The following is a 576,716-nucleotide window of genomic DNA, read 5'->3' as shown; positions in this document are numbered from 1 at the left end:
TTTTAAACCAGCCCAATTTTTATAACTTGGTATGAACTGAATAGCCCTGAATTTAATACAACTCTTAATTCATATCACCTCTTAGACTATTGAATTTAAAAACTGCCTGTTAAAAAAAGTTGTTTCTTCTTCTTTTAAAATTGCTTTGTCAATACTAAAGTGTGCCCCCAAATTTTTGAATTTTGGAATTTAATAGTAAGACTCTGTTTTTATCTTTTTAAAAAATATATATAAACTTATTTATTTTATTTATTTATTTTTGGCTGCGTTGGGTCTTTGTTGCTGCACACGGGCTTTCTCTAGTTGCAGTGAGCAGGGGCTACTCTTCACTGCAGCGTGCAGGCTTCTCTTTGCGGCAGCTTCTCTTGTTGCAGAGCACAGGCTCTGGGCTCACGTGTTCAGTAGTTGTGGCACATGGGCTTAGAAGCTCTGTGGCATGTGGGATCTCCCTGGACCAGGGGCTCGAACCTGTGTCCCCTGCATTGGCAGGCAGATTCTTAACCACTGCACCACCAGGGAAGTCCCCTGTTTTTATCTTAAGCTGTGCCTCTTGCTTGATTATATTTTCTCTCAGACTGTTTTTCTGCACCCAAGATCTGGGTTGTCAATCTATCTTCACTAAGCAATTCTTTTATTCTCTTGATTATCTCACAGCAGCATTTATAGTCTTTTCTAGCTCTTTATTTGAGATTCATCATTCAAAATTCAAACAGGAGTTTGTTCACTGGTAGGATAATGTTTTCTATTTTATTTCTGATTTTTGAGTATGAGGATTTGTTCTTACCTTTCATCTCTATATATTTATGATTGTATTTCTTTCTACTTTTGTCTGTTTGTTTTTTTTGACTGAGGCAACATATTAGGTCAAAGCCTTCAAGAAATAATCCAGATGGACACCTAAATCCTTTCCCTATGTTGGAAATCATAGCTTGGAACTCATTAACCATATGCATCATTCCCAAATTTCAACTCTTATATTTCACCCATCTGTCCACATCCTCATTCCATCTTCTTGCAGTTTATCCACATCAGCACATTGTTCAACTATCTAATGAGACTAAATGCAATGAATGAAAGTCAAGCTTTCTCATGTACCTCCTTTTCTAGATTATTTTGAAATGTTAAATGAATTCAAACACAAATTCCATTTCTCTATCCAAAGAAACAACAGTAAATTTAGTTGGATAAATACTTGCTAAACACCAACTATAAGGCAAAGCATTAAAATAGGGATAAAAGTTAAATATAATATGTTCTCTACTTTCCCTTCCAGTCTAGAAGGAGGCAGCCATGGAAACCATTAACCTTGAAATAGTACCAAATAGATTCAAGTGTTGGACTGAATATTTGTGTCTCCCAAAATTCGTATGTTGAAGTCCTAATCCCCTATGTGATTGTATTTGGGGTCTTTGGGAGGCAATTAGGTCATCAGGGTGGAGCCCTCATGAATGGGATTAGTGACCTTATAAGAATGGACACAAGAGAGTTGATCTCTCTCTAGGCCAAGTGAGGGTGTAGTGAGAAGGTGGCTGTATGTAAGCCAGGAAGCAAGCTCTCATCAGACAGTGGATCTTCCAGTGCTTTGATCATGGACTTCCCAGTCTTCAGAATTGTGAGAAATAAATGTTTGTTGCTTAAACCACTCAGTCTACAGTATTTTTGTCATATCAGCCTGAACCAAGACACTGAAGTCTGAAAGGAAGAGAAATGGCATCCAACCGGTTTGACTGAGTAAGCCTCCACAGAATATGAGACATTTGAGCTGAGGCTGGAAGAAGGGCTATCTTTTGATTAATACCATCACCTGAGGACAAAGTCCATATGCAAAATTGAGAAGAACCAAAAGAGTCTGGGAGAAATGGAGAACCCTGTCCATACCATTCCTAGAAATTACTGTCCCTATGGACTCCCTTTTGAGTGAGATTACAAGATTATGAATTTTTTTAGCATTTAAGCCAGTTTGAGCTGGGTTTTCTATTACTTGCACTCTAATTGATATAACCTCTCTAAAGCTCTTGACCTATATTTGTTATTGTCAGCTGGGCATCTCTAAATGGATGTCCCAATAACAACTTGTGTTAGCATGGGTTGTCTGAGAAGCAGTGTCAAAATGGGATTAGACGTGGAAGAGATTAATTGGGGGTGATACTGGCAAGGGAAAAATGGGGAGGATGTCCATGAAGCTGTGAAAGCTGGCAGACTAGTCTGCCCCTTTGTGAGGGGAGAAGGAAGGAAAGAAGGAAGGGGGGTTGAGTGGAAGAGCCTTACTCTGCTATGCAGTTCTGAGACAGGCTGGGACCTGGGACCCTTTGTTGGGACCTGGGACCCTTTGCTGCAATGCTTGCACCTGGACACACCTCTCCTCCAGCAACAAAATACAAAGAAACTATATGGGACTAAAAATAAGTGTGTGCATGCTGCAGTTGGGGCAAATTCTGGACCCAAAAGATACAAAGAGACCAAAAAACCCAACTGCCACTTTTGAAGAGCCTGGAGCAAAAACAGGGTGTCAGGAGCAAAAGCAGAGTACTGCGCATGCCCCCTGCACACAACATCACCTAAGGGATGGGCAAACCACCTAAGCCACGCCTCTGGCCCGACCCCTGGACACACCCCTACCCTCACCCTATATAAGGAACCAGCTCGCACCCACCCCCCACAGGGTAAGCAAGCAAGCAAGGGAACCCGTTGTTTGTTCTTGGTCCCCCCTGCCACAGCAGGGGCCCCAATAAAGCCTGGCCTCTAGTCAATTTCTATTGCTTGGGAAAGGCCAAGAACTCTGGTCGGTAACAGTTCTAAGAAATTTCAGCAAGGCTGATGGAGAGTCCTCAGCCAATATTGCTGATTAAAGAAAGAAATTCTAAATCTGCCTGGAGGACCTGTTCAGTATTCCTGCCATACCCAGTCACTGGCTGGGAGCTGCCCATTGGAGGCTTGGCCTGGCCTGATTGCTATAATTAGTGTCAGTACACAGCAGCAACTGGGACCCTTAACCAAACACGCTACCCCTAGTCAGCCACTTCTGCAAGGTGCATTTTCCTCACATCTACACACTTCAAACTCAATACATCCAAACTGAAATTCATCTCACCCAGCTGCCAAACCTCCCTTTCCACCTGTGTTCCCTACCTTCCTAGTCATCCAAAGCAGAAGTTATATAGTCATCCTTGATTTCTTCCTCTTCTTCACCCTCATCACCCAAAATACCTCCTATTGTAATGGCTTGACCTCCAAACCATCTTTGACCCACCCCTGATATTGCTTGTGTAATCCAGGCTTTCATCCCTTGCCTGTGCCATTGAAGTAGCCTAGGCAGAACTCATTTCTGACTCCTTATCCAGCATTCTTTTCACTACATCAAACCACTTTCAACAAGCTTGGAAAGACCATCTAACTCATTTCTTTTTAGCCTTTGATCCACTCTAACATACCTGAGAGATTTTGATATGCCATTCTCCACCCCAAATGAGAATTACTGATAATTTTTAAAAGCCATTGTAGAGCGTTAATGGAATCATCCTCTGTTTAGGACACACCACTATTATTGGTGTGTGTAAGGTCATCTCTAGTTTTATTTATTTAGACCTTTTATTCCCATTCCTTACTTCCATTCCCCTCTCTGCCAATAGGTAATCATTCTAATGTGTTGATATGTTATAATCACAGGTGGGTGGGAAGTTTTTTTAGTTGAAGATTTAATCAGTTATTATTAATAAAGCATTAAAAACAATTTTTCTCTAGGTGCCACATGAAGGATAATATATATTGCAAACTTATAAAATCAATTATTAAAGCAAAACCATTTTTTTTGGCTGAACCACACGGCATTGGGGGTCTACCCCGACCAGGGATCGAACCCATGCCCCCTGCCTTGGGAGCGCAGAGTCTTAACCACTGGACCACCAGGAAGTCCAGCAAAATATATTTTTAAAGTATTTCAAAATGAGAACAAATTCTAAGAGGAGAAGAGTGTATTTTAGTTGCCACAAACCTCATGTTCCTTTGCAGAATCCTCTGGCTCTGAAGATGAGTATCAATAACTGGGAAGGGGCAGAATGGCCTCCAGGGATTTAACCATCTCTTATCATCTCATCATCTCCTTATCACAGACTACAGGTGGAATCTTGGGAACGTTATTTTTTTATCATTATATCTTCATATACTTCAGTGGATTCAGGTTCAAATCCACAGATTTGATTCTCATCCAGCCACCTGACTGCAGCCACCTACTTGGCCTTCCCCTTAGCCCTCCCTTGGGAATCTCCCAGATACTGGCAGCTTTTGGTTTGGAACACTTCCCCCAGAGATTTTGGATACAAAATTGTTACTTATCTACCCAGAATGGGCAAGGAGGTGTCTTTTGGCACCACCTGCCTCTTTAGTATCTTCTAGGTTATCACGATCAACCTCAGGACCTCCAAGTGGAAAGAGCTTAAAATAAAAGCTCCCAAGCATACTGGCTTTTCTATTTCCCTGTGCTGGGTCTTGCACATGCTTTTTTTAAAAAAAGACATTAAAAAAATTAATATATTTCGGGCTTCCCTGGTGGCGCAGTGGTTGAGAGTCTGCCTGCCGATGCAGGGGACATGGGTTCGTGTCCCGGTCCGGGAAGATCCCACATGCCACGGAGCGGCTGGGCCCGTGAGAGCCATGGCCGCTGAGCCTGTGCGTCCGGAGCCTGTGCTCTGCAACGGGAGAGGCCACAACAGTGAGAGGCCCGTGTATCGCAAAAAAAAAAAAAAAAAATTAATATATTTCATTTCTTAACTTGTTTTAGGTTTGCAGAAAAAGTGAACAAAAAATACAGAGTTCCCGTATGTTCTATATATTCTCTCTGCCCCCACTACCACCGTCAGTTTCAGTTTCTTCTATTATTAACATCTCACATTGGTGTGGTACAACTGTTACAACTGATGAACCTATAGTGATACGTTATTATTAATTAAAGTCCATATTTTACATGACACTGTGTTGTATATTGAGTTTTAACAAATGCATTATGACATATATCCACCATTACACTATCATTCAGAATAGTTTTACTGCCCTAAAAATTCTCTGTGCTCTCTACCTATTCATTCCTCCTTGACCCCAAACCTCTAGCAACCACTGATCTTTTTACTGCCTCCATACATTTGTCTTTTTTCAGAATGTCATATACTTGGAGTTATACAGTATGCAGTTTTTCAGACTGGCTTCTTTCACTTGGTAATATGTTTCCTCTATGTCTCTTCACGATTTGATAGCTTATTTCTTTTTATTACTGAATAATATTCTATAGCATGTATATACTATAGTTTGTTTATCCATTTACCTATTGAAGGACATCTTGGATGCTTCCGAGTTTTAATAATTTTGAATAAAGCTGCTCTAAATATCTGTGTGCAGGTTTTTATGTGGGTGTACGTTTTTAACTCACTTGGGTAAATATCTAGCAGTACAACTGCTGGAGTGTATGGTAAGACTATGCTTGACTTTGTGAGAAACCACCAAGCTGTCTTCCAAAGGGGCTGTGCCATTTTGTATCCCCTAGCCTATCTCACTAAGAGTTAGGTTATAATTACTCTTGGCTGTGGCTGTTGTTTCAGGGGCTAAAATTTCCTCCAGTATCCTTGTTTTTGTCTCCTCTGTTGTCTTTGAGTTTCCCTAAGGACTCCTTAAATAGGGTCTGAGGCTTTCAGTTCTTTTAGTTGTAATCCCCTGTTACACGGGAGCCCTGTTGAGGTGTCAAGGAAGGGAAGTGTTCTACAGTCCTGTGATTAGGCCTCAGTCCTTTAGTGAACTTGAGCTGGGTACTTTTCTTCTTCTAAGTCAAAGGCTAGTGTAGGCTGGAGTTGGGTATTTCCCTTTCCCTGATTGGTTAGGCTTTGGTAAAGTGCCAGGCGGTTAGGTTCTGGTAAAATAGTTTCCCTTTAGGGCAGCCCTTGTTAAGAAGAACAGAGAGCTCTGAGAGTAACCATATTTCAAAATGGTTACTCTTCCCCTCCCCCTGCCAGATGCACTAGGGGATTTTTTTCTCCAGTCTATACTTTGAGAAGCTGGTGGGGGGCTTCTGGAGGTAAAACTCATGAAGGTGTAGCCTCCTAAGACTGGGACCCCTCAGAGTTTTTAACTCTCAAGCTAGTCTACATCGAAACCTCAGCAATTGGTCACATAAAATTTAAAGTGCTTCTACTGATACTAGCTTCAGCTTCAGGCTTCTGCCCCTGTTAAGCTGTGATTCCCTTTATCCACCCATCTGTCTCTGTGGTTTGGGGGCAGGAGTCTACCCTGTGGCCTCAATTATCTGATGAATCTAAGAGTTGTTGATGTTCAGTTTGTTCAGCTTTTTCCTTATTGTGACGATGGGAGTGACAATCTCCAAGCTCTTTATCTGTATGTAGGGCTGGAAACCAGAAGTCCTTTCATATGTGTTTTTATGAAGCATGTGTTGTTTAGTTTATATTTTTATTTTCTCAAGTCATCCTGTGCTAGACTTCATCCTATTTCTTCCTTTTTCATTCAGCATCATATTTATAACAACTTTCCATGTTGCTGGGTGAACATCTAGTTCATCACTTCTTAACCAGTTTAGTATGGTATTCCACAGTGTGTATCTACCACACTTTTTTCATCTCTACTCTCCCAGTAAGGGACACCTAATTTGCCCTCAGTCTCCTAGTACACAAACAACTCAAGAATTAACATCTGCAAATATGTTTCCTTGCGGACCTGTGGAGGAATTTCCTGGAATATGTACCTGTTACCGAGGCCAAGCTCGCCCTGCTCGCCACACAACAGGCCAATGAATTGGAGACAAGGTGTTGAGGCAAGGAATACAACTTTATTCGGAAAGCTGGCAGACTGAGAAGATGGTGGACTAGTGTCGCCGAAAAACCATCTTATCGGGGTTTGGATGTCAGTTTCTTTTATAGCACAGAGAAGGGGAGGAGATGAGGAAGTAAAGTGAAAAGACCGTAAGTTTTGCAAATATCTCTTAGAATGGCCAGCCTGAGGGAGGGGATGTGTTAATTTCTTCTTTCTTGCAGCCATCCACAGGTGGACTGGGTCCGGATGTTTCCCTGAACTTTGGTTTAACATTCAGGCAGAGGAGCAGGGTTCCCCAGGGCAGGCCAGTATGTATAGACAGTATCCTTTTAGTGAACAAAAGCAATGGGAAGCAAAGGTTAAAGTAAAAGAAACAGATCCAACATGTAGTCAGATTTGGCTCTTCCCTGTTACATACCTAGGAAGGACCTGGTGGCTCATAGGGAATAGGTGCACTTAATTTGACCGTAAAGCACCAAACTGCTCTCTAAAAAAGGTGCTAAGCAGGGCATGAAGCTTCCTCTATCCTCACTCTCTGATAGCATTTGACCTCAACTAACTGGCTAATTGTTGCCTTTTCTATGCATGTAAAGTGCTCTCTCCTTGTTATTTTCATGCCCACTTTTCTAATTAACTAATGTTTGAGCTCTTGTCACAAGCTTGTTAACATTTTGATTTTTTTTCCTGTGGATTAGTTATTCATGACCTTTGCCCATTTTTCTGTTGTAGTTTCTGCTCTTTCCTTGTTGGTTTGTAGGAATACCTTATATTAGGTCCTTTCAAGTATTTTCTCCAAATTTATCACATCTGTTTCCTTTTTCCATATTTTCATTCATTGATGAAACAATCTTGATAGAATCAAGGTCATCAGTGTTTCTCCTTATGATTTTTGCTTCCCCAACCTAGGTCATTAAAGACATTTTTTTAACATTATTTCTATTAACTTTATAGTTTTACCTTTCCCATTCAGGTTATGTACTAAATCAATCTGCAGCCTACCTTATAAACAGAGTTAGATAAAGATGAGGCAAAGTTTCCTGACAAAATGACATATAAGCTGCAATGTGAAGGAAAAATAGAGGTAGGCCAGTTAAAAATGGGAAGAGCAGTGCTTCATTTGCAAAGGCAAGGAGGTTAGAGACAATTTATGTCAAGATGAATCCGAAAAGAAAGGCAATGGAGAAATAATGGAAGATAATGTAATCAAGTGCAACACATGGTCAGCTACATAAAGACCCAGATAAGCCAGATCTAAAACTTCATTCCACCAGAATTCAGAAGGTCCAAAGCCTTCCATCCAATTTCTAATAGGTTTATATTACTGACTGTGAATTTCTGCTTCATTCAGTTAAAGGATTATCACTGTCATGAATGAGGACTAGTCCTATCCCTACACAATGTTGACCAGGACATAGAACCAGCCCTTTCTTTTCTTTTACACACAAACACTCACCCACCCACATATGTACACACACTATCACCAACACACCCAGGTAATTTGTGTAAGTAGCAGATTTTACAGAGTGTATGAGAGGGTTATAACATTGCAACATAAAAATTAAAGTGAATACTAGAATTCTGGGTCTCCAAAGTCCTTAGCCTCTTCACCATCAGGACTTTCACCAACTGCATATTTCTATTTATTCTGACTGACAATTATTTTGTTACCTTAGTTTTTGGCATCTCATGTCATGAGAACTTTCCTCAGCTCATCCCCAGTAACACATTAAAGTATGTTTCTTAACAAAGACCATTTTCTCCCTAATAAGAAAAATTCTAGTTCCCGTTGTTAGGATAATAAATGTTCTACTCTGCTACATAGGTTTAGAGGTTTGGGTATTGTCTAAGGGCAACTGGAGCCCACTGGAGGGTTTTAAATAGAGGTTCTTCTTTTTTTAATGTGTTTGAGTGATAGATCAGATGTGTTTGAGTGACAGATCACTCTGAGTATAGTGTGGAGAATGGATTGGAGGGGAGTGAGATTTGAAGCAGAAAGATTATTTAGGAGACAGTGGTAGTTGTCTAGGTAAGAAATGATGGGAATCTGAATAAGGATAGTGGCAATAAAGTGTTGGTACAGATGGAGATGGAGATGGATACAAGATGGATATAGTCAGTAGCTAGAAACAACTTGGCAATTTGATTGGATATAAAAGTTCCCTCAGTTTCTGACTTGGAAACCTCTGGGAACTGTGGTGCCTTTTCTTAAAATAGAAAATATAGGAGGAGGAGCAGGCATGGGGGAAATCCTGAGCCCCATTGTGGTCATGTGGAGTTGAACTGCCTGAGGGACCCCTGCAGAGAGATCAAGCACACAAATGGGTATATTGGTGTGGAGCTCAGGAGAAATATCAGGGCAGGAGATATGTATTTAGAGGTTACCATAGATGGGGATAGATGAGATTGCTCAAGGAAACAGTATAGAGGAAGAAGAGAAGAAGGCCCAAGGCAGAGTTCAAAGAATTCCAATATTTGAGAGACAAGTAAAGGAGGAGGGACTTTGAAAGAAGAGAATAAATAACCAGAGAAAAAGAAAATCTGAAAGGTATAGTGTCACACAAGCTGTGTGGAGACAATATTTCACAACAAAGGGAGGGCCTGAAGCTCACCTTTACAGATGAAGAAACTGAGATTAAGAAAGCTTAAGTAAGCCACTGAAAGATATACACACACAAGTAGGGATTCTGACTCAGAACTCTGTGCTTGTGGGCCTCAGTTTCCTCATCCATAATATGTTGAGGAAGTAGAATCAAAAGAGAGAGAGATTGGGCTAAATTCTATGAATTCTATAAATTCCAGCTCTATAGTTGTATAAATGAGGACGAAAGCCTGGAATGGAGTATATGGGTAATCATTGGTGAGCCCTTTAGTTATTTGTTCCTCTACTCCTAATAGCAGGACAGAGCAGACATGCAATAAATGTTTGCTGAATTGAACGTGGACATACAATGATTATTGCCAAAGCAAATTCATAGAATCCCATTAAATATCCATTAATACACAAGGCATTAGAGGTGTAGCTGAAACCTATTATTAAGTCATCATTAGCTGACTGACATCCACCCTGCCAAACTATTTTTATTTTTTCTCCAGTGGTTCTTACTTGGCCTGACCCCACAGAAAAAGAAGCCCAGTATCATCTGTATCTATCAGCATTATTATAATGAAAACATGACAAGTGGTTCATAAATTGGATTATTCAATATCTGCAGTTACAAGGTGGTTCTGTGTGTCTGCATTTTGAACAATGAAATGATCAGAGATTAGACCTTGCTCCCTCCAGAGTCCCAAAAGAGAGGTGCTTGGGTTTAGTTGTATTGAGAAAGATAACCCTACCCTACAAGTGCATACTTTCAAGAGAACTTCTTTCTTGCTGGAATACCTGGGGCAAGAGTCAGACAAATATGCTTGGCCACTTGTTGGTAAAGAGCCCACAGTGAGGGGAGGAGGATCTTTCTCATCATATCCCGCTTCAATGACTTTCATGTCTCCTTAACTCTGTGTTTGGATCAGAGCTCACAAACCAAGAGACAGACCTGGTCTTATTGGTCCATTCAGTAGTTGAATATTATCTCAGCCTTCCATGTAGAGGTTTTATTTTTTAAATCAAATGCCCCAATGTAAATCTATGCCTTCAAGACAGTATGTGATTCCACAGAAAAACTAAACATGGAATTAATATGACCCAGAAATTCCCCTTCTGGGTATACAGCCAAAAGAATTGAAAGTAGGATCTTGAACAGATAATTGAACACCAATGTTCAAAGCAACATTATTCACAATAGCCAAAAGGTAGAAACAATCCAAGTCTCCACCAATGGATAAACAGATAAATAAAATGTGGTATATAGTTACAGTGTAATACTGTGCAGCCCCAAAAAGGGATCAAATCCTGATACATGCTACAATATGGATGAACCTTAGAAACATTATCAGTTTAAGATAAAGAAAAAAAATCTTGAGATGGATAATGGTGACGGTTGCACAAAAATGTGAGTGCACTTAATGCCACTGAATTGTACACTTAAAATGGTTCAAGTGGTAAATTTTATGTTATGTATATTTTATCACAATTTATTTTAATTGGAAAGAGGCAGAGCTTGGAGATAAGAGGTAGTTGCAGTTCCAGTTCTGACATTTACAGGCTGTGTGACCTGGAGAAAGTCATTTAGCCTAAGACTCAGCTTTCTCATCTCTAAAATGGACAATAATCTCTACCTTGCATGGTTGTCCTGAGGTTTAGAGATAATATATGTAAAGCACCTGGCAACATATCTGATATTGCATGAGTGCTCATTAAATGGTATGTTTATGAATCTGAAAAAAAATACACATCCCAATTCAGAGGATGATATATGCAAAAAACAAATTGACTTTCCAAAATTTTAAGTTATATACATAAGTTATTTAGATTACTCTGAGATTTGCTAAAGAAAAACTGTTTAATATCAAAATAACTTATTCCAAACTTTAGCTTCACCATCATCTCTGATTTCTAATTTGGCCATAAGTCTTAGCAGTAAAACGCTGCCTCCCTGTGGGTCTGAATTTCTGAGCTCCGAGAGCCAAAGGATTATTCTGTTTTTCATCTCCCTTTGGGTTTCAGCTTACTAATATTTTCATTAAACATTTAATTACTTTGCCATTAAGCGATTCTCTGTTCCATGCTCAATTCAAAGCTAAACAAGTGGAAAGATTTAATATAACTCTTACAGTAAAATATCTAGGGCTGGAATTAATCCCTAAATTATCTGAAAATAGACATAACTGTAGGGAGACACACTAAGGAGAAAGCAATTCCTTGTGTGCTGTTTTGTTAGGGAACAAAGAAGGTTGGAGGCGCAAAACAGCTCTGTTCGGAGGAGGCCCCCAGTGAATTAAGGTTAAAAGGATTTGCCCTTGCAGGACCCCAGGTCTCTAATTGGGAACTTCAATTCCTGTAATCCAGAAGGATTGGGACCAGATGCTTCTAGATTATTGCCAAAGCCCACAGGTGACTCGTAAGGAAAAAACAATTAGTATCCAAAAAAAAAAAAAAAAAAAAATCACCTTCAGATAGATAGTAAAGAGGCATTTAATGAAACCTGATACAAGCCCAGACCAGGCAAGGTGCTTAGTGAATATTCAGTCATTAGCAAAAAAGAGGAAAGTCTATGTATTTCTCTCTTCAGTTTTAATCTCACTGAGGTTTTTCTTTCAAAGTACATTAATTTGCTACTTTAAAGGGAATACAAGAGTGATTAGACCTATATTTAGGAAAGATGGTTTTCTTTGTAACTCCACAATCTTTAAGAGTAATAAAAATAAAAAACATCATATAAAGAACTCAGATTTCATACACTTTTGTTCCTCTAACACGCAAAACCTGTGCAAAGCATCTAAAATCTTCCAAGCATATGATACGACTTACATGTGGTTTCCGAAAAATAAAACAAACTAGTAAATACAACAAAAAATAAACAGGCTCACAGATATAGAGAATAAACTAGTGGTTACCAGTAGGGAGAGGGAAGGGGGTAGGGGCAAGATATGGGTAGGGGATTATGAGGTACAAACTATTGTGTAGAAAAGAAATAAGCTACAAGGATATATCGTACAATACAGGCAATATAGCCAATATTTTATAATAACTATAAATGGAGTATAACCTTTAAAAATTGTGAATCACTATGTTGTACAACTGAAACTTACATAATATTGGAAATCAACTATACCTCAATTATAAATAAATTAATTAATTAAATCTTATAAGCCCATTAAACTGCAAGAGCAATCCAAGCAAGGGAGATCGGTATGGAAGTAAAGTTCTGGAAATAAGGCTCCAAACTTACACTGGTTCTCAGCCTGGGCTGCACATTGTAATCATCTGAGGAATTTTTTTAAGTACCAAGGCCTGGAACCCACCTATGAAGATTGTGGTGTAATCGGTCTGGGGACAGCCTGGGAATTGGTATTTTCAAAAACTCCCCAGGTGATTCTAAAGTGCAACCAAAGACAAGAACTACTTTTCAAAAACAAATGGACTTGAGGACACAGGGAGGGGGAAGGGTAAGCTGGGTTGAAGTCAGAGAGTGGCATGGACATATATACACTACCAAATGTAAAATAGATAGCTAGTGGGAAGAGCCACATAGCACAGGGAGATCAGCTCAGTGCTTTGTGACCACCGAGAGGGGTGGGATAGGGAGGGTGGGAGGGAGACGCAAGAGGGAGGAAATATGGGGATATATGTATATGTATAGATGATTCACTTTGTTATAAGGCAGAAACTAACACACCACTGTAAAGCAATTATACTCCAATAAAGATGTTAAAAAAAAAAACAGAAGGATGGAAAACAATCTACTGCTTTCAGAACCAGCTACATACAGAATTTTCATGGGCCAGTGCAAAATAAAAATGTGAGGCCATTTATTCAAAAATTATTAAGAACACAAGAAGAAGCATGGGGTTCTTCTAAGCTTAGGGCCCTGTGTGACTGCACAGGACACAAATCTGTGAAACAAGGCTTGCTTCCATTCTTTTATTTTACTTTAGAACAAGTCTCTTTGGAATGGCTAGGAAATATGTCATCTTTCTCAATGTGGTATTCATTTTGTCCCTAAGATCCCACAAATAACTGAACTCTGCACAATATTATTGTCTATTTAAACAACTCGATTTGCCTTGAAAGCTCCTTCACTTTGTCAAGACTAATAAAAGGCTGAACCACAGAATCGATACGTAGAGACACCTGGGACTTACACTTCATATCCCATCCAAAACAGGAAAAACATCTTACCTATGAAATATGAACTGTGAATGCAGGCTTCTTGGTCTAGAAAGCAAAGCAAAACCAAACCAAACAAACAAAAAAAAAACCCCTCTGAGTCTGGAATTGTTAGACTCTTTTAAAAGACTAATTCTCATTGTTCCCCCACACACCTGGCAATTATCACACAACTTTTATTAGCCAACATCTACAGTAAAGACTCAAACTTCCAAGCCTCAGTTTACTTATCGTTCTTATATATTATTGTCCTTTTCTATTTATCAATTAGTGATTCTTAAGTCTTATTTTAATTTCTGGGCAAACGTAGTAATCAAAACAGTGAAGAAACTCCCTAATTGCAAATGTAGTCAAACACTCCAGTCTTTTAAAGGATCACTTCCATTTCTCTCTTTCGAGGCCTCACTATCCTTTATACAATGTTAGGAGAGCCATCTGGTGGCCAAAGTAAAATTCTAACATCAGCAAATTTAAAGAAATGGAGCACAATAGAAAAATTTCCGAAATGAACAATTCCAAAAGAGGCATAGCTTCCATACCTCTCCTCACCCAACTTATCCTCTTATTGCTATTGGAACTACTAGGGGAAGACGTGGGATTATATTAGAGAGAAGCAGCTGTGAAAAACAGGGCCTGATCTGGGGGGGCAGAGGATTCCAGTCAGATTCCTAATTAGTTCTCAAGATGCTCACTCGCCTCACCCTAACCTCCTCCATGCACGCGCGCGCGCGCACACACACACACACACACACACACACACACACACACACACACACACCCCTCAGCCTCTACCCAATAGTCCTAACCTTCTCTGTCCTTCCCATTTTCTTTTTTTCAGTTTTCCACTGCTTGAGATCCATTTGGGTTAGTAAGCAACTTCTTTTTAAAACGCAAATATCTCTGGATTCCACTGAGTTTACATAATAAATAGATCAATGGTTCTCAAACTGTGGTCCTCAAACTAGCAGCATTAAGATTACTTGGGGACTTGTTAGAAATGAAAATTCAGGGGCCTACCCCAGACCTACTAAATCAGAAACTGGGGGTGAGGGTCCAGTAGTCTGTGTTTTCACAAGCCAACCAGAGGGTTCTGATGTATGCCAAAGTTCAAGAAACACTCGTTTACACTGTAGGCTCTTCTTTCTTATTTTTTCTCATGATTTTTATATATTTTAATTTTTTAATAAAAATTGTATATATGTAAGGTATATAGCATGATATTTTGAAATACATATATAGAGTGAAACACTTACTATGGTCAAATTAATTAACATATCCATCTCCTCATATAGTTACCATTTTTGTGTGCATATGGTGAGAGTACCTGAGATTTACTCTGAGCAAATTTCCAGTTCCAATACAGTATTATTGAATATTAACTACATTCATCATGCTGTACATTAGATCTCTAGATTTATTCATCCTATATAGATGCAATTTTGTACCCTTTAACTAACATCTCCCCATTTCCCCCATCTCCCAGCCCCAGATTCATTCGTGTTGTCACAAATGGCAGAATCTCCTTTCTTAAGGCTGAATAATATTCTACACTTTTGGCTCTTCCGGTGAAATGAATTTCATTTCTGAGTTGCCCAAACTAAATGTGACTCAAGGAGCTTGCCATAAATCCAGATAGATTCAGAGAACCCATCCTTGGATGTTCTGATTCAGTGGGTCTAGGGTGGGATCCAGAAATGTTTTTAACAAGCAACCCAGGTGATTCTGATGCAGGTGGTGCAAAGACCATATTTCCCAAATCACTGACATAATGGGTGGGATGGGTAATTCTAGAACATGGAGTACATTAGGAGGATGTTAGACTTGAGTGGGGAGCCACAAGGTGGGAAGCATTTAGGATAGTATGGGAGTCCTGGATCCTCAGGAGAAGGGTATAGAAAGGGAAGTTGGCACTAGAGAAATATAAATTTTTCTTGTTTAAAATATTTTGCCGAGGGTTGGCTCTGCCTCAGAAAAGCAGAAAAACTCTACTTCCCTCTCATCTCTATATTCATGACTCCTTGCTTCCAAGCCCCAGAAATCAGGCTGGAGTCATTATAAATGTCGTTACGGTTTAATCAAGCTTTTGTTGCCTACCCAGAGAAACTAATCCTCATATATGACCCTTTTAATAGGAATGTGTCCTGATTTACAAAGATGTAAAAGAAATGTTTGGAATACAACCCATTTATAAGTTGGGTCTTGCCTAATTCAGTTAATTTTTCATAATTGTGTGCTGAACTTATAGGTATGTCAAATAGTGATTAGGAAAGAGTTTTACAGAGAGTAGGCACCAAATTAATATTTAATTTGATTTGAACTTTAGAATGTATAATTACTGTTTATCTTGCCCTAAATCTTACTAAGTAGTAGTTTTTTTACTGCTGCCATATCACACAATATACAATAAAAAGCAGCCACATACATTAACCTATAGCTAAAACATGCATTGTATACCTCTATTAATGTTACATACATCCCAATGCACAATGTTTTATATAATCATCTTATATAATATGCATATATTACATGTACTTTATATAATATAGTGTAATGCATATATATGTTAAATCAGTTTGGGTACAAACACTACCATGAGATGTTATGTGGCAGTACACTGTTTTTACCACCTTAGCACTAAAGGGATTAGAAGGATATAAACATTGGGTCCCATTATTCATACCATTTACTCAAAACAATATTTTGAAAAGAATATCTGACATAATTTTCATAACCTTTTAAACATATCTTACAGATTTTCCCCAGAATATTCCAAAATTTGAATTCTAAAGGAACCCATGGCCAAATGCTACATTCTGAACAGCAAATGTGGCTTGTGGTTTCCAAGTGGACCAGGTCAAGGTCACTTCCTCATCTGCCCTGCAAAGACCAATTCAAAGCAACCTCATCTCCAACAAGAGGACAAACCATTTTACTCTAAAACAGCAACCCAAAATTATTAGCCAAAAGTACTTCCTGTTTGTGCCCCTTGAGGAATTCTGATTTTCTAAATCTCTTTCCATAAGCCTGCTTCCACCACAGCTCCCAGAGGAGGCAGACAAGGAGGGAGCCTTCCATTAACCGAACTGGGCTTTCCCTGTGTGGGAGGAAGCTGGGTGTGACTCAGTAGGAAGAAAACCTGTATTCCTGATCCACCTGGCCAAGCCAGCCCATCCTCCCCTGGGAATGCTCTGGCAACCCCTTTCCTCTTGGACTGCATCCAGCTAACACCCCTCCCCCATTAGAAACGAATGCTGCTTTAAGCTGATCTCACTGCTTAGCATTCCCAGCTTAGGTTCTGTTCTGAGTGTTAAGGGTCCCCAAGTGGATATTTTAACATGGAATCTGCTTTTTTTCCCTTGGTCTTTTGAAACACCCATAAACACCTAATAACTTTTCTTACCAGAAATACTGTAGCCATTGTAAAAACTCAAATGCAATTCAGCGCCTTGGGACCTCCCTCTCCAGCCTCCATTCCACCCTTTCAAAAAAGTCCTTCAACAGCTAAGACCATTCCAAAAGTTCATCAAGCCAACCAAAATCACAAAACAAAACAAAAAACCCCAGGGCATTTAGGTAGTAAATACCATATTTCTCAAGAACACTCCCAAGAAAGCCTCGATAACTTTTAGTGAAAGCAAAAGCATTCCCTTGTAAGATGAGAGATGAATAGCACTTCAGAGATGAAGTAGGTCTTTTCATTCTGAAAGTAAATGTACCTCGGAATTAAAAGCTCTAGAAGGCCGAGGAGGATAGAGTCTAAGAATTCAGCCTTTCAGCACAAGCCAAAAGATACTAGGAGACTCCCACGCACCTCTGAGGGTGATGGCTAGTTCTTGCTGCAGAGCTGTAGCACCACCTCGTGTGCAAAAGCTTTTTGTTTTGTTCTGTTTCCTCAAGAACCAACTGGAAGCATATATGCCTCTGTGCTGTGAATCATGGAGTCTTCACTACTTTTCAGAAGAGACTGAGGTAGAGAAAGACCAGAAAGACCATCCGTGACTTCCCCTGGCAAGAAGGAGGAAATAGCAGGAATGCACTGTAAACAGCGTCTCCAGCACAGCCCTTAGCATGTTGTATTGGACTATTTTTTTTACTATCCACCTGACACCCTCTTGACTGTGAGCTCCTGAGGGAAGAGGCTGTCATCCATCTCTGCATTCCCAGGGTATCCCAGCCTTTGGCACAGAGGCATCCCAGCCTTTGGCACATGGCAGAGACTCAAAAAAATGTCTGACAAATGAAAGAACTCAGTGGAATTTTTAGATCAGAAAACAAATCAGCCGTAACATCAATACTAAATGTTTTCTACCAATTAGCTCTGCAGGGTGGATCGCAAATTTTTACCATTAGAATTTGATCAAATATAAGAAATTAAACCAACTTTGAAACACAAAGGTACATTGATGTGACTGGAAATTTCAATGGTGGAAAATTAAGTAATTCCTAATTGGATTATCTGAAGGATAAATTATGATATAAATGAGAAGGTCTTAAATAGATCATCCAAGCCCTAACACTCAAAGACACCAGAATCATCCTACAAATGCTCACAAACCTAAATTACACCTCCTATAGTATATCATTACACAATTAGAAGTATTTTGGAGAATCTTATAGTGATAAGACAATCTAGGGGTACTCATAACTACCCAACTTCTTTCTAGGAGTCCTATGTAATGCTCTAACATTCAGAAAGTAAATAAATCTGATTTATTAGAGTCACTCAGTGGAACCAAATGTAAAATAGATAGCTAGTGGGAAGCAGCTGCATAGCACAGGGAGATCAGCTCAGTGCTTTGCGACCACCAAGAGAGGTGGGATAGGGGTGGGGGGAGGGAGACGCAAGAGGGAGGGGATATGGGGATATATGTATAGCTAATTCACTTTGTTATAAAGCAGAAACTAACACAACATTGTAAAGCAATTATACTCCAATAAAGATGTTTAAAAAAAAAAGGAGTCACTCAGTGGAGAGTTTTGCCTGATACAACAAAGAAATTACAGCCAATTCACATACACCCTTCATCTGCGAAGAACCATAACAATGAATTCAGCAAGCCAAAAAAACTTTAACAAAATTACACAGGCCTCAGCTTCCAAGAACAGTCTCTCCATCCAAAACTCTTACAAATTCCAAGGCAAAGAGAACAGTGTAACTAATTCTAACTAAAATAAAAACCAGCTGCCTAAAGCACTATAGTAACTATATATAAAAATTTAAGCACAATGCTCTGTGATTTACGGAAGGATAGAGAAAGGTACAGAACATAATTGTAGTGAGAAGAGGTGAGTTTGAGAATAACTCCAGCCTGCTTCTGACTTTCAAAGTTCTGCTTTAACAACAGTTCAAAGGAACTACTCTCTGATGTACTGATTTCTGACCCAAAACCTTCAACAGTGACAATCATTCCTAATGGATTCAATGATAAAAATCACATAGATGGCATCGTTACAAAGCCCTGATTACTGAAACAACCACATCAATGTCTTGGAAACAAGATTTATGCATTTTATCACAGATAACAATCAGAATAGCCATCTGTTTAACATACTCTTCATCCATAAAGTATATGAGATACATAGTGGCCTTCTGTGCTTCTATAATTAACTATTATTTTCCTTATTAAAGGTGCCAATTAAATCTTAGAGAATAGACGCCTTTTAGGACTTTAGGAGAAGGAAAATAAAAGGGCAACAGCGAGGCTTAAAAAGCAGCTGTGCCTATATGAAAAGATGCTCAACATCACTAATTATTAGAGAAATGCAAATCAAAACTACAGTGAGGTGCCACCTCACACCAGTCAGAATGGCCATCATTAAAAAGTCTACAAATAACAAATGCTGGAGAGAGTGTAGAAAAAAGGGGATCCCTCCTACACTGTTGATGGGAATGTATTGGTGCAGCCACAATAAATTGGTACAGCCACTATGGAAAACAGTATGGAAGTTCCTCAAAAAACTACAAATAGAGTTGCCATATGATCCAGCAATCCCACTCCTGGGCATATACCCAGACAAAAATATAATTCGAAAAGGTACATGTACCCCTATGTTCATAGCAGCACTATTTACAATAGCCAAGACAGGGAACCTAAATGTCCATCAACAGATGACTGGATAAATAAGATGTGGTATATATACACTGGAATATTACTCAGCCATAAAAAAGAATGAAATAATACCATTTGCAGCAATATGAATGGACCTAATTATCGTACTAAGCGAAGTAAGTCAGAAAGAGAAAGACAAATGCCATATGATATCACTTATATGTGGTATCTAAAATATGACACAAATGAACATATCTACAAAACAGAAACAGACTCACAGACATAGAGAACAGACTTGTGGTTGCCAAGGGGGAGGGAGGTAGGGGAGGGAAGGAATGGGAACTTGGGATTAGCAGATGCAAATGATTATATATAGGATGGATAAACAACAAATTCCTACTGTATAGCACAGGGAACTATATTCAGTATCCTGTGATAAACCATAATGGAAAGAATATGAAAAAGAATACATATGTATAATTGAATCACTTTGCTGTACAGCAGAAATTAACACAACATTGTAAATCAACTATACTTCAATAAAAAATTTTTAAAAAGCAGCTGTGCCTGAAAACTTAATTCTTTTTGTAATTGGATGTTTTTATATAATTCATAGTAAGATGACCATTCACAATGAGATAGCACACTGAGGGAAGACTGTACTAAGTTACTTGGTGATGCCAGTAATGTCAACCTAAAATAAATACTTGGAGCTCCAACAAGTATTCCCCACCAGCTGTGGGGAAACTTTGTGTCTGTTTTATTTGAATTTTTGCAAATCGAAGGCATACTAGAAATGCTGAGGTGCTATGTGGACCTTTTTTTATAGCAGCCCTAGGAAGTAAATTGAAATAACTAACTCCCTCCCTTAACACAAGGAATCCAGAAAACCTAATCAGGATCGCATTAGGCAGAACTGAGACTGGCATGTGGAGAGTCTTTGTTCCAGTCAAGTTGAAGATCTCTTGTATATCTAGCTCTCTGCTAGGCACCATGATATGAAAACAAAATATAAGATTCAATCCCTGTCCGCAAGAATTAGAGTCTCATTAGGAAGAAAAGATATACCTATGAAACACTTCTGAGCCAGAGATCATGATAATACACTTTTAAAGTACTTCCAATGCTGCGCGTCTCTGGAGATTCACCTGCACTTTGTCACCACCATCAAGATAGGACTGGACTGTTTATCTGGATGAAACAGCACACTGGGAACTTGAGGGATTTACATGGTTCCTGATCAAACTATAGGAAGAGCAAAGTAATTCTACCAGCACTCAATCAGTATCAGGGAATAGGAGATTCTCTGGCTCCATGGTTCCTAAATGTTAGTGTACATAAAGAATCATAGGGGCTTATATTCATTAATGAAAATCTAATTAACATCTATTAAGAGATTGCTGTGGGACAGACCCTGTGTTTAACACATCACACATATTACCTCATTTAATCCTCAAAACAGACAAGAGACTGAAACAGCATTAACTTGCCCAAAGTCACACTAGAACTAGAAGCTGAGTCATCAGACCCCAGAACCCGTGCTCACAGAGCAGAGAGCAGGGGCTCCTTACCCTGGCTGTACCTTTGTATCACCTGAAGAGCTTTTTAAAAAAACTTGGGCAGTATCCTCCACCAAACCCAAAGAATCAGAATCTCTGGTAATAAAGTCAGAGCACTAGTTATTTTTTTTTAAAGTCTTGCCCAGGTACTGCCAATATGCAGTCAGGGTTGAAAGCATAGCTATTTCATGCCCCTGAGAGTCTGGGATGAGGCCTGGCATCTTTAGCTTCAACAATCAGCCCAGGGGAGTCTAACAGAGCTGGACCACAGTCACAACTTAAGAAAAACTAGTCTGGGGCAATGGTTCTCCAACTTCAGCATACATCCAAATCACCTGGAGGGCTTATGGCAACAGCTTACTGGGCCCCCCATTCATTTTTTTTTTTATTGAAGTCTAGTTGATTCACAATGTTGTGGCCATCTCTGCTGTGCAGCAGTGACTCAGTTATACACATATATATATTCTTTTTTTAAATATTCTTTTCTATTATGGTTTATCCCAGGAGATTGGATATAGTTCCATGTGCTATATATAGAACCTTGTTGTTTATCCATTCTAAATGTAATAGTTTGCATCTACCAACCCCAAACTCCCAGTTCATCCCTTTCTCTCCCTCTCTCCCCCTTGGCACCCACAATTCTGATCTCTATATCTGTGAGTCTGTTTCTATTTTGTATACAGGTTCATTTGTGCTGAATGAACCTTCAGAGTTTCTGATTCAGAAAGTGTGGGATGGGGCCTAAGAATGTACATTTCTAACACATGGCCAGATGGTACGGTTCCAGGGAGACCACACTTTGAGAATCACTTTGCTCTTTTGAAAAATCACAGAGGATATCAACTATATTTCAATTTTTTAAAAAAATCACAGAGAAAAAAACAGGTAGACAAACAGCCATTTTGGTATCTCCATATGTGTCTAATTTTTGTAGGAATTTGTTCTTTCTATCTTTTGATAAATACTCGTACGTTTCCACAGTGTGTCAAACACTGTACTAGACTCTGGGATTTGAATATGTATCCTGCTCTCAGGAACTTATAACCTAGAATCACAATTACCTACTGTGACTAAAGAACATAGAATCCATAAGAAGCAAAAGAAGGAAGCGCTCAATTCTGCATAAAAACAGGGAGAGGTTAGAATGACAGAAAAGCTTACTTCATGGCCACAGTGATGCTTCAATGTTGAATATTGACAGTGAAATACTACACGCTGCCTAGATTGACAGGGTGGTGAAGGGCATTCCAGGTTACCTTGGAAATTCAAGCCATTATAAGGCTGGTGCATGGTGTCTAAGGTAGGCATGGTGAGAACTAAGTCTGAGCAGACAACTGACCATGGAGGATGGTGAAAGGAGCTTAGGTTTTATCATGCAGACAATGGGGAGTCCTCACATGTTTGTTTTTTGCGGTACGCGGGCCTCTCACTGTTGTGGCCTCTCCCGTTGCGGAGCACAGGCTCCGGACGTGCAGGCTCAGCGGCCATGGCTCGCGGGCACAGCCGCTCCACGGCATGTGGGATCTTCCCAGACCGGGACACGAACCTGTGTCCCCTGCATCGGCAGGCGGATTCTCAACCACTGCGCCACCAGGGAAGCCCCTTACATGGTTTTAAGATGGAGAGTAACACAATAAGATTTTCACTTTAAAATACTCAAGTTGCAGCACAAAAAAAAGTGAGAAATGTGGGCAAGATCTGAGTCAAAGAGACAGTCTAGGCAAGAGGAGATCAGGGTATGTACTAAAGCAATAGCAGTGGATATGAAGAAAAAAAGGTGGACATCTTAGATTTTGTGGAAGCAAAATCAGCAACAAATAGGATGTAAGGCCTAGAATGACTCCCAAGTTTCTGGCTTGGGTTACTGGTAGACTATGCAGCTGTCACAAAGATAGAAAAAAACAAGATGAAGGGTGAGTTTAGGGAGAAATAACAACAGTTGACATTTATAAGGTAATACATATCAAGCATTTTGCCAAGTGTCTAACATGCTTTATCTCATTTAATCTACAAAAACTTGGAGCAATAAACACAATTATTCTCATTTTATAGCTGAGGAAACTATGATTGAAAGAGGAAAAGTAATTTGCCCAGGTTATATGGAGAATAAGTGGTAGAGCTGAGAATCAAGTGGTAGAGCTGGTCCATTTAGCTACACCAGGTGTCAGCAAACTTTCTAAAAAGGGCCAGGTAGTAAATACTGAAGGCTTTGTGGACCATTTGATCTCTGTTGCAACTACTCATCTCTGCCATCGTAGGGGAAAGCGACAGCCACACACAAGCAATAACTTAAACAGTGGGTGAGGCTGTGTTACAATAAAACTTTTCGTATAGACACTGAAATTTGAATTTCATATAATTTTCATGTGTTATGAAATATTATTCTTTTGACTTTTCCCAACTATTTAAAATTTAAAGATCACTTTTAGTTCTCAGGTCATACAAAAAACAGGCAGTAGCCCAGATTTGGCCCATGGACCTCAGTTTGCCAACTCCTGAGCTATAGAGGACTACTTCTGAGAGAGATTACTTTCCACTTTGGAATGCTATGTTCAGGATGCCTATAGAATGTCTAGGACATGTCCTATTGACAGTGGCATAAACGGATCTAGAGTTCTGAAGACAGAACTGGGCTAGAGACCTGAATTTGGGAATCATTCACATACAGGTGGCTAAATATAAAATTTTAAGGATTAGATGAGATTCCCCAGAGGGCAGCAAGTAGAGTGAGAAGAGAACTGAACTATGGATGATACCAAAACTAAGAGCACAGGAGAAATGGAAAAGCCAGAAAAAGAGACTAAGAAGAACAAGAGAAATAAGAGAAGGACTAGAAGAGAGTACTGTCATGGAAGCCAAAGAGTCAAAAGGGGAGTGGGGGTGATCAGCAAGAGTAAAGGCACCCTCCTTTACTGTTTGTGGGAATACAAATTGGTACAGCCATTATGGAGAACAATATGGAGGTTCCTTAAAAAACAAAAAATAGAGCTATCATATGACCCGGCAATTCCACTCATAGGCATATATCTGGAGAAAACCAGAATTTGAAAGGACGCCTGCACCCCGATGTTCACTGTAGCACTATTTACAATAGCCAGGACATGGAAGCAACCTAAATGTCCATCGACAGATGAACGGATAAAGAAGATGTGGTACATATATACAAAGGAATATTACTCAGCCATAAAAAGGAATGAAATTGAGTTATTTGTAGTGAGGTGGATGGACCTAGAATCTGTCATACAGAGTGAAGTAAGTCAGAAAGAGAAAAACAAATATCATATAATATCGCTTATATGTGGAATCTAGAAAAATGGTACAGATGAACTTATTTGCAAAGCAGAAATAGAGTCACAGATGTAGAGAACAAACTTACAGTTACCAAGGGAGGAAGAGGGGTGGGATGAATTGGAAGAATGGGATTGACATATATACACTACTACGTATAAAATAGATGACTAATGAGAACCTACTGTATAGCACAGGGAACTCTACTCAGTGCCCTGTGGTGACCTAAATGGGAAGGAAATCTAAAAAAGAGGGGATATATGTATACATATTACTGATTCACTTTGCTGTACAGCAGAAACTAAGACAGCATTGTAAAGCAACTATACTCCAATGAAAGTTAATTAAAAAAAAGAGTAAATGCAGCTGAGAGGTCAAGCGAGGCCTGAGAACCATGAAGATCCTGAGGCATGAAGCAATTAGGAAGTCAACGGTTGCATTTGCCAAAGCAGCTTCAGGGAAGTGGCACTGAGACTAATGTCTCCTTGCACTGGATTTGAAAGCAATGTGAAATAGGAAAGGGAAAAAACAGGTATAATTTATTTTGAGAAGGTTGGCAATAGTGAAAGAGATCAATAGGTAACTAGAGAGACAATTAGCTATCTGGATCCCAGATACAGGCATCCTGAAGGTAGCTCCTTCCTGTCTATTCCCACAAGCTATCTGCCTCTCCTGAGTCATGGGGCTACTAGGACCTTCAGGCAACTGGGTATAGGTGGGGTCATAGCCATGCAGGCTCCCAGTGGAGTAATCTGGTGTGGGGCTTTCTTCCCTGTGAACCGTACTCGGGGTGAGGAACAGAGGCAGTGGATACTGGGAAGATCTTGTCATTCATCAAACCATGGCTCCTGGTATAATCTATCTTGACCCCACATGTGAGTATGCTGGTCTTTCTGATCCCCAAAAGCCAGGAGAGAGCCAGTGGTAAGGCTAATCTCCCCTGACCTCCAAGGTAGGAAGGCAGAGAGCAGAGGGCCTCCTCCAAGTATCTCAGGAGGGGCTGGTGGCTGGGTCAAAAATCCATTTGCCTTGCACGTCCTGAAGGATACCTACCATTTAAGAATATACCAGTAGGGCTTCCCTGGTGGCGCAGTGGTTGAGAGCCCGCCTGCTGATGCAGGGGACACGGGTTCATGCCCCGGTCCAGGAAGATCCCACATGCCACGGAGCGGCTGGGCCCATGAGCCACGGCCGCTGAGCCTGCGTAACCGGAGCCTGTGCTCCGCAACAGTAGAGGCCACAACAGTGAGAGGCCCGCGTACCGCAAAAAAAAAAAAAAAAAAAAAAAAAAAAAAAAAAAAAAAGAATATACCAGCAACCAGGCTTGAGTCCCAAATGATCCCAAAAGAAAAATAATACCTTACCTAAGGCAGTCTAGCAGCCAGGAAGAGGTGGAACAGGTAGGATGATTAGAATGCAAGCCCAATGACATGGAACTGCTCCAGAGAAAGCAAATGAACACCTGAATAAATAATAAGGGCGCTTAAGATGTCATAATGCAGCACCTCCTCCTCTGAGACCAGATGAAGGGAAGTGAGAGAGAAGGCAGATATCGATGAGTTATATACATGAGGTGAGAAGTTGAAGGAGCATGCACCCAAATGGCCTCAATTATTCATGTGCGTGTTGATGCATTTGCAGAGAGGAGAGGGTGATGGAATAGGACACACAAAGAGCTGCTGGATGAAATCATGCAATTACGGGGATCAAACCTCTACAAATGTATCTCCAACCTCCACTGAGTATGGAGATAAGTATGATTTTTCATCAGCAGTACTTAGCGGCAAGGATATAGATACAGAGAAGACAGATAGATGTACGGATTGGCATTTTCAGTGAGAAAAAACTAGGGATCTGCAGGGAGAAAGGATTGAGGGTGCTGGGCCCACATCTTCTAGGTTTTTCAAATCTTGGGTCACAATTTATCAGTGGATCATAAAATCAATTTAGAGGGTGATGTCCAGCACTTTAAAAAATTGCAGTTAAATGGAATGGAACAAAAAGTAACAGAGTGGGGCTTCCCTGGTGGCCCGGTGGTTGAGAGCCCGCCTGCCGATGCGGGGGACATGGGTTTGTGCCCCGGTCCGGGAGGATCCCGCATGCCGCGGAGCGGCTGGGCCCGCGAGCTATGGCCACTGAGCCTGCGCGTCCGGAGCCTGTGCCCCGCAACGGGAGAGGCCACAACGGTGAGAGGCCCGCATACCGCAAAAAAAAAAAAAAAAAAAAAAAGTAACAGAGTAAATTTCACTTTTAGTAACTTTTGTTTCAGTTAAGTATATCCATATATGTATTGTACACTGAGCTGTGATATAAAAGGTAGTTTTCATAATGGAATATAGTCAGAAAGTTTGAAAACTGCTGGTCTAGGCTATACAGAAAAAGGAAGTTATATTAGTCACCAGAGTTTCTGGAAAATATTTCGGTTTCCTTTCTATCTGGTACATGATAGAGTTGTACTTCCTTGTACTCTTTGAAGTTAGGCATGGCCATGTAGCTTGTTTTGAACAATGAAAAGTAAGCAGAAGAGACATGAATCTGGCTTCAAGAGTTGGTACACTATTCGCCACCTTTTTTTCCCTGTCACTGCTTTAGGCAGTGTTCCAGATGTTGCTCCTCCATCAGCCCAAGTTTCAGAATAAGGAGACATGGATCAGAGCATCCAGCCAACTCACAATCGATGTGCAATATAGGTAACAAATAAACCTTTGTTGTTATAAACCATTAAGATTTGAGGCTTGTTTATTACTGCAGCCTAACTTAGCCTATCTTATCTGATATAGAAGTCAAGTCTAGAAGGAGATGGTAATCCAAGAGAAAACGGAGGGATCAAGGAACATCTTGCACATAAGTACTCAGTACATCCTAATAGTCTATCAGAAAATATATTGGCAGGTAATTGGGACCTAATTATATAATGTAACTACAGTGAAGAAAAGCATAAAGAAGGAACGTAAAATTGTTGATAGAAGCCCTGAAGGGAGATTCAAGCTACTCCTTGGAAGATGAATTGAATGGACAGAAGAAACTGGGCCCATTTAGTAAGTGGGAAACAGAAAGAGCTAAGGGTAGTAAGAATGGCATCTGGGGCAGAAGGGTGTGGTGGGTCCAGAAATGAGACATCATTTCACCAGAGCAGAGAGTTCATGTTAGAATAGGAGAAAATACAACTGGAAAAGGAGGGTAGGATCCAATTTTGGATAGGTTTTCAAAATTATACTTGAAATATATGAAATTAAATAAACATAAGGTATGTAAAGCCCTTAGCACAATGTCTACTCATAATTAAGGACGTGGCTTATATTTGTTGCTGTTATTATTGATGTCAACATGACATAAAGAACTGTGGGAGATTTTTAGAAGTGATGTACCATGAAAGCTTTGAACTAATCTGGCAGTTGTGCACAGGATAGACTGAAGAAGGGACAAGTAAATATTACAAAAATAATGAGGAGGCAGTGGTACAGGAGTAAGGCAATGATTGAAAAGGAAGGAAAAAAATAAGTTCCACCTAACTACTATTTTTTTTCTGTCAGCCCCTTCTCCACACAGCCACAAAGTGAACACTCATAAAAGCAAAACTTCCCAGGTTAAGAACCTGTAAAAATAGGGTTCAATAATCCTATTAAGGCATTCAGGGATTATTCCAGCAGTCTCTGGGGTGACTCAGATTTTTTTGTGCTTCTGTGAAAAATGAGATTAGGCAGCAGAGGAACCATTTATCCAACCCTTAGCCTGCTCCGCTTAGACCCTGAAACCCCCAGTGCTACCCACACTTGGGGAGTATTCCGATTCCTCAGAAAGCCTGTTTTTTTACAAACTCCACCTAATGCCATGGGTCTACCCACACACCAGGTGATAATGAAGCCTGCAGCTTCTGAACAGAAGATAGACCTAGTCCTTTCCGTGGTGACTTTCCCTCCCTCACTTAGTTAGGGTTGTCTCCACTTCTGTGTAGAACACAACCATTCCAAAGTATCCGAGAACTTCAGCTGGTGGCACCAAGGCTGATTGGCCTTCTTTCAAAAGTTTCTTAATTACTCGACCTCCACCAGATAACTATATTGTTACTGTGTTGCAGGTTAGAACAAGTAGCTTATATAAAGAGTAACTTTGGTTCTTTTTTTTTTTAATTTTATTTATTTTTGGCTGCATTCGGTCTTTGTTGCTGCGTGTGGGCTTTCTCTAGTTGTGGCAAATGGGGTCTACTCTTCATTGCGGTGCACCGGCTTCTCATTGCGGTGGCTTCTCTTGTTGCAGAGCATGGGCTCTAGGCGCGCAGGCTTTAGTAGTTGTGGCGTGTGGCCTCAGTAGTTGCAGCACTCAGGCTTCAGTGGCTGTGGTGTGCAGGCTCAGTAGTTATGGCTCACAGGCTCTAGAGCACAGGCTCAGTAGCTGTGGTGCACGGGCTTAGTTGCTTCGCGGCATGTGAGATCTTCCCAGGCCAGGGATCGAACCTGTATCCCCTGCACTGGCAGGCAGATTCCTAACCACTGCACCACCAGGGAAGTCCCATGTGTTTTATTTTTTAACATCTTTATTGGAATATAGTTGCTTTACAATGTTGTGTTAGTTACTGCTGTATAACAAAGTGAATCTGCTATACATATACATATATCCCCATATCTCCTCCCTCTTGTGTCTCCCTCCCACCCTCCCTTTGGTTCTTTTTTTTTTTTTTTTTTTTTTTTTTTATTTATTTACTTTTGGCTGTGTTGGGTCTTCGTTTCTGTGCGAGGGCTTTCTCTAGTTGTGGCAAGCGGGGGCCACTCTTCATCGCGGTGCGGAGGCCTCTCACTATCGCGGCCTCTCTTGTTGCAGAGCACAGGCTCCAGACGCGCAGGCTCAGTAGTTGTGGCTCACGGGCCCAGCTGCTCCGTGGCATGTGGGATCTTCCCAGACCAGGGCTTGAACCCGTGTCCCCTGCATTGGCAGGCGGATTCCCAACCACTGCGCCACCAGGGAAGCCCCTCCCTTTGGTTCTTGATGGCACTGTTCAGCAGGGTAATCTTGGGCAGCTTCTAAAGTGTTCTGTGTCTCAGTTTGCTGCTCTGTGCACCAGCAAAACAATTATATTCACTTCACAGGGAGGATGCAAGTCTTAATTAATGTTTGCAAAACACTCTGACATCCTTTAATGAAAAGTGTCAAATCTAAGTGACGTATAATTAGAGGCAGGTTTGTCTCCATGATCCTTGAGAGAAGAAAGCCACATGGAAGCAATAATTTGCATGTCTATCATTGTTTCTTGTTCATTGACCGAGTTCTTGACAAATACATGTTACCACCCTAACTTTCTCATTAAGAAAGCACATCTTTAACAGCTAAAAATAACACACACAAAATTACCACATCATCTCCTACTTCTCCAGCCAAGGGCACATTCCCCTCTTCCACAAGACCAGCAAATTTGGGATCCACTCCAACTTACTTCAATGCAGCAGGGAGGTGGGGAATATCAGGATAGAAAGTGGTAAATGACTTGCCCAAGGTCAATACAAATTTGGCCCCAGAAACTTTTACTCCAATTCTATAGCTCTAATTCTTCTCCCTCAAAATAGTCTGAATTGATGAATCAAGTCACCAAACAGAATTTAAAAGGCAGAAGGGATACCGTTTTTTCTGGTTGCACCATTAGACTTTTCTGAAATCGAAGTTATTTTGTATGCCAACCAGGGTAAGGACTCCTGGAATGTCCTAATTAAGTGAATACGGGCCAATGAGTTCTCTTCCAAAATATTTTAGTTTTGCAAGTAATGTCCCTTCCATATCTGGGAAAGAGCATTTCTAAATACATAGCAGATTTCTCCTATTTTCCTTGGAAGCCTTCCCCAAGCTGTTTCATAATAGGTGGCTGGCTACTAAAGCCATTCTCCTCCCTCAAAGCAAACTCTCATAAGTTCAGCTTCTTGACCCCAAAGACCACAGCACATGGACAGGTCTAGTACTAAGGAGTCATCTTGAAAACTTCTACATTGTTACATTTAAAGGCCCAATTTATGGGCTCTTTCATCAAAAAAAGCTTTTGAGAAATAGCTATTTTCTCTAATCTCATTTGCTTACTGAAAAAATTGTGAAAGAACTGTGACTCTGCTCTGAAAACACCATGATTTATACAGTGGCTGCTTAGATGCTGATGATTCATTTTCCTCCAAGGTAACAGTCCATCCCTATACTAGCACATTCACAAGATTCCTGCAAGAAAATTCCTGAGTAGAGAATTAAATTGTAAGAATATTTACCTCATTTCAGTACCTTTTAAAATATTTCAGTGCATGAAAATTAAATAAAAGGCACTACACTGATTTTTATATGGTAATGTGGGCAACATCCTATGATTTAATGTAGTTTTTAATATAAAAATATATTAGAATTGACCAACCCTATTTTTTCAAATAGGAAATTATAATAACGTACATTTTTTGGTATTGAGGAAGAAGACACTAGATGGAAATTTCTAGAGAAGAAAAATTAGGATATTCCTCCCTTGATAATCCATATAATGTGTTTTTACTTTAGCGAAACGGAAATAGCATTAATTACATTTACAGATTCCATTACTCTATACAATTTTTTGAAAATTCTCATTAAATGGTATAATGGCCCTGAAAATATACAATTGGCTCTTTATTATTTAATCCAGAGGTTGGCAGCACCAACTACAAAGCAGAGCCAACTACATCATGTCACAAGAAGGGCACCATTAACTTCACACTCATGGTGAGAGTCATATGTGGAAAACAAATTTGATAACAAAAACCAGGCTTGGAATGCATGTGGTACCTGGTGTTGCTTTTACAGAAAGGTTTTTATTATAATGATTAATGATACTTTTTAAGGAGTGAAAACAGAGGAAAAAAGGAACCAAAAAACACCTTTGTTGTTGGCAAGAATACAAGAATGCTATCGGGTGTGTGGGTGGGGGAACCAAGACCATGCATGATAGATTACATAAGTGTGCACCTTTCCTTCTGGGACTTCACACACCTCTCTCCTGCCCCACTGAGTATGTGGATACTACACATTTATACCTGGGTTCAAACTCCAGCTCCATACCTACTAGCTTTGTGACCCTGATAAGTTACTTTTCCCCTCTCTGTCTGCTTCCTCATTTGTAACATAGGGCTATTAACACTTAGATCATAGTTTTGATGTGATGATTAAATAAAGTGATTTACGTAAAGCATTTAGAGTACTGCCCAGGACACAGTAAGGGCTTTTAATAGCTATTCTGTATTATTACCAACAACATTTCTATTTTAAAACTTCCAACAAGGGGGAGGAACCAAGATGGCGAAGTAGAAGGATGTGCTCTCACTCCTTCTTGTGAGAACACCAGAATCATAACTAGCTGCTGGACAATCATCGACAGGAAGACACTGGAACTCACCAAAAAAGATACCCCACATCCAAAGACAAAGGAAAAGCCACAATGAGATGGCAGGAATAGGAGGGGTGCAATCACAGTAAAATCAAATCCCATAAGGGTTCAGTGGGTGACTCACAGACTGGAGAACACTGAAACCACAGAAGTCCACCCATTGGAATGAAGGTTCTGAGCCCCATGTCAGGCTTCCCAATCTGGGGGTCTGGCAATGTGAGGAGGAATTCCTAGAGAATCAGACTTTGAAGCCTAGTGGGATTTGATTGCAGGACTTCGACAGGACTGGGGGAACCAGAGACTCCACTCTTGGAGGGCACACACAAAGTAGTGTGTGCACTGGGACCCAGGGGAAGGAGCAGTGACCCCAGGGGAGATTGATCCAGACCTACCTGCTAGTGTTGGAGGGTCTCCTGCAGAGGCGGGGAGTGGCTGTGGGTCACCATGGGGACAAGGACACTGGCAGCAGAAGTTCTGAGAAGTACTCCTCGATGTGAGCCCTCCCAGAGTCTGTCATTAGCCCCACCAAAGTGCCCAGGTAAGCTCCAGTGTTGGGTCCCCTCAAGCCAAACAACCAACAGCGAGGGAACCCAGCCCCACCCATCAGCAGTCAAGCGGATTACAGTTTTACTGAGCTCTGCCCACCAGAGCAACAGTCAGCTCTACCCACCACCAGTCCCTCCCACCAGGAAACTTACACAAGCCTCTTAGATAGCCTCATCCACCAGAGGGCAGACAGCAAAAGCAAGAAGAACTACAATCCTGCAGCCTGTGGAAAAAAAAACCACATTCACAGAAAGATAGACAAGATGAAAAGGCAGAGGGCTATGTACCAGATGAAGGAACAAGATAAAACCCATAAAAACAACTAAATGAAGTGGAGACAGGCAACCTTCCAGAAAAAGAAGTCAGAATAATGATAGTGAAGATGATCCAGGACCTCAGAAGAAGAATGGAGGTAAAGACCGAGAAGATGCAAGAAATGTTTAACAAAGACCTAGAAGAATTAAAGAACAAAGAAACAGAGATAAACGATACAATAACTGAAATGAAAACTACACTAGAAGGAATCAAAGCAGAATAACTGAGGCAGAAGAATGGAGAAGTGACCTGGAAGACAGAATGGTGGAATTCACTGCTGCAGAACAGAATAAAGAAAAAAGAATGAAAAGAAATGAAGACAGCCTAAGAGACCTCCGGGACAACATTAAATGCAACAACATTCACATTATAGGGGTCCCAGAAGGAGAAGAGAGAGAGAAAGGACCCGAGAAAATATTTGAAGAGATTATAATCGAAAACTTCCCTAACATGGGAAAGGAAATAGTCACCCAAGTCCAGGAAGTGCAGCGAGTCCCATACAGGATAAACCCAAGGAGAAACATGCCGAGACACACAGTAATCAAATTGGCAAAAATTAAAGACAAAGAAAAATTATTGAAAGCAGCAAGGGAAAAATGACAAATAACATACAAGGGAACTCCCATAAGGTTAACAGCTGATTTCTCAGCAGAAACTCTACAAGCCAGAAGGGAGTGGCATGATATACTTAAAGTGATGAAAGGGAATAACCTACAACCAAGATTACTCTACCCCGCAAGGATCTCATTCAGATTCGATGAAGAAATCAAAAGCTTTACAGACAAGCAAAAGCTAAGAGAATTCAGCACTACCAAAGCAGCTCTACAACAAATGCTAAAGGAATTTCTCTAAGTGGGAAACACAAGAGAAGAAAAGGACCCACAAAAACAAACCCAAAACAATTAAGAAAATGGTCATAGGAACATACATGTCGATAATTACCTTAAACGTGAATGGATTAAATGCTCCAACCAAAAGACACAGGTTCGCTGAATGGATACAAAAACAAGACCCATATATATGCTGTCTACAAGAGACCCACTTCAGACCTAAGGACACATACAGACTGAGAGTGAGGGGATGGAAAAAGATATTCCATGCAAATGGAAATCAAAAGAAAGCTGGAATAGCAATACTCATATCAGATAAAATAGACTTTAAAATAAAGAATGTTACAAGAGACAAGGAAGGACACTACATAATGTTCAAGGGATCAACCCAAGAAGAAGATATAACAATTATAAATATATATGCACCCGACATAGGAGCACCTCAATACATAAGGCAACTGCTAAGAGCTTTAAACAGAAAATCGACAGTAACACAATAATAGTGGGGGACTTTAACACCTCACTTACACCAAGGGACAGATCATCCAAAATGAAAATAAATAAGGAAACAGAAGCTATAAATGACACAATAGACCAGATAGATTTAATTGATATTTACAGGAAATTCCATCCAAAAACAGCAGATTACACTTTCTTCTCAAGTGTGCACAGAACATTCTCCAGGATAGATCACATCTTGAATCACAAATCAAGCCTCAGTAAATTTAAGAAAATTGAAAGCATATCAAGCATCTTTTCTGACCACAACGTTATGAGATTAGAAATGAATTACAGGGAAAAAAATGTAAAAAACACAAACACATGGAGGCTAAACAATACATTACTAAATAACCAACAGATCACTGAAGAAATCAAAAAGGAAATCAAAAAATACCTAGAGACAAATGACAATGAAAACATGACGATCCAAAACCTATGGGATGCAGCAAAAGCAGTTCTAAGAGGGAAGTTTATAACTATACAAGCCTACCTCAAGAAACAAGAAAAATCTCAAATAAACAATCTAACCTTACACCTAAAGGAACTAGAGAAAGAAGAACAACAAAACCCAAAGTTAGCAGAAGGAAAGAAATCATAAAGATCAGAGCAGAAATAAATGAAATAGAAACAAAGAAAACAATAGCAAAGATCAATAAAACTAAAAGATGGTTCTTTAAGAAGATAAACAAAATTGATAAACCATTAGTCAGACCCATCAGGAAAAAGATGGAGAGGACTCAAATCAATAAAACTAGAAATGAAAACGGAGAAGTTACAATAGACACCACAGAAATACAAAGCATCCTAAGAGACTACTAAAAGCAACTCTATGCCAATAAAATGGACAACCTGGAAGAAATGGACAAATTCTTAGAAAGGTATAACCTTCCAACACTGAACCAGGAAGAAACAGAAAATATGAACAGACCAATCACAAGTAATGAAATTGAAACTGTGATGAAAATTTTCCAACAAACAAAATCCAGGACCAGATGGCTTCACAGGTGAATTCTATCAAACATTTAGAGAAGAGCTAACACCCATCCTTCTCAAACTCTTCCAAAAAATTACAGAGGAAGGAACACTCCCAAACTCATTCTATGAGGCCACCATCACCTTGATACCAAAACCAGACAAAGATACTACAAAAAAAGAAAATTACAGACCAATATCACTGATGAATACAGATGCAAAAGTCATCAACAAAATACTAACGAACAGAATCCAACAACACATTAAAAGGATCATACACCATGGTCAAGTGGGATTTATCCCAGGGATGCAAGTCTTCTTCGATATATGTAAATCAATCAACGTGATACACCATATTAACAAATTGAAGAATAAAAACCATATGAGCATCTCAATAGATGCAGAAAAAGTTTTTGACAAAATTCAACACCGATTTATGATAAAAACTCTCCAGAGAGTGGGCATAGAGGGAACCTACCTCAACATAATAAAGACCATATACAACAAACCCACAGCAAACATCATTCTCAATGGTGAAAAACTGAAACTATTTCCTCTAAGATCAGGAACAAGACAAGGATGTCCACTCTCACCACTATTATTCAACATAGTTTTGGAAGTCCTAGCCATGGCAATCAGAGAAGAAAAAGAAACAAAATGAATACAAATTGGAAAAGAAGAAGTAAAACTGTCACTGTTTGCAGATAACATGATACTATACATAGAGAATCCTAAAGATGCCACCAGAAAACTACTAGAGCTAATAAATGAATTTGGTAAAGTTGCAGGATACAAAATTAATGCACAGAAGTCTCTTGCATTCCTATACACTAATGATGAAAAGTCTGAAAGAGAAATTAAGGAAACACTCCCATTTACCATTGCAACAAAAAGAATAAAATACCTAGGAATAAACCTACCTAGGGAGACAAAAGACCTGTATGCAGAAAACTATACAATACTGATGAAAGAAATTAAAGATGATACCAACAGATGGAGAGATATACCATGTTCTTGGATTGGAAGAATCAATATTGTGAAAATGACTATATTACCCAAAGCAATCTACAGATTCAATGCAATCCCTATCAAATTACCCATGTCATTTTTTATGGAACTAGAACAAAAAATCTTAAAATTTGTATGGAGACACAAAAGACCCCGAATAGCCAAAGCAGTCTTGTGGGAAAAAAATGGAGTGGGAGGAATGAGACTCCCTGACTTCAGACTATACTACAAAGCTACAGTAATCAAGACAATACAGTACTGGCACAAAAACAGAAATATAGATCAATGCAACAAGATAGAAAGCCCAGAGATAAACCCACGCACCTATGGTCAAGTAATCTATGACAAAGGAGGCAAGGATATACAATGGAGAAAAGACAGTCTCTTCAATAAGTGGTGCTGGGAAAACTGGACAGCTACATGTAAAAGAATGAAATTAGAACACACACTAACACCATACACAAAAGTAAACTCAAAATGGATTAGAGACCTAAATGTAAGACTGGATACTATAAAACTCTTAGAGGAAAACATAGGAAGAACACTCTTTGACATAAATCACAGCAAGATCTTTTTTGATCCATCTCCTAGAGTAATGGAAATAAAAACATAAATAAACAAATGGGACCTAATGAAACTTAAAAGCTTTTACACAGCATAGGAAACCATAATCAAGACGAAAAGACAACCCTCAGAATAGGAGAAAATATTTGCAAATGAATCAACGGACAAAGGATTAATCTCCAAAATATATAAATAGCTCATGCACCTCAATATTAAAGAAACAAACAACCCAATCCAAAAATGGGCAGAAGACCTAAATAGACATTTCTCCAAAAAAGACATACAGATGGCCAAGAAGCACAGGAAAAGCTGCTCAAAATCACTAATTATTAGAGAAATGCAAATCAAAACTACAATGAGATAGCACCTCACACCAGTTAGAATGGGCATCATCAGAAAATCTACAAACAACAAATGCTGGAGAGGGTGTAGAGAAAAGGGAACCCTCTTGCACTGTAGGTGGGAATGTAAATTGATACAGCCACTATGGAGAACAGTATGGAGGTTCCTTAAAAAACTAAAAATAGAATTACCATATGATCCAGCAATCCCACTACTGGGCATATACCCAGAGAAAACCATAATTCAAAAAGACACATGCGCCCCAATGTTCATTGCAGCACTATTTACAATAGGCAGGTCATGGAAGCAACCTAAATGTCTATTGGCAGACGAATGGATAAAGAAGATGTGGTACATATACACAATGGAATATTACTCAGCCATAAAAAGGAATGAAACTGGGTCATTTGTTGAGACATGGATGGATCTAGAGACTGTCATACAGTGAAGTAAGTCAGAAAGAGAAAAACAAGTATGGTATATTAACGCATGTATGTGGAACCTAGAAAAATGGTACAGATGAACCAGTTTGCAGGGCAGAAAAGTTGAGACACAGATGTAAAGAACAAACGTATGGACACCAAGGGGAAAAGCTTCAGGGGTGTGGGGATGGTGGTGATGAATTGGGCAATTGGGATTGACATGTATACACTGATGTGTATAAAATTGATGACTAATAAGAACCTGCTGTATAAAAAAATAAATAAAATAAAATTTAAAAATTAAAAAAAAAATTCCAACAAAATTGTCTGTTTTAACAGAGTGAATATAGTTACTCGCATGCCAAACTATAATTATTGCTACCATATCTATGCAAATACATCACCAAACCTTTCCCACCACTTCAACTACACCCTCAATTCTCTGGGGAGCACTTCCAGGATGCAGACATGTCAGACACAGATATGAACACAGAACAGAATGCAGAAAAGGAGCAATTATGTCTTTCTGGAGGAAATCAAGGAACATTGTATACAGGAAATGATGCATGAGCTAATTCTTAAAGGATGAACTGAGGTTTGACGGGGAGACGGGTATGGAGGAAAGAGACTACTGCAGGACATGGAACCAACAGCCCGGTGTAAAAGGAGCAAGGGAGAGGGAAGGGAAGTGAGGAGAAATGAGCCCAGAGAGTTGGCCCATGCTGTTGGAGAGTTGTATGAGAGATACAAGTGTGATGGGGCATGATGGTTAACATTATGTGTCAACTTGACCAGGCCATGGGTTGCCCAGACATTTGGTCAAACATTATTTTGAGTGTGTCTGTAAGGGTATTCCTGGATGAGACTGGTATTTGAACTGGTATTCTGGATAAAGCGGATTGCTCTCCTTAATGTGGGTGGGTCTCACCCAATCAGTTGAAGGTCCAAATAACAAAACAAAAAGGCTGACCCTCTCTCCAGTAAAGTGGAATTCCTCCTGCCTGGCTGCCTGAGAGATGGAACATCAGATTTTTTCTGCCTTCAGACTTGAACTGAAACATTGGCTTTTCTTGGGCCTCAAGCCACCAGCTTTCAGATTGGAACAACACCTCCAGCTCCCCTGGGTCTCGGCCCCACGGACTCAGACGGGAACTACACCATCAGCCATCTTGGCTCTCCAGCTTGCCGACTGTAGATCTTGAGACTTCTCAGCCTCCATGATTGCATGAGCCAATTTCTTATAATAAATAAAATAAATGCATAAATAAATCCCATTGATTCTGTTTCTCTGGACAACCCTGACTAATACATGAGGAAAATTATCCAAGTGTCCCTGTTCACATCTCTCTCCCTTAGCTGCTTTCTGAGGACAAGTCTGTGACTGCACATGGATTCCTTGATGTGTTGCCAGGGCTAATAGGTAAAGCTGCAAAATTAAGGGAAAAAGGGGGTAGCAGATTGATTTACCACAGCAGTGGCTCAAAGGCAGAGGAACAGGATGAAAGAGAGGTGGACAGAATTTTGAGGAAGAGTTGCAAAGAGAGATGGGGGAATGTAGCTTAGTTAGTGACTTTAGAGAGAAAGCTGAACAAAAAGAATTTGAGGAAGTTTTGCTGTGAGCTATAAATGGCAATTCCGCCTGTGCTCAGGAGGCTCCAGTGAATACCAGCACCGCTTCTTGAAGTCAGATTTGTGTTTCTTTGAGATAAATCAACATGCGGAGGGAGCCCTGAAGGAGGGAGCAAACAGGTCCAATTTTACTTGATTTGTTCAAAATAAGCCCTTCAGAAAAGACAAAACTACAAGTAGGAAAGGAAACAAACTATTCACCAGAACTGTTTTCAGGAAGAGCACTGTATTGATCAGGATGACCTAACAGAAACCCAATAAAAAGTGACATAATTCAAATGAGATTCTTCTCTCTCCCATGACAATAGGTCCAGAGGTTGATATCCAGGGCAAGTAAAGCAGCTCAGTGAAGTCTCAAGGTAGTCCTGCTATTTTCCTGCTCTGCCATCACCCCCAAGATTACCAGATGGCTGCAGCCCTGTGAATCACTGCATCTGCTGAGGTAGGAAAAGGGCAAAGGGCAAAAGGGTCCTGTCAGCTGAGTCTGTCCCTTTATATCAGGAAAGCATAGTTCTCCCTAAAGCACCATAAAGGCAACATACCTCTCACCGGCTCTAGGAAAAGCCTGGGAAAATTAACACTTTATCTGGGTTCTGTTGGTAAGAAAAATGGATGAATAGATATTGGGTAGGCAAGTGGCAGAACCTGTCACATACAAAATATTTATTTGGAAGAAATCTCTTGATTAGTCAATTCAGATAGAAGCTAAGACCTTGAGGGGACCTGAAGAAGGGTAGAGCTGCCCTGCATGAGAGAAGGAGAGGAGATACTTAAGTGCTCCCAAAGCAGACAAGAAGAGACTGAGAGGAAGAGAGGGGAAGACCCATCAAGATGATATTACACAGGGCATTGCCCATTATGACTCCCCACTTTGAATCTCTCCAAACCTTCATTAAAAGGGTACTAACCTTCTCAGTCTTCCAAAATATCACAAAACATTTGATGTCACTGGCTTTCATACGGATACCAGGAATGTATGAAATTCTGCACCCAATATGTTGTAAGCTGGAATATTAAAAGCCTTCTTGGTCTAGGGAACATGAAGATGGGGAAAATCAGAAAGAAGTAAGCCATCAGAAATTCTAGGAACAGTCCATGGCAGAGCCTTACTCAACCACATACACCAAGCACCAAAAATACCAAACAAATAAACAAACAAAACCTTGCATTAACATTATACCATCTCGGGACTTCCCTGGTGGCTCAGTGGTTAAGAATCTGTCTGCCAATGCAGGGGACATGGGTTCGATCCCTGGTCCAGGAAGATCCCACATGCCGCGGAGCAACTAAGCCTGTGCGCCACAACTACTGAGCCCGCGTTCTAGAACCAGCAAGCCACAACTACTGAGTCCACGAGCCACAACTACGGAAGCCTGCGTGTCTAGAGCCTGTGCTCTGCAACAAGAGAAGCCACCGCACCGCAGTGAGAAGCCCACACACCGCAACGAAGAGTAGTCCCTGCTTGCCACAACTAGAAAAAGCCTGTGCACAGCAATGAAGACCCAACACAGCCAATAATTAATTAATTAATTTTTTAAAATTACACCATAGGGCTTCCCTGGTGGCGGAGTGGTTGAGAGTCCACCTGCCAATGCAGCGGACATGGGTTCGTGCCCCGGTCCGGGAAGATCCCACATGCCGCAGAGCGGCTGGGCCCGCGAGCCGTGGCCGCGGAGCCTGTGTGTCCGGAGCTTGTGCTCCACAACGGGAGAGGCCACAACAGTGAGAGGCCTGTGTACTTCAAAAAATAAAATAAAATAAAATAAAATACGGCATTGATTCTCATCATCAAAAAAAAAAAAAAATTACACCATTTCTCACCACAACTCGATTCCAAAATTGCAACCTGCTGCAACGAATTATTTATTTTCTTCAATTCCAAATCAAAATCAGGAGGCATACTGATGACCACTAGCTATATCCTATGAATGAAGTAATGTGTGGAATTTATTATAATCTCTTACTTGTCTAGCAATGGTCTTCTTTGCTGGACACATAGGGTTACTCCATCAATACTCACTCCAACACAAACTTTCCTGTTGTGTTCTATTGCTATGTGACAAACTACCACGAAGTTAGTGCCTTAAAACGTGATACATTTATTACCTCACAGTTGCCATGGATCAGAAATCCAGGCTTAGCTTGACTGAATTCTCTGCTCAAATTCTCACGAGGCTGCAATCAAGGCATTGGCTAGGCTGCATTCTCATCAAGAGGCTCGACTGGGCAAGAATCCACTTTCAAGATCTTTGGGTTGTTGGCTGACCTCATTTCCTTGTGATTATGTATGACTCAGAGCCCTGGCTTTTTGCTGGCAGTTAACTGGAGGCCTCCCTCAGGTCCTGGAGGCTACCAATAGTTCTTTGACACATGTGCTTTCTCAATATGGCTGTTTATTCATCCAACAAGGAGAATCTCTGGCTCCAGTCTGTTAAGATGGAGTCATATAATGTAACATAATCATAGGAGCGACATCCCATCATATACATCTACATCTATGTCTATATCTATATCTTTATCTATCTCCCAACATATATATGTTAAAAGCAAATGACATCCCATGATATATATAGAAGCAAGTCACAAGTCCTGCCAACACTCAAAGGGGTTACACAAAGGCACGAACACTAGGAGGCAGAAATCACTGGGGGTCACCTTGGCATCTAGGTGCCACACAATCTATATCATATCATACAAATTGCCAACCAAATGAAAACTTTTCTACAGCAAGAGTTCAGATAAAAGGCCTCAGGCATTTCTCCCTCATATATGTACCACACACATCACGTATATCATGGAGCTGAAGAGAACAGTGTATAAAGTTAGACTCCTGGTAACTCCAATATTGATCGCTACATAACTACCTCATAACTTAGTAGCTTAAAACAATAAACGTTTTCTCCTTCTCAGGAGACTATGGATCAGTACTTGGATGGGCAACAACAGAGACAGCTTATCTCTTCTCTGTCTGATGTCTGCTGGGGCTAGAATGTCCAAAGTGGAATCTTCATCACACATCTGGAGCCTCAGCTAATGATGAGAAATGATATCTCATTTCTGATTTTTAAAGGAACTACTTCTAATGTTTCCCTATTTAGGATGATGTTTGCACTAGGTATTTAATAAATATTTTTATCAGGATAAAGAGGCTCCCTTCCTTTCCTGTTTACTAAGTATTTGTGTTTAATGGTAAATGTTTTTCCTGCAACTTTGAGATGATCATACAGATTTTTCTCTTTTAATGCATAAGCATGGTGAATGTTCCCACTTTTATTAAACCATCTTTGCATATATGGGATAAATCCAACTTGATTATGGTGCATTATCTTTTTTATACAGTTTTTTCAATTTGCTAATATTTTACTTAGTATTATTGCATGTGTATTCATTAGAGAAATGGGCCTGAAATTTTTCTTTCCCATAATGTGTTCGGTTTTATTTTGAAGGTTATATGGCCTTGAAAAACAAATTGGGTAGTATTTTCTCTTTTTCTGTCATCCCAGATAATCTGCATATTTTTTCTGTTCTTCAAAAATTTCAGAACTTTCTTATAAAACTATCAATGTTTTCTCTGTTGGAAGATTTTAACTATTTTTTCAATTACTGTAATAGTATAACACTGTTCAAGGCTTTTATTTCTTCTAGAAAATTTTTCCCCTAGAGTTTTGTCCTTCTTACCTAAATTTGCAAAATTGTTGACAGTGTTCTCTTATTTTTTAATCTCTTAGTTATGTTCCCCTTTTCTTTCACAAAATTGTGTCTTCTTCCTTCTGTTTTAGATAAATTTTGTCAGTACCTTGTTTATATTGTTAGTTGTTTTCAAAAATCAATTTTGTGGACTTCCCTGGTGGTCCAGTGGTAAAGAATCCGCCTTATAATGCAGGGGACGTGGGTTCGATCCCTGGTCAGGGAACTAAGATCCCACATGCCATGGGGTAACTAAGTCCACATGCCACAACTACTGAGCTCACACACCTCATCTAGAGAGCCTGTGTACCGCAAACTACAGAGCACACGTGCTCTGGAACCTGCACGCCACAACTACAGAGCCCACACTCCCTGGAGCCTACACACCACAACTAGAGAAAAGAAAACCCGCACGCCACAACAAAAGATCCCTCATGTCTCAATGAAGATCCCATGTGCTGCAACTAAGATCCAACACAGCCAAAAATAAATAAATAATAAATACATCTCTAAAAAAAGAAATCAATTTTGGCTTTATTGATCTATATTGAATCTTTGTTGTCTATTTTATTTTTATTGTATTTTCCTTCTATTTGTGTTGGATATATTCTGTTGTTCTTTTACCAATATCTTAAAATAGACATTTGTTTCATTAATTTTCAGACTTTGCTAAGTTTCCTAGAAGGAAATTTTTTCTTGCGTACCATGGGTTCTTGTATGTGGTAAGAATTATTCACTTCTAAGTAGTTTTTAAATTCTACTTTAAAAAACCTGCAATTACTAAGCAAAGTGTTTTATAGATTTTGAAATATGTAGGGACTGAAATTTTTTGTTTTTGTAATTAACTTCTAACTTAAGTGCATTCTGTCAAGAGATTAAGGTGCATGTAATAGTCTTTGAAATTTATTGAGGTGTTCTTAGTGGCCTAGTGCATGAACAATTTTTTAAAATATTACAAATGCGATTGATAAAAATATGAATTCTCTAGTTGTTGGATTAAAAACTCTGTATTAGTGCAGCAGATTAAGTGTATTAATTGTGCTGTCCAGTTTTTCTATATCTTTGCTTTTTGTCTGTTTGATCTAGCAACAGTTAAGAGCAATTGTTTGAAATCTCCCACAATAATGACTGGATTTGTGTATCCATTTCTTTCTGTAGACTTGCTTCACATATTTTGAGGCTACTTCATTCAGTGCATACATGCATAAAAATCATTATATGTTCATTATACTATCATCATCCCCATCCCTAAAAATAGTTTTTTCTTAAAATCCATTTTATCTGATAGTAATATAGCCACAAAAATTTTCTCATGGCTTTTGCCCAAAGTGTCTTTTTCCATCCTTTTGTTTTCTGTGTCTTTATGTTTTATACATGTCTCTTATAAAATTATGTCTGGATTTTTTTTAACATAGCAAATAGTTCAAATGGCAGTATTCCTTTATTCTTCCCCTTTTCTTTTTTTAACTTTATTAAGGTATAATTGAAGAAGAAAATTGTATTATATTTTAATTTATGCCATGATTATATATATATATATATATATATATATATATATATATATATAGTGAAAAGATTGAGTTAACACATCCATTACCTCACATATTTACCTTTTTTCTTTTTTATGGGGAAAACACTTAAGTTCTACTCTCTTAGCAAATTTCAATTGTGCAATAGAGTATTATCAACTATAACCATCATGTTATACATGAAAGCCTCAGATCTTATTCATCTAATAACTGAAAGTTTGTACCCTTTTACCAGGTTCTCCCTATTTCCCCCAAACCCTGGCCCCTGGAAACTACCATTCTACTATCTGTTTCTATGACTGTGACTTTTGTTTTAGGATCCACATATAAGTGATACCACATAGTATATACCTTTCTCTATCTGGCTTATTTCACTTAGCATAATACCCTCAAGGTCCATTTAAGTCATCACAAATGGCATGATTCACTTCTTTTTAAGGCTGAATGATACTCCATTGTATATATAGGTCACATTTTCTTTATCTATACATCCACTGACAGCCACTTAGGTTGTTTCCATACCTTGGTTTTGTGAATAATACTGTAATGAACATGCAAGTGCATATATCTCTTCAAGACTGCAATTGCATTTTCTTTGGATATATACTCAAAAGTGGGATTGTGGGATCATGTGCTAACTCTCTTTTTAACTTCTTGAAGAACCTCAATACTGTTTTCCACAGTGGCTATACCAGTTTAAATTCCCACCAGTGGTGTACAAAGTATCCTTTTTCTCCACATCCTTGTCAGCATTTGTTATTTCTTGTCTTTCTGACAACAGACATCTTAACAGGTATAAGGTGATATCTCATTGTGGTTTTGATTTGCATTTCCCTGATGAGTAGTGATAATTGAGCACATTTTCATGTACCTGATGGCCATTTGTATCACTTCTTTGGAAAAATGTCTATTCAGTTCCTGTGCCCATTTTTAAATCAGATTGTTTGTTTTATGCTATTGAGTTGTATGAGTTCTTTATATATTTTGGATATTAACCCTTTAACAGATATATGATTTATAAATACTTTCTCCCATTCAGAGGTTGCTTTTCATTATGTTGATGCTTCCTTTGCTCTGCAGAAGCTTTTTAGTTTGATGTAGTCCCAGTGGTTTATTTTTTATTTTTGCCTTTTCTTTTGGTGTCAAATCCAAAATATCATCACCAAGACTGATGTCAAGGAGCTTACTGCCTATGTTTTCTTCTAGGAATTTTAAGATTTCAGGTCTTATGTTTAAGTATTTAATTCATTTTGAGTTTATTTGCATGTGTGGTGTAAGATAGGGGTCCAAGTTTCATTCTTGTGTCTGTCTAGTTTTTCCAACACCATTTATTGAAGAGACTGTCCTGGTACTTCCCTGGCAGTCCAGTGGTTAAGACTTCACCTTCCAGTGCAGGGGGTGTGGGTGCAATCTCTGGTCGAGGAGCTAGGATCCCACATGCCTTTCAGCCAAAACACCAAAACATGAGATAGAAGCAATATTGTAACAAATTCAATAAAGACTTTTTTAAAAAAAGACTGTCCTTTCCTTTTTGTATAGTCTTGAGTCCTTTGGTGTAAATTAATTAACCCTATATGCATGGGTTTATTTCTGGGCTCTCTATTCTGTTCCATTGATCTAGGTTTCTGTTTTTGTGCCAGTACCATACTATTTTGATTACTACAGCTTTGTAATACAGTTTGAAATCTATAATATAGGTAGTGTGATGCTTCCAGCTTTCTCTTTCTCAAGATTAATTTGGCTATTCAGGGTCTCCTGTGGTTCCACACGAATTTTAGGATTGTTTGTTTTTCTATTTCTGTGAAAAATGCCATTTGAATTTTGATAGGGATTGCATTGAATCTGTAGGTCACTTTGGATAGTATGGGCATTTCAACAATATTAATTCTTCCAATGATGAACACAGGATATCTATCCATTTGTGTCTTCTTCAATCTCTTTCACAAATGTCTTACAGTTTTCAGTGTACAGATCTTTCATCCCCTTGGTTAAATATATTCCTAAGTTTTTAGTGTTCTTGATAGTCTCTTTTTCAGATAGTTCATTCTTATAGAAGTGCAACTGTTTTTTATATATTGATTTTGTATCCTGTAACTTTACTGAATTTGATTATTAGTTCTAACAGCTTTTTGGTGGAATCTTTACGGTTTTCTATATATACTATCATGTTAACTGCAGAGACAACTTGACATCTCTCTTTCTAATTTGGCCTTTTATTTCTTTTTCTTGTCTGATTACTATGTCTAGGACTACCAGTACTCTGCTGAATAAAAGTGGCAAGAGTGAACATTATTCTCTAGTGCCTGATTATAAAGGAAATGCTTTCAGCTTTTCACCACTGAGTATGATGTTAGCTGTGGGTTTCGTATATGGCCCTTATTATGTTGAAGGTACATTCCTTCTATATCCACTTTGTTGAGAGTTTTTCTCATGAAAGAATTTTGAGTTTTGTTAGATGGATTTTCTGCATCTATTGAGATGATCATATGATTTTTATCCTTCATATTATTAATGTGGTGTATCACATTTACTGATTTGTGTATGCTGAATTACCTTTGCATCCCAAGAATAAATCCCACTTGATCATAGTATATGATCCTTTTAATGTGTTGTTGAATTCAGTTTGCTAATATTTTATTGAGGATTTTGCATCTATGTTCATCAGGGATATTAGCCTGTAATTTTTTTTCTTGTAGTGTCCTTGTCTGGATTTGATATCAGGGTAATGCTGACCTTGTAAAATGAGTTTGGAAGTGCTCCCTCCTCTTAAATTCTTTGGAAAAGTTTGAGGACTGGTATTAATTCTTTAACTGTTTGGTAAAATTCACTGGTAAAGCCATCTGGTTCTTGATTTTTATTTGTTGGGAGGTTTCTGATTACTGCTTAAGTCTCCTTACTAATAATTGGTCTGTTCAGACTTTCTATTTCTTCATGATTCAGTCTTGGTAGGCTGTATGCTTCTATGAATTTATTTATATCTTCTAGGTTATCTAATTTGCTGGAATATAATCATTCATAGTAATTCCTTATGATTGTATTTCGGTGCTATCAGTTGTAACATCTCCTCTTTCATATCTGTTTTTTTTTAAGATTTTCCAAAGTTTTTATTTATTTAATTTTATTTATTTTTGGCTGCATTGGGTCTTCAATGCTGCGCACAGGTTTCTCATTGTGGTGGCTTCTCTTATTGCAAAGTATGGACTCTAGGCATGCGGGCTTCAGTAGTTGTGGTACGCAGGCTCAGTAGTTGTGGCTTGTGGGCTCTAGAGTGCAGACTCGGTAGCTATGGTATATGGGCTTAGTTGCTCCGCAGCATGTGGGATCTTCCCAGACCAGGGCTCAAACACATGTCCCCTGCATTAGCAGGCAGATCCTTAACCACCAGGGAAGCCCTCATATCTGGTTTTATTGAGCCTTCTCTCTTCTTTTCTAGGTTAGTCTAGCTAAAGCTTTGTTAATTTTGTTTATCTTCCAAAAAACAGCTTTTAGTTTCATTGATCTTTTCTACTGTTTTTTAGTCTTTATTTCCTTCAGTTTCACTGATCTTTGGTCTTTCCTTCCTTCTCCTAAACTTGGGCTTAGTTTGTTCTTTACCTAGTTCCTTGAGTCGTAACCTTAGGTAGTTTATATGAGATCTTTCTTTTTTCTTAATGTAGACACTTATCACTATAAACTTCCCATTTGGAACTACTTTTTCTGCATCCCATAAATTTTGGTATGTTGTGTTTCCATTTTCCTTTGTCTCAAGATATTTTTTTATTTCCCTTTTGGTTTCTTCTTTGACCTATTGGTTGTTCAGAAGCACATTTAATCTCCACATATTTGTAATTTTTCCTGTTTTCCTCTTGTAATTGGTTTCTAGTTTCATACCATAGTGTTCAGAAAAAACTCTTGATAAGGTTTCACTCTTCTTAAATTTATTAGGACTTGTGTTGTGGTCTAACATATGATCTATCCTGGAGAATGTTCCATGTGTGCTTGAGAAGAATGTACATTCTGCAGCTGTTGGATGGGAGGTTCTGTATGTGTCTGCTAGGTCCATCTGATCTAACGTATAGTTTAAGTCCAATTCCTTATTGATTTTTCTGGATGATCTATCCAATGTAGAAATTGGGGTGTGGAGGTCCCCTTCCATTATTGTATTGCTGCCTATTTCTCCCTTCCGATCTGTTAATGTTTGCTTTATATACTTACGTGCTCCAATACTGAGTACAAAAATATTGACAACTGTTATATCCTCTTGGTGAATTGACACTTTTATAAATAAATAATGACCTTTTCTTTTGTTCCAGTTTTTGGCTTACAGTCTATTTTGTCTGATATAATTATAGCTACCCCAGCTTTCTTTTGGTCTCACTTTTCATGGAATATCTTTTTATACCTTCATTTTCAAACTATGTGTGTTCTTAAAGCTGAAGTGAGTCTCTTGTAGGTAACATATAGTCAGGTCTTATTTTGTTTTTGTTTTTGTTTTATCCATTCAGCCATTCTGTGTCTTTTTTTTTTCTCTTTTGGCTGCATTGGGTCTTTGTTGCTATGCATGGGCTTTCTCTAGTTGCGGCAAGTGGGGGCAACTCTTCGTTGTGGTGCGCGGGCTTCTCATTGCGGTGGCTTCTTCTGTTGCGGAGCATGGGCTATAGGCAGGCAGGCTTCACTAGTTGTGGCATGTGGGCTCAGTAGCTGTGGCTCACAGGCTCTAGAGCACAGACTCAGTAGTTGTGGCGCACAGGTTTAGTTGTTCTGCGGCATGTGGGATCTTCCTGGCCCAGGGATCAAACCTGTGTCCCCTGCATTAGCAGGCAGATTCTTAACCACTGCGCCATAAGGGAAGCCCCATTCTGTGTCTTTTGATTGGAGAATTCAGTCTATTTACACTGAGAGTAATGATTGATAAGTATGGACTTACTATTGCCATTTTGTTATTTGTTTTCTGGCTGTTTTATAGCTTCTTTGTTCCTTTCTGCCTCTCTCACTTTCTTCCTTTTGTAATTTGATAATTTTCTGTAATGGTACTCTTGGATTCCTTTCACTTTATCTCTTGTGTATCTACTGTAGGTAATTGCTTTGTGGTTACCATGCGGCTTATATAAAACATCTTATAGTTACCACAGTCTATATTAATCTGATAATGATTAGCTAACTCTGAGCATATACAAAACTCTACATTTTTACACTCCTCTCTCCAATACTTAATGTTTTTGATGTCACAGTTTACGTCTTTTTATATTGTGTATCCATTTAAAAATTTTAATTAGTTATTTTAAATACTTTTGTCTTTTAACAGTTATTCTAGAGTTCTAAGTAATTTACTCACCACCCTTAAAATATTAGCATGTTCTGAATTTGCATTTACCTTTGCCAATGAGTTTTATACTTTTATATGTTTTCCTGTTACTAATTAGTGTCCTTTCATTTCACCTTGAAGAACTCCCTTTAACATTCCTTGAAAGTCTGGTCTAATGCTTATGAATTCCTTCAGCTTTTGTTTGTCTGGGAAACTCTTTATCTCTCCTTCAATTCTGAAGGATATCTTAGTCACACAGAATATTCTTGGTTGGCAGTTGTTTTTCTTTCAGTACTTTGAATATACCATCCCACTCCCTTCTGACCTTCAGAGAACTTTCAGCAAGGTTTCTGCTGAAAGATCCACTGATAGTCTTATGGGGGTTCCTTTGTATGCAACAAGTTGCTTTACTCTCACTGTATTTAAGATTTTCTCTTTGTCTTTAACTTTTAACAATTTAATTGTAATGGGTCTCAGTGTAGGTCTCTTTGGGTTCCTCTTATTTGGAACTCTCTGGGCTTCCTGAATCTGTATGTCTGTTTCCTTCCCCAAGTTAGGAAAGTTTTCAGCTATTACTTCTTTAAATAAGTTCTCTGCCCCTTTCTCTTTTTCTCTTCTGAAACCCGTATAATGCATATATTGATCCACTTGGTGTTGTCCTATAATCCCTATCTTTACTCTTTACTTTCTTTCTTTCTTTCTTTCTTTTCTTTCTTTCTCTTTTTTCTTCTCTGATTGAGTGAATTTTACTACCCTGCCTTTGAGTACACTTATTCTTTCTTCTGCTTGATCTGGTCTGCTGTTGAATCTCTCTATTGAATTTTAAAATTTGGCTATTGTATTCTTCGGCTACATGATTTCTGTTTGGTACTATATATATTTTCTAGCTCTTCATTGAAATTCTCATTTTATTCATGCATTGCTCTCCTGACCTTGGTAAGTATCATTATGACTGTCATTTTTAAAACCTCTATTGGGTAAATCACTTATCTTCATTTCATTAAGACTGATTTTTGGAGATTTATCCTGTTCTTTTGTTTGGAATATATTCTCTTGTTTCTTCGTTTTCTTTGACTCTCTATGTTGGTTTCTGCACATTAGATAAAACAGCCAGTTCCTCTAGTCTTGACAGACTGGTCTTGTATAGGAAACAAACATCATCAATCAGCCCAGGCCAAGCTCTTGATTGCCTCTCAAACTGTTGTGATTGTTTAATCTGCTATCTTTGTTCTTAGTGGCTCCCAGTAGTTGAGAGTGTGCCAAGACCCACCAGTGCCCCAAAGGGGAGGATCACAGTCAGTATCTAGATGCAGGCCAATTAGAAGACAGACCCTCAGGCAGCAACTGTTAAAGTACACAAACCCTTTTTGGGGAGAAATTGGGAGACGGGCACTTTTGCCTGCTTCCTCCACACTAAACCCAGTTATATAGCCACAGGCTGGGGTGGGGGATGGGCAGGGTAGAGGTGCTCCTATTCCCATTTCAAAACTGCTTCTTTGCTACAGTCCTGTGGGACTTGTGAATATAAGCCTCAATGGCTATCAGAGCTAGGCAATTTGGATGCCCATCCCTCAGCTGGCAGCCATAAAAGTTAGGGTTACTAGATGTGTGGTCCAAACCATTTGCTCCTCAGGGAGAAGCTAGGAATTGGGGGTTCCCTCCTTATTGTATGGCATTGTTCTGGGGTGAGGTTTATAATGAGAGTATGTCTCAGCCTGTCCTACCCATTTCAATGTGGATATTTTCTCAGTCACTGATGTGTAGTAGTTACTCAACTAGTTTCCAGATTTCTCTCAGAGGGTTGCTCCATGTGTAGCTCTATATTCAGTATATCAGTGGGAGGAGGGGAATTCAGTAGTCGCCCATGTCACCATCTTAGTCCAAAATCTAACCTACCACCTATCTGGACTTCGTCATCACAGGTCATATCAATGCTTGAGTTTTACAGGTATCAGACTGGTATCCAGACAGACTTTAAGGCTACACGTCAAGTTGCATGCTCACAGTGGGAGCCTGCAGGGACTGCACTCTGCATGCAGTAGGGGGCAGGGCATTATACTATTTCTTATGTATTCTTCAGGGTTTCTATTGCTTCTTAAATCAGTATTGGCAAGTTATAAGTTTCTAGGAAATAGTCTATTTTATCTACACTTGCAAATTTATTGGCATAAAGTCATTCATAGCTTTCTCTTATCATCTTTTTAATTTCTGCTGAATGTGCACTATATATCTTTTGCATCATTAACATTGCTTATTTATACTTTTCTCTTTTTCCTCATCCTCAGTCTTGCCAAGGTTTTGTCTATTTTATTAGTCTCTCCAAAGAACCAACTTCTGGCTTTGTTGATCCTCTGTATTTTATCTTTATTTTTTCTATTTATTAATGTCTGTTCTTATCTTTCTTTCTATTTTCTTTGGGTTTACTCTGCTGATCTCTTGCTATCTTAAGTTGGCTGCTTAGTTCATTAATGTTCAGCCTCCACCCCTTTATAATGTAAACATTCAAAAAGAGACATTTCATCTGCTTTTTTACACTTCATGAATTTTGATTTAGCATTTTCTTTATAGTAGTTCTAGGCATTTACAAATTTACATTTTGACTATACTCTGATTCATGAATTACTTAGTAAATACTTTTAAATTTCCAAATATATGAGGGTCATATGGCTTTAATTTTAACTTTTCATTGAAGAATAATATGCATACACAAAGGTCATATTATAAATGCACAGCTCAATGAATTTTTACAAACTAAATACAGCCATGTCACCAACACCAAAATCCAGAAACAGAACTTTGCCAGTAACCCAGAAGCCACTATGTTTCCTTCCACTCACTACCCCCTCTAAGACGAAACACTATCCTGACTTCTAACAGCACAGATCTATCTGCTTTTGTATTTAATATAAATGAAATCATACAATTTGTAAGCTGTTTTGTCAGACTTCTTTCATTCAACCTTATATCTGTGAGATCATCCATATTGTTGTATGTAACTATAGTTTGTTAATTGTCCTTGCTATAGAGTACTTCATTGTATGAATGTGCCACAATTTCTTTTTATTATGAGTTTCAGTTTTATTGGGGACTCACTGAGGACTATAGCCCAGGAGACAGCCTCTTAGATAGCTCTGAGGAAGCTGCTCCAAAGAGGTAAGGGGGGAAGTCAGCACATATGTGATTTTGGAGAAGGGATACATGCAATCAAACACACTTCTTGGTAGAAGGTTACTGTTAGTCATGAGGCACAGATATCTTAATAAATGATTTTAGTGCTTTTGTAAATATGGGAAGATGCAAGAAATTGGGTTCATAAAATTTTCTCCTGAAAGTACCTAACTATCTGAAAGCCTGTTCTGCCAGTTTTCCCAGAGCACAGAGTGCCTCATTCCTGATCTCTGCTGTGAGTTCCTTTCAGGGTGTGTTGAAGGTCAGCAACTGACTGCAGTCGCTGATGACTCAATCTTTGTAGAGTTGGATGGTGAGTAACATTTTAGCTGGAATCTCCTGGGTGATATATAGAGAATTTCTCTTCTCTCTCTCTTTCCTCTCTCTCTCTGTCTCTCTCCATACAGACATATATAATATCTAAAAACAAATCCATACATATGTATATAATACCATAATACATACACATATGGCACTTGTATGGTTTTGGTTCTTACACTTACATATTAGACCACTGGGAACTTTTACTAGTGTGTGCTATGAGATAGGATTCTAAGTTTACTCATCAAAATTGCTAGCCAGTTGTCCAAACACCATTTATTAAAAAATACATCTTTTCCTGACTGATTTGAAATACTAGCTTTTTCATATATTACATTTCCATACATACTTGGATATATTTTGGGACTTTCTATTTTGTGACCATCAATTAATCTGTTTATTCATGTGTCAATTATAAAGATTTATAATATGTTTTAATACTGGGTAGGACCAACTATATTCTCACCATCGCTTTTATTCCCCTAGGGTTTTCCTGGATACTTCATATTAAGTTTGTGATCAAACTGTTTACCTTCAGAAAAACAAAAACTGTTAATATTTTTATCCATTCTACTGCTGATAGGCATTTGGGTAGTTTCCAGTTTCGGGCTATTATGAATAGTTCTGCTGTGATCATCCTAGTACATATTTTTTGTTGAACATATGTATGCATTTCTGTTAGAGGAAAGGAGTTGATGGGTCATAGCTTAGGTGTACATTCAACTTTAATTGATATGGCCAGTTTTCCAAAATGATTGGACCAACTTATACTCCCATGAACAGAGTTGGTTATTTTTTGCAGTTGTTTTCTAACTTAAGCGCATTATGGTCAGAGAATGTGATTGGTATTTCACCAGTTCTTTGAAAATTTTGAGACTTACTAGATATTCAATTTCCCACAACCTTCTATGTGTGCTTGAGAAAAATGTGCATTCTGTAATCATTGAATATATGGTCCCATATTTGATTATTAGACCTAATGTTATCAACTATAAAAGCTCATGTACTTAATCAGTTTTCTCAGTTTTATTTATCAATTACTCAAATGCTTGGGTCAAATTACTGCACTATGTATGTATACCAACCCCTATCTATCTATCTATCTATAAATGAATTCATACTGCTACCTCTGATTCCAATCCAACATCATAGGGTTAATGTTCACCTTCACCTTCCCCCTTTCCTTATTTATACCTTCTTCCTCCAACAGTGAGAAAAATCTTGCTCTCATTATCTACATTATATTTATTTGTTCTATTCTAGTACACATAAAATGTAGTTTCAGAATTGCTTACCCATACCCCATGAAAAACAAATTTACTAACTAAATTACAGTATTGTCTACAGTTCTTTACAGTATCCAAAGTACTGCATTCCAAAGTTTCATACATTAGCTCTTTTCTTCACCATCCCTTTCAATATGGTAATATTCAATTACTACCTGTAACTTACCTTATTATCTGTAAATGTATTTTATTTTGGATTCCTGTTGACATCCTGATTGGTTTTGTTTATTTATTTTTGAGAGTATGTAAAACATTACTACAGTTCTAATAGAGCTATTAAAAATGTATACTCAGAGAAGTATCACTGCCTCCACATGCCTACTATTCTATTCCCATCCCTCCCCCTACTTTTGGCACCCCTTTCCTACCAATCTCTTGAAATTTTGCTTTACCCTTTCTATATTACTTTTGCACAAAGGAACCAATTCACATTTATTTTCTATTATATCTCTTTTCTCTTACATAAATGTCTACCACATTATTTTGTGCTTTCTAGATGTTTTATTTTTAAAAGCTTCATTTTTCATTGCTTTTACTGTCTCACTTTGGATTAACTAGGGTTTTTTTCCCCCCTTTTGCTGTGATGAGGAAAGCATACCATTATTTCTATACCTTTAGAAGTTATTCTTAAAATTTTAACTCACATACTTTGTTAATGTCTGAAGATAATCAGTGTGTCAACTTTTCTCTAAACAATTTCAGGACCTTTATAATCATAAAAATTAATGTTTGTTGGGTACCTGCTATTTGTTAGGCACTGTTCATAGCACTTTACTTATGACAAGTCAATTAAGGCCCAAGAGGTTGAGTAATTTGCCCCAGGTTACACAGGTAATAAATCCTGAGACTGGGATTTAAACCCAGACAGTCTGGTTCTATACTCCAGGCTTTTGAACACTATGCTCTATTTAACCAGGAACATTTGAATTAGGATCACCCTCCTCCCATCTTACACATTATTCCTATCCACAATTTTATTCAATTTCATTTATTAGCTCACAATTCCTTGTTGCATCTCATACATTCCTTTGGAGAATATTTTCCTTGATTCTGAAGCACATTCTTTTAGAAGTACCTTTAGTATATGATGAAGGTAAAAATTACTGGCTTATATTTGTCAGAAACTATTTACTTAATGATAGCTGAGGTTGACAGTTATTTTATCTCAGCAGTCTGAATATATGACTCCACTGTCTTCTGGTTTCCATGTCAGTGAGGAGAAGTCTGCTCTAAGTGTGTGTCATGCCATCTGTAAGTAAATTTTCTTTTCTTTCTGCTTGCCCTTTATAAACTTCTTTTTATCTTTAGTGTTCTATGATTTCAGCAAGACACATCCAATTGTGAATTACTTTTTGAAAGTCCTGCTTGGGATTCACTGTGTATTCTTAGTCTGAAGATTTATGTCTTTTAACAATTCTGGAAAATCATTAGAATCTCTTTGAATAATGTGTCTCTCCCATTCTTTCTATTCTTCCCTTCTAGATTCCAATTAGATGGATGTTAGACCTTCTCATTCTATCCTTACTGATTGATATTTTTACCCCCAAATTAGATATTATGATTTATTTATTTAGTCGATGTTTGTTTCATTGTCTCAATGAAACGGTATTTCATTTATCTCCTCGTATCTTTAAAAGTCAATTTTATTTCTTTTCCTCTGACTTACATGTGTGTGAACATGGCCTATTGGTTTGACGATATTTTCTGTTAATTTTTAAGGGCTTTCTAGGGAATTCCCTGGTGGTCCAGTGGTAAAGAATCTGCCTTCCAATGCAGGGGATATGGGTTCAACCCCTGGTCAAGGAATTAAGATCCCACATGCTGAGGGGCAACTAAGCCAATGCGCCACAACAACTGAGCCCGCGCACCTCAACTAGAGAGCCTGTGTGCCACAAACTACAGAGCCCACACACTCTGGAGCCCACGTGCTACAGTTAGAGAGAGAAAATCCACACACTTCAACTAGAGAGAAGCCCGCATGCCGTGATGAAAGATGCCGTATGCCGCAACTAAGACCCGATGCAGCCATAAATAAATAAATAGATAAATAAATAAAAATAAATATTTTAAAAAGTAAGTAAAAAAATTTTAAGGGCTTTCTATATACTAGGAAAATTAGCTATTGTTATTCTTTTTTTTTTTTTTTTGCGGTATGCGGGCCTCTCACTGTTGTGGCCTCTCCCATTGCGTAGCACAGGCTCTGGACGTGCAGGCTCAGTGGCCATGGCTCACGGGCCCAGCCGCTCCGTGGCATGTGGGATCTTCCCGGACCGGGGCACGAACCCGTGTCCCCTGCATCGGCAGGCGGACTCTCAACCACTGCGCCACCAGGGAAGCCCTAATCTTTTGAAAATCTATTTTTCCTCAACTGATGAATTTTTCTTTTGACTTTGTTTATGACAGACAGAGCAGCTATTTTTAACTAACATATAGTCAGATCTAACAATTTTTTACATTGTGGGGTTTTTATTTGGGATATTGCTTTAAAAGACCATTCTCCATTTCAACTCATTAAAAAAAATTCTTCCAAGTTTTTGTCTCTTTTGTACTTTTAAATAGTAGATCCATTTAGAATTTTTTTTGGTATAAAAAGTGAATTCATATCCAGATTTTTTTCCCCAAATAACTAACCAATTACCTTAAAGCTATTCATCCATTCATTCAACAAGTAAACTATCTTTCATCCTATTTATTTTAAAGCTCCCTTTTTCATATACTACCTATGTATTTGGATTGATTTCTGAGTCCTTGGTTAAATTCATTCACTAGTGCCAATGGTATTAATTAGCATAGTTTTATAATATGTTTTAAGTATCTGTCAGGGCTAGTTTCCCCACTATCACTTATTACCTTGTTTTTTCATAACTTAACTAGATTCACACAATACATTTTAACTAGTAACTCTAGAAACAGCCTATCTAGTTTTTAAAAACCATGAATATTGACACTATATTGCAGTTAACTGTTCAAATGTCTTTCTCTCATTATGAGATTACAAACTCTATCATGTCAGAGACTCTATTTGTTCACCATTGCCAGAATCTAACATAAAGTACATAGTAAGTACTCAGTAAATATTTGTTGAATGAATTAATGAATGAGTGAGGCCAAAATCATAGTCTCCTGTTTTGCAACTCTCTGATAATCTCACTAACCCAAGGGGAAAAAAACCTACTCACAGTTAAGTTTCTTTGCTTATTCCTGTTTCCTCACTCCCTCACCATGGTGCTTCTGGGGATATTCCTCAATAACTTTTCTGCACACAAATTTCCATTTCAGAGTCTGTTTCCCAGCCAACCTAACCTAAGACATGGAGGAATATATGGCTTGCATACTCTTCAGGCAATACCCCATAAATATTATTTTATCCAACAGATATTTGTAAGTATTAGGCAGCACAGAGTTTTGGGTTATATTCCTTAACAAGTCCTTGAATTTCTCTTTTGCTAGTCTACCCGGATGCTTAAGAAAACTGAGGACCCTAGTGAGTTATCAATCCTGGGAAAAAGGCACTCCAACTACCACCTTTGCACATTTTCTGAATGTGTATTCTATAAAATGCATTTTTCTGGATACCACCCATATGCATTATTTCATTTAATAATAGTGATAGTTATTTTTTCCATTTTATAGATGGAAAATGAAGATTCTAAGATCTCACTGATTATCACATGGTTAGTCAGTAATCAAAACTGCCTTCATATCCAGATCTGTGTGATTCCAAAGGTCATGCTCTTTGGCTTCTCCATAATGCGGTAGCCCACAAATCTCACTGTAGTTGTCAGGCCCTTTTTGTTTTGATATTGTCTTTTTTTAGTGTGTTGTAGAGGGACCATAGCAAGCTTTTATCCTTTCACTGTCTATGTAGTAATAAACTATCTGAATCTAAAAGTTGTTCATTGTATCTTTATGACCAAATCAGTCAGGCTTTAGCCTTATGTTGTCTTGTGTGTACTTCACAGATATCCATATGGAAAAAAGCAAAATTTGACCTCTGTCTCACATTGTACATAAAGTCAAGTTGAGATGGATTATAAACGTAAATGTGAAAGATAAACCAACAGAGCTTCTAATTTCTTAAGACTTCTTCCTTGACACGTATTATTTAGTAGCATGCTGTTTAATCTCCAAATATTTTGGAAATTTTCAGCTATCTTTCCGTTTTTTAGTTCTGGTTTCATTGCATTGTAGTCTGAGGACTATACTAACATACTTTCTATGATTTCTATTATTTTTAAATTTGTTCAGGTGTTTTTTCTGGTCCAGAATGTGGTCTATTTTGATGAATGTTCCATGTGAACTTGAGAATGTGTATTCTGCTGTTGTTGGATGAAGTACTCTATAAATGTCAATATTAGATCAAGATGATTGGCAGCCCTGTTCAGTTCAGTGATATTCTTACTGATTTTTCTGCCTTCTTGATCTATCAATTATTGAAAGAAGAGTGTTGAAGTCTCCAACTATAGCAGAGGGGAACCATTCTATAAGCCTATGATTAAGTGTCAGTCTTTTAGTGAGCCTGTGTTTCTGGGCTGTGACCTTATTTTTTCCCCTTAGGTGAGACAGAAAGACTGGAGGAGATTGGAATTGGGCAATTTTCCTTCCTCCACTTCAGATTAAGCTCTGGTAATCTTTTCTGTCGTTAAGTAGGCCTTTGTTAAGGGGACTGCTGTAGGTGTATTTCAAAATGGTTGCTTTTCTCCTATCCCTGGCAGAAACGTGAAGATTTTTCTTGGCTTTTTATTCTAAATAGCTGGTGGAATTCCTGGATATAAAACTCATAAAAGTATGGGGGATTCCTAAGACTGTATCAAATTAAAAAGCTTCTGCACAGCTTTTGAAAATCAAAAATATGAAAAGGCAACATGCAGAATAGAAAACAATTAAAAAGTTAAAATTTAAAAAGAATTCTAAAATTTGTATGGAATCACCAAAGACTCCAAATAGCCAAAGCAATCTTGAGAAAGAACAAAGCTGGAAGTATCACAATTCCTGGTTTCAAAGTACACTACAAAGATACAGTAATCAAAATAGTATGGTACTGTCATTAAAACAGACACATAGACCAACTGAACAGAATCAAGAGCCCAGAAATAAACTCATGCATATTGTAGGGGAACAAAATGTGCCACCCCAAAATGTATGTCTTTAGCATGTAGATTACTTCAAGTTGAAAACAATCAAGGCCCAAAAGACTCAGGAAGAACCTCTGACCTTCCCCTTAAATGCCTAAAAGAATTTAGATAAGAGGACATGTTCTAGGAAGGGAGATATCACCATAGATGACTATAGTATGAGCTAGGTGTGGTAGATAAGAAGAAACCTAGCAAAGTTTGTTAAAATTTCTCTCTGTGTCCCAATGTCTTTACCTGGCCCAGCAAACATTTGTTTACCAAATATTTGCTTTTCCATCTCCATGTGAATTGCCTTCCTCCCCTTTGAAGTCCTGAACCAATATCCCCAACATCCTCTTTTGACTTTAGCTAAAGATGGTATTTAAGGTGAGGATTTTGGCCATTTTGGCAAGTTACTCAGTCTTCTTGGGTCTCTCCCATGTATACATGTTACCAAAATTTTGTTTGATTTTCTCCTGTTAATCTATCTCATGTCAACTTAGTTCTTAGAACAGTTGGAAAAACCTAGAAGGGTAGAGGAAAATTTCTTCCTCCTCAACAGTATACAGTCAAGTAATACTTTAAAAATGGAGCCAAGAACACTCAATGGGTATAGGATAACCTCTTCAATAAATATTTTTGGGAAAACTGGATATCTACATACAAAAGAATGAAATTGGACTAAATTTGGACAACCATGCTGGATTATAGGTAAGAATATGTTTAGCTTTGGAAGAAACTACCAACTGTCTTCCAAAGTGGCTGTACCATTCTGCATTCCCACCAGCAAAGACTGAGAGTTCTTGTTGGTTCATATCCTCATCAGCATTTGGTGTCGTCAGTGTTTTGGATTTTGGCCATGCTATTAGGTGAGTAGTTGTATCTCACTGTTGTTTTATTTTGCAATTCTCTAACAACATATGATATGGAGCATTTTTTCACATGATTATTTGCCATCTGTATCTCTTCTGTGGTGAGGTATCAATTCAGATCTTTCGTCCATTTTTTAATTGAGTGCTTTGTTTTCTTATCGTTCAGTTTTAAGAGCTTTTTATATATTTGGGGTATTTTTCTGTCTTTAAAAAACTTTTATTTACTTATTTATTTTTGGCTGCGTTGGGCCTTCATTGCTGCGTGTGAGCTTTCTCTAGTTGCGGCAAGTGGGGGCTACTCTTTGTTGTGCTGCACAGGCTTCTCATTGCGGTGTCTTCTCTTGTTGCAGAGCACAGGTTCTAGGTGTGTGGGCTTCAGTAGCTGTGGTGTGTGGGCTCGGTAGTCGTGGCTCATGGGCTCTAGAGTGCAGTCTCAGTAGTTGTGGTGTACAGGCTAACTTGCTCTGCAGCATGTGGGATCTTCCCAGACCAGGGCTCGAACCCATGTCCCCTGCATTGGCAGATGGATTCTTAAACACTGAACCACCAGGGAAGCCCCAAAGAGCTCTTTATATATTTTTGATAGTAGTCCTTTATCACACGTCTTTTGCAAATACTTTCTCCTAGTCTACAGCTTCTCTTCTCTTTCTCTTGATAGTGTCTTTTGCAGAACACATATACTAGTTTTTTTTTAAACTAAAATCATGTAACGCGTATTCCTCATACTATTATAAAGATCTTGTAATTTTTTAATTGTGGTAAAATATAGATAACATAAAATTTACCATTTTAACCTTTTTTTTTTTTTTTTTTTTTTTTTTGCGGTACGCGGGCATCTCACTGCTGCGGCCTCTCCTGTTGCGGAGCGCAGGCTCAGTGACCATGGCTCACGGGCCCAGCCGCTTCGCAGCATGTGGGATCCTCCCGGACTGGGGCACGAACCTGCGTCCCCTGCATCGGCAGGCGGACTTCCAACCACTGTGCCACCAGGGAAGCCCCATTTTAACCATTTTTAGGCATACAATTCAGTGACAGTAAGTACATTCACATTGTTGTGCAACTATTATTTCTATCTGTCTCCGGAACTTTTTCATCTTCCCAAACTCTACACCCTCTACACAATAACTCCCCATTAAGTCCCAGCAACCACCATTTTATTTTCTGTCTCTATGAATTTGACTACTTTAGGTACCTCATATAAGTGGAATATATAATATTTGTCATTTTATGAAAGACCTTGCAATTTAACATTACAGTATTATTCACTGATGACATAATATTATATACACATCATTTATTGACTCATTTCCTATTTGTGAACACGTTCACTGTGGTTCTAATTTTTGGCTTTAGTGCATTATATGCTTTATGTAACATTATACCCTTCCAATAGATTCCTAAGTGGAATTGAAGAACTGAAAATGAAGAGTATGGGTATTTTTAAGGAACTTCATACAGTTTTCCAGCTTACTTAGCAAAAGAATTATCAATTCATGCATCCAAAAATAATGTAAGATAGTACCTATCTCACCATATTCTCACCAAGTATTATGATCTTCTCGTCTATGCTAATTTGATCAAAAAATAAAGAAAAAGAAAAATCATCTGTTATTATATAACTATGACACTTGCGAGACAGACCAATTCTTCACTTTTATTAAGTGAATTCCCTTTTGTGGAATATTTGTTCATATCTTTTCTCCATTTATTTAATGTATTCTTAATAATTTTCTTATAAATCTATATAAAGCTCTTTAGCAAAATTAACAATCTTTTGTCTATCATATTTTCTGTAAATACTTTCCCAGCATGTTTGCTGTTAAATTTTTGTTTCTTTTTTAACAGAGCAGTTTCCAGGAATTTTTAAAAATAGGATACACTTAGAAGGAAGAAGAGGGGTCATGGTGAACTTTAGAATTCTCTTTCAGGCGTGTGACTTTACAGGACATTAATTATTCATCCCTAAAAGAGTCAAATTCTCCAAGACTAAGTTTTCTACAACTAAGCCAATACTTTTACATAATATTTAAAAGAAAATTGGCAATTAACCTTGGACAAGAGAGCAATGATGTAAGGTGACCTTTGCAATAAACACTGTTTAAAAGTCAGGTGGCTCCAGTCAGCTCCAGCTGGAACTACTCTGTAAAGTAAAATGTGTATTACTCTCTGCTGTTTTCAATGCCAAATACAACTAAGGCCATTACTAATTTGTACCAAGATTTCAGAGCAACTAACAGACCATAACCAAGATATACAATTCTTATGTTGTGAACAAAGGCCAAACAGGTTGAGTTGTCACTGATTTCCATATATGGAGCCTTATTTTTCTTTATCTATATTTTAAGAATAAGCATCTTTCCTGGGTAGGCCAGGTAACAGAATTAAGAGGAGACAAAAGAAGAGCTCAAACATAGAAAATAAAGAAATTATTACAACTTTGAGCAAGCCACAGATAGCCCTAGGACATTTGTTTATGCACCTGGGCATTTATGAAAACTAGAGGAAAAGAAAAGGTGCATTTGTTGTGACAATAACACTCCACTTTGTTCTGCAAGGGGAGGGAGTCCTACCGTGATTGATCTGCCCACACCTGACATGCAAGGGCATTTTGTAAAAGAAATCAGTGAGGATGAAAATCCAAGCCATTCAACGTCTGCATGACTCAAAAGGCAAAACGAGTCTCAGCTTCCTCTTCTACCCAAATTGGAGTGAAGATTACAACTCTGTGGGTTTACAGAGGACAAGATGAATGGTCCTGTCACAACCATAGTCCCCACAGCTTCTGAGATCTAAGAGTATGAAACAAGTCTTAGCCAGATTTACTGCTGTTCCATAAGCCCAGGGTTTATAAAGTTACAAAACAGAAAAGATTTCACCTCCGTGCCAAACAAGCAATAGGAAAAGATGGACTGATTTTGGTTTTTTGTAACAATACTAAAATATTTGCTTTTATGTCATCGTTTATAAAGCAGTTTTCACATAATCATATTATCTTATCAATTCATTTGAACGCTGCCAACCTCCTGGGTGCAGGGCACCTCTGTATCTGCCATGTATCTAAAGGTACCTTGAATATAGTAGGTACTCAGTAAATGCTTTTTGAATAAATGCATAGGTAGGCAAATCTCCTTCTTCAAAACTGACCACAAGAATAGGTCAGCCATCACGTCTGAAATGTAAAGAAGTAGCAGTGGTTTATATCTTGATAATTTACACACACAACGCACACACAAAGTAGCATGGTGCATTAGGTGAAAAGTGTTAATTATATTTTATTAAGTAAGTCACATCAGTTACCATACCTTTTCTGCACTCAAACCCAACCAATTCTACTTTTTAATGCTGTAGCAAAATCTTCTGAAATAATTATTTTTAAAACCAGGTAGGCATAGGGCATAGTACCTAGCCCATCAGTTATCCCTGGGTTGGCTACATGCTAATGGGGAAATGGACAGTATTTGGAAGTACAGGAGTATGACGTGGTGCTCCATCAAGATTTGCCATAATGACACAAGGGGAGTCCAGGAGACAGTGTTGGAGGACCTCCTTCAGTCCTCCCATGTCCCAAACCCATAATTCTAGGAGCATAAAATTGAAAATAGGAGTTTACAACAACTTCAGTGGGCAAAATGTGGCTAAGAAAGAATACACACTTGAGAAAATCAAGGAATCCTATGCCAAAATGTGGGCTAAATAGTATGAAGACACAAAAGTGCCTCAATGAAAAATAATAACCTAAGATAATACCTGGTATCCACTTCAGGATAAACAAATGAGGGGCTTCCCTGGTGGCGCAGTGGTTGAGAGTCCGCCTGCCGATGCAGGGGACACGGGTTCGTGCCCCGGTCCGGGAAGATCCCACATACTGCGGAACGGCTAGGTTCATGAGCCATGGCCGCTGAGCCTGCGCGTCCGGAGCCTGTGCTCCGCAACGGGAGAAGCCCCAACAGCGAGAGGCCCGTGTACTGCAAAAAAAAAAAAAAAAAAAGATAAACAAATGAGAAGGTGTCAGATATTTGGCATTGAAAAACTGAGCCCATCAACAAAAATTTTGTGTTATAATTTATTTTATGCAATACTTCTTCCATGGTCCTTTCATTTCTCCCATTGTACTGTAATATTTATAGGTTTATCTCTCCCACTGGAGTTTTAGCTCCAGCATGTAAAGGGGAATACTGAAGATGATTTAAGTATTTTTGAAGGAATAAATAAACTCATTTTACATCTTATTTGCTACTCTTTCTCCCATGCTTGAACAACACCTCACCTAGGCCCCGCCCCCAAGGCCTTTTCTGGCTGCATGGGTCCTGAGTCTAGGCTCCACCCCACACCTAGGTCCCACCCCACCCTAAATGACTGCCCTAAGTTCCACCCCCCCTATACTCCACCCCCATAGCCAAGGCTTTTTTTTCTTTTCTTTTTTCCTCTTTTAGATTGGAGCTCTGTATTACCTTGCTGTTGATTCATTTATATATATTTTTTCTAATAAATCTTTATTTTTCTAATTTTATTTTATTCTTAATACTTTGTTATTGTTCTGCTCCTTTTGGTTTGTTCCCCCCACCCCTTTTTTTCTTTTTTCTTTTGGTTTTCTTTTACCTTGTTGCAGTTGTTTCAATTATATTTTTATTTTCCTAATATATTTTTTACCTTTCTAATTTTATTTTGTTATTTATTCTTTGCTATTGTACTGTTCCTTTTTTTCTTTTTTTTCTTTTTTTTTTTTTTTTTTGCTGTGCCACACAGCCTGTGGGATCTTGGTTCCCAGGCCAGAGGTTGGGCCCAAGCTCCTGTGGTGGGAGCTCCAAGTCCAAACCACTGGACTAACAGAGAACCTCAGACCCCAGGGAATATTAATTGGAGTGAGGCCTCCTGGAGGTCCTCATCTCAGCACCAACACCCAGCTCTACCCAACTGCCTGCAAACTCCAGTGCAGGATGCCTCAGGCCAAACAACCACCAGTAAGACAGGAATATAGCTCCACCCATCAAAAAAAAAAAATGAAATGGCAAAAAAATATGTTACACATGAAGGAGCAAGGTAAAAAACTATAAGACCAAATAAATGAAGATGAAATAGGCAATCTACCTGAAAAAGAATTCAGAGTAATGATAGTACAGATGATCCAAAATCTCAGAAACAGAATGAAGAAAATACAAGAAACATTTAACAAGGATCTAGAAGAACTAAAGAGCAAACAAATAGTGATGAGCAACACAATAACTGGGATTAAAAATACTCTAGAAGGAATCAATAGTAGAATAACTGAGGCAGAAGAATGGATAAGTGAGCTGGAAGATAAAATGGTGGAAATAACTGCCAGGGAGCAGAAGAAAAAAGAATGAAAAGAATTGAGGACAGTCTCAGAGAACTCTGGGACAACATTAAACACACCAACATTTGAATTATAGGGGTCCCAGAAGAAGAAGAGAAAAAGAAAGGGTCTGAGAAAATATTTGAAGAGATTATAGTCAAAAACTTCCCTAACATAGGAAAGGAAATAGTCAATCAAGTCCAGGAAGCACAGAGAGTCCCATACAGGATAAACTCAAAGAGAAACATGCTGAGACACATATTAATCAAACTGTCAAAAATTAAATACAAAGAAAAAATATTAAAAGCAGCAAGGGAAAAGTAACAAATAACATACAAGGGAACCCCCATAAGGTTAACAGTTGATCTTTCAGCAGAAACAAGGGAGTGGCAGGACATATTTAAAGTGATGAAACAGAAAAACCTACAACCAAGATTACTCTACCCAGCAAGGATCTCATTGAGATTTGACAGAGAAATCACAAGCTTTACAGATGAGAAAAAGCTAAGAGAATTCAGCACCACAAAACCAGCTCCACAACCAACACTAAAGGAACTTCTCTACGTGGGAAACACAAGAGAAGAAAAGAACCTACAAAAACAAACCCAAAACAATTAAGAAAATGGTAATAGGAACATACATATCGATAACTGTATCCATATACACTTTGTATGGAAACACAAAAGACCCTGAATAGCCAAAGCAATCTTAGGAAAGAAAAACAGAGCTGGAGGAATCAGGCTCCCCAACTTCAGACTACACTACAAAGCTACAATAATCAAGACAGTATGGTACTGGCACAAAAACAGAAATATAGATCAATGGAACAGGATAGAAAGCCCAGAGATAAACCCATGCACATATGGTCACCTTATCTTTGACAAAGGAGGCAAGAATATACAATGGAGAAAAGACAGCCTCTTCAATAAGTGGTCCTGGGAAAATGGACAGCTATATGTAAAAGAATGAAATTAGAACACACCCTAACACCATACACAAAAAAACTCAAAATGGATTAAAGGACTCTATAAAGTCTTAGAGGAAAACATAGGCATAACACTCTATGACATAAACCACAGCAAGATCCCTTTTGACCCACCTCCTAGAGAAATGGAAATAAAAACAAAAATAAACAAATGGGACCTAATGAAACTTAAAAGCTTTTTGCACAGCAAAGGAAACCATAAACAAGATGAAAAGACAACCCTCAGAATGGGAGAAAATATTTGCAAATGAAGCAACTGACCAAGGCTTAATCTCCAAAATATACAAGCAGCTCATGCACCTCAATATCAATAAAACAAACAACCCAATCCAAAAATGGGCAGAAGACCTAAATAGACATTTCTTCAAAGACACACAGATGGCCAACAAATACATGACAGGATGCTCAACATCACTAATCATTAGAGAAATGCAAATCAAACCCACAATGAGGTATCACCTCACACCAGTCAGAATGGCCATCAGCAAAAAATCTACAAACAATAAATGCTGGAGAGGGTGCGGAGAAAAGGGAACCCTCCTGCACTTTTGGTGGGAATGTAAATTGATACAGCCACTATAGAGAACAGTATGGAGGTTCCTTAAAAAACTAAAAATAGAACTACCATATGACCCAGCAATCCCACTACTGGGCATATACCCTGAGAAAACCATAATTCAAAAAAGACAGACGTACCACAATGTTCACTGCAGCACTATTTACAGTAGCCAGGACATGGAAGCAACCTAAATGTCCATCGACAGATGAATGAATAAAGAAGATGTGGCACATATATACAATGCAATATTACTTATCTATAAAAAGGAACGAAATTGAGTTATTTGTAGTGAGGTGGATGGACCTCTGTCATACAGAGTGAAGTCAGAAAGAGAAAAACAAATACCATATGCTAACACATGTATATGGAATCTAAAAAAAAAAACAAAACAATACTGATGAACCTAGTTGCACGGCAGGAATAAAGACACAGACGTAGAGAACAGACTTGAGGGCATGGGGGGTAGGGGGAAACTGGGATGAAGTGAGAGAGTAGCATGGACATATTACACTACCAAATGTAAAATGGATGGCTAGTGGGAAGCTGCTGCATAGCACAGGGAGATCAGCTCGGTGCTTTGTGGCAATCTAGAGGGATGGGATAGGGAGGGCAGGAGGGAGGCTCAAGAGTGAGGGGATATGGGGATATCTGTATACATATAGTTAATTCACTTTGTTGTACAGCAGAAACTAACACACCATTGTAAAGCATTTATACTCCAATAAATATGTGAAAAAGAAAAACGAAAAGAGAAAAAAAAAAGAAAAAAGAAAAGAAACAATGAGGAAAACCTAGAAGTGAATAAATAGGTGCAGCAAGGAAAGAATGATGAATTCTCAAGTGTTATCAAAGGACCAGTTAGTGCATCAACAACTTCTCTTCTTTTCTCAGTTAAAAATCTAGTTTTACTCAAAGGGTTTTCTGGGAGGTTAAGCAAAGCTAACCTCATATTGGACACCTGACCACAGGATATGTCTGAGTTTCCCAAAGGCTCTGAAGCAGTTATAGCACTTTAAGAAACCAAATTATTTACAGAAGCAAGAGTTTACAGACTTTCTTAAAAATAGAATTAAATATATCATCTCCTCTACCACCACCACTCCCTCCCCACCAGCCTACCTCATTCTGTTCTATGCCTAAAATATTCTTGATATCTGACTCTTCAGAAAATTTTAACAGTTCTCTAGTGCCTTTCTCTAATAGGGTCGACAGGGGTGTTACTGCTTAGAAATTACTAGGCTGCAATTCCAGAGCAACCTCCTTCAATAGAAAGTTGACCTAACTAGTAACTGGCAGATATGCATCATGAAAAAGAGAAACTGTAATAGTAGGAGAAAATTAAGGCATATTTGGTTCAAAGTCTTAGCTACTGCCAGAATTCCTCCACAATTGCAATAAAAAATTAAAAGCAGGGAAAAGTTAACTGCTTTCCTGTAAAAATGAAGCTGCTCATTTGTGAAACAAATAAAACAAAATTTTACTTTGGTTTATGTGAGTCGTTGCTTCTCATAGGTATTATAGCTGTGAAATGTTTGCATATGCTATAGCAGTAATACATTTAAATAGAAAAGTCCAAAAGTAAACTAACTATGTTTTTCTATCAAATTAATAGACTTACCCTGTTCTCTCATCTAAGCTCCAGACTTAATATTGAACTGTACTCTTGACATCACTTCTTGTATGTCTCAAAGGCACCTTAAACTCAAACACAATGTGCCCCAAACCAAAGTCATTATTTCTTTCACTCCTCAAAACTTGGTCCTCTTCCAGGGATCCCTGAGTGAATTAATCCACCATCCATCCAGTTCTAGAAGTCAGAAACCTGTCATGTTTGACACCACCTTCTCAGTCTACCATATTCAGTATATCACAAAGTCCTGTCCATTTTATCTCTTCAATGTAGCTCAAATCATCTACTCCCCTCCATCTCCACCACCACTACCACCCTTAACCCAGTATCTCTCTCATGGACCACAGCACTGGCCCACAAACAGCTAAGTACATCCACTCTGATCCCTTCCAATCTGTTCTCCACACTTCAGCCAGAGTCATCATTTCAGAACACAAAACCAATCATGTCACATTCATATTCTGTTTAAAATCCTTAGATGTCTCCCGTTTGCTCTTGGGATCAGGACAAAACTCCTTAGGATAGCCTACAATGCCCTGCATGATCTGGTCCCTACCCACCTCACCAGCCTCAATTCACACCACACTCACTCTTGCTAGGGAGAGAGCAAAGGTAGTAGACATACCTCCAGGGCATAATCTCTGCAAGTGATGACTTTCCAACAATTTTCTTTTAGATAATTTGTTGACAAGGCAGTCATTACGCCTGATAAAATAATGTTGGGGAAAAAAGACCAAAAGACAAACAGAAAAAGTATGTGCTTGCTCCAGACTTGACACAGCCTGCCTGAAGTACAACCCTCCCCCACTCCACACATACACACAGATGTTAGAAAACAACCATACCTCTGCTCTTGCTGTTTTTGCTCCAGCCACGTTCCCTCCCTCCTCCGGACTATGGAGAGCAGCTAGGATACAAACCACGTTTATCTGACTTCTAAGGCAGTACACTTTCCACCATTTCATCTTGGCCCACAAGAGCTGTTTTTCCATGTAAATTAGAACATTATAATGATGAATTTTAAACATCCTGAAGACTCAGTATTTTTAGGAAAAGCTGAAAATATGCTCTATTCTCTATTCCTTTTTTAATGAAAAATTTTAAACACACACAAAAACAGAGACTAGACAGTGAGCCCCCACACCCAAATCACTCACATTCAAGAATTATTTTGCGATTATACCATCTATTCCTTTTTTTTGGTTTTCTTTACTGAAGCATTTTAAATGAAATTTAAGAAAACATATCATTTTACTCCCACATGTTTCAATATGCATTCCTAGAAAGTATGGACACTTTCTTATGTAACCTTTACGCCATCATCATATTTAACAAAATTAATAATTCTTTGGTATCATCTAACATCTAGTCTATGATCAAATTTCCATGATTGTTTCAAAAATATCTTTGTATAGTTGTTGTGTTTGAATCACTATCCAAACAAGGTCCACAAATTACATTTAGTTGTTATATCTCTTAATCCTTTCCTTCCCCCACCTCATGCCATCTACTTGTTGAAGAAACCAGGTCAACTGTCCTGTAGAATGTACAAAATTCTGGATTCATCTGTTTGATTCCTTGAGGTAGCATTTTAACTTGCCCATCTCTTCCTCTATTTCCTGTAAACTGGATGTTAGTTCTAAAACCTTGATTAGACTCAGGTTCAACTTTTTGGCCAGAATATTTTATAGATAGTGCTATGTACTTTAAATTGCTTTTTATTGGGAGGTTCACAGTGCTCATTATCCCACTTTTAATAATGCTTATTATCATTTTATTTATATTTATGAAAATTCATAAATTCAACAAATATTGACCAAATATGCACTATAAGCCAGGTACACCTCCAGGTTCTGGGCATAAAGAAGGAAACATGACAGCAAGGTCTCTGCTTTCATGAAGCTTTCACATATTATCATTTCAATGATTGATCTACAGATTCTTTATAAGATTAGTGTTCACTGTTTAATGAATTTTACATGTAAATATATGTGCATATAAATACATGTATTTATATATTTGCATGTACGTATGTAAGCACACACATCCATACACACATTCTTCATCTATTCCTCATACTTATTAGATGTTGACTGACTTTTGCCATATCTACCTATGCCATAACTCAAATTCCCTTCAGTGAGGACTGCCCCTCCCCCATATTGTACTAAATGGTCTTGTCCCCTTGACCATAGCTGACCGAACTGGGAATAGATACCTGACGCAAGACAGCCAATCATGACCTCTCTCTTGAGACACTGCAAGAGGGAATAGTGGCCTGGGCTCTGACAACTTTCTTTCCTTTTTTTTTTTTTTTTAACATCTTTATTGGAGTATAATTGCTTTACAATGATGTGTTAGTTTCTGCTGTATAACAAAGTGAATCAGCTATACATATACACATATCCCCATATCTCCTCCCTCTTGCATCTCTCTTCCACCCTCCCTATCCCACCCCTCTAGATGGTCACAAAGCGCCGAGCTGATCTCCCTGTGCTATGCTGCTGCTTCCCACTAGCTATCTATTTTACATTTGGTAGTGTATGTCCATGCCACTCTCTGACAGCTTTCTAACTTCTGTTTATTTCCTTTCCTGAAGCTTTATTTAATGATCACCTTCTCCTTGGATTTCATAATCTATCCCTGTTCCTTTCCTTTCCTTTTTGGCTAAGTTATTTCCTATTATTTTCTGTTACTGGCAATCAAAAGAACTGTAAGACATTAACGGTAACACATTGTGTGAGAGAGATCAGACAGCCTTGTCAAATAATTTCTTTCTTTTCAGGTGACCAAACTTTCTTAATGCTTTTCAACATGAGCCTTTTGGCCAGCCCTGTGTGTAAATGAAGTAAGCTGTAGCCCACTGAGTTGACTGGTGGTTACTACACTCAAACCCTACCAAAAATATGGTACCCTGGCTTGTGTTTCCCTTCCTGCTTAACTACGAATCCCATCCTTGCAGTCATTCTTTTGATGGACTAATAAAGATGGAAGCATTATCTTCAGATGCTAGCTATACAGTACCATGCAAGGGAAGGGTGATCCTAGAAGGATGACCCTAGACTTTTCCTCTTTCCTTTCATTTGACATACGAAAATAATTTATCAACTTAACAAAGTACCATCAAATTTAAATAAAAGGTACATGAAATGGTGCTCAACATCACTAATCATCAGGGAAGTATAAATCAAAACCACAATGAGATATCGCTTCACTATTGGTAGAATGGCTACTATCAAAAGATAACATGTGTTGGAGAGGATGTGGAGAAAAGGGAACCCTTGTATACTGTTAATGGAAATGTAAATTGATGCACCCACTATGGAAAACTGTATGAATTTTCCTCAATAGATTGAGGAAATAGAACAACCATATGATCCAGTATTCCACTTCTGGGTATATATCCAAAGGAAATGAAGTCAGTATCTCAAAGAGATATCTGTACCCCCATGTTCATTACAGCATCATTCACAACAGCCAAGATATGGAAAACAACCTAAGGATCCACCAACAGATGAACGGATAAAGAAGACTGTATACATACACACACACACAAACACACACACACGTACATATACACAATGGAATATTGTCATAAAAAATAAGGAAATCCTACCATTTGTGTCAATGTGGGTGAACCTGGAGGACATTATGTTAAGTAAAATAAGAAAGACAAATACTGTACGAATTCACTTACATGTGGAATTTAAAGAAGTCAATCTCATAGAACCAGAGAGTAGAAAGGTTGTTACCAAGTGCTGGGGGAGTGGGGGAAATGGGGAGATGTTGGTCAAAGGGTACAAATTTCCAGCTATAAGATGAATAAGTTCTAGGAATCTAATGTATGGTATGGTGACTATAGTTAATAATACTGTATTGTATACTTGAAATTTGCTAAGAGAGTAAATCTTAAGTGTTCTCACCACACACACACACAAATGGTAACCATGTGAGGTGGTGAATGTGTCACTCAACTTGGTTGGGGTAATAATTTCACGATACACACTATACATCACAGTGTACACCTTAAATATATACAATTTTTATTTGTTAATTATATCTCAATGAAGCTGGAAGAAAGAAAGAAAGAAAGGAGGGAAGGAGGGAAGGAAGGAAGGGAGGAAGGGAGGAAGGAAGGAAGGAGGAAAGAAAGGAGAAAGAAAGGAAGGAAGGGAAGGAAAGAAGGAAGGAGGATGGAAGGAAGGAAGGAAGGAGAAAGAAGGAAAGAAGAAGGTAAGAAAGGGAAGGAAAGAAGGGAGGGAGAAAGGAAGGAAGGAGGGAAAGGAAGGAAGGGAGGAAGAAAGGAAGGGAGGGAGTGGGAGGAAGGAAGGAAGAGAGAGTGACAACCTCAAGTGTGGACAAGAATATGGAGACACTGGATCATTCATACATTGCTGGTGGAAATGTAAAATGGTACAGTCACACTGGAAAACAGCTTGGCAGTGTATTTTTAAAACTAAACATACAACTACCATATAACGCATGAACATTTATCTCAGAGAAATAAACACTTATGCTCAAACAAAAATCTTACACAAGTTTATAGCAGCTTTATTCATAATAGCCAAAAACCAGAAACAATGTAGATGCCCTTCAAAGGTGAACAGTTAAACAAACTCTGATACATACATACCATGGAATATGACTCAGCAATTTAAAAAGAACAAACTAGGATACACACAACAACCTGGATGACTCTCCACAGAATTACGCCAAGTGAAAAAATGACAATCTGAAAAGTGTACACACTGCATGTTTCCACTTATATAACATTCTTGAAATGAAAAAATTATAGAAATAGAGAACAGATGAGTAGTTGCCAGGAGTTGCCAGAGAGGGGAGTGCTGAAGGGAAGGGGATGTGATTATAAAAGGACAACATAAGAAATCCTTTTGGTGATGGAAATGTTCTGTACCTTGATAACATCACTGTCAATATCCTGGTACCATACTCTTGCAAGATGCTACAACTGAAGGAAACTGAGTCGAGGGTATATGGGCTCTCTCAGTATTATTTCTTATAATTGTATGTGAATCTACAATTACCTCAAAATAAAAAGTTTACTAAAAATTGAAAAAAAAAGTTTTTTCAATAAAAAGTGAGAGTGAGACCATGCCTATAATTATTCCTTGATAACTTAAAGGGCAGGAAAACGAAGGCGTGTTTTGTGATGAAATGGTTGTCTATATCCAGTATAAACTCACACTTCTAATTCACTGTCAGGCCAAACAAAAACTCATTTTCACAGAGTTGAAGTAAGAGTATTCAAGGCCTTGAACAGGAAAACTATCCACTTTCTTTCTGTCTGGTCAGTTACTCTTCCTCTTTCTCAAGAGGTCAAGTCTGTTGTCAGCAATCACTAGAGCCCTAACTTCTCTCACATAAATATTCAAGGATTTATGCACCCAACATAGGAGCACCTCAATACATAAGGCAAATGCTACCAGCCATAAAAGGGGAAATCAACAGTAACACAATCATAGTAGGGGACTTTAACACCCCACTTTCACCAAAGGACAGATCATCCAAAATGAAAATAATGAAACACAAGCTTTCCTTATTTAAATGACACATTAAACAAGATAGACTTAATTGATATTTATAGGACATTCCATCCAAAAACAACAGAATACACTTTCTTCTCAAGTGCTTATGGAACATTCTCCAGGATAGATAATATCTTGGGTCACAAATCATGCCTTGGTAAATTTAAGAAAACTGAAATCATATCAATTGAAATCATATCAATTTCCGACCACAACACTATAAGACTAGATATCAATTGCAGGAAAAAGTCTGTAAAATATACAAACACATGGAGGCTAAACAATACACTACTTAATAACCAAGACATCACTGAAGAAAACCAAGAGGAAGTCAAAAAATACCTAGAAACAAATGACAATGAAAACATGATGACCCAAAACCTATGGGATGCAGCAAAAGCAGTGCTAAGAGGGAAGTTTATAGCAATACAATCCTACCTCAAGAAAAAAGAAACACCTCAAATAAACAACCTAACCTTACACCTAAAACAATTAGAGAAAGAAGAACAACAAAACCCCAAAGCTAGCAGAAGGAAAGAAATCATAAAGATCAGATCAGAAATAAATGAAAAAGAAATGAAGGAAACAATAGCAAAGATCAATAAAACTAAAAGCTGGTTCTTTGAGAAGATAAACAAAATTGATAGACCATTAGACAGACTCATCAAGAAAAAAAGGGAAAAAACTCAAATTAATAGAATTAGAAATGAAAAAGGAGAAGTAACAACTGACAGTCCAGAAATACAAAAGATCATGAGAGATTACTACAAGCAACTCTATGCCAATAAAATGGACAACCTGGAAGAAATGGACAAATTCTTAGAAAAGCACAACCTTCTGAGACTGAACCAGGAAGAAACAGAAAATATAAACAGACCAATCACAAGCACTGAAATTGAGACTGTGATGAAAAATCTTCCAACAAACAAAAGCCCAGGACCAGATGGCTTCACAGGCGAATTCTATCAAACATTTAGAGAAGAGCTAACGTGTATCCTTCTCAAACTCTTCCAAAATATAGCAGAGGGAGGAACACTCCCAAACTCATTCTACAAGGCCACCATCACCATGATACCAAAAGCAGACAAAGATGTCACAAAGAAAGAAAACTACAGGCCAATATCACTGATGAACATAGATGCAAAAATCCTCAACAAAATACTAGCAAACTGAATCCAACAGCACATTAAAAGGATCATAAACCATGATCAAGTGAGGTTTATCCCAGGAATGCAAGGATTCTTCAATATATGCAAATCAATCAATGTGATACACCATATTAACAAACTGAAGGATAAAAACCATATGATCATCTCAAAAGATGCAGAAAAAGCTTTCAACAAATTCAACACCCATTTGTGATAAAAACCCTCCAGAAAGGAGGCATAGAGGAACTTACCTCAACATAATAAAGGCCATATATGACAAACCTGCAGCCAACATCATTCTCAATGGTGAAAAATTGAAACCATTTCCACTAAGATCAGCAACAACACAAGGTTGTCCACTCTCACCACTCTTATTCAACATAGTTTTGGAAGTTTTAGCCACAGCAATCAGAGAAGAAAAAGGAATAAAAGGAATCCAAGTCAGAAAAGAAGTAAAGCTGTCACTGTTTGCAGATGACATGATACTATACATTGAGAATCTTAAAGATGCTACCAGAAAACTACTAGAGCTAATCAATGAATTTGGTAAAGTAGCAGGATACAAAATTAATGCACAGAAATCTCTTGCATTCCTATACACTAATGATGAAAAATCTGAAAGAGAAATTAAGGAAACACTCTCATTTACCATTGCAACAAAAAGAATAAAATACCTAGGAATAAACCTACCTAAGGAGACAAAAGACCTGTATGCAGAAAACTATAAGACACTGATGAAAGAAATTAAAGGTGATACAAACAGATGGACAGATATACCATGTTCTTGGATTGGAAGAATCAACATTGTGAAAATGACTATACTACCCAAAGCAATCTACAGATTCAATGCAATCCTTATCAAACTACCAATGGCATTTTTCACAGAACTAGAACAAAAAATTTCACAATTTGTATGGTAACACAAAAGACCCTGAATAGCCAAAGCAATCTTGAGAAAGAAAAATGGAGCTGGAGGAATCAGGCTCCTGGACTTCAGACTATACTACAAAGCTACAGTAATCAAGACAGTATGGTACTGGCGGAAAAACAGACATATAGATCAATGGAACAGGATAGAAAGCCCAGAGATAAACCCACGCACCTATGGTCACCTAATCTATGACAAAGGAGGCCAGAATATACAATGGAGAACAGATAGCCTCTTTAATAAGTGGTGCTGGGAAAACTGGACAGCTATGTGTAAAAGAATGAAATTAGAACACTCCCTAAGACCATACACAAAAATAAACTCAAAATGGATTAGACACCTAAATGTAAGACCAGAAACTATAAAACTCTTAGAGGAAAACATAGGCAGAACACTCTATGACATAAATCACAGCAAGATCCCTTTTGACCCACCTCCTAGAGAAATGGAAATAAAAACAAAAATAAACAAATGGGACCTAATGAAACTTAAAAGCTTTTGCACAGCAAAGGAAACCATAAACAAGACAAAAAGACAACCCTCAGAATGAGAGAAAATATTTGCAAATGAAGCAACTGACAAAGGATTAATCTCCAAAACTTACAATCAGCTCATGTAGCTCAATATCAAAAAAAACAACCCAATCCAAAAATGGGCAGAAGACCTAAACAGCCATTTCTCCAAAGAAGATATACAGATTGCCAACAAACACATGAAAGAATGCTCAACATCACTAACCATTAGAGAAATGCAAATCAAAACTACAATGAGGTATCACCTCACACAGGTCAGAACAGCCATCATCAAAAAATCTACAAACAATAAATGCTGGAGAGGGTGTGGAGAAAAGGGAACCCACTTGCACTGTTGGTGGGAGTGTAAATTGATACAGCCACTATGGAGAACAGTATAGAAGTTCTTTAAAAAACTACAAATAGAATTACCATATGACCCAGCAATCCCACTACTGGGCATATAGCCTGAGAAAACCATCGTTCAAAAACAGCCATGTAGCACAATGTTCATTGCAGCTCTATTTACGATAGCCAGGACGTGGAAACAACCTTAATGTCCATTGACAGATGAATGGATAAAGAAGATGTGGCACATATATACAATGGAATATTACTCAGCTGTAAAAAGAAACGAAATTGAGTTATTTGTAGTGAGGTGGATGGACCCAGAGGCTGTCATACAGAATGAAGTAAGTCAGAAAGAGTAAAACAAATACCATATGCTAACACATAAATATGGAATCTAAAAAAAAAAAAAAGGTTCTGAAGAACCTAGGGGCAGGACAGGAATAAAGACGTAGATGTAGAGAATGGACTTGAGGACATGGGGAGGCAGAAGGGTAAGCTGGGATAAAGTGAGAGAGTGGCATGGACTTATATATACTACCAAATGTAAAATAGATAGCTAGTGGGAAGCAGCCACATAGCACAGGGAGATCAGCTCGGTGCTTTGTGACCACCTAGAGGGGTGGGATAGGGAAGGTGGGAGGGAGATGCAAGAGGGAGGAGATATGGGGATATGTGTATACGTATAGCTGATTCACTTTGCTATAAAGCAGAAACTAACACACCATTGTGAAGCAATTATACACCAATAAAGATGTTTAAAAAAATAAAAATTAAAATAAATAAATAAAAAACAGGAGTTGACCATTTCTGCAAGGCCCAGGGTTCAGAAGAATCTGGTAATTTAACATTCCCAAGTGTATTGATCCAGATGTCCCTATGCCCAGTCTCAAGTTCTACTTCTTCCCAATCAGGGCCTGACCTTCGGGTAGCACACTTGCAGGACTGAAAATTCAATCTTCTCTAGAGCTATGTTACCCTTATAATTAAGTCCAGGGCCTGATCATCAGCTTCCTCTGCCCTGTAGCTGCAAGAGATAAGACTTCCTTTACATGCTGTCAAGGAATCCCTCTGATGATGAATCACCCTCAGATTTTCATTGTCTTTTTTCCCAACTCATCAATAGTCCCCAGCAACAGTCATCCAAGTTACCAGTCTTTATGCTTCCCACATTTCCCAAACCCACTGAATGCTTGTAATACTGTCCTCACCAGTGTTTTCTCTTCCATGGTATCCCATCCCAGTTCACCATGAGAGAAAGTTTCAAAAATTGTACCTCTACACCATACCAATGTTATCAGTATTCCATTTACCACCAGTGATGGTATTTGTATCACAAGCTGTGAGGCAGGTAATCCAGCTCTGAAATCCCATTTTAGATTCTGCTTGTTAGAGGCATCCTGGCATCAACTGTCTAGGTCAGGTTTCCTAGGAAATAGACTCTGACGTGGAGATTTGATTTCAGGAATTTTACTGGGGAGTAGCGTCAGGAACACACCAGAAAGGGAGTGAGGGAACGAGATTGGGCAGAGGAAGAAATTGATTTGTGACGTAGTCACAACTGAGGTCCCAGCCAGTCCTATAGGGAGCTCTGGAATTAAAATGGTCCTTCAGAGTTGTCCCAAATTGAAGCAAGAGGGCCAAGACCTTTTACCTTAAGCCAGTCTTAGACACCTGCTGTGGACCATCAACTGCCCACACTCCTGGCAGCTACATGAATGAGTGCTCTTGTCATGAAGAAGGGATCTGGGCAATGCATCACAGCATCCACCATACCAGATTTCTACAAAAATCAGTGGTATAGGGGAAAAATGGAGGGGGGGTGCTATTATTATAGAATAAGAGCTTTAAAAGGCAGAATGACCAACAGAAATTTGCAGGCTTTGCTTTGACCTCTAGCCACACAAACCAACTATATAAAAAGGCATCTTTGAGATAACTGGAGAAAGTTGCATGTGGAATAAGTATTAGATAAAATTATATAATTATTATTGATTTTGTTACATGTGATAATGGCATGATGGTTATGTAAAAAAAAAGTCATTGCCTACTTGAGATGCAGACTGAAACAAAGGTAAAATGACATGATATCTGCAATTTGCAAGATGACATTTCAGGAAAATAGTGGAGGATATGGGAGATGTAACAAGATTGATAAAATGTTGTTAACTGTTGAAGCTGAGTGATGGGTGATAAACATTCATTCTGTTATTCTCTCTACATTTGCTTAAAGTATCCATTAAAAAAAATATCTAGGGACATGTAATAGGTAATTACATGTGCCACCAACAACTGCTCACAAGCACCAAAATATCTATTGTTGCCCCTTGAGTCCCAATTTCCTTTCCAAGATGTATTCCAAGATAGAAAACTAGGTCCAAATTTAAAATGCTAGATATGTGATGCAGGAAGATTATAACTCTTTAAAACACAAGTGGGATCTCCAAAGATTATGAAAAACAGAACTCCTCTGTATATTGTTCATCAAATGATACCCAGAGCCTAGCACACTACTTGGGCCAGAGTAGGTGATGAACAAATGTTCTTGGAAATTAAAATGCAAGGAATATTCCCCAGCTTCTCCTTCCTGTCACCACCCATCACTCCCTTAGTCTGTTTCTATCTTTTGGGCTCTCTGTACTCTGTTAGGAATCTGTGCCCAATGAATAGAGTCATGAGTTCCCACTGTCTTGTTTTTGGCCTTGTGTGAGCATCTGTGCTTGATATGCAACAATTATTCTTAATGCCATTATCAATAATGACCTCCCCCTCTTTAAAAAAAAAACTCCCCTTCCAAGTGGGTGTTCCACATAAGTAAGATGTTAGAGAAGAGCATAATAGGTAAAACATGTTTCAGAGAAAGTAAGACAGCAGGAAGTTGGGGTGGGGAAAGCTGAGCCCACTGCAAAGTGAAATCAGGGCAGACTCAAAAACCCCTGAGGACCTGTGGGAAGAGTGTCAGACTTCTGGCCAGGAACTGAGATGGACGTCTGCAAAATATGTATACCCAAGCAACAAACCACTTTAACCCCCCAGTATCCTTTCTCTAGGCCCTATTAAGAGCTGTCTTGACACAGCTTCCACCCTCCTTTCCCCAGTTGTCCAAAATCAGCAGTCAGTGTTGACATCACTGTGCAAAGGGCTAGAGCCCCAGGTAAAACAAAAGATGCCTGCAAAAAGGCAAATGAGAAAGGAACTCAAGGAAAGTTCATGATGGAAAAATAAGCACCATCAAAACAAACATCCACAGAGGGGAGAGAGGAGGAAACCAAAGAGAAAAGATCAGCCAGAAAAAATAAGAACAAAAACAATGAGAAAAGCCAAGGGGCGGGGGCGGGGTGGTGGTGGTGGAGGAGATGGACTGAAATAAAATACAGACATAATCCTTCAAAGAAAAGTAGAGGAAAAGATAGGGACAGAATTAGCATTTGGGGCAAAGAGCTAAAAGCTTTTACATACTTTGTTTCACTTAATCTTCACAGCACTCTGAAAAGTGAATACTGCTCATCTCCATTTTGCAGAAGTGGAAATAGAGGCTTAGAAGCTAAACAAGTTATTTGTCTAAGGCTGTACAGATGGAAAATGTTGGAGCAGAATTTGAACGCAGTCCTGCTAATTTCAAAACTTACACTCTCTTGTAGGCTATCCTGGGTTTGAAAATATGGCAAACATGACTTCTAAATTTGGTTCACTGCATTCATTAATACTAATAACAATATGCTCAGTTATGTCTTAATTTTGGATCATTTCTTGAAATGGATCCTGAATGCTTTTATTCCAACAAAAATGTTATCCTTCTCACCTCACGCAGACTCCTACTCTTGACTTAGGAATCTCTCCCACATGGATAAACCATCTAACTACATCCAAGCAGCTAAGGTAAAAGGAGACAACACTACCCCACCTGCTCAGGTGACTCTAAAGCTATCAAAAAAAATATTCCCCTGGGACCAATCTGAGAAGGCCTAAAATTACAGTGGGAAAGAATCAGGGGCAACTGCCTCCAATATGAAAACATCCTTGAAACTGATGATGAAAGAGTGGGAGCAATGGATGTGTGGATCTGGTGTCTGTTGGGGGCCTGAATGGTATATACCTTATATCCCCATTAGAACACAAACTTCTAGAAAGCAGGGACTACATACTGTACCTTTATTTTGTCCATAACAGCACAGTGCCTTACAATTCACAGGCACTCAAAGATTAGTCAAATAACTGAATGAATACTGGGTGTAATGACCTTGTGAACTGGGGCAGTATCAAGACACCTTTCTCTTTTTGTAAAGTAAAGTTACCCTTGGGACTTACCTGGAGACGTAGTGGTTAAGAATCCACCTGCCAATGCAGGGGACACGGGTTCAAGCCCTGGTCCGGGGAGATTCCCCATGCCTCGGAGCAACTAAGCCCATGTGCCACAACTACTGGGCCTGTATGCTGCAACTACTGAAGCCCGCACGCCTAGAGCCCGTGCTCCACAACAAGAGAAGCCACCGCAATGAGGAGCCCCCACTCGAGGCAACTAGAGAAAGCCTGAGAGCAGCAACAAAGACCATATGCAGCCAAAAATAAATTAATTTTTTTTTAAAAAGTAAAGTTACTCTTAAATATCATCTTTAATTCTAGAAGAAAGGAATTCAGGACAATAGCATGACTAAGTTTTGGAACTAACTAGCTCCTCTTTCAGCATAAAGGAAAGTAATGAAGGTCTGGGGTGCTCAGGAGATATCAGAAAGAAGTGCTAACCTGACAGCAGTCACAGGATTTTGGTTTCCCTTTATCCCATAGGTTGCTTCCCTACTAATTTTTCAGTATGTTCTCATCCCTCGGAGTTCTTATATTCTGTATTCAGTAGTATAAGGCACATAAATAGGATACAGCAACTGTGCAAAGTCTGGTCTTCCAGTGGGAGTTCTTGAGCCTGTGTAAGTTTGGATCTTTCCACAAAGAACCCCTTCTCCAACATGACTTTACAGGCCGCTCAGATTCACTGGCTGAGCTCTGAATACAGTGTTGGTTTTCCTGGTTCATAAAGCCAGGCAGAGCTCCTGCTGCCAGACAGGTGTATTTGTTTTTGAATGATAAGGACATTCACTTGCTCTCAGTTTAGGCTAATAATAAACACTTTAGACATCCTTCAAAGTCTGAAGAGGAAGGAATAAAAAACCCTCAGGCAACAACATCTGTTAATGGACTTAGAGAACGTATGGCCTTGTACAAGAGCAGGGTGCTCGCTGGCTAACTTTTCGGGCAAGTAAACCCTCTGAATATTGCTTTTGAAAGCCCTCTCCCATCGATAGAGCCCTGAGGTTCATTTTACCTGATTAAAAGGAAGAGAGTCAGGAGAAGTAGAAAGACAAAAAATGATATATTGGCCCCAAAGAGATACCAGAGGGAGTCAGTGCCCGTGAGGAAACCTCTTTCAACCCTATAGCAGTGCAGCCTAATAAACACATCGCCTGTGGGAGGGGAGGTTTGATGAGACAAACAGTAGCAAAAGCAGACACAGCAGGGTAAGCAGGGAAATATAACTGTATAGCAAAGGAATATTCAGGAAGGAAGAAAACAGAACAATTTTGCTTGCCCTTTAAGCAGCCTAAAACCCTAATCTTTCAAAGTGGTTTAGAAAGGGATATACGTCCAAATTCACAGTGCTGGGTCTCTCTGCCTTGATTATCAAGGAGTAGTGGGTAACTTCCAGGATCAAGTTGTCCAGAAACATGAGGAGGGACAGAAAAAACTGCTGGCATCCTGGGCACTGACGCTGTAATCCAGCCCTACCTCAGGCTGACTGAGCCACTAATCTCACTTTTCACCCTTGATTCTCAATCTACCCCACTGTTGTTGTTTTTTCACCACCACCAATCACCTGAAAGGAGCTGGCTTTGGCTGGAATCTGGGCACCACAAATTGGCTCCCTCACAGCTCTTGATGGGCTCACGGTTCTTCTTGTGGACGAGAAAGGAACAGCTCTGCCCCTGGAAAGGGTCACACGGCACAGAGCACCCAACATCTCCGGGGCTGTCTGGGACTGGCCATCAACCCTAGCCAATAGGACTGGGCTTCTTTGCTGACAATACTTCAGGAACTTTGATACCAACTGCAGAGAAAAAAATGGCAGTTCCTTCCTCAAGGTAGGCGTGAAAGAGTGGCTGGGACCAACTGATCTTGCTTCGTTTTACTCTTTTCATGCAACTTCATCCTGAGGACGAAGTCTCTACAAATCAAACTAATGCTTCTCTTTCTCCAATTTTTCCACATTGTTTAATCCCCCAAATAAACCTTCTCTGGAATCTTTAACTTACACCTTTCTTTCTTTCCCTTCAATACATTTGCACTTGAATATTAAGACTTGTTTTGTTCTCTTTTGAAAATGCAAAGTTACTCCTAAATTTCCATTTTTAGTTTTAGGTTGCACATACATGAATATCTGTGTTAACAATTTTTCTCTAACTTAAAATTTTTTTATAACTTTAAAAAAAAATAGAAAAGGGTAGCAGAAGAACTTGAAAATGTTTCACATCCTGACTCTCTTCTCTTCCTTAAAGTAAGGATACAGTTAGAAAGAGGCCACAACAGTGAGAGGACCGCGTACCGCAAAAAAAAAAAAAAGAATGAAGCTATGCAGACACTCTGTGTTCTGTTCATATTTGCTTCACGGATTCCTCGTCTCACTTTCTTTTCAACATTTCTTATTCATTACAACATTATTTACAACAGCTAAGATATGGAAACAACCTAAGTGTCCATCGACAGATGAATGGATAAAGAAGATGTGGTGTATCTATACAATGGAATCCTACTCAGTCATAAAGAAGAATGAAATCTTGCCATTTGCAGAAATATGGATAGACCTCAAGGGTATTACACTAAGTGAAATAAGTCAGACAGAGAAAGACAAATACCATATATTTCACTTATATATGGAATCTAAAAAACAAAACAAATGAACAAACAAAACAAAACTCACAGATACAAAGAACAGATTGGTGGTCGGCAGAGGGGTGAGGGTTTGGGTGGGGGGGCAAAATGCGTGAAGGGAATCAAGAGGTACAAGCTTCCAGTTATAAAATAAATGTCATCGGTGGGAATTCCCTGGCAGTCCAGTGGTTAGGACTCCACGCTTTCACTGCCATGGGCCCCAGGTTCAATCCCTGGTTGGGGAACTAAGATCCTACAAGTTGCACAGTGCAGCCATAATAAATAAATCATTTTTAAAGATAAATAAAATAAATGTCATGGGAATGTAATATAATGTACAGCATGGTGATACAGTCAATAATACTGTATTGCAAATTTCAAATGTGCTAAGAAAGTAAATCTTAAAAGTTCTCATCACAAGAAAAAATATTTGGTAACTCTGAGGTTGACAGATGGTAACTAGACTTATCATGGTGATCATTTCCCAATGTATACAAATGTCAAATAATTATGTTGTACACCTGAAACTAATATAATGTTGTATGTCAATTGTACTTAAATAAATAAAATTTTCTTCTCCTCGGTTTTTCTACTACAGATATGTGCTGCAATTACACATCCAGACAGAAATGTCTCCCTAAGAAATGTATGCTCAAAAAAAAAAGAAATGTATGCTCAAGTATTTAGGGGTAAAGAGTCTGCAGCCTACTTAAATAGCTTAGAGTTAGATAGATAGATAGATAGATAGATATGTGTGTATATGTATACACATGTATATACATACATGTATACACATATACATATGCATATATATTCATATACATATGTGTGTACAATTTTATATATATGAAAGAAAGACAAGGTAAGATAGGTGAATAACTTACTGAAACTTAATGGAAGGTATGTGGGTATTAGTTATTCCTTCTCTTTTTCTGTATGCTGAGATTTTTCTTGATTAAAAACTTAAAAGGATGAATAGAAGGAAAGAAGAGAAGTGGAAAGAAAGAGAGGAAGGAAGGAAGGAAGGAAGGGAGGGGCGGAGGGACGGAGGGACGGAGGGAGGGAGGGAAGGGATTCTTCCTGAAGACCCTGAAAGATGTGGGGCTTAGCTGGTTTTCTCATTCTGAGAACGCTAATGGTCAGCAATAGCTCATAACACTATGGTTTAATCACTAATGTCCAATTATTGTAATTTACAATCACTCTGTGATCATCTAACTCCCACTCCCCTGGGCTTCTCCATGAACTTTCACAGAGAACGTGTTCTTTGAGAGTCCTCTACAGTGTTGCTGTAAGGCTCTCTACTGGCCATTATTCTGTGGGTCTGATTTGTAGGTGAGACCTGCCCTAGCTTGAGTACTTCACATCTGCTCTTTTGTGTGGTTCCAGCATATCCTCTCATTGTTGACCACTTGTTTTGAGCTAGTTGAGGTGGCTATTGCTAACCGGATGACCCAGTCAACATATGTGAAAATCTGCTGGGTGAGTCTTCTGGATAAGCTCTTGTTTCCCTCATAAAATGGGGCTTTTCACCATTTTGTCATTAAACTTTTGCCCTTTGCCCTTTAGCTCCTTCTTCCTTCTTCCTGTCTGGAAAGCAGACATGAGTTCTGGAACCATGACAGCCATCTGGAGATCCTAAGGTGACCATAATGAGGATGACAGTGGAGCGGGAAGAAGGAAAAATTCTAGGTAGGAACCTAGACTGGCTCACCTAGCATTGGTGAGCCACCTTGCCAGGCTTAGAATTTCTGTTGAGAAAAACAATTAACACCCTATAAAATTGAAACCTTGGAGAATGGTTTTCTATAATTTGCAGCTGACAACATATCTAATTGACTTGATTGATTTTGCCACCTTGTAGATTTGGTCCTGGCACAACTAGAGAGACTCCCAGCCTCATACCACCCAATGATGATGCCCCGATCAGAACTTGGGCTGCCCACAAATTGCCAAGGGAGTGAGTCTTTCATGTGTCACGTTTCCCACACTCCACTGAGGGACTGGTTTTAGGCTCTGCACTTGAGTGTTTCTTTTGTTTTCTTCAAATTTTTATTCTGAAAGTGCAACATGATTTTTTTTCAGACTATTTAGCTAGGTCCAATTCTTTCAGACTAGGCAACCTTGATACCTTTACTCCTAGAGAATTACCTAAATATTGCATTAACTAAATATTGAGCCAAAGAAATTACCTAAATATTGAGCCAAACTAAATATTGTGCTGGTAAGCACAGTCATGAAATTTTTCAAGAAATAAATCTTTCTGTGGTCTATAGAAATGTCTGGAGACTCTGAGAAGAATCCTGATCTTCCTATTGGGTAGACAGACAGGGAGAAAAGACATGCTTTGGTTTTGTAAACGTCCAAAGTTTAAGTAAATAAGGTTCGGCTAGTAATCAAAGACAAAAATCCCTCACCTTAGCATTGCTAACAAACCAAGACAGAACAATCTTCCCTTACCCTTAGTCCTCAGGCCTTGGCTTTGGACTAGGCCCAAAAATGCTTTCTGTTTTGAAACCTCAAACCATACAAAACTCAGTAGGTCTGGGGTTCGAACACGTGAATAGAAAAAGCCAAGCTTCCGCCTGGCCTTGGCTAACCTTAAATCGATCGTTCTTCCAATGATGGTCTGCGCAACAGTGAAGCTTGTGGCTTCATCTTGGTTTCACCACAAAACTTTGTGATGAAACCCACTGCGATTTGGACTTCCATTCCTGTCTTGTCTCAAACTCTTTTTGCAAAACCTGATGGCTTCTATAGCATATGACTATGTAACTCTGTAATATCTCTTATGTTCCACATAGGCTCAGGACCAAATTTTTGCATAGCAACATTTTATGAGACTCCAATGATGAAAAATCAGAGAATAGAACTAAAAATCCATTCAGTGTAAAATCAAGGCCATTCTATGAATATAGCCCAAATCTATATGACACTACTGTTAAACCAACTATAACAGCAACTTAAATAATTTGAAAGTCTCAGTTTAAAAAAACTGCTGGGAGGGCTTCCCTGGTGGCGCAGTGGTTGAGAGTCCACCTGCTGATGCAGGGGATACGGGTTCGTGCCCCGGTCCGGGAAGATCCCACATGCTGCAGAGCGGCTGGGCCCGTGAGCCATGGCCACTGAGCCTGCGCGTCCGGAGCCTGTGCTCCGCAACGGGAGAGGCCACAACAGTGAGAGGCCCGCGTACAACAACAACAAAAAAAAACTGCTGGGAGTTGCATACTATGGGGTAGAGGAGCTGGAGGAAGAAAACCCAAGAACTGACAAATGTTGCCCCAGACTAGACGTGCAAGAAACGTAGAACCAGCATAGCACCCTGAGAGATCCAAGGGACAGATAATAAGTGGGGATTTTCCCCCAGTGAAGAGTAGCTCCATGTTTTCCAGCCCACAAATCTAGGTCAAATCAGGACACACATGTAGAGAGAAGCCAACAATCTGGACGTGCAGCCATTAGCTAGGACAGAATACCTCAGTCTCATGATCTGACTGTGCCACTGCAGGTGTGAGAACTAACATCTCCATTCTGCATTCTTTCTTGGCATTGATGTAGGTACAGACAAGAGTGCCAAATGTCATGTGATCTCATACAATATAGGTTCTTTTTTATTGAAGTATAATTGGCATATAACATTATATTAGCTTTGGTTGTACAACATAATGATTCTATATTTGTATACATTCCATAATGATCATCACAGTAAGTAACATCCATAGTATAGATTCTTGTCAACTAGAAATCTTTGGAGAAATCTAATCAACCATCCATCATTTCCCCATAAAATAATGAACTGCAACATCCCTGTGTTATCAGGGTCCTGAAATGAACATAACCAGAAATAAAACAGAAAGCTCTATCTGCCTTGAGCCCTTTCCAAATCTGAATCCTATTTTGTAGATTTAGAAATTTAGCCACAAAAACCCATTAACCAACTTTGAAACAAAGAAAGAGAATTTTTGCTTTAGCCCGACAGACTCCTTTGCGAATTATGCATGATGTTTTCCAGTGATAGGAAAAAAGAACCAGGGCAGGAGTAATACATGCCACCAGTTTCTGTAAAATCCTGAAAGCAGAAAACTGGTCTCATGATGTCAAGAATATACTACAGACAATCCTGGGTCAGTAATAACCTGGAGACCAACTCCTAGAACTTTAAAATTTCTGCAAAAAGTGATTTTTTAAAATGACCCAAGGAAAAGGTTACAATGATTGTCCCTTTCCTAGGGCCCCCATCCCGCCACCTCTCCCAAGTAGCTAGTACACAAACAATGCTGTGCAATTTTCATGCCCTTCCAAACGACCAAACTGGCAGAAACGTCATGAAGCTCTTAATAGAATGAATATATGTATTTATTTCCCCTAAAGAGTCATTTCTACCTTCTTGCCCTCAATGGAAATTACAGGTTGTCCCAAAGCTCCTGTGAGATCCAACCTACAGAACTGCCCCATAAGTCACAGGTGAAGTTATTTCACAGAGCCCATTAGCGTAAAGCAATGCAAAAGGATGCTTCTCTACTAAACCCCAAACAGGGGCTATGGCTCCAAAACCAAAATTCTAGGATGAGATTACATATTTGGCATTGAAGACAACACATGATCACAGCCAACAGGTTCCTAATTTCCTACTCTGCTGCAAGATATAGGTACAGGCTCCTTAAGGTAAAAGCCACCCACCAACTGCCTATGTCACCAACATATAAAACTCATGAGCTCATAATATAAACAGAGAACTATTTACTATATTCTTGGCACTGGCAAGCTTACAAACAATAGCTCAGTGGAATATTTTTGAATTGAGTTCGTTTCCTGAATGTTTTTCTTATAAATCTGCACACTTAGCCAAAGATCACATTACTCATTAGACATTACAGCTGTCCTTGTCACCTAAAATCAAAGGGGTGTTACTTGGGCACTTTCCCATAAAGAACTGCAAATAACTCCCCTATTCGTGGGCTGAACTACAGGAAAATGTTTGTGCACAACATCCAGCAGGTGGCACTCACATCCAAGGCTACCGGAAGCTTCCCTGTTGGCCAGCGAAATCTTTGTTCACACAAAAAAAACTTGTTCTTACAGCTCAGTAAATAGTAGACAGATGCCTTCTTAGTAAAAGACGGTAAATCTCACTCCTAGTGTCTTCTTAAATGAAGTTTTGACATTGGACATAGCAGCCAGTCGATTTATGTAAATTTTTAATAAAGTAATCCAAGAACAGAGAAATTCCATACTGAAAATACAGCTTCGTAGATGTTATGGGCTGAGTGTTTGTGTCCCCCAATATTTATATGTTGAAATCTAATCCCCCAATGTGACAATATTTGGTGGTGAGGGCTTTGGGGGGGAATTAGATCATGAGAGTAGAGCTCTTATGAATTGGGTTAGGGGCCGTATAAGAAGAGGCCAGAAAGCTAACTCTGCTCTTTGTGCCATGCAAGGACATAGCAAGAAGACAGCCCTCTTTAAACCAGGAAGGAGCACTCACCAAGAACCCAAGCATGTTGGCACCCTGTTCTCCAACTTCCAACTTCTAGAACTGTGAGAAATAATTGCTTGTTGTTTAAACCACCCAGTCTATAATAATTTGGCCTAAGACATCTTTAATGACCCTTTCCTGATTTGCCAATATTTGGAATAGGATTGAGGAGCCACATATCACTTTGAATATTAAAAATCGAGCCAGGGCTTCCCTGGTGGCGCAGTGGTTGAGAGTTCGCCTGCCGATGCATGGGACACGGGTTCGTGCCCCAGTCCGGGAAGATCCCACATGCCGTGGAGCGTCTGGGCCTGTGAGCCATGGCCGCTGGGCCTGCGCATCCGGAGCCTGTGCTCCACAACGGGAGAGGCCACAACAGTGAGAGGCCCACGTACCACAAAAAAAAAAAAAAAAAAAAAAAAATCAAGCCAAAGCCATTTTGAATAAGAGTGAGTTGAGCCGAGAAAAATAAAAAAAGACATTCCTGGGCTTCCCTGGTGGCGCAGTGGTTAAGAATCCGCCTGCCAATGCAGGGAACACGGGTTTGAGCTCTGGTCCAGGAAGATACCACATGCCACAGAGCAACTAAGCCTGTGCACCACAACTACTGAGCCTGCGCTGTAAAGCCCACGAGCCACAATTGCTGAGCCCACGTGTCACAACTACTGAAGCCCGCGCACCTAGAGCCCATGCTTGGCAACAAGAGAAGCCACCACGATGAAAAGCATGTGCACTGCAACAAAGAGTAGCCCCCTGCTCGACGCAACTAGAGAAAGCCCACACGCAGCAATGAAGACCCAACACAGCTAAAAATAATTTTTTTTAAAAAAAGACATTCCTTGCTAAAGATTCTCTTAATATGACAATAGTGGCTTCAGTTGCCAAATCATGTACATAAAGGCCCAGAAATTGTTTTGCAAAAGGGATGGAATCATCATGATCACAGACTATGCTTAGAATTTATCTACCCTTGAGTCACATGTACTAATTATTATTAATCCATATCATCTCTTCCTGAACAAGCAAAATCAATTACTCTATTACCTTAGCAAAGTGAGTAGAAGTACAATAAGGTTTCATTGGCTGTATAAGATCAGGTATACTAACACTAGCTAACACTGCCACTTACTGAGCATTTATTATATGTCATGCGCTGAAAAACCTGCAACACACAGCAATTTAATCTTTACAACAACTCCATGAGGCAGGTAGCACAATTATCTCCACTTTGTAGGAAAGGAAAATGAAGCTTAGAGGCAAGTTGCATAACCTATTTTAGCCTCACCTCCTCATTTGTAAAGTGAGAATAAAAGTATAAACGATTTCTTAGGGTTGTGAAAATTAGAGTCGGCACAAAGCATTTAGCCTAGTAAGTCCTAAGTATGTAATTACTTTTACTACTACTGCTACGACTACTATTACAACTTACTATTATTATTAAGTTATTTGCTCAGGGTCACACAGACAGAAAATGGCAGAGTCAAAAATTTGAATTCAGGTCTGCCTGACTCCAAAACTTGGGTGCTTGGCCTCTAGGAGACAATGCCTCCAAACAACTAACCCAGGGTAGTTCTGAGAATAAAAGGGCACTTCCAGAAAAATAGAAGTTACTCTTATTCATGGAGAGAACATATGAGAACGGTCATCAGAAAACAGCCATCTCTTTAAGTTTCTCCTTCCAGACACAATCACACACATGGTCAGAGCAAATGCCTCTTCTCCCCCCACCCATCTTGTGTGTCAAGAAGACCTTTTATCTTTTTGACCAAAACATGATTATCTTTTTATTTTGGCCGCACAGCATGTGGGATCTTAGTTTCCTGACCAGGGATCAAACCTGTGCCCCCTGCATTGGAAACACAGTCTTAACCACTGGACCACCAGGGAAGTCCCCAAAATATGATATCTATCTTAATGGTCATAAAATTACATCCTTTTCAAGGGAGGTGGGTAAGGAACTAGAATTTAATGAAGAATCATGCCTGGCGCAAGTAAGAACCACCCAGCACTGAGCCAAGGTGACCATACTATAGAACGTAGAGCTAAGTCCTGATCCTGGCTTACCCAGTATCAGCAACATGACTTAGAGTGAGCTACAGTCCAGGCACATTAATCACAGTGAATGGTGGTGCTGAACGATGGCATTAGGGGACAAGTTCTCTGACTAGTAACTTTCATAAGTTTGGCATGATTTTGAATATTTCTTGATAAGTTCTAGCCCATCCAGCAATTAGTTTCATTCACTTGACATTTTTCTAACTGCCTTGGAATTCATGTGTGAAATTGTTTTGCAGCAGTATATTAATATAGTGCACTGAAACCCCATTCCTAATTTGTCAAGATAAAATGAATTGATTTAAATGATATTATTTTGGGTTTTGGATTCCCAAGACTTCTGTGTATGTCTGTGTTTTAAGCTATCATTTCTTGAACACCTTGACCCCAGTCATTTATAAACAATCTAGACACACAGTTTTCTGAGTATTCAAGGTGTACTTGGTACAAATTAGAATAGGAATCGCTGTTCAAGTCTGATCACAATAAACCCTACTCCCCCCAACCACTGACTGGTTTATAAATTGGTTTATGACCCAATTCTGGCCAATGAGACAAAGAAAAATCTTTTGGAGACTTCCCTGGAGGTCCAGGGATTAAGGCTCTCTGCTCCCACTGCAGGGGGCACGGGTTCAATCCCTGGTTGGGGAAGTAAGATTTTGTATGCCGTGTGGCGCAGCCAAAAAGAAACAAAAGAAAAGAAAAAACTTTGGGGGAAGGGGGCTTCTAAAAAAAGCTCCCTTCCTCCTGAGAGCTCCAGGAAGAGAAAGTTTCTCTTGTCCCTCTGGACGCAGCTTTTTTTTTTTTTTTTTTTTTTAAACATCTTTATTGGGGTATAATTGCTTTACAATGGTGTGTTAGTTTCTCCTTTTGGACGCAGCTTTGACGAGATGAGATGTCTGGCACTGCTGCAACCACCTTGCAACCAACTTAGGGATGATCATCACACAGAAGTAGGGATGACATCAGCACACAGAAGATGATCTGGCCGGAAGGCACGGTGTGAGCAGGCTCCTGGAGACTGTGCCTGGAGCCTGCCCTCCTATTTTAGCCAGTTTGGGTTGTGGTCTTCTGATATTTGCAGCCATACACGCCTTAACTCCGTGCTGCCATACTTAGGCCTTAGAGACAAGGCCTCTCTGAGAAGGTAACACTCAAGCAACAGGAAGGATTAGGCAGAAGAGGGGCAATCTTAATGGTCAGAGGAAATAGTATCTGTAAAGTCTTTGAAGAGGGAATGACTTGGCTTGTTTGAGGCACTAAAAGCTCATAGGACTGAAGTATGGTTCATAGGCTCATAGGACTGAAGCCTGGCAGAAGAAGTTTCCATCAATCCTTACTGGGTCTCCTCACCAATTATCTCTACAGATTTGGGATATTTTTGACGAGTGTTTTGACAAGGACACTGTTTCCCCAAAGCTGAGCCAACCAAACTGTTAGATGGTACATTGGAGGTGAAGGAGCACTTGGCTATAAATAGTTTCCTGTGGGACAGCCTGGTTTCCCCTATCTGTCCACCCGGCAGTTCGTGTGCAGCTGGCCGGTGTTTAGCGATGCTGTGGTACCCAAGGGTTGGAACTGAGCTGAGCTTCAGGCTGCTGAGGAAGAGGCGGCTGACCCAAGTCTCGCTTTCCTCGGCATCTGTACAGGCTACACCTTCAAAAGCCACATCTGTGGGCATGTTTTTAGGGTTCCAATAACAAGGGCAGGTTGATTTTCTGTTTGTTTTGTGACTGCTAACATTTATACAGTGCTCATCACTCTACCTGTTCTAACTAATTCAGTATGGTGACTGAAGGGGAGCGTGAAATGAGATAAGATTAGCAAAAAAAAAAAAGATCACACAGGGCCTTCTAGGCTACAGTAAGAAGTTTAGACTTAATTCTAAGTATAATGGGAAGTTGTTGAAGGACTCAAAGCCGAGAAGTGACATGATCCAAAGCTCATTCTGGCTGCTGCTCTTTGGAGAACACACTGGAGAGAGGGAGTAAGCAGTGGGGAGAACGTGTGGGCTATTGCAGGAATCCAGGTAAGAGACGACAATGGCCTGGGCTATATAGTGGAAATATTAATTGCAACAATTATTCTCAAATTTTAGTTTGTGGGAGAATCACTTGTGGTATTTATTTAAGATGCAAGTAAGCACACCAGTGGATTTCGATGCGGGTGGTCTACAGACCACACCTGTGAGACACCAATATAGAAACGTTCATTAAGACCTTTGACTTTCTTTTCTTTTTTTTTTTTTTTGCGTTACGTGGGCCTCTCACTGCTGTGGCCTCTCCCGTTGCGGAGCACAGGCTCCGGACGCACAGGCTCAGCAGCCATGGCTCACGGGCCCAGCCGCTCCGCGGTATGTGGGATCTTCCCGGACTCGGGCACGAACCCGTGTCCCCTGCATCGGTAGGCGGACTCTCAACCACTGCACCACCAGGAAAGCCCCGAGACCTTTGACTTTCTAAGCAAGACCATTTTCCAAAAATAACCATCTCCCATTCTTTAATTTCTCCCAATACAGGGACTTCCAAATTTTCCAGGTAAAAAGTCCTTAGGTCCCAAATGCCTTAGAGTCACATGGTTTTTCCTACAGTCTCACCTCAATTTCCCTGAGCATAGCCTATATATTCCCTCTTGTGCTATACTCAATAAAAGAAGAAATGTTCCTATAACTCACTGTCCCTAATGTTCCTGAACATCGTTCTTTCGTCCATTCCAAAAGCACCTACTAAGCACCCTCTAGGTGCCTGGCACTAAGCTGGGCTCTGGTCATACCAAGATAAATAAAACACACCCTCTCATATGATAGATATCCATCTTCTTCCTCTATTTATCTTCCCTCATATACTATTCATGCTCTAAAACTTAGACAGCATTATGAAGGAGAAAAGAAAGAACACAACAGGAAATTAGATTCAGTAGAAAACAGGAGCAGAACAAGAATAAGACTTCGGGAAAATATAGCCTGATGAGACTCTCCTCAGGTCCTGCATGTAGATGGGGTCTTATTATAAATTTCTTACCTGAACCTTAAACAAAGAACAGTCAGCCTCTAAAATCAGGACAACATCTGACTATCTGAGAGCACTCCAGAGACAAGTATTGAATACTCAGCAGAGAAAACTGTCTAGATTGTTCATAACCCACTGGGGTCAAGGTTTTCTTGTTGAGGGGAGGAAGAAACAAAAAGGAATTATAATGCCATCTTCTAAAGTTGACCAAAACAAGGTCCCCAAATCATTGCCTGCTGATCCCATCTGAGGGGTGGACGATTTGAGAATTCATGAGATATTATTGGGATTTCAGCCCCAGCCCTAGGCCCTCTGATGTTGAATTAATGTGCTGAACTCAAGCTAAATAAGACTAGAAGGGGTTTATTGACAGCATAACTACTAGTTCTAGAAACAATGCCAGAAATTCTTTTTTAAAAGATAAATATTAAGATGTTTGGAGTGGACATCAAAGGTGACAATAAACCTTTAAATACTTCTGCCAAGAGCCTTGAAAACAACAATTATTCAGTAAGTAACAGCCTGTTCTCATGAGTAATCTAGAACCTCAAATATTTTTCCTAGCCACGCTGAACTCTTAACAAGATGGCAAACAATAGATTAGACAATTGCAATAAAGGAAATTATTTATTGTGTACAAGTTACACTCTCAATAAATTGACTTTGCCAGCATGTTGGACACAGTAAGGTTTTCAGGCTGCTGGCATACTCCTTGGCAGATCTCTGATGAAAATGTGGTTCTGATTTAAAATATAGAAAGAAATTTTTAAATATAAAAATATAGAAATGGAACCCTGGCAGCCTAAAAGCATTATTGTACCTTAAAAGACCTATAGTTTACTAAGGGATAGGGGAAGAGGGTCATGAAACTGCCTGCCTAATTTAAATTTACAAACTATTTAGAAGATTGGAGCATTCAGTCCAATAGGTATTACGGCTTCTGAGTTGCCAAATGGTCAGTTTCACTGGGCTTGAGGTAGCTGCGTTTTTATACAATCGTGATGCTAGGTTCCTGTAGGCACAACCTTAGGCACTTGGAAGAATCTGGTTTCAAAGGTGTAACAAAAGCTCATACACATGCTTATACTTGTTAACCAAAACAACTTCAATTGTTCCAAAAAGAGAGCACTGTTTATATTAGCTTTGTTTTTCCTGGTTGAATACACCGTTAAACACCAATAAGTTCACCAAATCTAGTCAGATAAAAATCTTTCTCTCATTACCTTATGAATATTTACTATGGTTAACACCTTCCTGGGGTGCTCTGGCAGCATCCTTGTTTGGGGTTTTTTAATGAAAACCATGCCTAGCTAAGGTCTGGAGTCATATTCTAAAGGCAAAGATCCTTTTTTAAATTTTTACAGTAAAAATATTTATCCTCCCCAAACATGAGTGATAATATATATGATATGCAACTCAATGAAACCAATCTGTACTTTCATTATAACATATGTGATGTTACCATGATGCTTTTCTGTGTGATTATGCTTCCCATTTCTCAGGGACAAACTGTCTCGAGGGCAGTCGTTTAGCTACCTGAACAGTTTGCAGTTTCCACTAGCACAGTCATACCGGAAGAGATAGGGCAGGGAGATAAGGCTATCCCACACAAGGCTGCATCTAGAGTCTGTAGCCAAATCCCCACTGTTAATGCTACCTTTGACCCAAGAGCCATTTTGTGGATTGCTCATGAATAACATTTTTAACCATAATTCTCTGCTCATTGTTAGAAAGGAGAGTTTTCTTTATATTTAACTGGTCAACTCTTTCAAATAAATGTGACCTCAATTCTATGAATTAGCTAGTGGCCATGGGCAGATTCTTTCTGAGACAGCCACTTTAAATCATACTACCAGGAGGGGAGAGGCCTTTCTCGATGGGGGTTTTCTAACTATTGCCAAATTCTCAAGGTAGAAAAACGTTCCTATGAGAGCTAAAGGTACATTCTACCACCCCTTTCCCATGCATCCATCATCAACAAAGACAATAATGAGTTTAAAATTTCATAAGATACTTATTGTTTTAAACCTTACTTTTTTTTTTTTGGAGTATCGTTGCTTTACAGTGTTGTGTCAGTTTCTGCTGTACAGCCAAGTGAATCAGTTATACATATATACATATCCCCTCCTTTTTGGACTTCCTTCCCATTTAGGTCACCACAGAGCATTGAGTAGAGTTCCCTGTGCTATACAGCAGGTTCTCATTAGTTATCTATTTTATACATAGTAGTGTATATATGTCAATCCCAATCTCCCAATTCATCCCCCCCCACCTTCCCCCCTTGGTGTCCATATGTTTGTTCTCTAAGTCTGTGTCTCTATTTCTGCTTTGCAAGTAGGTTCACTTGTACCATTTTCCTAGATTCCACATATATGCGTTAATATACAATATTTGTTTTTCTCTTTCTGGCTTACTTCACTCTGTACGACAGTCTCTAGGTCCATCCACATCTCTGCAAATGGCACAATTTCGTTCCCTCTTATGGCTGAGTAACATTCCATCGTATGTATGTACCACATCTTCTTTATCCATTCCTCTGTGGATGGACATTTAGGTTGCTTCCATGTCCTGGCTATTGTAAATAGTGCTGCAATGAACACTGGGGTGCATGTGTCCTTTGGAATTATGTAAGCCTTACTTTTATTATCATCGCTTGTTCATACATGGCCACAATTTCACTTTTTCATTCTAGGCAAAATGTGTAATTTAACTGTAACACTTGAGAGCATATCTAAATATTTGGATTCATTTCTGGTGAAAGCAAAGGGGCTAGAATTTTAGCAGAGATCACTGTGTTGACATGTCTGCTTCCTACACGCAAAGCAATTGGCTCGACAAGGCAGCACAAGCACAGAAAAGTTCACTCAATCATCTAATCCCTTCTAGTATTACATTTTTCCTCTTTCAAATCTTTGGCTAATTTGAAGCACAACGTTATGAGGAAAAGAGAGAAATATTTTCCCTTATCCCTCTTAATCCATCTTCATTACCAACTCTAATATCTCCTCCCACTAGTCTTAATTAATTACCCACTTTTGATGAATGAATCAATCATTCAATAAAGATAGTGTTTACTTCCATTTGTAAAGGCAATTGCATCAAATCTACCTGGAATGGTTATGAGAATGTGCGAAAGAGGAAGACATAAAGAAAAGAAGGATACAGGTTTTAAGAAAACAACTAGGTAAGTCAAATTGTTGAGAAAACAAATGTTCCCATACGTTACGAAAAAACAGAGACATTAGAAATTTACTGCTGGTCTTGTTTATTGTCTCTAAATAGCTGATCCAACATAAGACCTTTTTTGACATGAGCTGAGCCATGAATGCACTCTGTCTGAGGTGGTACTTCATTCATCCTAATAATCCACTGATTTCTATAAAACCCAATAAATGATATTTTTCTTACTAAAAAAATGTACCAATCTGGTAGCCCAAATAGATACTGTATACATATAGTCATTAGTGTCATAGTCTCAATAATTTATCAAAAATTTAGAAATTTTCATATTTTTCCCATAATAAGTATTTATAGATATTATACTTTTTGTTCAGCCTTAAGAGGTTAAATCAATTAAAGTATGTCTAAACAGAAAATCTTCCTTGGTCATCAGCTTAACAACTACTCACAAAAAAATACCACACTAAAGTCTAGAACAGGAAGTGAAGAATACATAAATACCACTTCTAGTTATGGCTGGAACATAAACAAGCATAGGGGAGGTCCTAAACCTGAATTTCAGCCAGGATACCAGGATTGTTGATATCACTTCCAAGAGAACTAAAGAATATTAAGGTGAATTATGTGATCAGGACTTAAGGTTTTATTTCTCAGCTAAGAAATATGGTATGTTAGAACTCTCTTTTCTTAATGGATGAAAGATATAATTTCAGTTTTTAACTAATTAGTGTCCTCAGTCAAACAGAGCCGATGCCGGAATTACAAATAATCGTTTGTATGAAATTAGTCTTCACAATATAGACTGACCTGTGAACCAAGAAGGCGCTGTAGATCAGGTTCTGGACCTTCTGCCTCTTACCCACTCTACCCAGGAGGGGATGAAATCACCAAAAGAATTTCCCATAGGAAACCACAAACCCCAATACCTCTGGTACCACCTGCATGTCCTTCTGCGCAAGGGTTGGCCCTCCCCAGCTCTGTTTAATTCTTGGAGCCAATGGGCATACAACTATACCAAACCACTGCATTTCACAATGTAACTTGAGACAAACTGAATCTGAAAGGCTATTTTATGGGTATTTTGCCTCCACTCCTGCAGGTAATACAATCCACAGTGCACCCACTGGCTAGCAGTATTTGACGCTCCTAACCCTCATTACCATTCTTCCTTTCGTACACTTCTCAAGGGAGGTGTGGCTGAGAGCACCAGCAAAGAAAATAGGTCTTTCTTAATCATTTGTGCTGTTCATAAGAAGTGTACTTAATGAAGGATTAGAATCGATCTTGAGTCTTGTTTGTGAGTTTTGTTCATATCTTCACAAAATTTGGTACTTCTATTTTACTTTATTTTATCCATCTATTTCAGGTAGTTATTCAAATTCAAGTCTTCATTATCCCAAAGTCATATGTGATCTACATTTGAAAAGGGGGAGGGATGGTGTGTGACAAATGATAGCATTTGTCATGTGCATGTTTTTACAGTACATTTGCCACCATATAATGCTAAAAACTTGAACTTCAAAAAATAAACCTTGTACTTCATTTCATTCCCTGTTTAGCTCAGCTAACTAATGTTGAAATCTTTAAATTTTGTAAGAAATTGGCTTATTTTTCCATTGTTTTGCCTTAATCAAAAGGGAAAAAGGACTTCCCTGATGGCGCAGTGGTTAAGAATCCGCCTACCAATGCAGGAGACATGGGTTCGAGCCCTGGCCCAGGAAGATTCCACATGCCGCGGAGCAGCTAAGCCCGTGTGCCACAACTACTGAGCCTGCGCTCTAGAGCCCGCGAGCCACAACTACTGAGCCCACGTGCCACAGCTACTGAAGCCCATGCGCCTAGAGCTCGCGCTCCACAACAAGAGAAGCCACTGCAATGAGAAGCCCGCACACCACAACGAAGTGTAGCCCCCGCTCGCCGCAACTAGAGAAAGCCTGCACGCAGCAATGAAGACCCAACGCAGCCAAAAATAAATAAATAAAATTCTTTTTAAAAGGGAAAAAATACTTTCAATTGTTGAAGACCAATTAGCTCTCTGAAGTCGACCTATAATTAAAATCATAAAATGTCATGCATCATGAAATATACTGAAAACATCTAGTATGTTATCTTCTAAGCACTCCATGAGGGCTAATTCATTTTACCTATAACTAATTTCCAGTGGAAAGAAAGTTACTATACTTCTCAGCATATTGACAAATAAGTCTTTCAGTTTCGCGGAGATTAAGTGATTGAACAGGAACTGCTGCCTCACCACTTACATATAAATCCTTTAGAGAAATTCTAACACTGAGGGGCCTGGATTTCAACATTTATTTTATTTCACTGTGATACATCTACAGAGTAGAAATAAGACTCCACTCTTTATCCAGCCTCCAAGGTCAGTCATATACTTTCTTATTTGAAATGAACTAAAGCTGATTTAAAGCGGACATGCCTTTTAGAATGCCCTGAGGCCTTTCATTTCTTGAATGATATGTTAAAGCTTGGAATCTACCCAAACCTCCTTGAAGCACCCTCTGCAAAGTTTAATCTAATTTGAACTCACTTATTCCTCAGTATAAAATGCTCTTTCTTATTTCTTTTTATTGTTTGAGTGAGCACATGGACATATTTTTGTGTTTCTAAACATGTGGATGCTGGAACAACTTAGAAAGAAAAACACTACATATTTATTTTGGTCATGTTAAAAGCAGTGACAGAAAGCATAATTCTGAGAACTCCTGGTCCTGACACTCTGCAAATCATTTCACAACATGCAAATGATTTAGCAGCAATATAGTCATAGTTCCTAACAAATACTTCTCTGATTATAGGATACATTCTTAAAAGTGATGGGCTTCAACTCCCACTTTTTCTCTCCATTTCTGTATGTGTACTGCTTACATTCAGATCTCTACTTTGCAAATAAAAGTAATATTATATCGTGTATTTTCCAAAAATAAATACTTGTGTGGGACTACACAATCCTGCAGGCGTAAGACAGAGTATATGTATATAACAGAGCTTTTTGAAATTTTTCTCAACATGCATCTGTGCCCTCTATCTCTACCTCAAGGAATTAGTAAGTGTAATACAACGTTTTTTGACAGAAAAGGTGGTGAAGTCATCCTGAGCATGTATGGTGGTGATTAACTACAAATTGATCAACTTCCCCAAACTAAAAACTTAAATATGTACAGTTTTTAGTTGAATAGGATACTTTTGAAGAAAATGAAGATGCTGGAGGAAAATACAGAGTTAAAGAACTGAATACAAAATGCTTCTTTCAGTAATGACAACAAAATCATTGTGAAGGGATTGCAGTGCATGAGGATCCATCCTTAAAGGCACTACCACATGCATGCTCCACCTACTCTCTAGGTTTTATATTTACCTTTGCTGGGGCTGTTCCTCCCATCAGTAGTTCTGGGTCTCTGGTTCTACCACTGAGTCAGTCTAGGGGGAAAAAGTCTCAACATAATCCCAGAAGTTCTCTCTCATATTCTCTCTCTCTCTCTCTCTCTCTCTCTCTCATACTCTCTCTCTCATATTCTTCCTCTGTCTCTCCCTCTCCGCCCCCTCCATTGACCCATGCAAATTTCAGCTATGCACTTAGCTTTCAATAGTACCTGAATGAGAAAGTCCTTGAAATCGCAGAAAGATGTGCAGCATGTCAAAATGAACTATTCGTCCCCTGTGATCATTAGATGTCACAAGAGAAGAAACGTACCCAAGAGGGTCCTGCAAAATTCCAACTCTGGGAATTGTGTTCTATATAAAGACTCTCTGTCATTTCAGCAGCCCATTCATTTACTCAAATAATATTTATCAGGTGCTATTATATCCAGCACTGTGTTAACATCAGCAAGGCATTAAATCTTCAAAGTACTTTCTTATTCTACACTTATGTTGACATGTTTAGGTGGGGCCTTAAATTCTCTACTCAGCTGAATGCTTTAGTTCCCTTCTAAGTAATTTGTCATTTTCAGGCATATTTAAGTGGGTTTTATTTTTCATCAATGGAACTCTACCATATATAATGGCATCTACACAAGTGTTTGAATCATGAACAATAGAGATGACAAATTCCAAGCACTGTAAATTTAAATATCATTCCAGAATTAAATTCTTAAGTTAAACTTCTAGATTCTAGACTCAGAGCTTCAAGAAATAAGATTCAGCTTTGGCTACTCCCAAAGGCTAATCAGACCTTAGGTATCTATTAAAATAACTTGTGATTCTTTCAGTGTTTCAGACAAAAGGAGGAAATGGTCATAATCTGCCCTCAATGGAAACTCTAGCATCATGGGAATTTTCCTAGGCAGCTTTCTGAAAGTCTAAGGAGTCTTCAAGCATGTTATAATTGTAGCTACTATTCATTGTCTTTTCCACCAAGCACTTTACGCTGAATACTTCAGCTCATTTAAGCTTCATGGTACCCCTGAAGTGTATCATGGTTCCTATTTTCCCTGATGAGCCTCGGCGAAGTTAGGTAACTTGCCCAAAGTCACACAAGTTGCAAGTGTGTGCAAGTGATGGATCTGTGACAATGCATTATTCTGCTTCCCAGTCAGTAACGTGCTTCTACGTTTAAGAAGAAAAAAGACAATCACTTCCCTAGTCCCCTAGGGAAGTGGGGACTGATAATGCTGTCTGAGAAAGATTTCTGAATTCAAGAAGACGGAAAAAAGGAAATTCTGTTAGAGAACAAAGCAGTCACAACTGTCAGGGTTAAGGAGAAAAACTCGCCTCGAGGCGCCTCGGCTTTACTTCCTCCTACCAACCCAGAGGCTGCGAAGGGACCGGGCGCGGTGATTGACAGGAGAGTACGACCCAAGGACGGTCGGCCGCGTGGGGGTCGGAACGTCAACTTCTCAGCTCCCCTTGCTCCCACCACCCCCGCCCGCCTCCACGCCACCTCCCGGCCGCTGGCTGGGAGCTTCCACTACCGGTGCGGGCGAGGCCGGAGGCAGATGGATGCTGCTGACTGATGGGGGCGGCCGAGCGCGAGGGCGCGGAGTGAGTGAGGCCCGCGCGGCGGCCCGCCCGGCCTCAGGGTTCCAGCAGCTCCCCCTGCGCCCTCCGGAATCGGGGCAGAAGGTTAACCTCCGCCCAGAGCCTCCACCAGGCCGGCGTGGGCTCAAAGGTGGGGTCCGGGCCCCCGCTGCGGCCCGCGGGGGCGATCTAGGCCCCGGTGCAGAGGCCGTGCTACCCGCAGGGGTCTGAGGGCTGGAGGCCGCAGGTTTTCCTTCTCAATCCGGGTTGACCCTAAAGACAGATGAAACGGTGGGGGCGGCAGCGGCCCACGCGGTCTGGAGGCGCAGGGCGCTTGGGACGCGGCGTGGAAGCCGGCCCCGAGGGGCGCCCGGGCCTCTCTCGCCCAGCTCTTTCCCGGTTCTGCACTCCTCCTTCCCTGGCTCAGAAGGCCCGCCGGCCGTGGCCCCGATCCGCTCCCTTCTCCTCCCCCCGCCCCGCGTCGGGCTCCGCTTTCCCTCCATCAACTCCAGGCCGAATTCAATCCGAGAAGGCTCCTTTGAGCTTTTGTGTTTGCTGGGGGAGATGTGGGCGCTGGAGGGATCGCGTTACAACTTTCATTTCCTGAAATGTTTGAGGGAACATCCAGGGTTTTTATCCCCCCATCAGGCCGGGCGATGGGTTCGGGTTTCAGGCCTTGTCATTCAGCTGTCACCAAACAAACGAAGCTCTCAGAGCCCTGGAGAAGGAGAGCTACCTGCTATTCATGACCCCTGGAGCAGGTGATCGCTCATGGGAAAAACAGATAGAATTAATCATAGGGCTGTTCTCTGTTTCCTCTCCTTTTTGGCAGACCTGCCCACAGTGTGAAACCTGTCAGAAAACAAATTAACTCTTTCTTGTTCCCCAGGGGAACTAAAAATACATTTTCAGAAAGCCCACCACACACATTCACACCAAATGACCCAAACGACATTTAGAGAGAACATCTTTATATCTGCTCCACTTTGCAGTTTCTTAGTTTGTGGGGTTCCCATCTTAGTGGGATTTGGAACCTCGGGAACTAGGGGAGAATGGGGCAACTTCAGATCACCTGGTTCTGTCTACTGAAAGGAGTCCCAAGTGTGATCTCCAAACTCAGGTAGATTTGGACATCTCCTTTCTGCCTGGGTGTCAATGCAGTTGGGCTTGATCCTAATAAAAGGAAAATATCTACCCTAACATAAATCTGTAAGAAATTTCTGTAAATGGGTGTTTCCCCTCCCCCAGAATCTTCCCTAAGTCAACTTTGTTGAGCATCCATATTGGGCTCTGTATTGGAAAATCCGAATGATTTCAAATTTTCCCTCATTCATTTCCTTAGTTGCCTCAGTTGAACAAAAGCACAAAGGTTAGCAGCATATTGGTATTCTTTGTTGTGAGGATACTGTTTACCTGCTACTCATTAAATATTATAAATACAAGTTTTAAATTACACCCTTATTTTTTACTTTGTTCTACTTTTCTTTTCCCTACATCTCTGTCCCTCCCTAGAACATTTCTTTTTTAATAGAGGGAAAGAGAAAGTGCATACAGATTTGCTTCCAAGATATATTAATGTTGGAAAATTTAACCAGGACAGGTTAGGAGTCTTAAATCAGAATGATTTTTAAAGAACAGAAATATGGTAAGGGGACTGCATTGTCATTTTGCCTTTTAGTTTTTCCATAAAAGGGTGTTTTTTTTGTTTTGTTTTTTTGTTTTTTTCTTGGTGAGAAATCAGGAGATATACTGTGTGTAAAAATAATCCTCCTGGCCTTCTTTATGAAGATTTTGTCTGTTTATTTTGAAAACAGCCATTGGTTCCAGATTCCCAGAACTGATTTTCTTAGATTAGCTGTTTGTACTCAGAGGTAGAGCCCTGAGCAATATTATTCTTCAATTAAAATAAAGAATTTGACTTTAGGAAGAAGCATGTTATGTTTATATAGCATCAGCAACGCACAGAAAATATTCACCACACATATCTGAAGACAGACAAGGCTTCAATTGTTTAAACGTTCTTCTCACTTCATAGATACAAAGGCACGCTGACCTATCTAGCTTAATTTTTTTTAAGCTTGTTACTTACTTTCATATTCATGACATCCTAAATGCAGAACTAATGCTTCTTCCTTGTAACTACCTCCTTGACTTTTAGGTAAAATTTCCTTTTGCAAGGTACTGCAGACTATGCCACCTCACCCTCAAAATGTGCATTTTCTGTACAAGCTCTGTAAGTTGCTGCTCCCCTCCGCCAACCACACCAGTCCCCACCACCACCACACACACAAAAAGCTGCAAAAGTTAAGGGGAACATTACTGCATACTGATGCTTATAGTTTAAATATAATATCTGTTTGAGAGCCAACTAAAGATGTCACAGCTATGTGGATTTTATTTGGTTTGTTTTTGGGGTTTTTTTTTCACAGTCCCATTGCCTTTCCCTGGCATTTAGATCATTTGGATAACTAGCAGCTCAGTTTAGAACTGAAGTGCTGCAAAGCAGCTAAAGCCATGCCTTAAGGGGAGGGAGGGGGCAGGGAATGTAGTTGAGTTTGTAAAAATACTTAATATAAAGTAAAAAACATCTAGAAAGTTGGTTTTACAGGCTTGCTGATTGGAAGCTGCAGATTTTGTATTAGGGATGCAAACCGACCAGCTCTATGAAATGTTAAAAAACATTTTAAAGTTGTTGTTGTTTCTTTTTAAGAATCTTAAGATAAAAAAATACGTAGTCTAGGACCGTGTTTTCCTTCAAGATACCACGTGCATATCAGCTCAGGTCCTGAACCACCACCCCAGCAATAAATTATGTATCTATTATAAATAAGCCATGGCATTTTAAAAGTTGTAATCAATTTTAAATCCTATTCTAAAATAAATTATATAGCAAATTAAATTTGCTTTGTGTTAATCCATTAATGCTTCTATTTGGATCTGCCTATGTCAGTCCCATAAAAGATTTATCTTCTAAGTTAGGGAGGATGGAAAGGACAGGGGACCAGATGGAGGGAGTTGGTATACAATTTCCATGCCTCCTTATTATAGTAAGTAAAGGGCCAGAATCTATCTTTCTACTTATCTGTCTTTTTAATGATAACCACTAATGGCACAGAAGAAGAGAGAACAGCCAATATCACCTAATTGTATTTTAATTACAATTGGGTAGCCACTTCAGGTACACTTAAGTGTGTGTTACAACTTAAGTTAACTCTTTTCTCTTTCAAAGATAAGACAGGATTGGGGTTTTAGTTTTAGTTAGTTTTTCTTTCTGCATTTTCCTGTTTGAGGGGGTGGGGGGAGAAGAATGTGATTTTAAGAACACTTCAACGTTAAGGCAAAAGAAAACAATTAGTGGGCACTTTTGCAAAAGAAGGAAGGGGGGAGACTCCCAGGTAGCAAAGCAACACAGGAGAGCAAACCTTAAGGTGTCTGTGCTCTTCCTGCTGAGAAGTGGGGTCTCAGCTGTCCATTAACAAGTTAAAAGGATAGAAGCTGAAACTCAGATGGGAGACAGGCATACACGCGCCTCAAGCAATCTCTTTCTCTTTGTTTTTAAATGCTACTGCAGTGTTGTTCCTCGCTGTCTGAAAGGACCACAGCGCCTAAAACAGTGATTGCCATCCTCAGTGGGAGAACAGGTTTCCAATTTCATCAGCTGGAACTAAGTTGTGTGTGTATACTCAGATTAAAACACTAAAGAAAATGCAGCCTTTCCAGGGCAGCACTTTTTCTGGGCAGAGGACAAGCCAACAACTCGCCCATGATTTTGACTTCTCGGTCCTGGCTGGCTTACCCATATCTTTAGAGAATCTGCCAGGTGGAGCTATTGGATTCAATCAAACTAGGGAAGAAACGAAGGCGGGGGTCACTTGAGGGGGCTCACAAGTCCCCACCTAAGGTCACGGAGCATACCTGCGGGCTAAGGAACTGAGCCCTCGGGTACCCTTGGTGCGAACTGCCCCTGGGGGCTAAGTGGGCACAGACACTAGCTCCGCTGGCTTCGGGTGTTTGGAGGAGGTAGTCTGGGAGTGTTTTTAGTCTCCTACTCCTGGGAAAAGCTCAGAAAAAAAAGAAGAAATAACGTAGAGAGAGCGCGTGGGCCACCAGCCACTCTCCTCAACTTAACCCTGACCCACCTGTTCTGTCAACACCACCTGCCCCACCAAAGAAGGGCAAAGTGTGCGCCGCGACAGCCCAGCCCGAAGCGCGCTGCGGGCCTCGGCCGGGGCCTCCCTGCTGGGGACCCGGGAGGTGCGTGGGGAGGAGGCCGCTGCTCGCCCCAGGGCCACGGGCTAGGGGGAAACGCCGGACCAGGCCCAGCGATGGAAGCCGAGCTGCCGCCCGGTCCTGCCCGAGACTCTAGAAACCCGGGCCGCTCTCCTCGGCCACCGTTGAAGTTCTAACGACAAGCCAGGGAAGGGGTGCCCTCTGTGGCTGGCACCCCTCCGCCGAGCGCGCGGGTGATGGGCCCAGGTCCGAGGGCCAAGACCCAGGCCGCAGGAAGCAAAGGAAACGGGCCATACCTGAAGTAGGAAGGGCGGCCGGGCCTAGGCCGCCTCCCGACCAGGCTCTTGGGCCTGAGCCGGCTGCCCTCGCGTCTGAGAACCAGGGAACGCTCCCACCTGCCGCCTGGCCCGGGAGCCGCGAGTGGCCAAGACCGCTTCATCCCTCTGCCACTGGGCCTGATCCAACCCAGCGGTAGCGCTTCCCGCGTGGCTCACGTGCCTCGCCCGGAACTTAGCTCCTTAATTCAAAGAGCGAGATGCGACTTGAGCTTGGGAGGTGGCTCCGGGGTGCCCAAGGCCACGGCAGCTGCGTTGTCCCCCGAAGCTCAGGCCTTTGCCTCCTCCATGGTCTGGACCTTAGAGGCCAGCCTCAGGGGCTCCGCAGGCCGGGCCACCAGGCCCCGAGCCTGGAGCTGCGCAGTGATGCGGCTCCCGGGACGCGCGCGATTCTCCATGAAACGGTGAAGCGGCTCCACCCGGGTCCGGGGGCGGAGAGCAGCGGCGCCCCGATTTCCCGCGCCTTGGGAGGGCAGAGTGGCAGGAGCAGCTCCTCCAGTTTTCTGCAGCCGGAGACGCGCGGAACGGAAGCCTCTGGCTCCCTAACCTGGAGTTCTGCTTGCAGACTTGACCAAAGACCTCCAGGCGGGGGAGGCGGTAGGAGTGAAGCCCCCTCCAGCCGCAGCCGCCGCTGCAGGCGCGGAGGCTGCGGCGGAGCAGAGGAACAGCCGTTGCGTGCGGGGTCGGTGCCAGGTGCCCGACTCGCCCTCAGGGTGCGGGGGAGAGCGGCGTGACAAGGGTCACTGCTCAGCAAACTCAGAGTTCGCCCACAAGCACCAATGCCACTGCCTCTTCCTGGAAGCTTCCGCTTCATCTCGGGGTCAAGCCCAACCTGTCCTGCCTGGAGAATAGTTCAAGACCGGCGGTGCCCGGCCTCAGCGGCCTCTTTCTCCCTGCCCGCAGCTCGTGGTGCTTTGGGGACTCTTGAGTCCCTACCTGCTAAGCCAAATTCAGGAACCGTCGGCCAAGCCCCTTGGCCTCCCGAGCATTTAAGGAAGCTTCGTTCTCAGCCAAGAGGTCAAGGCAAGCAGGCAGTGGGGACCTGAACAATCCTGTGTTCAGATCTAAAACGTAAAAAATTTAAAAATCGCCCTAATATGTTATTGTTTTCATTTTACTTGATGAAATTCTGTAAGGTTTCATCCTAAAAACTATTTATAAGCCGTCGTTCATTACTTTGGGCTCTCCTTATGAAATCTGTAAAGGACAAATCGAAAAGTGGCTTTTGATTCAGTTAAACTGTGAAGCCGAGAAGGTAAATTAGAGGTCCCTTAACAGCAGGTCCTTGAAGATTTCCTCGAGGAAAAAAAATATATGGTTAGTTCCCCCTAATGATTGCTCTAAAATGATTGCCAAGAAAACTCAAAGCAATATTCAGCTTTCTCGCTTCCTCCGGCTTGTCCCTGGTTTAGCCAGACTGAGAGGAGGATGGCGAGGGAGGCACATTGTGCAATTTCTTATTAAACACATCTGGAATTTGCGCACTCTGGATCGAATGCCAGGGATTTTACAAAGAGTTTATGACTGTGACAGAAAATTGTCCTTTTAACGAGTTTACAAGCAGTAATCACAGGGGCTTTTACAGGACCGGCCCACTCTGCTCCTTGCCAGATTTGCAGACATTTCCAAGATTCACCAACCAAGGGAGCAGGAACGGGGCCGGGGTGCCCAGGGAGACAGAACTTCCACGAGTCTGAAATTATACTAAACAGAGCTGGAAGAGTGGGGGGTTAGTCATCTGGGTAGGAAGAGAGGGCATGTAAGAAATTAAAGTAATTGGCCCTTCCTATTTTTCAGGGAGATTTCCGCGGTGTCCTTTGAAGCCTGTCAGGGTCATTGAAAGCTATCTTTGTGCAGGGTGTTTGTTTTGGGGAGTGAATGTGAAGAATGCGAGGAGATCCCCTGTGAGAGCCCCTCCTGCAGAGGGTGGCATTTCTCCGTGGCCCAAGACGTGGAGAATAAACACCCTAGTGACTTAAATAAACACCAACTTAATGATCCAAAACACTAACAAGGGAGATTGGGACCCTGAGCTCCCAATCCAAAGGATGGTCTCTGAGCGGCTGTGTGAACATCTGTCCATCACTGAGGGGAAAAATGACTTTATAAGTAAAAGTGACTACAGTTAAGTACAGTGACCCTTTCTCCCTGGAACTCAGTCACAGCCATTTAGCATTTAAAAAAAAACAAAAACGCATAATAAGAAGGCCTTAATCTCCCCATCTCCCACCCCCACTTCTAGATCAGGACAGGAAAGATAGGAAAGAGTAAGAAAGAAATGAATATATTAATGGTGACACAGATGGAGAAAAATCAAAATTATGAAACTGTCATGTCAGAAAATAGACTTCCTCTGGGGAGTAATATTTTACAAAGCACAAGCAAGCCAATCCTGTTATCCTGAGTAGAATTTTAATAAATAATGCCATTTGTTTCACTAATTTTAAAAGCTAAATACAAAGATACATCATTTTTGCCCCAGGCAAAAATAATTTGGAGCCTACATGATTACTGAGATTTTTCTGGACACTATCAGGCAGCACCGCAAAGAACTCCTGTCCTGTTGGTCTGCTTTCTATTTGTACAGAGTAATTCACAATGTTGCTATCCTTGTACAAGTTCCCTTTTTTTTTCCCCCCAAGCAGATAAATTATTTTACTTTCACAGTCTTGTCATAAATTTGTTAATAATACAAAAGAGCTAACATACGAATGATGTGGAGAAGAGCTAGTGGTAAACAAAACTGCATCTCTAAATAATAAAAAAATAAATAAATACCCCAAAGCTAAATTCACTCTTTTTCTGTCATATAATTAACTCAGTCACCACTCTTGGTTCAGGGGATGGCCTTCAAAGTACCCTGCAATTCATAACCACCATTAAGTAAGAAAGCAAGAAAACTATTCGTTTAAAAAAGGGGGGGGGCCCAATGACAGCAATACACAACTCACCTTTCAGAAACAGAATCAGTACTCCTGGTGTTCTACTAAGTTTTAATTTAGACTGGTTTAGGTACAATAGAAAAGAAACCTGAAAACACATGCTGTTTTAGTAACAAATACCAGGTTGCTAGATTTGTTACCTATTTTTGCAAGCTAGAAACTAGGAACAGGAGAAACCCTTAACAGGAGTAGGCTACAGATAAGAAAGCTTCAAGGGCATGAGAAGTAATGGCATTCAGGAAAGTGTTTTTTCACACTGGTACATTTTTAAAGTTTGCCATAAAAAAACCCAAGAAAACAAACAACAACCAAAAACCCCCACTAAATTTGACAGAAGTATTTGTATTACTAATGGTCACTTCTATTTCTAACTGCCTCACATAGAGAGCATTAAGACATTTAGGCACTTGTTTTTTCCCCTAATACTGTTCTTTCATTTTAATCTACATAAAATTGTTTAACACTAAATATGAAAATGTAAACTTAATTTTCCCCATCAAAAAAAAGTTATAAGATCATATTTTTCCTATTCACCTTAAGAATGCAACCAGTTCCTCCCAGGCTGGAGGATCTTTTCACTATTTTGATCTCCTCTCTCTCTGTCTCTCTCTCTCATTTTCATTTCCTTTTCCTCTTCTCAAAACATTTTTCCATAAATAAATTAAAATGAAATAATTAAAATCCAGTTGATTTTGTAATTCCCATTCATTGAAAAAAAGAAAAAGAAAAAAGAAAGGCTACTGAAGCAGGAACACGGGTTGCCCAGAACCAAGACTGGGTGACTGGATATTTTTGTTTGTTTGGGTTGTTTTTTATTTTCCTTTTCCCTGATCTCCACACTGGGAGGGGAAATAATGCAAAAGTGGAAAGAGTTGGAGAGAAGAGGGCACTGAGCTTGAGATTGCTGTTGGGTTTGAATTTTTAAAAAGATATTTGTGAAAGTCCACCATTCCTTTATGCGCAAAGAACCCCAGAAACAAGCTGCAAAAATGTTCCTGATTTCTATTTACAAGTGTCCCTAGTCGCTGCTTCGAGGCCCCAATCCCTCCCCCTTAGGACCCCAAGTCCACCAGACTGGAGGTGAGGGGGCCCAGCAGAGAGTCCTGGAGCTGATGCTGGTGGGCTTGCAGGCCGTGGGTGGGCTGAGAGGCGGTTAAACCTGGGAGAGAATAGTTTGAGCTCCTGGCGTGGCTCATATTGCCCTGCAGCAGAAGGACCGAGTTCTGGTCTGGACTTTGGGGAGGTGAGAATTCTTCTTCTGAGCTGGACATGAGCGGCTTGCCCCCTTCCAGAGGAGAGAGTTGATTCTGCTTGTTGGAGGAGGAGTTATTGTTTTCAGTGTTCTCCCTAAGAAATAGAGGACAACACCATATGGTTAAAAAAAAAAAAAAAAAAGTAAGTTAAAAAAAAGTGTGAGATGGAGGGAGGGGAGCTGGAAGGAGGAAAGGGCCATTGTGCAATCAGTCATTGACCCAAATGGAGAAGCTCTGCCCTCTCACCCATCCCCAACGGTCCTAGGGGAAATGAAGAGGCAGAAGAGACTTGAGAAATGGGGAGCTACGGACAGAGCTCCTGGGGAGCCAGGTCCCTTCCTCTCCCAGATTATAGAAAGCCAGATCAGCAGGGCTTATTTGAAACATAAAAATTATTTTTAAATTTTTGTTCAACCAGTTATTTTTAAATACCTATCAACAAGTACCACATTTAGAAGTAATGAAATTTGAAAATCTTCCAACAAATGATTGTTGGTGATGAAGAAAATGATCGGGGGACGAACAGCACCCAATGAACAGATGTTTGGTGGTGAATCAAGTCAATTGTCCTGTTCCCATCTGAGGAAACGATTAACCGCCGAGTTTCCCTGCCCCTGCCCGGAGGTTGTGGTCTCAGAGACACAGGACAGGTCATGGGAAGTGGTGTCCAGAGCGGCCCAGTGACCTGAGTAAACACAGGGAGCGCAGCCAGTCTCTCCGATTTCATCAGGGAGTGGGCCCTCGGGCCTGGCTTAAAGGACGGCCTTTTTGAAACTAACATCTACCTGGAACTGTACTGTCCCTGTCTCCGTGTTACTCGCTCAGCCCGCAGTCCCTCACAGCCCTCTCTCAGACTCCCTGCGGGCATCCACACCCGCGCACCCATTCCCCACAGGGCAACTTCGCGACCCCGCACAGCCGGAGCCTGTGCGAAGAACCGGGGTCTCAGTCTGGGCGCTCGGTGCTGGTGAACTGCAGGGTCTTGTAGCCCTTGGCGCTTCTGCCTTCAGAGGGCTCGGCCGTCCTCCCCACCGCGGGGCCCGCCTGTCTCCCCAACTCTCTCCCCATCTTTCGCAGTCTCTCCCAGAGAGCCCATTTCAGCTATCCAGACTCTGCTTTCCCACCCAGAGGGGAACAAGGCGGCGACATCTTCGGCCCCCAGGCTCCGAAGCGAACAAAAGAAACCCAGCCGACTCGGGAGCTTAGGTTTCCCCCAAACTGCCCGGCTCCCCGAAGCGCTCTCCCCACCGCCGCAGCCGCCGCCGCCGCCTCCCACACGCTCTTCCGAATCTCGGTCGGAAACTCAACAGCAAACGAGTGGAGCCGGGCCAGGTGGCCGGGTGTGTTGGCGTGAGGAGGGCGGGGGCACAGACAGGTTAAAAAAATATTGCCTTCTGAGCTCTGGGGCGAGAGAAGTCTGCGACTGGAAACCCCTTCCTCACCCGGGGAGGGGGGCGGGGGGGCGGCGCGGACAGCGAGACTGACCAGCCTCGGCTCCCAGCCAGGCTCGAGGGAGCCGACGAGGAGCAATCTTTTCTGGGCTTGGGGCGCCAGGGAGTAAATGCAGCGCCAACTCTCCCAAAGCTCTTTTCTGTGGATTTCTTTTGAAAGACTCCTCCCTTTGTACAGCTAGTGCGGAATTAAGCGACCTCTCACCCAGAAGACTACCAGGACAGAGCGATTGAAGGACGGGGCGGAGTGATGGCTGAGAATAAGTTTCTGGCCAGCTCCACCCTCACCGGGAACAAGAGGAGAGAGGTTCGAGACCCTCAGGCCCCACCGAACTCCTCTCCTCGCGATACCAATCAACACTGCCCTTCTAAGCTGATCTAGAAACTCACTCTCCACCCGCCACTCCTCGCCCCAGCCAGCCAAGGAGGCATGAAAAACAAACCTAGCGCCAACATTTCCCAACACACATCCAAGGAAACCCACGCGCGGACGCTCAAATCAGATGAGCCCCCCCCCCGCCCCACCCCTAGCAAGCGATCTCAGAGTTCACGAACTTTCGCCGCAGTGCCGCGGAAGCCTGGGCGCCGCCCGGCGGAGGGCTCCGGCCGGCTGGGTGGACACGGTGGCTGGTGCCTGCGGGGGCGGGAAGGGGCGGCGGGGACAGGAAGGCTTCCCGGGGTCGCCCGATCAGCGGGAATCACTCCGCGTACCTTTCCTTGGCCTCGGCGGCCCGGTCTCTTTGCCTCCGGTTCTTAAACCAGTTGCTGACTTGGGTGGTGGTGAGGCCGGTGGCCTCGGCCAGCTCCCGCTTCTCACGCGGCGAGGGGTAGGGGTTATGCGCGTACCACTCCCGCAGCACGCCCCGCGACTTCTCCTTGAAGCAGTAGCTGGTCTCTTCGCCGTCCCAGATGGTGCGCGGCAACGGGAATTTTCGGCGCACCCGATATTTGCCCACCGCGCCCAAGGGCCGGCCGCGCAACTTCTCGGCCTCCACGTAGTGCGCCTTCAGCCACAGTTGCTGCAGCTTGGGGTGGTTGTGAGGCGAGAACTGGTGGCTCTCCAGGATCTTGTAGAGCTCGCGGAAGTTGCCGCGGTGGAAGGCGACCACGGCCTTGGCCTTGAGCACGCTTTCGTTCTTGTGCAGGTGGTCGCAGGCGGGCAGCGACCACAGGAACCTGCCCAGACGCTCCAGGTTCCCGCCTTGCTGCAAAACCTCGCATACGCACGCCACTTGCTCCTGCGTGAAGCCGAACGATGGCAGCATCGACATGGCTGGGGCCTGCCGGGGCGCACTGCCCTGGCGCACGCGGCAGGGAGCAAAGCCGAAAAAGCAGGAGGAGGCAGCCGCAGAGAGGGGGGCGCGGCTGCTCCTAACCCCCTCCCTAGGCTTTGCGAAGGCTAAAAAGCGAGTCGAGACTTGGGGACGGGCGGCCGAGTTAGTGGAGGAGAAGTAGGACTCGCGCTGGACAAGGAGCGTCCGGCTCACTCCGCAGCTTTTCGGGCCTCGCTGGCTCCGGCCTCCCGCCGGGTGGATGCTGCTTGTTGCCGGGGAACTTGGTTTCTGTTCTCCCCGCAGCTGCCTTAAAGCGCGCAGCGTCCCCGGCGCGCTGATTGGCTGCGGGCGGCGCCTATCCGGGGCTGGCCAGCCCGCGCGCCGCCAGGCCGGGCCGCGAGGCCGCGCCGCCCCGCGCGGGGAGGGCGAGGCTGTGCAGCGAGGGATAGGGAGTGGTGGGAGGAGGGGGACCGCGAGCGGTGGGAAGCGAGGGGGGGTTGGGGGGAGGGAGCGGTGCTTCTCGGGGACGGGGGTGGTGGGAGTGGGTGAGCGCGTCAGGACCTTGAAAAGTGAGCCCCCTCTGCAGTGTCACCTAAGGGCAGCCGCGCACATCTCTGCACAAATCAATGACTCCAGACCTGATTCGCCTCCTCTCCCTCCATACCCTGTCTCTGTCCCTTGCAGACTTGCCCTTTCCCGGTGAGCTCATATTTAATTACCTTAATGTTGGAATGAATAAGTAATGGATTGATGAATAGCTTATGGAACGCGATAAATAATACAAGAGCAGACCAGTGCTCCGGGCTGCAACCGCTGGAAGAATGGCTTCTCTCCCGGCTGGCTTCAGCTCCAGGAGCCAAGCCTAATTTCCTCCTCTCTTCCCTCCTGCCCCCACCTCCCTCCAAAAGGCACAGATACTCCCGGCTGTATAGCGCTTCCCTCATTCTCAAAAGGCCGCGACTATTTAGGACCACGCAAAGAGTTGTGTAGAGCATAGTTGCTGAGCAGATAGAGATGCCGAAGGTTCATTTATGATTTGGTATCTTAATGTTCTATGGTTTAAGTGGGCAGGCTTCTGGACTCGGTTTCCCCATTAGCGCGGTTGCATTTTCCAAGGCCACCTCTGCTACCGAGGAATGCCGAGAAGATTTACTTGCTATTAGCAAAAATGCTTTGGGAACCTCGCGCGAAAGGCGCTGGATGGGGTGTAAATTAAATAAAACTGTGTCCGGCTCCAATAGCCCTCTGGTTGTAACATAATCCTTGCCCTGTTCTGAGAGGGACACTGCCCTCAAAGCGAGAACGACAGCGGCTCCAAGAAGATTAAATAAAGAGGTGTGTGTGTGTGTGTGTGTGTGTGTGTGTGTGTGTGTGTGTAGATTGCAATGCTGGCCTATTTTACTGCCAGGGAATGAGAGATGTCTTGCAGTTTCAGTCCTATCATCTCTTATTTTGTGTATGTGTGGAGAATGCTTATTAAAACTACACAAACAAATGAAGCTGTAATTATCTTAAGCCTCATTTGCACACCTTGTTCCAAAGCAATTATTAAAAAGATTTTGAAAACAATTAGCGTCTCTAAACAAAGATAATCTATTGTCAGAGCTGAGACTGGCAGGAGATAAGAACAATGCGTGGAGATAAGGGGAGCCAAACGGTGGAAGGAGAGTGACTTTATGACTATACTTATCTCTGATTAGATAACTACAAAACAGAATTTTAAGTACACTTCAAAAATGCTTTTGATTTAAATGTCTCCTTTTGGTGAATGCAAGGAGCAAACTCTAGGTTCTCATCTTCTTTAAATATGTTTTGATTCCATCAGCAAGAGCCCAGCATCGCAGAACCATTTACATATTGAGACATAAGTGGGAGTGGAAGAAGGAGAAGCACGGTGTCTCTTTCCCCTTGTATTATTTATATGGTTTTAAAATAATGCACCCAGTCCAATGCACCCTGCAATGTACATCTTAAACTCATGAAGGGTTTCCACTCCCTAGCTGTCTCTCAGGAGGCTCCGAGTAGACATGAAGCTGCTTCTCCGCTGAACTCCCAAACAATGCTTTTTGCATCTTTGAAACCCTGCAGTATCCCATGCAATTAGACCTTGGAAATAGATGCTGATATTTCAATATGTTTGGGATTATTTTTAAGTGCATTTAATGGGTGCATATTATTTCAAAAGAGCCCCTACCACACTGTGTGCCCAATGACTTACTTTCTAAACTGGAAACCTGGCAAAGCTAAGCCCAAGCCCATGTGTCTGGTAATTTTCCCTGGCGGTCTTATTTTAGTGCTCATGATGTTTCAGATGAAGTCCTGAGGAGCTGCAGTGTCCTGCCAGAAGGAACGTCTCTGCTTGGAACAGTCCTTATTGACATGGCAGCTGTGTGAGGACTGGAACAGAGGCTTAAACTCGGCTCTAAAAAATCAGTTAATGCCCTAAAGTCTGGAGCGAGTGCACAGAATTACAATGTGTGTGTGTGTTAGAGGAATGTGGGGGGGGGGGCGGGAGTCTGTAAGTACAACCAAGTCTCTTAAAAGACAAACGGTAAATTGAGTATGGGGTGTACTTTATAATTAACAATTTTGTATAAGGAAATGAGGCACAGCTTGGACAAATAAGGGCAGGTATTGATTTACAGGGAGCAGAGAGATGACAATTAGACACCAATATGACCACCTTTTTTCCGGCTTCCTCCAGACCTCCCTGCCCACTTCTTTTCATCTCTCTTCAAAAGGAATCAAGACGCACTAGACGTTGGCGACAACTGGGAAGACGACCGTGTGGATGCCGCGATTGCGGGCACCGGGGTTGATGTGATGTGGTGCTCGTCCTTGGAGGCCGTGCCCGGGCCCGCCAGCCTTTCTCCTAGCGTTCAATCCAGTAGATCGCGTGACTAGAAAGGAAAAGTGCCTTTCGCTTTGTACCAACGAGCCTACCTGCTATTTCAATCCCTCGGTTAGGGGAACCAATCGTTATAAATGTTAATTATTGGCTCAGATATATAAGGTTTCCCAAAATGGAACCTTTCACTGAAAACCACTAAAAGAGGTAAAATGACATGAATTTACAAACCACATAAACCAAATGATCCATTTTAAATCGCACACAGAAAGGTTTGAGTTGTTCTAGTAACTTAAAACCTTTTGCTGTCAACGCAAATCACAAGAAAACAGAGATGCGGCGGAGATTTAAAGGCAACGAGCAACTCTAGCTGCTGCCCTCGCCGCTTCGCGGCTCCCGAGGGTAACGCGGCTGGAAAGGAGCTCCCAACACCAGGCTTCTGCTCTCCTGTGCCTCCCTCCGTACAGGTAACGGCCGGGTGCGCACAACTGGTCTATGGAAAGGTCAATGCAGAGGCACCAGTTGGTGCTGGGGTTTCTCGGTCGGGTTGACATAAGGCCTTGGTTCAAAAAGCTCTGGCTGGGACCCACTTGTTTCCCTTCTGGCTTGGAGCGAGATGCTTTGAGGCTCCCGGCCGGCTTTCTTGGAATTCCTTTGCCATTAAGAACGACAGCGGGGATTCTACTCTACCTAAAGATATTTGGAAGGGAAGGGCTTCGGGAGGTGTCTCTTCAATAAATTAGCGTCGTCGCTCTGGGGCAGTGAGAAGACTCCCCAAATCCTGGCTGAAGTGACAACGTCCATCTTTTTCCTCTACTTGGTCGGAAACTCCAGGTGCCCTCGACCCTCGGGATCCCGGGCTCCGATGGCGGCGCGGCACCCGAGCAGCCGCCCACCTGCCTCCTGGGGGATGCTGCTCCCCACGAGCTCTGAATAGGCCGAGGGCTCAGGCAGGGCGATGTGCGGACCCAAAGGAGAGAAACCCAAAACCAGTCCATTAGTAAATGAGTTTTGTGTTGTCAAGGTTCTTTCCCATCCACTTGCTGTTCTGAAAAATAGATCACGTTTCGTTATCTTTAGTGGGAATCTGCAACGTGACACCGGATCCGCGCGGCCCCCGCCTCTCTCTCCCTCCCTTCCTTCCAGCCTCGCTTGGCCGGGCCAAGGGGAGCCGGCCGGCCTCCTTGGCTTATTTCTGAACAATGAAGATTTGTCTGTTCCCTTAATATATTTATGTATGGAGGTAGGGAGGGAGTTTTCTCCTGGAAGCGGGAAACATGCGAGCAGAGCCTCCCGCTTCCTTGGTGCGAAAACGCAGCGGCAGCCCAAGACGCCGGGAGGCTGCCGCCCCCTGCCCACACCTGGACAAACAGAGCGGGCTGCGAGCCCAGCTTGCTGCGAAAAACCGTGCCGCCCCGCGCGGCTCCTGAAAATACAGTCTCCACATTGTTCCGGGGTCGGGGAAGGAAGAGAGAGGAGAGAGAAAGGCTGAGACACACCGCCGCGAGGGAACTCAGATTGGATGGGGACAGTGCTGGAGTGTGTGTGTTTGGAGAGGTTATCCTCTCCCTCTGTGTGTGTCCCCAGGTCTGGTCTCTCTCCGTGTCTCTTTCTACCTCATCCTCTCTTTTCAGTCTGAAAGAGGAAGCTCATTCATTCTGTGTGTGTGAACCTCTGATTCCTTCATTCTCTCTTTTATTCTCTCTTATCTCCATCTCACCCTCTGTCCCTTTCGTTCCCTCGCTGCCTCATTCTCATTCTTCTCCGCGTTTCTCTCTCTCTCTCTCTCTCTCTCTCTCACGCCACACCCTCTCCTCTCTATCTGGATCCCTCTATTCTCTTTTTCTTTTTTCCTTCTCTCTCTTGTTCCTCTTCCTTCCTCACGACTATTGGCGCCTGCGCCTGCTTCCCCAGGACCAGGAGCTGTGAGGTCTCACAGAGCGTGCTGTGCTGATATCGGGCACCCAGGCAGTGAAGGGCGAGTAGACTCTGAAGTCCGAGCATGGGCGTCTGGCTCAGCTGGTGGGGACCCACCACACTGAGTGGTGGTGTGGTTAAAAAGGTGGGGGCACCCATGGAGGACTGAGGAAGGTGGGTTGGCCACCTGGGGGGAAGAGGGCAGATCTAAGCTGTGCTCTGCGAAGGCTCAGGCCCAGAGACTTGCCAACCGCCAGATTTGAGTCAGAAGACACCACTCAACATTAGATAGATGCCAAGCACCTTTCTGGAAAGTGAAGGAGAGTGTTGTAAGAATCTGTTCTTAAGAACCTAAGACACTCTTGCCTCTTTTGCTTTATTAATATTACCTCAGGGCAAGAGTTCTTATCTTCCACTGAATTTCCAATCAACTTTTTTGTCAGCTAATGTACATCCTGTATACTGCATCTGTCTAAGCTAAGAAGAATTTCCTTTTGGGAGGTGAAAGCCTGCAGCTCCTCCTGTTCAGAGGAAAGTGCTAGTGATGGTAATGCAGGGTGACACTAAATAAACAGTTAGGGTGGACTGCAAAGATGGAGTTAATTATCCAGTGAGCTGCGTTTCAGCCCAGACCATCAGGGGCTGATTTGTTTTGGCTCATAGTCCGAGAAAGGAGACAAACCACTCTCTTCTCTACATCTCTTAGGGATCCTGATCGTTCCTGTCTCAAACAAAACAAAAAGCAAAAATCACTACCCAGTTATCACTGTTTCAATTAAAATTTGGTTTATTATTCCTCTGCAGACTCTGCGAGTTTGCCCCATAGCCCTTGAGAGAAGACCCAAAATGACTCAAAAATGCCCTCCCTAAGTCTTTTTGTAGGGACCCATTGGTAAGGAAAGTGAACATCCAGCATTCCTCCCCATCTCTTCACTTAGATTCTTAAAATAAGTTTATAAAAACACGTATTTATAAAAACTAGATGTTGGCCTGATTTTCACATTGATTTCCTCCCCCCCCCAAAATAATCAGGCTTCGTGAAATTTTAGATTCAATTAGATTTATTGTTTGCGTGATTCACTGACTATCTGGTTTCCTCAGGTAAGCCGGAACTTATATATAAATCCTAGTAACTTAAAACTTCTCCCTCCTCACTTTGCTCTTCCCTCCTTCCCTTCACCCACCTCCCCTCTCCGCCACATTCTGATATTAATAATCCCCGGCTGCCCCTCTTTCCGGGTCATTACGGTACTGCTGGTCTCTAATCAATCCTAATGCGATGGCAATTGGAGTCCCTGATGACTGCGGCTCGGGTTTCTTGTAATGGCTCTACCACATTTTCCTGGACCTCCTTCTTTAACCTGAGATGCCAGGGGGACGAGTCCCTTCTCGGCTGCTGATTACTTCAAGATGTGGGGGCTGGTTTGAGCAGAAGGGGAAAGAGACACGCGCACAGCGTGGCTACCACTACAGGCTGGGCGGCTGCGGCGAGCAAGGCGTCTGCCCGCCGGGAGCTGGCACCCCAACGCCTTTCGCTGCTCCCTCTTTTCTTTTCTCCCCATTTTCCAGGCCCAAACTCACCCTGGTGGACCGAGATGAAGATTCTTAGAGGTTTTCTGTGTTTGTTTGTTTGTTCCCTTGATGCGGAGACGCCTCGTGGTCTCTGGGCCTCTCCAGTTCTCCAGGGTTCCCACCCTACAGCGTCCGCCCGGGCTCCCGGGCCAGGCCTGCCCCTCGCTCAGGAGTGAACGCCTCTCCCCAGTCATCAGGGCCGGCTCCTCTTTCCTCATGGCTGTTTTCTCCCAGTGCCATTCTCCCTCTCCAATTTTAGTGTAGTTGTCCCGAAACTGGATTCTTCCTCATCTCTCCCTCTGACCCTTGACCTCTCTTCCCTTCCTTATCCCAGCAATGCCTGAAGCTCCCAACCTGTTCCTGACCCAAAGCCGAGGCCAGAAGCTTGGCCCTGTCTTGTCGGGATATGACCCCTTCTCTCCAGATCTCTGAAGGAGATCATCGCTCTGAATCCTTAACCTCTAGGGATAAAGGCCCAACACTTCTTTCTTGTTGGTGCCATTGGGAAAGAGAACCAGGAGTGGGTTCTTGCGCCGTACCTCCCTCTCCCTGGCCGAAATCTTCTCGCTCGCCTCCCTACCCTCGTACAGGCCCGGCAGAAAACCGATCACCACCTTCGCGGCATTTATATTCTTCCATTTCTCAGCCTAAAGCCATTTAGCGTAACCTGAGCCCAGGATAATTGCCACGTTTCTGCCGCGATACTTTTAAAAACAAGATAATGCTTCTGAATTGCGGAAGAAAGTGCTGTGGACAAATTGGGCGCTGAGCTGCCGAGACGGTTCGCTTTGTTAGGGGCAGCCGGTGGTTTGTGACTCAATTAGTGCATTTCTGGGAGCCGCCTGCGCTCTGCAGCCGGGTGAGCTTGAGGCGAACTCCGCCTGCGGCTCCCGAGCGCCGGGAACGGTTAGGAGGGGAAGGGGAGCCCTTCAGGCCTCTATGTCGGTGCAAATCCACGCCATGGAAAATGTTTTTGCATTCCCATACGAGAACATTGTTTGGGTTCTAAAGAATCCAGGTTTTCGCGGACATAAGCTTGACTGCCTCTGCTCCCGAATGGGCCACGCGGCATTTGTCTGAAGCAGCAGTCCTCTGAGCTGTGGAGAATTAAATAAGGGGTGGAGGGTGCCCACTCTCGCATGCCCCTCCGCGCGTCTCGCCCACCCGTCTGGGCTTGGATTTTGCAACCATTTCCAACATCGTTGCTGTACTTGGCGCAGCACTGCTGAAAGCCCGCAGGGTGAGGCTTCCAGGCAGCCGGCGGGCCGCGAGGGGAGCTTTTAGGGCTTGGAGCAAGGCTGTAGGAGTTTTCCTTACCTCTACTCAAGTTCACCCGCCACCCCCACCCGTCACCCTGCTTGCAGGCCCGCGTCAACATCTCGCCGGAGCATTCTGGGGTCCCCGGTAAGCTGCTCTGCCAGGTGTGCGCCGGCGCGGGGGAGAGGTCGCCGCGCAGCGTACTCGAGGCCCCGCCCGCCGGCCCGCTGTACCCAGCCTGCGAGAGCCGGGCGAACCCACGCCCCGCCACCCGCGCCAGGAACCCCTCCCCGGGGCCGCGCTCGAGTTCTCGGGTGCCGCGTCTGCGCCGGGGACGGCTCCGCCCAGTTCTACAGCCAGAGGTTGGGCGCTCGGGCCGAGCCGGCCCAGTGGCCCAGACTTGAGAAGGCTTCGGAGCCAGCCATTCTCTCGGGTTGTTCCCCTGGGTGGTTCTGGGGGCCGAGAGGCGTAGGGGCGTAAGGAAGGAGGGGACAGGGCTGAGGAGGGCGGGGGCGAGAAGGAGGCGAGGGGAGGTCAGCGAAGCTGGGAGGGGGTGCAGGCCGGCGGCGGGCACGGTGGGAGGAGAGAGAGGGCGCTGTCTTCCTGGCAAAGGATGCCTGGCCGGTAGGAACCGAAACAAAACAAAAAAAGAAAGAAAAGAACGGAAAAGAAAATCTGCCCAGCCGAGCCCCGGGGGTGAGGGACGCGCGGCGGGGAGGGGCAAGGGTGGCATAGCGGATTCTCAGCCCACAGCCTGGCAACAGCTCCTCCAGCTGCGGCCTTAGTAGCGCCGCGTTGCCCCAAGCGGAACTCGCAGGAAGGGAGTCTTCTTTGGCCCTAAAGAGCCCCCCACAGTTGCCTTCCTTCAGAGCCATCCCTCCCTCGCTTTCTCCTTTGGAAAACTGGAGGCGTCGTGGTAAGGTCTGCGACGCTTCACTGGCGATTGCGCTGCCCCGATGTGCCCAAGGCGAGCAAGGGATAGAGGAGAATCTGGATCTCCTTTGCCCGAGCGGAGCCCACTTTTCGTTTTCCAGAGTCCTGCGGAAGGAAACCGCAACGGCAACCAATCCTTCCCATCGAAGCGCCGCAGCAAGTGGCCTCACCTGGTTTGGCTGCGCCTTGCCCAGGAACAAGGAAGAGGTAGAATAACCTCTTATTTACTGTTATCGACTGGCCCGGTTGCACACTCGGAGACCAAAGGGTCCCGAGGACAATTGCTATCAACCGTTCCCCACCCAAACCCACAAATCTAAAAACTGAATTTATATTAATTCAGGAGAAACTCCTCTATCATTTGCAAAGGATAATGTGTTCTTGTCTCTCCATGCTCATTATAAACAAGTCAAAGCAAAACAAAAGGATCTCATGTTTTGAAAGGTCCCTCTGTATTAATGAACGTAATTAAAGGCCCTCCAGGTTTGCTCATAGATACTAGAACCGATCATCCGTCGGAGAGTCCCAAGTTCCAGTCCCCATGTGAATTTCCTGGGGAGTCGTGACTCTTCCATAGGCCTTCCAGTAGAATCCAGGTGTCCCTGTAGTTCTGCCTTTAGCAAGAGAGCTATTTCCTAGGAGTAACTGGGTGGGCTGCAATCCGCCTGCCTCTCTTCACATTGAGAGACGCTTCTCTTGTGGGAACGTCTGTTTCTATTCATCCGATTTTCTAATTTCTTTGATCAGCCTAAATATTTTCTTGGCAAGCGGAAATTGACCATGCCATGAATATAACAACCTGCTTGGAAAGAAGCTATTTTGTTTCGAAGCAGCAAGGGGGAAAAAGGCGGGGGTGGGGGGAGCAGAGAGCTGGCTGGTAGGAATGCCTGTAACAGATTCCTGTTAAGTACGTCTTTTTCAGTCTCTGAGGCAGCTTTGTGAAAGCTGCCTTTCCCCCTAATATAGTTTCTTCCCTTTCTCTCCTCCCCTCGGATAAACACACACCTGGTCTCCTAAAAGTCTTTGATACTCTTTATAAAAAAAAAGTAGAACTTCAATTGACGCCTCTGGAGAATTTCCCTTTAAAACATAGATGAAAGGCAAGGTTAATACAATGTTCTCTTAATCCCTTTGCCTTGTGAGTCAAAATAAATATTTTCTTCTGCATGTGATTGTACATCCTGCCATTTGGCTGTGGCTATAAGGAAATCGACCGGTAATAAAAGTGTTTTGAGGCTGTGTATTAAATGCAGTTCTCCTGAAATCAAGGGGTGAGGGGAGGGAGGAGCCTTACTTCACAGGCAAGAGTTGGTGGGTTTCTGAAAAAGCTGCAAGAAAAGGACCTTTCACCTCTCATTAGTGATGCCATCAGTGCTCGGGCAGAGTGGGGCTGAGGTCATGTTACATATGGCACACAGTCTGCTCAGCACTTGAAACGTCAGCTTTGAAATTTTAGAGAGGGGAAAGGTCATCTTTAATAAGCTAAAGTCTGGGCCTCCCATTGCCCTCTTTGCAAACTGGGTGGGTGTCCATATGCTTCAAGCCTGCATAAGTTTTTTTTTTTTTAATTTGCAGTTTTAAGCTGAGTTTTTTTCACATCTTCATTTAAGCTGTAATGTTTTCAGCTGTTAATACACCAAAAGGCCTTTCATTTTTACAGCAACTTTGTCATCTTTCCTTTTCTTTTCATGCAATCATAAAACCGTCTGTTCTGAGTGATAGCTTTTTAGAACTCAACTTCCCAGGAGAAATGAAGTGTATCTGTCCATCTGCATACATGGATCCAGACATGTGGGCTCTAGGGTTACCCTTCTGAGTGGGTAATTTAGACTTCACTTTTGTATACTACATAATTTACTGAACCTTCAAAACATTAAAACTTCCATATTATGTAAAAGCTCTAGTTTCTGAAAACTTGCTGGTACTACGAAAATTTTTCATGCCATTTACTGAAATTTCACATTTTATTTTTACCATGTGGGGGAAACTCTCAAATCAGAATATGCTGATTCTTCTATAAGGTTTAAAGTTAAGGCTGACAGATGCTATAATGGTAGATATAGCACTGAAAAAAAAGTGCTAATATCTCACTTCCTTGTTCAAAAAATATTAGGAACATTTGTGAATGTTTAAACCTCAAATTTGTTCAAGAAGTGATGTCAGTCAAACCCAAGCCACTGAACTATCCCCAGATCTCTTTGTCACTGTCAATATGGATATAAATATTTTTCTTTCACGTCACTCTGCAAGGAACTTCTCAATAGTAATTTGTCATTTATTCAGTTCCAGAAACTTTTTTACCTTCTGGACCTACTATCCAAGAAGAGCAGCCTCAGCACACCATTTCATGTATTCCTCACTTTTTTAAAAAAAATTTTATTTATTTATTTTTGGCTGCATTGGGTCTTCATTGCTGTGCGCAGGCTTTCTCTAGTTGTGGTGTGCGTGCTTCTCATTGCAGTGTCTTCTCTTTGCAGAGCACGGGCTCTAGGTGCATAGGCTTCAGTAGTTGTGGCACACGGGCTCAGTAGTTGTGGCTCGCAGGCTGTAGAGTGCAGGCTCAGTAGTTGTGGCGCACGGGCCCAGTTGCTCCACGGCATATGGGATCTTCCCAGACCAGGGATCAAACCCAGGTCCCCTGCATTGGCAGGCGGATTCTTAACCACTCTGCCACCAGGGAAGTCCCTCACTTTTCTTTATGTCTGCCAACCCATTTTATCTGTTTATATATCCCAGATTTTGGTGGTGTTTTTTTTTTTTCAGCTTTTTTCTGCTACATAAAAGTGACATATTTTGTACTTATAAGATAAACTTTATTAAATAAGACAACAAAGTGTGATCAGCTTCAACCAGTAGACTCAATGATTTTTTTTTTTTTTTTTTTTTTTTTGTGCTATGCGGGCCTCTCACTGTTGTGGCCTCTCCCGTTGCGGAGCACAGGCTCCGGACGCGCAGGCCCAGCGGCCATGGCTCACGGGCCCAGCCGCTACGCGGCATGTGGGATCTTTCCCGACCAGGGCACGAACCCGTGTCTCTTGCATCGGCAGGCGGACTCGCAACCACTGTGCCACCAGTGAAGCCCCTCAATGATCTTTTAAAATTCCTTCTCCTACTTTGCAAATTGAAAACGCTGAAACAATCTTCAAATACCCTCTTGAGCCAACTAGGCGTTCCTGGTTACTAAGGAGTTTAATGATTGTGATATGCAGATATGTGTTGCTTTTGCTTTGTCTCTAGTTAGATTTTTCAAAAATCCTTAATTTTGGATGAGCAAAAATTTAAAAGAGCAGTTTGCATGATAACAACTGAAACTATAGATGGGTAGAATAATTTCACAACCAAGAGTGACATCAAGTAAATAATTTATTTCTAATCACTTTCCTACACTAGCGTTTACTGCTAATAAGCTAGTAGACCTTGTGATACTTTAGCTAACCCAAAGCATTTGAGGCTTTGAGGACCCAAATTGTTTAAGTTCAATCGATCTAGTCATTAGTAAGTCAAGATAAAGATGCACACTGTAGTCTCAGGGAGTGCACATGTGTTTGGGAGAGAGGTATTGTTGCTTTTTTTGTTTTTGACTAAATTTTAAAGCTCCCAAAAATACTCCAGGAAAATTTAAGGGCAGATTGTGTTACTCCAGTAAGCCTAAAAAACAAAAAGTGAAATATTTCAAGAGGCAGATTCATCACTGACAGGTCAATAACTCATTAAAGGCCCATAAAAGGAATACTAATAATTTACACTTTTTATAGGATCCTTCACTCAGAAACCTTTAACATTTTACAAGCCTGATCTCATTCATCTTCTCAGAACTTTCTCAACTTCTCAGTATTATTCTTATTGCAAAGAGAGATTATTCCTATTACAAAAATATGGCAGAGAGGTTGTACAATTTGCACACGGAATTATAATTCAGAGGCAGTTTGGGGATAAGAACTATGACTCCCAATAAAATAAATAAGCAATAAGGATATATTATACAGCACAGAGAAATATAGTCATTATTTTGTAATAACTTTGAATGGAGTATAATTTATAAAAATATTGAATCACTATATTTTACACCTGAAACTAATATAATATTGTAAATCAACTACACTTCAATTTAAAAAAGAACTTTGAATCCCAGATCCTTTCCAATTTATCTAAAAAGCAATTTTCCATAAAGAGATCAGATTCAAATGATTCTGATTTAGTGAGTCCTTGTAAAATTTTATCCTCCTTAAGTTAGATTCTATAATTCAGGTTCAAGATTTGTGAGAAATTTCATAAATGTCTTTAAATCACTAAGAAAAAGAAAATGTAACATGAAGTGGCACAGTCCACACAGGTCTGGTAGTTCTTCCATCCTGTCTAGAAATAAGCCATAGTCTTGGTGCAAATGTCATGTGGGAGGAGACATACAGATTACAGAACTCTGAGGTAATTACTACAGCTTAACTGTTCCACAGAGAAGCTATTAAGTGTTCATAAACAGGGTTACAATAGAATACATATTCTATGACAAGATTTGGCCTGTATTTTCAATGCTTACAATTCTTTCTTTGGCTTAGTTAGGAGAAGAAATACTAGAAATTCCAGAAAATTAAGGATTTGGCTTGTCTTAAGGGCAGTGTTATCACGAAGTTTGGTGGGCATGCAAATGACGTGAGGCACTTGTAAAAATACCGTGGCCCAACCCCCCAGAATTTTTGATTCCCTAGGTTTAAAGTGGGATCCTGGAATCTGCATTTTAACACGCACCTCAAGTAATTTTAATGCAACTGGTTAGTGGGCTCTCCTTTGAGAGTAAACAATCACTCTGTGTAGGAACGTAAAAAAGGGATGTCCTATCAGTAGGAATAAAATTTAAACTCCAAATTTTGACCTAACCAGAAATTTATTTTGTATGATTTTTAAAAATATATTTATTTATTTGGCTGCACCGGGTTTTAGTTGCAGCATGTGGAATCTTTAGTTGCGGCATGCAGGACCTTTTAGTTGTGGCATGCAGGCTCTTAGTTGTGGCATGTGGGATCTAGTTCCCTGACCAGGGATCGAACTCAGGCCCCCTGCATTGGGAGCACGGAGTCTCAACCACTGGACTACCAGGGAAGTCTCTACTTTGTATGATTTGGAAAGAGAATTTTTAGATTAGGTTTTTTACTTGGGGGGTGGGATCTTTGGGTTTCTGAAGGATTTTGTAGGAATTAAAATGTTTCTAACTAATAACCAGATAAGAAATAGGAAATAGTTTGTCCTCTTCCAGTGTTTGCTTCTGCTGAATGCATTAGCAGGGAAGTGACATCAGACAAGGAGAATGAGACAAGAAAGAAAAATCTCTGAAGACAATCCAAGCACCAGCCACAAAAATTAAATAAATCTCATTGGCCAAAGAACAGTATTGCCTCCTGAGTACCACCTTAGAAACCAAAAGGTTTTTTAAACATTTCTCAATGTGCATGACACCTTTAGAATAGTGTAACCCAATTGAGCCCCTCTCCCCAAAGATTTGCAAGAAATGGAGATGTTCTGGAGCATTGCCACAATATAATAAAAGGAATGGAAAATAAAATCTAAGAGGAAGTTAAAAGTGTTGTCTACACTGCAAATAATGGTCATTTGTTGCTTAAAAAGGTATACAAAGGGTTTTTACAATAAAGAACACAATCACATAAATCACAGCTTCTTGCTTATGAGAGGGAGATTAAATACCCAAGATGGTTAATAATCACAGCTTATTATTTTCTCCCTTTGGAAACATAGTCACCAGACTCTTTGCTGTTGGGAAAGGCCAAGAAGTCACTGGATAAACCTGCCACACTAAGTAGAATCCCTCCAAAAACATTCTTGATGGACGACCCTCACCTCTGCTTAAACACTTGAGTATTGGAGAACTCACTACATCACATCTGTTTTGCATGTTTCAAGACTCAACAAAACAAGAAAGATATGCATGGTGGTAACAAAGTCACATGGAATCCATGATCCATATGAGAGAAACATGGAGAGGATCTTCCAATTACTTGTTGGTAAAGTAGAAAGTTAGAGTAAACTGTACTAGCTAAACTGCTTTCTCAAGTTTCCATTTTAGGCATTTCTACTGTTTGCCCACTGCCTAGTAGGCTGCTGGAGTTCACTATAGGAAAAGTAAATATTGTCATTTCAAATAAAGAACTGTTTATTATATAACAGAACAGAGGCTGCCTTCTATTTTTGAGACTCTGCTAAGTTAATTGGGGACAGTAGCCAAAGCAGCTGCCCAGGAGATGGTGTTTTCCAACAGCTACAGTCCTTAAAGCTAAGCTGGGTTCATGTTTGTCTACAAAGTGGCAAGCACATTGTTCTTTTCATTGAATGTTCTTTGGCTTCTATTGGGGTTGAGTAAATGGGGGCACCATTTGTACTATTTTACCAGCCCATTTGACTCCTGCAGTGAGGGCAAACCATAAGGCAAGACAGATCAAAGTCAGACCTGATGGCCTGCTACCATTAATGGGATTCAGCCCAGACTCTTCTCAATGAAAGGGCAACTGTTGACTTAATCCCTATTTCCATTAAATCAGGGGTTCCAAAAATTTGGTAGGTTTGGGACTGGACTCAGTATTTTTAATAACTTCTCCACATCCATTTTGATGGAGATTTGTCTGCTGCCCACATTTTGAAACACTGGTTTAAATATATGATAGAGAAAAGAAATCTGGACTGAGTAGCGATTTAAGAAAAACAAAGTTTTGGTTAATAAAAGAATGTTTTTCAGGAATAATACTTTGCACTTCTACAATGCTTTCTACTTTTCAAAGGGCTTCTTTTGTTTGCCCCTTACTTGTAAGATGGATAAGAAGCAGCAATATTAACTCCATTTTATAAATAAACTGAGATAAAGAATGTAGAAGTGACTGGATATGTGGTAGAATGGAGGCTAGGAGCCCGGGCTTTCCCATCTTTGTTTATCCAGTTCATAGTCTCATTTCTATTAGGTCAAAACATATAGTTGTACCTCAAGCTTTTTCATAGCTATAAGATATTTCGTGGATTTTTTTTCATGGATTTAAAAAAACTTATTTAACTATTCCCTTATTGATGGACATATCTTTTTTCCAACTTTTTTCTTTTATAAGTAATGATTCTGTGAATCTTTACACATATCTTTGAGTACTTGTGTGAATATTTCATTAGGGTATACTGCAAAAGTGAAATTGCTGAGTCAAAGGGTATATATATTAAAATTTTCATGTATATTGCCAAATTGTCCTTCAAATGTGTACCATTTTACCCTCCCCTTGACAGTATACAATAGGCTAACTTTCCCCAAGTGTCTATCTATATTCTTCAGTCTTTGCCAATCTGATTGCAAAAGTGTGGCTAATTAAAATTTTTTCATTTTATTTTTTTTAACTGTTATTTTAAATAAATTTATTTATTTATTAATTATTTATTTATTTATTTTTGGCTGCGTTGGGTCTTCGTTGCTGCATGTGAGCTTTCCGTAGTTGCAGCGAGCGGGGGTTACTCTTCATTGTGGTGCTCAGGCTTCTCTTGGCGGTGGCTTCTCTTGCTGCAGAGCATGGGCTCTAGGCACATACATGGGCTTCAGTAGTTGCGGCTCGCAGGCTCTAGAGCGCAGGCTCAGTAGTTGTGGTGCATGGGCTTAGTTGCTCTGCAGCATGTGGGATCTTCCTGGACCAGGGCTCGAACCTGTGTCCCCTGCATTGGCAGACAGATTCTTAACCACTGTGCCACCAGGGAAGCCCTTCATTTTATAATTATTAAAATTTAGCATCTTTTAAATTATGTCTGGAAAAGATATAATGAAATAGGAAAGTGTACAAATTACAGCCCAATAACTTTTTACATTTGTATACATCTGATTAACTATCATCCAGATCAAGATATAAAACATTTCCATCACCTCAGAAAGTTGCCTCTTGCCACTTCACCCGCCCACCCCAGGGGTAACCACTCTTCTGACTTCTATCAAAATCAACTCATTTAAAAAAAAAAAAAATCAACTCATTTGACCTGTTCTTGAATTTAATATAAATGAAATCAAACAATTTTATGATATCTTCCTTTGCTCAACGTATCTGTGGGATTCATCTATGTTGTTGTGTGGGCTAGTAGTCCATTTTTCAAATTATTGTTTTGTATTCCATTATATGAATACACAATAGATTAGTAATCCATCCTCCTGCTGATGGACCTTTAAGTTGTTTCTAGTTTTTGACTATAATGAAGAAAGCTGCTATGAACATTACTACACGTGTCCTTTATTGGGCATATATTCTCATTTCTCTTGGTCGTATACCTGAAGTACAATTGCTGAGTCAGGGACTAGAAGTAAATTTAGCTTTAAAAGATACTGCTTAATTGTGTTCTAAAGTTAAACTCCCACCAGCAATTGTAGGAGAGTCCCAACTGCTCCATATCTTTCCCAATACTTGGTTTTTTTAGTCTTTCAAATTTTAGACTTTCTGGTGGATGTATAATAGTATCTTGTGGTTTTAATTTGCATCCCTCTCATGAATAATTACATTGACCATCTTCTCATATACTTATTGGCTATTGGATAATCTCTTTTGTGTGATACTTGTTCAAGCCTTTTGCCCATTCTTTAAATTGTTTGTGCTTTTTTGTCTTATTTGTATGAGTTCTTTATACCTTCTGGATATAACCCTTTTGTCAGATAGATAGATAGACATATAGATAATGAAAATATTATCCTAGTATGTGACCTGCCTCTTCATTCTCATACTAAAGTTCTCATACTGAACAAAAGTTCTTAATTTCAATTAAGTCCAATTATGTTTTTATTCTTTTATGGTTACTGTCTTTTGTAACCTATTTAAGAAATCTTTGTCTATCCAAGGTGATGAAGATGTTCTATGTTTTCTTCTAGAAATTTGATATTTTAATTAGACATTTATACTTATGAGCTATCTTTAATTAATTTTTATATGTGGTATAAGGTAGGAGCCAAGTTTGAGGTTTTCTTCCCATATGGATATACAACAGTTCTAGCCTCATATGTTGAAAAAGCCATGCTTTCTTTCACAGAATTGAATTTGTACCTCAGAGGGAAAATATTCAATATTGCACCATCAGATATGTAAGCTGTGATGTTTTGGTTTGGGGCTTATTTGTAGATAGTTTTTCTTATATTAATAAAATTCCATTCTATTTTAATATGCTGAGCATCTTTTTCCTGAGTGGGTCTTCTTTTTTTTAATCAAATCCATTTTCTGTATTTATTGAGATAATTATATGTTTTTTCTTTTTTTCTATCAATGTGAAGAATTATATTGATTATTTTAGAATGTTAAATGAAACTTGCATTCCTGGGATGAACCATACTTGGTCATTATGAAATTTTTTTTTTTACATCTCTATTAAATTTACTAATGTTTTATTTAGAATTTTTTACTCCACATGCAGAAAGGATTTTGGTTTTGGCATCAGATTTATGTTAGCCTCATAAAACAAGTAGTTAAGTGTTCCTCTTTTCTCTAATCCCTGAAAGGGTTTGAGAGAGATTATTATTTCTCCTTGAATATTTGGAAAAATTTACCTTGAAAGTCACGTAGGCCTGGATGATATTTATGGAATTTTATCCATGAATTCCATTTCTTTAACATATGTCAGAGTATTAGTATTTTTATATTTTTATATCAGTTTTGGTAAATTGTATTTTTTCCAAGAATTTTCTATGTTGTCAAGTTTATTGGCAAAAAGTTGTCATCTTGTTCTCTTAATATCAGTAGAATGTGTAGTGACATCATATTTTGAAACTCCTGATATTGGTCATTTGTGTCTTCTCTCTCTTCTATTGATTATTTTTTCCAGGAGATTATAGATATTATTACTCTATTTAAAGAATAGATTTTCATCTGTGATGATTTCTTTATTGTATATATACTTTTTATTTCACTGATTGAAGTACATTCTTTATTATTTCCTTCCTTCTGCTCTGTTTTTAAGTTGCTTTTCATTTTCTGTATTCATAAAATGAAAGCTTAGAGTATTGATTTTGAACTATTCCTCTTTTCTAATGTATTCATTAGAAGCCATTGATTTCGTTCTAGGCACTGCTTTAGGTGCACCCCACAAATTTTAATATGTTTTATTTTCTTTTTTTTTCAGTTCAAATATTTTCGAATTTCCTTTGTGATTTCCTCTTTGGCCCACAGGTCATTTAGAAGTATGTTTCTTTTTTTTTTTTTTTTTTTAGAAGTATGTTTCTTAATTTTAATACATTCTGGGATTTCCTACTTATCTTTCTTTTTTTTTTTTTTTGCTGTACGTGGGCCTCTCATGTTGTGGCCTCTCCCGTTGCGGAGCACAGGCTCCGGACTCGCAGGCTCAGCGGCTCTGCGGCATGTGAGATCTTCCCGGACCAGGGCACGAACCCGTGTCCCCTGCATCGGCAGGCGGCCTCTCAACCACTGTGCCACCAGGGAAGCCCCCAGCTTTCTTTTGATTGGTGTTTCCATGCTATATCTTTTTTCCATTATTATACTTTCAAGTTATCTGTGTCTTTATGTTTAAAGTGTGCTTAATGAACATAATATAATTTATTCTTTTCTAAAAACTGTCTGACATCTACTTATTTTTAGTGAGTTTGTTGATATAATTGGGATTAAATTTATCATCTTTCTATTTGTTTTCTATTGGTTTCATCTTGTCTTTATTCCTCCTTCCTGTCTCCTTTTATAGTAATTAATATTGTATTGTATTTTATCTCCATTTAATTTTTGTTGCTCTCTTAGTATTTTTTTTTAATTACAAAATGATATATTTAAAATGTTAAGTCCTCCTATTCAGGAACATAGTATATTTCTTCAGGTCATGTTAAGCCTGTAGTGGGTTGAATAGTGTCCTCCCAAAATTCACATCTATTCAGAACCCCAAAATGTACCTTATTTGGAAATAGGATTTTTGCAGATGTAATTAAGGTAAGTATTGAGATGAGATCGTATTGAATTAGGGTGGTCCTAAATCAAATGAGAGTCCTTACAAGAGATAGAAAGGACACACAAATAGAGGATTTTGTGAAGATCTAGAAGACTATGTGAAGATAGAGCTAGAGATCGAAATGATGCATCTTCAGGCCACGGGGTGATAAGAAGTGCCAGCAATGACCAGAAGCTAGGAGAGAGGGATGGGACAGTATCTCCCTCAGAGGCTCTATAAAGGAACCAAACTGGCCAGTTAGTGGCGGTGTACTACAGCAGCCACAGGAAACTAATGCAAAGACCTTCAAGTAAATTTTAGAGTTTATTAGCATAAATCTTGCAAAATTCTTGTTAAATTTATTCTGAGGTATTACATAGTTTTTATTGTTATTATAGATTCTATATGTTTATACATTTAAAATTTTAAAGTTTATAATATTATTTATTAAAATATTGATTTTATATTTAAAATATTTATGTATATTTTATATTTAAAATTTTTAAATCTTCTATCTGACTACTGCTAGGAATCTAGGAAAGCTGTTATCTTTTAACTGGTCTCTTTATAGAACTCTCATAGTTGTTTGTAACTATTTTTTATTATTCCCATGGATTTTCTAGGCTGACCTCAAATCATCTGCAAATAATGATAAATGTCTCTTCCTTTCAAATTTGTCTTATGTTGAACCATATGAAATTGCTATTTCACCATTTTGTCCTACAAATTGACAGTTTTTTATGGTTCAAGCTAGTATGTCTCTTCTGTCCTGTATTTATTAGCTTAGCTTGAAACTCCATAATAATTTTGGCTAAATCAGCAATAGAAGCATCCTTGTCTTCTTCCTAATATTAATCAGAGTGCCTTTAATAATTCATTTTTTAAGAAAAATATGATGTTTAGTACTGTGTTTTATTTCATTAAGCAAGTATTCTATTTCTGGTTTCTATAATTCTTAGATATGTCTGTTAAAATTTATTAAATACCTTTTTGCTCTCCATAAACATGTACTTGTAGATTTTCTCCTTTATTAATAGAGAACATTATATATACATATATATATATATGGCTTTTAAAAATGTTCTCAATAATAGCTTTTAAAATGTGCTACCAGATTTATTTATAACCTTTTATTATTATACAAGTAATGCACATTCACTATAGTAAAATTAGAAAATATAGAAAAAGCAAAAATAAAATTTTATATTCCTGCTACCCAGAGATTATCACTATTAACATAAGTAGATTTCTTTGTGGTGACTATCTCAAATCCTTGTGTAAAACCTCCTAGGTCATATAATAGTTTTTAAATACATTGCTAGTTTCATTTCATTGATATTTTATTTACAACATATTTATTCTCATTGATGAAATTGCTCTACTGTCGTGGTTCTTTTTGTAGGTCATATACATGTTTGAAAATCTGATGGAAGCCTTGTACTCTCTCTTCAGAATAATATATATGTATATATATATATATATATAATATGTATATCATATATTCCCAATCATCCATACTATTTCAAGAATTTGGGGATCCTCTTAAAGTTCCATCATCAATATCCCAGTGTCTAGAGACTCCAGGTTAAGAACCATGGTCTGATTTTCTTTTTCAATGCCTCCCTTGCCAGGTTCTGGTATCAAGATGACGCTAAATTTGGAAGCTCTCATTTCTCAATATCTCTCTCTCTCTTTTTTTAGTTTGCCTTTCCTTTCCTTGCAAATTTGGAAGAACTTGTGTCTGAAGTTGTTTGGGCCTTTGACAACAGTTTTTAAATTGTTACTACTCTATTCAGGCTATTTCTTTTAAAATCAATTTTAGCAATTTATGTTTTCCTAGCAAATGTTTATTTTACATAGAATATTAATTTTTATTTATTATATTTATACGTTATTAAATCTATATCAGGACAATTTCCTTTTGGAATCTGGGCCTTTAAATCAATGTGCTTTATAATAAGATTTTTTAAAAGTAATCTCACTGTCTTCTAAATTAGTAGAAGCCTGTTGAACTTAAAAGACTGTTGACTGAATAAACTTGATTATAAGGCAGCAGTTTTATTTAGGTCAAAATTAATGCTGAAATAAAGCAGTGTTGTTGCTATCTATCTATGTATCTATCTACCTATCATCTATCATGGTAGCATGGCCCTAAATGCCCGGATGACCTATAGAGCATTAAACCTTGCTTTTGTTTTACTTGTACTCTTAAGTATGTGTAAAGGCTCACACATTCAGAAGGAAAGGAATGCACTTTTCTTTCACCATTGAAATGAAAAATCTTGTCTTTGATTAAAGTTACAAATATCTCTCTTGATATTTCTAATGTCTTAAAAAAACAGCTATTGCTTTTATCATTTCTATTGTTATTCCCTTACTAGTTTTCACTTTCATCTTTATTAATTCTTTCTACTTTCTTTGGGCTTATTTGTTTTTCTTTTTCTGGTTTCTTGAGTTGAAATCTTGACCACCTATTTTTAGTCTTTCTTGTAAAATAATAATATAATTATTGCCATGGATTTTCCTCTGAAATTTTATCCTATAGGTTTCCTATGTAGAATTCTACTTTTTGTTAATATTTAAATAACAGACATGATCATGCAAATAAAAATTCAACCTCCAATTTAGAAGTGTATAAATTGACAGGAAGAAGTCTCTGCTTTTTACTCTCCAGCTCACAACTGTGAGTCCATGCCTTGGAGTTAACCACTTTGGACCATTTCTGGTTTTGGTCCTCCTTATGGACATATCTAGAACTCTAAATAGTATTCTATGTCTCTATTATTTGGTTTATCAACTGTCGGGTATACTCTTGACTGCCTTCCATGAAAGATATGGAGTTTAGCCCACTTAACACTTCTCAGTTCCCTACCCTTTCATGCAATTTTTTTTTTTTTTTGCTTTACGCGGGCCTCTCACTGTTGTGGCCTCTCCCGTTACGGAGCACAGGCTCTGTATGTGCAGGCTCAGCGGCCATGGCTCACGGGCCTAGCCGCTCCGCGGCATGTGGGATCTTCCTGGACCGGGGCACGAACCCACGTCCCCTGCATCGGCAGGCGGACTCTCAACCACTGCGCCACCAGGGAAGCCCCATGCAATTTTGATTATTTTATAAGTTACTATTTAGCTTACAAAAATATACTTAAACCTCTTTTTTCTTGATCCATCAACGATCTGATTCTCTCCTAGGTAAGATGAGGAAATTAGTGTCCCTACACTTCTCTTAACTTCCTTCTGTCTCTGCCTCCCAGTTTCTTTTCATTTTGCTAAAATTATAGAACACATTGTTGCTTTCATTATTTTGAGCAAAGCTTTATCTGTTAGATCAACTAAGATTTAGAAAAAAGTTTTATTTTACCTTTGCTTATTCTTCCTCTAATGTTCTTTTCTTTATGTAAATCTGAGTTTCCGACCTATATTATTTTCCTTCTCCCTGAAGAACTTCTTTAACATTTCTGACGAGGCAGGTCTATTGGCAACAAATTCTCTCAGTTTTTGTTTGTCTGAGAAAGTCTTTAGTTATCCTTCACTTTTGAATGATAATTTCTCAGGATGCAGAATTCTAGGTTAATGTTTCTTTCTCCTCAACACTTTAAATATTTCACTCTACTCTCTTCTTTTTTTAAAAAATTAATTTATTTTTGGCTGAGTTGGGTCTTAGTTGCTGCGCATGGGCTTTCTCTAGTTGCAGTGAGCGGGAGCTACTCTTCCTTGCGGTGCACGGACTTCTCATTGTGGTGGCTTCTTTTGTTGCAGAGCACGAGCTCTAGTCACGTGGGCTTCAGTAGTTGTGGCACGCAGGCTCAGCAGTTGTGCTCGCGGGCTCTAGAGCGCAGGCTCAGTAGTTGTGGCACACGGACTTAGTTACTCCATGGCATGTGGGATCTTCCTGGACCAGGGATCGAACCTGTGTACCCTGCATTGGCAGGCGGATTCTTAACCACTGCGCCACCAGGGAAGTCCCTCCACTCTCTGCTTACTTGCACAATTTTTGAGAAGTCAGATGTTAGTTCTTATCTTTGTTCCCCTATAGGTGAGATATTTTCCCCCCTCTGGCCTCATTCAAAATTTTTTAATCTTTGATTTTTTACAGTTTGAATATCATATGCCTGTGTGTAATTTTGGGGACATTTACCCTGCTTATTGTTCTTTGAGCTTCCTGGATGTGTGTCTAATATTTGGTGTCTAATATTAATTTGAGGAAATTGTCTTTCTGACATTCCCAAAAGGAATACCTATGTTATGCCTTCTTTAGTTGTCCCATGGAACTTGAATATTCTGTTCCATTTTTCCAGTCTTTTTTCTCTTTGCTTTTCAGTTTTGGAAGTTTTTATTGACATATCCTCATGCTTCTTCCTCAGCCATGTCCAGCCTACGAACGAGCCCACCAAAGCCTATCACATTCTTCATTTGTTTTTGATCTCTAGATTTCTTTTCGATTCCTGTTTAGAATTTCCATCTTTCTTCTTGCCCATCTATTCTTTTTTTTTTTTTTTTTTTTTTTGCTGTACGCGGGCCTCTCACTGTTGGGGCCTCTCCCGTTGTGGAGCACAGGCTCCGGATGCGCAGGCTCCGTGGCCATGGCTCTCGGGCCCAGCCGCTCCACGGCATGTGGGATCCTCCCGAACCAGGGCACGAACCCGTGTCCCCTGCGTTAGCAGGCGGATTCTTGACCACTGCGCCACCAGGGAAGTTCAGAATGCTTACTTTTAAATAGACTATGTTATTGTCACATTGCACAAATCTATCCCCATTATTTCTTTTTATGGCCTTTGTGGGTTTCTTCTGCTGCTTCTTAGATCCTGTGTCATCCTTTGTCATGGGATTCCTCTTTGGTGTTGCTAAAGTGTATTTTGGTACTTTTCAACTTTTTTCAGTAGAGATACATAAGAACCGTTCTAAGTCTTTGCATGTATGAAATGTCTTCATTTCACTTTCACACTTGGTTGATAGTGTGCCTGCGTATAGAATTTTATGCTCAAAATATTTTTTCCTGGGCTTCCCTGGTGGCGGAGTGGTTGAGAGTCCGCCTGCCGATGCAGGGGACACGAGTTTGTGCCCCGGTCCGGGAAGATCCCACATGCCACGGAGCAGCTGGGCCCGTGAGCCATGGCTGCTCAGCCTGCACGTCCAGAGCCTGTGCTCCACAACGGGAGAGGCCACAACAGTGAGAGGCCCACGTACCGCAAAAAATAAAGAAAAAATATATATATATATTTTCCTAGTTGTTTGAAATCATTACTTCATTGCTTTCTTGCTTGCTTTTCTATTTTTTTTTTCCTGGATAATATCTTTATTACATTGTCTGATTTTTCACTTGGAATAAGCTATCTTGATGTTCCAATACTGCTTTAACCACCTCTTGGTGTCTCAGCTAAGAATACCTGTCTTGGTTTCACCTGGAAATCCACTACAGATATTTACAGCTGCTAGGTTGCACTGGGTATGACTGACACTCTTGGTTGCTCAGTGAGGCTGTTCCTTCAACATTTTACTTGGACTTCTACCTCTGGTATGTGCTGGTCTATCATCCATCTCAGGTGTAAGTGGTCCCTGGCCTGCTCTACTCCACCAGTGGCCACTTCTCTGGCTGGAATGTCAAGCATCTCCCACAGCTGGTCTGCTCTGCTTTACCCCATTGCTTTCTTGCATCCCATGTGTCAATGGAATCCCTGAAATTGTTACTTGTTTGTAGTAACCTGTTTCCCCTAACCCGCCCCCCGCCCCAAAGCTTTTGGTGTGTTCTCTTTATACCTGTTCTGAAATTTCAGAATGAATCTTTTTTTCTTTTACAAACTCATCCTGTTCTATACTTAATAAGCCTTTTCAATCTGAATTTTTATATCTTATATCAACTCTGGGGTATGTTCTTCTATTATTTTAAATTTTTTTCTCTGTCTGTATTCCTGGAACTCCTGTTGGACAGGTATTGATTGGTTCTTTTAGTTGCTCTACTCCTCTTGACATTTTTCCCTTCATGTTTTCTGTCTCTGGTCTTTTTCCTCTATATTCCAGGAGATTTTCTTAAGTTTTTTCTTGCATTCCTTAGAGTTATTTTTTTATTTTGGTGATTGTATTTTTAATTTCCATGAACTCTTCATTGTTTTCCACCTGCTCTTTTTTCATAGTAGTCTCTTTTGGTTTAAATGAATACATTATCTTCTCTTTTTGGACATTAATGAGAATTCCTTGTAGCTTCTTATGTTTTATGAATTATTTATATTTCCACTGTCTAGGTCAGTTATTTTGATATTTATTTTGGTTGTTCTCCAAATAAACTTGAGGTACTGAATTTCCTACCAACCCATGGTCTTTTACTCATTTACTTGTGAATCAAGGACAAGTCCAATTGATATAGGTAGCTTTGGTGAGGTTTCCTTTGTTCAGCTCCAAACTTAGAGCTAGATTTTGTGTTTGTCAATAGGAATGTGGATGATAGGATTTACTTTAGGGTGCTGGGGGAAGGTAGTCAGTCTGGGCTTCTCTCTAAATGCCAATGCAAATTTGGTCGTCTCTGGTATGCCAACCTCTACTCTGAATTACTATTGCATGAATACACCACATACACTGACTAAATTTCTTCAGAGATGATGTTTCCAAATTGGCCTGGGAGCAAAATCCATTGCTGCATAGAAGGATGGGGCAGGGCACCAAAGACCAAGGACAGCAGGAGTCTGGGCTCTGGTTGCATCAGTCCTGATGTATGTGCCCATCTTTGGAGTTGGGGATGAGAACATCCGTATTCGTAACACCATGGATTGAGTAGGGAAGTTGTATTCCTCAGAGGAGATTCAAATGCTTTTATCTGAAGATTAAGACAAGAGCAATAGCTGTCCACTATAATAGGCAAGTGTGATTAACCCCACTTTATGAGTGCATTTGGTGAAATACTGTGAATGAATCATAAAGGTTAGGAATGAGGAGCAGCGTGATATAGTAAATCAACGTAATATAAACAACACCATTGCTGATCCTTGTGCTGATCTTTGTGGGAAAAGCTAGAGGGAATGCTTAAGTAGTTCCATCAACTTAACCTTGGCCCAGTTCACATCAGTTGGGAGTGGAGAGGAAGAGGCTCTGCAAATCATTAACATCATATCAAAGATGCTATAGGCTCCAGTAGAGACCAGCTTCCTGTTTCTGATTCACTAAATATCTTTCCCTTAAAATGAGCATAGAGTAATCATGGGAGAAAAATGCGGCTGTGGAAAAGACTTGTGGAATATTACAAAATGTTTGGGACCGTGTTCACTCCATGCGTACTTCTCCTTTCATTTGTAGAGTTTCTATGCATTTCAAAGACTTTTTTCGGTGCTGACAGGGAAGAAAGTTCTGCCAAATTGGAACCTTTTTTTTTTTTTTTTTGCTGTACACGGGCCTCTCACTGTTGTGGCCTCTCCCGTTGTGGAGCACAGGCTCCGGACGCACAGGCTCATCGGCCATGGCTCACGGGCCCAGCCGCTCCGCGGCATGTGGGATCTTCCCGGACCGGGGCACGAACCCACGTCCCCTGCATCGGCAGGCTGACTCTCAACCACTGCGCCACCAGGGAAGCCCCAAATTGGAACCTTTTAAACAGATCAAGATTTTCAGCTTATCCCAAACAGAGTTAGATTTGATGCAGATAAATCTCAACTACATCACAATGTTGATGGGATCATTCATTTCCTTTCTTTTTAGCAGCGTAACTGCCATTCTCAAACACAGATCAAGCATTTAGCCCTAACAAATGTAGTAATCAAAATAGAGGTTGATCAGCTTACCCAGTTTCCCATCTGTGCTTTGGCTGACATGTTTAATTTTCGTTTCCTCCTTTCCATTGACATGGAAGGAGGTCTGATAGCCCTTTACAGGGGATGTTGTTACTTCTTCATTCTCCAATAAGAGCTGGAATTCCATTTGAAAAGAGAAATTACATTGGGTTTAATCAATACGCTCAAAGAACTAAGAGAAAAAAATTACCTGTTATTTGACTTTAATACGTACTTGATGCCCATGATTTGTGTTCTTATGTTAGTTATAGGGTCACTAGCAATTAGATTAGCTATTGTTAACATCTAAAATTGATTTAAATGCAAAAAGAATCAATACTTGAGCTAAATGTTTAAATATCCTGACACTAACAAGAGACTCAGTCTTTCCAATTGAATTATTTTTTGCTTTCTGCATTTTACAACATCGAGCATGTCTAAGAGAGGTGAAAAATACTTACTGTTGTAAAGGACAATGTAAATAACTTGCTATGGTCTTAGGAATGAAGGCAATGGCACTGGTGGGAGCATTAAGTGGTAAGGGTAGTTTGTGAAACTAAAGTATCTTAGCATTAAATTTGGCAAAAGATTATGCTAATTACAAATGGCCAATGGGGTTTTTTATAGTAATAGTTTTTTTTTAATTGGAGTATAGTTGATTTACAATATTGTGCTGGTTTCAGGTGTACAGCAAAGTGATTCAGTTATATATATTTTTTCAGATTATTTTCCATTATAGGTTACTACAAAATATTGAACATAGTTCCGTATGCTATATGGTAAATCCTTGTTGCTTATCTATTTTATGTATAGTAGTTTGTCCCTGTTAATTCCATACTCCTAATTCATCCCTCCCTCACTTCCTATCCCCTTGGTAGCCATAAGTTTGTCTTCTATGCCTGTGAGTCTGTTTCTGTTTTGTAAATTAACTTGTATTATTTTTTAGATTCCACATATAAGTGATATCATGTGATATTTGTCTTTCTCTCTCTGACTTACTTCACTTAGTATGATATTCTCTAGATCCATCCGTGTTGCCACAAGTGGCAATATTTCGTTCTTTTATGGCTGAGTAATATTCCACTGTATATATATACACCACATCTTCTTAAACCAATTGTCTGTTGATTGGCACTTGGGTTGCTTCTGTGTCTTGGTTATTGTAAACAGTGCTGCTATGAACATTGGGGTGCATGTGTCTTTTTCAATTAGTTTTCTCTGCAGTGGGATTGGTGGATCATATGGTGGTTCTATTTTTAGTTTTTAAGAAACCTGCATACTGTTTTCCACAGTGGCTGCACCAATTTACATTCCCACTAATAGTATAGGAGGGTTCCCTTTTCTTTATACCCTCTCCAGAATTTATTTGTAGACTTTTTGATGATAGTAAAATGGCTGATGTTTTCAAGCACTTGCTGGATGCTTGACACTGTTATTTTTCTCATTTAATTTTCACAAAAATCTTATGACACAGGTACCAAGTGACTCAAGGAGGATCTGGCTCCACTAAGTCACAGGTTAGGTTGAATCCCAGATCTGAGGACCACGGATCCAGAACCCATTACCTGTATGCTATGTTTTAGCAATTGCGATTCTAGATATTCTAAACAAATGGAGTGTTGATGGAGTTTTAAAGTGTGAAAAGTTGAAAAGATGTAAATTCAGAAAAATAGTGGAGTTTACAAATTACTTGCTCTTATATCAGTTTAAATCACAGAAACTCTCTTGGTAAATTTGATACTCCTATAACCCTAAATTTGGTTTGTTGAATTGGGTTCTAAAATTGTAATAGTCAAATTTACAACATTTTTAACATGTTCAAATCTTTTTTAGACTCTCCGAATTTAGAGTTGAGAGCTATCAGAGTGTATACAATCATAGGTCATAGAAGCATTTAGGGATCTGAGTCTGGGAGACTAAACCTAGCTCAGTGTGTGTGGTTGTGTGTGCATATGTGTGTGTGTGTGTGTGTGCACCCATATGTACACCTGACTGCATGTTGGTGGTGAGGTTCTGGTTAGACAGAACTTCAGCCAAATAAATCACATTTAAACAGTTGCTGTTTAAAAACAACAAGACCCCTTGGTGCAGATTCTCCTTGTTCTTTTTTGTTTTTAAGTATCACTTGAGAAGCTGAACATAGTTATGCAAATGTATGTCAAGTAGGCCCCACAGGCCCTAGAGAAAATGTATAACAGGATCTTTTGTGGCTTGACAAAGGCTGCTCAGACCAAGGAGCCCTTGGTTTTCAGAGTTGGATGCTAGAGAGGGAAGGTGGGGGTGAAATGAGGAAATTTGCAGAAAGCCCATTGTTTCAACAATTTAAAAACTACATTAGTGGGCTTCCCTGGTGGTGCAGCGGTTAAGAATCCGCCTGCAAATGCAGGGGACACGGGTTCCAGCCCTGGTCCGCGAAGATCCCACATGCTGCGGAGCAACTGGGCCAGTGTGCCACAACTAGTGAACCTGCATTCTAGAGCCCGCAAGCCACAACTACTGAAGCCCACGTGCCTAGAGCCCGTGCTCCACAACAAGAGAAGCCACCGCAGTGAGAAGCCCACACACTGCAACGAAGAATAACCTCTGCTCACAGCAACTAGAGAAAGCCTGCGTGCGGCAACAAAGACCCAACGCAGCCAAAAATAAAGAAAGAAAGAATATATTAAAAAAAAAAAAAAAACTAGATTAGTTATTTGTACCACAAGCTACTAGAGTTAAAAGCATCAACATTTTAACACACACTTCAATATTCTCAAATCTGATATTCAACTTCAGATATTCAGGTTTTGACTACATTGACAATTATATTTTGAGTAAAAATTTCACTCTAGATGAATATATCCTTTACCTCAAAATATCTTAATTGTCTTAACATATATTTCTTTTGAACTCAATTTGCTTTGCTGAAGATTATTTCAACTTTGGAATCACTAATTGCCACTATTTTGTCAAAAATGTTTGTCTATTTAGGATCTCAGAAAGTTCTGCCCATCTTTTTCTATCTTTGTTGCCATGGGAAGATCCTTCTGCAGAAGCATGTTTGCCGAAGTGTTTGGGTTATAAGAATCACCCAAATCACTGTAAGGTAGGCAGTACAGGAATCACTCTTCCCATTTTCTGGTTGAGGAAAATGAGATAAATGAAATGAGTTGAAGAAGGCCTCATAGTTGGCCAGCAGCTGGGACTTGAATGGGCTATTCTTGACTTTTAATTCTTTTTTTTTTTTTTTTTTTTTTGGCGGTACGCGGGCCTCTCACTGCTGTGGCCTCTCCCGTTGCGGAGCACAGGCTCCAGACGCGCAGGCTCAGCGGCCATGGCTCACGAGCCCAGCCGCTCCGCGGCACGTGGGATCTTCCCGCACCGGGGCCCGAACCCGTGTTCCCTGCATCGGCAGGCGGACTCTCAACCACTGCGCCACCAGGGAAGCCCTATTCTTGACTTTTAAAGCAAAAGACCCTCTTTACTCACTGTTGTGTGCTGATGATCTTTATGAACAGTTTTCTAGACTGAAAAGTGCTCTTCAAGGAGGAAGCAGATCTAGGTTCAAATCCTGAAGCTTTTGCTTCTCATCTCTGGTTGGACAAAGTACCTAAACTCTTTGAACCCTAGTGTCTTAATGTGTAGAATGGGAGAAAATGATATAAATTTTGCAGGGTTGTTAGGATTTAATGAGCTACAAGTTTTAAGTGCCTGGTATTGTAGTATTAGTATAAGAAACACCATGCAGTCTCTTTTGATGTTCTCCAACCTTTACAAATTAGAGTATACTTTACCATTAACTTTTTGAGAATACACCAAGAGTTGTATCATAAAGACCTAAAAATCTCAGGAGAAATAAACTAAATGGTCAGCAGCTTTTAGGTCAGCATGGAGTGATGCAGAGAGCTCTGATCATCAGACTGGCTCTGATTACCATCTACCACTAATAAAAGCAAGAGTTTTAATTTCATCCATTCATTGAGCAAATCTTTATTGAACACCTATTCTATGCCAGTCATTGCTCTAAGTCCTGGGGAAATAGCAGTGAAGGCAAAAATACCTGCCCTTAGAGAGTTTACATTCTAGTGACACTTATTGTATACCAGGCATTTGTTCCAGTGTTCAACTGCTGTGTGATTTAATGCCCAAATTAATTACGTAAAAATAGCATTTGGGTAAAACTTGGCTGGCAATTCTTTTGCTCAGTGTGGTATTGACTGAGGTCACTTGTTTTTTGTTCAGCTGACAGCTGGTTTGGTCTAGAGGGTGCCAAACAGGCTCATTAAGATGCCTGGCACCTTGTGAGGATGGCAGGAAAGCTGAGCTCAGTGGAACAAACCCCTCTCTCTCTTCATGTAGTTTCATATGTTTTTTCTAGCAGGACAGCCATACTTCTTATAAGGCAGATGGCTTCCCACAGAGAGAGTGTTCCTGGAGACCAAGGCAGAAGTTGAAAGTCTTCTTCTGACTCAGACTTGGAAGCCAAGCAGTATTACTTCAGTTGCATTTTATTAACGACAACTGAGGGCCTATGGCCAGTGTGGGTTCAAGGGGAGGGGAATTATATCCCATCCTCTCATAGGAGGAATGTCCAAAAAACCGTGGCCGTCTTCAAGCTGCACTTTATGTGTGTTATCTCATTTAGTCCTTACAACAACAACTCTGAAATAGGTACCCTTAAATTATACTCATTTTACAAACAAGGAAACTAACACAGAGAAGTTAAGTAATGTGCCCAAGATTATGCAGTCAGTCAGTTGCAGAGCCAAGATTAAAAAATGGGAATCTAGATCCAGAGTCCAATATTTTAACCACTGCACTTTACTCCCTCATATGATTTGCACTACCTTGGACAATATATTTAAAATGACTGGGTTTCAGTTCCTCATGCACAAAATGAGAGACTAAGAATAGATGAAATTTTCATCTCACACCTGTTATGATGGCCACTACCAAAAACCAAAAAATAGCAAGTATTGGCAAGGATGTGGAGAAACTGGAACTCTTGTGCACTGTTGGTAGGAATGTGAAATGGTGCAGCCACTCTGAGAAACAGTATAGCAGTTCCTGAAAAAATTAAAAATAGAATTACCATATGACCAGCATTCCACTTTTGGGTATATACCCAAAAGAATTAAAAGCAGAGTCTCAGAGAAATATTTGTACACCCATTTTCATAGCAGCATTATTTATAATAACCAAAAAATGGAAGATAAAACCCAAGTGTTCATTGACATATGAATGGATAAATAAAATGTGGTATATACATAAATGGAATATTATTTAGCCTTAAAAAATGAAGTTCTGACACATGTTACAACATGGATGAAACTTGAGGATATTTTTCTAAGTGAAATAAGCTAGTCACAAAAGGACAAATGTTCTATGATTCCATTTATATGAAGTACCTAGAGTAGTCAAATTCATAAGTCAGAAAATAAAAGGGTGGTTGCCAGGAGCTAAAAGGAGGGAGGAATGGGAAGTTTTTGTTTAATCGGTATAGGGTTTCAGTTTTGCAAGATGAAAATAATTCTGGAGATTGGTTGCACAACAATGTGAATGTACTTTACTGTAAAAATGTTTACAACAGTAAATTTCACATTCTGTGTATTTTACCGCAATTAAAAATAAAAAAGAATGGATGAATTTCATCAACTTTCTACAATTCTGTGTAACTTCTATCCTATATCTAGTATAATAGTAGTTGCTTCTGCTAGACTTAGAAATAAATTTGTAACAAGTATATTCCAATTAAGGGTTAGTGCCTAGTCTCGTAACTTTACAAAAAGAAATGAATTAAGTCATAAGAAAGCAGAGCACATTATATATTTTTCTTCCAAAACATTGAAATAATGAGTCATTAAGAAAGGTGTCTAGTGATGTGTACAGAAAGTGACTAAAATACACAATATAATTAGCAAACCAAACAGTGGAAGGCAAAGTCAGACAGGACTCCTTGCCCACCAGAACAGGCCAAAGCAAACAAGTGTATTTTGTATTGTGCTGTGAAGGTCAATAAACTCAGACTTGGCCAGTTCAGGAGTGGGAGAGAGATGCAGAAACCAGGACCTTTGGAACTGAACGTCAACCCAAAATTCAAATTATAGGATAGAACTCAGATGTTAGCTGTGTTTCTGTTGCCTGGAAGGTGACTTGGGGGGAAAAAGCAACCAACCAGGTTCAGGGTTTCAGAAAACTATTTCACCAGGCCATTTAAGGGGGAGCAAGTTTGATTTCAAGGTTTAATCAGAAGGTGAATATAACTGTTTTTTCAAGTGACCAGAAGGTAAATAAGGAAGTATTCCAGAGGCACCACTAAACCCCAGGGCAAGAGAGAGAAGAGGAAATGGTGTTCTTTTCTCACTTAAAATTTTTCTTCCTGACTATCCAAGTAAACATGCTCATTGAAAATACAGTACGATGGACAGTTGTTATTTTGATGGCCTAGCATCTCTCTTCTTTTCTTGGTACATTGCACACTCCTTATCACACTAACCATCTGGCCATAGTGGGTGCTGCTGTCTTTTTAAAAAAAAAATTCTGCTACAGCATGGGGAATGCAGGCTGCACCGACGTGCCCCAAACTCAAGGAGAACAGATCCTGTTACCTCCTGGTTGATACTGTCTTCTTCCATAAACCTGCCTTCCTATGCACTACCCTCCCCTCCCTCCCTATCACCACCCTGGCCACTCTGATTGGATATGTGATCTAAAATGGGCCAATGAAAATTTTTTGTTGGGATTATTTTAGCTGGATCTGCCACACCCCCCAAAGAATGAGGGGACATTCTTTGCCTCTGTAGTGGAAAAACTAGAAAATGTGAATCCAGGAGCTTCTGGCAACAGAGTCGTATGGCTGTGGAGAAGGCAGATCTACCATTGAAGACATTGATCCCAATGTGCAGAGAGGAGGGGGAAGGAGATTGGAAAGAGTCCCTGGTTCCAGTCAGTCCTAGTAACTGGTTCAGTAAGCCAACAAATATCCCTTTAATTAAGGTAGTTTGATTTCAGTTTCTGTCACTAACAGTCAGAAGAGCTCTGACTTGTATCAAACAAAAAACTATAAAGAAACAGAATAATATGCATCTGCAGTGCTGCTCCCCAGGGGCAACAACTGATAACATTCTGTCATAGGTACTTGTGATCTTTTTACTATGCTTTATTTTAATTTTATTTTTTAGTATTTTATTTATTTATTTATGGCTGCGTTGGTTCTGCGTTGGTTCTTCGTTGCTGCGCACCAGCTTTCTCTAGCTGCGGCAAGCAGGGGCTACTCTTCCTTGCAGTGCGCGGGCTTCCCATTGCGGTGGTTTCTCTTGTTGCGGAGCACGGGCTCTAGGCGCACGGGCTTCAGTAGTTGTGGCACGCAGGCTCAGTAGTTATGGCTCCCAGGGCTCGGTAGTTGTGGCGCATGGGCTTAGTTGCTCCGTGGCATGTGGGATCTTCCTGGACCAGGGCTCGAACCCGTGACCCCTGCATTGGCAGGCGGATTCTTAACAACAGCGCTACCAGGGGAGTCCCGAGCTTTATGTTTGTTTGTTTTTCATTATATCATTTTCCAGTATTATTGAAAATGTTAATTATAAATTATAGTTTTCACTACTGTTCCCGTAATATTGGATGTTTAGGTTATTTCCAAGTTTTTGATGCATGGTGGGCATAAATTTTTGTTTGTATTTCAAATTATTTCATTGGGATAGAAAGAGAATTACAGAGTCAAAGAATATGAATAGTGACTTTTTAAGTGTTTTACTTCTTTGTTTTTGGTTGCACTTTGTGGCTAGTGGGATCTCAGTTCCCCAACCAGTGACTGAACCCAGGCCACAGCAGTGAAAGCCAAGAATCCTAACCACTAGACCACCAGGGAACTCCCCAAAGATTTTTACTTCTGTTGAAAAAGTGACATATGATAAAAAGTTAAATATAAACCTTAACAAGTTAGCCTTCCATCTCTGACCTTCAATCATGTTTTTTCTTCCTCAGATTCTTTCTGTCTCTCTCTGTCTCTCTCTCGTGCAATATATGCATATATATATATATATATATATATATATATATATATATATATATAAATGTGAACACTTGGGTTTTATCCTCCAGTTTTTCTTTGAATTTTATTTTATTTTTTTATACAGCAGGTTCTTATTAGTTTCCTCCATTTTTTGGTTATTATAAATAATGCTGCTATGAAAATGGGTGTACCTTCCACATCCACTTTTTAAAAAGCCTATCAAATCATGGTGGTAGAAATACTCTTGTGTACTTTGACTTTAACAATTTTAACAATGTATTTTTAAATAGCTGCTTGACATTTAATTGCCCCCTCCCAATGAAGGACATTTAGGCTTTTTCCAGTCTTTTGCCACTACAAATAAGTCTGTATTAAGGACCCTTATATAAACAAACATCACAACTGTGCAAATATATCAGTAAGACAGACCTCTAGAGGAGAACGTACTACGTCAGAGTATGTGCATTTTAATTGTGCTAGGCATTCCCAAAATGTCTCCACAGTGGTTACTACAAATAGGTTCCCACCAGTAATATATGATGATACTTTCACCAAGATAACATATTAACAAATTTTTATATCTTTGCCCATGTGATCAACAAAAATTTGTTTCTTTTTGTTCTTGTAATTTGATGAATTGCCCTCTGGAAAGGTTGTACTAATTTATACTTCCATCTGTAATATGTCAAACTATCTGCCTTGTTGCATCTTCACCAGCATTAAGCACCATCATTACTTTAAACCTTCACTAATTTCAAAGGAGATAATAGTATCCCATTCCATTTTTCAAGCTGGCATCTTATTTTATTCATTCATGCAACATATATTTTCCAGGCACCTCTAGTGTGGCACATTGTTCTGACAACAGTGGTAAGATATTCTCCTTGCCCTCAAGGTGCTTACATCTCTTTGATTACTTGTGAGTCTGAACATTAAAAAATGAGCAGTTTCAAGTTGTATTTTAAACTAGGAATTGTGCATTGCCTCAGATGTTTTAAGGAGATAGGAGATAATGGTAACTTAAAGATGATGTTTATGTTATTTAAATGAGTCAGCATTTCCTGACTCATTTATATGACAACTTCCATTCTGTTACCTAGAAGGGAGAGTCCAGAGGTTTCAAGAAAGTAAGCTAAAAACAGTGACAGATACCATTAATTGACCCCCAGTGTCTATTGTCCTCTTCTTCCTTTTAGGAATAGAATTATCTGACCTTTTAGTAGGACATATAGCCACTTAGCTAGAGGTATATTTCCCTGGGAGCTAGGCGTTGGACATGTGACTAGGATTGAGCCAATGATAAGTAAGAAGTGACATAAGCAATATCTTGATTGTTTCTTAAGGTGGAATCTCCTCCTCTAGATTTCTTTCTTCCTTCAGGCTGGGAAATGACAGGGATTGGAAACCAATGTTGAGGGTCACAGAGACAAACTGCCCGCCTGGGATTTTAGATGACCCGGTGAGGCAGAACTACCTTGTCAACCTAGACTACTCATCTCTGGACTCTTACATGAAAGAAATAAACTTCTATCTTATTGAAGTCATTGTAATATGTGGCCTCTGGAACAGCAGATTGGCTCATTTATTAATTGATATATGTACATAATGTGACATGGTATAATAGGTACTACAGAGACCTAAAATATCTCTTCTAGTTGGCCTCTGTAAAGTCTGAAATTTCCTCATTAGAGAGTCCACCTTCTGAGTTAAGGTCTCACAAAATAGATTCTGTAGAATCCTAGCTTCTCACTTAATAAGAAATATTGAGATATTGCTAGAGAAAAAGGGCTAGTGAAAATTAAAATTGGGACATGCAGAGTCTTAGCATGTTTCTTTACTGCAAGCTTTCTCAGATAATTTCATATGCTGGTGTGCTTCATGAACATTCAAGAATGTCATAAAATACATATTCAAAAAATACATTTCCAAAGAAAAAGCATTTCTAAAAAGTGATCACTTAAGCGGCCAAAATTGAATCCATTTTTGTGGATTTTGTTAGCATTTTAAAGGACTAATGTTCTTTGGAACATATCTTGGGGAAAGCTAGTTAAGACTTTAGACTCCAAGAACCTTTTTAAGGATTCTCAATGAGAGGCTAAGAAATTTACACATCTCCTGGTCGTGAACATTTTCTCTAATAGATTTTGGAAGCTCTTGATTTTGGCAGTAACCCTAAAAAGAGGAGTGAGCTTATATATAGATTCAGTGATTTGTTGGGGGAGGGGTCTGGAGGAAGGATGATAATAGACTTAGTACTCTGGGACTACTCTAGGCAGCTTAGGTCACTGAAGTAGGACCAATAAATCTGATGATCTCATCTCTCTGTACATCAGTCAGTTATTACTGCAATGATGTGCATAACAAATAACCATAATATCTTAGTGACTTACATGACAAATATTTTTCTCACCCCCAGATCTTAGGGTCAGCTAGAGTGACTGTGATTTGGGCTGTGAATTGAGTTCAGATCTGATCCACATGTCCTCCATTCTGCAATCAACAGGTACCCAGGGAATGTTGTTCTCATGGCAAAAGTATAAGACGGTGGAAGACTCCCTGGTGGCACAGTGGTTAAGAATCCACCTGCCAATGCAGGGGACATGGATTTGATCCTTGGTCCGGGAAGATCCCACATGCCATGGAGCAAATAGACCAGTGAGCCACAACTACTGAGCCTGCCCTCTAGGGCCCGTGTGCCGCAACTACTGAGCCCACGTGCTGCAACTGTTGAAGCCCACCCTCCTAGAGCCCATGCTCCGCAACAAGAGATGCCACTGCGATGAGAAGCCTGCGCCCCTCAACGAAGAGTATCCCCGGCTCGCCGCAACTAGAGAAAGCCTGCACGCAGCAATGAAGACCCAACACAGCCAAAAAGAAAAAAAGAAAAAGAAAAGAAAAAAGTATAAGAGGGTGGAATCTCTAAGGCAGCAAGTCAATCCATACAGGTACACTTAAAGCTTTGGTTGGATATTATATCTGCTCACATTCCATTGGCCAAAGCAGATTACACAGCCAAGCTTAATATCAGTGAAGCAGAGAAATATAATCACCTCAAGAACGAGGTGCAGAGTCAAGTGGAAAAGGTTGTGGTTATATATGTATTGAAATCTTTGGTTATCTGCTTAACTGAGTGATTTCACTTATAAAGATTAATCTTAATGAAATAATTATGGTTATGCCTAAACATATACCTACACAGATATTCTTGAAGGCATTTCTCAATAATAAAAAATACTAGGAACAAAGAAAAAACACTGGAAACAATTGAAATTTAATAGTAGAGAATCAGTTGAATAAATTGTAATCTGTCCAAACAGTGGAATCGTATGTAGTAACTTAAAAGTTAACAGTAATAAGTAACAATTATTATGTGTTTTGCTAAGTGTATTGCATGCATGCTTTTGTATAATCCTTGCAGAAAGTCTGTAAGGTAGGTACTATAATTATTCCCAGTTTACAGATGAGGACCTAGATGCACAGGAGGATAAAGTAATCTGCCCAGGGCCAATCAATTAGTAAGTGGCAGTATGTGATGGTTAATTTTAGATGTTAACTTGACTGGGCCAAGGGATGCTCAGATATTTGGTTGAACATTAAGAACAAAAAGGCTGACCTTACCCTGAATAAGAGAAAATTCTTCTTCCCTGATTGCCTTTGAACTGGAATTTTATTTATTTATTTATTTATTTTTAATTACTTGCTTCTGGTCTCAAACCGAAACACTGGCTCTTCCTGGGTCCCAAACCTGCTGGACTTCAGACTATAACTATACCATCAACTCTTCTGGTTCTCAGGCCTTTGGACTTGGAGTGGAACTAAGTCATTGAGTTCCCTGGCTCTCTAGCTTGCTGAGACACCCTGACAATCTTGGGACTTGTGAGCCTTCATAATTGAGTGAGCCAACTCCTTATAATAAACCACATATATATATGTACATATATATATATATACTTACTGTAGAAATATTGTGAGTTCAGTTCCAGACCGCTGCAATAAAGCGAATATTGCAATAACATGAGTCACACAAAGTTTTTGGTTTTCCAGTGCGTATAAAAGTTATGTTTACACTATACTGTAGTCTATTAAGTGTGCAATAGCATTATGTCTAAAAAAATGTACATGGTTTAATTAAAAAATACTTTATTGCTAAAAAATGCTAACCATCATTTGGCGATGCAGGGTTGCCACAAACCTTCAGTTTGTAAAAAAAATGCAGTGTCAGTGAAGCTCAGTAAAGCAAAGAGCAATAAAACAAGGTATGCCTGTCTATAGGTAGTGGTTAAAAGGGTAAGCTTTGCTCAATGAGAAAAGAACAGTCTCTTCAACAAATGGTGCTGGAAAACCTGGATATCCACATGCAAAAAATGAAGTTGGACCTTTATCTTATGCAACATACAAAAATTAATTCAATGGATTAAAGACCTAAATGTAAGGCCCCAAACTTATAGAACTAGAAGAAAATATAAGAGAAAGTCTCATGACACTGGATGTGGCAATGATTTCTTGGATATGATGCTAAAAGCACAGTCCACAAGAGCAAAAGTAGACAAATGGGACTACATCAAACTTAAAAACTTTTGTTCATCAAAGGACATAATCAATGGAATGAAAAGACAGCCTTGGAATGGAAGGAAATATTTGCAAATCATATATCTTAAAAGAGGTTAATATCCAGAATATATAAAGAATTCTTACAACTCAACAAGAAAAGATCAAATAACCAAATTTTAAAAGGGGCAAAGAACTTAAACAGACCTTTCTCCAAAGATGATATAACAAATGGCTACCATTTGTATATTAGTGAAATTTAAAAAATAATAATGCATTTCATGATTAATCGTTGTCTATAGAGTTTAAAATCCTTATTATAAATGCTATATCATCCACTGAGAACATCCTTTCTCTCTGCCCTGCCAGAGTGCTCCTACTCATCTTTTTTTTTTTTTGCGGTACGCGGGCCTCTCACCGCCGCGGCCCCTCCCCCAGAGGAGCACAGGCTCGGGAAGCGCAGGCCCAGCGGCCACAGTCCACGGGCCCAGCCGCTCCGCGGGACGCGGGATCCTCCCGGACCGGGGCACGAACCCGCGTCCCCTGCATCGGCAGACAGACTCCCAACCACTGCGCCACCAGGGAAGCCCCCTACTCATTCTTTGAAATACAATATCACCTTGCCAGTGGGGCCTTGTACAACTCCTAGGGACATGTTGTACATACCTCTTTTGTAGTACTTTAGCATGAATAGTTTGTAGGTCCATATCAATCCACTTAACTTAGTTCTTAGATGCTACAGACTGGCCTGTTCATCTTTGAATCCCAAGTGATGAACCGAGCACTTGGCACATGGATGCTGGGGTTTGGCTTAAATTAAGTAAACCGATTCAACAAAGCCAAGATTTGAGAGCTTTTCAGATCTGGTGTTTCTAGAGTTTGGAAGTGGTTCTTTATCAGAAGTTTGCTCCTCTGGTACAGGAGCTTGGGCCCAGATCACAGACCTGGTTTTACGTTTATGTACAAGTGCATTGGCATTTTTAAGACTTGGGCTTCATCAGATTGGCACTGGGGAGCTCAAAACTCCACTGAATGTTGCCATATTTTAAAATTTACATCAGAGAAAATGAATGGGGAACACATGAAATCTATGACCCAGACCCCTGAGAAATATGCATATGAGGTATATGATCATCAGGCATAGAAAGTGATATGATCCGATTCAGGATATTTTATCAAAGATTACACTTAACTGTTTTCTTTATAAGAATTATCTTGGTTTACAGACACATCTAACAGTTTTCATGGAGAAATCTGACTGAGAAAGACTGAAAAGTGGTCTGTCAGTGTGAACTAATGAAAAATTTGGAATTACAGAAAAAAAAATTAAAAGGTAGTTTTATTTATAGGCCATGTAATAACAGAAAAAAATTTTCTTGTAGGCTCCATGGAGATCTGCTGTGTTAAAAGAGAGGATTACTTTTTGTTTAACCTTTCAATGGCTACTGTATTTGAGAATGCATTTAAGGGGTTTAAAGTGTTTAATAAATAGTTTTCCACCTTAGATGCTTTACATATGGACCCAATCTGGTTCATGTATTTAATTTACATTGTTAACATGCACCATTTAAAATAACTACTGGCTGATGATCTTCAGTCTCTCTGCACCATCTACATTGCACTGACCAGTTAAAACTTCAATTTGCATTGAGATTTAGGTCAGTAATAGAGAAGCTACTGCGTGAATCCTCACTATTTAAAGTGTGGTCCCCAGGCCAGTAGTATCAGCATCACCTGGGAGCTTGTTAGACAGAATCTCAAGCCTCACCCCAGACCTACCGAATCAGAATCCACACTTAATCAGGATCTTCAAGCTATTTATATATGCACATTAAAATTAGGAAACACTAGCTTGCAGTACTCATCTCCAAAGTGGGGTATATTTCCTCCAAATGGTGTCCAAGAAGATTCCTTGGGAAATGTAAACAATAATAAGAACTTATTCCCCTTTATATACTTGTACAATTTTGATTTTGTGAATTTTAATAATATGTATAATATTGCATAGCAGTACATGAACACAACTTTAAAATAATAAAAGTAAAATAAAATAACTAAAGGCAAATTTTAGCCTCATTTATTCCTCCTTGAAAAAACACAAATTCTGTTTTAATATAGCGTGACTCATGCTGTGAGCTCAGTATTATAACACTACCAGTTTGCTACCTGATTCAAAAATCTGTACTCATCCTTGGGAAGACAGATATGTGTTAAGATATCAGAGTATGACAGAGTATAATGAGACTAGAAGTAAGGGGCTCTTATTAGGTGAGATTGTATGTATTCTTAGAACTAGTGTGTGTTCATTGGAGATATTTTGGAAAATCTACCTGGGATGATTGGGATAGGATACTTGGTCACTTTAAAAATATATATATATATTTTTTTGAAGTATAGTTGATTTACAATGTTGTGCCAGTCTCTTGATCACTTTTTTTTTTTTTTTTTTTTTGCGGTACGCGGGTCTCTCACTGTTGTGGCCTCTCCCATTGCAGAGCACAGGCTCCGGACACGCAGGCTCAGCGGCCATGGCTCACGGACCCAGCCGCTCTGCGGCATGTGGGATCTTTCCGGACCGGGGCACGAACTCGTGTCCCCTGCATCGGCAGGTGGACTCTCAACCACTGCACCACCAGGGAAAACCCTCTTGATCACTTTTAAGATCCCTTATGTGCCACCAGGGAAGCCCCTCTTGATCCCTTTTAAGATCCCTGATGAGTATTCATGCAGTGACAGAATTTAATCCATCCTCATTCCCATTAAGTGCTAATACAATAAATTTGCCAAGGAATGAATATTGTTTATACTAGGATATTCAATGTCATCCACATGTTAAAGAACACAGTAAGAATATACTTATTAAATAAATAAAAATGAATACAAACTTGTATTACATTCCCTAATTTTAACCAAACATATATTTTGTGTTTCTCTTCGGCACATCTAAGTAGCTCACACCTTAAAAAGCAAAGAAAACAAAACAAAAAACCCCAAACAACCCTTGTTTTTCTACGGCTAATTTTTATGGTTTCATTATAGCTAATGACTTTTCAACACAGGAGTCCTCTTGAAGGTAATTATCCAGGCTCTGGATAAGATGTGTGTGGGGAAACTACACTTAACTGTTTTCAGAGGATCCAACAGCTCAGATTCCACTGTCTGGTCCTTGATACCCAGTAGGGAAGTGGAGCACATTAAGAAAGGAAAGGGTGACATTTGCTTTTCCTCCACTCATCCATCCTTCTCTCCCTAGTCCCCAAACCCACACACATGCACACATACACACACACAAGCACACACTTGTCTGTTGTGCTTAGAAATAGGGAACACCTTGCTCAGTTTTACTGATCTGCAACTTATCATCCATGACGATAGCTTTGCTCTTTTGCATCTTTAAAAGGCTTCCTTAAAATACAAATTCCCAAGGGGTGGAGGGTTGGGCTCTTCATACCTTAAACTATTAACTACCCACACCAGGATTATCACTTAAGGAGCTTGGGAAGGTAGGACAATACCTGAGGGAAGGGCAGACCCATTAGGGAGCAAAGTAGATACAGGTGAAGAAGGTGGAAAAGTACAAAAGCAGCCCTGCCTCACCTAGCTCTACACCTCTAAATAGTCCTAGGGTGTCACAGGTTGTTGACTCAATATCAGTTATTTTATCTTACATTTATAGCCCTTGGCAGGTCACAGTGTACTTTCACTCTGCAATTGATTGATTGTCTTAACCTGTGGGGTGGCCTGGGAGGGAGTGCATTTTATTAACCCTTTTTCTCTTCTTATAACTACATGGATCTCAAATATAATGATATCCAACACACCCATTTCAATGGAAGAAAAGAGAGGTGAGTTGATATTTCCCAAATCTAAAGGCTAACAAGAATCCAGATTTCCTGATGCCTAAACTCTACATTCCATTAACTATTCCTTATAGACTCTTTAGACATCTGCTCAGTTTAAATACAATAATAGGAATATATCCATAGAGAGAATATTTTTAGAGAGCATATCTGTATATAAGTATAAATACCGCTATTTTGAAACATTGATCTAAAAAATCTTAGTGAGTACATTTTTGCTAATGCCCCCAATTGTCTGTCAAACTTTGTATCATCTGGAACCCAGCCTCTGTTTGGAAGTAAGTGGAAAAAACCTTGGAGCAGTAAGGAAAATAATCACCATGAAGACCATCTACCAATGCTAGGAGATTCACAGAACCACTCTCAGACCCTACCCCAAAATGCAGTGATTTATTTTTGTTCTCTAAATAGGGATAATAGTTTAACCAGTTGAGCCATAAAGTTCCCTAATCCAAGCAAGTGAAATGATGTAAAGGGATGGATGACTGTTCGGGTCACTATTCATTCAACAAATAATTTTTAAGTGCTTACTGTGCTCTGCTACACTAAAGGAGAAACAAAGATGAAAGTGTTGAGGCAAACACATAATTACAGTGATGTGATAAGTGCCACATGAAAGGAAGATATAAATTCCTGTCTGATCACAGAATCAGCCATGTACTATTCTGTTTATGAGGGTGAGACAGAGCTTCCTGGAGCAGACTCACTTCCTAGTGTGTCTGGGAGATCTGGTAGGTAAGAAAGAACCTGGTGCCTGTAAGGAAGATTCATGTGGCTAGAGACGTGACCAGACAGAGAGGTAAGGCCTGGGTCTTGGAGGCTTTGTATGTTAAGGAGTTTAAATGGTATTTCATAAGCAATGGAGAGCCATTGAAGATTTCAAACTAGAATGTGAGGCTGGGATAAGTCTTGAATTCTGAAAGTCCTATCTGAATATAGTTGTAATGTAGCCTGGAATGAGGACCAGACACTGGATACCAAGCAGGCAGAGGCTGCAATAATTCAGTCGAGAAACGGTAATTATGTAAACTATAGCAGTAACCCTAGAAATGGAGGGGTGAGAAATAATTCAAGAGACAGTAAATGAGCAGACATGGATAGATGTAGTGATCTGGTGGAGGAGGTGGGAAGAAAGGGACAGAAGACACCAGAGTGAATCCCAGATTTTATATTTGGCCAATGGATGAATGAGGAACACACAGTGAACAGGTTTACAGTGAAGATAATAGTTTAAATTTTCATATATAGAGTCATAGGTGACTAGGATATTCTGAAGATATTCATTAGGGAAGTGCATCACAGACCAGTAAAGCCCTACCTGTGATCTGGTCCCTGCCTGTCTCTCTGACTGGATCTCCTTTCACATGACCCCTAGAGTGTATAACACTGTGATCCAGCCGATGTGCTCCTCCCTCAGGGCCTTTGTACTTGCTGTTCCCTATGGCTGGAATGCTCTTTTCTAGGTCTTGCAGGCTGGCTCCCTTGAACCGTTCAAATCTCTTTTGAAATGTCACTTCTTCAGAGACCTTCCTTGACCAATCTAATCCCCACCTCTACCCATTCCCCATTCTCAATTCCATCACCCTGTTATTGTCTTTATAGCATTGACCATTATCTGAAAGTATTTTGTTTATTTACTATCTACTGTATTGGAAATGGTGAGGTACAAAGGTAAATTTCCACATTTATTATTTTTAAGGCAAACTGGCAAGTTGGGATGGAATCATATAGCTAAAGGTCTTGAATCCCATTGAGGGGTTTTAATTTGCTAGTTTCCAAGGAGCTACAAAAATGTTTGAAGTAACACAACATTTTAATCAACTATACTAGGATAAAATAAAATTTAAAAATTTTGTCGCTAAAAAATGTTTGAAGTAGATCAGTAACCTTGTCAAATGTTTTAAAAATGTTTCATTAAGGGCTTCCCTGGTGGTGCAGTGGTTAAGAATCCGCCTGCCAATGCAGGGGACATGGGTTTGAGCTCTGGTCCGGGAAGATCCCACATGCCGCAGAGCAACTAAGCCCGTGTGCCACAACTACTGAGCCTGCGCTCTAGCGCCTGTGAGCCACAACTACTGAGGCTGCATGCCACAACTACTGAAACCTGCATGCCTAGAGCCCGTGCGGCTTTAGAGAAGACAAGCCACCGCAGTGAGAAGCCCGCGCACCGCAGTGAAGAGTAGCCTCCACTTGCTGCAACCAGAGAGAGCCCGTGTGCAGCAACGAAGACCCAATGCAGCCAAAAAATTTGAAAGAATATATATATGTATAACTGAATCACTTTACTGTACACCTGAAACTAACACAACATTGTTAATCAACTATACTCCAATATAAAATAAAAATTTTAAAAATGTTTGATTATAAAATATAATCACTCCATAATTTCTGACCCTATACAGTACCCACTTACTGAGACACTATTCACTTTAACTGGTTTAACTACATAGAAAATTTGTAAATAAATGAACTGAATGACAAGATTATAAAAAACACTACACATAATACCTGAAATTAATTTGATGACTTTAGTTTTGTAATAGAGTTGTACAGGTGGTCCCAGTCTATTTTTTTAATCTAGTTTCCTCTTCATTTCAGTGTGGGAGGCATGCAAAATCAGATGTCATGTAATTTTAACATGAGGACCAAACTGTACTAAGGCTGACTCTTCTACACACTCAGTAATGCTGTTCTGTCCATAGTTTTAAGCCAAACCACTGGTGGACCCAGCTGTGGTATCACCAGACTTTGGATAATGGGAGTGCTTTAAAGATGGGGTGATACTGAGCTCTTTCAGTAAGGTTGGGAATGGAAAGGTCCTTGGACCTTTCAATTTAATTCCATTGAAAATGGTATCAGATTCAGATTTGGGGACACCTAAATGAATGACACATTTCTTTCCTTTAAGGAGGATGAAATCTAATCATTTAGCTCTGAGTATGCAGTACAATTAAGTGAGTTGGGTAATTTTGTAAAAAGACCAACAGACTATTTTCCCAAAATGACTCCTCTTATATTTGCAAGCCTATGAAATGTTTGTGGATTTTTGTTTTTCTTCTCTTTACTCTTCTCTGCTTTCCCAGGGATAAATAACTTTTTCAACATAAGGTATGTATAAATATAAAGTTTATTTAGCATAGTGTTTAGAAAAATAAGTTCACATCATTTCAGAAAACAAATAAAACACTTAATTGTCCAGGCATAAACCCCTATTACAGTACAACATACATACTTTAGATCTCTTTGGTTGGGTAATTAAGCACAGAAATGTTCTGGGACATGCTCTGTGTGCCATCACCTAACAGTGCAGTATAGACTCTGTTACCCCACCCCATGATATACATTCTGTATAGATTTTCTCTTTGTGTAAGGCACAGTAAAACCATATTGAGTATATAACTGGTTGCCTCTAAACATACAGTACATGCAACAAAAGAATAAAAAATTTTTGAGAACCCTGAAAGCCAAGAGTCACATGCTATACAATTCTGAGTAATAAAATGTGTGGTGGTAATAAGAAATTAACATAAAATGTATCAGTTAGATACAAAATAACTGTTAGACTCTATTATCTAAGCTCTAAGAAGACTTTGAAACATCTTCTATAAAATGTAATTCTTTTCCCCACAGTTTTCCTGAATTATTTATATTTTTATGATGAGATGATCTGTCAAAAACATTTTAAAGAATGAAGAACTTCTGGTTATGTACTAATGCACACTTGTCTAACATGTAGTAGGGCAGGCTGCAATATCTACCCAATTATCCAGCTTTTAACATGCAAGACGCAAGGGCATATACAGGGAGATTTAAGGTCAGTGTGCAATTCAACTATGAATTTTATCTATGGCTATAACATCTACCTGCCTTTCGTAACACAAGAAAGGCACTGAAACGTGTATAATTCAGTCTTTTCTTTACTATGAATATACATGAGCTATAAAGCAGTACAACACAGGTGCTCTTGCTTGACTGAGGAACAAATGCACCTTCTCTTTAAACAACAGGCTGTCCTTTACTGGATGTAACTAAGAGCTATATATCAATTCTGACTGATAGAGTGCATAGATAGGCTCACACAGCCAGCAGCAGGGGTTGGGGTTTGCAGGGAGTTATTTATCCCTATTCTGATTCCTCTTTGGGGATCATTAGAGGGTCATTTGCAGCATCTTCAAGCATTGGTTTAAGTAAGAGGGAAATTCTGACAAGGGTTCTGAGTCTGGCCCTTGGTACGGCAAAAAAACATTTGCGATTCTGTGCAAGGAGATCATGGGGTTTATCTTATTTCATTCCCATATATATGGGCTACATAACAACTGGCCCTTATTTTACTGAAAGAATAGAAAAGAACAAGTTCTTTATAATGTGCATTGATTCTTACCTGGTGTATTGTATAGCTACCTGGAGTAACTGTAGGGGTATAATTACATCATGTTGGAGTATGAATAGGTTTCCTAGGTAAGTCTTAAGTTTTGTGCTATCTTTTCTCTTTCTTAAGGAAGAAAAGAGGAAGAACTGTGAATAAAAGAGAGTCTTATATTTTTGGAAGACACAAAACTTTTCCTGTTATATATATGTATATATAACATATATAACTTTTTAAACCTTCCCATCTTTCTTATTGGATGGGTATTTTAAAATAATTAACAAACTCTTGATATTTGCAGCAATCAAGTGGAAAACATCATTTTCATGTAAACTGCACTATAGACCCATGTAATTAATCTGAGTAACATGATCAGCACACACCCAAAGAAACAAACAAGCTGTGTAAGTAGTGGTGGAGTGGAAGAGAACTCTAAAAGACCTGATGTTGTAAAACAAAACAAAACAAAAAAACACATAATTTCAGCAGTTTAGGAACATTCGCTAATTCCATAAAAAAATGGGACCTAAGTTCTTTATCAAAATGATGAGGGAGAAAAAAAATGATGGGGGAGGAATTCTTCAAAGGGCTCTTCACCTATGCCTGCAAGTTCCATTTGCAATAACAACAAAAGTTAAATCCTCTATGGCCCTTATTCAACATGCTAGGTTGATGGGCATGTAGACATTTACAGTGGACCCTTTGTTCCAATCTTAAAGAAAGCAATATGTGGTGACATCTTCATGTTCAACAACTTTCTGTCATCTCTGAAGAGATCATTTTCTCACTTTTCTTGCTTTTCAGAGGCCAGAGACTTTACTCACTACATAAATGTATTTGTATTATTACATCTTCTGTTCAGAGTCCTGATAAAAACTGTAACCACAGCTCACAACATTATCAAACAAGCTTCTTACAGAAACCCCGAAAGATTTACTTTTAAAGAAGAGGTGGTAATATAGTGCAAACAACAGTCATATGTCATAATGTAACAACTGAGTTAAAACATTTAGAACTAAGTTTCAACAGGACATAATTCAGCTCAATAGAAGTTACATATTCTTTCTTTCCTTTAAAATGGTTGTTTTCATAGCCTCCAGAATTGGTTTTACATGGTGGTCTATAACTGTTACTTCTTTGTAATGAAAAGTATCAACAATAATTAACTGTTCAACGGCTTGCATCATAAACATTAACTCTAATAATATAAGTGAAACTTAAGTTCTTCAGATTTAGAGCAATTCTGTGAAATTAACCCTGTTGGATAGTAGAAAGGAGTCATCAGTGCTTCTGTTGAAACTTCTGTACCTTAGTAAGAATAATAAAAAGGCCACAAGGTAAAAAGGCACATAGAATTCTGTAGAAAATATATTTAAATGAATCAGAGAGTTGCTAAATAAAGAACAAGGATGTGAAAAAAAGTACCAAAATTCCAATACTGGGAGTTAGATTTCTTGTTTCAGTGTTATTAATATTGACCTTAATAGACTCCTGATAAAAATCATTACATTTAAAATCCTACAAAAAGTAAAACTTTGTTGGAAATAACTGTTCACTTCCTGTTCAAACAATAAAAATAAATTAAACAGTACGAAAACATTTTTCTTTTCAGTTCATAGTGTCTGAAGTATAAGAGAAACATATACAGCATAAATAAAATTCACTGTAATTACCCAAATTCTTGCTTATAGGACTAATATATTTACACTCATACTGAAGTTTGTTTCAGAGTTTTTAGTGGAGTTGCAAACTTTCTCAGCCACAGTGAACTATTACCAATCACATTTGGAAACGTATAGAGACAAGCCAAGACTTTCACAAAAATGCTGAAAAACAGAAATGCATATATTCAAAAATATACCCTTAGAATAGTGTAGAGTACCTTTTATGCTTCTTAACCTTACCAATGCCCGTGGAGTAAAAGTAAACAAAAAGAACTGTATTGTTTCTAACGCTCTGTAGTGATATTTAATTTCTACCTTAAGTGTATACATTTTTAATTTAGAAAACTATTTATCAAGTTCCATTTGATCTTAGAATTATGTTAAGTCAACCAAATGATACACTTTGACTTCTTGATATATTTCATCTTGTTCCTCTGTCTCCATCTATCTAAAAGAGAACACATGTGAACAAAAAGGCTGCAGTAATGCAGTTCTACTCCTGCATATTTAACTGTGATCTTCATGCAGATCAATCCAAAGTCTCTTGAATGCATTTACTTGCAAAACTAATGTTTCCCTTCAAATGGGAAAATCCTTTATGTCCTCAGGTCTTCATGAAAAGATTTGCCTGCTGATGCCAGGAAAAAAAAAAAAAAGAAATTAAGTTTACAAGTCTTGCATCTCTTCATCCAATTGGACAGTCTGGAGCTTGGCAAGCTCTTTTTTGTCTGTTTCCAGGTCTTCACAGACAGTCTCAACCATGCCCTCTAGGACATACTTGGATTTGGAGTCCAGCATCATTAAGTTGCTTGTTGCTTTGCTCTCAGAATTTGTTAAGAAATTCTCTTTTATGTTAGCTACTGATTGCATAACCAGATGATGTTCTCTGACAAAATCCTGGTGTACTGTAGGGGAGGGGTGACTCACCTGGGCTTCAGCTGTGGGAACTATTTCCCCAAGGGCAGCCTGGGTCATGGGTACTGATAATAGATCTTGACCAGTAATAAGGGAGCAGTTCTGAAGAGTTGCATAGTTAGTGTTGCTGACAGATGTCACAGTAGATTTGCTTGCCACAGGTGCAGACATTGGCTGGCTATCAGCAATGTCAGGGTTTAGCTCAGTGGGGTTTAGTATGGTAGGGGGAGTCAGGGAAAAATTGTGAGTTGGGGATACATTAACTAAGGAGGAGGACAGTGGGTGGAGGCCACTTCCCGAGATACTTTCAGAAGACAGGTTTGCATTTACTTGTGCATTCTGATTGACAGGCATCAACTGAGAAAACACCAGGCTCCTCTCCACACCCTCCTGTTTAACAGATCCTATAGTCTGGCCTGAATTAGGAACAGTGTATACCACTGCACTGGGAGCAAGAGAGCTCAAGAAAACCTTTCCTTGCTGGACTGTGGCGGACTCACTTGTAAATGTACTCCCATCTGAAGTGCTTGAATTTACTGAAATATTACCTAAAAAAAAAAAAAAAAAGTACAGATTATCATTGATGGGGCTGATAAGGAAAGAAAAAAGTTATTTTTTACACACATGATTTTTCTCAGGTTCCATAGAATCACCTTGGGCACTTAAAACTACAGATTTCAAGACTCCACTCCTGAGAATCTATCTATCTGACTCAGTAAATCCCAGAACAGGTATATTTTTAACTCCTTGAGTAATTCTGGTGATGAAGCGGGAGCAAGAACTACTGGCTTAGAAATCAAATGTGAAAAAAAAAAATGTTGTTTCCAAGTTCTAATTTCAGTCAAGTTTCTGGTTCAGTATTACTGAGACTTGATATCTCTCAATTAGTTGATAGTTATTGCTCGCTCTGCCAGTTAGAACTAGAAAACAAAAATGTGAAAGAGAATGCCTTTGTTCAAGGCAAGCTCAGTAACTGACATAAAATATAAACGGAAATGCAGAAAATACCACATAAATGAGTTACCCTGGGGCTTACAGTTAACCATACAAACCTGTACAGACAAGTTGCAAAGTTTCACCAAACTAACCATACAGTCAAGTCAACAAAACATTCAATAGTTTTTTTTTTTCCTTTTGTTGTGCTAGTTCTGAATTTTCAGTGTTGTAGTGACAGGAAGAATTAATGATAATAATGAAATGTGCTTTTTAAAACACAGATTAACATAAAGAGCTAGAGCTAATGCTTCTGTAAAAGGTTTGTATCTTTTGAGACTCATTATAATGTTCTTCAGAGACCAGAAGTAGAAAAAGAAATATAAGTAGAAAGCTGAGTTGTTCAAATCAGCTAACTCAGACAATGCAGACAAATTAGACCCCCTCCCCCCCAACTCACACCATCAAATAAAACCCTTTTCTTTCTGAGTCTTTTCCTAGGCACAGTGAAATAATGGCAATTATCTTGCCATTAAAGGAAAGGTGGACATGGGGGAGTTTTGTGACAGAATAATTCAAGCAGGATGTTTACCCTGATCTTGAATTAGATGTTCAGTAAACTCTTCATTATTTTGAGAAAACAGCCTAATGTTAAAGGTAATTCACCTAAAACATTTCCCTCCTTGAATTAATAGAATAACTGTGATTATGCTGCCACCTATATCGATAAATGTATGTCACAGGGCTGTTTATATGTCTTCCAAACATTTTTTTTTTTTTTTTGCGGTACACAGGTCTCTCAGTGCTGTGGCCTCTCCCATTTTGGAGCACAGGTTCCGGACGCGCAGGCTCAGCGGCCATGGCTCACGGGCCCAGCCGCTCCGCGGCACGTGGGATCTTCCCGGACCGGGGAACGAACCCGTGTCCCCTGCATCGGCAGGTGGACTCTCAACCACTGCGCTACCAGGGAAGCCCCCAAACATTTTTAAGCACCTTAAATGCAAAGGAATGGCTTTAAACAAACAAAAAATGAAAACACTTTATTTGAACTTAAGAAAAACATTTCTACATATGTTTGAGCTCTTCTCTAACGCAAATCTTTGTTCCAGGTCAAACAAACTAAAAAGGCTTTAAAATTCTTGTTGACTACTAAACTGTAGCAAAAGACATCTGAAATAGATGGTTACTTGTTGTGTGTATGCGTTTGTGAAATTGTTTGCCAGTGTATTTGTGAACAAAATGATTCATTATTTTTTGATAGGGCTATATATAACATAATAGGTGCGACATTTTCCCAAACTGCTACGGAATATAAATAAAATAGTATTTCTAAATGTGTAGATATTATAAAATACACAGATGAAGGGGGAAAAGCAGATGTGATCTAAAACTTGATATTTAAGTATAGCTGCAATTGAATTATAAATTGAACAATCATTTCAAAATCAGTTAAAAAAAACCCAATTGAGAAATGATATAGGTACAAAATATAATTTTATAATGATGCTTAAAAAAAAACCTTATTTACTCAGATTATAAAGTGAGCAAAAGATATAGAGGCTCTGCTTTTCTATATAAATTTCGACTATAGAAAGATAATCTACCTTGTCTAGCCATTTTTAAGAAAGGCTTGGTATCTGTTTTGAGAAAGGCTGAATCCCCAAATGCTTTACTGAAAACTGCAATACACAGTTACTCTAAGGGAACGTTGTTTCCTGGGCCATCTGGTTAAACTTATGTCTTCAACTCACCCAGACAAGTCTAAGGATTGACAGCTCTGTCATTTGATCTTAGCTACTTTAACTGAAAATGCTGTTCTTACTCATATTAAATGTCCCATTTTAAGCATTAGCTATTAGTTTGTAATAATTTTCTATGGTAGCACTTTTTTAGTTTATGTGTGAGAAGTACTCCTGCTTTTCTCCTCCCCCAATGTACATACCATGCTTTTTGCTCAAATTTGTTGTCTTTAAAATGCTACCTACTATTTGGAAATTTCCTAAAGAGAGAAAAAGGGTTAGATCCACATTAAAGTATTGTAAACTAAGCCCTTTGGCTCTCCCTGTGGTTTTCCTGTTTTTTGCCCTGTATTGGATATTGACTAAGCTTAACCCTTTCCATAGCCTGGAACAATGAAGAAATAAATAGCATGCTGCAGGACTGTTGCGTGTTACTATACTACCATTTTACCTAAAGAGAAACAAATGAACAGAATGAAATTTACTGCACAACAATTCTTCCATTAATGCCTCAAACAAACTGAAGTAGACCATAGTTGTGGAAACAAGAGTTGGGTATAAATTGAGGTGTTTTTTTTGGATAAAACCATTTTACAGGAAGCTGATCTTTAAGGCAAACAGTCACTTATTTTGTTTGGGTAAAAATTTGGACTTTCAGATTTGCTTCCAGGAAGGCAAATATGCACTAACATCTCCCACTCCTGAATTCTAGCAGCTCTGCAACCTCCACTGCCATTCTAACCATTCCTGTTTCTATAGAGAAACAATGACACAGAGCCATCCAGATTTGCTTAAAGTCATTGAAGAACTGGCGTATCAGCCTCAGGTTTCCCAAATTTCAGATCAGTGCTTCCTTTAGCAGATGCCTGAGTAAAGCCACCAACATATAAAATAAGGCTTACAGTTACCTCCATAAATAAACCCACACATTTAGGGGGCAAGTATACATGCATAGCAACAGACAATCACATACTCCTCTGTTCTCCCTTTAGGTCTGTTAGTCTTACTTATAGGAGGAACATGAATCAAACGCAAATGATCCAGTCTCTTTAGCTCGCTCTTCTGAAACTCCTTTTGGTCAAATAAATAATGCTTAGGTGAAGTCTACACATTCTTACCAACTGCTTGACTTATTCTGTGTTCTAGCAATATTATTAATTTTTAATCTTAAAATGTCAAGCGGTGGGTTAATTTGTAAGCACCGATTGACTTAGCATATTTCTATAATTGTAGAACTGGCAGGACTCACTGCGAACTGTATTTTTCCATTCAGTTGTTGGGAAAATAAAAACCCACCCCCATGATGCCAGGGAACCAAGCAAGCTGGATATTACATGGATGTTGTGAAGAAAGAGGAACAAATCAAGGCTATTCTGCAGCTGTGGCAGCCAGTAAGGTACCTGAACAGTAACAGCAATCTATAGCTCTCACCAAATGCGTCATTTACAGCAGCTGGCTAAAACATTCACTGGTGCATTACGGTACCAAACCAGACTTTTACCTTGTGAAGCTGCCACTGAAACAGGAGGCAGCTGCAGTGGAGAGAATCCAATGCTCCCATTAAGGAACTGACTGCTTGTTCCGGAATTGGGGATCTGGACGATGCCATACTGGTTAATTTGCACTGGTGTGGTAAAAGTCACTACAGAACCTCCGTCCTGGGAAGCCACTGTTTGAATACCTTCTCTTTTCACCTCAGTGCTGGGTATCAGCCCTGGGAATGACACAGGAGCACTGGGGCTATAGGAGGTGGTGGCTGCTGAGTTAGTTGAAGAACTCTGGAGAACTTTGAATTCCTTCACATCCTGGGAGGTAGACCCCAGTATGTCAGTCATGGATATACCATTGCTCACAATGTTTGATGCCATTTTTGGTGGGTTCAGTGACACTGTCTGTGTATTTCCCACACTTAATCCATTAAGGATAACTCCATTGGGTCCCTGAATGAAAGAATTACCATTAAGGAAGACAGGTGAAGTACTGGCAGGTACCAAACTTCCATTCAACAAAACTCCAGAAGAGCTTAATGATATTTTAGCATTTCCAATTTGTTGCATATATACTGGCTCCATGTGACTGGAAAGGCTGAGGTTGGTGACACCATCGGATGAACTGGAGAGTGGATGAGGAGACAAATCTTCATGACCCTTGCTGGATTCATCTTCAGTGCTAGGATTGCCATCCGACTCACTGTACAGAGGAGGAAATCAAGACATTCAGAAAGTCATGGGAATTGGCAATCTACATAGTGCCAACTGTTTGGAAAACCAGCCTCTAATCCCATTAGAGGTAGTGTTTAAGAAAGCACAGCAGTTAAGTCTTCTAGTCTTGTTCTAGCTCTGAGGCCTTTCAGCAGATTCTGACCAGGGCATCTGAGAAGAGGAACTCTCATGTCTCAATAACCTTTACTAATAATAAGTTCAGAGAAAGTCCAGAGGTCTAAAAGATATAAATTCAGCTAATAGGATTTACAGGAGAATTGTCTACACGTTTTTATAGCACTGAAGTTATTTATTACTGTTAAATATGCTGCTACCTATACCACAGGAAAAAAAACTCATTAAAGGGGTGGTCAGTCATTTCTGTTTAGGAACTCTTTCCCTTCCCCTCAAACCAATTCAGGTTAGTGTGATTTTGGAGGTAAATGAAACTGTCAAAGGAGCAGGAGGTGGGAAGTACTCAGTTTTGTCTGCCAGTTAGTTAACAAGAGATCATTTTCTCACCTGCTCCCAAACTTCTACTCCACCAGACTGACAACTGTCTCATTCAACAAAGTGGCTGTCTTGTTGTAGGAAAGGCACTTTCAACCCAAGAACTGTTATGTGCAGTCGCCTTTGAATCCAAAGAAAGCCATAGGGGCCTATTTAACAAACACCATCCAGTGCCCTGGTGAGGTGGGAGGGAAAGGGTGTGGGTCACTCAGTGGCCTTGTACCTTTCAGACCCCTTCCCCAGCACCCTCAGTCCTTCTGTTCTGTTCCAGACAAGACTGTGTTCCTCAGTTCTCCGATTTGGGGGTAAATACCAAATCTGGGGAGGGGTAGTGGTGGGTGTTTCCCATTTGGTCTGAGGCTGGGCCGGGGGAGAAAGGATGGTAGGACAGAGGCAGTTTGGAGCGCGGCGGGACTTGGCCCGGCAGAAGATCCGACATCTCTGCAGTGCCCCGAGGTCGGTTCGCTTTCATGCCGAGGGGAGGGGATTACTCCGGACTGCGGGGCCAGGAGCGCAGAAGGCGCTTTGATTTACGAGCTGAGGCTGAGCCGCCGTCGCCGTCTGCGAGGGTGACTCACCAGGGATGCGGGTGGGAGGTAGATCCGGAAAGGGGCCTCAACCAGGCAACTGGGCTGGGAGCGGGTGTGTGTGTTGGTGGGGCGAAGCAGGCTGAGTGTGGCTGGGGAGACGCGGGGAACGCGCCCGGCCAGGGAGTGGAGGCTCCAGGGCAGCTGGCCTGCGCGCCGCGCCCGCTCCCCACCCCCCTACCCCCTGCCCATCGGATTCCGTCGCCGACAGGATCCGCTGCCTCAAGCAGGCACGGGGACAGGTGGCGTGGAGTTACCAAGGCGCCTCCTCTGGGTCGCCCCCACAAGTCTGCGGAGGGGTGCACACAGGTCGCAGTGCGCGTTTTGTTTTGGTTACCGCGAGGCCGGGTTCGGGCACGGAGCCTCCCTCCTGCCTTGGGCGAGAAACGGGCAGGAGCGGCCCGCGGCGGGCTATGGAACGCGCCGGGTGATCACCTTCTCCCCGCCGGGCCGGGCTCCCCGGCTCCCAGATTCCTCCCCTGAGCAGAACCTTCGAGCTGCTTTTGGATTCTTTCTCTCCTTTCCCCGCGGGGCTGGCGACACCATCCCTTTCGGCGACCTTCTCTTTACTTTGTCCAACAATACACACAGACCAGGTGTCTGACTCAGGAGGACGCACAAAAGAGGAGGAAAACCCGGTATTTTCTACCGGTTGGGAAAAAATACCTGGCAGTCAAAAAGTTCAAACCCGCCAGGGTGGGCGCTCAAAGAGGTGCGGAGTGGATAGCGCCCCCAGTCCTTCCCTGCTGTCCGCCTGGTGCCAGCCTGCCCCCAGTCCCAATCACCACACCGGGAGGGAGCCCCGCAGGGTTCGGGGGCCGGGGAAGCCGCCCTCTAGCCCCACCACCCCGGCGGCGCTGAAATTCGATCCGAAGGAGTTCAGAATCAGGTTTCAAAACACCGCAGAGCCGAGCCGCACCAACACCCCACAGTTGCCGCGGCCGCGAAGGGAACCACAGCGGGCAGGGTGAATGATTAACTCTGTCATATAAAACCTCGACGTCCCCAGACCCCCTTCTGCGCTTCCAGACCCCACCAACTTTCTTCTCCCTCCGGAGCGGCCACGGCCACCTCCAGCGCCTGCCTGGGGCAGCAGAACCCTGGGGGTCCGGGAGCGCGTGCGCGCGCCGGGCCGGCGTGACCCCATGGAGGTGCAGACCCCGGCGGGCGCTGGCAACCTCCGTGGGCATCGGGCGGCAGCGAGAACTGCCTTTCCGGCGTCTACACACGATCCTTCGCCCGACCAGAACCGGGGAGCGAGTGGCAACTTCAAAGCCAGAGGGATGGGGGTGGGAAACCGGGCAGCAGTGACCAGCCGAGGTGGGGGCGGGGACTGAGACCTAGGCGGGCGACCAGAAACTTCTGGGGGGAGGTGGGGGGAGGGTAAGGAGCAAGGTTCCCCCGCCCCTCGCCGCCGCCGCCCCCCCTCCCCCAGCCGGGGAGAGAGGTGGGGGGCGGGGAGAGGTGGGCAGCCGGACCAGGCTAGTGGGGAAGGTAAGCGCCATGTTTGCAAGCACTTGGAGGAAAAGAAAGCTGGGAAGGGGGTTGGGGAGAGGAAGGGGGAGGAGGAGGAAAGTTGGCGCTCACCTTTTGGACTGGGTCTCAGAGGGGTTCCGATCGCGCTGCCGGCGGTTCTTGAACCAGTTGCTGACCTGGGTGAGGGAGAGGCCGGTGATCTTGGCCAGGTGCCGCTTCTCGGCGGGCGAAGGGTAGCGATTCTGCTTGTAGAGCTCCTTGAGCGCGTTGCGCGACTTCTCCTTGAAACAATACACCGTCTCCTCGCCGTCCCAGATGGTGCGGGGCAGGGGAAATTTCCTGCGCAGCCGGTACTTGTCCACGGCGCCCAGCGGCCGGCCGCGGGCTCGCTCGGCCTCGGTGTAGCGCGCCTTGTACCAGAGCTGCTGCAGCAGCGGGTGGTTGGCCGACTCGAAGCTGTGGCTCTCGAGGATGCTGTAGAGCTCAGGGTAGATGCCCTGGTGGAAGGCCACCAGCGCCCGCGCCTTCAGTAGGCTTTCGTTGCCACGTAGCAGGTCGCTCTGGGGCAGGGACCACAGGAACCGGGCCAGGCGGTCCAGGTTGCCCCCCTGCTGCAGCGCCTCGCACACGCAGGCGACATGGTCGGGCGAGAAGGCCAGTGGGGTCTGCGCGGCGGCGGCGGCGGCGGCGGCGGCGGCGGCAGCGGCCGCGGCGTGGTGGTGCCTGCCCAGAAGTTCCGAGTGGAGTTGTACCTGATCCGCCGCCGCTCCGGCCGCCGCCGCTGCAGCCACTGCCCCTTCCTCTCCGCTCACCCTGGCGGCGGTGGCCGCGGCGTCCCCCGGCTCCAGGGGGAAAGGGGCTGGAGCCGGGGGGCTCAGCCCCGCCGCCGCGCCCCCCGCCACTTCTCGGGGCGCCTCCTGCCCTTCCGAGGCGCTTTCCATCCCATTCTCCTGCTTGATGTCCGCCGCACTTGCAATCTGCCCGGTGGGGGAGGAAGAGGACATTTTTTTGTTGTTTATTTTCCTCCCTCCCTCACTCCCTCGCACTCTTTTCCTCTTTCTTTTCCCCTCTCTTACTCCTCCTTCTTCGTGTCCCTCCCCCCTCCCCCCCTCCGGAAAGCCCACTCCCTCCCTCCCGGTTTCGGCTGGATCTGGCCGATCAGGTTTCCCCCCGGCCACGCAGTCACCATTAAGATAGCTGCTAGAGCAAAGTAGTGTAAAAGGATAGCTGCTTTCTGCCGTTCCCCCAACGTGACTCCTCCGGTTGCTGCATACTATATGGCACTGGCTGCCCGGCCGGCCCAGCCGCGCCACCTCATTGGCTATTTCACATTCAGAGGGAGGAGGAGACACCGTTTCTATCCCTGTCGATCACCCGCCTCCCACTCCACCCCTTGCCGTTCCCTCTCCCCCTGACCCCCAGGCACCTATACCTGAAGGGAAACACCGACATTCTTTTCAGGCCCTGCTCCTGGGCGGGAACATGCCTAATGTGGCCTGAAAACTGGACAACAGACTCTTTCAAAGAGAGTCCCTACGATTCCAGTGGGAACATTAATTATGTGGCCTTAAGGTCCGGATGCGAAACTCTTAACAAAGAGACCACCCTCAGCATCTAGATGACAAAATTTCAGAGGACAATTCAGAAGCTTCCCTGGTGTCTCTCTACTGCCTTTCACCCCCCTTTCAGATGTCTTCATTAAGGATTTTTATTCAAAAGGGTCAAGAATAAAATGGCACTAGGGAATGCTCTAAGGGGGAAGCACTCACAGTAAATTAAAATTCCAAAGGCGGGGGGAATGCTTGAAAACGGTATAAATAGCCCACTGAGAACACAAAAACAAGAAGCCTTCAAAAAAAATGTGTTCAACCTTAAGTCACTTGGCGGGCTGGCAACCCAACTGAGTAGAACGTGTTACAACTGAACGTATAGAATGTTTTACCATATGTTTATCCTGGGTCGGTAGGGTAGAAGAGATCTAACTTTTAGATTATAATAACAGCATGGAGATTTAAGCCTCTATATGAACATTTTTAATATAAGTGTATGAACAGTGTTTTGGAGATGATATTCCTGGTAGAAACCACCTCTGTGTGCAGGTGTCTTGGAGGAGATCATTGTGGGATCAGCAGCCATTTCCACAGCATAAACAGATGGGAGACTGCCCTTTGGTTTGAGGTGAATTGCCCGTGGGGGTGGAGTCTGCTGCTTTCTGCAGCTGTGTCTCTTTCCTTCATGGTTTGCATGAGGTCTTCACTCAAAAAAAGATGAACCCATCTCTGCTCCTCTGATGACTGTGGGTCAGTTGGGTCTACCTGCCGGTACTCTTTCTCAAAAATCCAACATTTTAATGACATCATCCTAACCTTTACTTCTGGGTGGCTTTGTGTTGTTTCTGCTCCCCAATTACCCATAAATGCTTACTTCAGCATATTATAAAGCAGCTGTTTAGGTCACCTGCTATCGTGATCAGCTTGATGAGGTTTTCCTTTTTTGAGGACAGGCTGCATTTTTATTGCTGGTCAACGACCAAGGTGTCATGTGAGTTTGGACTTAACTTGCTTTTGTACTACACTAATGAAGCCAGCCAGCACTGACATCTCTGGTAGATTCAAAATTTATAATTATGGAAAAGACCACACGTTTCTGCCCCATTGGAAATATCCAGTTAGGTATTGGACTTCTGGACGATATCTGAGATTCATAACTTCCTTGACTTTTAAAAAATATGCTTTTTATTTTAGAATAATTTTGACTTACAGTACAGTCTTAAAAAGAGTACAGAGTTCCCACCTGCTCTTTACCTAATTTCCCATAATGTTAACACCTTATATTATAATGATACTTTGTCCAAACAAATTAACATTGGCGCAATACTATTAACTAAACTCCAGACCTCTTTTTGGACTCACCAGTTTTTTCGCTAATATCTGTCTTCTGTTTCTCTATCCAATCCAGGATACCACGTTCCATTTAGTTCCTTGAATTTTTAAAGTTTGTTTATCAGAGCAAAGTAGACAGGAGGTAGTGTGGCTTAGTGGAAAGGATGTGGATTTGGGGATCAGCTAGCTAGATGTAGGTTTAATCCTAGCTCTGCCATTTATTAGCTACTTGACTATAAAAAGTGGACAGGATTGTTGTGAGGATTAAATGAGATAAGATGTGCCAAAAAGCACCTGGCACATAATTAATCTTTGTTAAATGTTTCTTATCTTCTTTCTGATAGTGCAAAGTAGGAAACTTTTCAATTATATATACCTAATGAAAATCCATTTGGCTATATTATAGGGCTTTCCAAGTTCAGGTCATAGGAGTCTTCTTCAGGTTTATTATCAATCAAATATAGTGCATTGACTTGGAAAACCATGTATTGGGTTTCTGCATATCTTCTGTATATTTGACTCCAGAGTACCAAGTTCAACAGATTATATAGAAGCAGCAGTGGCCTTTTATGATATCTGTAGCCTGTGGCTACACTGGTATTCTGTAGCTCCAGGAGGAGATTCCTATAGGACCAGAAGTGAAATCCAACACCAGGCTCCGGATTCCTTTAGCTGGCTGAACCTCAGAGCTCATTCTGGCAGCATTTCAAAGTAGATTGGAAGCCCTTGACTCAAACATGGTCAGCTACATTAGAATAGAACACCAGACTTGAGGGTGTGTGGAGTTGATCTCAGAGTACTTGTTTTGCCAAATGACTTGTAAAATTGATGAATACTTGCTTCTATTTCCTATGTCTGCCATGCTGTGAACATTGAGTCTGCTGTGCTGATATGTAGTCTAAAGCTATGTTTTGACTTGGGAAAACAGAGTTGAGGTTGGGATTGTGTAAGAGTGAAAACTAAGCTGCTTGTTTCTGTATCTTTTCCTTCCTGCCTGAAGGTAATGATGAGCAATATAGAAATATAGAAATCTTTTGCCATTTTAGTGTAGTGAAGAAAATCTTGTTCAGCACAAAATGTTGCACTTGGCTTGAATATATTTAATGGTGTGACCATCAAGAATGGAGATTTCCTTTTTAAAGGCTGACTTTGGCTGTCTGGAAGATAGTGGGAGGCTATATATCTGTATCTTGGTCAGTTATTTCTACAACAGAAAGCTTATGTAGTGGTAATATTAAGGAAGTTAGGTTCTAAAGTAGTTTCCCAGGTAGAGGAGGTGTTCCACTGTTATTTAGTGACCAATGGTTGATGATATGTAATCAGCATTTCTGAAGGATCATTCATTTGCCAAATATTTATTGAGTCCTGATTAAGTACATGGTATTGCATTACATACTGAAGGAAAGAAAGATGAATATATTGGGGTCTCTGACCCTGAGGAGCTTAAAATCTGGTGGGGGAAGTAAGACATGTTTGTAAGTAAATACAATACAGGGTATACGAGTGGTGAGGATAAAGAGACTAATTTTGAGAGGTGGAAGGCAATGGGGGGTGGATTTTTAGCTGGGTCTTTAAGGACAAGAATTTTGAGAGTTCAAGGATAGAGTTCATTAGAGGCAGAGGGAACAAAGCGTGGAGCCATGAAGGTGTGTGGTTTATTTCTGAATATACTGAGTAATTCAATGTGTCTGGAGTGTGGGTTTTATGTAGGTGTGTGATGGGAGATTAGCTTAAAAGGCATGTTGGGGACAAATTATGAGGGACTTCAAATGAAATGCTCATTTTGTTGTGGTGTGGTGGACACAGTGGTCTGTGTATAGTGGCTGTGTTGTACATAATATCATGGCCATATAGTCGACTGGTCCAGGGATGGGCACTGACCCCAAACCAAAACAGTCAGAGTCCTTTTCTAGGATTTTTCAAACTTGCATGAAGAAAAGAATTAAGACTGGTAGAGGGAGTCTTGGAGGTAATGCTTGGGGGTTCTCAGTGACCAAGCTATCTGCCTGTCGAGGACGCTGATGAACAGTAGGTGAGAGGGAGGGTGACCTAGTGAGTCACATGGGTGATAGTGGAGGGAAAAGATCCTGGCAGAGACTAAGTGCCAGGTTCTAGTCTTCTCCCAGGTGTAGCAGCATTTTTGCCTCTTTGAGGTGATATTAATTTCCCCAGGAGCCAGAAACCCCACTTGAACTGGCCTAGGCAAAAAGATGAATTTTTTGGATCATGACACCAAACAATGGGAAGAGCAGAATGCAGCTGGTCAGACTTAAAGGCCCATTCACTGTCCCTTTTCACTTGCCTCTGCCTGTCTCATCAAAGAAGTTTTAGTCTTTCAGAGGGGCTTTCCCCAGGAGGTTGGAAGCATGGCTTCCATTAGTTCCCAGCTCACATCTTCTAGCTTCAAGAGGCTCTGCTACATTTTCCTTGCTGCCAATTTGATAAATTCTAGGGAAGATCTCTGATTGGTCCAGTAAGGGTTGAATGTCAACCCACACAGTCCTGTGGGGGAGGAGGAGCTGTTTTCCATAAGAAGGGAGGAGGGATGCTATCCATAGTCAAGGGACAAAACAATAAAAGCCTTTAACATATGGGGAAGGCCCAACCTGGGTCCATGGCCTTGGGGCTGGAAAGGAAGGGCTGCGTTTGAGAAACATTGTCCCAGGGAGGTAGAATCTACTCTTAAGAATGCTAGAGGATGAGCGGATCTGGGAAGAGAAATAATGGGCTCCACTGGTCCACCGTTGGGATGCAGCTATCTTTAGAAATGTGGGAAACTTTGATAGCTGGGTGGTTTTTACAAGGGCTGAGTTTCCATTTGAGTCAGAAGTCTGGTGCTGTCAGTGCTTTCCTCCTCAAAGCTTTCTGACCATTCTGTATTAGTGAACTCCACCAGTGGTAATGGTAACTTTTCAGAGTTTCTGTTGTATGCGAGGCATTGTAGTAGGGCCTTTGTATATGCACGTCATGTAATTTAATCATTACAACACCCTGTGAAATGTATTATATGGAGGAAGGAAACTGAGGTAAAGGAGGATAAGAAGTTTGGCTCAAAAACAGGTCTGCTTGTTTTAAAAGAAGGACAGGCTCTTCCTAGTACATTGCATGCCTCTTGTCGATACTACTGCTAATAAAACCTACACTCCTCTTAATAATGGCTAACAGTTACTGAGTTCTTACTCTGCGCTAGTTGTATCCTCAGTCCTCTGTGCTAGTTGTGTGGTGTTATCCTCATCTTATATTTGGGAAAACTGAGGCCCTTTGATCATGCAGCTAGTAAGTGAGGAAGCCAGCACTTGAATCCAGCTCTCTTAGTGCCGGGGCCAAATCTATAAGCACTACTTTCTGCTGCCTCTAGCTCCATGAGTAATGCTTATCTGATAGAGTTCCAAGTCAGCTGTTGCTACCATGCTTCTCTGACAGTAATTTCCAACCTGGGAAAAGGATACAGTTGGTAGCAATGTTTCCTCCCATAATCTTCAGTGCTTTCTTTGCCTTAATCTCAAGGTTTGGGAGAAAGGAACAGCAATTCACTGCACAAACTGGTTGAGGTATCCTGTTCAAAGATACAATTAAAAGTGTGCTGGTGGTGACAAACAATAATGCCAACTTAATGGATGGGTTCTCAATGTAGTTTTGGCTAAACATTTTATTTGCTCACTGATCATGTTCACTCTTTCACCAGAAGTTTCCTGTTCTGTTAAAATATAAAGATACAAAAAATTGCCTTTATTCTTAGGGAGCTTCACTTTGAGCTTATAATTGGTCTGGATGTGGTTTCTTTCAATAAATAGCAGGATAATGTCTCCAGGTCAGCACAGCGTTTGATATTAACTATTTTAGTAAATTTACATTTGTTTAGCTTCTGTTAGTGAACAATATTATGATCCAGCAAATGACATGATTTATTTGTTTATGATTTATTTATTTATGAATCCCTGATGTCTGTATACTAATATAAAGCCCTGTACTGCTGTGGCCTGCCTTGGTCTGTTGGTTCTCATATGTGGTATCCAGCTGTTTGTCAGGTTCTCCCTCCGTAATCCATGGAAATCCCAACTGTATTGCCACGTTACCTGTTGGGTTCACTGTTTAAAAAAAAGTAGAGTTGGAATGTTCCTCTTTATGTTTTCATTGAAAAGAGAAAAACTGCTGTGAAAAATTAAAATTACTATGAGTGTATACAGCTGGTATTCATTTTATGGGTTAATTTGAAAAGCTTTATATGCCCACTTCTAATGGAGTTTGGGTCAGATTACAATATAGTGCTCAGCATAAAAAAATTTTCACATTACGCTACTCTTTGATGTTCATTCATTCATTCTTCATTTACTCTACTTATTCAACAAGTATAAACAAATCCTCCTTCAGGGGATGGATAAGATGTGTCCCTTATAGTGGGAGGAATTTATTATCTAATAGAGCTGTTTACAGACTTCACTTTGCAGCCTGGATAAATTTAGTGAATGTGACTTACAATTTCCAAAGAGATTCAGGCTCTCAGAGTGTAGAATTGCTGAAATAAAGCATAGATTTCTGTGTAATCACCCCAGTATTTGGGGAAACCAATATTGTCTTGATTGGGAGGGTGGTAAGAGATATTAGAGCCAGCCGAAACTGTTAAGCATGCCTGACCATCTTGAGAAGAGGTTCCCTACAGTTGCCAGATATTATTTATAGAACTATTTTGACATTTAGTGAGAATCTGTAATATTTAGGGTCGGTGCAGAGACTTTCATTCTAAATAACTGTTCCAAACTTCATATCTGCGAATGCATATTATTTTCTGTGATTGCACGACTGTGCAAGTGTAAAGGAGAAGTATAAAACACAGGCTATCAAGTTGTTCAAAAGAAAATACTGGTGTGAATTATTGAATATGTACACCTGGCATAAATCTTTGATACAATGGGAATGTCTCCAGACAAAACAAGATGGAATCTCTGTTCCTAATTGTGACACAGTGCCTTGAAAAATACAGCTAGGTGCATAGAGATGAAGCTTTATGTACAATTTGCCTTTTTAACAGCCCTCCCCGAAATCTAAGCTTTTGCGCTGGCCTGCGGAAGCTGACACCGAGCCCTAGCTGCAGGACCGGAAAACTTGCTGCCGGAACCTTTGTGCTGAAATGCCTCGCCCCCCGGCCGGTGCTCATTTGCAAAGGACCGTCCCCGCCAAGTGCCTGTTGGTAGGAATCCGCTTGGCCTCGGGTCTGAGGGGGCTTGGAGGTGGCTGTGACTGCGACTGAAGCAGGCATCCAGGAGAGTCCACAGGAAAGAAGGCGCCATGGACGATCAGGGCTGTCCCCGGTGTAAGACCACCAAATACCGGAACCCTTCGTTGAAGCTGATGGTGAATGTGTGCGGACACACTCTGTGAGTCGGGGGAGAGTGGGATTTATGGGGGGAAGACGCACAGGGTGGGAGCTCTCGAAAGAGCCGGGAGATGCTTGACCTCGGCTCAGGGGAGAAAAGGGCGTCGTTAGTTTCGACCCTGGGCAGGAAAATGGGAAAAGGGAACGTTGTTTCTGTAAACAGACTAGCCGCTAGCCCTGAGCCACTCAGGCCTGGTTTGGACTGCAGGTTCCCTGATGTGGTAACCAGCAGTTTGTTAGATTTCACCCTTCTTAGGTGATGAAAACCTCGACTGTATTTACAGGCTGTGCTGTCAACAGGGTTCCAGACATCTCGCTGGTTAAAAGCGTGGGGATCGGAGTGTTTAAGTTCACGCAAAATGTTTTTATTAAAAAGAGCGAAAGTGCTATGAAAATAAAATTACTGTGTTTATATACTGCTGCTATTTATTGCGTTAGTTAATTTGAAACCCCAACGATATGCCCACTGTCCTGAGGGAGTTTGGTTAGATTCTCATCTCTAAAAGAGAAAATTTAGATTTTAGGCAGTTAATTTTGGAGATAACAGTAATGGCTGGCGTTTATTGAGTGCACATTACATGCCAGGCACTGTTCTAAGCTCTTTACCATGAGTTATCTTATTTCATTCTCACAGCAGTCCCACGAAGTAGGTGCTAGTATCATTTCTATTTTACAGGGAAGGAAACAGAGACTGCTCCACGTCTCTTATTTAGTGGGCCCTGCTAGAATTGGAACACAGGCTGTCTGACTCTAGAACGCCAATTTTGGGGGGATAGGGGAAGAAAGGAGGTTGAATATTTTGAAGAATAAGTGCAGGAACTGGTCAGAGTGTTTCTTGCCACGTTTTTATGGTCAAATGTGGTTCAGTAGAGGTGGTTTATATAAAGCACTTTGGGATGTAAGGTGAACATATATTCCTGTAGTTTCTTTGAGATAAAAAATGATGGATAATCTACAATGTGGTGGACAAGACCTTTGGGTAAGCATAAATTGCACGGTTAATTGTAGTTATAATGATTATAATGGGATTTAGTAACTTACTGGATTGGTCCCTTTTTCTAATTAATCTTTATTTTCCTTTGCTTCATCCAGCAAAGGAAATACAGTAGAGCTGTGATTGAATGGGTTAAGATTTAGAAATAAGGTGAAAATAATCAAGTAGATTGAAAAAGGGAAACGAGACAAACACTGTGTAAAGACTATTAGGTTTTTAGAGAGATTTTGCTCAGCTTCTCTTCATTTTCCTGTATCCGATTTGTTACAGTTGGTGCTCAAGGAAAGGGAATTTGCTTTTTTGGAAGGATGCTAACTAAATGTAATTTACTGGAAGAAATTTCTACCTAGTAGTAATTAGCCAGTCAGGGAAGATTATGTGATTTTAGTAAAATAAATTGCGTTTTTATTAGACAATTAAAAAATATTTATTTTTAATTAGAAATTGCTTTTGTCATATCCATAGTCTTTTCTGTTTTTTCATAAGAGTTAAGAATTGTCTAAGTCATTCTCGTATTGCATTGATTTTGGTTTATTTGCTAACCTGTTAGATAAAGACCACATTTTACAGCCCTTTTTTGACTTGCAATATGAACAAACTGAATAAAAGATTATATGTTATTGGCTAAGAGAACAAACTTCTGATTTTGAATTCTTTGTACTCTTACAGGCTCTGTGGCTTTGGGCAAATTCCTAACTCCTTTTGCCTCATTTTTCTTACCTGTACAATAGAGATAATAGCACCATATATATTACAGTGTTTGAGGATTAAACAATATATGTAAACATCATATTTGGAGGTGCTTAACAGAGTTTCTTTCACATAGTATTTGTTCAGTATACATTGGCTATCATATTATTTGTGCATGGTATGGATGTTAAGCAGAAATAAAATTTAAACAGGATCTGTTTGGCCTCTGCTATGAAAGACTTGCACAACAATGGTTATCTTTAAATAAATTTAAGAGACTATAAAATGTGAAAATATAATTTTAATTATAATGTGATGATTTTCTTAATATGAACTCGTTATGTTCTCTCATGGAAGTGGGATTATATATATCCTTACTTTTTTCATAATGTATATCTTGGGTATCTTTTCTAAATTGGTATGTACGTCTTCCTCTTTAACAGTTGGTTGATAGTCCACTGTTCAGTTATACTATAACTGATTTAACCAAAAGTTTTTTGATGAATCTTTAGATTTCCAGTTTTTCACTGGAACTTCTCTTTCTCTCTCTCTCTCTGAGCACTTATGCAAGTATATTGTAAGATAAACAGGCAAACGGGGGTAAATGTAAATGCCTAGTAGTAGAATTGTATGTGACTTGTAAATTTTGATGAACATTGCTCAGTTGTTATCAAAAAAGATTGTATTGATTGTGCTCCCAACAACTATTTATGGTAATTTTTGTTGCCAAACATCTTTGCTGATATTGGGCATTATTATTGTTTAAATCTTGCTCTTCTGATAGGTAATAAAACATTATGGATTTTGATGTGAAATACTATTGATTTGATAGTATGTTGAATTTGTACAGAATGTATTTCATGGCATTGAACTTGGGCATTTTTATAATACAGTTGTTAGTCTGAAAGGAGCAGGTATTGTTGTTCAGCATTGCTATTTGCATTAGTTACCTATTGCTGTGTAATGAATTACTTAGTACCTTAAAACAATAAATATTTATTATCTTACATAGTTTCTGAGGGTCAGGAGTATGAGTGGTTCAGCTGAGTGATTCTGGCTCAGTGTCTTTCATGAGGTTCGCTCAAGCTGTTGTCTGGGACTGGAGCATCTGTTTCCAAGGTCACTCATGTGGCTCTTGGTAGCTTCAGTTCCTCCCTGTGGACCCTCCATAGGACTGCTCATGATGTGGCTTTTCCCAGAATTAGTGATGAGAGAGAACCAGAAGCTGCAGAGCCTCTCATCATCTAATCAGAAAAGTCACGTTATCATTGCTTCTGCTGTATTTTATTTGTTAGCACTGAACAATCCTGTTACAAGGTGGGAGGGTGTTTATACACAAGAGTGTGAATACCGTGAGACAAGGATTACAGGGCCACATGATTTTACTCACTTTATTTTGTGTGTCCTCAAGTAGCAAAGGCATTTTAGGAAGCAAGTGATAAAGTGAGTAGGAATAGTGCTTCACAAAAGATAAGAGGTGTAGGATTATGGAAAGATTATTTAGGAATACTATTTATGAGAGAAGATACAGGAGCAGAAAGGAGAAAAGAGGTGAAACATTATGAAAATACTTTTCTCCCTTAACTGCTAGCTATTGAGGATGTGTGTTCTCTTATGTATCAAATCTATCCAGCAAACACCCAAATGAATTGATTGCATGAACATCCAAAGAAGATTGGATTCTATTTTTGCTTTTTTTTTTCCAATTCAATGATGAACTTTGTCTTAATTACAGAAAAGGATAATTTTTTTCCCTTGTTTATCAGGGCCACCTATTTTAAGAAATGGGCCTTTCATAGTATTCTTTCATAGAATTCTGAAGGCATATTGAATTAGATGGAGCCAATTAAATCTAATTTTCATTTAACTGAAGTCTTTTTTTTTTTTTAAAGAAGCTGGGAAAACTATTTTTTCTTTGGAATACAGAAACTTTATTTTTCTTTTTCTATTACCCAACATAGTTGGATAATATTTTTCAGATTGACACAAATTTAAAACTAAAGTCTTTAATAATTTAAGTTTTAACCCAACCATCCTTGGCAACACTTGTCTCTGGAAACTTTACCTATATTTGATTTTATTAAATCTCCTTTTTTCATTTTAAACACACATAAGACACAAAGTAGAATAAACAAAACACATCTTGATATATGTAAAAATCAATATTTTGCCATACTTAAGGTTTGTCTTTCTTTCTTTTTTATCTTTTCTCTGTCCCTCTGTCTCTCTCTCGTTTACTGATGTTTCTGAGTAGTTTGTTACCAGTTACCAGTCTGAATTTTTCTGATTGCATCTCTGTGGTATTAATATGTTCCTTTGTATTTTCTATAAATTACTAGTGATTTTAGAAGTTTATCAGATTAAAGTTCAATTTATTTATTGTTGGAAAGAATAATTCATAAGTGGTATTAATTTGTTTAATATGCTGGGCTTATACAATACCTTTTTGTGAACTAGGAAACAATGGACAGAAAAATTAGAAAAAGGCACTCATTCTGGGTAGAAGAATTAGAAAAAGGGGACTTTACAGATATATTGTTGTTAATTTCTAATTTAATATTGTTGAAGTAAGAGAATGCACTTTGCTAAATTTCGGTCTTTTAAAATTTTCTGAAAACTTATTTATGGTCCAGCATATGGTCTGTCTTGGTGAGCAATCAGTGTAAATTTGAAAAAAAATGTGTATTCTGTAGCTGTTGGGTATAGTATATGTCAATTAGGTCAACTTGGTTGATAGTGTTACTCAGATCTTCTGCATCCATACTAATTTATCTTACCTACTCATTTTATCAATTACTCCAACTGGATTGTGGATTTGTCAGTTTCTCCTTTTAGTTCTGTCATGCTTTATGTATTTTGAAACTCTCTTATTAGGTACATAGATATTCAGAATTGCTATGACTTCTTGATGAATTTATCCTTTTGTCATTATGAAATGCTCCTTTTGGTCTTTTGTAATATGTCCTGAAGTTTTTGTCTGATATTACATCATTCTCTTAATGCTTCCTGTTTGATAGTATACCTTTCTCTGTCCTTTTGCTTTCAACCAATGTGTGTCTTATATCTTGTAGACAGTACATAGTTGGTTTTGCTCTTTTATATGGTCCAACATTGCTGCCTTTTAATTGGTGTGTTAGTCCCTTTATATTTAATGTAATTTTTGCTATCATTGGGTTTAAGTCTATTTGTTTTCCATTTGTCCTTTTTTTGCCTTATTTTGGATTAATTGGGTGACTTAAAGTATTGGCCTATTAGCTCTTTATTGTTATTATATTTTTTTTTTTTTTTTTTTTTTTTTTTGCGGTAAGCGGGCCTCTCACTGTTGTGGCCTCTCCCATTGCGGAGCACAGGCTGCGGACGCGCAGACTCAGCGGCCGTGGCTCACGGGCCCAGCCGCTCTGCAGCATGTGGGATCTTCCCGGACCGGGGCACGAACCCATGTCCCCTACATCGGCAGGCAGACTCTCAACCACTGCGCCACCAGGGAAGCCCTATTGTTATTATATTTTTAAAATTTTCTTTTAGTGATTTCTCTAAGTATAACAATATGCATCTTTTTTTTTTTTTGCGGTACGCGGACCTCTCACTGTTGTGGCCTCTCCCGTTGTGGAGCACAGGCTCCGGATGCTCAGGATCAGCGGCCATGGCTCACGGGCCCAGCCGCTCCGCGGCATGTGGGATCCTCCTGGACCAGGGCATAAACCCGTGTCCCTTGTGTCGGCAGGCGGACTCTTAACCACTGTGCCACCAGGGAAGCCCAACAATGTGCATCTTTATCAAAGTCTATTAAGAGTCACTTCTTATTTTTGAGAAGTCTCTAATGAGACACTTCTCATTTTTCACTTCCTCACAAATTCCTTACATTTCAGTACCTCACAAGTGTGAATAATATAATACCACTTACTTACCCCTCTCATCCTGTATGCTGATGATGTCTTATCTTTAACTTCTATATATGATTTAATATTGTTATTTTTGCTTTAAACAGCCAGTTGTCTTTAAGGAGATGTAGAGAATAAAAAATAAGTCTTTTTAATAAGCAACTTTATTGAGATAGAATTCACATACCATAAAATTCACTCATTTTGAGCGTAGAATCAGTGGCTTTTGGTATATTCTCAGAGACATGCATCTGTCACCACAATTAATTCTAGAATGTTTTTGTTACTCCACAAAGAAACCCCTTACTACTTAGTCCTGTCCTCCAGTCCTACTGTCTCCCAGCCCTAGGTAACTACTAATTGAATTTCCGTCCATATAGATTGCCTATTCTGGACATTTCATATAAATGGAATCATATAATATATGGTCCTCTGTGATTGGCTTTTACTTAGTACAAGTTTCATCCATGTTGTAGCATTTTTCAGAGCTTCTTTCTTTTTGTTATTGGATACTATCCCATTGTTTGGATATACTACTTTTTATTTGTCTGTTCATTAGTTGATGGACATTTGGGTTGTTTCCACTTTTTGGCTATAATGAATAATACTGCCATGAACATTCATGTACAAGTTTTGTGTGACAAATGATTTTGTTTCAGGTGTGTACTTAAGAGTATAACTGTTGGATCATATGATGACTCTATTTATCCATTTGAGGAATTGTAAGACTTTTCCAAAGTGACTGCAGAATTTTACATTTCCACCTGCAGTGGATAAGGGTTCCAGTTTCTCTACATCTTTTGCCAACGCTTGTTATTATTTATCTTTTTGATTATAGCCATCCTAGTGTGCTGTAGTCTTTTTAAAAAATTATTATTATTTTTCAGTTTTTGGCTGTGTTGGGTCTTTGTTGCGATACACAGGCTTCTCATTGCGGTGGCTTCTCTTGCTGCAGAGCACAGGCTCTAGGCTCATGGGCTGCAGTAGTTGTGGCTCGTGGGCTTAGTAGTTGCGTCTCACAGGCTCTAGAGTGCAGGCCCAGTAGTTGTGGTGCACGGGCTTAGTTGCTCCGTGGCATGTGGGATCTTCCTGGACCAGGGATTGAACCCATGTCCCCTGCATTGGTAGGTGGGTTCTTAACCATTGTGCCACCAGGGAAGCCCCATGTAGTCTTTTGTATTCACCTACTTATTTACCATCTTTAGTATCTTTCTTCCTTCTTTTGGATCTGATTTTATAGTTGCATTGATTTTTTTTCTGCCTGAAGAGCATTCTTTAGTATTTCTTGTAGTACAGGTCTGTTGGTTAAGAATTCTCCCAGATTTTGTTTATGTGAGTGTTTTTATTTCACTGTACTGTTTGAAGGATATTTCTGCTGAATATGGAATTATGGATTGTCATTTCACCACTTGAAATATATCATTCCATTGTTTTCTGTTTTTTTTCGGCCACACTGCACAGCTTGTGGGATCTCAGTTCTGACCAGGGACTGAACCTGGGCCATGGCAGTGAAAGCGCAGAATCCTAACCACTAGGCCACCAAGGAACTCCCCATTCCATTGTTTCCTGATCTCCATTATTTGTGATGAGAAGTTAGCTGTTACTTATATCCTTGGACCCCTTTATCATAAAAATCTTTTGGGGCTGCTTTCAAGATTTCATCTTTGGTTTCTAGCAGTTTGACTATAAGTCTAGGTGTGCTTTTCTTTGTATTCATCCTAGTTGAGGTTTGCTGAGCTTGGAACCGTTAAGTCAGTGTTTTTCATCCTATTTGGAAAATTTCAGTGATTCTTTCTGCACTATTTTCACTCTCTTCTTATTTTGGAACTCCAAGTACATGTGTGTTAGACTCTTTGGTATTGTTCTATAAGTTGCTGGGGTATTTTTCATTTTTCTTTGATCTTTTTTTCCTGTCTGTTCTTCAGATTAGATATTTTTTACTGGTCTGTATTCAAATTCACTGACTCCCATCTGCCATGTCCAATCTTCTGTTAAGCCCATGTGGTAGATTTTTCATTTGTTATTGTACTTTTGTTCTAGGGTTTTCATCTTGTTCTTTTCTATAGTTTTCATTTCTCTTACTAGATTTCCTATCTGCACACTAATTAAGACCATATTTTCCTTTACTTCTTTGAATGTAATTCTTTGGACATATTTTGTGTTAAATCTTTAAAAACATTTAAAATAGCTGATTTTAAAGTTTCAGTCTGTTAGATCCAACATCTTGGCTGTCTCAGAGTTGGTTTCACTTATTTTTTAAATTTTTATTTATTTATTCGGCTGTGCTGGGTCTTAGTTGCGGCATGCAGGATCTTCGTTGAGGCACGTGGGATCTTTAGTTGTGGCATACAGGATCTTTAGTTGCGGCATGCAGGTTCTTAGTTGCAGCATGTGGCATCTAGTTTCCCGACCAGGGATTAAACCTAGGCCCCCTGCATTGGGAGTGAAGAGTCTCAACCACTAGACCACCAGGGAAGTCCCAGGGTTGGTTCCTATTGACTACTCTTTTTTTTTTTTTTCCCCATGGGTCACATTTTTCTTTCTTTTATTTTTTTACATTTAGTACTTTTTTCAGTTGTATACTGATCGTGTAGATGGTACTAGAAATTGCAAATTTTATCTTTCTGTGTAGAGTGGTGTTTTTAAAAATTCTTGTAGATACTTCAGTTACTGGCTGATTACCTTGAACTTTGTAGGCTTGATTTTAATCTTTGCTAGGATGAATCTGGAGAGCCCATTGTGTTTCCTTACTTTACTGCAACTCAACCTCCAGACGTTCAGTTCCTTGCAAAACTTGTTGGGGCTTGATTTAGGCTTTGTTAGGGTGAGTATAGAATAAGTCTTATTATATGATGTGGTCCTCACTCTTAGTTGAGGCCTTTTTCATATCTCAGTTGGTTGTTTGAGGTGTTAATAAGGTGTTAATGTGGTTTCTCTACTTTGGCTGGGTGGGAACTCCAAAGTTTACCCAGCACTCCTTAACTATACTGTCTTCCTCTCCCAGACATTATCTTTTAATCCTTGATTGGTTTTGCCCTGTATATGTGCAGTCTGTTCTGTGGCCAAGGACTTAAAGCGGGGCATGGTTCCTACAGACTTCTGGACCCTCTGCCTTGCAGATTTCAACCATATCAACAGCACTGAAGTCTGATCTCTGCCTGTACAGCTTAGCAGAACCACTGTGCCCTTCTTAAATTCTTACTTGCCGGGCCGTGGTCATGGAAATTTTTCCCAGGTAGAAAGAAGAGGCAATTGTAGGGGTCACCTTGTTAGTTTACCATTTCTAAGGGATTATAGTCTCTGTGTTGCCCATTATCTAATACCTGTAAATGATTGTCTCATGCATTTTGTTTGTTTTATGGTAGCTCATGGTGAGAATGCTAGTCTGACATCAGTTACTCCATCATGTTTGTTAGGAAAAGCTGGCCTTACTATTGTTGAGGCATTTACTTCCTGTAGCCTCAGTTCTGTGTGTACATGTTTATTTTCTTTACCTCAAACTTGGTAATTGCTATGCCCCTTTAACATTTCTTTCCTTTTGTAGTTTCTGATTTTTTTTTTTTTTTTTTTTTTACTACCTCAGCTTCTTCCCTAAAACTCTCCTAAATATTCTTTTCTTTACTCTCTCCCTCTCCCTCTCCCCCTCCCTCTCCTTCTTTGTCTTCTTTAATGGGGTGTTTTGAAGTTGATTAGAATATAATGCTGTGGAACAGCTCTGGAGAATTAATATCTCATATTTGTGGATTGTAGTTACAATGAATATCTCAAGACCATTCTCCTGAAGGAGATGGTTTTTGCTTTCACTATATGTGTAAGAGTTCATGTCCCATGTATTTTTTTTTTCTTTTTTTTTGCGGTAGGCGGGCCTCTCACTGTTGTGGCCTCTCCCGTTGCGGAGCACAGGCTCCGGATGCGCAGGCTCAGCGGCCATGGCTCACGGGCCCAGCCGCTCTGCGGCATGTGGGATCTTCCCGGACCGGGGCACGAACCCGTGTCCCCTGCATCGGCAGGTGGACTCCCAACCACGGCGCCACCAGGGAAGCCCTCCCATGTATTTTAATAATACAAATCCATTGAGTAATAGACAGAACACTGACTCACAAGTTAGAAAATCTATGTTCTAGTTCTGCCAAGTTTTAGGCCAGCTGTTAAACTTTGATTTGTTAATTTGCTTAGAACAGATAATATTTAGCCCCTTCAGTCTCTTAAAATTTGGGTAATTTAGTTAACAGTTAATTAGAAAATCATTGTAGTCATTAGCTTTAGTCTTTTTTTTTTTTGACCTTATACCATTAGTAAAACTGCTTCTTAAAATATTAAAAATTTTAGTTATTTTTATTAGTGGTGATTTTCCTTTTCCATTATGGGAGAGAGTGCTGATCATTTTATTTACAGAATATGAATATATCACTATGGATTGGTTATTTTATGGCTATAATATGTATTTTTTGGTTTGACTAAAAATGACCATTAGTGCATTTGAGTCTTGAAGATGCAGTGTTTGCATTTCAGTTCCTTCTCTTATTGAGTGTAACTTACTGTCTTAGTTCTTTAAAACCGTGGTTACTAAATATTTAGTAATTAATATTATCTGTAATGTTTCTCTTTGTATGTGAAAATATAGCCCTAACCCCATATGGCTCTTCTTCTCTAAATCTTTTTTTTTTTATACTGGGAATCTTTTTTAAGATTCGTTTTATCTGCTGACTAGTTTACTACATATATGTATACAGGTATATATATACACACACATGCGTATACATATACATTTTCTGTCTTGGAGGAAACCTTTTGTTAGGTTTTGCCTGCAGGTGAATTTTCGTTTCATGGATGGACACCCTTTTTCACTTTTTTTTGGCTGCATCGGCTCTTTGTTGTGGCACGCAGGATCTTCGTTGCGGCAAGCGGGATCTTTTTGTTGCGGTGCGTGGGCTTCTCTCTAGTTGTGGCATGCGGGTTTTCTCTCTGTAGTTTTGGTGCGTGGGCTCCAGAGCACGTGGGCTCTGTAGTTGTGGTGCACAGGGCTCCAGGGCGTGTGGGCTCTGTAGTCGTGATGTGCGGGCTTAGTTGCCCTGCGGCATGTGGGATCTTAGCTCCCTGACCAGGGATCGAACCCGTGTCCCCTGCATTGGAAGGCAGATTCTTTACCAATGGACCAAAAGGAGGTCCCTCATGGATGGACGCCCTTTGAGAGCTCTTTCCCTTGTATCTATATCCACCTCTCCTTTGAAGTTATATTGTCAAATTTGTATTATAAGATTCAAACAGGTAATAAATATAAAGCTGTTTATTCGATGTTCAAACTTAATTGTTAAAACACAAATTATTTTATTTTGCAAGAACTTGAAACATTGGCACATTAGTTTCTGTAGGGGTAAAAGTATAAACAGAGACAGAATTAGTATATTTCCTCATTGCCTTTTTTTCTGCTGTGGGCATAAAATATTATGTCTAACGTATGTGTAATGATAGTTTGCCTGAGTTTGAATCCTAGGTTTTCCACTTATTCTTAGCTGTGTGATTTAGGGAAAACTATTTTCTTTAAGCCTTTGTTTTCTCATCTGTATAGTAGGTTTACCAGTAGCATATACCTCACAGCATTGCTGTGAGGATTAGATGAGGCACAGTTCAAGTAAGTTAAAAAATTTAGGTAAATTTAAGAGTATTTACTTTGTAGTCAACTGTAAAGAGTTGCTTTCAGTATTCTAAATGCAGAAAAATAACAATTTTTAGGTTAAGTTTCAGGAATATTTTTGGCAATTTACTTCTTGTTTACTTAGCAATTAGTCCCTGAGATAGTAAATAGAATGAGAATAATTGAATGAAAAATTAACCTAGATATCTTAACGGTTTTCTTCACGTTTCAAATGTATTAAGCTTATTTTCAAAGGTTAAAAAGTAAGACTCAACTGTAGTTTATTAGTTGTTGGTTTACTAATAAATATAAGTTTGCATTCTTTCTCATATACTCAATACATTTTCCAGGCCACTGATTCCTAAACTTGCCTCATCCTAAGAATCACCTTGGGTGCCTATTTAAAATACAAATTTCTGGGCCTTACCAGGTGGAGGGAACTTGTATTTTATACTGGCTATCTAAGAGAGTCTTACGCTCAAGCAGTTTTGGAGAACACTGTGCTGAGTATACAACAGTGAGTGTGGGAGACATGGTTACTGCCCCCAGTAATTTTATAGTATTTTAGGTCTTCTTTTGAGTCATTAAATGGAAATTAGTTTTTCTTGGTTCTTTATAAGGAGGAAAAGGGAAGTTTAGAGTTATAAAAATATTCTTTGTAATTAAGATGTGAAAGTAGATTTTATGCTATTTGTTAAACTATTTTTTAAAAAAATTTTTATTGGAGTATGGTTGCTTTACAGTGTTGTATTAGTTTCTACTGTACAGCAAAGTGAATTAGCTATATATATACATATATCCCCTCTTTTTTGGATTTCCTTCCCATTTAGGTCTCCATAGAGCATTGAGTAGAGTTCCCTGTGCTATACAGTAGGTTCTCATTAGTTATCTATTTTGTACATAGTATCAATAGTGTATATATGTCAATCCCAATCTCCCAATTCATCCCATCTGCTCCCCTTCCCCCTTGTTATCCATATGTTTGTTCTCTACGTCTGTGTCTCTATTTCTGCCTTGTAAATAAGATTATCTATACCAGTTTTTTCAGATTCCACATATATGCATTAATGTACAATATTTGTTTTTCTGACTTACTTCACTCTATATGACATTCTCTGGGTCCATCCACATCTCTACAAATGACCCAATTTCATTCCTTTTTATGGCTGAGTAATATTCCATTGTATATATGTACCATATCTTCTTTATCCATTCCTCTTTTGATGGACATTTAGGTTGTTTCCATGTCCTGGCTATTGTAAATAGTGCTGCAGTGAACATTGGGGTGCATGTGTCTTTGAATTATGGTTTTCTCTGGGTATATCTGCCCAGTAGTGGGATTGCTGGGTCACGTGGTAGTTTTCACGGAACTAGAACAAAAAATTTTACAATTTGTGTGGAAACACAAAAGACCCCAAATAGACATAGAAATCTTGAGAAAGAAAAATGGAGCCAGAGGGACCAGGCTCCCTGACTTCAGACTATACTACAAAGCTACGGTAATCAAGACACTATGGTACTGGCACAAAAACAGAAATATAGATCAATGGAACAGGATAGAAAGCTCAGAGTTAAACCCACGCACCTATGGTCACCTAATCTATGACAAAGGAGGCCACAATATACAATGGAGCAAAGACAGCCTCTTCAATAAGTGGTGCTAGGAAAACTGGACAGCTATATGTAAACGAATGAAATTAGAACACTGCCTAACACCATACACAAAAATAAACTCAAAAAAGATTAAAGACCTAAATGTAAGACTGGACACTATAAAATTCTTAGAGGAAAACATAGGAAGAACACTCTTTGACATAAATCACAGCGCAATCTTTTTTGACCCACCTCCTAGAATAATGGAAATAAAACAAAAATAAACAAATGGGACTTAATGAAACTTAAAAGCTTTTGCACAGCAAAGGAAACCATAAACAAGACTAAAAGACAACCCTCAGAATGGGAGAAAATATTTGCAAATGAAACAACTGACAAAGGATTAATCTCCAAAATATACAAACTGCTCATGCAGCTCAGTATAAAAAAAACAACCCAATCCAAAAATGGGCAGAAGACCTAAATAGACATTTCTCCAAAGAGGACATACAGATGGCCAACAAACATATGAAAAGATGCTCAACATCACTAATAATTAGAGAAATGCAAATCAAAACTACAATGAGATATCACCTCACACCAGTCAGAATGGCCATCATCACAAAATCTACAAACAGTAAATGCTGCAGAGAGTGTGGAGAAAAGGGAACCCTCTTTCATTGTTGATAGGAATGTAAATTGATACAGCCACTATGGATAACAGTATGCAGTTTACTTAAAAAACTAATAATAGAACTACCATGTTAAACTATTGAAAAAAAAATGCTACTGAAGTAACAGAAACCTGAAATCCTGAACCCTTATTGTAACCATTCTGCTGATGTAGGAAAAGGGCCTTTGGGGAAGCAAACAATTTTGGTGGGAATATCCTAAACTTGGGAAATTTTGCAATATTAGCATCAAGGGATCAAAATGTTAAGGTGGCTCCAAATTCATAAATGTTTTTGTGGAACAGTCACTGAAGAGGAAATATCTAAATATTAGCTCCTTTAGGAAAGTGAAAGTCATGTCTGTTTTAGCTTTCAGGCTGGGGATGGAAGCCCTTACAAAAGTACATGCTACAAAGTGCTATTTGTTTCATCAAAAGGATTGATAGGAAGTTGGCAGACTCGATTAATGTAAATTTGGAAGGAGCTTTGCAGTCATCTTTTTAGTTCTATTCTCCACCTGTCCTCCCTTTTTTAACAGATGGGGAAGCTAAAGCCTAAGAAAGGTTATATGGTTGCATTGCTCACCTGGCCAGCTCCATTTTCTTTTTTCTGTGTAAATTCCAGTTATGAATTGTTCAGTTAAATTTTGATCACATTTGCCAAGTACAGTTCTTATTAATGTAATGCAACCAGATTGTAACTCAAACCCATTTTATGTGAAAAATGAAAATACTACAGTATTATCAAAAATCAATTTGATATGTTTGGAACAATTTTCTCTTTGTATTTTAGTTTCCAGGATGCTAGCTTGAGATTAAAAAATACTTTAAACATTCAATAATGATTTTTCTGCCAGTTTTTAATTTTAATTTATCTTTTTCTTTGATAATATATAAACGTCATTGTATTTGGTTTTTGAGATATAATATGCAAATTAGGAAACCTAAATGTATTATTTATGCCAGGAAATGATTTGGAGGATAACTTTTTTTTTATCAGCAGCAAATTTTATTTCCTTTTTTTTCTGTTATCATTTAGTTTTTTTGGAGAATAGAGCATCTCACAATATTTCTGAAAAATCAAAAATTTAGACTTTGTTTTGTGTTATATGCAAGTGTCTAGAAAGACTGTATCAACCACCTCATAAGGATAATTTATTTTATAGTATTTTTACTTTACATATTTCACTTTTGACATTGTATAAATATATATATTATACACATGTATAAATAAATATATTTATTCCCTACAAAAAGGCAAGAAAATGTAAAATTTAATGGACTTCATTAGAAATGTTTTGGAGTATTAGGTTTCTTCTCATTTACTAAGTTAGAATATGTAAAAGCCAGATTTCTGAGATGAAGAAAAATGATTGTAAACCTCACTCGGTTTTTCTTTAGAACACAAATATGATAGTGGCTGTGTCATTGAAAATTACTGAGGGCTCCATCAATATGGTGCAGTGCCTCTGCATCACTGATTTATATATATTTAATGAGCCTGCTATTCTAATTTCAGGTAACTGAAGCAAACTGCTTCTAGCAGTAACTGATTTACTTACAAACAATTCATTCCTTTAAAATATAAAAGTCTTGAAATCTACCAATGTTAAGTATAATTTCTTCATAAATAATTCTACAATGTTTATTTTCTGGCTATAACTAACCTATCTTCTGTTTCAGATAATGTTACCAAAACACGTTCTTTTATTTGATCTTATTTCTTGCTACTGATCTGTGGAGTTGGAGTAGAAAATATGGGGGGAAAACCTTTAAAAAGTAATAGGACAGGGACTTCCCTGGTGGTGCAGTGGTTAAGAATCCGCCTGTCAGTGTGGGGGACATGGGTTCCATCCCTGGTCTGGGAAGATCCCGCATGCCGCAGCAACTAAGCCCCTGTGCCACAGCTACTGAGCCTGCGCTCTAGAGCCTGTGAGCCACAACTACTGAAGCCCCTGTGCTTAGAGCCCATGCTCCCCAACAAGAGAAGCCACTTCAATGAGAAGCCCATGCACCGCAAAGAAGAGTAGCCCCTGCTCACCACAGTTGGAGAAAGCCCGCGCGCAGCAGCGAAGACCCAGCACAGCCAAAAATTAAAACAAACAAACAAAAAAGTAGTAGGACAGGAATAAAGACACAGACGGAGAGAACAGACTTGAGGACACGGGGTGGGGGAGGGGAAGCTGGGACGAAGTGAAAGAGTACCGTTGACATATATACACTACCAAATGTAAAATAGATAGCTAGTGAGAAGCAGCTGCATAGCACAGGGAGATCAGCTCGGTGCTTTGTGACCATCTAGGGGGGTGGGATGGGGAGGGTGGGAGGAAGGTGCAAGAGGGAGGAGATATGGGGATATATGTATACATATAGCTGATTCACTTTGTTATACAGCAGAAACTAACACACCATTGTAAAGCAATTATACTCCAATAAAGATGTAAAAAAAAAAGTAATAAGATTGTAGAAGCATGACATGGCAGATGTTATTTTTGAGATCTGTTAGAGCGTATATGAGAACCATTTTAGGGTGTATTTCTATATTCTTTGGCATTAGGATTATAACTTTTTTTTTTTTTTTTAGGATTATAACTTTTAATATTTACATTTTTAGTTTTATTTTAACATACTTTTATTTTAAGGTATCTATTTTGTTAGTTTTATTGAAAAGATAATATTAAAAACAGTTTTGACAAAAATTTGTACATAATAATTATATAGAGCGTTTATTTAAATTTTTACCTTCTGGTTGTGTGTGTCCACATACACAAATGAGCAGTTCTATAGAAATCACTTTATAATGTGCAGTTTTTATGGAACAGTAATTTGCTGAGCTACATTTTATTTTCTAAAAATGCTAATATTGCTGAATGAATATGCAATTGACAACATTTAATAAAATACAGTGTTAGTAGGTAGAAATTTCTTATTCATATTTGCTCTATGCTCAGTGAATTGATAGCAAAGAGAGTGAGTTTCTTTAGAGAGCTGAGATTGATAAGCAGACTTCTAAAGATAAAAATTCTTACTCTTATGTAGTTTAAATATATTTCTAAGGTATAAAATGTGATATGTTGTAATCGGTGTTTCTTTCTGCATTATTCAGACCCATGGATGTCTTATTTCTCATAATTGTATCTGGCAGATTTCGTTAATATTTATTTCCTTTTGGAGGTTAATTGCAAAAAGCAACCTATGTAATGTGCTACAACTAAATGCAAAAACATACAATTTATAGAAGGAATGGTGTCAATAACAATAAATTTCCATGGCTAGTTTAAGTTCAGTGCTTGTAATTCCCACTTGGGAAATATATTTCTGTCTCCTCTTTATGAATTTTGGGTTTATATTATTTAGAATTAGAATAGAAACTAACATTTATATATTATAACATTTATATATTTATATATCGTATGTAGAAGATAGAATGTAAGAAATTAGAGATGAAAACATATGGCCAGAGTGGATTGATTAATAAAATACCTCACAGAGGACAATTATATACATATGTGAATATGAAGGGTTTATTTCCTACCAAAAGTTAGAACCAGAGATTAAACCTGTGCTTTTCGATTATATTCTCTTTATTAACACTGTGTTCCCAATTGCTGTATTCTTTTATGGGTTTTTGGTTTCTAGATTATGCTTACAGAGAGACTTTTGGAGCAGAGGTTAAAAGTATCAACTTTGGAATCAAAGAAACTTGAGTTAAATCCTCATGCTACCACTTAATAGTTGTGTGACCTTCAGCAAAGCCTTTTTTGACTCCCACATTCCTAACTCTCTAAAATGGTGATAAAAATAATACTACCTACTTCACAAGTTTGTTGTGAAGATTCAATACAGTTTGTACAAAGTGCTTGGCATGTTATGCTTAGCATATAGCAGCTAATATTTATTGGGCACTTACTATTACTACTATTAGGAGTGGTGGTGTCAATATTATGTAGTGTTTGTGGAAAACTATAAAATATTTGCAATAACAGAGAATTTTAATTGTGATAAGGGTACTTGTTAACTATTAGGTGTAATCACAGCTAGCACCTTCTATGCATATGCATTTCTTACTTTAAAAATTAAACACAAATGGATTTGCTGTATGAATTTCTCTGCAACTTCATTCATTCATCAGTATATCTTGGATAGTTTCTTATGTTTGAGCATATAGATGTATGTCATTCCTTTTTTTTCTTTTTTTCAGTACGCGGGCCTCTCACTGTTGTGGCCTCTGCCGTTGCGGAGCACAGGCTCCGGATGCGCAGGCTCAGCGGCCATGGTTCACGGGCCCAGCCGCTCCGCGGCATGCAGGATCCTCCCGGCCTGGGGCACGAACCCCTGTCCCCTGCATCGGCAGGCGGACTCCCAACCACTGTGCCACCCGGGAAGCCCCTCCTTTTTTTTTTTTAACATCTTTATTGGAGTATAATTGCTTTACAATGGTGTGTTAGTTTCTGCTTTATAACAAAGTGAATCAGCTATACATATACATAATGTCATTCCTTTTTATGGTTGCAGAATATTCCTTGTTTTGAAGTACATTAATTTATTTAACATGCCATATATTAATGGAAGTTTTGGTTGTTTCCAGATGTTTAAAATTATAATTTTCAGTACATATCCTTATCTTTGTGAGTGTATCTGTAGGATAAACTTCTAACAGCAGAGTGTGCATTTAAAATTTTGGTGGATATTACCAATTTTTTTTCTTTTGGTTTTGCTTTTTTCAACTTTATCAAGACAGAATTGACATTCACTAAACTGCACATGAATTGTATAATTTAATCAGTTTGGGCATGTTTATGCTCCATGAAGCCATCACTACAATTAGGATAAGAAATATTTCTATCACTCCCCAAATTTTCTTATACCATTTGTAATCCATTTTTTTCTCTACTCCCATCCTAAGGCAACAAATGATTCGCTTTTTCTTATCATAGAGTAGTTTGCTTTTGCTATAATTTTACTCAGAATCATATAGTCTGTATTCTTTTTTTTTTTTCACTTCTTTCACTCAATTATTTTGAGATTCATCCATGATGTTGTGTATATCAATGACTCATTCCTTTTCCTTATGTAAATTATATAATTATATATATAAATTAGTATAGATATACTAATTTGTTTTTCCATTCACCAGTTAATGGACACTTGGCTTGTTTCCAGTTGTTAGTATTACAAAAGAGCTTCTATAAACTTTCATGTAAAGTCTGTGTAAACATGTTTTTGTTTCTCTTGGATAAATACCTAGGAGTGGCATGGCTAGGTTGTATGGTAGGTATATATTTAACTTAAGTTTTATAGGTTTAGATTTTACATTTAGATCTGTGATCCACTTTGAGTTACTTTTTGTGTATGGTATGAGGTAAGAGTGGTTTTTTCCCCCCTAGAAGGCTATGTAGTTGATCTGGCACCATTTGTTGAAATGCTTTTATTTTTTCATTGGGTTGCCTTAGCATTTTTGTTAAAAATCAATTGACTAAATAAATATGTGTCTATTTCTGAACCCTCTATTTTCTTCCATTGATTTATATGTATCTTTGCCGTTACATCCAAACTGTTTTAATTACTATAGATTTGTGGTCCTCCACCTTTTTTTTTTTAATTGCTTTTGTTATTCTAGGTCCTTTGCATTTCTATATAACTCTCAGAATCATTGTCAACTTTTGTAAAAATGCCTGCTGGAATATTGATTGGGATTGCTTTAAATTTGGGGAGAATTGCCATCTTGACCATATTGAGTATTCCAATCAATAAACATGATATATCTTTTTATTATTTAAATATTTAATTATGCTCAGCAGTGTTTTGTAGTTTTCAGTGTAGAAGTCTTGGACAACTTTTGTTATATTTATTTCTAGCTAATTTATGTTTTTTGGTTCTACTATATATATGTTTTAAAATTGTTTTCACTTTCCATTTGTTTGCTACTAGTATGTAAGAAAACAATTGATTTTTGTATATTAACTTCATATCCTTCAATCTTGCTAAATTCAGTTATTCTAGTAGTAGGTTTGTAGATTCCCTGGGATTTTCTATGTAAACAATGATATCTTTGGGGCTTCCCTGGTGGCGCAGTGGTTGAGAGTCCACCTGCCGATGTAGGGGACATGGGTTCGTGCCCTGGTCCGGGAGGATCCCACATGCTGCGGAGTGGCTGGGCCCGTGAGCCATGGCCACTGAGCCTGCGCGTCCGGAGCCTGTGCTCCGCAACGGGAGAGGCCACAACAGTGAGAGGCCGGCGTACCGCAAAAAACAAAAAACCTAAAAACCCCACAATTATATCTTTATTTAAAAAATTTTTTTTTAATTAATTTATTTTTGGTCACACAGCTTGTGGGATCTTAGTTCCTTGACCAGGGATTGAACCTGCACCCTGGGCAGTGAAAGAGCAGGGCCCTAACCACTGGACCACCAGGGAATTCCCAATCATATCATTTTTAAATAGGGCTGTTTTAATTCTTTCATTCCAATCTTTATTTATTTATTCACTTATTTAACCTTAATGCAATGCTGGAACCTCTACAGTAATGCTGAATAGAAGTGGGGAAAATGGGGATTCTTGCCTTGTTTTTGGTCTTGGGAGGATAAAATTCAGTCTTTCATCATTAAATATGATGCCTTTTGCCAGTTTGAGGAAGTTCCTTAGTATTCCTAGTTTGCTGAGAGATTTTTCCTTTCCTTTTTACATCATAAATTGGTTTTGAATACTGTCAACGCTTTTCCTTAATCTGTTGATATAACCATATGGTTTTTCTCCTTTATTCTGGTAATATGGTGAATTACATTGATTGAGCTTTGAATGTTAAATCAACATGTGTTACTGGCCTTAATCCTAACATGTCATGATTTATTATTATTTTCGTATAGTGTTGGATTTAGTTTGCCAACACTTTGTTAAGGATCTTTGCTTAGATATCCTGTAATTTTTTTTTAAATGACTGTGTTAGGTTTAGTATTAGAATTACTCTAGCCTCACAAAACCACTTGTGCTGTGTATTAGCTACCTATTTCTTTGTAATAAATTATTTCAAAATTTAGTAACTAAAAAGCACAAACATTATCTCATGGTTTCTGTGAGAAGGGAATTCATTAGTGGCTTAACTGGGAGGTTCTGACTCAAGGTCTCTCACAGGGCTGCAATCAAGGTATAGGCTGGTGTTGTAGTCATCTCCAAACTCTACAGGGGAAGGATCAGCTTGCAAACTTACTTACATGAGCTATCTGAAGGCTTGACTGGGGCTGGAGTATCTACTTCTACGCTCACTCCTGTGACTTTTGTGAGGAGTCCTCAGTTCTTTACTGTTTGTTGGCCTCAGTTATTTGCTACATGGACCTTTCCTAAGAGTTTCTTTCTTTCTCTTTTTTTAACATGTATTTATTTATTTGGCTGTGCCTGGCCTTAGCTGTGGTACACGGGATCTTCATTGCCTGCAGGATCTTTGTTATGGCATGAGAGATCTTTTTTTAGTTGCAGCATATGGGATCTTTAGTTGCGGCATGCGGGATCCAGTTCCCTGACCGTGGATCAAACCCAGGCCCCCTGCATTGGGAGCATGGAGTCTTTGCCCCTGGACCACCAGGGAAGTCCCTTCTAAGAGTGCTTTAGTGTTATCACAACACATAACTTTTTTTCCCTAGAGTGAATAATTCAAGAGAGAGAGGCAGATGCCACAATGTCTTATGAACTAGCTTTGGATGTCTGGCACTTCCATTTCTGCCACATTCTATTTGTTAGAGTCTTAGGTGCAGGCTACATTCAGCGGGAGGAGTAATTAAGCTTCACCTTTTGATGAGAGAAATGTCGAAGAATTTGTGGACATATATAAAACCACATCACCCATATATCTGTATGTTTATCACTGTTATAGCCCAGATCCAAGAGTGTTCCCAGTGATCCTTGCCTCCTGGTATTCATGCCCTTGTGTAATTTCTTCCCATATTGTATCAGAGTTGCTTGTGTGACCAACAGAGTATGGCAGAAGTGATGGTTTGTTACTTCCTAGGCTATCTCATAAAAAGATTGTGGCTTTCTCATGGACCACTTGCTCTGGGGAAAGACAGTTTCTGTGTTGTAAGCAGCCATATGGAAAGACCCATGTAGTGAGAAACTGAGGCTTCCTGACAACTGCCATGTGAGTGAGCCATCTTGAAAGTGGATTCTCCCTAGTCATGTCTTCAGATGACTGGCTAACATCTTGGTAAATAAGCTACTACTGAATTCCTGGCACTCAGAAACTATATGAAATAATAAATGTTTATTGTTTTAAGCTGCCAAGTTTGAGGGTATTTTGTTATGCAGTAACAGATAACTAATACAATTACTTCACCTTTTTAGCACTTAATATTTATTGGTATAGATGTTTCTCCTGTTGATGAAAATTTAAAAATATGAAATTTTGATGACTCTTTTTAAATTTTTTTTTTTTAATAAAACACACTAGTTAGTACCCTGCAATAGTGTATAAAAGTGCCTGTTTCCCCATACACTTTTGCAACACTGAGGCATTCGTAAAGGCTGTATTGGTTTTAATCCATTGTGATCACAGTTATACCTATTGTGTTTCATGTTTGTATTTAGTAGCAAGTCTCCAATATGATTTTAAGAATACTGATATAAGGCATTTTTTAAATTGATGTTTATGTTTTGAGCAAATACACAGGTTGAAGTCATGGTTTAAAATCATTTAACTTTCTGAGTAATAAAAGTCTGAACGAACATTTACAAATACAATTGTATGAAATAGCTATTGTTTGTAAGCACTTTATCCACCTCTTATTTCTGTAAAAGACTCATATTACAATTAGTGTGAGATCTATTCTTTAGACAGCTGGAAAGCAGGATGAAGAAAAATCATTCTCTTGTCCTATAGAAAGTATATTGGCCCTCTAGTACCAGACTTGGGCTTTTTTCAAAGATAATGGATTCCATACAGGTTAGTCAGTCTTTTGTGTTCCTACCAGGTGCATTGTTGATTTTCATGATGGCAGTCTAGGTACTCTCATTCTACAGCAGCTTTAGCAAATTCTCCAAAGAGCACAAAGAAAACCAGAGATTTTTGCATTTTGAGTGCAAGAAAATGAATTTCCTCAACTCTTTTGCCCTTTGTACTTTTTCTTGCTAGATGCTTTTGAACTGTGACTCCTTTGAAAAATATATGTAAGATATGTAGTTTCCCTTTCTCTTTCCTTCCTTTCTTTTTTTTTTTTTTTTGGCGTGGATTGTGTGTCATGATTATTTAATTTAGAACATGAAAGCAAAGTATATTGACTTACAGTTCTTTTTCTTGCCTATAAACTGGGTTATGGTAGGGCAGTAAGGATTCCCATTTACAGAGGTTATCCATGTCCCAGATTCTAGGAATAATGAAGTTCACATAGTCATCTGGAGTTAACAGTCATTTGATATTCACTTGGCCCTTAAAGTACAATACTAAAATACATTTTGGGTCTTAACTAAGGTAACATTCAAGTAATCTTAATGTAAGAACTCTTTGAACAGATTTCTGAGTGAAAACTATAATCTACCTGAGAGCCCTTAATAATTGAAGGAAAAGTAAGTACTTGCTCCTTTAAAGTTTGGGATTTTTTTCCAGATTTGCAAGTTATTTATTTTTCAATTGTTAGCACTAAGGTAGGAGCTTAAACTATCATAGCTCTGAAGAGTTTATTTTATGTCAGTGTTTAGTAAACAGTTGCAATGAAATTTTGTTTATTTAGTTTATATTTCCTTTTTGGAGTACATTTCTTTTTCAGGTTATATTTTCCTTTTAAAGTCTTGTTGCTTCTTTCTTTCAACAAATATTGAGTACTACTGTGTGCCATGCATATTCATAGTTACAGAATGATAATATCTTTTGCCCTGGTTATTAGATTTCTTTGGTTATCTAATGTAACTCTAATTAAAGGTTTTATGGATTGATTTTCCTTTCTTGTTTTGTACATAGTAGTTTAGTTTAAATGTGTTATTTAACCTTTTTTTTGTGGGTTCACAATTTTTAATATGTATAAATTAATATCCTGGCTAGTTGTGAGATCAAACTATCTAGATCTGTGAGTTCATAAATTCTAATTCTGGTACTTTATATGTTACAGCATTTTGTTGTTCTTTTTTTTTTCAAATCAGATACTCATTTTCTTTTTTTTTCCTATTTCTAATTCTATTTTTCTTCATTTTCCCCTCCTCTTCCTGTTACATAAATCATCTGCTCTCTTATCACATAGCAAATTACTATTTCAGTTTGAGTTAGTGACTTGAAGTTTGTAGCATTATCAACTGGGAGACCATAATCTCTTTGTTAGAAATCTCATGCTTAATTCTTAGGAGGAAAAACCTTAAAGAGTTCTTTGATGTAATTACTATGCTTTCTGGGCAAGTCTCTTCTTCATGAGAAAACTTTTAGTTCTTTATTTCAATTCCTTATAATGGATCGTAGTTGATTTTAAATAGATTATCAAGAGAGCAAATGTTGGAAAGAATTTTAAGACATTTCTGTGGTAAAATAGTTTTTTGTTATGGTATTCTTTAAGTGGTTTTTCTATGCATTTTATGTATGCGTCACCAAGAAATAAATTGAGACTACCACACTTGGCTAGAAATTTTTATTGAGCTGTGGTATTGTACATAAGAAAAATTTTAAAAAGAGTACAAAACATATTTCTTCTAGCCCAGTTTTTTTTTTTTTTAAATTTTTTGGCTGTGCCACGCAGCATGTGGGATCTTAGTTCCCTGACCAGGGATCGAACCCATGCCCCTTGCATTGGAAACTCAGTCTTAACCGCTGGACTGCCAGGGAAGTCCTTCTTCTAGCCCAGTTTGCAGTTCAGTTTATTACTTGCTGTACAGAGATAGCTTATTCTCACATATAGACTTATTAAAGCCAAAAAAACCTCATCTAGTACAGTTTCTTGATTTTAATGGATGAGAGAGGATAGATTTTTCTTTTAAAGCTGTTGAGTGATGAAACTTTGCAAATTCAAGTTGGCCTCTTCCTCAGTTTAAGTTAGTGAACAAGGAAGCCAATAGACTGAAGTAGCTCTAATGCTTCGGTGGCCTACTAAGCAAACCAAAACCTAAGCCTGTAAATGCCTCAAGGTGAAGAAATTGAAACCTAAGGACAACCCATCACAAATACCAGCTAGGCTTTAAACTATAGCCAGTCAATAATTTCCTTGCTTTGCTTCCTTACTTTCTGTATATAAGTCTCTCCTGAGCTCCTGTTGGTGGAGTGCTCTTAGCCAATACCAGTTTGGTGCTGCCCTGTTCGAATCGATTTTCGCTCAATTAAACACTTAAAATTAAAAAAAAAGTAAGTTAATGAAGTTAAAGAAAGATCTAATGAGTTGATTTAATCAGTTCTCATTGGTGCTAATGAAAATTTCTTACTGGGTTTCAAATGGGAACAAGTATTTTTATTATTCATCTTTAAAATTGATTTATGATGAAATGGCCATTGCTGCATTGCTGGTTAGTACTTCAGTTTTTAGTGACTGCAATAGCTACAGCCTGTATCATTTTATTTTTTAATGTTTTAAAACATCTTTATTGGAGTATAATTGCTTTACAATGGTGTGTTAGTTTCTGCTTTATAACAAAGTGAATCAGCTATACATATACATATATCCCCATATCCCCTCCCTCTTGCGTCTCCCTCCCACCCTCCCTATCCCACCCCTGTAGGTGGTCACAAAGCATCGAGCTGATCTCCCTGTGCTATGAGGCTGCTTTCCACTAGCTATCTGTTTTACATTTGGTAGTATATATAAGTCCATGCCACTCTCTCACTTCGTCCCAGCTTTCCCTTCCCCCTCCCCGTGTCCTCAAGTCCATTCTCTACGTCTGCGTCTTTATTCCTGTCCTGCCCATAGGTTCTTCACAACCATTTTTTTTTTTAGATTCCATATATATGTGTTAGCATACGGTATTTATTTTCCTCTTTCTGACTTACTTCGTTTCTTTTTATGGCTGAGTAATATTCCATTGTATATATGTGCCACCTCTTCTTTATCCATTCATCTGTTGGCCTGTATCATTTTAAATGACTAATTAAAGAGGAATGACTTATTATTTTCTAGCATGTGCATATATGTTAATTTCTTAGAATCATAAACTCTTTGTGTTGGAAGAGATCTTGGAGAGCATGTAGCCCATGTTCTTATTTTATAGATGAATAAACTAGGGTACAAAGTGGTTGAGTGATTTGTCTAATCTTCCTTGACTATTAAGCATTTTGTATGCTTGCCTCCACTGTGATTTAGTAAGGTTACAGACCTTAATGTCTGATTTCAGCTTTCACTTGGTTAAATTCAGTTTATGAATGTGTTGTATCATCTACTCTCCTACTTAGTTTAAGTTATCAAGCAATGAAAACTCAGATTTTATGGTGAGTAGTAATTGAGAAGAATCATTTTTCTAAGCCTGTCATTATCTGTAATTTAGAATTACAATGACCAGGAAGCAGTGTTAGTATAAGAATAGTTTAATACATCCATATTAATCTGCCTGGCAGAATATAACATTTTAACATACCTTTTAGATCCCCAGTGATGGAAAAAAAATGATTAAATTGCTTATTGTCAAAACAAAGAACTGCTTTGGATATGGTTGTTTAATAAGCTGTTTTGCTTCATGTAAAATAGTTTTGCTTAAGCTCTGGAGATACAGTCACATGGATTTACCTTTCGGTGACAATTGTTTACCATCTGGGTTTACATTTAATGCAGGTGCTGGTGACAGTTTGAGATTCTTGACTCATTGCCCAGAATGGGAAATGATTGGTTTTGCTAGCTATACACAGTACTATCTTTTATTTTGTTATATACATTTTCAAATTTTTTGCCAGAAATGTGTTTATTTTATTTTAATATTTATTTATTTGGCTGCGCGGGATCTTCGTTGCGGAATGTGGGATTTTTTTAGTTGCGGCGTGCAGGATTGGGAGCGAGGAGTCTTAACCACTGGACCACCAGGGAAGTCCCCACAGTACTATCTTTTAATGTTCACTTGTTAATGCCATTAAACCTGACAATTATTCTCTCTTTATAGTGTTATGAAAGAGTTGTTAATGGTATGATATATCTGTTAAAATACTGTATGTATGTAAACTACTGTATATATGTAAAATGAAAAGTTTATGTGTACATGGTATTTATTGCAGTAATGTAAAGTTCAAAAATAGAAAATAAACATCAGGTTTATACATTTATACACATAAATTGTACAATACTGTTGAAGCTGTCTTTCTTGAGGATCTGCTCATGTTCAGTACATTCTTCCTTTTTCCTTGTTTACGTCTGTATATTTATGTCTGCAGTAACAGTGACTGAGAGACTTCCCGGGTGGCGTAGTGGTTAAGAATTCACCTGCCAATGCAGGGGACATGGGTTCAAGCGCTGGTCCAGGAAGATCCCACATGCCGCGGAGCAACTAAGCCCGTGTGCCACAACTACTGAGCTTGCGTTCTAGAGCCCGTGAGCCACAATTACTAAGCCCGCATGCCACAACTACTGAAGCCTGCACACCTAGAGCCCATGCTCCACAAGAGAAGCCACCGCAATGAGAAACCCGTGCACTGCAACGAAGAGCAGCCCCGGCTCACCACAACTAGAGAGAAAGCCGGGGTGCAGCAACGAAGACTCAACACAGCCAAAAACTAACAAGTTAAAAAGAAACAAACAAAAAACCCCCCAAAAACAGTGACTTAGATTGCTAAGGCATCCTCTCTTGTGTGTTTATCAGATAGTGAACTTAATTGTCTTTTGACTTTGTACTGTTTACTACCTGTCAGTCTAATAAATAGATAAAGCTTATCACAAACAGTTACAAGTTAATGGGCTATTTGATTTTAGAACCCATACTCTTAGCTTCTTGTTTTATATTGAATTAAGGAGTGTGAAGACATTCACTAAGACATTAGAGTTGAACTGAAGAAAATAAGGAAGATTTGAGATAGATTTAAGAGATAAATTGAAAGTATTTGGTGATTCTGTTGGCTATGAGGGTAAGAAGGCATTGTCTAAGATAATTCTCACTTTTGGGATTTTGATGATTAGGTGAAGAATGGAATTTTGAAGAGTCAGTGAATTTCTTTCTGGAAAAGATAGGGAACATGTCAGTAAATCAGCAGGCAAATAAATTACCCAGTGGTAATAGCTGAAATGGTGGGTCTTGGGGTCTGGGCCAATTATGAAAGGTAGTGTAACTAGGGGTAAACTGTAATTAGAAGAGCAAGGAAGTATCAAAGGGGTAGGAGGTCTGGATGAGATTCAGCGGGGCAGTGTAGGTAATGAGATTGAGAGCTAGTAGTTCAGAAGGTTGTGGCCAGAGTTTGGAATATAATTAAACAGGCTACTATTATGTTCAGTGCTGGAGAAGTAAGAGAGCTAAACAATAGACAAAAAATGTTTAAAAGACTAAAAAAATAGAGCATTCTTAAAATTAAGATGATCATTGGAAAACTGAAGCATAACCAGAGTAGTTCATTTCTGATGGCTTCTATTTACAGTTAAATCAAGTACTAAATAGAAAAATCTTATCTTCTATTCAACCTATGATATACTGTGTTGTGGTAAAAAATTTGAACTTTATTTGTACTATGTGATTTTAGCAGAGGTTCAATCTAACTTTAAAGTGTAGAATTCTTTTCTGCCTCTATACAATTTAAAACCTGTAGTCTTAGAAAAAATATTTTAAATCTTGACATACAAAAGTAGAAGTATAACCTGAAAATGATTATTCTTTAAGGAACCTCTTTTTTCCCCAATATTTGTTTTTGGTGATATCTTAAGATGATGATGTAGTTAATATAAAAGGATTGCATCTGTTAAATAGTACAAAATACCCCCTCCCCCATTTTTTGCGTACCTATCTTGTTTTTCACAATCTTTTCGAGAAACTTTCAGATATAGGACAAATAATAAATCACTGGATAGTTAGTACCATTCATTATATGAGTACTATTTAGATTTCATTTTGGGGAGGTTTATTAATACAGTTTAATAATTTAATTATTAAAAACAAAATGTATTGGGTATATACTTGTTAGAACTCCAAATATGTTACAGTTGAAATTTGAAACAATAGAAACTGAGAGAATAAATGTTCTTTAAGAAATAGGAAATGTTTTCAGATAGTATGGAGAAAGTGTGGGGACTTAGGAGTTCAGTAATAAAAATGAATGTTTGTAGATAAATCAAGTTTGAGAGTTTCTGTTTTAATAAGTTGTTAAGGTTTAGGTTCAGAGATCTGTTTCTCTTATAGTAAACATTTTTAATATAGGAACAGATCACGGAAATGGTTTCCATATGCTTCATGAGGTGTTAACAATGCACTTTTGGATTGGAAATGCAATATAAACCTAAACTACATTTTGGAAGGTGAGTGGAGGAACATTTCAATGGTAATGTGTACAAGAAACCCTTGTACTTTGTGGATTTGTGACTTATGGTCTTGTGAGTTTCTGGTACATGCAAATACTCCTCACAAGCCTGGCATCTAGCACACCTTGCTCTGTCTGGCCAGCTTACTGCAGCCTTAGTCGGTCCAGTATTTCTTTTTACTACATTTCTTCCCTCTGGGTTCTTTCCTGGATACCTTTACTTTTGGGAGAAATGAGCCCAGTTTTGAGACCTATTCTAAGGGACTTAAGATATATAAAACAGAGGATGGTTGTGGGAAGCCCCCAAAAAGAAAAAAAAAAAATCCAAGTGGTAATTATCTGTCAGACACTTCTGGGTTTTCTAATGATCTTGGAGACAAGAACAATTTAGTTTTTGAATTATGGTTCACTTTCTTTCTGCTTGAGGTTGAGTGTATATAGTATTATTATATTATCCATTTACGAACAGCTCCAGAATATATGTGCTTAAAAATAGTAGAATGGTTGTCCTTAATGATATCTGTAATTTTGAAGAGTTGCATGTTTAATAACTTTCTTCTTGGTTGACTTTTAAAAGTCTTGGTTGACCTTTAACATTTTTTTTTTGGTCTTTGTAAGTGATAAGACACACCGAAACACAAGGAGAAATTCTAATGGATTTTTGAGAGTTATATCTCTGAAAAGGATTTCTCTAACCTTTCTTCGAGGATAATGACAAAATCTTTCAGATGGAGGTAGGGCAAGAGGAGGATTAGAATAACCTAGGAAGGTTTTAAAAAGTACTGTTACTCCTACAGAAATGCTTATGGTGTCCTAGGCATAGTACTGAATGCTCTTTATTCATTATCTCAATTAATCTTTATAATAACTCTAATTGGTTAGGTGCTATTAACATCCCCTTTTTGTGGATGTGAGAATTGAGGCTTACAAACTTTAAGTAACTTACCTAAGGTAAAAAAGCTAGTAAATGGCTTAGCCTGGATTGAACTAGGTCTAATTGATGACAAACCTCTGCTTGTAAATCACCATGCTATAATTCACTTCTTACAAACCCTTTTTGTGTTTCTCCTCTATTATCAGAGAGGGGGTGATGACAAGGCCATGTGCATTTTCAAAGAGTTATCCTAGTTTCTGAGGAAATAGTGTTGAGTTTACATTTTTAAATCCTTTTTTTCATACAAAAAGTATGTATAGAACACTAATAGCTTAATAAATAATAATAATAAACCAAACACGTTTGTATCAAATACTACCTAGATGAAGAAGCAGGATATTACCAATAAATTTGAAGCCTCTATCCTTTTTCTATCATATTTCCTCTGTCTCTCATAGACATGACTGCTACTCTGAATTTTTGTGTTATTCTTTTTTTCCTTTTCTTTATAGATTTACCACATATTGCTGCTCTAATTTAGTTTTGAATTTTATGTAAATGTATGTATTATGTATATGTTCTTTTTCTAAATATTTTTTGTGTTAAAAAATAACATTAAATTTACCATGTTAACCTTTTAAAGTGTATAGCTCAGTAGTGTTAAGTATATTTACAATGTTGTATAAGAGAGCTCTAGAACTTTTTCAACTTACCGCACTGAAACGCTATACCCATTAACATTCATCCCCACTCCGCCTGCCCCCCAGTCCTTGACAATCACTTTTCTATTTTCTGTTTCTCTGAATTTTGAGAAACAGAACTTAGTTACTTCATGAAAATGGGTTCATACAGTATTTGTCCATTCGTGACTGGCTTATTTCACTTAGCATAATGTATTCAAGGTTCACCCATTTTGTTGCACAATTTTCTTCCTTTTTAAAGTCTGAATTCCACTGTATGTGTATAACACTTTTTGTTTATCCATTCAACCCCTGATGGACATTTAGGTTGTCTCCATATTTTGCCTATTGTGAATAATGCTGGAACAAACATGGGAATACAGATATCTCTTTGAGATTCTGATTTCAGTTCTTTTGGATATATACCCAGAAGTGGGATTTCTGGATCATATGGTAATTTTTAATTTTTTGGTGGGAAACTGCCATGCTGTTTTTCATCTTTGCTGTACCATTTTATATCCCCACCAGCAGTGTATGGGGGTTCCAATTTATATATGTGTTCTTTTTCAACTTTGTTCATTTAGCATTGTGTTTTTTAATAAATTTATTTATTTATTTATTTTTTGGCTGTGTTGGGTCTTCGTTGCTGCACGTGGGCTTTCTCTAGTTGCGGCGAGCTGGGGCTGCTCTTCATTGTGGTGCGCGGGCTTCTCGTTGCGGTGGCTTCTCTTGTTGCAGAGCATGGGCTCTAGGCGTGTGGGCTTCAGTAGTTGTGGCATGTAGGCTCAGTAGTTGTGGTTTGCGGGCTCTAGAGCGCAGGCTCAGTAGTTGTGGCGCATGGGCTTAGTTGCTCCGTGGCACGTGGGATCTTCCCAGACCAGGGTTCAAAGCTGTGTCCCCTGCACTGGCAGGTGGATTCGTAACCACTGTGCCACCAGGGAAGTCCCTAACATTGTGTTTTTGAGTTACAGTTTTGAGATTCATCCATGTTGATGCATATAGTTGTAATTTTTTCCCACTGCTGTATAGTGTCCCACTGCATGATTTTATAGTATTTTATTTATCCATTCTCCCGTTAATGGACATATGTGTTGTTTCCAAATTTGTTTCCAAATTTTGTTTTGCTGTAGGAAATATTTCCGTAACATTCTTGTACATGTCTCCTGATTCACATGGTTTAGGTTTTCTCCAGGATATATACCTAGAATAGAATTATTAGGTAGTAAGGCATGTGCATGTTTAATTTTACTAAGAAATGCCAAATTGTTCTCCAAAGAGGATGTCTAATCTACACTCCTATAGGCAGTGTGAAAATCTAGTTTTGTATATCTTTGCCAACATTTGATATTGTCAAATTTTAAAATTTCTAAAAATTTTTAGATGTGGAATGGTATTTTACTTTGATTATACAATGTATTTCCCCAATCGTTCATCTTTTCATGCTTCTTGGTAGTTTCTGGTTCCTCCTCTGTTAATACGTGTTTAAGGTGAGAATCTGACCATTTTTTGCTCCATTTTTACTGCTGTCACCTTAGTTTGAGTACCTTCATCTCTTGTTTGGATTATGATGCTAGGCCATGACCTAGTTTACTTGCTTTTGTTCATGCCCCTCTTGTCTATTTCCACACCGCAGCCAGGGTGATACTTTCAAATAAATAATTTATGTTACTTCTCTGCTCTAAGCCCTGCAGTACCTTCCCATTTCACACACAGTAAAATCCAGGGTCGTTATACATAGTGTCTCTTCTGTCTTATATGATCTTTTTCCAGCCTCTTTGATAGGCTCCATGAGGGCGGCGATCTTTGTTTTGCTCACTGAGGCATCCCCAGTGTATCCAACAGTACCTGTCACATAGTAGGCACATATTTATTGGATGAATTTGGATTTGGCAACAAAATAAATGCCATCTTTACGGTATGTAGATTTTCCTTAAGAGTAGTTTTGTTTTCTGAATAAACAGGAATTTTCTGTAAAACAAAAGAAAAATGGAGAGCAATTTTATACTTTCTTTCATTTATGCTGAATGGTTTTATTTTCCCTTGTTGAACACTTTAGATGAATTAACGCATTTTTAAGGGGTCTAATATTACTTTTGATTATATGTTTTATAACTTATCTAATTATCTAATTATTTAATGATAATTAGATAATTTAAGATCAAAACTAGATATGTAGATCAGAAAATCAGATTGCATTATTGGTTTCATCACAGAGATAATCTCATTTCATGTTAATAACAAATGAGACAGTCTAAAAGTAAAAAGTCAGCTTGAGAGTTCTTGGTTGTATTCTAGTGCAGAATGTGGAGTGCTAGGCTGCTAGGTTGAAATGAAGAGTAATTCCAAGGCTCTGAGCTGGCTGAATAAGCAGATGAAGAGAAGAAGGCAAAGTTTAAGAGGTATTGTTTTTAATGAGATTAAATTGTGGTAGACAGTAGAGGAACTTTGAGAGTTGGAGCTGTTACGTTTTTTTTTTTTTTTTTTTTTTTTTTGTTACGTTTGATGTAGTGAGTGGAACTTTATTGTACCAAGGTGTTACATTCATTCAACTGGTATTTGTCCTGAAACACAGGGCTTGGGATACGGTAATGAGCATAACAAATGTGATCCCTGTTCTTGTTGAATAATCTAGTAGGAGAGACAGATATTAAACACAATTAACAAATGTAAAATTATTGATTTTGATAAGTGAGCTACAAAGAGCAGGATGTGTGTCCGTTGGAGTTCAGTCAGGAAAAAAAAAAACCCACCCTAGTTATTTTAAGCCATTAGGAAATTAATGTGGGCAATTTACAGACTTACAAACCTGTTAAAAGGACTGGAGCAGTAAGGGAAGGGCAAATGTTGCATTTCAGGAAGTCAGGAAAGAGCAAGAATTGTAGCAAAACTGCTGCTAATCTGTTGTCTGTATCATTGAAGTGGGTGATTCTTAGGAGAACACCTGAAATCTAGTTCCGAGGGTCACAGTTAAAGCCATTGTACTAGATGTGATCATCTATGGAGGGAGAAGAGTGCTCAGGATATAACTCTGGGTACTTCAACTTTTAGACGTCTTACAGATGTGGTAAGAAGGCATCTCTAAAGAAGAGGCATTATCTGATGGATAAGATCTTTTAAAAGATGGAGAGATCAATTTCTAATAAGAATTTTGGTTATATTATGGCACAAATGAAGGACTTAGCCTTGGATAAGAGGGACAGTTTTTCAGTAAGAGTCTTTGTGAACAAATGACATTTGGTGTGAGTCTTGAATGCTGAGAAGAGTCAGCCATAGGAAAATTGGGGAGAAGAGAGTTTCCGGCCCTGAAACTTGAATGATTTTGCATGTTGGAAGGACTGAAAGAAGACAGGAGTAAATTGGTAGGGCATGAAGCTGGAGAATTAGGTTGGGGTCAGACCATGTAGGGTCTTCAAGGCTCTGGTAACACATTTTTATTTTACGCTCTTTAACATGAGACACTATTGGGTCATGAACAAGGGGGTGAAATGAGCTAATTTCTAATTTAAAGAGATTATCCTATAGAGAATAAATTTGGGGGAAGGTGGTGGGTGTGCGTTGGGGGCAATAGTGGAAGCAAGGAGAGCAGTTGGCAAGCTGTAGCAGTTCTTCAGACAGTAAGTGACAGTGGCTTGTAGCAGTGGAGATGGCAAAAAGTGGGTGTCATTTAGCATGTATTTTTGGTGTGGAGTCAGTCGGTCTTGATATCAGTTAAATCAGAGGTCCCCAACCCCTGGGCCATGGACTAGTACCAGTCCGAGGCCTGTTAGGAACCGGGCCGCACAGCAGGAGGTGAGCGGCTGGGGAGCCAGCGAAGCTTCATCTGCTGCTCCCCGTCGCTCGCATTACTGCCTGAACTAACCCGCCTGCCCCCCACCCCCCGTCCGTGGAAAAATTGTCTTCCACTAAACTGGTCCCTGGTGCCAAAAAGGTTGGGGACTGCTGAGTTAAATGTTATTGCTTCATGCTTGTTCTGCCCAGACACCTTCAGTGGTTTGTTTTGATTTGTTATAAGATCCTGAGTCACTATTCAGCCCAGTTATTTATAGAAGTATATTCTAGTGGAAAGATTAGGATGAGAAACAATGTAGACTTAATAAGTGTAACATCCATACAAATGGTTAGATGGTTGTGCCTAGTCTGCTGAACTTAATGGTCTGGGTTCCGGACAAGACCAGAGAAGTCTGAGAATTCATTCTATTGGCAACAGCGCAAGGAATACTGGGCAGGCCTCAAGATCTTTGCTGGGCCTAACCTGGTGATATTGGGTTTGTTTTGATTCTTTTTTTTTTTTTTTTTTTTTTGCGGTATGTGGGCCTCTCACTGTTGTGGCCTCTCCTGTTGCGGAGCACAGGCTCCAGACGCGCAGGCTCAGCGGCCATGGCTCACGGGCGCAGCCGCTCCGCGGCATGTGGGATCTTCCCGGACCGGGGCACGAACCCATGTCCCCTGCATCGGCAGGCGGACTCTCAACCACTGCGCCACCAGGGAAGCCCCTGTTTTGATTCTTTATATGAGATCCTGAGTCACTGTTCAGCCCAGTTAATGCTTCATGCTCGTTCTGCCCAGACACCTCCAGTGATTCAGTTTTGGCTGCAAACCTGTGAGGGATTATTGACCATGGTGTGAATTGACAGTTGAAATCTGGGGACCCAAAGTGATACTACATTCCTCTTATTAGAATGAGGGTGTATGAGAATCAGATTTATTATTATCACCTAATAATAACGTTTGGGCTCAGATTTAGCTCACAGTGGGTCTGTATTCTCACCTGGTAGTCATTTCCTTGGTTCCCAAATATATAATTGGAATGGACATACATGGTGTTTGGCAGAACTCTCAGATTGGTCAGATTGGTTCCGTGACCAGTGGGGTAAAGGCTATCATAGTGGGGAAGATCAAGCACCAACCTCTAAAACTGTACCTTCCCCCATCCTGGGAGGGACAGCAGTTCATCTAGTCTGGGGTTAACATACATTCTGAGTACAGGTGTGCTTTTCCTGCTCATAGGGCTGTGGCCAGCACTACTGTCTGAAGACTTAACACAGTGTTTGTTTTACCAATATGGTATCTTGAGCAACATTTTCTCTTACCAAGAGGTCCACTCTGTAGGAAAAGATATGTGACTGTGAGCCTAAGTTCATGAATTCACTGGTCCTGACACTAACTGCTCCACTCTTAACCCTCTGGATTGGTAGAGCAGTTTTAATGAGGTCATAAATGCAACTGAGGTGCTGGATTGGAGGTGATACTCTAAAAGGGTGGACACCAATCCTCCAGGATGCTTTCTGTACCCTGAATATTCATATGGATATGACCATTATTTTGGGCATCCCTAACAGATAAAATACATCAATCCTAGAACCAGGAGATGGAAGTGGGAGTGGGTTCACTTAATGTTACACCCAGTCATTACTTGGGGAATTTGTGCTTTCCATCCATGTAACTTTAGGCTCTGTGGACTTAGAGATCCTTGTTTCTGGAGCTGAAAGTGCCCCACGGGGGACAGGGTAAGAACTCCATTAAACTTTAGGCCATGCCTGCTGTCTGGTAACTTTGGGGTCCTTGTGCCAAAAGAAGAAAGGAAAAAAGGAGTCATCATCTTGGCAAGTGTAATTGACTCTGATCACCATCCCAGTGAGGTCAGGGAAGAATATGGCACTTAAGGGATCCACTAGGACATCTCTTGGTGCTCCCAAGCCTACTGTAGTAAATATGTAAGTACAGTAGCCACAACCTAAAAAGAGAATGGTAAGTAGGCAAGCTGCCTAGACCAGCAGAAGTGCTAGTAGAGGGTGAGGGGAAACTAGAGCAGGATGATGAGGATCAGTTATGGCCAGGAAATCAATGGCAGTATTGGGGCTGTAGTTTGTCCCTTTCTCTTGAAGGTTTCCCATGGAAACTAAATAAGTAGAATCCCTAAAAAGCTGTTCCCATCTAGGGTGAACTTAACTCTAAGAAGCAAGTGAATTTGCATGGTGCAATTTGCTTGTTCAATTAATCCACTCAGTAACCAGTGGTTACAATACTGTAACCAGTATTGTGTCCCCCAGCCTCCCATAAAAGCTTTTAATTTTGATGAAATTAAATGTATCAATCTTCTTTACATGGTTTAAAGTGTTTTAGTCACCTTTAAGAAATCCCTGCCCTGATGTCATAATTTCTCCTATAATCTCTTCAGTTTAAAGTTTTTTTTCTTTTATGTTTGGATCATTTATTCATATGGAATTTCTTTTTGTTGATAGTGTGAGAAACAAGGATCTAGTTTTTTTTCCCCTTCATCTAGAAAGCCAGTGGTGTCCTAACCATTTATTGAGTAGTCATTCCTTTCCACATTAATTTGCTACTTCTTTCCTTTGTAAGATTCCCATGGATGGATGTATTGTTATTTTTGTTATCCTCTATGCTGCTTTTTTTGGGAGGGGGAGGGTGTGCTGTGTGGCTTGTGGGATCTTATTTCCCTGACCAGGGATTGCACCCGGTCCCTCGGCAGTGAAGGCTTGGAGTCCTAACCACTGGACCGCGAGGGAATTCCCCTCTATGCTTCTTTAACTGAAGTATATTTGGTCCTTGAAGTGTGCTTGGTATGTTGGTGGTACATAAATATATAGGTATATTTTTGGAATGTCAGTTTTACCTAGAGAATATGAAAAAAATTTTGAGTAATTGAATAACTGGGAATTATTTGAAGACATCTTTCAATGACAATAAATAGGATTGTATTGTGGAGTCAAATTGAGTTTTTATGAATTTTTAAGATAAAACATCATAATTTGAAAAAATGTTGACCTTATGGGGAGACCATTTGAGACTATTTCCCCAGTCTTACAGGTGGTACATTTTTCTCTGCCGTTTAAGAGTACTTTGATGGGAAAGGGTGAGAAAGACTGCTTTACATCCTTACATTAATTTTTTTTCCCCAAAGTGTTCTGTTTATTGTTCCATGTATAAATTGTGAGTATTTACACCATTGTTCTTGCTGTGATTTCTGCCTGGACTGTCATCCTTCTTTTGTACTTCAAAGTCATCAAATTCTTCAAGGCCCAACTCTGTTCAGCCTGTTTTCTGAGTCCTTCTCCAGCTGATCCTTGATACTGCCTCCTTTGAACTCTGGTCCTTATTAGTTCGTCTTTGCATTAAGTACTAGTTGTAATAGTTGATATTTATTGAGAGCATACTATATGCCTGGTATATTTCTAAACATTTTAACTGAAATTAGCTGATACAAATCTCATCAACTCTGTGAGGCAGATCTCTACTTCCCTACACCTCAACCCCTGGAAGATACTATTTTTCTTTTTCACAAGGAAGTTGAGGCACAGTGATGGTTAATAATTTGTCTAGGATTGCAGGCCTAACAAATGACTGAAGAGAAGGAGGCAAAATGGCTCCAGAATTTGTGCCCTTAATGGTGCTCTATTCCCTCTCAGCTGCTCAGGAGTGAATCTGCTACTGTTTTGACACTTAGCAGACACAACCTTGTCCCTTTGTTTTATGGACCCTTCGTCTTGCCATAGGGTAACATAAACCTTATAATTCACTGCCAAATGGATCTAAACCTTCTCATACTAAGTAGTTATATGATGGTTTGGATACTCTAGCATCACGGATAATGCTGTGAGATTTCCTGGATCTGAAGCTGTTGGGTTTGGCCAGATCTGGAACATTCAATTGGAAGAAAGATGCCCAGAAATGCCCAGAAATTAGGTGACATAGATTTCTAGCCTGCACTTAAACTATGACCTTTGACAGGTCATTTTGTTTTACTGCCTGTGGAAAGGGGAAAATAATATCTAACTCAGCCTTTATTTTTTAATCATGGTCTTTGTATAGATTTTTAAGCTTTTTAGAAGAACAGTTGTATGCATTCAAAGTAGTATCATACTCATAATTTGTTAAAATAGCATTATGTTGGTACAAATTCAAAAGAATATATTATCAGCATAGTAAGATTGAGAAACAAAGTTCTTAGCAAAATGTCTTTTTTCTTCTAAAGGACCCTCTCTTCCTCTGCATACCTGTATATATTTTTGTGCATACGTGTGTGTGCTTGTGTGTATATATGTTTAAATATATGTGCTTCTAAAAGTATTGTACCAATTTTTTCAAATGCTGAAAATGGTATATTTTTTCTGGGCAAAATTACCATATTATAGAAACTTTTCAAGAGATCCTGGGGGTCTGTGTTTTCTTATACTTTGTATTGCTAATCCCATCTGTCATAGAGTCTTCTATATCACATCCCTAAATATAATATCATAGGGTATAATATTCTTTTTTTTTCCTTTGGTCATGCCACGTGGCTTGTAGGATCTTAGCTCCCCAACCACGAATTGAACCTGGCCGCTTGGCAGTGAAAGCACTGAGTCCTAACCACTGGACCACTGGGGAATTCCTGTGGTTATAATATTCTTGATTGAATTAAAGCATTAAGGGTAAGTCTGTACCATATATAAAGTTTGTAAGTATAGGTGATATGGAAAATTTAAACTGATAAGCATCAGTTATATTGAGAGAAAATATATTCTTATTTGGAAAAAAAATTAACAACTTGTATAACACCCCAAGGTATCTAGAATTATCCAAGTGGGAAGAAACCTTAGATATAAATTAGAATTTGACTTCCTCATAGTTCCTCATATTGTAAGAGACAAAGCTGGGATGGTAACCTAGGTCTTATGATTACCAATGTGGGGTTTAATTATATCATCATATCTTTAGTAAATCACTTCAGTAAGTAATTTTTATGTGGTCAGTGGTAGCTTTATCTTTTTAAAGACGTGTATTCTGTAGACACAGAGAATGGATGTATGGATACGAGGGAGGGGGGAAGGGGGATGGGATGAATTGGGAGATTGGGATTGATATATATACACTACTATGTATAAAATAGATGACTAATGAGAACCTACTGTATAGCACAGGGAACTCTACTCAGTGCTCTGTGGTGACCTAAATGGGAAGGAAATCCAAAAAAGAGGGGATATATGTATACATATAGCTGATTCACTTTGCTGTACAGCAGAAGCTAACACAGCATTGTAAAGCAACTATACTCCAATAAAAATTAATTAAAAAAAAGTGTATTCTAGAGTTAAAGAGTTGTCTTTGGTAAGAAAACTACCTTTGACCTGGTAAATGCAGGATTTATCATGTAAGGAAATGCATTCTAGAATAAAAACTTCCATGACATGATCTTAGGACATGTAGGTAGTTTTTCACAGTGGTTTCACATATGTCCTCTCATTTGAGTAACATTTCTGGAAGAGAGTTAATTTAGGGATTATTATTGCTTTTATGGGTAAGGCAGTTGAACACTTAGGTTTTTTTTTTTTTTTTTAACCGGTACACGGGCCTCCCACTGTTGTAGCCTCTCTCCCGTTGCAGAGCACAGGCTCCGGACGCGCAGGCTCAGCAGCCATGGCTCACGGGCCCAGCCGCTCCGCGGCATGTGGGATCCTCCCGGACCGGGGCACGAACCTGTGTCTCCTGCCTCGGCAGGCGGACTCTCAACCACTGTGCCACCAGGGAAGCCCAACACTTAGTTTTTAAAACAATCTGGGGAACAAGTCTCAAGCTTGTCTATTATTTTATTAATTGATTTTCCTTGGTGTTTATTGGATATTTAAAATGATGAATTGAAAATGTTAATAAACATTGAGCAAACATTGATATACTTCGCTTTTAAAAACAAAAAAATGACAACATTTTAATTTTTTATAGACAATTTTTTTAGAGCAAGTTTAGATTTACAACATTGAGAGGAAGGTACAGCGGTTTCTCATTTACCCATTATCAACATCGTTCACCAGAATTGTCCTTTTTTTTGTTTTTTTTTCTTAATACCAAGGATGAACTTGTATTGACACATCATTATTACCCAAAATCTGTAGTTTACTTTAGGATTCACTCTTGATGTTGTATATTCTATGGGTTTGGACAAAAGTATAATGACATATCCATCATTATTATATCATATCATATCATACAGAGTATTTTCACTGCTCTAAAGACATATCATACAGAGTATTTTCACTGCTCTAAAATTCCTCTGTGCTCTGCCTATTCCTCCCTCCATCCACCACAACCCCTGATCTTTTTATCGTCTCGTAATCCCTTCTCAGCCTTTTGGCTAAGATCAGGTATATTGTCTCCGTAATTTTGCCTTTTCTAAGATGTCATATAGTTGGAATCTTATACTATGTAGACTTTTCAGATTGTTTTCTTTCACTTAGTAATATACATTTAAGCTTCTTTCATGTCTTTTCATGGCTTCATAGTTCATTTGTTTTTAGTGCTGAATAATATTCTGTTGTCTGGATATACCACAGTTTATGTATCCATTTACCTATTGAAGGACATCTTGGTTGTGTCCAAGTTTTGGCAATTATGAACGAAGATTCTATAAACATTTGTGCAGGTATTTGTGTGGATGTAGTTTTCAACTTCTTTGGTTACATACCAAGGAGCATAATTGCTGGATTGTATGGTAAGAGCATGCTGTGTTTCATTAAGAACCATCAAACTGTCTTCCAAAGTGACTGTACCATTTTGCATTCCCCCCAGCAATGTATGAGAGTTCCTGTTGCTCCACATCTTTGTAAGCATTTGGTGTTGTCAGTATATTGCATTTTGGCCATTTTAATAGGAGTGTAGTGTATACCCCATTGTTTTTTTTGTTTTTTTTTTTGCGGTACGCGGGCCTCTCACTGTTGTGGCCTCTCCCGTTGCGGAGCACAGACTCCAGACGCGCAGGTTCAGCGGCCATGGCTCACGGGCCCAGCCGCTCCGCGGCATGTGGGATCTTCCCGGACCGGGGCACGAACCCGCGTCCCCTGCATCGGCAGGCGGACTCTCAATCACTGCGCCACCAGGGAAGCCCTACCCCATTGTTTTAACTTGCATTTCCCTGATGCCGTGTTATGTGGAACATCTTTTCATGTGCTTATTTGCTATCTGTATACAGGCATACCTTGGAGATATTGTGGGTTCAGTGCCAGACCACTGCAATAAAGTGAATATTGCAATAAAATGAGTCAATAATTTTTTGGTTTCCCAGTGTGCATATAAAAGTTACGTTTACACTGCACTGTAGTCTATTAAGTGTGCAATAGCATTATGTCTAAAAAAAAGTACATACTTTAATTAAAAAATACTCTCTTACTAGAAAATGTTAACTATCATCTGACAATGCAGTTGCCACAAACCTTCAGTTAGTAAAAACCACAATATCTGCAAAGTGAAATAAAGCAGAGCTCAATAAAATGAGGTGTACCTGTGTCTTCTTTGGTGAGTTGTCTATTAAGGTCTTTGGCCCATTTTTTAAGAGGTTTTCTCCCCCGTATATTTTAGATAACAGTCCTTTATCAGGTGTTTTTTTTCTCTTGACATCATCTTTAGCAGAGCCGAAATTTTTAATTTAAAAAAAATCCAGCTTATCAGTGATATCTTTCATGGATCATGCCTTTGGTGTTGTATCTATAAAGTCATCGCCAATACCCAACGTCATACAGTTTTTTTTTTGTTTTAATTTATTTATTTTATTTGTTTTTGGCTGCCTTGGGTCTTCGTCGCTGTGCGTGGGTTTTCTCTAGTTGCGGGGGCTACTCTTCAGGCAGTGTGCAGGCCTCTCATTGCGGTGGCTTCTCTTGTTGCAGAGCACGGGGCTCTAGGGACACGGGCTTCAATAGTTGTGGCCCACGGGCTTAGTTGCTCCACGGCATGTGGGATCTTCCCGGACCAAGGCTCGAACCTGTGTCCCCTGCATTGGCAGGCAGATTCTTAACCACTGCGCCACCAGGGAAGCCCCGAGTCATACAGTTTTTATCCTACCTTATACTCAAGGAGTTTTATAGTTTTGCATTTTACATTTAGGCCTGTGAGTTAAGTTTGGAATTAATTTTTTAAGGGTGTAAGGTTCATGTGTAGATTCATTTTTTTCCATGTGGATGTCCAGTTTGTTGAAGAGCCTGTTTTTGCTTCATGTGTTGCCTTTGCTTTTTTGTCAAAGATCAGCTGAGTATATTTATGTGGGTCTATTTCTAGGCTATTTTGTTCCATTGGTTCTTTTACCAATACCACACTGTTTTGATTATTGTAGTTTTGTAGTAAATCTTGAAGCCAGGTAGCATCAGTTTTCCAACTTTGTTCTTCTCCTTCAACATTATGGTACCTATTCTGGTCTTTTGCCTTTTTATATAAACTTTAGAATCAGTTCGTTGATGTCCATACAGTAACTTCCTGGCAATTTGATTGGAATTGCATTGAATCTATAGATCAAGATGGTAAAAACTGACAACTCAAAATATTGAATCTTCCTTTCCATGAACTCTTTCTGTCCATGAATATGGAATATCTCTCCATTTATTTAATTCTTTTTTGATTTTGTTCATAGGAGTTTTGTAGTTTTTCTCATATTGTACATATTTTGTACAATATCTTGTACATATTTTGTTAGATTTATACTTAAACGTTCAAACTTTTGGGAGCTAACATAAATGGTATTGTGTTTTTAATTTCAAATTGCACTTGTTCATTATTGGTACATAGGAAAGCAGTAGACTTTTTGTATATTGTATCCTGCAACTTTGCTATAATCACTTATTAGTTCTAGAAGTTTTTTGGTTGATTCTTTTGGATGTTTAACATAGACAGTCTTGTCATCTGTAAACAAAGAGAGCTCTGTGTCTTCCTTTCCAATCTGTATATCTTTTATTTCCTTTTCTTGTCTTACTGCATTAGCAAAGACTTCCAGTATCATGTTGAAAAGGAGTAGTGACAGTAGGAGACAGTGAGAGTAGGAGACAGTCTTGCTTTGTACCTGATTTTAGTTGGAAAACTTCCAGTTTCTCACCATTAAGTATGATGTTAGCTGTAGGTTTTTTTGTATCTAGTCTTTGTCAAGATTTTTAATTGACTTCTTAGCTCTGGAAAAAGAAGAAACAAGCTGATTAAAAATCTTGACAGAGGAATATAAGCAGTTAAATATCCTTGATAGAAGAAAATAAAATCTAAAAATAAGTTGTTCAGAGAGAAAAGAGGGCAGGCACCATTCTGGTTTTTAAAAACAAAAGAAAACCATAAAAATATCTTTGGGAATAACTGAGGATTTGGGCTTTTTCAGCAAATTTTCCTATGTCCTGCAGAATATAAGATTTTGTTTGAAAAAGTTCCTAGCACTCTTGGAGGCAAAAGATTGCCCACATACTGCTCTTTTGGTTGCTCTGCTGCCAGATGAAGTGAACTAGCAATAAGGAACGTTTTCTTCTGTTCTTTTTTTGTATGACTAGTTTTCATGTATATAATCTGTAAATACATATATTGTAAGTATGTAGAAAAAGATGTGGCCACGTAAACATGGAACTTAACAGTTGTATGTTACATGTGGGAAGTGAGATGTAGAACAGAATGAAGTAGAACTTTGAGTTTTTTCTCTATATACTTCTATATTTGAGCTTTAAAAAAAGAATTATTTGTTCTTTTAGCAATTAAGATCAGAAAGGGAAAAGTATGGGAAAATAAATTATTTAAAAAAGACCTTAATACTGTTGAAATCCGTATGATTTAAGGTAGATTTTTAAAAAGTGGAGATGTAGAACTGACGGTGGTAACAAATTATATGTCTGAGATTACAATATGACTTTTAGAAATATTAAAGTGTTCTATATTACCTTGTTAACTGAATTACTGACTCCAAGACCTTGAAATATAGAATATTCTGTGTAATGGCTCGATGGTTTTGAGTATTTCAGATGGCTCCTTGCCTATAAATATCTTTAGTCAGTGTAGTTCTAAAGTGTGCTCATTTTCAACTTCTCTAGTTGGATTTAATTTCCTCCAACCACAAAGATTAGGCAAAATGTACCACTCCCAATCTTCCCAATCCCAAGTGAATTTTCTGGGGTTTTGTTGATCTTGAATAATGACAACTATTATTTTTTGCCTCTCTTTTTTGCCTCTTAGGGATTTTTTGCCTCTATTTTTTGATGGATTTTTTTCCCCCTCTACTTTAAGATAGAAATATGCAAAGGTCAATGTTAGTATTTTACTGATAACTAACCTTAAATATTCTTATTTATCTGTATCGTTCTTCTCATTTAGCTTATTCCATAAGTCAACTACATATTTGGAAGAAATCAACTTTTCCCTTATTTATTAGAATTTGTCCTTTTTTTGTGTGTGTGTTGTGATGTGTTTAGAATAATTATAGGCCAAATTCCTGCCCTCCATTCTAGTGGAGGTTACAGAAAATCAACACATAAAGAAATAAATAATTTCAAATAGTGCTAAGAAAGGAGTGATTAGTGTTGGTATGGCCCTAACATATGGAGTTGGGCAATATTACAACTGGAGGACTACATACCAAAATGTTTAAATGTTTGAAAGTATGGATCAAGCTACATCTTTAGTGCAGCCTTAGTTCCAACGCTGCATCCTGAGTTCCCAGGAACCTGAATCTTTAAGACCCACAGGCTAAAGCAGCTACTTTCTTCTGGTCAGCCTTTCCACTTGCTAGTCTGATTACTAGCATGGGTCTGCTAGGGCAGGGCGGGGCAGGGATGATTGGGTGGTGCCTGGACCCATCTAAAACAGTATATGAACTGATCCTGTCAATTCGCAGGAATCTCGTTAACCTTGCCAGCTTCTTTCTTTTCCAACTCAAGACTTCCAGGAAGTCCTAAGTTCTTCCCCAAATTGTACTACCCAAGAAGGGAGGAAAGAAGGGATGGAGGTATTTGGGAAACTTGGCTTGCCTGGGCAATCACTTTGGTGAATTTAGGACAGCCAGTTTTAACTGATTAAAGATTTTATAAGTAGCCACTCTTTCTAGGATTTCTCAGGGCAGAAGCTGTGGTGATTTTCTCCTTTCTCCACATATACTAGGTCACTCTCAGTTCTTTATCCTCTGGCCTGGGGGCCTCCTTCAGCTAGCACCTCTCCCTTTTGAGTAACTGCCACTTACTCAATTGCTAACGGAACTTTAAAAAACTTCCTTACAAAGGCTGAAAGGGGAAAAAAAGTTTTTGTTTTAGTGATTATGATATGCAGTGTTCTCTAAAGTGCAGGCCCCTGCCAGGTCTAAGGGTGATACTGGATTGAGAGTGGAGTTGACCCTAGACTGCTCTTTTATGTGCCTCTTTGACTTCCCCCTGTCCTGCTATCTGAGTCCTCCCAGATCCCAAATCAATTTTTAAAAACTTGTATATTTGTTTAATTTGTAAAACTAAACTGGTAACCCTTGGGACACCTATGTCTGAAGTAGGCTCCAAATGAAAATGAACTTTTTTCCCAAAGGTTTTTTTTTTTTTTCCCAAAGGTTTTTAATAAGAGTTTAAGCAGCAATGATTAATTTTCCTGCCCCCCCGCAGCCCCCCCAAACAAAGAAACACCAAAACAAAGGCAAACTGTATACAGAGTTGTTGCCGATTTGAATACTAGCTTAAAAGTTATATTTTCCTCCTTACAGGTGTGAAAGTTGCGTGGACTTACTCTTTGTGAGAGGAGCTGGAAACTGTCCTGAGTGTGGCACTCCACTTAGAAAGAGCAACTTCAGGGTACAACTCTTTGAAGATCCTACTGTTGACAAGGAAGTTGAGATTCGGAAAAAAGTGCTAAAGATGTAAGTGTTAATGTTTGAATGATTCAGTTCACAAAGAGGATTTTAACAATTATTTCTGTAATTGATATAATTATTTACTTGTAGAAATGTGGACAGTTTGACAAGTGAATAAGTATAAATTCATTTATGTAATTGTTCAATGTTAAAAAAAATTATTAAGGTCTTAGAGAACTCAGTAATATTCATTATCTAATCTTTTTTTTTATTTGTCTGCGTCAGGTGTTAGTTGAGGCATGTGGGATCTTTTCTTGCGTCCCGCAGGCTCTTCGTTGTGGCGTGCGGGCTTCTCTCTAGTTGTGGCGTCTGGGTTTTCTCTTCTCTAATTGTGGCATGCAGGCTCCTGAGTGCGTGGGCTCTGTAGTTTGTGGAACGCGGGCTCTCTCTAGATGAGCGTGCGAGCTCAGTAGTTGTGGCGTGCGGGCTTAGTTGTCCCACTGCATGTGGGATCTTAGTTCCCCTACCAGGGATTGAACTACCGTCCCCTGCATTGGAAGGTGGATTCTTTACCACTGGACCACCAGGGAAGTCCCTAATTATCTAATCTTTGTTAGAGAAGTGTAAATCTTTTTTATTAAAAAATTAACGCAGCTTGCAGGATCTCAGTTCCCTACCAGGGATGGAACCTGGACCATGGCAGTGAAAGCCCAGAATCCTAACTACTAGGCCATCGGGGAACTCCCAGAGAAGACTAAATCCTCCAAATTGATGGCTTCACAATTTATTTGCTTTATTTATTCTTTAATTTAATTAGTAAATATATACTGAGTACCTATTCTGTTCGAACAGTGTTATACATATTAGGCCCTCGAAAGGCTTACAGTACAGTAGCTTGGATAGCATAGACATAGACAGTAAAACAGGCAAACAAAACAAATATGTGATTATACATTGAGAAAAATGCTATGAAGTTAGGGACTGAATGTTGTTGTGAGTCAGTGATGTAAGGTAAGGCCTGAGGAGGTAACATTTAAGTTGAGATTGAAAGCTATTAGAGAAAAATCAGCATTAGCTACAATTTATTTTGATAGATCTCTGTGTGTATGTGAGTACATAAATATTTCTAATATTCTTTGTCACTTATGATTTAATTTTTTACTTTTTGTTAATAGTTTTGGATTTCATTTTATCTGTACTTTTGTTATAAGCCACTTTATTGTTTTTTATTTATTTTTTCTTTCTTTTTAAACATCTTTATTGGAGTATAATTGCTTTACAATGGTATGTTAGTTTTATTGTTTTTTAGGTTTAAAGAATTAATATCTATCTAGGTGGTCTACATTTCAACATTGGTCACCAATGTTTTAGTGGCATCTTTCTAGGTACTTTACTAGATAAAGTGTTACTTTATCAATACCCCAAGCTACTCTTTTAGTTTTTGGATTGCTTATGGGAGATAGTCTCTCTTAGATACTTTTCTTTTTCATTAAGCCCTCTTGTTTCCTAATTCTTCACAGGCACACTTATAATATTTATAGATTTTCTTGATCTAGCATCCTTTAGACTGTAACTGTCATGAAAAACAGGCAGGTGTCTTTTTATTTATTTATTTATTATTTTTTAGAGAAACATTTTATTTGTTTATTTTATTTTTTAAAATTTATTTATTTTTGGCTGTGTTGGGTCTTTGTTGCTGCACTCGGGCTTTCTCTAGTTGCGGCGAGTGGGGATTACTCTTCTTTGTGGTGCACGGGCTTCTCATTGCAGTGGCTTCCCTTGTTGCGGAGCATGGGCTCGTGGGCTCAGTAGTTGTGGTGCACAGGCTCAGTTGCTCCGCGGCATGTGGGATCTTCCTGGAGCAGGGATTGAACCCGTGTCCCCTGAATTGGCAGGTGGATTCTTAACCACTGTGCCACCAGGGAAATCCCAGGAAGGTGTCTTTTTAATTAATTTTAGCTTTCTGGAAATTAGTGACTCTATTTATTAGAAGTAAACAATATCATAATTCCAATGATAGACCTTGTTTAAGCTCATTTCCCATTTCTTCAGTGTCCTAATTTCTTTATTTTTCCCTTAAGTCTTAGGATTTTACGTGTTGTACCATTCTTTCCTGATTCTACTCCTTCTCTGTAGTCATAAGAATTTAAGAACAACATTCTTGCTGTAGTTACAAACCTGGTGTCAAGAAAACTGTTTTACGCTGTAAGCAGTCCTTTTTTATGTATCATGTATGAATTAGTAAGAACAAACAAACCAGTTAGTTACTATTGAAAGCAAATGATATGGAATATGTTCATTTTTTTCTTCTCTTAAAGATACAATAAAAGGGAAGAAGACTTTCCTAGTCTAAGAGAATATAATGATTTCCTGGAAGAAGTGGAAGAAATTGGTATGTTTTTAATGCTTATACTTTTGGTGTGCCAGCCTGTGTGCTTTTATCTTTTAGATGCCTAGGAGAACATCTCATATAAAAGTCTCTGACAGGTTTTGTTGTGGTAGCTGATGTTTACCTAATTATTTTGCATTGCACTTAAAGGACATACTTAAGTAATAAACATTTTGTCTTAGGAAAAATATGACTAATAGAGGTACTACTACTTTATAGCTGGGAAGCAAGGCTGTATGTGTATATATCATCTATACATTGATGATGTATTAGAGTAAACAAGAAAAAAATATTCAGTTTTTTAAGAAATAGGGTTTCCATGGTGACTAAAGCCATATGTTGTTTATCATCATTTATGCTTCTGTGCATGCAGTAATTTGAAAATACTTTGAAGCAGTTGACTGTTGAAGTGGCATTCTATTATTCAATGTTATTCTAGAATCTGAAGTTAGAGTAATCTTAGTGCTTATTCTTTCTATTGTGATTAGTCAAAAAGAAGTGTTCATCAAAAGAAAGTATTGTTTCTGTTTTTTTAATGAGATGTCACAGATGTTAAAAAGTCTGAATTTGTTACACATCAATTAAAATAATTAATGCTGTTTTTTAAAGACTTGCCATAATATTACTCATCATAGGTTTGGAAATAATACAAAAATTAGAGACTGAAAATTAGAACAAGATTAAGAGAATTAAACAGTTATCTTTTTATTCTTCTCTCAAACCTGATAACCAAGCTATACTCACATTATTTCGTATTTAAAATATGATTATAATAAAATTTATCATTCTTTAAAATATTTATATATGGTAAATATTTAGAAAATTCAAATTCCTGAGGAATGGAGTATTCTAGTTCCTTTAATTTCTTTATTAACTAAGAAAAACCCAGAAAACCTTTTGTTTCACCTGCTATTGAAACTTTTCTAAAATATCTAAGTTCATTTATTATATCATAGCAAGTAGCATGTACAGACATAAGTTAGGCTTTTTCTGGGATCTTTTAGTGCCTTGGAGCCATTGCTTTTTAATTCTAATTGTATTCATTGTACTTTGTATGTAGTCTTAGCAACCATGAATGGCTATGAACTTTAGCTGAAAAGATGGTAGAATTCGGAGTGCTAAGACAAAGTAGAAAAGTTAGGATGTAGACTGAGACGATAAACTGAAAACAAATCTGCAAGAATGGGCAAGTGTGCAGGTATGTAGAAATCTGACTATACTTAGATATTTGGTTTAGGACAGGCAGTTGGACACCAAGCAGGAAGACACTTAGCTTACATTTATTCTGAAGGCCGTGTTGTTATTCAAAAGTCTGGTCAGGCAATAAAGGGAAAGGAGATTATAGATGTCACAGAGCAAGTTGAATACATGGTCTCAAGTCCAAGCAGGCAGGTAGGATAATTAAAAGAAACTGATGGACCAAGAAGGTGGGGAAGATGGGATCTTGATTCTGGAACAAGGTTTTAGTTGAGCCATGATTTTAAGAAATACATGTTTTTTGCTATGAAGTTTGAAGATATGAACAACCTGAGGGCCCATAGGTAAAATCGTGTCCAGAAGTGGGAGCTAGGATTGACAGGTAAGAGCAAGTCCAGATATTAGGGCTTACAATATGCCATTTTTTCTTTACCAGATAAGAAAGCTGGCTCAGAGCATTTAATCTGAAAGTGATTCTGCTATTATGTATTGATATATTCATGAAGGACTATCTTTAGTTGCATTATGTTGATGCTCTCTTAACAAAACTCCGCTTAATTGACTCATTGGAGTAACTGATATTTCCCAGTCCTTCTGTAACATGTACTGACTGATGATCGAAGCATAATGAATGCATGATGAATCTTGTGCATTAGAAGATTTCTGTACCTCTGTATTTCTCTCACCAGTTCAGTTATATATCGAGTTGGTTGTACTGGTAACCAAACCTTCTTATGTCAGTTGTACTTGTTATTGTAATTAATTTAATTAAGTAGTTTATAAGATTGGGAAAAATTACAAACCTCTAGAAGGATTCTAGTTCTCAGGTCCTTGGTCCATTTTAAAAAGATGGAAACTGAGCAGTATAAATGACAGGTATGGTTTATACAAGAAGGAAGCACAATTCCCATTAAAAACTGTATCTTGACTGTGTGTTATTACATTAGAGAATGACTATACACTTACTGCATATGCTTTAAGTTAAAATAAAGTGTTTAAGAAGAGTGTATGTATGTTTCCCTTCTTTAACAGACTTTTCTGAGTAATCAGCTACTGATCCTGATCATGTTGGACAAAGAGCAGTTCTGCTGCATTTGAAAATATTGATGAAGTTTGGGACCTCGCTTCATGGACTTATAGTTTATTTTCTGAACTTTAGCTCAATTCAGCAAATAGTAATTGTTCTATGTGAACTATTTACTTGCTGAGGATATATGATCTTTGTGTTCAGTAAGTTCATACTCTAAAGGGGGAGATAATTATGTAATTATAATTTAATGTGAAAGCAGTGTAGGCATTTATAAAGTGTTTCAGGAATATAGATAGCAAAACGGTTAATTCAGCATTAGGAAATAGAGGTAAAGTTTGAACACATTTGAGTTCGATCTTAAAAGATGAATAGTGGTTTACCAGGTAGAAAGAGGATGGAAGGACATTTGTAGCAAAAGACAAAGTCACAGAGATATAAAGGTGTTGAGCATGTTGGGTAATGTAGCAAGTAATCTGTTATAGGTAGGTAGACATGGGGAATGACTAGCAATGAGGTTTGAAAAACAGATTGGACCTGGGTTAATGAGGGCTTTGTAAGCTAGACTGTAAGGGTAAGATTTTATTCTATGGCCAGCCACATACTGTGGTAGTGATGTGGAATATTGACAGGAGATACTCGAGGCTGGGAAACCATTTTTTAGGGGCTGTAGCAGCAATTTGGGTGAGAAATAATGAGTGCTTAGAGTAAGTAGTAACTGAGGGAGTTAGTCACTAAAATATTTGAGTGACTAATTTCGTGTAGGAAGTGAGGTTAGAAAGAGCAGGCAAGGATGAATTGCAGTATTCTGACCTTGAGCAGTTGCTGGTGTTAATCTAGAAAATAAAAGTGGGAGAACTGGCATTATTTTCCATTGTTTTGTTGGGTAGAGAGTACGGAAATGAGGGTAAGACCAGTTTTAGCCCTCTTAAATTTTGTTAGGGTGTGACTGCACCACTTAGTTATGTGTCATTGTTCTGATTGTTATGGTATAAATAAAACTTTCTTTTTTTTTAAACTTCCTTTTAAAATCTTGTTTCAGTACCTGTGTACTTTGTGTCTTATTCATGCTTTTAAAGGTGATTAGTTGGATGTTTGTGGTATCTGTATTGGCTATCTCTGTGTTAATCAAAAGTATAATTTTGACAACTCTTGAGATAGGCATTTTAATCCCTGTTTTGCATATGGAGAGGGGGCACAGAGAGTTTAAGTATTGTGCTGAAGATCACATTGCTAGTAAATAATGGAGCCAGATTTTGAACATGGGTTTTTCTCTCTCAGAGCCCATGAAAGTGCTTAGTAGTCTCAGAGTAGTTAGTAGTCTGAGTCTAGAACATGGGATGCAGATTGGTAGAATAGTGGGAGATGAGAGAAAAACGTAGGTTGGAGCTATATTTTGAAGGATCTTAAAGAAGTTTGGAAGGTGAGAGGGTGATTCTGAAGATGGTTAGAGTGAAAGGAATAGAGTTGGTAGGGTGGCTAAGGACTCAGTGTTTGAGGATTTATAAATTGGTGATTGGTCATTTTGTTATATAAATTTCATTATGAATCCTTTGAATATAAAAATTTTAAGTATTAGAATTTCGAATAATGGCATAAAAATTACAGTAGAGGGGGCACACATGAAGGTGAACTTTCTTATAGCATTAATAATAGGCTCTTTTCTGTGGTTATGACAATCTAAACATAAAAATTCTTGTTCCTTTTGGCCTCCGGGATTATCTGAAAGGTTTGTCCTTAGTTTCATAATAAACATTCTTTTGGTTCAGGGTATGCTTATTTTAAAAGGGTGAGAAAGTCCTAAGGGCTTTAATTATAAATTCTGGATGTCAAAAAGACTTCAAAATTGTACTCAAATAACATTAAATCTTTCAGAAAATACAATAGGTTTTTTGTTGGCTTTTAATACTTGACTAAAGGCAGGTCAACCTCTGAGCTAAACTAGTAACCAGATAGATAAAGGGCCAAATGATTGTTACAGAAAATTGTTCCTTTTTCTTCAAGGCTATTATACCAACCTGATTCATTGTGGCATGAATGAGACTTGCTTCTTCTGAAAATGTTCCGAAATTGTAATCCACTTTTATGTTTTTTTTCTTTTTTTTAAAGGAAGAGATTTGTATTACTTATGATTACAATTTGTATCTATTATATTGCTGTTACCTTTGCTTTTTCAATTAAAAATGAAATAAACAAATTAGTTACTTTAGTTTCATTAGAATTCATCATAAAGTTTTTAATAAGCATAAAAGAAAGAAATTGTCTATAAACAGACAGTTTTCACTTAGATTTTAACTTTACTGTTTCTAGGTTCTATTTAATGGGAAGTTTAAATTAGTACATTGTCTAGCTTGCTGATAAATTGTAATTTTTTTTCTTAAACTGCTGTAAACATTCTAGTAGAGTTCAACATAGGATATCAACTTGATTACCTTTACTTGTCAGTAGATTCATACCATAAGAAACAAAGATTTTTTCCTGTAGTTTTACACCTGCTTACTTTGCCATTCTGTATAATTCAGTTCTGTAATTATAAAGCTCATTTAAATTAAATCTATATTTATAAAGATAATTATAAATATTAGCATTGATTTAATTTTGCTTTTTTTTTTGCGCGGTATGCGGGCCTCTCACTGTTGTGGCCTCTCCCGTTGAGGAGCACAGGCTCCGGATGCACAGGCTCAGCGTCCATGGCTCACGGGCCCAGCCGCTCCGTGGCATGTGGGATCTTCCCGGACTGGGGCACGAACCCGTGTCCCCTGCATCGGCAGGCGGACTCTCAACCACTGCGCCACTAGGGAAGCCCTGATTTATTTTTTGTTTTAGTTTCTTATTGAGTTATAATTAACATGGAATATTGTCTTAGTTTCAGGTATACAACACAGTGATTCTATAATTTTATGCATTATGAAATGATCACTGCAAGAAGACCGGTTCTCATCCATCACTATAGAAAGTAGTTACAGTATTAATGACTATATTCCCTATGTACATTACATCCCTATGACTTACGACTTACTTTAAGCAGGTAGTTTGTACCTCTTAATCAGCTTTACCTATTTTGTCCATTCCCTCGCCCCCAGCATTGGTTTATTTATTTTTTTCCCTTTTGTAATAATTCAACAAGCATTTCTTGAGCTCTTACCAGATGAGAAGTTTCTGTTGTTTTTTAAATAGACTTTATTTTTTAGAGCAGTTTTAGATTCACAGCAAAATTAAAGGGAACGTACAGAGAGTTCCTGTATACCCCTTGTGCCACACATACACAGACCTCCCTCACTATCAACATACCCCACTAGAGTGGTAAATTTGTTACAGTCAATGAACCTACATTGACATATCGTTATCTCCTAAGTCCATAGTTTACATTAGGGTTTACTCTTGGTGTTGTACATTTTATGGGTTTGGATAAATGTATAATGGCATGTATCCACCATTATAGTATTGTATAGAATAGTTTTGCTACCCAGAAATTCCTCTGTGTTCTGCCTGTTTCTCCCTCCTTCCCCCGAATCCCTGGCAACCACTGATCTTTTTACTGTCTCCGTATTTTTGCCTTTTCCAGAGTGTCATATAGTTGGAATCGTACAGTATGTAGCCAAATTGTTTTCTTTCTCATAGTAATATGCATTTAAGTTTCCTCCATGTCTTTTCATGGTTTTGTAGCTTATTATTATTACTGTTATTATTTGGTGCTGAATAATATCCCATTGTCTGGATATATTATAGTTTATTTATCTTTTCCAACTACTGAAGGACATCTTGATTGCTTCCATGTTTTGGCAATTATGAATAAAGCTGCTGTAAACATTTGTATGCAGCCTTTTGTGTGGACATGGTTTTTAACTCCTTTCGATAAATACCAAGGAGGGCAGTTGCTGGATTGTATGATAAGAGTATCTTTCGTTTTGTAAGAAACTGTCAGACTGTTTTCCAAAGTGCTGGGCCATTTTGCATTCCCACTGCAGTGTATGAGAGTTCCTGTTGCTCACATCCTTGCCAGTATTTGGTGTCATCATGTGTTGGTTTTTGCCCATTCTAATGGGTGTATAGTGAAAGTTTTTTACTTAAATGCTGGGAGTGATAAAGCAGAATCAGTCCTAGAATCTGCCCTCAAGGACCACTCTATTAGGTCAAATAGATAGGTACATTGAAAATAATTATACAGGGTAGAAAGTGGATAAATACAACCAGAATGATATTACATAATCTGTTGTGAGCATTCAGGGGTGGAGAGATGTAGGGGATTTCTAACTGCAAAGTGAGTTATAGCATTCAGGGATGGAGGATGGAGAGGATTTGCACCTGCAAAGTGAGTTATGAGGAAGAGCTGCTGATTAAGCTGGATATAGAAGGGTAGCCAGATACAGATATTCACAGTTGTTCTGGGTTGAGGCTGGTACTAAGATGGGCCCTGTGGGAGCAGTTTGCTCACAGGTATGGAAATAAGAAAGTGTGGCCTGTACAGATGCAGAGAAGTAGCTGAACTGGGCTAGCAGTGGTCTTCAGGCATAGAGAGAAGCAATAAAACTAGCATTGTAGACAAAAGTTCACGCTTTGGAACACAACACTGTGAATCAACTATACTCCAATAGAAATTAAAAAAAAATTTCAGGCTTTGGAATCAGCCTAGGTTAAAATCCTGTTTCCAACATTTACTATACCTTGGACATAGTTATTTAATATCTTTAAACCTTATCTGTAAAGTGTAAATGACAGTAGTACCTCACATATCTCATAAGATTATCAGGAGGATTAAGTGATATAATTAGGTCAAATGCTAGATGTAGTGCCTATCACACGTGTTTTATAGATCCTTGAGATGTTTCATAGATACACATGCGCGTACCCACATACACGCGCTATAGAGGTGTTTTTTTTTTTTTTTTTAAATTGTGGTATAGTTGTTTTACATCAAGCAGAGTTTTGAGAAGGAGATCACTTCAAGAAGACAAATGAAGGAAAACTACTTTGGTTGGATTGCTTCAATCTCTCTTTCCCTTGGTTCTTGAAGAGGCTCTGAGGAATCTGTAAAACTCTCAAAGCAGAGAGGGAAAAGTAATGTAAGAGTTAAGACTGGATTTTTTTCAAGGCATTGTGAATGGAGAAGTGATGATACAGAGATTATAGAAAATATGATGAAGTGCAAAGTAAAGAATGCTGTGTATGTGTATACACATCATGTAAAGTAGAGAGAGATTTTTATATGAGCTGTGAATAATTTTTCCACATTTATAAGAGAAGGAAGTTATTTCTAGTTAGGGGAACCGGGGAGAACTTCATGGAAAAGATAGTATTTGGGTAGACATTTGAAGATTGGGTATATTTTCAAAAATAAGAAAAGGGGATCAGGCATTCTGGGCAATGGTATGATCAAAGGAACTGGACCAGGAAATGTGGGGAACATTTGGGAAATGCACACCTGTCTAGTTTCAAGATAGGTCTTTATTGAGGGGAGATAAAAGTAGTTATAGCCAAATTAGGAAGGGCTCTGAATTCTAAAAGTGTTTGATTTTTTTTTTTTCCTAGTAAAAGGGGGAAGGCAGACGGGATGAGAGAGGACTATAGGATGGTAGAGGTGGAAGGTGATTTGAGGTGTGCTTCAGAAATATTAGTCTTGCAGCATTGTATACTATGGATGGGGTTAGGGAATAGGGAAAGATGCAAAGATTCTGGAGACAGGAAGTTAAATCAGAGATTAAATTATCCAGGGAGAAATAAGATCCTGGCTTGGAGTACTGGCAGGTACATTGAAAATAAGGGCAGTTTTAAAGAGATTTTGGTGGTAGAATCTGTAGTATTTTGCAGCTGGTGCTTACGGAGTACAAAGGACAGTGGGTCACATGAATGAGATGTTAAATCCTGGTGTCTTAGCATGATAGTCATATCATTAACAGGTAAAGAATTTACAAGGAGGAGTAAATTTGGAGATGTTTATGTGCTGGGTTTTCTAAATTGTACTTTGAGATGGTATCAGCTTTTCCTGGCATTTCTTTGCTTGAAACTGTGGCAAGTTATGAGATTACCCAAGGAACATAGAGGGAGGAAAGAGGGCAAAAGTCAGAATCATGCAGTGTACCTAGAGAGCAAGATGAGGCAGAGATGGAAACAAGAATGGGTAGCTGTAGTAGTAGGAAGGAGATCAGGAGAACATATTAACAAATTAGTCACGAGAAGGACGTGCTGAGGAAAAAAAAGTGATCAGAATTGTTAAGTGGGCATAGATGTTGAGGGTGGTAGAGGTTGTGAAAGATTTTTGGATTTGGTGGCTCAGTGGATGGCTGTTAAATGCAAGGAGTAAATTGTGAGTGGTTGGCAAGGATCGTGGAATCAGAATGGGTCACAGTTGTCTTTCTGAGGGCTGTTGCTAGTTCGGAAATTCTTTCTCTGACTATTTTGTGTTGGGGCCAAAGTGTGATTTATAGGGAATGCCCTATGTTGCATCCTAGACAGATTCCCTGGTTTACCACCATTATTATTTTCTTTTCTACTTTGTGATTAAAAAAGCTGGAGCAATAGCTAGAGGGCTGTTGTTTCTCATTTTCTCTCACTTCTCCCAGAGTTTTAAAATTGCATGTAATAGTATTGAGAATTGCTTCTTTTTTTCTACATACTTAAATAAGCCTGGATTTTCAACAATGATTATGATAAATTGATGTTCTGAAATAAGTTGGTCCTTTGAAGAGATAAAAATTAAATTATGGATCAGATTGGTCTTTTGAGTATGTTTAATGGCCTTACTCAACAAAACAGATAACCCTCTATTGGGCTTCCAATATTACTTTTCAACTCTTAGAGACCTAATGCAGAAATCTAGGAACTATTTGAGATGGTTATTAGTTAAATGAAGGAGTGAGATGGGGAAGGAATCTGTAGAAACATGGAGTAAAGCAGAGTTATTTAGGGTAGATCAAACCTGTTTATAGGTCAAGCTGGAGGAAGCAGTGGTAAGTAATTGGAGAAGGGATAGAAGGGCTAATAATGGATGCACAAACATTATGAGGAATCCAAGGGAAGTCTGGATTGAATTATAGAACAGGAGAGACAACGATGATGATCCTTCTTTAGACGGGCTGATACAAACACTGAAAGGGGTAGGGCAGTGGGGCAGTACTTCAAAATATGAATTTATATATACTAAAATAGTTTTTTTGGTTCAGAGTATTATAATAACCTTTTTATTTACATATGTAAACTTAGAAGGGAGTAAGGCATTTATAATTAAAATTATTTTGAGTTGGAATTATAAAAAGATCGTTCTAAGTCACTGAAAGTTTATCACCTATCTGAACATATCTCAGTGGCTTCTCTTACTAAATTATTTCAGTCTTAAGTTTTGGTGCCAGATTTTCCTTTACCTTCCTTGTTAATTTTTGACTCATGTATTTCATAGTTTCCCAGATCTAGACTATATGGTAAATGATTCAAGCTTGTGTCTAGCCATGTTGAGGATCAGAATAAAACCTGTTCTAGTTTGATAATATTTTTTTATTCCTTTGGATAATTTTTCTGTTTCTGGCACATAGATTCTTTTCAGTATTGATTCTGACTAGTATAGTAGGTCCCAGACTTAACTCTTTTTATTTAAAAACTTAAGCAATCTTTTTTATACTTTTACAGTTAAAATGGGCACTATAAAAATCAAATCCAGTGTGATTATGGCAAGCACATATCTTAGGTTTTTTGAGGTGATTCAGATCTTTAGATAGTCTGTGTGATAGTCTGACAGTCTCTCCTTATATTTGGTTCAGAAAACATAGTTGCTGAACTAGAGCTAGTTTCTTAAGCTATAAAGACTGTCAACCTGATGAATTAAGAAATCACTGTGATGAATATTGGTTTTTATTATCTTCTCAAGATTTATGTAAAAACTGTATTTCATGTCAGTGTTTCTTTTCTGATGCAGTTTTCAACTTGACCAACAATGTGGATTTGGACAACACCAAAAAGAAAATGGAGATATACCAAAAGGAAAACAAAGATGTCATTCAGAAAAATAAGTTAAAGCTGGTTGGTTGCTAAGTATTTTCTTCTTTTGTATTAGAGATGAATGCTTCCACATGATCCTTTAAAAAGCTATCTTTCTCTAAAACTAGTTATATTTACAAAGACTTTAGCTGAAATTAATGCCAGAAATACTAATATATGTATATAGGCATATAGGTACGAGGCACACATTACTATAGCAAAGACAGTTTTGATGGCATTGTTAAAATATATCCTGTAAAGGAAAAATAATTATAGACATGCAAAGATTTAATTAACTTACACAATTTAGCTATCATTTCTTCAGTACAACTTGGCTTTCTAGTTTTGGGGGAAAGCAGAGGTAATTGTTTTTGAGGTACTGTATCAGGAATTTGTAATCATTGGTAAAAATGATATAGATATATTTGGATTACATAGCTTGCATTTTCATCTTGTACTTAGAAGGACTTCCTTTTTATAGTCTTTAAGTGTTTCATTTAGGCACTTCTTTCCTGCAATAAAACTCTCAAGGAATTGACATTCTATTCCGTTCATATCCAGCCTGGCTTCCTTAGAAAGGTGTCTCATTTCTGAAAGCATCAGTGTGCCATAAAAATTACTCTCTTTGCCCAGTAGCCTCCTCTGGGTACATCAGAAGATACATGCAAAATAGGTATGCCCAGGTAACTTGTTGCATTAGCTCTGTTTAAATTAATAAGGTTCTTTTCAAGTGAGTGCTTTTTTCATTTATCATTTTAAAGTAGCAAATAATATTGAGTGTTGAAAGAATAATCTAATTTTAGGCTGGTTATATTATTTTAAAGTAGGAATATCTAATTATTTGAAAACTTTATAATGATAGGTTATTGAATACAGGTGACCCTTGAACAACACAAGTTTGAACTGCGCGGGTCCACTTAACACCTGGATTATTTTTAATAGTAAATGCTACAGTACCACACAATGAGAAGTTGGTTGAATCCTTGGATGCAGAACTGCAGATACAGAGGGAACTACTGATAAGGAGGGCAGACTATAAATTATACACAGATTTTCAATTGTGCAAAGGGTCAGCGCCCCTAACCCCCTGTGTTGTACAAGCATCAACTTGTATTTTATGTAATGCATGTTACAGTGACTGCATTTATTCTTCATATTAACGTTTAGCACTTGGATCTATTATAACAAAGGATTTTGGTCAGTAATTCATTATCATTTAGTAATTGGTCATTCTTTGCTGAGCATTTTATCTATTAGTGATACTTACTATCACTGTTTTTGGCATAAATACAGACATAGGACCATTTTTTAAGATGGTGCAAATTAACATATATCAGTAACTATGGTATCATTGGGTAGAGACAGTTCTCAAGTGGCCCAAGGAGTGTGGACTATATGACTGATGTCTTTTTGCAAACCTGAGGTAGCAACTTGCCTTTAATGTCTTTGTGAAAGTTGAAGTCTTACTGTTCCAAAACGATCAGAATTGTGTCAAAAAGGAAAAAAAAAAGCAATCTCTTGCATGATTAGGCACATGAAACGACCCATTTCTGACATAGAGAAACTATTACTGAGTTGTCTGCTAACGAGATCTTATTTGTCTCATGGAGCTGGCACCTAGCATCAATTGTGAGCATGGAGAAACTGAATAAAGGTGAACTAATCTTGAAATAGACTCTTAGTGAAGATTAGCTTAATTTTTATCTTCCGTTTTCTGGATTCTCATGAGCAGCAGAGATTGCTGCATAGAATGTCTATCAATTTAGCAAAAAAAACTTTAGTTCAATAAGCATTTGTTGAACGTCTGCTAAACACATAGTATACAAAGATGAATAAGAACCCTGGTTCTGTAGGGACCAGGTAATTTCAGTACAATGACATAGGCACATGGAGAGTTCTGTGTGCTTGCTATTACGGGAATACAGACGAGGGATACCTAATCTGTTCTAGGAAGATTGGGAAAGGCATTCCAGGTGAGATAATGCCTGAATGGAGCTTTGAAGAACAAGTAGAAGTTACCAAGTTGTAGAAGACAGGAAGGGGGTGGGTTGGGAAGCTGCACAAAGACATTCCAGGCAGAAAGAAATCATGAGCAAAGGCAAGACGGCATGGATAATCACAGAGAGCGCTGAGAATTGTAAGTAGTTCTATATTGCCAAGTTCCATAGAGAGTTGAAACTGAAGTAGAAAGAGCCCAGGTAACATAAGGTCTTATGTATTGTGAAAAGTAATTTGGGCTTATATTGACCAGTTGTTTGTATGTTTTAGCAGGTGAACCTTTTCTTCAAATGAAACCTTACTCTGAATACGTTTGTTGAATCAACAGCGGGAGGACGAATAAGCTTGAATTCCCATCTGCTCAGTCTCTTCTGTAGTGTACCTTAGACATCTTATTAGGGAATTCCCAGGATTCCTTAGAGTAATGTTATAGAAACCTAGCTGTTAATGATTGTCATTGAAGGGTATTAAGCAAAGTGATAATAAAGTATTGTCCTTATTAGAATAGATTTATTGCTTTTGTGGAGGTTGAATTTGAGAGGATCAAACCTGGAGTTTAGGAGGCCAATGGGAGGTTATTGCAGTCTTGTAGGCGAGTTCAGAGGTGACTTAAACAAGGAATGGAGAGGTAGGGATGAATTCGAGAAATGTTTTGAGTTTGAAATAGCAAGTCCTAATGATGGATTAGAAGTGGGAGGTAAAGGTTGATTGGGTAAGGTGGTGCCATTAATGGGGAGAAAACAGAGACCTTCTAGTCTTTCAGCCTGCTTCCCTTCTCCCAGTCCAATACCTTCTTTGTGCCCCCAATGTTTGATTTTTAATGACAGCTATTTTCCCAGTTATTCAATCAGCTAGCTAGCCAACCAATATTTATTGAGGCTTTCTATTTTCAAAATACTTAAATACAGTGAGAGAATTGAGGCTACCAGTTTCTCATTGACAAAGCCAATAGACTCTTTGTTGGTCTGAATGTCATTTGGTCTGTAGGCAGGGCAGTATTTGATGCAGGCTTCTCCCTTGATGGTGAAACTCTTCCTTGACTTCTGTGGGGCCACTCCATTCTCTTCATCCTGCTGCTCTCACCTTCCTCTTTCATCCTTCTGAGAGGCTTCTCTTTCCTTTCTGTTTCTTAAACACTTGGATTCCTCTCGGTGCTTCTCTTTTAGAGTTAATCCTTTACACTGATTACTCTCAAGTGTTTCTGCAGCCCATTGTTTTCCTCCTGAGCTCCAAGAATTATATGTGATACGTCCATATATCTGTAATTGGTTAATCGACATTTTTTCTGGATGCATTAAAGGCATTTGTGATTCAGCATTCCAGAACGGAATTTTTTTTTCCTTCCAGTTTTATTGAGCTGTACATAATTGACATATGGCACTATGTAAGTTTAAGGTATACAGCATAATGATTTTACTTATATATCTCATGAAATGATTATCACAATAAGTTTAGTAAACATCCATCATCATATAGATACAAAATAAAAGAAAAAAATTTTTTCCTTATGGTGAGAACTCTTAGGATTTACTCTCTTAAGAACTTTCATATATGCAGCAGTGTCTATTATATTTATCATGTTGTACATTGCATCCCTAGCTAATCTTATAACTGGAAGTTGGTACCTTTTGACTACCTTTGTCCAGTTCCTCCTCCGCCTAGCCCCTGCTTCTGGTAATCACAAATCTGATCTCTTTTTCAGTGATTTGTTCGTTCGATTTTGTAGTATAATTGACCTACAACATTGTTTTAGTTCCTGGTGCACAACATAGTGATTGGATATTTCTATACATTTCAAAATGATCACCATGATAAGTCAAGTTACCATTTTGATTGTATGGTTACCATCATGATACAAAGATACTGCATTCCTGTTGACTGTATTCTCCCACACTGTATATTTCGTACCTGTGACTTATTTATTTTGTAACTGGAATTTTGTACCTCTTGATCTTCCTCACCTATTTCTCTCATTTCTCATTCCCCCTCCCCTCTGGCAACCACCTGTTTGTTCTCTGTATCTGTGACTCTGTTTTGCTGTTTTTTTTCACTGGTTTTGTTTTTTAGATTCCAAAGTAAGTGAAATCATACAGTATTTGTCTTTCTCTGTCTGACTAATTTAACTTAACATAATACCATCTAGGTTAATCCAAATGGCAAGATTTCATTCTTTTTTTATGGCCGAGTAATATTTGATTGTATATATGTATATATATCTCTCTCTATATATCTATATCTCACATCTTTTTTTATCCATGCTTCTATTATTGATGGGTGCTTAAGATGCTTCCATTATCTTGGCTATTGTAAATAATGCTTAAATGAACATTGGGATGCATATATCTTTTCAAATTAGTGTTTTTATTTTCTTTGGATAAGTACCCAGATTTGCTGGATTGTATGGTAGTTCTGTTTCTAATTTTTTGAGGAAGCTTATTGTTTTCCATAGTGTCTGCACCAATTTACATTCCCACCAAGAGTGCGCTAGGGTCCCCTTTTCTCCACATCCTTGACAGCATTTGTTATTTGTTTTCTTTTTGATTGTAGCCATTCTGACAGGTGTGAGGTGATATCTCATTGTGGTTTTGATTTGCATTTCCCTGATGATTAGTGATGTTGAGCATCTTTTCCTGTGCCTTTTGGCCATCTGTATGTCTTCTCTGGAAAAAAGTCTATTCAGGTTCTTTGCCCATTTTTTAATCAGGTTGTTTGTTTTTAAAAGATTATTTATTATTGTTTTCTTGGGCTGCGTTGTGTCTTTGTTGCTGCGCGGGCTTTCTCTAGTTGCGGCGAGGGGGGGCTACTTCATTACGGTGCGCGAGCTTCTCATAGCAGTGGCTTCTCTTGTTGCGGAGCACGAGATCTAGGCATGTGGGCTTCAGTAGTTGCAGCACGTGGGCTCAGTAGTGGTGGCTCGCAGGCTCTAGAGCACAGCTCAGTAGTTATGGCGTACGGGCTTAGTTGCTCTATGGCATGTGGGATCTTCCTGGACCAGGGATTGAACTTGTGTCCCCTGCATTGGCAGGTGGATTGTTAACCACTGCACCACTGGGGAAGTCCCAGGTTGGTTGTTTTTTGATGTTGAGCTCTGTGAATTCTTTGTATATTTTGGATATTAACCCCTTATCAGATTTATAGTTTGCTAAGACTGACATTAAAGACCATACTACCAGTGTTTTCTTCTAAGAGTTTTATGGTGTCAGGACTTACATTTAAGTCTTCAGTCCCTTTGGAGTTTATTTTTGTATATGGTATGAGAAAGTTGTCCAGTTTAATTCTTTTGCATGTAGCTGTCCAGTTTTTACAAAACCATTTATCGAAGAGGCTGTCTTTTCCTCATTATATATTCTTGCCTCCTTTGTCATAGATTAATTTCCCATATAAGTGTGGGTTTATTTCTGGGCTCTCTATTCTGTTCCATTGATCTTTGTTTTTGTACCAGTACCATAATTTTTTGAAGATTGTGGCTTGGTATTATAGTTTGAAATCAGGGAGTGTGATACCTCCAGCTTTGTTCTTCTTTCTCATGATTGTTTTGGCTACTTGGGGTCTTTTGTGTTGCCATACACAAAAAGAATTATTTGTTCTAGTTCTGTGAAAAATGCCATTGGTATTTTGATAGGGATTGCATTGAATCTGTAGATTGCCTTGGGGTAGTATGGCCATTTTAACAATATTAATTCTTCCAACCCATGAGCACAGTATATCTTTCCATTTGTTTGTCTTGTCTTCAGTTTCTTTTGTCAGTGTATTATAGTGTTCTCTGTACAGGTCTTTTACCTCCTTAGTTAGATGAATTCCTAGGTATTTTATTCATTTTGATACAGATGTAAATGAGATTAATTTATCTTTCTGATAGTTTGTTGTTAGTGTATAGAAATGCAACAGATTTCTATATACTAATTTTGTATCCTGAAAGTTTACTGAATTCATTGATGAGTTCTAATAGGTATTTTGTTGGCATCTTTAGGATTTTCTATATACAGTATCATGCCATCCGTAAACAGTGACAGTTTTTCTTCTTCCTTTCCAATCTGAATTCCTTTTATTTCTTTTTTTGTCTGATTGCTGTGGCTAGGACTTGTGGTACTATGTTATAAATAAAAGTGGCAAGAGTGGGCATCCTTGTCTTGTTCCTGATCTCAGAGGAAATGCTTTCAGCTTTTCACTGTTGAGTATGATATTAGTCATGGGCTTGTCATATTTGGCCTTCATTATATTGAATTATGTTCTCTGTGCCCACTTGTTTAGAGTTTTTATCATAAATCAATGTTGAATTTTATCAGAAGACCTTTTTGCATCTATTGAGATGACCATATGCTTTTTATTTTTCAATTTGTAAATGTGGTGTATCACATTGATTGATTTGTGGATGTTTAACCATCCTTGCACCCCTGGGATAAATTCCACATGATTATGTTATATAATCCTTTTAATGTATTGTTGAATTTGGTTTGCTAATATTTTGTTGAGGATTTTTGCATCTACGTTCATCATAATTGAACGTATTTTTCTTTTCCTTTTTTTTTTATGCGGTACGCAGGCCTCTCACTGTTGTGGCCTCTCCCTTTGCGGAGCATAGGCTCCGGACGCGCAGGCTCAGTGGCCATGGCTCACGGGCCCAGCTGCTCCGCGGCATGTGGGATCTTCCCGGACCGGGGCACGAACCTGTGTCCCCTGCATCGGCAGGCGGACTCTCAACCACTGCGCCACCAGGGAAGCCCCCATAATTGAACCTTTTAATCTTCACTCTCCCACCTATTTCTCCTATTACATTCTTTATCTAAGTGTTCTAGCCATATCTGGTCAGTCTTCATATATTGTTGATAGTCTTTCCTTATGACCTTTCAAACCTGGTTCCTCCTCTAATTATATTATTGTTACTTTACTTAGGGTCCTCATTATTTCTTACTTGAGTTATTGAAATATTCTTTTAACTAGTCTTCCTGTCTTCAGTCTTGAACCCCATTGATATGTATTCTTCACTGCTTCTAGTCATCTTTCCAAACTCTAATGTCTTCCCAGTTGCCTTAGTATGGCATAAATGCATGCCTTAGTATGGTATGGTCGACTTTCCATGATCTGCCGTCTGCTTGCCTCTCCAGCTTTATCTAGAGCTTTCCCCAACTCCCATACTTCATGACTTGGCCATACTAAGCATTCCAGCTTTATTCATGTCTTTGCACCTTTGTTTTCTCTGCCTAAATGGCTCTTCCACTCTCCAGTGGGGGTAAATACCTACTGTTTGAAGTCTGCTCAACCTCCATATATTAGTTACCTAGGACTGTTAAAACAAATTACCAAAAACTGGGTGATTTATAACAACAGGAATTTGTTCTCTTCAAGAACAGGCTTCTGTAGGCTAGAAGTCTGAAATCAAGGTGTCATCAGGGTCATGGTCTCTCTGAAAGCTCTAGGGAAGCATCTTTCTTTGCCTTTTCTAACACCTTTGGCACCACTCTGATTTCTGTCTCTGTCTTCACATGGCCTTCTCCCCATGTGTCTGTGGCAAAATTTCCAGTATGACCTATCTTAACTTGATTACATCTGCAAAGACCCTATTTCCAAATAAGGTCACATTTATAGGTACCAGGGGTTAAAACTTCAATATATATTTTGGGGGCACACATTCAACCCATAACACTGTATATGAAATCTTTTCTAACTCTACCTGTCCTCCATCATTGCAAGGAGAATTTACCACTCTATCAATTCTGTCCCAACTGTACTCTGTGTATACCTCTCTGTCACTTGTCGTACTTATTACTTACATGTCACTGTTTTATCATGAGACTCATCCTTTTCTGCTTATGGACCTATAGTCCAGTAATTCACTTTTCTAGCCCTCATATCTCACCCCCTAACTTTTTACATTTATTCCTAGTAATCCTTCTAAATCAAGTTTGAATTCTCTTCTCCACTGGGTGCCTGAGTTAGAATAGTAACCTCAGTAATAGAGGTTTGTAAAATTACAGGGAGAGATGCTAATAGGACTTAGCAACTGATTTAATTTAAGAGGAATGGGGTTGTGGGAGAGGGGGTAAACAGAGATGACTTTGAGGTTTCAACTTGAGTTGCCTGAGATGTAGGTGTGCGCTTAGCAGAAATCAGGAATACAGGAGGGTGATCAGCTTTGGGAAACCAAATGCTAAACTTAATTTTGCATATACTGAGTTTGAATTATAAGTGAAACACTTTTTAATTTGGAATCTTGTTTCTTTGGGGAGTTTAATTTGTGAAGTGAAAAAAATCTAATAGAGTGTTTTAATTATTATTTTACATAAAAATGTACTTTTCTCTGAGGTCTCTGTTAATTCATATATTATGTTAGTGATCCCCAAATGTATTATACTCTCTCCCTCTATTCTGTATTTATCTTGAGGTGCCATAAATTCTCAATGTTTTGTTGAATTAAAAAAAAAAAGGTATTACATTTTCAATAGCAACAGTCAAGGATTTAAACTAAAGCCATTCAGATTTTACTATATTTCTCATTCAGAAGACTTAAAGAGCAAAGGCTAGGTATAATATTGCTTTTAAGTACAAGTTAGAGTTGGAATAAATTTCAGAACCTTGAAGTACTTAATATTTCTGAGGAACTTCATAAAAGGGAAATGAGTAGGCCTGTAGCTCATTCTCTCTACATATTAGCTCTGGATTTTGAATTTTTCAGTCTACAAAGAGGACCCTTGAAATTTATATGCTTGTGTTAGAAAATGACTTCAGCTTTTCATAACTTACCTTAAATGAATGCTATTTGGAACTCAAGCATCAGAAAGACTTATTTTAACTTGGGAAAAAGAAGCTAACTCCTATGATAACTTTTCATTATCTTATAATTCTGAAAATTGTTTCTATTAAATAAACCAGTCTTTTATATGGAGTGTTTCAATCAATAGTTCTATATGGAGATTATCTATTTGTTTTTGGGTTTTTTGTTTTATTGTGTTTTTCTTGTTAAATCTCCTAAAATAAAGACATTATTAAGCAGTTTCTACAATTCTGCAGCTGGGCTCAGTGTACTTTGTTTAGGTGTTCATTTAGTGCTAGATGTCATTCTCTTTAATAGTAACATGTCCACATGAAATAAAATGAATTCTAGTTCTTTTAAAGTGGAATTGCTGCACTGTTAAACAATTAGTGACTAGTGCATTTTATGCTTCCAAGAAAGGAGGTACAGAGTATGGTATAGGGTTGATTTGGTTACTAAATCTTTCCATGCCATATATCAATGTTTCTGTTTTAGACTCGGGAACAGGAGGAATTGGAAGAAGCTTTAGAGGTAGAACGACAGGAAAATGAACAAAGAAGACTATTTATACAAAAAGAAGAACAACTGCAGCAGATTCTAAAAAGGAAGAATAAACAGGCTTTTTTAGATGAACTGGTACGTATTAATGTTAATTGTGATAAAAAATCATTTGTCTTCAGGGTTTATCTTTCCTATTTATTATTCTGGGTAAAGGTATTTAAATAGTATTTCTATAGTTTGTGCTGGTTTATTCACCTTCTGTTCCTTTATTTAAAAAAAACGTTTGTCAATATCCATTTTATTTTCAGGTAAGAGAGTAATATTATAACTAACATAAGCCAGTTTACTATTAATAGGTTGTTGATGTGTTTCTGAGCTTACTGACTAAAACATATTGTTTTCAGAGCATTTTTCTCCTGATTAATACTGGTTTTCTAATAACTAGCTCATTTTCAAGTGTTTTGGCTTCATGCTGAAGTTTTACTGACTCTGGTTACTCTGTGAGAACTATGTTTCATATTTTTGCATGAAAAAAATACATTTGAAAGAAATGGCAATGTCTTGCAAGTTATTGGTGTTTTCTAGTTATTAGCTCCCTAGGTAGACAACATTGTTAGATAATAGCAGTAATTATAACCAAGGTTTATGAAGTGTTTCATAGATTGGAGAATATTATTTGATGTTTATAAACCATTGTGATATTGATGAAATCACAATTAGAAAATTGTCCTTTCCAGTAAAGTCTTTTTACATTCTTCCTTTCCCCTTTCTGGACCCATAATTAATTTCCATGTGGTGTTAACACACTTAACTCCTCAGTCTACTAGTTGCTATGCTGTTTGTTATTCTATGATCAGGTAAAAGTGTATGTGTATAGTTTTCTACTGTACTTTTGCCCTAAAAACATTTAAGCCATATAACCAGGAATAAAAAGAGAAAGCAAGATAATTTAAATTAGAAGTAGGTGAGAAAGTAAAGGAAAAATAAGGGTAAAGGCCTTAGCGAGGCTCAGACAGAAAATGCTTATCATAAACCCTATCTACTTTGTATGAATGGAATGTAAATTTGGTTCTAAAAATGAGGACAGGGAGTTCCCTGGTGGTCTAGTGGTTAGGATTTGGCGCTTTCAGTGCCGTGGCCTGGGTTCAGTCCCTGGTTGGGAAATGAGATACTGCAGGCTGCACCGTGTGCTGTTGTGCCAAGAAAGGAAAAAAAAAATGAGGACAGCAGTGTATAAAATAGAATATGTTTTTTTTCCTTAGTAACTTCCATTGATTTTTCTTTTTAATATTTATTTTTGTATTTGGTTGCATCGGGTCTTAGTTGCGGCAGGTGGGCTCCTTACTTGTGTCCCCAGGGCTCCTTAGTTGTGGCATGAGAACTCTTATTTGTGGCATGCACGTGGGATCTAGTTCCATGACCAGAGATTGAACCTGGGCCCCCTGCATTGGGATCATGGAGTCTTATCCCCTGTGCCACCAGGGAAATCCCTAACTTCCATTAATTTTTTTTGAAACTATTAAGTGGCAGTTGTGGCTTTAACAGTTGAAATGATGCATGTCATGTTTTACATTTTTTTCATAGACATGTAGCTTGTGAGAAATTAAAAACTTTAAAGAATGAATTAGTAAAGATTCATGTTACAATTATTTTTTTGAAAGGTTGTTTCTCTCATCATTTTATGCAGAGTTTTCTTTGGTAATGCTTTCTGCTATACAATTAATTGAGTTAATTCCAAATACAGAACTTAGATATAAGACGAAAATACACTTTAACTTTTTAAAAATGTTCCATTTAGTATAAAGCGTTTTTAGTTTTGATTTTGAGATAAACTGGTTTTGCATAGCAATTATTTTTGCATATTCTTTTTGTCTTTAGTCTTTTAGCATGAAGTTTTGCTGCCTCATTGAGCTGTTCTTGGCAGTTGAGCTGCAACTGCCAATGTTGTACGTTGTGTATAATCTGGAGTTAATATTGGCTTTTGTTAAGAACTGCTCCCCCTTCCTGTTTTCTTCACCTGCAAGTCATTACTGTGCATACTTTCTTTACTGTTTAGATCATGTAACATGGTGGTTAAATAATCCTTAACAATTTACTGTATTCATTAGAACAATTAATTACAACAGATTGGTTTAAATACCAATTCAATTTGAATTTCTCATTTTCATATTTAAATTTATATTTAAAGATTGTTACTTTAATTTTTTAATATTTATTAAAATTTTTTTGTTAAAATGCTAACATATATTTCATCCTTACTGACTAACTGAAAGAATTCATTAAATTTCTTTTTATCCTCCTGAATCCTTATTAAGTAAAAGAATATATTGTATTTTTTTCTATGTATGTTCATGTGTTAGATTTTATTAAGAAAGATTGAATTGGCATCTATAAATATATCTAGAAGCTTAAATCTTAGAATGATTCTCTGGATCTAATTTAGGCAACTAGTATAAGCACAACTTATTAGAATTTTTTTTCTGCTGTTTCTGGTCCTTGTGCTACAAGTTACTTTTTAACCTTTTATAAAAGCATTGGCATTACACTATACTGTATGATGTGACAGGATTTTAATATTATGGTCTTAATGTTTATGGCTTAGCATTTACTATAATGTTGCCTAAAATGTCCATTTATTTAATCCTAACTGTAAATTCAGGGTTTTTTTTTTTTTTAAAGTTTGGAAAAAGATTTTTAAACAGGTCTTGACTTATTAAATCTTTTTATATTCTTGTTTGAAAATTCTCTTCAGCTATGTCTTAAATTTTGTTAAGGGCTAATATTGTCATAAGCAGTAGCTGATTTTTATTAGAATATTGTTTGCCAGATGGCTTGCTTTAAGTCAGTTAAAATAATCATTTAAAAATGGTCATTATAAAGCTTTTAATGAGTATTACAGGTAGTCTTAATTAAAATTTCTTTAAATATTAAGCAGTGGACCTTCAGGCAATCAATGTAGCTTAGGGAACCTTTCAGGGTAAAAATGGAAAGCTAAGAAGAATGAAATAACTTGAAAGGCTGAATCTACATTTTTTGTGTTTCTGAAAGCATGTATGTTTCCCATAGTTTATTTTACTCTGTAGATTTTTTTTGTTGTTGTTAGAACTCTTGCTTATTTCTAGTTTAACTTTTTTTTTTTTAATTTATTTTTGGCTGCGTTGGGTCTTTGTTGCTGTGCACGGGCTTTCTCTCTAGTTACAGAGAGCAAGGGCCACTCCTTGCTGTGGTGCGCGGGCTTCTCACTGTGGTGGCCTCTCTTGTTGCGGACCACAACTTCAGTAGTTGTGGCACACGGGCCCAGCAGCTGCGTCGGGCGGGCTCCAGAGCACAGGCTTAGCGGTTGTGGTACATGGGCCCAGCTGCTCCGTGGCATGGGGGATCCTCCCAGACCAGGGCCTGTACCTGCGTCCGCTGCACTGGCAGGTGGACTCTTAACCACTGCATCACTGGGGAAGTCCCTCTAGTTTAACATTTACAAAGATTTTCAGTCTCCAAAGTTTCGATTGCTAAAGTGGAGTACAGCAGATTTAAAGTAAATTGTATTGCCTTAGTATCAAAATTAGTTTTAGCTTTCTAGAATGTTTATTTTTATTAAATTTCAACTGTTTTATCAAGACATTTTAATATTCTGGTTCTTTTATGTGAAGGTGAAACCAGGATTAAAACAGGCAAAGTATTGATTAGCAACTTTTTTGAAATGCACACATTGTCTTACTTTTACATGAGAACTTTTACTTTTTAGGGTAAGTACCAGGTATGGAATTTGAATTCACTTAGAGTATTAATTAGGAAGCAATGATTTAGCATTTTAGCCAAGGAAATAGTTTTTACATAAGAAAAGGTAGTTAGAGATTTTAAAAGATATTTTGGGCCACCGTCCATTTAAAATATTCTTTAATTTTACATTTTATTATAAAATTCCAATGGAAATAGGAATAGCTGCAGGAATTCACAGCAATGCTATTATTAATGCATTACTAATGCTTTGTTTTAGAATATGAAAGGTTGTCATAGTGTATTTTATTCATCCTCCTTCATTATTGCTAAAGCCATGTCTTAAGAATTTTGATCCTTAATAAAGTTCTATTTTATAAATAAAATTTGTGTTTTTCCATTTACTTTAAAAAGTTTTAATCTTCGTAACATTTGCTCTTGCATAGCGCTTCTGTTACAAAGTTTTGAGATACAGATTTATTCTAGGACGATGCTATGGAAATAAGTGGCTTGTTACTTGAATATCTTCTGTACTATAACTTTTAAACGAGTCCTTTAAATATATTAATTAGCCATATTTGTGCCCCAAAATATTAAGTTGTTGGTTTTGGAAAGAAAATTAGATTCTGCTATGTCTTTACTTTTATACTATGAAATGTGTAACAATATAGTTTTTTCAGGATTAAATTCTGGGTAGTTACTATGTTAAATCTCTGTGGGCCACTTGAAGACTGTTTTCGTAGGTCACCTTGGTATAGGAGACTGAAATGTGTTTGTACCTTCATTTTTGTTTACAGATATAGAAAGTAGTATGTGTCTTTGCATATGTTTGTATATGATCTCCTTCCTTCCTGGTTTCATTTTGCATGTGTTTCTGTGTTCTTATTTAACTGACAGCTCAGAAAGGAAAATGTCTGGATACATTTAGTTTAGATCTTAGCTCTGCATCACTTTAAACATGTGAGAAGACTTCATGTTAAACAGAATAAATGACAGTCTACATATAAGAGTTAGTAATTTGTGTTATTAATATGTGTGTGTACAGATTTGTGTAAATAGTGGCCCTGATTTAGTATCAATATAAGATATTAAAAGTGTTTACTGTTATTTTGTTAATTAAAAAAATTTATAAAGAAGTCAATAAAGGAGAAAATATTGATAAATGTCTTTTGATTGTATTTAACAATCATTCCATTGTGCAAAACAGAGCAAGGATCATTTCCAAACGGCCTCAGGTGAAATCTAATGGGAAACAATTTCAGACTGGTCTGAATTCACTGGTAAAAAAGAAACGTGTCTTAGATAAACATCTGATCTAAGTTATAGTACTTTGTACTATTTTTGTGATTAGCTTCTAATTTTTTTATTTTAATAAATATGGTTGGTTTTGCTAGATGAAATAAGATCCTATTATATTGTCTTTAATGTGGATTTTATAAAAATCCTTTTTTGTAGGTTATTTTGATTTATGAGTCTAAAGCAGCCTTTTCTTATTATGGATTGTTAAAGTTTTTTGTAAAGTGTTCTCCATAAAGTGAATACCTAGGTTGACATCAAATGTTTATGGAAAGGCATAATTTAAAATAAAAGACTCATTGCTTTTATTTTTAACTTTCACATTGCACTTTAACTTTTCTTGCAGGAGAGTTCTGATCTCCCCGTTGCTCTACTTTTGGCTCAGCATAAAGATAGATCTACCCAACTGGAAATGCAACTTGAGAAACCTAAACCTACAAAACCAGTGACATTTTCCACAGGCATCAAAATGGTAAGCTGTGTTTTAATCACTTGTTTGGAAGATATATTTCAAGGATTATAGTTTATAATTTTATATTGATTTTTATAGATAAACTGGGAGGTTCAGATATTTAAGAACAGTGTCTGATCTAGGCTACATGTCTAGAAATATAAATATGTGCATTGTAAGAGGAAAGTGAAAAATAATAAATAAATAATTTACAAAGTATGTAACACAGTTTTGTTCTATATGATATTGAGTTTGTATATGTTTTATTATTCTACATAAGTTTTTAAGCTTGTGGTGTAGAAAAACATTTCTTAAAAGAAAATGCAAACTTCCGCGTTCTGGTATGGCATGTAAGAAGCTTGGAAGTTGCCACTCCATCCTGACAACAAGTAAAAACCTGAACACACTGAAAAATCAATGACTTTTTTAGTAGAGAGAGGTCACAAAGCAAACCACTGCCCTTAAAATTGGAGAGACCAGCTGAGACTACAGTGAATCACAGTTCACCAGAGCAGCAACCTTGTTGGAAGCCAGTGCTGGTGTAGGGAAGCCTGAATTGGTTGACAAATTGCTGGAGGTTCAGTGTGGGCAACTCTGAGAGTTAAAAACTCCAGGGGAAACCGGTCATCAGAGGCCCCACACTTTTGTGAGTCTTACCTGTTGTGTCTTTACCAGATTCTCTCAGTGAATATCAGAAAAATCCCCTCATGCTTTTGAGAGAGGAAGGGGAAAAGGAATGACTTTGAAATATGCCAGAGCATTCTGTTCCTCCTAACAAGGCTTGCCCTTAGGATAAACTATTTCACCAGAGCCTAACCTGCTGGAGTTTTATCAGAGGCTACCTGATGTGGGTGAAGGGAAATACACAACTTCAGCTCACTCTAGTCATCCTGTTCCACCTGAGGGGAGGGAGATGGATTGAGAAGTGTGTGTGTGAAGTTCACAGTCCAGAAGCACAGGCTTTCTAAAAGACTGAGATCTTATCATAAGGCTATAAATTGTTCAGCCATCCCCCTGCAGCTTACCACCATATTACGAAAGACCTGTTTATAGAAGTTCATTTTAAAAAGTGTATCATGCCTGGCTGTCAAAAAGAAATTTTAAGATATACTAAAAGGCAGAAAACACAATTGGAAGAGGCAGAGCAAGCACGAGAATCAGGATTAGATATGGCAGGGGTGTTGGAATTATCATACTTGGAATTTAAAACAGCTGTGATTAATATGCTAAGAGTGCTAATGGATAAAGCAGACCACATGCAAGAACAGATGGACGATGTAAGTAGAGAGATAGAAGTTCCAAGAAAGAACCAAAAAGAAATGCTAGAGAAAAAAAACCCACTGTAACAGAATTGAAGAGTGCTTTTGATGGCCTTATTAGTAGGTTGGACATGCATGAGGAAAGAGTCTTGAGCAAGAGGATGTATCAGTAGAATTCTTGGAAACTGAAAACCAAAGAGAAAAAGCCCGGAATAAAAAAAACAGAACAGGGCTTCCCTGGTGGTGCAGTGGTTGAGAGTCCGCCTGCTGATGCAGGGGACATGGGTTCGTGCCCCGGTCTGGGAAAATCCCACATGCCGCAGAGCGGCTGGGCCCATGAGCCATGGCTGCTGAGCCTGTGCGTCCGGAGCCTGTGCTCCGCAACGGGAGAGGCCACAACAGTGAGAGGCCCACGTACTGCAAAAAACAAAACAAAACAAAAAAACAATAAAAAACCAGAACAGAAGAACAGAATATCCAAGGACTGTGGGGTGACTACAAAAGGTGTAACATAAGCATAATGGCAATACCAGAGAAGAAAGAAAGGAACAGAAGAAGTATTTGAAACAGTAATGACTGAGAATTTCCCAAAATCAACATCAGACATCAAACCAAAGGTCCAGGGAGTTCAGAGAACACCAAGTAGGATAAATGCCAAAAAGATCCTTATACCTAGGCATGTTATTTTCAAATAACAGAAAATTGAAGATAAAAATATCCTGAGGAAGCCAGAGGGGGAAAAATCCCTCACAGAGGAGTAAAGATAAGAATTATTATCTGGCTTCTCCCTAGAAACCATGCAAGCAAGAAGAGAGCGGAGTGGACTATTTAAGGTGTTGAGAGAAAAAAGCCACCAACCTAGAATAATGTACTGTGCAAAATTATCCTTTAAAAGTAAAGGAGAAAAAAAAATTATCAGACAAAAACTGAGGGCATTTTTTGCCAGTAGACCATTTTTGCAAGAAATGTTAAAAGAAGTGCTTTAGAGATAAAGAAAATGATACAGGTCAGAAACTCAGATATCTAAGGAAAAGCATTGGAGAAGAAATGAATGAAGATAAAATAAAAACTTTTATTTTTCTTGTTCTTAATTGATCTAACAGATAACAGTTTAAAATAATAGTGACACTGTATTTGACTGTTTGCTTATGTGTATGTATATATGTATACTTCACACACATATCCTTATATAAGTGAAATGAATGATAGTGATGATACAAAAGATGGGAAGAAGCAATTAGAATTATTTTGTTATTATAAGGTACTCACACTACCCATGTTTCTACTACTCGGCTATTATTTTTGAGGTTTAAAATTGCCTACTTTGTCATATGTGTGCTATTAGATTATAAACATCTTGAGGGCAGAAGTTGTGTATTTTAACTTTGTATTGTATGATTGTGGGTATGTGCGTATCTGAATAACAGGAAATATTCATGATTTACTTATTTATTTATTTATTTAACATCTTTATTGGGGTATAATTGCTTTACAATGGTGTGTTAGTTTCTGCTTTATAACAAAGTGAATCAGTTATACATATACATATGTTCCCATATCTCTTCCCGCTTGCATCTCCCTCCCTCCCACCCTCACTATCCCACCCCTCCAGGCGGTCAGCACCGAGCTGATATCCCTGTGCTATGCGGCTGCTTCCCACTAGCTATCTACCTTACATTTGGTAGGCATATATGTCCATGCCTCTCTCTCGCTTTGTCACAGCTCACCCTTCCCCCTCCACATATCCTCAAGTCCGTTCTCCAGTAGGTCTGTGTCTTTATTCCTGTCTTACCCCTAGGTTCTTCATGACATTTTTTTCCCTTAAATTCCATATATATGTGTTAGCATATGGTATTTGTCTTTCTCTTTCTGACTTACTTCAGTCTGTATGACAGACTCTAGGTCTATCCACCTCATTACAAATAGCTCAATTTCGTTTCTTTTTATGGCTGAGTAATATTCCATTGTACATATGTACCACATCTTCTTTATCCATTCAACCGATGATGGGCACTTAGGTTGTTTCCATCTCCGGGCTATTGTAAATAGAGCTGCAATGAACATTTTGTTACATGACTCTTTTAGAATTATGGTTTTCTCAGGGTATATGCCCAGTAGTGGGATTGCTGGGTCATATGGTAGTTCTATTTGTAGTTTTTTAAGGAACCTCCATACTGTTCTCCATAGTGGCTGTACCAATTCACATTCCCACCAGCAGTGCAGGAGTGTTCCCTTCATGATTTATTTTAAACTTACAAATGTAGGAAGTATGAACACATCTTTAAATAATTCAAAAGAGAACACTATCCATTAAGCAATTACCAGTGCTTTTGAACTAAAAGGCATTATGGTGTAGAGGAAAGAAAATAGGCTTGGAAAGACCCAGATACAATGGAAGTAAACCCCAGCTTTACCACTCACTAGATGTGTATCCGTGGGTAAAATGTTACTTTACTCTTTTTGAATTTGTGTTTTCATTGGTAAAGTTGTGATGATTTAGCTTTACATGATTATTCGGAGGATTAAAATATGTATATAAAATGCTAAACCAAGTGCAAATGTAATTTTACAAGTAACGCTTTCTGTTGTTATTATAGTTAAATATCTAAGTGGGTTACATTATAATCTCATTATGTTGTATAGTTAGGTAATACATATTTCAGAATGTCATGTAAGTGGAATCATACAGTGTGTAGCCTTTTAGGTCTAGCTTTGTTAAGTTAGCAACATGCATTTGAGATCATCCATGTTGCTGCATGTATCAATAGTTGTTCCTTTTGTTAAGTAATAATACCATTGTGTGGATATACCAGTTTCTTTATCCGTTCATCAGTTGAAGGACATGTGAGTTATTTCCTTTTTTTATGATTATGAATAAGACTGCTATAAACATTTGCTTACAATTGTGTGTGTACATACGTTTTCATTTCTCTTGGGTAAGTACTACTAAGAATGAGATTGGTGATTTATATACGGTAGGGGTATGTTTAGCTTTGTAAAAAATTTTCAAACTGTTTTTCAAAGTGCCTGTACCAGTTTGCATTCCTACCGACATTGGTGACCAGTTGGTCTGCATCCTCAGTATTAAGAATTTTAGTATTTTAGGCATTCTAAACAGATGTGTAGTGGTTATCTCATTATGGTTTTCATTTGCATTTCCCTGATGACTAATGATGTTGAGCATCTTTTTGTGTGCTTATTTGTCATCATTTCATTTGACTTTAGTATTTAACTTAATATATTAGGTATCTTTCCAGATAGTGTTGTGACTTGTTATTTATTTTCTTTCTTCTTCCCTTCCTCTCTTTATTATAACCTTTCGTTTGGCAAAATGTATTGCATATACACAAAGGTGCACAGAACCAAACCATATAGCTTAGTGAATTATCACAAAGTGAGCATCTGTGTAACCATCACACAGATAAAAGAAAAAAGTATTCACAGTACTTTAGAAGTCCTCCTCATGACTTCTCACATCTGGCTAGCACCCCATTCCTTTTCCCAGAAACAGTCACTCTTCTGTATTTTGTGGCATTCCCTTTCTTGCTCTTTTAAATAGCTTTAACATCTAAGCATGTATGCCTTAACCTGATTAATGTTTTGCTTGTCCAACTTATATTTGTAAGATTCATCTGTGTTTTTATATATAGCTGTAGGTTTTTTTCATTTTCATTGCTGTATAATGTTCCATTAGAGGAATATACTACTATTTATCCATTCTACTGTTGATAGATGTTTGGATTTTTTTGAGTTTTGGTATTATACATTATACTAACTTTTTAATATATGTTTCCTGGTCACATGCACAGACATTGTTTCGTGAGCGTTTACCTAAGAGTAGAGTTACTAGGTCATAGTGATTATGTATGTTCATTTTAGGAGATACTGCCAAAACATTTTCCAAATTGATTTTCACCAATTGTACTTCTACCAACACTTGTGCTTTTCTGTCTTTTCCACTTTAACCATTCTGACGGGTATTTAGTACTGTTTTGTGATTTTAATCTGCACTTTATTTCACTGATCACTAATGAGATTGAGCATTGGCTGTCCTATTTTGTGAAATACCTGTTCAAGACTCTTGCTCATATGTAGAAGTTCTTTATATGTTGTGGATCTAAGCCTTTTATTAGTCATATGTATAGTAAATAACTTTTGTCACTTTATGTCTTGTTTTTTTTACTCTTAAAGGTGTCTTTTGAACTCTTTATTGTTTAACTTCCTATTATCCGCCTGGAATTTTTTGTTTTCTTTTTTTGTGTGTGGTGGGAGGGAGGTGATCCAATTACTTTAATGCATGTTGAGATTCATATAACCTAAGTGTGTGATGGAATACTTATTGTTTGTTATTTTAGCAAAATTCAGGTTTTGGTTCAAGGGCAAGGTGAAAATTTAGACACAGTTTTTATGTGGAATTACTGAATTTATTCCATATTCCTGAATGTGGAGACCAACACATAATGTAGATGAAAATCTAAATGTTTATGAAGTTGAGTCTCTATACTGTTTGGAAAAATCATCCCTAAAATACAGGATGAAAAGTAACATTTATTGAACACCTGTATCCCAGGGTTTGATTACATTGAACAGATGTTGGCAAGGATGCCAACACTGCTTAAGACTTTGTGACCTGGACCTGTGATAGTTTCTTTTAATAAAAGGTGTCATTTTCTGTTGTTATATCTCCATGAAATAGATGGTATTCCTATTTTTTCAGATCTGAAAACTGAGTCTCAGAGAGGATAGATTACATGTAAAAGATGGCACTGAAACTCTCTTTCTACTATACCTTATTTAGTTAATGAGAATACTCAAAAACAAAACATAAATTCTGTGTTAGGTGTCTTTCTAATCTGAGGGTAGCTAGGATTTCAACTATTGCTTCTAATAGTGGACTGATTGTATAGAGGGTAATCTAAGGGACAGGAGCCACCGCAATGACCTTTTCTTTTCTTGATCTGCTGTACTTAAAGAAAAGTCAGACACAACAAATGAAGTTAGATATGCTGAACTTGGAGAGCGTCCAAGGGAGACATATAAATTTAATTAAGCTTTTTGGGAATAGATCCTTTGCCGTGTGACTGAGAAGACAGGATTTATTTATTTAGTAAACCTAGAGAAATATGAAGGGTTAAAAATTGGCGTAAAATAATTAGTATGAAATGAGGATTTAATTATTATGTATTGAGATATGTAGAGTTGAGACAGTGAATATATTTTGGTTAGGAATGTTCACAGATTGGCTGAATTTTTTGAATTATATTCCCTAGGAATTAAACTCTCATTGAGTGGGGAAGTGCTAGGGGTACAGTACATATTAGAAGAATTATTTATATATAATTTGTGACTTGAATATCCAGGAGAGTTCCACTTAATCACTGTTTTATGTATGAATAGGTGAAACTTTATTTTGTATATATTTTGTCCTCTCTGGGGTAATAGCTTTTTGCACTCCTAAAGTAGGGATTGCAGCTTGTTTTCTCAGTCATTTGTTAGTTATTTTAATCTAATTGGTTCAGATTCCAACAATATAATATTAGGACCTCTGTTTCTTTTTATTTTATAAATAATTCTAATTAAATTTTCCCCTAAAGAATAGATGTGGTTACCATTATTACATCATTCCTAGTTGAACCAGTGAACAGACCTCAAAGTAGCAGTTTTTCATCCCCATTTGTTACTAGCTTGTATCATTAAATATCCATACATCATATCTACAGACTTAAGTACTAAGTCTTAGTCTTTTGGAAGCACAGAAAGACACCTTGATCATGTTGTAAAATTAGAAACCAGAATCTAAGGCTGGGAATCTGGTGCTTCTTCAGTTGTGATGGTGTTCTATACTTCGCTACGCTTTGGCATGCAAACTGGAAACAAACTGAGTCACAAAGATAAGCTAAGAATTGTTAAGTATAGCTTTTGGTCCTTTGTTGTTGATTGCTGGAGAGCAGTAAAGGGGAGCCTGTCATTTGTTGCCAAAGGCAAAAGCTGTTTGAGTATTTTACCCTTCATGTTTAAAAAACTTTTTTTTATATTATCCATGGGTAAGCCAGAAGGGAGCTCATCTGTGACATAAATTGGCTTTTCTGATTACAACAAATAGGATTTAGCTATTTTCATCAAACATTGCTTATTATCCTGAACTCATTTGAAGATTAAACTCTTTGTTAACATTTGTTTATAGAAAATTGATATCCAATCTGTGTGAAATAAGAAAGTAAAAACTGTACTGAGCAATTAAATCTATTCTTAATATATAATGTTGCGCTTTGGTAGCAAATCAAATTGTAGAAACCAAAGAAGTAATGGGGGGGAGGATCTTCAAGATGGTGGAGGAGTGGGGCCTCCCTGCTGGCGCAGTGGTTGGGGAAACACCTGCCGATGCAGGGGATGCGGGTTCGTGCCCCGGTCCGGGAGGATCCCACGTGCCACGGAGTGGCTGGGCCCGTGGGCCATGGCCATTGAGCCTGCGCATCCGGAGCCTGTGCTCCGCAGCGGGAGAGGCCACAGCAGTGAGAGGCCCGCGTACCGCAAAAAAAAAAAACCATGGCGGAGGAGTGAGATGTGGAGATCACCTTCCTCCCCACAAATTCATCAAAAACACATCTACATGTGGAGCAACTCCTACAGAACACCTACTGAATGCTGGCAGAAGACCTCAGACTTCCCAAAAGGCAAGAAACTACCTATGTACCTGGGTAGGGCAAAAGAAAAGAGAAAAAACAGAGACAAAAGAATAGGGATAGGACCTGCACCTCTGGGAGGGAGCTGTGAAGGAGGAAAAGTTTCCACACATTAGGAAACCCCTTCACTGGCGGAGACGGGGTGGTGGTGAGCAAGCTTCGGAGCCATGGAGGAGAGCACAACAGCAGAGGTGCAGAGGGCAAAGCAGAGAGATTCCTGCACAGAAGATTGGTGCCAACCAGCGCTCACCAGCCTGAGGGGCTTGTCTGCTCATCCGCCAGGGTGGGTGGGGTCTGGGAACTGAGGCTCGGGCTTCGGAGGTCAGATCCCAGGGAGAGGACTGGGGTTGGCTACGTGAACACAGCCTGAAGGGGGCTAGTGCTCCACAGCTAGCTGGGAGGGAGTCTGGGGAAAAAGTGGGAAGGACTCTGGAAAAAGTCTGGAACTGCCTAAGAGACAAGCGACCATTGTTTCAGGGTGTGCAAGGAGAGGGGGTCCAGAGCACTGCCTAAACAAGCTCCAGAGATGAGCTTGAGCTGCCACTATCAGTGTGGACACCAAGATCGGCGTGAAACGCTAAGGCTCCTGCTACAGCCACAAAGAAGCCTGTGTACAAGCACAGGTCACTATCCACACCTCCCCTCCCAGGAGCCTGTGAAGCCCACCACTGCTAGGGTCCCGTGATCCAGGGACAACTTCCCTGGGAGGACACATGGCATGCCTCAGGCTGGTGCAACGTCATGTTGGCCTCTGCTGTTGCAGGCTCGCCTGGCATTCCATACCCCTTCCTCCCCCCGGCCTAAGTGAGCCAGAGCCCTCTAAACAGCTGATACTTTAACCCCATCCTGTCTGGGCGGGAACAGACGCCCTCAGGTGACCTACACACAGAGATGGGGCCAAATCCAAAGCTGAACCCCAGGAGCTGTGCGAACAAAGAAGAGAAAGGGAAATCTCTCCCAGCAGCCTCAGGAGCAGTGGATTAAATCTCCACAATCAACTTGATGTAACCTGTATCTGAAGAATACCTGAATAGACAACAAATCATCCCAAAATTGAGGCAGTGGACTTTCAGAGCAACTGTAGACTTGGGGTTTGCTTTCTGCATCTAATTTGTTTCTGGTTTTATGTTTATCTTAGTTTAGTATTTAGAGCTTATTATCATTGGTAGATTTGTTTATTGATTTGGTGACTCTGCCTTTTTTATAATATGTGTGTGTGTGTGTGTATATATATATATATATATATATATATATATATATATACACACACACATACATATTTTTTTCTTTTTTCTCTTTTTTGTGAGCGTGTATGTATATGCTTCTTTGTGTGATTTTGTCTGTATAGCTTTGCTTTTACCATTTATCCTAGGGTTCTGTCTGTGATTTAATTTTTTTTTTAAAGTATAGTTTTTAGTGCTTGTTATCATTGGTGGGTTTGTTTCTTGGTTTGGTTGCTCTCTTCTTTCTTTATTTTTTCTTATTTTTAATAATTAAAAAAATTTTAAAAATAACTTTATTATAATTTTCTTTCTTTCATTTTTTTTGTTTTTCTCTGCCCTTTTCTTCTGAGCCATATTGCTGACAGTCTTAGTGCTCTGGCCAGGTGTCGGACCTGAGCCTCTAAAGTGGGAGAGGTGAGTTCAGGATATTGGTCCACCAGACACCTCCTGGCTCCACCTAATATCAAACAGTGAAAGCTCTCCCAGAGATCTCCATCTCAACGCTAAGACCCAGCTCCACTCAGCGACCAGCAAGCTATAGTGCTGGACACCCTATGCCAGACAACTAGCAAGATAGGAACACAACCCCACCCATTAGCAGAGAGGGTGCCTAAAGTCATAATAAGTTCACAGACACCCCAAAACACACCACTGGACGTGGTCCTGCCCACCAGAAAGACAAGATCCAACCTCATCCACCAGAACACAGGCACCACTCCTCTCCACCAGGAAGCCTAAACAACCCACTGAATGAACCTTACCCATAGGGAGCAGACACCAAAAACAACAGGAACTACGAACTTGCAGCCTGCGAAACGGAGACCCCAAACACAGTAAGTTAAGCAAAATGAGAAGACAGAGAAATATACAGCAGATGAAGGAGCAAGGTAAAAACCCACCACACCAAACAAATGAAGAGGAAATAGGCAGTCTACCTGAAAAAGAATTCAGAGTAATGATAGTAAAGATGATCCAGAAATCTTGGAAATAGAATGAAGAAAGTACAAGAAACGTTTAGCAAGGACCTAAAGAACTAAAGAGCAAACAAACAATGATGAAGAACACAATAAATGACATTAAAAATTCTCTAAAAGGAATCAATAGCAGAATAATGGAGGCAGATGAACGGATAAGTGACCTGGAAGATAAAATAGTTCGAAAACTACTGCAGAGCAGAATATAGAAAAAAGAATGAAAAGAATTGAGGACAATCTCAGAGACCTCTGGGACAACATTAAATGCACCAACATTCAAATTATAGGGCTCCCAGAAGAAGAGAGAAGAAAAGGGACTGAGAAAATATTTGAAGAGATTATAGTTGAAAACTTCCCTAACATGGGTAAGGAAGTAGTCAGTCAAGTCCAGGAAGCACAGAGAGTCCCATACAGGATAAATCCAAGGAAAAACACGCCAAGACACATATTAATCAAACTATCAAAAATTAAATACAAAGAAAAAATATTAGATGCAGCAAGGGAAAAGCAACAATTAACATATGAGGGAATCCCCATAAGGTTAACAGCTGATCTTTCAGCAGAAACTCTGCAAGCCAGAAGGGAGTGGCAGGACATATTTAAAGTGATGAAAGGGAAAAACCTACAACCAAGATTACTCTACCCAGCAAGGATGTCATTCAGATTCAACAGAGAAATTAAAACCTTTACCGACAAGCAAAAGCTAAGGAAATTCAGCACCACCAAACCAGCTTTACAACAATGCTAAAGGAACTTCTCTAGGCAGGAAACACAACAGAAGGAAAAGACCTACAATAACAACCCCAAAACAATTAAGAAAATGGTAAAAGGAACATACATATCAATCACTACCTTAAATGTAAATGGATTAAATATTCTAACCAAAAGACATAGACTGGCCGAATGGATATAAAAGCAAGACCCGTATAAGGCTGTCTACAGGAGACCCACTTCAGACTGAGGGACACATACAGACTGAAAATGAGTGAATGGAAAAAGATATTCCATGCCAGTGGTTTCCAAGAGAAAGCTGGAGTAGCAATTCTCATATCAGACAAAATAGACTTTAAAATAAAGACTATTAGAAGAGACAAAGAAGGACACTACATAATGATCAAGGGATCAATCCAAGAAGAAGATATAACAATTGTAAATATTTATGCACCCAACATAGGAACACCTCAATAGATAAGGTAAATGCTAACTGCCATAAAAGGGGAAATCGACAGTAACACATTCATAGTAGGGGACTTTAACACCCCACTTTCACCAATGGACGGATCATCCAAAATGAAAATAAATAAGGAAACATAAGCTTTAAACGATACATTAGACAAGATGCACTTAATTTATATTTATAGGACATTCCATCCAGAAACACCGGATTACATTTTCTTCTCAAGTGCTTATGGAACATTCTCCAGGATAGATGATATCTTGGGTCACAAATGAAGCCTTGGTAAATTTAAGAAAATTGTAATCATATCAAGTATCTTTTCTGACCACAACGCTATGAGACTAGATATCAGTGACAGGAAAAAATCTGTAAAAAATACAAACACGTGGAGACTAAACAGTACACTACTGTGATCACTGAAGAAATCAAAGAGGAAATCAAAAAATACCTATAAACAAATGGCAATGAAAACACGATGACCCAAAACCTATGGGATGCTGCAAAAGCAGTTCTAAGAGGGAAGGTTATAGCTATAAAATCCTACCTCAAGAAACAAGAAACATCTCAAATAAACAACCTAACGTTACACCTAAAGCAGTTAGAGAAAGAAGAACAAAAATCCCCCAAAGTTAGCAGAAGGAAAGAAATCATAAAGATCAGATCAGAAATAAATGAAAAAGAAATGAAGGAAACAATAGCAAAGACCAATCAATAAAATAAAAGGTGTTTCTTTGAGAAGATAAACAAAATTAATAAACCATTAGTCAGACTCATCAACAAAAAAAAGGAGAAGACTCAAATCAATAGAATTGGAAATGAAAAAGGAGAAGTAACAACTGACAGTCAAGAAATACAAAGGATCGTGAGAGATTACTACAAGCAACTATATGCCAATAAAGTGGACAACATGGAAGAAATGTACATATTCTTAGAAAAGCACAACCTTCTGAGACTGAACCAGGAAGAAATAGAAAATATAACCACACCAATCATAAGCACTGAAATTGAAACTGTGATTAGAGATCTTACAACAAACAAAAGCCCAAGACCAGATGGCTTCAGGCGAATTCTGTTGAACATTTAGAGAAGAGCTAACACCTATCCTTCTCAGACTTTTCCAAAATATAGCAGAGGGAGGATCTAAACTCATTCTACAAGGCCACCATCACCCTGATACTAAAACCAGACAAAGATGTCACAAGAAAAGAAAACTGCAGGCCAGTATCACTGATGAACATGGATGCAAAAATCCTCAACAAAATACTAGCAAACAGAATCCAAAAGCACATTAAAAGGATCATACACCATGATCAAGTGGGGTTTATCCCAGGAATGCAAGGATTCTTCAGTATATGCAAATCAATCAATGTGATACACCATATTAACAAATTGAAGGATAAAAACCATATGATCCTCTCAATAGATGCAGAAAAAGCTTTCAACAAAATTCAACACCCATTTGTGATAAAAACTCTCCAGAAAGTAGTCATAGAGGGAACTTACCTCAACATTATAAAGGCCATATATGACAAACCCACAGCCAACATTGTTCTCAATGGTGAAAAACTGAAACCATTTCCTCTAACATCAGGAACAAGACAAGGTTGCCCACTCTCACCACTGTTATTCAACATAGTTTTGGAAGTCGTAGCCACGGCAATCAGAGAAGGAAAAGAAATAAAAGGAATCTAAGTTGGAAAAGAAGAAGTAAAGCTGTCACTGTTTGCAGGTGACATGATACTATACATAGAGAATTCTAAAGATTCTACCAGAAAACTACTAGAGCTAATCAATGAATTTGGTAAAGTAACAGGATACAAAATTAATGCACAGAAATCTCTTAAATAAATAAATAGTTTATTTACAATGCTGTGTTAGTTTCAGGTGTACAGCAAAGTGATTCAGTTATACATATATATACATGCATTCTTTTTCAGATTCTTTTCACATATAGGTTATTATAGAGCATTGAGTAGAGTTCCCTGTGCTATACAGTAGGCCCTTGTTGATTATCTATTTTATATATAGTAGTGTGTATATGTTAATCCCAACCTTCTAATTTATCACTAAACACTAATTTATCACTAAACACTAATGATGAAAAATCTGAAAGAGACATTAAGGAAGCAGTCCCATTTACTATTGCACCAAAAAGAATAAAAGACCAAGAATAAACATACCTAAGGAGACTAAAGACCTGTATGCAGAAAACTATAAGACACTGATGAAAGAAATTAAAGGTGATACAGACAGATGGCGAGATATACCATGTCTTGGATCGGAAGAATCAATATTGTGGAAATGATTATACTATCCAAAGAAATCTACAGATTCAATGCAATCCCTATCAAACTACCAATGGCATTCTTCACAGAACTAGGTCAAAAAATTTCACAATTTGTATGGAAACACAAAAGATCCCGAATAGCCAAAAGAATCCTGAGAAAGGAAAATGGAGCTGGTGGAATCAGGCTGCCAGACTTCAGACTCTACTACAAAGCTACAGTAATCAAGACAGTATGGTACTGGCACAAAAACAGAAATATAGATCAATGGAACAGGATAGAAAGCCCAGAGATAATTCCATGCACATATGGTCACCTTATCTTTGATAAAGCAGGCAAGAATATACAGTGGAGAAAAGACAGCCTCTTCAATAAGTCGTGCTGGGAAAACTGGGCAGCTACATGTAAAAGAATGAAATTAGAACACTCCCTAACACCATACACAAAAAATAAATTCAAAATAGATTAAGGACCTAAATGTAAGGCCAGGCACCTTAAAACTCTTAGAGGAAAACCTAGGTAGTACACTCTATGACATAAATCACAGGCCGATCCTTTTTGACCCACCTCCTAGAGAAATGGAAATTAAAAGAAGAAACAAATGGGACCTAATTAAGCTTAAAAGCTTTTGCACAGCAAAGGAAACCATAAACAAGACGAAAATACAATCCTCAGAATGGAAGAAAATATCTGCAAACTAAGCAATTGACAAAGGATTTATCTCCAAAATATACAAGCAGCTCATGCAGCTCAATATCAAATAAAGAACCCAATCCAAAAATGGGCAAAACACCTAAATAGACATTTCTCCAGAGAAGATATACAGATTGCCAACAAACACATGAAGGGATGCTCAATGTCACTAATCATTAGAGAAATGCAAATTAAAACCACAATGAGGTATCACCTCAGACCGGTCAGAATGGCCATCATCAAAAATTCTACAAACAATAAATGCTGGAGAGGGTGTGGATAAAAGGGAACCCTTTTGCACTGTTGGTGGGAATGTAAATTGATACAGCCAGAGACATTATGGAGGTTCCTTAAAAAACTAAAAATAGAACTACCATATGACCCAGCAATCCTACTACTGGGCATATACCCTGAGAAAACCATAGTTCAAAAACAGTCATATACCACAGTGTTCATTGCAGCTCTATTTACAGTAGCCAGGACATGGAAGTAACCTAAGTGCCCATCGACAGATGAATGGGTAAAGAGATGTGGCGCATATATACAATAGAATATTACTCAGCTATAAAAAGAAACGAAATTCAGTCATTTGTAGTGAGGTGGATGGGTCTAGAGACTGTCATACAGAGTGGAGTAAGTCAGAAAGAGAAAAACAGATAACGTTTGCTAACACATATGTATGGAATCTAAAAAAAAAAAGTGGCTCTGAAGAACCTAGGGGCAGGACAGGAGTAAAGACTCAATCGGAGATAATGGAGTTGAGGACACGGGGAGTGGGAAGGGTAAGCTGGGACGAAGTGAGAGAGTGGCATGGACATATGTATACTACCAAATGTAAAATAGATAGCTAGTGGGAAGCAGCTGCATAGCACAGGGAGATCAGCTTGGTTCTTTGTGACCACCCAGAGGGGTGGGATACGGAGGGTGGGAGGGAGATGCAAGAGGGAGGAGACATGTGGGTTTATGTATACATATAGCTGATTTACTTTTTTATACAGCAGAAACTACACAACATTGTAAAGCAATTATACTGCAATAACAATGTTAAAAAAAAGTCATGTGAAAATGCAAGTAGTAGTAGAGGTTTTTTTTTTTAAGTATTTTTTAAAAGTTAACTTTTTTTGCTGCGAGTGTCTTCATTGCTGTGCCTGGACTGTGTATAGTTGCGGTGAGCGGGGGCTCCTCTTTGTTGCGATGCGCAGACTTCTCATTGCGGTGGCCTCTGTTATTGTGGAGCTTGGGCTTTAGGTACATGGGCTTCAGTAGTTGTGGCACTCGGGCTCAGTAGTTGTGGCTTGCGGGTTATAGAGTGCAGGCTCAGTAGATGTGGCGCAAGGTCTTGGGTGCTCCACTGCTTGTAGGATCTTTCCGGACCAGGGCTCGAACCTGTGTCCCCTACATTGGCTGGCAGATTCTTAACCACTGTGCCACCAGGGAAGTCCCAAGTAGTGGTAGCGTTAATATTTTTGTCTATAAATGTGTTTTGAAATATAAGCCAAATTACCATTAAAAACTGTCTTATCAGTTCTTATTATGCATTTATGAAACTCATAGGTAAATGATTATGTCTTATAATTAACTAGGTACCCGGTGATTACTTTCTTTTAGCATTTAAATTCTCCAGGTATTTTGTGTTATTTCAATAAAATTGTGATCTATTCTAATTTTTACCATGGATATCTCTGAAGAGTTATACATAAATAAATAGAAGTTTGTTTAATACAGTCATATTTTAAAGGAAATGGAGGATCTTATAACTCAAGATACTCCTATGGTGAGTACTTTAATGTGACCTGAATAAATATTTTTATAAAATGAATAGCCACTCATGTTGAAAATTATAAATTTGAATTTTATTATTTTAGAATTATTGAAAAAGGGTTGTTCTTATATTATTATAAGGGGCTTGAATTGTAGCTCCTCTACTACATACATATTCGGTGTATGGCCTTGGGCAAATCTTATAACCTCTTTAAGCCTTGGTATACTCTGTTCTTAAGAACTGAGTTTTAATGTCCGTTTCTGATAATTTCATCATCCGTCATTTCTCTGTCTGCTTCTATTGACAATATTTTTTCCCTCCTGGTGTGGGTCATATATTCCTGCCTTGTTTTTGAATACCTGGTAATTTATGATATTTCATTAAATATTTTCAGACTTTGGGGTTGCAGTTAAGTTACCTATAATCTGTTAGATCCTTGCATGGATTTCTTTTAAGCATTTTTAGGTCTAGCAGAGCTGTCTTTAATGTTAGGCTAATTTAGCTCTACTTTCAAGGTGTTACCATTTTGAGGACTCTATCTGTCATGTCCGTTGTATTGAGAGGCCTCTTTACCTTGTTTATTGAGAATATAAACTATTCTGGTCCTGTGTGAGTTTTGGGAATTTTTTGACCCATTGCTTTCCAGGTTATTTCCTTGGGTTTGAGTAATTCACTCTCATGTCCAGATGTACACAGGCAAAAGTTAAGGACGTCACTCTGCAGATCTCTAGAGCAGAGGTGGGCAAATTTACAGCTCACAGACCAAGTCCCACCTACCACCTGCTACTGTAACTAAAGTTTTATTGGAACATAGCCATACTCATTCATTTATGTATTGTCTTTGTCTGCTTTCGTGTTTTAATGGCAGAGTTAAGTAGCCTGTGTATAGCCTGCAAAGCCTAAAAAATTTTTCTGCCCTTTACAGAAAATGTTTGTGACCCCTGCTCTAGAGTTTTCTCTCTGTGCAGCATTTTCTTTTCTGGTAATCTAACCTGTAAATTATAGCCACCTTGACAGCCCTGAAGTCTGATCTCAGTCTCCCTGACTCCCCGGCTTTGTTTGAGTTCCCCTTGCACATATCATGGCCTGGAAATGACCTCCATGTAGTACACCAGGGAAATATAGGTATCGCTTCATTTCCTTTTCTTCCCTTGGGGATCACAGTCCTGTACTGACTGATACTCAGTTTCTAATTTCTGAAAACCATAGATTCTTATGTTTTTTTCATTTTTTTAGTTGCTTAAGGTGGGAATGGTCCATCCAGAGTCCTTGTTATAGTAAAATGGTCATATGCAGAAGTAGCAGTGTAATATTTTGAGATTCAATTACTCAGCCATAAAAAGAAACGAAATTGAGCTATTTGTAATGAGGTGGATAGACCTAGAGTCTGTCATACAGAGTGAAGTAAGTCAGAAGGAGAAAGACAAATACCGTATGCTAACACATATATATGGAATTTAAGAAAAAAAAATGTCACGAAGAACCTAGGGGTAAGACAGGAATAAAGACACAGACCTACTGGAGATCGGACTTGAGGAAATAGGGAGGGGGAAGGGTGAGCTGTGACAGGGCGAGAGAGAGGCATGGACATATATACACTACCAAACGTAAGGTAGATCGCTAGTGGGAAGCAGCCGCATGGCACAGGGATATCAGCTCGGTGCTTTGTGACCACCTGGAGGGGTGGGATAGGGAGGGTGGGAGGGAGGGAGACGCAAGAGGAAAGAGATATGGGAACATATGTATGTGTATAACTGATTCACTTTGTTATAAAGCAGAAACTAACACACCATTGTAAAGCAATTATACTGCAATAAAGATGTTAAAAAAATATTTTGAGATTCATTCCTATTGTTTTGCGTATCAGGAATTAGCTTTTATTGCTATATAGTATTCTATTTGTTTGAATATACCAGTTTAGTGATTCTGTTGTTGACAACTACCTGAGCTGTTTGTAGTTTTTGACTATAAATTAAGCCTCTATGAACTTTCTTGTATAAATTATTTTGTGAACACGTTTTTTTTTCAATTTAATTTAATTTCATATTGGAGTATAGTTTATTTACAATGCTGTGTTAGTTTCAGGTGTACAGCAAAGTGATTCAGTTATACATATATATACATGCATTCTTTTTCAGATTCTTTTCACATATAGGTTATTATAGAGCACTGAGTAGAGTTCCCTGTGCTGCTTCCCACTAGCTATCTACCTTACGTTTGGTAGTGTATATATGTCCATGCCTCTCTCTCGCTTTGTCACAGCTCACCCTTCCCCCTCCCCATATCCTCAAGTCCATTCTCTAGTAGGTCTGTGTCTTTATTCCTGTCTTACCCCTAGGTTCTTCATGACATTTTTTTTTCTTAAATTCCATATATATGTGTTAGCATACGGTATTTGTCTTTCTCTTTCTGACTTACTTCACTCTGTATGACACACTCTAGGTCCATACACCTCACTACAAATAACTCAATTTCGTTTCTTTTTATGGCTGAGTAATATTCCATTGTATATATGTGCCACATCTCCTTTATCCATTCCTCTAGTCGATGGACATTTAGGTTGCTTCCATGTCTTGGTTATTGTAAATAGTACTGCAGTGAACACTGGTGTGCAGGTATCTTTTAGAATTATAGTTTTCTCTGGATATATGCCCAGAAGTGGGATTGCTGGATCATGTGGTAGTTCTAGTTTTAGTTTTTTAAGGAAGCTCCATATTGTTCTCTGTGATGGTTGTACCAATTTACATTCCCACCACCAGTGTAGGAGGGTTTCTTTTTCTCCACACCCTCTCCAGCATTTATTTTATTTTATTTATTTTTTAAAAATTTATTTATCTATTTATTTTTATTTTTGGCTGCGTTGGGTCTTCATTGCTGTGTGCAGGCTTTTTCTAGTTGTGGTGAGCAGGGGCTACTCTTTGATGCGGTGCATGGAATTCTCATTGCGGTGGCTTCTCTTGTTGCGGAGTATGGGCTCTAGCTGCATGGGCTTCAGTAGTTGTGGCACGTGGGCTCAGTAGTTGTGGCTCGTGGGCGTAGTTGCTTTCGGCATGTGGGATCTTCCCGGACCAGGGATCAAACCTTTGTCCCTTGCATTGGCAGGCAGATTCTTAACCACTGCACCACCAGGGAAGTCCCGCCAGCATTTGTTGTTTTTTGATGATGGCCATTCTGAGTGGTGTGAGATGATACCTCATTGTAGTTTTGATTTGCATTTCTCTAATAATTAGTGATGTTGAGCATCTTTTCATGTGCTCTTTGGCCATCTGTATTTCTTTTTTGGAGAAATGTCTATTTAGGTCTTCTGCCCATTTTTGGATTGGGTTGTTCATTCTTTTGACATACAGCTGCATGAGCTGTTTGTGTATTTTGGAGATTAATTCCTTGTTGGTTACTTCATTAGCAATGTTTTCTCCCATTCTGTGGGTTGCCTTTTCGTTTTGTTTCTGGTTTCCTTTGCTGTGCAAAAGCTTTCAAGTTTAGTTCAGTTCCATTTGTTTATTTTTGTTTTTATTTTCATTAGGAGGTGGGTACTGTGATTTATGTCAAAGAGTGTTCTGCCTATGTTTTACGCTAGGAGTTTTATAGTATCTGGTCTTACATTTAAGTCTTTAATCCGTTTTGAGTTTATTTTTGTGTATGGTGTTAGAGAATGTTCTGACTTCATTCTTTTACACGTAAGCTGTTTAGTTTTCCTAGCACCATTTATTGAAGAGACTGTCTTTTCTCCATTGTATATTCTTGCCTCCTTTGTTGTAGAGTAATTGACCATAGGTTCATGGGTTTATTTCTGGGCTTCTGTCCTCTTCCATTGATCTATGTGAACACGTTTTAAATTCTTAGTTCAATATATGAGTGAAATTGCTTGTTTATAGTGTAGGTATTTATTAATTTAGAAGAAAATACCAATCATTTTTTCTATAGTGGTTGTACACTTCTGTACTCGCATCAGTAATATGAGACTTTTGATTGCTTTACATTTTGTCATCATTTAATACTGTCAGCATTTTAAAGTTTAGGTATTTTGGTGGGTGTTTAATGGTATTTCATTGTGATTTTAGTTTGTATTTCCTTGAGAACTAATATGTTGCATACAAGTCTTTTGTCAGATAATCTGTTTTACAAATAATTTCTCCCAGTCTTTAGCTCACTTTTTCATTTCCTTTTATTTTTATCTTTTTGGCCATGCGGGTTGTGGGATCCTAGTTCCCTGACCAGGGATTGAACACTTGGCAGTGAAAGCATTGAGTCCAAACCACTGGACCCCCAGGGAATTCCCTACTCTTTCATTTTCTTAATGGTGTGTTTCGATGAGCCAACATGTTAAAGTTTGATGAAATCTCATTTATGGATTTAATTTTTTCTTTTAAGGTTATTCCCCTTCTGTTTCCTGTATGCATAAATAATCTTTAAATTCCCTAAGGTCACAAAAATATTCTCCTATTTAAAAGCTATTTATAGTTTTTGCTTTTACAGATAGATTCCTGATCCACCTTGGATTAATTTTTATGTATGATGTAAATTACATGTAGAGGTCCATTTTTTTGCACATGGACATCCAGTTGTTCTAATTCTGTTTGTTGAAAAGACTTTCTTTGTTAGGTAGTGTATGTCTTCCAGTTTTGTCCATTTTCAAGATTGCCTCCTGCATATTCTTCAAAATTTTAGAATTTGTTAATTTTTACAAAAAGGTTTCATGAGATAATATGGGTTCTGTTGGATCTATAGATGAATTTCTGGAGAATTGAGGTCTTTCTTAACAATGTTGAGTCTTCTAATCCATGAACATGGTATACTTCTTTTATTCAGGGCCTCTTTAACTTACCTCAGCAATGTTTTGTGCTTTTTAGTAGTTGGTCTTGAATGTATTCTCAAATTTGTCCCTAAGCATTTTATGTGGCCTCTCCCGTTGCGGAGCACAGGCTCCGGATGCGCAGGCTCAGCAGCCATGGCTCACGGGCCCAGCCGCTCCACGGCATGTGGGATCTTCCCAGACCGGGGCATGAACCCGTGTCCCCTGCATCCGCAGGCAGACCCTCAACCACTGCGCCACCAGGGAAGCCTTTGGCTACTTTTTAAAGGAAATAGTTATTTAAATTTCATTTTACTGTTGCTTACTCCTACTATATACTTTTTTTTTTTTTTTTTTTTGCGGTACGTGGGCCTCTCACTGTTGTGGCCTCTCCCATTGCGGATCACAGGCTCCAGACGCGCAGGCTCAGTAGTCATGGCTCACGGGCCCAGCCACTTCGCGGCATATGGGATCTTCATGGACCAGGGCACGAACCTGTTTCCCCTGCATCAGCAGGTGGACTCTCAACCACTGTGCCACCAGGGAAGCCCCTACTATATACTTTTTATAGTGGTCTTGTATCTTGTGCACTGGCTTATTTTACTTTGTAGTTTTCACAGTTGCTTTTACATTGTTTTTTTTTTAGATAATCATGTCATCTGCATGTAGAGACAGTTTTACTTCTTCCTTTGTTTTTTTTCTTTTTCTTGCCATATTTCCCTACCTAAAGGGAAATTCATTTAGCCTTTCAACGTTGTATATCATATTAGCTATAGAATTTTCATGGATGTCTTCAGTTAGACTGAGGAAAGTTCCTCTTATCTGAGTGTACTGAAATTTTAAAAACTTCATGAGTGGCTGTTGAATTTTGTTAGATGCTTTTTTACTGCATCTGTTGAATAATGGTTTTTCTTCATTACTTTGTTAATGTGGTATGTTAAATTTTCAAATGTTAAATTAACTTTACATTACTGTGATAAACGCTACATGATTCTACCTGGTCATGATATATGCTAATTTGCTAATTTTTTTTTTTTTTTTTTTTTTTTTTTGCGGTACGCTGGCCTCTCACTGCTGTGGCCTCTCCCACTGTGGAGCACAGGCTCCGGACGCGCAGGCCCAGCGGCCACGGCACACAGGCCCAGCCGCTCTGCGGCACGCGGGATCCTCCCAGACTGGGGCATGAACCCACGTCCCCTGCATCAGCAGGCAGACCCCCAACCACTGTGCCACCAGGGAAGCCCAATTTGCTAATATTTTTATTAAGAATTTTTTATGTCTGTATTTATGAGGAATATTGGTTCACCGTTTTCTTTGCCTTTAGATGTCTTTGTCTGTGGTATCAGGGTAATACTGTTAACATTTTTACTGGTAATGCCTGGAATGGTTTTGTCAGAGTATTTGGTCACATTTGGAAGTGGGATCTACCCTGTATTTGAAAGAGTTTGTAAGAAATTGGTGTTATTTCTTCCCAAAATGTTTATAGAGTTTCACTAGTGAAACCATCTGGTACTCTAATTTTGTTTGCATGTAGGTTTTTTTTTTTTTTTTTTTTGCATGTAGGTTTTTGGTCAGCTAAATTTCAAAAATAGATATAAGCTATTAGATGTTCATTTTTTTTAAGTTGTATTTTTCAAGAAATATGAGCATTTCATCCAGGTTATCATATTTGTTGACATAAAGTTGTTTATGATATTCCCTCAAAACTCTTTTAATGCCTGTAAGTGTTAGAGTAATATTTCTTTAAAAATTCCCAGTATTCTCTTTTATCTTGATCACTCTAGCTAGAGGTTGTTGATTTATTCAATGAGTCAGTTTTTTTCTTAAACAGGATTATTGAAGTATAATTTCATATAATAAAATTCACCTGTATTAAGTGTATAATTTAATGATTTTTAATGGTATTACAGGTATGTGCAACCATAATACAGTTTTAGAATACAGTAAGTTCCCTACATATGAATGAGTTCCGAGAGCATGTTCGTAAGTCTAATTTGTTTGTAAGTCCAACAGAGCTAGCCTTGGTACCCAACCAATACAATCAGCTACATATTACCGTACTGTAATAGGTTTATAATACTTTTCACACAAATAATACATAAAAAACAAATACACACAAAAAAGAAAGAAAACATTTTTAATCTTATAGTACATTACCTTGAAAAGTACAGTCATAGAGTACAACATCTGGCATACAGGGGCTGGCATCAAGTAAACAGGCAAGAAGTTACTGACTGGAGGAAGGAGAGGAAGTGGGAGATGGTAGAGCTGAAGGAGGTGGAGGGCAGAGTACAGTTTCACTCATGCCTGACGTTGGTGGAATGCATGTTCGCATCTTTGAAAGTTTGCAACTTGAAGGTTCATATGTAGGGGACTTACTGTATTTCATCACCCCAGAAATATTCCTGTGACAGTTTTCAGTTAGTTCCTACTCCCACTCTCAGACCCTAGCAACCACTTCTCTGCTTTCTGTCCCTGTAAAGTTGCCTCTTTTTTTTTTTGTGCATTTCCTATATGTGGAATTTTTCAGTATGTAGTCTTTTGAGTCTAGCTTCCATTTTTTTTAAAAAAAATAATTAATTAATTTTTATTTTTGGCTGCCTTGGGTCTTTGTTGCTGCGCGCAGGCTCTTCTCTAGTTGCGGCGAGCGGGGGCTTCTCTTTGTTACGGTTCGCGGGCTTCTCATTGGGTGGCTTCTCTTGTTGCAGAGCACGGGCTCTAGGCGTGTGGGCTTCAGTAATTGTGGCACTCGGCCTCAGTAGTTGTGGCTCGCGGGCTCTAGAGCGCAGGCTCGGTAGTTGTGGCACACGGACTTAGTTGCTCCATGGCATGTGGGATCTTCCCGGACCAGGGCACGAACCCATGTCCCCTGCACTGGCAGACGAATTCTCAACCACTGCGCCACCAGGGAAGTCCTGAGTCTAGCTTCCTTAATATAATGTTTTTAATGCTTCATCAGTGCCATAGCATGACTTTGTCTGGCTTTAGTGTCAGGGGAATATTGACCTCATAGAATGAGTTGGAAAATATTTCCTTCTTTTTTGTTTTCTGGAAGAGTTTGTGAAGAATTGGTATTATTTCTTCTTTAAAAGTTTGATAGATTTCACCAGTGAAACATAGATTTCACCAGTGAAACCATCTGGCTTTGGCTTTTCTTAAATAGGAATATTTCCAAGTACCTTTAAATTTCTTTACTTGATGTAGGTCTATTTAGACCTTTTCATTTTCTTTTTTTTTGCCATTTTCTTTTGTGTTTCCTTCCTCTCTCTCTTCCTCTCACTTCCTCTCTCACTACCTCCCTTCCTTTAGTAATTTGAATTTTCCTTGGAATTGATCAATTTCATCTAAGTTGAATTTCTGTAGGGTTAGGTAAGATGTCCCTTCTTTCATTTCCTATTTTGGTAGTTTGTATCTTTTCTTTTTTACTCTTGGCCAGTCAAGCTAACAGTGTGGCAGTTTTGTTGATCTTTTCAAAATCATCCTTGGCTTTATGGATTTCTTTTTCTGTTGTTTTCTAATTTCTGTTTTATTGATTTTTATTCTAATATTTATTATATCCTTTCTTCTTATTTTAGGTTTACTTTGTTCTTTTTTCCCCAGTTTCTTAAGATAGAGACTTAAATTATTTGTTTGAGATCTTTCTTTCTAGAATGGGTATTTAAAGCTATAAATTTTTCTCTGCACTGCTTTATCTGCACTAATAATTTTTGTTTTTATTTTTATACGGTTGAAAATATTTTCTCATTTCCCTTGTTATTTCTTCTTTGACCATAGGTTATTTAGAAATCTGTTGTTTAATTTTCAAATATTTGTGGATTTCCCAAATTTTCTTCTCTTGTTTATTTCCAATTTAAGTCTTTTGTGGTCAGAGAAATATGTTATATGAGGTCAACCCTATTAAACTTATTGATTCTTATTTTATGACCCAATATATTCTCTATTGGGGAAAATATTTGAAACTAATGTGTATTTTACTGTTGTTGGGTACAGTGTTAGATGTTACATCATTTTGATTGATTAATAATGTTGTTTAAATATTCTGTATCGTCACTGTCTAGTCACTGTCTAGTGATTTTTTGTCTAGTTTGTCAGTTATTGAGAGTGGAGTATTGAAATCTGTAACTATTTTCAAATTGTCTAGTTCTGTCTTCAGTTATGTAACCATTTTTGTCTTTAAGACTGTTTTGTGGCTCTCTCATGGTTATTGTTTTCATAGTTTATCTTGTTGCACACTTTTGTTTTCAGTCTATGTCTTTGATTCTAACATGTGTCTTTTATAGACAGTGTATAGTTGGATTTTGTTTTTCCAGTCTGACAGTCTTTGCCCTTTGACTGGTGTGTTTACCCATTTACAGTTAATGTAATTACAGATATGATTTGGCCATTTTGATATTTGTATTCTATATGTCACATGGTCCCTTTCTTTCCTCTCTTTTTTCTTGCTTTGTTTTATGTTAGACATTAAAAATTTTTTTACTATGCCTATTTTTTGAGTTACTTTTTAAGGTTACACTATGCATCTTAGCTTATTACAAACTAGTTCATGTTAATACTAATTCAATACCAGTAATCTTTGATCCAGATTAACTCCATTTCTTTTTCCTCTTATGCGCTATTAATGTCATATATATTCTATTATATGTTAAAAGCCAAATCATACAGTTTTACCATTCTTTGCAGTTATTTTAAAAACCAGTTAAGAGAAGAGAAGAGGAAGAAACATTTTCATTGCATCTTTTGTATTTACCCATGAAATTACCTTTTTAGTGTTCTTTATTTCTTTGTGAGAATTTGAGTTACTGCCTGCTGTTATTTCCTTTTAACCTGAAAGACTAGTACTATTATTATATTTTGTGATTCATGTCTGCTTGCAACAGATTACTCAGTCTTTGTTTATCTTGGAATGTCTTTATTTTGCCTTTGGTTTGTTGCATAGTTTAGTTGGACAAATAATTCTTAGTTGATAGTATTTTTCTTTCAGCATTTTTAATATGTCATCCCACCACATTCTGACTTCTGTGGTTTCTGATGAGAAGTCAGTTGTTAACCTTATTGGGATTCCCTGATATGTGAATAGTCATTTTTCTTTTACTACTTTCAAGATTTCTCTTTGTCTTTGTCTTTCTGTAGTTTTAGAGCCCAATAGGGCTTTAGCTTCCCTGATTTTGTCACCTTTTTTGGGATTTAGTATAAAGAGGTACGTTTTAAAGGAAAATTACACAGATTTTCACAGTGTTTTAAAAATACTTATAACCTAAACTTATTTCTTTATTTGTTTGCCTTTTTCCTCACATTTTCATAGCCATGTAATTCAATAATACCTGTTTGAGGAGGGGCTACTTAAGCATCTTTGCTAGTGAGAAATGGTAATAGTGTTTTAGTTTTTTGTTTTATTTCATGTTGTGCTTTCATATTTTTCTCCTGCCTCATCAGATTTTATGTACATGCACACATATATACCTATTTTCTATATATTTGTTAGATAAAAACACATGTATAAAAATAAGGCTTATAGTAATAAAAGGTATTAACTTTTCTTAAGAAACATATGATCTTAATATATTTTCCCTTTGGTGGATATTGAGTGATAATCTTGAAGACTAGGTGAAAGATACCATAGTATATTTAGTATTTGCATTGAGGTGTGTATTAGCTTATTTAGGAGTTTATGTCCATAAATATTGAGCTCTGGACTGTGTCATTGTCAAGTGACAAGATGGTTTTCTTGTTAAGCACATGGAAATACTTTGCAAGTTTGAGAATTACTGACTTCCTACATTGCTGTTTTTGAGAAACAGCAAATCACTCATGTAATGTAAACACCATTTTGGATTATTTTGCTGGAAATTTATTTAGGGCTTACTTTTTCATAAGATAAATAGCAGTGCCTTTTTTCAAGTTATATTTTGGGAATACATTTGGAGGATCATACATTTAAATTGAAGAGTGCTAATTGAAATAATTGACAAACATTCATTCAAAACTTCCTGACTATTGCAGTCTTGTTGATTATATTCTGCTATAAAAATAAATGTTATTTAGTGTAAATGGGCTTTTTAGAATACATCTAAAATCAGTATATTGAGTTGTTTGAAATGCCTGTGGTGCTAGATTTCTGTATCTGTAATCATATTAATAAGATCTTTTAGTTGAAGAGTATTTTATACCATTGAATGTACTTACATGTAAATATTCTGTATCAATATTATTAATCCTACCTACCCGCCCTTTTTTACTGATATGTCCTGTAAGCCCAGAAGGACAATGGAAATCAGAGTGAGAGTATAAGCCTTCAGATCCTTAAGATCATTTCTTTTTCCATTATACCAGAGTGTCTCTTGAGTTAAACATGTGAAGTAGGAGAGAGACAGGTAAAGATGGAAATGAAAGAAGGAAAAAGTATTTGATACAGGAAATAATGTTAGACCTTGAACCAACCATACTATCATTGGTAGGAACTCCTACATTGCCCTTGTGTATACAAAGAGGATTATTGATAATGATATGGCTCTGTAAAATAGTCTTTTTATTTCTGTAGTAATGATTTTAGTTTTAGAAATTAGATCCATAAATGTAATCAACCATTTCTGGTACAAGACCTCTTATCCTTGAAATGGTAAATAATTTTGCATAGTTTTTCATAGCTGTCACTAGTTCTAGCAAAGTTCCACTGCGTTTTATCAAAGATTATCAAGCTATTTTCCTTGTGTTCTATATAGTAGCAACTTGTGCTTTTCCAATAGTAGCATTTGGGTTGAGAATGAGAAGTAATGAAAGGTAATGGTAGCCTCCTGACATTCTGTTTAATGGCACAAGCAAGAGACTTTTATAGGCAGGATAGCACTGTGGTTAGGGATAGAAAAGGGCTTTAATATCAGACTGAGTAGGTTCAAATTCTGGCTCTGTGAGTTAATGCTTATGGGACATGGGTAAATAACCTTATTCATTTGGAATAATATAAGCCTTATTGATTGGAATATATTTTGTAATGTGGTATTTGTGAGAAAATGAAATTAAAGTAGACTCAAAGCAGATCCTTTGAATGATTTTTCTTAGATACCGTAAATTACAAAGCAAACTTATTTCCAGATTTAACTTATTAGTTCCTTTATAGGTAACATAGATAATTTTTTCAAAAAGTAAAGAAGCTGAAAACAAAGAAGTAAAAGGAAGAGAGTGATTTAAGTGACTAACCCTAAATGTAAGTGTTAGAACTGGATGTAGAATTTCCTAAAATTTTAAGGAGTCTAAACACAAAGGAAGAAGAATTTGTTCTAAGTTATAAATAGGGTAATAGGAAATAATGATATAGTTCGTTAAAAAGTATTAATGACTTAAGTCATTAAAGAATGACTTAAAGTATAATTTCATTTTGCAGATAATAAAAGCTGTAAAAGTAACTCCATTCTTTATTGGTTTCACATTTATGGGAATTTGTATTGAGCAGATGTTGTGTGGTAAATATATGGAAAAACAAACATTAGTCTGGCTATCACTTGGAATTATTAGAAACAGAAACCAAGAATGTAGAGTAAGTTAAAGCCTTAGATGAACTCATAGTTAAGAAATTAGCTGGTGCTTTATTGATTAAAATACTGTAATTAAGGAAGCTTCCTAAATATTTATGAATTTGTATGTGTATTACCATGGTGATTGATGTCAGTGCATTGTTCTCAAGCAAGAGCATATCTCTCTTCAGCAAGAATCATGTCTCCAGGACTTCCCTGGTGGTCCAGTGGTTAAGACGCTGTGCTTCCACTGCAGGGGGCGTGGGTTTGATCCCTGGGGGGAACTAAGATCTCGAATGCCGCACGGTGCGACCAAAAAAAAAAAAGTAATAATAATGTTTCCTAGAAAGTCTTATGGGATAAAGAAAATGAAGAGAAGAAAAGTTGTAGTTAAACTTCTGTAAGACAGATATTGTGATTTGTGCACATAGAGATATAAAATTTTGTTGTGTCATACAGGTTTCATCTCTTCTTCATTCAGTTAGGTGTATACTTTTATACATTTATTTGGGTACTGAGACATATCTCTATAGACTGTTTTGGTGCTTTGGTTTTGGTTTTTTGAAGAAGAGATTCAAAATCCAGTGGCCAGTAAGACTTGAGATGATGTTTAATATCTTGCATACTTCTGAGATTCTTTGAATTTCATTATTTATGGTCATTCAGATTTTACCCAGGGCTTCTGTACCCTTACCAGTTCTCATTGTGGAATTCCTGATGTTACTCTAATTGTCATTTTGATAAATGTTAATGCTTTTTGAGAATCTGTTTTTTATATAGGTAAATATGAAGATGAAAAATTTGCCTGAGATATCAGTGAATATTTCTTAGCCCATATCTTTAAAAGGCAACTACTGCTTTGTATTTTGTTCCAGAAAAAAATGTTTTACAAATGTTCTTTTTAAAAACAATAATAATGTAATAAAAACCAGATGTCCAGTATGTAAAATCATGCAATGCAATTTCTTTCCTTCTAACACCTTAGTGATAGCAGGAAGTTTTGATTGTGGTGAGGTGCAGGTTGGTAACTTAAGATCAGGGAGCACATTAAGAGTCAGTAGGTTTGAGTGGAATGTTTCCAATTAGGAACTTAGTGTTACAGCGTTGTGGGGACATAAAATGCCTGGGAAAGACACTAGGTCTGCTGGATAGGAATGCAAAAGGCAAAATGGGAGAAGCTAAAATTTCAGAAATTTGAAGTTTTTGCCTAAGGCCAGGGTTGCACCCAGGAAACAGAAAGTAAACTTTTCTTTGTTTTCTCTCCTGTATTGCTTCCAGGGTTCTACACTCAATTTAAGATAATTAATGTTTTATATATTGTTAGCCTAGGATTGTGCCCTGTTTCAAAACTTTGTTTCTGCAGGAAGATGTTTTGAGCTCTTACAGGCAGACTTTGGAAAGGTTACCAGTTCCTATGTTGATAATTGCCTGTGGTGATTTTATCTGGTGGTAGTGACTAAGAGATGGTCTGTGGAGGTGGTGCAGAATATTCCTCTTCTTTCTGCTCCTGATGAAGGTGATAATGTAGTAGCGTTTTGTAGACAGTACACTCTTCTGTGTCCTTTAAATATATTTTATTTGATTCATTAATATAATTTTACAGGTGAAACTAAGGCTTGTTAAAAAAAGATACTCAAGGTAGAGCTGGGATTTGACTTTTTGGACTCCAAAGACTGTGTTTTAAACACTGTGTTATTCTGTGAGGACACATAACATGGGGAATTTAAAAGAGTCAGAAGTTATAGGCAGATAGAGTATTTGCTTGCATTCTTGATGGAAAGAAGAGAGACATAGATGGGAAAGCTGTTATAGTGTGAAGAACCAAAATAAATGGAGGCTGGTATTGTTCTTACAGCTGCTTTAAGTTATTTGGAGGTTAACCTGGGTTAAACTGCTTGACATTGCAACTATGGGTTCTTTGGATGTTATTTTTAATTATAGTTATGACTTCATCAGGAGTGGTTTTGGAAATTATGGAAATCTTGAAGGGCATGCATTTCAAAATGAATTAGAGGGCTTAGGTATTTAAAAAATACCACCAGTGTTGACATAGTGTTAGAACATAGTGTAAGATCAAGTCTTGAGACATTTTTAACATATTTGATTCATGTTTTATAGTTATTCTCATCAATTTTTGTTTCCTCAAGTAGTATAAATATTATGAATAAAACTGGTTAGTGATTTTCTAGCATGCTAATTATATCTATTTAAAGATTTAATGCTTGCAAAATCACTTAAAATTTAATACAGGTTTTTTCCTGAAAGACTACATAAAGAAAAAATGTGTTCTTTTTAGTGATGAATTTAAAAAATGTCCAAACTCATGAACTTCTACTTGTATTCCCTAGACAAAGGGAGAGAGTATTAGAGAGACAAATTGTTTAAAACATCTTTTCTTAGGTATGGAGCAATATAAATGTGTTGCTTAAAATGTTTAATTTTAATGAAAGAAATTTCTTATTTAACTCTTCAGTTATTTTGTCATTACAGAATGTATTTAGTATCATCTGTGAACATGTCTGTTTTGTTCACTATGAACCCCTGATTGCTAAAAATGTAACATTAGATTTTTTTCACCATTAAAAAAATCAATTCATTCATCAATCTTTAAAACAATTATGATTTTATCTTTTAAATTAAAAAAATTTATATTGGTAAGACACACATACATAAGATTTATCATGTTAACTGTTTTTAAGTGTACATTTCAGTAGTATTAAATATATTCATATTGTTTGCTACCACCACTACAATCAATCTCCATAATTTTTTCATCTTGTAAAACTGAAATTCTGTGTCCATTAAACAATACACCCTGCCCCCCCGTCCCCATAAGTCTACAGGCATTTTTTCCCAATTGTTTGTACACTTAATAGTAATAAAATAAATTAGAAGAATTCAGAGCAAGGAAATATTCACCTGAATCAACATATTTTAGTTTCCTTTATGTTGAGCAGTTAGCTGATAAGCTAGTTTGAACCTGACTTTCAAGATAGAATACTTTTGAGGTTATAGTAGTTTCTTTGTTTTCAACAGGCAAGTCTTGATGATAGATCAATTAGCAAATCCTGAAGAATTAATGTAAATGGTGTGGTAATTCCTGTTATAAGAGATACTTCTTAGAACTCATGAAATTCTTCTTTCCCCCAGGGTATCAATCTGTTCTTGAAGTGAGAAAGTATACTAGTTGCAGTCATGTTTATTAGCTCAGTTCAAAATTCTTTAGAAACAGAAACTGTTTTTAAAATGCTATGGGAAAGCTAATTAAAATTGAACTTTGAAATTAAAAAGAAAACACAAAACAGTGTAAAAGTAAAGGTTAATATTTTCTCTGAAATGTTTTTAAAAGACCCATAGGAGTGCTGTAGGAAGATTTTTTTAAACCTGTTTTCTTAAAGTATAGCTCCTTGAAGGCAGGTGTTTATTACTTTGCAGCATTGACCTTGCTAAAAACAGCAAGTTAGGTAATTATCCTTAGGTCTGAGTATTCAAAGTATTATTAGTTTTGAATAAATATTAAGAGGCTAACTTTAACAACTTTTAGTATGTATGTTTTGTGTGCTAGCTTTTTCCTAATGTAAAATGAATCTCAATATGCCGTATGATTGGTGACAAATAAGAAACTCCTTATGCAATTAAGGGAAGATCTATTTATTTAAGAGCTCTCAAAGGTTGTAAAAGATTATACTTGGCTGTATGTGAAGGATAAATGTTGTGCAATAATGCCCCTTAGTTCCCCTTTTATAATAAATCTCAGCTGTGTGTTCAGCGCAAGGGCTCAGTGCCAAAAAGAACAGGTTCAACTTGTCTGTGAGGATTTGCACCACAGTAAAGTGCACAACTGCTTTTGTAGAGGTCATTGTGGAGGTCACAGGCATGTACAGTTGAATGAAAGCAACTTTAAAAACATGTAGAACAGATAGTGTTACTTAAGACTCAAGGATCAATGTTAACTTGAAACATTAAAAGGATGGAAAATCACAAGAAGAACCCTCACATACGTTTTTCACTTTATCTATATATGTTTATATGTTTTCAAATGGATTTAAAACAATTTCTTTGGCACCTTGTCCCAGCATATTTTAAAAGAACTGCAGAATCACTTTTATAATAATTGCCCAGACTTGGAAACATGAACTATTTTAATGTTTGCTAAATTCTGAGCAGTGCTTTGAACAGAGTTCATAAGATAAAGGTAGGATATTATGGTGGTAGAACAGAGTATTCAGGTGTGTGTGTGTGTGTGTATATGTATGTGTGTGTGTGTGTGTGTGTGTTGGGAGTTGGAAAAGGGGAGTGTGGGTAAGTTCTAATGAAAAGGCAGATTGGGTCTAAAGGAGAATGCCTCCATGAGTCATATTCTCCTGAACTTAGGATCGAAAGGTTCAAAATTAACAACAAAGAAAGACTCTTCTCCCCAAGTATCTCACAAATGCTTTCATATTCTTTGTGGTAAGTAGAAATAACTCAGAAATAGCAAGTGGAGAGACTATAAGACCCATGAGTCCAACCTGTAGAAGTCTTGGGTTTAGAATAAAGAACACCAGAAAATAATGTAACTAAGTAATTAAGTAGATGCAGAACTTACTTAGAGTTGTGTTTTACCTAGAGTTGTGTTTGGTCATAGAGCGACTATTTCTTTTGCTTTTTTTTTTTAAATGGTGATCAAAATGGCAGGCAGCCATTGGTTTCAGTGTAGAGATTAATTAGTAATCTTTAGAATATGCTTCAACAAATGCAGCTGACTGTCAGTAGCACCTGTCTCAGCAACTGGTAGAATGTTAGTGCTTTTATTCAGCCAGTAATTTCCAGAAGGGCTTTAAAGCTGTGTTCATTAAAGTCTCCCATACTAATTGCTTTCTTTGTCTTCTAGGGCACTGTTTTACTAAATGTACCTCTCATTTATTTATTTATGTGTATGTTTATGTATTTATTTATGAAGGTTATAAAATAAAGTTAGTTTTTTTAATTTTTAAAAAAGAAAACAAATTATGTGATAGTCTGTGTACTCCTGTATTTGTGGAACCATTTTTATCCTCGGTGAACACATAATGTTCTCAGATGAAAAATTTACCAAGATAATGATTTTTTCTGCATTGATTTTGTAATTCATATCATAAACATAAAACATGTCTGTCAATTATGAAAAATGATCTGTTAAAGTGTAGTAAAATGTGATTTAAAGATTTGGTTATTAAGTCAACTTTCTAAGAAGGTAGCTTACCTCTACATTGCTAGGAATTCTTTCTAGCTGAAATGGTCTTTCTGGTTCGTATTTCAAAATATATTCAATTTTCACAGATTCATAGACAAGCCACAATTTTGTACATTTTTTTGAGGAAGATAATATTTTTGCTTGTTATGAAAAGAAGACTGAACTTCTAAGAGAGTTTCTAAGAAGAATGAAGCACATATCTCAGTACAGGTGAAATTTGCATCAATCTAAATGTACTATGGTAAAGTTGAATGTGAATATTTTCAAAAAAGAAATTGAGTTGTATGTTTTAATGGACTAGGGTAACTGTCATTTAAAAAGCACTTATATACTAACATTTTTAAAACAAATAAGCATTTCCTAATTTACGTTTAATAAATATAAATATATGTTGCTGAATGCTTCAAAGTAGAATCAGTTCTGGTGGTGCCTCCTTTCTATCATCCCTTCACTAGTGCCTAACATCCACTAAATGTTCAGATAAATCAATTTTAATACCATAGTCCTGTAATAAGATAGTGCTTGGTGAATTCTGGCAGTATAGGGCTTAAAACCTGGGTAGGCTACTTGGCCTTGGAGAACATTAGTTTCTTTTCCTGTAACATAAACAAAATAATACTTACCTCAACTGTATGGATAGGGACTAACATAGTACATGGCATAAAGTAGATGTTCAGTAAATATTTCTGTGTCCTTTGTGTGGAATCCCACTGTTAAGTAATAACATTCTATATCAGCATGACTTTAGTAAAAGACAATTTATGTGAAATTGTAAGGGAATCAAAGAATCCTAAATATTCTATCCTATTCTACATTTAGAGTCTAGATCTAATTACATGGTGGTTTTGTGAAGGTGGTAGTGGTGATATGTGTTTGGGGAAGGCAGATTGGGATGGTTAAGGTATTCCTAGTATTTGTTGTTTCCTTTTAGGACAGAAGGATAAAGTCAGTATAGTTTGGCTTAGCTGTTTATTTTCTACAGTGGGAATAGCACAATAACTACTCACTCTGTAGTTAAGTGACCTCAAATAGAATCATATTTGTTATGTAGTGTTTTGGGAGGATGGTTTGGATTAGAGGATTGGAGTGAGTGGGATACTGTGGATCATTATAAAACATTTGCTCATTCATGAAACAAACATTCCTAATATGTACCAAGCACTGTACTAGGCACAGAGGGTTTATATCTAAATAAAATATGATTTCTTGAATTATTCAGTCTCTATTATGGTGTAAAGAAGCTTTCTGCTACCTTTTCACTGAAAAATATTTCTGCTTCAAAATACTACTAATCTTATATGATATTTTTTGTTTTGCTTATATCATAATAGTAATATTTGTAGAAAACTATATAAAGCAATTTTCATATTTTATCATATTCAAAAATTTAGACTTATGTTTAAGCTGTTGTTATTGATGGTTAACTAAAAGTTTACTTAAAGTGCCAAGGTGAGAATTCTTTTTTGGAAACTTTTTGCAATTACTAAAAGTAAATGAGCTAAAATGCTATATGCCTAAAAAGTTTGTAAAATTGCTGGTAAATGCTCTTTTTCTTAAAATTAGTGCAGACTCTTTTAACGAGGTAGATTTTGTCTCACCAGATAGTCTCCTTGATGTTTTTCTTTTCTGATCTTTTTATAGAAACAGTTATGATTTGCTGGATGCTCTGTCCTCTTGGCCACAAATGGTAGTTCAGTAGCAAGACAAGCATCAGAGAAAGAATGTAAAAATAATACTTTTCAACACTGCCTCATTTATCAGTGCTCAAGGAAAAATAAAACCTAGGACAACAAAACCATACAAGATAAACAGAATCTTTTCCTTGGATCCTACTTTTTCTTTAAGCTAATGCCATATCTCCCTATTTTTATTTTATCTTAGAATTTGATGAAAATAATAATCAAGTTTATTCAGTGTTTCTACTTCTCAGCTCCCATTCTTTCTTCTATCGTTTATATTCTGGCTCCTATTTTCACTACTGCACTGAAGCTGTTCTTGGTATTAAAATTCTTTTCACTAGAAATACTCTTCCTTTCCCTCCATTTCAGCCCCATTCAACCTTCATAGCCCATCTCAAATGTCATTTTTGTCCATGAATTCAATTGAATGAACATTCAAATACCTGTCATGTTCAGCAGAGTCATATCATATGTACATTTAACTTATTTGAATTCAACTAAAGTTGAAAACACCAAACGAGGGAGACAAATAGCAAAGAATTCCTCTCTTCCCCCAGTAAAAAAATGTTTTTGAAACAACAAAGTTGCTAAAAGCAAGACAAGTACTTTATCTGGTTTTCCACAGAACAAACAGTAATCTCTTCTAATGCTGGAGGAAAAACTAGCTGAGTTGGATTTATACAAAGAGATTATAATATGTGCAGAACAATGTACGGTATACTTTATGGGCTATTTAAAGGATTTTTGAGGGGTTATTTTGACCAGTTTTTGCCTTACTCTGACTTTAGAACCGAGTGTAACTCCTGTGCAAGGTGTGACTTCATTGTTGTAGCTGTGTTGAACTTAAATCAGTCACATCACTTAGGATCCTTCTAGATAACATTTGGATGTCTCTTGGATGTGTTAGGTATAGAATTATTTAAGGCAGTGATGACTAGCTTAGTTCCTTTTCTGTCTTTATTTTTGTATCATGGAGGAAAGAAGTTTGTGTACATAATTATAGTCAAAACACATTACATCAGAGGGAGAAAATGTTATTCCTTTTATATTTCATGTTCACCTATAGTTTGGAACCCTGGGCTTTCTGAAAACTAATTACACGTGTCCACAAATATATTGTTGCATTTAGTTTCTACATAAGCCATAGTAGTTCTACATCAATACAAAGGAATTCATAGAAATGCTTTTTAAAAAAAAACGTGCAGGGAATTCCCTGGTAGTCCAATGGTTAGGACTCGGCGCTTTCACTGCCGGGGCCCGGGCTCAATCCCTGGTTGGAGAACTAAGATCCTGCAAGCCACACAGCATGGCCAAAAAAATTAATTAATTAATTAACTTTAAAAATGGGCAGGATTTGGTTGTTATTATATTCAACATACTTTAATGATATCAATCTTTTTCTAAAGATATTATTTCCTAATTTTTCCCCTACATTTAACATTTCTGTATATGTTACATTTTATTTTTGAAATTCTTTCTCAAGGAATAGTTTAGATTGGTGTGACAATATGAGTTCTAAAATAGAGTCGATGCATTATTAAAGAACATTTTTCTGTGTGGTAATTTGAACACTAAAGGTGTGTGTGGTGGGGAGGAGATTACAAATGAATTTAGTTAACAAAGGCTTAAAGTAATTCCCCTGTAGTGAGCAGATTTTGATGATGTTTTCAGGGCCAATTTGATATAGAAACAGTTTCAGAGACTTGGCTTGGCCAAGTGAGGATATAACTTTTTTAGGACTATTTGATTTCTAATGAACAAGAAGTTTAAGCCTGGCTAGATAAAGAAATTCTTCTTTGATGTTTCAAAGCATCTTACATATTCAAATGGAACTGATGGTCAGTAAAGAGCCAGAAAAATATGGTGCTGTTCCTAGTGTATTCAAGATGAATCCTCTTTCATATTCTGGAAAAGTATGTTTTTTTTTTTTTTTTTTTTTTTTGAGAAGGAAAAATTAGGGGAAAAATAGGTAATCTAACTATTAGGCATAGTATTTCAAAAAACAGGAGTGCTCATAAAGGCTGATTTGTGGGAATAAGTCAATGTTAGAATGCTTAAAAAAACCAACCCATAATCATTTTTTTTTTAAAGTTATATACTGCTCATTCCAAAACATGCATTCAGAAAGGGAATGGAGTCTGATGATTCTAGTAGAGACTTGGGTATCTGGGAATTAGTGATTGTTTTTTCCACTGGCCATTTCTTTAGTATATATAGAATCAAGCTATTTTACATTAAATTTGGGTAAAATTATTTTTATTTTCATCATATATTATCAGGTAGTGGTTTATTTCTACTATGGTCATGAAATTGTAGCAGATTGGACCTGTACGAACATCTAGTCCAACCCTCCAGTTTGCCCCTACCCCCTCACTGTTGTTGATGAATATGAATCTTAGAGAAATAAAATCACCTCAGTTCATTTTAGTTTAGAGGCAGTATTAGCATAAGTATATAGTTACTTCTTACCATGCAGGGTCTTGTCCCTCATTTGTCTTACGCTGTTTACTGTAAATTTTGAAAGAGATTAGAGAAAGCCATTTCTATGGGGGAAAATGAATTGTACTTACCATGAAATTATGTGCTACCAGGAAGTTGTTACCGTGCAGCTGTTGCAGTGATGACAGGCTCATGTCACCCTAGAATGACCAGAGCAGCATAGTATAAAAATTGCTCTGCTTGCTCCTAAAATAAATTGAAAACAACCGAATTACCAAAAGAAATTACCCAGAATCAGTAGCTTGACGGCAGTGCCATGTGTATTTTTTAAGTATTCTCTATTCCATAAAAAACTGTGTGAGTACGCACACAAATACAATTTAAAAAATATGTCCACATCCACATACAGATGCATACATGTGCACAAATAGAAAGCACATGTACATATGTGCACACACATATTTAAATTATTAGGACATTTACCGACATAGAAACAGTATTTCAAAAATCATTAATTGATTTTCTGAAAGGTCTCCTGTAGATGTTTTCCCTGGAAATAATCAGAATTGTACTGGTTTAGTGCTCTGAGACCAGTGAAATATTCTGGTTTCTAATTCCCTTTAGCAATGTGATACTTTCTATAGGATTTGATAATTTTAACATGTGAGAGGATCCAGTTTTTTAAGAACAGTCACCACTATCATTGTTTTGTTGTTTGTTTGTTTTATTTTGCATTTAGATGATTCAACAAAATAAAAGTAAAAGGAACAATCTCATTGAAAAGTGATCTACTAGAATATAAGCTTGTTGGTGGCAGGGGCTTGTATCTGTTTTGTTCACTGCTGTACTTTTTAGTTTTTGGCTATAGTTAGTGTTCAATATTTGTCTTTTGAATGGTTGTTGATTACAGCAGAATAACCACAATGTTTTGTTGTCTGAAATTTTGTTGAAGTTCTTAAGTGACTAGAAAGCACATTTCCAGGCTAGGGAAAAAAAACATCTACAGACTTTCTCTAATGAATAAGAAACAGTATTAAAGTGTGGAGAATCTGGAGATGTATTCCTTACTTACTCTCATAGTACATGTGATTACAAAATTCCAATTGTTTACATGTAGTAAGAGCATTGTGAAATTTATAGAATTTGGAAACCTGACTCTCCATCTTACTGTTTTTCTAATGTTTTTACTACTACACCAGATGACTGTTCACATGCCCCTTTGTATTGTTCATTCATTCTACAAAATACCGAGCAGCTCTTTGGTGTCAGGTACTGTGCTGTGAGGCATGGCAGTGAACAACAGGGCCTTGCAGTCTAATGGGGGAGACAGATGTTAACAGAGTTTACCAAACTTACAGAGTTTATTAGCAAATATAAAAATTAAGAGAGTTCTGAATCTTAAAATTTTGTTAAAGGATTTTCAGAATCATTTAACCCATCACTCTGAATTGCTAGTACTTTATGAATCACAGCCTGTTCTGTGGTACTTATCAAAATCATATACTGATTGATTTGGAAGGGTATTTTCATTATTGCTTATTTCAACAACCTGTATATTAATGATTACTAATTAACTTTTCTGTTGCTGTTAAAGTAAGAGTTGTTTTCAGAGTTAACTTTATCTCTTGTCAAATGGCTTCCAGAAACCTAGATCATATAATTTTTAATTTGGAATTAAATCCTGCATTTTAGAGTTAGCACAAAAGATAGTTTGTGCTTTTCCTTTACTTGAGGGACACGAATAACGATAATACTTGTGGTGTACTATAGATTATCTAACAGATATATCTCAGTAAATTGTAAACTTTTTATAGTAGACTTGAAGCTTGCTGAGTAAGACAAGTTAAAGATATATTTCAAATTATTGCTTAAAATTACAGCCATGGGCTTCCCTGGTGGTGCAGTGGTTAAGACTCTGCCTGCCAATGCAGGGGACACGGGTTCAAGCCCTGATCCAGGAAGATCCCACATGCCACGGAGCAACTAAGCCCGTGCGCCACAACTACTGAGCCTGTGCTCTAGAGCCGACAAGCCACAACTACTGAACCCATGTGCCACAGCTACTGAAGCCTGTGCGCCTAGAGCCCGTGCTCCACAACAAGAGAAGCCACCACAATGAGAAGCCTGTGCACCTCAACAAAGAGTAGCCCTGCTCGCTGCAACTAGAGAAAGCCCACGCACAGCAACGAAGACCCAACACAGCCAAAAATAAATAAGTTAAAAAAAAATTACAGCCATGTATAATTACCTTTGTTAGCATTTTTCTTCAAATGTTTTTATGTTTTTCTATATGGAAATGAGCTGAATTTTGGAAACTCTTTCCACAAATGCTTATATTTTTGACAAGCAAATTATTGAAATATAACTTAGGGCTCTAAGGTATACCTTAGAAGAGAAACAGGGGCTCCATTTTGTTACATTCTAGGGGAGTAAAACATTAATTATACTATTGAATGTAGAGTTTGCCTGCAATTTTCCCCCTGAGTGTAGATATTATCTAAGGTTGCATGATTTGCTGTGGCTCTTCTTGCTACATTTTTACCCTCAATGCCTCATTTATTTATTATTTATATGGCAACTACAACAGAAATTAAAAGGGCGTCAGTTTTGTGTTACGGTTTTGAAAGTCAGCAAAATGTAGTTGAATTACTTAATGTGGGTGTTATTCAGGACTCATTACTAGGATCTCACTCTTTATACATTTGTCTCCCCCAAATTTTATTTTTTCTTGTGACTTTGCCCATCATTTTGTTGATGATAATAGCAAAGTTTCTCTTGGGTTTATTTTTAGCTGCTTTTACTGAATATTTCTACTTGGATATTTCATATATAGTCAGCAATGTTGATTGATTTGAACCACCATCTTAAACTCTTTATTTTGTAAACAGCTTTATTGAGGTATAGTTTACTTACTATAAAAAATTACTCATTTTAAATGTATGATTTGGTGATTTTTGTACTTCTGTGTAGTCACTTTGCATTCACACTTCTAGCCCCTAGTGATTATTAATGTACTTTCTGTGTGTAGTTTTACCTTTTCTGGACATTACTTATAAATGGAATCAAACAATATGTAGTCTTTTGCCTAAATTCATTTTTTTAGCATAAAATTTTTGAAGTTAATATGTTGTAGCATGTATCAATATTTTATTCCTTTTTGTTGCTAAATAGTATTCAGCATATAAATATTAACTGAATGAATTCATATTCATATTGTATGAATGTACTTCATTTTGCTTATCCATTCACCAGTTGATGGACATTTAGATTGTTTCCACTATTTGGCTACCATGAGTAATGCTGCTGTTCTTATAAAAGTTTTCGGTCGTGTGTTTTCATTTCTTTTGGGTAGATACCTTTGAGTGGAATTACTAAGTCATATAGTAAATTTATTTGTAAATTTAAGAAAAACTGCCAAACTAATTTCAAAGTGGTCGCATCCTTGTACACTCTCACCAGCAGCGTTTAAGGGTTGTAATTTCTCTCTACATCCTCAGTGACACTTTGGTTATGGCCGTTGTAGTGGGTGTGAAGTAGTACTTCATTGTACTTTTAATTTGCATTTTTCTAAAGGTTAATGGTGTTGAGCATCATTTCATGTGCTTATTAGTCCTATGTGTATCTTCTTTGGTGAAATGTCTATTAAAATCTTTGCCCATTTTTAAATTGGGGTTTTTGTTTTTTTTAAAGAATTATTCAGCTATAAGAGTCCTTCGTATATATTCTGGATACAGATTCTCTATAAAGCATGTAATTTGCAAGTATTTTCTCCCAGTCTGTGTTCTATCTTTTTTTTAAAAAATCTTCTCTCCTCAATATTTCTCTTTCCCAATTACCCTGTTTCTGTTAGTCTTCAGCTCTGTCTGGTTTTCACATTTTAGTATTCAACTCAGCTATTCCAGATTGCTACCAAGTCTTGCAGTTTTAATTATAATCTTTTTTTTTTCCTCTTCCTCTCAGTCACTACTCAAATCTTCAAACCTAATTACTAAAATAGCTACAAACCTGACCTACTTGATTCTAGGCTCTTCTTTCTTTAGCACTATTGTATTTTCTTGGCTATAAATGCTTAGGTATTTTCTTTTCAGACTAATAAAAATTCCATGATATATTTTTAAACTGTTTATAATGAAAAATTTCAAAAAGAGCAAAGTAGAAAAATCATACAATGAATATTCATATGCCTAATGTCTAGATTCAGTAATCTTTAATTTGCTTCATATATATGTATCTTTTTCTGAACCATTTTGAAGTAAATTTCAGTTACTGTGAAATTTTACCTTTAAATTCTTTAACCTGCATCTCCCTCTGACCTGCCCTGATGTAGGACATTCTTATATGTAACCATAATGCCATAATCACACAAAACAAAATTAATAAAAATTCTCTAATGTAATCTTATACCCAGTCCACATTCAGATTTCATCAGTTGTTCCTCAAATGTCTCATGACTGTTTTCTCCTTTCCTAAATTGTTACTGAGCTAATGACTCTTGATATATTTATTAAGCCTCTTAATTCTTTTAAAATCTAGAACAGCTCATATCTCATGCTACATTTCTTGCTTTTCTTTCTCATGCTGCTGACTTATTGAAGAGACCAAGCCAGTTGTCATATAGTATGGTTTTTAATTTTTCCCCTATGGTGTTGTTCAGTATGGTCCCTAGTATATTTTTATTATCGTTTTTATGGTTATAAAAATTATACCCATTTTGGCCAATTAGAAAATACTGCATAAAGATAAAAATATAAATCATAATCTCATCACCTAGAGATTACTACAGTTAACATTTTGCTGCTTTTATTATAGCTTTTTTCTTATGCAGATTTAAAAAATAGTTTAGATCATCCTTATTATGTACTTACTAGTTTATTAATTTCTCTTTGAACATAATTTTGAATGGCATACATGCTGTTACAATCAAACTCATGTTTACTTAATTTTCCCAATATTGCCGAACATTTGTGTTCCTTTTGGTTTTTCACAGTTATAAACTGTGATGGTCAGTCTTTTGAATAAAAATTTGATTAGTATATTTCTGTTTTTTCTTATAAATTCTTACAAGTAGAATTATTGGGTTAAGCTATATGAGTACTTTAAATGTTTACTAAATTGTTTTTCATAAAGAAAGCAATTCCATTATTTGCTCTCCTATCAGCAGTGTATGAGAACATCTTTCTCCACACTCTCTTGTCATATTGGGCATCATTCTTTCATTTTATCCTTTATTTGGTAATTTGATGGAGGTTTGTTTCTACATTGTTTTGAAGGGTCTGATTTTTTACCATATGAGTTCAAATTAGTCTTGGAATATTTTCTGGCTGTAATGTAAGCTGTGCCATATTGATTCAGTCTCTTTCGGCCCCCACTTCCCCATATATCCGTTCTCTGCCCCTGTTATTTCATATAATCTCAAGACACACATACTGCTCTAGTGATATTGTTGTCTTTATTGCCTTGCTTTTGTAGACTTTGTCTGCCCTCTGAGGTCTTGCACAAGTTGCACTGTTTCAGTTTTCCACCTTTCATTGATTTTTCCTCTCTTTTGATTTTTTTATAGCCCTCTTCAATCTATACTATATCATTTGGTGCCAAGTCAAATTTAGTTCAGGTGTTGAATATCACTATTGCATCATACAGTATGACTTCTTTAATCTGAATCCTTCTTTTCCTGATAATTTAGAATAATATCACACTTACTGTTTTGTGTAGAAATATCACTTTCATTTTCATTTTGCATCCAGAAACTTTTAAACACCGTTTTGCCTCCAGTCACTTAAAAAACCCCTAACATTTTCCTCATAGGACTTCTTGTTGAGATAGCTGGTCTCTTGGTGATTTTTTTAAAAAAATCTTAATTATGTCAGTGATTTGTAAGTTCTTCCTCAGCTTTAGATTTGAAAAACTTGGCATCTATCTCACACCACTTTTGGGGGGAAGAGATTGGATATTAGAAGACTAGGTTGTGTATCATTTATGAACTTTATTTTCTCATTCTCATGATAAATAGAATTACCACCGAGTAATGTTTATTTCTCTGTAAATGCTATAATAAAAAAAAATTGTCTTTTTGAACCTATGGCATTTTGACCATATCTAAATTATTAGAATTTGTATAGAAATCTAGGACTTACTTATTAATATCAGACTTTTAAATTGAGCAACTGTGATTATATTGTCTAAAAATAGGATATTGATAGGCAGTGTGGTATGGTAGAGCCCACACTGGACAGGAATTAGGAGATAAGACTCTAACTATGTGACCTTAGGAGAAATTTATACTTTAGGGGTCTTAGTTTCTTTATCCATAAAATAAGGAAGTTAGGGGAAAAGAACACAGGCTTTAGAATCTGACACCCTTGGCTTTTAATCCTCAATCCGCCATTACCTACAGTGTGACCTTGCTAAGTCACATATCTAAGCCCCTGTTCCTCATTTGTAAAGTAGGGATGATAGTATTTATCTCATAAAAATATTGTGAATAATAAAGAAATAATGTATTAAAAGCCTTTAGACCAGTGCCTGGCACTGAGTAAATAATGTTAGCTATTATTATTGTATGATCTTTTATGTACCCACAAACTTGCAGACAATACTTTGGATTTTATGACATCATAACTTTTTTTTTTTTTTTTTGCTGTATATGGGCCTCTCACTGTTGTAGCCTCTCCTGTTGCGGAGCTCAGGCTCCGGACGCGCAGGCTCAACGGCCATGGCTCATGGGCCTGGCTGCTCAGAGGCATGTGGGATCTTCCTGGACCCAGGCACGAACCCGTGTCCCCTGCATCGGCAGGCAGACTCTCAACCACTGCGCCACCAGGGGAGCCCGACATCTTAACTTTTAACTTGGGCATCATTGTTGCTATTTAGGGAATGATTACTTTTAATGTGTTCATTCCCACGTTAATGACTTAAGAGAGCCTGTCTTTTTTTTGAATGTTATCTTCCTTGGAAAATATTCCAGCTCTTGGAATTATCCATTTTGTGTCATCTTTCCTGGGTCTTGCTTTCCAATTTGTAATGTGAAAATGGAGTAATCAAAGTAATCTGCATTACTGTGTTACGGGATAACTATAATATAATAGGTGTCCTTTTAAAATTCTTACAGTTTCCTTTATCTTCTTTTTTTTTTTAACCTAAAAATGTGACAGTAATACTGGACTTTTTGTATAATGTGACAGGAGAATATAGTACTTAGTAACTTATGAAGAAGACACTTTGAAACAGGGATGTCAAAATGCCACTCAGAATGTCCTGCTTAGGCAGGCCCTTTCTTAACCTGTGTAATACTCTGTATTCAGATTCATTGTTCAGAAATTGGATTACTGAGAGGTAGTACAAGATTTAGCTTGACAGTTGCAAGTTTATTTAGAAAGGCTCTGAAACATATGGAGGTTAAGGGTTAAAATAATGTTAATGGAGTTTTCCATATATCTCACTTTTATTTCATTTTTGATGTGTATTATTTCAGCCAGGTAAATGAGCAAATCAGAATATCTAAAACCATTTTAATTTTTTTAATTTTAATTTTTTTTAAAGACACATTTTTAATTTTCACCAAAAATTTTTATTATTTCCAAAAATTTTTATTTATTTTATTTTTGGCTGCGTTGGGTCTTCATTGCTACACACAGGCTTTCGCTAGTTGCAGCAAGTGGGGGCTACTCTTTGTTGAGGTGCATGGGCTTCTCATTGTGGAGGCTTCTCTTGTTGTGGAGCACAGGCTCTAGGCGGGTGGACTTCATCTAGTTGTGGCTTGTGGGCTCAGCAGTTGTGGCTCGCAGGCTCTAGAGCACAGGTTCAGTAGTTGTGGTGCACGGGCTTAGTTGTTCTGTGGCATGTGGGATCTTCCCAGACCAGGGCTCGAACCCGTGTCCCCTGCACTGGCAGGCAGATTCCTAACCACTGTGCCACCAGGGAAGTCCTGAAACCCATTTTAAAAAGTTGTGGTAAAATATATATTACATAAATGTTACCATTTTAACTATTTTGAAGTATGTTCACAGTGTACATCCATCACCACCATCCATCTCCAGGATTTTTTTTATCTTCTTCAATTAAAACTCTGTACTCATTTAAATAGTAATGCCTCATTCCCTGCCTCCCCACACCCTCTGGCAGTCATCATTCTGCTTTCTGTCTTTATGAATTTGACTACTCTAAGAACCTCATATAATTGGAATCATACAATATTTATCCTTTTGTGACTGGCTTATTTCATTCACTTAGCATCATGTCTCCAAGATTCATCCATGTTTTAGCATGTATCAGATTTCTTTCCTTTTTTAAGACTGAATAATAGTCCATTGTGTGAATACCCTATTCACTATCCATCAATGGACACAAGGTTACTTTTACCTTTTGGCTATTGTGAGTAATGCTGCTATGAGTAGGGGTGTACAAATATCTGTTCAAGTTCCTCCTTTCACTACTTTTGGGTGTATACCCAGAAGTGGAGTTGTTGGCTTATATGGTAATTTTATATTTAATCTTTTAATCTTTTGAGGAATTGCTGTCTGTTTTCCATAGTAGCTGCACCATTTTACATTCCAATCAGCAATGGACATGAGTTCCAATTTCTCCACATCCTTGCCAACACTTGTTATTTTATGTGTTTTTTTTGTTTTGGATAATAGCCATCCTAAATAGCTGTGGGTGCTAAGTGCTACAGTTGGGCCCTCTGTATTTGTGGGTTCCACATCCATGGCTTCAAGCAGCCATGAAATTCAGTCTGGGTTTGGTTGAATTCATGGATGCAGAACCCAGGCATGAGGAATCTGGGAATAGGGAGGTCTGACTGTGCTAGTATGCCATTTTATATAAAGGACTTCTGCATCCATGATTTTGGTATCCCTGGGGCAACTTGGAACCAGACCCCTCAGGGATACTGAGGGGCAATTTTATATCCTCATGGTTTTGATTTGCCTTTCCCTAATGACTAGTGATGTTAAACATCTTTTTTGGTGCTTGTTGGCCATTTGTACATCTCTGGAGAAATGTCTGTTCAAGTCCTTTGCCTGAGTTTGCTGAAGGAGTTTTGAGGTCACAGTGTCAGAGAAGCTATTAATATGATGGTAAACTAGCTAGGATAATGCTACATGGTATTAAACTTGTTGAAGAGAAGAACCATGAGTCATATGCAAACATACATAGAACAAATGTTTTATGTATCCAACTTAGTAATTTAAGTAATGGAAACTAAGGGAGGTAACAAGAGGAATAAATTATAAACCAGAAAACATTGGAATTAATAACTGTAAGAACTAGTTTTTATTAAAAAGTTAGGACATACAGAAGCTGGTGAGAACTATACCAAGAAAATAACAGAATTAGAGTTAGAATCAGAAAACATGGACTATATAAAAAAATATGGATTTTTAAAAATTAGAATTATGTGCTCAGATTACAATAAATATATAAATCTCAGTGTAATGGTGCTATGTGGCTGAGTGGTATTTTATTTTGTATATTTTCCATCAAGTATGATCTTTTTATTTTATTTATCCAGTAGTTCTTTTCAGAAAAATACATGGATATTCCATTCAACTTAATTTTTAGCATAATATTACTCATTTTGTGTGTGTGTGTGTGTGTGTGTAAGTAGACATCAGATACACATATTTGTTAAGTAAGTTTAATTCCATTGTAAAGACTTAAGAGAATAGATATTTATGTGGCAAAACTTTGCAGAGAATAATTTCATTAGTGTCCTTCCTTAACTAAAGCTTTCAACAAAACACAGGTTACCAAAACTGTCAAAGTTGTATAATAAAAATAGAAAAATGTGAGAATAGACTATGCTTATATGTTTCCTGAATTCTACCATTGACATTTAACAGCTATACTCTTTAAGGCTAAATTTTAATTTAATTATGGATTTAGTTTTCTTCCTTTAAATCATGTGTCACTGACTATGTGTTAATTATATAATACAGGTTTCAGTAATGTAATGAATAATGGGTAATATTTTTAATGTGAGGAATTTAGCTCATCTTTAAAATGACTGCAAATAAGTATTAATATGAAAGTAATATTAAAAAGTATTATTTTCCTAACAGGGTCAACATATTACATTACCACCCATTCAAAAGCTTGAAGAAGCTCTATATGAATATCAACCACTGCAAATAGAGACTTGTGGGCCACAAGTTCCTGAGCTTGAGATGCTAGGAAGACTTGGGTAAGTGTTCAGAAGAACTTCTCATTGAGGAACTGATGTTTAGGACTTGGTTGTTGCCATTTTTAACTGATACTTTAGCATTCTTAGATTTTGAGTTTACAGAACTTTACTCTTTTGTAAGAAATGAATGGTGCTTAATACTAAGTTAATCTGTTATTTTTCCTACGGTCCTATTAGGTCTTTTGAGACTGAGACTGGATTGTATTAGTTCCCTTTTAAGGATGTCATTGGCAGCCAGCCATACTGAAGTAGCTGTTCATTTTCGGCTCACTGTGTATTTTGTTTTAGAAATAGGGGCTTAATTTAGTCAGCAGTAAGCCAGTGAAAATAGAGTTGAACTCCTTGCCATGAAAAATGTCTGTTCTGTATAGTGAAATTATATTTATGAGAAATGAGCTACAAAATATATTTTGTCAAAGGGTATGATATAGAGCTGGCCCAGTGGCTCAAAACCTGTAATATATGAATCCATTTTGGAAATGAACTTGGGATTATGGCTTTTGTGAGTGATGGAGATGATCACATTCTGTCTTAGGGGAACAAATGGGTATTTGTGTACTTATGGAAAGTATAGATATAAACTTTGTTGGATGGAGTAAATGATATCTTGATCTGGTGTCTTAATCTAAACTACTGAATGAAAACATAATCTAGATACAGTTGTTTCTTAACAAAATAAAATAGCACAAAGAGTATAATGTGGATCAGGAAACTTACACAAGCCTATTAGATAGCCTCATCCACCAGAGGGCAGACAGCAGAAGCAAGAAGAACTACAATCCTGCAGCCTGTGGAACAAAAACCACATTCACAGAAAGATAGACAAGATGAAAAGGCAGAGGGCTATGTACCAGATGAAGGAACAAGATAAAACCCCAGAAAAACAACTAAATGAAGTGGAGATAGGCAAGCTTCCAGAAAAAGAAGTCAGAATAACGATAGTGAAGATGATCAAGGACCTCAGAAAAAGAATGGAGGCAAAGATAGAGAAGATGCAAGAAATGTTTAACAAAGACCTAGAATAATTAAAGAACAAACAAACAGAGATGAACAATACAATAACTGAAACGAAAACTACACTAGAAGGAATCAAAGCAGAATAACTGAGGCAGAAGAATGGATAAGTGACCTGGAAGACAGAATGGTAGAATTCACTGCTGCAGAACAGAATAGAGAAAAAAGAATGAAAAGAAATGAAGACAGCCTAAGAGACCTCTGGGACAACATTAAACACACCAACACTCACATTATAGGGGTCCCAAAAGGAGAAGAGGGAGAGAAAGGACCTGAGAAAATATTTGAAGAGATTATAGCTGAAAACTTCCCTAACATGGGAAAGGAAATAGCCACCCAAGTCCAGGAAGCGCAGCGAGTCCCATACAGGATAAATCCAAGGAGAAACACGCCGAGACACATAGTAATCAAATTGGCAAAAATTAAACACAAAGAAAAATTATTGAAAGCAGCAAGGGAAAAATGACAAATAACATACAAGGGAACTCCCATAAGGTTAACAGCTGATTTCTCAGCAGAAACTCCACAAGCCAGAAGGGAGTGGCATGATATACTTAAAGTGATGAAAGGGAAGAACCTACAACCAAGATCACTCAACCCGGCAAGGATCTCATTCAGATTCGATGGAGAAATCAAAAGCTTTACAGACAAGCAAAAGCTAAGAGAATTCAGCACCACCAAACCAACTCTACAACAAATTCTAAAGGAACTTCCCTAAGTGGGAAACACAAGAGAAAAAAAGGACCTACAAAAACAAACCCAAAACAATGAAGAAAATGGTCATAGGAGCATACATATCGATAATTACCTTAAACGTGAATGGATTAAATGCTCCAACCAAAAGACACAGCCTTGCTGAATGGATAGAAAAACAAGACCCATATATATATATGCTGTCTACAAGAGACCAACTTCAGACCTAGGGACACATACAGACTGAAAGTGAAAGGATGGAAAAAGATACTCCATGCAAAAGGAAATCAAAAGAAAGCTGGAGTAGCAATACTCATATCAGATATAATAGACTTTAAAATAAAGAATGTTACAAGAGACAAGGAAGGACACTACATAATGATCAAGGGATCACTCCAGGAAGAAGATATAACAATTATAAATATATATGCACCCAACATAGGAGCACCTCAATACATAAGGCAACTGCTAACAGCTATAAAAGAGGAAATCGACAGTAACACAATAATAGTGGGAGACTTTAACACCTCACTTACACCAATGGACAGATCATCCAAAATAAAAATAAATAAGGAAACAGATGCTTTAAATGACACAATAGACCATATAGATTTAATTGATATTTATAGGACATTCTATCGAAAACCAGCAGATTACAGTTTCTTCTCAAATGCACACAGAACATTCTCCAGGAGAGATCACATCTTGGGTCACAAATCAAGCCTCAGTAAATTTGAGGAAATTGAAATCATATCAAGCATCTTTTCTGACCACAACGCTATGAGATTAGAAATGAATTACAGGGAAAAAAATGTAAGAAACACAAACACATGGAGGCTGAACAATACATTACTAAATAAGCAACTGATCACTGAAGAAATCAAAGAGGAAATCAAAAAATACCTAGAGACAAATGACAATGAAAACATGACGATCCAAAACCTATGGGATGCAGCAAAAGCAGTTCTAAGAGGGAAGCTTATAGCTATACAAGCCTACCTCAAGAAATAAGAAAAATCTCAAACAATCTAACCTTACACCTAAAGGAACTAGAGAAAGAAGAACAACAAAACCCAAAGTTAGCAGAAGGAAAGAAATCATAAAGATCAGAGCACAAGTAAATGAAATAGAAACAAACAATAGCAATGATCAATAAAACTAAAAGCTTGTTCTTTGAGAAGATAAACAAAATTGATAAACTATTAGCCAGACTCATCAAGAAAAAGGGGGAGAGGACTCAATTCAATAAAATTAGAAATGAAAAAGGAGAAGTTACAACAGACACCACAGAAATACAAAGCATCCTAAGAGACTACTACAAGGAACTCTATACCAACAAAATGGACAACCTGGAAGAAATGGACAAATTCTTAGAAAGGAGTAACCATCCAAGACTGAGCTAGGAGGAAATAGAAAATATGAACAGACCAGTCACAAGTAATGAAATTGAAAGTGATAAAAAATCTTCCAACAAACAAAAGTCCAGGACCAGATGGCTTCAAAGGTGAATTCTATCAAACATTTAGAGAAGAGCTAACACCTGTCCTTCTCAAACTCTTCCAAAAATTGCAGAGGAAGGAATACTCCCAAACTCATTCTAAGAGGCCACCGTCACCGTGATACCAAAACCAGACAAAGATACTACAAAAAAAGAAAATTACAAACCAGTATCACTGATGAATATAGATGCAACAATCCTCAACGAAATACTAGCAAACAGAATCCAACAACACATTAAAAGGATCATACATCATGATCAAGTGGGAATTTTCCCAGGGATGCAAAGATTCTTCAATATACGCAAATCAGTCAATGTGATATGCCATATTAACAAATTGAAGAGTAAAAACCATATGATCATCTCAATAGATGCAGGAAAAGCTTTTGACAAAATTCAACACCCATTTATGATAAAAACTCTTCAGAAATTGGGCATATAGGGAACCTACCTCAACATAATAAAGACCATATACAACAAACCCACAGCCAGCATCATTCTCAATGGTGAAAAACTGAAAGCATTTCCTCTAAGATCAGGAACGAGACAAGGATGTCCACTCTCACCACTGTTATTCAACATAGTTTTGGAAGTCCTAGCCACATCAATCAGAGGAAAAAGAAATAAAAGGAATACAAATTGGAAAAGAAGTAAAACTGTCACTGTTTGCAGATGACATGACACTATACATAGGGAATCCTAAAGATGCCACCAGAAAACTACTAGAGCTAATCAATGAATTTGGTAAAGTTGCAGGATACAAAATTAATGCACAGAACTCTCTTGCATTCCTCTACACTAATAATGAAAGTCTGAAAGAGAAATTAAGGAAACACTCCCATTTACCATTGCAACAAATAGAATAGAATACCTAGGAATAAACCTACCTAGGGAGACAAAAGACCTGTATGCAGAAAACTATAAGACACTGCTGAAAGAAATTAAAGATGATACCAACAGATGGAGAGATATACCATGTTCTTGGATTGGAAGAATCAATATTGTGAAAATGACTATACTACCCAAAGCAATCTACAGATTCAATGCAATTCCTATCAAATTACCCATGGCATCTTTTATGGAAATAGAACAAAAACATCTTAACATTCATATGGAGACACAAAAGACCCCGAATAGCTAAAGCAGTCTTGAGGGAAAAAAATGGAGCTGGAGGAATCAGACTCCCTGACTTCAGACTATACTACAAAGCTACAGTAATCAAGACAATATGGTACTGGCACAAAAACAGAAATATAGATCAATGGAACAAGATAGAAAGCCCAGAGATAAACCTGTGCACCGATGGTCGACTAATCTATGACAAGGGAGGCAAGGATATACAATGGAGAAAAGACAGTCTCTTCAATAAGTGGCGCTGGGAAAACTGGACAGCTACATGTAGAAGATTGAAATTAGAACACTCCCTAATACCATACACAAAAATAAACTCAAAATGGATTAGAGACCTAAATGTAAGACCGGACACTATAAAACTCTTAGAGGAAAACATAGGAAGAACACTCTTTGACAAAAATCACAGCAAGATCTTTTTTGATCCATCTCTTAGAGTAATGGAAATAAAAACAGAAATAAACAAATGGGACCTAATGAAATTTAAAAGCTTTTGCACAGCAAAGGAAACCATAAACGAGACAAAAAGACAACCCTCAGAATGGGAGAAAATATTTGCAAACGAATCAACAAAGGATTAATCTCCAAAATATATAAACAGCTCATGCAGCTCAATATTAAAAAAACAAACAACCCAATCCAAAAATGGGCAGAAGACGTAAATAGACATTTCTCCAAAGAAGACATACAGATCGCCAAGAAGCACATGAATAGCTGCTCAACATCACTAATTGTTAGAGAAATGCAAATCAAAACAAAATGAGGTATCACCTCACACCAGTTAGAATGGGCATCATCAGAAAATCTACAAACAACAAATGCTGGAGAGGGTGTGGAGAAAGGGAACCCTCTTGCACTGTTGGTGTGAATGTAAATTGTTCTCCACTATGGAGAGCAGTATGGAGGTTCCTTAAAAAACTAAAAATAGAATTACCTTATGATCCAGCAGTCCCACTGCTGCGCATGTATCTAGAGAAAACCATAATTCAAGAAGACACATGCACCCCAATGTTCATTGCAGCACTATTTACATTAGCTAGGTTATGGAGGCAACATCGACAGACGAATGGATAAAGAAGTTGTGGTACATATATACTATGGACTATTACTCAGCCATAAAAAGGACCGAAATTGAGTCATTGTTGAGCCGTTGATGGATCTAGAGACTGTCATACGGAGTGAAGTAAGTCAGAAAGAGAAAAACAAATATCGTATATTAACACATGTATGTGGAACCTAGAAAAATGGTACAGATGAACCGGTTTGCAGGGCAGAAGTTGAGACAGAGACGTAGAAAACAAATGTATGCACAGCAAGGGGGAAAGCCGTGGTGGGGTGGGATGATGGTGTGCTGAATTGGGCGATTGGGGTTGACATGTGTATGAAATTGATGACTAAGAAGAACCTGCTGTATAAAAAAATGAATAAAATTAAATTAAAAATTTTTTTAAAAAAGACTAAAAAAAATACAATGTGAAAAGAAAGTAATGGATATAGTGAAACCAAGTAATAAAAAAGTAATTAAAAAAAAGGCCTCAACAGCCAAAATAAGGTAGGTGAAACAGATAATAAATGCTACAGGCATCTTCAAAACCCAAACTGCAATCTTGAACATAAAGTGTAGTATTTTACATATGAGTGTGGAGGCTCCAGGTTCAAATTACTGTGAAAATTATAGATAATTCACTTATCTGCTCTTTGGTAGATCTTAAGATTTTCTTTAGTTTTGTATTCTCTTAAAAGTCCTGCAGCCTCTAAACATGAAGCCGTGGGGAAGTGAAAAAAAACCTAAAATCCCTTTTGAGTTTTAGATAACAAATTTATCAAATAATTGGCCTGGATGTTAAAATTGAAGCTTGAAAAGACAGACAATATTGGGTTTTATGTAAAAAGTTATAAGTGATATAGACATTGATTTCTTATTTCTTACTGGGTTAGCAGGGGCCAGAATTCTGTATCTTTCAAATACATTTTCTTACAATCTTTACTTTTAATATTAGTGAGGACAGAGTGTTGAAAGTACTCCTCTGTTACAGTTGGTTTTTCTAATAATTTTGTCATTAAAATTACATTTGAGGGCTTCCCTGGTGGCACAGTGGTTAAGAATCCACCTGCCAATGCAGGGAACACGGGTTCGAGCCCTGATCCGGGAAGATCCCACGGAGCAACTAAGTCTGTGCACCACAACTACTGAGTTTGTGCTCTAGAGCCTGCGAGCCACAACTACTGAAGCCCGTGTGCCCAGAGCCCATGCTGCTCCACAGCAAGAGAAGCCACCACAGTGAAAGCCCGTGCACTGCAATGAAGAGTAGCCCCCGCTTGCCACAACTAGAGAAAGCCCACGCACAGCAACGAAGATCCAGCACAGCCAAAAATAAAGAAATAAAATAAATAAATTTGTTTAAAAAATTACATTTGAAAGGTTATGGAAATGGCCATGAATAATAAGAACACAAAAATAAACTGTACAACTGTTAGTACAAAGGATAGGAAGAGGGAAAAACTTGGCTGTTGTACTGTTCCTACATATGCATGAAGAGGTATAATAGTATTTGGAGATATTTAGTATAAATCCTAGAGCAACAACTAAAAATGTAAAACAAAGAGGGACAGACAGTAAGCAAGTAACAGAGTAAATAATGAGATCCTTAAAAATACTCCATTAGTGAAAAGGAGGGCAGGAAAAGGGAGGCAAAAAATGAAGAAATGGTATAATTAGGAAAGAAATTGCATGGTGGTAGATTTAATGTTAACTATATCAGTAATTACATTGTTCTAAACAAGCACTATCCAATAAAGCTTTCTGAAATGGGAATTCTGTGTCTGTGCTGTTCAGTATAGTAGCCACCAGTTGCATGCTTCTCCTGAGCATTTGAATATGCCTAGTATAACTGAAGAATTGTATATTAAATTTTATTCAGTTTAATTTAAATAACCACATATGGTTAGTGGCTACCATGTTTGATAGAACAGGTCTAAATACTCCAAATAGTAGGCAGAAATTGCCAGATTGGATTAAAAAAGCAAGATTTTACTGTATATTTTCTCTAATAACGTGACATTATATATGAAGATATAGTTTCTCTGAGCTTTAAAAGTTTCTCTGAAATCTTGGGACTATAATTTGTTTTTATTTTGTAAATAACTCAGCCAGTATCTCTTCACAGATTTCTTCTGCCCCATTTTCTCTATGTTTTCATTCTGAGACTCTGATTTCACATAGGTAAGACCTTCTGATGTTGTTTTACAGTTCTTTGATGCTCTATTTTGTGTTTTTCAATCTTTTCTTGAGTTTTGTGTTTCATAAGTTTGGATAATTCTTCTTGTCCTTTCCTTACAGTTCACTTATTCTTCTTCTATGTCCCTTTTGCTGATAAGCTCATCAAAGGAACTCTTTCTGGTATTGCAGTTGTCATTTCTAGCATTTCCATTTCACTCCTTTTTGTAATTTCCATCTTTTTGTTGAAATTCCCTGTCAGTTTTCACATATTATCCACTTTTTCCACTAGATCCTTCAGATTAGTAACCATGTTATTTTCAGGTGCCTCTTTGATTGTTCTAATATCTCTGGGTCTGATTCTGTTGACTATTTTATACCTTAATAGTAGATTTGTTTTTCCTGCTTTCTTGTGTTTATTGTAATTTTCTTTGAATATTGTACAACAGAACAGTAGAGACTGAGATAAATAATATTTATGGCCAGCAATATTTATGTCCCTTTTTCTGTTAGGCCATTAGTATAAGGAGTTGAGTATCAAGTCTGTAGTTTGATCTCAGTTTGGTTGTTGTTGCTCTATCACAGGCTTCAGATTCTTCCAGCCAGGACCTGTTGCCACTTTGTACCTAGTATGAGGCCTGGAGTGCTGGAGGGTTTTTCTTAGTCTTCTTGCTCCACCCTCAGCTTTCAGCAGACTCTGCAAGCTTGAGCCAGAAAGGGGTTCTCTCTCTCAGTGTCCCTCCTCAGCGATAGATTCCTCTTGCTTTTTGCTTGGAATGAGTCTTGTGGTAGGAGCAAGGGGGTTTCTTAGTTCTACTGTTCTGATTTTTGTTTCAGGAGGTCTGTGTGCCAGAGCCTCAGAGTGGTGCTTTCTCAGTGTACCTTTCTCTTCCCCAGAGGCAAACAACTTCTGTCTCCTATTTCAGGATGCAGTTGAGTTTGCTATCCTCTCCCAACCCCACAGGTGAGCTCTGCCTTGTGATGGTGGGGATGGGAAGTCTTGGGTATAAGACAGTTTCCTGCCCTTCTTTCAACCTCTGCTTCTCATCATTATGTTAGTTTAGGTAAGAGTGGGTTTCCTGCCTTTCCTCAGTGATTGAAGGCTTTATTCTGTGTCAGTACAGGGTTGGGGAGGGTGGCAGTAGGTTTTTTACTCCTCCTCTAGTGGCACCCAACCTTTGCCCTACCCCAGCAGCTGAGTCTTGGCTGTTTTTTTAATAGTTCATTTCCTCGTGCATGTTCAATTTTTGCTGATTTTTACTTGGTCTACTCAATGGAATATCCTCCTCATCTTCCTCTTTTAATCTTCTGTGGTGGTGCTGCTGCTGTATATTTGTATGTTAATGTTTAGCTAACCCTGTTAGAAGTCTCTGTAAAATAGAGTAGCTTGATTGACTGTTTTCTTTTTTTCTTGTTCTGAGTAAAATTTTAAAATTGAATAAGCTTTGGCAACACTTTTGATTGTTTGGAGCCCTTTTTGTTTTACTTCTGTCTTTACTATTGTGGTTTGAATTTTAAAATGTAGGGTAGGGCTTCCCTGGTGGCACAGTGGTTAAGAATCGGCCTGCCAGTACAGGAGACATGGGTTTGAGCCCTGGTCCGGAAGGTCCCACATGCCACGGAATAACTTAAGTCCGTGTGCCACAGCTACTGAGCCTGTGCTCTAGAGCCCGCAAGCCACAACTACTGAGCCTGTGTGCCACAGCTACTGAGCCCGCGAGCCACAACTACTGAAGCCCATGCACCTAGAGCCCGTGCTCCGCAACGAGAAGCCACTGCAATGAGAAGCCTGCGCACTGCAATGAAGAGTAGCCCCTGCTCGCCACAACTAGAGAAGGCCCACACACAGCAATAAAGACCCAATGCAGCCAAAAGTAAATAAATAAGTAAATAAGTAAGTAAATTTATAAAAAAACAATGTAGGGTAAGCACAATTTACATAAGGTATAACTATAGTGTTTGTACTTTTCCCAAGTTTTTCATATCTAAAATCTTATTTGATCCTAAATAAAGGATGCTGGATCATGGTTTTATTTTGTTTTGTTTTAGTGGTTGGGGGGCTTTCATTAATTATTGACTATTTAAAATATAGTTAGTTCCAGAATTCTAGAAGTATACTTTTGTCTCTCTCAACAAAGACTGTACAATATATTCTGTATCCACAACATTTAAGAAGACAAATTGTTCTGATTATGAGTTTGTATGTATTTCAAGCAATGGACCTTGATTATAAGTTTCTTTTAGCTTCTGTGGCTAAGTAGGGGAAGAATTTATAGGTCATCCATAGTGATGTCAGAATTGCTAATGAAACATTGACTTTTTTTTTTTTTTTTTTGAAACATCTTTATTGGGGTATAATTGCTTTACAATGGTGTGTTAGTTTCTGCTTTATAACAAAGTGAATCAGCTATACATATACATATGTTCCCATATGTCTTCCCTCTTGCGTCTCCCTCCTTCCCACTCTCCCCATTCCACCCTTCCAGGCTGTCATAAAGCACCGAGCTAATATCCCTGTGCCTTGCGGCTGCTTCCCCCCAGCTATCTACCTTACTACGTTTGTTAGTGTGTATATGTCCATGACTCTCTCTCGCCCTGCATTGACATCTTCTTGATGTAGAAGTATCTACCAAAATAGAATGTGTCTCACACCTTCCTTCTCATCAGCCTTGTATCTTAAGAAAGGGGTTGAATTCTTTTTTTAAAATAATATTTTATTTATTTTGTTGCCTGGGTCATAGTTGCGGTAGGTGGGCTCCCCAGCTGTGGCATGTGAACTCCTAGTTGCGGTGTGCATGTGGGATCCAGTTCCCTGACCAGGGATTGAACCTGGGCCCCCTGCATTGGGAGTGCAGAGTCTTAACCACTGTGCCATAAGGGAAGTTCCGTAAGGGATTGAATTCTACACAGACAGTTTCTTTTTGGGAGCCAGGATGAATTAGCTCAGGTTGGTCTCTTTGGTGACATGTTATGACTTCATACTTAAACATTTGCCAAAATAAATCCTAAGTAGATTTCTTACTTTACTAGTTCATTTTCTTTTCTGGAATTATTATTTGAAGCTATATTGCTTTCTTCCCTTTTAGAAATTATTTTAGATTTAAAAATGTATTTTTACATAATCTAATTTTCAGAAACATTTAGAAAGAAACTGAAGAAGTTACTCTGTGAAGTGACTTTTCAAAGAATAATTTGGTATCTACAAAGGTGCTACTCTTAAGGTACAGGAATATAAACTTTAGTTGACTTAAGGTATAGTAGTTACACATCTGTTCTAAGGGTTGTCCAAATTTTTGTTAGAAGATTACATCTAATAAGCCCCAGTTAATCTTTTTAATGGGCTCTCCCTCTTCCCATAAAACTCTAGCTTCTACTCCTCTCTCTTTTCTTTTCCTGTTACAACAAATTTTCCATTTTGTGTTATTTTATCCTACAGAGGAAACAAGTTCAGTTTCTCTAGAGGCAAATAGAGAATACATTACCTTATTTCCATTTTCTTATATTTGCTTTGAAATCTGTATGAAATGAAGAAGTTAAGAATACTACACTTTGTAGCTTCACTTTAGTTGGTACAAAACTATGAATGCAGGCACTTTCAAAATAATTTTAATTATATATTTTGGGGAGTATGTGGCATAAGGTCTTAGGAGGCATTGTGTCTCCAAAGAACTACTTTTTTGTCCTCATGTATAACTTAGATAAAGGACAAAATCAGAAGTACATTGCCATGAGATTTTAGGTGATTTTTACTGGAATCTTTTCTAAAGTTAGTTAAACTTTAGAAGTAGATGAAGAATAAATGAGAATTTCTCATTCAGGAGGGTATTATGAATATATAATTATAGTTCAAATTGCACTGGCAGTACTTTTCTGGTTTGCTCAAGGAAATACGTAAACATGTTTTATTAACTCTGTGCCAGTGGGAGCAAGCATTGGGAAAACTTAACTGCTAATTGAAATTCCCCAGACTGCAGCTTTAGTGGTTAGTTTAGTAAAGTCTCATTGATTGGCACTGTGAGAGTGTCTTTTTAATAACCAACTGGCTTTCTAGTTAATATTTTACTACTTCCCACCCAAAGAAAAGTATTTCCCTTAACTAATATAATTTACAAGGATTATCAATTTTATTCATCAATTTCAAATTATTTAGTCAAATATCACTACTGTTTTAAAAATATGTGATTTATTTAATATGAACTTTTCATTCATGACCCTATTCCAGAAATAAGGAACAACTGTTATAAGCTATAATCTTTAAGATGTATATTTTTCACTTTTACTTATTTGTGAATTTAAATGAAACCATTTGCTACCAAATTTCTGTAGAATAAAATTTTAATCTTCATTTCTGTAGACCATTTTTGTATGTTTCTTTGTGGTGGAGTGTCGTAGCCAAGTGCACACATTCATTTCTGTCTCTCCTGTTAACATAACTGATGTAAGTCCTGTGCTATCAACTATGAGAGCTTTAAAAAATAGACTTAAACTGTGATAGTTTACTATCTAGAGTCCTTCCTAACCAGTTGATAAGATTATTTAGCTATTATTATGAAATCACTTGTGAAAAAAATTGTGGTTGTAATAATAGTAGAACCTGATGATAGTAAGAAGGTTTCTTATTTGATCTTCATCAGCACCTATCAATTTTGTTTTCTTGTGTGGCTGTAGACTACACTGATAAAAATCAAATTGCTGAACAGAAGTAACTGACCTGTTACGAATCCATTACTGTTATTGGCAAAACAATTAAAATGTTCATTCTTGAGGGAATAGGATAAGATATAGTTCCCCTAAAATAGAAGATCCACCTTCACAGTAACCCTGGAGATTCTTTCCCTCCCTCCCTTCCTTCCTTCCATTAGTTTTAGGTGTACAGCAAAGTGATTCAGTTATATATTTTTCAGATTATTTTCCGTTATAGGTTATTATAAGATATCAAATATAATTCCCTGTGCTGTAGAGTAAATCCTTGTTGCTTATCCATTTTATGTGTAGTAGTTTGTGCCTGTTAATCCCATATTCCTAATTTATCCTTCCCCCCCTCTTTCCCCTTTGGTAACCATAAGTATGTTTTCTATGTCTGTGAGTCTGTTTCTGTTTTGTCTGTAGATTCATTTGTATTATTTTTTAGATTACATGTATAAGTAATATCATATAATATTTGTCTTTGTCTGACTTATTTCACCTTAGCATGATATTCTCTAGGTCCATCCATGTTGCTGCAAATGGCAATATTTCATTCTTTTTTATGGCTGAGTAATATTCCATTGTGTGTGTGGATAGATCCTTAGGAGTGGGACTGCTGGATCATATGGTAGCTCTATTTTTAATTTTTTTATGGAACCTCCATATTATTTTCCATGGTGGCTGCACCAACTTACATTCCAACCAACAGTGTAGGAGGGTTCCCTTTTCTCCACACCCTCTCCAGCATTTATTATTTGTAGACTTTTCTGATGATAGTCATTCTGGCCTGTGTGAGGTGATACCTCACTGTGGTTTTGATTTGCATTTCTCTAATAATTAGCAATGTTGAGCATCTTTTCATGTGACTGTTGGCCATCTGTATGTCTTTGGAGAAATGTCTCTTTAGGTCTTCTGTCTGTTTTTTGATTAGGTTGTTTGTTTTTCTGATAATGAGTTGTGTGAGCTGTTTGTATATTTTGGATATTAACCCCTTGTTAGTTGCATCATTTGCAAATATTTTCTCCCATTCTGTAGGTTGTCTTTTGTTTTGTTTATGGTTCCCTTTACTGTGCAAAAGCTTTTAAGTTTGATTACATCCCATTTGTTTATTTTTGCTTATTTCTTTTGCTTTGGGAGACTGATCTAAGAAAATACTGCTATGATTTGTGTCAATAATGTTTTGTCTATGTTCTCTTCTAGGATTTTTATGGTGTCATGTCTTACATTTAGGTCTTTAAACCATTTTGAGTTTATTTTTGTATATAGTTTGAGGGAGTGTTATAATCTCATTGATTTACATTTAGCTGTCTAGGTTTCCCAACACCACTCACTTAAGAGACTGTCTTTTCTCCATTGTATATTCTTGACATTTTTGTTGCAGATTAATTGGCCATAGGTGTGTGGGTTTATTTCTGGGCCCTCTATTCTGTTCCATTGATCTATATGTCTGGTTTTGTGTCAATGCCATGCTGTTTTGATTACTGTAGCTTTGTAATATTTTCTGAAGTCTGGAAGGTTTATACCAACCCTGGAGATACTTTTCGTGATCATTCTTTTGCTCTTAAAAATTGATAAATTGGACCTTTATATGTCAAGAATTTGAGATGAGGTATGAAACATATTCTAAAAAATTTTTTGTTATAACACTCTCTTAGTCTCCCTCCTTAAGTCTTCCTCATTTTTGCCAGAGAAAACTTTCTAATGTATCAATCTGGGCATGTCTCTCTATTATTAATATTCTTCAGTAGCTCATCATTATCTACATAATCTGTCCCCTATCTACCTTTGTAGCCATATGTCCTGGTCCTCTCATACTTGGTGTTTCTTAAGAACCTCATGGTGTCTCACAAATTTTTGTGCCATTGCATGTGCTGTTCCATTTCCTTAGGAGGCACCTTTACAATTGTGGCACAGTCCCCTCAGTGATTTCTTTCCCTCTTTTCCTCCCTATGCATGAATTGTCTGTTTATGCCCCTTATTCCCTTTCTATTGGAGTAGCATTTTTCCTTATTTATATGTCAGCCATATAGTAAGACTATTAACGTTTGATACCTTGTGTTTTTCTTTTTTGACTTTTTATGGCCCTGATTGACTTTGTGCCTATTTTTGTTTTAACTGAAATGTAGTTGATTTACAATATTATATTAGTTTCAAGTTACAGCATACTGATTCAGTATTTTTATAAACTATATTCCCTTTAAGTTTATTACAACATAATGGCTATGTTTCCCTTTGCTGTACAGTATATCCTTGTTCCTTTTCTATTTTATACATAGTAGCTTGCATCTCTTAATCCCATACCCCTATCTTGCCCCTCCCTCTTCCCTCTCCCTGTTCGTAACCACTAGTTTGTTTTCTATATCTGTGAGTCTGTTTCTGTTTTGTTATGTACATTCATTTGTTTTATTTTTTAGATTCCAAAGCTCTGTTAATGACAGCTTTTGTCTTTCTCTGTCTGACTTATTTCACTAAGCATAATACTCTCTAGGTTCATCCATGTTGTTGCAAATGGCAGGATTTCATTCTTTTTTATGGTTGAGTAACATTCCAGTGTGTGTGTGTGTGTGTGTGTGTATAAACACACCACATCTTTATCCATCTGTTGATGGACACTTGGGTTGCTTTATGTGAAGTAGGTTTAATCTTTGAGCAGTAAAATATATTAATGATGTCCAGCTAATTTTCCATTGCTCTTCTACTTAAGAAGTCCTAAACCAGCACAAAACTTTATATATATTTATTTATATTCTAATTTTTAGGTAGCTTTGATATTTACATGTTATCACTTAATCCATCTGGAATTTATTTATTTGTAAGGAGCTATAAAAGAATCTTTACCCTGTTTTTTTCAACTAGTAAATCAGTTGGCCCAGAATAATTTATTCAGTAGTCCTTCTTTTTTCCATTCATGTTTTAGATTAACATACTAGGGCTTTGGTCCGCTGACCTTTCTTTTCCAATAATCTGTGTTTCCGTTTTTTAACCATATCACATTATTATTCATTTAAATTCATGATATGTTTTAGTATTAAGTTGTATATTTATTTTCTATCGCTGTGTATCAAATTACCACAGATTTAAGTGGCTTAAAACAACATCCATTTTATCTCATTTATTATCAGTGTCTGTGGATTATGAGTCTGGGCATGGGTTACTTGGATCGTATACTCAGATTGCATGTGGCTGTGATCAAAGTGTCAGCAGGTGCTGTGGGTCCATGTAAGCAAGGTCTGGGGGGCTGTCTTTCAAGCTCATTCATATTATTGGTAGAATTAGGTTTCTTGCCAGTGTAGAACTCACAGTGGCTTCCATCTTCTTCAGTGCTAACAGGAGAAAATCTCTTCCTTTTTTAAGGGGTCCTACTTGTTTAAGTTTGGCCCACTTAGATAATTTCCCTTTTTATTAACTTATAATCAACCAATTTGAGATCTTAATTACGTTTGCAAAATCCCTCTTGTGATACAATATAATCTAAGCATTGAAATCCATCATATCCATGGGGACAAAATCATGCAGGGCTGCACACAAGGGGGTGGGAATCTTGGGGGCCATCCCAGAATTCTGCCTACCAGAGTGGGGCAAGTCTTCCTTTGCTACTTATCTTTTTCAAAGTGTTCTTAGCATTTTTATGCATATGTTCTTCCAAGTAAACTTTGTTGGCCAAAGCAACAAAGCACCCTACAGTTCTTTCAAGTTTTCTGTACGTTTGAAAATTTTCATTATAGAATATTATGAAACAAGTAATCAAACAAAGCAAACCAAAACACCTTAACAACTAAGACACGGCCATCCCTATTACCCGCTAGATACAACCAAACACCCCTTTTTTGGGTATTTTATTTGGAATTCCTTTAAACTTATAAACTGATACGGAAAGAGTGGACTTTTAAAATTTATTAAGTTTTCATATATCTGACACATTTCTTGGAAATTAATTTTTGTTACATCGTACTTATGATGCTGTTATAAAATTGTTTTCATTATGCTTTCTTACTGGTTCTTGGTTAAATATATTTTCATTTTGTATATAGCTGTTTTACTGATAATTTTGTTTTTTAAGGTGACTATCTGGGGTTTTATCTGGAAGCCAGTCACCTGAAAAAACAATTTTTTTCTTTTAAATGCTCTGTCTCTGATTTCAGTTTCATATTTTATTGCATTTGGCTAGAACTTCTTAACTTGGTATTATACAGTTTTGATAATTGCAGTTTCTTGTGTCTCATTTTTTTGTTGTTGTTGTTGAATCCTTCAAGTGTTTCATCATTAAGTATCATGTTGGTTGATTAAGTGATTTTTCTTTTATGTTGAAGTATTTTTTTAAAATCGTGTTGTAGAATTTCTATTTTTTGGTCAAAGTCTTTACCTATTGACTTATACATGGATTGTCTAAGAATGGAGAAAAGGTGTTTGTTTTGTTTTATGTTTGTTTTGAATCCTGTACACTTAAGTTTATACACTAGTTTTGGAAAAATTCTCAGGGGCACCAGAAAATCAAAGAATACAGAGAAGTACAAAACTCACAAAAATTGCAATATGTATATGTATATAATATATGATATATACTTTGTTGTAATTACGAAAGTATTACTAAATTAACTTTTTTTATAGCTATGACAGCAAAATGTCTTTAGTATCTGTTTTTGCTGGCATTTGAATTAGAAAGAAATCAACTCACATCTATCATGAATCTTTTGCTTAATCTTCTAGTCTGGCACTAGTCTGGTAAGTTTTAAATCTTTTTTTACAGTCATGGAAAAAAATATGTTTCTGCTTGAAGCAGTTGTCAAACAAGCTTCTTTCATCGACTGTCAGACACAGGGCAGCTGAATGAGGCTGTTTAGTCTAGAGTAAATGCTCACGAGATTACAGGGTCACTGAGGAAATGTAATTATGCAGTTGATTCCAGAATAGTCGTTTGTAGTAAGGACTTTAAAAGTATTCAATCATAGTATTAATTTAAAAATATGTATACTCCAAAATTAATCTCAGAAAATCAGCACTAAATAAACTAAATTATTTAGTTTAGTAATAAAATTATAACTATAAATTATGACAATGAAATATAGTTTTAATTCAGATTTCTGCAGGACCCTAAAAAAGGAAGTTCCGTTTATTATTGGAATTTGCTCAGTTCCTCCCAAATCGCTATAAAATTCAATTGACTCTGTATATCTATATGTAATTGTTTCTGTTGGGAAACAAAACCTCATAGTATTTAGCTCATGTTAATTGAGAAAATAATTGATTATTCAGCAGTTTTTTTTTTACTTTTGTTATTCATTTGATTAGCACTCATTCGATTATGAAGCACCTCCTGTGTGTCAGTTACTCTTCTAGGTACTAAAAAAACAACAGTGAGCAAAACAGAGAAAGCACCCACTGTCATGAAGCTTACATTATATTGCTGTGAAATGAACAATATAAATACACTGATGAATGTGTTAGATGGCAGTATCAAAATACTTTATCCTGCGGTATTTGTCTTCAAAAGACAAATACTTCAGGATAAAGGGATATGTAGTAGTGATTGGTGTAGAGCGCTATTTTTACATAGGTCGGGGTGGAATCTTTTGTAGGATGATATTTGAACAGACATGAATTAAGCAGAGAAGCTAATCATGTGATAATAATGGGGATAGGCAGAGGAACTCTTAAGTACAGTGGCCCTGAGATGGGCATGTGTATGAGGATGAGAAAGGAGTCCAGTGCCTGGAGTAGTGTGAATTGGGGAATAGCAGGAGATGAGGTCAGAGTGGTAGCAGGTTTTTATATAAGAAGGCAGGCTGGGCCCAGTTAGACCATGTAAGGTTTTTATTTTAGATGATGGTCAAGACTTGGGATTTTACTGTGAAGAAGATGTCATAGAATTTTGAACAAAGGTGTGTGATGTGACTTACATTTAGAAAGGTCTGTTATAGGAGAATGGATGGTGGAGAGAAAACAAGAAAACTTGCAACTGTCTTAGTTAAGATGGTAGTGGCTTATACTAAGATGGTAACAGTGTAGTTGCTGAGAAAGTGGTCAAATTATGAATATAATTTTGATAGCATAAAATAGAGAATATTTGATGGATTGGATGTCGTGTGCAGGGTTACTAAAAAGTTGCTCTCAGGGTTATATCTGAGGTACAAAATTGCCATTTAATGTTATAAGGGAGACTAGGGGGAAGCGTTCTCTGGGGCAAGACAGTTGTGTGAGTTGCTTTAAGTTCAGTTATTTATCAAATATTAAAAAAAATATATGTTTCTAAAGAGGCTGCAAGAACTGGGAAAAATCCTTAGCAGCTCTCCTCTTTTATGGGAGAGTGAACTGTCATGAGTTCACTACAGTAGAGGCCAAAGAAGGAAATGCTTCTGTACTCAGAGTCACATCTCTGGGTAGTGCAAAGCTAAGACTAGATTTTTAGTCTCTTAGGATACTTTTTCTCTGCGGTACCTAATGGCCAAGGCCATTCCATTTACAGAGCTTTCAAAATCTGAATGAGCTTTATTTTTATTAAGCTTTTAGATTGTTTTAATTTCGGATAGTATATTTAAAGGCAATGAGTTTATATAGCAACTTTGCTTATTTTATTCTCAAAAAAATGAAAACAAAATTATTCTGCTATAAGAAGTAGAGACACAGACATAGAGAATGGACATATGGATACCGTGGGAGGGGGAAGAGGGGTTGGGATGAATTGGGAGATTGGGATTGACATATATACACTACTATATATAAAATAGACAACTAATGAGAACCTACTTCATAGCACAGGGAACTCTACTCAGTGCTCTTTGGTGACCTAAATGGGAAGGAAATCCAAAAAAGTGGGGATATATGTATACATATAGCTGATTCACTTTGCTGTACAGCAGAAACTAACACAACATTGTAAAACAACTATACTCCAATAAAAATTAATTTAAAAAAAAGGTCATTGGTAAATCCTATAGAAATAAGCCCATTTCACTGTTTCAAGGGGCAGTTGGTTGAAAAGCTTTTGTTTACCTAATTTTGAGTTCATGTGTGCATTTTAAAATTTGTATATTTTTAAAATCCTGTAACTTAAAAAAATTATTCTGCTCTAAGTATGAGCCAAGTTTTCAGCCTCCATTTTTTTCCCCCATGAGGAAAATAGGACTGAGTTGGGCATTGTGACTCACAAGCTTTTGGGTTGGAGCTTATGTAAGTTTTGGGTTGGTGCCCTGATAGCAGAGGTGTAGCAAGGGTGGGGTGGTAGGAATGGTACATCCCAGCCAGATGCAGGCAATAAGGGTTGCATTTTCTGTAGAGAATTAAAAATTAATAATAAAGCCAATAAAAAGTCAGTCTGTTTTTTTTGTTTGTTTTTTTTTTTAATCAGCATGTACTAGCAGTTCTAAACAATGTTGGTTTTCAAATACTCCTTCCTGAAAACATCTTCTTTTGGTCCAAGTTCTAAACAATTGCTGTTATTACTTTTGATTTCATAGTATATAAGTAAGCTTCCAATGAGCACATCTTTATTCTTTGTTCCTGAATAATATTGTGTTGTATACAGAGGTGTATTCAGAGAACTCCCAGTTTTATAGTCAGCCCCAGAACATCACCACCCCCCGCCACTGATAACGAACCCACCTACATTTAGCCTCACTCAAGAGTAAGTTTGTCAGATTTTAGAATCCTTCTGACTCCTTTCTGGCAAAATTTCTCTTTCCAGTTCCCCCGTGGTATTAAATATTTCTGAGTTTAAGTGGTAGATTTGGAGTGAACTGATAGTCTAGTGATTGTAGAGATGAAGAAATAGAACTTAAGTTCTTGGAGTATTTATTTTTGTTTAAAGCTTTTCGACTATGGGACACCTGAAAGTTGCTAGAAAAAATCCTAAAGAAGCAAAGACATGAACATTATTGCAATTTCTGGAATTTATTGTGAAATAGCTATTTTATAAGACTATCAAACTTATTATCATTAAGATATTTTCTAGCTATTTGGATACCTGTTGCTTAAAGAAAACTCGAAATTAAAATTAACAAAAAATATTCTTCAATTTATTATGAGCGAAGATAAATGGAAATATCTGGCTTTATTCCCTATTGAACATGAATATACAAGGAAGATCAGCTTTAATGAATTCACTGACAAATTTGCATAAGTAAAACTCAAAACAGAAACTATGATGTGACAATCTTTTATGTACTTACAAATATTTTCATGTTTTCAAAAATTAAATTAGTATAATTAATGGTTTTTTTTTTTTTTTTTTTTTTTTTTGCGTTACGTGGGCCTCTCACTGTTGCGGCCTCTCCCGTTGCGGAGCACAGGCTCCGGACGTGCAGGCTCAGCGGCCATGGCTCACGGGCCTAGCCACTCCGCGGCATGTGGGATCTTCCCAGACTGGGGCACTAACTCGGGTGCCCTGCATCGGCAGGTGGACTCTCAACCACTGCGCCACCAGGGAAGCCTAATGAATGGGTATTTTTGTCTGTTACTTTTTCCTCTTTTGCTGTGTGAATTTTATTTTTATTTAAAAATTTTTAGTGGCATAATGTGTACAAAATCCAATAGAAGAAAAAATCTGTGTGTTTTCTGCATTGTTATTATTTTTCATTTCATGATTATTACAGAAAATAATTTTGTTGTATAAAGGAGCAGGTGTGATGAAAAATGATCTGCTCTGGCTGTCCAATATGCTAGGTGTACAGTTGCCTGATAAGAGTTGGCCCTGAGGATGGGATCCTGTGTCATGTTTCTGTAATACCAAGTCTTGTCAATTTAGTCATAAAAATAAATTCTCCATCATATTTGGTCATACTGATTTCAGAAGAATGTGCAGACTTAGATTTGAAAAAAATAAGAGAAATAGAAATAAGCACGAGTCAGGAATTAGATCCTGCTTTGGTTAAAAGAATTGTGATTGTTGGGTCTGGAAAACAACTGGCTATGCTTTGGGAAAGCAGAATGAACATGGTTGGTTAATCTTTTATTTTTTTGCCTTAAATAATAAGTGAACTTTATTGGCCAATAGGGAAAGGGAAGGAATAGCTTCAAGTGAGACTTGATGCAGGGCTCCAGTGATCTGACCAGGATTCAGTTTCTTTCACCATTTCTCACTCTTCTTCTTTGGTGCTTACTCCAATTTCTAATAGTCTCTCCCCTCTGGTTCCAAGATAGTACCAGTAACTTTTTTGACTAAATATGTCCTACTTATGTTCAGAAGGGATAGTTAATCATTTTTTAGTTTATGAAAAATATTTGAAGAGAGTAATGTTTCTGAAAGGAAAATTCTCAATAAGATGCTAAAATGTGGATCAGATGACCAGTTTTGACTCTGCCCAGCTTCTACATCTTAATTTTTGTTGTCCTATTTATCTGTATATTTCTAAATCATACAGTTGTACTGTAGTTTCTTGATTTCCAGTTTTAGACCTGCCTCTTGACATCCTAATTGAGAGATGAAGATTTAGCCCTCTAAAACTCTATTCTTATTTCACTTCTCCTATTATTTCCCAATACAGTTATATCACAGTTTTAAAATTAAATCAGTATTCACTATTTCCATGGTAAATACGTAAATATTATTTTCAGTTGGGCCATGATTGTACAATGATTATGTTTCTTTAGATTTCTTATTATGATTGCTTTGCCCTTTTTGGGTGGGAGTCTTCAAAAATTTTATATTTTCATTTAAGTCAGCATCTTATCTATTCCATCAAGCCCCCAAATTATCTTACCCTTTCTGGGTCTAATGAATATGAAAACAAAATAAAATCCCACCATTCATCACCTTCTACTTTCTTTTAACCTCCTTACCCAGTGTAGATGGCACTTTATATTTTTGTTACTAGCTTAGTCTTTCCTGTCCTCTCGTTTGCCTTGTGTTATAAGCATGCAGTGTATCTGCTTTGATAGTTTATGATGAGTAACATCAGGATTTGAGGGATTGCCACTTTCTAAATCTTGTAAAAATATTCTTCCAAGGAGTGATTAACTGTTTTTAGATTTAGAGAAAATTCATTCAACCTTTAGGTCTCTTGCTTTGAGTTTTACTTCAAACTTAATTTAGAAAGAATTGAAAGTAAGGGAAGCAGAAACAATAATGTTTACTTCATTCTACTGTTTTCACCTCTTCATCCCAGAGAAGAAGAGGAAGAAAGATTCAATAGCTTGAACTTGCTAGTGAGACAGTAGTCGTTCCAGTTGTAAGACGTTTGGACAGCTCTGGTTTCCCAGAAAAAGAGTCAGCAGCAGGAGGGTATTTCTTGGAACTCTGTGGTAACTTTCCCATGAAGCTGTCATTCTTTCTGAGTTAGTTGTTTCCTTTATCCTTTCATTTGCTTGAAGTTAATGTGTGTAACCTCATGGTGGCTCTACTACTTCATATGTTTGTTGAGCTTGCCTACTGGTCTTGGTGGGTTTTATTTACTTGTTACAGATAATTTATCCAGGACCATCTTAACTCTCAACTTAAAGTTTAAAAATGATATATTGAAAGGCTATATTATTAGTGTTTTCAGATTGTGGATTTTGTCCAATATCTTACAAAATGGAGTAAAACAAAATAAACTAGACAAGGGCACTGTACATAGTAAATGTAAGTATTGTTTTGTGAAACAAAAAGAAATGTAAGTATTGTTCAGTTATATGTGCATATGTATACACATTTGTAGTGGTTTTTCATGTAAAGAATATTTACTAATTATGGTAAGAAAAGTTTGAGAAATGTTGCTTTAAACACAAAGTACATAGTAGTAGAAGTCACTACTCAAATAATTTCTAAAATCTAGGAAACAGTACTTTTGAGGCTAAGGGAAATTATGTATGGGCATAGGTGGGCATGGCCTCTGATTTTCTTCTAGCATAATGCTTTGTGGAATTTCATTTGTTTCTAACCCTTTTTTTATCAGGAAAAATAGTCATCCCCTTTTATCATCCAGGTCTAATGGACCCTTTTTAGTTTTTGTGTAATTTTAAGTTATTTTATGAATAATTTTGCTGATATAAGAATAAATGAATAGTGGAAAAAAACTTTATTAGAAAATTTAGTAGAGACATAGCACAATCAAATTTTTATTCCGTATGTTCTTGGTTTAGAAGATATATATACCCAAAATTGATGACATCCTTTGAGTGCAGCTAACCACTGATCAATGGTCGTGCATGAACATGGAACATATCCATCTTGTAAATACTGAGTTCAGATTTCAAATACATCTTTAGTAGGGTTCTACCTTATCACTGCTTCTGGTTCTGCTTGCATTTGTATCATCAAAATGCAAGTGCAGGGGCTTCCCTGGTGGCGCAGTGGTTGAGAGTCCGCCTGCTGATGCAGGGGATGCGGGTTCGTGCCCCGGTCTGGGAGGATCCCACATGCCGCGGAGCGGCTAGGCCCGTGAGCCATGGCCGCTGAGCCTGCACGTCCGGAGCCTGTGCTCCGCAACGGGAGAGGCCACAACAGTGAGAGGCCTGCGTACCGCAGAAAAAAAAAAAAAAAAATGCAAATGCATCAGTAATAAGTCCAAGCTTATTATCTTATTTTTTTGCATTTGCTTTGTCAAAATTAAATACTTTTGAAAACTTTGATGCCTTGTAATTTGATTGAAGAGAGGACCACTATCTCTTTTACCCTATAATTATAAAAGGTTCTCATTTTTAGATTTATAAACACCAGTTAGAATGACCAATCCAGTTAATTAATCATTTCTACGTCATCTCCTTTCTTCACAATACCTTTGTATATGTACCCACCTATAGTATTTATTTACTTAAAAGCTGTAGCAAGTTGTGTAAAAATGATGGTACACAAACATCATAAAAAGTAAGAAAAAATTAACACACATTCTTTTAGCAAAATGGATAGTCAAAGTTCTTGTCCCATATTATTGTGGAATTAAATCCATTCTCTTTGATGACTGACTGGATGAGAAGGTAATATTTCCTTTTAGTCCTTAAAAATATACACTTGAGTGACTGTAATTGGGAATCAGGGATCTGTTTTGGGTTGATGAAAATGTGCTAAAATTGGATTGTTTTGATGGTTGCTTTGTAAATTTACTAAAAATCATTAAATTGTATACTTAAGAATATACCAGTAACTCACTGATTTTTTGAGTTTGAGAAAATTCATCTAGGATATTGTCATATCCTTTTAAGAGATGATATAAAAAAAGGTGTAGTAATTTGGGCACTGCAGTAAGAAAAGTGAAGGTTGATATAGTAGTTGTTATTTATTTAACTATTGCATCATTCTTCAGGTGATTCCATCATTCTTTTGTTTCTTATTACTTTAGCCTTTTTTTTAGCATTATGGGGGATAATTGAAATAATTTCTAGGATGCTAAAACAGTAGTATGTTTCAAGCTTTAGTAAAAATAAGGTCACTAAGATTCCATTATCTTACATTAAAAAAAGGGTCTAATGGATCTATATGGCATTTTATTATGGCAATTTAGAATTTATTTATTCTATTTTTAAGCAGCATTACTGAGGTATAATTGACATGCACTAAACAGTATATATTTAAAATGCATGGTTTGATGAGCTTTGACATATGTATATAGTTATGAAATCCTTTCCATAATCAAGATAATGAACATATCCTTCATATCCAAAAGTTTGCTAGCGTCACTTTGTAGTTTCACCTTCACACTTGTCATCTCCCAACCAAGAAACCACTCATGTGCTTTATGTAACTGTAGATCATTTTGCATTTTTCAGAGTTTTATATAAATTGAATTGAACAAGTTGTGTTCTTTTTTTGTCTGGCTTCTTTCACACAGAATAATTGTTTTGAGATTCATCTTTGTTGTAGTGTATATCAATGGTTCATTCCTTTTTATTGCTGAGTACTTTTCCATTGTATGTATATCCCACAATTTCCTTTCCATTTATTTTCTTGTTGGATATTTGGGTTGTTTCCAGTTTTTTTTTTTTCTGGTTTTGGGCTAATAAAACAAAGCTGATATGAAGATTCATGCACAGCCTTTTATTCTTGGGTAAATACCTAGGAGTGGAATGGTTGTATCATATGTAGATGTATGCATAAGTTTTGAGGAAACGGACAAATTGTCTTCCGAAAAGCTTATACCATTTTACCTTTCTACCACCAGTGTGTAAGAGTTCGAGTTGCCTTTCATCCTCACCAGTAACTGGTATCATCAGTCTTTAAAATTTTAGTCATTCTAGTAGATGTGTAGTAGGATATCATTGTTTTAATTTTCATTTCCCCCTAATGATTAGTGATGCTGAGAATCTTTTTTTTTTTTAAATAAATTTATTTATTTATTTTTGTCTGTGACAGGTCTTTGTTGCTGCGCTTGGGCTTTCTCTAGTTGGTGGCGAGCGGGGGCTACTCTTCATTGCAGTGCATGGGTTTCTCATTGCGGTGGCTTCTCTCGTTGTGGAGCACAGGCTCTAGGCATGCGGGCTTCAATAGTTGTGGCACGCAGGCTCAGTAGTTGTGGCACTTGGGCTTAGTTGCTCCGTGGCATGTGGGATCTTCCCGGACCAGGGATTGAACTCATGTCCCCTGCATGGGCAGGCGAATTCTTAACCACTGCACCACCAGGGAAGTCCCGACAATCTTTTCATGTGTTTACTTGCCATCCATATATCTTCTTTGTGAAGTGTCTGTCGAAATCTTTTGCCCATTTCTTTATTAGGTCTGTTTTCTTCCTGGGTTTTGAGAGCTTTTTGTATATTTTGATATCCAGTTTTTATATATTCTGTTTATCAGATATGTAGTTTGCAAATATATTCTCTCAGTCTGTGGTTTGTCTTTCCATCTCTTTACAGTGTCTTTAGGAGAGTAGATGTTTTAATTTTGATAAGTCCAATTTATATATTTTTTCTTTTATGGATCATGCTTTTTAAAAATTAATTTAAAAAGTTGAACTATAGTTGATTTACATTATTGTGTTAGTTTCAGGTGTACAGCAAGGTGATTCACTTTATATATATAAATATTTTCAGATTCTTTTTCATTATAGGTTATTACAAGATATTGAATATAGTTCCTTGTGCTGTACAGTAAATCCTTGTTGTTTATCTATTTTGTATATAGTGATGTGTATATGTTAATCCCATACCTCTAATTTGTCCCTGCCTTTCCCCTTTTTCCTTTGGTAACCATAGGTTTGCTCTCTATGTCTGTGAGTCTGTTTCTGTTTTGTAAATAAGTTCATTTGTATTATTTTTTAGATTCTTTGTATAAGTGATATCATAGAGTATTTGTCTTTCTCTGTCTGACTTACTTCACTTAGTATGATAATCTCTAGGTCCATCTATGTTGCTGCAAATGGCAATATTTCATTTTTATTTTAGTAGATAGGTAATATTCCATTGCATATATACCACATCTTCTTTATCCATCCCTCTGTTGATGGCCATTTAGGTTGCTTCCATGTCTTGGCTATTGTGAATAGTGCTGCTTTGAACATTGGGGTGCATGTATCTTTTCGAATTAGAGTTTTTGTCTTTTTATGGATCATGCTTTTGGTGTTATATCTAGGAAATTTTTGCCTAATTCAAGGTCAAAATAATTTCTTCTGTGTTTTCTTCTAGAAATTTTATATTTTGGGGGTTAGCATCACTTAGGCCTGTGATTTATAGTTCATTTCTGTATATGGTAAGAGGTATGATTTGAAGTAGTGTTTTTTTTGGCATATGCATATTGAGTTGTTTCCACACTATATGTTGAAAGGCTATTATTTCTCCAGTAAATTGCCTTTTCACCTTTGTCAAAAGTTAGTTGTCCATATATGTGTGGATCTCTTTCTCACCTCTTTTCTCTTTCAATAATTTGTTTGTTGATCTTGATACCAAAACTATATTGTCTTGATTACCATAGCTTTATAAAAAAGTCTGAATATCAGCCCTCTGATTTATTCTTTTTTTTTAGAAAGCTGTTTGGCTGTTCTAGGTTCTTTGCATTTCCATGTAAGTTTTAGGATCAATTTGTCCATTTCTGTAAAAACTCCTGCTGGAATTAGAAAAAAAATTTAATTTTAGAACATCTTTGGATTTATAGAAAAATTGCAAAGATAGTATAGAGAGTTTATATATACCCCCACGTGATTTCTCCTACTATTACCTACCACCTAACATTAGTATAATATATTTGTTATAATTAATGAACTGATATTGATATGTTTTAATTAACTAAAGTCCATACTTCATTCCAGTTTCCTTAGTTTTTATCTAATGTCCTGTCTATGTTCTGGGATCTCATCCAGGGTACCACATTACATTAAGTAGGCATGTCTCCTTAGGCTCCTCTTGGCTGTGACAATTTCCCAGACTTTCCTTGATTTTGATGACCTTGACAGTTTTGAGCGGTGGCCATATATTTTGTAGAATGTCCTTCTATTGTAATTTGTCCAGTGTTTTTCTCATGATCAGACTCGGGTTTTATATTCTTTTGAGGAAGACCACAGAGATAAGGTACCATTTTCATCACTTCATATCAAGGGTACATGCTATCAACATGTCTTATCACTGTTGATGTTAACCTTGATCACCTGGCTAAGGTATTGTTTGTCAGATTTCTCCACTGTAAAGTACTCTTATTCCCCCTATCTTTATTACACTCTTTGGAAGAAAGTCACTATGCACAGACTACACTTAAGGAGTGGGGATTTATGCTCACTTTCCTTGAGGATGTAGTGTCTACATAAATTATCTTCTGCCCCATCTATTTACTTATTCAATCATTTTTTTCCTATCACTAAGGACTCATGAATATTTATTTTACACTTTGGGTTATAATCCAGTTTTGGCCATTTGAGATGTTTTTAGTTGGCTCTGGTGCCTATGTGCCTTTTTCCCATCATTGCATCTTTTTTAAAGTACGTCTTTACTTTCAGCATTGCAAGATGCTCCAGGCTCATGGTATATGTATTTCTTGACCCAGTTCTAGAAGCAGCCATTTTTCTAAGAAGCCCTGGTTTCTTTTATTGGAGAATAGTATTAGAAACCAATATCTGTGCTGTAAGTGTCCTTGTGCTACATGGGTATCATTACTCATAAGATCTGCCAAAATTTTGATTGGGATTGTACTAAATCAATAGATGATTTTGGAGTGAATTGTCTCTGTCTTAAAAATAGAGTCTTTTGATTCACGAACAAGGTTTATTTTTCCATTTATTTTGGTCTTTAATTTCTCTCAATAATGTACAGTTTTGGTGTACAGGTCCTGCATATATTTTGTCAGATTTATTCCTAAGTATTTTATACTTTATTATTGTAAATGGTATTTAAAATTTTTTTCAATTTATGATTGCTTATTTCTGGAATGAGGACATATTTGTATATTGATTCTGTAGCCTGCAACCTTGCAAAACTCATTTATTAGTTTTAGTAGTTTTTTTGTAGTCCATTGGATTTTTAAAAATGTAAATAATGTCTTCTGCAAATGCTGTTATATTAGGAACTAAACATTTATGTTTGTTGTTATAACCTGTTAATTTATTGACCTCTTTATCATTATGAAGTGATCCTCTTTATTCCTGATAATATTCTTTGCTATGAAATCTAATTAGTTTGATACTAAAATAGTCATTCTATCTTCCTTTTGACTAGTGTCAACATGGTATGTTACTTATGTTAACATGTAATGGGCTTTAATTATTATTTTTAAATGAATAAATATTTTCCAATTTCTTAGTTTTAATTTTTAATATAGAAAATACAGGTAAATATAACCCATCTAAATGAAATCTCTTTGGGAGTCCTCAGTAATTTTTAAGAGTGTAAAGAGGTCTTAAGGCCAAAAAGTTTGAGAATTGCTAATCTGTTACATTTTTTTTTCATTAGATATGTAGCTTTTGTACAGTAGTAATCATCTGTTTATCATCCGTTTATTCATCAGATTGCTCATTAAGCCAAATTTATTTTTAGGAATTAAAAGTATATAAGCCATCATTTTGGGCATCATATGTAAATAAATAGGATACAAAGCAATGTAAGATATATACGGCCGGGCTTCCCTGGTGACGCAGTGGTTGAGAGTCCGCCTGACGTTGCAGGGGACACGGGTTCGTGCCCCGTTCTGGGAAGATCCCACATGCCGCAGAGCAGCTGGGCCCATGAGCCATGGCTGCTGAGACTGTGCGTCCGGAGTCTGTGCTCCGCAACGGGAGAGGCCACACAGTGAGAGGCCCGCATACCGCAAAAAAAAAAAAAAAAAAAAGATATATACTGCCGTAGGGTCACTGTGCCTGGCTTAAGCAACATAGATTTCAGTGTTAAACATACCTGGCTTCAAACCCAAGCTCTGTTCCTTAGCTATGAGAACTTGACCTCTCTCAACCTTACTTTTCTTATTTGTAAAAGGCTGATGGTAATAGAATCTATCTCTCAGGATTGTTTTGATTATATAACTTAGTTTGTAGTATTGATATTTAAGCTTTTAATACTTAAGAAACATTCAATAAATATTAACTGTTATTGTTGTTTAGTAGTGAAGAAGGTTTTATGTACCAAGGGAGAGGGAGAGGTCACATCTAGATTTAGGGGCAAAGGAAGAATTAATGGAGGTGGACACTTGTTGAATGAGTCTCATTTTGATTGGTCAGCACTGGGGGCTAGTTAACGTAGACAAAAGGAATGCAATGTAGTAGTTGAAATTATATACTGCCCCCACCTGATGAAAAATCAGTGTGATTAATGAATAGAACCAAGATGATAAATTACCAGTAGGAATAATGTCACCTATTCCTCTCTTAATTTATCAAACATAAGATGCAATAAAACCAAAGTATTTAAGCTTTATTATCAAATTAACCTTTTAGTGTAAGAAGAGAACATACTCTGGAGCTAGACTGCCTGGGTTTGAATACTGGGCTTTTCATTGACTAATTTTAATTCCCTGGACACTTTACTAATCTCTGTGTGTCTTGATTTCCTCATTTTCAAGATGTGCCTATTTCATAGAGTTGTGAGGATTAAGTGAGTTAATGATAAACCCTTGGAATAATATCTGACACATGATAAGTGCTATATAAACATTAGCTATCTGAGTGACAAATGCTACCATTGGAGTTAACATTTGTTACTGGGAATATTGCTGATATGTAGTGAACTCTGTAAATATTGAAGTTAAACTCATTTTGAAGTTTAAGTTCAGCCTTAACTTTGTTGATTGATTTTGTTTGTTTTTTCATTATGATGATCAAATTGCATTTTTGTCCAAAGTACTTTAATATAAAAACAATGTCAAATTATGTAGTCTGGGTCATTTAATTGTCTTACATGTTCTATATGAATTTAATTTTTTTCAAAATTAAGTTTTTAAGTAATGTTTATCTTTCTATAATCTCTATTTTTTATTAAGTGTAATGATTTTTAAAGGCCTATTAAGAATAGTCATACCCTGTAGTTTGTTTTCTGTCCAAATTTATAGACAAATATAAAAATATGTAACATATACATCATACCATTGAGAATCACTCAATAGTCGATGTTGCATAACAGAAGTAGTAATCAAGGAGTGCTTGTTAAAGGCTTAAATAGATGAGGAAGAAGTGAGATGAGTATACTAGTAGTGATTTGTCATGTATCTGTTTTTTTTGGGGGGGCTGTATCACGTGGCTTGCAGGATCTTAGTTCCTCGACCAGGGATTGAAGCCGGGCCCTTGGCAGTGAGAGCACAGAGTTCTGACCACTGGACCGCCAGGGAATTAATTCCCTTGTCATTTATCTTTTGCTTGTAGTTGTTCTAAAGAAGACTTAATGGGTATTGTTAAGTGTTTTTAGAAGCAGTTTTGAGTTTTGTAAATAATAATTTTAGTAATAAGACATAGAACAAAAATTAATCACCTCAAGATTTATATTCACACTGGGGATAATATGTATGAACTGAGAGTCTGTAAAAACACCAGCAAAAGCCTCTCTTTTATTTATTTATTTTTTATAAATTTATTTATTTTTGGCTGCGTTGGGTCTTCGTTTCTGCGCGAGGTCTTTCTTTAGTTGTGGCGAGCGGGGGCTACTCTTCGTTGCAGCGCACGGGCTTCTCGTTGCAGTGGCTTCTCTTGTTGCCAAGCATGGGCTCTAGGCGGGTGGGCTTTAGTAGCTGTGGTACACGGGCTTCAGTAGTTGTGACGCACGGGCCTAGTTGCTCTGTGGCATGTGAAATCTTCCTGGTCCAGGGCTTGAATCCGTGTCCCCTGCATTGGTAGGTGGATTCTGAACCACTGTGCCACCAGGGAAGCCCTCTCTTGTAATTGTATGTTGACTGGCCCTTTAATTGAGGGTACTGTAGAGAGTGTACAATCACTCATTAATTCTTCATTTCCTTGGCAAGAACTCAGGATCACATGCTAGAATTCAGGTAACTATTTTGAGGTGTGCCCTGAAAGAGTCATATTCTCTTAAAAACCACTTTCAAGTAGAGGTAACTTTATTTTCTTTGGTTATGTAGAAATTGTATTTCCATTTGAAGAGACTAAAGTTAAAAAAAAAAGAAGGAAAAGTAATCTGGAGATTGAGTTGTTAGGAAATTATTAGACATGTGTAGCTTGGTGACTCTCTTAACCTTTCAAATGTAAAACAAGCTGGCTCTTAGGTTAAAGAACCCTGCTAATTTAAAGTTATAATGTTCTATGATTGTAACCTAGGTCTGTTTTCTTTTTCTGTCCCCTTATTAACTAAGATATAATTCATGCTTTTAATTTCTCTAAATCCCTCTACCATGAATTTTCTAACTAAATTAAGCATCATGCTTAAGAAACATTAGATTTTATACAAGATACTAGAAATTGTCATTCACTCCTATTTTTAGAAATAGAGATTATAAACATCTAAATTTGAAAAAAAAATACATACAGTATAATGCATTAAGGCAAGTAAGATTTTTCTCCCCCAGTTGTCACATGCGGCTGTCTTAAGGCCTTCTATTAAAATAGATAAATTCTTTGAGTTTTCCCCATTATAAAGATGATATGTTCATTATAGGAAAACTTTGAAAACACAGTAAATAGAAGAAAAAAATTGCCTGTTTCTACTATGTAGTTCTTTTTTGTCAATATTCAAAACCACAGTAAGCTGTAAATGGTCTCTATTCTCAGGAAATAATTACCGATATTCTCTATGCTTTTTTCTTAGTACTTTATTCCTAAATGCCAACCACCTTTCTCCTGCTTTGGAAGAATCTAGTGTCACCACTCTTCGAAAAAATGTCCAGCAAGTGAAGACTAGATAGTTGGTTCTGCCGGTACAGAATCAAAATATATCTAAGCTTTGCTTCTAATAATATTCAATTATTTTAACATTATAAGAATGCCCATAGTAGTCATTATTCTGGTTTGAAAGTATTGTTGCCATGTTTTTTTGTTTCTCCATATAACTGGTTTTACATGTAAAGACATAAATCCTAAAGAGTGGGAGTGGAAAAACGGGGATGGTTTTCATTTGCTACAATTTCCTGTGAGACATGGCTCTAAACAAGGCCTATATTTACACAAGACAGTATAGTTTTACATACAGTGGTGTATTCAGCACATTTTGAAATTCTTTAAACAGTCGTCTGTATTTAAGAATTTCATAGTAAATGTGTTTAATAATACTAGGTGAAATTCGAAATAATTTTAAAATAATTTTACAGTAGAAACACCAATTAAATCAACCTTTTCATAATAAATGTCAGAAAAAAATTATTTTTGCTGCCATTGCAAAATCAATTGTGTAACTGTTCTTTTTAAACTGACTATTACATTACTAAATTCTGAATGCTACACTCCTGTAACTTGTCAGAAGCAGGTTTTGGTTAATAGATATTTTCAGTGATGTAATGGGAACTTTTGGCAGTGAGTCAGAATATAATGGACTGTGATTAATGTTTTAATAAGTACTTTTCTATTGCTCATGATGTAGAGGAAAAATTGTTTCCTGCTAGAATTGATAGGATAATAGCAGGTGTACATATAGCATTTTTAAAAGAGTTGAAATATTTTTCTTAGAATGACATTTATGTTTATATATGGCTAAAATTCATTATCATATGAGATGCATATGTTACCACAGAAACCTGCAGTTGATTTGGAAAAATAAAATTAGCGGATGATTACTGATTGGCTAATTACATCTTTTAATTTTTAGCCTTTGTTTCCTTATGAAACTATAACTTGAAGTCTTTGTAGTTTGATATTTGTTCTTACTATAAGCTAAGGGATATGCTTAAATTATAGGACATATGAGTTCTATGCTCCATGTTTCTAAAACATTCACATTGTTCAAAAATTTTTAAAAATTAAAAATAAACTTATCCAAAAAGTTTTTTTTCTTAAGACCATGAAGTACAGATTGATAGTTAAATGGAATAGCGATCATGTGAGAATTCTCCATTGCAAAGGCCACAAGTTCAGCCTATGAACTCAATAAAGTTCAGAAGTTTGGAAAGTTAAACCCAGGAGATTTTGTGTCAGCAATGGAATCTGAGTAAGTGAAGACAAACCAGAAGAAATACTGGTGTGCCAGACTTGAGGGATTGGTTTACAGTTTTCTGGTTCTTTCATTTTTCTCAATTTAATTTTGGCAACTTACGTGCAATAAGTATGCGTTATTTGTTGTAGGTAGAGTCCTAGGGCTCAATAGATATATCCCATTTGGGAATAGTATATTACGGCTGCAAGGCACCCTCTGCCCTATGTTTGTCTTTGAAATATATGTAAAATTGAGCATTTGTCCAAATGGGTACTTTCCTGGGAGAAAGTTCATAATTTTCATCAGAGTCTCAAAGGGATCTTGATCCCAATAAAGAATCTAGAGTAATAGTTCTTAAATTTTGGCACACATCAGAATCACTTGGAGGGTTTATTAAAACATAGATTGTTGGGCCCTACCTCCAAGGTTTCCGGTTCAGTAGGAATGGAGTACAACCCTAGAATTTTCATTTCTAATAAATTCCTAAGTGATGCTGATGCTGTTGATTGGGGATCACACTTTGAGAACTCTGGTTTAGCCTTGGTAAATAACCTTCTAGATCTCTTCCTATTTTCATGTATAATACATATTTTACAAAAACACACTGTATTATTTTGTTACCTCTTTTAACTTTATTTTGACTGTCTTTTCATATTTATCTATAGTATCATTTAATGTTTTCCATATCATAATTTATTTAACCAATTCTCTAATAAGCATTTAGGTCATTTTTCATTTGTTGTTTTTATAAATAGATTGTTGCTAAATTTTGGTGCTATCTTCTGATTATTTCATTAACAAAATCCCTGGATTGAAGGATAGACGTGATTCTAAGGCTCATTTGAGGCTAAATGACTTTTGATATCTGGGACTTGAACACTATAAATATAACAATCACCACTTTAAAAGAGACAGAAGAAATTTTAAAAGTAAAACAGAAAGCTTACTTAAGGAAACAGTGTTTACTTTTCATTGGTTCTATAGTTTGCATCTTTTTAATGATGAAAACTTGTTTGACCAATAGATTTTTCTAAATTAAAACACATATTTCACTCTTTGTAACATTTCTAGAGAGTAATCATAGCTTTAAAAAAATTAGGGGAGATATTTGCCATGTTATTTTATTGGTATGTCACATACACATAGTTACAATTTGCACAAAAATTTATATTACTAAGTTTGTGCCAGTATTAAAGAGCTATTCAAATTCAGTGCCTTTAAAAAAAATTGTACTGCTTGCCTTGAATATAGCAAAACTGTGGTATAGATTAATGTGGGGAAGTATTTTTATCTAGAGCTATAGTAAGAAAAATTAAATTGAGACATTGTTTTTGATTTGAGAAAATAATGAAGTATTGCCTTTTAAATTTAAGGAATAGGAATATGTACTTAGTTTCTCTGTTGTATTTTAAAACCATCCTGATAAACACCCACCCCTGTGCCTTCCTGATTCTCAAGATAAAATAATAAACCCATACAGAAGAAAATAATCTGAAGGAGGGTTCCACAAATATGAATACTTGTAGGTGTCCAGCATTGGGAATCTTGGGTAAAGCAAGCCAGAGAAAGGGTGAGGGAAAGAGTTGACAACTTGGACACAAATTGAAGCAGGAAGTAAATCAAATATGTTCTGTCCTGTTACATTGTCTGTTTCTAGAACATGTATCTGTAACATGAATTAGTTCACATTTGACTGGTAAATAGGGGAATGATATCTCTATAATGTGGAAGTCATTTGGTTGGCACATGATTTTTCCCAGCAGGTAAATGTGTTACATAACTGGGTAATAGCAGCTGAACTCAGATATACAGATACATCAACACAGCTTAATGCAGTAAGCCACAGGAGAATGAATAGAGTACCATACAGGATGTCCATTCTCGCCATGTTCTTCCTTTTGGCTTAGTTTTGCCTTGCACTCTCTCTCGGAAGTGCTGTTTTTGGAATTCTTCCTAATTTTTGTGCATTCTGCCCTTGTTTTCATAACTTGGCAACCTTACTCCTTCTTTACAACTCCTTCCCATCAAATTACATTTACTTTTTTCTTCCTTTATCATAAAATTTATATTTACTGTATAATCTATTTATTTGCAATGTAATAACCTTTTAAAATAAACTATGCTAATACTTCTGGGAGGATTGTTAATGTTTTTGTTAGTGCTCTGATTATGAAGTTTGTATAGGTTTTGTGAGGATTGCCTCAATGCTATTTTATGCATAATTTTTTTTCTGGTAACCAAAGATAATTATCCTGGCAAACAATCAGAAATATAATACACATTAGCAGGGGGAAGAAATCCCCAAATCAATAGAAACATACAAGACTTGGTGGGCAAGGATGCTAAAATAGCTTTTACAAATATCTTGTTCCTGGAAGTGTAGAAAATAAGGATCTTCATAAAGATAATCATATACTTCAATCTGAATGGTCAATATTTTAAACTGTCAGTTCTCCCCTATTTTTCTATATGAACACACTAAACCATTAAAAATCCTAACATTCTCTTTTTGTAGAAATTGACAAACTGATTCTAAAATTATGTAATGCCAAGAAGCTAGAATAGAAAAAACATTTTTTTTTGAAAAAAACAAATTTGAAAGTCTTTTTTCCCCTCTTTCTTTCTGTATTTAACTATAATTTTTAAGTATGCATTTTGGCAGAACGTGAGGTCTTTCAAGAATGCTTATCACAAACAAGCCAGCATAGAGATATAGGCCTCTGGTTCATTGAGTCACAGTAGGCTCAGTTGGAAACAGTTTAGCACTAGGAATTGCTCAGTGTAAGAGGAGATCTTTTGATGGAAATTCAGTCTTGATTGTGGTCACAGTACTGTGCATTTGGCCATACTCTCTGGTTAGAAACTCCTAGCATTTAAAAGGTCTTATCCAGTTGTGAGTTGAACTCAATACCTCAGGAATCACCCTTATTTTATCTACAAAGAGTTGTCCACTTACACATTCAAAAGGAGAACCATATCTTCTGACCTGATGTGGGGCTTTTTGAGATACAGTTCCTTTATCCTTTGTTTATCTGGCTCTGGGAAAGACCCTCAGGCTGGGACACTCACTTAGGCCTAGACATAAAGTACAGACACATGCACTGTCTGTGATGCTTTACTCATTTGGTAAATTTTAACATGCTGCCACCAAAGACTTAAAGCCATTAAAAAACCCACAACACTTTATCGAGGTATAATTTTATATACCATAGAGTTGACCCATTTTCAGTGTATGATTCAGTGAATTTTGCTAAATTCACCAAGTTGTGCAGTCATCACCATATTGATTCCTGCTTCATGTGTCTATGACCAGTGCAGTCTCACAGGGCCCTGTGCCTTGCATCTTGATATTCTTAATTATTTTATATTTGAATTTGTGTTTAGTAAGTAAAGTCTGATGGGACAGCAGGGCATACTTTAGGGGCTTGGAGCCACATAGACCTGTCTCTCTGCAACAAGTTTTCAGTCATGTATTCTCTGCCCCTGCTCAGTTACTGCTGTCACCACCAACCCCAGCAGGGTTGTGGACCCAGGGACGGTCAGGATTGGATATATGTGCCCTTGCATGCCCGTGAAGGTCTATACTCACCCAGCAAGTATCCTCATGACTAAGGAAGCACAGTGTTATATAGCAAATAAAAAGTATCATGACAGATCTAGAAGAAAGGGGGCAAAAATCCTGCTTTTTGAACATTTTTATTTTGTACTGAGCCTGACCACAATCCAGCTTTAGAACATTTCCGTCACCTCCAAAAGATCTGTCATTCCAGTTTACATTTAATTCCCATTTTCCTTCCCCAGACCTGGGCAACAATTTTTATCTCCTTTTTGTCTCTGTAGATTTGCCTATCTAGACGTTTCATATAAGTGTAATCATACAATATGTGGTCTTTTGTGTCTGGCTTCTTCCATGTTTTTGAGGTTCGTATTGTAGCATATTTTCATTTCTTTTTGTTTCTAAATAATATTCCATTGTATGGATATACTATATTTTATCTAGCTATTATCTATCTTATCCATACATTAGTTGATGATTTTTAGATTGTTTTCACATTTTGGGCATTGTGAATAATGCTGCTCTGAAACAAACATTCACATGTAAGTCCTTGTGTGGATATATGTTTTCATTTCTTTGGGCTGTATGTCTAGGAATAGGTATAGGAACTGATATACAAAGAGGCTATACCATTTAGCATTTTCAGTAGCATGAGGGTTCCCATTTTTTTTATCCTTGGCATCATTTATTAATATCTGTCTTTATTTATTTATTTATTTTTATTGGAGTATAGTTGATTTATAATGTTGTGTCCAGCAAAGTGAATCAGTTATACATAAACATATATCCACTCTTTTTTAGATTCTGTCCCCATATAGGTCATTACCTATAGGTCAGAATACTGACTAGAGTTTCCTGAGCTATACAGTAGTAATATCTGTCTCAAAAAAGTTTTTTTTAATGTGTGTGGAGGGTAGGGGTAGGAGTTAGGAGGAAGTGGGTGGGCTTCTGTTTAGCTTTTGAAAAGATGCAGAGCATTTCCCATCCCCAAAATAGAATAAATTTTGGAGAAACTATTGCCCTTTTACCCAGGTGTGTGCATGGTCCAGAGATAGTATTACCTGTCATTTTGATTGTAAGCTTTCTAGTGGGTGAAAACGGTATCCCATTGTGGATTTAATTTGCATTTCCCTAATAAATAATGATGTTGAGCATCTTTTTATATCCTTATTAACCATTCAAGTACCTTCTTTGTTGAAATATTCACATATTTTGCCTATTTAAAAAAATTGGTCATTTATCTTATTAAGTTATGGGTTCCTTATATATTCTGGATACCAGTTCTTTTTTATTTTTATTTTTTTAAAACTTTTGGCCGTGCTGCACGGCTTGCTGGATCTTAGTTCCCCAACCAGGGATCAAACCTGCACCCTTTGCAGTGAAAGCGATGAGTCCTAACCACTAGACCGCCAGGGAATTCCCAACCATTTCTTTTGTAGATATTGAACTAGTCAATATTTTCGACCATAGTATGGTTTATATTTTCATTTTCTTTTGTAGCATAAACATATTGAATTTTGATAATGTTGAGTTTACCAGTTTTTTTCTTTTGTGGATTATTCTTTTGGTATCATATCTAAGACACCTTTGCCTAACTGAAAGCCATGAAGATTTCCTCCTATGTTTCTCTGAAAGTTTTATAGTTTTACCTTTTACATTTAGACCTCGGATCTATGTTGGGTTAATTTTTGTGTATGGTGTTTGATATGCATTCAGGTTCATCTTTTTGGACATAGATACCCAATTGTCCCAGTATCATTTGTTGAAAAGAATATCCTTTCCCTTTTGAATTCCATTAAAGCCACATGTTTTGCCTGTCATCCTCAGTAATTCTTACTATAAGCAAAGCTGTGTGATTATTGAGTCTTGAACTTTTCCTTGACCTGAGAGTATATCTTTTCCTGAAGTACATTTTTAGCTTTTGAGCCTATCTAGAGTAGTAATAGTGAGTGTAGAGGTGTGTGTTAAGTTAGAGGTATGTTTAATTTTAAATGTGAACACTATAAGGAAACCTTTCACATCTTTCCTGTCAATTTATAATTAAATCTTGAAATAAATATTTATTATGTTTAGGATCCAAGAGGGTCCCTGATTCCTAAGCTAGGAAACATTTTGACAGGAACCTCTTTCAACCCCAAACAAACACCTAACCTTCTAACACCAAAAGGTCTAAATTTTGTTTCGGTCTTCAAACCCAAAATGTTTTCATTCAGAGGTCAGAAGAATATAGCATGCCTTGGTAAAGCAAAACTGGCTCCCTTAATTACTTTTCCAGGTCAAAAATTAGAGATAATTGAGGCAGTGTTTAGTTTTGGCTGTGTTACAAGCACTGTCATCAGTTAATCCCAGGTTATTTGCTAAAGAAGACATCCTCCTTCAAAATTCTTATTACTAAAGATTTATTTTCCCTCTTTATCTTTTTGAGTCTGTTTTCCGCTCTAAATTGTAAGTTCTTCTAAGTCTGAGAATACCTGTTACTCGTTTTTGTTTCTCTACCTCACTGCATTCGACCCTACCTTATCTTACAGTGCCTTGAGGGCACAGATGTTTCTGAAATGAGTTTTTAAACTGAAGGGAATTTAAAAGGTATAGTCAGGAGAGTCATGACAGTGCCAAGTGCCAAGATTCTTCTTCCTCCTGAGGTGTATTAAGTGTAATTGTGCTGGTTGCTAAAATTATGAACACCAGTCATCTATGGTTCCTCTCTCAGGAGCTGACCTCCAGAGAGGGAGATTGTCAGATAAGCAAGCACACCATTATATGGGAGAAGGTCAAAAAAGTCTTCAGAGAGATGGTAGAATTTAAAGGATAAATTGAAGTCTGCTAGTAGCATGCAAGACCATTCTGTTAGAGAAGGAGAGTTGAAAGAGCATGGTATCTTTGATAGAAATACAAGTAGTTCAGTCTGACTAGAGCACAGTTTGTAACAGAGATTGACAAGAGACTAGTTGGGTTCCAGATCACGAAGAGTCTTATTTTCCATATTAAGTATTTTGAATGATACATAGTTTCCCCTTTTTATTTCTCTGTGTCTTACAGCAAGGTTGAAAAACCACTGTTTTCTCTGTAGCTGGGCTCTGGACCATATAATTTTAGTAATAGGGAGTTGTTGAAGAACTTCTAACAGGCGACATATTAAGATTTATATTTTAGAAAAACACTTCTGAAGGCAGCAGTGTAGAGGATGTATCGATTTTGAGTAGATTAAAATAAAAAAATAGCCCAAAATAGAGGTCTGAACAGCGAGGATGGAGTTAAGAGAAGGAATTCAAGAGATTTAAGGGATAGAATTGGTAGGACTTCTCAACTGATTTCATGTGGAGAATAAGGAATAGTCTAGGAAAATGACAAGGGTTTTGGCTCAAGTGTCTAGATGACTCTTTGGTTACTTCCATCTTTGGTTACTTCCATAGAGAGAGGGCCTCCTTCAGGGCTTTGCATGGCCTATGGAATATGATACTCAGACACAAGTCTGTGTGTGAGAGCTACAACCAGCATCTGAATGATCAAGGCAGCTGCTTCAGGCTTTCTTTCTCATTGCTCACTCTTTTTGCTTTCTGTGTCGAGGGAGGCCCTGAGAGAGAAGTCAAGGGGGGACAGAGACTGCATTTATTGTGCTGCCAGAGAGTATGTGCAGCTGCCACTTCCTTCTGATTCACCACCACCACTTGCCACAGCTGCTGGGCTGGACCAAAGTAGGTAGATTGTAAAAACTTCTGTCATAACAAAGCCCATTGCAGCACTGGGTGTACCTTAAAATTTTGTATTCATGATATTTCTCCAACTTTTGCCTTAGTGTTCTTTATTTAAAAAATCTGTTTTTAGTTTTTTAAGGAACCTCCATACTGTTCTCCACAGTGGCTGTATCAATTTACATTCCCACCAACAGTGCAGGAGGGTTCCCTTTTCTCCACACCCTCTCCAGCATGTAGTTGTTTGTAGATTTTTTGATGATGGCCATTCTGACCTGTGTAGGTGATACCTCATTGTGGTTTTATTTGCATTTCTCTGATGATTAGTGATGTTGAGCATCTTTTCATGTGTTTGTTGGCCATTTGTATGTCTTCTTTGATGTGAAAAATAAATAAATAAAAATAAAAACAATATAAAAAATCTGTCTGTAGAGATATATATCTATGTATCTATCTATCTTGGACTTAAATTGTTCATTTACTACGCTGAAACCCTTAATATTCATGATTTAGTGTGGTGAATACTATTGCCTACTTTAAAGTCCCAATATATATAAAAATATATTTATATACAAATATACAGCTATTACATATATATAATTAAAAATATATTAGAGCTGTGGAGTTGCTGTTAGAGTCTGAGAAGAATTGCTTAGTTGTCATGGTAAAAGATTTTAAACACTCCCAAAGTCAGTTTTTTAAAGTAATGGTGAATTAATTAATGTACTACTCCCTGAGATACACAGTCAGCTATTTAAGTTTTTTATTCAGTGATTTTGGGAATTAAGCATGCTGTTTGTCCACAGCATAGTGTGTACTTAAATATTTGCCTTTTCTAGCATGTTCAGACTTCTTAGTTTTACTAATTTTTCTTTAGTCCAAACTTTATATTATAAGGATATTAGTTTTCATCCATTTTATATTTAATTATCAAGCTTTTTTTCCCCTTGTAGTATATGTCTTTATTTTTGCTTTGTATAAGTCCCTTGGCCTTCCTGTCTGGAAAGGTGAAGTCTTTTTTATTTTTTTAATCTTATTTTTGGCTTTTTTTCTGTATCTTGTCCATTATTCTGCAGCTAGTGATCAATCTGAGGAGGGCAAGGGCTCTTTCAAAGACTGCCTTTGGATTTATCATTCTATTTGGTTATGCTTATTGGTAATCTAGGATACAAATGTGTCATTTTTATAACATATACAGTCAGTGGCACAAAATATTTTAGTAAGGTTGACATTCCCCACCAGCCCTCTACCTTTCTGCTTCTGTTTTTTAATTTGTGGAGAACAGTATTATCTTCACTGAGTGACTAGGCCCAGTCCCCATCATGTCTATATATGGAATAATCTCTTTCAATCATTTGATGTATTTCTACCTGTATAAGCTTGCTTTAGTGTTTAAAAATCACAGCTTCACTTTTTAAAAACAAGTGGAACCTCTCAGTATTATCATTATGTTAATATTACTTTCCTGATGATCAGTAGATTAATTTCCATTCACTTTTTATTTTATTTTCCATAGCTTATTTGTTAGAGAATACCAAATAGAGAAAAATGATAGGGAGTCTTTTTTTTTTTTTTATGGACTCAACTGCATATTTCATTTCTGCATCCTGCTTTGTAGCTTTATAAAAGACAGATACTTTCAAATTGGCATGATATTGGTTCCAGTTGCACATGGGAAATATGAGGTTTTCTTACCAAAAGTGTGCAGGTACTTTTTTTGTATGAATACTTTGCCACCCAATGACATCAGGAATTTATTATTACTTAACTTTGAGGAAATGATTCCTCTCAAACAAGTTTTATTAAAGTCTGACTATTTTTCTTTTTTTTTTTTAGGTTAAGTGCAGTCTAAAATTAAACTGGCAAATTAGTTTCCTAGTCATTAATATTTCTTAAAATAGGTGGGGTTTTTTTTGGTTAAAAACACCTTTTAAGAGTATAATATTTAGTTCATCTTTTTCCTTGTAAAACTACATCAACCTTAAATTATGCCATAGGTGTTCATCATAAATTGGCTTGCATCCCAGAACTGTAATTCCATTTAACTGCAATTCCACTTAAAAATGAAATGTAATTCCATTTCATTTTTAAGAAGCTACCAAGTTTAGAAAAATTGGACGTTTTTTCCCCTCCCCTTAGAGATATGGTTAAGTAATTATTAATATGGTTCAAGGAAATATCACAGGTGGAGTGTGCAAGTATTTCATCTATTTACTTTCATTCGTTAAATGTCAGATAAACTTCAGTTTACCCTTTAGATCACTACTTTTAAGGGTTTAACTATTATATGTATATATAACACCCATATTTAATGTCACTTACTTAAAAATCTTAGTCTGCACTATTGACATTAATTCCCAAGGCAGTTAAGCATACTATACAGCTGTTGTTTAACTATTTCCTATCCTGTGCTCTAGCATTTATCATTTTTAAAGCCATGTGTCTGAATAGCTAAATATTAGTGACTTTGTACCATAATTTCATAACTGTGTTATAATATATTTTCAGAAAATGATAGATATAATAGTGATCTTAAATCTTTGAAGACATAAATCACTTTGTAAATGCTAATAAAATGCAGCATAGTATAGAAGTTGTGAGAAGGGTTTTTGGAGTTATATTGCCTGGGTTTATATCTGTGTCCTTGCTTAGTTTATAACCCTAGGCAAGCTACTTGATCATTGAGTGTCTTTGTTTCCTCCCATATAAAATAGAGATAATAAGATAGGTAGCTCCTGTCTTATGCTTGAGTACGAAATGAGATAATATATGTTAGGCCCTAGAATACTGACTGGTAGAAGATGAATGTACAATATGGAAAGTCTAGTTCCTTAGAATCTATTTGTAGTATACTGTTTTTAGGTCTATTGAGTTTTTCTAGCTTTTTTTTCTTTTTATCCTCCCCCCAATTTGAGCAATTATGGGTATCAACTCAATGATAAATGGTTGTACTGCCATTCTTCCTTATAGTTTTGGCATTTAGTTAATGTAAGCATTTGTTTTCTAATTGTTGAAATAAAGATTTAGTTTATCTTTGAGGAAAACTGCTATGATTTTCTAATGTTTTGAAACAAAGTAGCAGGTAAGAAGTTTTGTCCCAACGATTTCATCTTTTTTCTCTTAAAACCTTGGGAAAATCACAGGTAAGAATTTAAGGAAGAAAAAAAGAGGAGGGGGGCATGATTGACTAATTCCCCACTTATTTAATGACAGTTTTGGTTCTCAAAGGAGAAAATGATATGCTCTTCCTTTGCTATTTAAATAAAGAGCATAATCGCATCTAAAACATGGATCTCAACTATTCAATAGCTATTAACAGCCTGAAGCCCTCTCCATCAGTTTGTTGCCTTCCCTTGCTTATCTCCTCCCTCTAGTTCTGTGCTCTGGTATTCATTTAAGAGGCTCTATCCCACCCAGTGGCACTTTGGATATGGAACTTACATTTTCTTGAAGATTTAAGGGCTACAAAAGGAGGGATTATATTCCATCTACCTGTAACTGTAATCTTGTGTCACTCTGTTGTGTTCAACTTCTTCTTTCTTCCCTTTTCTTTCCTTTTTATGTAACAGAAAGAAATTTCTTCCATTACCTCATGGAGGGCAATTTCTCCCACATTTACAAGCTCTTAGGAGGGGTCAGGGATTTCACCTTCTTCCCTAGTTTATCAAGGGTTTTCTTCCAAACAATTAAAGAGTACAAATAAATACAGATGGTGCTTTCCCCAAAAGGACTTCTGGTTAAAGTAGAATTTTCTCTACTTTAGTATATTTGTATTTGTTTATTAGTTGTTTTTTTTTTCTTTTTTGTATGTTAGGTGGTAAGAAAATTAAGACACAGATTTAAGGGAGGCAGTAAAGTTGCCATGCTTAGTAGGTTCTGAACCTTACTTTATCACATATTAGTTGTATAACATTTCACAAATGGCTTAACCTCTCTAAGTCTTAGTTTCCTCACATTTAAAATGAAAAATACAATACCTATTTTGTAAGGCTGTTGTGTGGAACAAATGAGATAAAGTGTTAAGGGGCTTAAAACAATACTGGGCACATAATAAGGCCTTAGTAAATGGTGATTTCTCTTACTCTCTCACCACCTCCAAGTGCTGCTGCCACACCCAATGCAATTAGACAGTCATCTTGTATAAAGGGAAAAGTGTCTGGTAAATGCTTTAATCATATACTCATTGATACCAGCAAAAAATATATGTGCCAATCTTAGATTATGATATAATGAGAACGTATAGTACTCATTTGGAAAAACCAAGTTGTATACTCTTTCTGGCTTGTCACTTGGATGTTTATTAAAGTCTTACAGTTCATCATGTATATTGCAGAAAATTTAATTGAGTATTAAAGGAACCTCAGAAATCATGCAGGTAAAATGTTGGTTTTCTTTTTCCTTCCTTCTTTCTTCTTCTTCCTTTTTAATCTAGTAACAATTATTTTCCTGAAAAGGAAGGATTATTTGTGTTATGTAGATAGTGGCCACTTTCTAGGCAGTTACTTTTAAAAAATATTGTAATTGATATGGCAATAATTTATGTAAAGTACAAGAATGTACATATAAATTTTGCATTGATGAAAAGTTGGCATTCCAATTCTTATTGATATTCACTTTCCATTAGTTGAAGGAGATGGATGATATTCTGTATTAACTTTCAGATGCATTGCTGTTATCCCTTTTAATCATGAAGTAGTATCTTTTATTTTCCAGTATTTTTAATTCATTTAACAAATATTGTGAGTGCATTATGGGTACATGATGTGTTTGACGTGAAAAATTCTAAGATATGTTAGACATGGCTTCTGCTCTCAGAGTTTATAGACTACTCGTATAAATAAGTAACTATTAGACAAAGTAGGAAATGAGGAGAACTGTAAGAGAGTAGATACAGAGTAATGTTGGGGTTCAGAGGAGGTAATGAAGAAGGGGAATTAATTTTGAGCATATACAGTCCTAATTCCCAACATGGACTATGTACGGAAAATGTCTGCTGTTTGCCAGACACTAGATTAAGTATTTTTATTGTATTAATTCATTTTGTTACTGAAAGCTTGACCTCTCTGTGCACTGGTGCCGAATCAAATTGTGGAGACAGAGTTTTGGGTGAAGTAGAAAAGAATAGCTTTACTGCATTGCCAGGCAAAGGGAGACACACTGGGCTTCTGCCTTGAAAAGCTGTCTCTCAACCCCGGAGGATTTGATGAAGGGTTTTATAATTGGTTCAAGGGTGGGGTCTCTGACAAGATTAGGGTGTGAACAGGGCTTGGACTCCCTTAATCTTGTCTCAGGTGGTTAGTCTCCTAATCTTGATGAGCTGCTCTGGTCCCTTTAATCTTACCTCAGGTGGTTTCTTGGCTGCTTCTCCCTTGATTAGCAACTGTTCGAATCCATCCTTTGGAACTCAGGGAAGGTCATGGAGGCTGCAGTCTTGCCTACAAGAAACAGGGGACAAAAGGGCCTCCTTGCTCAGGCACCCCACAGAGCCCCACTCGGTTTCAATTTCACAACAACCCTATGATGTATAGGTAAATTATCACCATTTTATAGATGAGACAGGGCTTAAAGAGGCTAAATAACTTTCCAAATGATATTTGAAAATAGTAGTTAAACTTAGAACTGTCTGAATCCAAACTGTATATTCTTTCTACTCTCTAAAAGAGATCCAGGTAAGCTTAGAAGTTTTTCAGGAACTGCAGCTGGGGATAGGTAGGATTTTGTCTTGTAAAAGTGAAGAACAACTTTCCTATTATGGAACATGAGCAGACGAGGAATTAGGGCAAAGCAGTAGAGCATATATGGCTAATAGTATTGAAGCTTGGGTGCAGAATCAGTTGTAGAAAAGGGAATAGTGGAAATGGCATTATTTTGTTCTTTTTAATGGCTGAGTAATATTCTATTGTATATATGGTATGTACCACATCTTCTTTATCCATTCCTCTGTTGATGGACATTTAGGTTGCTTCCATGTCTTGGCTATTTTAAGTAGTGCTGCAGTGAACATACTGAGTGAAGTAAGTCAGACACTGAAAGAAAAATGTTATCATATAATATTGCTTATATGTGGAATCTAAAAGGTACAAATGAACTTATTTACAAAGCAGAAGTAGAGGCACAGATGTAGAAAACAAACTTATGGTTATCAGGGGATAAGGGAGGGAGGCATAAATTGGGAATGACATATACATACTACTATATATAAAATAGATAACTAATAAGAACCTACTGTGTAGCACAGGGAACTCTACTCAGTACTCTGTAATGGCCTATATGGGAAAAAGAATCTAAAGAAAATAAAGAGTGGAGATATATATATATATGTATAACTGATTCACTTTGCTGTACATCTGAAACTAACACAACATTGTAAATCAACTCTACTCCAATTTAAAAAGAAGGAATAGTGGAAGGTAAGGTAGAAAAAGGTTGGAATTAGATTGTATCAGGTTGAGGAATTCGAACTTCTTCAATTGTCATTGGAATATTCACACTCTTATGAATTCCTTTCATTTTTGATTAGCACTGTTTTATAATTTGGAGGTAAGACATCTTTGTATTTATTTCATACTGCTTAGTAGAACATTTAGCAAGTACAGTGAAGGAATGAATCATAGAATTGTATAGAAAAAAATGACGTTAGATATCATCTCCAGCAACATCCTTATTTTTAGAGACAAAGAAATGGAGGCCCCAAAGGATTATGATGTATTGAAGTCATATAATGTAATGAATTAGACTTGTATCTAAAGGTAGGAACAAAAAGATATGAAGAATAATTTAAAATTCTTTGATAAGGCCAAAAAAGAATTTTAAAAACAAGTGTGAAAGGTCAAGAAAATGGTATTATTTCCACAAAAAAAGTTAATTAAATTAAAATGGGCATGCTGTAATCTGCTTTACTTGCTAATCTGGAAAGTTAATTTACATACAGTTGGATAGCCATTTTCATTTTTTGATTAGTTTCAGGAAGGAATCTAGGAAGAATATGTAAATTTGTTTAATTCAGTCATATTATTACCACCTCTTTTTTTATTTTAAAATATTTATTTATTTGGCTGTGCCCAGTCTTAGTTGCTGCACGCGGGATCTTTTCATTGTGGCATGTGGGGTCTTTAGTTGCGGTATGTGGGATCTAGTTCCCTGACCAGGGATTGAACCTGGGCCCCCTTGGGAGCACAGAGTCTTAACCGCTAGACCACCAGGGAAGTAAGTCCCCATCACCACCTCTTTGATAATTCACAACTTCCTTCTCTGTACATGTGCTGTAGCATGGAGGAGGAGAAGCAGAACATAAACAAAACAACCAAAAAAAAATGCTATTTTTATGTTGTTTGCAACTCTGTTTATTTTGATTACTATTTAAATTTATGTTTGTTGTTGTTTTTAAAATCCAACAGATGTAGTAGGTGGTCAGAAATAGATATCAAAATAGCAAAGGATGAAAAGAGAAAATGTCAAATGATGAAGAAATGCCAGGGATAAGAGTACAAAGCAGCATAGGAGGAGAAATGAGAACGCAATATATTCTATATTCATAGATTTTTGGCCCTTATAGCTGCTGCTCTTTTCAAACTGTGTAGGATGCAGTATTAGATTTCAAAGTCACTTTAAAGGAGGAAGTCTGCCATCAAGCCTTCTTTGTTATTTATCTGAATTCATTGACTAGGTAGACTTATGATGAGATATCTTAAAGGATGCCCATTAAATTCATTTCTTCTCTATTCTTTCTTATGAGGCTTTTCAACGTTATAAAATCTTTAAAAGGTTAAAATTAAAATAGATGGTCTGAGAAGCTCAATTTTTCAAAAAGTTTTGACTGTAAGCTTCAGGCTTGTAATTTATTGTTTCTATTGAAAAATTTAAACTGTGTATTAAGAACATAATATAACCTTCTGCCACCTAGTGTTAATATTTGAATTACTTCTTTAAAAGTTTCCAGGAAGTGCCTTTGTTAAGTACTGATAATTTTATAGCATTCTAGTTAGCTTCATTTATATAGAAACTTTGTTTTATCTCTAGTTTTTTATAATATGTAGTTCTTGTTGTGATTATTTTATGTGATGTTTAGATAATAAACAATAGTGAATTTAACAAATTAGTAAGTTCTTCAGTTGTACAGCTGCTTTATGTCTCATCTGAAAATATTTCTCTAAGTTCCCTTTCCCCTGTAATTTAGGAAATTTAGGAAATTGTATTGATGAATGGACAAGGTGATACAACTGACTAGGTAGGGAGTGGTTGTTCAAATCCTCTTTCCAGATGCCCCTAAAAAGTTTTTAAGCTGATAAAAACACTTTTAGGGGAACAGACTCATAAATGGAGTGGTTTCTGTAATTGAAATGATTATCATTAAGTCGTCTTTTTTTTTCTTTCTTTTTCACATCTTTATTAGAGTATAATTGCTTTACAATGTTGTGTTAGTTTCTCCTGTACAACAAAGTGAATCAGCTATATGTAGACATATATCCCCATAGCCCCTCCCTCTTGAGCCTCCCTCCCACCCTCCCTATCACATCCCTCTAGGTCTTCACAAAACATACAACTGATCTCCCTGTGCTATGAAGCAGCTTCCCACTAGCCATCCATTTTACATTTGGTAGTGTATATATGTCAATGCCACTCTCTAACTTCATCCTGGCTTCCCTTCCCCCACTGTGTCCTCAAGTCCATTCTCTACGTCTTCATCTTTATTCATGCCCTGTCACTAGGTTCATCAGTACTGCTTTTTAAGATTCCATATATATGTGTTAGCATATGGTATTTGTTTTTCTTTTTCTGACTTACTTCACTCTGTATGACAGACTCTAGGTCCATCCATCTCACTATAAATAACTCAATTCCATTCCTTTTTATGGCTGAGTAATATTCCATTGTATATATGTGCCACATCTTCTTTATCCATTCAAACGTTGATAGACATTTAGGTTGCTTCCATGTCCTGACTATTTTAAGTAGTCCTGCAGTGAACATTGTGGTGCATGTGTCTTTTTGAATTATTGTTTTCTCTGTGTATATGCCCAGTAGTGGCATTGTTGGGTCATATGATACTTCTGTTTTTTAAGGAACCTCCATACTGTTCTCCATAGTGGCTGTATCAATTTACACTCCCACCAACAGTTCAAGAGGGTTCCCTTTTCTCCACACCCTCTCCAGAATTTGTTGTTTGTACATTTTTTGTTGATGGCCATTCTGACCAATGTGAGGTGATACCTCATTGTGGTTTTGATTTGTATTTCTCTAATGATTAGTGATGTTGAGGATCTTTTCATGTATTTGTTGGCTATCTGTATTTCTTCTTTGCAGAAATGTCTATCTAGGTCTTCTGCCCATTTTTTTAAAAATAAAATTAATTAATTAATTAAATTTTTGGCTGCATTGGGTCTTCGTTGCTGTGTGCGGGCTTCCTCTAGTTGTGGCAAGCGGGGTCTACTCTTTGTTGCAGTGTGCAGCTTCTTATTGCGGTGGCTTATCTTTCTTTTGGAGCATGGGCTTTAGATGTGCGGGCTTCAGTAGTTGTGGCACTCGTGCTCCATAGCTGTGGCTTGCGGGCTCTAGAGCACAGGCTCAGTAGTTGTGGTGCAAAGGCTTAGTTACTCTGTGGCATGTGGCATCCTCCTGGACCAGGGCTCGAACCCATGTCCCGTGCATTGGCAGGCAGCTTCTTAACCACTGCACCACCAGGGAAGTCCCTTCTGCCCATTTTTGGACTGGGTTGTTTGGTTTTTTGTTATTGAGCTGAATGAGCTGCTTGTATAGTTTGGAGATTAATCTTTGTCAATTGCTTCGTTTGCAAATATTTTCTCCCATTCTGAGGGTTGTCTTTCTGTCTTGTTTATGGTTTCCTTTGCTGTGCAAAAGCTTTTAAGTTTCATTAGGTCTCATTTGTTTATTATTGTTTCCGTTACTCTAAGGGGTGGGTCAAAAAGGATCTTGCTGTGATTTATGTCATAGAGTGTTCTGCCTAAGATTTCCTCTAAGAGTTTTACAGTGTCTGGCCTTCCATTTAGGTCTTTAATCCATTTTGAGTTTATTTTTTGTGTATGGGGTTAGGGAATTTTTTTTTTTTTTTGACTTTTAATCTTTGTTTTCCAGTTTTTGTTTTTTAATTGGGGTATAGTTGTTTTACAATGTTGTGTTAGTTTCTACTGTACAGCAAAGTGAAGTAGAGTTCCCTGTGCTATACAGCAGGTTCTTTTTTTTTTTTTTTTTTTTTTTTTGCGGTACGCGGGCCTCTCACTGTTGTGGCCTCTCCCATTGCGGAGCACAGGCTCTGGACGCGCAGGCCCAGCAGCCATGGCTCACGGGCCTCGCCGCTCTGCGGCATGTGGGATCTTCCCAGACCAGGGCACGAACCTGTGTTCCCTGCATCCACAGGTGGACTCTCAACCACTGCGCCACCAGGGAAGCCCCAGCAGGTTCTTGTTTTAAAATTTAATTTAATTTATTTTTTATACAGCAGGTTCTTATTAGTTATCTATTTTATACATATTAGTGTATATATGTCAATCCCAATCTCCCAATTCATCCCACCTCCCACCCCCCGCTTTCCCCCGTTGGTGTCCATACATTGTTCTCTACATCTGTGTCTTTCTTTCTGCCTTGCAAACCGGTTCATCTGTACCATTTTTCTAGATTCCAGATACATGCGTTAATAGATGATATTTGTTTTTCTGTTTCTGACTTACTTCACTCTGTGTGACAGTCTCTAGGTCCATCCACGTCTCTACAAATGACCCAATTTTGTTCCTTTTAATGGCTGAATTGTATTCCACTGTATATATGTACCACATCTTCTTTATCCAGTCATCTGTCGATGGACATTTAGGTTGCTTCCATGATCTGGCTGTTGTAAATAGTGCTTCAGTGAACATTGGGATTGCATGTGTCTTTTTGAATTATGGTTTTCTCTGGGTATATGCCCAGTAGTGGGATTTCAGAGTCATATGGTAATTCTATTTTTTGTTTTTTAAGGATCCTCCATACTGTTCTCCGTAGTGCTGTATCAATTTACATTCCCACCAACAGTGCAAGAGGGTTCCCTTTCTCCACTCCCTCTCCAGAATTTGTTGTTTGTAGATTTTCTGATGATGCCTATTCTAACTGGTGTGAGGTGATACCTCATTGTAGTTCTGATTTGCATTTCTCTAATGATTAGTGATGTTGAGCAGCTTTTCATGTGCTCTTGGCCATCTGTATGTCTTCTTTGGAGAAATGTCTATTTAGGTTTTCTGCCCATTTTTTTATTGGGTTGTTTGTTTTTTTTAATATTGAGCTGCATGAGCTGCTTGTATATTTTGGAGATTAATCCTTTGTCCGTTGATTCGTTTGCAATTATTTTCTCCCATTCTGAGGGTTGTCTTTTTGACTTGTTTATGGTTTCCTTTGCTGTGCAAAAGCTTTTAAGTTTCATTAGGTCCCTTTATTTTTGTTTTTATTTCCATTACTCTAGGAGGTGGGTCAAAAAAGGTCTTGCTGTGATTTATGTCGAAGAGTGTTCTTCTTGTGTTTTCCTCTAAGAGTTTTATAGTGTCCGGTCTTCCATTTAGGTCTTTAATCCATTTTGAGTTTATTTTTGTGTATGGTATTAGGGAGTGTTCTAATTTCATTCTTTTACATGTAGCTGTCCAGTTTTCCCAGCACCACTTATTGAAGAGATTGTCTTTTCTCCATTGTATATTCTTACCTCCTTTGTTATAGATTAGTTGACCATAGGCACATGGGTTTACCTCTGGGCTTTCTATCCTGTTCCATTGATCTCTGTTTCTCTTTTTGTGCCAGTACCATATTGTCTTGATTACTGTAGCTTTGTAGTATAGTCTTAATCAAGGGCGCTTGATTCCTCCATCCCTGTTTTTCTTTCTCAAGATTGCTTTGGCTATTTGGGATCTTTTGTGTTTCCATACAAATTGTAAAATTTCTTGTTCTAGTTCTGTGAAAAATGCCATTGGTAATTTGATAGGGATTGCATTGAACCTGTATATTGCTTTGGGTAGTATAGTCATTTTCACAATATTGATTCTTCTAATCTAGGAGCATGGTATAGCTCTCCATCTGTTTATGTCATCTTTGATTTCTTTCATCAGTGTTTCATAATTTTCTGAGTACAGGTCTTTTGCCTCCTTAGGTAGGTTTATTCCTTGGTATTTTATTCTTTTTGTTGCTGTGGTAAATGGGATTGCTTCCTTAATTTCTCTTTCTGAACTTTTGTTGTTAGTGTACAGGAATGCAGCAGATTTTTGTACATTAATTTTGTATCCTGCAACCTTACCAAATTCATTGATTAGTTCTAGTAGTGTTCTGGTGGCATCTTTAGGATTTTCTATGTATAGTGACATATCATCAGCAAACAATGACAGTTTTACTTCTTCTTTTCCAATTTATATTCCTTTTTTTTCTTTTTCTTCTCTGATTGCCATAGTTAGAACTTCCAATACTATGTTGAATAATAGTGGTGAGAGTGGACATCCTTGTCTTTTCCTGATCTTAGAGGAAATGCTTTCAGTGTTTCATCATTGAGAATGATACTAGCTGTGGGTTTGTTGTAGATGGCTTTTTTTATGTTGAGGTATGTTCCCTCTGTGCACACTTTCTGGAGAGTTTTTTCATAAATGGGTGTTGAATTTTGTCAGAACGTTTTTCTGTATCTATTGAGATGATCATATGGTTTTTATTCTTTAATTTGTTAATACAGTGTATCACATTGATTGTTTCACATATATTGAAGAATCCTTGCATCCCTGGGATAAATCCAACTTGATCCTGGTATATGATCTTTTTAACGTGTTGTTGGAATCTGTTTGCTAGTATTTTGTTGAGGATTTTTCCATCTATGTTCATCAGTGACATTGGTAGGTAATTTTCATTTTTTGTGATATCTTTGTTTGGTTTTGTTATCAGGGTGATCATGGCCTCGTAGAATGAGTTTGGGAGTGTTCCTCCCTCCGCAATTTTTTGGAAGAGTTTAAGAAGAATAGGTGTTAACTCTTCTCTAAATGTTTGATAGAGTTTGCCTGTGAAGCCATCTGGTCCTGGACTTTTGTTTGTTGGAAGATTTTTAATTACAGTTTCAATTTCGTTTCCTGTGATTGGTCTGTTTATATTTTCTAAGTCTTCCTGGTTCAATATTGGAAAGTTGTACCTTTCCAAGAATTTGTCCATTTCTTCCAGGTTGTGCCTTTTATTGGTATATAGTTGCCTGTAGTAGTCTCTTATGATCCTTTATGTTTCTGTGGTTTCAGTTGTAATCTCCATTTTTATTTCTAATTTTATTGATTTGAATCCTCTCCCTTTTTTTCTTGATGAGTCTGCCTAAAGGTTTATCAGTTTTGTTTATCTTCTCAAAGAACCAATTTAGTTTTATTGATCTTTGCAATTGTTTTCTTCGTTTCTATTTTATTTATATCTGCTTTGATCTTTATGATTTCTTTCCTTTGGGCTTTCTTTGTTCTTCTTTTTCTAGTTGCATTAGTTGTAAGGTTAGATTGTTTATTTGAGATTTTTCTTATTTCTTGAGGTGAGCTTGAATTGTTATAAACTTCACTCTTAGAACTGCTTTTCCTGTGTCCTACAGGTTTTGTATCGTCGTGTTTTCATTGTCATTTGTTTCTAGGTATTTGTTAATTTCTCCTGAGATTTCTTCAGTGATCTCTTGGTTATTTAGCAGTGCACTTTTATCCTCCATGTATTTGTGTTTTTTACAGTTTTTTTTCCTGTAATTGATTTCTAATCTCATAGCGTTGTGGCTGGAAAAGATGCTTGATATGATTTCAATTTTCTGAAATTTTCCAAGGCTTCATTTGTGACCCAAGATGTGATGTTCTCTGGAGAACGTTCCATGTGCACTTGAGAAGAAGGGGTATTCTTCTGCTTTCGGGTGGAATGTCCTAAAAATATCAATTAAGTCTATCTGGTCTATTGTGTCATGTAGAGCTTGTGTTTGTTTATTTATCTTCTGTCTGGATGATCTGTCTATTGGCGTAAGTGGGGTGTTAAAGTCCCCACTATTTTTGTGTTACTGTCGATTTCTCCTTTTATGGCTGTTAGCATTTGCCTTACGTATTGAGGTGCTCCTATGTTGTGTGCAGAAATATTTATAATTGTTAGGTTTTTTCTTGGATTGATCCATTGATCATTATGTAGTGTCCTTCCTTATCTCTTGTAACAGTCTTTATAGTCCATTTTATCTGATGTGAGTATTGCTACTCCAGCTTTCTTGTGATTTCCATTTGCATGGAATATCTTTTTCCATCCCCTCCCTTTCAGTCTGTATGTGTCCCTAGGTCTGAAGTGGGTTTCTTGTATACAATGTATATAAGGGTCTTGTTTTAGTATCCATTCACCCAGTCTGTGTCTTTTGGTTGGAGCATTTAATCCATTTACATTCAAGGTGATTATCAATATGTATGTTCCTGTTACCATTTTCTTAATTGATTTGAGTTTGTTTTCGTGGGTCTTTTTCTTCTGTTGTGTTTCCCGCTTAGAGAATTTCCTTTAGCATTTGTTGTAGAGCTGGTTTGGTGGTGCTGAATTCTCTTAGCTTTTGCTTGTTTGTAAAGCTTTTGATTTCTCCGCTGAATCTGAATGAGATCCTTGCAGGGTAGAGTAATCTTGGTTGTAGGTGTTTCCCTTTCATCACTTCAAATATATCCTGCGACTCCCTTCTGGCCTGTAGAGTTTCTGCTGAGAAATCAGTTGATAACCTTATAAAGATTCCCTTGTATGTTATTTTTTGCTTTCCTGTTGCTGCTTTTAATATTTTTTCTTCGAATTTAATGGTCGTTAGTTTGATTAATATGTGTCTTGGTGTGTTTCTCCTAGGGTTTATCTTGTATGGGACTCTGTGTTTCCTGGGCTTGCGTGGCTATTTCCTTTCCCATGTTAGTGAAGTTTTCAAGTATAATCTTTTCAAATATTTTCTCATTTGACTTCTGATTCTTATTTTGTCATTTGACTTTCCATGAATTTATGTAAATTAAATTAGAACCATGTAAATCATCACATGTGATTCTTCTAATGCATGTTGAATATATTATTCACCTTTGAAGTTTAGCTCCTATAGATCTATGAGCCACTGTATGAATTGCTACTGGAAAAAATAACTGTGAATTAACTGAGTAAATATGCCTTCACCAATACTATTATATAATTTCAGAGTGCTTTGCAATTTCAAAGCACATCATCTCATTTGATTCTTGACCACAGTCCTGGGAGATAAGCAGGGCTAGTTTTATTGTTTACTGTATTATTTTGTTTTATGTTATTATCACATCCATTTTACAGGTGGGGAGACTGCAGCAAAGTCACTTGCTTCAGGCTATATGTCTCATAGGCAGCAGAATTAGGATGTCACCTTCTGGCTGATCTCTCAATTGTTTGTTTTTCCTATTTTCTCTTAAGGATCAATTACATGTCCAGCCATTGGGCAGTAGGGGGTGGGGATGGGAGGAAGGAGTTGTTTTTCATTTATTTTATCTTTTTATTCCAAAGCATTTCTACCAAGATAAAAATTTATCCAAAACAGATAAATGTGTTACATTCTACCTTCCAAGTTGCTGGTTGCTAGGGCACCTATGCCTAATTTAGTAGCTTTTAAAATTTCCAAATATATGCTGGGTGGGAAAGGGAAGAAAGACTGTTACATCCTTTATTTATTTATTTTCTTGGCGGCCTCATGCAGCACGTGAGATCTTAGTTCCCCAACCAGGGATCGAACCTGCACCCCCTGCATTGGAAGCGCAGAGTCTTAACCACTGGACCACCAGGGAAGTCCCTAACTGTTACGTCTTGTAGAACAAACGTAAATCCAAGTGGAGCTGTGTCTTTTCAAACAGTGAATTTTCCAGGGTTAGTTATAAACTAAGCATGATTTAATCGTGTACCACTGCAGCTGCAGTATCATAGAATGAAAAGTGTTATCCATACAGGTTATGTGCATAGAATAAGCTCTTGCTGATCTCTAGCTAGGACTGCAGTGTCCTGCAAAGGTGTTAAAATGCTTACTTAGGTTGTTCCTGGCATTTCTGTGATTAGCTCATGATTCAGTACATCTGGTGGTTTGGACCTAGAAATTTGAGTGAAGCAAAATTTATTATGGAAGTAGGCAGAATATTTTCTATATTGTAGTACTGAGAAGGTAGATAGTTAGCTACTTCTTATCCTGAAGAAAATGACAAATGGTCAGCCAGGTGGGTGTCCTTGCTCATCAAAGACTTTTAGTTTATATAGTCCTATAGTGTAGAAGTGATTTGTATATAAAAGAAGGATTTACTGTGACAAAGATTTCTCAGAAATAAGAATTTTAGAAATTTGTAAGAATTTATTTTATGTTACTAATTATACTGTATGAAAAATCTTATTGCCATATAGATTATGAAAAGCTCCTTATGCTTCTGATGTATAAAAGTAACATTGAAGGCTATTTTCTTAGAGCATATTACAAAAAGATTTTATTTTTATGTTTAAGCTTTGACATACTTTAAAAATAAGTTGCATAAAATGGTTTAGAGATCTGAATATAAGACTTGACACCATAAAACTCCTAGAAGAGAACATAGGCAAAACATTTTTGGATATAAATTGTAGCAATATTTTCTTAGATCAGTCTCCCAAAGCAAAGAAATAAAAGCAAATATAAACAGGGACTACCCTGGTGGTGCGGTGTTTAAGAATCTGCCTGCCAATGCAGGGACACAGGTTTGAGCCCTGGTCCGGGAAGATCCCACATGCCACGGAGCACCTAAACCCGTGCACCACAACTGCTGAGTCCGCATGCCACAACTACTGAGCCTGCACTCCAGAGCCCGCGAGCCACAGCTACTGAGCCAGCGTGCCAAAACTACTGAAGCCCACGTGCCTAGAGCCCGTGCTCTGCAACAAGGGAAGCCACCGCAATGAGAAGCCCGCTCACTGCAACGAAGAGTAGCCCCTGCTCACTGCAACTAGAGAAAGCCCACGTGCAGCAACAAAGACACAGTGCAACCAAAAATAAAATAATAAATAAATAATTTATTTTTTAAAAAAGCAAAAATAAACAAATGGGACCTAATCAAACTTAAAAGATTTTGCACAGGAAAGAAAGCTGTCAACAAAACAAAAAGACAACTTATGGAATGGTAGAAAAAATTTGCAAATGGTGCAACTGACAAGGGGTTGATTTCCAAAATATACAAATAGCTCATATAACTCAATATCAGAAAAAAAAAAACACAATCAAAAAATGGGCAGAAGACCTAAATAGACATTTCTCCAAAGAAGACATACAGATGGCCAATAGGCACATGAAATGATGCTCAATGTGGCTAATCATTAGAGAAGAGCAAGTCAAAAATACAATGAAGTGTCATCTCACACAGGTCAGAATGGCTATCATCAAAAAGTCTACAAATAGTAAATGCTGGAGAGGTTGTGGAGAAAAGGGAACCCTCCTACACTGTTGGGAATGTAAGTTGCAGCCACTGTGGAAAATAATATGGGGGTTCCTTAAAAAACTAAAAATAGAGCTACCATACGATCCAGCAATCCCACTCCTAGGCATATATCCAGAAAACATGAAAACAGTAATTTGAAAAAGATACATATACCCCAGTGTTCATAGCAGCATTATTTTCATTAGCCAAGACATGGAAACAACCCAAATGCCCGTCAACAGACGATTGGTTTAAGATGTGTGTATACACACACACACACACACACACACACACGCACAACAATATTACTCAGCCATAAAAAAAGAATGAAAATGCCATTTTCAGCAACATGGATGGACCTAGAGAATGTCATGCTAAGTGAAGTAAGCCAGACAGGGAAAGGCAGATACTATATGATATCACTTATACATGGAATTAAAAAAAATACAAACGAATCTATAGACAAAACAGAAACAGAGTCACAGACATAGAAAACCATACTTATGGTTACCAAAGGGGAAAGGGAGGGGGGAAGGGATAAATTAGTAGTATGGGATTAACAGATACAAACTACATAAAATAGATAAGCAATAAGGATTTACTGTATAACACAGGAAACAGTATTCAATATCTTATAATAACTTATAATGGAAAACAATCTGAAAAAAATATATAACTGACTCACTTTAGTGAACACCTGAAATTAACAGAATATTGTAAATCAACTATACTTCAATAAAAAAATAAGTTGCTTAGAAAAAGATAATGAATTTAATGAAGAGTTATCTTCTAATGAAGCTTGATTCCATTTGAAATTAATTAGTAAAAGTGTTCCTGTTTATCAGAAAGGGTATGTTTTAAAATGTTTATTTGTAAAATGGATAGAAATATAAAAAGTAGAATGTATTAGAAAACATGTTTAGTCATTAAGGTGTCATAAATCGTTCATGTAAGAAGTATTCAGCTTCATTTTTTTTGTCACTTAGTATATAAAGCTTTCCTTTCTATTTCTTATTTATGACATTATTTAATAAGTATGCCATGTTGGGATTGTTTTCATTGTGTTCATCTTAAAACTATTTGTTTTGGTGAGTCCTTTATTTTTTTCCTTTTTTTCTTGTCCATTTGTTTCATAGCTAAAGGAAGTCTTAACTATTATATTAGAGTAGAAATGGAAAATATGAGCTGATGGAACGGTTTTCAGATCAAAAACTTATTTTACAACCTCTTTAAGATATGACAAATGCAGAAATAGAATTATGTTAAAGTGGAATAAAATTCAGAAACAGCATGTAAGAGGTAGGCATTATGTTTGTTTTGGAAGGAGAGTGAAAGTAGATCTGGGAAAACTTTTGCAAGAACTGATACCTAAGTAGGGTGTAAAGAATGACTAGATATTTGCCAAACTATTAGGAGGAGAAAGACATTCTAGTAGAAAGAAAAGCATACGTGAAGGCTCAGAAGCCTGACCCAGAAGATTGTGTTTTAGGAATTACAAGTTCTTAGTTATTGTTATAATAGAAAATATTGGGGGTGGGGTAGGGCAGGGAGGAGAGACATTAGGAAATGAGATTGGAGAAATAATCAAGCCAGATTAAGGGTCTTCTGTGTCCTCCTGCTGTGTCCTGCTGAAGAGTTGGAATTTTATTATATAGCTGATGGGAAACTAATTAAAGGATGTTAAGCAGAGAAGTGACATGATGAAATACTCCTACAGAAAGATTACTGTTACAGTACTGTGTAGATGTCAGGGATCTGGGTGGTGTAGGTAGAGCAGCTGAAGGCAAGGGAGTAGTTTATTGATCATGAATATTTATGGGAAGTTTAACTTCAAACATATTTAGGTAATATCATGAGGTATAGGAAAATGAGGTTGTCTATCTTTTTTTCTACTTTAAAAGTAAATTAAAAAATTTTAAACCTCACTATTTTATTAGAGTTTTCATAAAAAGCCACAATTTATAAGTTGACTGGTTATCTACAAGTAGTCTAACTTACTGTAAGAGAATTTGTATAAACACATATTACAGATATTTTTCTTTATATACTTTGGGGCTACTTTTCAGGTGTATGCAAGTTTATTAAATCTTCTTAGAGGATTGCCCCTCTTATTAGTGTGTAGATTCCCTCTCTATTCCTATTCATAATGGCTTGTTTATTTATTTATTTATTTATTTGGCTGTGCTGGGTCTTACTTGCGGCACATGGGATCTAGTTCCCCGACCAGGGATTGAACCCAGGCCCCCTGTATTAGGAGCACGGAGTCTTAACTGCTGGACCACCAGGGAAGTCTATAAATAGTGGTATGTTTTATTTATTGATTGATTTATTATTTTTAATACATTTATTTGTTTTTGGCTGCACTGGGTCTTTGTTGGTACGTGTGGGCTTTCTCTAGTTGCGGCAAGCTGGGGCTACTCTTTGTTGTGGTGCGCAGGATTCTTATTGTGGTGGCTTCTCTTGTTGTGGAGCATGGGCTCTAGGCATGTGGGCTTAAGTAGTTGTGGCACGTGGGCTTCAGTAGTTGTGGCTTGCGGGCTCTAGAGCGCAGGCTCAGTAGTTGTGGCATGAGGACTCAGCAGTTGTGCATGGGTTTAGTTGCTACGCGGCATGTGAGATCTTCCTGGCCCAGGGCTTGAACCCATGTTCCCTGCATTGGCAGGCAGATTCTTAACCACTGCATCACCAGGGAAGCCCCAATGGGTGTGTTTTAAATTTATAAATACATTATTAGCAGTGCATTAAACCAGCTTTCTTTCTTGTCAGTAGTTGCATTTTATGTGAGATTTTTAAAAGTTCCTTTATTTTCATGTTTCCTGTGTGGTTTTAATTTATATCATTTGTAAATAGAATATTTATTACCTTTGTTGAGGTTTGGAAGAAATTTACACAATTACTTATGTGTAAATTACTATACAATTTATTACTATACGTGTAAACCTAACTATTCTTAAGCTGTTACTCTTTACTTACAGATTTTACTTATGAATACAGTAATTTTTATGTAAAATAAGAATCATTTTCTCTTAATGTTCAGTTAACGCAGAAGTTTAATTAAAATTCTAACTACAAATTTAAAACTGATTCTTTAAAGCGCATCAGACTCCTAGAAAGCTGATTTACACATCTAACAAAATCTGCCTAGAAGTCCAACAAGTGTAAATGGAATAAATCTGACAAAAATTAAGTAAATCAAGTGTTCTTAAGTGGTTTGAACATTTAAAAAAGGAAATTATTATATACAACACAGCTCATTAGTTACAGAACCTATGTATATATCCATATAATCACAGTTTATATAAAAGTATCACTACTATAGTTTCAGTTTACAGTTGACTCTTGAACAAGGCAGGGGTTAGGGGTGCCGACCCTCCAGGAGTTGAAAATCCTTGTGTAACTTTACAGTCAACCCTCTGTATCAAAGTTTTCTAATCTGTGGATTCAAGAAACTGCAGATGGTGTAGTACTGTAACATACACTCATGGAAAAAAAATCCATGTATAAACGGACCTGTGCATTCAAACCCATGTTGTTCAAAGGTCAGGTGTACTTCTTGTAAGGTTAAACTCACTCGCTTTCCAAGGTAGACAGAATTACAGTCTTAGCCTATCTGGAACTGAGTTAATAGCTTGGGGTTCTTGACTGGATATCTGGGAAGGGGACATGAGACTTGGGAATACTTTTCCTGTTGGATATGTTTGTTAGCTCTTTCAATTCCATTTTTTCCCTTCTCTACTCTGCTCTATACCCTGGGAAACTGACTTGTGTGGACTATATCAGTGGCTCCTGCACCTTGTGGTTTCTGGGTTGTAGTGGGGGTGGGCAGTGGCCAGCCTCAGCAGGAAATTAGAGAGTGGGAGGGGAATGCGACAAAGGTATTTATTTCCATACTGGGTTGGCATATGCTGGCTCTGCCCTTCAATAAAAAGTCACCGCTCTTCAAGACAGTCCTTTCTTAAACCATTCTCTCTTTTTTGGGTTCTTAGAGCCACACTTGTTTCTCTTGCCTAGAGTGGCAATGCCTCTGCTGGTACTCTGGGTTATTGAGCTATCCCCTATATTTCTCTACTTCTTCACTTCTGGAAATAGCCCTTTTGTAAATAAACCTTCCTCAGGTTATCCTAAGAAGAGTATGCCATCTGTTTTTAGTTGGAATCCTGTTATGTGATCCAAAACCTAAGCCAGTGTAGTCATATCTTTCTTGCTACATTAGTAGGGCTTTCTGAACTCATGCTTTTCACATGGGACTTAACTAATTGTAACATCCCCCTTTTCTTGGTCCTGCCATTCATTGTCTCTCTCTGAGATGATAAATCGCTTAAGCTTTACCTAAAGGTTTTATTTCATGTCAGTGGAAGTGATACTTTTTAAAAAATGTGTAATTTCCAGTCTATTTCATATAAATAAAATCAAACAATATGTGGCATGTGGCCTTTTGTGTTTGGTTTCTTTCACTTAGCATAATATTTTCAAGGTTCATCACATTGTAGTATATATCGTTGCTTTTTATGGCCAGTAATATTCCATTGTATGGATATTCCACGATTTGTATATATATTCATTTATTGAGGGACATTGGGTTGTTCCTGCCTTTTGGATATTGTGAATTGTGTTAAGCATGCCTGTACATGTACTTATTTTGGTACTTTTCAGTTCTTTTGGGTACATACTGAGAATTGGAATTGTGGGGTCTTATAATTCTATATTTAACTTTTTGAGGAACTACCAAACTGTTTTCCACAGCAGCTGAACCATTTTTCATTCTCATCAGTGGTGTACAAGGGTTCTAATCACTAATTATCTGAACATCTTTTGTATTGGCAGCCATTTGTATATTTTTTTGGGAGAAATGTCTATTCAAATCCTTGGCCCATTTTTTTAGTTGGGTTTTTTGCCTTTTTGTTATTGAGTTCTAAGAGTTCTTTATATTCTGGATACTAGGCTTTTATCAGATAGATGATTTGCAGATATTTCTCCCATTCTGTATGTTATCTTTCCACTTTTTTGATAATGTCCTTTGATGCACAAAGTTTTAAAATTTTGATGAAGTCCAATTTATCTACTATTTTTTCTTTTGTTGCTCATGCTTTTGGTGTCATGTATTGATATAAGAATCCATTGCCAAGTCCAAGATTGTGAAGATTTACCCTTATCTTTTCTTCTAAAAGTTTTATGGTTTTAGTGCATATATTTAGTGCATATTTTTTAGTTTATTGATCCATTTTGAGTTAATTTTTATATATGGTGTGAGTCAAACTTCATTCTTTTCCATGTGGATATCCAGTTGTCTCAGCACCATTTGTTGAAGAGACTATTCTTTCCCTATTGAATGGTGGTGTCACTGTTGTTGTGAATTAGTCAGTCATAGATGTATGGCTTTATTTCTGAACTCTTAATTCTGTTGCATTGAGTTATATCTCCATCCTTATGCTAGTACCACACTATTTTGATTACTGTGGCTTTTATAGTAAGTTTTCAAATTGGGAACTGTCAGTCTTCCAACTTTGTTCTTCTTTTTCAAGGTTGTCTTGGCTGATTGAGGCCTCTTTGCAATTCCATATGAATTTGAGGATCACTTTTTCCATTTCTACAAAAAATGCTGTTGTAATTTTAAAAATGAGTTGAATTTGTAGATTGCTTTGGGTAGTGTTGTTGTCTTAATAATATTAAATCTTTTAATCCATTAACATGGAATATTTTTCTATTTACAGTATTTAGGCCTTTAATTTATCTCAGCAATGTTTGTAGTTTTCAAAGTACAAGTCTTTCACCTCCTTGGTCAAATTTATTTTCAGGTTTTTTATGCTTTTTGATGCTACTGTAAATGGAATTATTTTCTTAATTTCTTTCTTGGAACATTTTTTGCTAGTGTATAGAAATACAGTTGATTTTTGTGTGTTAATCTTGTATCCTGCAGCTTTGCTGAATTTATTTGTTACCTCCAGTGACCTTTTTGTGACTTCTTTGGAATTTTCTAAATATAGGATCATGTATTCTGTGAATAGAGTTAGTTTTACCTCTTTTCCAATTTTGATGCCTTTTATTTCGTTTCCTTGCCCAATTGCTTTTGTTAGAACTTCCAGTACAGTGTTCAACAGCAATGGCGAAGGCAGGCATCCTTGTCTTTGTTCTTGATATTAGCAGAAAAGCTTTTAGTCTTTCACCATTGAGTATGATGTCAGCTGTTGTTTTTTCATAAATGCCCTTAATCATGTTAAGGAAGATTCCCTTCTATTTCTAGTTCTCTTAGTGTTTTTTTTTTTTTTTTTTTTGCAATCTACGCGGGCCTCTCACTGTTGTGGCCTCTCCCGTTGCGGAGCACAGGCTCCGGACGCACAGTCTCAGCGGCCATGGCTCACGGGCCCAGCCGCTCCGCGGCATGTGGGATCTTCCTGGACCGGGGCACGAACCCGTGTCCCTGCATTGGCAGGCGGACTCTCAACCACTGCGCCACCAGGGAAGCCCAGTGTTTTTTTTTTTAACAGTTTTAATATTTATTTATTTATTTAGGCTGCACTGGGTCTTATTTGCAGCACGCAGTATCTTTTTTTTTTTAGTTGTGGCATGCAGGCTTCTTAGTTGCGGCATGCGAACTCTTAGCTGTGGCATGCATATGGGATCGAGTTACCCGACCAGGTATCGAACCTGGGTTCCCTGCATTGGGAGTGCAGAGTCTTACCCACTGGACCACCAGAAAGCCCCATCTCTGAGTGTTTTTATTATGAAAAGGTGTTGGAGTTTCTCAAATGCTTTTTCTGTGTCATTTGAGACAGTCACTTTTTTTTTTCCTTTGTATTACATCATATTGATTTTCCTATGATGAACCACCCTTGTATTCATGGGATAATTCCCACTTGGTCATGGTATATAATTCTTTTAATATGCTGTTGAACTTGTTTTGCTAATATTTTGTTGGAGGTTTTTACATCTATATTGATAAGAGATATTGCTCAGTAATTTCCTTGTGATATCATTGTTTGGCTTTGATATTGGTAATATTGGCCTTATAGAATGAGTTAGAAAGTGTTTCTCCCTCTTCTATTTTTGGAGGATTTTGGAAAGGATTGGTTTTAATTCTCCTTTAAATATTTGGTGGAATTCACCAATGATGCTATCTGGTTCTGGACTTTTACTTGTTGGGAGTTTTTGATTACTGGTACAATTCTTACTTGTTATAGGTCTGTTGAGATTTTCTATTTTTTATTGAATCAGTTTAGATAATTTGTGTTTCCAGGAATTGTCCATATATCTAGGTTATCTAATTTGTTGGCATACAGTTGTTCATAGTTATTTTTTAGTTATTTGCATCTTTTGTCTTTTTTCTTGGTCAGTCTAGCTAAAGGTTTGTCAATTTTGCTAATCTTTTCAAAGTACTAACTTTGGCTTTTGTTGACTCTGTTTTTTTGTTCTTTGGTTCATTTATGTTCATGCTAATCATTATTATTTCTTTCCTTTTACTAGCTTTGGATTTAGTTTATTCTTCTTTTTCTAATATCTTAAGGTGTAACATTAGGTTATTGATTTGAGGTTTTTTTAATATAAGCATTAACTGCTATAAATCTCCCTCTAAGCACTGCCTTCTTTGTATCTCATGAATTTTGTGTGTTCTATTTCACTCATCACTAAGTATTTCCTAATTTCCCTTTTCATATCTTCTTTGACCCAATGCTTCTTAGTGTATATTGTTTAATTTCCACATATTCATGAATTTTCCAGTTTCCTTCTTCAGTTGATTTCTAGCTTCATTCCATTGTGGTTAGAGAGGTTTCTTTGCATGATTTCAGTCTTTTAAGATTTATGGAGACTTGTTTTGTGACCTAACATATGCTCTATCCTATCATTTTAAAAAATGTATTTTCTTTCCCTAGCTTTTCCTTCCAGGTTTTAGTTGGTCTATTGTATTTCTCAACTGTAGTCTTTTCCTCCAGATAAAGATGAGTGCCCCGTGTCAGTCCTTCAGTCAGTCCAGTCAGGCCCCTAGACAGAATAGAACAGACAAACACAATAATTTGTTTATAATATCTACCCTTCTTCCTCTGAAAACCGGGACCACGGCCCCACACAGGGAAGGTAGGCTGCTGAGCTGGGGAAGGTGTGGGGCAAGGGCAAGTAAAAATTCCACAAAGCTTTCCTACCATTTGAAAGTTGCCGTTTTCCTGATTCAGCCATCTCTTGGTTGCTGTAAACCTTTAGCTACTTTCCAGAGTTCTGACAAAGTTGGTTCTGACAAAGTTGGTTCTGACAGTTTTACTTGTTTTCAGTGTTTCTGTGGAGGGATGGGAGCTTGGAGCTGCCTCCATCATTTTCTAATATCCTGGCCCCTCATTTACTTTTATAATTTGTTTATGTCTCCTTGACCACCATTATGTAATAATAGTTTTGTTCATGTTTCTCTTATCCTCGCCTGGTAGGCAGAGGTGACAGTGTCTGTTACCTGAGGCAAATTTGACTTCCCTGATTCTTGAGTTGCTCTTTATAAACTGAAGATACTCTGCTTTCCTCCCCTCTTTTCTCCCCCCTTGGTTATTATGAAGAGCAAAGAAGAAAATGAACATGAAAGTATTTTTGTAAGATTAATCTAATTATATAATCTGTTGATGTGGAACCTTATCAATGCTTATTTTCTTTTTGTAATTGAAATATGAGTCATCAAGAACCATTAAGTAGAAGTTAAACTGGGAGTTCTGTGAATCTGTTCTCTGTTCCACATATTTTGTCAGCAGATTATAGTTACAGCAGAACATGCATATTTTTTGGATCACTGCAGACTAAAATGCCCTTGAGCAAAGAAAGAAAAGGAAGCAAACTAGGGAAAAACTTACATTATTAAACTTTTTTCAATCTTTTGTAATCAAATTTGAGTTTAATGAACATTTCCAGTTACCTAGAATATTAAAGCATAGACTGATTAAAAATCTGTACTCTGTGTCTTAGAGAGCATTCTTAATCTTCTGTTTTCTTTATATTTATATAAATTTCCATTTTTCTGACACAAGACTCAAAGACCCTCTGTCAACCATTTGAAAATATTATCTTCTTAAAGGAAAACACAGTAGGAATGAGGAGATGGGCTATAGACATATTTGTATAAAATCAACTTTGCTCTCTGATTATAGTATATTACTTTTTGTTATTTAAAAGATTCCTTGTATACAGATGAAAGGTATGATGTACTTTATGGAAAAAATATATCCTTATGTTTCTTTTAAGTTCTACTTAATGTGCTGTCTGTTATCATTAGGCAATGTTAAAACATCCTTATCATATAATTACTGCAGTACTTTAATGTTTGATACTTTATGGTCTTGATTGTTTTATAAAATGTTATTTTATGTAGAAATACAGAATTATTTCATAGATATTCTTTACCATAGTCAGCCTCTGAATATTTATAATGTATGTTAGGTGATTTGTCATCCTTTTGCAGGACTTCCCTCAGCTATGCTATATAGTTAATTAAATATTTGAGTTTCATATATATTCACTTGTAACACATTGACAGACATTTCAGTGTACTCCATTACATGGGAAACATTGACTTGAGCATGCTATGCTATTTTAAAAATATTAAATGTGAGAGCTTTATAAAGTTTTCTGTTTAGGTGATATCTAAAATGTTTGCCCAAATTAGCCAACATGTGACCATTTTTTTAAGTTTGCAGGATATATTAATTTATACCAGCATAAAAGCTGGTTTCCTCCTGGTTCCTTAAGAATTGCAAAATCCCCTAAGAATTACAAAACTACAAATTGTCTAAATTCTGGTAAGCCAGGAACTTCAGTTTTGGTTTCTAGAACTAATCATTTTCTATGAGAAATTACCTCTAGTTTTCTGGCTTGTACTGTGAACCATTTTATTGTCCTAACTATTCATAGAAAAATAAGTAATGAGAACTCAAGGAGTTTTCATGCAAACATAGCTATTAAGGAGTGTTAAGTCTTTGTTCACTGTGAGGAAATAAATGTTTAGAAAATTCTTACTGTAAATATGATTATAACAGTTTCCCAAAGCCAATAAAATAAATATTTGGTCACCTAATGGAAAACTCAGTCATTTCAATTAAGCAGCTAATGTGAAGATAAGAATCAGTTTCAAAGCTACTAAGTACCACTTAATAGCATCCTGTCAGCAGGATATTCAAGTCTCAGCAGTGTACTTTCTTTTTCAAGGTAACATTCTTTAGGAGTAAGGATATTTCCTGAACTATAGCCTCCTACTATGTTTAGAAATGTTTTCTGAGATATAGGCAGCATTTCCATTTTTTAAAAAAAAATCCATTTTCTGAGTCTATAATATATCCTGGAAAACTTATTATGTAAGAGAAGAGTCAGATACTTTGACAGTGTTTAGAGATGTTTCCCAGGAAAAAGATAGAGGATCTTTTTTTTTTTTTTTTACTTGACATATAATTGACTTGTAATATTATATTTGTTTCAACTGTACAACATAGCGATTTGATATATCGATTATACTGCATATAAAGTTATTATAAAATATTGACTATATTCCCTGTGCTGTACATTACATCCTTGTAACTTATTTATTTTATACCTAGTACTTTGTACCTCTTAATTTCCTTCACCTATCTTGCCCCTCCCCCTCCCCATCTCCCCTTTGGTAACCACTGACTTGTTCTCTATATCTGTGAGTCTGCTTCTGTTTTGTTATATTCATTTATTTTTTTATTTTTTAGATTCCACATATGGGTGAAAACATAGTATTTGTCTTTCTCTTTCTGACTTATCTCACTAAGCATAATACCCTCCAGGTTCATCCATGTTGTAAATGTCAAAATTTCATTCTTTTTTATGGCTAATATTCCATTGTGTGTGTGTATATACACACACCACATTTTCTTTATCCATTCATCTGTTGATGGACATTAGGTTGCTTCTGTATCTTAGTTACTGTAAATAATGTTGCTATGAATATTGGGCTGCGTATATCTTTTCAAATTAGTGTTTTCGTTTCTTCAGATATATACCCAGGATCAAAATTGCTGAATCATATGGTGGTTCTATTTTTAATTTTTTGAGGAACCTCCATACTGTTTTCCACAGTGGCTGTACAAACTAGAGGATCTTCATTCAGAATTCTAATAATATGTATATTTCTCATTTTTGTTTAGAATAAATTTGGACACAAAATGGATTTTTTATAAGAAACACTTTACAACATGGGCCTGAATAAATCTTTGGTCATAACCACAGGACAAGAAGGGGAGAGGTCATTGGGGCACTTTCTAAAATTTCTTTATAAGCACATACTTTATTCTTTATGAATCAAGATCACATAAGTATTTTTAGTGTTTTAATTATATTGTTTCAGTATATGACATTTACATACAAAGAGAATCTGATTTTGGTAATTCATCATGACTTCCCAATTATAAAATTTGGTGGGTTATCTTGTAGTCCTTATCTTGTTTTACCTCTCTGCTAAACCACTCTCATATTCCTCAAACTGTGTCTTTCCTTTGCTTTATCACACTACTTCCTTTTAGTTTTCTTTCTTTCTGACTTCTAAATCCTTTTTGTCCATCTCTTCTTCCTCTGCTAAAGTTGTTGCTGTATAAGGTCTTTCCTTGACCTTTAGTCTCATTCACTGTTAAGTACCTACTATGTACTAGACTCTATCCTAGGCACTTTTTTGTGTATTGTTCCTGATAATTTATAACAACTCTGAACAGCCACATTAACTTTCCTGAGTCCACTACTAAGCGGGTAAAGAAGATATAACACCAAATGTTTGACTCTAAAGCTATATATGATAATAGTTTTCAAACCTTTAAAAGAAACTGAATAGTTAAAAAAATTCTTACTAGGACCCCAAAATATAAAACAGATGAGAACAGAACTGCTCTGTTAGATTGGGGGTGACAGGTCCAGTGTGGGCATCCTCCCCATTCTGCCCTCACTGTGCCCTTAAATGCACTTACTCAGAACCCAAGGTCTCTGGGAAAACCAGTTAAAAAGGTACAGTGATTGGTACTAATTCTTAAGCCCTTATTTATTTTGTTTTAAACTTAGATTTCCAACTGGATTCTGAACATTTCTATCTTTCTACCTGCATGTCTGACATGTACTTCAGTTCCTTATGTCCCAAAATGGAGCTTATCTTCGTGAAACCTGTTCTAACTATTGTGCATTCTGTTGTGGTGAAACTTAGCCCAGCCAAGCTTCTGTGCCAGAGACTTGGGTAAAGAGTTCTTCTTGCTTCTGTCTGACATATAATTAAGCCAGTTAAGGTCCTGGGGGTCATAGCCCCTAGAGGTGCTCATAATAATTTACTTTGCTTCCTTTTTCACTCTTTCTTTCTTCAATCTTTTTCATATAAAGGTTTCTAAAATTCAGGTCAGAATGTAATACTCACCTACTAACATTTTTTATGTGTCCTGATTATCTAATTAAAAAAACGTTCAAAGCATACAAGGCCCTTCAAATTTGACACTTAGAATACACTATGTTCTCTCAGGCATCTAGCCATTGTATATTCTTTTCTTTTATATCCCTCCTGCCTCTCTATCTACCTGGCAAGCGATTGTTGTCCCTTATGTATCAAGTTACGCATTATGTTTTCTGCAAACACTCTCCTGACTTCTCAAGGCTTCCAGTTCTCTTATATTTAAAAAATCATCTTTCTTTACACTAGACTTTGATCTCCTTGGGAACAGAGACGGTCTTCTATCAACTAGCACAATACTGGTACATAGTTAAGTGTTCAAGATATGTTCATTGAATAAATAGATTCTTTCCAAGAAAATAAAAGTTCTTAAGCTATCTGGGTGTCCCCTGCTGTATCTGTCCCTGTCCCCCTCCCCCCCGCCAATTCATCTGTTCACAAAGTATTTATTGAATTGATATTATGTACCCAACCTTTAGGCACTAGGATACAGAGATAAGCAAGAATGTCATTAGTGTTAAGTCCATCTAGGTTTCTAACCAGAAACCTGGGCATCACCCTAGTTCAGTTGTTCCTAAGTGTGTTCCCCAGATTAGCATCATCTGGGAATTTGGAGGTGGGGTGGGACCCAGCAATCTTGTTTTTTTTTTTTTTTTTTTTATAAAGAGTCCATTTTCTTAATACAGTTACCAAATGTAGGATATCCCAAAATTTTAAGCTTTAATAACTTTAGCGGAATGAATGCTACAAGCATATAAAAAGCATCATTGTCATTTTAATTTCTTTAATTTTTTTTATTTTTTTGCGGTACGCAGGCCTTTTACTGTTGTGGCCTCTCCTGTTGCGGAGCACAGGCTCCAGACGTGCAGGCTCAGCGGCCATGGCTCACGGGCCTAGCCGCTCCGCGGCATGTGGGATCTTCCCGGACCGGGGCACGAACCCGTGTCCCCTGCATAGGCAGGTGGACTCTCAACCACTGCGCCACCAGGGAAGCCCCTTAATTTCTTTTACCTTAACTTTGTGATTTTTTTAAATATAAATTTATTTTTGGCTGCATTTGGTCTTTGTTGCTGTGCGTGGGCTTTCTCTAGTTGCGGTGAGCGGATCTACTCTTTGTTGCGGTGCACGTGCTTCTCATTGCGGTGGCTTCTCTTTGTTGCAGAGCACGGGCTCTAGGCGCGGGGGCTCAGTAGTTGTGGCTTGCGGGCTGTAGAGCACAGGCTCAGTAGTTGTGGCACGTGGGCTTAGTTGCTCCGTGGCATGTGGGATCTTCCCGGACCAGGGCTTAAACCCGTGTCCCCTGCATTGGCAGGCGGATTCTTAACCATTACGCCACCAGGGAAGCCCTGTGATTCTTTTTTTTTTTAATTGAAGTGTAATTGACCTACAACATTATGTTAATTCCTGGTGTACAACATAGTGATTTGATATTTCTATACATTACAAAATGATCACCACGATAAGTCTTGTTATCATCTATGACCATGCAAAGATATTACATTATTATTGACTATATTCTCTACATTGAACATTTCTTACCCGTGACTCGTTTATTTTTTAACTGGAAATGTGTACTTTTTAATCTCCCTCACCTATTTCTTCATCCCCTCACCCCTCTCCCCTCTGGCAACCACCTGTTTGTTCTCTGTATATAGGACTCTGTTGTCTGTTTCTGTTCTGTTTTGTTAGTTCATTTGTTTTGTTTTTTTAGATTCTATGTATATGTGAAATCATATGGTACTTGTCTTTCTCTGCCTGACTTATTTCATTTAGCATATTACCCTCTAGGCCCATTCATATTGTCGCAAATGGCAAGATTTCTTTCTTTTTTTTTATGATTCCACACACACACCCCCCCCACACATCTTTTTAATCCATTAATCTATTGATAGGCACTTAGGTTGCTTCCATTATCTTGGTTCCTGTAAATATGCAATTGTATATTGTTCCTATGCAGTGAACACAGGGGTGCAGATATCTTTTCAAATTAGTGTTTTTATTTTCCTTGGATAAATACCCAGGAGTGGAATTGCTGGATTGTATGATAGTTCTAGTTTTAAGTTTTTGAGGAACCTCCATACTGTTTTCCATAGTGGCTGCACCAATTTACATTCCCACCAACAGTGCAAGAAGGTTCCCTTTTTGCCACGTTCTCGCCAACACTTGATATTTGTTGTCTTTTTGATAATAACCTTTCTGAGTGATGTGAGGTGATATCTCATTGTGGTTTTGATTTGCATTTCCTTGATAATTAGTGATGCTGAAGTACTTTTTGTGTGGCTGTTAGCCATCTGTATGTCTTCCTTGGGAAAATGTCTATTCAAGTCCTCTGCCCATTTTTTAATGGGGATGTTTGTTTTTTTGATGTTGAGTTATATGACTTATTTGTATATTTTAGATATTAACCCCTTATTGGATTTATTGTTTACAAATATCTTCTCCCATTCAGTAGACAGCCTTTTCGTTTTGTTGGTAGTTTCCTTCTCTGTGCAAAAACTTTTTAGTTTGGTGTAGTCCCATTTGTTTATTTTTGCTTTTATTTCCCTTTCTTGAGGAGACATACCCCGCAAAAAATGTTTTCTTCTAGGAGTTTTATGGTTTCAGGTCTTACATTTGAGACTTTAATCTATTTTGAGTTTATTTTTGAATATGGTGTGAGAACATAGTCCAGTTTGATTCTTTTGCATGTAGCTGTCTAGTTTCCCCAATACTATTTATTGAAGAGGCTGTCTTTTCCCCATTGTATATTCTTGCCTCCTTTGTCATAGATTAATTGCCCATATAAGTGTGGGTTCATTTGTGGACTTTCTATTCTGTTCCATTTACTTATGTGTCTGTTTTTGTACCAGTACCATACTTTTTTTTTTTTTTTTTGATGACAGTAGCTTTGTAGTATAGTACAAAATCAGGGAATGTGATATGTCCAGCTTTGTTCTTCTTTCTCAAGATTGTTTTGGCTATTTGGGGTGTTTCGTGTTTTCAGTTTTGTTTATCTTTTCAGAGAACCAGCTTGTAGTTTCATTGATCTTTTCTATTGCTTTCTTAGTCTCTATTTTATTTATCTCCAGTCTCATCTTCATTATTTCTTTCCTTCCACTATCTTTGGATTTTGTTTGTTCTTCTTCTAGTTTCTTTAGTTGTAAGGTTAGATTGTTTGAGATTTTTCTTGTTTCCTGAGGCTTATATTGCTATAAATTTGCTTCTTAGAACTGCTTTTGCTGCATCCCATAGATTTTGGATTGTTGTGTTTCCATTTTCTTTTGTCTTCTGGTATTTTAAAATTTTCTCTTTGATTTCTTCAGTGACACACTGGTTGTTTAGCATATTGTTTAGCCTCTACATCTTTCTTTTTGCAGTCTTTTTCTTGTAGTTGATTTCTAGTATCATACTGTTGTGGTTGGGAAAGATGCATTATATAATTTAAGTCTTCTTAAGTGTAGTGAGACTTGTTTTATGGCCATCATGTCATCTATCCTGGAGAATATTTCATGTGCACTTGAAAGAATGTGTATTCTGCTTTTGAATGGAATGTTACATAAATATAAAGTCCTTCTTGTATAATGTGTCATTTAAGGCCAGTGTTTCCTTATCAATTTTCTGTCTGGATGATCTGTCCATTGATGTTAGTGGGGTGTGGAAGTCCTCTACTATTATTGTGTTACCATCAGTTTCTCCCTTTATGTTTGTTAATATTTGCTTTATGTATTTAGGTGTTCTTATTTTGGAACACCTAATATTTGGAACACCTAATATTTACCACTGTTACATATTCTGGTTGGATCTATCCCTTTATCACTATGTAATGTCATTCTTTGTCTCTTGTTATAGTCTTCGTACTAAAGTCTATTTTGTCTCATATAAGTATTGTTACACACACACACACATACGTATATATGAATGATTATTTTAAGTTGATGATCTTTTAAGTTCCAACACATCCTAACAACCCTGTATTTTTACTCCCCTACCTTTAATATTTTTGACATCATATTTTACATCTGTTTGTTTTGTATATCCCTTAGCTACTTATTGTGGATATAGGTGATTTTACTACCTTATCATTTAACCTTCCTACTAGCTTTATACATGGTTGATCTACCACCTTTACTGTTTATTTGCTTTTACTGATGAGATTTTTTTTAGTAATTTTCAGAGGTTTTCTCTTATTCTTTCAATTGAAAAAAAAATTCCTCTGCTTTCTCATTTTGCTTAACTTTCTCTGTCTCTGAAATTAGGTGAAACAGTTACCTGTTGTATTGTTGAAGGGGTGTCCTTGTATGGAAGCATCCCTATATAGTCTGTATGTACCCAGTGACTTTGGTAGGAGAGCTGGATCTGACGTGAGCACAAATCATGTCTTTCCCTAGGGTAGGAGGTGGGGCTGGAAATGGAGGGGCTAGAGTAGAGCCAAGTGTGAGTTGGGGCTTCCCCTCTGCTCACACCACCCTGTTGGGGGGCGGGGTCAGTTCCCAAATTGCTGGAGCAGAAGCTCTAAGGATTGGGTCTGAGCTGGCTCCATTTCCTCTAAGTGTGTGCTCTCCCCATCCCAGCACTGGCACCCTTGCCCCACAGGGTGAGCGGTACTGGAACAAGAGGGGCCAGTACAGGAGCTCAGTGTGGGTCTGGATGCGGGCTGTGGTGGTCCTGGCCACAGTCAGAGCCTGTGACCGCTTGTGATGTGCTGCCTCAATAAGCATCAGTTATGACTGCCCTGGCCCCATTCAGTTGCTGTCCTGGGTCCAAGCTGCCTTTGTGTCCCGCACAACTGAGCGCTCCCCTTGGTTGCTACAGCCCTTGCCCTAGTGTGGAGCTACATTGCAGAGTAGGTAGGGCAGTGTGGACACTCAGTATGGGTATCAGCACTTAGCATGCGTCTGGGTGCGGCTGTGGCAGTCCCTGCTGGAGGCAGAGCCCAAAACCACTTTTGATTCACTTCCTTTTTATAAGCCCAGTAATGGCCTAACCCCCACCCTGTTCAGATGCCTCCCTGGCCCCAGGCTGAGGCAGCCCTCGCCCTGATGTGGAGTTGTGTTGTGAAGCAAGCAGCGCCTGAGCGGGCACTTGGCTCAGGTTGGGACTCATGCCAGGCTGGTTGTGGGAAATGGACCAGAGTCCAGTGCAGTTTCAATTTGCTTTCTCTGCCTTGTTTCAAGAGTAAGCACATATTCACGCTTTTCCTGCATAGAGTCTATGTTTCTTACAGCCCTCCTGTTAGTCCCACTATATTTCTACCCAGCTAAGTGGACTCGTCTTTCCAGTGTTGGACCCTAGGGCTGAAGCACTCAATATATGGGTCAACCCTCTGTGTCTCGCTGTAGGGGCACAGGTCCCAACCTGATTGCTTCTCTTCCCTTCCTTCCTGATTCTGTGTACATCTTTCTTACAGCTTTGGTTGTACAAGGGTCTTTCTGCCAGTCTTCAGTTAGTTTTCAGTGTGAATTGCTTCACATGGAGATCTCTTCATGAGGGGTGGTGAGTTCCATGTCCTCCTACTCCAACATCTTGATCTCAGTGTGCTCCTTTCGTAATTTTTATATTTCTAATTGTGTTTTGTTCTTCTTAGAAGAATCCCTTTAACATTTCTTATAAAGCTAGTTTACACGCTGAGCTCTTTTGCTTTTTTGGCGTCTGTAAAACTATTTTTCCTTAAAATCTGAATATAGCCTTGCCAATTAGAGTATTGCTGATTGTAGACTTTTTCCCTTTTATCACTTAGAATATATTTTGCCACTCCCTCTGAGTGGGAGTGGCAAAATATATTTTATATATATATATAAGTTTTTGCTGAAATGTCAGCTGGTAGTCTTATGGTAGGTCCCTTGTATGTAAATAGTTCCTTTTCTGCTGCTGCTTTAATATTCTCTCTTGATCTTTATCTTTTGCCATTTTAATTACAGTGTGTCTTGGACCTCTTTGGTTTAAACTTGTTTGGGACTCTCTGTGCTTCCTGGACTTGGATGTCTGTTTCCTTTCCCAGGGTTGGAAAGTTTCAGCTATTATTTCTACAATAAATTCTCTGCTCCTTTCTCTTCTCCTTCTTGGACTCCTAAATATAGTGCCAGTATTAGTATGCTTGATGTAGTCCTAGTTTTCTCTTAAAGTGTCCACGTTATTTATTCTTTTTTCTGTTCTGCATGTGTGATTTCTACTACTCATTCTTCCAGTTCACTGATCCATTCCTTTTTATTATATAATCTGCTGGCTGTTGATTCCTTCTAGTGTGCTTTTCTTATTTTAGTTACTATATTCTTCAGCTCTGTTTGATCCTTCTTTATATTTTCTAGTTCTTTGTTAGACTTCTCACTGTTTTCATCCATTTTTCTCCTCAGTTTATTGAGCACCTTTATGATCGTTACCCAGAACTCTTTATTGGGTAGATCACTTTCCTCCACTCTGCATACATAGTTCTTCTGAGGTTTTTTTTTTTTTCTTTTTTTTTGGTGGTACGTGGGCTTCTCACTGTTGTGGCCTCTCCTGTTGCGGAGCACAGGCTCCGGATACGCAGGCTCAGCAGCCATGGCTCAGGGGCCCAGCCGCTCCGCGGCATGTGGGATCTTCCCAGACCGGGGCACGAACCCGTGTCCCCTGCATCGGCAGGCGGACTCTCAACCACTGCGCCACCAGGGAAGCCCTTCTGAGGTTTTATCTTGTTCCTTCTTTTGGAACATATTCTTCTGTTGTCTCATTTTGTCTAATTCTCTGTTTTTATTTCTATGTATTAGGTAGGTTGGTTATGTTTCCTGATCTTGGAGAAGTGGTCTTTTGTAGGTGATGTCCTGTGAGGCTCAGCAGCACACTGCTCTCTGGTTACCAGAGCTATATGCTTTAGGGCTTCCCCCATATGCAGGGTGTGCAGGCTCTTCTGTTAAGGAGGGGTTGACTACTGTGGGTACACTTCTGCCTCCTGCCTGGTTGGCTGCCAGGCCCTTCTTTGTGTGGAGGCTGCCAGTTGCTGGTGGGTGTGGCCATGTCCTCGCACAGCTGGCTGTGGTGCCTTGGGGGTACTAGGGCTTTGCTAGCCAGGTCCTCAGGTGCATGTCTGCAGGGCCCTGGGAGGCCCTGCAGCTAGCGCCCACCTGCTGGTGGGCAGGGCTGTGTCTTGGCATGGTTGGTGAGCTTTATTTGTTAATGAGCAGTGAGATAAGATGATTTCTAATGTCCCCTTCCAGTTTTAGGATTCTGTGTTACTTCCCTTACTGTACTGTCTATGCTTTCTTTACCCACTATTCCTCTCATGTATTTTACAAAACATTTAGAATTTATTTTCAGTAACCACATGTAGGATTTATTTTAAGTGTATCTTTAAAGGATGGGGTTGGATCCCCTTGGTATTTATTTTATATCATTTCAAATAAAATTATCCTACCTTTAGTTCCGTAAAACATTAGTTTTTACAAATGGAGGCCCAATTAGGAACAAAAAATCACGAATAATCTTAGTTTGTATTTTGCTTTTTTTTTTTTTTTGGCAGTACTGCATGACATGTGGGATCTTAGTTCCCTGACCAGGGATAGAACCCATGCCCCCTGCAGTGGAAGTGTGGAGTCCTAACCACTGGACCTTCAGGGAAATCCCTGTATTTTGCTTCTTTTTTACTTTTGCTGACTCATTGAGGCAGGTCCACCTCAAAGAATGATCCTAGAGATAAGCATATTATCTGGCTTGTTTTATGAACTTTGGAATGACAGATAAAAATAATTTTTCTCCCAAAAGGTAGAATTCAAGAAAACAATAGGGCTTTTTTCTTTCTTTAATCTTTTAAAGTAATGAAATAAGAAATCTAGGTGTTTAACTATGAAGAAGTTTTACAGTGTATTAAAGCAGGTTCTGTAAAATTAAACTTTAAAAACTTATTTTCAAAATGTCATATGTAACTGATTAAAATGTGTTTTTATTTAAAATATACCAGCATGTGCAAAGGCATAACGCATTGCTAAAAAATGTAGTCTGGAAACAAATCAGAATACTGAAAATAAGGCTATAATTTTTTAAATAAGAGGAAAATATTTTCTTTACACATGAAGTTTTTGGTCCAAATGGTATTTAACCCACTGACTGATTAGTCTATTAAGGCATTCTATTCCAGAAAAACTTCATTTTTGGTAAAAATTGATTGCATTAGCACATTACTTATGATAATGGGCATAGATTTTTTTTTTCCCAAAGTGATGCTGTGGTTTTGCTTTTGGAAGGGAGTACAAGTTTTCTGTGGGCTTAAGTATTAAAAATGCTTCTTAAAAACTTGAAATTGTTATGCATTAAACCAGAACTCTTGGAGCTTTTTCAGATTTTACTGCTTATAGTCACTGGTCCCTTGAGTAGATATTTTATGAACCTGTTTTTACTTGCTGGAAAATAGAATTTTCCATAATTAAGGAAAAACATCAGTTATTTTATCCACTTGACTTTGTCTCTGCTTGTTATTGTTTGCTTTAGAGATTTATCTAAGTTATCGACATGATTCAGATTCCAGTGTATGAAATAGAGCTTTTGAGAAGGTGCTTTGAATGGAAAAATAAATATCTTACAAAATATCTAGCTTTGGGTGTGTCTACTTCTGTTTGAATTTCTGGTTTTTCTTTGCATTTATAGCTATACTCCATTATAGTATATATCTTTGAGTATAAAATTGGTTAACACATTGAGAGTTCAGCTTATGAGACAGAGCATGATAAAATCTCAAAACAATTTTCAAATATACCTAGTTACGAAAATACGAATATTTTTATTTTAAATAATGTCATTTTACACTCTACATATTTATACATTATGCCCATCTTTCATTATTGTAGACATCTTCTGATTTCCAGGAAATCTTCCTGTCTTCCTCTGTGACTGATGTACACAGCCTGTCTTCCATTCAGTCCCCTGCCATCTTCCTCCATAGCTCATAATTTGTGGTGATAACTCTTTTCATGTCCTGTATATATATATATATATTTGTTGTTGTTTTTGTTTTGTTTTTTTTTTTGCAGTACACGGGCCTCTCACTGTTGTGGCCTCTCCCGTAGCGGAGCACAGGCTCTGGACGCGCAGGCTCAGCAGCCATGGCTCATGGACCCAGCCGCTCCGCGGCACGTGGGATCTTCCTGGACCGGGGCACAAACCCGTGTCCCCTGCATCGGCAGGCGGACTCTCAACCACTGTGCCACCAGGGAAGCCCCTGTATTTTTTACTTGACATCTATTTTCATGGCCATTCTTTAGATCCTTAACTTAACAAGAGTTGATTTAGTTTAAAAAATTCTATACCCTCTACTTAAAAATTAGGATTTTTTTTTAAGCAATGGCTGTTTAGTGAGTAGATATTTATCTTGCTATCAAGAAACTTATCTAACAGGGAATATATAACATTTATAAACAGCCATGATACTTACCAGAGAGGTAAAGTACGTGCAAAGTCAGAGGAGGAAGAAATAATTCTACCTGGGCAATCCAGAGGAAGTGGCATCTAAAAATGTTGTTAAATATTTTAAACATAGAGAAGTACAGAGAATAATCTAATAAAGAGATATAATTCTGCCACCTGGAATTAACAAATATTATTTTTCAGAGGTCTAAAGGTAACATCTTTCTTCCTTTTGAACAAAACAAGGACTTTAGAATGTTTTAACCTTAGACTTCCCCTTCTTTCGATACCATTTTGTGGTGGTGGTGATAGTGTTTTTGGCTCATCTTTGCTCCTTGTATCCTGTTCTTCCCATTGGGATTTAATTCCCACCTTGCTGCAGTATCTCCTTTAGTGCTTCTTTCACATTTTCCATCTGTTTAAGCCCTGCTAAATTCTTTGTGTTTTCCACACGTGTCTTCCAATTTACTCATTTTCTCGCTGTCTGTGGATAATCAACTGCTTAACCTGTCCATTGATGTTTTTGTTCCAAATATTGCTGTTGGATTTTTTTTAAAGAAAATGTCTGGGGTTTTTTTTGTATTTTTCTTGCCTTGTGGCATCTATTTCTTTCTTCATCTCTTTTGACATGAAATATACTTCTTTTAATGTTTCTTTCAGAGTCTCTTATATATGGGTCTGAGTGGCAGTCCTGCCATCGGTTGTTTGTGTCTTCTGACTCGTTTTATAAGTGAGGTTCATTTCTTCTTCTTTTTTAAACTATGAACCCTTTTTAGTGGGAGTTGCTTTCCCATGAGCCTTGGATTGTGAAGGCATGCTGATGTACAGATTCATGTTTGCTTCTGCCAAGGTCCTATTGGCTTCACTGAATCTGGAACAATTGCTATTCTTAATTTCCTGGTGGGGGAGTAGGCTTGGGTATTATGATTTCTTATGTTTTCTTTTCTACCAATGCCCCTAGACTTTCTTGTGACTGTCCCAGGCCAGTGAACAAAATTTTCCTACAAGTTGTTTTACAAATGGGATGGACAGCATTTTGTAGCTCCAGGTTATATGCAGGGAGCCAAGCCTAGTTCCAGCTTCCCACCTCTGACAGGGCTGCAGCCTGTCTTCTGTCCCTATATGGGTGTCGAATCACTGGTACCCATCACTTCCCTGAACTTCGGCCTCCGCTCATGCTCTGACTTTGCGTTCCTCTATAATTTCTGGCACTTGAGAGTTTTCTTGCTTTTAAACTTAGTTATTTATTTTATTTTATTTTATTGTTACAGTATATATAACATTTCTGTGTTGCATAGGGAAGCTTCTCATGTTTCTGTTCAGAATTGAGGGGTTGACATTTGAACCATGGCTTTGGAAGACAGGCAATGATGAGGTCATTCCAAGATAATGAAACAGCCTAAACAAAGGTATGGAGTGAGTAATGATGAGGCTTTCTTAGGGTATAACTGAAAACCTCATGGTTGACTTTGACTTAAGTTCAGGGTATGTGGAGATGATTAATGGGAAATGTGTTTGGAAAGGTAGGTTGGAATCAAGGGCAGTAGTCCTTGAATGGTAGGCTAAGGAATTCTGACTTCATTCTACACACAGCAGAGAGCCTATGAACGTCTGTTTGTGTGAGAGCGATGCAGAGCTTTGCCCTAGGAAGAGTAATTTGGTAACCATGAATAGGTTGGAATGGAGAGACCATACTGGAAATAGGGAGCTCAGTTAAGAGACTATTAGCAGTAGTCCAGAAAGAGGTAATAAGGAGCTGAAATAAGGTAATAATATTGGCAATGAAGATGATGTGAGAGGTAAATAGATATTTGTAGAGAGATACTGTGATGTAGATTTCTCATTGGTATGCAGGGGAAAGAGGATTCCAAAATGACCTTAAGAGTACATTGAAACTGTTAAGAGAAATAAGAGACACAGAGGGGTAGGTTTGTAAAGGAAGATGAGTTCAGTTATAAAAATATTAAATTTATAGTGCAAGTGAGACAGTCAAGCACAAAGGGCCACCCAAACAGAAAGAAGGGTAAAAGGGCAAAGGATAGCGTTATAGGGTTTAGTAGAACAGAGGTAGTGAATGAAGGTGGTGGTGAATGAATCCATTTCAGAGATTGAGTCAAGAATTGGAGAAGAGGAAGTAAGCCGAAAAGAAAACTAGTAAATTAGGAAGCAGGTGGAAGAAGAGAAATTTGGGGAATCGTGTCAAAGCAGTTAGGAGTATGGTCCAAATTATAGGCATTTTAATGGAAGCCATAGGCTAAGACCATTTCACAGCTGGAGGCTGTCTCCAGATGTAGAGAGAGTGGAAGATGTTGAGGAGGACAAGGACAGAGAAAGGGTCAGTTCATAGGAGTGGGAGTTAAAACACAGAATATGAAGAATAAGAGGAAGATAAGGTAGTGAGAGTGGAAATAATGTAGCAATTTAACTTTTTTTATTTTTTGCCGTACGCGGGCCTCTCACTGTTGTGGCCTCTCCCGTTAAGGAGCACAGGCTCCGGATGCACAGGCTCAGCGGCCCTGGCTCACGGGCCTAGCTGCTTCGCGGCATGTGGGATCTTCCCGGACCGGGGCACGAACCCATGTCCCCTGCATCGGCAGGCGGACTCTCAACCACTGCTCCACCAGGGAAGCCCGCAATTTAACTTTTGAAATAAAATATACTAGGGTGTGCATAGGATTTATGAAGTATAGATCTGCACATATATGTTTGTGAATATATAAATGTATTATATATGTTGTATATGTATGTATGTAAATTTTTCCCACATTTAACATGTAGGTATTGGGATACTCTGTTACCCTGTGATAAAAGATTAACAAGCAGTACTCTAATTTGTCTAATTAAAAAAAACAAAAATGAAACCTTCACTCGGATCTTCATAATTGGGGTATAAGGAAAGGGGGAAGAGAGAGGGCAACATTATTGTTGGAATAGATGTGGGAGTAGATGAAGGTCACAGAGTTGGAAAGGAGAAGTACATACTGATTAGTAAAAGGTAAAGGACTTTGGAAATTTGGGCTATGAAAAGCCTATTCCTTATGAAAGCATACTTTGTATTAATAGTGTCAAAGAGAATATGTACAGGGAGATCAGCTTGGTGCTTTGTGACCACCTAGAGGGGTGGGATTGGGAGGGAGACACAAGAGGGAGGAGATATGGGGATATATGTATATGTATACCTGATTCACTTTGTTTTAAAGCAGAAACTAACACACCATTGTAAAGCAATTATACTCTGATAAAGATGTTTAAAAAAGAGAGAGAGAACATGTAGTTTGGACAGGGACACTATGCTTTATCAAATGTCTCTTCTGTGCCATATGCTATACTTGTATATTTTTTATTTAATCTTCTAAAAAATAGTATGAGGTATTATTATCTCCCTTTTACAGAAAAAAATCCTGAAGTTTGAAAAATAAAAGAACTTTCTAAATCATAATGTTAGTAATTGTCCAAGGAGGGATTCAAACCCAAATGTATCTGTTTCTAAAATCTTTGTCCTTTCTACTAAACCATTATGTCTTTATATATTTATGTGGTACAGGGACAAAGGGGGAAATGGTACAGGGGAGAAGACTGGGGTGGTGTATATTTAATTTAGAGTCTGTAGTCACTAGGAGACCATGCCAAGGGGGAGAGTTTTCCTTCTTCAACCTTAACAGGGTGCTTACCCAACTACCATTGAATGGAGAGAGGAATTGAATTTGGTTTCTCCATCTAGGCTCTTAGCCTTATTACTAGCCCCAGAGAGCTCAGTATGTTTCATGCTAATAAAGAAATAGAAATTTGCAGCATTATCGTAGGAAAAAATTCCAGTTTGTCAGGGCTTTGGCTGAGGCTTCATTGACCACTTAACTGATTTCATCCATCACTTTGTTTTTGCTGCTTTAGTAGATCAGCTTTTTAACCACTGATCAGTACTTAGGCCTTCTGTTTAGATGTGTAATCTTCAAAGGGTTCTTTGCTGATAAATCTGATTTTACTAACTTCTCTCATCTTAAATTAGTTATTGACTTTGCATGGAAACCAGGAGGGAGTCTACTAAAACAGTAGAAAGAACAATATGAATGTAACATGTTTTAGTATTAAATATACTTTAAAATGAATTATTATAATTAACATGAATTATTACAAATGGAATCAAAGTAGCTATAAGTAGTAATATTTGGTGAAATCAAGGTCAGCTAGGAATGGTTCAGTGTTTCCATGCAGATTGTTGACTGGATTAATGGCAGCTGTGGTGGTGATTATATTTTGTGCACTACTCTTTTTTTAATGAAATATTTCATACATAGAAAATATATAGTATATGTACTTTATAAAGAGTAATAATAAAACAGTTACTAAATTGTTTCCATTCTCATTGCTTCTCCCTCCTCTACTCCTTCAAGTCCTGTATTTTGAATTCTACTTATTAACGTATGAGATGGAGCATAACCAATGCTGTTGAAACTACCTGTGTGCGTTTCTCTTACCCCTACTGTGGTTCCGCCTAACATCAGAGATTCACTCACCCTGAATATGGTGATTATCATTTCCTTGCTTTTCTTTACAGTTTGATCATATATATTCATTCTGTATTTAGTTTTGCATGTTTAGAACTTTATATAAATGGACCATGCTCTGCATATTTTCTGTAACTTGTTTGTAGTTTTGGTTTTCTCAGCATTGTTTGTGAGATTCCCTAATGTTAATACATGCATGCATGTAGCTGTAGCTCCTTTGTTTTTACTGCTGTATAATATTCTACTGTATAAGTAATAATAATTTGTCCATTCTCCTGTCAATGGACGCTTGGGTTTTCTTTTGTTCTTTTGCTGTAAGAAACACTACTGCTATAAGTATTGGGTTGGCCAAAAAGTTCATTCAGGTTTTTCCATAACATGTTACAGAAAACCCGAACGAACTTTTTGGCCCACCCAATACTAGGAATAGGCCCCTTGGAGCCCCTCGATGGAGAAATCTAGTAGGTTTTCTGTCCCTGTCTGCTATTATTACCACCCTAAAATTACAAGAACGGGAGAGGCACAAGTAGCAGGTTCTAACTCTTTTCCAAGTGGCTTATACCTCCCTTGCATCTACCTCCTGTGCAAGTCCAGGGGAAGAGAGTGTATGAGGTATTGGCAGGGGACGGCAGCATTTACCATACCTGAATACACCCTTCACTTTAAAATATCTTAACTTATGTGTTAGGATTGTCCCGAGAAACAGAACCATTAGGAGAAATAGAGGAAGGGAGGGAAGGAAGGGGAGAGATGGAGGAAAGGAGGGAAGGGAGGAAGGGAGGGAAGGAAGGAAAGGGAGGGAGGGAGGGTGAGAGGAAGGCAAGGAAGGAAGGAAGGAAGGAAATTATAAGGTATTGGCTCACACAGTTATGGAGGCTGAAAAGTCCCATGATCTGCTATCTATAAGCTGGAGAGCTGGGAAAATCAGTGGTGCATTTCAAAGGCCTGAGACAGAACCAACGGTATAGATGCTAGTCCAAGTCTAGATGCCAGTCTGGAGCACCAAGGACAAGAGAAGATCGGTGTTCCAGCTTAAAGAGTCAGGCAAAGTGAATTAAACTTTCTTCCACCTTTTTGTTAATCTCAGGTTCTCAACATATTAGATAATACCCACCCACACTGGGGAAGGCCATCTGCTTTACTTAGTTCATCAATTCAAATGCTAATCTCTTCCAGAAACACCCTCACCGACACTCAGATACACACACAGAGTAATGATAAACCAGATATCTGGGTGTCCTGTGGCTTATTCAATATAATTTTATGTTGATGCATAAAATTAACCACCACAGCTTCTTTTGTCATACGATTATACGTTGTAGTTCTCTAGGTCTCTGCCTTAGTCCTTTCTCTCTTCTCATTCTGTCTCCTCTCCCTAAATATTAAGCATCTACTCTTATGGTTTCAGATACCATCTAAATACTGGTAACTCCCCAATTACGTTTATTCCATAATTTTATTCTTAGCACTTGGTGCATATATCCAGCTACCATTCTGCATCTCAACTCATGTATTCTTATATAAGCGCTTCAGACTCAAGTCCAAAATTAAATTCATGATCTTTCCCTTTTCTCTTGTCCCACCCCAATTTGCTTCTCCTCCTCCAGTTTTCCATTATCTCTGTGAGGGCATCTTTTCTGTTATACCTGACTAGGTAGCTGGAAGTTGAGCTTGACAATACTTCCTCCTTCCCTTCCCCTTCCCCCATATTCAGTTGGTCCTTAAATATCTCTTGAACTAGTACTTTATTTCCACTGCCACCACCCTAATCCAGGAGCCATTGTCTCAAACCTGGAATAGAGAAACATTCTCATATGGAGTGTCTCTATAATCAACTTCTGCTTCTCTAATCCACTGTGCGGCCAAACTAGCCTATTTAAATTACCAGGTTCCTGACAAATTTTTAGTTGCTTCCCATTGCCCTTTGAATAAAATTTGAAGTTTTTAACATTCCTATAAGGCCTTCTTTTGGATACTTTCTGCCTGTATCACTAGCCTCATCCTGAGCTGGAGTGACCCTTTCCCTGTATTCTCAGTATGCGCTGTTTCCTCATCCTTTGGATCTAAGCGTAACTGTCATTTCCTTAGGAAGGCCTTTTCTAAACTTGTTCACATTGGTTTCCCTTTTTATCCACACCCATAGAGCCCTGACTTTCTCTTTCATGATATTTATTAACATCTTTTTGTTGTTTTCCCCTACTGAATTACAGGTTCCATGAGAGCATGGAGTCTTTTCTGTCTGTTTTATTCTGAGAGTTCCTTCAATACCTGGCAAATAGTAGACACTGAGTAATTTTTTGAAAAATGAATGAGCTGCATACCTATGAATGTTTGCATTTTACCTGTCCCACACTTGGGGAAAAATTACTCATTCTTCCTTTATAAAGATGTGATGAAACTTCCGGCATACATCTGTTACTAGGATGGAATTCATAGTAAAACATTACATTAGGCAAACCAGAATGGGCTATGTCGTCTATGTGTTCAGTAATTCACACTCAAATCAAGAAAGTATTCCTTTCACTATGTAGTTACATTAACTTTCAGTAATAGCTATCTTGACCTAAAATTCCTGGTGTGTTCTTTGATAGTAATAAATTGTACAGTTTGCTTCAGTTATAATTCAGAAAGACTTATCTGAGCAATCTGTAATTATCTCTTACTTTGGAGCAATGTGGCTTTTAATTTCCAAATCTGAGCTTTGTTGTTCAGATGGTCTAAATGTCTGGAACAATTGATCATTTGATTACCAATTATGTTAGTGTAAGTCTGAAATCAGCTTTAATAAGTAGTTTATTCAAGTTGCTGGCTAGATAATAAAGTGAAGAGTAGCATCATGTTAGTGGAATTTGTTATAGTTTTGGTTGCAGTTCATGAAGCCATGTATTTTTATGACCAAACTGCCCTCAGAATTATGGACAGTAATTCTGACTTGTAGTGCTTTCCTCATTTATGTTAGAATATATGGTTATCAATTTCTCTATGTAGACGGTTTATCTGTTTTTCTGACACTGTGATTGGATTAGGACACCTGAGCACTAACCTCAGTTTTTTAGAATGCTTCTGCATTTTAGTGATAATTGTCTGAGCACATCACTGCTCTGATTGTTTTTAAACCTTGAGATAGACTTCAGGCTGTTAAGGGAAATCTTTTATAGCTTTGGCTGAATTTCTTATAAGAGCTCTTGGTCTTGACAGCTGAGATGTGTTAGCTGATCTCTCTTAATGGTACTTAGATTTGAATTTTGCAGGCTGGGAGGCAGAACTACTTGGAACTGATCTTTTCAATGCATGATGGCTTTAAATGCAGACTTTAAAAAATGGGCCACCTTGTAAAAAGAAAGTCTTAGTCTCTAGAGTTCATTCCCTTTCTTAGTTTGAACCAGTCCAACTTTACAACTCAATGGAGTTAAAAAGTTGGACTTTTTTTAATTTTTAAACTCTCCATAGGGCCTGGTAATTTGAGGTGGAGGAAACTAATATGAACTTCACATTTTGATTTCAGTCTAACTTCTGAGATTCTTTGATTCTCTGGAGCCAAAAGCATTTCAAGGGTTTTCATGAGGAGGTTATGACTGGAGGGAAAGAGTGCTGCCTCTTGGTTCTGAGTGACAACCCCTGCCCTCTGCCCCTAGCTGAGAACTCAAAGAATTGTTACATAGCACTAAAATGAGCTGAGTCCAAAACTTCAGCCATATGGTCAATATAGGGCTTTTAAAGGAAGGGAAATAGTAAAAGAGTAATTTCAGAGGAACTCTCTTATGTTAAAGAACTGAGAAAATGAAGTCTTTCTGAAGCTAAGTGTAAATTATACCACCTTCTTTGGGAGCAAAAGCTGCTAAATGTAACAGAAGAAAATGACAGTGTAGGAAATCAAAGTTCAGGAACAGGCTTTCAAGTGTGGTTTTCTTATGCTTAATCCTTTACTCCCTTCTCAGGATCCATTCCCTCCTTTTCCTCCTCCTTCTCCAAAGTATGCTTGAAAGAGATTTTGATGGGTAATGGCAAAGGAAGGCACCTTTAGACGTAGTATAAATTAGGGCATAAGATGCCCTTTGTACAGGAATTATCTTAGACATGCTTTTGAAAACATACTTTTTTTTTTAGCCTTATTTAAGAAAATAATCAAAGGTATGATTTTTAAAGCTTTGAGTTTAGTCTGCTTTCAGTAAAAATAAGGTAGAGGTACCAAAATAAGCAAACCTCTTTTTTTTCTTTCCTGGTTTCTGCTTGTAAGATTTACAGGTATTTAAAATAAACCCATGAAAAACAGAAATACTGTCCTGGGATTGGCTAAATAGTCAGAGCAATTACCTCCAGGCTCCAAAATCCAACTGAGCTTGACTTTTGGAAATAAATTTGGCTAAGACTTCTTCCTTATTCTGTTGTATAAAGGTGTACATGAAATGATACTGACCTCTGCCAGAAACCCCAGGAATCCTATTCAGTGATGTACTTGTAATGGTCATGAAAGAATTAAATCAACACAGATGTGGATTAATGTGAAAAAGTAGGCAAAACACTAAATTCTCATTGTGTGGTTTCAGTGTTGCAGATCCTTCAAAATACTTTGGTATACCACAATAATTAAAGGGTTTAAGAACGTTAAGATACTTAGAAAATAAAAGCCCACAGTTGAATAACAAGAATGACCTGTTTTATTTTTTAAAATTGAAATTAATGTAGATTGCCATGGTGAAAATAGGTTGAAATATTTAATAATAACTGTTTTGTGCAGCCCTAGAGATCAAAAACAGTAATGTAAATAAGCAGGTCTTTAAAGAATCGTACTTACAAATATGTTTAATGTAAGTGATTGCTAGAAAGGAAATGCATTTTTTTCAATGCTATGCAAAGAAATTTTAATGGACTTGATGTTGGCAGTGAGAATCTACAAATTAGCATTAATAACTCAAATTTTAAAATATTTGCTCATTGCTCTAGATTATGACTGTATTCAAGAAATACTGTTTTCAAACACTAATGAATCACTTTAAATAAACTTTTAAAAACACATTTATGACATCAATAAGTATGACTGTTCATTACATTTTACCTATAAAAAGTTGAACTGTTTTATATACTCTTTATGGAAACAGTGCACAGTCATAAATTAAAAGATGCAACTGTTTTGGATATTTTACTGGTGGTCCTATGTTTTCCTGCCAGCAGTGCAGCTGTTTCAGGTTTCTCAGGATAACATATAAAAAGTTGTATGTACACTGCAAGTTTATGCTTGAATTGCCAAGCCAGAGATGGTATGACTCAACTTTCCCAGAAGCAAGTTATACCAAAATGTGATGAATTGAAACAGCTAGTTGCACAGTGGTTTGTATTCAGTTATGAAAACCAGTTCTCATTTATGATAGTTGGTTTTGTAAGGTTGACACATTCTACTGTGGTACTTGAATTTTGCCATGAGTAAAGAGCCATTGGAGCTAAGACTGTGCTTTTGAGGGTCTGAGGAAAGAGAAAAGGGTGATACAACGCTATCTGGGGTGTGGATAAAACTTAGCTGGAAACTTGTGTCAGGAATGGAACATTTTCATTTTCAAAATACCTGTAAAAATATTACTTATTTGTGTGATAGTTACTGAATTCTCAATGAAGAGAAATTGATTTTATGCTGTTCCAGGTTAATTTTTAGACTTTCTGAGGTGATTTAACACTTACCTCATTTCTCATGCATCATAGTCTTAACAGTGGACATTTTATTTTATCCTGGGAGGTAATAAACAGATACCTTTGTGGCCATGTATTAGGTTTGGTGAATCCCTATTTAAATCCCGTGATACCCAAGGTTTTATTAAGAGTTTGACAACAACTGTTTAATAACAGTAGTCTCCAAAGTGAGATGCATCCCACCAGGATATGTAAGATGGGGTGTAGGGAGAAAATATTAGAACTTTTATTTAAACATTTTAGTTTCATCCTTTAAATGTTTCAAATTATATATTATATATATTTTATAATATACTTACTATATTAATATATTATGTGTATATACTATGTAATAGTATATAATATATAAATATGTAATTTATGAACAAGTATACCAGTTTTAGAGCTGCACACTCAAATAGTTTTACTGCTATAAATATACTATCAAAAAAGTTTGGAGATTGTTGCTCAATAAATATTCATTTCCTTTCTCCTTTCACTTTCCCCTTTCACCCTTGGCAGAGAAGCAAAGAATTAACACCTTGATTTGTGGCAGTGTGAATAAATTATAGCCAATTGCAGGAGCTTATGCTGTGTCTTACTTTGACCACTTTTTCTATTTGGCCTCTTGTATTGCCATATATTTTTTAATCACACAAGCTTATTAAACATGGATACAAATGAAAAACAGACTTGTTATTATGTTAGAAATAATAAGTCGCTCATGCATCAAGACTTTGACACACAGGAAGTCTGAATGAATGAATAGAAAAGTTTCCAAGTTATTAAAATGTTCTGGTACCTGATTTATTCATTTGCTATACCTGTAATTCTTAGGTGGATGAAGCTCCTTTACTTCCTGAGGCCTGAAGAAACAATGTGGTTTCTTAAACTAGGCATTAAAGCAAAGCTGGACATTCTTGTTTTCTGACAGTGCTGGTAGTCATGCTAAGAAGTTGTCCCTCTTTGGCCAGGATTATCCCATTTTTTAGGGCTGTTTGTGTACCTTTATCAAGGTAGAAAGTTTTAATTGCTAAGTAACGTGTGTAATTGAAGAATAATAGTGTCTGTTACAGCCTTTTGAGATTGACTCAAAAGACTCTTCTGTATTTACTAATTGGGACATTCTTTTGAACCCAAGCTCAGTTTTGGATGTAATTTTCTAAGGTTTCCTTTCCTGTAAGGAGGGAGACAATATATTTTTGAAATATTGAAGTAATTTTGAAGTAACTAGTGTGTTCTCTCCCCTTTATCACTTGTTTACGTATTTTCTTCAGAACATATTTATGTAAAATTTTAGTAATACAATAGTATTATGGTGCATTTATTTATTAAGAGTATGCCAGGAAGGAGAGTGGCAGTTAGGTACCCGAACAAGAGCCAGCAAAATAGATTAGTTCTGAAAATTGGGAATAGGGAACATTTTAAAAACAAGTATTATTTCTGAAACCTCCTTCAGAGCTGTTTTTAGATCTTAATGTAATTCGCTTTATAATTTAGAGTTGGTATGTTTCCTTTTAAAAGGAAATAATGCATTTATAAAGTCTGAACATTTCAGCCTTAGAATTCTTCTTTAACATTTGAATCAGTTTTACTATTGCTTTTTAAAGTGTTACCAATTTATATGTGCTTTCTATATCAATGGTACACTTTTTGTTTTGTTTTAGGTATTTAAACCATGTCAGAGCTGCCTCTCCACAGGACCTTGCTGGAGGCTATACTTCTTCTCTGGCTTGTCACAGAGCACTACAGGATGCATTCAGTGGGCTTTTCTGGCAGCCCAGTTAACCTTTATTTCTCCTCTATAAGATTTGGACCCTGGAGCCGAACCAGGAAGCTAGCACAAGTAAAGCAGACTTGTAAAATTATAGCCATGTGCAGCTGTACAGCAACAGTACTACCACTAGCAGCTGTGTTAAAGTATTTATAGAGAGCAAATTTCAGAACTAAGCTGAGTAATATAGTGGATAAATATTTGTGAAAAAGATTTATTTTTTACTTATATTTTCTGAGAGGGATTGAAGCTGTTAAAACTCATCTAATGGAAGCTATGAATAATTCACCTGTGTATGTTTGAGGTTGATAGACTTGTAAAATCCTTTAAAAAATAAAGCTAGACTTTATACTGTTTTGTGGTTTTTCTCTTATTACAGTGTTTTACTTGAACACACATTAAAAATGCCATTTTGAATACGACACTTAGTGTTAATATCCGAGTCTGTTATTTCTTCTCATAAAATGTTCCATTTTTTCCCCAATGTCTTCTTAATACTAGTCCAGACAAGTGGATATATTTCCTTCTACCAACAGGTTGTGGCAAGTAAAACTTGACCTGTGATAACGTCAGTCTCTCAACATTAAGGACTCAGTGCCTGTTTTGAGCAGTGGAAAGTGAGACGAACCTTGATCAATGTGTTATAGTTCCCAGCTGTGAGCCTTGCTTAGGCTAAACCAGAGTACTAACCTGCTTTCATGACAAATTCAAAGAAGTAAGTTAATAAAATTTAATACTTCAAAGGCACCTTTCACCTCCATGTGCGCTCATTTTATGATGAAACCTTGGAGGCTGGAATGAATATATTTCAAATGAAATTTCCCTATGAGTAAATTGCACACTCTGGTACAGTTTCTGTTGAAACTTCAAAGGCTTTTCGTATACCCAGAATGTTGCTTAAAGAGTTTGGATGGGGATAGGATATATATTTGTAGCATCTCAACCTTGTATGAGTCTGTTACCTAGACAACTGGGTATGGGACATCGTTTCCCAAGGAAATTAAAGGATTTTTTATTAAATCTCCATTACAACAGTTGTTAGAGTGGAAAGTTATGTGAAACAAGATTTGTGGGTTATATTAGGGTGGAATATCCATATGTAACAGCTCCATCTTATTTGACTAAGTAGGTATTAATTTCAGGAGTACATCTTCATCTTTATAACACTTCTAACTATCTTTGATAACTGAGAAAACCAAGGCATTGAATAATTGAGTAGGCCAAGATCATATACACAAGTTAGTAAAAGCCAAAATTAGAACAAAAGTTTTTTATCCAAGTCTAATTCTATCTATAACTCTACTAGTCTGCATCCTATTTCTCATATCTATTAGTTTTCCCCAATAGAGGACTAGCATTTTAAGTACAATACATAAATCTGTTCAAAGAATAGTGAGAACGTTGGACTTGTGGTTAGAGATTTTCTGTACTCAGCTGCCAAAGTAAGGTATCCAGTCTTTAAAAAAGAAACACTATTATTTATTCTCAGTACCTTGTATGATGTATTTAAATGGAAGGAACTAATTATTAACAAAACATTTCAAAGGCTTTCAAAACTTTTTTTTGAGCCTACCTTATTATTGTGGAAATTGCCTGCACCTGATTTGGCAAATCAGTTAAATTCCACCATCTAGATATGTTTGTAATTATTTTGCCCTTACTATGGCCATACTTTGTTCAATAGGCTGGGTTTAGAAGTTAACTGACCCTGTTAGATCAAAGGGAATGGTGAAAGATAACCTAATGGCAACAATTCACTAAATAACAAATATTCTACATTGATGAAATTATCCCCAATCCTCCCAGTGATTTCCTCTCTCAGAGACAAAAGGCTGTACAAGTCTTTTCATCTACATGAATTTAATAAGTCTTTTAATATTTTATAACACTAGCACAGAAACAACTACTGAGCATTAACCTATATGCCAAGCACTGTGCTTCATGCTTTGAATTGTCTAATCCTTCTAACAGTGCTAATATTATTTCCCCATTTTAACAGGCGGAGATGCTAAGGCATGGAGAGGTTCAGCAACCTGCCAAAGGTCAATACATCTTAAAAGAAGAAGAGTTTGGATTTGAACCCAAGTGGTTAAACTGCAGAGTCCATGTTCTAGAGATAACTGTCAAACTGTCAAACTTATAAACAACAGCTGTGCAAAACCAAATCTGAGTAGTCAAACTTCTTAAGACTCCCAGGAAATTTTACAGATCAAGTATCTAGTTCTTATATGGGATATAAGTGACATCAACTAAATAATGGTGTTGATATCCTTGAGAGAAGTCCTGAGGAATTCATTATGTAGAACATGATTGGACTGCTAACTGCACTCCCTTTTATGCAGATATTAATGGATTGAATACATTTACTTGGTAATTAGGATGCATTATTATTTAGTATTCCTTAATTTCTTTCAATAAATATTTGAGTTAAGCTTCTCTTAGAAGTTACCTTTAGGCTGTCAGCAGGTGGTTTGGAATAATCATTTCAAAATCTAATTAAGGTGGCAGAAAACTTGTCAAAAAGTTAACAAAATTAAAAAAGTCTACCTAATGAGTGCTCTAGCTGTCATTTTCTAGTGGATTAACCAAGAGTTCAGTTACTAGGTATCCCATCAAAAAGTTCAGGATGAGCCAAATTTAAATAATGAAATAATCACATGTTCACTTATCCACTCTGAGGGAAAAAGGAGGAGAGGTTAAAGTGTGTTAATAGAAGCATTTAAAGAATTGTTTTCTTTTTTTTTTTTTTTCCCCGTTGCGGAGCACAGGCTCAGCGGCCACGGCTCACGGGCCCAGCCGCTCCGCAGCATGTGGGATCTTCCCGGACCAGGGCACGAACCCGTGTCCCCAGCATCGGCAGGCAGACTCAACCACTGCGCCACCAGGGAAGCCCCAGGAATTCTGTTTTCTTTACAATTATATACTGCATATTTTTTCTAATTAAGGGGTGACTAAATGGATCTTACCACTTTACATATGAATAAGAACATCATTTGCACCCACACTTAATATGTATAGCCTAGCACATGGATGTATCAATACAGTACTAGGAAAAAAGTTCTTATGCCTACTTGCAAATTAATTATCTTCACCTAGATAGGGAGAAGGAAAACTGTAGACCCCTGGCGAAATCCAGGGGCTTCCTTTTTTTGTCTGCTCCATGAGTTAAGGTTGGTATATTTTTAAGGTTGGAAAAAGCCAAAGGAATAATATACTTTTTAACATGTGAAAAGCATATGAAATTAAAATTTCAGTGTTCATAGTTTTTTTTTGGAATATGTGTTTATGTATTGTCTATGGCTGCTTTTGGACTACTATGGCAGTTGAGAGGCAGCAGAGACCTTATAGCTTAGAAAGCCTAAAATATTAAATGGCCCTTTACAGAAAGTTTGCTGACCCTTGACCTACATACACTTGGAGGGGAGGGAGAGGAAGAAAATTAGAAGTCCCAAACTAGCAATCCCTGGCTGAATTAGCCCTCAAGGTTTTGCATAGGATAGGTTGGGTTGAACTCCAAAACCCTTTTAAGTGTCCTTCGATGAGGAATAGAAGCTCCAATTCATTACTTCCCTATACTTCTTACCATTTATTGCCGTCATCTATTTATATTACCTAGCTTCTGAAGGCTTTTGAGTTTGTAATTAATGACTTAGATTAGGGGTCCTCAAACTTTTTCTGTAGGACCAGAGAGTAAATATTTTAGGCTTTGTGGGCCAAGAGACAGAACTGAGGCCATTATGTAGATACAAGAGATACAATAAATTGGCACAATTTTTTAAATTAACAGACTTGAAAATACAATTGAGTACATTTTTTGTAGGGCTTTTTGGAGAATTACATTTCCTTTGATTGGGGTTCTAAGTGTTCCTATCATCAAAATGAATTTTAATTGATCACATGTTGATGGTTATATGTAATGAGATTTTACACATTTCATCTTTAAAAAAGTCTTTTCAGACAGATACTGCCAAATTCTAGAACATGTGATTTTAACTGAACATATACATCACTTGGAAGGCATTTGTAAAACTATGAGATTCTTAATCCCTTGGTATTTGCCTTTTAGCATGTCATTACAATAACACATTAATCACTTCCAATTGAAGATCAGATGGAAGTTCAATTGTAGTTAAATGGATTTTGAAATATCCTTTGCATTTGCACCAAGGTTCCAAGAATGCTGAACTCAGAAAATATATCCACTGCTAATTTATGAGAATGAAAATCTTGTTTCTTGTTTTAATTTTTGATAGCATGAGAAATGTACAGTTGTAGTCATTTCAGACTACTGCAGTATGTTTCACATTAAAGTTATGTTTGCCTTGTAACTGTAGGTTGATATCTTTGAGAAATATTATCAAGTCTTTAGCAAAAACTAATTTCCAAAGACACTCAGTATTTTAGAAGTGTTTAAGGTTGATTCTTCTTAAGAAAAATTTCAGTCTTGTCCATGACCCCCAAAAATTGCAGTCATACCTTACAATTGCTAAGCAAATAAAACTTAGGTTAAGCTGAAGAAATTCAGCTTCAATTTCTGACAAAATTCAAGGACTCTGAGGATGGTTAAAGTCCATGAAAGCAAATGAAGTTTATCATTGACATTACTGGTTCACTAACACATGACAGATTCAAATATTTGTTGCAATGTACTTGCTGGTGAATAATATAGTGAATAACGATAGGTTTTAAACACCGTGCATTTTCATAAGCTTTGTAAATTTTTCCAACTAGAGCTTTTTCTACCTCACACTTTTCTTTTTAACCATCATCAGTTATAATACATCAGATTCTACTTCAGGTTTTACAGAATTAGTTTTCTCAGTTTCTTTGAAAGTATTCACCAGTAGTTGTTCTGTGCAGAGTATTCATAGAGGCTAATTCTTCAGTAACTTCAAAGTCAGAATTGACGCCTCAAATAAACAAGAACTGAGCAGTATTAGTAATGTCTATCAACTCATCAAGAGTAAAGAACTACTTGGACTGATTACCTTTCTGACTATCGACGGTGCTCCCAATGTTCTCAACTCTGAGCAACTGTCCTTGCCAAAAGGCCAATAGTCCTAGACAAGTTTGCTTTCTCCAGACACATTTCTTAGACTGCTGCTTTCAAACACAATTAACTCACCGACAGTAAATGGTTTTCCTTGCTTGGTTTAACAAGAGTCACTTGGAGACGTACTTTGGTTGTAGCCTCACTTTCATTTTGTGAAGAAATTCTGCCATGAATTTCCAGTTTAAATACCTAATTTTCCTGACAGTTGCTTGCCTGTGAGTTGGAAATACTGCGATGAGTACTTCTTTGAGAAATGTCAAAGTATATTGTACTTCAGCTCAGGTATGGATGCTTTGTCATCTAATTCAATGGCAAAAAAATTCACACTCTACTGTGCCTTAAAAGCACAGCATGAATGGCCACTTTTCTTGTTTTGGAATGAGGGATACATACTGGTAACAGTAAAATAAAATGTTATAGCTTGGCAATACACATGGCACTCAAAATGTTGAGTTATAACTGTGTCACTGTGATTTGTAGTGTGCTGAGCTGCAGTATGAAGTGATGAGAATCATATCCCATCTGTGTTGCAACTACTCAACTCTGCTGTTATACCATGAGGGCAGCCATAGCCAGTATGTAAACAAATGAGTATGGTGTGTTCTAATAAAACTTTATTTATGGACACTGAAATTCAAATTTCATATAATTTTCATGTCACAAAATATTATTCTTTTGATTCTTTTTCAACCATTTAAAAATGTAAGAACCATTCTCAGGTCACTTGCCATACAACAACAGGTGGTGGACCAGATTTGGCCTGCTGGACATAGTCTGCCTATCTCTGATCTAAATAATCTCATTTGTTAGTACTTTTATAGTAATAGTGTAGGAGTACTTATATAAAATTTAGCTACACTCTTCAACTAAGGATAACTGTAAAATGATTAGTTCTTTCCTAGTTAGCATGCAATTATCCTACCTTCAGAAACTATTTTCCCAAGAGAAAGACAATATTTAAACATATTTATCTAATAAAATATTAGATATATTTGATGATAAAATTATAATTATAACATAAAAATGTATTTAGTAGACTTATTTAAATTTTAATTTGATAATCCCCAATTTATAAGACAGCTAGGGCAAAATATAAGGGTTCAATACTAAAGTAACTGAATGCTAAAATATAGAAATCATACAAATGATATTTCACTACATAAACGTCTAGTGGGGAGCTGGAGAAAATATTTCCAATTAAGTGATTGAAGCAATTTGTGTTTTTTCTTCCTAAAAGTCTTTATCTGTCCTCTGGCGTTTAATAGGTGGATCTTCATGATTGTCTGTAACAAATCCAGAAAATCTATATTAGGTAAGATACTTAACATTTGAAAATACTTTTAAAAAGCAAGTAATACAGGCATTTTACAGATTTTTAATCTAATTAACTTACACATGAAAGAGTAACATTCCTGCGGATTTATTAGTTTAATGAAGTAGACTTCTACTAGACTGAACAGTAAATCATACTAAAATTTGTAAAATTGTGAGAAAGTAGTCACAATTGGATGGCAAGGGGTCTTGAACTGAAATATCTAACTAGAATGAGTTTAACCTATTTCCAAGTTTAAAAAATAATATAAAATATATATGTAGCCCCAGAAAGTTATATGAAAAGTATTACAGCTTACATTTAATTTCCCAGAAATTGCTCACCTCCATTTAGGGTCTGGTTCTTGTAAAGTATAGCAGCAGGAATCCGAAAAGTGATGCATAACATTTCCTTGTTAGGGGCCACATTTCTTACTAGGTGAACTGAACTGCATGCCTCCAAGGTGATGCCTAACACAGTTCCAGCTCGTTGCTGAACATCCTTAGCGGGATTAGCATCTTTGGAAAAGCTGTAACAGTGCACAATGGGAAAAAGCTCACTGCCGCATGGCTGTCCATCTAAGAGTGATTTGAAAGCACTGAGAAACTCAATAGCCTTTGCTGGCAAGTTCATGACAATGTGCACAGCGTGTTTTCTTTCTTTTGACAGTGGTCCCAGCTGCTGCATTAATTCTTCTCTGACTGGTCCTTGGAGGAAGTCTTTCCCATCCAAGTTAAAGACTTTCACCTTTTGGTCCACTTTATTTAATTTACAATTGTGTAGTAACCATTTATGGGATTCAGGATTGAGATCATTGGCAAATACAGTGCAGTTTTTCTTTGCTACTGGAATGGCAAAGGGCCCAACCCCAGCAAAAACATCAAATAGGACATCCCCAGGTTTGAGAAGTTCTGTGATACGGCTGTGTTCTGTGGAGAGACGAGGATTCCAATAGACTTTTGAAAAATCAAATTCATAAGTGTAGTTGTTCTCTCGAACCTGAAAAAGGTATTATGCTTTTGGTTAAACTGCTTAGTCTTAAGTTCTAGTCACTGATATCGGATGGATGCACTCACAGACATACACACATTTAAATTTAGTATTATTAAGAGCAAAACAGCAGTGCATTTAAAGGCATTTTAATTAGAATTCTGGTGTTTATGCTATACTTGAGGCCACTTAATATCTTGCATTAGAAGTTTTCATGAGAAAAGTTATCTCTTCAAAGCCAAATGGTTCTTTATCTCATCCTAAAGGGCTATAAAGTGGTTCTCCAATCACACTAGGAATTTTTCAGATAGGCCAATTGACTGGCTTAATTATACTCTCTCCTGTCACCTGATAGAAAAATACCCTATACTTTGAAAGAACACACTACACATATCTTCATGGTGGGTAGCTAAGTTGCAGACAGCACTTCCACACAGCAAGCAAGCTTCCCTCCTTAGTTTTCAGTTTGTCAGGGGGAGTCACGATAGATGTGTCATATGTCATTGAATTTGGAGGTATTTTACTATGTTTTCAGACAGTTACTTGGACTTTGCAGGTTTCATGTCTATAAATAGAGCCAGTGTATAGAACAAATTATTCCCCTACTTTCTCCTTTCCCAAATCTGAGTTTTCATGGATAAACTAAATACATACAGTGAAGCAATGTTTTGAACAAAATTAAGACTTTGCAGCATTTCTTTGGGGATTATCATAAACATGATAGAAAACAGAAAACAAAACTAAAATTATAGTTGTAGAATGTGACCTCACCCATCATCTTAAGCCCCTTATTTTAATAGATGAAGAATCAAAGGCCAGAAAGTTCCTAAGTTCTATAAATATGATAGAGATATCTTCTGTATTCTCTCTTCATGGACCTTAATTCCAAATTTGTACATATTTTTTTCTTCCTGACCACATCAGATGCTCTGGCCATATTACTAAGGTTCCAGTATTGGAAATGTTTCTTTATGATTCTGCCAACTAAAAGTCTTTCTAGGTATATAACTTGGAACGCTTAAATATGTCTTGGGATGCTTTTTCCGAAATCTCCTTTCTACTCCCCTTTTAAGCTCTTTAGTGTGAATCACAGTTCTAGCTTAAAAAATTAGATTCTAAGTATCCCTCTGGTTTTATCATGCTGTCTTTGATATCTCGCTCCCTTAGTTAAGCATGACTTTCAGCAGATTCACTTTAGGAATCTTTTTACCTCACAATATACACACATACTACTTAAATGTTGCATGAGCTCCTAAAGTTAAACTTAAATGTGATTCTGTTTGGAGCAAAGAAATTATATTGAGTTTTTACATTTATTTGACAGTATAAATATTAGGTATAAAGTATGTCCTTAAGAACAAGCTTTAGTTGACTTAGGAAATCAATCACAAGGCATTTATAAAATTACAGAAGTTTCTCAGAACTTTTAGATGTTCTTTATGAGAAGAATGATACTATCTGTTACCCTAAGGGTCAGTACCAAGAAAATAACACGCACAATGTTCAATCAGGGTATGCCTAACGTTTAGTAGGTCTTCATGTCAGCTGAGATAAGCACTGTTATTACCAAAGGATTCATATTCAAATCTTGCTTGCCATAACAGACCTCATACATTATACACAAGTAGTAGGCAGTGGAGGTTTGGTATACAAGGAAAGACCATGCATGCATGGACTCAAGTCAGAAGCCTTGCTCCAAACACTCTGCTCAGCCATTCCTAGTTATTTCATCTGCGTAAAGAGAATATGAATAACAACAACCATTATCTTGTGGGTCTCTTAGGATTTGTTATATTTAAAGCATTTAGCTCAGGACCTAAAATAAGTGTGTAGTAAATGGTATTTTAATATCCTGACACTATTAAATTCTGGAGAAATATTGGCCCAGAATCTTAAAATTATTTTGCATAAGTTCTCTCCTGAGTTTTATAAAGTCCTGTTTGAAAGATATGACTAACACTTTAAGAGTGGCTTTTGTTATTAAAATTATGGAGAGAGTTTAACCTATTTCTTAGCTTGGGTACAAAATTTCACATGATGTTAACATGTAATTATCTAAGGGGCTAAAAAAGGTTTATTATATCCAACACTTCAGAGGATTTGGGGGGTGGAAAATAAGGAAGTGGTTTATACCAGGAATCTGTTCCTACATATTTTAAATTATTTTTTCTTTGAAATAGATTTGTTTTGTTTTTCTTATAAAAGAAATATGTGCTCAGTAGAAAAGTATACAGATGATAACAAAGGTCACCAGTAACTATACCAAGTAAAAATATGCTCACTGTTAATGTTCTGGTGTATACGCATATTTACATACTTAAAATTATCATAGTTAAAATGTAACTACGTTATATATACTATTCTACAACTTATTTTTTGTCACTTAACGTGTCAGTGGACAATTTATTTTAAGTATGGAGCTAAATATAAATAATCTTTAATGATGAAGTATTCCGTTGTATTGTTATACCAAAATGTAATCAATTATCTACTGATGACATTTAGATTGTTTCCATTTCTTTGTTTGTTTTATTTATTATTATAAAAATGATGCAGGGACTTCCCTGGCAGTCCAGTGGTTAACACTCCGTGCTTCCACTACAGGGGGTGGGGGTTTGATCCCTGGTGGGGAACTAAGATCCCACATGCCACGTGGTGCAACCAAAAAAGGAAAAAAAAAAAAAAATGATGCAGAACCTAGTACGTACATCATTACAGTTTTGTCCAATTATATCCTTGAGATAACTTCCTATAAATGGAATGCTAGGTCAAAGGATGTATCTATTCAAAACTGCAATATATTACCATATACTCTTCCTGACTGTATCAAATTTGCACTCCCATCAATAGTATATGTAAATGCTCACATTCTCACATATTCATCAATACTGGGTATTTATTATATATTCTTAATCTTTGTTATCTATTCTGATTTCAAACATTAATCTTGATATACACTATATTAGGAGACAATAAAATACTCCATACCTTGGTCATCATATTCTCCTCTCCAGATAGCACTTCCATTTGGAAATTTCGGTAAGTATTATCAATGTTATTAATTTTATTTACCACTGAGGTGATTCCTGGATTTTTGTCAATCATAACTTGGCCTAAAAGCAGAGAATTCATAATAAATATTGCCGTTTGGTTGCAAAATAAAAGCTAAAACTGCAAGTATGAAATTGATGTGAACTATACTTTCTTTTGGTTTATAGACAAAACCTGCATCTAGAATGTGTAAAGAGGCATGCAATTCTAAAAATTCAACAGATTACTAAAGTTAATGTCTGACAGCCCCCAATGCAAACACACACAAAAAATGTGTGGGTACATTTATAAAAAAAATTTTTGAGAAGTTTTGTTCTACCTAATATTTTTCCATGTCTTTTACTTAGTCTTCTCAAATGTATCAATACAGCAGTAAGCAAACAGGTAGACCATAGGGAACTGGTTAAAAAACAGAAGGAAGAGATGTAAGGACTTTGGGAACAAATGGTCCCAGAAAACACCAGCCTGTCCTCATTGGCCTCAAACCAAATGTTTGCTTGATTCTGTATTTGAAACAGGTACTTCCACTTTGGAAACACATACCAGCAAAATAATGTTTTCAAATAAAAGAAACATAGATTCTTTAGAGTTTTATCTAAATAAAATGTCCATTTACTTAAATTGTTCTTTATGTCAAATATTTGCCAGAGCAGAAAAAGCTACAAGGATAAAGTACACCAGCAATGGTATACTGATGCCCTATAATCAAAGTCTACAGTTTTGTCAGCACTTTAAAAATTTATAAGAACCTATACACTGATTGGTTCAAGATGGCGGAATAGAAGGATGTGCTCTCACTCCCTCTTGTGAGAACACTGGAATCACAAATAACTGCTGAACAATCATCGACAGAAAGACACTAGAACTCACCAAAAATGATACGCCACATCCAAAGACAAAGGAGAAGCCACAATGAGATGGTAGCAGGGGTGCAATCACAATAAAATCAAATCCCGTAACTCCTGGGTGGGTGACTCACAAACTAGAGAACACTTATACAACAGAAGTCCACCCACTGGAGTGAAGGTTCTGAGCCCCACGGCAGGCTTCCGCACCTGGGGGTCTGGCAACAGGAGGAGGAATTCCTAGAGAATCAGACTTTGAAGGCTAGTGGGATTTCATTGCAGGACTTCGACAGGACTGGGGGAAAGAGAGACTCCACTCTTGGAAGGCACACACAAAGTAGTGTGCGTATTGGGACCCAGGGGAAGGAGCAGTGACCCCATAGGAGACTGAACCAGACCTACCAGCTAGTGTTGGAGGGTCTCCTGCAGAGGCGGGGGGGAGGGCTGTGGCTCACAGTGGGGACAAGGACACTGGCAGCAGAAGTTCTCGGAAGTACTCCTTGGCGTGAGCCCTCCCAAAGTACGCCATTAGCCCCACCAAAGAGCCCGGGTAGGCTCCAGTGTTGGGTCACCTCAGGCCAAACAACCAACAGGGAGGGAAACCAGCCCCACCCATCAGCAGTCAAGTGGATTAAAGTTTTACTGAGCTCTGCCCACCAGAGCAACAGCCAGTTGTACCCACGACAAGTCCTGCCCATCAGGAAACTTGCACAAGCCTCTTAGATAGCCTCATCCACCAGAAGACAGACAACAGAAGCAAGAACTACAATCCTGCAGCCTGTGGAACAAAAACCACATTCACAGAAAGATAGACAAGATGAAAAGGCAGAGGGCTATGTACCAGATGAAGGAAAAAGATAAGACCCCAGAAAAACCACCAAATGAAGTGGAGATAGGCAACCTTCCAGAAAAAGAATTCAGAATAATGATAGTGAAGATGATCCAGGACCTCGGAAAAAGAATGGAGGCAAAGATCGAGAAGAAGCAAGACATGTTTAACAAAGACCTAGATGAATTAAAGAACAAACAGAGATAAACAATACAATAACTGAAACGAAAACTACACTAGAAGGAATCAATAGCAGAATAAATGAGGCAGAAGAATGGATAAGTCACCTGGAAGACAGAATGGTGGAATTCACTGCTGCGGAATAGAATAAAGAAAAAAGAATGAAAAGAAATGAAGACAGCCTAAGAGACGTCTGGGACAACATTAAACGCAACAACATTTGCATTATAGGGGTCCCAGAAGGAGAAGAGGGAGAGAAAGGACCCGAGGAAATATTTGAAGAGATTATAGTTGAAAACTTCCCTAACATGGGAAAGGAAATAGCCACCCAAGTCCAGGAAGTGCAGAGAGTCCCATACAGGATAAACTCAAGGAGAAACACACCGAGACACACAGTAATCAAATTGGCAAAAATTAAAGACAAAAATTATTGAGAGCAGCAAGGGAACTCCCATAAGGTTAACAGCTGATTTCTCAGCAGAAACTCTACAAGCCAGAAGGGAGTGGCATGATATACTTAAAGTGACAAAAGGGAAGAACCTACAACCAAGATTACTCAACCTGGCAAGAATCTCATTCAGATTCAATGGAGAAATCAAAAGCTTTACAGACAAGTAAAAGCTAAGAGAATTCAGCACCACCAGACCAGCTCTACAACAAATGCTAAAGGAACTTCTTTAAGTGGGAAACAAAAGAGAAGAAAAGGACCTACAAAAACCCAAAACAATTAAGAAAATGGTCATAGGAACATACATATCGATAATTACCTTAAAGCTGAATGGATTAAATGCTCCAAACAAAAGACACAAGCTTGCTAAATGGATACAAAAACAAGGCCCATATATATGCTATCTAAAAGAGACCCACTTCAGACCTAGGGAAACATACAGACTGAAAGTGAGGGGATGGAAAAAGATATTCCATGCAAATGGAAATCAAAAGAAAGCTGGAGTAGCAATACTCATATCAGATATAATAGACTTTAAAATAAAGAATGTTACAAGAGACAAGGAAGGACACTACATAATGATCAAGGGATCAATCCAAGAAGAAGATATAATAATTATAAATATATATGCACCCAACATAGGGGCACCTCAATACATAAGGCAACTGCTAACAGTTATAAAAGAGGAAATCGACAGTAACACAATAATAGTGGGGGACTTTAACACCTCACTTACACCAATAAACAGATCTTCCAAACAGAAAATTAATAAGGTACCATAAGCTTTAATGACACAATAGACTACATAGATTTAATTGATATTTATAGGACATTCCATCCAAAAACAGCACATTACACTTTCTTCTCAAGGGCGCACGGAACATTCTCCAGGATAGATCACATCTTGGTTCACAAATGAAGCCTTAGTAAATTTATGAAAATTGAAATCATATCAAGTATCTTTTCTGACCACAACGCTATGAGATTAGAAATGAATTACAGGGAAAAAACGTAAAAAACACAAACACATGAGGGCTAAACAATACGTTACTAAATAACCAAGAGATCATTGAAGAAATCAAAGAGGAAATCAAAATATAACTAGAGACAAATGACAATGAAAACATGATGATCCAAAACCTATGGGATGCAGCAAAAGCAGTTCTAAGAGGGAACTTTATAGCTATACAAGCCTACCTCAAGAAATTAGAAAAATCTCAAATAAACAATCTAACCTTACACCTAAAGGAACTAGAGAAGGAACAAACAAAACCCAAAGTTAGCAGAAGGAAAGAAATCATAAAGATCAGAGAGAAATAAATGAAATAGAAACAAAGAAAACAAAAGCACAGATCAATAAGACTAAAAGTTGGTTCTTTGAGAAGATAAAATTGATAAACCATTAGCCAAATTCATCAAGAAACAGAGGGAGAGGACTCAAATCAGTAAAATTAGAAATGAAAAAGGAGAAGTTACAACAGACACTGCAGAAATACAAAGTATCCTAAGAGACTACTACAGCAACTCTATGCCAATAAAATGGACAACCTGGAAGAAATGGACAAATTCTTAGAAAGGTATAACCTTCCAAGACTGAACCAGGAAGAAATAGAAAGTATTAACAGACCAACCACAAGTAATGAAATTGAAACTGTGATTAAAAATCTTCCAACAAACAAAAGTCCAGGACCAGATGGCTTCACAGGTGAATTCTGTCGAACATTTAGAGAAGAGCTAACACCCATCCTTCTCAAACTCTTCCAAGAATTGCAGAGGAAGGAACACTCCCAAACTCATTCTATGATGCCACCATCACCCTGATACCAAAACCAGACAAAGATACTACAAAAAAAGAAAATTACAGACCAATATCACTGATGAATATAGATGCAAAAATCCTCAACAAAATACTAGCAAACAGAATCCAACAACACATTAAAAGGATCATACAGCATGATCAAGTGGGATTTATCCCAGGGCTGCAAAGATTCTTCAATATATGCAAATCAATCAGTGTGATACACCATATTAACAAATTGAAGAATAAAAACCATATGATCATCTCAATAGATGCAGGAAAAGCTTTTGACAAAATTCAACATCCATTTATGATAAACTCTTCAGAAAGTGGGCATATAGGGAACCTACCTCAACATAATAAAGGCCATATATGACAAACCCACAGCAAACATCATTCTGAACGGTGAAAAACTGAAAGCATTTCCTCTAAGATCAGGAACAAGACAAGGATGTCCACTCTCACCACTATCATTCAACATAGTTTTGGAAGTCCTAGGCACAGCAATCAGAGGAGAAAAAGAAATAAAAGGAATACAAATTGGAAAAGAAGAAGTAAAACTGTCACTGTTTGCAGATGACATGATACTATACACAGAGAATCCTAAAGATGCCACTAGAGCTAATTAATGAACTTGGTAAAGTTGCAGGATACAAAATTAATGCACAGAAATCTCTTGCATTCCTATATACTAATGATGAAAAATCTGAAAGAGAAATTAAGGAAACACTCCCATTTACCATTGCAACAAAAATAATAAAATATTTGGGAATAAACCTACCTAGGGAGACAAAAGACCTGTATGTAGAAAACTATAAGACACTGATGAAAGAAATTAAAGATGATACCAACAGATGGAGAGATATACCATGTTCTTGGATTGGAAGAATCAATATTGTGAAAATGACTATACTACCCAAAGCAATCTACAGGTTCAATGCAATCCCTATCAAATTACCAATGGCATTTTTTACAGAACTAGAACAAAAAATCTTAAAATTTGTATGGAGACAGAAAAGACCCCAAATAGCCAAAGCGGTCTTGAGGGAAAGAAGAGGAGCTGGAGGTATCAGACTCCCTGACTTCAGACTATACTACAAAGCTACAGTAATCAAGACAATATGGTACTGGCACAAAAACAGAAATATAGATCAATGGAACAAGATAGAAAGCCCAGAGATAAACCTGTGCACCGATGGTCGACTAATCTATGACAAGGGAGGCAAGGATATACAATGGAGAAAAGACAGTCTCTTCAATAAGTGGCGCTGGGAAAACTGGACAGCTACATGTAGAAGATTGAAATTAGAACACTCCCTAACACCATACACAAAAATAAACTCAAAATGGATTAGAGACCTAAATGTAAGACCAGACACTATAAAACTCTTAGAGGAAAACATAGGAAGAACACTCTTTGACATAAATCACAGCAAGATCTTTTTTGATCCATCTCTTAGAGTAATGGAAATAAAAACAGAAATAAACAAATGCGACCTAATGAAATTTAAAAGCTTTTGCACAGCAAAGGAAACCATAAACGAGACGAAAAGACAACCCTCAGAATGGGAGAAAATATTTGCAAACGAATCAACGGACAAAGGATTAATCTCCAAAATATATAAACAGCTCATGCAGCTCAATATTAAAAAAACAAACAACCCAATCCAAAAATGGGCAGAAGACCTAAATAGACATTTCTCCAAAGAAGACATACAGATGGCCAAGAAGTACATGAATAGCTGCTCAACATCACTATTAGAGAAATGCAAATCAAAAGTACAATGAGGTATCACCTCACACCAGTTAGAATGGGCATCATCCGAAAATCTACAAACAACAAATGCTGGAGAGGGTGTGGAGAAAAGGGAACCCTCTTGCACTGTTGGTGGGAATGTAAATTGATACAGCTACTATGGAGAACAGTATGGAGGTTCCTTATAAAACTGAAAATAGAATTACCATACTGGGCATATATCCAGAGAAAACCACAATTCAAAAAGACACATGCACCCCAATGTTCATTGCAGCACTATTTACAGTAGCCAGGTCATGGAAGCAACCTATATGCCCATCGACAGACAAATGGATAAAGAAGGTGTGGTACATATATACAATGGAATATTTGTCATAAAAAGGAATGAAATTGGGTCATTTGTAGAGATGTCGATGGACCTAGAGTCTGTCATACATAGTGAAGTAAGTCAGAAAGAGAAAAACAAATATCGTATATTAATGCATATATGTGGAACCTAGAAAAATGGTACAGATGAACCGTTCTGCAGGGCAGAAAGTGAGACACAGATGTAGAGAACAAACGTATGGACACCAAGGGGGGAAAGCGGCAGGGGGTGGTGGGGGTAGTGGTATCAATTGGGAGATTGGGATTGACATGTATACACTGATGTGTATAAAATGGATGACTAATAAGAACTTGCTATATAAAAAAATAAATTAAATTAAATTAAAAAAAAAGAATCTGTACACTATCTCATTGTATAAGGAAAGATAACTTGATCTGTAAGTTAGTATAAAGTACTCCATAATACAAATATGCTTAAATACAACCAGAATTTGTCCAAGTTCTCTCTGGTAGTTAAATACCTGATTTTGAATATGATAATGTCAATAAACTCTTGTCAATAGCTGTTCTTATCTTGTTCTGCTTCAGGTATCAGAACTCAATTTTTAAGGTACAGAAGTTAGTTTGAAATGAATGAAATAAAAAAAATATTCTGAAGGTCTATAGTAATAGCTTTAGAATTACCACTGTATGAAAATATTTCACTTTTAATCTATGAGTGCCCCTTTATGAAAGAGAGTTTATAAAATAAGAGTGCTAAAAGGAATGTTGAGTTAGGATAGGCAATGACTCATAGGAAAGCCTATACTTGACATTTGCACCTGGTCATAATTATAAGGATCTGCTTAAGTATTTATTATGTTATCACTATGCATTATCAGCTCCTTTCATCAGTAAAAACAAAGGAAATGCATAATAGCATAGTTCTGAAATCCTACCCATGCAAAACACTGAGCACTACATTTTAAAACTGAAAATAATTCTCAGAAGTTCTGACAATTACTCTACATTAAAAAAAATTAATCTGGAGAATGCATGGACATTAAATATTTATATAAGAACAAGTGCGATTTTGATTAGTCTTCTAGTTCTTTCTTATCCCAAAGCATAAAAGACCCACGCTTCAACTTTGGGCTACAGAGGTAAGAGAGATACACAGCAGTGTTTCTAAAAGGCTAGGAACACTAAAAAAGTATGGTGCCTGACATACAGAAGAGGCTCAGGTAACTGAATCAATGAAAGCATGACTAAACAGTGTCTTGCCCTTCTGACTATGAAACACTCACGAAACCTAGCATTCAACATAGTCCTGAAGGACTAACAAGTCCTGTATACCAAAATAATAAACTGCCAAAGAGTTCTACAAAAGCAAGTGATTCAAGTTTATGCTTACGTATTGTGTACACAAAAGCTTGAATTGATATTTAGAGATTGCTATGACTCTGGGAAGAGTATTCCAAAATGGCCCTCAAAAGAAAGAATATGTAGCTTAAGATCCAGCTTCAAATTAAAATAAAATGTCCTGATTCTGTAATTCAGCATTAAAAAAAAATTTTTTAAACAAAAATTAGAACTTGCTAATTGCTTTCTAATATGTGAATATTACTGAGACATACCTACCAATTAAATGCTTGTAAGGCAGTTGATGATCTCGAAGGTTCAGGTGGGCAATATGTCCAACTCTGCTAAACCCTGAAGTCACATCTTGACCTTCAGGAAGCACAGCTTTCAAGATTTCTTCTGACTTAAAGTTTTCATAAGTTAGTTCCAAGTTATATTTAGATATCTGTGGATTGACATTCAGCTGCTTTAAAATACTGAGTTCTCCCTTCTCAAAGGAATCATCAGTAAACATTTTATAGGGATCCAACATAATTAGTCTACTTTCTTCATCTTCTGGATCTTCAATCACACGTTTTATGCCTGGGCGCTGCAGTGCTGCCCTTTTAAGGGATCGCATCAATTTATTGACTATTTCTTTCCTCACTTTAAGCACCGGGATGGTGACTGTCTTTTTAAAAGCTGTTCTATCAAGTTCTGTCATTCCTCGAACATCAGAGGGGGGTGAAAACAATTCAGAGTCTCTCTGATTTGTTTCTATTTCAGGCATGGTTGAGAATCTTTTTCTTTGATCCAACAAGAAAATACCAGGTGTTCTGCTAAGCTTCTGTATCAGTGATGCCCAAGCTAGTGGACTCAATGATTCTGCTTCAGTTATTCTACAGCTTTCCACTTTGAGAAGTCTTCTTGAGAATCCAAATGGCCTCCATAAGATCCTAAAAAAAGTATTAATTAAAAGAAATACCATAAAGTTACAAACTAACTTAACATGTTCACAATAGGTCTTGAGGATAAAAATTTTAATTCACTACTGTTTTAAATAGCCTGCTAAATGCTGATAATTAAAACTTTTAGTGGTATGTGAGAAGTATACTATCTTTTCTAGGACAGGATGACTGGAAGATTTGAACCTTCAATCCACCTGCTGCCAGGACTAGGGCTTAGTGATCCATCACCCTCCCTATAGTCAATAAACCTCCCCACCCACAATTTTCTACAGAATATGTTTGGAATTAGAAGGCTGAAGTTTAAGTTAAAGGATCATCTCTAAACGAAATGGTCACTATATTTACGATTTTACCAATGTCAATTTTTAAAAGGATATTCTTATGGATGCTTAATGGGCCAGATGTTGTACTAAATGCTTTATGCACATTGTCAAGGTGTGTGGTATCACATTCTCATCTTGTATACGAGTAAACTAAAGCTCAGAAGTAGGTAAATTGACCCGAAGTCTCGTTGCTGGTAAGTGGCTGAGCGAGGATTAAAATCCAGCGCCTGCGCTCTTAATCTATCTCAATGTCTTCGATGTTTTACTGCCACAAGTCCTGCCTATAACTAGAGGTTTCAGTATTTTGAGGACGAGAACTTTGCTAAGTGTTATATGCACATCCCAGTAGCAGTATCAGTTATTAATTTTGCCTTCTGGAATACCGAAGAAGTAATTGTCAGAAAAAAGGGCCCTCCCCGGGAACCCTGTAAAGCAACTGTCAAAGTTCACAGTCAGGGTTCAAACTGGGTCTAGAAGTTAACCAGAGGTGTGATCTTGGGTAAATTACTTATTGTGAGTCTCGTCTTTCCGCATGTAAAATGTGGCTAAAGGCTCTATCGAAAAGCTTTTGAAAAGATGAAACACTCCTCACTCCGCCGTACTCAGACCTAGGCTCCGCACCAGATGGTGGGTGACCTCGTGACGTTTCCGCGCCCAGAGAGCGCGAGGCGGAGAGCAGCCCCGAGCGGACCCGTACCGCCACCATACCCTCAGCCTCTTCGAACTATCAAGGGCACCGCGGCCGCCATCTCACCAACGTCACCATCTCATTTCTCTGCGTCGCCCAGCAGCTGGCTCCAAGACCAGACCCTCACCTCATGCTCTGGTGCAGCTCGGAAATGGGTCGCCGGCGGGTGGGCGGGCCCTCGATGACACCATCAATGTTCGCCGCCGAGGGGCGAGCGTCATCAGATGACGTCGATTCCTCCTTTCTTCCCGGCCCTGGTGAGGTACGGGAACCCGGAAGGGCTGGGACCATAGCTCCGCCTTTGGCGCGACTACCCGACGGGAGGGCTGGGGTAGTAGCTTGTAGATGGACTGGGTAGTCGGCCAGTGAGCAGCATGGAGGCGCCCTGGGGGATCGTGGACACTGAGCCCGGCTGGTTTGTCTCTGCCAGGCAGCCCGAAGAGGCGGAGGCGGAAGAGTTGAGCCCGTTGCTTAGCAACGTAAGTTCGCTCCACACGCTTCCCGGCACTTCTCTGAAGTGCCTGCCAAATAAAACCCGGAAAAGAAAGGGGATGGCAAGGGGAGAGGGGAGAAGCTGAGGGCTTGGGGCCCAAAGGCAGCAGCCGAGATTCCGAGGAGATCTGGCGGAGTTCTTGAATGTGATAGGAGCCTAAGGTGTCCTAGAAAGAGAAGCTGAAGTAAAGGTGCAGGCTCAGGTGGAAGAGGTGCAGCAGCGGGTGGAGGCTGGGGACCCCACAGAGAAACAGCCCCGCGGTTATGTAACTCACTGCTGTTTGTTAGTATCTTTGTCGGCTTCTCGTTTCCTCCACTAGTCTTGTGAGCTTTTTGCAAGAGTCACAAGATTTTTCTTTTCTCGGCTTAGTCATTGGGGGACCTGTAAACATCTTAATACAAAGATCCTTAACCGTGAAGGAGCAGAGGTGGCCTGGTAATAAGTATGTAGGACTTCCCTGGCCCTAAAGCCTGTGCAGTGGGCACTTCGGCTCTTTAACTCAAGTCCCAGGGCAATAACAGTTTCTAGGACTTTGTTCCCGAATGCTATTTTAGAAGAGAGTGTTTTCTGGGGTGTATCCTCGCCAGAGCAATGTGAATTGCTTCTATTTATTATATCGTCATTGCATGGCATTCCTGACCATCCTTCCAGTTGGGCAGACTTAATTCATTGAGTGTATAAATAGAGATTAGTTTTGCAGTCCTACTAATTGGGGAGCAACAGTTGTCTGCAGCAGCTCCAAGGTGACTCAGGGATTCAGTAATCACGTGAGCTTGAGGCCATCTGCCTGCTCTCTGTCCCCACCCTGTCTTACCCTATCTTCATCTTTTGCAGTCACAAGGTTGGTTAGTCTTGGCTATTCCTGAAGCCTACCGGGTCTCTATGCAGGTGGCAATGATTTTCCCAGGAAACTAGGTTCCTGGAGCTGCACTAGTGAGCGGTGAGAAGGGAAGGAAAGGAAACCAGTGCTGGTTGAGCAGCTAGTATGTTACATGATGCCTGTGGTTTGTAAGAGACTTTCTCCATAACGTGTCAGTCATTTCTGAAGGAAATTTGAACTTCACCATTCAAACACTTTATTAAATTTGTGTGCTTACAGGAACTTCACAGACAGGGATCCCCAGGTGTTTCATTTGGTTTCTCAGTGTTTAATTTGATGAATGCCATCATAGGAAGTGGCATCCTTGGCTTAGCTTATGTTATGGCTCATACTGGTATCCTTGGATTTAGGTGAGTTTTTTTTCTTATTTTACTTATTTTTTTTTCATTTTTATAGTACACTGAGAAGCAAAGAGGTAGGCAGCAGAAGCTGGTGTTATACAATTTCTAGTTATTTCTGGGGTTTTAGCATTTTCCTCTTACTCTTGTATTGTTGCTAGTCTGTAGCTTGGAGGGATGCTACATAATTTGTATTTTTCATCCAAAGTGTGGCTAATTTTAAAAAATGGAAACTTGATCCACACTTGTTTATAACCTTAAGAAGTGGCTTGTTTGTTGTGTCAAGTTGGCCAAAGTAAATCAAAGTTTATCAGCCATGCAGATTACTTATAAAGAGCGATTTGGTGAGTGTAAATAAAGCACATGATTCTTTCATTTCTCTACATCTCCTTCTCTCTTCCTACTTAAGTAGTCTTGTTTCACTTTCTGAGGCTAGACATGTATTCTGTGTTCATTCCTTCTCATCTTTTGAGACTCAGCTCATATGCCAGTTTGCCCAAGATAGAAGACATTCCTGTCTTTTCTGTGCTTCCATAGTACTTTGTATATTTATTCTTTTGTTATAATATAATGATTTGTTTGCAAGTGAGTTTCCCCACTAAACCCTGAAATCCTTTAGGACTAGACCTTATCCTTAGCATCTAGCACCATGCTTAATAGAATGAATGAACAAGTTTGTTTTGTCAGTAGAAGCAGACCTATTTTTCTAGGAAATTTAAAATACATAGTCTCAAAAAAAATAAAATACACAGTCTCATTTAGGTTCACTTTTGCCTTTATTTTGAAATGCTTGATTAGCAAACCAACTTGCTTTTATTATGGGATGTATTCACGGACTTCCATAGTTTTAAAACTTCAAAGCTATGTGTGACATCTTAGGCAAGACATAATCATGGGACTTATTTCTTAGTTCCCTTTGAAAAACCACATTTTATACTCCAGCGTCTTAAACGCAGATGTATACCACTGAATGGGTGCTTGCTGAATATCACAGTTTCCATTTGGTGATGCCAAACTGTTACTTTGTGAGGTCTCTGACATCAGTTGACAAGTGTACTTTCACCTCTCAGTTTTGCTACTGATTAACAAGTATTAAGTGGACTACAAAGATAGAATTTCTTCAACTTCGGGAGCACTCCACTGAGGACAGCTCTCTAGAAGTTTGTCCTGCCAGTACCTTCCTGAGAATAAGTAGGGGATTATTCATGCTGTTTCTTTTCATACTTTTGGCTAGAGGACTCCAATTATTACATTGCACATTTTTCAAATTGTGTCATTAGAAGTGTGTTAACTGTATTTTTTTGGTTTGGTTTGGTGAGTGTGTGTTTAATAGATGCTAGGAAATGCAGTGTTAATTCAAAATTATAGGGAGGTACACATCTTTGGAAGGGGAGGGATAGAGGAAAGAAAACAGAAGACAATGAGATTTCACAACTGAAACTTCTCTCTAGACTTAACAATAGGAAAAATAGTTATAAAAGGGATGTATTACAAGATAACTGAATGGCTAAACCAGCAGTTAGCAGACGAGTGCTAAAGAAGGAAATTCTTTTCTCGTTTTAAATAAGCTTTGGTTTTTTTCTGAGTTTTGTTTTAAAAGCAGTACATATTCGTTTAAATAAAATTTGGTAAATATAGAAAGTATCTTCTTACTTTCTTTAATGACCATAATCCAACTACTTAAAGACAGTCCCTTTGAGCATTTCAATGTGAAAAAAAAAATTGTTTTTTGAATGAGATACCATAAAAAAGAAATTTGGGGGGATTTGACCATGTGCTGTTTTATATTTTAGTTTCTTGTTGCTGATAGTCGCTCTCCTGGCTTCTTACCCAGTTCATCTCCTGCTTAGTTTGTGTATTCAGACAGGTGAGTAAAATGTTATGATGATTGTTTTTTTTTTTTTTTTTTTTTTTTTTTTTTTTGCAGTACGCGGGCCTCTCACTGTGGTGGCCTCTCCCGTTGCGGAGCACAGGCTCCGGACACGCAGGCTCAGTGGCCATGGCTCACGGGCCTAGCCGCTCCATGGCATTTGGAATCTTTGCGGACCGGGGCACGAACCCGTGTCCCCTGCATCGGCAGGCGGACTCTCAACCACTGTGCCACCAGGGAAGCCCTATGCTGGTTCATTTGATGAAGTAGCCCATTGTGATTATATCTATGTACATTGGATTGTCTGTCTCAAATCTCAAATTTCCAGCGGACATACATTATTATTAGGTAGGATGGTTGAAATGGAAAATTTCAAAAGGTCAGGATATGTAGACCCAATCCTACAGGGGAATATCCAAGGACAGAATGGGAGGAGGAAACCAGCATTCTTCCCTGCGTTTCTGCACAACATGTGACATAGTTTTCTGGGTTAGATAAGGGGAAGCACCTGAAAGGTGTTTAAAGGATCCAGACCTTGTGTTATGGGGCAGTAGACAGGTGTTCATGCTGGTCATCTTTCTCGTAGGGTGATCATCTCCTCGAGAACACCTTCCCAGATCTACTACTGCCATCTCTGCCCCCCTTATATGTGTATGAGTTTTTTCCATTTGAAACTTTATTATGCAGTTCAGTCATTTATTGAATAAGTTCTTTTAAGTTGCAATAAATAAAAGTGTATGAATTACGGAACTGCTTTCATAAGGTTTTTCTTTTGGCATTAACAAATACTCTATGTCCATCAGTCATGGTCTTTTTTTTTTTTAACATCTGTATTGGAGTATAATTGCTTTACAATGGTGTGTTAGTTTCTGCTTTATAACAAAGTGAATCCGTTATACGTATAAATATGTTCCCATATCTCTTCCCTCTTGCGTCTCCCTCCCTCCGACCGTCCCTATCCCACCCCTCTAGGTGGTCACAAAGCACCGAGCTGATCTCCCTGTGCTCTGTGGCTGCTTCCCACTAGCTATCTACCTTACGTTTGGTAGTGTATATATGTCCATGCCACGCTCTCACTTTGTAACAGCTTACCCTTCCCCCTCCCCATATCCTCAAGTCCATTCTCTAGTAGGTCTGTATCTTTATTCCCAGCTTACCCCTAGGTTGTTCATGACATGTTTTTCTTTCTTAGATTCCATATATATGTGTTAGCATATGGTATTTGACTTTCTCTTTCTGACTTACTTCACTCTGTATGACAGACTATAGGTCCATCCACCTCACTACAAATAACTCAATTTCGTTTCTTTTTATGGCTGAGTAATATTCCATTGTATATATGTGCCACATTTTCTTTATCCATTCATCCGATGATGGACACTTAGGTTGCTTCCATCTCCTGGCTATTGTAAATAGAGCTGCAGTGAACGTTTTGGTACATGACACTTTTTGAATTATAGTTTTCTCAGGGTATATGCCCAGTAGTGGGATTGCTGGGTCATATGGTAGTTCTATTTGTAGTTTTTTAAGGAACCTCCATACTGTTCTCCATAGTGGCTGTACCAATTCACATTCCCAACAGCAGTGCAAGAGTGTTCCCTTTTCTCCACACCCTCTCCAGCGTTTATTGTTTCTAGATTTTTTTGATGATGGCCATTCTGACAGGTGTGAGATGATATCTCATTGTAGTTTTGATTTGCATTTCTCTAATGATTAATGATGTTGACCATTCTTTCATGTGTTTGTTGGCAATCTGTATATCTTCTTTTGGAGAAATGTCTATTTAGGTCTTCTGCCCATTTTGGGATTGGGTTGTTTATTTTTTTGCTACTGAGCTGCATGAGCTGCTTGTAAATTTTGGAGATTAATCCTTTGTCAGTTGCTTCATTTGCAAATATTTTCTACCATTCTGAGGGTTGTCTTTTGGTCTTGTTTATGATTTCCTTTGCTGTGCAAAAGCTTTTAAGTTTAAGCTTCATTAGGTCCCATTTGTTTATTTTTGTTTTTATTTCCATTTCTCTAGGAGGTGGGTCAAAAGGGACCTTGCTGTGATTTATGTCATAGAGTGTTCTGCCTATGTTTTCCTCTAAGAGTTTGATAGTTTCTGGCCTTACATTTAGGTCTTTAATCCATTTTGAGCTTATTTTGGTGTATGGTGTTACGGAGTGTTCTAATCTCACACTTTTACATGTACCTGTCCAGTTTTCCCACCACCACTTATTGAAGAGGCTGTCCTTTCTCCACTGTATATTCCTGCCTCCTTTATCAAAGATAAGATGACCATATGTGCATGGGTTTATCTCTGGGCTTTCTATACTGTTCCATTGATCTATATTTCTGTTTTTGAGCTAGTACTATACTGTCTTGATTACTGTAACTTTGTAGTATAGTCTGAAGTCAGGGAGCCTGATTCCTCCAGCTCCGTTTTTCTTTCTCAAGATTGCTTTGGCTATTTGGGGTCTTTTGTGTTTCCATACAACTTGTGAAATTTTTTGTTCTAGTTCTGTGAAAAATGCCAGTGGTAGTTTGATAGGGATTGCATTGAATCCGTAGATTGCTTTAGGTAGTAGAGTCATTTTCACAATGTTGCTTCTTCCAATCCAGGAACATGGTATATCTCTCCATCTATTTGTATCATCTTTAATTTCCTTCATCACTGTCTTATAATTTTCTGCGCACCGGTCTTTTGTCTCCTTAGGTAGGTTTATTCCTAGATATTTTATTCTTTTTGTTGTAATGGTAAATGGGAGTGTTTTCTTAATTTCACTTTCTGATTTTTCATCATTAGTGTATAGGAATGCCAGAGATTTCTGTGCATTAATTTTGTATCCTGCTACTTTACCAAAATCATTGATGAGTTCTAGTAGTTTTCTGGTAGCATCTTTAGGATTCTGTATGTATAGTATCATGTCATCTGCAGTGACAGCTTTACTTCTTCTTTTCCGATTTGGATTCCTTTTATTTCCTTTTCTTCTCTGACTGCTGTGGCTACAACTTCCAAAACTATGTTGAATGAGAGTGGTGAGAGTGGGCAACCTTGTCTTGTTCCTGATCTTAGTGAAATTGGTTTCAGTTTTTCACCATTGAGGACTATGTTGGCTGTGGGTTTCTCATATATGGTCTTTATTATGTTGAGAAAAGTTCTCTCTATACCTACTTTCTGCAGGGTTTTTATGCAACACACATAAATGGGTGTTGAATTTTGTCAGAAGCTTTCTCTGCATCTATTGACATGATCATATGGTTTTTCTCCTTCAATTTGTTAATATGGTGCATCACGTTGATTGATTTGTGTATATTGAAGAATCCTTGCATTCCTGGAATAAACCCCACTTGATCATGGTGTATGATCCTTTTAATGTCCCTTTGGATTCTGTTTCCTAGTATTGTGTTGAGGATTTTTGCATCTATGTTCATCAGTGATATTGGCCTGTAGTTTCCTTTCTTGGTGACATCTTTGTCTGGTTTTGGTATCAGGGTGATGGTGGCCTCGTAGAATGAGTTTGGGAGTGTTCCTCTTTATATTTTGAAAGAGTTTGAGAAGGATAGGTGTTAGCTCTTCTCTAAATGTTTGATAGAATTCACCTGTGAAGCCATCTGGTCCTGGGCTTTTGTTTGTTGGAAGATTTTTAATCACAGTTTCAGTTTCAGTGCTTGTGATTGGTCTGTTCATATTTTCTATTTCTTCCTGATTCAGTCTTGGCAGGTTGTGCATTTCTAAGAATTTGTCCATTTCTTCCAGGTGGTCCATTGTATTAGCATAGAGTTGCTTGTAGTAATCTCTCATGATCTTTTGTATTTCTGCAGTGTCAGTTGTTACTTCTCCTTTTTCATTTCTAATTCTGTTGATTTGAGTCTTCTCCCTTTTTTTCTTGATGAGTCTGGCTAATCAATTTTTTTATCTTCTCAAAGAACCAGCTTTTAGTTTTATTGATCTTTGCTATAATTTCCTTCATTTCTTTTTCATTTATTTCTGATCTGATTTTTATGATTTCTTTCCTTCTGCTAACTTTGGGTTTTTTTTGTTCTTTTTTCTCTAATTGCTTTAGGTGCAAGGGTAGGTTGTTTATTCGAGATGTTTCCTGTTTCTTAAGGTAGGATCGTATGGCTATAAACTTCCCTCTTCGAACTGCTTTTGCTGCATCCCATGGGCCTTGGGTCGTTGTGTCTCCATTGTCATTTGTTTCTAGGTATTTTTTGATTTCCTCTTTGATTTCTTCAGTGATCACTTCGTTATTAGTGTATTGTTTAGCCTCTATGTGTTTGTATTTTTTACAGATCTTTTCCTATAATTGATATCTAGTCTCATAGCATTGTGGTCGGAAAAGATACTTGATACAATTTCAATTTTCTTAAATTTACCAAGGCTTGATTTGTGACCCAAGATATGATGTATCCTGGAGAATGTTCCATAAGCACTTGAGAAAAATATGTATTCTGTTGTTTTTGCATGGGATGTCCTATAAATATCAATTAAGTCCATCTTGTTTAATGTATCATTTAAAGCTTGTGTTTCCTTATTTATTTTCAGTTTGGATGATCTGTCCATTGGTGACAGTGGGGTGTTAAAGTCCCCTACTATGAATGTGTTACTGTCGATTTCCCCTTTTATGGCTGTTAGTATTTGCCTTATGTATTGAGGTGCTCCTATGTTGGGTGCATAAATATTTACAATTGTTATATCTTCTTCTTGGATCGATCCCTTGATCATTATGTAGTGTCCTTCTTTGTCTCTTCTAATAGTCTTTATTTTAAAGTCTATTTTGTCTGATATGAGAATTGTTACTCCAGCTTTCTTTTGATTTCCATTTGCATGGAGTATCTTTTTCCATTTGCATGGATACTCCGTTTGCATGGAGTATTTTTTTCCAGGATGGAAAAAAATACTCCATGCAAATGGAAATCAAAAGAAAGTCTGTATGTATCCCTAGGTCTGAAGTGGGTCACTTGTAGACAGCATATATATGGGTCTTGTTTTTGTATCCATTCAGCCAGTCTGTGTCTTTTGGTGGGAGCATTTAATCCATTTACATTTAAGGTTATTATCGATATGTACATTCCTATTCCCATTTTCTTAATTGTTTTGGGTTTTTATTGTAGGTCTTTTCCTTCTGTTGTGTTTCTTGCCTAGAGAAGTTCCTTTAGCATTTGTTGTAAAGCTGGTTTGGTGGTACTGAACTCTCTCAGCTTTTCCTTGTCTGTAAAGGTTTTAATTTCACCGTCAAATCTGAATGAGATCCTTGCTGGGAAGAGTAATCTTGGTTGTAGGTTTTTCTCCTTCATCACTTTAAATATGTCCTTCCACTCCCTTCTGGCTTGCAGAGTTTCTGCTGAAAGATCAGCTGTTAACCTTATGGGGATTTCCTTGTGTGTTATTTGTTGTTTTTCTCTTGCTGCTTTTAATGTTTTCTTTGTATTTAATTTTTGATAGTTTGATTAATATGTGTCTTTGTGTGATTCTCCTTGGATTTATCCTGTATGGGACTCTCTGTGCTTCCTGGACTTGATTAACTATTGCTTTTCCCATATTAGGGAAGTTTTCAACTATAATCTCTTCAAATATTTTCTCAGTCCCTTTCTTTTTCTCTTCTTCTTCTGGGACCCCTATAATTCCAATGTTGGTGCGTTTAATGTTGTCCCAGAGGTCTCTGAGACTGTCCTCAGTTCTTTTCATTCTTTTGTCTTTATTCTGCTCTGCAGTAGTTGTTTCCACTATTTTATCTTCCAGGTCACTTATCCATTCTTCTGCCTCAGTTATTCTGCTATTGATCCCTTCTAGAGTATTTTAAATTTCATTTATTTTGTTGTTCATCGTTGCTTTTTTCCTCTTTAGTTCTTCTAGGTCGTTGTTAAATGTTTCGTGCATTTTCTGTATTCTATTTCCAAAATTTTGGATCATCTTTACTATCATTATTCTGAATTCTTTTTCAGGTAGACTGCCTACTTCCTCTTCATTTGTTTGGTCTGGTGGGTTTTTATCTTGCTCCTTCATCTGCTGCGTGTTTTTCTGTCTTCTCATTTTGCTTATCTTACTGTGTTTGTGGTCTGCTTTTTGCAGGCTGCAGGTTTGTAGTTCCCGTTGTTTTTGGTGTCTGTTCCCAGTGGCTAAAGTTCGTTCAGTGGGTTGTGCAGGCTTCCTGGTGGAGGGGACTCATGCCTGTGTTCTGGTGGATGAGGCTGGATCTTGTCTTTCTGGTGGGCAGGTCCACGTCGCGTCGTGTGTTTTGGGGTGTCTGTGGCCTTATTATGATTTTAGGCAGCCTCTCTGCTAATGGGTGGGGTTGTGTTCCTGTCTTGCTAGTTGTTTGGCATAGGGTGTCCAGTACTGTAGCTTGCTGGTTGTTGAGTGAATCTGGGTCTTGGTGGTGAGATGGAGATCTCTGGGAGATTTTCACCGTTTGATATTACATGGAGCTGGTAGGTGTCTTGTGGATCAGTGTCCTGAAGTTGGCTCTCCCACGTGAGAGGCACAGCACTGACTCCTGGATGCAGCACCATGAGCCTTTCTTCCACACGGCTCAGAATAAAAGGGAGAAAAAGTAGAAAGAAAGAAAGAGAATAAAATAAAATAAAGATAAAATAAAATAATTAAAATGAAAAATATTAAGAAATAAAATTTTTTTAAGTTAAAGAAAAAACAAAACAAAAATGGACGGACAGAACCCTAGGACAAATGGTGAAAGCAAAGCTATACCGACAAAATCTCACACAGAAGCATACACATACACACTTACAAAGAGAGGAAAAGGGGAAAAAATAATATATCTTGCTCTCAAAGTCCACCTCCTGAATTTGGGATGATTCGTTGTCTGCAGGTATTCCACAGATGCAGGGTACATCAAGTTGATTGTGGAGATTTAATCCGCTGCTCCTGAGGCTGCTGGGAGAAATTTCCCTTTCTCTTCTTTGTTGGCACAGCTCTCTGGGTTCAGCTTTGGATTTGGCCCCGCCTCTTTTTGTAGGTCGCCTGAGGGCATCTCTTCTTTGCTCAGACAGGACAGGGTTTAAAGGAGCAGCTGCTTCTGGGGCTCTGGCTCACTCAGGCCCGGGGGAGGGAGGGGCACGGAGTGCGAGGAGAGCCTGCAGTGGCAGAGGCCGGCGTGACGTTGCACAAGCCTGAGGCACGCCGTGTGTTCTCCCGGGGAAGTTGTCCCTGGATCCCGGGACCCTAGCAGTGGCGGGCTGCACAGTCTGCCGGGAGGGGATGGGTGCATAGTGACCTGTGCTTGCACACAGGCTTCTTGGTGGCGGCAGCAGCAGCCTTAGCGGCTCACCCCCATCTCTGGAGCTCCTTTAAGCAGCGCTCTTAATCCCCTCCCCTCGCGCACCAGGAAACAAAAGAGGGAAGAAAAAGTCTCTTGCCTCTTTGGCAGCTCCAGACTTTTTCCCGGACTCCCTCCCGGCTAGCCGTGGTGCACTAACCCCCTGCAGGCTGTGTTCACGCTGCTAACCCCAGTCCTCTCCCTGGGATCTAAGCACCGAAGCCCGAGCCTCAGCTCCCAGCCCATACCCGTCCCAGCGGGTGAGCAGACAAGCCTCTCGGGCTGGTGAGTGCCGGTCGGCCCTGAGCCTCTATGCGGGAATCTCTCTGCTTTGCCCTCCGCATCCCTGTTGCTGTGCTCTCCTCCGCGGCTCAGAAGCTCCCCGCTCCGCCACCCTCAGTCTCCACCCGCGAAGGGGCTTCTAGTGTGTGGAAACGTTTCCTCCTTCACAGCTCCCTCCCACTGGTGCAGGTCCCATCCCTATTCTTTTGTCTCTGTTTTTTTCTTTTTTCTTTTGCTCTACCCAGGTACGTGGGGAGTTTCTTGCCTTTTGGGAGGTCTGAGGTCTTCTGCCAGCGTTCAGTGGGTGTTCTGTAGGAATTGTTCCACGTGTAGATGTATTTCAGATGTATCTGTGGGGAGGAAGGTGATCTCCGCGTTTTACTCTTCCGCCATCTTCCCTCTCTGCAGTCCTGGTCTTTTTATCTGTCTAATCTCATCTTTTTTTAAAAAATATTTATTTATTTATTTGCCAGGTCTTAGTTGTGGCACGCGGGATCTTCAATCTTTGTTGTGGCATGCGGGATCTTTTAGTTGCAGCATGTGGGAACTTTTAGTTGTGGCATGCAGGATTTTTAGCTGTGGCACGTGAGATTTAGTTCCCTGAACAGAGATTGAACCCAGGCCCCCTGCACTGGGAGTGTGGAGTCCTAGCTACTGGACCACCAGGGAAGTCCCTAGTCTTGTCTATTTTTGGATTAGGTCAGTTTTGACTCCAGAATCATGAGTTTAATTCTTATGTGGGTGGGTGCACTTTGCCATATATAATCTTTGTTTTCAGACTTTAAGAAGCAGAATAGATACATAAAATAGATAAAAATAGGATTATTCTGGCTGAAACAGGTGAGGGAAGCTCACAGGTATTTCTTGAGTATTTTGTCTTCAGAGCATAGTTGTAAATCCACAGCTCTAGTCTGTTTAATCTGTCTATGCATCAGACACACCTGCAGATCGTTCTGTAAACAGAGGTTTCTAAGCCTCAGGGATTCTAATTCCAAGAATCTGAGGTGGGACTCAGGAATATATTTTTAAAAGTCCTCCAGGGGATTCTTATGCAAAACTGATCTAGCATCCGTAGTTCATAGCTGTAACTTGTGCCAATGCTTTTGGCCATCCAACCCACAAATATATTCCTCTGCTTTAAAGGGGCTTGGGTGAAAGTGTGGACAGATAAAAGTACTAGGAAACAATGCAATGATATTAATCTCAAAGTAACAAATTGTTCATAACAACATCCCAAATTCAGGAATAAGATCATTAAATGAGTATATTTGTAAATCCTGCTGAAACTTGACTGGAATTTTAATGACATGTTTTGAAATTTTGCTTCTTTGTGTAAAAAAATTATTTTTACTTAATTGTGATCATTTAACATCTTCATATGTTATTTTATCATGGATTCTACTAAAAGATTAATACATTAGTCAACTACATGCAATTATGTCTTCATTAACTAAAGTGTTTTACTTTATTAATTTAAATTATTTGGAAGTAATATTCAATTTATGAAGATTTCCAAATAATTCTAATTTTTTTGCTTTCCTTCAGTTTATCTGTATGTAACTTTGAAATTCTGATACTCTCTGTTGTTCTTTTCTGTAACTTCGGACATATAAGTGAGAAGCTCTGTTTCTCTTTCTTTTTTCTTTTTCTTTGATTTTTGTAGCTTATTTGGTCCATGAGCTGACTTCTTCATGGTTCTTCATATACACTGATGCACCTGCCTTCTGTTCATTGAATTTCCTTCAGTGATTGTAAAATTCTCTGTGGAGGTAGACTTTAACAAATTTTTTATATTAAAAATATATATATATATATATATATTCATTCTAGAGAATAATGTGTAGCTAAATTTTCTCCCCAGTTTATCGGACTGTCATAAAGGAGTATTATGCTCAGATTGAATTCATTGGTTAGAGAAAGGGCTATCATAAGGCTTTACAGATTAACTTCTTCATTTATTTGCCTGGAGTGCAAGAGAATTTTTTATCTTTATGAAAGTAAAGGATTTCTTCACACAAAATTCTGCTGTTTTCGATTTTATGTAGGATTTGGGATCGATCTGGACTTTTCTTGGGAGCTGAGGCAGCATGTAAGGTACCTTAATCTCTCTAGCCTTAGTTTGCCAACTCTAAAATGGTAGTGATGATACTTTTCTCTTGGGATTGTTGTGAGAATGAAATATAATAATGTATATAAAATGTTGGGTCCTTGGTAAATGCTAGCTTTTATTGTTATGAGTTCTCATTGGGCCAGAACCCATAAGGATTGCAAAGTCTTGTACATATCACTGTCTCAGAAACAGTTGGCTTGTTGTGATTCTTTGAGGAAATTTTTGTGCTCTGGGAATAAATGAGGAGCTCCCCTCCTCTGGCCTCCACATCAGTGTCAGCAGAAGGGAATCAGAGTCTTAGAACTCAGCCTGCATCTGGTCAGGTCCCTACTTCCTAGTCCTTGATCCCCACCACTCATTGCATTGTCGTCATTATTTGCCTTGAGATCACTTGGATTAATGACATTATACCACTTATCTCAATGTATGTCAGTCACGTCAAGAATACTATGTTATCCTTCATTTCCCAGACTCACTCCATATGGTTCTGTCATCCATTTTCTTTTCTTTTCTTTTAAATTTTATTGAAGTATAGTTGATTTACAATGTTGTGTTAACTTCTGCTGTACAGCTAAGTGATTCAGTTATGCATCTATATATTCTTTTCCATTATGGTTTATCACAGGGTCTTGAATCTAGCTCCCTATGCTATGCAGTAGGACCTTGTTGTTTGTCATCTATTTTATGACTTCATCTCCCCCTTCTCCCCAACTCCTGAAACCCTTCCAGTGTGCCCTCTAGAATGTATGGTCAGTCATCAGTAAAACCCTGTGTGCTCAATTCTTTTCTGAACATTTCCTTAACTTTCTTACTCTAAGAGAACCTAAGACTTCTCTGAGGACACTGCTTTCCCTTTAGTCCTCTCAAGTGGCCACTCTTTTCTCTTCCATGTCCCTCATACTTGTCTAAAGATGGGATAGGTGTCCTAGTCACACCTCATTTCCACTTGTCAACCACCTACCTCTCCCTAAACCCCCAGCTTTGAATCTCATAACTCTATGCTACCTACTTCCCCCTTTATGGTTAACATCTATAGACTCCTCAGCCACTTTGTCATTTTATGAATATATTAGCTTCTGCTTTCCTTTCAGTTTCTTCAGTTTTAGCCCTGTCATAATTCTGGATGATTTCAATATCCATGTAGATAATTCTTCTAAATCTTTCATTTCCTTAACCTCTTCTCTTCTAATGATCACACTCCTGACCTGCCTCAGCTACTTATTTCCATGGTCATACCATTGCTCTTGTCATTACCAAAATTGCATCCCCTCCAAAATCTCATTTTCAAGAATCTCACCCTCCCAAAACCACCATCTTTTAAATTTTTTTTAACTAATTCCCTCAAGTACTCCAACTCTGGCAGTTCTTCAGCTCTGCCAGGACTTGAGTTCATTGATCTACCACCTTCGCACTCTCCTTCACTCTCTTGTCCATATTTCCCGTCTTTATCCAGTTGAAGTTTCCTGGTATATTATTAGAATCACTCCCTTGCTCCTCCCTTTCATCATGCTACTCCCCTGGCAAAACTCCAACCATGATTAAATGTAACTCTGCCTACTTCACACAGGCACCTGTGCAGTTGAATATTCCTGAAGAAGACACAGCCATGCAGATTAATATCGCTATTATTCAATGTCCAGTGGATCTGTGATGCTGTCACCTAACCTATATTAACTTCTTTAGTTCATTCACTTGCTTACTCTGCTATCTAGGAGATGACTTTTTCTTCTTTCTCTCAAACCTTCAACACATTCTCCTTGATTTCATTCTTAGCTGATATTCTCACTTTCTATTTCACTGAGAAAATAGAAGCAATCATAAAAGAACTTTATAAGCTCTTGCTACCACTTCTACCTACCCATCTTCATCTGTGCTATATATTCTGTTACTTTGGATGAACTCTTTGTGTTCCTATCTGAGGCCAATCCCTCCACTTATGCTATGACCCCATCTGCTGTCACCTTCGTTACTCCAGCCACTTTCTTCCCTCTCTTCTTTTTCATCATCTTTGTTCCTTTCTGTTTTCTTCTTATCAGTTTACAAATATTCTATAATTTCTTCCATTTTAAAAAAGACTCCACATTTGTTCAGTATGCCCTATGGCTTCACGGTGAAACTCCTCAAAATAGTTGTCTATACCAGAAATTTCCCCTTCCTCCTATTCTCTCTTGAACACTCTTCATTCAGGCTTTCCCCATTATTCCACAGAAAGTATTGTACCAGCAACTAACACATTGCTAAATCCAGTGGTCAGTTCTGTCTTCATCTTAGTTGACTAGTCAGCAGCATTTGACACAGTTGATCACACCTTCCTCTGTAAAACACTATTCAGACTCTCCTGCTTTTTTTCCTGTTTCACAGAATACTCCTTCTCTTTTCTTCTGCTGAATCCTTTTCCTCTCCCCATCTTCTAAACATTGGAATACCCCAGCAGTATTCCTCTGATCTCTTTTCTTTTACACTTTTGGGCTCATTACGGCCCTAAAATTTATACCCCTAGCCTGCATCTCTTCCCCTGAATTTCAGTCTCATATCCAACTTCCTCCATGATACTTCCACTTGGATATCTAATATATTAATCTCAAATTTACCAAACTCTCCATTTTTGCACTGCCAATCTACATCTTCCAGTCTTTTCTCATCTAATTAAATAATAAATCTTCCTTCTAGTTGCTCAGGCCAAAGATCTTAGAGTTATTTTGGACTCTTTTTCTCTTACTCCAAACGCAAGTTCCAAATGTGAGAAAGTATCTGTTCTGTAATTTTGAAAGTAACATGTTAACAAAACAATTGTGAAGACCATGGTGAAAAGGTATAGAGTCTACCCCTCAATCCAACATTTGTACTACTTGGTGTTTACCTAAATGAATTGAAAATTTATGTCGACACAAAAACCTGCACATTGATATTTATAGCAGCTTTATTCGTAATTGCCAGAACTTAGAAGCAGCTAAGGTGCCCTTCAGTAGATGAATGGATAAAACTGTGGTCCATCCAGATAATAGAATATAATTCAGCACTAAAGAGAAATGAGCTATCAAGCCATGAAAAGACATGGAGGAACCTTATAAATGCATATTGCTAAGAGAAAGAAGCCAATCTAAAAACGCTACATTCTGTATGATTCCAACGATGTGACATTCTTGGAAAGACAAAACTATGGAGACAGTGAGAAATCAGTAGTTGCCAGGGTTTAGGGAGGAAGGAGGAATGAAGAGGTGGAGCACAGACGATTTTTAGGGCAGTGAAACTATTCTCTATGATACTATACTGGTCAAAACACATAGAGTGTACAACACCAAGGGTGACCTCTAAACATGGACTTATGGTGATAACGATGCGTCAGCGTAGATTCATTGATGTGACAGACGTACCACTCTGGTGGGGGATGTTGATGGGGGCAAGGCTATGCGTGTGTGGGCTTAGAGGGAATGTGGGAACTGTCTGTACTTTCTGCTCAATTTTGCTGTGAACCTAAAACTGCTCTAAAAATGAAGTCTTTAAAAAAAAAAAAAAAAGGAAAGAAACAAACTCAGAGGAAAAGAGGAAACAGAGATAATGCAGAGACCAGATGAAAACATTAAAAAAAATACTATGTTTAATAGCTTCAGAGAACTAAAAGAAGATATTTCATTGTTGAACCAAGAACAAGAAATTATTACAAGGGAATAGTCAGAGAATACAAGAGTCCTAGATGTAAAAAAGGAAATTTAAAATTAATTTAGTAGCTGGGCTGAAAGAGTTAAGGACATTTCCTGGGGGGGAAAAGACAAGGAGCTTGAAAATGGGAGAGAAAATATAAGAAAATGAGAGGATCAGTCCAGGAGGTTCAACATACAAATAATAAGAATTCCACAAAAAGAGAACAGAAAAAATTAGATGGTAGAAAATTATCAACAAAAAAATACAAGCAAAGTTTTTGTAACTGAAAGAAATTAGTTTCCAGATTGAAAGAATTTTTCCTGGTAAGCAATATAATGATTGTAAAGGAAGTCGTATCAAGTGCATCCTTGAAAAATGGTATAGATGATCTTATTTGCAAAGCAGAAACAGAGGCACAAACGTAGATAACAAATGTATGGATACCAAGGGGGCGGGTGGGAGGAATTGGAAGATTGGGATTGACACAGATACACTATTGATACTATGTATAAAGTAGACAACTAATGAGAACATACTGTATAGCACAGGGAACTCTACTTAATGTACTGTGGTGACTTAAATGGGAAGGAAATCCAAAAAAGAGGGGATATACGTATAGCTGATTCATTTTGCTGTACAGTAGAAACCAGCACAACATTGTAAAGCAGCTATACTCCAATAAAAATTAATTTTTAAAAAAGTGCATAATTGTGAAAAATCAGAAATACAGTTATAAAGAAGCTATACTAAAAGCTTCAGAGAGGAGAAACAAACCAAAATTCTTATACAAAGAATCAAAAACTATAATGGCAAAAGACTTCCCAGGAAGTACTTCAAATAAGACCATAAAGCAATACCTTCAGAATTTTGGGGGGAAATGATTTCAGTATAGAATTCTATACCCAGCCAAGCTATCATTTAAGTGTGCAGGAAGAATAATGACATTTTCATACATGTAAGGACTCAAAAAATTATCTCCTGTGCACTCTTACTTAATGAGCAATTCAGGATGCCATTTACCAAAGTTAAAGAGTACCAAAAAAATAGGGAATCTAGCACAGGGGAGAAGTAGAGGGAATTCCCAGGACAACAACCAAGTAGCAGATCTAAGAGCCACCTCCAGATTAGAGTAATTCTTTTCACAAAGGCACAGTCAGCTCTCCAGGCCATGCTTGCCTTCAGGATGTGTTCATGCTTGTGTTCAGGATGGAAACTCTTTTCTTTCTCTTCTTCTTGAAGGGAGTGCCTTTCTCATTTGTCTGTCTAGCTCTAATTTGCACTAACAGTACCTGGGTAGGTTAGTAGTCAAGCCTGGCTATTAAAAAAGTCTAAGAATCCAATAGTGGGAGATTGAAACAAGGTATTAACAGGAGAATAAAAGAAAAAGACAGGTTAAGGAACGTAAGGAAGTTAGACTGAATGTGGAGAAGGAGATGTCTGAGGATATCTCCCGGATTTCTGGTGTAGGCCACTGGATTAATGATAGTGTCATTAATGGACATAAGAACACAACAGATGTTAGTTCAAAATAAAAATGAGTTCAGTTTTGGATATGTGGACTTTGAAGTAAAACTAGATGGACAGGTCTTAGAACTGAAGCCCAGGATAGAGGTTCATTCATTCATTCTATACTCATTATCTATTAGGATTACAGAGGTAAATAATACTTCCTTCCCTTAAAAAAGCTCATAATGTAGAAGGGGAGACAAACACATAAGTAAATAATTCATAATGTATTGTGGTAATTTAAGTCTTTTTTTTTTCTGTTTTTAAAAATTTTTGGCTACGTTGGGTCTAACCTGCTGCGCGTGGGCTCTCTCCAGTTGTGGCGAGCGGGGGCCACTCTTCGCTACAGTGTGCAGGCCTCTCACTGCCGTGGCCTCTCCTGCTGCGGAGCACAGGTCCCAGGCGCGCAGGCTTCAGTAGTGTGGCACACAGGCTTCAGTAGTTGTGGCTCATGGGCTCTAGAGCGCAGGATCAGCAGCCGTGGTGCACAGGCTCAGTTGCTCTGCGGCATGTGGGATCCTCCCGGACCAGGGCTCAAACCCGTGTCCCCTGCGTTTGCAGGCGGACTCCCAACCACTGTGCCACCAGGGAAGTCCAGTGTGGTAATTTAAATATGTGCAAGTTATAGTGATAGCTCAGAGGAGGGAATGTTTTGCCTTGTCTGGGTAGAGGTGGGGAGTGTGAGGTTCAGTAAATATTCCTGGAGGAATGAGCTAAAAAGCAATTTGAGTAGCAGACAAGGCAAGAGAGAATATATTCCAGCATATACAAAGGTACATACTGAACATTTTACTCAGGTACCAAAAATAGTTTACTATTATTTATGCCTAAGGTACAAAGAAGAAAGTGAAACTGAGGAGATAGACAAGTGTCAGATCCTAAGGAACTTGGAGTTTTTGCTGAGGCAGTGAGAAGCCACTGAAGTGCTTCAAAAAGGGTCAAGGTGGTTACTGGGATTCACCAATTGTTGCTTCCAAAGAGAATTCTGGTCCTTCCTAGAACTCACTGAGAGAGAAAACATAGTCCCCTATCTTCCTCTTCCTAAAGTAAGGTGACAATTCTTTTATGAGGATTTTAATTGTTAGCAATGATGAGGAAATAAATAAGGAGTAAAATGGCCGCTTGTTCTCCCCAATGTTTTTTTTTTTTTTTACTGAAACCCTTCAGAGCAGTGATTTGAAATACTATCCATCACAGCACCCTCCTCTTATTAAAAAAAAAAAAATCTAAATGCTTATTTTACTATCTAAAATGAAATTCCTATAGGTATTATAACCCACCTGTGGTGGGCTAAATAATGGCCCCCTAAAACATATCCAAATTCTAATCCCTGTGAATGTTATCATTTATGGCAAAAAAGGACTTTGCAAGGGAGATTATTCTGGTGGACTCAGTGCAGTCACATGTATCACAGAGGGAGAGCACAGACAGAAGAGGAGAAGGTAATATGACCACAAAGGCAGAGATAGGAGTGATTTGGCCACAAATCAAGTCATGCCAGCTGTCAACGGAAGCTGGAAGAGGCAAGGAACAGATTTTCTCTAGCACCTCTAGAGGGATTGTGGCCTTGCTAATACCTTGATACTGACTCAGTGAGACTGATTTTGGCCTTCTGACCTCCAGAACTGTGAGAAACTAAACTTCTGTTTTTTGTTTTTTTTAATAAATTTACTTATTTATTTATTTTTGGCTGCGTTGGGTCTTTGTTGCTGCGCAAGGGATTTCTCTAGTTGCAGCAAGTGGGGGCTACTCTTCGTTGCAGTGCGCGGGCTTCTCATTGTGGTGGCTTCTCTTGTTGCAGAGCATGGGCTCTAGGCATGTGGGCTTCAGTAATTGTAGCACGATGGCTCAGTAGTTGTGGCTCGCGGGCTCTAGAGCGCAGGCTCAGTATTTGTGGCGCGTGGGCTTAGTTGCTCCACGGCATGTGGGATCTTCCTGGACCAGGGCTCAAACCCGTGTGCCCTGCATTAGCAGGCAGATTCTTAACCACTGTGCCAGCAGGGAGGTCCCTGAATTTCTGTTGTTTTAAGTCACCAGATTTGTCATACTTTGTTACAGCAGCCATAGGAAACTAATACAGTATTTATACATAATGTAATGCCATGTAGCAAAGTAAAGGAGAAACAAAAACAAAATAAATGCTGTTAGTGATGTGATTTTCCTAAATGGTGAACAGTTTTTGGCAAATTTCCAAACAAAACCAACCATCCATTTACATGGTAATTGTATTCCTGGAAAATTTAGTGTATATTGAAAGCATTAACCATTGTTTTCTCAGCATCTACCAAACTGTGCTTGACATACAGAGGATACTTAATAAAAGCTGGATATGTGGGTGATGAATGGCTTAGAGCTACAGAGGGACTATTTTAAAAGTTCCAAAATTAACACACAAGGCAAAAATTACATATAGTCAAAAGTACCTTTGAAAATTTCTTGTATGGTCTATAAAATAGAGTGTACAACATTTACATGACATGTTGGACACCAATACACCATTTCTCAATAAAGTTGAGAGCCTTTTATTTTTCCCCAGCTTTGGTCTGGGCTCTGTGTGAAGGAAATGGATTGCTAAGGTCACAAGGAATCCCCTTCAGCACTGAGATGCGGTCACTGTGAGAGCGAACGAGATTGAAACTGATTGAAAGACAGTAGATTCCTATTTCCTATTCCTATTTCCCATCTCAATTTGTTTATTGTTTGGAGTGATAGCTGTCCAAACTATTTGTAATTTTGTATCTTCTTCTTGTGATTAGTGAGCATAGTTCAATATTCTCACAATTAAGTGGGCTGTTTATGTGACTCCATCTTCATTGAGTGGTGTTCTTGTCTCATCCTTTCTGCTAGTAAGTAGTTCTCATCTTGCCTTGATTCTTCTCCTCCAGGGGCATTTGGCAGTGTCTAAAGACATTTCTAGTTGTCATGGCTGAGAATTGTAGGGCAGGGTGAGGTGCTACTAGCATCTAGTGAGTAGAGGCCAGGGATGCTGCTAAACATCCTACAATGCATGCGGGGACAGCCCCCCACTGCAAACAGTTATCCAGGCCAAAAATGTCAGTAGTGGCAGGATGAGAAACCCTAGGCTAGATTGTGTGCGTACCCTGCTCTTGTAGTGATTATCCCTTCGTATCGTTTGCCTTGATGGCAGAATGTTTCCTGTAGCAGAACTGAACTTTTTGTTATTGGGCTGCAGGGAAGGATGGGTGTGAGTCTCTGCAGGGTTAAACATATTTTTAAATTAATCTCCCCTTTTAATTTTATCAAGGTAATAACAGTCACACACACGTGTATGTACATGCGTATGTGTGTGTGCCCTGGCGCAGGAGGACTTGAAGCACTTCCCCGCTCATTCTTCCCCACATCTAGTTCCATTTCCATTTCACAGGGTTAGCAACATTGAGAGTTTTCGTTTTGAATTCTTTTGGGGAGTTACCTTCCTAAGTCTAAATATTCTTCTACCGTTATTTATTGATTTAAATTTTATCTGTTGACACCTCATTATGAAAGGTGAAGATTTAGCTCAGGTGCACTAATCCTTCCCCTTCTAATTTTCATTAGTTTGTATTCAATAATTCTTTCACTGATTATTTGTAACTGTAAACAATACATTTATTTATTTATTAAAATTTATCTATCTATTTATTTATTTTTGGCTGTGTTGGGTCTTCGTTGCTGCGTGTGGGTTTTCTCTAGTTGCGGCAAGTGGGGGCTACACTTCGTTGTGGTGCATGGACTTCTCATTGCTGTGGCTTCTCTTGTTGTGGAACACGGGCTCTAGGCACGCGGGCCTCAGTAGTTGTGGCTCATGGGCTCTAGAGCGCAGGCTCAGTATAAACAATATATTTAAAGTTTTATTTTTGTTTCATGGACTTTAGATGGTGTGTCTTGACTCTGCTATGTTGTATGTATTAGTGCTCCTATCCTTGCTTTCCCCTGTTCTCTTTCTATTTTCCGTAGTCCTTCTGCTGTACCCTTATATTGTCAACGTTGACAATATTTACTTTGTTTTGTAATCATATGTAAGTCATTCATTTTTTATGTATAAGTTGAGTCTAAAGTTGAAAACCAGTGAATAGCATTTATAGGATATGAATGACTGTAAATCTTGTTCACTGCAGAGCCAAGAAACATGTTGGGATCCTAGAACTTTTTTTCTGCCTGCAGTATCTCACCTCTGTGAAATTGAAAGGAGAATGTTCCTTCTACTCTAGCATTCTATTTTCTTTTGCTACATCGGGTGCTCTAAAATCATGCCACATTTAGTTGGTAAACTGACATTTACATACATATTAAGAAGGACCAGAAGTGGTGATACAATTGCATAGCAGACGTTCCATAAATGAATGGCTTGCATGACACTCTTACGGAGAAGAAAGACAAGAGGAAAATGAAGGAAAACATGAGAAAGAAAAGAATTTCAAAATAAGGGTGCATTCCAAATGGCCTGCTTTCTGAGAGTTGAACTGTATTTGAGTAACTCATGTCCCTCAATCCAGTTCCAAAGATAATATTGCTGCTGCTGAAACTTGGGCTTTGTACTGTAACCAGAGTTTATTAATTGTCCTATTTCATTGAGGAAAAAATGCAAAGCAGACGGAACACTGGAGTAACTAGCTGGAAATATTCCACTACTTCATGGGAAGCAGCTTTCCAAACGATTCCTGTGGAGGCCAAACTCTTGGTCTAGCCAAAATAGCACTAAAGTGTGCCTTGATGGTACATTAAAGAAGAAATTTTTCCCCAATTTACTTGATTAAGATTTACAGCCTTTCCATCCCCTCAAAACCATAGCATTGATTTCTTCAATATCAAAAAATAATTTCCTAAAATAGATTGCTAATGACTGCTTTCAGTTATTTATTTAAGGATTGTGCCAAGTACTGCTTGTATGAATTCCTGTAAAAGGCCGAATTAAATCCATAATTTTCATAATTAATGTTATTCCTCTTCTGTAAGAATTTGCTATTAATGTGACTGGTCATCCCCACGTCTCATTTTGATATCTCTCAAAACATCTTTTACATTATAAATAAGATATTAAAACATTGATCATAGGAAAGTGTTTTGCTTTATAGATCATATTCAATCAAATCCTATGTTTTTCACTTAATATTGACATTTTTCATGTTATTATAACCATAGTTTTTAATGGCTACATATTATTCTACTAGATATACCTACCATAATTTACTTAACCACTTTACCATCATTGAGCATTTAGGTAGTCTTTTTTTTCAATCTAAATAATACACAATGAGTATCTTTGCATATAATGATTTCTCTGATGTTAGTCTTATTTCCTAAGATGCAAGCTCCCGGGGGTCAAATATTATAAATATTTTCGAGGTTCGTTGGTCAAATTACATTCCAAAGTCAGTTCCAATTTGCACTGTTACCAGCGTCTTAATTGTCCAAATGGTAGAACAGAATTTTCAAAGTATTTCACTAGTGTTGTTTTGGTTTGTATGTCAAGATGATCCAGAAAACCATTAAAAAGTAAATATGTGGAGATAAAGCATTTGACTGACTGTGTACGTATTTTATCTAAGCAAAGCCTCGAAGTTAAGCCAGAAGCCATTGTTCGTACTAATGATGTCTCAGACCTGGAAAAGTACTTCTAATTTTTGCAACATAAAAGAAGTAAGATGGGGGCTTCTCTGGTGGCGCAGTGGTTGAGAGTCCGCCTGCCGATGCAGGGGACGCAGGTTCGTGCCCCGGTCTGGGAAGATCCCACGTGCCGCAGAGCGGCTGGGCCCGTGAGCCATGGCCGCTGGGCCTGCGCGTCCGGAGCCTGTGCTCCGCAGCGGGAGAGGCCACAAGAGTGAGAGACCCGCTTACTGCAAAAAAAAAAAAAAAAAAAAAAAGAAGTAAGATGACAGTGACAGAACTGAATGACTAGCCAGACCTGCTGACTTAAAGGTAGAGTTAGGATTTGAACATAGTAGTAAGTCTCCATTTAAAAGTCTAAACTTTGTTCACTCTGAATTTGGGACTTTGCTGTACTTAAAGATATTTTTATAACACCAGAAAATAATAGAGAACAAATATGAGCTTGCTAAAATGTATGCCACTATTGTCAGAAGTTGCAATTACAACTATCTTCATTAAGCTGTTAGTTTGATTATATTTTCTGGAGTAATAAATGTCATATTCTAATTTAAAAATTAAGAATAAATGTTTAATTTATTTAAATTTAGATAATTGAAATACCAATTCTTTTTGGAATATTTCAATATTATTTTTGCTTATCGGAAAGTTATTTGCTTTTTATGTTTACTAGTATACGATCTATACTTGTTTTCTGCTATTTAAAAATAAAACAAATCCTAGTCAAACTTTTTAAAGAGTATTATCTTGATAACTTGCTCCCTAAGAATCTAATGCAAACTAGATCATTTAATTTTTTTTTAAGTTTTTTAAAATTTATTTATTTATTTTGGCTGTGCTGGGTTTTAGTTGCAGCACAGGGGATCTTCGTTGCGGCATGTGGGATCTTTTAGTTGCAGCATGTGGGATCTTAGTTGCGGCATGCATGTGGGATCTAGTTCCCTGACCAGGGATCGAAACCAGGCCCCCTGCATTGGGAGCGTGGAGTCTTACCCGCTGGACCACCAGGGAAGTCCCCAAAATAGATCATTTTAAAAGCAAGTTATGTGGTGTATTTCCATATGTAACACTGAAAAGCCTCCTTGCTTTAAGTCCTTGGAAGGAAAGTTTTTTTTAAAGAACTAACACTTTCAACTGTAATATGAAAGAGGGATGCTGAAAATGAACAATGTTGTTCCTTTAATCTCCTGCCTCATAGTGACAGGTCAGAGACCTTCTGGAGACTTGGTTCACAAACACTTAATATGTAACAAAATTACCTTCTTAATGTCAAATTAGATAGAAGCTAACATTTAGAGAATTTTCTGGTTTAATATATATACCAAGGCTTTGGAAGTTAAATATAAGAAACTGTGCCCCTGTATAACATTACCTCTTAACTATATTTAGGAATATGAAAACAAACTAGTAAAGATTTATTGGTTGAAATAATTATTAATTTTTGTGTTGACATTCACTTTAGAACATGTGCATTTGAAAAAAAGAATTTCAGCATTTCACATAGGAGGGGAAAAAATCCAGTTCTTAGTTTTTTAACTCTGCTTTTTAATTTTATGTTCTAAAATATATCTACAGTCTACCTCTCTAAGATTATTATTGAAGTCTTTCATTGTTAAAGCATAAAGGTTCCTACTTATAATCAAATTATATGTTCCAAATTCAAAATTAAATTGTCCTTGCTCACTGTTGAGCAGTATGTAAATACATTTTAAAAAATAGCCATGTTGGACTTCCCTGGTGGTCCAGTGGTTAAGACTCCACGCGCCCACTGCAAGGGGCACAGGTTTGATCCCTGGTCGCAGAGCTAAGATCCCGCGTGCCACACGATGCGGCCAAAAAAATAAAATAAAAAAGTAAAATAAAAAATAGCTGTGTCATCCAAAAAGTTTTGAAATTCTTCTATCTACTCTGATAATAAATTAAAGTTTAAAAAACTTTAAAATGTTAAAAATTTTTGTTTAAGTAAAACTTATTTTTTTAGCATTTCACTGTTTTCTTTCTGACTTTGTAATAGTTATAACATGTACAGACCATGTGTGGTTTTCAAAATGCTTATTTTTTCATACGTGGTAGACTTTGTTTATGAAAGTATAAGGGAGTTTTTTGTTAATGTAGTGGTAAAGAAACCTATTTATATCTTAAGAGTATATATTAAAAACTTTCTTTAAGAAATGATGAGACATATCTTTACTCAATAGGAAATGTGTGTTGCTATTAGCAAGCCTTAGTATCTGCTAACCTGCTTTTTTTGTTTCTCAGTGTAAGCACTGTAAGTTTAAGGACTTTTCAAATTTAGGATTATATAAATGTTTTTACTTCTCTTATTTTTACCTGAGACATCACTAGTTATAACATGAAGCTTTATCATCTAAGGACACATTTGGTTCTTTTATGAGCCATTTAATTTTCATCTTTTCTGTGATCACACTTCTTGAACATGTGGAATGAAAATGTAATTTCATACTCTTTATGATGAAAAAGAAAATATATACCCTTATTGCAGGATGAGGGTATTGTTTCTATCATGAATACATTATCACATTCTAGGTAGCCAGGAAAAGTGAATGTCTCTGAAAGTATGATACAACTTTTGTACTTTATCAAGTTTTATTTACACAGCAGTTTTCAGAAACTGTTGCCAATGAAAACTTACATTTGGACAGTGTAGTCTGCAAGTACTGTTTAGTGAGAAGTGGGTTGTTCTTGAGTAATTATTCTATTTGAATTTATGCAGCCTGGGTAGTTGTTAGACAACCTTGGTAATTGCTAAGCTCTACTTATTCTAAGAGGACGCTGTCTTCATGGATCATAAGTTTTCAGGTTTCCCCCAAAGTCATTACTTCTGCTTTAAATTTAATGTGACAATCCAATAGCTATCAGGTAGTAGTGGAATAGCTTTCTTCTGTGTAAGACTTGGCACACAAATAGTTTTGTGTAAAAATAACAGTTATAATTTCTCTTAACAGCTGTGACATCTTATGAAGATCTTGGACTCTTTGCATTTGGATTACCTGGAAAGGTAATTATTTTTTTCTCCTTGCTGTGTCCAAAATCCTGAAGGGAATTTTTCCTTCCATTTCCAGTTAGAAAAGACAAGTATATATAAGAGAAAGAAATTAAGGGAATAAAAGGAAACTAAAGTGAAGAAAGAGAATGATGGGAGCAGGAAGAGAGAGAAGAAATCTCTGTGCCCTTCCTAAAAATGCGTTGATAAATTTAATCCAACACTTAAATTTTTTTAGTGTTTTTTACCCTAATGGAGAACAATGACTTGTATAATTTTAAATCAGTAACGATGGCTTGCTTTAAGTTTTTCTTATTAATTTTGATTATATTATCTGAGTAAATTCTCGTGAAGACAGGACAAGACAGAAGCATAGAATTAAACTTATAGCATGTTTAAAAAAACTGATACTTAGAAGATCATATCATTTAAGAGCTGAACAGTGCTAAAAGATGATCTAGATGTCCCTTTATTTATAGGTTAGGAAATTAAGGCCCAGAGAAGGGAAGGGGCCTATTTGTCTACAGTTACTTAGGCCAGTATTACATAGGACTCCAGACTCAAAATCTACTACTTTTCCTCCTCAGAATACGAGAAATAACAACAGTATTTATTGGGCATTCATCTGTGATAGGCATACTAAACTAATTTAATGGGTAGAGGAAATACTGTCTTCTTCCTCAGGTAATCAGTAGTTAAATATTATTGTTAGTGCTTTAATAATTTTTTATTTCTGAAGAGCTATCATACTTCTAAAACCCATTTACGTGTTGGCTCCAAACAGGACTTTTTCTTTGTAAACCTGTTGTTTGTATTTTTTATTTGTTTTGTTTTTAATATAAAACAATGCTGTATTTGTAGATTGCCGAACTAACTTCTTAGAAGTGAGTCTGGGAGGAAAAAGATATAGCTATGTAATGGTGGGGGGGAATGTGTATTTACATTCAAATTAACTTTGGTTTTAAAGCACAAAGGAGAATATTTAAATCATGCTATGTAACCTCATGGTTTGGAGCTTATCTTTTTTTTTTTTTTTTTTTGCAGTACGCGGGCCTCTCACTGCTGTGGCCTCTCCCGTTGCGGAGCACAGGCTCTGGACGCACAGGCTTAGCAGCCATGGCTCATGGGCCTGGCACGTGGGATCTTCCCAGACCGGGGCACGAATCCGTGTCCCCTGCATCAGCAGGCGAACTCTCAACCACTGCGCCACCAGGGAAGCCCTGGAGCTTATTTTAATAGCCTGAAACTTGAACTAAATGGAAACTATGTTACTTTTGAGGGTAAAGGTTTTTGTTAATCATCTAAACAATTTCTCTTTCTCGAAGATCAGGATGTTTGGTATAATCATGATCAGTTAACTGTATCCAGTTTAATCAAGGAAGAAGAAAATGTTATTTATATAAGAAAACTCTCCAATTAATTTAATATAATCTGTAAACATGCCTAAGCATCATCACTGTTATTTCACATTGGTGTTTCCTGCATTCCTTGGATAGCAGCAGACTCTACAAGAAGAACATGGATTATTGAGAGTCCCCTTTTCCTAAAACTCTACAATAGTTGCATTATCATTTTAATGTATGCACACAGTTCTTAGTAGGCAGATACACAGACAGAGAATACTCTAAATGAGGAGTTGTTTGTTTGTTTAATATTTTCTCTCAACTTCCACAGTTGGGTTGAAACTTTCCTATTTCCTTCTTTCCAGATATTATATGAATATGGATATGACATATGATAGGGTAACATTGTTCTGAAAATTAAATATTTTTGAAATGATTTGAACTTTTTAAGGAAAAATTTTAATTGTTTATAAATGGATTTATGTACTTGTCAAACAAATATTTATTGAGCAAATACCATGTGCCATGCACTGTGCTAGGCACTGGAAATATCGATAGATCGATAGATTGATAGAAAGATATACTGACTTTCTAGATCAAAAATGCTTAAATTCAGACAAAAAATGGGAAGACAGTCATCACTAAGCTGATATTATTGCTTTTTGCAGTATATTCTTAGAAAAATCCAAATTTCATGTGTGATTGACAATAGGTATCAATTGCATATGAAAAATAGTATACAAAAATTTCAAAAAAGTCTTTTCACAAATAACTGTGAGTGACACTTTGGAACTAATTTTTAAATGGGTTGATATGTAGAGATTTTTCTGGAAAATGTTAGAGTGGAGTTACCACATTCAAAGACACCTTGCCAAGTGTTTCTATCATTATCCCTGCTTTCCAGACCCCAAGGCTTCTAGGTCTCAGTAACTTAGTTTATTCCCAGGATAGGCAAATGCTGTGTCACTGATGGAATTTCTAGGGGAGGAAGGGTCATCTCTTCCCAGTCCATGTAGTAATGATCTTAGATAGCTAGTCATCTCGAAACATACATTGGAGGTACAGATCCACCAAGATATAAGTGACTGAAAGGCCCAAGTGGAAGCAGAATGTTTAATCATTTCTCCTGAGTACATCTGATGACCAAGAATGGATAAAGTGTTATCCTGAGTTTCCCAGGAATGTCATCAAAGATCACAAGTTAGTAAGCCTGCAGGCTGAACATAGTCCTCAGGCATATTTTGTTTGGCTCAAATCTTTTTTATTTTTAGCTGATTGCCAACAAAGAGTTATGACATTTTAAAAGAATTCAATTTCTGACTTTTCTTGAAGAAGCAGAAGATTGAGCTACACTGGATTCACATTCTCACACGTCAGCCACTGGCCCGAGCTGTGCAGCAGCTGCCCCATTTTGAAACGGGAGGACTTCTCCAATATATTACACTCTTTACCACCTCCTGTTGTCTTGCACTCAGTCTACTTCATATTATTGAGTTTAAAACATTTTGCTTCAATTTTCAGATGTGAGAATATGTGGGCTCTATAGAGTTTTCTCCTCTAGACTTTATGAATCCCTGCGACAGGGATGTTCAAGGCTTGGTGTATGCCAAGCTGATACACTCCGCAGACTATATTATTCCCTTCTATGCAGTACGGCATTGACACAACACACCTGAGACTGTCTCAGTCTACCTAACAAAGCAAAGTGATAAAACCAGTAAAAAAGGGAGAATGAGAGCAGATAGATTCAATTTCAGTTTTTTGGTACTTTGATAACCATTGATTACTAGCTTTTTAACACTTTTAACTATTTAAAAATGACTGCCAAGAAAACTTACAAAAGTGTTCTTTGTAGTAACCATGGAACTATTAAAGAAAGGCTTTTTATGTGATGATTGTTAGTTTTATATATTACAAATGGCTGGCAAAGTGTATTCTTTTCAGTTTCTCGTCACTCAATTTCTGCATCTGTTTTTAAGTCATAGTTATTGGATTTTAATAAAATACTGATCCTCTTGTATTATTTCCCCTTTCATCTTCTGAATACATTTGTTGTTTTTTAGGTGGTGGTAGCAGGCACCATAATAATTCAGAATATTGGAGGTAAGCAATTGAAAATGCACTGCTTCTGCATAAATGTGATGGAAATGATTTCCTCCTTTGGCTTCTTGCCTTACTACAGGTCTAGCTGGGAACTTGAACCTCTGTAGACATAGGTGTCTCAGAAGCCCTGTGTGTTGTCCTCATTACTCTTTTTTTTTTTTTTAAATCCTTTTTAGCACTTGTAGGACAATAGTTTCTAAATTCAGTTGCAGCTAAACCCTTGATTTCAATCTTGTTATTAGGTCTGCCCCACACCTCTAAAGCATGGGCTTTCTGTAGTTCTAATAGTGGTGAGGTACCGCTTGGAAAAACTCTCCAGGTGATTCTGAAGTATTTCTCCTCTACTTTTGTCCTGATCACCCCCAGTGGCATGTACTGCTTTAGAGGGAGTGGTGTTCCATGGCTGTGTCAGGTGTGGAAAGGCAATCTTCTTTAGTAACCAAGAAATTGAAAATGACCACATGGTTTAAAAAATAAACAAACTTGGGCTTCCCTGGTGGCGCAGTGGTTAAGAATCCGCCTGCCAATGCAGAGAACACGGGTTCAAGCCCTGGTCTGGGAAGATCCCACATGCCGCGGAGCAACTAAGCCCATGCGCCACAACTACTGAGCCCGAGCGCCTAGAGCCCGCGAGCCACAACTACTGAAGCCCAAGCGCCTAGAGCCTGTGCTCCGCAACAAGAGAAGCCACCGCAATGAGAAGCCTGCATCCTACAGCAAAGAGTAGCCCCCGCTCGCCACAACTAGAGAAAGCCCGTGCACAGCAACGAAGACCCAACACAGCCAAAAATAAATAAATAAAATAAATAAATTTATAAAAAAAGAATAAACAAACTTGAGACAAATGAAAAGTATTCTCACATTTATCTTGCATCTTGTTCCCATTAAAAAATGATCCTGAGGGGCTTCCCTGGTGGCACAGTGGTTGAGAGTCCACCTGCCGATGCAGGGGACATGGGTTCGTGCCCCGGTCTGGGAAGATCCCACATACCGCGGAGCGGCTGGGCCCGTGAGCCATGGCCGCTGAGCCTGCGCGTCCGGAGCCTGTGCTCTGCAACTGGAGAGGCCACAACAGTGAGAGGCCTGCGTAACAAAAAAATTAAATTAAAAAAAAATGATCCTGATATCAAGAACTATGTAGAAACAAAAATTACTTTTAATTTGATAGTTATTGACTAAATGTATTAAACATTTAAATCCAAAATACCATGGGAATCATGTTTGTATATGTTGTAAAGAAGTTACAAATGCTGAACAATATCTTAATTTTCTTTTACCATTGACTGGAGTGCTAAATAAATACTTTTACTTTAAGGTTAAATACAGAGAAGGTTGATATGCACTTTGGATCTTATTCAAGAAGGTATGGTCAGAGGAAATTTTAATCTTATTTCTTATCTGTGATAGTTCAAAATAATTTAAAGATGACAGCTTTAATAAAGTTTAACTGATATGAGCTATTTCACTTTAAGTATTGTTCAACAAAATTCCATCTTTAATGAGTTTCTTGGTCAAGGAAAAAATTAACATTCCAACAATAAATTGTATTTGCCATTGTTTTGGAAATCCTGAACATTCATGTTTTAATTCTTTGAATTTTCAGGGCAAAAAAATATATTATTGAAGGAGAAGAATACTTTCTTGGATGTCGTACCAAATAATTTCCTTGTTAACACACACTTTACTCTTCACATTAGCAGGTAGTAACCAGTCTCTTACCTAATGAATCTATATAATATCATTGAGTTTAAGATCTACTTTGGAATACTTTATTTTAGCAAATATGTATTGCTTAAATGTGCACTTGTAATGTCGCTAATGTGAAAGTATGTTTTGGTATTTTCAATCCCTTATTTTCCTCTCTATATGATTAGTAAGAACCATCAAGCACATTTTGTTTGGATTAGGGTTAACTATTGTTTATTTTATGTAGAGTTTTCAACCCAGGACTTTGGATCTAAATTTGTGACTGGCAAAATGCCTGCTGTTGTATTCTCTGTATCCTTCACCCTGATCTCTTCCTTGTTCCCTAATCTGGTGTGCAACTGTTATTGGACATGACTCTATTTTAGCACTTGCTGTTATTAGGTTGAAGTTATCTCTGTATATGCTTTTACTTCCCCACTATATTGTCAGCTCCTCCAAGGCAAGGATTATGTCTTATTTCTCTTTGTAGTCCCAGAACCTAGCACAATACTTGGAACTGGATAAACCTTTTTTTTAAGCTTAATGGAGCTGAATATGATTTATATGTGCTATTTCCAAGTACTTTTTAATATTCTAGCTATATTTATCAAGAAAAGGGGACTTCTAGACTGATCACTAGCTTTAAATATTTGAAAAGCTGAACATGAAATATAGAAAGATACTAGACTAATTTAGTATTGTTCTGGAGGGCAGAACTGGTTCTAACGGGTAGAACTCTACAGTGAAGCTGGTCTGGTTTCATTTGGAATGCTAAGCTGTGTGATAATGGAGACGGCCTACACTCCTTTGATAAAGCTCTGTATCCCTGAAAACATTCAAACAGAGCTGGTTGGTCAGTTGTCAGAATGTTCTAGAAAGAATTCTGAATTTGGTGGCAGATAAATCATCAGTTCTTCCACCTGTTTGTTGATTTGCTTGCTTGCTTTGTTTCAGAGACTTTTCTTAAAAAGTGACTTAGAAGCAATCACAGAAATTTTTAATGTCCCTCAAATTCAGAAAAGCTGGTAATTCTTATTCAGTTTTTAGAATAATGTCCTCATGATTTTCTTGACATTGGTTAAAAGTTTATCTATTGAGAGCCCACTAAATAATAACTGAAACATTTTCAGAACTTTTTTTTCTCTTGTCTTAGCAAGATGTGCATATAATCATTCTTTCATTATAATAGAATTGGAAGCTTGCTCTTGTGAGCAGAACACTGGGTTGGAAGTCAGATACGTTGAATTCTTTCTGCTCCAGTTTCTGCCATTAGGTAGCCATGTGTGTTGGGAAAATTCCTCTCAGCTTCAGTTTCCTCTTTGTTAAATTGCTGGGGGTAGGATGGGAAAAGCACGAAGCTTAAGGTCCCTTCTTAACACAAAAGTCACCTTCTAATTTAGCACTTTGATAGGCATGTTAATTCCTTCAGAGCATTAAAATATTTTTATTACAGGAAAGTTTTGTGGGAGGGTTATGCTTGGTTCAAAAGATGATTTGGTTTTTTCTTAGGTATCTTTAACAAGTCAGAAACTATTGCTCTAAAAGCTTTCATGGATGCTGTTCTTTTTCAGAAAGGGGAGTCTCAGTTCTTAGAACTACCCTTTAGGGCAGCTGCTGAGCCTCTGAGGTTAAAATCTAGGAACTCCAGGCTTATGAAGTAATTTCTTGATTAATCTAAGCTAGGTCCGTGGAAGCCCTTAACAGCGCTAAGCCATGTATGCTTGAGAAGAAACAGCATACTTATTTGGGAGGATCTTTAATATGTTGTGCATATGATTTATTTAATGTTATTCTTTCAAAATGGATTTTGACTTTTCTCTTTGTTAATTGGAAATACACTGGATATTTATAAGATGGTATGAAGCGTATAGCATCAGATTAAATTTTTGCACTTCTTACATGCCTATATGCATATATAATATAGTTCAGATAGCATTTTTGAAAGATAGTATATTCACTATTAGTATAAATGCTTGGAGTTTTTCAGTGGTTGTTTAGAAATGAAAAATAATATAATAGATTGTCTTTAGGTCAAGCCTCCTCCTAGACACTTTAATTATACTTACAACAGCTCTTCAGAGTAGATGATATTATCCTCGTTTTACAGAGGTCGAAATCAGTGCTCAGTAGGGATAAATGACTTGCTTACCTTTACCCTTTAATACAGCCAGGACTCAAATCTCACTTTGTCTACTTCTAAAGGCTTTGTTCTTTCTGCTCTGATATAGTAAATGCTTGAAAAGCTATGAAAAGATTAAATATTGAGGATTTTTAAAACTCATTGGGGACAGGAACTATGTGTTTTCATAACTTGACCTAGTTTCTGGTAGAGGAACTCAATAAATAGTATTTGTTGAATGAATGGGACAATTAAAAAAAATTCTGTTTAAAAGCCTAAGATTTTGTTTCAAGGAGACAATTTTATATACTATATAAATGATAGAAAGAAACTTGAAAGTCCATAGAGTGGTTTATAGTTTAGAATTATATAAAAATTAAAAGGTTGAAAATATTGAGGAGAGTTAGATCTTATTTATGTAAAATAGATAAAGTATTTTAAAATCTTCTGCTTTCGGGTTGGATAATCATGTCTTAGATTAATGCTTCCTGACTCTTATTCTTTGTAATATTTAAACATTTCTCAGTTTTCTTGGGATTCTATGCCCCTGATGAATCTATGAGAAAAATGAAACAGGGGCCTTTAGAAGCAAGATGATCATGAATTGTCCTTGATCAATATTTGTTACATGGATCTTTTAGTAATACTCAGTTTATTCCCTACATCTTTGTATTCCATATATCTAAGTAATTTTGCTCATTCATTTATGCTCTTAAGTACGTAGCACTTAGTATGTATTTAATAAATCTTATTTATTATAGGAAGAAAGTAAGGAATAAGAGAAGGAGGGAGAGAAGGAAAAGCCAGTGACCTGGTTTGGTATTCCTTTAAAAAAGGAAGATCAACTGGCAAGAGAAGACCACACAAAATGCATAAGTGAGCATATGGTTTCTTTAGGGAAAAATCGACTGTCAGAACTTCACAGAAAACCTTTTTTCCCCGGTACAATCACACACCAAGTATTAGTCACAGGGCACTAGTGTGGTCTGACAAATAGATTGGAAAGATCTACTGTCTTTGAAAAATCTCTAAACTTTATAATAGAAAAAAATGTGACTCACTAAATTTAGCACTCTTTTTTTCTAGGGTTATGGAAACCATTACCTTTAGAAAATGGAGAGCCACGTAGTAAAATACTACTTAGAAGCAATTCCTGATTGCCTCCCAACACTGATGAATTAGGGGCCCAAAATAGTCCAGAGCCAGAGCCAGAGAGCCCCCAGCTGCCTGATGCCTCAGGCACTGGAGGGGCATTTGCTGAGAGTCATTGTTGCTCGGACATAAAGTCAGAAAAGAAGCATCTGGGAGTTTTAATATTTAATGCTGTTAGAGGGAAGAGAACTCTGGCTGAGAGTTTGAATTTAGTGGACTACAAGTTAAAGGATTAGGAACTGTAATAGCAAATAAGTACAGGTAGTTTCCACATAGTTCCTCTAATTGTGTTGCATTATGAGATTCTTTTCCTAAAAACCAAGGTAAGTAGTTTCACAAATGTTTGAACTCCTGAGATAGACCACTCAGTTGGCTAAAATAACCCTAGAAATCAAGCAATAAACCTCAAATCATCTTTAGTCATGTTGAAAGTCCTGTTAACTCTGATGAGTACGTGATAAAAGTGAAGTTAATTGATGTCATTTCTGGTTTCATATCTTGCCCAACTCAAAACGCAAGGTGAGTGGCTCCTGGGAGTACGTTAAATTCTTATTTTGCTCTTTTAAAATATGAAGGACCACTATGGATAGCATATTCTTTCCTTAATTCTTTAAAGGAGAATAAAGATTGAGTCACTGTTACATATTTTGAAAGGGGAACCCTAAACATAGTAGACTTACTGAAACCTGAAATTGCTAGAATGACCCAGATTTTCCAGCCTGGCAGAGATCCCACAGACCTACTCCAGCAGCCTGGATTAACGCCTCAGTTTGGGTATCTAAGTTTTAAGAGAAACTCAGCAGCCCTTTTATGTGGTCAAGTAGCACAGTTTCTAAATCTCATAAGCAGAAATGTATGAATAAGATCATTCTCAGTTGAGAGCTATAAAAATTTCAAATTCTCAGTATTTTTCAAAATCGTGATTTAACATTAAGTTAGAAACCCTTTGGCTTTACTTTCTTACGTAAATATATATGTGTGTGTGTGTGTGTGTGTGTATATATATTTTTGGGGGGGGTAAGGTAACTGAAGTCTTTTAGAATTACTGGTTTGTACCATCTCCTGGGATACAGGGATTGGGAGTGCTGTTACAACGCCATCTGCTGGTCATCTCATCTGTAGTCAAACTGCGGCTTTTTTGAGGCCTGAATAGTATTGTCCAGAAATTCTAGAAAGCACTGTCTTAGAATAGGAGAAATAAAGGAAATTTGGAAGGGGAGTATTTCTTACAAGTCCTTCCTTTGACAAAATTTACTGGTTACATGTCACTTTAAAGAGGTTTTGAAAATATTGTATTTCTTAGTAACAATTGTTAATTGAAGTTTAATTATAGGGTTCTCAAACTAGCAAATATTCTGGTCAGTTTTTATTCAAGTTTAAGATCTTGATAAATAGTAAAACAAAGATATATATTTTCCAAGGGTTATGGGGGGGAAAGTTCCTCCATATATTTTTGATTTCCATTTGTGCACAAATTAGGGAAATGACCTTGTTTTCAGAGTTTTTTAAAGTCTTTTTTAAAAATGAGAGATTGTGTTGTGTATTATTTTGAATGGAGATATAATTTCAGTGGCATTTGGACATTTAGCAGGAACACCAGGTTAATAAGACACATTAAATAGAATAAACCAGTTGCTGTCCATGACTAAAAACATGTTTGAAGTAAAACTGAATCTCTCTTAGAAGGAAAGGCAAACTTATTATTTCCTCCCATAGTACATCTGTTTAGAGCTGGCTGACTAATCCTTCAAGAAGTTGCTGAACTTCTTCCAAGTGCTGAAAACCTAATTCTGTTTTAAAAATAGATCTACATAATCTTATCTTCATACGTGTTTTTAAGTGTTTAACAAAAAGGATAATTATTTTTGTAAATTAATGGTTTCTTAGGTCCACACTCCAACTGAAGCTTTGTCTTTTTTTTTTTTTTTTTTTTTTTAAGGGAGTCCTGGGAAAAGTAGCCTATGAGAGTACAGGGTTTGTGGGAAGAAGAATTAGTTTTTGTATTAGTTTTTTTCAATTTCAGTATAGTGTTAATATCTCAAATATGTGAGAACAGGACACTTTCTCTTCCGAACTACAGTAATAGCTGTAGATGCAATAGAATCGTAGTGGTAAATGCAGTAGTCCTATCATGCAACTCCTTAGCCTGTCTGAGGAATCTTGACTAAACACTTTACCAAACCAGCTACAAACTGAAATGAAAATACATCTCAAAGTGAAATGAACGTTATAAGTGTCTTTAACGCTTCTAACTAATGTTCTGTGTTGTAGAAATTCTTTATTTTCTTTGAACCCAACTGCTAAACTGAGCATTCGGTAGCAATTTGTTGTTTAAATGGTGATGAAAAGAAAAAAGAATAATGCTGGGGAGTGGTCCTTTCGATAGACTTTTCTTATTTCTTTTTCCTGTGGTGGATTTCTTCGCCACTTTGCTTCTTTGCACTTTCTCATAACGTAAGTTAATAGTGCAGATTTCTCAAGCCAGATGGGCTGCTTCCACCATCACTAGCTTGGGCAAGTTACCTCTTTGTGCCTCCATTTCCTCACCTGTGAAATAAATAATATCTACCTCACAGGTTCGTGGTGAGGAAATAAATTTAAACTTAACTTTAAATGAGGAAATAACTTGCAAATCACTTAGAATAGGCATACTAAGCCCCCAAATGTTCGCTGTTCTTATAATTCTTCTCTTCCAGGCACTTTTCCCTTTTGTGTTTTTGACATCTCTCCCCTCAGCCTCCATGCTCCCAACTCATGTGTTTCTCTTTATGATTAGATCAACCAATATTAATACCTTACTACTTGCTATTGCCTAATCAAATTTTACCCTATTTTAGTCATTTCTTAATAGAACAGTTGCTTCTCCACATGGCTTTTAAAGAATACTTTCAACTTCTGTGTTTCGATTAAGTTGACAGCTTTTTTATTTCCCTCCCAGGGCAGTTTCTATTAAATGAGTTCTATTTGTTCTGTTTAAAATGAAGGAGAAAAGAATACCTATTTAGTTAATATGGTGAAACTAAATGATTTGTAATGGTTGAATACCTGTCACCAAGGTATGTCTTCTAGCCCTAATTCTGGCTTTGGTAGTATGAAGGCCAGAACCACTTAGCTATAACCATGGCTCTTGTGGATGACCCTGTTACAGCTATTAATTTAAAGGACAACATGGTGTGTCTTGTATTAGGAGTCTATACTATGTATCGATGTCAGCAAAAATCATTTACAAGTTCTTGCTTATGACCTGTCTCTAAGATAAGTCCTTAAACACTTCCTTATGCTATTAATAGAAGACATGAGATGAAAGGTGTTGGCAAGCAGCTTTTGGAGCTAGTGAACCTTTGGGTTAAAAACAATGGATATATGAGCATTCCTATTGAATTTATATCTTTAAAACTTTTCCCCTTTATTTTATTGAGCTGACTGTTCTTTTTATGTAAATCTAAGATGTATTCCTAACTTAATGTATATTCAGTAATTTTTGTTTGTCTCTGTACTACATGTAATATGTTAAGGTGCTAGTCCTTGCATGAAAGTTTTCTTGTGGTTAGGAAAAAATAATCTAGACAGTGAAAAGGATAGTGTCTTTCTTTGTTTTACTTGCTTAATCAGTGGAGTTTTTCCCCATCATGAGCTCTGTGGTTTTGTAGCTCTTAAAACAAACACCAGCATTCTCTAAGAAGCAGTATTTTACATGTTTTATTATATTTATATCTTGTATGCTGAGATCTTTTTTCTGAGAGAGAAACATATGTTTGGTGAGTTCATATTTCTTGAAATATACATGATTCTTCAGACTGGAATCTAATGAAATAGGACTCCCATTTGAAAACCAAAGAGTTAAGGCTACAACAGAGGATAAAAGTGATCAAATGATTAGCCAGGGGCTAATAGAAATTCTGGGAAGAATGACAGATTGTATATTAGGAAGAAATATGATCTCATATTCATTGAAGCTTTTTACAACTAAAGATCTAAAAGAAATAATAGAAAATTACTGAAAGAGATGAATGTCTGAAACTTTAGAAAAGCATGTGGTATTGGATTAATCCAAGCAAGAAAGACTGATGGGCAGATAATAAATTACATTGTGTAGGAAGTCTGCATTCCTTGTTTTCAAGTACTTTTTTTTTTCCCTTGCAAGATATATTTAAGTAGCTCTAGGCCAGTTTCAGAATATTCAGTTCATGATTTTCATCATCACACCATATGTGTATGATTCTTTGGAATAGATAAAGTATTATAAACAAAGACCCCCAAATCCTTTAGTGGTGAAGGTTAATCTAAACCTTCCTTCTGTTCTGTACCAAATTGGTAGCATTTTTCCTTATGAGAATATGAACAACTTAGAATACCTTTTCACATACGATTAATTGTAATGTCCCATAACTAACAGAGTTTGGAGAAATGTACTGTACTTCTGCTGAGGAAAAGGCTTTATTTCAACAGCTGTACTTCTGCTGGGAAAAAAGGAATAGTCATAAACTGGAAAATGTGAATATGTATATTTTCATAGCAGAGAAGTGACTATTTACTTAACTGTTCTAAATTTTGCTTTGCCATAAGTACATGTTGTTTTACCAAAAAAAAAAAAAAAAAGAGAGTGTATGTGTTTGTATATGTAAGCGTTGCCTATCTTCATGTAAATTTATACACAAACTAGTATATATGCTTTTTTTCCCCCGAGGATCGAGTGGTCACACAGCACTGTAACAATTGTGGAGTTCAGCTACTTTGAAATATGTTTATTGAGAAACATACATTCTTCTTCTTAAACTCTTTGAGCCTTTTAATCAGTTTTTCCCCAGATTTTTGCCATTCAGCCTTGGCATTCATTTGTGTTCTTAGTTTTTGTAGGTCCAAGGAGAAAGTGAAATGTTTCCTGAAATATAAATAAGTAATAAAATTAACACGCACACAGAGTACACTCTATTCTTCATGGACATATTCTTGTTGGCTCTTTTTTAATATATACTTAATCTCTGGGGGAAACAGATTATTACTCTGTTAAACTGACTCTAAATCATCTGGATTTCTATATACTTAAGCATTTAAGTTTAAACTCAAGTATTTACATATAAATGAGTTCTGTAACCATATTAAACATTTCCTAGTGTATGATGGAAGGTTAATAAGATGTGGGGTTTTTTTATAGCTATACCAGAAATAAGATCATTATTAAAATGCTATAAAAGTTCTTGGATCCTGTCTGACAGAATGTGAGAAATAATGCTAGCTTCAGGTTTTGATTGCATAATACAGATGAGCCCTGTCAATAAAATGGAATAAAAGTTATAAGCTTTGTCTATTTAATATGCTTAATAGTTGCAATTGAATCTTTTCTCATCTGTTTTAGAGGACAGCTTAAAATGTAACTCACTGTGCACTTTGTTATTGTTTTATAATAACGTGTCCAAAATGTGTGTGGGAGGACAGTGGCAGAGAAAAGGAGAGAGAGGAAGTGAGACTTCTGGGGGGAGGTCTCGCTCTAGTAAGAAAGAACAAATAATCAAAATTATTAGCTGTACTTATTTATCTCCTGTGTCTATATCAAATGTTGCTAAACTAACTGCTAATGCCTTGGACAGAGGAATAACATTAAGAGTTTTGGCCAAACTTCAAGCAAAATTTCATTTATAAGTGGCCTATAATCAAGACACTTTCTTTTACCTAAATCATTTGCCTTGGACTTGAAATGTAAACAAAAGATACCTAATGAGCTTACCAATTATTCTTCTCTACAAAGTTATTTATCTCCATTTTTATCTCCATTCCTGGTATATATCTATCTTTGAGGATAGTGCAGTATGAATTAACTTCCACATGCTGTTGTAGCCCAAATGGACATCCATATTTCTGGATAGATTCTTCTTTAAATGGTTAAAAATTATAGAATTCTAATAGGAACTCTTTTTATTCTGTTTGCAGCTATGTCATCTTATCTTTTAATTATTAAAACAGAGCTTCCTGCTGCTATTTCAGAATTTTTGTGTGGAGACCATAGTGGGTAAGAAAAAATATTTCACATTGTATCCATTCATTTATTAATTCAATAAATACATATTAAGCCCTCGTGGGAAGTAAAATAAATGTAGCCCCTGCCCTCAAGACACTTACAAATTAGGCAGAGGCAGAGTAATAATAGAGAAGAAAACACTCTGCAGATGTCTAGTGATGCTCCACTATGTGCAGAGCACTGCACTGTGAACCCTTTGATGTGCCAGTGTAATTCTTGCATTCCATGGGGGCATGAAAGGGCAGGACAGGTATGAGCTAGCTCTTGGAGAAGAGTAAAGGAGAAACTTCTGGATATGAAAGATTGGGTGGGGGATGGGGGAAGGCAGAAAGCACTGACAGTAAAGGTCTTATTGGAGGGGAGTGGATAATTCTGCTGCCACTTTTCAGCGAACCATAGTGATAAAGATAAATCAGAGTGATAACGTTACAACATACTTGTGTAAGATCCTGTTATACAGCATTCTTAGAAAAAATTTGTTTCATTTCCTGTTTTTTAACAATATTATAAACAATACTAAACCATGTTACACTGCCCTTCTCCTTTCTTATTTTAAAAATACTGGGCAGCTCAAGATCAAAAAAACAAACAACCCAATCCAAAAATGGGCAGAAGACCTAAATAGACATTTTTCTAAAGAAGATATACAGATTGCCAACAAACACATGAAAGGATGCTCAACATCGCTAATCATTAGAGAAATGCAAATCAAAACTACAATGAGGTATCACCTCACATCAGTCAGAATGGCCATCGTCAAAAAATCTACAAACAGTAAATGCTGGAGAGGGTGTGGAGAAAAGGGAACCCTCTTGTGCTGTTGGTAGGAATGTAACTTGTTACAGCCACTATGGAGAACAGTATGGAACAGTTCCTTAAAAAACTAAAATAGAACTACCATATGACCCAGCAATCCCACTACTGGGCATATACCCTGAGAAAACCATAATTCAAAAAGAGACATGTACCACAGTGTTCATTGCAGCTCTATTTACAATAGTCAGGACATGGAAGCAACCTAAGTGTCCATCGACAGATGAATGGATAAAGAAGATGTGGCACATATATACAATGGAATATTACTCAGCCATAAAAAGAAACGAAATTGAGTTATTTGTAGTGAGGTGGATGGACCTGGAGTCTGTCATACAGAGTGAAGTAAGTCAGAAAGAGAAAAACAAATGCCATATGCTAACACATATATATGGAGTCTAAAAAAAAATGGTTCTAATGAACCTAGGGGCAGGACAGGAATAAAGACACAGACGTAGAGAATGGACTTGAGGACGTGGGGGAAGGGTAAGCTGGGATGAAGTGAGAGAGTGGCATGGGCATATATACACTATGAAACATAAAATAGATAGCTAGTGGGAAGCAGCCGCATAGCACAGGGAGATCAGCTCAGTACTTTGTGACCACCAAGAGGGGTGGGATAGGGAGGGTGGGAGGGAGACTCAAGAGGGAGGGGATATGGGGATATAGGTATACGTATACCTGATTCACTTTGTTATACAGCAGAAACTAACACAACATTGTAAAGCAATTATACTCCAATAAAGATGTTAAAAAAACAATACTGGGTTCTAAAGACTATTGACTCATCTCTTTTTTATAGCAGAAAAAAACCAAATTAATTATACTTTTCCTTTTACTACGTATAACATGAAATTTTTAGAAAAATAAACTTGAAAAGACTAAATGAATCCTTTTAATTGTCATCAAATTATTATATATAGTTTCTAAACCACAACTCTAAAACCCGTCAGACTTTTAGATTTAAATGTTTGGTTGTTTTGCTCCAATATTTGAACTTGTTCTGGACTGCAGGGCAAGTTTTCAAAATTGAATTTTAGATTTTACAAGTTGGCTTCCATGAAAGAATTCTACTTAGACAACTGCAAATACATATTTATAAGGAAAATATGGTATAGTTTAAATCTGAATAAGAACCATCAAGAATATGTGATTGAAAAAAGGTAAGTAGAAGCCCTTAATGATTTTTCATCATTGGAATATATTGTGCCTTTGTATAGGTTTCCACATTCATTATCACATCAGATACAGCTACCTTGTTTTTTATTTTATCTATAGTTTTATCTAGTTACTTTTAAGTTTTTTGCTCTTATTTTGATCAACAGTTGCTAAATGACATACTTATGTGAAATTTGCCTTTGTATTTGCTGTAAAAATATTGAGGGCAACTTCTATTACTCAAAAAGTTCTATGCAAAGAACAAACGTATGGACACCAAAGGGGGAAAGCGGCAGGGAGCAGGGTCGTGGTGGGATAAATTGGGAGATTGGGATTGACATATATACACTAATATGTATAAAATAGATAACAAGAACCTGCTGTATAAAAAAATTTTTTTAATTCTACGCAGTAAATTTCTTTTACAATTTAGGTCTAAGAACTCAAGGCAATAAGAGGTGAAATAAAGAATGTTAGACTAAGAGTAAATTCTCTCCATTTCATATTCAGTAACCTCAGGAAATTAATTTAACTTCTTTTGGCCATATAATTTAATTTTGGGCCTGAGGTTTCTTCATCTGGCATAATGGTGGTGCCAGTACTGCCTTCTTAACAAAGTTGTTGAGATGACCAAATAAGATATTATAAATATACATGCTTTTGTAAGCTGATAGCATAGTGTAAATGTGGAGAATTAAGCAACTCCGTAATGTCGTATGTCAGTTATACCTCAAAAAAAAAAAAAAAAAACAAGGAATTCCAGTAATAATAACTATATAAAGGTAGTTTTTCCCTATTTGCTCTGACTGTCATATTTGAATGTATTGCATAAACTATGTTAATCCTACTAGTTGTCACATGTGTTCTCCTTTTTCTTGGTCCTGAATTTGATGACTTCTCTTTATTTTCTTTTTTATTGTCATATATCACAAGGACAAAAATACATATAAAATTTTAGAAATAATTAAGGTAGTATGTGACAGAACTGTTAAAACTTAGGTCTTCTTTTTCTAAAAGTGATGCTTTTACCATAGCTTCATTTTAAATCAGTTGTCATTTACTTTATTGGTTTTTTTCCTCTGATTTGTTTAAAGAAACAAATAAAAATTAACTCCATCTTATTCATATTAGTTGAAAATTGATTAAAATGTTATTTTTACATGTCAGAAATGAATTTTTAAAACTGTATACTTCAAAATACTGTGGCCAGTTTGCATCATCTCTGTTATGATGTTTTAAAATTGCACATCTTTTTAACAGCCTCATCTTGTTTTAAATGTAATGTATATTCACTTATTTTGGATTTCAAAGTTTTGAAAAGCATTAGTAAGTGACTAATTATATTAATTGGTTAGAATGCAGTTAAATCATTAGTCTTTAAACCTTAATGCTGTAAAATAATTAAGACACAAATGTTATGGTAATTGATTTAACTATCTGGGCAGTTTATTTCTAGGTAGAGTTACAGAGCAATATTTCTTCTGTGAGATTAATCTGATATTGATATGCTTTTAGGGTTTGAATTACAATGCATTGCAGTTAAGAATTTTCTGTTGTGCTTATTTTCTGTGTTATCCGTGAGATTTGATGTGCCTTTGTGAAAACTAAACCTTTATAAAGATGTTATCAAAAAGAAACTTTATTTTCATAATATCCTAATTTCAAAAATTATTATTAGAAGTCAGAAGCTATAATACTTATACCAAATTTTTATGAGGCACCTATATTTTCATAGAATAAGTTATATTCAGAAAAATCTATGGCTGTTAAAAGTTGGAAGCTCTCTGTTAACATTTAATGATCTTGTCAGCGGAATATGATTGACACAATTAAGTTGTCTTGCATTTGAGTTACATAATTGATATGGGATGTGAGTAAGATCCTAATTCAGAACATATGATACTCTTGTTCCATTCGAGAATGAAATTAAAGCAACTTATAAATAAATCTGGTTTTCATTAAAATACGGGAAAAAATCTGCATGCCAAAGCATTTGCAATACAGCTAAGGATCTATACTCTATATTTCATACTTGGAACATTTTTATCATATAGGATTAAATCCACAGATCAAACAAGTTTTCCAGGAAGTATAAAACTTTTTACTCTAATTCTTTTGGCTTGAAGAGAGTGTATATTTACAATAGATCACAGTAGGAAAATAGGGGTTTTGTTAGATAACTCTTTTTTCCCCCACTTAGGAAAAAATTTCAGGTTAGCATATTCTTCTAAAATCTTGAGTTATAAAATGTGCTTTTGCAATTTCTTTGTACTGGCTTGTATTTCTCAAGCTGGAGTTTTATTTTGTAAGTTTAATCATTTCTGTTCCTTGGAAAATATCCATTGCCAAGCACAATTCAGTTGACTGTGACATGCACATGAAATTTAAACTAACTTTACTGTGCATTACTGTATTGCCTTTATTTATTTATTTATTTATTTTTAACATCTTTATTGGAGTATAATTGCTTTACAATGGTGTGTTAGTTTCTGCTTTATAACAAAGTGAATCAGTTATACATATACATATGTTCCCATATCTCTTCCCTCTTGCGTCTCCCTCCCTCCCACCCTCCCTATCCCACCCCTGTATGTCGTCACAAACCACTGAGCTGATTTCCCTGTGCTATGTGGCTGCTTCCCACTAGCTATCTGTTTTACATTTGGTAGTGTATATATGTCCATGCCACTCTCTCACTTTGTCATAGCTTACCCATCCCCCTCCCCATATCCTCAAGTCCATTCTCTAGTAGGTCTGTGTCTTTATTCCCATTTTACCCCTAGGCTATTCATGACCTTTTTTTTTCTTAGATTCCATATATATGTGTTAGCATACAGTATTTGTTTTTCTCTTTCTGACTTACTTCATTCTGTATGACAGACTCCAGGTCCATCCACCTCACTACAAATACCTCAATTTCGTTTCTTTTTATGGCTGAGTAATATTCCATTGTATATATGTGCCACATCTTCTTTATCCATTCATCCGATGATGGACACTTAGGTTGTTTCCATCTCCAGGCTATTGTAAATAGAGCTGCAATGAACATTTTTGTACATGACTCTTTTTGAATTATGGTTTTCTCAGGGTATATGCCCAGTAGTGGGATTGCTGGGTCATATGGTAGTTCTATTTTTAGTTTTTTAAGGAACCTCCATACTGTTCTCCATAGTGGCTGTATCAATTTACATTCCCACCAACAGTGCAAGAGTGTTCCCTTTTCTCCACACCCTCTCCAGCATTTACTGTTTCTAGATTTTTTGATGATGTTCATTCTGACCGGTGTGAGATGATATCTCATTGTAGTTTTGATTTGCCTTTCTCTAATTATTAATGATGTTGAGCATTCTTTCATGTGTTTGTTGGCAATCTGCATATCTTCTTTGGAGAAATGTCTATTTAGGTCTTCTGCCCATTTTTGGATTGGATTGTTTGTTTTTTTGCAGCAAAAAGAATAAAATATCTAGGAATATACCTACCTAAGGAGACAAAAGACCTGTATGCAGAAAATTATAAGACACTGATGAAAGAAATTAAAGATGATACAAATAGATGGAGAGATATACCATGTTCTTGGATTGGAAGAATCAACATTGTGAAAATGACTCTACTACCCAAAGCAATCTACAGATTCAATGCAATCCCTGTCAAACTACCACTGGCATTTTTCACAACTAGAACAAAAAAATTCACAATTTGTATGGAAACACAAAAGATCCCGAATAGCCAAAGCAATCTTGAGAACGAAAAATGGAGCTGGAGGAATCAGGCTCCCTGACTTCAGACTATACTACAAAACTACAGTAATCAAGACAGTATGGTACTGGCACAGAAACAGAAATATAGATCAATGGAACAGTATAGAAAGCCCAGAGATAAACCTATGCACATGTGGTCACCTTATCTTTGATAAAGGAGGCAAGAATATACAGTGGAGAAAAGACAGTCTCTTCAATAAGTGGTGCTGGGAAAACTGGACAGGTACGTGTAAAAGTATGAAGTTAGAACACTCTCTAACACCATACACAAAAATAAACTCAAAATGGATTAAAGACCTAAATGTAAGGCCAGACACTATCAAACTCTTAGAGGAAAACATAGGCAGAACACTCTATGACATAAATCACAGCAAGATCCTTTATGACCCACCTCCTAGAGAAATGGAAATAAAAACAAAAATAAACAAATGGGACCTAATGAATCTTAAAAGCTTTTGCACAGCAAAGGAAACCATAAACAAGACCAAAAGACAACCCTCAGAATGGGAGAAAATATTTGCAAATGAAGCAACTGAGAAAGGATTAATCTCCAAGATTTACAAGTAGCTCATGCAGCTCAATGCCTTTATTTTTTTATTTTATTTTATTTTATTTTTTATAGGGTAGAGGGAAGTGGGAGAGAAAGTTTTTCTGTTTTTTTTTATAAATTTATTTATTTTATTTTATTTTATTTTATTTTTGGCTGCATTGGTTCTTCATTGCTGCACGCGGGCTTTTCTCTAGTTGTGGCGAGCGGGGGCTACTCTTCGTTGCGGTGTGCGGGCTTCTCGTTGTGGTGGCTTCTCGTTGTGGAGCACAGGCTCTAGGTGCATGGGCTTCAGTAGTTGTGGCACGTGGACTCAGTAGTTGTGGCTCATGGGCTGTAGAGCACAGGCTCAGTAGTTGTGGCGCACGGGCTTAGTTGCTCCGCGGCATGTGGGATCTTCTTGGACCAGGGATCGAACCCGTGTCCCCTGCATTGGCAGGCGGATTCTTAACCACTGCGCCACCAGGGAAGCCCAATGCCTTTATTTTTGATGAATGGTAAAGAAAAGCATTGTATTTATAATTGCCTGTATTAAGATAACTTAATTAAGATAAGAAATGATTAATATTAACCAGTAGCCAAACCAGGGATAGAGAAATTATTTTTTGCAATAGTTATTTTTAATATTAGGAATTAAAAGTTTAATCCTGTGAAGAGAGTGTAAAGAAATCACAATCTTGAGAAAAATGAGGCAGTATCTGAAAAAATACCATAAATTCAGAGTGACTCTTGAAGAATAGAGAGTATTTCCATTGCTCCTATTACTAAGATCATCATCATCCTTTTGCTGATTTTGCAGACATAGAATGAAGTTGTTGAACCAGATGATCTCTGAGGTCCCTTCTAGCTCTAACATTCAATAACTCTGTGATTCTGAGTTAACTGCTGGGAGGAGGTGAAGTTATCTTCTGGCCCCCAGTTCAGTGCTCTGGGCAATCATGTGGCTTCTACAGACATGAGTGAATTGTGATCTCAAATTATGAAGTTATAAAGTATATAATAGTGTATGTTATAAAGTTCAGAATTTCAAAGTGTTCCTAAGATTCTTATACAGGAGAAAAGAGTCTTTGGTCCTGAGGATTAATGTGCTCCCTTTGCCCAGCTCTCCCTTCGTGACAGCAGGGACAGCAGAATTAACAGATGGAATCTACTTTGGTGTGCCTCTGGGCCTTTTTTTCCCCTTGCGCTGCAACTGTCTGAGTCTCTTTTGGGTCCCAGAAGGAAGGAGATTTCAGGCATAGAGCCCTGGGCTTTTTGCCAGCTTCAGAAATTTAGCTGCCAGGTGTTCTTCAGTGAGGGTTATTTTGAAGTTCTCATTTTCATATGTATTCAAGAGTGATTAGAAGATGAATATGCCGAGGAGTGTCATGTTGTATTTGTAATCTCTGAACGCTCTTAGAACCTCCTGCATACCAGGACTTGAGGGGCATGTGCAAATGCAGGCCCATTAGCTAGAAATACTTATGTGTAGGTTTTAGTTTCTGGCACATGCATTTCCTAAAGATATGAGTTAGGGTGGAGAAGGGTGAGCTGTGCTCATGGTGTTGCTTATGCTGTTGCTCCATCTCTTGTTCTGTTAAAGAGGAAGTTGTCAGCACCCAACAGTACCTTTTATTGTGTATCTTTTTTTATTTTTTGGCTGCACTGCATGGCATGCGGAATCTTAGTTCCCTGACCAGGAATCGAAATCACACACCCAGGGAAGTCCAATAGTACCTTTTAAAGATACATTAAAGAGGACTTCTTCATACACCAAGGTATAAAAGAGACACAGTGAATCATTAAGTTTGTGTTAGAAGCCATGGGCAGAAGCCCATGTAGAGGAAAACCTTTTCTTTCTTTCCTTTTTTTCTTTTTTTAAAGTGAGATATTTACATATAACAACATTGTGTAAGTTTAAGGTGTCCAACATGTAGATTTGATATACTTATATACTGTGGTATGATTACCACTGTAGTGTTAGCTAATACCTCCATTACCTTATGTACTTATCACTTCTTTTCTGTAGTGAGAACATTTAACATCTAGTCTCTTAGCAACTTCCAAGCATATAAAATAGTTATGTTAACTATAATCACGTTGCTTTGCATTAGATTCCCAGAACTTATTCATCCTCTACCTGCAAGTCTGTACCATTTGATCAACATCTCCTCAGTCCCCCTACCCACCAGCCCCTGCTAACCACCATTCTACTGTTTCTACAAGTTCAGCTTTTTTAGATTCCAGAAATATGTGATACACAGTAGTTGTCTTTTTCTGTCTGACTTATCTCACTTAGCATAATGCTTACGTTGGTCTATTGATGTTATCACAAATGGCAAAATTTCTTTCTTTCTCATGACTGAATAATATTCCATCGTGTGTGCGTGCACCACATCTTCTTTATCGATTCATCCATTGACAGACACTTAGGTTGTTTCCATATCTTGGCTATTGTGAATAATGCTGCAATAAACATGGGAGTACAGATATCTTCTTGATATCCTGTTTTAATTTCCTTTAGATGTATGCCCAGAAGTGGGATTGTTGGACCAATCATATGGTAGTTCTGTTTTTAATTTTTTGAGGAACCAACATACTGTCTTCCATAGTGACTGAACCAATTCACATTCCCACCAACAGTGCACAAGTCTTCCCTTTTCTCCATATCCTTGTCAATACTTGTTATCTCTTGTCTTTTTTTTTTAAGATTTTTTTTTGATGTGGATCATTTTTAAAGTCTTTATTGAATTTGTTACAATATTGCTTCTGTTTTATATTTTGGTTTCTTGGCCGCGAGGCATTTGGGATCTTAGCTCCCTGACCAGGGATCGAACCTGCACCCCCTGCATTGGAAGGCGAAGACTTAACCACTGGACTGCCAGGGAAGTCCCTCTCTTGTCTTTTTGATGATACCTATACTAACAGGTGTGAGGTGATATTTCATTGTGCTTTTGATTTGTATTTCCCTGATGATTAGAGATGTTGATCATCTTTTCACATACCTATTGGCCATTCATCTTTTCACATACCTATTGGCCATTCATCTTTTCACATACCTATTGGCCATCTTCTTTGGAGAAAAAAATGTCTATTTCCCCTGCCCATTTTAAAATTAGATTGTTTGATTTTTTGCTATTGAACTGTGTGAGTTCTTTATGTATTTTGAATATTAGTCTCTTATCAGATACATGATTTGGAAATATTTTCTTCCATTCTGTAGATTGCCTTTTCATTTTGTTGATTGTTTCTTTTGCTGTACAGAAGCTTTTTATTTTGATATAGTTCCTTTCATTTTTGCTTTTGTTGCTTGTGCTTTTGGTGTCGTATTAAAAAAAAAAAACTGTTGCCACGACCAATGTCAAGAAGGTTTTTCCTTGTGTTTTCTTCTATAAGTTTTATAGTTTCAGGTCTTACATTTAAGTCTTTAATCTATTTCAAGTTAATTTTTGTGAATGCTGTAAGATAGATTTCATTTTTCTGTATATGGCTATCCAATTTTCCCAGTACAATTTATTGAAAAGACTTCTTTCCCCACTGAATATTCTTGGATCCTTTGTTGAATATTAGTCGACAGTATATGGGGTGGGGAGGGGGTATTCCTAGGCTCTCTAGTCTGTTCTGTTGGTCTGTGTGTCTATTTTTATGCCAGTACTATATTGTTTTGATTACTAAAGCTTTGTAGTATAGTTTGAAGTCAGCTGTGTTTTCTTTCTCAGGATTGCTTTGGCTATTTGGAGTCTTTTGTGGTTCCATACAAATTTTAGGATTGTTCTATTTTGGGAAATAATGTCATTGGAATTTTTTTTTTTTTTTTTTTTTTTTTTTTTTTTATGCGTTACGCGGGCCTCTCACTGTTGTGGCCTCTCCCGTTGCGGAGGACAGGCTCCGGACGCGCAGGCTCAGCGGCCATGGCTCACGGGCCCAGCCACTCCGCGGCATGTGGGATCCTCCCAGACCGGGGCACGAACCCGTGTCCCCTGCATCGGCAGGCGGACTCTCAACCACTGCGCCACCAGGGAAGCCCGTCATTGGAATTTGATAGCGATTGCATTGACTCTATTGATAGCTTTGGATAGTATGGACATTTTAACACTATTGATTCTTCTGATCCACGAACACAGACTGGATATCTTTCCATTTGTCTGTGTCTTCAGTTTCTTTCATTTAAGCGTTATAGTTTTCAGTGTACTAATCTTTCACTTCCTTTGTTAAATAGTCATAAGTTTTATTGCTTTCATGCTATTGTGAATGGGATTGTTTTCTTTATTTCTTTTTCAGATATTTCTTTGTCAGTTTATAAAAACACAATTGATTTCTGTATGTTGATTTTGTATCCTTCAACTTTACATAATTTGTTGATTAGCTCTAACAGTTTTTTGGTTGCAGTCTTCAGGATTTTCTATATATAAGATCATATCCACAAATAAAGACAGATTTACTTCTTTTCCAATTTGTATGCCATTTATTTCTTTCTCTTGCCTGATTGCTCTAGCTAGGACTTCCATGTTGAATAAGAGTGGAATAACTATTCAACTATGTTGAATAAGAGTGGTAAGAGTAGGCACCCCGGTCTTGTTCCTGATCTTAGAGAAGAAGCCTTCAACCTATAGCCTTTATTATATTGAGATTTGTTCCCTCTATATCAAATTTGTTGAAGGTTTTTATCATGAAGGGATATTGTATTTTGTCACATGCTTTTTTTTGCAGCTATTGAGATGATCATATGTTTTTTATCTTTCATTCTGTTAATGTGCTATATCATGTTGATTGATTTTCATATGTTGATCCACCCTTGCATCCCATGGATAAATCTCACTTGACCATAGTGTATGATCCTTTTAATGTGCTGTTGAATTCAGTTTGCTAATATTTTGTTGAGAATTTTTATAATATATTCACCAGGATTATTGGTCTGTAGTTTTGTTTTTTTTTGCAATGTCCTTATGTGGCTTTGATAGTAGGGTATGCTGGCCTCATAAAATGAGTTTGGGAGTTTTTGCTCCACTCCAATTTTGGGGAAGAGTTTGAGAAGTAGTGGCATTAATTTTTCTTGAAATGTTTGGTAGAATTCACCAATAAAACCATGGGTCCTGGGCTTTTCTTTGTTGGTGGGTTTTTGATTACTGATTCAGTGTTCTTACTCATTATTGGTCTGTTCGTACTTTTTAGTTCTTCCTGATTCAGTCTTGGTATATTGTACATTTCTAGGAATTTGTCCTGTCCATTTTCTTAATTTAACAGGCAGTGGGAGACTTTGGCTCTCTGGTAGTGAAAGGATACATTATAACCAATTGGAAATTCTGAGAGCATCTACCAAATGACTTGAAAAAGTAATACCTATTGTCTTTGATGCTCCCAGCTCTCATATTAGCATGAATTTTACTTTGTTACCATTGTGCATGTGTATATATGCATATGTTTCAGTGTAAAAATATGACAGCTACATTGCAGAAAATTTAGAAGAGAAAGCAAATAAAAATTATGCAATTACCTAATCACTGTTATCATTTTATTTCCTTTGAATTTTTCCCAAAAAGCATTTTTCAAGTATAGTTAATAATATTTATTTTGTATTTCTATCATTAGTATTTTCTATTTTACTAAATGTTTTTTTCAAAAGGTGCTTAACATTCCATTGAGTGTGCTTTTTTAAAAAAAATTTTATTGGATTATAGTTGATTTACAATGTGTTAGTTTCAGGTGTACAGCAAAATGAATCAGTTATACATGTACATATATCCAATAAAATTTTTTTTAAAAGGAGTGTGCTGTTTTTGACATAAGCATTTTCTATTGTTAGATATATAGGATTTTCCCTCAACTTTCTAATATTATAATAATGTTGTAGTCACAGCTTCATGCACATAGAATTCTTTATATTTTAGATTATTCTCTTAGAGTAGATTTCCACATTTTTATTGTCCTTTGTACATATTATCAAGGTTTTTCCAAAAGATAATGCTAATTGACAAGATCATTAGCAATGTGTGAAGGACCAATTATTCCACATCCTTGAATATTATTTTTTTAATATTTTTACTCATTTAATTTCTATAGCCTTATTATTTCTTTAATTAGCACCAGAGATTGGGTTTTTCTTCATGTGTATTTACTAGTTGTACTTCTTTCATGAATTGTTTAATTTTTATGTACTAAAGCAAAGTCTTTACTATTAAAGTCTTGGGGGAATTGTCTAATTTTTAAAAACTTCAACACATGTATTTTTATATTGAAAAATTAAAACCATGTATATGCAACCAGTAAATAAAATAAAAATTTCTCGATGCTGCTACATAGAAATATCCACTTTTGGTATTTTAAGTATATCTTTCTGACTTTTTTAAAATGTGCATCCATTTTTTTTTAAATAATCAAATACACTATCACACGTTTAATCTACCTTTTCTCATTCATTATTCTATTGCCTTTATATGAAAAATATCATATGTTTTCTCCTGGTAGTTCATGCCCTTTCCTGAAAATTTGAAAAATATGGAAAACTATAAAGAAGAAAAAGTACCCATCATTCTACCACCCAGGGATAATGGCTATCAATATATTGCAGTTCCTTTCCATTTTTAATGAATCTATATTTTCCCTCAAACTTGTTATCATACTAAATATATTTATGATATATTCAGTATATTATTATACTTATAAAATGTTTTTTTATGATTGTCCGATAGTCTCAATTTATTTTAAAATTGTCATGGTCTTAGATGTTTGTTTCCAATTTTCATTATTTTAAATGTTTTCGGTAAACATCTTTTTACAAAAATGTTCTTATCGATGATTGTTTTCTATTTTTAATAGTCATTTGTTAAGTGTCAAATATTTTAAGGCTCTCAGTATCTATTGCCAAACTGCTTTCCAGAAAGGTAATTTACACAGTTTATACTTTTACTAGTTTTGTGTACATCTCATCACTCTTCACTCACATTGTCTATTATCTTACTTTAAAATATTTGCTAATTTGGTAGTTGAAAAATGGCATCTCATTGTTTTGATACATTTTTTAATGTGAATTCATTAACAAGAATAATAGGATCCCACAAGAACATATTTTAACAAAAAGAAGTAGGCTTTTCCTAATGGGTGGTTGTAATGGTTATACTGTATGAGTGTGTGTGTGTGTGTGTGTGTGTGTGTGTGTGTGTGTGTAAACACAAACACTGAAGTCCTGTGCCTAAAATAGAACTTTTTTTCCTAATAGGTCTTGGTATCTTGATGGAGAAACACTGCTAATAATCATCTGTGTTGCCATTGTGTTCCCTCTTGCACTTCTTCCTAAAATAGGTAAGTCTTTATAGAAGAGGACATTATTTGTTTAGAAGAAAAGAAAAAGAAAATACTATTAAGGGGCTTTTAAATTTCATAGTACCACATTTTTAGCAGAAGGTGGTTGTGAATAATTTTGAACTTGGACTTTTAGGTTGTTCAGCTTTCAGCCCTGCCTAGTTAACCTATTACTTGGTTTGCAGTAGTATTTTGTCTGCCCCACTAAAATAAAACCTTTACAACGGAACATTAAAGAGCAGCCTTTCCTTACAGTGTACCATTAGTGGTAAGCCAGTTCCAATTCTGCTGTACAGAGCTACATAAATGATCTGTGACAGATAGTTGGAATGTTGTTATTCTCAGCCCTAAGCCCCAGATACCAAGCACTGTAATAAAAAACATGCCCAAGATGTATAGCTTTAGCTGCACGTTAGGATCACTTTCCTTATAAATTGCTTTTTATTTTACTGTTATTTTACAGGCTTTCTTGGCTACACAAGTAGTTTATCATTTTTCTTTATGGTGTTCTTTGCTCTTGTGGTAAGTTTAAAATATAGTGTATTGCTTATCTCCTCACAAAAATTGAACTCATTGTGTTAATGTCTTTTTTCTCTTAACTCTGTTTTTTGTTGGGAAGGTATCCCATTTTATTTCAACGTGTTATTAAAAGCACTTTTATTCTGCAAAACTGTTTCCTTCATTGTATCTATTTTGAAGAGGCTTAGCTAGAATAGCATTTCAAATTCAGTTTCTCTTCTGGTTAACTAGAGAGGAGAGCATACCAATTCTGTTAAAACCTTAGATGGAGTATAATTCTTTGGCTAGGTGTATGTATCCATTTATTTCTGTACAATATTGTGTGTGTATGTTTTGGAGGATACTCAAGCATGAGAATCAGGCTGGTTCTAATCCGTAAAATCAATTTGGTTCTAGTCATCTTAATTTTTGAAACTTTGTTCCATTAACGAAACCATAGCTTCAGGGGCTTAACTGTTGATGAGATCTAGTAAGAATTGGAGTGCCTGAATTCTATCTGGTCTGGTTTATTCAGCGTGGTTAAGCTCTCATGAAAAGCCTGCTGCAAAGAAATTTTTTTTTTCACATGTGGAATGTTTTTTTAAATTAGCCCATTTTTGTTATAACGTAGGAAAAATATCTCTCAGATGGTAAACTTTATTCTAATATTTATTAAATAATTTAATATAAAGATAAGAGAATTTTTAAAAAAAGGATAAAAGAGAATTTGAATTTCTTATTTCTTTTAAATTCTTCTAAAACAGATTTTAACATTCCGAAGATTGTATTTTTGTGTGAAATTTTGGAAAAAAAATCCTTTTTCTTTTTGCTTAGCAGTTTATTCCATAGTCAGTCTGTCAAACCTTAAGTAGGATTAAACATTTTAAACTTGCCAAGATACATACCTAAATGGCTTGATTAAGCTCTTAAAATCATAAGCTTATTTAAATTCTCCTTTGTTATTGAGAAATGAATGAAAGGAAAATGCCATCCAATAGAGCAAGACAACACATCATTAGTTAAACCATATAACAGAACCGGATTTCCAAGCTGTCAAAACATTTAGGATGCATTTAACTTAGGCTAAACTATCTGCTGGGATACAAGGATAAAACAACTTTAGATTATTTAAATGAAGTGAAAGTGACCCTGGTTTCAGTGTACAGAAATATTTATACTTTAATGAATGCTCTTAAAACTAAAAATACTTACCAGTGCTTACATTTAATCATTTGTTGAATTTATCAACATTAAAATCATTGCCCTCCCCCGCAAAAATTGCCCAACTTGTATCTTACAAGTAAGTGAATTGAACATACACTGTTTAAAATAAATAATCTATTGCTAATAATTCTTTTTTTCATTTCTAATATCCTACTGGTCTTATTTATTTATTTTATTTTTTTGGCTGCATTGGGTCTTCATTGCTGCGTGCAGGCTTTCTCTAGTTGCGGCGAGCAGGGGCTACTCTTCGTTGTGGTGGCTTCTCTTGTTGCCAAGCACGGGACGGGCTCTAGGAGCATGGGCTTCAGTAGTTGTAGCGCATGAGCTCAGTAGTTGTGTCTTGCGGGCTCTAGAGCACAGGCTCAGTAGTTGTGGCACATGGGCTTAGTTGCTCCACGGCATGTGGGATCTTCCCGGACCAGGGCTCAAGCCCATGTCCCCTGAGTTGGCAGGCAGATTCTTAATCACTGTGCCACCAGGGAAGCTGGAACATACACTTTTTTTTTTTAAGATTTTTTTCTATTTTATTGAGATATAATTGACATTATAAAGGTATAAACTTACAGCGCTGCATAAGTTTAAGGTATGCAGCATAATGACGACTTACATATATTGCGAGATGATTACCACAATAAGTTTACTTAACATCCATGAACACACTTTTTAGGTGCCACATTAAGAGGGAAACAACAAATAATTTCATCACAGTTTGATTATTGAGAAGCATCTACATGGTTTTGAGTGGCCTATATTTGCAAATTAACATATGGATATTAAAGAGAATCAGTGTACACACATTGAATATTTTCCTCACAGATAATTGACCACACACGCATTGTATAGTTAGGAGTAATTTGGTTTTTATAGCCAATAATTTGAAGCAGGTAAAATGTATTGATACAACATGTCTATTGTAGTTTTCACAGTTTTCATTTCTGTCATGGCAGATACTCTTTAATTTGATGCAGATTCCTGCTGTAGCTGTCATATGGAAATAATACCCTTATTCTGCATTTATTATGCTTTACAAACCGTCTGCTCAGATTTTACCTAGGAGCACAATTTAAATTTGGTCTACAATGGGACAGTGAAGACACTGTATACTTTCTTCTTAAGTCTCTTTTTAATTGGCATATAGGCATACCTCAGAGATATTGCGGGTTTGGTCCCAGACCACTGCAATAAACCTAGTATTGTAATAAAGCGAGTGACACAAAGTTTTTGGTTTCCCAGTGCATATAAAAGTTATGTTTACCCTATACTGTAAACTATTAAGTGTACAATAGCATTATGTCTAAGAAAACAATGTACATACCTTAATTTAAAAATACTTTATTGCTTACTCAGACATAGAAAGAATGAAATAATGCCATTTGCAGCAACATGGATAGACCTAGAGATTAACATACTAAGTGAAGGAAGTCAGACAGAGAAAGACAAAGATCATATGATATCACTTACATGTGAAATCTAAAAAAAAAAATGACACAAATAAACTTATTTACAAAACAGAAACAGACTCACAGACATAGAAAACAAACTTATGATTACCAAAGGGAAAGAGGGGGAGGGATGAATTAGGAGTTTGAGATTAACAGATATACATACTATATATAAAATAGGTAAATGACAAGGACCTACTGTATGGCACAGGGAACTATATTCAATACCTTGCAATAACCTACAATGTAAAAGAAAAAAATTGCTAAGAAATGCTAATCATCATCTGAGCCTTCAGTGAGTTGTAATCTTTTTTGCTGGTGGAAGGTCTTACCTTGATATTGACGGCTGCTGACTGATCAGGGTGGTGGTTGCTAAAGGTTGGGGAGGCTGTGACAATTTCTTAAAATAAGACAACAGTGAAGATTGCTGCATCGATTGGCCCTTCCTTTCATGAATGATTTCCTGCAGCATGCAATGCTGCTTGATAGCACTTTACCCACAGTAGAACTTCTTTCAAAATTGGAGTCAATCTTTTCAAACCCTGCCACTGCTTCACCAATTAAGTTTATGTAATATTTTAAATCCTTTGTATTCATCTCAACAATCTTCACAGCATCTTCACCAGGAGTAGATTCCATCTCAAGAAACCACTTTCTTTGCTCATCCATAAAAAGCAACTCTGGACCCATTCAAGTTTTGTCATGAGATTGCAGCAATTCAGTCACATCTTCAGGCTCCATGTCTAATTCTAGTTCTCTTGCTCTTTCCACCACATCTGTAGTGACTTCCTCCACTGAAGCCTCGAACCCCTCAAAGTCATCCATGAGTGTTGGAATCAACTTCTTCCAAACTTCTGTTAATGTTGATATTGTGATCTCTTCCCATGAATCAAATATGCACTTAATGGCATCTAGAATGATGAATCCTTTCCAGATGGTTTTCAGTTTACTTTGTTCAGCTCCATCAGAGGAATCACCATCTCCAGCAGCTATAGCCTTATGCAATTGTTTCTTAAAGAATAAGACTTGAAAGTCAATATTACCCCTCAGTCCATGGGCTGCAGAATGGATGTTGTGTAGTGAGAGGCCCACGCACCGTGATGAAGAGTGGCCCCCACTTGCCGCAACTAGAGAAAGCCCTTGCACAGAAACGAAGACCCAACACAGCCAAAAATAAATAAATAAATAAATTAATTAATAAAAATAATAAAATAACAAACCCTACATTAAAAATAAAAGTTAAAAAAAAAAAAAGAATGGATGTTGTGTTAGGAGGCATGAAAACAACATGAATCTTGTTGCACATCTCCATCAGAGCTCTAGGGTAACCAGGTGCATTGTCAATGAGCAGGTTCCAGGGCACATGGCCTCTGTAGTTTGCGGCACATGGGCTCTCTAGTTGAGGTGTGCAAGCTCAGTAGTTGCGGCGCGTGGGCTTAGGTGCTCCATGTGGCATGTGGGAACCTAGTTCCTCGACCAGGGATCAAACCTGCATCCCCTGCATTGGAAGGTGGATTCTTTACCACTGGACCACCAGGGAAGTCCCCAAGCAATAGTATTTTGAAAGGAATCTTCTTTTCTGAGCAGTAGTTCTCAACAGTGGGCTTAAAATAATAAACAGATGTGTTGTCATCAAGGCTTTGTTGTTCCATTTATAGAGCACAGGCAGAGTAGATTTAGCATAATTCTTAAGGGTCCTAGGATTTGGGGAATGGTAAATTAGCATTGTATTCAGCTGAAAGTCACCAGCTGCATTAGCCCCTAACAAGAGAGTCAGGCTATCCTTTGAAGCTCTGAAACCAGGCATTGGCTTCTCCTCTAGCTATGAAAGTCCTAAATGGCATCTTCTTCCAGTAGAAGGCTGTTTGGTCTGTATTGAAAATCTGTTGTTCAGTGTAGTCACCTTCGTTAATGATCATTGCTAGAACTTCTGGATAACTTGCTGCAGCTCCTACATGAGCACTTGCTGCTTCACCTTGCACTTCTGTGTTATGGAGACGGCTTCTTTCCTTGAACCTCATGAACCAACATCTGCTAGCTTCAGACTTTTCTTCTGCAGCTTCCTCACCTCTCTCAGTCTTCATAGAATTGAAGCGAGCTAGGGCCTTGCTCTGGATTTGGCTTTGGCTTAAGGGAATGTTGTGGCTGGTTTGATTTTCTATCCAGATCATTAAAACTTTCTCCATATCAGCAGTAAGGCTGTTTCACCTTTTTTTATCATTTGTGTGTTTACTGGAGTAGCACTTTTCATTTCCTTCAGGAACTGTTCCTTTGCATCCACAACTTGGCTAACAGTCTGGTACAAGAGGGCTAGCTCTTAGCTTATCTCAATTTTCAACATGCCTTCCTCACTGAGCTTAATCATTTCTAGCTTTTGATCTAAAGTGAGAGATTTGCAACTCTTCCTTTCTATTGAACCATTAGAGGCCATTGTAGGGTTATAAATTGGCCTAATTTCAATATTGTTGTGTCTCAGGGAATAGGGAGGCCTGAGGAGAGGGAGAGAGACGAGAACTGCCTGTTAGTGGAGCAGTCAGAGCACACACAGCATCTATGAATTAAGTTCGCCCTCTTATATGGGCATAGTTCATGGCACCCCAAGATAATTACAGTAGTTACCTCAAAGATCACGGATCACAGATCATCAGTCACTATAACAAACATGATAGTAATGAAAAAGTTTGAAATATTTTGAGAATTACCAAAATGTGACACAGAGACACGAAGTGAGCAAATGCTCTTGGAAAAATGGTGCCCATAACCTTGCTCAGTGCAGGGCTGCCACAAACCTTCAATCCATTAAAAAACACAGTATCTGTGAAGTGCAATAAAGTAAAGCACAATAAAATGAGGTATGCCTGAATTTACTTTAGACTTTCTAAGTATTAGGTTTAAAAATACACAGTGGTTAAGGAAAACATGTATATATTAACCCCAATTTTTTTGATGGATTCAAATTTTTTTTCCATTGCACCTTTTTTCACTGATTATTTTTTTCAGTATGTTTGTATCCATAAATCTGTATAGCATTTATATTACATTTTTAAAAATCTGTCCAGAAAACTATTATTTTCTTAAATTATACTCTCCAAACAGCATAAATCAAAACCTATACTCTTTTCTATTGTCCCAGATCCTTATTTTGCTTAAAAGTTTTTTTTTTTTTTTTTTAAAGGTTTCCATCTTTTTTTTTTTTTTTTTCCAAATGTTGGGGGTAGGCGTTTATTAATTAATTTATTTATTTTGGCTGTGTTGGGTCTTCGTTTCTGTGCGAGGGCTTTCTCTAATTGTGGCGAGCGGGGGCCCCTCTTCATCGCGGTGCGCGGGCCTCTCACTATCGCGGCCTCTTGTCGCAGAGCACAGGCTCCAGACGCGCAGGCTCAGTAGTTGTGGTTCACGGGCCCAGTTGCTCCGTGGCATGTGGGATCCTCCCAGACCAGGGCTCGAACCCGTGTCCCCTGCATTAGCAGGCAGATTCTCAACCACTGCGCCACCAGGGAAGCCCCTGCTTAAAAGTTTTTGACATAAATTTTTGGCCCTGCTGAAATACCTAAAATTTTAAAAATAAATTTTATTTTAGCAGTGGCTCAGCATGACGGTACCTTTTTTGGTCCATTTTTGAACAAAAAATTCTGTCTTGAGTACAGGTTAGTATTCTAATACTAATATTTGAAGTAATATTTTAATAAGTCAGTAATGAAAATAGAGAACTATTTGAATCGATTTTGGTTAGATTTGGATCTCCTGCTGAGCACTATGGTAGGCATTAGAGTTGTGGGAGATTAATCAGGACACTACTCTTTTTTTTTTTTTTTAACATCTTTATTGGGGTACAATTGCTTTACAATGGTGTGTTAGTTTCTGCTTTATAACAAAGTGAATCAGCCATACATATACATATGCTCCCATGTGTCTTCCCTCTTGCATCTCCCTCCCTCCCACTCTCCCCCTCCCACCCCTCCAGGCTGTCCCAAAGCCCCGAGCTAATATCCCTGTGCCTTGCGGCTGCTTCCCCCTAGCTATCTACCTTTCTACGTTTGTTAGTGTGTATATGTCCATGACTCTCTCGCCCTGTCAAAACTCACCCTTCCCCCTCCCCATATCCTCAAGTCCGTTCTCCAGTAGGTCTGCGCCTCTATTCCTGTCTTATCCCCAGGCTCTTCATGACATTTTTTTCCTTTAAATTCCATATATATGTGTTAGCATACGGTATTTGTCTTTTTCTTTCTGACTTACTTCACTCTGTATGACAGACTCTAGGTCTATCCATCTCATTACAAATAACTCAATTTCATTTCTTTTTAAGGCTGAGTAATATTCCATTGTGTATATGTGCCACATCTTCTTTATCCATTCGTCAGATGATGGGCGCTTAGGTTCTTTCCATCTCTGGGCTATTGTAAATAGAGCTGCAATGAACATTTTGGTACATGACTCTTTTTGAATTTTGGTTTTCTCAGGGTATATGCCCAGTAGTGGGATTGCTGGGTCATATGGTAATTCTATTTGTAGTTTTTTAAGGAACCTCCATACTGTTCTCCATAGTGGCTGAACCAATTCACATTCCCACCAGCAGTGCAAGAGTGTCCCCTTTTCTCCACACCCTCTCCAGCATTTATTGTTTCTAGATTTTTTGATGATGGCCATTCTGACTGGTGTGAGATGATATCTCATTGTAGTTTTGATTTGCATTTCTCTAATGATTAGCGATGTTGAGCATTCTTTCATGTGTTTGTTGGCATTCTTTATATCTTCTTTGGAGAAATGTCTGTTTAGGTCCTCTGCCCATTTTTGGATGGGGTTGTTTGTTTTTCTGTTATTGAGCTGCATGAGCTGCTTGTAAATTTTGGAGATTAATCCTTTGTCAGTTGCTTCATTTGCAAATGTTTTCTCCCATTCTGAGGGTTGTCTTTTGGTCTTGGTTATGGTTTCCTTTGCTGTGCAAAAGCTTTGAAGTTTCATTAGGTCCCATTTGTTTATTTTTGTTTTTATTTCCATTACTCTAGGTGGGTCAGAAAGGATCTTGCTGTGATTTATATCATAGAGTGTTCTTCCTATGTTTTCCTCTAAGAGTTTGATAGTTTCTGGCCTTACATTTAGGTCTTTAATCCATTATGAGCTTATTTTTGTGTATGGTGTTAGGGAGTGATCTAATCTCATACTTTTACATGTACCTGTCCAGTTTTCCCAGCACCATTTATTGAAGAGGCTGTCCTTTCTCCACTGTACATCCCTGCCTCCTTTATCAAAGATAAGGTGTCCATATGTGCGTGGGTTTATCTCTGGGCTTTCTATCCTGTTCCACTGATCTATCTTTCTGTTTTTGTGCCAGTACCATACTGTCTTGATTACTGTTGCTTTGTAGTATAGTCTGAAGTCAGGGAGCCTGATTCCTCCAGCTCCTTTTTTCGTTCTCAAGATTGCTTTGGCTATTCAGGGTCTTTTGTGTTTCCATACAAATTGCAAAATATTTTGTTCTAGTTCTGTGAAAAATGCCAGTGGTAGTTTGATAGGGATTGCATTGAATCTGTAGATTGCTTTGGGTAGTAGAGTCATTTTCACAATGTTGATTCTTCCCATCCAAGAACATGGTATATCTCTCCATCTATTTGTATCATCTTTAATTTCTTTCATCAGTGTCTTATAATTTTCTGCATACAGGTCTTTCGTATCCTTAGGTAGGTTTATTCCTAGATATTTTATTCTTTTTGTTGCAATGGTAAATGGGAGTGTTTTCTTGATTTCACTTTCAGATTTTTCATCATTAGTATATAGGAATGCCAGAGATTTCTGTGCATTAATTTTGTATCCTGCTACTTTACCAAATTCATTGATTAGCTCTAGTAGTTTTCTGGTAGCATCTTTAGGATTCTCTATGTATAGTATCATGTCATCTGCAAACAGTGACAGCTTTACTTCTTCTTTTCCGATTTGGATTCCTTTTATTTCCTTTTCTTCTCTGATTGCTGTGGCTAAAACTTCCAAAACTATGTTGAATAAGAGTGGTGAGAGTGGGCAACCTTGTCTTGTTCCTGATCTTAGTGGAAATGCTTTCAGTTTTTCACCATTGAGGATGATGTTTGCTGTGGGCTTGTCATATATGGCTTTTATTATGTTGAGGAAAGTTCCCTCTATGCCTACTTTCTGGAGGGTTTTTATCATAAATGGGTGTTGAATTTTGTCGAAAGCTTTCTCTGCATCTATTGAGATGATCATATGGTTTTTCTCCTTCAATTTGTTAATATGGTTTATCACATTGATAGATTTGCGTATATTGAAGAATCCTTGCATTCCTGGAATAAACCCCACTTGATCATGGTGTATGATCCTTTTAATGTGCTGCTGGATTCTGTTTGCTAGTATTGTGTTGAGGATTTTTGCATCTATGTTCATCAGTGATATTGGCCTGTAGTTTTCTTTCTTTGTGACATCCTTGTCTGGTTTTGGTATGAAGGTGATGGTGGCCTCGTAGAAGGAATTTGGGAGTGTTCCTCCCTCTGCTATATTTTGGAAGAGTTCGAGAAGGATAGGTGTTAGCTCTTCTCTAAACGTTTGATAGAATTCACCTGTGAAGCCATCTGGTCCTGGGCTTTTGTTTGTTGGAAGATTTTTAATCACAGTTTCAATTTCAGTGCTTGTGATTGGTCTGTTCATATTTTCTATTTCTTCCTGATTCAGTCTTGGCAGGTTGTGCATTTCTAAGAATTTGTCCATTTCTTCCAGATTGTCCATTTTATTGGCATAGAGTTGCTTGTAGTAATCTCTCATGATTTTTTTTATTTCTGCAGTGTCAGTTGTTACTTCTCCTTTTTCATTTCTAATTCTATTGATTTGAGTCTTCTCCCTTTTTTTCTTGATGAGTCTGGCTAGTGGTTTATCTATTTTGTTTATCTTCTCAAAGAACCAGCTTTTAGTTTTATTGATCTTTGCTATCGTTTCCTTCATTTCTTTTTCATTTATTTCTGATCTGATTTTTATGATTTCTTTCCTTCTGCTAGCTTTGGGGCTTTTTTGTTCTTCTTTCTCTAATTGCTTGAGGTGCAAGGTTAGGTTGTTTATTCGAGATGTTTCCTGCTTCTTAAGGTGGGCTTGTATTGCTATAAACTTCCCCCTTAGAACTGCGTTTGCTGCATCCCATAAGTTTTGGGTCGTTGTGTCTCCATTGTCATTTGTTTCTAGGTATTTTTTTATTTCCTCTTTGATTTCTTCAGTGATCACTTCATTATTAAGTAGTGTATTGTTTAGCCTCCATGTGTTTGTATATTTTACAGATCTTTTCCTGTAATTGATATCTAGTCTCATGGAGTTGTGGTCAGAAAAGATACTTGATACAATTTCAATTTTCTTAAATTTACCAAGGCTTGATTTGTGACCCATGATATGATCTATCCTGGAGAATGTTCCATGAGCACTTGAGAAAAATGTATATTCTGTTGTTTTTGGATGGAGTGTCCTATAAATATCAATTAAGTCCATCTTGTTTAATATATCATTTAAAGCTTGTGTTTCCTTATTTATTTTCATTTTGGATGATCTGTCCATGGGTGAAAGTGGGGTGTTAAAGTCCCCTACTATGAATGTGTTACTGTCAATTTCCCCTTTTATGGCTGTTAGTATTTGCCTTATGTATTGAGGTGCTCCTATGTTGGGTGCATAAATATTTACAATTGTTATATCTTCTTCTTGGATCGATCCCTTGATCATTATATAGTGTCCTTCTTTATCCCTTTTAATAGTCCTTATTTTAAAGTCTATTTTGTCTGATATGAGAATTGCTACTCCAGCTTTCTTTTGGTTTCCATTTGCATGGAGTATCTTTTTCCATCCCCTTACTTTCAGTCTGTATGTGTCTCTAGGTCTGAGGTGGGTCTCTTGTAGACAGCATATATAAGGGTCTTGTTTTTGTATCCATTCAGCCAATCTGTGTCTTTTGGTGGGAGCATTTAGTCCATTTACATTTAAGGTAATTATCGATATGTATGTTCCTATTCCCATTTTCTATATTGTTTTGGGTTCGTTATTATAGGTCGTTTCCTTCTCTTGCATTTCTTATCTAGAGAAGTTCCTTTAGCACTTGTTGTAAAGCTGGTTTGGTGGTGCTGAACTCTCTCAGCTTTTGCTTGTCTGTAAAGGTTTTAATTTCTCCATCAAATCTGAATGAGATCCTTGCTGGGTAGAGTAGTCTTGGTTGCAGGTTTTTCTCCTTCATCACTTTCAGTATGTCCTGCCACTCCCTTCTGGCTTGTAGGGTTTCTGCTGAGAGATCAGCTGTTAACCTTATGGGGATTCCCTTGTGTGTTATTTGTTGTTTTTCCCTTGCTGCTTTTAATATGCTTTCTTTGTATTTAATTTTTGATAGTTTGATTAATATGTGTCTTGGCGTATTTCTCCTTGTATTTATCCTGTATGGGACTCTCTGTGCTTCCTGGACTTGATTAACTATTTCCTTTCCCATATTAGGGAAGTTTTCAACTATAATCTCTTCAAATATTTTCTCAGTCCCTTTCTTTTTTTCTTCTTCTTCTGGAACCCCTATAATTCGAATGTTGGTGCGTTTCATGTTGTCCCAGAGGTCTCTGAGACTGTCCTCAGTTCTTTTCATTCTTTTTTCTTTATTCTGCTCTGCAGTAGTTATTTCCACTACTTTATCTTCCAGGTCACTTATCCGTTCTTCTGCCTCAGTTATTCTGCTATTGATCCTATCTAGAGTACTTTTAATTTCATTTATTGCCTTGTTCATCGTTGCTTGTTTCATCTTTAGTTCTTGTAGGTCCTTGTTAACTGTTTCTTGCATTTTGTCCATTCTACTTCCAAGATTTCGGATCATCCTTACTATCATTATTCTGAATTCTTTTTCAGGTAGATTGCCTATTTCCTCTTCATTTGTTAGGTCTGGTGGGTTTTTATCTTGCTCCTTCATCTGCTGTGTGTTTTTCTGTCTTCTCATTTTGCTTATCTTACTGTGTTTGGGGTCTCCTTTTTGCAGACTGCACGTTCGTAGTTCCCGTTGTTTTTGATGTCTGTCTCCAGTGGCTAAGGTTGTTTCAGTGGGTTGTGTAGGCTTCCTGGTGGAGGGGACTAGTGCCTGTGTTGTGCTGGATGAGGCTGGATCTTGTCTCTCTAGTGGGCAGGTTCACGTCTGGTGGTGTGTTTTGGGGTGTCTGTGGCCTTGTTATGATTTTAGGCAGCGTCTCTGCTAATGGGTGGGGTTGTGTTCCTGTTTTGCTAGTTGTTTGGCATAGGTTGTCCAGCACTGTGGCTTGCTGGTCATTGAGTGAAGCTGGGTGCTGGTGTTAAGATGGAGGTCTCTGGGAGATTTCCACCGTTTAATATTATGTGGAGCTGGGAGGTCTCTTGTTGACCAGAGGACACTACTCTTAAGGATCTGCCATTCTAGTCAGGGAAATAAGATAAATTTATCAGAAAAAAAATAGAGAACAATGTAGTCAATACATAGTTAAGTATTGATTTATTTGCTTCATAATAGGGATTACATAAGAGCTGAGAGGAGAGAAGGATCACCAACAGGTAGAATAAAGGAAGATGTGGAAGGAAATAAAACTTGAGCTGAGCCTTGAAAGATGGGAATTACTTGGAGCAGAGAGAAGAGGGAAGGGCCTCCTGTGCAAGTGAACAAGTATTTTTAATGCTTAATCTTCTATTTCCCTTTGTCTTTCTTTCTAACCCCTGAGTTTATCTTCTTACTGTGTTCTGCCTTCAACTTGAGCAAGGACTCCCTGTTACCCTTTGTTGTCAGGTATCTTCCATTCCTGTTCTGTACTTCTGCTTTATAGGACGTCACTTGGGCTTGAGATGGGTCTCTGCAGAGAAATTAGCTGTAGTAACTGAATTTTATGTTAATATAAAATCAGTCCTCTAATGATATTTTCTGATTAATGAAAAAATAATCATTTTCTTGCATTTTGGAGCACTGTTTTGAAATATTTGGGTTTGCAAGTCTTGTAATAACAGCTGATAAAATGAGGTAGCTCACATACCGACCTTATCAAACTACCTGGTACACAATGTAAATGGTTGTTGCTGCTGCCGCCTCCACTGTTAGTCAGGGGGAAATGTGAGATGCTGAATTTGGAGCAGGGCTGAACAGAGAGACCAGTAACAACTTTGCTTCTACCCCACCCCATCCTCATCCTTTTTGGGCAGACATATCAGGAAAAAAAAATGGTGAGATTATTGCTTTTGATTTTATTTTCTTTCTTTTTGGTAAGTTGACCATTTAGTTTATTCTGTATTGAAAACTTACCTAGAAATATCAAAGCAACTTGCCCAGTTTACCCTTACAGTTTTTTTTTTTTTCTCTTGGTGAGGGTTTTAAATAAGAGTAATTTTTTAGTTGACTCATTAATTTAATCCTAAAAGTATATGTTTTCCTTGGGTTTGTTTTATCACTATGTAAAATTTTGATTGAATTAGTTAAAATCTAAAACTAGATAAATACCAAATAGGAATAGTATAATATTTACTTACAGGTCTTCTGCAAAGGACAGATGCTTCCTTTATTCTCCCTTGCCCTTTTGAATGCTGGGTTTCAGCCTAGAGCAAGTATTTACAGAGTAATTATGTGCCCTGAAACAACTACAACAGTGGTAATGTTGACCAACTCAACTGTAGGTCTAGGAACAGGATGGCCACAATTAAGAGTAAAATCCTGAAACATTTTCATTGATTGTTTCTGGGAAATAGCAGCCCTCTGGATTTCTTTTAATTTTTTAAAAAAATCATTTTTACCAGCTCTAGTTCCTTAGCTTTGTGCTCTTATCGTTTGCCAGCTTCATCCACATTCACTAAAAGTGATGTAAGTTTGAAAAAAGCAAGGAGGGCCAGTGCTCATGCATCAGAAATCCCTGAGCCTCCCCCTTTGCATCTACCTGTGACCATTTCCAAAACTGCTATTAATATTTCTCTGTCTGCTACTGATGCCAGGTCCACAGATGGCCATATTCTTGTACTATTGTCACTAAAAACATCATGTTCCCATTCTGAGTTGGATTTTCTTTTAATGCCTTGATACTATTGGAGTTTTGAAAGCTCTCAGTCTTCAGTGGGGGAGATCTCCACCAAACAACTATGCAGCCCCTCATGCTGTCCCACACCGTAGGTGCCCGTGTCAGATGATGGCCCCATTCTATCTAGGGAAAATGACATGAACAAAGAATCTTTTATTTGTTAGCATATTATTTGGCATGGTGTTAGATTAATTGAAATGATACTGACCTATTTAAAATCAATTTCTTGTCATGAATTTGGTAAGAAATCATCTGATCCTACTTATTCTTACAGATAATAATCAAAAAATGGTCCATCCCTTGTCCTCTGACATTAGATTCTGTAGAGCAATACTTCCACGTAATTGTTTTGTTTGGCTTTTTTTTCAGCTTCTTCCTTTTTATTTTAAGCTAAAAAGAAAAATAAAATATGACTAATAATGATTTTTTTCCTAATTAATAAAAAAGTAATGGCTATATTGCATTTTGGAACTTTGTTTTGAAATATTTTTATTTGAAAGCCCAGTAATAATAAATTCATCTTGGTTTTTTTTGATGTATTCTAACTTTTAATGACTGTTGGTTTCTCTCTTTCCCCTCAATCCTCTTAAACAGATTTCAAATGCTACAGATGCTTGTAAACCAAAGCTCTTTCATTTCTCCAAAGAGGTGTGTAAGTTATTAACAGATACTTTTAGTTTTTTCACATTTCAAGTTTAAGAGGTTTGTGTAACAGGGTCTCTTAGGTCTTTTACCTGTAACTAACTAATTTTCATGAAAGTGCTAAGTATAGGGTTGCTTACCAGAAGGTGGCCCATTATGAAACGGCCACCTTTTTTTTGGCACGCCTTTAAATGGAGCCTGTTTTAAATGGGCCACTGCCTAAAAGAACAGATTTACTGAATGTCTGGTCTGGCCAATAAGGTCCTCTGTGCATACAGACTTCCTGTTGCCCTCTGGACTTGTAAAGCTAAATAGCCAATTATATCAAAAACTCCTCCCCTGTGAGTAGAACCTTGGTCTGTGGCTAAACAGCCTCATCATTGGACCAGCAATTGAGCACTGCCAATATGTCTCCTGGCTGACATTCCAAAGTTGAAATTTATGATGCCTGTAGCAGAGGCAGAAGGACCAAGTCCCCCCTTGCCTTCTCTGAGAGAGCTAGGATATTTGAAATGCCTGCAAAAGCTCCTGAGCATCAGCAGAGGAGACAGGAAACTGATCTGAATGATCTCTACTTTACCATTCTAAAAGAGCCATATGTTCCTTGTTGCTGCAGGTTTCTTCATGTACACTTTGTGATTCTGCTAAAATGCAGGTCCCAGATACTAGAATCCCCACTACTCATGTATAACTCTATTAGTGTAGCATTTTAGTGTGATAACTCCTCCATGCAAAATTTTCCTTTTTATTCCCCAGGGTTCTTTTCCATTGTTGTTTTGTTTTGTTTTTGGCCGTGCCTTGCAGCTTATGGGATCTCAGTTCCCCAATCAGGGATTGAACCCCGGGCCGCAGCAATGAAAGCCTGGAATCCTAACCACTAGGCCACCAGGGAACTCCCTTATTCCCCAGTTTTTAAATGAGAAATGTCTCTCTGGCCCCACAAGGGAGGTTACCACATCTTTTACATGGTAAAGGCCTCCACGTGCCTTAAAGATTTAGGTAGGGTAATTGACAAGCCAGGAAACTGAGCAGTATATGAAAGAGAATTTGTGAATTGAATTTCATTCTCTTAATCTAGCCTTGGGAAATGCTACAGCTTTCCTTCCTGCCAGCTCTCCGCTGATATTTTAAGAGGCCTTGTGTCTGAAGATAGATCTATAGTCATCTGGAACTTCTTTTGCTGAAGAGCCTTAAGTTAGTTAAGGAGAAATTTTTTTAGAGTAGAAAAGAGAAAGTAAATCATTACCATCTATTTTGTAAAGACAGTTTTCATTTAGATGGTAACTTTTGTTTGCTTTGTAACTTTCTCTGGTTCTTAACTATTCTAATTTTAAAAAAACAACAGTTTTGTTCATATATTCCAGTGGATCTCTATGAATGTGTTGGTCTAGAATAAATCATGTTCATTCCCATCAAAAGAGACCCTAGTTATAGATGCTAAGATGTGATTAATATATTCGGTATTCTCTTAGATTAAGTTGGTACTTGAATTGAGTTGGTGAAAGCAGGTTCAAAAGCATTAACTATTATTGCTGCTTAGGGTAATAAGATGTTTTTGAGTTTCCTAATACGTGCATTAGGAAAGACTGAGAATTACAATAAGATCATTTCTAAAATGTTATTATTTTTCATCTTACCTAAATGTTATTTATCTTACCTTAATTATTTTTATCTTACTGATACAATATAGAAGCAGCAGTGATTGTAGTAAAACCAACCTGGTGTGGAAGAGCCAAGAAATATTTTCGCTAGTGTGGGCAATACAGCTATCAAGTAAAATATTTACTGGGGACCATAATTGTGTGTCTCGTTAAAAACAAAAAACCAAAAGAAACCCTCTTATTTTATAAACAGGTGATTCATGAAACATGAAAGAAATTTAACTAAATTGATTTTTTTTTTGGAGAACTGATTTTATTGTCAAATGAAGTAGTGGTTTCAACAGAGTAGCATTTAATAATTTCATCTTTAAAAAAATTATTTTTCAGAGTGCTTATGCCATACCAACCATGGCTTTTTCATTTCTCTGCCACACCTCAATATTGCCCATATATTGTGAACTTCAAAGGTACTATAGAATCCTGGAATATTTAAAATGTATTAGTATGTCTTTTTACTTCTAGGACTTTCAGATTGAATAACATTCTCCTCTGTGAATCCTTCCATCCCACCACTGGATTGTAGGTGTTAGTTTAAAACAAAACAAAACAACCAAGACTTAGTTCTAAATTGAGAATGCTTCTTTGAAGCATAGTCCTTTGTGCAGTAATTTCAGATCAAGAATTGTAGTGTGTAGTTATTAGAGAACTAGGTCTTGAGTGATTAAGGAATCCTTTTGAGTAGCTTGGGAGATATTTATCTATTTAGATATAATTCAGATCACAGATTCTAATTTTACCATTTTTTTTCTTTTAGACCTTCTAAGAAAAGGATGCAGCACGTAACCAATACAGCAATCGCTTTAAGTTTTCTCATTTATTTTATATCTGCACTCTTTGGGTACCTCACTTTTTATGGTAAGTATATTATTTCATTATAGATGACAAAACAAATTGTTCTGTAGTTGATCTCACACCTGAATATGGACTTTGTTTCTGCCTTTCTTTAGCAAGTTAATTTGTTCAGGCTGCCAGAATTCAGTGCACCACTGTGGTGGCTCTACGGGCCTTAAAGAACTGATTTTCTTTCTCTTAAAAAGGTGGATCAAATTCAAGATTGATAACTTCATATGAAAATTTTCTTAAACACCCAAGTAAAATCTCGGGCTTAGAAACATTGAAGTCTTTCTACGAGAAAAAAAAAAAGTGCAATAATGATTTTATTTTTTTTTAATTGAGAATTCAATATGTTAGACTCTAGTTCAGCAGTTTGGGAGGTTGAGAGAATCAGTCATCTTAATTGCAAACGAACAAGTTGAGAAAGGAAAGGGTTTTACCTGGACTACAGTTGTACCCTTATGTCAGAGACCTCTGCCTTTAGATTTAATTCACACAGTTCTGCAGTGTGTATTCTGTGCTTTGCCATGAACTTTCTCTCTAAATTTTTAAAGGATTCTTTTAAATTCACAAAATAAAAGTAAAATTTTGTTTTATTTACTTTTGAAAAGTTATGTGCTTGGTGAGTTTTTTTCTCTTCTGGTAAGAACCTCAAGAAAAAATAAAACTTAAAAGTCTAGAACAAGAAAAAAAATTGTAAGCTCTCTTGTTAAATTTGCAAACGCACTTGTTTAATTTGCAAACAATCACATTATAACAAACTGCACTCAGTTTGTCAAATCCTTGAATACACTTTTCAGTTTATGAATGCCCCTATAACAACGCTCCAGGTAGATGGCTATTGTTACTTTTGTGATATTTAGCTGTTCTGACTCTGATTTCACCGTCAGTGGCCTTGTGCATGTGTTTCAGGTTTTAGACATTCACGATGGCTTGTAATGGTGCTTTGCTTACCTTCCAGAGTTTTTTCAGGTCTGACAAGTTTTTGGACATTTACTTGTATGACTACCTTTCCTAAGCCCAGTGGAAAGAGTATGAATTTTGAAACCCAACAAATATGATTCAAAAAACCACTGTGCTCTAACTAGCTGTGTGGCCTTGAACCAGGGTACTTCACCTTGTGCTATCTTCATCTCCTAATCTGTAACACAGGGATAATTGTATAGAGTTATATTGAAGAGGAAATAAGTTATATGGAAAATGCCTGTTACAGTATCTGGCACACAGCCATCTTCCACAAAGGAGAGCTACTGCTGGTGGTGTATTATCATTACTGTTATCATTATTATTGCAATTATTTCATAATTTCAGGTGCTCTTTTTTCAGCACTGTACTTCTCTTCTTACTGTCATTAATGAAACAATTTAAATATGGTAACTTTTCAGTATATTATTATCCGTGTATTACCTTAGACTTTTCAGTGTGTGAGACAATTATAATTGCTCTATACAGTCCTTTTCTTGCTAACTCTATGTCGTTTCAACACTAATAAAGGTGACTGATGAATCTAAATCTGCTCTTGCATTTTTGTACTATGTTGAATAAGAGTGGTAGAGCTCTGTACACACCATCCGGAAGAGCGTTACTTCCTACTTCCAACATGAGCATGGATACACTACAAGGAAAGTTAAAGCAGATTGTTAAACTTTTTTGATCATTGTTAAGGAAATAAAATTCTTGAAATGCATAAACTCTATTTTTGGTTGTTGCGTTTGTCTTCGTACAGAGTTGAGCACAGTGATGCTTTTCTAAAACAATGAGATACTACAGCAGGGTCTTTGTTGGGATTCAGCAAAAACTTAGTAGAAGAGCTGTATATTATAAATTGAAATCGTCACCTGGCACAAATACTATTATATTTAGGGATCTTCCAAAATTGAGAAAAAGTCCAAAAAATGGACCTCTTCTTCCCTATGGATCAATAGAGCTATCTGGAAGAAACCTCAAATGGCCTACCAATTTCCAGGACAGCTGAAAAGTAGTTACAAAAATATTACCACGAGATGTTAGGAGCTATGTTAAATTATAAGAAAACTTAGATGGAAAGGGACGTGGAGGAAGGATGGATGCTGATGCATTTATTGAGCTAACGTTTATTCTGTACGTGCCATGTGTTTTATTATATACCTTGCCTAACTTAGTCCTTATGACGACTCTGCAAGATATGGGTTCAGATAAGTTGGGCACTTTGGCCAGTACCTGCAGCTAATGGATAATGAGTTGGGATTTGAATCCAATTCTGACTCTCTCCAGAGTCAATGCCTTTATTACTGTGCTGCCTCCTCAGGAATTATGCCACAGAATCCAGATTCCCTTCATTCCAAGTTTTTCGCAAAGTGAACTTTTGGAAAAACCTGGCTCACTTAAGCTCCAGGCATATCTATCTATTTATCTATATCTATTTTTGCCTGAACACAGAGGCTAAATATTTTCGTCATGTACGTGAAATGTTTCCTACACAGGCATTTTCCTGGTTATCAAGTAAAGCTGTTGTCTCTGACTTAGCCCTTTTCCACTGATGCAGATTCTTTAGAATATCCACGCTTTATGTAATGCAGATATACAGATTTAAGAAAATCACATGGTAGGCTGGTAAGTAGGTGATAGATAGATAGATAGATAGAAGGAAAGAAAGAAAGAAAGAAAGAAAGAATGATATAAAAGTTCCTTCTCCAAAGACAGAAGATTCAGATATTGATTTGCTATTCACAGTGTTTCTTTTTTGGGTTGAAAGTCTTTTACGGTATATTTCTATTGGAATAGCAGTAGCTCTCAGTCTTACAGAAATTGCTGATTGAGCTTGAGACCTTATCAGAAGGGCTTGTCACAAATTAACGCCTTCAACTCATTTTATAGGTGAGTAGCTTAAGTCTAAAAGGTGAAGTGACCTGTCTCACAATTAGTGGCATGTCTCCTGAATATTAATCCAGTGATATTTCTGTTACTCTGTGATAATCTTTATAAACTTCATCCCCTGTTTGACAGTGTGTATTAAACAGGGCAGCCTCCTGACTTCAAGAGAAGATATAACTTGCAGAGATCACCATCAGGTTCTTCCTGAGATTTGTAGAGATTTGTCTGAATGCAGAGAAGTGTGTTGTACTCTATCCCTTGCATAAGGCTCAGCTAGGAACACAGAATTGACTGGCTCAGGAAAAAGGTTTTTGTCTTGGGAAAGTAGAAAGTAGACATGTAACAGGTATTTTGAACTTGTAATCAATCTAGTTCTTCAGGCTTCTGGAGCTGCTTGGGATCCTTTCATTCAGTGCTCTCAAGGCTTAGTTAATATCTAAATTTTATCAGATTAAAGGGACCAATAAGTATGTACCTAGATTAATAATATTGGCTCTGATTACAGATGTTAAAGCATTATAAGGTGAGGAATAAAAAGTGTTCCTCTGATAAACCAGGCCAATACCCAAATGTTGCATAATAACCAGACCACTTTAAAAGTCTACAAAGTTCTTAAGCAGTAAGTGTTAATAGCTCATTTTTATGATTCAGAAAGTGGAAATAAAATAGTTTGCTATATTTTTCCAAAGAGTCACAAGTATCTCACATATTTGGGACTAGAATCCAGCTTTCCTGGCTCTTCTTAATCTCTTATTTGGTCCATTAGTCCCACATTATATCAAGTATGTCTTTGATACTTTCAACAATTAGTTTCTATCCCATTTCCATTATTACTAATCTAGTTCAAATCCTCATTACCTCTCAGTGGTTATGACAGTAGCCTTCTGTTATTCCTGTTTTGGGCCTCTTTTTCTTCCAATCTGTCTTCCTGCTTAGTTCAGGTCATAATGCACTGTTCTTCAGAAGTCATTGCATCTCTGTGGCCTACCAGATTGAGTCCAGACCTTAAGAAGAGCTCTGTTACTGGTCTTAAATGCATTTCCAGCCTTATCACCCACTACTCTCTTTTCTCTACCACACAGTCTTTCAGCCTCTGAAGTGCTATTGGGCTGCTCATTTTCTTGGTTGCGTATTGCTACCAGAGAGAATTTCTTTCCCACATCTTTGAATGTCAGCACACATACATTAACTCATGTCATGTTCACAGTAACTCTGTAGGACAGTATATTATTGTCCACATTTTACAAATGTAAAAACTCAGAGAAGTTTGCTAGTAAGAGTAGGATTTGAATCTTAGTCTGTTTGATCGCAGAATTCAAGCCCCTCTACTACCCTGCTGCTCACTATATCATGATGACTCTTCTCAAGTCTTCTTGGATTTCGTTCATGTTCATCCCAAAGCCATAGTTATCTTTCCCTGTTCAGAATCACCATAGCTCTTTGTTTAGACCTTCTTCTTCCACTTAAGTGTGTCTGTGTTTACACACTTTCTATTATATGTGTGTGTCTTCATCTTATCTCCCCTTTAAATTTTAAAGTATTTGAAAACAGAGGTGTATTTGATTTGTTTTTTTATTTTCTCCAAAGTGACTTTTCCAAACCGTATGGTCTCAAATTAAAAAAACAAAAAACAACAACAACAAAACCACAATTCTATTTTAAGTACAAACTCATCTTTTCCTACAAGGCAGTGATATGGAGTGTTCTTGAGAACTCTTACTCTTAATAGCCCTCCTCTGGCTTGGAGTGAGGAAGACGTGAGGGTAGAAGAACACCAGGGAGCAAAGCATGGTCAGCTTGTTCAGATTCTGTCACTGACTACCACACTTGCTTGCTAAGGAAGCCATTACCCTAACACTGCATTCTCTTTTATGAAAGATGAATCTATAGATGAAATGTTGATGAAGCAGGTAGCATGCACAAAACTATAAGATCCTAGAAAACATTGCAATATTAAGGAAAGGCTTTGGCATCAAAACAATTTGGGAGCACAGCTCTGCCAGCTCTGCCCCTTTGTACTGTATGATCTTGGGCAAGTCAGTTAATAATTTTTAGCCTAGCTACCTATCTTATATTGTTATCATAAGGACCAAATTCAGTAGTATACATGAAAGCACTTTATAAAAGTGTTGTTCAAAACCTTCAGATCATGGAAAAGTTCTAAAGAGATTTTTTTAAATGTATATTCATTGTCATAATTTTAGAGATTCTGCCTGGGCCAGTTTCTAGTTTCATTAAAAGAAAACACTGTAGGTTTCCAGAAGATATTTACTTAATGTCTCTGTGTTTCATAGGATAGGAAAAAGGCCAGAGATGGATTTGGTACTGGGAATCCAAAATCTGTTAAGATCCGTTTGTGCAAAGGAAAATAATGTTACTGTTATTAACATCTTAGTAGTTTATAATGTGATCCTTATTATTGTTTTTTAAATTTGCAGACAGTGTGGCGTCAGAATTACTACAAGGTTATAGTAAATACTTGCCACATGATGTTGTCGTCATGACTGTGAAGTTATGCATACTATTTGCTGTGCTTTTGACAGTCCCTCTAATCCACTTCCCTGTAAGTGCTCTTAAAGGTTTTGTTGCTTGGTGTAGCAGCTCCCTAATATGGCAACACTAATTCTTTACAGACTAGAATGTTTGAATCACATCTAGTCTTGTATATCTTATTCATTTGTCCAGTAATTGATCAAAGACCTCATACTTGCCTATGGCCCCATGAAAGCACAAAAATAACAGTGAACCGCTAAACTAATTTGTGCTTTTTCAGATTTAGTTTAGATTTACGCTCTCCCACAGCATTGTTTCTAATTTAGAGACTATAGTTCTTCTAAAGTTTTTTGGGGTTTTTTTCCCCCTTTAATTCTGTATTCTGTTTTCAAAAGAATGTGCGTGAAGAGGAAAAAGTCAAGTCAGCAAAAATAAGCTCCTTCTAGTTTATTGGAAATTTATTTTCACATAGACGTTCTAGTCTAATCTTAGTCACAGATTTTATTTGCTCTAGAGTTATAGTTTAAGGGGCACAGCAGATCATCACTCGGCATTTAGTTGCCATATGTAAGACTCTTGAGAATTTCTGGGAGAATGGAATCATAGGCTTTGGGTACAGATGCTTCTAGTGGACGACTTGAGCCCCTGAACGGGGAGCTCCTTAAGACTGGGGCCACTGCAGCGGGGGCTGGGTAAATGCTTGTGGGACGGGACTGCCTGTTGCCCGCCTTAGCAGTAGAGAGCATCATGAACTAGTTTTCACATTTACATGCTGTGAAACAGGTAATATAACATAAAACAGCAAATGGTATTTCTTTATCATGCCATGACTTCTTTTTCTGTTTTAAACCATTTGTTCTTTTATCTGTTGAATTTCATGAAAATGATACTCTGTGATTTCTTCACAAAGTGTTATTGTTGGTAATTTTGAAAATTATACAACTGAAAGAAATTGCATGTGAAAATTTTTTCAAGAATAAAACCAAAACAGTTTTTATGAAGCTCACACAGATAGGTATATTTCTCAGTTTTTGTGCAATAAATACCCTACAGTAATAGTTTATGCCATATTTTTGGAATCTAAATGGTTTAGAGGGCAAGAATATTATGGTAACTGTACCATACATGTGTTTCCCTAAGCAAGTAGTTTGGCTTTGTTACCTCCTCTTTGCTTAAATCTTTCTGTTATACGGGCAAGGAAAGCTTTAATGATGGTGTTTTTCTCCAATTTTCCATTCTCATGGATTCGCCATTCTTTGATCACTATAGCTCTCAATATTATCATTGTTTTACTTGCGATATATGTTCCTGACATTAGGAATGTACTTGGTGTAGTTGGTAAGTTTTCTATTTCAAAAATTCCATTTTCTAAAATAGATTAAATTGTCATCCAGTCTCACATCTGAATCTGGCAATACTATTTTCTTTTCCTCCCCACTTTAAGGTTCCAGTACATCAACATGTTTGATTTTTGTGTTCCCAGGACTGTTTCATCTTAAACTGAGCAGAGGGGATTTTCTCTCATGGAAAAAGTTTGGGGTAGGTTGATTTTTGTTTGTTTCTTTTAAGAATCTTATTTTAAGAAATAACTTGTCATTTTATAATTAAGTATTTTACCTACCTTACGAAAGTTAATGTATTTTGAACTATAATGTACATTATTGGAGCACGTGAAGGTTTAAAATAATGCTCTAATTGTTCTTTATCTTTTTTCCTTATTTCCACAGGCTCTTGTTTTGCTCATCTTTGGTATTTTGGTTGGTAATTTTAGTTTAGCACTCATTATTTTTAATTGGATTAATAAGTGAAAGAAATATTTTCCCACGTCTTTTGCTGAATAATTTACCTCCAAATGCAAAAAGGAATTATTCTGGAAGGCACCTTGGATGAATCCTCTTTATATGGCCTAACAGTTTTGCAAACATTGACAGAAAAGCGGAACAAAACAGGAGTCGGTAGGGGAAAGTAGACATAGCAGTTTTAATCAAAATAAGAAACTCAGAATGCTCTTAAATATGTTGAGCATCTTTTGTTTGTGGTCTTTTTTTAATTAACAGACTTTATTTTTTAGGGTAGTTTTAACGTTTACAGAAATAATTGAACAGAAAGTACAGAGAGTTCTCATATATTCCCTCATTCCAACACACCCATAGTGTCCCACATTACTAACATCTTGCATTAGTGAAGTACCTTTGTTATACTTGATGAGCCAACTTTGATACATTACTATTAACTGAAGTTCATAGTTTACAGTAGGGTTCACTTTTGATGCAACCACTGATCTTTTTACTGTCTCCATAAACACCATGAGCATTCCCCATGAGCCTTTTCTAAAATGTCATTTGGTGGAATCATATAGTATCTAACCTTTCACTTAGCAATGTGCGTTTAAGTTTCCTCTGTGTCTTTTCATAGCTTGATAGCTCTTTTTTTTTAATCACTGACAATATTCCATTGTATGGATGTACCACAGTTTGTTTCACTGACAGTATTCCATTGTATGGATGTACCACAGTTTGTTTTTCCATTCACCTGTTGAATGACCTCTTGTTTGCTTCCAAATTTTGGCATTTGTGAATAAAGCTGCTACAAACATTTGTATGCAGACTTTTGTGTGGACAGAAATTTTCAGCTTATTTGGGTTAATACCAAAGACTATTTTTTAGCAATTGCTGCATGGTATGGTAGAATATTTAGTCTTATAAGAAACTGCCCAACTGCCTTCCAAAGTGGCTGTAACATTTTGCAGTCCTGCCAGCAATGTGTGAGAGTTCCTGTTGTTCCACATCCTTGCCGACATTGGGTGTTGTCAGTGTTTGGGATTTTCACCATTCTAATGGGTGTGCAGTTGTATCTCATTGTTGTTTTAATTTGTATTTCCCTATTGACATATGATGTTGAGCATCTTTTCACATGTTTATTTGCCATCTGTATATGTTCTTTGGTGAGGTTCAGATTTTTAAAATTGGGCTGTTTTTACATTGTTGAGTTTTAAGCATTCTTTGTATATTTTAGACACCAATCCTTTATCAGATATGTGTTTCACAAAGATTTTCTCCCAGTCTGTGAGTTGCCTTTTCATTCTCTTAACAACATCTTTCACAGAGAAGTTTTTAATGTTATTAAATATATTGAGACAATTTTTTTATTTTTAAAGAAATCAGTATATTGTTTATATACAAAATTGAATTTTAGTTCGTAGGTTAATGTCAACATCAGTCACCAATAACAAAACTGTTGGATTATTTCACTTGGTATTTTGCCCTGACTCCAAATCCTAAGAAACTTTTGTGATTTTCCTCTGTCGTGCAGTATGAGATAGAGCTGTGATGACTGGCTGTGGATTTGAAAGTTCTCTGAGCTTTCTCATTTGTCACTAAAACATGTGACTTTCTACTTGGCGAACAGAGACAAATATTGATGATTTATATCATACTTTGTTTGGAGGTTATAGATCGTTCCAGTCTTCGCATTGATGTGGCTTATTCCTGGTTGGAAACCAGGAGCTAGGTGCCTCCCTCCCCTACTGCCCCAGGGAGTATTCTTGTAAAGGGCACCTTGTTAGCAGCCTACCAAAGCCAGGGTGTATCAGTAAAAATGTAATCCCACCCCTGCACACATGTAAAGTAGAGAATTACATGCAAAGTGCCAATTTGCATGTATGGAAATGCACACTTTTGCTGGTGCCCCCTTGCTTCCCACTTAGGAAATGGGCTGAAAAATTGACAACTGAGTTAAGTTTCCTCTTTGGCAACTTGAGATCAGCATAGTGTAATGGAAAAGGTCCAGGTTTGGGGGTTAGAAAGACTTAGATGAAAATCTCAGTGAATTTAGGCAAACCACTTAACCTCTCTAAACCTCTACTTTCACATAGGTATTAAATGGAGTTAATACCAATTATACAGGGTTGTGTTGAGAGGATTAAATGACCTTGCATAAATTAGGTACAGACCAAAATAGGCGCTCTTAGTAAATTAGATGTTTATCCCCTTTTTTTCCCCATCTTTTCATCTAGACCTGTAAAATGAAGTTGCTTTCAGACAAGGACATGGAATTTCTTCATCTTCCATCTTGCACAACTAATATGTTTAGAATCGTTTTCTAGCCTTCACTCACAGGAGAACTGCCCCCATGTGCATTCTTTTTAGTGCTTTCCCACATTTCTATGGGAAATTATAGATCCAAATACAAATAGGTGTTCAGCTGCTAAAATAAATCTAACTGCTAATACCAAAATAGCCCTAAATATGCAACAGATGCAAGGATGCCTCCTGGGGCAGATGTTAAGTGTGATGACAGGTGGGCATCAATTAATACATTTGTCACCTGCTCGTGGGATGGGATCATGGGAGGTTTGGCAAACCTATTGAACGCTGCATGAAACTTAGTTAATATCAAAAGAAATTATTTGGAGAGGTGTTTATTTTTATTTTACTTTAATATTCTGCCTTATCTAGTTGCCTGTTTGGAGTCATAACTTTCCCTATGAGTTTGGAGGAAGCTAGTAAGATGACTGGTAAAAGCAGTGCCCCCTTCATCAGGATTTCGAATAAAACCTTGTTCAAGTACTCCTCAGCATTTTTCCTGGGAAATACAGGCCTTCTTATTGTGGGCTTAATGTTCATAATTTATTAGGTAATAACTATTTAAAATAAAACTAAGTAAAGCACAAAATCTATATTTTTCTAACACTTGGAGACTTGTTTGCTAAATTAGAAGATGAAGTGCTGAGAATATAAATTACTTTCATATGTTGAGGGTGAATGTTTAAATTGTACTTTTTTTTTTTAACAGAATGTTACTCATGAGCTTAGCATTTAAATGGTTAAAACAAGCCTTTGAAGTTAACACTCCATTAAGGTGAATGGAGGTAATTCACACCTCTGCTGACGCTGTATTATTTCAGTCTGGCTGTGGAGAAAACAAGACAGCAGTAGGTTGATTTACTGTGTGAAGGCCCTTTAAACACCCGAGGTCTGGAAACCTTTGTTGTTGTTTTTTCTTTTCCATCTAGAAGGCGATTCTGAAATTCAGCACAATTTAGGTTTAGAATTGAAGCCTTGAAAGTAGCATAGATTCTCTACTCTCTGGAAATTCCTAACTGGCGTTTGATGGGTAGCAAGTTACCAGGTCAGCCCAACCTCTCTGGCTTTGTTTCCTTCTGTACTCTAGTGTTTCTTCCTACCATGGCACTTTTTTTTTTTAATAAAAGAAAAACATTTTTATTTTTAATTAAAATCATTATATAATAGTATGAACCAGAAGAAACACATCACAGAAGATTATACATTTTAATAAAATAATCGGGTCCAGAAATGTCTTTATATCTTGATTATATTTACCTTTAGAGTAATACCAAGTGTGACTAGTCATTTTCAAATGAACATGTTGTGTGTATTTTCTTTCTGCCTAAACCAAATATTCTATGAATCCAAAACAGGCTTCTAGGGAGTTACTCCAGTCTATAGAAAATTCTATTTTCTCTTTATGCCAAGTGGGATGAAATCTATTATAATAAGAAAATACAAATTGTACAGACACAGTGCCTAAGTTCCAGAATTACTACATAATTGAAAATAAATGTAACCACCATGTATGCACTTTATTTAAACCAAAGTTACCTATGCTTAATTTAAAATCATTTTAATAATGTTAATAAATGAGTTTGAATTGGCTGCTATATTAAAATGTACGAGAAGCCTACTAAGTGTACATCTGTACTATTCATATGTGAATGTTTTATAGTAAGAACAGAAATTATTGACTATAGTGCAAAACTTATATTCTATGAGGAATAATTTCTGAAAGAGAGAATCTGTTAGAATCGATATTACAAAAAATTTTAAGATAAACTAGATATTTTTAAGCCTCTTAAAACTGCTTTACCACCTAGGCTTTTTCAATCTACCTATCTTTTTTTTTTTTAACATCTTTATTGGAGTATAATTGCTTTACAATGTTGTGTTAGTTTCTGCTATATAACAAAGTGAACCAGCTATATGTATGTATATATCTCCATATCCCCTCCGTCTTGCATCTCCCTCCCAACCTCCCTATCCCACCCCTCTAGGTGGTCACAAAGCACCGAGCTGATCTCCCTGTGCCTTGCGACTGCTTCCCACTAGCTATCTATTTTACATTTGGTAGTGTGTATATGTCCATGCCACTCTCTCACTTCGTCCCAGCTTATCCGGCACCTTTTAAATTTAAGCTTAGTACGCTGGTATACTCACCAATGGAAAAGCAGAAATAAACCATCCATTTTCAGGTAAACCTTACACATGCCTTTAGATGGGTTATGAGCTAATCATTGGCCTTCGTGTGCTGCTAAAAACATTTTCATCTTTGCAAAATCTCATGTTCTATATTCGCCTACATATAAAGCATCCACCTTTAAGAATTTTTTTCTCCCCCATTTTTTGGGGGTAAGCGGTGGTGGGTGAAGTGAGCAGAGATCAGTTGGGAAAGATTCACTTCTTTCTTAGGGTATCCTTTTCATCAATACCATTTGTATATGAAATATGAATTTCCCTGCCATTGGTGGAAGGGCTATAACCATTTGACCCTGAAATGATTCATTTTAGAGCCTAGGAATAAGGTTATGTGAGCACAAATAAAATGGTGAGCACTGTATGAGATGTTAATGAAAGTGGAAGATCTCTTTTTAAGGTAAACAGATTTTTCTCTTGTGCATCCTCTGCCCTGTGCATTTGCAGGATCAGGTTACTAGAGAGAGCTGGGTGTGGAGAGTGTTTCCGCTGGGGCTGTCTCCACTGGTGACACTGCCAGTATGGTATATAGAGATAGGAAATAGATGCTGGAAACAGAGGGACTCAAACCATTAATTTTAACCTGTTTTCCTTCTTGGCATATTGACAGTACTCTGTGGCTGTGTTAGAATTAACCCTATTGGAAACATAGTTTGTTTCCTGCAAAGTACTCTGCCTGAATTTTAGGTATCGTAATTTTTGGTCTAAGAACTCAGAACCTTCTATAGAATGAGAAATTAGCTTTCCTAATTTAAACACATACTTTATTCATCTTTTTACCATAACCCTCCTATATATAGTCTTTCCATAATGAAGTAGGAAAAATGGGAAAAGAACATTTTGATGAAGGATAAGTTATTGTGGATGTGGTTTCCTCATTGCAATCAGAATTCTTTGTTTCTCACCCCTTCTAAACAATCTGATGTACATTTTTGCTATCATGATCCACTGTCCTAGTTTGCCAGGCTGTCAATCAGGATGAGCACGAGGAGCAGGAAGGCTCATCTTGGCTGATGGCCAGGTGAACAGGTAGCAGTGAGAGGTTTATTTGCCTATGGGACAAAGTAAATGGTGGAGAGGGGAATTGAGTTGCCAGGGGAAAAAAAGACAGATGGATTAAAAGGCGTTGTAATTTGAAATGCTATAAAGAAAAAAGACATGCAGAGAAATGCTTCCCACTTGTTTGAATGTGTATGTGTTTTATCTCGTGTTGATCAGTGCACGGATACACAGCACCAGCAAGGGGGCTGTCTAATTCACCGAGCAAACAGCTAACCGGTCTTGCTGGTCCTAAAGGTGTGAAGGTAAATAAGGCACAATTCTTGCCTGAAAAAAAGCTTAGCTACAACTTGGATTTTTCTGACTGAACCTTTTCAGATAGACTTGATAAGTGAAACTGATTAACTCAAAGGAAAAATTATACATATTTCATTTATATGTATCTCTATATACACAGATATATATACACATATACACATATGTATATTAAAGATATTGGAGTCAAACTTACTTGTGTTCAAATCCCAACTCTACTGCTTTCTGTCTAATTTTGGACAAGCTACTTTAATTCTCTGAAGACCTTCAATGTTTGAAGACTGAGTTTTCTCTTAACCAGGGGAAATATACTTTGTGTCTTTAAGTTAGATTATATGATGTTTGGGAAAAGCTCAAATTCTCTGTTAAACCCTGAATTGAATATACCTACAGTTTCATTACATGATTGTTCCTCAGATCACATACTATCCAAACCACGTATCCCTTCTCCCTTCTCTGCTTTCGCCACCTAGTCAGCAGCCTGATCAGAAAATAGTGTTCTAGAAATAATCCTGATTAATGTGGTTTGTTTTCACTACTGATGTATTCTGTCCCAGAAAATAATCTTTGAAGTTTTATAATAAATATTATCAACATACTCTTATTTTACATCAGCTTTTTCACGTCATTACACTTTAGGCTTATAAAGTATGTGGTCAACAAAAGCTCCAGGTCACACAGACACATGTACATACATATATTCATGTACACACACACACACACACACACACACACACACACACACACACACCTGTTATCCATCTATATATCTGTAAAATATCATCTTGTTAGCTTCAGCTCGTCCTTCCAGCAGGTGAGATCTTTTTTGAATCTTGATTCTAGTACATCAGGTATTGTTCCCTGCTTTTTGGCATTCTTCATTGTCCTGCCATTTCTTCATCCCATTCACAGATGAAAAAGTTCAGTGACACAAGACTAACTACAGAGCCCTCCGACCCACCACTAGAAACCTTTCTTCCAAGTCATTATTAATCTCTCTCAGTGAAGTTCTTCTATTCCTGTAGTGTAATCCAACCTGCTTTTCTTCAGAGCCCCTGGAAGAATCTCCCAAGTTAGTAGGTATAACCTAAATTCTCACCTATTCTTCATATTTCTAGTTGCTCTTGGACATTTCTGCTTGGATGCCACACAGTAACCTCAAACTCAACATGTTCAAATCTGTCCCCCTCCACAGTTTTCCCATGTCTGTCAGTGGCCCCACTGTTTCAATCTAACCTCCCAGCTGGTTTTTTTGCTTTCATCCCTGCCACCTGCAATCTCTTTCCACAGTGCAGCCAAAGTAGTTGTTTAAAAATGTAAATCAGATCATGTCACTGCCCTGCTTAATTTCCTCTCATGGCTTCCCATCTCTCTGTGCCATGGCCTACGAGGTTCTCTTTCATCTGTACCTACTCATTTCTCTGGCCTCACCTAGTATCTGTCTTTCACTCTTCTCCAGCACACAGGCCTGTCTGTCCCTTGAACACACCAAGCTTGTTCCCATGTGTTAAGCGTTTTCCCTAGTTAGACCATTCTCTTCAAAGACCTTTGCAAGCCTGGCTCCTCTTCATCAAGCTTCAGCTCAAATATCACCCGCTCAGACAGGTCTTCCCTGACAGTCTAATATAAACAAGCTGCCCCCAACATACAGTCATGCTTTAACTTTACCCTGTTAGACCTGCATGTTTGTTTGTTGTCTGTGTCCACTAGACTGCAAGTTTCTTAAGAACTGGGAGTCATCTGTCTTGTTCATCACCAAACCCTTAGACCCTAGAATGGTACCTAGCACTTGCGATTGGCTTAATAAATATGTGTTGAATGAATACATAAAGGACTCTAACAGACTATATATCTTTTCACTCATCTCCAGTCTGTCACCGTATCAGTTCTTCCTTTGAAATGTCTCCTAGATTTGCTTTCATCCTATCCCGAGCGTCCTGCCAGCACCTGAATCTGAGCCTTCATCTCTTTGTGCATGGATTGTTGCAGTGATTCTTGACCCAGGTAGCTCTTTAGAATCACTTGGGGAGCTTTAAAAAATGACAATGTCCAGGCTCCACCCCAAACCAATTAAATGGACCTGGGCATTAATATCTATTTTAAAAATAAAAAAAAAAAGCTTCTCAGATGATTGTAATGGGCAACCACTGAAATGCCACGTCAGCCTGCTAACAGAGGTGTGTCTTCCAGTCCATTTCATCTGTTGCTGTCTACTTATCTCCTTGGAATTCTGGTTTTGCAATATGATTTCCCTGCTCAAGAGCCTATAGTGGTTCCCTGCTACCCAACACGTTAATTCCACATTCCCCTCCCACATCTACTCAACTGTATTTCATCTTTTTCTTACTTACCTTCTACTATACACTGAATGTTTCGCTATCTGGCACTTGATTTGCCTTTCATTACCCTACTTCCACGCTTTTACCTCCACTGTCCTTCTCCCCACTCTGACTTCCACATATATACCCAGAATGTCCTTATTGCTCTCCTTTGTCAGTCCAGATTCTTTCCGTTCTTCAAGACCCAGCTCAAATCCCACCTTTTAAATACTTCATTCTCCACCCAACCCACCCCTTATTATTTATATGATTCTTTTGGTATAGATCATTAGTATCTTGTAATATATTTTCTGTTTTCATAGGTAATATGCACATGGTACAAATTCAAAACTTACAAAATTACTTCCCTCCTACTTCTGCCCAGCTTCCAGTTTTCCTTCCTGAAAGCAACCACTCTTACAAGTTTTTGTATCCTTTCAAATATATTCCAAACCTATTTAACCATTTGTTTATATAGAATACACACATGCATACAAGCACACACACAAATGTTGGCATACTACCTGCAGTTCTCTGCACCTTGACTTTTTTTCACTTAGAGATATATAAACATATATATATATATATGCATTTATTTATTTAAATTGTAGTTTTTTAAAAAAACCTAATAGGAAACCTCCCCTCTTAACAAACTTTTAATTATACAGTACTATGGTTAATTGTATGTACATTGCTATACAGCAGATCTCTAGAACTTTGTATCTTGCATGACTAAAACTCTATGCCCATGGAAGAAAAACTCCCATTTTCCCCCCTCCCAGCCTAACAACCACCATTTTACTTTCTGCTTCAATGAGCTTGACCACTTTAGCTGCCTCATACAATGGAAACATATTTGTCCTTTTGTGATTGGCTTGTTAAAATTAGCATAATATCTTCAAGTTTCATCCATGTTGTAACATATGGCAAGATTTCCTTTTTAAAGGCTGAATAATACTCCATCATGTGTAAGTACCACGATTTTTTATCCATTCATCTGTCAGTGGATATTTAAATTGTTTCCACCTCTTGGCTCTTGTGGTTAATGCTGTAGTGAATATGGTCATGCAAATATCTCTTTCATTTCTTTTGGATAAATACCCAGAAGTGAGTACCCATAAGTTAATTAACCAGTTTCCTATCAATGCATATTTAGGGTTTAAAATTTTTTTTAAACTTTGCTGTTTTATATAATGCTTCAATTATTATCTTTATACATACATAATTTAACACATATATGAGTATGTCTGTGGGATAAATTTCTACGCATTTAACTGGAATTCTGAGTCTAAGGGTATGTGTGTCCATTTCTAATTTTGATGGATATTACTAAATTGCCCTCCATCGAAGGTGTTACTAATTTATATTCCCACCAACAATATAGTAATTGCTCTTTAAATTTGGGGTGTTATTTAGCTTTTCACATTTAAACACCTTCTTTCTCTGGTCCAGTCATAATTAACCCAATGGCAGGAACCACGTCCTGTAAATTTTAGCATGTATACAACATTTAGCACCATAGGTTCACTTAATTGCTGCTCAGCAAATATTTGTTAAATCTTACTTCATCGTGTGTTGAGGAAGTTTTCTTATGGCTCTGATGAATGCCATGTGAGAGCTGTCCACTTTACGTGTGTACTATTCCTAGGAGAGGAGGTGACCTGTGTGTGACATTCTTAGGAGAGGTGCTGTCCATTGCTGTTGCTCTTCCAGGATTCTGTTATCATTGTCTCAGAAAGATCAACCAGTCCTTAGATCTGCTAACAGGTTTGGTTAATTTGAATAGTTCAGCATAAGGACTGTAGCTGACACCAAACATGTCCTAAAACTTAGTAGATAACAAATTTTTATTCCATATACTATAAAATATCTAAACAAAAAAGCTCTACTCCATGAGTTTTACCCAACCAACTTTTTATTATGAAAAATGTCAAACATATGTATAAGTTGGAATAATATGTCCATGTACCAACCACTAAAATTTAACATTTGTTCATTTTGTTTGTATTATATATATATATTTGCTGAATGGTTTGCAAGTAAGTTGCTGATATTCCATTGAGTAGTAAATAAAGCTGAAAATTAGTTTTATAAGTATCACCTTTTATGAACAAATCTATTTTATTTTATTTTTTAATAATTTTTATTGGAGTATAGTTGCTTTACAATGTTATGTCAGTTTTTGTTGTACAGCAAACTGAATCAGCTATACACATACATATATCCCCTCTTTTTTGGATTTCCTTCCCATTTAGGTCACCACAGAGCACTGAGTAGAGTTCCCTGTGCTATACAGCAGGTTCTCATTAGTTACCTATTTTATACATAGTAGTGTATATATGTCAAACCCAATTTCCCAATTCCTCCCACCTTCCCCTCCCCCCCTTGGTATCCATACATTTGTTCTCTACGTCTGTGTCTCTATTTCTGCTTTGCAAATAAGTTCATCTGTATCATTTTTCTAGATTCCACATATATGCATTAATATGCAGTATTTGTTTTTCTCTTTCTGACTTACTTCACTCTATATGACAGTCTCTAAGCCCATCCATGTCTCTGCAAATGGCACAATTTCTGAACAGGTCTATTTTAAATGTTTCACAACTTTTTTTTTTTTTTTTTTTACAAATTATATCCCTTTCTCCAAAAGGATAAGAGGCTGTTTGATGGCATCTGGCATCTTTTCCTCAAATGCCAAAAGACTTGTATCCATGGAAGAAAAAAGTTTAAGGGAAGTGGGGAGCTGACACCAGAATTTCTCTTAGTAAGGGAAATATCTTTAATGTCTTTGTTTAGGAAAATATCTTGATAGGTCATTTGAGGATGAAAGGTGAGACCCTGTACAGTTTCACAACAATGTGAGGGTACTAAAGCCCTGTGAATTTCATACTTTAAAATGGTTAGTTTTATATTATGTGAATTTCACTTTAATTTAAAAAAAAAGAAAAAAAGTGAGCCCCTAGGAGAATGAGTTGGCAGGAGGAGAAGTGAAAGTAATAGCTAAAGTACTCTGCATAAAAAGAATGTGGACTTAGGAGTTGAGAAGCAGAGGGAAGAGGGCAGTGGATGTTGAGCCCGTGGTGGGAGTCCAGAGACCGTGAGGAAAAGCGGCTAAGAAGAATTTTCTGAGCATAAACGTCTAATATTCAGTTTTAATTTGCCTGCCTCCATCTCCTGAAACCAATAAAAGTCAGTGATACACCAACATGCCTTGTGTGAGCAGGCTAGTGTGTGTGTTAACCCTTCTCTGGAGCCACACGGGGCAGAACAGGAGTAGCACGTGTGCCAGCCACGTGATCCAGAAACCTCCAAAAAAGTACACTTCAGAGCCAGAGATGAGCAGGAAACATACAAGTCACTGCTTCCTTCCAGAGTCCTTGGGGACATCAGAAGGTCTGTGAGACTGTCCTCCTATGAGAACATGGTTGAACCAACTTAGCCTGTCTCTCAAAGCGCAGGCAACTTTAGTTGACATCTCAGTGGCAACAAAGTGTCATTTCATTGACTTACAGGTTCATTCTTGATTAGTCATCCATCGTACTTGTAGTGAAATGCCTCTTTTTAAAAGACAAACGACCAGACCTTTAAAGATGTGGATCTCAGGGGTTGTGACAGCTCTACACTTCCTAACACTTGCCCTTGGAGTCATCCTCCCAAGTTCTCTAGAACCAAGCTTGGTGGTTCAGAGACTGGGCTCCCAGCACTTGCCTTATATAAACCTAAGGTGTTCTGTGTTTGGAATTAGAACCCCTTAACTTCACTTCTAACTGGATGGTGATAGTAGGAATCGAAGTAGGGCCCCTAGGGGAGGGCATTCCTGTGGGGGAAGAGTGAAGACCATTTTTTAGAGTTCCCTAGTTCTCCTACTCAGTTCTCTGTTCAAATCTGAGAGAGAGTTTGGTGTGTTAAACGAATGGAAGGCTGTCAGTCCCATAAAGTAAAATGGTAATGATGAGCAAGCCCTTATATGTATGGACCAGGCACCATGCCAAGCCTCATGTGATCTGAGGTAGGTACAGTTATATTCCCCCATTTAATATGTTAGACATTAAAGTTTAGCGAGGTTATGAAGTTAAGTGACTTGTCCAAGGTCACACGTCCAGAATATACACTTAAATTTTCCTATAAAACCTGTGTACTTAACTATCATGCTAATAGTTAAGTATAAACAACTGCTGGAGTTTTTCCCATAAAAAGGTTCTGCTCATAGTAGATATATAGTCAATACTGACTGTGTTGAAGGCTGCTTTGATTCATTTAAAATGTTGCATGTAAGTCTAAGTCTGTTTTGCACACCAGCCTGACAGCATTTGGGCCCACTGTGTGTCCTCTGAGTCATGGTCTGTTGCCGAAGCATTGTTGTGAAGTATTTCGGAGGAAATTCTAGGCAAAGGAAAGTTCCGTGTTCCAATATTCGTCAGTCAGACTTTGAGAAATCTCGGATCCCTTGAAAAACAGTCAGAAATCCATTTCTGTGTTCTATGACTCTACAAATACAATTTTTAAAAATCCAAATATAGCTCGGACCATCAGCACTCTAATTCATTGTTGCTAAAACTGGATTTCTTCTGAATCCTTAGAACTTCAAAATAAACTTGGGGACATTCATCAGCTTGCCAACTTTTTATTTTGCAAATCGGTCAAGGACATTAAAAAAACCTTGCCGCCATTCATCACCATCCTTTAACATAAAAAAGAAGGTCATGTTATAATAAAATACAATCCTTTAAATTCAGTAGACCTAGATTTGTTAAAAGATTGCCATATATTCCTTATTTTTCTCATCAAGGACCATGAAAACTTTCTCATGGATCAACATTTGAAAACTACTGGTCTAAATAACCGAAGTCTGTATTCAAAACTTCAGTAGAGATTTCTGCCCCTCTAATGCTCACCAACTTCAGTTATCTTATATTCGGAAGGAAATATATATAAAAAGCGATCTTGGTTACAAAAATAATCACTTACTTGACTTTCTCTTCCAAAATTGCTGATCCTAAACTTTGGAAGGGAAAAATATCTGGATAACTGACTCCTGGCTTACAAATTTTGCCAAGATTTCAGGATTTAGGGAAAAAACAGCATTTCTTCTGTAAGACTTCATAGGTTTGTATGTCATATCGAAAGTCAATCAGTAATGATTATACCATGATAATATTTACATTTCACAGGGAAACAAAATACTTGGGGACGCCTCATGTCTCTGTCTAAAGATTTGTCATTCGTTTGCATTCAAATAGATTCTTTGTTTTCACTCACCCAGAATAGTTCTCAACTTATTAGCTAAGCAGAATAGTTCTCAACTTATTAGCTAAATGGAGCTGCATTCATGCATTTTAATGTCAATGTAAAAAGGGTTTTCCCAGATTTTTTTCTATTCAGTCAAATCCTCCAAAAGATGTCTAATCACTCCCAGGCTTCCGTTACTTAAACATTTCACAATGTTGTCACTTGTATATAGTAAAACAAAAAAGAAACTTGCTTTCAGTAACTCAGAGAGCCATACTCTAGCTATTTAGAACTTTATTCTGGTGAGAGAAATTTCTTGAATTCCATTTGCAACCTGATTTGTGAGTGGAAGATTTTGCCTATTGCATAGCTATATGACATTGTTCAGTATGTGTAATATTTGTTCTTTAACTGATAAACCACTGCTGGAGTGTAGCAGGATTGTAATATCCTGAAGGACAGGATTTGGCCGTAGTGCCTGCCATGCGCACACTAGAGCATCAGCGGGTGCTTGTTGAAAGAGTGACATAGCTTGGTGGGTAATATGAGCACGAAAAGCTCTGCTGGACAACTTCATAGGAATGGGCGCCCACTGCCCTCTGGGTGAGTGGGGAGGATTGTGTGGAGGAAGTAACAGCTGAGTAAAATCGCAGGATCACCAATGGAGAATGGGGAGAAGGCATTCCTACTAGAAAATACTAACAAACATACAAGAAAATGAAAGGTAAAAATATTTTGAAAATGACAGGTTAAAATTTTGCCAGGAGCAAAGATGTAATGGCAGTTTGAGAAATAAAGCTGAAAGGTAGGATCCTGGTTGTAGAGAATGCCAAAAGCTAGGCCGATTTTGGACTTCCCATCAAAGAAAAGGTAGGGTCTTGGATGAAGGCGTTTTTGAGCAAGGCATGATCCAAAATGGTGATAGAAAAACATTAATTGCCTCTGCATTGACTGTCAACATCATCTTCCAAAAGCTTTATGAAAAGAAGACTAGCCTTTAAGGGCTAGTCATCTAAAAACCTGTGCTTCGGCTTCCCCGGTGGCACAGTGGTTGAGAGTCCGCCTGCCGACGCAGGGGACACGGGTTTGTGTCCCGGTCCGGGAGGATCCCACATGCCGCGGAGTGGCTGGACACGTGAGCCATGGCCGCTGAGCCTGCGTGTCCGGAGCCTGTGCTCCGCAACGGGAGAGGCCGCAACAGTGAGAGGCCCGCAAAAACAAAACAAAACAAAGAAAACCCCTGTGCTTATTTGTTCCAAAGTCTTGGCTCCAGGGTGCTTGAGGAATGGAGTTTGGGGAAATCCTTCCTGCCCTCAGACCCTGTTAAGACCTCTGGCATCTTAAGGGACTCCCCATGGGTTCCTGCCTCCACATTTTTGCACAAGACATTCATGCTGTATTCTTTTTCTTCTCCAAAGCTCCTCCTCTTCCTCAAAGGAGGGGGGGCGGGGAATTGTACTGATGAACCTAGTTGCAGGGCAGGAATAAAGATGTAGACATAGAGAATGGACTTGAGGACATGGGGTGGGAGGGGGGAAGCTGGGGTGAAGTGAGAGTAGCATCAACATGTATACACTATGAAATAGATAGCTAGTGGGCAGCAGCAGCATAGCACAGGGGGATCAGCTCGGTGCTTTGCGATGACCTAGAGGGGTGGGTTAGGGAGGGTGGGAGGGAGGCTCAAGAGGGAGGGGATATGGGGACATGTGTATGCATACGGCTGATTCACCTTGGTGTACAACAGAAGCTAACACGGTATTGTAAAGCAATTATACTCCAGTAAAGGTTTATTTAAAAAAGGAAACATAAAAACAAAAACTTACTGAACCTTCACCTCCTCTGGAAGGACTTCTGAGACTGTAACCCCGTTTGCTCCATTATTCAGGAAATCCATCCCCAAATCTTCGTGCTACATTTAATTTCTTTAAATTACAAAATACACAAATTCTTGTATATTTATGTCTAAGCACACAGTAACAGCCTTTATGAAAGGTACGACACCTACCAGCCCCTTTCCACCCTACACCCAGGACCTGCCGCCCCTGCCTACCCCACCGCACCCAGCTTCACAGGAGGTGCAATGCCCTTGGTGAGCGCTGGTGGTGTAAGAGCTTGCCCTGAACAACAAAGGATTCTTTGGAGCTGAAGTCCCATGAAATCCATGGACTGTGAGTTTTCACCTCTCTTTGGCTCCAGCTTCCTTTCACCAGCATGTGTAAAGCTTCTAGGACAGTTCCCACCAAGAATCCCTTCCCGTGCCTCCTTCCTATCCTCACTGTCTCCGGTCTCTGTGGGCCTGCTAGTGATGATCAGAATATAGGCTATTAACACGGCCATGCTGTTGATAACCTGGGACTGGGCATCATGAAGAGTAAGCATTAAAAAAAAAAAAAAACCTCCTTTTTGGGCTTCCCTGGTGGCGCAGTGGTTGAGAGTCCGCCTGCCGATGCAGGGGACGCGGGTTCGTGCCCCGGTCCGGGAGGGTCCCGCGTGCCGCGGAGCGGCTGGGCCCGTGAGCCGTGGCCGCTGAGCCTGTGCGTCCGAAACCTGTGCTCTGCAACGGGAGAGGCTGCAGCAGTGAGAAGCCCGCGTAACGCCAAAAAAAACCCCAAAAAACCTCCTTTTCATCTAGGCTTAATTTCTTCCTGACTCATGTTACCCTCCACCTGTTCTCTCATACCTATTACTAACAATGGTAGGGACACCCCGCCCCACATACACACCTAATTCCATCCCTCCACATTTTATTCAGTGTTCTCTAGAGCCTGTTTGTCATCTGACCTGCTTTGGGGAGAGGCCCAGATGAGGGAATTTGTGATGCCCGATGGACAGAAGTATATTTTTATCTCCAGATGCCAGCCTGGTAGAAACCATAGCTCTTAGGGATTCGGGGCTGGCTCTCTTCCTTGGCAGTTGCGCCCTCCAAAAATATGTCTTTGACTGCTTGTCCCTGCATGCATCGGCTTTGACTGTCACCAACTGCCGCTTCAGACCGAGCTTCAGAGTCCCACCTCATGAATGCAAATCAAAAAAGAGCTCAGAATCAAGTCTGGGAAGCAAGTCAGAGTAGTTTGATTTGCATGGAGGAGCTCTTGTCGCTGAGTGAAGCCAGCCAAATTCCCCAGGCTTCCCAGCCCTCCGGAAATCAGCCTTACAGGGCCCGGGGGCCGGGGCTCAACAGGGTGGGCGTGATTTGAATGTTCGCTGCCGCAGCTGCTGCGCCCGGCGCTGGTCACTGCCATCGGTTTCGCTCCATTTTACTGCCTCAGAATCCCCCAGTGCATGTTAGTGGTTAATACAGCAGCCAGGAGACGCCAGACAGCTCTCGGCACCTGGTTCAAATTTAAGGCTCATTTACACATGATGTCACACACGCATTGTCAGCGCAAGGGAGGTCAGGATGGTTCATTTTGGGAAGGTTCACACTGTTGAGTCTTTACAACACTCACTGCTATTAATGCCTTAACCATCTGACTTGGATTTCGGTTTTCTGGCATGAGGTAATCCCAGGCACTAGATTTATATGCTGAATGGGAAGCTAACAGTGGTAGCTAATCATGCTGGTTTGCAGAGCTGCAACTCTGGAGCCTTGGGATGGAATAAAAGGGCCACAGGGCATGTAGCAAATCATGGAGGTTTTGAGCAGGGGCTGGGGAGGGGGTGTTTGCCTGAGGTGCTAGGCTTGATTGAAGAATAGAAGCTAAACTAAGTTAGACAAGACCTAAGCCCAGAGGCAGTAGGAATTACTCTTGTTTGGCCAGTATTTGGGGTTGTTATATTACCCATCCTTCTGCTCACCATCCATATAAATTCCAGGCCCACCTTCCCAGGCTTAATTCATGTCCCGTGAAGCCCTTCCTGGCCCCCCAGCCCACAGTGATTTCTCACCTGAATGCCCAAGTACTTTCGTCAATAAAATGAGACAACTAACAATTACTGAGTACTTAATTTGTGCTACTAGCCCATTTCACCCTCACATCAATCTTATGAGAAGGCACTACTATTTCCGTTGTTCAGATGATGAAATAGCTTCAGCAAGATTAAATAATGTGTCCCGTGTCAGCGCCGGTAAGAGTCCGGATGGAAGACTGATTCCAGAGCCCAGGTTCTGAACCACTGGAGTGGGATACATTCTATGTAGTGGTGCTACACTGCCTGTAGTACTGAGTGCACTAACACGGGAGAGACAGTCTGTGCCTCAGGGAAATGCTGGAGGAGTGCACAGTAGGGCTGTCTAATGCCTCACATGTGTGTGTGTTGTCTCTGTTGCCTGCCGAGCAGGGACCATCACTTCTGCTTTTCCATATCCCCTAACCTCCTAGCACAGTGCTTCCTGGGATATACTCAGATGGGTGGAGGGATACCAGCCCTCCTCCACCCTCACCTAAGATACTTTCCTACCTAAAACATATTCAGATGTTGAGATCTTTGTATAATCACCCCTATCACTTGTTACTGTCCTCCAGCAGAAAACTGGTCTGCTTATTACCTCTCCAGTAAGAGTCTCCTTACCTTATAGGAAGTTCAGAGAATGTCCTTTAGTCCTGCTCTTCAAGGGTGAGTAAGGGTCAGTGAAAAGGAGAGTGAAGGGCACTCCAGGCAGAGGGGGCAGCGTGGACAAAGGCCTAGAGGCATGATGGCATGTACCCACAAGCACAGCTAGACTCTGACTGGAAAGGGCTCCGAGGACAGGGTGGAAACCCAGGTCCCACCTGACCCTTCTCTGCTGATACTTGAGCAATGTGGATGACACTCCTGACCTCAAGCCTAGGGAAGATGTCTCTGAAGAGTGTTTTCTTAGGAAATGTCTCCTCAGAATGACCCTACAGACACAGTGGTTTTCTTCAGGGTTCTTGAACATACCCAGATTAATTTAAAAATTAGGCAATTGAATGCCCCTGTCATAAGCCATCATGGCTTCAGAGCAGGATTTAGTGTTCAGTTTGCAAGCCATACTGAGTATCTTGTACTTGCTCCTCTACCCCTTCCCACGCAGCTCTAAGCTTTGGAGGCTGACCCCACGGGACTGTGTCAATAGGTTCCTTTGCCTCTGGCTTCCCATTGGATTCAGCCAGAGAAAGGCACCGGTGGGAGCTCAGAGAGGAAAGAACAGTGATGTCAGGGTTTAAATTCCCCCCAACTCCCTCCCTACTAGGCTACTGTTGGCTGCACCTCTCTACCAAACGCACAACTCCTGTCAGGGGGCCCTTTCCACGTAGCCATTTTTGCCAACGTCTGGTTTCTGGTAACCTCCCCCTCCTCTTGCCTCTTCAGTCATAGTGTGGTAATAGCTGCCCCCTCCATTGTTACTAGCTGTTACGGGCTAACTTGTGTCCCCTCAGATTCATGTGTTGAAGCCCTAACCCCCAGTACCTCAGAATGTAAATGTATTTGGAGGTAGGCTCTTTAAAGGGTGATTAAATTAAAATGGGAACATTGGACTGGGCCCTAATACAATCTGACTGGTGTCCTTATAAGAAGAGAAAATTTGGACACACAAAGAGACACCAGGCATGCACATGTACAGAGGAAAGACCATGTGAGGCCATAGTGAGAAGATAGCCTGCAAGCCAAGGAGAGAGGCCTCAGAAGAAATCAAACCTACAACACCTTGATCTTGGCCTTCTAGCCTCCAGAACCATGAGCAAATAAATGTCTGTTGTTCAAGCTACACAGTCTGTGGTGTTTTGTTACCGCAGCCCTAGCAAACTAATACACTAGCCCTGAGGGTACTTCACTATCCCTTGGGGATTTCCTTAAACTTTGCTTATTATATTGTACAAGTCCCTTTACTAAACTTTCCTTTTGAGCATGTCATCTGTTTCTTTCTGGGTCTCTGAGTGACATACAAGCTTGACTCCAGCAGGAAGACTTAGTGTCAAAAGCAAGGAAGTACCCCATTGAAGGCAGCTCCCACTTAAAGGTGTCCCCCCCTCCCCCCATCATGTGAGCCCACCTGGGTAATCTAGTGCTACTCCAAGGTATTTCCTCTGCTTCAGGGCTAAATGATTTGGGGTTAGTCCTTCCCTGTGAGCTTCATTTATACTATCTGTAAAGCAAGAGGTGACAAAAGCTACCACTCTGGGTGTATCTAGAGATGAGTATTGGTGAAAATGTGAACTAACTGAGAGAACCCTACAAAGAACCAGAGTGCCCTCCTGTACCCAGGAGGGTATCTGTAAGCACTTTCACTGATGAATGTACACAAAACATTGCCATCTTTGAAGGCAAGAGAATGATGATTTCTGCTAAGATGGCCCTGAGCATAGTCTGGGGGAGGCGCTGCTATTTGCTCAGCAGCTCCCTACTAGCCCTTCATTAAAAAGAAAGAAATCAACTTTTATTCCACATGGACACAAACCTCATATGTACAACAGGTGGATGTGTGCATCTCTTCACCTTGCCCCTGCTTTTTTTTTTTTTTTTTGCAGTACGTGGGCCTATCACTGTTAATGGCCTCTCCCGTTGCGGAGCACAGGCTCTGACACGCAGGCTCAGCGTCCATGGCTCACGGGCCCAGCCGCTCCGCGTCATGTGCGATCTTCCTAGACCAGGGCATGAACCCATGTCCCCTGCATCGGCAGGCGAACTCTCAACCACTGCGCCACCAGGGAAGCCCCATGCCCCTGCTTTTTGTTGGGAAGTGAAGTCAAATGAACCAGCTGGAGGCCAGAGCAGCTCAGACACCTAGAAAGGTACACAGTGTAGAGCAGGAGCAGAGCGCCTCCAGGGCCCTGCTTGCTATTTCTAGTAAATGAGGCTCTCACCCATGTTATCTTCACCTGCAAAAGCTGAAACGGTCTTTGCTGCCCCCCGCAGCTGCGAAGAGGGAGATCCTGACATCACACACGGGGATGCTGCTAGAATGGGGCAGGTCCCAGCCTCCCAGATTGCAACTGTGAGGGGACGGACAGGCTCTGGATACTGAGTCGGGGCCTGGAAAGCAAAGGGGTCCAGGTAGCTTCTCACATCCTTGTTGCCTCCTCTGCAAGCTGGACCCTCTACTGGCCTTTCCCAGCATGGGACAGGACTCAGGCTTCCCCCTCAGTTGGACCTCTGGCTCACCACGAAGTAGAGCCGACTCCAGGGTGATAGGAGCACCTTCTTGTTAGTGTATTATTATGGCCGTTCAATTCTCATCAGCTGTGGCTTCACTGAGGCATTCTTGTGGGTAAGGAAAACATACTGAGGTATGACATGGCCCTGTGGGTTAGCCAGGTGAAAAGAGAATAAAAAGCTCAAGACGCAGAGATCTAGGAGTGTCACGCCCACTGTTATTTATAAACTTCAGACAGAATGGAAGTTTACTACTTTTTCGGGATCCATCAGAAAGCTGAGGTCCCAGGGTGATCACCTCGCCTGAAATCTAAGGATCGATGTGGGCCTGTGGGGAAGCACGGAACACAAGCCCGTGCTAACCCGGGGAGCAGATGCAGCCAACAGAATTCACCTGGAGTCCATAAAGAATTGGTGGAGAATCAGCGTGGGCTAGAGAGGGAGCATGAAGCCGCCGGGGACTACAGGTACAGAGGGGGTTTGCGTCTTCTCCAAGACTTTTCTCCGTGGAGCCCATTGGGCACTCACCCAAAAGACTGGCCAAAGTCCTGAGAAAGACTCCGTCAGTAGTGCAGGTCTGGAGGAGGGAAAAACAGCCCCTGCAGAGGGCCACGAAGCCCCACCGAACCCCTCCGCTGTCTCCCTTCTGGAGCAAAAAAGCCTAATCTGTTGGAGAAAGGGCAAAACACTGTTTCCCTTAGAGCGCTGGCAAACCTGGGGGAAGGAAACAAGAAAACAAAAACAAAACCCCTCCACCCTAACGAAGGGATAAGAATTCAGAAAAGGAAAACTGAGACTTTATTGCTGGCAGATGGGCTCTACAAGAAACGTTGAAACTCTTCAGGTGGGAGGAATGCGATGCAAGATGGAAACGCGCTGGAGTTTGAATCAAAGCAGGTAAAATACACGTAAAATTTAAAATTGCTCTAAAAGATACATGATTGTCAAGGGAAAAAAATAGTAGCAATGTATTATGAGTGTACAAAATGTAAAATGTATGATAAGAATACACATGTTGGGTGGGAGGAGATTGGCAATGTCCTGCTGTAAGGTCCTTATGGTACACATGTTAAAAATCCAAGATTCAACTGAGTGAACTTTAAAGGTCCTATTGACTTTATCCAGTGATTCATGAATTGGGCAACAACCAGTCCAGTAGATAAAAAGGAGCTCCCAGGAGCTGTAGGCAGAAGGGAGCAGGACCAAGGAAGTTGTATCAGGCAAGAAAGCTGGTTGACTACTGGAAGGTGACTTTCCTTTAGAGGATGGCACGGGTCTATCAGGCAGATGTCCTGACTAGTGATGATCAGGTGATTCCTTTTTTGGGGGAGGGTGGGGGGGTAATGTGGGCCTCTCACTGCCGTGGCGTCTCCTGCCGCGGAGCACAGGCTCCAGACGCGCAGGCTCAGCGGCCATGGCTCACGGGCCCAGCCGCTCCGCGGCATGTGGGATCTTCCCGGACCAGCGCATGAACCCGCGTCCCCTGCATCGGCAGGCGGACTCTCAACCACTGCGCCACCAGGGAAGCCCGCTGATCAGGTGATTCCCGATTGACTGGTTTAAGATTCCATTTCTGGGAGAGGCCAAAATGTAATCAAGTGTCGGCTTGGTGACATGGGGCTTAGTGTGACTCCATTTTGGGCCTGTTGTCTGGTTTTTAACAATTCTATTGATTAGACTTTTAGTCTGAGAGCTATGATGACAATTTTAAGGCCTTAGTGCTCCTCCCAGCAACTACTCTGGAATTCTTATAGTTTTGATGAATCTCTGTGTGGTATTTACAGGTCATGGTGTCATGTTCACAGTCTTTGAGTTGGTCATTCTCTTTGTTCCTTTTCTGATGTTCTGTACATAAGGAGATCATTTGGTTGGTGGTTAGCAGCTGTGAACATGCATTTAAAGCTTCTGAGAGACTACAGTGCACCACAGAGACCGCTATGATTATTACAAGTAGGATAATTCCCAGTGTCTGGAGGACACTTCGGAGCTATGGTCCCCAAGACCCAAACCAATTGGAATCAAATAAGTCAAAGAAAGACCCTGTTGAAGGAGTCACTTTCTTAAGCCAATGTCTTGTTCAGTGATCTTATGGAGTTGAGTATCAACTTCCCTAGAAGCGTCAGTTCAAGAGCAGCACAAACACTTCCTTGGTCAGCTAAAAGATAATCAAGGGCTATCCTATTATTAAGAACAACTTTGGCCAGAGAGTCTAGAGATTTTTGTTGGGTAGCTCTTGCTTTAGCAGCAGATTCTGAAATATCTGAGAGTTAAGGAGAGGTTTCTGATCATAACTTCATTTGGAATTACTCCTAGCCAGGGGAGTAGGGATCTGCCAAAGGAAGAGACTTTTGACTCATAAATTGCTCCTGGTAATTCCCATTTGAAGCTGTGGCTCGGGGCTGGAAAGGTGACAGCCATGGAGACCAGTAAAATTGAAATGTCTGCAGACGCCCAGGAGGTTTTATTCTGGTTAGCCTTGCCTTGTGTCCCTTTCTTCTTACAGAGCCTGGATGCAGAGTTCCTGGGTTTAGGAGGTGGGTTAATGGGTCCCCATGGTTACAGAGCCTGGCATGATAGAAAGAGGGCTGAGTTTGTTCCAGAAAAACAGGCATTGGAAATTAGGGAGAAGTTTGTTACAGGCAGAACAACAGCATCACTGACATCGTGGCAAATCCAGCTGTTGTTTGGAGGTTGGATTACTCCCTCCTTTGACATGTTCTGACCTATGCATTACCTTTCCAGGCCAGAGCAAGAGAAAAGGTAGACAAAAGCATCATAAAGAACTTCATGGAGTAAGAATTGGGAAAAAGATAGAGAAGGAAGGTGGACTAGAAAGAAACATTGTAGATCTGACGTCTTGGGAGGAAGCAGTCTACCTTGAGGTCAGCTATTTCTCTTCGGAATCAATTTGAGGTCTTGAGGTCTCCAGCATTTGCACACAACCAGATGTCAGGTGGAGCCTTCTTCAGTTGTGAAATATGCACCCAAGGTTCAACACCTTGTAATTTGGCAGTGGTGTCAGGGATCAAGGGTACCTGGTAGGATCTTTTTCTTGAATCTCAGTTTTGCAAAAGCATCAGAGTAAAACAATAAGTGTCTGTAAATGATAAAAAAAAAAAATCTCTAATTCTCATGGTTAAAGATTTGATGAGAGTGCATTATAATGGAATTGACAAGGAAATTTGGTTATTTCTGTGACATACAACACATTAAGGCAATAACAACGTTACACCAGGACATATCAGATTTCTAGGAATTTCATACAATTTCTAGAACACTTATTGGCTGCTTAAGGGAATAACTGATAGCAGTTTATTGGAGAATCCCTCACAGTGTCGTCAAACCTGGAAGGGCAGGGCCCATATGAGGGCCCTCCTTCCAGGGTAGATATGAGGGCATTCAAGTTGGATGAAAGGATTTGACAAAACCTTCAAGGATAATTTTTTTCCAGTGCCCTGGTTGATTGCAAATGAGACACTGATTTCTGGGCCAGTGTTTTGATGTTGGGTGCAATGGGGGAGGCCTAGGTGGTATTTAAGTTTTCTGGCCTTGGAGCTGTTGCAGCTGTTAGGTCACTAACGTGGCAGACTTCTGTTTATGGTCTTGTAGTCCCTTCAGAGTGGAAAGGCAATTCAGATAGAGGATTCATAGACTGAGTCCTCAGGTAAAGGAGGATAGAGGGGATTAGGGGGAGTCACATTAGTATTATAGTCTTTTGTTTTAGGTACCTCTCGTGCCTTTAATTTTTCATTAACATTTTGCAATGGATCTTTCAATGAAGCTATTTTGGAATCTTGAAGACTTGGAGGCTTCTGCATATTTCCAGTTAAAATAGATATCCCATTCTATTTGTTTGATTTGGGAGCCCTTCACTCAAGTGCACTTCTTAAATGAATGATCTTGCCTGGCTGGAACATTCACCATACCAAGATAGTCATTGTAATTCTAGGTTGTCTTTGTAAGATTTTGCCATTTTTTGTAGCGATCTACAGCTTCCAGGACCACAGTTCTTAGACTTTTATAAAATAAATAGGTGTGCTGGAAGAGGGCATGCCCAGTTCTATGAAACTCGAGAATCCCATTGCTTTAGCTAAGCCTTGGGTCTCATGGAAACAAATTAATACCTAAGAGGGATGTGCCACTGGGTCGGAGATTTTGTGGTGTCTTACAGTGTACCTTGTTGCATGGAAATTTTCTTGGGGTAGGTGGGTGACCTAATGTTGACCTAACCTGTTCCATGACCAACTTATCCCAGCACAGGAGTCTTAGAGGTAGGTGGTGAGACACTCTAACAGCTTTTAAGTGCTCAACCCATGCCCACAAATTTTGCAGTTTTGGCTTCATTTCATTTGCAAACTCTATGCTCTTTATTTCTTTTTATTGCCTTATTGCACTGGCCAGGACTTCCAGTAAGATGTTGAATAGGAGTGGTGAGAGAATATCAGGAGAAAACATTCTTCTTCCACCATTAGGAGTGATGTTAGCTGTAGGTATTTTGTAGATGTCCTTAATCAATTTGAGGAATTTCCTTCTCCTATTCCACTGAGAGTTTTTGTCATGAATGGATGTTAACATGTGACAAATTCTTTTTCTGCATCAATTGCTATGATCATGTGGTTTTCCTTCTTTAGGCTGTTAATATGGTGGAAGACACTGATCGATTTAAAAAATTGAACCAAACTTGCTTTCCCAGGATAAACCCCATTGTTCATGATGTATATTCTTTTCCCCCCAAACTGACAATTTTTTAATATCAACATAAGCAACGTTAATTATCCATTTATCATTTACTTGGTGTGTATACCCATATTATTTTTTTTATATATTTCTAATATTTAAGGGATTTCTGCATATCTAAAAAAGATAGTTTTTTTAAACTATCTTTGTCTGATTTTGGGGTAACCTTGGCCTCATAAAATCAATCAAGATGTGTTACCCTCTCTTCTATTTTCTAGAATATATAGTGTATAATTGGCAATGTTTCTTTAAATGTTTGATAGAATTTTCCAATGAAATCATGTGGGTCTTGTTTTTACATTGTTTCTTTATTGTTGAATTTTTCAGATGTTTGTAAGTATAGTTCAATTTCAGCAGTCCGAATGTATTTTGGTATGCTGCTTTTTTATTCATCTATTTTGTATTTATCCTGCCTGGGTTTCTCTGAGATTCTTGGGTCTGTGGCATGATGTATTTCATTATTTTTGGAAAAATTTGACAGCGATCTCTTCAAATATTTCTTCTTTCTCATCCTCTTTTCTCCTTCTAGCATTCCAATTAGAGTGTGTGGTACTGTCCCACAGCACTTGAATTCTCTGTTTTTCTTTTTTGTTTGTTTGTTTCTCTTTGTGTTTCAGTTTATTTCTATTGACCTATCTTCAAGTTTACTGATTCTTTCCTCAGCTGTGTCAAATTTATTGATAAACTCATCAAAGGCATTCTTCATCTTTGCTACTATTGTTTTTATTTCTAACCCTTCCATTTGATTCTTTCTTATGGTTTTCATTTCTCTGATAAAATTCTTGATCTGTTCATATTGTCCATCTTTTCCACTAGGCCTTTAATCCACTAATCATAGTTATTTTAAATTCCCTATTTGATAGTTCTGCTATCTGTATCATCTCTGAGTCTGGGTCTTTTGATTGCTTTGTCTCTTTTTTTTTTTTTTTTTTTTTTGTGGTACGCGGGCCTCTCACTGCTGTGGCCTCTCCCATTGTGGAGCACAGGCTCCAGACGCGCATGCTCGGCGGCCATGGCTCACGGGCCCAGCCGCTCCGCGAGATGTGGGATCTTCCCGGACCGGGGCACAAACCCGCATCCCCTGCATCGGCAGGTGGACTCTCAACCACTGCGCCACCAGGGAAGCCCTGCTTTGTCTCTTAACAGTGGTTGTTTTTTTTCTTTGCTTTTTTGTGTTTCTCCTAGTTTTTGATTGAATGTCAGACATTGTGTACAGAACAGAGAAGACTGGGGTAAATAGTATTTGTGCTGGAAGTGGGCATTCATCTTCTTCTAAGTTGAGTGAATATAACAGAATTTGAGCTGGGTTTGGGTTTTGTTGTTGCTATGGTTATATTCATTATACTACCAGATTCAAATTCCTTTAGCATTACCTTATACTTATGGTTATGCCTGGCATGTCAGAGGGTTTTTCTCAGTGTTCTTTCTTTACTTGTAGATTTCAACCTGTACTTTGTATCTGCGTCTCAGAAGGTTCTTGCTTCCAACCTGTGGGGTATACTGCTGTTGCTTGTTACTTGGTTCTGGGGAGTGCAAAGTGTCTTTTCTACTAGTACAGTCTCAGGCTTAGGCAGGCACTATGCATTTGGGTTTCAGAAGTGACGCTTCTCAGAAATGCTGTCCCTCGTCTCTCTAGAAGTTGAACTCTGTCTTCTGTCTTGTGCAAAAGAGGATGTCCTGCCTGTCTCCCTCTGATAGGAGACCTCTTATGGGATCCTGGGCCCAGGACTGTTTCCTGCTCATTCCCCAGGGATAGAGAGGTTTTTTTTCTTTTTGTCTTTTACCCTTCCCCCAGCTACAGTGGGTCTACACTTGTGCCCTGAGTGAACATAGTTTACTGCCCAGTGGCTTAGGGGGAAGAAGAGTCTTGTTGTAACTTTGTGCCTTTCCCTCAACAATGTTGCTCCCCTTCCCCAGGCTTCACCACGGAGGAAGGCTTCTTCGGTCTCCTGCCTGATTTCAATCCTTTTTTGAGCAATGGGTGGAGGTCTCCAGAGAAGAGCCTGCAAGTGGGTGTGAATTCCTCTTGTATTTGCAACTCCCAGGGGTGCTGTACTCTCATGGTAGTCCTCTTTTGTCCTTTCACAAATTGTTACAATTTTTAGCTGAATTCTTTTTATTTTATTTTAATTTTGTATGGCACCCAATGTCTCTTCTTCCTATACTCAAACACAAGTAAACCCTTGCTTAGCCTCATCTCTTTTTGGAGGGGCTGTCTGTCCATAGATTTCAAGCTGTTTGATTCTGTATAGCCTTAGTTTTCTAATGGATTCAAGAAAATTGATGGTTCTGTTGTTGTGAGGATGGGAGAGACAATTTTCTACCTACTAGGTAGGAATTAAACTCATATGTTTTCATATCTAATCAAACATGTACCCTCTCCTTATTCTTCATTTCAAAAACTTTCTTGGCTATTCTCATGTATTTATTCTCTTAAATACACTTTAGAATCATTTTGTCAAGCTCTTCATCTCCCATCCTCTCCCCCAAAAAACAATTCTTTTCACATGGAAATGGTGTTAAAATACGTAGACTGATTTGGGTCCCTGATGAGGTTGAAACTCTCATCCCTAAGATCTGAATGTAGCAGCCAGAGCAGGTATTGTGATTAGAAGAATCCTCAAAGGCCAACCTGCCTCTAAATCCCACGCATCTGCTCTGGTGCCTTGAAATTCCAGTGTTAGAGGTAAGAGAAATATTTCCAGAACCTTAAGGTATTAAAATGTATGTACTTTGCCTTGGAAGGACCAGTATAATAACTAATTTGTAACCATCACTCCACTTACAAATTAAGGCCACATAATTACACAAAGTTTTGTGTGAATTGAGTGAGTGAGTGTGTGAATATGTGTAAAGAAGGAGAGGGATTCTGTTAAGAACATGGGAGTCAGAGGGGAAATTCCTGGATCTGGAATTGAAAGCTCCAGAGTAGTTGAAAATGAGGACACTAAACCCTTGGTGGCTGGGGGCAGTGAAAGACCCATGGCCACCTCTGTGGTCACCACCCTTCAATCTGGCAGCCAGAGGAAGACAGAGCAAGGGCAGACAAGACTCCTTAGAGCAACTGGGCATGACTGGGTAGCAAGGACTCTCTAGAATGTGTGGTGGAGGAAAAAGTTCTCCAAGAGGAACCAGTAATTGTCACACCTATTGCTTCGTACTCCCATGGCCCTCACAACCATGACTCTCTTGGAATCAAATGAAACAAACCATCAAGAGTTTCAGAAAGAATTTTCTAGTATGGGAAATAGAGAAAAAAAAAATTCTGGGGAAAAAACCCCCACAACTTCTTGATGTTTTCCACAGACTGCTTTGGAAAGAGAAAGAATGATGCAGTTCAATAAAAGGTTATGCTATGCTGCTGCTTCCCACCAGCCAACTATTTTACATTAGGTAGGGTATATATATCAATGCTACTCTCACTTTGCCCCAGCTTCCCCCTCCCACCCCCATGTCCTCAAGTCCATTCTCTATGTCTGTCTCTTTATTCCTGCCCTGCAACTAGGTTCATCAGTCCTTTTTTTTTTTTTTTAGATTCCATATATATATGTTAGCATACGGTTTTTGTTTTTCTCTTTCTGACTTACTTCACTCTGTATGACAGACTCTAGGTCCATACTACAAATAACTCAGTTTCATTTCTTTTTATGGCTGAGTAATATTCCATTGTATATATGTGCCACATCTTCTTTATCCATTCGTCTGTCGATGGACATTTAGGTTGGTTCCATGTCCTGGCTATTGTAAATAGAGCTGCAATAAACATTGTGGTACATGTCTTTTGTTGAATTGTGGTTTTCTCAGGGTATATGCCCAGTAGTGGGATTGCTGGGTCATATGGTAGTTCTACTTTCAGGGAGATCAGCTGGGCGGTTTGCGATGACCTAGAGGGGTGGGATAGGGAGGGTGGGAGGGAGGCTCAAGAGGGAGGGGATATGGGGATATATGTATAGCTGATTCACTTTGTTGTACAACAGAAACTAATACAGTATTGTGAAGCAATTATACTCCAATAAAGATCTATTAAAATAAATAAATATAAATAAGTAGAGGATGATGATCCTTGGCTGACCCAGGACATTTCACAGAACAAAACCCAGAGGAATGCAGAAGGCGCAGACACCCCCAGGCAGGCCTCAGTTTTGATTTTTAAGATGCAAACATTTTTTGTAAATTAATATTTAATTTTCAACCAACTCTAGCACCTCATTAAGGAGTGGCCTGTTCTTTGCCAGACTCTTCCAAGGGAACCTGCTGGGTTTGAGTGTAGGTGTCAGCAAACGTTTCCCAGTGTGCTCTAATGGGGAAATATTTATTTTGTAACACTCCTCTCTGACCAAAACTACAATTGTGTGACATGTTTTATATGACCAAGGGGATTTGGACTAATATCCATAATGTACCCTGATATTGAGAAACAGTTTTAAGAGTATTTTCTCTTTGGAATGGATAGAGTGCTGCATCCTGGAAGAATGAGGCTTCATGGGAATTTCTCTTTAGCACTTAGAAAAAATAGTTTGGGAATACCCAAGGCTGTATTTGGTTTGGGATCTTGAATCCTGGAAGGTCTCTGGAAAAGGCGAATGGGTGTGTGAAATAATTGTTAGTTACTGCAAGTTCATTTCATAATGGCCTATAAAAACATACATATTCCATTTCTGGCACTGCTGTGCCTTTACTAAAACTGTTTAAAATGGGAAAGACTTCCCACAAAAGTCATTTTCTGCTTTTGGAGGGATAACATTTAGGGCAAGGTATAAAGGACCTTTGCCAAAATAATTACTATTTAAGGCAAAGATCTCCAAGATTTTACTTGGAACTGAACAGGCTGGCACTGCCCCTGCTCTGTGGACACACCACACGCATCCAGCAGCCACAGGGAAGCTGGCCGCCCTGCAAGGCAACGCTGCAATGTTAATAGAAATCACATGTTCTAAAGGGTGAAATGTGATTATCTGCTAAGTGAAGGCTCTGTCAGGAGAAGCCAGAGGAGTGGCAATGGCATGCCGAACCAAAACCCTGGAAGGGGTCCCAACCCTTTTCCATCATCCCCTCTTGTGTGTTAGAACATGTCCCTGTGGGCACCCCCATGGTGTGGGTGCCAGGACTCAGCTTCCCAAGGCCAAGGCAAGTTTGCAAACAGAAGGATCATTTACATGGCTGTTGTATCTGGAACACATGGCAATTCCACGATTTGGAATCGCTGGAAGGAGAGACAGATGTGTTATGGCTGAGGGCAGAACTCGGGCTAATGATCATGAGACCAGCCAGACAGCCTATGTGTTAATTAGTGTCCTGCTGGTAGTTCTGTTAGGAAGGACTATCATTTGTCGGGAAAATAAGGCCTTTTATTAGAAGATAATGGTTTTTATATAATAGTGATGCTATGAAACTGGTCAGTTACCCATGCTAGTGAAAAATCAAATTCATCACCTAACTGATACACAAACACAATAGGAAATATAGAAATATAAGTTCAAACAAATGTTTAGGCATTGATTCATGATCCACTCAGCATAGTATCTGGTTTGAGGCATGATTGGTAGAGGGCATGGTTATCGGCTGTAGTGTCAGCTTCGGAAATCCCTCTCTCCCCCTACATCTTTATTAATAATTTGTTAAGATTCCTTAATTCATACACCTCTAAACCACTTATCAGCTCCAAGTTGTCACTGTGGAAAAAGTAGGACTCTTTTTATGCTCCTACCCAATGCATAGACAATATTTCCTTTTACATGCCTAAATTTACCTTGATCTCCAAGGTAAAAAGAAAACGTAATTCTGTTATTTTGGGATCTGGAGCTAACTCTCTATGTTTATCTTCTTTGTTCCTTATTATTTTTCCTGCTTCATTAAATACCAGTCTGCTGTACCAACAACTGTCAGTAAAGCCAAAAATTAGTTAAGTAAGTAAATAGCTTAGTTTAAAGATAGAAGTGTTGACACAGGCACACTATACTAATTTGCTAGTCCTTTTGGGACACACACACGCATAACTAATTTTGTATACACCCATCCAACTTTAGAACGTCCAAGGTAGTGAGAGAATTACATACTCACCCAGAGCTGCCAGGTCGTGATCAATAAAATGGTAAATTCTGAGTATATTGATACATTTTTACACTCAGTATGACTGTAGAGTGTGCAAATTAATCATAGGTTCCGGGGCTTCCCTGGTGGCACAGTGGTTGGGAATCCACCTGCCAATGCAGGGGACACAGGTTCGCCCTGGTCCGGGAGGATCCCACATGCCGTGGAGCAAGTAAGCCTGTACCCCACAACTACTGAGCCTGTGCTCTAGAGCCCATGAGCCACAGCTACTGAGCCCGTGAGCCACAACTACTGAAGCCCCTGCTCCGCAACGAGAGAAACCACTGCAGTGAGAAGTCTGCGCACGGCAACAAAGAGTAGCCCCCGCTTGTCACAACTAGAGAAAGTCTGTGCGCAGCAACAAAGACCCAACACAGCCAAAAATAAATAAAATTAAATTAATAAATTAAAAAAAAATTATAGGTTCCCATAATTAAACAGCTGGGAAAAGCTCCCAAACATCATCTAGACCAGCCCCGTATCCATAGATTAGGTGACATTTAAAATAGGCAAATCCAACTGTTGTCTTTCTTGTAAACTCAAAGTTCTTTTATTAGGCATTGACTGTGACCAACAGCAGCGTTAGGCACCAGAGGCAGGAAGATGGATGGGACTTTGTTCTGGCTGTGAAAGTAGGGCCACACTTGGGCTCCTAAGCCATTGGGCTGTTGAGAGGATTAAGGGCGTTGATATCTGTGAACTCCTTAGAAGAGGGCCGGGCACATAGTGAGCTTTGCCTAAATTCGCTATTATTCTTGTTACTTGTGAGTTTGAACATTATAACTTTTATGATTTTGTAATCGGAAGGTAATGGTCTGTTTAAAACTACCTAATGAGAAATGCGGTACTAGAAGTAGGAACAGAGTACCATGGGAGCCTGGAGAAAGGAAGGATAGGGCCTGCCTGGGGGAGCGGGAACGGGTATCAGGAAGAAGTTGAATTGGGGCCTCAAAAGAGAGAAGGTGGGGGAAGAGCTTTCCAGGCTGGGGGAACAGCAAGTACTAACTAGACCCATTCTTGCTTCATTTGGAGGTCATTTCCTCTTGTTGAGGACTTTGGATAGAGAACACTGATAAGAGATGCCCCGATAATAGCCTGTCTTTTTTGAAGGATGGTAAGTCATCCATAATAAATGAAGGATGGTAAGTCATCCATAATATAACTTCCCTTCCAGACTGTAATCTGCCCGGTTCTCCTCCTTTTTCCTCGGGGGATTCATTTTCATCTTTTCTCCCTCTTTGTTTGGTAGAGAGACAGCTAGGAAGAGCCTTGGCAGAATTATAAAGGAAACATTGTGTGCCTTTGCCTGACCCCCATTCCCAGTTTGAAGTCTTTTCCCCACTCAGCTCTGCCTGATGTTCACTGAACAAGCAAAAGGAACCCACAAGCTCATTCTCAAGGCCTCTCCTGGGCTTACTATGCACTGCCTGCGTCCTAAAGACAAGCTTTCTGAGAATAATGTCTTAATGCAGAGGTTCCTAGACCACTAAAATTTACAAAACTTTTGGCAATCCCCAACAAAGTGCTAACTTTTTATTTTGCTAAGTGGGAACATTAAAAAGAAAACAAATTCCCACCCAAGAATATCACCAACATTTCTTAAAAGAAAGCATATCTTAACAGCAACAAATAGTGGAAAGGGTAGAAGTTCAGATTAAAGGACAGTCTTTTACAAGGAATAGAACTGGTTTAGGAAAGTGCACTAGCTTTATTTCTCTGCTGGCCTGTGATGGTCACTTGGGAAGCCCTGCGTGGACTAGAAGGGATGAATACCTAATGATGGGAAGTCAGCTACCAGCAGGGGCTGAGTGGGAACAGACTGCACCTCATGGTTTGCTCTGCCTTTCACCACGCTCGAGAGCTCAGCTTTATCCGCCTCCGGCTTCTGACTATTGTAGGAACTGAGCCTTGGTCTTTGGGATCGACTGCCCAGACCATCAGGGTCAGGAATTGACCTAAATGGACCTGTTGGTGGTTAAGGCCCTTTCAAATCTCCTTAGTCATTCATCCTTACTGTTTAAAAACCTTGAGTCAAAACCCGTGCTTGACCATGGCCCACGCCTTGAAGAACACATTAGTCCTGAATGTCTATTGAGGTTAGAAACTTTGCATCAAGTGAGGTTAACGTGCTTAAAATATGACTTTGACGTAAGCGCTTCTCTGAAGGTACCTGTCACCTTTGAGGCACCTGGCATTTCTAGCCAACTTAGGACACATCAGGTGTCAATAAAGTTTGATTCATCCAGCAGCCATCCCAGCCCACTATGGATAGGGTCAAAATGCTAGCATTAGAGAAGGGAAATATGCAAAACCTGCCTTTCTATTTTTGGTCACACTGCAGTGTTGTTCCTAGAATAAATTACCACTGCACAGCGGGACTCAAGGAAACAGTGCTGACAGCCTGACTCCTCTTGCATTGTGAAGCCCGGAGAAAGATCCGCCCACTGCTGACTTGTGTCCTGAATGAAAAATGCGTTCCAGGTAGAACTGTGGCTCCTTATAATTTACTGGAGATTGCTCAAGAGAAATAGGCATGAGTATTTATTTATAGCTGCTCAACTCCCTTTCAGACACACTCCAAATTTATTTTTCTTGAAATTGAATTAGTTGTAATCACTGATTATGGAAACACTGAGCAATTTCAAGGCAGGACGGGAGGAAACCTTTGTCGTTGGACTCTCCTGTATTAAATCCTGCCTTCAGCTGTGGACCTTTGGCAGAGACTTCAACGTCTCATTGTCTGTTATTTTTGCATCTATAAAATAGGGAGGTACCATTTGTGTAGCAGAATCACTGTGAAGATTGAAAAGAATAACCGTACAGTACGAGACACATAACAAGTCCCCAATAAATAGTTCTGGTCATTATTATCAAGAATTTTTTAGGGTGGGAAAGAAAGCTCCTTTGGCATTTCCTGGACCACTGGGACAGGGGTTGGGGGTCGGGGAGTGCTGGGAGAGTATGATCTGTTTCATTGTGCTGGCTTCGGAATGTTATCTCCTCTGCATCACAGATGGGCAAGGACAGGGGTCACTTGAGGGTGGTTTGAGGCAGTGAGCAAACAAGCAGCTGCTTCTTGCTCTCCAAAGTCCAGGGCCCTCACCTGGCCTTCACCCGCAACACCTGTGCTCTTAGTGGTGATTTACATGCATATGTGTCTTTCGGGTAGATTGAAAGGATCCTTGCAGGCATGTGCTCCAACCTGGGCTGCTCGGTATGTCCCCCACCCAGTGCACATAGCAAGTGTTGGTTTGATGACTCTGGAAGCCAGGTTAGCACAAAGCAAATAGGACTTGAATGAGCTCAGGGACAGCTAAAGCAGTTGGATGCATAAATCCCTTTTTTGTGAGCACCGTGGCCTTTTGCTGGCTCCATTGGTAGAGGGGGTAGGAGAGGATGAGATGCCGCTGCTCATCCAGAGCAGGTACAAAGACAGGGACACCAAAGAATGGTCTGCTCCTGTTTTTAAAGTTCTCCTCTGCCGTTAGTATTGCACTTTGTAAACACTCAGCACTCAATAAATGCTAGCAGACAGACAGAAGCACTGCTGCCAACCAGCTGGCCTGAAAGTATGGGCTGCCCAGCCCCCGGAGCCCTGGCTGCTGGTGAGGAGAGGCTTGCCCAGCTTCCGAGTCTTGACGTGTGGCACAGACCCTGGCTGAGCCTCAACCCCCCTCTTAGCACCTGTCCTCTCTAAAAGAGCCTGTTTTTCTCCCTGCTGGGCCCCCCACTTCTCTGGGATTTCCTCAGTGCTGTCTGTCCAAGTCTTTCGGCTGCTGGAGGTGTTCCTCAGGCCCAGAAACTCTGGGAAAGGAAAAACCAGTCAGCTGTACGCACGACTACAAATTCTCCACCTTCCCAGCAGCCTGGGGGTTCTCTTCTTACCAGGACAACAGTGAGTCTTATTGGCAGAGACCCTCAAGCCTGGCCAGCCAAGGTCCCTGCCCTTCTCCCACTGGCAGGGACCAGCTCTAACAATGTCCCCACCCAAGGGGCAGACACCCAGGTGATTTCAAGGGGTCCAAGGAATAGCAATGAACAGAAGAGCAAGGGCCTTTTCTGCTCAAGGGCAGAGGCTCCCCGCCCTGGATACTGGCCCATGTGACCACATGTGCCCAGCCTGAGTCAGGGCACCGAGCTCACGCTGCCCAGTTTGCTTGCGTGTTAGTTCACAGCAGCTGTGGTCGCAAATAGGATCAAATAGTGCAGTTCTTAATTCTGTGTAACGCTGCCGTGAAAAGGGGCTTAACTGCTTTTCAGTATGATCATTATGACTCTCTTTACTTCCCTTCCCCATGAAACCTTGCATGAGTCATGGTTGGAGAATCTCACTCCACCCCACTGCCCCCGCTGTCCCAAGGACAGAAAAGCTGGCTTCCTGGGGTTTCTCTTCCTGGCAGTAAACCCCTTTGTCCCTGCAGGACTGTTATGACTGATCCAAGGTTAGAACATCAGGGAGCCCGTAACCTGGCAGGGGTGGATGTTCTCCTCACCAGCTCACTCCCTGTCCAGGAGGGAAGACGGGTGTCTGCTGCAGATTCAAATTTGGCGGTGGGGGATGACAGAGGTGGGCCATGAGGCCCACCAGGCACAAAGGCAGCTGTCCTGTGAAGCCCCCAGGCCCGGCCAGCATTTTCCCTTCCCAAACTTGAGTCTATTTGCTCCCAGGATCAGTTGGGCTCTCTTACGTGTAAAGGACAGAAACTCACTTAGGCCTCTGCGTTAGTTTATAAGGGCTGCCATAACAAAGACTGGGTGGCTTAAACAGCAAAAATTCATTGTCTCACAGTTTTGGAGTCTGCAAGTCCACAGTCAAGGTTTTGGCAGGGTTGCTTCCTTCTGAGGGCCATGAGGGAAGGATCTGTTCCAGGCCTCTCTCCTTGGCTTGTAGATGGCCGTCTTCTCCTGTGTCCTCCTTTACATTGCCTTCCCTCTGTGCATGTCTCTGTGCCAAATTCCTCCTTCTTATAAGGACATCAGTCATATTGGATTAGAGCCCACCCTAATGATCTCATTTTAATTTAATTATCTCTTAAAGACCCTATCTCCGTATACAGTCACATTGTGAGGTACTGGAGGTTAGGCCTTCAATATATGAATTTTTGAAATGACACAGTTTAGCCCATAACAGCTTCCTAGAGTAAAAGTTCATTTTAAGGATGCTGAGCTGAGCTGGGCCAATGTGGGGAGGCAGCTCCAGAGAGTTTTCCCTTTCTCACTTTCTTTCTCTGGACTTCCCAATCCCTCCAGATGAAGTTGGGTCTTTCTGTCATACACGCTCCTAACACCCCTTTGTCTCCCTTATAGAATTGACCAGCATTGTAATTAATAATGTGTTGTAAAGTTTCCTAGTCAACGTCCATCTCCTCACTACACTGGAAGCACCAGGGCAGCAGGGCGAATGACTGCCTTGTTCTTTGCTGCATCCCCAGCGCTTGGCCCAGGCTTGGCAATTTAAAGGACTTAACTTATAGTTGTTGAGTTGAAGGCCTCTCACTTTTGGTGATTCTGCCCCCTTCTCCTCTCACTCCTTACTGGCCAATTCCTCTGTAGCCTCTGATCCGATTTGCCCACATTGCAGTCACATTCCATATCCTGTATTTTACTTTGTGATATGCATACCGTTACTTACCTAATGTTCTCCTTTGAAATAAGTCACATTTTTACAGAAAGAAATTTATTTTAAACATTTTTAAATTAACTGATTAAGTTTATTTATTTATTTTTGGCTGTGCTGGGTCTTCGTTGCTGCACGCAGGCTTTCTCTAGTTGCGGCGAGCGGGGGCTACTCTTCGTTGCGGTGCGCGGGCTTCTCATTGCGGTGGCTTCTCTTGTTGGGGAGCACGGGCTCTAGGTGTGTGGGCTTCCGTAGTCGTGGCGTGCGGGTTCAGTAGTTGTGGTTCGTGGGTTCTAGAGTGCAGGCTCAGTAGTTGTGGCGCACGGGCTTAGTTGCTCCGCGACATGTGGGATCTTCCCGGACCAGGGCTCACACCCGTGTCCCCTGCATTGGCAGGCAGATTCTTAACCACTGCGCCACCAAGAAAGTCCCAAGAAGTTTATTTTTTAAATTGTGTTATGGGTTTGATATTCTACTTATATGTTTAAATGAGTAGATATTAAAACGAACAAAAAAACTATTAAAATAAATGTTTGTGTAGCAATGAAAGACATCCCTTGAACCCCCGGTGGGCTACCTGCCCTGCTCAGGGCCTGGAGGGAGATAGTCTGCGTGGCTCAGCTGACCATCTCTCAGATTATGACAAATAGGGCACTCTTGGCTGCAAGTAACAGCAACCCCACTGAAGCTGACTTAAATAATAAGGACCTTTATTACCTCCCATAATGGAGATATTGGAATAGTGAGGTGTGAAGACTGCTTGTTTTAGTGGCTCAGCTGTCTCACCATAGACTGACGTTTCTTGCACCTCTCTGTCCTGTGGCCTCCGTGTCGGTTTAACCTCGTAACAGGAGCGAGATGGCAGCAGCAGTCACAGCATCACATTGAGACGCAGCGTTCAGAAAAATAAGGGAGGCTGCCTGCGTCATTCTCCCATCTCCCACAAGACTCCCAGCAGACTTCCCTGTGAGATTCATTGGCTAGAATTGAGTCCATGCTTAGTCCTTGGAAATGAAATGACCACGAAGGTCCTCTGGGCTGGAAAGGGTGTGGAAGTGACAACTACAATGTCCATCACACACATCAGTGACTGGACCATGGACAGCCTATGCCATTGAGGCAGGTGCCTACTGCTGGCTCATTCAGTCTCTAGCCCTGGCCCCAAACCAGCCTAGGTGAGGGGCTGGGGCATGGCAGGGGCCACAGCTCTCACATCCAGGCTCTCCCTTCAGGTGGCAATGGCTGTGCCCTCAAGCCCTGCCCGGCCTCAGGCTGAGCCATCAGCTTCCAAGCCTATGCCGCCTCCTCCCTGACTCCCTCCTCTGGCTCACGGCAGACCTGAGCAAGCAGAGCCGGCTCCCACCCCACCTTGGCCCCCGAGTCTGGGAAGAGAGAGTCTGCCCTGAGTGTGCTTTGGATGGGGCTGGGCCAGACCCGCAGGGCTCATTTTCTCTGTCTCCTGCTAAATCCCTGGCTGCTCCTCAGCTGTCAGGTTGCCAAGCCCCGAGCGTCTCCTGGCTCCATCTGCAGCAGGAAATGGGCCTGACAATTGTTCTTCCAGAGCTGGTGATTTTTCAATATGTATTTGTATGGATCCCACCCACGCTTCATCTCCAAAACCCCAGCTTGTATTCAGCTCTGATTTACTAAGCACGTACTACAAGCCCAGCTCTGTAGTCAGCACTATGGGTGAGGCGTGGACAAGGAAGGGGCAGCAGGGAGGGGACGGAGGAAGCATCCGACACGCTCACTGCTTTGGGGTTTGTCCTCTAGCCACAGTGATAACCACACACTTGGAAAGTGAGATCACCAGCCAGGATGGTTCTGCTTGGCTACAGGTCACATACGTGGCCCAGATAAAAAATGCCATGTGGGTTCAGAGGAAGGCAAGATAGACAGGGCCAGCATGTGTGCTGATTATTCTTTCTGGCCCCTACTTACCCCCAGAGCCACATTCTCTTCCTACTGGGTGCTTTGGGGCTGACCGCTAGAGCCTGCATTGCCTGTCCCCGGCCCTCAGCTTCCGCTTGGGCCAGTGGAGCCACAGACAGGAGATGGGGTGGGGGGCAGAAGGAGAGCGAGGCATGAGATTTATTCCCCCTGCTTCCTCCCTGCCTTGTCAAGTGTGATTCTGGTTTGGCTGGTTCCTCTAAAGCCGCAGCTCCTGTGGGGTGCAGGATGGTGTGGCTTCCTGCTGTCACTTGTCCCTGGGTCCCTGTTTGGTTTCTGTTAGCTTCCCCATGCCTCTGAAAATAGTTCCTTTATTCTTCAGAGCTCCCTTGAGTGTTGTAGAACACTGACTGGTAAACCAGCTTAGGAAATATCCTCCGAAGGGACAGAGGCTGGAGCTGGACTTCTGAGGATGAGTTGAAGTTGGGTAAGCAAAGAAGAGAGCAAAGGGCTTTCTAGGGGGAGCACAGCCCCAGCAGAGGTGCCAGGGAGAGACTGGGTGAAGGTTGGGAGAGTTTGCCTAGATGGGAGCGAAGGCTGGAAAACAAGATGAAGGCTTAGCACGGAAGTCCTTACCTGCCAGAGCAAGGGACGTGGCCTTCATTTCTGGGCCCCACGGAGTTATTGGAAGATTATGAACTAATGAGGCAACAGTTTTGACTTTATTATTAATGGTTTCGTGTTGGATTTTGTTTCTACTTTTTCCTGTTATTAATTTTACTGTCATCATTAATAACAGCTAATATTTATTAAACACATACTTATGGGTTGAATTGTGTCTACCCCGAAATTCATATGTTCAAGTCTTAACCCCCAGCACTTCAGAGTGTGACCTTATTTGGAGATAGGATCTTTACAAAGGTAATCAAGTTAAAGCGAAGTCTTTTGAGTGGGGCCTAGACCAATATGACTGGTGTCCTTATAAGAAAGAGCAATTTGGACACAGAGACATGCATAGAGGGAGGACGATGGGCAGAGACTCAGGGAGCAGACGGCCGTCTGCAAGCCAAGCAGAGAGGCCTGGGACAGATCCTCCCTCATAGGCCTCAGACAGAAGCAACCCTGCCAACACTGTGATCTTGGACTTCTAGCCTCCAGACTGTGAGATAAAAATCTTCTGCTATTTAAGCCACCCAGTCTGTAGTACTTTACTACAGCAACTCTAGCAAACTAGTAACACCGCATAACGGTTGTGTGTTGATCTGTTGTGAGCTGTCCTGTGTGCGAGAACAGCGAGTTATCAGGTTCCTTCCACAGCAGCCCCGCTTTGCAGGTGATTCCTCCAGTCCTCTTTGTTTCAGCATACTTTAACTCTGGCCATAACACTTACAGCCCTGACACTTTAACTCTGGCCATAACACTTACAGCTCTGACACTTTTCCACGGTTATCAACATATCTATTTATTGAGCCCCTGTTGCGTACCAAGCACTCTTCCAGGGCTTGAGGAGATAAAAACGCACAAAGCTCCTTACGGTCCTGGAGCTGACATTCCATCTTTCTGTATTTGTTTCTTGTCTTTCCCTGCCCGAAGAAGAATAGCTCCACGAGGGCAGGGCTGTGTCTGTTGTGTTCACGACACTGAATGTCTGTGGGATGAACAAGAATGAAACCAAGGTTAAAGTGATGATGCCCTTGCCCAAGGTTGGTGAGTGACAGGTGCTGCAAATCAGACAGGTTGAGCCTTTGGATCACTGTTGTTCACTTAGTATCTCCTTTCAAACTGAAGGCACAAGGGACGTACACCGCGAGAAGGAGGAAGCCTCTTTAGAAGTCCTTGTTAAAGCTCGAGGCATGTAACTTTTTACTTGGTGTACAGGTACCATGACTTCTGCTCACAGGATGTTTCAAGGAGAGGGAGGGACCCATATTTAGACTTTCTGTGGAACATCTATTCCAGGTTCAATTGCATCTAAGTACTCACTGAGAGAACTCTGGGCCTGCCCATAGGCCAGCCGTGGCCTCCAATGGGTGTGGGTGGCTGCCTCTCAAGCGATAGTTCACCCAGGACCTCTGGCCCTTGTGTGAGGACAGGGTCTGGTGGGGTGTGGTGGTGACAAGCTGCTGGTTCCGTTCACAGCCCTGAAATACATACTTTCAGCTGCATTCTCTATTGGAGGCAGAAAGAAAAGGGATGGAAGTTACCAGCTTGCTGGAGGCTCAAGATGTGGAACAAAGAAAGCAGATTCTAGATGCTGAGAGAGTCCTTCCATCCTATTTGCTGGGAATTCTCACAGGCATTGTTTCCCCACCTCCCTCAGCCTCACCTACTCTCTAAAATGGCCCAGGAGACTCGTGCCTTCTTTTGGGCCATGAGATCATAAGCATGGTCATCTTGACAGTGTAATTATACTTTAGTCACCCCAACTTCTGCTGGACATAGAAATTCTCAGTCCACAGGGTTGAGGGTGTGGAAAGCTAAATCGCTCACCTAACGGGCCACACCAGTCCCAGGAACCACTTCTGAAAGGCTGGGGACACTGGCCTGGAATGATGGCCAGTCGCCCACACCATGCCCTGGAATTAGGGCAGCCAGGCCCCTGCTCAGGGGTGCAACACAAACCCTCAGGAAGCTTGGTGCTGGCCCCAGCTCTCCTTCTGCAATCATGGTCCAGATGAGGCTACACGTGGACAACTGTCATCTGTCCCTTCTAGTAAAGTATCCAAGCGTGTGAATGATTTGTTCACTAACTTTTTTTAAACTGGGGTGGCTCCTTGATTACCCCATAATAATGTCCCTCACACTCACTTTTATCCTGATTCGCTTTTGCGGGTGGAAGAGGTGGAGGACAGCCAGATGCTGGGAATTGGGCACAGGTGTGGGTTGGTCCGGGGGTGTGCCACATGGATGACATTCATCCGTATGAATATCATCATCTTGTGTGTTGTGGCAGAGAAAGTTGGGAACCAAACGTCTTTCAGGTTGTTAGGAGATGGGCTTCTGGAAGACCCATTAACAGCATGTTTGGAAACCAGCTTGGAAAATTTGACACGTTGTCACTTTCGTCTGCGAGGCAGCTTACAAACACTCTCCCGTTCCTTCCTGTGACTCCCTCCAACTTCTTTGCTTCAGCCCAACTATCTGAATTTTCCAAGTGAGATCACAGACCCAGAGGGGGCTGGCTCCAGGCTCTGGGAGGGTGTCAGGGCAGATGTGAGGTTCGGAGACAGGCGCTATCAGTCCTCGGGAAAGTCCCCCATTTCACTCTACTTTTTGTGATGTCAGAAACCTGCCCATCACAAGGCAACTGATCCCTAAATTCCTCAGAGCTCTACCTGGTCTGCGGGAGCATTTGCGGTAATTGTGCTGTGCATAATACTGAGAGCCCTCCTGGCTGGTGGGGACGCAGAGACTCCCCTGGGCTGACTCCTGGTGCCTCTGGGAATGTAGATGAGATCAGGCCACTTTGCAAGCATGAAATAGGCCCCCGGGCACCAGGGACTAGAGCCACTTCTCTGACATTTTAGGGTATGCACTTGACAGGTGAAACCCAACCCAAAGGGTCATTCTCTTTTCTAGGCAGTCTCAGTGACTCCCTTCTGAGCCTCCTCCCCACTGACTTTTGTTGCAATGGCCCAGAGGAAGGTCTTAGGTCTACCCACCTCCCACCAGGAGCAGAAACCCTTTGGGGGCACGCGTCAGGATCTCTTTGCCTGGGCTGGTGAGGCAGCCATGGAGTTAACAGTCTTTTTCATTTGTGTCTCTGCGCCTGCCCTGTGAAAGGCATGATGGATGCCCTGGGCTCCCCGGGGGGCAAAGCTGAGGGCTGAACAGAGGTGGGAAAGAAAAGCAGGTTTGTAAATAAACAAGGGCACAGTCAGAGCCCCAGGGCCGTGCCCCTGCCGAGGCTTTCCGGGCTTCTGATGAGGGGAGCTCCTGAGGCTCCCTCTGGGGTGGCTGGGGATTTCGCTGAGATGAACTCCAGATGATTTTCCAAGGGCTGATTTCACAGCACATTTGCCTCATCTGAGCAATCACTCTGCAGCAGTTGGATTTCCATTCGACGTTTACCTCGTGTGCCCGGAGTCAGGACTGTCTGCTTCTCTGGGGTCGAGTCGTCTTATTTTCTTTGGGGCTTGGCCAAACCCTTTCCGTCGGCCTTGGTTCCATCTAGGCATTTCCATTTGTGTGTGGGCAAGACTAGACCAAGTTCACAGCGTTTTCCAGAGCACAGGGATGATGCCCATTCCTTGTAGAATATAAAAAGTGGGGTGGGGGGAGAATCCACCAAATCTTTTAATTTCACAGAGAGAGATATTTAGCTACAGTGGAAGACAGCAAAAGCCAGAATGATTCCCAACTTAGGAAATACCATGTTCTCTGCCAGAGCGCTTCCTGAGGAGTCAGGACAGGCCTCTGGAGGATGTATGTCGGGACCCCGTGAGGGAGAACAGGCAGCATTGTTTGCAGCAAAGAGAACCCTGGGGACATGCAAGGGATGGGTGTGCTGAGGTGGAGTGGGGTAGGGGTATGCGTAGCCTGGCTGAGCTGTTTCAGGGACTGATCAGATGCCTGGGATAGAGACACAGGAGACCTTGCCTTGAGAAGCTTTGTATCCTTGTGCGTTGAGTTGCACCGGAGGTTCGTTTTGTTTCTTTATCTTAATTTTCTATCTTAAAAATTTTCCGATATTTGTACTTCTGTAGTACAAAGAAAACTAGCCCCCGAAGTCAACATGCGGGTCATTTCTTTCACTCGAGGAAAGAAATCTGTGCCCAGCCTTGATGCGAGGGTCACTGGATATCTAAATCGTTTGTTAAAGTGAATGGCAGTGTGTTCTCTGTGAAATGTACTGACCACAGGGTGGCCAGTGTTAACCCCGTCCTCATGCGTTTCCTCACCAGGATACACATCTTCCACCAGGGCTGAGTCTTAAGATTCCCCTACTCAGTCAGCCCTTTATCTGCCCTAGGACCTCTGGCCTCGCTAATGAGGCTCAGGGCCCACCTCTTCTGGTTCCTTGGTGCCCACCCCAGCGCTTGGCATGGGGACAGGACCACGGAGGGTGCCTGCTATTCACTTGCTGCTTGAACACACTCCCTTATGGTGGCCCTCCCAACCCCACTGCGTCCTCCAGCCCCTCTACATCTGCCTTTTCTGCCCTCCTTTTCATGTCCCCAAGGATATCCAAGAGCTGTGCTTGAGGACCCAGCTCAGGGCATCCACCCTGCAGAAGAGTGAGTCCAGTCTCTTGAAGCAGAGCTGAATGCCAGGCCTGCATCTGTCGCTTATACGTGTGCACCCCTAAACTCGTTTCTCAACGTCTCTAGCCTCAGTGTCCTCCTCAGTAAAAACAGAGGGTTAGTGCTGCCACGAATCTTAAACTACACATGATAGAATCTGGTGTTCTCAGTTAGCCTCCAAATTTTACGGAAGTATGAAAGAAAGAAGTTCCTCTCCACTGGGGTTTCTTTTACAGTTAACAAGCGTTAGGAAGCCCTCCCAAACTTTTTCTTAGAGATTTCATCGTGTCTTAGAGAAACCTGCATCCAAACTGAATTCTAGAAGGAAAAGAACAGAAAGGAAGTAAAAGTTGGCCCTTGGAGATGGAAGCACTCATGCAGGTCCATTTGCTGTGCTCCATGTGTCCCTGGACTGTGGGGGTCAGCTTTAATCATTCAAAGATTACGATGGGTGATTGTTCCCTGACGTTGGCTTTTGTTATAATGGGAGGTAGCCTTTGAGCCTGCACCTGTTGCCTTCATTCATCTCGTCTTTTTCTGTCTACTCAGGCCTTTTAGTGAACATGGCTTGGTCTTTCTTTAAACTCCCTTCCTCTGTGCCTTTCTTCTGACTCAGTGCTCTAGATCCTAACTGGAAGACAACCCCCCCCCCCACCCCCGGCGGGCAGGGGAGGGGCCCCGGGCTTTGGAGGAAGAAGTTGGCAAAATAACTCTCTCTTTTCAGTGCTCAGGTCTCTCCACTACCCCAAGATCCTTGGTTGGGAGAAAGCACTTGAGGGTCTGTAAAGAGATCATTGCCTTAGAGGATGTGAAGAGAAAACGTGTGGTTAGAATAAGTGTCTATTTTCTACCAATGTGAGCACCACTGTGCTTAGGTATCATTTCCCTTTTGTGCACAAAAAGCCTACGTTGCTGTCTCTCAGGGAAAAATGACTCTTGCGTTATGGTCCAAGGCCAGTGGAAAGGCCAGGAGGCAATTATGAAATCCAAAATGCTGATTTCTTCCACACGAATGGTGCCTATTTCTGCAAACTTTCATTACTATAGACTACCGAAAGTTATTGACTTGAAGCCTACTAAGAACAATTAAGAACTACTGAGCTTCGAACAAAGTATTGCTTCATAGTATAAAATATAATGCAATGTGAAATATTTATGTACTAAATTATTATAAAATATAGATGCATGAGAAATAGGTATTATATATAATAAAAATAATTTAGTATAAAGTCACGTGTTCAAGTTTGTAATGTTTTTATAAAGTGAATGAAAAATTCTTTTTTATTCCTCTAATCTTTTTTATCATTACTGAGTTTTGCTTTTTTTCTTCTAAAAAGAGGAAACAGGCAGAGGGACATGGGCTGTGAGGACTTCTGCCAAGCCGAAGTTGGCCAGAGTCAAAAAAGATTGAGGGCGCCACCCAGAGAAAGGGCACTGCAAATAATTTTCCCCAGCTTCCTCTCTTTTTCCTCAAAATGGTTTGAGAGTTAATGGTTGGGCAGTGAAGCATTTCCACATCCCCACATAGACAATGGTAGGAAAGTTCTCAGTGTGATGGTATAAACATATTACCATCTAAGACAGAAGTAGTTGCCTTGTCCACCAAAGGTACGATGAACATATGGGTTGGTTGTCTTTTCATCTCCATTTACTATCTGCAGAATTTCCCTTCAGTAAAAGAACAGAGAAGAGAGAACTAATCCAGCAGTTTAGGCTTCTGCTCTATTATAAGGAGAAGAAAGATTCAAAGACAAAAATCAGTGCGGAATATTTTACTTGCAAGCTTTTAGACGATGCATATAAGCAGAGATCAAAGGAAGGCAGAGAAACCAGGAGACATGGTGGATTATATCCTTCCAACAGTGGTAATTGTGCCTCAGTTTGCAGGGAAATAGGTTCCCTTTCACAGACCTGATGATGTGAGCTGCAGCTGAGATTGGAACACGTCTGGCATGTCCCAGAGCTCCAGTCTGGGGGATTCAGTGGTCTTTGGTATGATCGTAGTGGGCAGGGCCCCGTCCCCAAGTGCTGCGCTGAGTTCCATGAAGAGTCGGCATCCGTGACAGGGTCTGGGTCTGGATCTGGATCGACCAGGCTTCTCATCAACCCAGAGGCAGAGCACCCACAGAGAAACACAAACACTCCACACACCACACAGAATGGTAGTGCTTTGTATTTACTTTTTAAGTTACAAAATGTATGTTTATTATACCAGAGTTGGAAAATTCTAAGCCAAATAAAAAGGAAAATAAATATCATCATATTTCCTATACCCAAGAGTAACCGCTGTTGAAATCCTGGTCCTGCTTCTTTCAGTCCTACGTGCATGTATGTGTACGTACGTTTACATGCAAGTCAGATGTCAGCAAGGATTTCCCAGCCCCTCAGGGAGCGGCTCAACCCTGCTGCATACTCTCTAGAAGTCCAAAGTCTTCCCCATTGTTTCTGGAAATTCCAGGGGTCTCGTGTCCTCAGGGTCACCTCCATCTCCAAGCATCTATTTCTACAGCCATTTTAATTGTGTTGTTCTGCGTTGCATGAACCTAGATGATTATTAAGTCCTTCTCTGGATTTCCACCCCGTATGTCCACTCACACATTTATTGATGAAATGGACTTTACTGAAAATGTCACGTGGGGCAGAGTTAGGTTTTAACTTGCAGCCACTGTAGCACCTACAAATGGAGCACCGGGCATCTTTGTGCCCTGCAGGCAGCTCCACAGTGGGGAATGCCTGACTTGGCTGTGGGGAGTCTGGGGCTCACACCTTTGGCTCTGTGCTCCTCCTTTGGTTCCATGCCCCCTTCTCCCCACCCTCACCACCGTAGCCCCCCAAACCCTCCTCTTGTTTTGCACCTTTCAACACCAGACCCACGAGGTCTCCCTTCTAATACAAGTGGTTTGTGAATGAATTCTCTTAAACAGGGACATTTCTTCTTCCAGCAAATGTTAGAATAATAAAAATCTTGAGATCATACTCTATATGCAGTCTTTATTCTGCCTTTTTAAATTGACCGTTACATTTTTAGCACTTTCCCTTGTCATTAAATATGTACTGACATAGTACTTCATTAAATAGATGCATTCGTTTCACTAGTCAGCTATTGTTGGGCATTCTTTGCTTTGGGGAAATTTGGAAAGCAGAAATGAAGAGCTCAAAGGGGTGTGAATATTTTTAAGGTCCAATACTAGTTGCCAAATTGTTCTCCAGAAAGGTTAGATCCATTTGCACACTCCCCAGCTGTAAAGGAGAGTGTCAAGTGACTTATTCTTTAAATGATCTGCTAATTTGGCATTGGCCGTGGGAGAGAATATTTCAGGGCAGTAAAGAGTCTGGTCACTCACAGCCACAGTGAGCCTGGGGCACAGAGGGGGTACTTGGCCTGGCTGGACTCCAGGGCCCTGGGGCAGTCCGTCAACCTCTCAACCTGCTGCCCCAGTCAGGCGAGGACACCCACTGTCTCATATAATCCAAGCAAGTCCTCACCCCTGCCTCCTGCTCTGAGAGGTAAAATTCCCTGGGTATCTCCCCTTCCACCTTGGATATGCTGCCCTCAGCCACGCCTTTCAGCTATTCCTCAACAGACTGGGAAGGCATTGTGCACCTCAGCTTTCTCCCCAGCTCAGAGGGGAGCTGGGTCTGGGCCACCACACTCATTTCTTTCTCCCTCATTGGAGCTTGAACGGGGTCAAGGGCATCAGCTACCCCATCACCCATCCTTCCAGTAGAGTGTTTCAAGGGTTCTGCTTTCCCTTCCCCAAAGGTCACAGGGGTGCAAACAGGCAGAGCCTCAGAGCTCATCTTTCCTTTTCAGACCCCTGTCTTTCCTTTCTGGAGATGAGAGAGATGCAGGGAATCTGAGACTTCTCCCACCCTTTGCTGTTAGGACATTGGTAAGTTGTGCTTTTCCCACTTAGCAAAGCACACACGTGCACAGGCAGCGGAGACGCCGGCCTTCCAGACTATTTTTAAACAGACTAAGAATACCGACTTACCTCAGAGGACTGTACTGAGGAGCTTGTTTAGGGTATCGGATGAACCTTTACAAATATAAAATACTTGGTGTCACCTGCTGTTACACCGTATAGTTTCCTTCCTACTCTGGTAACCAAGCAGGAAGATAGTTATAAACCCAGGCTGGCAAAGGAACGGGGTGATGGGCGGACTGGGTTTCATAATGCTCCGTTTGATCTGGACAACCCCAGGGCTGACCCTGAATTGCCAGGCCCAGTCCAGCATATAGAAGGCTCCCTGTAAGTGTTGGTTGTTGGCTAGGACTGGACAGGTGATGGAGGCCAGCTGTCTGAGATGTTATGATTTCTGACACCCCTGTTTGGGTAGGCAAAGCCCAGGCACACATGTGTCCACTGTGTTTTCCTCCCCCTCCCACCCCAAGTCCTTCCACAGCGTCCCTGGACTCGTCCCCTCCTTGGGATATCTGCTTCCCCGGCGTAAGCCTTTGCAATTGCAGAGTGGAGGAAGGTCAAGTGCTCTTCTGTTCCCGGTCAGGCACTTTGGATTTGACCTTGAGGCAGAGGCTCAGCTGCCCTGACAACCCGCAGCTCATTTCTGCAGCAACACCTCCCGCAAAGGTAGCCCAGCCTGTCCTTAGCCACCGGCTTCCTGAGGCGATAAAAATAGCTGAGGCCCTGCAGCTGCTGAATGATGAGTTCTGGAAGGAGATGATTGATTCTCACAGCTGAGCCCCGGGGTCAGGAGCTCCGTGCAGGCAGAGGGGCTGGGGTGAAGGCTGGGCCCGCCCTGGGCCCGCTATAGATAGAGCTGTTGACAGAGTGATCCGGGCTCTCCCCACCTGAGGGGAACATGATGTAAGCTAATTAAAAAGAACTGCAAAGGGCTCTTGTGAAATGCAGACCGTGCACCGTTTTCTTTTAGGCCAGTCTTGACCTTTTTTGATAGGTGCAGTCATCTCCCCACCTTCGTCTGGGACAAGGTTCCAAGGGAGGAGGGAGTTTCCTGCCAGGGAAGGGGATGGGGTGATAAAGCGATAGGAGGCCCCGCTTCCCCTGAAACAATGGTAAGGAGCTGTCGGGGCTTATGAAACACCCCAGGGATGTGGATGTCAGGTAGCTCCCTATGGCCTGGAGTCACCCTCTGCCCCTCCCTCAGGCTGCGGCAGTGCTCTGCTTGCCTTGCCAGGGGCCTGGGCTTGGGCCAGCGGCCCGGGCTGCTCTTGTTCTTCCCCGTGATCTCAGGTGAACCGTGCCCGTGGAGCTCCTGACCAGTAATAGAGCAGCTTTGAAGCCGGGACCCACATCACGAAGCTGCTGGGCTGTGCACAAGTAAACAGCTGGAAGGGTGAAGTTGTACAGCTGGATCAGCTCTGAGTGATTCAGAGACAGAGCCATGTGTGTTTGCTTTACAGTGTATGTTTTTTGGGCAATCTATAGGCCAGTGTTCTCTAAAGTAACAATAACAAGGTTTCAGAGAGAGAAAGAGAGAGAGAAGAAATTGCTGGAGGAGGGAGAAATTAAGAGGCAAATGTGAAAGGCTATGTTTTCCTATGAAGTTATTAAAAAGATGATGAGTTGATGAGGTGACCAGACGCAGAAGATAATCCGGATGGCTGCTCCCCAGGAGAAAGCACTGCATTGTAATTGGAGCAGAGGGACTGGAGAGACCCTACTGGTTTTCATGAAAGAGACAAAAGAAAAGCTCTGCAGAGGAGCCTGGGTTAGGACCACAGGCTGGAAAGGGAAGTGGACCCTCCCTTTGTCTTTTATGCTACTTGTGGGGCATCTAGGTGTGTCCTTGTCTTTCTGGAGGCACAGGAGATGCATGCACTCAGCTTCCCTTCCTCACTGTTCTTTGCTCAGAGGTGGGGCTGTAGATAATGTAATTGGTGCAGAAAAGAGAAGATTTCAGAACAGTACGAAAATGACCCCGCAGGTTAGCTCCAGGTCTGTCTGATATCTGTGGGTGACAAATGGAGAGTCCTTCTCTTCCAAACCCTTCTCTGTCCCACACAGTGAGAGGCCTTGCGCACACGCAAGTGTGTAGACAGCCCAGGCTGCATGTCCAGGCTCCATCTCTACACCCCACCAAAAAACTGCCTCTTGGCCGCTGCCTAGGGCCAAGAGTGTGCACATCGACCACCCTTGGGAGGACAGACCTGGGAAGAGGCCACAGGCTGGGGCCATTTGGGCATGGAATTTCCAGTTACCTGGAGCAAGGCTAGAGGGGTGCAGCGTCACTGGATCTAGGTGGGCACGTCCCCTTGGTCCCATAGACTTCTCGTGGAAAGTGGTGTGACCCAGGAAGGGTGAGAATGGGGCCCCCAAAGTGCAGGGCAGAGGGTGGGAGCAACCCCAGTTGCTCAAGTCTAAGTCTGGTGCTGAGTATGTCAAACTCAGGCTGTCCAAAACAGGATGAATGTACCACCAGATCTACTCCTCCTCCTACATTCTGCCTCTGCGCCATCCTCCACCCCCAGGGGAACCCTGAGAGTGGAACCCCTTCCCCAGCTCTGAAGCAGCATTCGGTTCTAGCGATTCCAACTCCTCCAGAATCTTCCTTCTCTCTCAGCCCTTGGCTACGACCCAGTGACAGCTCTCACTTGTGCCTGGACTGATTTCCTGGCCTCCTGGCTTTATCTTCTCCCCTCCCGTCTCCACACTGCCACCCCAGCAGTTTTTCCCCAGGGTAAATATGACCTCTCCACCTTCGGTCCCACTTAAAGCCCTTCAGGGGATCCCTGTGCCAACAGGGTCAAGTGCAAGCTCTTCAGACCAGCACACAAATCTCCAGCCGACCGTACATTGCCCACCTCCACTCTCCCCCAGCCTCCAGCTCTTGAGCCTTGCCAAATTCTTTCGCAGCGAATGCAATATACCCTTTCTGACCTCTCTGCCTCCTTGCGTATACTGCTCTCTCTACCCGAAGTGCCCTTTCTTGTCAACATGTGCTCACTTTCTCCCAAATGGAAACGTTTCCAATGCCTCCTACTCTCCCTTTCCTCCCCAGGTAAAATTGATCCCATTATCTGTAAACTGAGCTGATGCCCACTTCATAGCAATTAAACATATTTTCTAGCATTTACTTATTTACAAGTCTTTTTTTTTTTCTTTTCTAACTAGCCTGTAAGCTCTCTGAAGGCGGGGGCTGTATTGTCCTCTTGGCATCCCTGTGCCTGGCGTGGAAGCATGTGTTGAACTGAAATAGAAGCGTGTCCCTATGATCAACGTTTGCTGCCACAGATGGAACTGTGTGCTGATGAGCGTGCGTTACTTGAATTGTTTTTTTTTTTTTTTACCAGATATCGTATAGAACAATTCCAAAACAATGGGCAGGAACTGATCACGAGGTTCAGGCATGCATTCAAGACATGGATGGGTCCATAAAAGGTGCTCAGTCTTGCTGAGAACCCTTGGCACTGCCAGCAGCTGGAAAGGCTCTCAGAGCCTGCAGGAGTTCCAGGCGTGTGGACTTTGTGTCTCAGGTGCCAAGGTCATCTCCGGACGAAGGCCCGGTCATTTACTCTGGCCACTTGGCTGTGCATCCACTTCCTCCAACAGGGGCTTCTTCCTCACCCTTGGAAGCGGAGAGAGGAGGCAAAGGGCAGACAGGTATGCGATCTACTCAGGCGGTCAGGGCCCAGCTGCCCATCTCATCCATCCGTGACGCGTTGAATGTGCTAGTGCCAAAGACACAATCGTGAGCAAAACACAACACTGCCCTTGAGGGGCCCACACTCAGCTTGGAAGACGGGGAAATAAACCAGTGGTAACAATGAAGCAGAACACCTGCCCAAATAGGGTGAAATACAACATGATCGAAGGACCCTGAGCATGGACTGCCTGCCCCCTTCCCATGACTCCTGGCCCTGTGTGATCTCAGCCTGCCTGTTCTCCAATCGCAGGGACCTCTGTCCCTCTTGCTTGCAGGTCTTCTCTGCACATAGCACCCCCTGCTGGCCCCTTTCTGTTTTCCAGCTTCCACTGAATATCATTTCCTCAGAAGCCTTCTTCCATCGCCCGGCCTATGGTAGCTTCTCCACTTTAATCCTTGTTATTTGCTCTCAGCTTCTTGTTTATTTCCTTTAAAGCACGTACCAGGTGTGACCATTTTATTTATTTATATTTTATGATCTCTCGAATCCACAACAGAGTAAGCTGTAACAGAGGCTGCACCCGTCTTGTTTTCTCTTGTATTGACAGCATCTGGGACATAGTAGGGGCTCAATAATCTTTTATTAAGCAACTGAAGGAAAAAAGGACTGGTTCTCCAGTACGTGGTGGTGTGAGGTGGGGGAGATGTCATGGAAGGCCTCCCAGAGACAGGACATCTGAGTTGGGCCTTGTAGCATTATTAAGTGTTTGCCAGATGGCAGGGCCATTGCAGGTATACGAGCAGGGACACATGTAGCCCACCTGGGAGGGTAGGGAGGGGGCACAGCTGCTATTGGCAATCTGTCCCTTTTTGCGTACAGCCCCTCCTCGATGCATGGGGTGAGGCAAACTATTAAAAGTCTACTTTGACACATCTACCTCATGGGCAAGCCCATCCAAGCTAAACAAATGCAGCATGAAAGTTAACCAAATTCAGCACAAGCAGAACAATTAGAATCCGGGGAGCTACCTGAGGGACCCAACAAGGACAGCAGGGACACTCAAGTGACCTCAGATGATTCCGAAACCTGGGAAAAATACTCCAGCAAGCCCAAGTCATCCGATCATGAGACGCATCTCCTGATCACCTCTGAATGCTTACAAAGAGCTGGCCAAGGACATTCCAGCTCTGCCAGGCCACCGGGCCAAGTTCTCAGGGACAAAAATCCACTCTGCTCTCTCCCCCATCACACCCAAGGGCTGCATCCCACGGGCTGGCGGACACCTGCCCCAGTGCCAGCCAAACAACCACCACCTTTGCACCAGGCCAGGGGGAGGGGCTGTTGCTGGCAGAGCCCTGGTGATTTACGACCTCCAGGCTCACCATCGGCGCAGTGCCAAGTAGAATCTCCAGCTTCCCCAGGTACAGGCTCTCCCTTCCAGTGATGTATGGATCCTGAGTAAGCCAGTCATTTTTTCCTTCTTCTCTCTCTGCCCCCTCCTCCCGGGACAAACAGGTTTCACACACCGTGGGCCCTATGTGTGTGTGATGACAAAGACAGAGAGGCCCCATTTGTCCATCTCCTCTCTGCACCTGCTGTCAGGGGTTGATGGCTGTTGGTCGGCGGCCACATCCATTTTGCTGGTGCTTTCAGCTCTTTGTGTGGTGCTTGGGCCACAGCACCAGCCATCGTGCTCTTGCTATGGCTTTGTCAGATGCCAGGATCTACTTCCCACCTGTAGCAGGCCTGACTCAAGCCTATGAAGTCGGGTTTTTCTCTTCCTCCTTCTTTCCCTCTTTCTCTCCCTCCATCTATAAGAATCCATAAACCTTAGCTTGATATCTTGGTGTGAAAACTGAGGGAGTCGAGGTTTCCTTCCATAAGAGTACAATAGTTGTAGAAGCCGCCCTCTCAATGCTGCCACCAAGCAGCCGGTGCCCTGAACCCGCTCTGTTTCTGCCGCACGGCGAATGGGTCTTGAGCTTCTCCCACGTCATCCCTTTGCTCCTAGAGGCCAAAGGGGGAACAGGAAAATGACACCCAACGCTCTGCTGTTCTCAGGTGCCCCTGCATTGCTCTTGTGCTACATCAAGGCAAGTAGCATTCTTGGGGTCTGGAACGTGGCAGAGGCATAGTCAAAACAGAGTGGGAGGGAGGTTGGGTGGTACCTTGCAGTGTCACCAGCTCTGCAAGCCATAGTTCCTTAGCAGAGAATCATCACTCTCTTAAACCTGCAGGGGGCATTTGGGCATTTGCCAGGTAGAGGCTGGCATCTATAGGAAACCACAGGCAAGAAGCAAGAGCGACCACCCAGTGAGGTCAGGCCCTTTTCTCTCTGCCATGCGCTGGCTAGTGGAAGAAAGGGTAGGCAATCCAGCACCAAGTCTCCCACCCTCACCCCAGAGCAGCCCCTCTGCATTCTGCTCAGGAGAACTAACATAAGCCAGGCCAGTTGGGTTTCAGCTCCAAATGCGGCAGCCAGCAGCAGGACATGTCAGGTCTCAGGGAGGCTAGGGCTGCTTCTCCAAGTTCACCGGGATGCTGCATGTGGCTGCCGTCCCTCTGGTCTCTGGTAGCCTCCCTGGCCTCCAGTCGCCTGCCTGTACCTCTTTTATCAGCAGAGCAAAGCAAAAGTGTGGGTTGGAGACTCTGAGATGCTTTGGGGCCCCGTGGGGTGTGGGAACGGCGCCCACAGTGCTTGATTCAGGAGTCCCTGCTCTCAGGATGATGGCATATTGTGGGTGATTAGTAATGTATGCTACCACTGTGGAGTGCTTACCCTCTCTAAGGTAATGTGCTAAGTGCTTCACGTCATCTCATTGAATCCTCTCAACGACCTGTCAGGAATGCCTTATTTTCCAACTTCTGCAGATGAGGAAACTGAGCTTCCTGAGAAATTAGTTAATTATCCAAGATCACACAACCAGTTATCGGGGGAGCCAGGAATTCTATAGATGACTCCAATGCTCATGGGCTTAATAAATTATGCTACGTTCTTCCACGAGGGTTATGGGGAATTCACGTATTTGAGGAGCATTAGGTAAGTTAGTCAAAATTCCAAACAGTAGTTAAATCCAGGATGTTCAGATAAAGAAATTTCCTAGGCTATAGGCTAGGACAAAGCAGAAATACCACCTACCCCTCCAATACCCAGGATGATTCTAAGGCAGCCACCAGCTGCTACGGTTTCTTCTGCTCCTGGGGGGCTCAGAACACATCTCTCAGCCCCTCCTGGACTTACTTGGCTGGGACGAAGACTTGACAGTAGACTCCCAAGGACACGGACAGCTTTGGGGCACCATGATTCTGCCTACCACACACAGGTTTTCTCATTGAGTCCTCTTGGTAGCCACGTGAAGCACATATTCTTATTATACTCATTTTGCAGATGGGAAAAATGAGGTTTCCAGAAATTACATGACTCGCCCAAGGTCATTGTCTTACTCTGCTTGAGCTGCTATAACAAAACACCCTACACTGAATGGCTTAAACAATAACATTCATTTCTTATAGTTCTGGAGGTTGGGAAGTCCGAGATTAAGGTGCTGGTAGATATGGTGTCTGGTGAGAGCCTACTTCCTAGTTTGCAGATGGCTCCCTTCTTACTATATCCTCACATGGCAGGGAGAGGGAGAGGGAGACAGAGACGGAGACAGAGAGGGGGAGGCGGGGAGAGAGCTCATGTCTCTTTCTTGCTTTGTAAGGGCATTAATCTCGTCATGAGGCCCCCACCCTCATGACCTCCTCTAACCCTAATTACTTGCCGAAGTCCTCACCTCCAAATAGTACTGCACCGAGGATTAGGGCCTCAACATCTGAACCTGAGGCACAATATTTGGGACACAAATATTCAGTTCGTAGCGGTCACATAGCCAGGAAGTGTCAGAGGTGGGGTTTGAGCACAGATGATCTGACTCTAGAATATTCTACGGCCCCGTGATATTTTCCCGTAAGTGATACATGGTTCTTCTTAGCCTATTTTTTAAACAGTTGAAGTATAGTTGATTTACGGTATTTCAGGTATACAGCAAAGTGATTTGGTTATACATATATATATTAAATATATTTTTTCCTTTTTTTGATTCTTTTCCATTATAGGTTATTACAAGATATTGAATATGGTTCCCTGTGCCATACAGTAAGTCCTTGTTGTTTATCTATTTTATATATAGTAGTGTGTATCTGCTAATCCCATACTCCTAATTTATTCCTCCTCCTCTTCCCCTTTGGGGAAGCCTATTAAACTCCATAATATATTTTGACCATATTTCTCTATGAGTAAATCAATATCTACAACATCATTTTAATGACTGCACCATGAATGGGGTGAGGATACAAAGGGTAGATAGAGTCCAAATTCTTCTACATGATACTCATGCGATCTTATTGCTTTACGTCTTTGTAAAACAAGGGCAATAATAATACCTATTACATGATGTTGGAGACTTAATGCATGGAAATATGATTTGCAAAGCATAACTTTCTATATGATGTAAGTCATAATGATCACTGTTGTTATTAATTATGTACCAGGGTGAGGGGACTCCCCACAGGTTGGGGTGTTCTGGGGAACAGAAGTGCTGGTTATCTGGACGTGCTCACTTTTGGAAAAATTCACCTGTGATTTGTGCCCCTTTCTGTATATGTTATATATATAGATTTGTTCCTCCTTTCTGTGAAATTAAGTGCCAATTTCTGACTCTGGCATTCAGGGCCTATTACGACTGGACCTACCTTCTCGGCCTCAGCACCCCAGTGCAACCCCACCAGGAGATGCATCATTCTTTTCACCCATCCTATGCTTTCTTGCTTCTTCATCCTTTGCCTGAGGCTGTTATGTCGTGCCCTTTAAGATCTTCTCAGATATTGCCTTCGCTGTGCCTCCTTCCTTGATCCCTGTTCTGCCCCCTCTTCTGAATTCCCTTCTCCCTTGAGTTCACTTTCTGTGTCCTACTCATCAGAGATACTCTGTCAACAAATACTCTTGGAATGGAACTTTCTAAAATCCCTAGTCAAGGGCTGCAGTCCTGGAAGCTCTCCTCTGTGAGCTCCTCTCTCACGGACACCACTGACTTCATAGGGCCCTGAGCTACGATGGCTAATGGGTGAACACATGTCTGATTTTGCTTGAGAAAAGCCCTGTAGCTTGAAATGGAACCACTGCTGTTTTTGCCCTGCCTGGAGGTTCTCTGTATTTTCTTCCCAGCTAAAGTGTAAGCTCCAGGAGAACAGAGACCAATCATAGTATGTGTTTGAATCCATTCCCTACTGACCCGACCACAACGGTCGGGTAGAGGAGAAAGCACAATGAATGGTGTGTAGAGGAGAAGCCCCGTGGGTAATGCCGTGATGGTTACTGGTTTCGCATTAAGTGGAGCATATTATCAACAAAGACACCATTACTTGCTTTCCACACCATCTAGGGCTCTTTAACAGTCAAAGGGAAAGACACCTGGCATTGCTAGCTGTGCTTGAGCCAGAGGAAATGGGGCTGCAGGCTGACTCCGAGGCCACAAGGCTCTGATATGTCCAGTGGCTCATACTTAACCAGCTGGGACCCCTTCTGCTAGGGAATTGATAAAGTCTTTCCCATTCCATTGGTTCTTCATTGAGTGGAACGGATTAGACCAGGGGTTGGCAAACTTTTTCCTGTAAAGGGCCAGATAGTAGATATTTTAGGCTTTGTGGGCCATATCACCTCTGTCATTACTGCTCAGCGCTGCCTTTATAGCGTGCGGGCAGCCACAGACAACACATAAACCAATGGGTGCTGTGTTCCAATAAACTTTTATTGTGGACACTGAAATGTGAATTTCACATTATTTTAACATCACAAAACAGTATTATTCTTCTTTTGATTTTTATAAATCATTTAAGACTATAAAAACCCTTCTCAGCTTTTGGGCTGCAGTTTGCGAAACTCTGAGTTAGATCATCAAGGGGAAGATTTTTTTTTTTTCCCGTGAAAATGCTTTTCAGACAACTTGCATTAGAATCACTGAGGGGTGGAGGAGAATGCTGTTCAAGGTGCAGCTTCCTGGTCCCCACACCAGAGCCACTGAACCAGATTACCAGGGAGAACGCCCAGGAACCTGCAGTTGTAGCAGATTCTCCTAGGTGATTGTGAAATACATAAAGTGTAGGGAACCATTTTAGCTAAAAGGAAACCAAGAGCTTTCCTCGAGAAGCTTTTCAATTTCTGCAGGAAAATGAGGCCAACTGACAAAACAAGTGCTTCCTACCTGGGCAGGTTCTTTTAGGATATTTTAAAAGTCACTTTCTTTTAAATAGGGTCTCCTATTCATGAGTTGTTTTAATCTTACTTAGACCCCAGTGCTGTGTTTTCCAAAGAGAATGAGTGAGCAGCTGAGCCCTTCTCACACAGATATTGTTGATCCTTATTCTGAGTCCACCTCCTTATTTTTCTTTGTAGCTAAAAGAACCCCAGTTTTGTTCTGGCATTCAGCCTTCAGGATGGGCACGGTTTTGCAGTTTATCTCTTTTGCTGGATGTTTATCTTCAGGATGGCTCTTTAGGGAAAAAGAGCCCTGTGTGTAGTGTTTGCCAATTCCTGTGGCGTAAGTATGCCCACCACGGCCAGTCTCAGGCTACCAACAGGAGGTCACCAAATGGAGGGGTGTGCTGTCAGCTCTTGCAAGCTGGTATGAGCTACCCTATTGCCACTCAGGGACCAGTGGTCAAAGTCAATCATGGTGATTCCATCCCTCTGTAGTAATTGGCTTGTGGCCAGAAAATATTCTGGGATGGGACTGGGCACTTTAAGGAAAGTTTTCTTTACCAATAAAGGAAGAGATGGCTTCTCTCATTCCACTGTAGTAATTCACATTCCACTGCAGTGCGGTACTGACAGGCATCTTGTGGTTGTGAAGGCAGCTGACCTGAGGACAGCTGACATCACGGATTGCAGACCAGAGACCGGGAAAGGACTCGGGTCCTTGGCGATGTGATCAAACTGCTGAATTAACTAGGTCTGACGGCACTGTGTATCAGGCCTTCTAGTTCTACTCATTCCAAAAAATTCCAGGTTGTTGATCCTCCTTGGTCTGGGGTCTCTGTTACTATAGCAGCAGAAAGCTTCCACACTGATGTATCCTCTCTGCACTGAGCACTCAGGAATCTAGCAGAGAGGACATGTGAATTCTCACTCAGCCTTTAGCGCCTCACCAGGGGTGAATGCAGAGCAGAACTTCAAGGACTCAGAGGCACTGGAGCTCCAAGTCAGCCTCTCATGGCTCGTTATCTCTCCCCTGCGCTACCCTCCAAGGCCCATTTACTTGTGAAATGTCACCAACTTTCTGTCTCACCTATCTTGCTCCAGCACTGCTAGCACGAGCGATGTAGGGCATTATCAGGGCTTCGGCAACAGCGTGTGTGGCTGAGGTTTAAATGAATTTCATCAGCATGATTAAATACTTATTACATGAGTCAAACATACGGGCTTCATTAAGCTAGCGAACTCCCAGGAACCTCCTCTTCTGTTTATACAACCCATCTGGACTCTCAGATTACTTTAAAGAAATGGGATAAATGGAGTTTGATATGACAGCCAGGTCATCTTTCAGCATTATAGTCTCAGAGGAAATGCATCTTCCATTGCTAACTCTGGCTTCCATACAACTGGGTGCAGAGGTTTTTTCCATCTGCTTCTGGCCTCAGTGAAAGCCTGACATGGTGCTGAAATTGAGACTTTAAGTGTAACTTGCCAGGACATGACAGACATACTTTTCTCATTGAAGCATGGAACATTGTCTAAAGTCATTTGCAAGCACAGACCCTGGGCCTTTTACAAGGAGGGCACACCTTGAAAGCAAAATAAAGGACAAGGTTTAATTAACTTACTGGGCCTCTGTTAGTCATTATTAGAAGCTCTTTATCAAATTAAAGGCCTGCTGGGAAGGCAGCTGAGTGCCGAGAAGCAGTGACATGCGTTAAGTGCCAAAGTGGGTTTTAATTGGCTGTTTAAATGAGGAAAAGCTCCCTGCAGTGTGACAGACACACATAGCAGGTGTGTGCGCAAACATTCAGGCACCCACACACGCACACATGTAAGTGTGGAGCCGCAGGCAGTCTGGGGAATCACAGTTTTGGAATGCTGACATCCCCAAAGCGGGAACACAAACCCACCAGGAAGGGAACCCTAAAGCATGTGGCATTCCATCTCAATAAATGCCAGTTATTACTTCTGATAATAACAAATAACAGTGACGGAGCAGTAAGTCGTTTGAATGCCGCCAGATTTATACTGTATGCAGTCCAGCTACATTGCTAAGGTCTTCTTACTCTAGGATCAAGCTCAGGGTTTTGCCCTCTCTCTCATGTCCATCAAGCCATTGACATATCAAACAGGGGACATGTCAGCTACCCTGCAGGAATGTTATAAGACATTTACACAAAGCTCCTAGCCGTGCCCAGCATGCACGGAGAGCCCAGTAATTGATAATTATTTTGACCAAAGTATTTTCTACTATTCTCTGAAAAGATTACTGGGGATCATTTATTCTTAAGAGCTATAGTTAGGACGAGAGGCATTGCAGCATGGTAGCTAAGAGCACGGTCTTTTGTGTCAGCTTTATGTGGGTTTGTACGCTGGTTCCACCATGTCAGGGGGCCTCTCTGAGCCTCAGGCTCTTTTTCTACAAAATGGGATGAATCATACCTACTTCATAGAGTGGTGGGGAAATCATATGACCATGCCAGAAAAGAGCTTAGCACAGTGTGTGCACATAGTAGGTGTGACCATCAATAAGCTTATTAGGGTTGTAAGTATTTCTGTTCCCCAATGAGAGATGGGGAGACTCAGTTACAGAGTGGCTGTGGGGCAGGCCCCAAGGACACCTCAGCTTTTCACAGAGGCTACTAGCAGACGTTCTTTGAGTCAAACTGTTGGTTGAGTGTATGGGATGGAAGCTTACTAACCGAGTGTGGCAGGGACAGGGCTTTGGGGGATATTAAGGACACATGGGGAGGAGGGTTGGACAAAGGAAGAGATCTGGAGTTAGTGTCTTGCTGTTCACCCCATTTGAAAGCTGGGGCTCCCCCTTTCTGAGTATGAACACATTTTGCCCCAGAATAACTCTGTGACACAGTTAGGACAAGAGGCAAGGCCCCAGTTTCTAGCCTTCATCTTATTTTACTGAGAAGGTTTCTTGTTAGGATGAGATTCTCTCAACCAGGAGGGAAAAATTATCCCGAAACAACTGGTTTTTATTCCGTAAGCAGCTTTATTCTCTTTTTTCTTGGTTAAAAGAATGTTATTGGTACTATGAACGTGCTATTTGACAGGAGCTTTCAAACGAAGTTCTTATAAGATCAAGATTTTCCAGGTTCCTTTACAGGGGTGGTGTGCAGTAGCCACTCTGACTTTTGGCTTCCTGTCAGCATCACAGTTTGGTGTAAAGTTATGGGGAAGGTTGTGGGGGGAGAGGGGAAGGAATCACATGACTAGAGAGGCCTGGAGAGTTGGTAAAGTGACCATCTTTTGAAGAAGTTAGACGTGTTAAAGAACCTTGGCCTACAGCTGCTGGCGAGGAACTTAAAATCCAGGACTGTGGGTCCTTGGAGCCATTGTCAGTTGGGAGATGTTTTCATAAAGGCTGCAAAAACAAATGTTCCTGGTTGAAAGCACGAGGCTACGTGCATTTAGACACACACCCTCTGTTCCAATAACACCGCAATGCCAAGCGATCCCTGGTGCATCAGCAAGGAAGAGAACAAACTCCTTCATTTCCCAACATCCTTGCTGGGCTTGGAGGGATAGGTCTCACTCAATTTTGCAGCCCCACAAGGCTTTGAACTTAAAATAGCAGTGTCCCAGGGCTTTTACAAATGATCCACAGCAGGCTGGATGTGGGCTATGGATTCATGGGCTGCCGGGGGGTTAATATCTCTTGCAATTACAAATCAGAAAAAAGCCTGCATTCTTCTTCATTTCTCCTGCTTCACACGTCCTCGGCAGCTGGGCTTCCCAATGCTTCATTTAGGCCCATGCCCGTGAAGGGCCGGATCAACAGGCGAGGGCCATCAGGCAGCCATGTTAAGCCCTTGGCCTGGGTCCCCACTCCCCGTGCTTGGGTGAGACAGACGGGCCTTTGTGTGCCTGGAGCCGGCTAAGCCAGGATGTGACTGCGAGCTGGAATCTGACCTTTCATGGGCTCCAGCACCTGTCAGAAAAAAACGAACAAGCTTGGGGTGTTTTTTCCGCTCCGGACTTAAATGCCAGTTTTGTGACTCGCTCACAGTGGAACGGTGCCAAGGCAGTTGTGGTCAACTCAGGCTCTCCAAGGAGCAAACCTGAGACTTGAGTGATGGACGGCCCTGTGTTTCTGAGGCCTGGCCAGCTCTCAGCTCAGAAGGAATTCAAGCCAAGCCGAGGACTCCAGTGCTCTGAGTTAGGAAGCTCAGAGCAGAACCTCACAGCCATATTACTCTGGCGCCCTATAGTGTGTGTGTGTGTGTGTGTGTGTGTGTGTGTGTGTGTGTGTGTGTGTGTATGCATGTGTGCATTCCACATTGGGACAAAGACCCAGTCACGGTGATCCTGCCACTGGCAGCCATCAAGGGACAGTTTTGAGAGCCCTCCCCCCTTGCCCTGGCCTGTTGTAGCCGTCCGAGTATGAATGTACTGGTCAACCTTGGGGTGGACTCAACCACTTAAGATCTGCAGGACCAGTGAAGGCAAATGGTTTAACCTTCTTGAACTTCGACTTCCCCAGCTGTTAAATAGGGAGAAAAATGCCTAGTTCCAAGGATTCTGTTGTTGTGGATTAAATGAGATGATATACGCAAATCGCGAGCCCCTTGCCTAAGCACCTTGGAGGCACTTGGTCAGTAGCTGTGTTTCCCGCCCCTGCCGCAGGGCGCGCTGGGGCTGGTGGAGGGGTGAGGGTGCTGGTCACCAGTGCTACTTGACTGCCCCAGGGACGCATCCTGCCCTGATCACGGAAGAGAGGCTGGCCCAGCCCGTCAGTGACTTCAGGTGTAGGAGGACGACTTTCCTCCCAAGTGTGGCCTCAGAGGATCATGTTCAGAGCTCCTTGGTGGCCTCAGTTGGAGGTGGCGCAGCTGCCAGAGGGGCCTGGAGGCCTGGGTGCGGACCTGTGGTTGGTGCACTTACCTGCGCTCTGAATCAGTTCAGAACCCCACAGGTGGAGGACGGCTGATGCACACCAAACTTCCGGCCCTGGAGCTCGTCGCTTTGAAGAGAATACGGCCACTGTGCCTGCATCCTTGCCTCTGGGGAGCCTGTATCTGCAGAGATGTCAGGCTGTCAGGCCGCCTCGTTTCATAGACTAGCAGTCCAATGCTAAGAAGTAGCAGCTCAGGTGGAAGGCAATGTCTACAGTTAGACAGATGCCTGCCCCAGAGCCTGAGACATGCAGGAGATGGCAGTGAAAAAAACCTGAAGTTTCCTCATCATTCTCAAGCTATGAATACTTTAGAAATACATAAATATCCATCATTTCAAGTCCGCTTTTGCATTATGTCGATCAAAAATGAACAAAATTTTATTTTAGAATGAAGTTTCTGTTTCTTTGTTTGACTTTACCACATCTCGTGGAAATAGCTGAGTAGTTTTTACCAAATTTGGAGAGTATGTTAGGCTGGTATGACGGAAAAGGCTGGCTCTGCCCTGGGGAAATCTCAAAGAGATAAGCCATCATTTTCCAGAGAGAATGAAACTGAAATTTGGCAACAGGTAGCCATGAGTGGCAGCTGGGATGACTGGTCCCAGAACTAAGATGCTGGGCCAAGAAAGCAAATAGCTCTGTAGGAGCCCTCAGTTGGAATGTGGTTGTTGATTGCACCAAGCTGCTTCTCAAATGGGCAACTCTATGTAGTTGGTGCCAATGTGAGTAGAAGAGAGATTTGTTGAACCCTTCTCCCAAAGAGCACAGGGTGGGCCAGTTAGTAAACACACAAAGAGTCTATCTAGTCCATTACCTTTATATAATTAAATTTAAAAAAGATATTCTTACTTGTTCAGACGGTACATTTTGTAGCCTTTTTGTTCCTAATGTTTGAAACGCATAGTTTGCCATTTAAATAGATACTTCCCTTTAAATATATCACGTTTAATCCTCAAAATGACTCCCCTAAGGAAGCTTCTATTGTGCCCCTTTCACAGATGAGGACAGAGGCTCAGGGAGGTTGAGTAACCTGCCCAGCATCACCCAGCTAGAAAATGCCAGAACCGGGACACAAACTCAGGTCTGTTGATTTCAGGGCCCAAATTCTTTACCAAAAATACTATGTTGCCCGTTCCTGTTGCTTCTTAAAGTGTCATTCCTTTACTACAAAGACATTCAGATGGTCATAATTTGATTTTTTGGCTTAAAGGGTGACTTTAATCCATCAAATTGCATGCTGACAATATATTTCTATGTACCTTTCAAAAAGGTCTGGGTTTTAAAAATTCAGATGAAATTTTAAAAATGCTCTAAATTAGATTTTCACTGGTAAGCGTGTTATCTGATCAGGTGATTATTTGATGTTTGATAAATATTCACTGCTACTGTTCAGTCCTCAGTTGAACAGTTAAAAGGTGGCTGGTTTTAGTCTTAATCTGAAATACATTAGGAGGGGTCAGCCAAACCCAGGCAGGCTTGGCTAAAGGTTTTTTGCATTGGTCACAGTTTTGACTTATAGATCATCAATTAGTTGCAGATGTCGACAGTAATATGGAGTGTAGGAAGGGTCAGGAGAACACTTCGTTCCCATTTGAGAGGAATTCAGAACCTAAAAAAATACTCTGTTAATTCTGAGCTGCCAACATATACACATTCATGCGTGTGTGTAACTCCCTGGAAAAACAATCAGGTTTTTAGAAGAAGTAGACCATAAATCTATAGAGTTTATAATTCAATTCACAAACACTTGGGTTTTAAAAACATAATTGTAGCAACAAGAAGAATAACGGGAATCATTTTCACATTTGTCTCATCTCTAGAACTCAATAAATGGTTAATTTTTAATAATTACAGTAATTACTCATATAAAAATAAGAGCAACAATGAGAAGCACAGCTGTGTTCACACGAAGTTCTGAGGGTTCTGTTTGTCTGTTATTCCATCAGTCCTCACACTCACTCTGAGTTAGGTTCTACCACTAGCTCAAGGTAGAGCAGAGGAAAATGGAAGGTCACGGAGATCTTTGGAACTGGCCACAGCTCAGCTGCCTCCCTCTTCCGACCATGTTTGGGGTGAGGCATCCTGCCAGTCTCTCTGGAGGATCTGTGTTCAGGAAAGATGGTGTCAGCTCTGTAGGAACGCATGGATTTAGAAAAGACTGAGATGCAGCCACCAGAATTATAGGAGGAATGAGGTGGAGAAGTCCAAGTTTATTGTGAAAGAGAAGGAGGGAAAGACTGCTTCTGTAGCTCATTGATCCCCACGGGTCTACCAGCTGTGGCCCACAGGCTCAATCTAGGGCCAAGCCCTGTTTATACAGCCCCGAAGCTAAGAATGGTTTTTATAGTTTTGAAAGGTTGGAGAAGGAGGAAGAGGAGCTGTAGGAGGACAAGCAGAAGGAGAAAGTACATGGCAGACCATATGTGGTCTCCAAAGACTAAAGTATTTCTATCCCGCTCTTTACACAAAGTGTTTGCCAATCCCTGGTCTAGTAGAAATAATATTCAGTCACATAAATTTAACATTTTCTAGTAGCCACATTAATAAAGCAAAATTAAACAGGTAAAATTAATAATGTATATTTTTTTAACCCAGAAGATCCAAAAATATTATCATTTCAACATGTAATCAATATGAAAATTATTAATGAAACATTTAACGTTCCTTTGTTCGTTCTTCGAAAGCTGATGAGTATTTGCTGAGTTTGGACTAGTCACATTCCCAGGGTTCAGTAGCCACATGTGACAAGTGGCTACGCTGTTGGACAGTGCAGGTCCAGACATTGATGAATGGGCAGTATTTCGATGTGGGGCGTGGGAGGACATCAGACATGGTCCTGAGCACGGTTTCCCAACCTCAGCACTACTGACATCTGGGGCTGTACCACTCTTTGTTGTGGGAAGCTGTCCTGTGCATTGTAGGACGTTTAGCAATTTCCTTGGACTCTACCAACTCGATACTAGTAGAACCCTCCCCTCCCCACTTGTGACAACCAAAAAGGTCTCCAGATGTTACCGAATGTGCCCTAAGAGGCAAATTGTCCTAGGTTGAGAACCACTGGTCTGAAGCGTGGAAAAGCTGTGTGTGGGAACACACCTGGAATGGCCCAGAAAATGTTCTCTGAGTCAATCACCTTGATGGAAGAAACATAATTGAAGGAGAGTAATGAGTGTTTGGGTAGAAAAAGCTGAGGGCAGAGCTCAGGCTAAAGCATTTGAAATTTATTCCCTCAGCAATGATAGCCATCAAAGAGTTTTGAGCAGGGGAATGAAATTAGTAAAGTTCTAAATTAAAAACATTTTTTCTTCCTTCTTTGAATAACTAGATTCTTTCTCCTCTTTCTTTTACTGGCACAGATTAATATTTTTTTCCTTAAAGCAAAGCATCGTTTAAAGAGCCAACACCCCCACCCTGCGTTTGATGGGTGGTTTTTATTAAATTCCAGTAGAGGGATGGGTTTCCAAAGCAATCATCCAACCCCTTGGTGAGCAGGCTCCCTGCCACTCAGCTGACATTCCACCCTGCGGGAGTTGAGGAGAGAGGAAAATCAACAGCGGGCAGGCAGAGTGACTGTAGCTTACGCTGTTGGAATTTCCAGCGGGGCCACTTGGTGTTACAGAGGGGGGCCAGATGCAGCAGAGCAGGGCTGGATGAAGCCTGATAACAACCTCTGTATCTAACAGTTGCTAAATTGTTGTATTTGCTCAGCCCCTGACATCCAATGACTAAGGGGTTTCTAAGCCCCCTTTGAATAATCGTGATGATGATAATAATAGGAATACGTGTAGGTCTTTATGGTTGATCATGTGCTTCTGCGTACGTAGTCCTGTTTAACAGTCATGCGTCATGATACAATATTGAAGGAGGTATGTATATAGTAGATGTGTATTTTGGGGTTTGTTCCTTTTTGGGCGGACTCGGAGGCTGTTTGTCCAGCTCTGCTAAATGTTCTCCGTTTGCCCCTTGGATCCACTCTCCCCCTGTCCACCCTGCTCTGTGTCCTGGGAAGCTGGCCTGTATGGATTGCATCAGCTGGGCTCCTTTGCCCTCATTTCCTGCTGGGTTCAGCCAAAGGGAAGCACAGTGGGAGATCACGGCGTCGGGGAGAGTGAGGCTGGGGTGTGTACTCCCCCATCCCTCCCTGCTGGGCTGTGGGTTGGCGGTGGCTGCATCCCTCCACTGAAGATCTCAGCTCCTACGGTGACAGACCTCACCAGACTCCCGGGCACTACTTCCTCTCCTTGTCCTTTCAGGCCTGAGGATGGGAAGGCACTGTCCTCCTAGCCCCCTAGTGCTTCATCATCCCTTGAAGGTTGGTTGACCCACACACCTGCCAATTGTCCTCTCATTAACTCTCTTCCATCACCCCTTGTGAGTGTGCCATCTGCCTCCTGCCGGGCCCCTGCCTGGCATTCCAGCTCACTTCAGCTTCTTCTTCCTTTTTCGACCATCCCAACATCCAATCCGGACAATTCAAGCAAGGCTAGAGTGAGTAGCCTGGCCTTTGAAGTCAACGTGTTGACCGCATTTTATAGCTAGAGAAGCGAGGCATGGAGTTCCTTTGGCTTTCCCTGGGTTACCAAGTAACTTGGTACACAAGAACTTTATTCATAAATCCCAAACCCACACACCCTGTTCTCTTCCAGAGAAGAATGTATGTAATGCTTAATTCGGTGTGTTTCTTTCTGGAATTTCTAACAATAATAATGGAAAAGGAACTTGGGGGAAAGTGTCAAAGAAAATCACGTTTGTGTTTTCCTTTCCTTATGCGTGGATTGTTCCAGGGAATCTAAACCCCAGCCTGAGCTCCAATGTCTGAACCAGACATGTCAGCTGTCAGCAGGCTGGCCCTGTCATTGGACATCAGCAGAGGGAGATGTGTGTGTTCTCATCTCCTCTCTGCTGTCGGCCTGGTTCTGCCCCACGGGGAACAGGCCTAGACGTCACATTGCCTGCACTTCCTCATGGAGTCTCACCAATTACAAAAAGAACAAGCCCGGCTCTGGGTTTTGTCTCAGCCAGTTTAACCAGAGGTAGTGATTAATGCCGATTAGTTGAAAAAGCCTGGGTCTTTTTAAAGTTGTTTCCCAGCTATTAGTGAGCTCCTGTTAGTATAAACGTGAAGAACGAGTAAGAGCAGAGGTATGAACGGTAGATACGGTGTCTAAAGACTATAGCGAAAGAGAAGACAGGCATTCTCTGGCCATGCCAGGGAGAGGGCACTGAGCTGCCTGTGTATTCAGCTTCTTTAGGCAGGTAGAAGTGGGTTGTGGATACACACAGAATATCGGGGCTCTAGTCTTGGCTCACTGTGTGACTTGGGACCAATTCCTTCAATAGTTTAACCTCAGTTTCCCAAGAAAGGAGATACAAAGACCTTGAACACTATTAAGTTGAGTGCCTCTCAACCCTGACTCCATGTTAAAATCACCTGGGCAGCTTTTTAAAATGGTATGTGCGTTCTGCTCCACACCAATTGGATTGGAGTCACTGAGGCTCAAGTCCTGGCACTGATGTCCACTATTCTGTTAGCAGATACAGTACCACCCTCAAATCAGGTGAGGGACAGAGAAGGAGAAGGGGAGACACACACACACACACACACACACACACACAGAGGAGGAGGGTGCTGGGTTTTGACGTAAAAATGTGTTTCCTTTTCATGATCAAAAATTTTGAGAGCAACTGCATACTGTATGTATAGTGAGCACTTGATAAATAAATGTTTAACGTTAAGGAGGAAAGAAAGCGGGATGCAAGAGAAGAGAAGAATAAAGGAGGGAGGGAGGGATGACAAAAGGACATTAGGACAGTTTTCTGTCTTCAGTGTTTGTGGAAATCATGGGCACAGCCAGGCATGATTTACCTGAATTTGCAAAAAGTTTAGAAGAAACTGAGGAAAACAGAAGAGAGAGGAAGACAGGAAGTAACCAAAAAGTTCATGAACCAAAACCTCACAAATCAGTCCTAACATTTCATCATCTCATTTTTGACTCATTCTGGTTTGTGAGTCTTGACATAGGAGTTTTCAATGAATTTTAATTTCCTGTTGGTTTGAGTTGATTCACGACTGTGATATTTGAAAATATTTCAAGGCAATTCAGTGCTTTCTTGCCAACTGGATTTCTCCTTGGCTAGGCTCTGACCTGAAGGTGATTCAAGCATTGCTTTGTAGCTCCAGTCTGAGATAAACAGGGTAACCTTGATCTCAATTCACTCCTTGGAGTGAAAGATCGTCCAGAATCCTCTGGGGATTTTTTTTTTTTTTAACAGACTATTCTGTGAACTCAGTATATTGGTTCACAACAGAAGAAATAATACCAGAGACAAAGAATGACATTTCTTAATGAGTCAGGAGTAAGTTATTCAAAGGCATAATAATCCTAAATGTGTTTGCACTTAATAAGAAAGCTTCAAAAAACATGAAGAAAAACTGGATATTCATCCAAGATAAATGAAAGCATATGTCTTCACAAAAACCTGTGCAAAAATGTTTATGGTACCTTTATCACAATTGCCGGAGCTGGAAACAAGCCAAATCTCTTTTGACTGGTGAATACATAACAAAATGTGGTACATCCATACAATGGAATACTACTCAGCAATGGGAAGGAATGGACTACTGTTACACACAGAGCATGCTAAGCTGAAAGAAGGCAGATTCAGAAGGCTATTTATTATATGATTTCAGATATATGACAGTATAGAGAAAGCACATCTATAGATGGATAGATGGATATCAGGTCACTGGTTGCAAGGGACCTGGAGGGATGGAACTGACTCTAAAAGAGCGTGAGGGAACTTTTGGGGTTGATGGAAATGTTCTATGTCTTGATTGTAGTGGTGGTTATATCACTGCATGAGTTTGTTAAAATTCATAGAACAGTATACCTAAAAAGTGCAAGTTTTCCTCTATGCCATTTATTCCCCAGTAAACCAAAAAAAACATAGAGGAATATTGTAAATAATTTTGTGCCAATAACTGCAACAATTTAGATAAGATAAATTCTTTGAAAGACACAAACCACCAGAACTCTTTAAAAATATAATGTGAATAGTCCTATACCTGTTAGAGAAACTGAATTTATACTTAAAATCTTTCTCACAAAGAAAACTGCAGGCATCAATGGCTTCACTGATGAGCCTGTTAAGCGTTAAGGGGTAACTATTACAATTCAGTTGGGAATACTTCCTAACTCGCTTTATGAAGCTAACTCTATCCTGATACCAAAACCAAAGACATCACAAGAAAAGAAAACAAAGACCAATTTCCCTCATAACGTAGCCCCCAAAATATTTAGCAGAATTTGGGCAAATAAAATCCATCAGTATATAATACATCATGATCAATTGGTGGTTATCTCAAGAATGCAATGTTGGTTTAATACTAAAAAAAAACCCTCAATTCATTATATTAACAGAATGAAAAAGTGAAATTAAATAATCATCTCCATACATGCAGATAAAGCATTTGACAAAATTCACACTCATTCACGATAAAATCTTAGCAAACTAGGAATAGATGGGAATTTCTTTATCCTGATAAAAAGCCACGTGTGAAAAAACTATAGTTAACATTATACTTAGTGGTAAAACACAATGATTTTTCCCTAAGCTTATGTCCTCTCTTACCATTCTTACTACTTGTATTCAACATTGTAATGCAGATTCTAGGGGAATGGGAATCATAGAGATTGGACAAAAGGAAGTAAAACTGTCTTTATTTATAGCCAACATGATTGTCTACATGGAAAAATCCTAAAGAATCTACCAAAAGATTTACAAGAATAATAAGCGAGTTTAGCAAGGTTGAAGCACTGCAAATTCATTAAAGAAAAATCAATTGTGTCTTTATTTATTAGTCACAGATAATTGGAAATTGAAATTTTTAAATATGACTTTTACAGTGGCATCTAACAACATGAAATACTTTGGGATAAATTTTAAAAAATATGTGCAACACATACATTGAAACATAAAACTGTTGAGAGAAATGAAAGAAGATTTAAATTAGTGGAGAGAGATACCATATTTGGTCAGAAAACTCAGTAATATTAAAACTTCAGTTCTTCCCAAATTAATATATAGAATCAATATAATCCCAATCAAAATTCCAGCAGATTTTTTTTTAGAACTTGACAGTTATTTAAAAATTTTTAATCAAAATGTGAAGGACCTAGAATTGTCAAAACTATTTTGAAAAAGAACAAGTGTGGAGGAATTATATTACCTGATTTCAAGATTTACTATAAAGCTACATAATTTAGTATGGTATTGGCCTAAGGGTAGACAGAATTACAGAGCAAAATAAGGAATCTAGAGATAGACCCACACATACATGGTCAATCATTTTTCAAAAAAGGTGCCAATGTAATTCAATGGAGAAAGGAGAGGCCTTTCAAAAAATAGCTGGATGTCCATGAGGAAATAAAATGAAAGTTGACCCTTATCTCACATCATATACAAAATTTATTTTAAGTGGATAATAAACCTAAACGTAAGAGCTAAAGTATAAAATTCTAGAAAAAAACAGACAAAGAAATTGAACTGGGTTAGGCAAAGATTTCTTACATAAAATACAAAAATCAAAATCTTGAAAGAGAAAAATTGGTAAACTGAACTGCAAAATTACCAACTTTTGCTCTTCAAAAGACACTGTCAAGAAAATGACAAGGCAAGTTACTGACTGGGAGAAAATATTTGTAAAATGTATCTTAAGAGATTTGTAGTGAGGATATTTAAAGAACTCTTACAACTCTGTAATAAATGAGAAACAAATGGACAAAAGATTTGAACAGACAGTTCACCAAAGAAGATTTACAAATGGTAAATACGAACATGAAAGAAGGCTCAACATTGTTCATCTTTAGGGAAATGTGTACTAAAAACAATAAGGTATCACTACATGTGTGCTAGAATGACTGGAGTTAAAAATACTTATAATACCACGTGTTGGTGAGGATGTGGAGCAAATGAAAAACTCTCTCCCAGGGCTTCCCTGGTGGCGCAGTGGTTGGGAGTCTGCCTGCTAATGCAGGGGACACAGGTTCAAGCCCTGGTCTGGGAGGATCCCACATGCCGCGGAGCGACTAGGCCCGTGAGCCACAACTACTGAGCCTGCGCGTCTGGAGCCTGTGCTCCGCAACGGGAGAGGCTGCGATAGTGAGAGGCCCGTGCACAGCGATGAAGAGTGGCCCCCGCTTGCCACAACTAGAGAAAGCCCTTGCACAGAAATGAAGACCCAACACAGCAAAAATAATTAAATTACTAAGCTCCTACCCCCAACATCTTCTAAAACAAAAAAAAAAAAACAAAACTCTCTCCCATTACCGATGGGAGATGTGAAATGGTACAATCCTTTGGAAAACAATTGGTCAGTTTTTAATAAAATGTAATGTGCACTTATCGTATGACCCCGCAATTCACCTCTTAGATATTTACATAAGAAAAATAAAAACGTGTCCACACAAAGATATGTATATGAATGTACATAGAAACTTCATTTTCGGTAGCTGAAAGCCAAAATCAATCCAAATATCGATTAACTGTTGAATGGATAAACAGGGCGCAGTATTTCCTTACAGTGGAATACTCCTTAGGAACAAAAAGCAATGAACTACTGATACATGCAACAACATGGTGAATCTCAAAAGCATTATGCTAAGTGAAAGAAGCCAGATGTGGAAGACTACATGCTGTCTGATTCGACAGATATGAAATTCCAGAAGAAGCAAAGCTATAGTAACAGAAACCAGATTAGTCATTGCCTGGGGCTGGAGATGGTGAAATGAGATTGACTGCACAGGGGCTGAGTACTTTTTGAGTGACGGAAATGTTCTGTATCTTGATTGTGGTGGTGATTATACAACTGTATATATTAATCACACTGATAAGACTACACATTTTTAAATGGGTGAATTTTACCGTATATAAATTATAACTCTATAAAGCTGGTATTTTAATAAAGGGTCTAGGTGTAGATAGGGCTTCACATCAGAGTGGCAAGTGGAAAGTTGCATGGCAAATTGTGTAGATGCAGGCAAAGGTAAAGAATTGGAGCAATTAATGAAATCAATCTACTGTATTGGGTTTGATTATAATAGAACCTACCCATTGTTGGAGCTTTAAAAAGTTGCCCTCGATAAAGAATCTGTTCCTTCATACTCATCTTTGTGTTTCCTTTCCTTCCAGCCTTTTGGCTGGTCCTCTGATATTGTCATTACTCATTACCTCTTGAACTTAAGTCTAGTGTTTTTGTGCTTGGATTTCGTGTAGTTTCTAAGAAACTAAGGATTCAAAAATTTATGGTCATCTGGTCAATCAAAAAGTGAACTTCAACTCATTGGTATTTGCAATGCCAGCATTTATTTATCCTTTCCCAGTGGAAAAGCTGAACAACTAAAGAAAAAAAAAAGTTAATGAGTTAGCTATCATCGAAAACCATTTAGGGCTTTTATATACTTTCTCTTTAAATGCATCAGGGAAGTTTGCATGATCGTTACAATTCACGACAAAATAAATTATTGCAGTTTTAGGCACTGTAGTCAATGAATAAAATGCTTCAGCATATTTTTATGGGAGTGACATATGCTGGGACTCTCTCTTCCTCAAGAGACCTGAGTCCAGCAAAATGATAAAACTGGCCCAGCGCCGTGGAATCCCATGAGAAACTGAGATTGAAACCACAACACAAAGAGCAGAAATTTTTCATGCTTTTCAAGCCTCTACTCCAGTTTGATATGAACAAAGCTTTGTACGCAAATCAAGCCTATATTTAAAATTTTCCTCCTGTCTGGTAGGGAAGGAGGGCTGTATTTTGCCATGTTTAGAATGCACTTAATCTCTTTGGTCTAGGCAAATCCCACCAAATGAGAACAGCTTGATGTTTAAATTTGTTTACTCCTTGTAAAATAGAACTTCCTGTTTTTTGACTCTGTAAAGATTTCTTGAAGTAAGATTTAAATATTGTTTTGGTGAGTTGAATGCAAATGGATCAGAGATGTATGGATAACATTTCCCTCAAATTTACCCCGAATTTTAATAATTAAGAACTAGCCAAACATACTTTAGGTTTAGGGCTGGATTCAAAACATTCAGAGAACTCAGACTGCATTCCAAACAGAAATGTTTTTGTTTTGGTGTTTCGTTTAAATTTTACATGGGAAACAAAACACTTGGGTTTGTCTCCACAAATATGAATCTGCTTTCAGTATTTGTACCTCAACTGTCTCACTGATAGGGAAGTTTTCATATTTTTTTTCCTGGAAATGAAATCAATTTTCAGAGAAATGAGAGATTCTGTTGACTGTTGAGAGTAGCCCAAGTCTATATTGGGCAGGCTCCCAAGCCTCCTTTTGAAAGGAACCCACTGCCCTCTGCTAGGGCACCCACTGTGGCTGGACCTCATTCATGAATGTAGCAAATAGCTCTCATTTTCAGCTCCACTGATCCTCCTAGACCTCAGGGTTCCCATCTTCAAATTCTGTTCTTTCTCCAGACTGTTCCAGTTTGGCTATCTGGCTCTTCCCACTCTGAGCAATTTCGGTAGAATATCTCCACTCTAATTCTGGCTTTTGGGGACAAACCCCATTCTCCCACCTTACTCAACTCTCTGTTTCCGGGGAGCCTCACTGTGGGGCGTCTGGGCTGTGCTGGTCATGGAAGGGAATGGAGGCTTCTGGAGACCCCACTGAACTCAATGAGGAGCTCAATGAATTCTGGGCCCAGGTCTTGGGAGGAGAAATTCCTGCTGGTCTGGGATGAACAGCTACAGAAATTTCCAGAGGCACTTGTCAATGGAATGAGGATGGGGAAAATGCTGTTTGGGGTGCCTTGGGCCAATGATATTTCATTTTCTGAGATGGGTGTTAGTAGTTATGTAAACTCTCCATCTGTCCAGCCAAGGGCAGGTGCATACTGGAGAAGGACAGTTACTGTAACCATGGCAATGATTCAAGTTGTCAATTAACCAGATCTTCAGGGGGTTTTCCACTCTTTTCTCCTGGTTCTCTTTGTAACTGTGATGAGTAGGGCCTCAAAGGGAGAAAAGACTGGAAAAAAGAGACAAAACTCAAGTTGATCAGCTGTGCTACCTTTTTGCAGTTAAAAAGTTTGAGTTCATGTCTGAATCACTAGGAGAAATAGAAAGATTAATGACTAAGTAAACTGCATGTTGGTAGGACTGGTAACCTTTCTCTTCCCCTCCCTCCCACTCCAATCAGAGGGGGACTGCTGAATTAAAAGAATTTAATCAAGACCACATCTTTGCCCTGGTTATCAAGAGAGCACCTTGACATAAGGATAGAGGCCCACTGCACCTAGGCCAAGCCTGCTGGTGAAGAAACTGTTATTCTTTTCTGTGGTTTTAGACCAGTCCTTTTCCAAATCTGTCTGCACATTAGATTCACCTGGTAAGTCTTAAAAAATAACAATGGCTGGGCCCAAACCCAGCTCTGGGGAAAGCCCAGGCATCAGTGTTTTTTTTGTGATTCTAATGTACAACCAGAGTTGAGAACCACTGGTTTAGATTGTAGTGTTTCTGAGAAAAGTTAATATTTGTCTTTTGGAGAGGTACTTACTTTAAGAGGTCAATGAGTCTCAAATTGGCAGTCCTGTATCTCTTTCACCGGTGGGAATGTTGCAAAGTAAACCCGAGTTCAAGGATTCGCACCCACCCTCATCCATGACATTACAGATATGATTTCACGTCTCCATTGCCCCCCACGCTTAGAGGTGGCAATAAGCATTCGTGTCCGCTCTGCTGAAGGTGACTGGGGAGAGATTCCTTCAAACTGCAAGTATTCTGAGAGTGAGACCTCTCCCCATGGGTAGGAGTAGGTGTAGCGTTTTCCCAGGGGAGGGGATGAAGTTTTCTCTCTGGGGATGGGCTCTGAATCCATAAAGTCCAAATTGGCTTCAACTTCAGCCTTTGTCCCTCTTGTACCATAATTTCTTTCTAAAAGCGTATTAACACATGGGTAGATATTTGCCTGTGTCCTTGCAGCTTGTGTGTTAGTCTCGTGGTGACTGAGGGGACAGAATGGCAAGAGGGAAAGAGCCATCCTGCCTCTTCCTCTCCTGGGGAAAAGGCAGGCAGCCCGTCCGGAGGACCACAGCTCTGCAGAGGGCCAGATGGTTACAGGTCCCCCACAGGGAAGCCAGCAGCAGAGGTGGCAGATGGCCCCTAGCCTGTGGGGGATCCCTGGAAAGAGCATTCAGACAAGAGGGAACAAAGTCTCTGGCACCACCCTGCAGCATGGACTAGTAAATGTTTCGCGAATGGCTGTCCAGAAGATAAATCTCTAGTTTGTGGCATGGGCCAATTTGCATGGTGTAAACTCACTAATTTTAGGCTCCCAACCTGAACAAGGAGTCCCTGGCAGAGGAGTTGGGAAGAAATGTGCAAAACTAGCTCTGAAAAGCTGGGAGGAGCGGGCTCCAGCAGATTCTTAGGGGAACTGGTGTATTTTCTATAGATTTCTGCCCTGTGTGTCCCCTCTCCTCTTTCAACATAAACAACCAACATTCGGCTGTGATGGCTGCAAGTACAACCTCGTGAACTCAGGGTTGAAAACAAGCCATTTATCAGAACTGAAACCTGGATTTGGACCCAAATAGGCAGAAAGGACCGAGGGCTACACCTTTTATAAAATCAGAACAAATATTTTTGAGTGTTCTTCAAATATTATCCTAGAGCTAGTCACATACAGTTTGAGATGGTCAAAACACGTAATATTTATTGAGTGCTCACTATGTACCAGGTACCTTACATGTATTAACTCCTTTCATCTTTACTATAACTTTATGAGAAAGGTATTATTATTAGGAGAATTACACCATTTAAACAAATAACCCCGTGTCTACGGTTGAATAAAACTACGTGTTATTCTAAACTGTTCACCGGGTAGTTTGAGATGGTTAAAAATAGCAAACATTTATTGAGTGTTTACTATGTACCTGGGTTTTCCATGAATTCTGCAATGAATTTTAAAAATAACCTATCAGTCAGGTGTTCCTATGATGCTTGTATTACACTTAAGGAAATAAAGAACAGAAAGTGACTTCCTGAAGGTCAGGCAACTCATCGATGGCAGAGCCGAGAATCAAACCCACGCAACCTGGCACTACAGACTCTACCTTCTTTCCAAGCAGAGATGTTCCCAGGCAAATCCCTGACCTTCAGTGTAGATGTCTGACCTTGCTTTAAAAGCAATGAACTTCTAATTCAAATGTTTCTGCACAAACACCCTTCCTAACACGCAGCCTTCCTTCAGGCTGTAAACGCTACCTTGTTCACTTTGGCGGTTGATGCAGTTTGGTATTACGTTATTGTGGTCTGTGAGTTAGAACTGAAGTATCCACATGTCAAGAGGTCAGGAGATGAATTCTGAATCAAAAGCAATTCTCCTAATTGCTAGTCAAGTTCAATGTTATCCCCTTGAAAACCACTCCTAAACCACACGCAACTCAGCTGAACTAAGGGATTAAAGCAAGTCAGATTTCAGAAGGATTCTATTGATCTCCACCTTTCGTACTAAAACAGTTTTGAAGTTTCTGCCTCATTGGGGTGACATAATTTACACCTTTCATTCTGGGGTTGTCTTAGCTGAGCCGCACAGTGGCATTCTTATGTAGACAAAGCTACTGGAGTTTAGAAACAGGAAGGGCTAGAAACTCACTTTTTAAAGTAAAATAAAGCTTACACAGTGGGGGATTTCCTTAACTCTCCAAACTCTGACATGTGTTAGGTAGTCAGGAAAGAATAATAAAATTCCCCAGGAAAAGCGTTTCACAAATGGCAGCGTTTGAAATGTGGTTTTCTAGGTGGCCATGGGTCTGATTTCCATCCCGTTCTCCTCACCTCCTGCGGGGCTGGTCTCGGTTGTTTTTGCAGAGACAGGTTTGCAGAGCCCCGCGGAAGAGCCAAGCCTCTCTGAACAGGCCAAGGACAGTCTGGAGGATGCCCAGCCCATAACCCAGGCTCCTTCTGAAAATGTGTGTCTGTGTCACATAAGCACTATGCTAGCTTTCAAGGGCTGCTCCCTTGATCACCCAGGAAGGGCGCCAGCTTTTATTCAGTCCTGACGGCTCAGCCAGCGCTGCTTGATAACGGAGAAGGTGAAGAGGTGCTTGTTCAATGGAAAGCAAATAATAGGAACCACACGGGCATACAACACTTCTAGCAGGTAGCCTCAGAAAGAAAGAATAAGATTGATGGAGTCAGAGATGAAAGAACGTGCTGCGGGAGGACAAATGGTATTTCTGGAGAGTCCTTCAAAAAGAAGCTGCACGGTGTAAGGTTGTCAAGACGTTTGATTCAGCCCTGAGGACCTCAAGGAATGAAGTGGATCTTGGGAGGTTCTGGTCCTGGGGTCCAAGATGGGAGAGACAAGTTTAACTTAGGGGTTCACACCTGTAGCCTGTAGTAGCCAAACAATGGTTGAGTGGGAATTAAAAGATCCAGATAGTAACATCCCAGTACTTTTATATATTTCATTACAGTACAGTCGGTTTTGCTATACCACAACACATGCATTCCTAAAACTCACCTCACTATGCAAAATCGCACAATAAAAACTGCAGGGCTTAGCGAAAATGGAGCCAAGGGTACAATGCCTAAAAGCTTTGTCAGTGACATTAAAGAAAAGAGATAGGAATCTAATAAAAACGGTGGCACTGTCTCATACATGTTAAATGATTGAGAAATATATAAATACTACAATAAATATGGTACTTTATATTGAAAAGGACCTGAAGTTGTCTGTGGAAGTGGGCTTTGCAGCTTGCGAGTTATCATAAAATGATAGAAGGATGGTCATCAAAATTTGCAGGCCTAAAATCCTGGAGCTTGATTGTCTGTCTTTGAAGGATAGGCCCTTTGAGGTATGCATTTATACTATGGTATAATAGATACCGTCTTCATCAAAATTGAAAATTTAAATCCACGTATGGTCTTTTTCAGTTAACTTCTGTGTCTCTGCTGGAAAGTCTTTCACAGCTTTCTCATCTGCACTTGGCGCTTAGTCCAACAGCTGAAGGTTGGGAAGTTGTAGCAATGTTTGAAAGCACCCAACTAGCCCCTCGTAGTACTAGAAGGTACCACCTTTGCAGAATAGGGCATTTTCCATGAAGATCTTTGTATACAAATAGTGTGTTCTCTTTGTGAGAAAGGTCGTCCCCCATTTTTCAGCCTTTGGTTTTCAGTCTCAACAGTGCTCATCTTTCCATCTCTTCCATTTCTTCGGTTCTTATTCTTACCGATTTCTCAGCACTTAGAGTTCCATCCACAGATGTTTCTTTTCTCGTCACGGCATTGCGGGTTCTTTTATGCCATTGTTTGGGAAATGTCACGTGTTCTCTTGATTCTTTAGAAATGCTTTCTCACTTCAAGCTTCTCCTCAATACACTGTGCTTGCCTTTCTCATGACCTGTTTGGTGTTTTTGAACCAGGATTCTCAGATATATTACAAGTGTTGAATGAGTTTTTTTTTTTTTTTTCTTTTCAAATATAGAAAAGCTCACAACTGTGAAAGAATAGCAAAACACAACCTTGGAGGACAACACACTTGGTTAGGATGAGTAGGGTGGGTAGGACAACACAGCTTCAAGTTAGGGGGTGGATGTGTGAAGTGTGTGCCTGGGTGCGTCCTGTGAATTCCTACAAGACTCAGTTCAGCTGGGTGCAGTTTTCTATGTTAACCTAGTTTTTCTCACAGACAAAAATTGCCTGTGAGAAATCTGCATTATGCTCAAATTATCCCATAATATATTAACCTAACTGGAATAAATTTGCATTTTCAAAACAAGTGTTATCCCAGACTCTATATGGTACCTCTGCTCATGTATTTTCTCACTTGGTCACTATAATAATGATGTGAGGTAGACAGGAAGGTTAATATTCCAATTATACAGATGAAGAAACTGAAGCTGGAACATCTCAGAGCTTGGATATGAGCCTGGAATTGCCAGAAGTTAAGATATGAGTTCTGACGATTTTTTAAGTTCCTGGTCCTACCAGTTCCTAAAGCTTCTGGAAGCTTGGTTTTGTGAGCCAGGAAATTTTCTTCTTGGCTTAAAGTAGTTTGAGATGGGTTTTTCGAGTAATGCAGGGTCTTGGCTAATGCAGGGTAGCCTGGATAATGTTCAGATTCTCTCCCAGCTCTGGGAAACTTTCTGCCACATTTTGACTTATAAATTAACCAACTTCAGATAGAAGGCACCCTAAATTTTAAGGTTTGCTCTTGAAATTGGAGGTTCTGCCGGTATTGAGCAGTGATGCAGAAACAGGATAAAGGAGATAGCTCTTTCGACCCATGAGTGCTAGGCAAGAAAGTCCCCAGGCAGAACAAAGACCCCTTTGGGATCTTTGGAGGGGTTCTGACTCGGTTTGCACCCACTTAGACATTGCCTTTTCTGAAGACAGTGCCCCTTCGCTGTCCCTGTCAGTACCATTGTGATGTGGCCATCACCAGCCTTGCTCTCCAGGGGAAGAGATGCTCTGGGTGTAGCTGAGCCTCATTTTCCTCTTGCCCTCTGGTGTCCTGACTGCTCTCAGTTAAACCCCAGCTCAGTGACAGAAAGGGATCCCCATGGTTTTCAACAGTGAGCTCAGGGGAGATCACTGCTGCTGCCGCCGCCGCCTCTGCTGCTATTACATAAGCACCTCCTGGTGCCCCAGGAGCCTGAGGAGTAGTCACCTGTTCATTCATTCATTCATTCCACCAGTTACTTGTGGAAGACCTATTAATGTGGCAGGATCATTCTTTTCATGTGGTTTCTTTCATTTGCTTCTTACAATTTGAACCCAGGAACTACCTGGCTCCCAGCCTGTACAGTTCACCCCATGCTGTCCTGCTTCTCCTGTTCAAGGTTGTCCACACAATATTATCAAGCCTCAATCATTTTTCTACTTACTGGAGACCAGGAAACTTGTCAGTGACCTTCCCATGACCTGGAAAACAATTTCTCAACTTGTCACTGCCTTTCACGTGTGAGTGCAGTCTTAGTTCCCTTCTATTTAGATAGCATATGCCTGGATGGCACCTTCCTGTGTGTTTTGATGACTTTTATATTTCCTTCCTTCCTTCCTCCCTTCCTCCCTCCCTCGGTCTCTCTTCCCTCCCTCCCTCCCCATTCCCTTCCTCCCTCCCTCCCCCCTTCCTCTCTCCCTCTCCCCTTCCTCCCTCTTCCCTTCCTTCCTTCTTTCCTTCCTTCCTTCCTTCCTTCCTTCCTTCCTTCCTTCCTTCCTTCCTTCCTTCCTTCCTTCCTCCCTTCCTCCCTTCCTTTCCTTCTTGTTTCAGATTCACGTGTTGGGACCTATTCTACAAATTTGAGAGAAAAAGAAAAAGAACAAGGAAAGCAGAGCAATCTAAACGCTGGAAAAAAATTTTTTTTTAACTTTATGAACGCAGCCTTTGAATTTGGTGGCCACGGCTCCTTCCCAACCTGCGTCTTTCATGTTCTGTTTCCAGCTGGAGTGGGAATCTGAGGTGCCCTGGCCCTGAGCCCGCACTGGGTTATGCCTCCCTGTCCTCTGTGGGCAGTGGCAACCGCAGCTGCTGGAGAGGCGGAGCAGCTGGCCTTCCTACCGGGAAGGCATGAACGCTGGCTGGGAAAGGAAGGAAGCCTGAGGCTTCACCTGATGGGTCCAAGGGCAGCAATGGGAGTGACAAGGAGAGATTCCTGCAGCCAATGGGCATGGGGCTGAGGAGGAAGGGGGTGTCTCCAGGGCTTGGTTTTCAAACTTTCTGCCTTGACTAAAACCCAGGTTCTCAGCAGAAGGGATGTGACTCATGGCTGAGAAATTCCCCATGGCCTTGCATGACATTTATGTTGATTATCTCTGAGTCACATTTCTGGGAGGAAATTTTGTTTTTTCACCAGATACAAACTGAAGGGAAAATGGCATGGATGGTAGTTTGGAAACATCAGAGGAAACAGGGTCACATGTGTTACTAGCAGGAGAGCTGGGGACATGCAAGAATGGAAAGAAAAACAAGCCAGGAAAGGAAGGACGTTGAGGAGGTAGGAATCATCTCCCAGTGGAATCGGTAGAATTGGGGGTCTCTCTCTGGTGATGAAAGGATGGGGGCAGCACAGATGGACTCTGGCCTTTGTCTCTTATTGTGATTACAGAAATTCAGAATGTAAGAGATGGAGCCATCCTTCACTCCTTTATTTCACAAATACTTGCTGAGTGCCTTTGATGTTCCAGATTCAGTTCTAGGCGCTGAGACAACACAAAGTCTGCCTGGTGGTGTTGACCTCAGTGGAAGAGAAAGACAACAAAGCGAATAACACAGCATCTTTCAATCCTGCCCTTTTGACTAATTAACAGAAATGCATTCAGAATGTCCCTCCAGGATGCTGCAATGTGTGCACTTTCCGTGAGGGGAAGGGGTATGACAGGCCCTGTCAAGGGCGCTGTGCTTCAGCTGTTCAAAGGTTTGTCTGGGGTCTGGGCTCCTGTAGATGCCCAGCCCCATACCTGGGATCCCATCCCTGGAAGAACCAGCAGGGGTTTGGAGCTGACTGGGATTTCAAAGGGGCCCCCTGAAATCTTCAATCCTCCTTAGTATGTGTGTTTGAAGCCTCATCTGAGGTTCCGAGCTTTCTTAATGTAAATCTCAGTTAAATCATTGTATATCTGGAGACAGGAAAAGCAATGTCCCAAGTCCAGTAGGATTCCAAACCACCAGCAGAAAAACCAAACCAAACCAAACAAACAGAAGACACTGCAGTAAATTAGCTTCACTTCTGCCTGACTGAGATGAATGGTTCTGAGGCTATTTCCTACAAAATGACCATTCGTAGCCACCAAGCAGCAGTTTGGGGCGGTAAAGGGAGGCGATACTAAGAAGCGGAGAGAGTGAAAGACCAGGATCCAGAGAGCCGGGGTCCCATCCAGACTTGCCACTAACTGGCTCTGGAGAGGTGGGCAGTGGACAGAGAATGGGTGGACAGAGAATGGAACATCGGGAGACCCAGGGAAGGGTTCTCAGTCATGGATGGAACAGGCAGGCTTAGGCAGAGGGTGGGTACCAGAGAAGACTGGGAAGAAACCAAAGGCAGGGGCTGCAGTGAGCAGCCAGGAGCCCGGCAACTCACAGAACCTTGAAGAAGCCAGACAGCGAAGGATTAAGATACTTCCTGCAACCTGAGTGACCCCGGCTGAGGGAGGCTGGGAGGATCTGAAGGAAGGACTGGACGGCTTTCTGGCTGCCACTTTTGCCTCACTGGTGCCTTGTATTCGCTAAACACAGGTCAGAGCTCACTGACGCCCCCCACCCCCTCCCCACACCCCTGGCCATCTGGCTGCTCCCTGGACCCTACCTTCTGACTCACCCTTCTGCATCTGTCCTCCCAACTGACCTCCAGGGACCGCTGCACACCCCTCCATCCCGGACACACAGCTTGCAGCCAAGTCTTTATGAAAGGCAGAGAGCAGAATATGACAACAAGCAGAGAGCGAAGGGGGCGCGGAGGGGAGAGTAAAAGAAAGATGGAAGGAGAGATGCAGCAGCATGAAGGCTTCAGCTAAAGGCTGACTGAAGCTTAAGTGGGAGGAGTGAGTAATACTAAGAAAAAGAGAGCTGGGACCCGCTCCAGCACTGGCTCTTTGTGTCCAGAGACAATGGAGGTGCAGCCCCACCTAGCTCTCCCCAGCAACTCTCTTCTTCATCTCTGTCCTCCAGGTGGCTCCCTCAAAGTTCTGCCCTCACTCCCCACACCCCCCACAGTAGACAAGAGAGCGCCGGCTCGGGTCTCCCTTCTGCTCCTGTACGTTCCCAAGAAGCGTCATCCTGTTGGCGTGGTCTCATCTCTTTCTGTTCATCTGACCCTATCCACCCTTAGTGTCCCCAGGCCACCCATCAAGGTCAGTCAAGGGAGTGGCCAGATCAGAGCTCTGATGGCTGCCGTGGGTTTGGTTTTGACCTAGAACTCTGCATGGGTGGATGTGTGTGCACACGTATGTGTGCATGATGTGCACATGTGTACTCAGGGGGAGTGGAGATGTACTTACAGCTTTGGCCAAAAGGATTTGGGTTTCATAGATCAGGGACGAAGTAGGATC

The 576,716-nt window shown here is 38.7% G+C and overlaps 5 protein-coding genes and 1 pseudogene across 7 annotated transcripts; 2 read left to right on the top strand and 4 right to left on the bottom strand.

Moving 5' to 3' along the window:
• Positions 1–110,369: 110,369 nt before the first annotated feature.
• Positions 110,370–114,601, bottom strand: SIX1 (SIX homeobox 1). 2 transcript variants are annotated; one of them, XM_065871418.1, is made up of 2 exons: positions 113,751–114,601; positions 110,370–111,682 (listed from the first exon to the last, which is right to left on the bottom strand). In XM_065871418.1, the coding sequence occupies exons 1-2, from the start codon at positions 114,308–114,310 to the stop codon at positions 111,388–111,390; spliced, it is 855 nt and encodes a 284-aa protein (XP_065727490.1). In that variant the 5' UTR covers positions 114,311–114,601; the 3' UTR covers positions 110,370–111,387. The 2 variants fall into 2 exon arrangements, with proteins under 2 accessions (XP_065727490.1, XP_065727489.1); XM_065871417.1 differs by having other exon boundaries at positions 111,388–111,682; positions 113,742–114,310.
• A 24,522-nt stretch (positions 114,602–139,123) lies between these two features.
• On the bottom strand, positions 139,124–139,378 carry LOC136118369 (SNRPN upstream reading frame protein-like; annotated as a pseudogene).
• A 21,653-nt stretch (positions 139,379–161,031) lies between these two features.
• SIX4 (SIX homeobox 4) lies at positions 161,032–173,316 on the bottom strand. The gene is made up of 3 exons (XM_065871624.1): positions 172,424–173,316; positions 169,040–169,728; positions 161,032–165,414 (listed from the first exon to the last, which is right to left on the bottom strand). Exons 1-3 carry the CDS (start codon positions 173,314–173,316, stop codon positions 164,618–164,620), a joined length of 2,379 nt encoding a protein of 792 aa, XP_065727696.1. The 3' UTR covers positions 161,032–164,617.
• Positions 173,317–180,363: 7,047 nt separating this feature from the next.
• On the top strand, positions 180,364–393,985 carry MNAT1 (MNAT1 component of CDK activating kinase). 2 transcript variants are annotated; one of them, XM_065871750.1, is made up of 8 exons: positions 180,364–180,569; positions 226,423–226,575; positions 228,828–228,901; positions 239,029–239,132; positions 248,335–248,475; positions 253,697–253,822; positions 301,549–301,670; positions 393,528–393,985. In XM_065871750.1, the coding sequence occupies exons 1-8, from the start codon at positions 180,481–180,483 to the stop codon at positions 393,646–393,648; spliced, it is 930 nt and encodes a 309-aa protein (XP_065727822.1). In that variant the 5' UTR covers positions 180,364–180,480; the 3' UTR covers positions 393,649–393,985. The 2 variants fall into 2 exon arrangements, with proteins under 2 accessions (XP_065727822.1, XP_065727823.1); XM_065871751.1 differs by lacking the exon at positions 253,697–253,822 and having other exon boundaries at positions 180,481–180,569; positions 393,528–393,648.
• Positions 393,986–399,917: 5,932 nt separating this feature from the next.
• Positions 399,918–413,654, bottom strand: TRMT5 (tRNA methyltransferase 5). The gene is made up of 5 exons (XM_065872794.1): positions 413,650–413,654; positions 411,844–412,499; positions 403,978–404,102; positions 400,344–400,998; positions 399,918–399,970 (listed from the first exon to the last, which is right to left on the bottom strand). The coding sequence occupies exons 1-5, from the start codon at positions 413,652–413,654 to the stop codon at positions 399,918–399,920; spliced, it is 1,494 nt and encodes a 497-aa protein (XP_065728866.1).
• A 242-nt stretch (positions 413,655–413,896) lies between these two features.
• Positions 413,897–492,971, top strand: SLC38A6 (solute carrier family 38 member 6). The gene is made up of 16 exons (XM_065872537.1): positions 413,897–414,001; positions 415,115–415,245; positions 417,027–417,100; positions 440,479–440,531; positions 443,923–443,962; positions 454,848–454,926; positions 468,407–468,489; positions 468,953–469,011; positions 482,955–483,020; positions 483,275–483,328; positions 485,311–485,390; positions 485,738–485,838; positions 491,109–491,249; positions 492,367–492,501; positions 492,608–492,702; positions 492,891–492,971. The coding sequence occupies exons 1-16, from the start codon at positions 413,897–413,899 to the stop codon at positions 492,969–492,971; spliced, it is 1,377 nt and encodes a 458-aa protein (XP_065728609.1).
• The last annotated feature ends 83,745 nt before the right edge of the window (positions 492,972–576,716 follow it).

Source organism: Phocoena phocoena, chromosome 2 (assembly GCF_963924675.1).
Source record: "Phocoena phocoena chromosome 2, mPhoPho1.1, whole genome shotgun sequence".
NCBI classification, from domain to species: Eukaryota; Metazoa; Chordata; class Mammalia; order Artiodactyla; family Phocoenidae; genus Phocoena; species Phocoena phocoena.
Note: the sequence above shows the minus strand (reverse complement) of the source record. Positions and strands in the feature narration are given on the sequence as shown.

Excerpts from the sequence above, each read along its gene's own strand:
- SLC38A6 (XM_065872537.1), top strand. The coding sequence starts at position 413,897 with ATGGAGGCGCCCTGGGGGATCGTGGACACTGAGCCCGGCTGGTTTGTC. Across the intron at positions 443,963-454,847 it reads AATAATTCAGAATATTGGAG|CTATGTCATCTTATCTTTTA; the intron begins GTAAGCAATTGA and ends TTCTGTTTGCAG. Across the intron at positions 469,012-482,954 it reads TGGTGTTCTTTGCTCTTGTG|ATAATAATCAAAAAATGGTC; the intron begins GTAAGTTTAAAA and ends TTATTCTTACAG.
- SIX4 (XM_065871624.1), bottom strand. The coding sequence starts at position 173,316 with ATGTCCTCTTCCTCCCCCACCGGGCAGATTGCAAGTGCGGCGGACATC. Across the intron at positions 169,729-172,423 it reads TCTGAGACCCAGTCCAAAAG|TGAGTCGGATGGCAATCCTA; the intron begins GTGAGCGCCAAC and ends TCCTCTGTACAG. Across the intron at positions 165,415-169,039 it reads TTCAGTGGCAGCTTCACAAG|GTAATATTTCAGTAAATTCA; the intron begins GTAAAAGTCTGG and ends TTTTTTTTTTAG.
- SIX1 (XM_065871417.1), bottom strand. The coding sequence starts at position 114,310 with ATGTCGATGCTGCCATCGTTCGGCTTCACGCAGGAGCAAGTGGCGTGC. Across the intron at positions 111,683-113,741 it reads GCCAAGGAAAGGTACGCGGA|GGAGAACACTGAAAACAATA; the intron begins GTGATTCCCGCT and ends TCTATTTCTTAG.
- MNAT1 (XM_065871750.1), top strand. The coding sequence starts at position 180,481 with ATGGACGATCAGGGCTGTCCCCGGTGTAAGACCACCAAATACCGGAAC. Across the intron at positions 226,576-228,827 it reads CGGAAAAAAGTGCTAAAGAT|ATACAATAAAAGGGAAGAAG; the intron begins GTAAGTGTTAAT and ends CTTCTCTTAAAG. Across the intron at positions 248,476-253,696 it reads AGGCTTTTTTAGATGAACTG|GAGAGTTCTGATCTCCCCGT; the intron begins GTACGTATTAAT and ends CTTTTCTTGCAG.
- TRMT5 (XM_065872794.1), bottom strand. Across the intron at positions 404,103-411,843 it reads GCCTTACAAGCATTTAATTG|GCCAAGTTATGATTGACAAA; the intron begins GTAGGTATGTCT and ends CTCTGCTTTTAG. Across the intron at positions 400,999-403,977 it reads AGGAGAATATGATGACCAAG|GTTCGAGAGAACAACTACAC; the intron begins GTATGGAGTATT and ends TACCTTTTTCAG.